This window comes from Passer montanus, unplaced genomic scaffold (assembly GCF_014805655.1).
Source record: "Passer montanus isolate IOZ18808 unplaced genomic scaffold, ASM1480565v1 scaffold37, whole genome shotgun sequence".
Lineage (NCBI taxonomy): Eukaryota > Metazoa > Chordata > Aves > Passeriformes > Passeridae > Passer > Passer montanus.
The window spans coordinates 1,412,956-1,900,542 of record NW_024368485.1 but is presented as its reverse complement, the minus strand read 5'-3'; the positions used below and the strand labels follow the sequence as shown (position 1 = coordinate 1,900,542).

The 487,587-nt window shown below is 40.3% G+C and overlaps 9 protein-coding genes and 1 long non-coding RNA gene across 12 annotated transcripts; 6 read left to right on the top strand and 4 right to left on the bottom strand.

Moving 5' to 3' along the window:
* Window positions 1–10,401: 10,401 nt before the first annotated feature.
* Window positions 10,402–147,817, bottom strand: KIF16B (kinesin family member 16B). Of its 3 annotated transcripts, none has more exons than XM_039716909.1 (27): window positions 147,672–147,817; window positions 132,559–132,628; window positions 131,441–131,554; window positions 127,401–127,517; window positions 122,378–122,475; window positions 121,768–121,877; window positions 121,003–121,145; window positions 120,109–120,277; window positions 119,829–119,960; window positions 117,497–117,672; window positions 115,585–115,650; window positions 111,643–111,702; window positions 88,998–89,117; window positions 88,397–88,448; window positions 87,061–87,198; window positions 81,732–81,814; window positions 81,464–81,552; window positions 73,236–73,268; window positions 72,849–72,902; window positions 70,175–71,530; window positions 66,054–66,212; window positions 64,979–65,084; window positions 64,388–64,438; window positions 57,613–57,735; window positions 51,001–51,090; window positions 26,981–27,064; window positions 10,402–11,679 (listed from the first exon to the last, which is right to left on the bottom strand). In XM_039716909.1, exons 1-27 carry the CDS (start codon window positions 147,716–147,718, stop codon window positions 11,521–11,523), a joined length of 3,999 nt encoding a protein of 1,332 aa, XP_039572843.1. In that variant the 5' UTR covers window positions 147,719–147,817; the 3' UTR covers window positions 10,402–11,520. The 3 variants fall into 3 exon arrangements, with proteins under 3 accessions (XP_039572843.1, XP_039572845.1, XP_039572844.1); XM_039716911.1 differs by lacking the exon at window positions 147,672–147,817 and adding an exon at window positions 147,244–147,477; XM_039716910.1 differs by lacking the exon at window positions 73,236–73,268.
* A 20,191-nt stretch (window positions 147,818–168,008) lies between these two features.
* Window positions 168,009–191,380, top strand: CAPN2 (calpain 2). Its single transcript, XM_039716976.1, has 21 exons — window positions 168,009–168,310; window positions 169,027–169,096; window positions 175,773–175,891; window positions 176,277–176,410; window positions 177,291–177,459; window positions 179,380–179,463; window positions 180,732–180,817; window positions 181,443–181,517; window positions 181,714–181,874; window positions 182,183–182,352; window positions 182,923–182,934; window positions 184,408–184,619; window positions 185,391–185,427; window positions 186,099–186,164; window positions 186,642–186,699; window positions 187,634–187,698; window positions 188,816–188,884; window positions 189,217–189,295; window positions 189,518–189,634; window positions 190,047–190,105; window positions 190,710–191,380. The coding sequence occupies exons 1-21, from the start codon at window positions 168,074–168,076 to the stop codon at window positions 190,731–190,733; spliced, it is 2,103 nt and encodes a 700-aa protein (XP_039572910.1). The 5' UTR covers window positions 168,009–168,073; the 3' UTR covers window positions 190,734–191,380.
* Window positions 191,381–191,925: 545 nt separating this feature from the next.
* TP53BP2 (tumor protein p53 binding protein 2) lies at window positions 191,926–243,721 on the bottom strand. The gene is made up of 17 exons (XM_039716866.1): window positions 243,540–243,721; window positions 223,778–223,925; window positions 217,598–217,711; window positions 216,016–216,095; window positions 212,184–212,285; window positions 209,634–209,808; window positions 208,103–208,284; window positions 207,564–207,728; window positions 206,915–207,152; window positions 205,136–205,264; window positions 204,136–204,275; window positions 202,928–203,417; window positions 201,779–202,560; window positions 199,779–199,924; window positions 198,998–199,197; window positions 196,100–196,299; window positions 191,926–192,983 (listed from the first exon to the last, which is right to left on the bottom strand). The coding sequence occupies exons 1-17, from the start codon at window positions 243,564–243,566 to the stop codon at window positions 192,942–192,944; spliced, it is 3,360 nt and encodes a 1,119-aa protein (XP_039572800.1). The 5' UTR covers window positions 243,567–243,721; the 3' UTR covers window positions 191,926–192,941.
* An 11,348-nt stretch (window positions 243,722–255,069) lies between these two features.
* FBXO28 (F-box protein 28) lies at window positions 255,070–267,479 on the top strand. Its single transcript, XM_039717055.1, has 5 exons — window positions 255,070–255,317; window positions 261,096–261,205; window positions 262,147–262,285; window positions 264,689–264,884; window positions 266,720–267,479. The coding sequence occupies exons 1-5, from the start codon at window positions 255,105–255,107 to the stop codon at window positions 267,112–267,114; spliced, it is 1,053 nt and encodes a 350-aa protein (XP_039572989.1). The 5' UTR covers window positions 255,070–255,104; the 3' UTR covers window positions 267,115–267,479.
* Window positions 267,480–273,639: 6,160 nt separating this feature from the next.
* On the top strand, window positions 273,640–278,381 carry DEGS1 (delta 4-desaturase, sphingolipid 1). Its single transcript, XM_039716858.1, has 3 exons — window positions 273,640–273,811; window positions 274,528–275,270; window positions 277,380–278,381. The coding sequence occupies exons 1-3, from the start codon at window positions 273,730–273,732 to the stop codon at window positions 277,524–277,526; spliced, it is 972 nt and encodes a 323-aa protein (XP_039572792.1). The 5' UTR covers window positions 273,640–273,729; the 3' UTR covers window positions 277,527–278,381.
* Window positions 278,382–283,949: 5,568 nt separating this feature from the next.
* Window positions 283,950–323,423, bottom strand: NVL (nuclear VCP like). The gene is made up of 23 exons (XM_039716860.1): window positions 323,297–323,423; window positions 321,325–321,398; window positions 320,736–320,788; window positions 320,549–320,645; window positions 319,656–319,710; window positions 318,848–319,114; window positions 317,920–318,043; window positions 317,557–317,633; window positions 317,142–317,276; window positions 315,629–315,730; window positions 313,098–313,215; window positions 312,469–312,613; window positions 309,930–310,188; window positions 306,835–307,053; window positions 306,148–306,252; window positions 305,316–305,378; window positions 304,033–304,152; window positions 302,857–302,956; window positions 294,975–295,081; window positions 291,282–291,358; window positions 289,799–289,887; window positions 285,873–285,943; window positions 283,950–284,189 (listed from the first exon to the last, which is right to left on the bottom strand). Exons 1-23 carry the CDS (start codon window positions 323,351–323,353, stop codon window positions 284,145–284,147), a joined length of 2,559 nt encoding a protein of 852 aa, XP_039572794.1. The 5' UTR covers window positions 323,354–323,423; the 3' UTR covers window positions 283,950–284,144.
* Window positions 323,407–330,852, top strand: CNIH4 (cornichon family AMPA receptor auxiliary protein 4). Its single transcript, XM_039716859.1, has 5 exons — window positions 323,407–323,547; window positions 324,977–325,045; window positions 325,786–325,898; window positions 329,922–330,062; window positions 330,652–330,852. The coding sequence occupies exons 1-5, from the start codon at window positions 323,479–323,481 to the stop codon at window positions 330,677–330,679; spliced, it is 420 nt and encodes a 139-aa protein (XP_039572793.1). The 5' UTR covers window positions 323,407–323,478; the 3' UTR covers window positions 330,680–330,852.
* A 3,962-nt stretch (window positions 330,853–334,814) lies between these two features.
* Window positions 334,815–366,600, bottom strand: WDR26 (WD repeat domain 26). Its single transcript, XM_039716857.1, has 14 exons — window positions 365,774–366,600; window positions 364,157–364,256; window positions 363,984–364,040; window positions 357,427–357,563; window positions 356,745–356,842; window positions 355,782–355,938; window positions 351,051–351,189; window positions 347,427–347,567; window positions 346,017–346,136; window positions 345,154–345,299; window positions 344,574–344,652; window positions 343,866–343,995; window positions 341,093–341,278; window positions 334,815–339,704 (listed from the first exon to the last, which is right to left on the bottom strand). The coding sequence occupies exons 1-14, from the start codon at window positions 366,121–366,123 to the stop codon at window positions 339,679–339,681; spliced, it is 1,866 nt and encodes a 621-aa protein (XP_039572791.1). The 5' UTR covers window positions 366,124–366,600; the 3' UTR covers window positions 334,815–339,678.
* A 9,661-nt stretch (window positions 366,601–376,261) lies between these two features.
* Window positions 376,262–398,547, top strand: LOC120505910. Its single transcript, XR_005628373.1, has 2 exons — window positions 376,262–388,282; window positions 397,185–398,547. It is a non-coding gene; the product is annotated as an uncharacterized LOC120505910 (long non-coding RNA).
* Window positions 398,548–399,305: 758 nt separating this feature from the next.
* Window positions 399,306–445,599, top strand: CNIH3 (cornichon family AMPA receptor auxiliary protein 3). The gene is made up of 6 exons (XM_039717184.1): window positions 399,306–399,518; window positions 420,770–420,838; window positions 424,149–424,196; window positions 440,221–440,333; window positions 442,794–442,937; window positions 444,620–445,599. The coding sequence occupies exons 1-6, from the start codon at window positions 399,438–399,440 to the stop codon at window positions 444,645–444,647; spliced, it is 483 nt and encodes a 160-aa protein (XP_039573118.1). The 5' UTR covers window positions 399,306–399,437; the 3' UTR covers window positions 444,648–445,599.
* Window positions 445,600–487,587: the final 41,988 nt, after the last annotated feature.

Here is a 487,587-nt window from a genome sequence, read left to right as displayed (position 1 = left end):
AAGAGAACCTTAAACATTTCACTCTGTCCATACCCAAACTCAGCACTCAGCAATGTTGCAAGTGTTCATCTGCCACCAGCCCGAGAGACTGCCCTGAGCCAAAGTGCTGGAGGAATTCCTCCCCAGCAAGGCTCTACCTGGAGACCAGAGGAGCAGAGCCAAGGAATCAGGTTTCCTCACCTCTAATTGCAATCTGCTTTGGGAGGTAAAACACCTCTGAGCCTGGCTAAAGCTCTTTACAGGCTAAACCAGGAGTCCTGAGCTTAAAAAAAAAGCTCATTGATGGGTATATAAAGGGTTTTCTTTCACTAGAGCTGAGCTTGATAAAAAAAAGATCATTGATGGGTATATAAAGGGTTTTCTTTCACTAGAGCTGAGCTTGATGCTTGATAGGACAAAACTGAGAGTTTGGGATCACTGTGAGCAGAACAAGTTTGCATACAGGGAGCTTAAATGATTTCTCATACAGCCACAGGGCAAGACACAATGATTATAGCAAACAGCTTGGCTTTTTCCCTCATCTCTTCTGTCTTAATAAATCAGTAATGTGGAATGCAAAACATCCAGAAGGCCCTTGTCAGCTGCTCTGAGGGGATCCTTTCTCTGGCTACATCCAGACCAGCCTGACCATCGTGGGATGACCACAACATGACTTTGTGGCTGCTCTGCAGAGCCCCAGACTACAGACACAACCACGGGGCACTCCTGCCCATGGTTCTGAGCAAAAACCAGACACACACAGTTCCCCTCAGGACCAGTCCCGGACACTGGTCAGTCAGAATTGAGGCTGCCACCTTTATGCAGAGCTTACTCAGGCAAAGCTCTGTTGTTACATACCTCGTGTGCTGAGCTGGGGTGTCCCACAACTAGAACCCAGGAGAAGACAGCAGGATCTGCTTCACGAGCCCCATGATCCCATGTGAGCCTCTTCCTTTGAGCCACCACAAATCCAGATAAACACAAAGCCCCACTCTCACTGTGGCATTTTATGAAAATCCTTTCACCAGGATTTTCTCCTGAGAAGCCTCAGAAAAGAAATGTAGACAATCACCCATCTGATTGCTTTGGAGATGGTTTACCAATCTTTGATTGGTCTCATGTGAGTTGTTTTTACTTAATGACCAATCACAGCCAGCTGGGTCAGACTGTCTGTCACGAGTTTTTATTATTCATTCATTTCCCAGCCTTCTGATGCATCTTTTCTCTCTATAGTTTAGTATAGCACTTTTTAATATAATATCATAATATAATAAATCAGCCTTCTAAGAAATATGGAGTCAGATTCATGTCTTCCCTCATCCTGGGCCCCGTGAACACATCGACACACCCCACAATGCCTGATCAATATGAGATCAGCAGTTCCCAGCACAGTCCAGCTGCTCTGTGAAAATCACACAGCTCCACTACCAAAGGTTCTGTCAATATGCTGGCAAGCAGCAAGAAAGTCAGATTAGTTCAGTTCATACATATTTAAGTACCACGACCTACATTATCAAGCTCAGGCTTCAAATATTTGTAATGGCACAATTAGCCCCAGGCACGTTATCTCACCAGTATCAGCAACTGTATATATTTATCTACAAATCACACAGAGGGGTATTAAATGTTGCTGTCACTGTTGTCAGGGAAACAAACTTCTTCTAAATTTTTAATTTTTTAATTTAAAATGCTGTATTCCAAGCAGGGATAGTCATTAAAATTGTATGAGGATAAAGGGAAAACAAAATCTGGTGTATCTACCTATGGCAGAATTGATGTACACTGTAATTACAGCAGGTTGCTGAAGGAAAAATGGAGCTTTCATGCAAGACTGTGGTTATGAATGTTTCTGCACATTACTTATGATTACTGTTGCTTAAGAAGAAAAAATAAGCTATTGTGCATGTGTAAATTCTTGACAAAAATTGTAGGTTAGAATACACAATTTACCTTGTGTACTGCAGTTTTTATGTAAATACTGAGATCATCACCATAAAAATGGTTGCTCAGTAGAGACAGACTTACAATTACATAAATGGTAATTTGTGTAGTGAGATGTAATAACTGATATCCTAATTTTGTACTTTAACAGAATGGGTGGCACAGCAAATGCTCCTCTTTGAGCAAATATCTTCTCAAGCCTCCAGAGATGGACTATCATATCTGTTGGGAAAACTGCTGCAATGTCTCGTCAAGGTATTTCTGTAGAAGCAAGAACAGGCAAGAGTAAGAGGAAAATAAGGTAAGGCAGCCAGTCACCAGCCTTACAGACCCTAGAATTACTTGTAATCTGTGTTTCACTGAGCAATAGACAACACATATAAATCTTTTTTGAGTCTGCTCCTCCAAAAACCTGGATGCCCAAAGATTTACCATCCTCTGCAAATCCAAACTCACTGCCACATTCCCTCCACTTTCCATCTCCTTGTGCTAAATCACATCCAGAGTTTGCTTTTCAAATTAACGTGTGATCTGTGTAGGCAGAAAACGATGCTGTGTTCCCAGTCCATATTGGAGCAGAGCAGGAAAAGAGGCAAATGCCAGTGCAGAGCTGGGAGAAGAGGTGGGCAGCACTTGTCCCAGGGCTGCCTGCACCCTTGGGGTCCTCCTCACCATCTGGCCAGGACTCTTCTTTCCAGGCCACGCAGTGAAGGAGCATTTGGCAACAGAGCCAGAAGGGAAGTTTGTTTTCCTGCTTTTCCTGGCCTCGTTTGTGTTACCTGAGCTAATGGCTGGCACGGAGGGGCTCTCTGGGGTTCCCCACGTGGCTGCAGAAACCCTGGCTTTGATTTCCCAAACATGCAAACCATCTGTCAACAGCTCCCACAGTGGGAGCACGGGCAGGGGGATGCCTTGGAGCCTTTCACTGCTCCCGTGTCCTGGCATGGCCCTTTGGAACAGAGATGTGTCCTTACCCTGCACCTGAGCTGGTCCCACCCAGGCACAGTCACAAGGCCAGTCTGGCTGTCAGGGGACGTGCCCTGAGCTGGGGGACATGCAGGGGAGCCTGGCCAAACCCAAGAGCCCCAACCAGTCATTCCAGACCAGCCTGCCCTGTCCATTCCAGCCTGCCCAGCCCTCTCCATCCTGCCCAGTCCATTCCAACCTGCCCAGCCCACTCCATCCTGCCCAGTCCATTCCAACCTGCCCAGCCCTCTCCAGGCCCCTCTGGTGCCACTAGCAGCATCGTCCTGTAGCTGCACTGAGGCTGGAGAATTGGAAGATAAAAAATATATTTTTTTATAATTAGCAGTTGGATTTGGTCTATGGCCTGCTAACATGGCATACAATTCTGCTGGTTTCCACTCACAGGACCTTTATTCTTTTTCCCTTTTAGAGCTGTGAATTTGTTTGGTTTTCACTCAAGTCTGTCCCTGACTAAGAGACCCAACAACATCACTTTTTGGACATTTTTGTAATGGGGTTAGTAAATCAACAAAATCTACAGCATTAGCTGCAGATTTAACCCCTTGGTGTGTCAATAAGTTCCCAGCTTCAGTGACTTCCATTTTATGGACGTTTTACACCAAGGGGTTAATTTGAAAAGGGACGAGAGTTCAGTTTCAGTTACAAGCTTAGGTTTAATAATAAGGGAATCACAACTTCAGGTTACCTGGAGACCAACCAGTATAAAATTGTCCTTGAAGGTTTATTTCTGTGTGAAGGTGAAAACAGGGGTGTTCACATCATAAAGCTGGAGGAAGAGAGAGGAAATGCCAAAAAAAAAAAAAAAAGGGTACTTCAGCTTCCTCTTTTTTCCCCCACATATTGCACAAGGCAGTGAAAAGGGATCAAAATTACATGCATTTAATGAACAAAACAAATGCAACTGAAAAGTGATTTACTTTAAAAAGGGCTTGACAGAGGAACCAGAGGAATGGAACATCATTGTAACCTGCAGAGAAACCACAGAGCAGCTCCTGCACTGCGACTTGTGGGAAGTGTGGGAAGTTAGCAGTGAGTCCTGAGTTTCATCACGCAGGATAACCTGGGGAAGGGGTGTTAAGACTTGGTTGTTGGGGTGCCCAAGTGGCACCATCACGTTTCTTGGTCCCCTTTTGCCTCTACCATCCTGCCACCACTCATTTCTTGCATTTTGAATGGGAATCTGCCAAGAGAAGAAAAGTGTCTGCTTGAATGGTGAATATTGGCCAAAGTACAGACAAATCAAAGCTCATAAAAAAAAATCAGTTACTTTAATTCAATGTAAACCTGGTTTTGGCTGAGGTAGAGCTACTTTCTTCCTACAGGCTGGTACAATGCTGTGCTTTGGATTTAGGATGAGAAAATGTTGATAACACACTGATTAGCTGATGCTAAGCAGTGTTTACACTAAGGCAAGGACTTTTCTGCTTCTCAAACCACACCACCATGGAAGAGGCTGGGAGAGACACAAGTGCTGGGACAGCTGAGCCCAGCTGGTCAAAAGGATATTCCTTTTGATCACCTGCTCCAGCATAAAACTGGGGGAAAGCTGCTCGGGAGCCACTGCTGGGGAACTCGCTGGGCAGCACTCAGCAAGCAGTGAGAAACTGCACTGTACATAACTTGATTTGTGTATTCAAATTACTTTTTCATTACTGCTCTCTCTTCCATTTCTGTCCTATTTCAATCCACAATGTTTACTTTTTTTTTCTCAATTCTCTCCACCATAACACAAGGGGTGGGAAGTGAGTGAGCTCCTGTTTACTTACTTTCTTTACTTCTTTTTTCTTTCATCTTCTTTTTTTTCTTTCTTCTTTACTTACTTTCCTGTTTGCTCCTATTTAGTTATCTCTCCAGTTAAACCACAACAGCACCTTCCCAGAGAGAGATACTATTGGAGGTTAGGATTTTTCCTTTTTGTTTTCTTCCTCTCAGAGAGTTTTCTCCCATTTGTTGCCTAAGAGATGGGACTTATACTTGAGAGAGACAAAAGATGTGGCCAAGATGGGGATAAGGGGTGCAGCTGGCTGTACTCTCTCATCTGGGGGTTTCTCTTGGGAAGGGCAGAGATACCTGAGATTTTTGCAGGGGGGTGAGGGGTTGGGCTCAGCTCTCACTCTTGGGACTGGAGGTGAGACAGTGCTGCTGTTGATGTGGGGACAATTCACTGCCACTGCACAGTTCAGTCCTCCACTGCTTCTCTTACTGTGAATGAGGCTTTGCTCCTCAGAGTGGCCATTGAACCAGGACCTTTTCAGCACAGGACCTCACTGGGAAGGACCCTCACCATCTCTTTGAGTGCCTCAGGGGAGAACCCTGTATCCCAACCCCTCCAGAGGGAGCATCTCCTGGCTGCTTGCAAGAGCCTGGCTGTCACTGCCCAGCCCCGCTGGCTTTTTTCTGCTGCTACTTCTTATTCCTTTCACATATCTTTGCCTGAAAGCCCCGTAATTTCAAAGTTATAATAACCTGGAGGGAAGGGGATCACATTTTCCATTCCAAGGGAGCTTCCCACCTTCCCTGGCGGACACCTGGTCCATTAAACCAGGACAAATACTTACCAAGAAACTTCTAGCAGAGAGCTCTCTCAGCCTTAAAAACCAAAGCCCAAGCCCTCATGCCTGGATAATAAATCACTTGACCCAAGAAAGTCCTGTTGTTGCTGATTTTCTAGAGTATCATCAAGGCAATCTCATTTAGCAGCCTTGTCAAAGGTAATTCAACAGTCTTCAAAATGGTATAGCAAAAATTGTGATGTGGCTTTTGTCCTGCAGTGTGCAGGATCCCAGATGAGTGCTAATGAACAGGCCAAAATTTGCCTTGTAAAATCTCATCATGCTTTTTAAAGGCCAGATTACTCAGTATGACTCTTAAATTCCACCCTTGATTTAATTCACACAGTATGAAATACATGTTGCCAACACACCCAGCAGAGTCCCAGTCCCCTAAAACCCTGTCCCACCACTACAAAAGAACAGGGGTAGTGAAATCGCCTTGCATATGAAATGAGCTGTGCTGAGAGACGCTCTCAATTTGCTGATAGACTTGACAAATTTGAGCAATTCTGTGTCCATTCAGTAAATAACATTACGCAAATGTTCAGTTACCACAGATTAAGAAGTTTGTGATACCTTTGTTTTTTGAACAATCACTTGGTTTTGGTTTTGTTTGGTCTGGGGTTGGTTTTTTTTTATTTTCTTGCAACCAACTTTTTTTGTGTACTTCCATTCTCCATTGCCTTTCCTACCAACACCGAGAACTACTCACACAATAGACACAGCCAGAGTCTGGCATATAATTAAGATGTTAAGAGGTAACTTCATCTGAGCACATAAACCTGAGCACCTGCTTGTGCAAGCAGGTGCCAGAATCAATAGGCTCAGGCAGCTTGGAAGCTCGTCCAAGGTTCTGATTTTACACATTGCTCAGCAACCTTGCTGTGCTGGAGCCCAGAGGGTGTCTGCTGTACCTCCTGGAAGCACTTGCATCCCAGAACTGGCATGTTCTTTTATCCACACTGCATTAATGAACACGCCCAAGCTCAGAACAGGACAGACCTGAACACAGGACAGACTGAGATATGTATTTAATTGTCCACATTCTCTTATGCTAATATTTCAGAGGTCTCTGCTGCCTCTGCATTGTCCAGCACTCCTCTCCTGTTGCTCAGCTGCTAAAATAATGAGAATTGGAGGTGGTTATGGATGAAAATGTGCCATGGCTTGTTTTTTTCAGCAGTAGAGCATTGCCTTCTCTCTTGTTGAACACAGTGAGAAAAACAGGTGATTTGATACACACATCATTAGTTTCCATAGAACAATTCTTGAAGCTCTCATTATCAGTAGATTCATTTTGCACCTATTATCAGCATGCTACTCTGCACCAGGGAAAGGAGTAATTTGCAACCCATACATCTCCAAGATATTCACATTTGGTAAAAAAATCCAACCACAATGCAGAAGTCCTGAAAACACACTGATTTCCCAGGGAGAACAACGACAACGCCGGTAACTGTTTTCACCTGAGGAGTAATTTGCAACCCATACATCTCCAAGATATTCACATTTGGTAAAAAAATCCAACCACAATGCAGAAGTCCTGAAAACACACTGATTCCCAGGAAGAACAACGACAACACCAGTAACTATTTTCACCTCCTCATTTTTGAGAATCTGATTTCTGTTGTAATTCCCAGTATCAAAAATCAAGGACACCAATTTTTGCAGAACACAACTAACATTTGGTTTCAGTTGATGATCTCTGATCTATGCCTTTAAGGAAACAGAAAAACAGGAGATCAGAACAAGTTATCAGAAGATGATAGCTACCATTTGTCATATAATAAAGGATTTGCTTTCTCTTGTAAGTTAAAAACTTCTAAGTTAAAAATAATTTTTTTCCAATTTTGGGGCTTTGGTAAGCTGGGACCATATAAAATTTCAAGCTTTATCACAGTCTAATACAAACCCATTTCTTATTCCCACCTACAGGAGGGAGGAGATTTCCAGGAGTCATTTATCAGCAGGGCTTTGAGGGCTGCTCCACCTCTTGCCCGTGAGCGCAGCATATTCAAGGAAAAGCACTTCCAGTTATAGGAGAGCAGGGTCAAGACCACAACAAGGCTTTCCTCAATGTTTTTTTGCATTTAATCATGTTATGCAGAAGAAAAAAAAGAAAAAAAAAAAAAGCCAAGCACTATCTCCAGTGTGCTTTTTAGCCTTTTTTTGGTGCAATCCTATTGATGACAAGCTGCTGATGAGCCAAGTGGTTTGGTGACTTTAATGGAGGCATGATTTCAGCTGCACGGGTAAGTGTGATAGCCCCATTACAGTAAAGTACTTAAACACACACTTTGCCTGAAATATATATAGGACTGATACATAAGTTAGGTTTCACTTAAGGACATTTCTCAATTACTTAGGCACTTGGAAAAAAACCACCACCCATACCAGGCCTGAAAATAACTTTCACAATGCTGTTGAAAGCGTCAGTCTGTTGAAAATAAAATTAATGGACAATTCTAGAGCTTGAGGATATCTACAGAGAAATGCAATTGGAACATCTTTAAAATGGCTAGCTATATGCATTTCAGCTTCTATTGACAACTTCTCATGAAGTCTGAGTTTAAAGACTATAGGTTATCAACAGCCATCATATTTTTTACTGATGTAATTATTCAAAGATGCCTCCTAGCCTAGCCTGAGCTTGCCATCATTGATTCAACTCTGGACACCACTGAAAAAGATAGGTACGAAGGTGGGAAAAACTGGTAGCTGGGAGTTGTGGTCCTAATCTCATGCTTACATTCACAACTCTGTAGCTTTTAACTTGATGACATTGTAAACAGAGTGATTAAGAGACCTTTGTTATTTGCAGTGTACACATTTAACAGTGCAGGTCAGATAAACCAGACAACATAAATTAACCTTTTTATAGGCAAGTTTACACCAATGGAGCATCTGGTCCTGAATCAATTTGTACTGTTGGCAGGAATCCAGTACAAGTCTTCTTTTAAAATCAGGTGGAAAAAAAAATAATACTCAAATTTTTCACTTAACTCTTTATCACATTGAGTTTTTCTTAAACAGGTCCTCCAAATCCAAAGTGACACAAAATACCTCTAGGAGTCCTGTTTGCTTTTGCCTTTTCATAACCAGCATTCACCATCTGGTGCAATGCTTGGCACACTGGTAGTTTTTTAGTAAAGACAACTGCAGGAAATGGGTTTATCAGTGAGCAGATAAAGCAGTTTACTGTTTTCTGGCCTGCTAGGTCCTTTCATAGAAGCAGCACACAGGAAATAATGCTTTGCAGTTACACAAAATCATTTTTTCTGAAGACTCTGAGGCATTAATTCTTTACCATACCTCATAGCAATGAGGTAGGAAGGGGAACAGGCCAAGGGAGAAGGAGAAGCAGAACAGTCACTGGCTTTGAAGTGAGATTCAGAGTAATTTATTTATCATCCCTAATTTCTGCCTCTGAAGCACTCATATAGGCATCAGAGCAAGACAACCACATGCACTTACCAGTCTTCCATTAACCTGCTGCAACACCAAACTCCAGTTACTCAGCTCACCACAGGGACCCAGCAAGCATCCAACCTCCACCTTCTATCTGGGAAGCACAAGCAAAGCCAAATGGCAGAGTGAAGAAGGAAGGGAAGACACAGCTTTGTGGTCAAGAGGATGAAATGTGCACAGAGGGTCCTGGGAGAGCCTGGAGAGGGGTAAAACAGGCACTGGGCAGAGAAGGGATCATGAGATCGGGTCCCTGTCAGGGATCAACACAGGCAGTTAATGCTCCAGTGCATGAAGGAGTCCAGGAATGTCCAGGACCCAGTTTAAAAAAAAAGTGTGGGAATCAACAAGTTTGATTGGGTGCTTAGCTTCCCAATCAAAGGTATTAAGATACCTAAGTCAGTTAGAGTCAGATAAAGTCAGACATACTCAAAGGCAATAAATCCTACCCTGCTAATAATAGGGCCTAGAAATTTTACTCTAACTTTTGTTTTCCCTTAAAAGAATTAAAATTATAAAAATACTCTCAAAATTTAACTCATCCATTCTATTTTTTTTCTTTTTCTTTTAAAATTTTAATTAAAGATGCTTATTGTGGGAGGCTATGCTTAGTAATGGAACCCAGTTATCTTTATACATCAACATGGAATCATAGAGGGGCCTGGTTTGGAAAGGACCTTAAAAGTCCTCTGGTTCCAATGCCCCTGCCATAGGCAGCAACACCCTCCTGGTGTTTCTCATGAGGTTTCTCACAACCCCATCCAGCCTGGCCTTGAACACCTCCAGTGAAGGGGCTGCCCACAGCTTCCCTGTGCAACTTCTGCCTGTGCCTCATCACCCTTATAGTCAAGAATTTATTCCCAATATCTAATAAAAGCAGCTTAAGGCCATTCCCACTATTCCTGCATGCCCTTGTCTCTCTGCAGCCTTCCTGCAGGCTCCCTGTAGGTATAGGAAGGGGTTTTTTTTTTCCCCAGGCCACCGAATTTGTCAGGCATGACTTGTCTTTAGTGAAGGCATATTGGCAGTCACCAATTACCACATTATTTATCATGAGCCTTAGCACAGTTTCCAAAAGGACCTGCTCCATAATCTTGCCAGGCACTGAGGTAAGACTGACTGGCCTGTGGTTCCTTGGGTCTTCCTCTTTTCCCTTTTTAAAAGTGAGGGTTATGTTGCCCCTTCTCCAGTCAGGGGAGCTTCCCCAGAGTGCCATCACTTCTTGAATAGGCTGAATAGTGCCTCAGACGCTTCCTTGGCCAGTTCCCTCAGGACCATCCATGTATCATACTAAATGTAAAACACTGCTGTTCCTATAATTTAGGTCATGAAATAAAAATGCCATCAGTGTTGTTACTTTAGGTTTTAATAATAATTTTCAATGACATGAAATAGTTTGATTATCACAACCTACCAGTGGTCAGTGATGTCAACTCAGAAAAATGCTTCACACTCTGAACAAATGGCACACAAAACATACCTTTCATTATGCATTTTAATAACTGGAAGTAATTCAATTCTGATTTTTATACAACCAATTATACATTAACATGTACACATACTCAAGTCCAGTCACAGTGTATACATAGTTTTGAATCTGCAGCAATATAAAATTAGTTCTACCTGTATATATATGTGCAAGTCTGAATAAATCCTGAGTCATTTTAAAGTACTATTATTTAAATCCTGTAAATTTTAACTGATGCAAATAAACCTCAAGTTTTACAACTATTGTGAAGAAGCTATTTAAAAAACAATATATAGCACTTTGCATCAGCTTTATGCATAGCTATGAGCTCTGTACAGTGCAGAGTTTCCATTTCCAGTCTGAATGATTACAAAATCTGAAAAGATGCTGACCATGTTATTTGGTAACTATTGCTTCCTTTGCTTTTTTAATAATGGTGAATGATTTGTTCAGCCTCCAAACAACTAAGTATGGAGGACTCTGACAGGGTTCAAATTATATTCTTCCTGCTGCATATATTTCTGTAAGCATTCAAGTTACCCAGGCCCTTTAATTCTTCTGAGAAAAACTATACAATTATACAGTCAATACTCAGTGTATCTAGAAGGGAAAGAAAATGAAACAACAGTGGAGTATGACCATTATCTTAAACATGACACTATACTGTAAAGAAACAAAAGAGGAAGTGTTCTTTGAGGAACAGCTTGGACAGAAACCAAAAGGCCACTCGGAAACCCTCTGTCAGCATGACACGCTGCCATGGTAAACATGAGATGCTCTCAAACAGCCAGAACAAATTATCTGAGCAAATGGGAAGGAAGCACTGCTGCCAAGAAGGGGATCCAGACTCATTACAAGAATCAGAATCTCTGTACAGTAGTAACAGACCAACTTACACAGAAATGTCTGTATGCTCCATGCCAGGAGAATGCAGGCACTGACTTGGGAGCTGGTGAAGGACACAGGGGAGTGTGGGGGCGTGGCTGTCCCAAACTGGTTCTGTTTGGATGCACCTTTCCAGATATGGAGGAGACACATGGATTTTTTTCTTTCCCTCATTCCTCTTGCACAAAAGTGAAGGCACCACTCCAACTATACTCCTCCAGCATAAAGATCCTGGCCCAAAACTCAGCTGGTCCCATGGCTGCTGTAGTCAAAAACGCCTTTCCTAAAGAAGGGTGAGAATTCACAGATGGTGTATTTTGACAACGTTAGCCCCACTTTATCAATGTTCAGTGGAGATGATGGAGATTTCAGCATTGCAGAGAAAAAGCTCCTGAGGTATTTCTGTGGAATGAAATATAAAATGTCATAAGATTTACTTGATCAAATTTATTACAACCACTTTGAAAAATTAAATGAACACCAAAAAACCCCAAAAATATTTCCATGGGATGTGAACAGTCCTTTCAATAACCATCAGCATTTATAAAAAAGTCTACTGAAATGTCTGTATTAAGCTCAGGAAAAGCAGAAAAGAAGTGTTTTCCAGCATTTATAAAAAAGTCTACTGAAATGTCTGTATTAAGCTCAGGAAAAGTAGAAAGTCTTCACTTTTTTTTTTCACTTCCTTCTTATGCCCAGTTTGGCAACTCTTTTATTCTGTGGTTGCATGATGCTTTCTAGTTTATTCTGCAGTCAGGTAATCATGACATGCTAATACTATTGTCTAGCATTAGCAAACACAGCAGGTGCAAACCTCAGATCCATGCTGCAGGATATTCACCACAAATGGACACAAAAAGACTTTAAAAATCTTTCCCTCATAAAGCTTCCACAATCCTTGCATTCATTGGGGTTTGATGATGGCTATCTGCAGAAAGATTTGCAAATTCCATATTATGTCAGAACCAGTATATTTTCATTGAGTTACCCTCAAAATTTCCTATTTCCTTTCTGTTTTTTGTTTTCGGGTTTTTTTTTCGGGATGTGGAACAGTCCTTTCAATAACCATCAGCATTTATAAAAAAGTCTACTGAAATGTCTGTATTAAGCTCAGGAAAAGTAGAAAGTCTTCACTTTTTTTTTTCACTTCCTTCTTATGCCCAGTTTGGCAACTCTTTTATTCTGTGGTTGCATGATGCTTTCTAGTTTATTCTGCAGTCAGGTAATCATGACATGCTAATACTATTGTCTAGCATTAGCAAACACAGCAGGTGCAAACCTCAGATCCATGCTGCAGGATATTCACCACAAATGGACACAAAAAGACTTTAAAAATCTTTCCCTCATAAAGCTTCCACAATCCTTGCATTCATTGGGGTTTGATGATGGCTATCTGCAGAAAGATTTGCGAATTCCATATTACGTCAGAACCAGTATCTTTTCATTGAGTTGCCCTCAAAATTTCCTTTCTGGTTTTTTTGGGGGGGTTTTGTTTTGTTTTGGGGTTTTTTCTTTTCTTTTTTTTTTTTTAGGGTCTTACTAATGAGAAGCACATGGGGGACACTTCCTTTCCTTCCCATAAGTTAATATTCACCAACCACTTTAACGACTTGCAAATTGCAGTCATATTTGTACCTAGAGAAACTGGTAACATTAACAGTTAGTTTTCACAAACCTGAAAAAGCTTCCATTATATGTGGGCTCATTTGGATGCAACTTTCCAGGTATGTGTGACTTAATAACTTATATTTATAACCTTTGAACTTTTGAACAAAACACTAGGCAAAAGGTTTGATCAGATAGATACTACAAATGCACCCAGTGTCACCCAAACACCTGCAAGGGAAATCTCATCTGGAGCACAGGGATAAACTCCTTTTCTGTACTACAGACTGACCACAGAAAGAGATAACTTTCAAATCATTCACTGGTCTTGGATTCCATGGGAAATATATTTGCAAGCCAGAGAAGCACATTCTCCTCTGAAGAACACAACATTTAGTTATTTGAATGCAGCAGCTCTGGGGTCATGGAAGTGGCTTGTTGAAAAAACTGTCCTAATTATTCACTCATTTCTCAAGAATAATTCCTCCAAACTATAACAATCTGCTAACTTTTTAAGAAACCAGCTGTTTCAATATTACAGAAAGAAGAAGAACAAACATTAAAAAAAGCAAACAACACAAAGCAAACAAAAAAGCAGCTGAGACAAAAACTATTCTCTTGGCAGAAATGGTGAAACTTTCTATTTCATTCAGATCTTCCACAGGTTGCATTCATGTTCATGAAAAAAATTTATTACAAAAATGCCTTCAAGATGAACTGCAATAGACTAAGAGGTAATTTAAAGTGAAAAACAGAGAAACATTTTTCGTAATTAGTTCTCAAAGGAAGGCTCTTTACAAAATGTCCCAAACCAGTAATTCCTGAAGGATGAATATGGTAGAAAATTAAATGTAAAACACAGCATTCTGTTAGCATTTTAGCACTGTGCTGAAAAGTTACTGCAATAATTCTAGTTTATGACTACCAAAGGCTCAAAGGTACCAAAATATCTCACTGGACACATCAAAAGACCTACTGCATTCACCTTGGTATGTATGGCCAGATAATTGACTGTCATGCCTTTTCTTTAAAGCCATTACTCATTGTTTTGGCATGATAGCTCTAATGGCAAAGTAAAAAATCCCTCTGCTCTAAGCATACGCTTATGTGACACACAAGAAACAGCAGGTACACTTCTCTTCCACATCTGTGCTCCAGAGTTGAGTGAAAATCACAGATTCTCTGAACACAAAAGAGATCCTTGGGAAAAAGGCAGCAAGCAGATACTAACAGATAATGATGGAATTAATTTTGTATGAAGGTTTCCTGCCATATGGCTTGACATTATGTGCTCTTCAACAACCACCTCTGAACAAATTAGCCATATTATAAAACCCAGATCTGCATTTACCCTATTTGCAATGCTGGTATGTTAATATAGCCCAGAGCTGCTGTGCCCTTGACACATAGAAGCTGTTGCCTCATTGAAACACAGGCTGCTCTGCCCAAAGATGCTGGCTGGGAGTGTTCCCCTGTAGTGAGGAAACAGTGACTGATGGCACAAGTGCTCACATCACAAGCAGTGATCAAAGAGTTGTGGCAGGGCACTGCAGGGGAAGCCTGTTCTGTCCTGTGGGCTGCAATGGACAGCAAAGTGGAAGAAAGTGACAGGAAAAAAAAGAGTGATCCTTGCAAGGTATGGAAAGATGCTTCCCAAACTCAGATATGAGAAGGAGAGGATGAGAGTCACAGCAAGTTGGGAGAGGGGCAGGAGCACATCAACACCAAGGGCCAGAAATGATGAAGAGTTCCTTAAAGATCCAGAAGAGACTCAGCATGGATTTTGCTGCAGCCCAGGAGGCCACTGCAAGCAGCTAGAGTAGGAGCAAGGCTGGATGAAAGGATCTCCTCTGCCAGCACTCAGTGGACAGGAGGAGAGCTGCTTCCATATCTTTTGTATTAAAGTCCATTTCCAGCAGCAAATACAATTTTTGTCTATTTACAGAACTCTTTTGATGTGTCCTTGAAAAAAAATTTCTTAGCAGAGACTGGCAAGCTCAGGATACCTTCACAGGTCCAAATTTTATACATATTAATGATGTGATTTCTTAGTGATGGCAGCATTGTCCCTGACATGCAAATCACTGTGTAATAGCTACTAGGTTTGTATGATTATCTGGGAAAGAAAAAACTAGTTAACTGCCAAAATATTCCAACATGCTTGGTTTTATTACTCATTTTTGTTTGTTAGACTCTGGCCATTTGTTCTGGATTATTTAGTCTGGTAATCAGTGTTCTTCTAAATGCACTTTGGAGTTTTCATTTCACTAATGGCATTTAACCTGCTATGCTGCTGGTTTGCTGGAAAATATCCTAATGATACATTTGTAAACAGCTTGGTGTGAGGGCACAGGACCCTGGCACTGTAACAGAGATGTAAAAATGGGCAACTCATACATTGATCATGTTGGTTGTTCTGGCTAAACACTCACTCTCAGGAACACCAGCTTAGAGAACAGAAATACTCTGCATGTACAAAACAAGGACAGAAAGCCAGGTTAAAAACTCATCCAAACTAGGAAAAGAAAAGGTGTTTGCCCTCTCTGAAGGCAATACAACCTTCAAGCCCTCTAACTTCAAATTTATGACAGCTGTACCTGCAAGTTTTAACTCTGCAAATGAAACTAAAATGGAGAAAATGGTATAAAGCCCAAAGGCTTTTCTTTCTTTACCCAGTCTGAGTAGTTTTCCCTCCCTTTTAATTATGTGAATCACAAAATGGAAAGCATTTAAAAAGCTTATTAAAAATCATTTTAATAGGGTTCACCTTTTTAGCAATAGGCCAGTGCTCATCTTGTGCTCAATTCATCAGCACAACAAAGTCATTCTAATCATTTTGGCACTACTTTGTGATGTAGGGACTTCATAATTTTATACATTTTAATGTAAAGCCATAACTTAATTTAAAGTTATTAAAGTTACTATAATCAAAAAGCTTTCTGAAATGTGAAAGTCTTCTTATCATCCTTTCAATTGTGGCACATTAAAGAGGAATTCAGTTCAGTGACATTGTTCTCCTAATCCATTACTAACAGTGATAGCCTCAGAGACCAATAGCAGAGCTTAGCAAGAATTGGATTTTTTCATTAAAATTTGGTGTGTTTAAAAACTCATCAACTCTGGTACTTTAAGAAAGTAAAAACATTCAAGCTTTTGCTTTCATACTGCTATTTCTAGAAATTTCCTAAAAAAAAAAAGTCAGTGCTTAAAATACTTTGGAAGATACATTTTAAAACTGGCATTAGAAATACTACCTGCCATACAATATGCCAGAGCTGAAAGCACCAGAAAGTTTAATAAGATAAATCTTACAAGGATTTGGGGATCCTTTTAGACAACAGCTCCTTTTCTGTGAAACAATACCACCCTTTCAAGACCTACATGTCAATCAGGCAGTAAAAGCTTTACCACAAGGTCACAGAAGATCACTGGTGACAGAAGCAGGATTGCTCATCTTATTTCTAACACAGGCTCCTCTCTCCTTTAATATAGATTCTAGTTTCCCCCTGCACCAATCACATAATTATTCTGTTGACTAATGTTAAGTGCTGCAGGCTTTAAATCAGATCTTGATTTGAATTATCCATAGGGCAAAGCATACACAGGTATCACAGCTCTTTCTATAGGATACAAATCTGATTACCAAAAAACCCCTAAAGCCAGACAGATTGAAGCACATTCCCTCAGCCTAAAAGAACACATTATGTTGTAATTAGGTATTTGCACAGTCAGCACTTCCCAAGAAAGACTTTACCCCAAAGCAAGCAGACAGGCACATGATTTGCTTCCAATCTGTGATCACAAAAACAAGGATCTGTTTAAAAGACAAGGCAAAGGGAGCCTGCTGGAATGCAGAAAAGAGAGGGCATGTCCTCCTGCCTTTGTCTCCTAAAAATAAATTGTTGGGCATATGCAAAGGAAAATCAACATTTGGAGATCCTTCTCCAAATTAACCCATTTTCTCTATTTTGGACATTTCCACTGATGTGTTGAAAAGAAAAAAAAATACTTCCAAGGTGGTTTTTCAAAATACCAAATACTGCAGAAAAGCCAGCTGTTGTGTCTAACTACATCCTACTGCCAAAAATAAAGATGGGCTGAAATGGCACTGATAAGTGGTGGTGTCCCATAGAGACTTCAGGTTGGAGAAAGGCCCTGTCTAGGGACATGTTTTATACAGAAAGTGGTAAGAAAATATACAAGTTTCCAGGAAAAATCAGACTCAAACTTTTCATTGGATCTGCTTCTTCCTTGTGGGGTTTTACTTCCCTTTTTTGGGTGTTTTTTTTACTGGCAAAGAAGAATTAAGACACTGTATAGGGAGGTAAGTTAGGATTGGAATGTAGAAGATGGGAACTCATAGGAAAAGGGCTGCAAGCTAAGGCAGCTCTGCTTCATCCAGTACATGCACTGCATCTCAATCACCAACCAGGACTGGATTATCTGGGTCAGATACAAGGACAGCCACTAGCCACAACATAGAAAATTAATTTACAAACTGAGCTCCAAGGGAGCAGGTTTTTTTTATGTGACATATGCCAACGTTACCTGCCTAGGCACATTCAAGCTCATATAGAATATGAGGTACCATTGCTTTGGAGACAGCAATCCGAAATTATGGGGGACCATAACAGATTACAGCTAATACCTTCACCTCCACCAATTCCAGATTCAGATCAATTCTCCACTCACCAGATATAACTTGCTCAGAAACACTTTGGTCTTTTGTGGGCTTTTTCTTTTTCTAATAAAGAAAACATGAAGCTTCAATTCTTTTCCTCAACACCTTGACATATATTTCAAGATATTATAAAGCAGATTTGAGTAAAGTAGGCGAGCAGAACAGCATGTGATATTCAATATCACAAGTGATATTTCAGGCCCCTCAGGAAGTATCTAATGTCACCTGTGGATCCGAACACATTTATCTCCAGCACATATCCTCAGGTCATTCTGTGTGGTTGTGATTTCAGAGCAATGGGGAAAAGACTTACTGCCTGGGAGACTACCTGGTGCCTGAAGGATCTCATTTCTGTGGAAAAACTTGGGAGAGGAAATGTCAGTAATTATGACGGGATCACCTGGCCCATTATGTTCTGCTGAAAGACCCAGACAGCTGGGCTCTCCTTGTAAAAAACCCTGCAAAATTAGACACTGTCAAAGCTCTGCAAAGGTTCCTTGAGGAGCCAAATTTGACAACTGCCTCCAGAGTGTGACTGTCCCTGGTGCCAGAGACCTTGCTCAAGTTGCAGACAATTTGTGTATGCACTTTTTAGGAGAATAAAGACAGAACATGTCTGAAAATGGCAAATCACAATTGCAATAGTCACATTGATGCTGGCTAATTTTTTGCCTTTTTTCTTTTATATATTCTCTGTACTTTTACACATTTATTTGTAGCTTTGCAGCCTATTATTGCATTCACAGCTAGTTTTCCCAGTAGTCTTCCCTGCCCTAATAGGCAGAAAGACAAAACACATTCCAAAGCCTCTATCCTGTCTTGGTTCTTCTTAGAAAACAAGGCCAAGAAACAACTCTTTGGGACATATTTTTCATAAACTAGTTCAGTTTACATCTAAGGGGGGAGGATTTAGAAGGGGCTTTAACTGGGAGGAATTGCATCACCACTAGCAAAAGGCTAGTAACACCAGAGATTCCACTAACCGAGCTGGCCCTGCCCAATCCAAACCCCTGGGTACAGCAGGCAGAGATATAGTCCCTGTTTTGCATGTGAGAGATAAGTTAGGAAAGAATATTTGGATTCATTCTGCCTTGAGCAAAGGCAAGCCTGTCCGTGGGATTGTTTTTGCTCAAAGACCTGGTTACACTTGGTGGGTTAAGCAGAGGGATGGGGAAGCATGTTGTGCACCTCAGGGGGATTTGACTAGGGGTGAGAACAGCCTGTAAGGTTGGAATGTACCACTGGTTGCTGAATGTCACTGCCACTGCATATTTTAATTACCATGGACAATTGTCCAGTCACATCAGTCATGGACCAAATTAACTCTGCCCATATCTGGGGGATGGTCAGTGATCACTGAAGTTGTATTTGTATATATAGTTTTATGTAGATATGTATACATACATGTGTTTACAGTTGAAATGTATTAATTTGGGCATTAATCAGATGATATGGGATAAGGAGTGGAATGTCCTGGAGTAATCCATAATATTATTGTATTCCAAATCTATCTGTGCCCCCCAATATTGTTACTGTATCATAAGCCTATGGAAAATGAGAACCTTGTGTGTGGAGGGGCCATTATCATGGGTGCTTTTAAAACTGCCACTCTCAGGCAGCTTCCACCTTTTTTGCATGGGGTATTTGCTTTGTGGTTTATCTGGTCATTGTTTAGGCAATGGCTTTCCCTCCCTTTTTGGGTTCTCTTTTCATTTTTTTCCTCAGCTCAGAAAGTCAGGAGTTTTGAGCTGCCTTGGGGTGAATTCCACAGGCACCCTCCATACAACACTCCTTTGGCCATGTTTAGAGGTACCTAAATGACTTTAGAACTAAGCAGGTAAGAATCAAGCTTCTTTAAGCAGCTAAATTGCACTAAAAAATACCAGGACTAAGATTTTTAGCCTCTTGGGAAAGTCTCTCTATGTTTTCCATGCACAGCATAATGCAGATTCCTTGAATCACAGTTAGTTTCCTCCAGAGTTGTACAGGTGAAGCAGATTTTACCTCTACATCTCCAGAAGTGCTTGAGTGACACTAAAATTTAATTTTACCCAAGGTGGTACTGAAATTTACTCAAATTGATACAACTTTTTGAATTTTCTTAAATTCAAAGCAAGCATTCTGAGACATGCCAGTTATGATTCCAGGTGAAACTGCTCTCTCGGGTTTTCAAAACCCACACTATTCATTATAGCTGTTTGGAGCACTTTTCTGTGCAAGTCTAATGGCATGAGCACATTATGCTGAATTACTATTATGCCACATCAATTGAATCAACTTCTTAAGTCAGTCTACATCCCAAATTACAATCTTATTCTGCCTATAATTTGTTTAAAATCCACAGGACTTCTTATTTCTTACAATGTCTGCATGGTAAAAGCTTACATTTATTGGCTTTAGGCAGCTCTAATGAAAACTGAATTGCAGGCTGGCAGGGAAGCAATAAAAAGGCAGCAAGGGCCATGATTTACAGGTGGTCTATCAGTGTGAGTCTTCTTTGGAAAGTGAATGACCATTCTGAAAAGGATCAAAACAGACCTGACTAGTGAAAGAAACCAATCTCTTCTCCAGAGCACAAGTCAGAACAAGTCCTGTCAAAATTTATTTGGAAGGAACAACAGGATTGAATTTAGCATGCACCCTGGGCCAGGAGTGTGTGACAGTGTGTCACCTGCTGGAGTGGGCTTGGCAAACACCTACCAAACAACCTGACGTGCACCACCCTCTGCTTCCTCTGGTGAAATCCCATGCTGGAGGATGACTGATACTCTTGCTTTGGAAAGGGGTACTACCAGATTCAACCCAGTGTCCTTGGCTGACCACTCCTTTTATTCATCTGCCCACATGTGTATGTGCAGAGCTATTAATGGAGGTTGAGATGAAGGTACACAACTTCAAAACTTGGCTTGCAGGAGTATGTTGGAAAATTAACATTTTATTGGTATGGGATCAGTGGCTGACCTCTGCAAAGTTCTGCTTCTTTGTATCTAGTGACTGTAACCAATAAGTAAAATCAATTCTATTTATGCATTTTTGAGCCCAACAGGGTCTCACACAAAGAAGCAGAGCCACTCAAAAATAAGATTAAACGCTCTGCTGCTGAGAACTGCTGCAACTCCTCTTTGAGGGCTGATGTCTCAAAACCAGAAAAGCCATGTGCCTTGGTGATGGATGGGAACCTGGCATGTGAACTTGCTCTCAGATGGCTTATTGCAAAGTCTGTCTGCCAGCAAGACTTCAGTGCTGTTGCTGAAAAGGAGTTATTTTTGCTCTTAAATTTTTCAGTGGTTACTAGAAGATATGAAAGGCACCTGGTACAGACTGACTATACCTAAATTAGAAAATGATCTATGACATGGATTTCATGTAGCTGATATTCACAGTAAGGCCCAGCCACACACGCTCTTTTCTTGCCTTTGTGGATGCATCTATGCTCTTTCCTTCCCTGATCCCACTGCATCCCTATTCCTCTAGTGGGAAATTAAAGCCATCACTCCAAGATATTGCATTCTGTAGCTCAGACTGTGAGTATGAAACAATCCTCTCTAGGATTATCAAACACCAACATTTGCAGCGGTTTGCTTTGGCACCCGCAGTGCTACTGGTGTGCATTCATATCTGTGAAAAGAGAGAGGAGTTTCCTTTTATTTTCCAATAAGTATCAAGTTGCATTCTGAACTCCATCTGAACTCTGTGTGTTCTGAAGTCCATCTTACCTAAATTCTGCTAAGAACAGTAATTACCACCACACTGTCAGAGGCAAACATTCATTCTTTAAGAGCCAGGCTGGTGAGCAGCTGCATAAAGCTTCTTTTGGAAAGCTTTGGCATTAGGGATGTTGTAGCTGATGCCTGTGTCTAATAATTTCCTTTTTGAGTAATCACTTTGAACAAACATATATACAGTAGCTTTGAAAGGTCTTTGTGACTAGTGTCAGTCAGGAAAAAAAAATCAAACAGAAATGGTAATTCTAACCCCACTTGACAGGATTTTTGCAATACAGACATCAATTCACCTATAACTAGCACAGGTTCTCTCAGTTAAATATATTTAGGAATGGGGCAGTGAAACAAAGAAAGACTTGTGGGGAGCACTAATGAAGTTCATACTGAATATCCAGGTGATGAATAATTTAAAATCACAGTAAAATGTTTCTGTCCTCATGACTTCAAGGAAAACCTTAATGTCTGAGGCAGATTCAAACATTCTGTTTGCTCAAATTTGTTGACAAATATTTTGAGGGTTTTTTCCTTCTCAGACATTTTTATTGCTGGCTTCCACTATTAATTAAAAAATTAATAAGACACCTAAGTGACAAGAATCAATCCAAGTTAAAGAAAAAGGTGCTATTTCCATTATTTCACCTTTTCCTTAAGAACCAGATCCCTGGAGCCATCTCAGCATAATGTTACTTTTAAAGGGGAAACATGACAGAGCTAAATTTACAGTCTTATTAAAAAAAAGCCCTAGAAATCATCACCTCCAAAGGAACTCAAGTGAAAATATGAACTAAAAACTAAACAAAGGATTTGACTTCTAAGTTAATCTAATTTTGGAAGGTTAATTTTGGCTGAAGGTAACAGCAATATTTCAGCCAGTTCAGTGTCTACAATACTTTCCCCAGATGGTTTTACAGAGTGGACAGCAAAATTGAATTATGCAGCTCATTCAAGATTTATTTCTGCCTCCTGCATTAACACCTATCATTGAAATCCTCACTGGCAGACATCAGGAAGTGAGAAGGACAATTATATGATTAATTTTAAATAAATTGAGCATGTCTATCTTTTAAAGAGGTTCAAAGTGCCAAGAAAAAAGAAGAGCAGAGGCGATGCCAGGAAGATGTATGTGCTTCTACAGAACTTGACATAGGCTCACATTACCATAGTGTTAACAGGCTGACTTTTATTCCCTGAGCTCTCTAAGTGGCAGCAAAAGACAACACATGACTCCTATTGACTGCTGAGCTTTATTTCTAGATCACAGGATATTCTGAATTGGAAGTGATCCACAAGGATCAAGTCCATCTCTTAATGGAATGGCCAAGCTGGGGATGGAAACCACAACCTTGGTGTTACCTGCATCACACTCCAACCAACTGTTGATCCCTAAAAACCCCACCAGAGATTTTGCTTGTTTCTCCCTTTGCTGTCTGCAAACCAACCTGGGGAAATGCAGCCCTGAGAACAGGGAAGAGGAAACAGGGAACAGAGACAAGGAGACACTCTGAGGCTTGGGAGAGTTCTTGTTTTCCTGTAAGCAACAACCTGTTCAGATTTTGTTGGCATAAAAGTTGTTTTTTCCTAAACACACTGGTGACAGCAAGGGCAAGAAAGAAAGTCCATGAATGCAAGGGTTCTGACCAAAGAGTCAAGAAACACAGCTCAATCTGCTATGTCAGCTTAGACTCCTGCCCAGTTTCTCTGGCTGCACAATGGGAAAACAGGGCTAAGAATAATCTTCATTACTACAGCAAAGCATGAGTCTAAGAGAAGAAGAAAAAAGAATAGTCAGGGGAATGGTATGATACAGAAACACAGTATCCATACAAGCTGGGATTTCAGGAAAATTTCTTTTTAGCGTCGTTCACAGACCTCGCAACTCACCAAGGAAATAAAGATACTTTGCAGTTAAATTACAGATACTTTCACTGACTCAAGTATTTCTTGTGGCAAGTACTTCCTTTACAAAGCTTTTCCTTAAAAATACGAAAGAAAAATGAATATACATCATCTGAATTCACTTTCAAAAAGGATCCTATACACTTACCTACTGATTTCTATTTGCAAGAAAGGACAGATAAACAATAACTTCTGTTCATTAACATTGCTCAGGAGATTTGTTGGCTGTGTCACTTAAGGCAGATTTAAACAAGTAAGCTTGGCTCTGGAGTGAAATTACAGTCTTTAAACTGCAAAACAATAATTTCAGAGTTTTGCCCTGTAACATGTCCCTGATGAAAAGCTAAATTAATAGATTGCAATAGGGTATTTTGGGTAGATAATTTTAAATACATTTAGATGTTTTCTCTTAAGATGTATAGGTAAAAACTTGCACATTATTTTCCAAAGCTCTATGGCAATGTCAAATACAGTTCAAAAGACTTGATACTATACCAACAAACACCAAAGCAAAAGTGCTTACAGTGCAACTACATATCATGCTGGAGATCAAAGTTGAATTGTCAGGTTCATCTCACACAAAAATACTTCATGTAGTGTGCTTTCCTACAAACAAGGCAATGTGAAGCTTTCAGTTAGTTAGCATTTGTACCAGCTAGCATAAATAAAAGAACTTAATGTTATACACAAACCTTGAACTTACTGTGATTTAAAAATCACAATCCTTATATTTTGGGGCTCTCTGGATTCTTTTATTCCAAGTAATTTCACCTCCATTATGATTAAATAGGCCCTTCTAAACTTCTAAACCCAGGCTGGGTAACACTACATCTCAATCTTCAAACAAAGCAAACTCCACAGCAGCCAGTTCCCCTGATTCTAGTTGCCTGGAAAGGTACCAAAAACCCCACTGTTCTTCTCAGTACTTCTATTGTGGCAAGAATCCTAGAGATGATATGTAGGAAAACCGAAATTCTTCCTAAACTGTCTTGCAAAGGGACAAATCTAATTAGGCACAAGGAACTGCAGTTCCTAAGAGATGACCTGTGGGAAGCACTGAACTACCCAAAGCTATTTCAAAGCAAGAAGTTCAGAAAAAATTATATGGAGTTCCAGCCTATTTAAGATGCATGAATACCTAATGTAAAAAATGTGTAAAGAAGAGCAGAGCAATTTCTTTATCACCACCACTAGGACGACCGCTCCACTAATAATCTTACATCACAGAATATTTGTTCAGAACACTTACTGGACTGGTATTTCAGGCTGTCATTTATTTTTAGTCAATAAAATTAGCTCAATAAAATTGGTCTGCTAGCTGTACTTTGCTTTTCCTAAAAATGCTGAATTAGCCATTAGCTCTTGACTAAGCAAGTGGAACAGCCAAACAAGCTTTTATGCCCTACTGCAGCTATACCAACACATAAACTATGAAGCTGGAAAGAGATTGCAAAGGGTTTTCAGCAAATCAAGGAACAGAATCAGGTGTGAAAGTCAAGTGAATACAAGCCATGATTCTACTTGATACCAAGGTCAAACACTCTCACCTTGCACCTGACCAAATTCCCATGTGAGAAGCACACTACAGTCCAAAAGCCAAGGATCCAAGACCCTCACAGAGACAATTCCTCCATTTGCCACTCTCCAGTTACACCAGTGACGCACACTCAGGGCTCATACTGGACTGAAGGACACAAGGCACGAACAGTATTTGAAACTGGTGGTGCCTTGGCCATCTGCCACTATTGTGGCATTACTGCCACTTTCACATCACAGCTCAAGACACTCCTTGAGCCTTCAAAGCATTACATGACTTTGGAAACCATCACTGGTTTCTCTCACTCTTCACCAAGGAGGCTGCAGCTGTGAGAGCTCTCTGGCTATGAGCAAAGCCAGAGCAAACCACTGCAAAATATGCAGTGAAAAGAAGCACTGTGATTAGAGATCTAGACATCAGGAGGTTTTGATCAGACTGTTGCACTGAATTCTTCATGGCAAGGATAGCAACATTTGCTTGGCTCCTCATCCTCTTTATCTAACTTGCCCTTAGCCACAGGGGATCTTCAGCTCCTCACCACTGTGAGTTGTCAGGACTACTTAGTGGAATGGCCAAGGGGCATACAGCAAAACATATTCATGTGAACAGTTGCCATATATTCTTATGCTTGCAAAATATATAGGTAATAAAGCTTTAACAACCTTAGTTAAAATAGATACAATATAATTTTAAATTAACACCCGGCTGTAGAGCTGTACTACATGGCCATGATCAAAGCACTGCTATACACAGCAGTTTTAACATTAAAATCATTACAATAAAATCTGTTACTAAACCAATGAAATGTCAGAAAGATTAAGAGATTAATTTTTTATTGGTAAAAAAAAATGTAAATTGAGTACTAGACTGGAATATGGGCTTGCCTTTATGGTATCTATCAAGGATGTGAAAGAAAAAAATAATTCATTTTGTACTTCAGGTAAGACAGCCTGACATCAGAAGTCAGAGGGAGGATGTTTTGTTGGTAGATCAAAGGAAAGGTGAAGTATGTAGAAAAAATGCAAACCACCTAAGAAAATATTCCAGTTGTAAGCAATCTACTTTTATATTAATTTCTCTAAAGCTCTACCTAATGCTATTTTAGCTCTACAAAGAATATAATTCTTAATGACTTGCATGATCAAGTAATCCCCATGTTTCTGCAATATAGTTGCAAGGTGTACAGCCTAGTCTTTGATCGTGCCTCTTCTTCTTCCCAAAACCCCACCTCCTGCCCCTGGGCTGCAGTAAAACATGCATTAACATAGAAATATAAAACCTAACGTGTGACAGAAGTTCAAAATCATGCTATCCACACAGCACTGTAGAACTCCCAAAATAAACCCTCAAACTCAATAACTTGTCACAATAAAATTAATTTTTAAAATTAACTGAAAGAAAAAGAATATATTCACAAAGCTGGGTTACAAAATAAAACTCAAAGATGCCTAAATATCGCTTCAGTTCTGTCATGAGATATTTGGATATACTATGACAAAATGGTACATCTCCAACTAACAGATTGCATTTAAAATGCAGTATTTTTTTAATCTTGTCTTGCACAGAGACCAGCTGTCTACAGTGAACACTTACCTCACCCACCACCTTTCCCCCTTAAATAAATCCATCTCCTATGAACATCTCTAAGAGTTCCTTTTTTTTCTAGATTAGGAGTAATTTATTTTTTCAGAGATGTTTCCTTACTTTGCAATGTACTGCTGCCATCTCCTGTGTTAAACGAGGCAGCAAGTAACTTGATACTTACAAACAGACTGTTTAATGTTGATCATATGGGAATGGCTTCTGTTGCTGCAGCAGGGAGTACTCCTCCTAAACACACAGCAGAAGCCTGTAAAAAGTTGGTATTACCTCTAAGTGACACCGTCGTTCTGCAATCACTCTCTCATCCTTGTTTCCAAAGAGCTTCTTTGGAGGGAATTCTAAAGTGGCAACCTGGAAGACATAAAAGGATGAATCAGCATCAGAAGTGACAAGCTCAAATGAGAAAATTCTGTTTAAACTAAAAAGCAACTAGGAAGAAGAAACTGCCAAATATTCATGAGCGACACTATACGCTATTAGTAAATAGCATATTCTACATTTCTACTGAGGTTACTGTGATCTGCTCTGCAGTATTGCTAAGATGGATACTTACAAACAGACTGTTTAATGTTGATCATATGGGAATGGCTTCTGTTGCTGCAGCAGGGAGTACTCCTCCTAAACACACAGCAGAAGCCTGTAAAAAGTTGGTATTACCTCTAAGTGACACCGTCGTTCTGCAATCACTCTCTCATCCTTGTTTCCAAAGAGCTTCTTTGGAGGGAATTCTAAAGTGGCAACCTGGAAGACATAAAAGGATGAATCAGCATCAGAAGTGACAAGCTCAAATGAGAAAATTCTGTTTAAACTAAAAAGCAACTAGGAAGAAGAAACTGCCAAATATTCATGAGTGACACTATATGCTATTAGTAATATCACATTCTACATTTCTATGAGGTTACTGTGATCTGCCTGCAGTATTGCTAAGATAAAGATGCATTTTGTCATCAGAGACTGACTGAAAGAAAATTTAGGAATTATACTACCACTGTTTGCCCACATAAATATTAAAAATTCACAATTCAAATGTGATGTAAATATTAAAAATTCGCAATTCAAATGTGATGTGATAGTATCATATAGGAAGTAAAAACAATTTCTGCAGAAAAGTGTATCTTAAAAGACTGCATTTAGCCTCTTAAAATCTGTGGTCTCCAACTGTATGGTAGTGTAATTTGTTTGGTTTTACTTATATTCTATCAAGAATGGAAGATCACTGGATCTAAGAACTAGCACTGAAGTCATGCTCTGGGAGATGCATTGCTGGACTACAGCCAACACCTGACCTGAAGCTTTTGTTGTGCCCTGAGCTACCCCTTCTTGTATCTCAGCTGCAGCTCAATGCCATTCAAATGTCCATGCTGGGAGCTGACAGCTTCAACTTCTGAAGAGAATTCAGACATGCAAGCAAAATCCTGCTCTATCACACTGAAAATGAGAAAAAGGCAACAGCACAACAGCTAAAAACAACTGAAGATGCATTTTGTCATCAGAGACTGACTGAAAGAAAATTTAGGAATTATACTACCACTGTTTGCCCACATAAATATTAAAAATTCGCAATTCAAATGTGATGTGATAGTATCATATAGGAAGTAAAAACAATTTCTGCAGAAAAGTGTATCTTAAAAGACTGCATTTAGCCTCTTAAAATCTGTGGTCTCCAACTGTATGGTAGTGTAATTTGTTTGGTTTTACTTATATTCTATCAAGAATGGAAGATCACTGGATCTAAGAACTAGCACTGAAGTCATGCTCTGGGAGATGCATTGCTGGACTACAGCCAACACCTGACCTGAAGCTTTTGTTGTGCCCTGAGCTACCCCTTCTTGTATCTCAGCTGCAGCTCAATGCCATTCAAATGTCCATGCTGGGAGCTGACAGCTTCAACTTCTGAAGAGAATTCAGACATGCAAGCAAAATCCTGCTCTATCCCACTGAAAATGAGAAAAAGGCAACAGCTGAACAGCTAAAAACAACTATTCAGATCTTTACTTTTAGTTCTTCCAGAGAGGTATTCAAAGCCAGCTCCTCATTTCTTTTTCCATCCTGTGGGGGAAGGTGGATAGGGAGAGAGAAAGAGAGAGAGAGAGAGAAGGAGGGAGGAAAGTGCCTCCCCTTTTTGTATACCAATAAATAAAATACTTGAACTAATTAAAGCCAGCTATGTCTGGAGAACACACTAAAGACTCAAGAGCTGGTAACAAGTACCACTGAACCTGGTCTAAGCCACCGCTGGGAACAATGCAGGAGAAAGAAGGTCCTCTCCCCATAAATTGTGTTTGCACTTGAAGGTAAATCAAACCCATTTTTTTCCCAGCACTCACATCATGAGATAGACTAATGCAATCTCCCATTGGAATTGCTGGAGTTGTTTTGCAGGTGAAATCCCTCTGTAAAATTGCCTCCTGCATTAATTCCCCAGGCTGTTTGATGATATTGAACCAGTAAAAAAGATGCATCATTTTCCATTCTATCAGCACATACAGGACTGTAGAGAATTTACAGCTGGTTACAGGGAGCAGACATACACTGATTTAAATTAGGAGCTCCATTATTAACATCAAATGTAAGCATCTTTAAAATTCAGCAGAATTCTGCAATACAAATGATTTATTCCCACTCTCTGGTTCAACTCCAACTTTGATAATTTTAAAGAAATGTCTAGACATCTTAAAATGATAAAAGTGATGTGGGGCACCAGAGGACATGGAAGAGATGTCTGCTCTCCATCAATCTTGCCAGTATGTCCCAACTACATCCCTCAAATTTCTCCAACCATATTCTTCTCAGTGTGCCTGCTTCTTCACGTTGGCAGAACAAACAGTACACAACCAAACAGTATCACATTATAATGTCCTGGGGACTTATTTTCACTGCATTACTCTCTTTTTTGCCTATAAATGACTCTAAGTGCTAATATTTTCAAGGACTTCAAAATCCCACATCTGCAGAAATTGCATTTTATTAAATAGTACTGCATCATGACACTACCAGGAACAAGCAAGGTAAAACAACTACCACCACAATCCCCTCCTGGCCTAGGGAGACTGTTTTTTATATTTATTTGCTAGTAAATACTTTCATAATAGAATTTTAAAATAGTGTCTATTAAAAACCAATTTGCACAATGAACCTACCACGACAGCATCCTCAGACCTACTCTGTGGAGTCAAAGTAAGGTTTTAAATCAGGAAAGATTTCCTTATTTAAATTAAGTTCCATCTGAACAGGAATTTGGGGACTAATTCTACATAACTTTGGGGTGAGCAAGGTGTTTTCCTAAACTTTCTGGGTGTGTCTTAGGAGAAAAACAGTTGTATTTTATAAAACCAATGTGCTTTGTGGAACAATTTCAAACAGAAATAGCTACTCACATTGCTTTACCATTTCTTAACTCCCAAGTCACTCCCATGCACATATCTCTGAAACCAAACCAAAGTCCATTACTATAGTAATGAATTTAATATGCAAGACAAAGCTCTCAGCCAGTAAACTTTGCTCTGCAATGCTCAAAGTCATAACACATACCCATATGAAAATCATGAGTTTATTGCTGGTCAAGAAGTGGGGATCTGCATACTTTGTACATAATAAAAGCCACCAGAATGTCAATGTGCCAAACTATTCCTGACATACATCTATAAAGTTAATATGTTTGTCATATGCCAGTGTTGCCAGTGTGTGTCTAGAATATACCTATTTATACATTTATGTCACTTGGAAGGATTTTTTGTCCTGCAGAGGTATGTTATAAAGGACTAATCAATTACTGCAGATGGCATCTCTATTGGCCAGATGCATAAGTTACACAAACCTCAGGCCTGCTAGAACATTTCTGTGTCCCACACTGTCCTGGTGTTTCCTGGCTCCTCTTTTAGCTAGATGATTAGCAGATGGCTATGTCACAAATAAAGTACAAAGACCATTTCCATCACACAACAAATGCCCACCCATCTACATGACAGAAAATGCTCCAGCCACAAATTTCATCATCACTTCAGCAACTCACTCATTTCAATGGGTTCTACTCCACTACATGCCCACAGTCTAATGCCCACCAAAATGAGAAAGAGACATTCAAAACCCTGCAGGCTTTAGTTTCAGGCTATCCAAACACTTAATGCAAACATGACAGCACTAGTTCCCACCCACTTTTCAGCTTGAAAATTATCTTTGCAACATAAGAAATGGATGCATCCATGCAGTGAGGTGAACTGTGCAGTTCTCTATATGATTGAAATTTCAGTGTAATAGGAAGCCAGTCCATTGTACTATATTTATATAAAAATACACTATTAGTATATTTACCAGAGATAGTATGCTTATTATACATATATATACACACACACACATATATACACACACACACCCCCACCCCATTGATCTTCAACACTCTGACTTATTACTTTTAATGCAGGGAAAAATACATTGGTGCAAGAGCCCCAAAAAGATACAGAGTGACTATAAAACATTCTTATCTCATCATAATTTTGGTTCCTAAAAAAATAAATTAAAAGAAGCTCAGCAACATAAATACACTGAAGTAATGATAAATGTTAACATAACGCTGTATAAAAATCCTCTGTCCTAATGTACTATTTGATATACAGGCTATGAACTTAATTGTGTGAAATTCAGCAAAGCAAGGTTCAATAGAATTTTGAGGTTTATTTATACTTTATTCATTTAAACCAAAGTGCAGTAGCAAATACTTCAATAAATATTTCAAATTTTGCCACTAGCGGTGCTACAGCACCTTTATGAAACTGTACAGTAACTTCAATGGAAATAATCACTGTTACAGGTAAATGCACACAGTACAGTATGTGACTGAGCAGCATTTGTCCTGGAACTGAAATATGTAAGAGATCTTGCAGGTATGGATTTTGCATCAAGATGCTTGCCTTGGCTCAAACACTCTAAGGGAATTCCACACTATCCAGATTCAGGAGTATAAATTATTCTTTCAGAATTAAATGTTTGTATACCCTCTGGCCCAAATTAATTCTTCAAGGGTCTCACCTTGACGACGAGATGAATGTTTTGTGACAATGCAAGGCGTAACAGTGGAACTGGACAGGCAGTAAGGGAAATCATTTTCCTTCCATGGAATTTCTGAAGCACACTCCTCCCTCCCTCTCCCACTTCCTGCAGTGGCAATGGAAGTGTTTGGCAGACAGTCTTTTTTGGCAGGGATGTTTTGTCGTTTTCTAGGGCTGCTGATGAGGTGATGTATTTTCTGTCAGGGGAAATTAAGAGGCATATTCCCCAGCCTGATAGGAAGAGAGGGCTTGAATGATTTCCTGAGAAGCTTCTGTATATAGCATGCAAGATTTCTAATTTTTATTCTGACAGCAGAAGCATCTCCCTACTAAAATTAATCACTGCATCCCTGCAATCCAAATTTCATTATATCCACAGGAGTGCACACACATGCATACTTGCACCATGGGCAAGGCTAGGACTGTGCTTAGACCCAAAAGGCAAAGCCAGATCATATATTCTAAAATAGCACAGAGACCTCAAGATTCCATATCAGCACTCCTAATGTCTTTTAGACATTAAACTTTTTACAGTTAATGATGTTTATCCTACCTGACAACTGTTGCTAGGCAGTAGCAGTTGTAGAGAGAGGCAAACAGTAATTTGCAATTTACTCCCTAATTTCGTTACAATAAATAAAGGCCATGTTTTATTTCTAGGTCTAGCATTATTTAGAGGCATGTTATTTGTCTGTCTCAGCAATATTATCTGTAAGAAACAATACTTACCTACCACAATGGAGTATTTGTGAGTTAGTACAATCAAATTTAGACAGGTTCAGTCCTCAAGCAGAAGGTGCTTTGTACACAGTACCTGTTATTATAGTAAACTTTAAAAGGCTGAATGGATTCCTCTTCTCCCACATTCCAGTCAGGAGACTGGTTTTTGGCAGGCATTTAATGCTGGTAAGAGCAGATGGCAGAACAGCAAGTGACCCTTTATTTTGTCACCTATTCTATCTTACATTCAAGTCTGACCTTAAGTTTCTGGGAACAGCACATGCCTAACAACACCTATTTGGAAGCAAACCCTTTTAAAGTGAAACCAGACTTCATAGTGTTCAACTACTGAGCCCCAGGGAGAGATGTGAATTTGGAGACTGGCCTTTTGGAAACCAAGATAGTGAAATGAAGGCTCCAATACCATGAAATGCTCTGCCTGGGATGGGGTGCACTCTCATTTCAGAGCCTTTATGGAAAATAGTCATAAGCATTTGAAGGGTGTCCTTTAATTTCTGTTATAATCTATTGGAGACTCTTCACTGACAGTGTGTCTGCTTGGGGACCTGCTGGATTTCATTCAGTTCAGGAGTTTTATGGTACAGCTGAACAGAACATGTTAATGAAAACTCTTGTACAATACTTTGCAGATGATATTTCAACACATAGTGGACCAAAGCAAGATACCACATAATACAGCCATGTAGGCTTGTCACTTCTGAAACATTAAATTGTTCCAAGTGTTATGCTCCCTAAACATTAAAAAAATTCCATTTTCTGACATCAAGCAAAAATCTACAGGATTGAAATATCTCATTATTTTTGGCTGGTGCAGTCTATGTTTTAGTGCCTACAATAAGGTAAAAGACTTTTTAAAGAAGAAAAACAGGGCAGACATTGATAGAGTCTGAGTCATCTTTAACCTTTCATCTCAAATTCTCTTTTTACTTCAATGTTTTGATACATTTAAATGGGGGAAAAGGGGGGAAAAAAGAAAATTAAGGAAATGCTAACTATTTAAAAACTCACTCATCTTTAGTTCTCATGTTACTTTTACAATTCTCAATTTTCTCATTTTTCAAAGAGTAGGTCTGACTTTTGATCCTTTGTACCAGAAATCTCTGTCACAGATGAGAAAAATCAAAGAGAAGAACATGGCGTGGTTTTGTAGCCACTGTGGTGGCTGCACCTGACTTGATTCTGCAGGAAGTAATGAAAGAAAAAACTCCTACTTTTAGCTTTTGAAGTGTAAACAAAGTAACTTAAGCCTCAATATCTCAATATGTACTAAAACTCCCAGAGTCTAAAGAAACTAGACAGAAGCTGTATTTTTAACTAGGAACTTGCACCAAGTATTTAAGGATTTGTCAACGTGAAAAAAAAAAACAAAACCAAAACAAACTAACACAAGCCTAATTTCTATATTTTTATTTATACTTTGCCTGAAACCAATTACCTTTTCTACACAATTTCATAAGAAAGCAGTAAGCAAAGGTAAAAAGTTAACATTTACTGGACAGATTAAAGGCTGCTTTATAAATTCTGAAAACAATCAAATGGAGACTGAAGAGAAATCATTTGCTATATTATCCACTAAAAATGAAAACAATAGAATAACATATAAAAACACCTAAGTCATATTTTCAGCTGATATAGCTCAAACTTTAAAGTTGAGTGAAGAAACCTCTAAACTTATTCTCCTTTAAACAAAATAGAAACACTTTATGTAATTGTGTAAACCCTTCAGTGCTCTTCAAACAAATATGCTGCAGGTAAGTCATGCCCTCAGAGGAGAGAAGGTTTAAAGACATTATTTTCCATTATCAATTAATCAGGGAAAGGGAATATCCAGGGAATTATTTTCTGCATATCCAGCTTGCCACCTACCTTTCCTATTCAGTTTCTAATACTTTTCTCTTTACTTTTTCCATCTCTCCCAACATGTTCTTCCCCCACTTTCCAGCTTGTCTCTGTTTCAACACTGCTTTCCTCCATTCCTGCATGACCTACCTAAATCTTTTCCTTACTCCTCTGGGCCATTTGCAATCCTCCCTACTATGTGCCAGAAGGGGAGAGGGATTTGATATTCTCAGGAGGCAGCATATCCAAGATCTGAAGTGTACCCATATCAGTGGATAATGGAGTAGACTCATTGGACTAGGCTGAACAGCAGCAACAAAAGTCACCATTTATTATAACAAACAAGGGTAATTAACCTCCTAAAGTGAGGAAAACTCAAATGACCAGGAAATAGGAACAGGAAAAAGGATGTAAGCAACCTTCCCTGCCACACAAATGGTCTCTGCAGAAGGATCCTCAGTACCAGCCCTACAGTCAATCCTTCACTGCCTTTGAGGGGAGCAAACTCTGCTCCCAAGGTCTTTGTAGTGTTTCTGAAGCTGAGGAGCTGCTTTAGGCCCATCCCTGCTGTGTTTCAGCTCCCAGGCTTGCAGCTCTCTATTGTTTTCTCTCCTTGCTGCTACAGGCACCAGAGCCTGGATTTCACTCCAACACACACAAGGGAATAAGTATCTCCCTCCTTCCTCGGGCAAGTCTACTCCAAAAAATCTTTAATAAATTGGTTGGCAAATACTTCCCTCCTGACAAATGCAAGAGATTGCAGCAAGATACTAGAGTTTTGGGGTTGGGGCTTTTTTGGTGGTTTTTTCCCCCTGGTATTTTTTCTACACAATTTATGCCAAAATTTGGTTTCTAGTCCCTTCACAGCACAGCTTTTTCTCTTCAAAGAAGCTGCTTTGCCCCACATACATGAGAACATTCTTTTCTTTCTGCTATCCATACTTTTTGCTCCATGGTAAAGGTCTACCTAACCACAGAACTGGTTTAACCTTCTCATTTCTGGTTTCAGGGGCAAGTCCTGATTTGCACATTGCTTTGTGCTTGGCCCCTCTGTGGCCTGGCCAGCAGCCCAATGAGCCAGGTCTGTTTTAACCCTCCAGCACACTTCCCACTGAGGTGAGAGTGCACTGGAGACCTTCCTAGGGTTAACTTGCCAAGCAGGCAATTTGACAACTCCTCCACTTTACTTAGACTGGTTACAATTCCTTGGTTTTTTTCCTACTTACCTCACTGGAACACCATGCATATTTATATCTGGATTTACAGCTATCTATCTATCTATCTATCTTAGTACCAAGAAACACAAGCACTTAAATCTCCTCCCATTAATACATGCAGTTCTGTTGCAAGTCAGGATGCTGAGACTAACCCCCAATAAACTGGTATTCACCAATAAATGAGCATCTTCTCAGGACACAGAAGCTCTCACAGCTCTGCTCTTTTTACTTCTGGGTAATTCTCTTTGAACTTTCAGGATCTTTTGCCAGTTACGTCCCCCAGACAGGCATAATTGTTTCTTCAAAGAACATTTCAACTCTGTCTGTCCCACTTAAGAGGGACAAGAACATAAAAAGAGAAATTCTCCTCTGAATCACCCTGAAACCTCCCTATGATGATGCAAAATGACCAAATAGGATTAGACACCAAAGCTTTCTCACTTTGAATCATGCCTACCTGTCCATCAAACAACCAACTGCAATTATCAAAACAGTTTGAGAGCTCTCATATCCATGTTCCTCCCTTAAACCAGCAAGATGATCTAGACTTAATCTGCAGTTTTGGAGCTATGGCGACATGCGGAGGCTGTGGTTTATCAATGTAATTTTAACTCCATTTAGTAACTCTTGCTACCAAGAAAAATCAAATTAACTGCAGCCAAAAAGATTACCTTGCACTACAGGAGTATTTTTCTTAAAGCAATTCTAGATTGCTCAGAATACCAGCATACCATATTAAAGCTATAAACAAGGTCTATATAATATTTGACAAATTACTTTTTTGTTTGGTCCTTTATAAGCAGTACAATAACATTTTAATACAGAATATCTATGAAAATAAGCAATAGAATGTAACAAAATTCATGCAAACCTTGCATATTTCTGTAAAATTATGCAGTCTGGGGATTTTATTCTTTCATAAAAATTAGAAGCTAATATAGCCAGAGCATCTTTCTAAATGCCTGTACCAATACCTGTACAGCTCTTAGGATTACCAATGAAGGAGAGACAAAAATTGGCCCAAATGGCAAAGAAAATATTTTAAGTTTCATACGCAAGCTGAAAAAAGACAGAATAAGATAGTGCAGAAGCAGCATACATCAACCAAAGGATATAACTGCCTTACAGGTAAACCAGTCAAAATCAAATAAAAACAATTAAATTTGAGTTGTATATGTGTTTGGAATATAGGCATGAAAAATTCCTACCATACTATGTCTTTCCAACCTTGATTTTGCTCCCTTGTTCATCTATCCCTTGCTCCAAGAGAGAAATCTCTGGGGGAAAAAAATACCAGTATGGCATGGCAGACCATCAGCTAAGACAAAGCATGTGCCAACCTAGAGATTAAATGGACAAGTTAATACCTACCCTCTAAGCTCTTAGGTCACGATTTTGCCAACCAAACATTAATCTTTCTTCATGTAGTCTCAGATCTTGGTTAGTTCTTTAAAGAAATAGTAAAATTTGCTGGTTCTGCGAGGTTGTGTCTTCAAAGTTCAACATGTTAATCAACATGTTATAAAGGTGTGGGTCAAACTCAACTTCTCAAAAAGGCTATAAACTTATTTTCTGGAGATCTCTGTAGGGTTTATTTTTCTTTCAAAAACTATTTGGGATTTGATTCATTATCTTCCTGCTGGGATTTCCAGCAAGGTCAAGGCTGTACCTGCAATAACACAAGGGGGGCCATGCATCAACCCCTACCTTCACCATGGCTGCATACAACATTGCCCCAACTCTGCTGGTGCTACAGTGCCTATCGTGCCACTTGGACTCCACACTGAGAAGTCACAATACCATTAGATTTATGATTAGATTAGATTTACCATAAATATTAGATTTATGGTATTGTAACAGGAACAGGCTCAGAGAAGGGGATTCACCACAGCAGTTTTCACAGCTCTCCTTAAGAAGATTTGCTTGTTGCACATGAACTCATCTCAGTGACATCTGGCAGCATTTATGACACATCCCCATCTTGTGTGGCTGACTGACGCCATAAATTTCAGTCACCCTTGCCTTTGAGAAATGTTAATAATGAAAACTCATCAACAAGCTGTAATGATTTGTACTGCTGACTAGATGGATGCCTTTCTGACGACTCAAAATTAATGGCAGATCCCAGGGTCTTAAAGAACAGCTGTCACAGAGAAATACACCTGCAAACAAACATGCAGTATGCCTTCAAGTGAGATTTGTTGGAAGACATAAAGTGCTAACCCTCACAACAAACTGGACTGATTACAAGGAGAAGTTAGATAGCCTTCTGCATCATTTAAAGTGATAAAACCAATGAAAAGGCAGTGCAGGCACGCAAATGGGAAGCTTAAAAGGAATGACTTAGTCCCCCCAACAGTAAGAGTGACTGACAGTCACACAGTAGCAGTATACACTCATTTTCACTTGTGTCTAGTCATACAGACACTTTAGAACTAGCTGCTTTATCACAGACTTAAAAACTAGCTGTAAGCCTCATACAAATTTTCCTTCCACTATTGCTGTTGCCACTAGGTAAAGCTTAAGATGACACGCAACCAAATAAATGTAATAAACTTAACAGATATATTTTCAGGAGCTTGCTTGGATTTTGAATGTGCAGGGCAGAAAAGCAACTCTGGGTACAGAAGGACCACTGTTACTATCAGTTTCATGAGGAATACCACATTTAGTACTGCTCTTGAGTCAGGATGGTGGGTAAGAATGGATGTTTGTTTCAAGTATAATAAAATTTCTTGATCAAGCACTTAAAGCTAAATGCTTCATAAGCAAGACCCACATAGGGAAATCTCAAAGACACACTCATGAAAAAGCCAATATGATACTGAACCAACATTATTACTTAGGGAAGGGCAGAAAACAGGGATGTGTTTTACAGTTGGGAGAATTTGGGTGTAGATCATTATGTCAGTAATTCCACAATTCCCATCTATCAGATGCTTTCTAGAACAATGTTTTTTTCCCAACAAACACTGCTTCACTTAGTCTGTGTAAGAGCCATGTTGCTCCGCCTACACAAGTTTTAGCAACCCAGGAAAACAGTGGAAAGCTAAAAAAAACCAAATTATTTTTTTCATTGCTTTTTACAGCAACTTTACAATGAGTTACAACACATATGAGCCTCAGGTACAATCAGAATGGAAATTATGCTACTCTACCTATTTAAATAAAACCCTACAATACATTAATTTGCAATTACTTTACTGGTACTAAAAAACTGAACTTAAAAGTAAAGGTCTCCTTATTTATTCTCTGATTTCAAAATAAAAGTGGAGATAGAGTTGAATGTAAAATGAGTAATTTAAGGATTTAAAGTACTGCTAAAGCTCTATTTCAATTTTTTTTTCCATACAGATATAAGAAGACTAGGACATGCAGTGTTCAGAAGTGGTTTTAAATTTTTTTAAAAATTTCCTGGAAAATATGGAGTATACACTCAAAAGCAGAGTACCTGCACTGCTGACAGCAGTGCACACACAAATATCAAAGCATCATTAATACCCAGTAGTACCTACAGTTAAGTATGACAGAAAATAATAAATTCAATAGAGAAGAAATGAGCCAAACAAAAACATACCTTTAATTCCTTTTATTATTCACAGCATTTTAACCAATTATAGATAACTATGAATTACTCAAATGTTTTAACAGTATGTCCCAAATTTTGGCACCCATGAGAAGAGTGCTTTTTCATCTCACTCTCACTCACATCACTAACATTCTCACACTGAATTTTGGTTTTCAGACATGGCCAGACAGCTTACCCTCCAACACTATTATTCCTGGCTTTGGTTCTGAAATATGTCCTACAGCAAACTGGACAACATCCTCTGCTTTCCGTCTTCTCTTGACATCTTCAATTCTATACCTGCAGCTCAATATTTTTCCTGAAAGCCACTTCTTCTTTGTGTTTATTTTCATATTAAACCACAAGAGATTGTACTTTATTGATTTTTGTCATGCAGGCATGTCTAATATATTTTTTTGACTTGGGCTGCCTTGCTTTAAGCTCTCTAGAGGGATTGACAATTCTCTTCTGTAAGATGGAGCTTTCTGTGCATTGTGTTGCAGAGACAGATAGTAAAAGACCCTTCCACTTTTTTTTTTTTGTTTTAATATATTTACATTACAGCAATGAAGAGAGCTGTACAGGAAGATCTCTCTTGGAATAAAAAATAAGGCATTTAGAAACATATTTATTAACTGTACTACCAGGTACACAGCCCAGAGAAATTTGTTTTCTTCCTTTCTTCTAAAGTCAAGTCATTTTTAACTAAGAAACACAGTATTATTTTCACCATATTGAGTCTGAAAGGTCATTAGCAGGAACATGATAAAGTAATACTTTAAAAAGACCTTTAAATAAAAAATGCCTCTTGTAGATTGTAAAAATGCTAACCTTAAGGTTGGTTTGAGAATCACAGAATGGTTTGGGTTGGGAAGAACCATAAAGCCCCACTCATTCCAACTTCCCTGCCATGGGAGGGATACCTTCCATTAGACCAGGTTGCTCCAAGTCCTGTACAACCTGGCCTTGAACACTTCTGGGGATGACACAGCCACAGCTTCCCTAGGCAACCTGTGCCTCACCAACCTCACAGAGACTAATTTCTTCCTAGGATCTAACCTAAACCTACCTTCTGTCAATTTAAAGCCATTCCCCTTGTCCTGTCACTCCCTGCCTTTGTAAAAAATCCCTCTCCAGCTCTCTTGGAGCCCCTTTAGGCACTGGAAGGTGCCCAAGGTCTTCCCAGGTCTTCTCTCCCCTAGGCTGCTCCCTCAGTCTGTCTTCACGGGAGAGGCACTCCAGCACTCTGAGCATCTTTCCAGCCTTCCTCTGGACTCTCTCCCACATGCCCACCTACTGCCCACAGTGCTCTAGATGCAGCCTGGCATGCAGCTGGCTTTCCAGGCTGCAAGCACACATTCCTGGGTCACACTGGTGTCATTGGCAAACATGTCTCTCCTTGTTAGGGAGCACAAGGCTCAGCACAGCACTTCTGCTCTTTTACTCCTCTAGTGTAGCTAGAGAAACTGTAAGCCATAAATGTATATTAAAATGTGTAAAAATTGTTATTAGATACTGAGGGAGAAATTTTTCCGAAGCTTTCCTTTCTTGCAGATGACAATAGATAAGAGTCACCTGTATCTCAATCCCATTTAGATAATGAATCACTCATTTGGTGAATACAACAACGCCTAAATAAACAGCTAATATTCTTACTGTGCTACAAAATCTGCAATCTGTATTTCCTTGTTCATTTACCTGGTGGTTCCAAAGAGAGGAAAAACCTCAAATATCTTATTCAAATGCTGCCTCATGAAGCAAGAGAAGCATGGTATAATTCTCCAGATTAGAGAGTGAATAAAGTTTAGCAAACAGTTTCTCATGAGCAGTTGTGTCAGTAATACCACCTAAATATGTAAGAAAAAAACCACAACAGGTAGTACAGTTGGAGCCTGACAATTTTTGTTACTCTCTATGCTGTTTGTTCAAAATTAACCAGGGTATTTTCACAAAAACTAGAGTTTGAGCTGGGTCACTATATCAACTGATATGAAAGGATTCTACTTGAAAGACCTACTTAATCTAGCAGCATATTCCTGACAAACCCAACAAGATCAAGCTGTTCTTCACACACCCTTGGAAGGCAGTGAGACTGTCACTAACAGCTAATGATTAATGCAGTACATATCCAAAAGTCCCCTGAAGGAAGTAGTAATGGAAAAGAAAAAAAAAAAAAAAGAAAGAAAGAGCAAAACCTCCAATCCTCCCCTCTGCTTTTCACTAAGCAGCAGGAAAACAGACACAAGATTACAACCCAAGGCATTCCCCAAGCCAACAGATAGTCAGGAACAGCTAAGAAGTGGCTCAGTCCCCATGAGCACCTACACCTCCAGCTATATTGTCCAGGAATTCTTCTCAGAGGCAATCCCCTCTCACAGATAGCTGTTATCCATACAAAAGTGTTTTACTGATAACACAACATGAATATTTTGATATTACACAAATTCAGTAGGTAATTGAGTAGTGTCTTGAAAATCAGATTATCAAATGATCAAAGGAATTATTCTGTCAAATAGTTCAAAAATTATGAGATGATGGTCTCACACAGCTCTAAATGCTTTTTTCCAATTTCTGTGTTACTCATGTACAAGACTTTTGCACAGCACAATCAATGAAACCTGGTGTTTGATTAAACTTGTTTCATTCTGAATCTATCAGAAGACCAATAAAGCTCAGAGAACTGTTTGGAAGCTCACAAGTTTCACTTGCTGCTAGAGAAAGACCAAAAAAGGCCAGGTCTCATTGACAACCCCAGAAGCAAAGACAGGAAAGGAGAAGAGATAGAGAGAAGCTGTATCTCTGCAGAATCACATGTACCAAGCCAAGGAAATTTTGCTGCACGAATGTAGCACCCAAAGCAACAACAAACACAAATTAATCCCCAGACTGGGTTTTTACAAGGTTCTTACACATTCAGTTTCAGTGCTGTGACAAGAAATTGTCACAACAATTTCACACACAGAAATTCACACACTGATTTCATTTTCCAACTAGAAATAGATGGAGAAATGTGTATTATGCAGAAAGCAAATATGCTGGAGGGTTTGCTGTTGTCTCTGATGCTCCAGTTCTGGTTAGCAGCTACAAATTCAGAGGGACCATTTGGAATAAATACATTTCCCTGTAATTAAGCTTTCACTGAACTACATGATATGGTTAGCACGGATGTTTTTCACACTTATTGGAATGAATTCTCCTGTTCATTTGTAGATAGATGTACTAAGAAATATGCTAAACATTTCTTCTAAAAATTCCATCAGTCTCATGCTGCAGAAAGAAAGGCCAGGTGAAACTTCTAAGGATTTACCACTTAAATCCCATCTGTAAGTAGTGGCAAACTCAGGTTGATATGGAAATACTACATATATAAACCAGCAGGCTTGCAGAGTGCTGTGAACATAATATAATTAGGAACAGGAGCTGGAAATATGTGACAAAATATGCTTCCTGTGTATGCACTTCCTGGCTGTTCCGGGTGACAAGAATATGAATGTTAAAGTTAACTACATCATAATTACCATAATTTGTACTGAAAGAAGCCAAAGGCTATAATCACATGCTTGTAAAATAGTATTAAAGGGTTTACACACAAATACGTGTTCTAAAACTTATTAACTTTTTTTTTTCTTTCAATATTTATGGAAAGATGTATTACCAAGCCTACTAAATTCCCAGGCTAGAAAGTGAAAATTAAGGTCTGTCCTTAATTTAGATTCATATTTCAAAAATTATTTTCTAAATGCTTTTCTACATATAATTCTGCCAGAATACACATCATGGCATTTGCTATTTCCAAGCACATCAATGTTGCAAATAATTTTCATTTTCACCTATGCCCTAATACACAATTTCCATTAAAAAAATAGCTTTTAGAAGGTTTACACATTCTTGGTGCTTGGTGTTTGTCCTATGTCCTCATATCAAATCTCTGAGTCCTATTATATTTTACCACTGTTTAAAACCAAAACTACAGTACATCAGTCTTGACTATTTGGGAAAAAAAAAAAAAAAAAAAAAAAAACCAAACAAATTTGCTACTTCATATCCAGACACCCACAAACATCCAGTTCAGCCAAAACTCATCAACAAGCTTATTTCTTAACTGGATCAAATTTTCAAAGAAATACACAAATCCTAAACTATTATTAGAGACTATGCTTACAAGGGGTCATAGGGCTCCATGAAAGAACCTGAACAGAGAATCCATATCTAAATAAACCAGAATTTTCTAAAATAATGAGATAGCATTTGTAGCAAGATATGTACAATCACGTTCAGTATTAAAAGCTACACCCTGCTCTCTCCAGTGTACATAACCCCTGATTTTAAACTGCTTCTTATTCTCCAGCGTTTCTAAACATCCATGTCAACAATGAATGAATTTGTGAATAGACTGGGACTTCAGTCACTGCAGGACCAAGACTTTGGCATAAGTTCAGCAGGTTTCAGAACAAAATAATTTTCAACATCGTCTTAGGAAAGTTCCATTGTTTACAACTATACTACTCTATGCTATTTAAAACTGAACAGTTGAAGAAACCAAACATCCAGAATTTTGCATTCAATGTGAGCACACTACCTACAGCTTACACACTAACTAAATACATAGTTTCTAATGCCAGTAAACTAGAAAATACAATGGTAAAATAAGCAGTTTCAGTCCAACCAGCTCTGATGCAATGAGCTTCTGACTTCTGCTGCCAAATTAGCTCCTAAGCTCCAGGAGCTCACTAGTTACATGGCAACAGGCTTGCCAGCCCTGCAAGCCAAGTACTTCCATCACAGAATATTAACATAAATTTTGCATTCAGTAAAACTCTGCAGATGCAGAGTTATAAACCAGAACTGGAGCAGTCAGACAGCCAAGATCCCAGCCCAAACACTGCCCCAAGTGCTCTGCACAAGTCTGCTGCCTTACTGCTCCACTCCTGGTTTAATTTCTGTTTGCATTCTTCATTGGAAGGGAGAATTCTGCATGTCTGATAAGACATTAAAAAATAATTTAATCATTACATAAGTACACAGAAATGGTCTAATTATCCTTGAGATTATTGGGGGGGGGAAGAATAAAAATCCCCAAATATTCACACCAACTACATTTTTAATGTTAGTAACATTCTGCATTTCTCTGTCAGTGATCAATTCCAGAATCCAAGGATGTTCTCCTAAAATTAATGACTTCACCTCCAATTCATCCCCTCTCCATTATCTGTGACAGCCATTCATGTTGAAGATTTCTTCCACTTAGCACTTATCAAGAGCACCAGATGCATGGACCTCTTAAAAAGGAAACAGAGATCCTTCCCTGGCAGTCACCCAAAAGAGGAGCACAGAGTCAAAAGGAAAGGATAGCGAGACCAGCCAGTGGTGGCTCCATAAACAAATCATGACTCTTCATTAATCATTACACAGCTGAACTACACCTGAATACTAAGCAGTTGTAGAAAAGTGTCCAAAATGAACTTAAGAAACAATTAAAAAACTGGTGTCTGCTCTATTTTAATAGCAAATATTCACATTACATGTTGGGGGTTGTGAGTATGGATGGATGAAATAGGTATTGCTGTTACTGAGATGCAAACATTTGTCTTTCTTCACTGAGATGCAAAATATTTTGGATGAAAAACAGACCATTTTTTGAGATTTGAAAAATCTGAAATATTACAAAGTATTTTAAAATGTTTTTTAAATAAACTTGCAACACGTGTTTTGATTTCAGTATATTTTCAAATACATTCACTTAGTACTTCTGAAAAATCTGAGAATTATTTTCTGCTCTTTGAACTTCATGCAATTTTTAGAGGTTATGACCCATAATTATTTTTAAACTCTAAACAGTTCCTTTGTGCCTAGACCTCTAAAGACACAAATATATACTTACATACACACCTCCAGAAATTAAATACAGATATTACAGAAATTATTACATTCTGTTAAATAAGCCAGAAGTCAATAGCTGTGGCATTCCCACTGAATGGGACACATGCATGTCCTTATGTCCATAAATGAATCTATAAATGCAAGCATGCCTTGCAGCTTCTCCTTGGCAGCTCTCCAGGGATTTTCTAATATTTTAAGTCAAGAAGCACTATTAGCAATAAAAATGCCTCTATAAGGTGCTTTCCTTAACAACATGTAGAGATTTTTATGCACACATAAACAGTTTTCAAGATGACTGACAGGGAACTCAATAAGCAGAGCCTACAGTAAAAGCCCCACAAAACCTGGATGCAGGTGGGACTTAAGGACTCCCATATGAAGGAGGGACTTCATAAACCCTGGATTTGCTTAGGAGAAAGACAAATAGGAACTGTTTCTCTGCTCTCATTTGAAAGAAAGTAGAGACAAGAAAGTGTTAGAAGAGTGAGAAAGTGGTAGGAGAGTGAGATTTCCCTTGCAGCAAGATGTGGATCAGGAAGGAAAGTTTTCTGCAGAAACCAACATTCTGGTACTATTCCAAAACCAGTAACTGGTAAGAAAAGATGAAGACAGAGGGAAAAACAGGAGAATCTAACTACTGAAATTCTCACTCCTCTATTGAGAATGAAGAGTCAATTTGCTGTCTTCTCTGACTAATAACAAACAAAAAGTGCATTCATTAGAGAGACTACCGCAACTGAAAGCTAAGTATGGTCTTAATTAAAAATCCAAAACTAATAAAATGGTCATTAACAATCTAGCAGTGCAAGAAAGCTGGAGCTAGACAAATGACAGTCATGTAGATGCCCCCAAAAAATAGACACCGTAAAATGCTTGGTAGTTATCTGCCACTGGCTCAGTCTCACTCTGCTGCAGCTTCTTCAGTCTTTCAAAATTTGCATGTGACACATTTTAGTTAGATAAGCAGTTGTCAGCAGCCCCTTAATTACATTAGAAGAAATGTGCAGATATATCATATATATGACAGCTTGTAAGACCAGAAGATATTAGGTAAGTTTCTGCTTTTGAAAGAGATACTTTTTTTTTAAAACCTTCCTAATACATCAGTTTGCCAAGACATCCCTTTGGGAATTCAGTGGCAGAAACATGAAATGCAAGATCAGCAAATTATTAAAATACTGATATAGTAACTCAGAGCTGAGCAACTAATGAGCTGTAAAGTTCACTTCTAAAAGCAGGACACTCATATATTAAACATGCCCACAGTATTTTCGCTGTTCATTATAAATATTAATTTAGAGTGGGAAGGTGAACTGTGCAAAATAAAACTCAACTCTGATAGGTTCTGATAAGATCCTTTTAAGGATCAAGTTTCTTTGAAATAATACATAGTGACTAAAGACACAACTCTGACAAGTTTGGTATTAAAATGCATTTTAACATCATCCTAAGTGAATCCTAAATTAGCTCAATGACAGATGAGAAGGAGCAGACAGATGAGTTTCAATTTACCAAACAAACTGAACTGCTACACACATTGCAAAACTAATCCAAAATTACCATAAATTACAGCTATTTTAAATAAAGGTAAAAATATGGAAAGTCATCAGTCATTCACATACGCAACACTGTTAATGAAATTCCTTCAAAGAAAACAAATGCCAAATCTTTACTGCAGCACACAATATTTTTTGTTTCATCCATCATAACATGCTCTTCCCCTCTGATAAACAAGAACACAGCAGTTTGTAGAAATGCTGACAAGTAGAAGAAACCCACTGCATATTATATAGGTCTCTTCTGCCTACAAACCTGCCATTCCCTTTGATGCTCCAAGTCTCAAAGCAGGAGTGGACACAACGTGTGCCTGTACTAAAACAAAGACATTGTCGGTGCTGCAAGGGTTTCCAGAACAGGTATTTACTTGCCAGTACCTATCTAAAAGCACTGGCTCACATGATCAAACGCTTATCTTGCTTCTCCTAATCTTTAGCATGCTTGGTATTTAGCAAACATGAGTGTATTTGAACCTCTCACATAATTTGCTGAAAGTTGTGAAGTGAAAGCTCAGTCAAGGCTGTAAAAAGATACAACTGGCAACCTTGTAAGACTTGGTACTTGCAGTGACTTACAAAGCTTCTTCACAAAGGAGCAGATACTTAATACCAATATCATATGTTTCCCACATGGCAGTTAGACACTTAGGCTTTGGCATAACTTAACCAATAATTCTGTTAATGCACTAGATGTGAATCTCAGTAAGTTTACCTAAGACACAAACATATGGCAACACAGAAGTGTCAATAGGAACAAACTGACACATTGAACTAGCAAATGTATTGACTTAGCAAGCAAAACCACTAACAGAAAGATGATGAAAGAAAATAAGTTGCAAAAGAAAATTACCTCTATAAAATAAACTGTGCAGTGTAGAGAATTTAAAATACAGATAAAATCCACAGGAAAGATATTAACTATGAACTGTTAATAACAACAAAAACAAATTCAGCTGGGAAGACTCCAAGATGAAGAAAAGTATATACCTGTGCTCTGGGCTGGGATCTTATCCTGGCATACACTCTTGGATGCTGGACTTTATTTTGACCTAATAATGCTACTCATGCTGTCATGGTTCTTCAAAACAAACAAATAAGTAAGAATAAATAAAAACAACTACTCCCTCCTGAAACACCAAAAAAAGCCTGAATTTGTACTGTCAGTCACAAATGCTTTATTCAAAAGGTAAAATTCATATGCTGCAGCACATGGGACATCTTAATCATGGCTTTAAGAACATCAGATTCCTCCTGAATCCAATTCCTACCTACAAGAACAAAGCTGATCTCCCTCTCATGTAACCATTAAAGAATTCAGTTGTTCCTCAATGTACTGTCAGGACCGATAACCAACTCTGAAGAAGACTACTCTAGCACATTTTCCTAAATGGAGAACATCAGTCTGCACAGGAATTCAGGTGGCCCTTTTTCATGTCAATTGGATGACTGCCTGGCTCTTTTTTTCTAGAGTTAGATGCAATTAGGATATTCCTGTTGACAGACTATAACTCTAACATCCAAGAGGAAATGGCAATTTATTCAAATAAAAAAAAATTGTACTGATGTTCACAAGCAATATTTTAAAAAGCATTTATGTACAGAGAACATTTCAATTTCCTATTAAAAATTCTATTTTACCTTAAAAAAAATTCTGTTTAAAAAGGATGACTTGATTTTTTTTTTTCTCTCTCTCCTTTTTCTTTTTTTAAATTTATTCTTAGATATTTGGTGCACAGTAGTTTCCATTTCTGGTTTTCATATTTCATACTGTTTTGGAATGGGAACAATCTTGAGCCCCAGACTCAAGGTCTGTTCCATGCTCATTTCATTTTTAGCTTAAAGCATATGTTAACGAAGACCAAGAAAACATGTGCACACTATTGCATGTCTCTCCTTCTTTAACATATTCCTATTTTTTAATATACTGCCCAAGCTTTTTTACTTGTGCTAACTCTCAAATCAGGGTCACTTTCATTGCTTGAATGATTTATTTCTTCTAATATCCAAGGGAACACGTAGGAGGGAAGAAAAATGTTAATAATTAAAAGTTAGATGTGAGAACTAAAAACTGTAATTCCATAAATGCTCACTCCAATGAACTAAAGCTTCATCAGGCACAGCTCCTCATCCTAAATGCCCAGAGTCTCTGAAGTAGTCAGATCAATTTTTCATTTTGCAGAAACTTGAAAGCCACTATTACAAAAGGGTATCTGTGAAGCCATGCTCTTCCAAATGAGAAGTTGTCAGGACAACAGGATCTGACTACAAGAATCTTGCAATGAACAAAACAACAACCTCCAGGGAACAGCGCCAGTCAGCAGTGAAGGGAATTTATGGCCAGGAGCAACACACAGAGTCACAGTTTCATTGCAACATCCATCCTTTATCGAGCACCCTTGGATCTCTGAAGTGCTGAAGGGCTTGTCAGTCTTACGGGACACATACGTCTGAGAGGAGTCATAGAATCATAAAATCATTTGGGTTGGAAGAGACCTTTAAAGGCCATTGAGTCCACCCCCCTGTCATAAGCAGGGACATCTTCAACTAGATCAGGCTGCTCCAAGTTCTAACTAACCTGTCCTTGAATATATCTGGTGATGAAGCATTCACTACTTCTCTAGGCATTGTAAAAATTGTGCCATTGTAAAAATTTTCTTTCTTACGTTTTATTCTGAATCTGCCTTCTGCAGTTTAAAACCATTACTCCTTGTCCTACTAAAACAACCCTGCTGGAAAATCTGTCCCCATCTTTCTAATAATCTGTCCCATCCTTCTAATAATCGCCTTCAAGAACTGCTATAACATCTATGCAGAGCCTTCTCTAGGCTCAACAACCCCAACTTTCTCAGCCTCTCTCCAAAGCAGAGGTGCTCCAGCCATCTGATCAACTTAGTATCCCTCCTCTGCATCCATTCCAAGAGGGGACATTCCATGTCCCTCCTGTGCTGAGGATTCCAGAGTTGGATGGCTGGGTCAGAGCAGAGGTGGAGAACCACCCCACCAGACCTGCAGGCCACTTTTTTGATGCAGCCCAGGACAGAATTGGCTTTCAGGGCTGCGAGTACACATTGATGGGTCACGCCCAGCCTCTCATCCACAGCACACCCAAATCCTTCTTGGTAGGGCTGCTCTGAATGCCCTCATTCCACATCCTGTACTCATACCAGGAACTGCCCACACACAGGTGCATTTGGCCTTGTTGAACCTCATAAGACTCCCATGGGCCTATTCCTCAAACTCATCTAGGTTCCTCTGGATGGCATCCCATCCTTCATGCTTGTGAGCCACACTCAGCTTGGTGTCATCTGCAAACTTGCTGAGGGTATGCTTGTTCCTTCTGTGTCAGCTAATGGAGATATTTAACAGCACTGATCCCAGTACGGAATCCTGAGGGATACCACTTTTCACTGATGTCTATGTGGACTTTAAGCCATTGACCACCACCCGCTGGATGTGACCATCCAAGAAATTCCTCATCCACCCAAACAGTTCACCCACCAAATCCATCTCCTTCCAATTTAGAGAAAAGGATGTTGTGGAGACCACGTGTCCTGGGATGATCCATAATTTTACTGTATTCTGCATCTACCTGCATCCAAGAATTGTTAGTCTCCTTAACACTTTGCAGGCAGAGATCTTGTGTGTCAGAGGAGGTGCTATTGTGACTGTTTTCAAAATTGGTCCTCCCAGGCAGCTCCCAGTCCTTTGCCACGTGGTATTTGTTTTGCAGGCTGTTTGGTCTTTGCTCAGGCAAAGGTTTTTCCTCCCTTTTTGTGATGTCTCTTTGTTTTTGTTTTTTTTCCCCCCATCTGAGAGAGTGCAGTTGGCAGGTTTGAGCTGCCTTGAGGCAAATTCTGCGGGTGTCTGCCACTCACCATGGGCTCTAGCAAGCCAGTCCGAATCAATCGGCTGCCTGCTCCAGGAGAGAACACTATGGGAGCAGAACCCCTCTCATTCTGCCAGCTTCAGCTTCACAACCAAAGCTATCCACAAAGACTGCATTTTGCAACTAGAAATAATTTCAAAGTGAATCTGCAAACTCCACTGGCAGCAAAAAAAAGCCAGAGTTCCCAGAGCCAGGCCACCCCATGCTGGCACCCACAGACCGGTCCTTCTCCCCTCATCCCACAGCTACAAGTGCAGAGCACAGCAACAGCAGCAGAGCCTGCAAACAGGAGGAAGCAGCAGGCAGACCCCACAGGAGCCAGCAGGTCTTCATCTGCTGCTAGAACTGTTCTGTAAAGCTCCTGCCTTCCCAAGAGAGGTGTGATGGCATCCTGTCCCTTTGTCCTACAAGCTTGAGGCTGTTCCTACCTCATGCCATCTCAGGAAAGGCTATTTCTGGCATTGTACATCTCTCTTTGTTCCAGTGGGATTATGAGTTTTTCACAGTTTGGTATCAAGAAATTATTCACCTTTTTTTCCTTGTCTGTTTGTTAGTAATGTGTTATTTTTCCAGTGCATTCTGTTTGTTAGTAATATGTTATTTTTCCACTAATATCTACTCTTATCTCATTCCTTAATGGTGGGAAGGGATTGATTGGAATGAAGAGGAAAGTTACTAACTTCAAAGTGCCCATCTCTTTAAACTGTCTCAAACCAAGACACCATGTCAAAGGTTTTACAGATGAAAGGAGATGACACCCATAGCTCTTCCCATGTGCACTAATATAGCCACTCCATCATAGAAAGTCACTAAATTGGTCAGGCAGGAACTGCATTGGTGAAATTGTGCTGGCTGAAATCACCTCCTTTTTGAGTGAACATATCTCAAACCACTTTTTTTCAAGTCTCTACCCTTTTCTGTAACAGAAGTTTTACCAAAACTTACCTCTGGGTACTTCAGCTTTAAAGTTCTATGCAATTCTCGGAAACGACTGTACCGCCGAAACACTGTCCATGTCTCATCCAAGACTGTTATCTGGAGCAGACAGTATAAAAAGAAGAAACAGAAGTAAACCCATACAGTGTAAAATCCATGCAGTACACAAGGTTATAAGATTAAAAGGGACTGTTCTTAGTTGTCTTAAATCCTAAAACTTTTATAAGTTTACTTAGTTTTTCTTTCATTACAGTGACAGAACTGTATTTAATAAGGAGCACTGACTGCAAAGGAAAAACCACCTGAATGCATTTATTCCTTAATCCACAGTGGTTTGATAAGACTGTAAACACATTAGAACATCCCCAATTTCCAGTCACCTCTTGGTGCAGCTATTTGACTCTCAGTATTACTATCAGTGGGTGTTCCATTAATGAATAAATAACATCCAGAATAAGTGTAGTGTAGCCTCTCAAAATATTCACAGAAATTTATATTCTTATAAATAGATATTGACAATTAACAAATAGACATTTCTTGGACATACAGAGTTCATTACCACATAGAATGGGATTCCAGTTTGTAGGGTAGAATATTATACCAGCTTTTAGTAGAAGACATCCCTTTTAGACACTCTTGGTCTGTGTCTTCAAAATGGTGAGGAACATTCCATTTATATAGGAAGTTTTCTTAAAATGAACATAATTACTTCTGTGGATAGAGTGCAGGAGCAGAGGAGGGACAAACAAGAGCAAAGAGGAGGAGCAAACCAACCTTACCATCAATTATTCTTAAAACTGAAATACTAAGCATTATCTGAAATTAGGTGACAATAATTAAGGACATTTCTAATTGGGCCATGAAAGAGTTGTGACTAGCACATTTGACTTTACAGCCAAAAGTCAAAAGACTTTGTGCAGCTCTGGTGATCCAAGGCTATCAAGAAGCCTAGCTGCAGGGTCACTGAACATTATTCTACACTGACTAGCAGAGATGGAGAGAGTCAAGTGGCATTGCTTAAAACTGAACACTGCTGCTTTTTGAATCAAATAGGCCTAAAATGTGGCATTACCCCTGTCTAGCTATGATTTTATGCAGGAAGATAAAAAATAAGCAATTTCACAAAACACGTCTCACAAAGACACGGGCTTTTTAATCTTAAAGCGACTCCTAAAATTAACAAGTAGTTCTCCTACTACTGAGTGTAAAAAAACGTTATGGAGGCAAAGAAAGTTGCAATGGAGTAGGATAATTGAGTAAGAGAAACAGAAATCAGAGCAACAAAGCCAGAAGAAACCAACCACAAATGCTGCTACCCCACACTTGCAACAAACTCACCTCTGGTCCACTCTTTTCCATCCCTACTGCCTTAGCTGCTGTATATGGAACAGGGAAATTAGGGGAAGTTTTGAAAATGAGGAATTATTGCGTATTTTATGACAAGAGGAATGAGATTTGGGCTGGGCTTTTTCCTATTTTTACCTGGATTTTAAACCAATTATTAAAGCAAACAAAACCAGCGTTCTCAAAACTTTTCACAAACATTACAACACAGGTCCTTCCAGCATGTAACCACAATGAAAACTCATTATTTCTTTAAAAATTTGTCTTTCATATCACGAATAAGCTTCATGGCTACTACGAGTCACCATCCCTGTAAGTGTTCAAACAAGGGTGGATACGGCACTTGAGGACATGGTTTAATGGTGAACATGTTGGAGCTGCTGGGTTGACACTTGGACTTGATCTTAAACGTTTTTTCCAACCTTCACAATTCTGTAATTTTAGGACAATGGACTACATTCCCTCAACATATTGTTAACAGTAAAGTCTCAAATTTTACAACTCGGGTGAACAGATTTAACATTCATAGGCAGGTTATACTAAAAAAAAAATTTAGTAACTCTTCAGAAATATGCATGTTATACTGATCTTAACCATCCTGTTCTGAATAATTAAGGCAGAGGACTGTGTGATTTCAATGTTTGAGTAGACAATGTTCAAGTGTATCAAGTGTAATAGGTAATCATAAAACAAGGATGTTACTCATCACTGCATTCTTTTTGGCTTTAATTTTGTCATTTAATATTTTAAAGTTGTGAAAATTTGCTGTGATAATTTCATTTGTATATGCTCTTTATTTGAAAGGAACCTCTTTATTCCCAGGGTTTTCATAGAAGAGGAGCAACCTAACACAAGGCATCCTGGACTCCTCCAGATGCACAGCCTGGGGAAGAGCAGGCATGTCACGTTGGCTGTGCATCAGACAGCTGTCTAGGTCATAGGGTGACACCAAACTCTCCAAATCAAATTGCCTGCACCCAATTATTTATTAGCTTTCTTCTACAAAGTTTAATAACTTGGTAGAGATGGACAGGAAGGAAAATAGAAAAGCCGTGCATCTGTGCTGCTTGAGAACTGTTTTTTGGTGGCTTGGTTTGACCTGATTTGGTCCTTGTCATCTTCTTTGTTTACTTTCCAAGTTCTTGTAATGAGACTTGCAGGTCTCATTGCAAAATTGCAAAATTTTATTGTTGTTATAGCTGCCATGATTGAAAAACAAATTTCAATGCTAAACAAAGTCTTAACTGGCCCCCAACGCACAGCAATAATGCTATCAGGATAGAGAGAATCAAACTCCACTTGTATAAAGAGAATTACAATGCACCTGGCATAGCAATAGCATTTCTAGAACATAGCCTTTTACTCCTACAACTGATCCAACAAGTCTGTGTTGGGATGATTTTCCACCAAGACACCCATTTTAAAAAAATTATGTCAGACTATATGCTCTGTAGGAATGGGAGAGGGACATATGCAGGTGTTTTGAACAAGTAAAGCAATTCTGAAAAGCCCTTTGTTTTTTACATAGTTTGCTAATACAGCTAAAAGTATTTTCTTAAGAACAAAAACCATATGGTTAAGTACATCTGCAAGACAGATTTGGGAATATTCTTATCTAGGCACTGCTGTGATCCTAGATTTGCCTCAGAATTGTGGGTTGTTTTGTTTCTCTCATTCAGAGGCACCACTTTCTGTGTAAAACCTATAAATCTGAAAGGAGATATCACAGTCCTGTCTTCTTATCTTTTCTTCTCATAATGACCAATAGAAAATAAATAATTTTCAATCCATTGCACTGTAAAGCACATCACCAGAACTTGTCCTCTTTCTGCTCCATAGCAACACAAGTAACACTGTGACTGGGGGAGAAAAAAGCAATATTCTACCTCATTCTGAAAGTAATGAGAAAAAACCAGGAAATGCCTCATTTCTTTATCTAGGCTGGTTACACTGTCTGCAGTTATCATGAGAACTCATATTGCTTCATATTAACTTTGTTGAACAAACTGTTCCTCACACTAGGAAAACAGCATCTGAAAAGCTAGAAGTTTTCCAAAAATTTCTTACAATCTTTTTTCTATTTTATTATTGAGGGTATTAATCTGATAATGTTGAGAGAATATTAGACTTCTTACTAATGTAGACGGTTATGGGGCATGCATCATTTTCTTAAAGAACTATGTATCAATGAGAACTATCTCTGCTTTACTCCCACTCTGCAACAGCTCACCAAACTCAGAAATAAATTTGGACTAAAAATGTGGACTTTTTAAGCAAATTCAACACAACATCTGGCTGAACAAAAAAGCAACTGGATCTGAAGGAAAGCACTGGTTTAGGGTGCATCTGCCTGGATCTTTTCTCACAGAGTACTTGTCAGACATCACCAAAGGACTTTGAAACAAAAGAAAACCAGTTTTGAAAGAATATCACACAGGATAAATAAAAGGAGAGAACTCAGAACAATGAGAAAAAGACGAATGAGAATAAGAAGGCTTCTCTACAACTTTCAGTATTGTCAGAGGATCCCTGCAGGGCTGTGCTTGATCCCAGACTTTGTTTCCATCACCTGCTCTCAGGAGACCCTGAGTGTCTTTATGAGAGCTGGAGTTCCACCTTCCCTGCGGCCTTGCTGCTCCTTCTGCCAGCCACAGCTACTGTCTGCAACCATGGGCACTGTCCATAACAGATGCCACTGGTTTTATTGGTGCAAAAGCTCTTCCCACACTGTTTCTAGCACAGCCTTGTCTAAACATCCCGACACAACATGAAAGGAAGGGGGAGAATACATGAACAGTTCTCTGGCATACTAATTCAGCTCCAACATAAATATGTTTAGACCTGATTAAGGTATTACTGTTTCATCATGTCTTTAAAGACAACACATAAAACTGTCACTCAAATGGGAGCTTTTTTGGAAATTAATCAATTCTTACAGAATACTTAATAGCAGACTAGCACAAACAGCTCCACGACATATTCCTGCTGCAAAAGAAGGTGCTGTCTTAGCTCTAATAAATTATCAGTTTCTTCCTGTTTTGAATTCTCTCCAGTCAGTTCTTGTAGGACTCACTCAACATCTTTAATTGGCATCTGTATCCAGTGGAAGAACCTGAGTGGACAGAACATCCTGCTGGCCTATTCCCATACATGTCCATACCAACAAGATGCTGACCCTGCACTAAGACAAAATATTGTTGGATAATAAGTAAGGGTTGAAAGACCTATGAATTTACCATGAAGATACCAAGGGAAGTGGAATTCATTCTCTCTCTTCTGGCATTTAACAAAATAATCTTTACTACTGCATGTCACAAGAAGAAATTTATATATTTGTTATATACAGAAATTTATTACATTTGTTCTTCTATATAACAATATATAGGATTTAACTACAAACACAATGACTGGAAACATCTGTTGAAGAAAATACCTCTGAGATACCTAGGATTCACAGTTTGGGGGACTGTCTTAAAATTCAACTCAATAATCACTTGTCACTTTGTCAGGTCCCAAAGTGCTATGACACACAGATAGGTCAGCTACCCATTTTCCCAAAAGCAAGAGGAACCTTCCTGAAGAAAGCTTATCTAGGATCTAGAAAGGGAAATGGGGTTAGCAACACCTCAGTCCTTTCTCACAACTGACATATATTTCAGATTACCTAAAAATAAACTTGAGCTAAGTGAAGTAAGGCTGAAATCAGGAATCATGTTGACAGCTGACATGGCATTCTGACCTATGAGGAAGAGATTAAATGAACAGGTACATTTAGTCTCCCCCCTCTGACACATTTTCCTGATTTTTAAGGCAAAAAATATACACAAACCCACTATTCTAGGTGGTCTGATTTTCTATAGAATAACTGTAGGAACTTCTGGAGATTAATACAGATCAATGTAGAGCTCGGAGCTCTGCATGGAAAACATTTAAAACAGAAAAGTTTGGAGAATGTCTGTGGATTGTGGCATGGAGCTAAATCCTGACTACAGCAGAAGCAATCCACTGTGACACAGGGACCTGGAGGGAAAGGAAAAAGCATTAGCTTTTCCATTAGATTGATTCATGTGAGGGAATGACCATAAGAAACATCCCCAAAACTGCCAAACTGCACATAGTGTTTCAACTTCTCCTTCATGCTAAGATCTTGTAGAGGCTTACTGGGTTTTACCAATGAAGGGAGAATACCTGGAAAAGAAATCCACCAACATATTCAGAACAGAAGCTACCTTTTTATTTTAGCCATATTCACTAACCGTTACCTAGTCTAGTAAATCCCATGTGCTGAAATTGAGTTAAAGAGTCCTTGGGGAAGTTTCATGTGCACTTACTCATCTCTCAGCATCTCCCTGGCTCCAGGCTTTCACCAGCCTCAAGAAAATCAAAGTTCAACAGGCAAAAGGAGGTATTCCACCCACAAATAGCATGATACATTTAAAAATGAAAATTTAATTAGCAAAAACAAAGTTATGACTGCCCATCTTAATAAAAGCCTTTTCAAAAGAGAGCACAGTTGAAAAATGGTCCTTTACCCTGTGAGGAAGGTCACTCCTCCACCTCACAGCAGCTAATGAAGCATCTGGCAGCACATTCAGTAAAGGAGGCTGCCAGTTCTGTCTCCAATGCCATGTACATCATTTATGCTACACATATGTCCACACACATTGAGAACACATTTCCAATTAGACTTTAGATCTTGCTTTGAAAAAACACTGGCTGCGTACCAGAGGAAACAAAATTAATATGCTTCCCCCCTTCCCCCAGCATTTCTACACAGAAAATCAACTGAGAGTTTGGAGAAGCAACACCTTGGAAATGCAGAGTGGGAAGAATCAGAATAAAAAGAGCATGAAAAGGAATCAAGCCTTTGTCTAGCATATGTGCAAAATACTTAAATAAAGCTTTCATGTTTTCATTATTTCAGGTAAATATTTCAAGTCTAAGCCTTTTCTATAACTGACACTTGCATCTTTTCTATAACTGACTCAAGCATCTCAATAAAGGGCTTTCCTATAACCAATATGCATTTAATCCTCATCTCTGGAACTCTTCAAATTGAACTGACATTGGCTCTGGAACTGCTCACCCCAGGATTTTGGCCACTAGCCTCCTCTGCACAATCAACCCACTTGGAAAATACTTGTCTTTATAGTGTCCTATACTCTGCATTCTTATCTCTCTTATTTAACAGTATTGAGGCTTCTTCAGAGAAAAAGAACCAAAAATTGTACTTAGTGGAACAAAAGCATTAAAGAAAAGCAAATGATAAGCACTTACCTTTATTTCAAACTCATAGTGTTCATCTTTTCCCTGCCCACACAGGACATACCGTGGAATACTAATTTTAATTGGGTCCTTTAGGTCATCTGGATTTGCTCCCAGTGAACGACAGACCATCCGCTTTCATGCACATACCAAATAGGGAGAAGAAACAAAGACCAAAATCACTACACAAGGAAGAAAAGACCTTCACTGAAAATGAGAAAGTGTTCTTGGTCAGAGGAGCAGGCAAAGAGGAGGCAGAAATTACTTCTAAAATGAAGGAATCATTTGAAAACAAAGTGGATCTTGCCTTATATGCAAGCCCTAGCACATTTTTGTGCATACAAAAAATCAGGTGAAGTGTATTAAAAAATATCCCTTTATTTGAAAAGGCATTTTCAGCTTAGATATCAAAAGCAAGGGAAAGCAGAAGACTTTTTATTACCTCCCTTTCAAAAAAATCAATGTATTAATCAAGCTTTCATAGTTAGCTCTAATTTTTGTACATCTCTATCTTTTATAACAAATGTTTGCAGTATCATGCAAAGCTGCAGGGGTCTAGGCAATTCAGAAAGCTCTTAAACTTTAAAAGTTCAAACCCATTTTATAATTAAATAAGCAATCCCCAGTCAGAATAGTTTCCTACTATATTTTTTAATCATATTGGAATCCCAGAAAACTCAACTATGATAAATTTGCACAGTCTGGACAAAACAATCTAAAAATTTATTTCCAATGAGGGCTCATTCCTCTGACAGCCAGATGGAATATGTAACTCTGAAATTATGCCAAAAAGAAAACATTTTTGCAACTGAAAAGATTAATGCTTTGCAGTCACTATGCCCGAATGTAGCATAAGCATTCAGAGTGAAAAAGTAGAGAAACTGCCTTTAAGGGAGTCTCTACTCACTCCATTGAACATATTTGGTCTGAAAATCTTAATGAACTGGCACTTTAAAAAAATAACAGCAGCATGACAAATATAAGTTAACAACCAAAAAGATTGAAAAACTATTACTTCACAGTTATGACTATGTTATATATTTGTATTTAGCACTGCTATCCATCACTTGAGCTGTAACTGTATTCTCAACATTCATCTTCTTTGTAGCAACTCCTGGTGACTTCCAGTGCACATAAGACTGTGTAGGAGCTGGAGAAGAATTTGAAACTCATTCATAAACACCTCTGCCTGTTACAGAGAGCCTTTTGACATCATCGTGGCTCTCAAGAAAAGGAGGCTCTTATTACATTGCCAGTCAATTATAAATGACAATGTAATTTCCCTTAACATTAGCATTAAGAAGAGTAAAACAAAGAAAGTGAATTTTTATACCACTGAGTTAATCTAGAGTATATTTACCACTTTTTTTTAAGAAACCATAAAAAAAGTTTATGTTTGAATGGAAAAATATTTTTAGCGACCTTTGTTTTCACAAAAAATATTGTCTCCTGTCCATTTTGCTCTTCTGTAATTACTGCCCACATTACTAGCTTTAGAGCTAAAACTCATTTCTGGAGCACTGAAATGTAAGCTGCTCTTTCCTTGAGGGAAAAGAGAAGTTCATTCCCCTGAAAACAACATCATCTGTTTTAAAATAGCAAGAAAACCATAAAGCCACTCTTAAAGCCACCTCTGTCAACATGTAATTTAATGACAGTCATTTTCAGAGAACTATTACAAACAGCTAATAGAGAGGAAAGCAATCCCAAACACAAAGTGTTGAGGAAAATGTGCCCTAATGCATTAAATAATGCTTTGATACTCATAAACAATGATCTTTATTTTTACTTCACATAGTAAAAATAGTAGAAACATTAGAATAAAATATACTGCTATGAATTTCTTTTTCATGAAAGTGCAGAGTATTCATTGAGTTAGATTTTTTAAAAAGCACAGAAGAGAAAAAACATTATTGGGAAACACGAAATGCACAAACATTTAACTTTGGAGTATAATCAGAAAAGAAATTGTTTTCATAGATTGATTTCCTTTAACAGCCTTGATCAGGACAGTTCTCTCAGAGAGTGCCACTCAATGCTGACTTTGGGCAAGCCCCAGAAGAAATGCCATAGTGATGTCAATGAGGGAACCACTCCCGAGCAGGACTGACATGATGATATTACTGTCTATTCATTTGTGTACACATTCTTTGTTAAAAAAAACCCCACAATACCTCAAAATAACATGACACATTCTGCTCATTTTTGCACTTCCTTAAGGAAGTAGAAATATAACAATAAAGCCCCCCATAACTCTTTATCCAAACAAGTGTTCATCCTTCCAGACATAACCTCCCTACCCAATGCAAGCTATTTCTTTTTAAATCCCATGTGAGTTACATTATCATGTCCTAACATATGGTAAAAACAAATGGGAAATGTTCTTATACTAGGAGAGAGACTGAAGTCTCTATGTAGTAGATTTCACCTCTGCCTGGCAATATGCTTACAGAATTTAGAATTTCAGATTAGATACCACTGTTTTTCCTGCCAAGAACCATCTTCCTCAAACAAGGCAGATGGCATATTCAAGCAACAGGATTCAAAAGATATTCAGCTCCCCTTACAAGGGAAGAAACAAAAGATGGGAGACAACAGCTTATTTATTATTCAAAAATCTGACAGGGGTAACTGGTAAAATACCCCTTGTCCTAAGCTAGAGGAAAGCCTTGACTAATGGAAATATTCTATTAATGTCCAATAGCTCCATTTTTTCTTGGGATGTAGTAATAAAAAGACTGTAAAGTAGACAATCTCACAGCATCAACAACCCCTTCACTAAGCAAGCAGAGAATGATGAAAGTAAGGCCAAGAACATTACATGGACAGAACTCTAGAGTTAAACTCACTCCATCTGTCAGGCAGTGTCCCCAGTTGTCAACTACCTAGTCAGAGCATGAGAAATGTGCACACAGATGGGAGACACCAAAACATCTGTCTTGCCACAGCAGCATCACCAAAGGTTGAAATGCTATTTAATGCATAATTCCTTTTGCACTTGTGACAAATTTTGATATGAAACTGCAATAAACATTAAATGTAAAACTCTGAAGAAGAAGAGAATTGTCAATGCTAATATTCCCAAAATGCATGTATAAAAGCTGTAAACATCTACAGTATTAACAGCATAAAGTGAAAGTAAGATTAAAAAAATCTGCAGATGTTTTGAAATATTGAGATCAAGGGCATGAAGTAAATGAGGAGCATGAAAAACAAAGATTATCAAAAAGATTAAGGAAATGACAATCAAAGAGGAATAGAGAAGGCATTAATGGAGATAGTATATGGAAGGAGCTAGAGAACACAGCCAAAATGGAAATCACCATACAGAGCCGTAATTATAGTTTTCATCCACCTACCAAATAACATAGAAGCATTTCATTTCCTCACTTTCCCAAGGAATTGTATGTACAGCATATCAGAGATGTACAAAATGCAAGCACTCTATTACTTCTTAGATGAGTTTACACAGTCTGTGGTATTCCCTCAGAGCTCAAAGGTCCCTTTTCTCTATTGCTTAAAAAAAGGGGACGGGGAAGGATTTTATCAATATTTATTAGTCTTTTATTTTGAATGTATCTAAACTTATTTGGATTTCAATACCTAGTCAAATGCATAATTAGCCAAATGGCTTCTTCACTTGAACTGAATGTTAATTTTCAGATTTCCAAAGAGATATGCAAACTGCTTTGAAGAATTTATGAGATGACTGTCAGCTGAGTATTTCTTTTTCACAGCATTTAGAAAAAACAATTCCTGAATCAGGTCCAACCTTGTTCCTTTTACAAAACACAAGCTCAATTTTTGTGCACTTCTCTTTGTCTGGCAAAACTGCACAATGGATATCATTCAAACTGTACAACCAAAGGCTGTCAAATTGTGATCACTGGCATGAAACATCCAAAATGTTAGGTGCAGAAAAACTACTTTATTGTCCCTTAAGAGACCTATATGAGTAGTTGTAAGAACAACAGTCTGCTATACACAGTCTGTTCAGCACAGTCTACATTCACTGATGTAGACAGCAGCATGTGAATGTCTCCTAATGAAGGTTTAATACTTCCCATATTTGCATAGAATAAGTAAACCAGGTCAGCTAACTCAGATTGAAATTTACAGGGCAATTGTACTCCATTTGAATAAACCAATTATTTATATCTGAAGTCCAGTCCAGTGAAATCTGCATCAAATTGTCTTTCAAGAGCTGGTGATTTAAATAAAAATCATCATCCAAACAATCAAACTGTAATAATCAAACTTCTCATTACGTCACTGCAAATTCTTTGAGTGAAGTGTTTGTTACAGGTAAATATGCTGAGTAAACCATCTTCAGCAGAACACAGAAGTCGAATATTCCATCCAGCAAAGCCAACTTGAATCTCCTTTATAATGCTGATAGGAATCTCATGAAATACTGCCAAGGAACTCTGGCAGATGCCTTGTTCAGCTGACAAAACAACAACATAGAGAATGGAACCCAACAAAAGCAAGCAAGCAGGTTCTGGGTCCCGTTTTCTGCAATTGCCAACAGACACCTTTCAACTCCTCAAGCCCAACAGAAATGTGAGGTAAAGCACAGATGAAAAATTCCAATACTGTTTTCAGAGAAGAGACCTGAAGTTTCAAAAAGACACCAGGAAAATGCACAAAGTTCTGTCTTAACACTAAACTGTTTTCTAGCTCTTTTTTTCCCCAATGGCATGCAAATTCTTAAGAGGGTTTTCTCACAAAGGCATCAGAGATCTCCATGCCTTTGCACAATGTGACAGCCTCTTGCACGGGGGGTTCAGGCTGAATGACATTTTCAGTATGAGCTTTAGCACCACCACTAGTGTGGGATATGTCTTGAGTCATGCCTGACTTAAGGAAGATGTTTACTTGCAAGTTTCTTATAAATGGCAGATTTTTTATTAATGATATTGCTTGGGCACATCTCTCACTTGCATCACACCAACTTCCTAACTCCTTAATTTGTTTAGAAACCACTGCACTGCTGACCAGATCACTGGTATCTCTGTAACAGCAGGAAAGCTGACTGAAAAAATATCTCAAACTGGAAGCGTGTTCTGGTCTTGCGTCAAAACAAGAAGCTATTGACTTAAAAGAAACCAAATGAGAGGCATTGTGTGTCCAAAGCTGAGAATTGCTAGACTGGTCTTCAACTATCGGTTGCACTGTCTTAATGGGCTGTTATTTTTATAAGTTTTTGTTTCAGAATACACATTAGATTGAGAAAAGAGAAGGCACAATATGCTGAAGCCAGTTTGCTCATTTAGCACCCATTAGGGATCCTGCAGGAGACATCTGTTTCAAGTGGGAGCAATCAGATTCAGTTCTTGAGCTGTCACAATCTGGAGAAGTAATTATTTTATCACCAACATGATTGAAATTTTTAACCTTGTGGAGTGAATAAGCCACATTATTAAAGTCAGAACTATGTAAAGAAGTAAATAAAACATTCTGATACAGAACATTCTTAAAGTATTAGTACCTTTAGAGTGAATTAAACTACTTCTAATGTCACAATGACATGCAAAGCTGTCCTGCTCTGAGTTACGCCTTCATTTTGAAATGCCTTCTCTGATGTACAAGGGGAGAAATGTCTTCCAGAACTGGAAAATAAATCCAGCATCTCTGTATATGCCTTCTGTCTCTTATGGTCTCTTAATCCTGCATTTTCTCCACACAACTCTGAAGCACAATTGCCATCTTTAGACAGAAATGGAAAGCCACAGTGTGGCTGCCAATGTTGAATTTTCTGTTAAAAATTCCAAAAGAAGAAAATAAAAATCTCTTTGTAAAATTTTTTGACCAAAACATTTCTTTAACTGAGGATTGATTTTGATTAGATTTATGCAATCATTCAAAACTGGTACAATCTCTCTCTCTCAAAAACCCAACAGCAGTGATTGAGATCTGATTAAGGAACAGCTGATCTTTTCAACCCACCCATGCTTTTTCTTTGCACAGTATCCATTGCACTTGGTTTATACATGTTTTACTCACAAACCTCAGGGAAGTCAACAGGCAATGCAGAAACTCATAAGCCTTCAATTTTTCCCCCACACATGCACAAAAAAGTAATCCCATACTAGCCAACAGTGTGCAAAAAGTCCAACACAGCTGAAAAACATCAGTGTAAAAGCCAAAGAAGTACAAATTTGAGGTGCTGCAGCCCTCCTATTGTTACAGTTTAAATCCATGAAGGTACTTAGGATTTACTTACCAAGACTAACTGTGTTACAAGCAGCAGTTAGACAACTAATTATGGTGGGAGGGGTCTAAGCCTCAGTTTAAAAATACATAAATAGATGTATTTATGAATACATGGATCCTTAAGGACACACACAGCCTGCCTGGTTCCTCTTGCTACCTTACAGACACCCTTACAGCAGTTCATTGTGAGTCAAATATTTTATGTGTATTCTGAATTCAGACAATCATTGAATTAAATTAATTAAATTTAAATTCAATTGAATTAAATGCTCATTAAACACTTTTCTCCTCTAAAAATAATGAAAGTGATACTATTCCAAATTGAGAATCATGGCAAAACAATGAAGAAAGATCCAGCCTAACACCACACCTTTCAAACAAGGAAAAGCTAGGTACAATCTGAAAGAAAATCACTTTGATTCCAGCTGGTAAGATGCACCAGCATCTCTGTTAGCCATTAATCTTGCTGTGAATTCAAAATTCTAATTATGCAGCTAAACATTATGAAATTTAATTACAGGGCATGCCATAATTTAAAACAACCATTTCATTCTGACAAATTATGACCTACCTCATACTTCAACTTGCGTTGAATATTGCTGTTATTATGCCTCTCATTATCCTAAGCAGAGAAAAAAGGTACAGAAGGTTATTAAAAAGTGCCTTTCTTGTATAAGTTAATTCAAAAGTATTAGAGGAAGAGACATTATAATAGACAAAGAAAAAAATCAATATTTATTAAACAACTGGCTTAGAAGTCAATCAACCCACTCTTTGGATCAATTAGATCAAATTAGTTTTTTAATAGGCATTTGTTTGTAAGTATGAAATTCCATCCAGAAGAACCTTAATTTTCATCAGTTAAATCTTTTCTAACATAAAATGAAGATCTTATTTGCAAACTTCTTACTGTCATTTATACATGCTTTCCTGCCAAAAAAACCCCAGAATACAACATAAAAATGCCACTGGAAATAAATATATGACTAAAATTTTAAAACTTACATCATAGCTCATTTACCATTTACTTATGTTTAAAATTTTTTGGTAAATTAAGAGTAAGTAAACACAGGAAATCATGGAAATTACTGAATGACAAAACTAAATCAGTGGTTAGACATGATCCATTGATGGTCAGGATCTCCCACCCATTTCTGCTCACCTTGAAACTTTCTGCAGACCAGGATGCACTAACATGATTATCCTCAGCTTTATGATGAATATTCTGCAGCCTTCTCTGCACTTCTTGTTCAATAAAGGCATTTATCCTTTAAGAAACAGAAAAGTGTGTGTGTGTGTATGGAAAAATAGTGTATTTTTACATAATAATCAAGACAGACTAAAAGGCTCTTTGAAATGCTTCTAACCCTCAGTACTGCACAGCTCTTAATTGGCAGGCTTAATGTTAGACCTGTTTTTACTCCTTCTTAAGGAGGGAACACTGACTTTTGAACAAGTGTTCATCTAACCAGTAAAGGTTAAAAAATTGTTATTAATTAAACAAATTACTAGACCACAGGTTCAGCCACTGCCATGAGTGCAGCTCTACACACAAGAGGCAGCGAGGGCACAAGTGATGAAGAAGAAAGAAGGCTGGGGTTGCATCTTTAGTAACTTAGGACTTCATCTAACCAGTAAAGGTTAAAAAATTGTTATTAATTAAACAAATTACTAGACCACAGGTTCAGCCACTGCCATGAGTGCAGCTCTACACACAAGAGGCAGCGAGGGCACAAGTGATGAAGAAGAAAGGCTGGGGTTGCGTCTTTAGTAACTTAGGAGCTTGCCTTCACTGCTGCTGTGATATCAGCAACTTGGACTAGCAAAGGTTTGGTCTTCAAACAGAAGCAATGTTCCAAGAGCTGATACTGACAACTGCCATGTGGAAGCATAACAAGGGAGATTAAAGATTTTAGTGATGCCAGGCAGCTGTCCTATAAAAAAAAGTTTAAGACAATTAAATTTACTTTGTTGTCTTAAGCATATATGAAGCAAACATCTGTTTAAATACCTTTCAGCCTACAGTTTCCCAGCCTTGTATTCTAAAACAAACTGCACAGGAGCAACATCTGAGGCTATTTGCTACTTATAGCAGAACATCAGTTTTATTTCCAGACCAGTCTTCCAGTACAATCACAGTATTTAAATCAAATTCAACCCTAGCAGAATGATCTTTCAAAATATTTTTTTTGTAAAGCTATTGTTTGCATTGCATTTCAGGAATGCAGGTTACCTACCTATCATCAACCAGTGGGGCAGCAGGTGTCTGTGCCTTTGTTGGGCTGGCAGGGGAAGTGCTATGGGAGAGTCTCTCATCTAATATTCCATGGTTTCCTTTCTGAGCTCCATCACCCTCATATATTTTTTGCTTCAGCTGCTGAATTTCCTGGTCCAGGCTATAAAGATATTGTGACATGTAATTTGCTTTGGTTTAGAGTTGATTTGAATAGATCTGATGGGAAGCCTACATTGGTATACATGTACATAAGATTGCAGGTACCAATACTTATTCATAATACTTCTGAAATTTTTTTAAAAAATTGTTCTTTAAGCATATTTAGATAGGAAATAGAGACAGCTCAAAACCACACTTCAAGAGTAGTATTAAGTCAAATAAAACAACTTCAATAATTTCCATCGCAAGAGGTATCTAAATTAAATATTAATTCCTAAGACCTAATCTATCTATTAGAATCACATGAATAAATTCTTATTTTCACATAAGTCTAATGAATTCAACTATTATCTTCCAGTGTGAAAATAAATGAAGAAACAAAAGGGGAAAAAAATTAAAAACTCAAAATACAGCACTAATTCCAAAAAAAAAACCAAAGAAAACCCAAAACATTGATGTGGCAAAACTCTTCTATAAGAAAATCTTTAAATTGTGTACTACACATGTGCATTTTCCAGTTTTTCCATCTGTATATATGTTTTTGAAAATTCACTAACAAAATAAACATGCAGGACTTATTGTATATATACAGCTAAGAAATCATCTTTTGAAACCTCCTTGCTTTCTTTAACAAATAAATTCAGTTCCACCCAGATTTATGCACAGAATACAATATGTAAAATTGGGTACTGTGTTTCTGACTAAAAATGCCTGAGGCATTCTGTATGAAATAAGAAGCACTTACTGCAATATTCATCATATTACAACAAAGTAATCTTTAGAACATCCTTTTCACTTGTAAAGTAGCTGAGATTAGATTAGTAACACAGTAATAATCTTCCCCATTTTCATTACAATTTTTGTCTCTAAAAGTAATTGTTTTTCTAGAGGTTACTTAGAAATCAAATAATAAAAGAAAATAAGTTCTTGCTAAAACAGAGGAAACTATGCAAACCTGGGATTCTACCATTTCTGGTGCAATTGTATATATCTAAACTGAACTGCAGTTCTATATTCCATCCTGGGGGTTAAGTGAGAAAATTAGAGAAATGATGAATGCTGAGGCTTAGGCTGAATTGTTAGTTCAGTTTTAGAGTGTTTTTTGCAGCACTGCCAGAAGCCATCTATTTCTTTTGATTAGCAGCAAAACAATCTTGTGTCCTAAGGGTAAGTGGATGAAAGATGGCATATGCATATAGGAAAGTGTTTGCATCCATGGAAAATCAATTTAACTACAAAAATCAGATTTACATTAAAGGAACAAAGCTTAGCTCTTGGTTTGTAAACATCCTACTATGAGAAAATATTACTTATTTAGCTACAAACTTAGTCAGCCTTGTGATGCACCCACCAGTGAGTACACAGAACTGTGCCCTGCCACTTGCCCCAAAAATGGCTCTGAAGCTGCTTTGTGTTCACTCTAATGCCCAAACCTCTGCCAGTAAAGCTAAAATGTGTGCATATATCCCAATTAACCTCAAATTATAATTTTAGGAGTTGTTGTCTTGAGGTGATTCACATTGATATTAAATACCATAATTATCTGTGGCCAAAAACTGTTACTGTGTCTTTTAAGATCCTGAAGCTGCAGACCTTGAGTGTCTGGTGGAATGGGGGGGTGCAGGCATTTTAAAAAGTTCCCCACCCAAGTTTTTTCACAGCATGGTATTTGCGTTGCTGACTGCTTGGTCTCTGCGTAGGCAAAGCCTTTTCTTTACTTTTTGATTTGTTTTTTTTTTTCTCAGATCAGAGAAAATGCAACTATGGTGACATCTGAATTCCAATCAGGATTTGAGGAAGAGATCCCCACCTCTGGACAGTGAAGAAGGGGTTGATGGACAGAACTTTGGGAGGGGTTAAAGGGTTAAAAGGGAAAAACCTCCATTGTGAGAGGACTGAGCACATAGCAGGGAAAATCTTTTGCTCCCAGTGCCATAACCTTGTTTCTTTATTCATTCTTCTGTTGCATTTTTGATAAGGTTTAACAAACCTTCCTAAAGTATGAAAAGTGAGTAGCTATTTCTGACAGTATTAATTTAGAATTGGTGAAAAGGGATTGTTGGAACTCTTAAAGGAGATAACTCATTCCAGAGCATTCTCCTTTAAATTATCTCAAAACAAGACACCTGTATATTAAAGAATTTTGAGCTTCCATATGATTCAAACAAATAAAAACATTGTATCTAGTTATGATGGACTTACACTTGTATAGCACATAAAATTATTATTTCCTTTAATCATTTTAAGATAGTTAACAATAATCTCAACCAGAGCACATAATTACATAAAGGGATCTACATAAACAATAAGAAATATATATAATTCTTATGCTTACTATGGCATCATATACTGTGAAATGTAAACTCAAACACAAGAGCAGCAAGTAGCCTGAAATGTTTAACATACTCTCATGTATCTTTAGATCTTTTTCTTGCCTCAACATTCACAAAAACATATTGAACTGAATTATTCAGGCCCATGGGCTATTCACTGAAAGACTTCAAAGTTTTATTTAGCCTGTGCAAGAGGATTTTGAAGTAAACAAGAAAAAAAAAAACAAGGAAAAAAAAAAAAAGATCTTTTTACTTCCTTGGTATCTTCTCCAAACCTCAGTTTTCTGGCTGACAACATATTTTTTCACTTATCTCACAAACCTATTTTTGTGGAACCTCCAGTTGTCTACAGCTCATCATCATCAAGTGAGATGCTCAGTGTAGAAAATGAGATTTTATGTTCACAACAATTATGGAAAAAAATGGCAATTTACACAAAATGATGAATCAGTATTGAAAATACTTAACGAAAAACCAAACAATGTAGCTATAAATGTTGAAAAAGTGACCTTTACACAGTGTATATAAAGCAACTCTTCTGATAATGGTTTAAAAGGAATGGAATACAGAAGAGCTCTTCAATCTGGCTACAGGGGAGTTTCTTCTTTTAGGTGGTTTTTCCACATCTGTTTGAAGGGCTTATGAAAAAATATTCAGATAAATTAGTGAAATATTTATAAAAAAACAGATGACAAATACTACTTCAGGAAAAAAACACTTCATTTTTTCACTGACAGTCACAGGTTCTAAAACTCCCATATAAACAAATCAAACACATATAAAAAACAGCAATTCTGCATGTTTTCCATACTGCAGCAATTGAACACATTAATCTCAGTGAATTTCTGCTCAGGTTAAAAAAAAACCAAGAAGATTTCTTCCTCTTCTTCCACAGAGAAAGATCCTTCCCTACCTGACTGACTTTTCTCTGAGCCTCCCATACTTAGGCTAAATGTTATGCTACAAGATATTTTGAGTATAACTGATGACATTGTGCCTAAAAGGGACTGTCACCACACTGGGCAGTATTAAAGCCTCTGTATATTTTCCAATAAGCTTAAAAAGCAGCATCAACTTTTACATGGATATAGCTTATTTTCATTTAGCCTTGAAACCAGGGCTATTAAAAAATTAAAACATTTACCCCCATTTACTTTTAATACCAGAAGTGTTCAGTATATCACCAGCTGAGAGGGGCAGTTGTTAGGTTTACTGTAACAGTCTCCACATTTTGAACAAACATCTAACTTGTTATTAATAAAGAAAATAAAATGTTATACAGAAATAATTTCAGATAAAGTTGTTAGATGGCGCATTTGCTGTAAGGAGAGCAGAACATAAGGATGTCTGAGCTTTCTACATAGGTAAAACAATTTAAGTACTGTGATGGCTAATGCAAATAATATCCTGCTGATGATGGGATAATTATCCAAACATACCAGAACTTAATAAGTGAGCAAAAATCCTTTAAAAAGCAGTAAGAGTTTCAATTCTGGGTAAACTACTTGAAACTCATGAAGAAACTCAAGTACTGGGACAGTGAACAAGCTGTGCTCTCAACATCCAAGGTATAAGATTATTCCCCTTTTGTGGACAGGGCCTGAAAAATGGAAGGTACTGCAGCACTCACCGTTCTCGGTCTTGCTCAAGAGCTTTCTGTTCAGCTTCCAGACTTGCCTGCAGCCCTGCCTGCTCACCACAGCTGTTGTTCAAGGTGGCCAGCTTCTGTTTCTGCTCTTCAATTTCAAAGTCTATGGTGGAACGACGCTGCAAAGCAGAATGCCTCCTTTCTAACTTAGCAACAGCTTGCTCCAGTGCCTCTCTCTGCTGCTTTTCCCTTGATTCAAGGATTTCTTTTTCCTTTTTCCGAACCTTTCCTTCCTGCCGGGCTACATTGGCTGCGAATTCAAAGGTTTCTTGTAGCTGCTGCAGCTGATTTGTGCTAGCCCTATACTGGGCAAGCTGCTCTTCTTTTTCTTCTATTTCTTTCTCTATTTGATAGAGAGTATTATCTAACCCTAACAAGCCCCTGTCAAGGACTTCAGAAGCTCTTTGTTTTTCTTCCAGCAGAGCTGGCAAATGATTACTCTTCAGGTACTCAAGCTGGCGTATTTTAGATTGGATCCTGTATTCCACTGGCTTTATCTTGTCAACTTCTTCAGCCTTGAGTATGGCATCCATAAAGTTTTCATCATCTCTCTTAAGATTTAAATGTTCTTCATGTGCAAATTTTAATTCCTCCAGAGCGCTTTTTTCATCTGCTATTTCCTTTTCTAGGTGATCCATTTGTTGAATTAAATCTTTTTCCAAAACAGCCAGCTGTTCCAGCTGTTTCCTTTTAAACTCTATGAAATCATGCTGTGCTTTTTCTAATTCTTCATGGTTTTCATCACCTTCAGATCGGGCTTCCTTGACTTTCAAAAGAGATTCTCTGATCTCTTCAAGATTCCTTCTCTCTTCTTCTAGTCTTTGCACATCCCCTCTCTTCAGGAGCTCTATCATGACCTGCTTCTCTCGAAGCTGTTCCTCTAGGTGAGCCACCAGCATCACCTGTTCTCTCTCCTGTTCTTCAAGTCTCTTTTTTTCTGATTCCAGTTTAAGATATTGCTCATCTTTTTCCTTTTTCAGTTTTTCTAGTTCACGAAAAATCTGCATTTTCTCTACTTTTTCATTATGATTAAGTTCTTGTAGTCGCTGCAATTCCTCTTTGACCCGGGCAAAAATTTCTTCCTGCTGCTTTTTCTTTTGAAGCTCTATCTCCTGTTGTTCCCGCAATCTCTCCTCTTCAAATTTTTCTTTTTCAGCCAGCAAATCCTTTAACCTGCTTTCAATGTGCACACTTCTTCGTTTCAGACTCTCCTCCTGTTTTCGGATTTGCAGCTGAACTATTTCTGTCTCTTTGCGCTGTGACTCTACTTCTTGCTGCATTCTTACAAGTTCTGCTTTGTCAGATTTCTGTTTTTCTTCCATCTCTTCTATTTGTTTCCTACAGTAAAACATTTAGATGAAGTTAAAAAGGTTTGGACTAAGATTTTTGACTATCTATAACCATTTATTTTTTAAATAGTTTTGTTTTGCTACAGGTTAAGATCCTACATTGCTTGGAAGTGACTCAATGCATGAGATAAACCAAAAAGAGATTCATATATCTGTGTCAGTATAAAAAGCTGTGGATATATAAAATTATATCAAGACATGTTATATAGCACTTATCAAAAAATTAGACTGTATTAGTTCTGTCAAGTCAAATAAAAATATTAACAGAACAAATCCATGCACACAGTGCAGAGTAAATATGTATTTTTTTACATACATATATTCTCATGCACAAAAACCTGTACAGAAGGGCTTGATTAGCAACTTGCCAAATTTAAGCCAACAGATGAATTAAAGCAATGTTTTCTCTTTAAGTTACTCAAACTGAATTACTGATAAACAGGATTCTAAGATTTGACAAATCATTATGTCCTGTGCAATCTCTCTTGAGGGTTAAGTGTTATGCCCATAATACAAGCAGGGACAACCTACAATCAACTGGTTATTTTGCCAGAAGTCAGAAGAATTAAAGTACAAGCTAATCAATTTCTGCACGATCTGAATTCAAATTCCACCAATATAACCAAAAACAGTAAGTGATCCTGTGTTGCACTAGTTGTTGAATAGTATCTTTCAGTGCTTCAGAGCTTCAGGATTTTTCTGATTTACTTCACTTAATCCAACTGCATAAAGAGCTCTATCAAAATTGAGCACACCACCTAAAGCTGAGAAGGCAGGAAGGTTTTCAGCTTTTGGATCTAATCAGTGCTGAGATCTCTAACAAGGCACAGCTCTCACATCCACTGTCTTAGCAGGTGTGATGAGCCAAAACAATCAACTCAGTTTGCCAGCTAATAACAATGCTTTCTTTTGAATTTCAAACCAACTTCCACATAATGTTCTGAAAAGCACGATTAATATGCCCATTCCACACCACAGTTAGATATGAGAAAAGCAGAATGTAACACTTGAGTTTCTCCTACCACACTTCAATCCAAAGACAAATAGATCATAAAAAAGAGATATTAAGAAGGCAATTTGCCATCTTTTAAAGAAAAGCCATGAAAATAAAGAGCAAGGGTAATATGTTGTATCTGTACAATCTATTCAGTGTTTCTTTGCTAAATATCAGTTAGCTCCAATTCAGTTATTCAGGACTGGCTGCTTGCTGAGTAACACTGTGATTCCAAATTCATGATGCAAAAGAGTTTATAACTTGTATATATGGACACACATTCACACATAAATACCACAGAGAACAATGTTACCTTTTACTTTCTAATTTTTCAAGCTCCTCTCGTTGCTGTCTCTCAAATTCTAGCCTGATTTAAGAAAAAAAAGAATACAGCAAAAAGGTTGTTTTCTGAACATCACAAAAATAGGAAGACATGATGCAATTTTCTGACTGTTTAGACGATAATGATACAAAAGAAGTTTTGTAAGACTACTTCTTAGAAGAACAGAAAATAGTTCCTTCATTAAGGTTACAAATTAGGTATCATGCTGACATGAGTATAAATAGAAAAAAATTAATTTCTGGGGGAAAAGTATTGAAAAAGTAAAGTGAAGCAAGACATATAGATGATTAGCATAGCCTCTGTGAGTTAACTACATGCAGACATGGCAATCAATACATAGAAATTTAATTTCTCTACCTTAGACAGATTGGTCCTTTTACAGGGAAAAGACTGCCATGGGAGGCAGGGGGAAACAGAGCGATCAATTGAGAAAGGAATTGATAGAAAAAACATATTAGCAGGACAGAATACTTTAAAATCAACAGTGCTTTGTTTTATTGGAGGTTAAATTGGTTAGATTCATAGAACATTCATCATATTACATCTCAGAAGAAGAATTCAAATAATTATTCTTTCTAAACATTTTTCAAATGCCAATGACAGCTAAAGTAATTCTCTTCATCCTATGGTTTATTAACTCATCCACTTCTGAGAAGGGAAAAGGCTGCAAAACTACAGCAGAGTGTGCTAATAGTTCTGCCATTTCCTTCCAAGAAAAAGAAAAAAATCCCAACATTCCTGGGATGTAACCAGTGGGGGTTGAAAAACCCCAAACAGCATCATCAAGCACAGAACACAATTCAAACCCATTCATTTAAAACACGCTGAGATTTTAATGCATTTAGTTTGACAAGGTTCTGAATAAGCATGGGAGAGCTGGAAATACCATTTTTTATTACAGTTGTACACAAGTATTTTTCTTAATTTCATTTGAAAGATTTATCTTTTATTTAAGGAAATTTTTAATAACAAATACTAAAAAACCAGAAAGAACTATATATGGATTAAATTACTCAACCTAAGACACACATTCAGTTATTTCAGGCTTGTTACAGCATAAGGATATGCAGGTTAGTGAAACAGTCCATAAATACTGAAAAAAAAAGCAAGACTGCACCACAAGTTAACTTCAAGTTTTTGAAAACTGCAGTCTAAGACATCCGTCACCACAACTACACAGATAGGTTTCTAAAAATAAGGAATTTTTCATATTTCTTTTTTAAGTCATAGAAATGCATACAACAAAAAGAAATTGCTCTTGGAAATATGCAAATAGTACACTAATAATCTAATATTTATAAAGCTATTGTAAAAAACCGTGATTCCTGCATGTTCAAGAATCATCTTTCTAATGGCTGAAATAAGGGAGAATGACTACTTTTTACAGATCCTGTAACTCATTTTCTCACAAATTCATTTAAAAAATGTCTTCTACAATGCCTAAGTGATTAGCCAATGTAGATTTTTATACCCATATCCAAGCATTCAAGCTTTCATGTAACTGTCTCACCAAGAGTCCCATCACATTTGCATTAAACTAAGGTGGGCACTTTACAGCACAAGGATAGATGATGATAACCTAATATTTTTAATTTGATCACAACCGCTGCAGCAGCAATGCTACAGAAATCCACAAAGTGGATGCAAAATGCACAGAGTGCTGAAAGGGAACAAGCAGCAATCTTGGGGGCTTTCAAGAAGCAAAAACTTCATCCAGTGGTTAACATGTGCTTTGGGTTTTCCTTCCCCCTTTTTTTTTATTAAAGCTATACCACAAAATTTCTCCCTTTGGCTGTGATCTGCTATCTGAAATTCAGAGTTTTTAGGTATCGCTTCTTACCTAGGGCTGATAAAATGCCATAATTATTTCAGTCCAAAATAATAATGAACCTGAGGAATATAGCTCTGGCTTGTGGAAATGCAAGTTTCCTTTGAACACTATTAGATGTAGACCATCTTTGCTTAGACAGTTGGCAAAGAACAACTTGACTGTATTCCCATGCTTGGTTAAGCCACAGTGAAGGAAAATGTTAGACCAGCTAACATAACATGCAAAACCCAGAGCAAAACCTTTCAGTGTGTTATGACTGTCCTATAAAACATATAATTTGGCAGATATATATTTTATAAGCATAAAAATGGTAACTAACTTTGACTGAGATCTATTACAAAGAAAATGAACCATCACAGCAATCAGTCTGGTATAAAAACAGATCAGTGATTAAAAATTCTGTGATCTTCTCTTTGAGGAATTCTCCCTTAAACCTTGAACAGTGGTGTTATGACAACTATAAGCATAAAAATGGTAACTAACTTTGACTGAGATCTATTACAAAGAAAATGAACCATCACAGCAATCAGTCTGGTATAAAAACAGATCAGTGATTAAAAATTCTGTGATCTTCTCTTTGAGGAATTGTCGTTATGACAATCAGTTTTACCTCAGACTGAAATGAAGCTAGAGGTGCCCAAAAAGTTGTTCAGGAAAAAGGAGTGAATTGTGCAAATCTGGTTCTTTCTTCAGTGAAAATGGCTCTTCCCCAAAGAAAAATATGGATCATTACCACTCCAGTCAACAGCCTCCAAACACAATGCTGAGGTGTTTTAAAAATGCATGTTCGGCACATTGTAGACCACTAAATACTTCTGTGAAGACAAGAGTGTCTGTCACCTGGAGATGCCTGAGGTGGTCAGAGCTCCAATGAAGCTCTCCAACAACGAGGTTATTCACAGTATCTCCATTCTCTAAGGTGCAGCCTTTCTTCTGCAGGGCTAAGAATGTTTCCTTAGTCTTCCTTAGCTGGCTACCTATTTTCTTAATATATTTAAGAACCCACCACTTTTAAGACCTCTAGAATATTTGCTTCAAACTCATTATGGGCTCAAAGTTATTTCAGGACTAATGAGAATTTGGAGAGGCAGGACAGGCCTGACTGAAGTAACTTTGCTTCTCTAAAAAGCTACTACGAAAAAAACCTCAGCATCACAAAAGAAAAAAACTAAAACCACAGAGGCTATAACAAATCATTGTCAGTTTTACAAAGCACACATGCAAGACTGATGTTTTTGTGTTTAGTCTATCCTAATAAAAATCTTTTTCACATAACCTCCATTCCCTTTATTCATGTGAACACTACTGTGAATAGAAAAAGCATATTAACTTGAAATTAAAAAAACCACACAGATATTAAAGACTAGAATCTACTCTTTCTTCTTTTGTAGATCTACCACAAAGGAACTTAATCTGATCAGTGTTGAATTAAATAGACACCATTTCCTGGGAAGTGTGTCATATCTAGTGATAACAGCTGTGTAGATAAGCTGCAGAGAAATTAAGTCAGTTCTACTAGCACAGTACTACAGTAGCTTCATTTGCAGAGCACAAAAGTGCAATCTGATACTACATCTGTTTGGAAAGGCTGAGTACTGGCAGGACTACAGAGAAGTTACAATGCTGTTCTGTATGCCAATTAATAAGATTAGTTAAAAAAAAATAACAAACCAAACCCCCATACTAAACTGTCAGAGGCTGCAGTAGTTCATGCCTCAAACACTGATTAAAAGTTTTGCTTGTTATAACAAAAACTGTATAAAGAAGCTACAACCAAAGAAGCCTCCCTGAAGATCCCTGACTGGGACTTTGGACTGTAAATTAAATCACTAAGATTAGATAAAGGGAAAACCCATTCTTCAATCATCTTAGGCCTAGGAAAAAACAAACAAAGCTGAAGGAGAGGAATGCATCCACAAGAAAGCCAAATGCAGCAGACATTCTTCCCTGGCTGAGTTTGGGGTGGGAGAGATCACAGCCTGCAGAAGACAGGGTTACACAGACTCCTCCCCCCTGAAATTATGCAAGGAGGGTAGAGGAGGATGTAGCCTCTGGTTAGAGGCACTGAACACTCATCCTCCCAACACAAACTGGCCCAGCCTGTGGAGTTGGAACCCCCAACATAATTTGTCAAAAACCCCCCAAAGTGCCCCCCCAGAGTCATTCTGAAGCCTTGCACCACAGGACTGCACATGATGCAACAGGGACAATGGCAAACTCCCCCCCAACAGGGAGGTGCCTGGATTTTCCTACCTAGCCTGAACGTGTATTCTGTGCTTTTTGGGGGGACCTTCACCACCAAGACCAGCTGGAGAGGATCAACAGAGCATCACTGGGATCCATGGAGTGGTGATATATTCCTTATTCTGTCTCTGTCAAGCCCTTTCGATCCCCCCCACCTGTTTTTTATTTCTTTCTTTCTCTTTCTCTCCCTCTCATATTTACTATCAAATAAAACCCATACTATTGTCACTGGTATATGGTCTCGTTTGCACCTTAATTCAGGCAGAGGCATTTCTAAGAACTTTAGTAACTGGATCATGACACAAACCCGTGACAAGACCAAGGTTTCTCATCAGTAGTTTTACAGTTACAGTATCATATAGCTAAGAAAAGGTCCACAAATGAAACCTTCTATATAAATCTACATGCAAAATTCTATTTTATCCAAAGCTCATTATCTGAAGCAGTGTTCCATGACACTAGATTAAAGACAAAGACTGAAAAGAAGTAGAAAAAAAGAGTTTTGCACATTAAGCCAAAATTCTGTGCAACAAAATAGTTTCCCACATATGGGAAATCAACAGCCAAACAAAAAGGCATACACAAGAAAAGACCATCCATCTGAAAACACTATTAAGGACAATGCTGGTTTTCACAGGAAGCAAGATCCACCATGTTGCTCTCACAACTGAAGGTAATACCCCACAGGCTCTTCTGCCATTGATTCTGCCAGAATCTTTATTGCAACCTACAAAAGCTGCAAATTTAGTTACCTCTTTAGATTATTAATACTGAAACTGGAAGGAAAGGCTAAATTAAAAACAGACAGAATGCTAGTCAGCCACAAAAACTGCACAGAAAAAACCCCAAAGGGTCAGCTACTGAATCTTGGCCTGCACTGGTGCTCAGCAGTAAAAAGTCATGTTGAGAAAAAATGGTACTTCGATCTGTTGTACGAAATGGTCATAGCATTGCTCCTGATAAAACAAACAAATAAACAATCCCCAGCAAATTAGATTTATGTAGGATATTCTTTTCCAGAATGCAAGATGCTCTACCCCATTTCTTGGGTAGAATTTCCCTGCCTCTGATAATCAGAGATATGATTCATTGAATGTTTCATCCAGACTAAACATAGTCACCACAAAGAAGAATAACCACTATAGCACAGCACTTGCTTGGCAGTACTCTTAGCTGGAAGTAGAGATTTTGGAGTCTGCTTTATTCAAAACATATTTAACTTGCATTTATCCCAGCCCTGTTACCCTTAAAATAACACCTTCTGAATAATTATCTTTTTGAAACAATCTCACCACACAATTAGAAGAATTCCTGTGCTGTTTGACAAAAAAAACAGCATTAGCATCAACATAAACAAATTTTAAATTGTCAGGGTACCCCAGCCTACAAAGCTGCTGTTGCCTAACTGCTGTCCATAAAGATGTATCAATTAGAGAAGGTGCTTTCTTCTACTGATTTGTAGGGCTCAGATAAATAGCAGTGAAACCTTCAGAGGCTGTTTTTGCAGCATATAAAACCAGACAGAAGAGTAACATTTGAGGTTTGAAGTTTTTTGCAGGGTTGGGGTTTTTTCGATGGGTTTGTTTTTTGGTTTGTTTTTTTTTGGGGGGGGGAGGGGGAGAAGGGGACACACAGGTGTTTGGTTTTTTAAAATCACTGATTTATTAGGACTCACCTCCACATGGCACAAACCATGTATATTCCTATGTATGGTATCAATGACATGAAACGTGTCCTGGGCTGCATCCACAGCAGTATGGGCAGTGACCCAGGGAGGTGGTGCTGTCCCCAAGGCTCTGCTCAGGTCAGACCCCACCTGGAGTGCTGGGCCCAGCTCTGGGGTCCCAGCACAGCAAGGACATGGAACTGCTGAAGCAAGTCCAGGGCCACAGAGATGCTCAGAGGGCTGGGCACCTCTCCTGTGCAGACAGGCTGAGAACTGGCATTGTTCAGCCTGGAGAAGAGAAGGCTCCAGGGAGAGCTTGCTTCACCCTTTCAGCACTTGAATGGATTTAGCAGCAGAGTTGCTGCAATAGGACAAGGGGTAAAGGTTTTACACTGAAAGAAGGTGGATTCAGAATACATTTAAAGAAAAAGTTTTTTACAATGAGAGTGGCACAAATTAAAATTACTCAGAGAGGTGGTAGATGCCCTGTGCCTGGAAATATTCAAGGTCAGGCTGGATGGGCCTCTGAGCAACTAGCTATAGATGTCTGTCCCTGCTCGTGGCAGGGAAGATTGGAATTAGGTGACTTTTAAAGATCCCTTCCTGTCACATATAGGTAAAACCTTACAAAAGAAATACCTTACAAAATCATGGTTTGGCTAAGTATAGCTAACAGCTAGCCTGATAAGCTCCTGTGAAAAAGGAATTGTAACAGTGAGAATCAGCTTGCACATCAATCTATTCCTGTGGGAACAGATTGTACCTGTGAGAGAAAGGCTCTTACCTCTGGGAAATTGTTCTTTACCCAGGAGACAAGTACGTAAACGTGGTTAGAGAAGAAAGTTTTGATGGACATGTACTCTAGCCATTGCCAACCAATGAACTGCATTGCAAGGAATTGCTGACCAACTGGAATTAAACACAGTGCCTTCTGATAACCATAGAAATATGAGCTATGTGCAGTAAAGATTTGGCACAGTGCATAAGGAAACAGGAGTCTCTGTCTGTCTCTACTGCGACACCTTCCAACCCAAATGATTCTGTGATTGAGAAGCTTCCTCAGTCAGAAAAACATTACAGTAATGCACATTACAGAACAACTTCAGATAGGTTTTATTGCTCACAAACAAGTGACCTGGCATTCCTTATGCATTATGAGCCTTAAGCATAATCCTTTCTTGTGTTCACAAATTAAGCAGGAAAAAATATCTATTCCCCCAAGACAGTTCATAAATATTAACTGAATGCAGACTAGCGGGAGAATATAAATTCTTACCGTTTTTAGTTTATTTTATTTTCTTAAACTAAAAATTGCTTACAGTTTTTAGTTTAATAAAACACAGGCATGACTTGTTCAGGAATATTATGAATATTTCACCTAATCTTATTCACAATTTCAAGGGCAAGAGTACTCTCTCAATCACACCCAAGAAAGGAAAATTCACAAGATGTGTTAAATGGGAAAAATGGCAATGTTTTGAAAAACTGCTGCATACATTGACAATCTAAGAATATTATCCATACTGTTTGATTTCCAGAAAAGCAAGGCAAGATGCAAACTGATAAGGGAAAAAAAAAGCAGAAGAACTTGCAATCTACTCCATCATCTACTAGACAATCAAGTAACTCTTTACACTCTCTTTCTGGTGGGGGTTTTTTTATAAAAGGAAAAATGCGTCCTGTAAGGCATGAATTTGGCATTATCTGAAGACAGTAAGACTGCTTTGGTTGGGAAATCATTTTTAAGCACACTTTCAACTGGGACTTGAGCATGCCATTGTATTTTGCTGTGAATCTGAGACACTAGTGGAGCAATTCTGAAACAATCCATCCTCTATGCTGACTGCAGAGTTAAGGTCAGTACTATCCAGTATAATATAAGTATTTATAACAATATTATAGCAGAATAACATCATCAGTCAGGGAAAAGCCCACGATAGCTGAACAGTAACCAGAGGTACAACAGCCAGGACCCCAACTCACAAAAAACATAATACTAGCAACTGTCACTGAAAGGTTTTAGATTCAATTATTTGAAAAGCTGAAGAAATAGAAAAGTATACTTATATTATGGGGTTTTTTATCTTCTTTATCATCCCTATCTGAAAATAGAATGTCATTTATTAGCAACCAGTTCACAATCTTGAGACGTCCGTAACTAGCTCAGTAGCAAGAGAGTAACAGTCACATTTGAAGCAGTGTTATTAAACACACTCCCTGCATTTCAGACATCCTTTAACTAGAAGTATTATTACCTGTCCAATCTTCCTAAAGGATAAAGAGAGATTCCCAAGTAAAACTTGGGAATAAAGCTGCTCTATCCAAGGATATAATTCAATTTACAGTCAATTTTTCAAAAGCACATAGGTGGTTAAATTGCCTCATCTCATTCTCAAAACACAGGCCCTAGCTGTGGAAAAAAAAATTAGAACAAAACACCACCAGCTCTCTGTAAGTCACATTAGGAACAGTGAAAAATCACTAAAAACAGCTTCTCTACCATAAGCATGCTATGTCATTGTAACTGCATAATAAAACTTTTTTTTCATATTTTAATTTGGCCACTTACTCAGAGGTACTGGCAGAGAACACAAGACATTCATTTCTCAGCCTTTTAATGCTTGTATTGGTATTATATGAACTCAAGAAATCTTAATTTTCAGTTCAAAATGCATTTTTCTCAGGAAAAATGGTTAACTTTTAATTCTGAAGAAAATACAAACATAACATTTGTCATGTCATTATTTTGCTGAACTGCTTTAGTCATAAAGCTTCTGGAACATTTCAAACAGCTAAAATGAAGAATGATGGAATTATAGTAACTATATTTTACAATATACTCACCCTGGATTATAAAGCATAACTGCTGACAAATTCTCACAAGACTTAGAAAGATCAGTCATAGACAAGCTGAAGGAAGATAGCAGTCCACTCTAACAAAAGACCATAAATAAAAGTATTAGTCATGCTTACAAACTCTGATGAAATATTAACTCTAACTAAAGTACATGAAGCAAATGAAAAAAGGCATCCTACAACAATCAAGACATGTCTGTACTAGAAATAAAATTGTGAAAAGATTTAAATTTACCAAATACTGATTTAATCTCACCTTTCTTTTCTCTCTTAGCTTAGCAGCTTCTTTAGGGTGGTTAAAGCGAAACATGTTGGTTCTTCCAAGTAATATAACAGCACCTGATGAAAAAAACACACATCACTGACTGACAACATTCTGCAGCTGAAAGTACCATGTAATTTTTGAGACATGCAATGCATAGGCAAAGACTAAAGCAAGAACTAAATGAAAATGCATTTTGGCAAGTGTATACCCATGCACAGCCACAGCTACCTTAACTGATGCATACAGTGTATTCCTTCCTCTTCCTACTTAAACAAAAATGAAACACACACATGTTCACACACTGCATGAATATGGCTGACTCAAGGTCAATCATGTTCAAGGAGTTCAGTTAAAGAATAAACATAGGGAGAGGAAGCAGCTGCCCCAATTTGATCTATATACTCTATAACAGTTCTACTTTGGAAGCCATCAGCAGATGCAGGTTTAACAGGAACATCCATAAATGTGACCAAGAACAAACTTGTCCATCTGCTACTGATCACTGGTCAGGTTTGAATCCAGCTACACTAAAAGCTCCAGATTTCCATTATTTGCACTCTCACATTTTTCTTCTCAATGTGGAACACTGAAGTTTACTGCTATTCAAAACAGGATTACTAGACTTTAATAACCAACAGGTATTTCCTGATGGAAGAACCTTGAATAATTCATATTGTTCAATGTACATCTATTATTGTATTTCATCAGTTAAGGTATAGTCACAAATAAAGATTCTGAGCAATTCTTATTGTATTTTAAAGACAATGGTACCAAGATTAACACTTCCCTGCTAAGAAGGATATTGTCAGTGATGTCTCACTACAGTCATTACATGGAAGTCTTCCAAGTTCACCACCTCAGAATCAAGCACTTATCTCTCAGTCAGTACAATACATTTTTAACAAGGACTCCATTACACTCACAGTATGAAAAAACTGTTATCAAACTCATCACTACAAATTCTTACCATCTGATAATGACATGATGTCCTCAGCAAGGAATGCTTCTCTTAAAATCAGCTTAATTAGGAATATCAACTCAAATTAGGTGATGCAGTCTTAGCAAATAAATGGCAAAAAGCACTGCAATCACTTCTTGCTTTCTACACAACACCTCAATTTCGGATTACATTTGCAGTTTACCTCAGTCAAATCTCAAAAATAATTACCTTTCATAAATCTGTATGAAATTCCTTCAGTTGCTTTCAAGTGAAGACAAAAATAATTAATGGCAAACATTTGTGACCACTTCACTAGGTGGAAGCAACGTAAATAAATTAATTAAATTTCAGAATTAATAGTTATAGATATGTGTCCCTAACTTCACAAATTTCAAGGAAGAAAGGAGAGAGAAAAAACAGGAAGCACATGAGAGTCAGTCCTAAATGATGGGTCATTTGAATAAGTCCTAGGTTTCTCTTTTAAGTACAGAAGGGCCTAACCCCTGAAACAGACTGTATGGTCCAAACTCCTGAAAATGTATTCTGAGGTAAAGATATATTTAAGGTAAGTGACACACTGTATTTGTGAATGTTAACTCAGTTACCTTTACAAAAACACCACAGCCAGAATTTGAAAATGATAGAAGAAATCCATAGAAGGAAGTGGCAATTAATTACCATGCCTCTTATTATTTTTGAACTCCATGATAGTCTAAAAATTTAACACATTTTCAAATGAACAGCTATTACTGATGAACGGAAACATTTAAATGTATCAGCAGTTAATCAGTGTTACCTAAAAGCAGGTATTTAAGGACCCTGGCACTTCAAGCTGTGAGACTAAATGCTAACACAGCTGGGATAAATAGATTCCACATGAGTCCTTAAACTAGTGATTTCATCAGTTTTGTACACTTAATGTCATCTTCCTCTCAGACTCCGTCTCCTTGCACACACAAAAAGTCAGCTTAGGCAGCTGTTTTTTACAACTTACCAACCCCAGCAACCCTTTCCTCTTTGAGTTGCAAATTTTTGTCTAAAGAAATTTATGAGGGAAAAAAGTAATGTTTCCACTTTTAGCAGTACAAAAATCACGTTGCAATATGCATCTTAAAGAGGGAAATAGCATCCAAACTCTTACTTTTTTCTGAGGCACACTGAACATTTTCTGCCTGTAAAATGCTGCAGGATAAAGTAAAGATGATTCATCACAACTCATTTTTTACTGTTTACAGAGTTATTTGCTATTAATGTCAATGTTTCTGTTGTTAGGAATTTACGGTCAGATTTACTCAAACCTAAGACCAAGGAGGCTGGGCTTTTTTTTTTCCCTGTAATAGAAACAAGCACATATGCCTCTTGTTTTGCATGAAGAAATAGGCACTCTAAAAAAAATGAGTCAATGTTATCTCTCTACACCTTGCTTTCTGCAAGCAGCCTTTATAGAAGTACTTGTCAGAGTTCAGAAAGGATGCAAGAGTCCCCTTGTTTAACACTGCATTCTACTTTTGTTAGCCTAGGCTTACACTGAAATCTCCTTTTCAGGGAAGTAATGTGAGATTGTTTTTCAGCAGCTGAGCTGTGTCACAGCCTCACTCCTAAACAGGTCTCTTTCAGTTCCTTGCTAAACGGGAAGATACTCTGGGTGCTCCTGGAAGATAAAACATCGAGCAGCTCTCCTGCAGCACTCACCAGCTCCACTTGTCAGTCAGTCCTTTCCAGGCCAACACAAAGTATCTTTGTTCCTAGCTGTCCTGCTGCTTTTTAATTTCCAGATTTTAAAGCTTTTACGTTAAAATTGTAGTTCTCTAGACCTCCTAAGGGTTAGCCTCCCTCTTTTTGTCATTTCCTATAGCTGCAGCAAACAGATACTCAAGCTCAATCTCCTGCTCTACATGAGAATTTGGCAGTAGTATTAAGTAGGACCAATCTGAAACTTGGGGAGAGGGGCAGGGGTGTCTCTGACACTTTTAGTCCTGTAGATATCTATATTATTTTTCTTAATGTAACAGCAATCTGGCATGGCGTTTGCTTTGTGTAAAAACGAACAGACTCAAATGGTAACTATCAAATCATAACCAAGATTATTAGGTTGTTGGGGTTTAGGATTTTTCCTTCTGTTTCTTTTTCATAAGGAATTTTTTTCCATTTTGTTGCTAAGAATTAATAACGACTGGTATGTAAGAGAGACAAAAGCAGTTGCCAAGCTCAGTGGAAGAGGACACTTCTCCTATCTGAGGGTTTCTCTTGGAGGGACAGAGATACCAAAGAATTAGGCTGGGGAAAAGGGGGTCTGGGTGCATCTCGTAGCTCTCTTGCTCTCTCAGCTTCAGAGGAAAAAGTCAAACTGCTGCATGGGATGGGGGAGAACTCGTTGCTGCTGCTGGACCCCAGCCCTGCCCTGTTTCTCCTGCCATGGGTGAGTGAGCCTTTGCTCCTGAGAGCAGCCCTTGAACTAGGGCCTTATTGGTGTGAAAAATGCACATTATATGATTGCCTCTTTGCAAATAGTAAAAGGAATACTATATGTGTTATGCTGGAAAGTTATATTGCATTAATTTTTGTAGTACTGTACTAATCTTTTTTTAAATAGTGTGTTAAATATAGTTTAGGCTACAACAAAATATTAAAATAGAAACTATGCAATGTAAGATACTTTTTCTAACCAGCTCAAGAACTGGATAAGATAATCAAGAAATTCTTTGCACAGAGATAACAGCAAAAGACACTGAAATCCCAGAGAGAAGAATTATTGCCTCCTTATCGGGAAGAACCAGGCTCCTTCCACCTTCTTCCAGACTCCACAGAGCCAAACCATGATTTACAAGATGAACGGGAGGACATTGACAATAAACAGAAAAATCCCTAGTTTGAAAGGAATGTTTTCATCATGTATGAGATATATGAACATGCAACAGGCTATTGTTTTAAAGGTTAATCTTTGTTAGCGGACATGCCGTTTTAGGGAAAGCATCCGGACGTTCGTAAGTCTTTGCTTTTTTATTGTCCTTTATTGTCCTAACTCTGATTGTCCAAATTCTTATTGCTCTAATTTTTATTACTATTCTTATAACCATTTTATTAATATAAAACTTTTAAAATTTTAAAACAAGTGATTGGCGTTTTTCACATTGGAAAACTTGAAAAGGACCCTCGCCACTTGTTCTGGTGCCTCAGGGGAAAAGGCGGGACCCCGACCCCTCCTGGGAAGGCGCGTCTTTCCGGCTGTGTGCGGCACAGGAGCCCGACTGCCAATGCCGCTGCCTCGGGCTTTTTCACTGCGCTCCAACTCACACCACCTGCCTGCCGGGACACCCTGCGGCCCCTGCTACAGCTGCAGAGTTTCTGCCACCATTGTTGCCATTCGGCCCACCCACCATTGCTGAGTGAGGGGGCGCGGCCAAGCTGGTGCTGCAGCGCCCCCTGCAGGCGTGGAGGACTCACCGCCCCCGCCCTGCCCGCCGGGAGCCAGCAGCGCCCCCTGCTGGCTGTGAGCGGGACTGCAGCCGCGGGGAAAGCGCCACGGCCGGGAGAGGCTGGGCTGGGACTGTGCTGCTGCTGGGGCTTTTTTGCCTTGTTATCCATATACATACTAGTAAAGAACTGTTATTCCTTTTCCCATACCTTTTCATGAAAAGGTAACTTCAAAGTTATAATAATTCCGAGGGAAGGGGATCATATTCTCCATTCCAAGGGAGGTTCCTGCCTTCCTTGGCAGACACACATCTTTCAAACCAAGAAAGAAGTGGTTGAAATTACAAAGGAATTCTCTTTTCACCACATGGGAATTCTTTGGCAACAAAAACACCATCGAGTTTTCCTGGTGGTTTCTGCTGGGAGTGGTTGCTCTGTTATCAGTCCCTCTGGCGCTGGCAATAGCTGCTGGAGGCCATAAGGTACAAACTCTCGGTGTTTCCCAGGTCTCAGTCTGGAGCAGGTTCGAGTGGTTCCAAAAAAGGGAAAGGAAAAACATTCCAGGAAAAAATTCGGACTGCTTAGCTAAACTAACTAACAAGCAGAAGCAAAAAGGAAGAGAAAAGCAGGAGCAGAGCAGAAGCAAGTGCAAATCAAAAAGCAAAAGCCACACAATGTACTACCCTGTCTCTGTGTCCCACCAGCCGTGGGGAGCAGGCTGATAACAAAACCAAAACAAAACATTCGCTCTTCAGAGCCAGTCTTGAAGGCCCAGAAATAATATCCAGCATAAACAGAACCCCCGACTGGGGATACAAGCATCATAACATCACCCTAGGACAGGATTGTAGTTGAGAAGACATTAAATTAAAACTAATTAAACAATAATTCATTTACATACATGTGGATTTTTTTCAGGAAGAAGCAAAGAGGTTGCCTGGAAAATGACATTACGCTAGGTAATACCTTGGTTGAGGTGTGTGGGTTCTGTAATCTGAATACCATTCACAGAACACTGTGCTCCATTCAGTGGGATGAGGTTCACAGTACCATTGAGATTTTCGAAGATGCAATGCTCACTTTCCAGATCAAGACCATGAAGAACTAAACACAAAGAAATAAGATAACATAATTAGACTACTTACAACTAGTAAGATTAACATGCTAATAATAATTTATTAAGAACACATTGCACTACATATCAGAAAGTGTATCTTCTCTATTCTGGACAATGTTTTCTTCCTTCCTTTATCACATCCTGCACGCCTTAAATATTTTTTGTTTTATTCTAGTGCAAAGAACTGTGCTGGGTTGGTTTTGCTTTTTTTATTTTTTTGCTGCAATGGTCTTTATTCCTGTACTTTGATGCCTGATTAGCAAATGCTCCTTTCTTTCCAATAAAAACCAGAAAAGTACAATTCACATATTTGTAGAAAGAGATTTTTGACCAGTTTCACAAGGAAATAATGAAAACTTGTAGACCTTAGAGCAACCATGCTTAAACCTGAAAAGACAGGATATAAGATGCCATTGTAGACAAAAGGATGGCTGAAGTAAAGTTCTTAAATCTGATTCAGAGCTTTTATCAATCAGTTATGCTACTTTCCATTTTTTGTTCCAATAACACATGAAAATGTGTATTGCTTAATACCACAACGCATCACAGGTTTGGTAGTTTCATGGAATTTAATAGAGTAATTTAAATCCAGACAACTTTTGACTTCATGAAAATTTACCCAACTTAGTTATTTGACTCACATTCTCGCCCAAGAATTAAAGGATGCAGTTTACTTAATTAAATTGCCTTCCAGGAACTTATGTAAAGCTTATGTGATAGGACAGTCCAGATGTGGCAGTTAGATATATTGGTAAGAAATCAATAGCAAAACCAGCAGATTTTTACAAATTTTCTGAATTTTTTTAACTCAAATCTGAAGTCCCAAGACTATCTTACATATAATAGTCTAACAATGCTGCCATTTTACTAAGGTTAATAGATCGATTTTGCAGTAATTGTGTCAGGTGCTATATGAAAAAGGACAGGATTTTTACAGTATGCTATTTAAAGAGGGTAAGAAATCAATTAGCAACAAGTACATGAACATATTTAAAGCCCACAAGCTATGCTAGAAGTCATGCTCTTTGAAGCAAATCCCATGCAATTCAGCTTTCAGATTTTCTAAAAATTAAAATACACAAACCACAGAACAACTAACTGAAAAAGGGAAAAAAACATATGAAGTTTAGTTCACGTGTCAGGATACTGGAAGAAGAAAGAATATAAAAATGCCAAATTCCATACCAATGTCCTGTTCTGATATAGCATCTTCTCGGCCAACGTAAGTTTGGCCCTCCTAATTAAGAGAGAAATACACATTATTTCCAGTTGGAATCTCCTTATCTCCCCCACAAGAATATAATTTATCCTTCCACTTTCTCAGGGTAACCTGAATGAAATATGTATTTAAACATACATGAAAAAAGGAATCATGTAGCATTTTCAAAATGCTTTCACAGTCTTTATTTTACAATATTATAAGCAAAATCATGTTTCAACTGTCCAGTGCAGAACTACCTTTATAGTTTTTGGACAATCAAGATTTAGATTTTAAGGTGAAGCTTTATAACATTAATAACAAACCAATACATACAGACAAAAATATGAAACACCTATAGCTAGTTAACCAGTTGACTCTCAGGATAAACTTAAAACAGATATTTTCATTTCATCATTTCCAACCTCTTAAGAGCTTTTCTTACTGGAGCAGACAAACATGAAAAGCTTTTCTTACCATAGTAATGTAATGAGCACTATATATAGATAGCAAATCAATACTGTAATTTTTCTACAGAAAAGAATCACAAGGCATATAAAGGCTACAGAAACAGAGATGTGTATTTACCTTCAAATGGTACAAGATGATACCAGTACTGAGAAGATCATCATCAATGCCAATGAGATGAGGCAGTTCAGAATCTAACACAACACCTATCCCTTCTTTCCTCAGAGCCAAAGTTTGTTCCTATAAAAGACAAAAGTCTGTTTATTAGGATATGCAAGAAATACCTCTCTTCCTTCTCTCTCTAAATCACATTTAATGCAACTTCTTTTGTGTAATATCACACAGAAGAAAGAGCAATTTTTAAAAAATTTTTGATTTTACATTTTAAACATGACTTCTTTACTTTTATTAAGCATTCCAAGCTTGCTGTTGAGGAAATCTGTGAAGGTGTTATTTGAAGGAAACCAGACAAACAGCTGAACTATACCAGAGAAGGAGCATCAATCAAGAGTGTAACAAAGCAACGTAGTCTAAAAGCAAGCTATGTGCCACCTTTCACAATGGTAAGGAGAATTTCAAACTCCTCAGCATTCAGTACAGCTAAAGAACAGAAAACTGAAAACTTTTCAAGCAGTCTTTTCAATAAGCTGAGCCTTGCACAATAAAAATCCCAGACCTCTGACAAATCAGTAAACCTAAGCAGCTGAAATATCATGCAATGGAAGAGAAGCATTGCCAGTAGTAAATAAATGTAAGAAATATTCACAGCACATAATTTCAATACTTCAAAATTCTTTGGGCCACACTGTACAGCCATCCATAGGTTGAAGCATCATTCAGCAGGACTTCAAGTGGAAGATTTCAGCCTTGGATAAAGTAATGTATTGTGTAGTACACAACAGTCTATGCAATAAATAAAAAATTAATTATAGCTTTGAAATAAGTTTTAGTATTTAAAAAGTACAATTTTCAAGTTGAAACAGAATCCCATTGGCTTCTAGGCCTGGAAGATTACAACAATAGAAATTGTGAATGTCTCCACACACACACACAATCCTTCAAGACAAATATGTTTTCTGTGTAAAAGGGCTAAGCCCTGACAATCCATGAAGCAGAGGCAATGTCAGCAAGTATTCCTGTGTATTACAAGGAGCACACTTTTCTCCTGGTGCTAATAAAAATGGAAAATAAGTTTTGTGACAGCTGCATGACTACTCCTTTTCCAAGTCATCAAATGCCTTCTCCAGAGCCAGAAAGACACTACACTGTTTGTAAGAAAAAACAACACATAGATTGCTGTATGTATTTTCCCAAGTACAGCAACTTGCAAGTCTAAAGAAAGTAGATGTAAAATGTCATTTCCCTGCAGAAAAAAAAAAAAAAAACGTTGTCAATATTGATGCTGTCTAAAAATTTCAAGTATGGATACATCTGGGCAAGATGAGATGATGACACAACATATAAGACTCTGCAAAACAAAACTGGGAAATGTTACTCTGGTCATAGATGAATCAAAAAGTTCTCCAGAATACAGAAAGAAAAAAATAAGCTGTGATTCATGTGCAGCTCAGATATTCACAATGCACCCAGATATTTGTTCATATTATAAAAGAGTCACATCATAAACCTAAAAAATACAGCTTAATTAATTGTTCAAGTGAAAAAGTAATTTCAGACGAAAATACCTATCACATATTAGATATTTATTGAGTAACATCTACTGTTATACATAATTTATAATGTTCCCACATGACAAGGATGAAAAGAAGACCCTGAGGACAGTTACTGCTAGCACCTTGGGCCCAATGGAACTGATAAAATATTAAAAGCTGAATATTTTTTCCACAGCACAACAAAGCATTTGCCAATGTCCCTGAAAGAGGAAAAAATAAACATCCCAGGAGACAAAAAATTGTCACTGGGTGAGAAAAATATCTCACTAATAACTAAGAATAAAGAAACAATATGATTCTTTATTTTCCAGTCTTTCAATATTCAACACATTCTTATTATAATAAGAGATTAATCATGTATAATTGCAATTTAGAACAGATGGATTGCTTTTTTATTCAGATCTAAATTAAAGAACACAAACTAATTGAGTTTCTAGAGTTACATTTTGTAAATGACTACCATTCACGCACAGAATGCATCCTCTTAATGGAAATTTTATAAGAAATGCAGCAGACAGTAGCTGTGATTAACTATAATATTTTTAGCTTAATACAGGCTGTAAATAAGCTTTTATCTTCAGATACTATTTACTAAAACAACCTGAATATTAATCAGATACCTGGAGTAACTCCTGAACTTTAATCGTTTGGTTTAACATTTAATTCCAAATTCAAAAGCTTATGCAAGGATGGCTCCAAAAGCCAAACTGTGCACTTCTGCCCCAAAATGAAATCACAGAAACATGATAAATCTTTATTACTCTGTTCCCTAACAGTGAGAAAAGGAAAAGAAAAAGGCCCGAAAGAAGTAGTCAAACTGTTCATCCTCGATAGCATAGGAAGAATGTTTTTGAAGAGGGACAGACCTCTTTTGAAATAAATTGGCAGTCTGTAAGCTATTACAGGGCAGAGAAATTATTAGGTTTAATTCACTATTTGATTCACTTCCATTTGAGCTACATAATTTTAAGTGGTGAATCCATAACTCAAATTACAAAAGCATGAAAGGTCACTGTCCCTATTAAAAATAACTAATTCAGAAAATTTATGAAAATCTCAAGATGCAGTTGAAAAAAAGCTGAATGTACCCACATGCTTCTTAGCTGGAATTATCCTTGAACAGAAAAGTGTACACATACTCCCTCAGTATTTAAGATGTGTTCACAAGCTGGGGAAAATAAAGCAAGCTGAATATTATCCACAAAGGAGCACTTTGGTTGGTACAAGGGGCCACTGTGGTAGGAGCAGAAAAAGGTTTTCTTCTTTGGGAGCTGTTAGATCAAATGGACTCACTTGGAGAGTAGAAACTCAGAAAGTAACCCTGAGACAGAATACAAAAAAACCCACGTCTTTAAGTCAAAGTTAAAATAAAGGGATTATATTGTATATTTAAATTCTTATCTCTTTGAATTCAGCTCTGACTCAGCTATCAGAACTAGCCTGATACAGTAAATTCATTTACATTTATATAGAGAGATATAAAAGCTTTTGTGAAAACTCATTTCTTCTGTACTGATGTAGTAAGCTTACTGTATTAACTGATACAGTGGCACCTCTAAACTAAGATATGATCTGGTAGTTTAAGAACAAATCTATGACTGAAGTACTCACTTGAGCTGAAAAGTTCATCATCATCATATACAACTATCCATTATAAAGGCCACTGCTGTGACACACAGGATGTCTTTAAATGGATCTCTTTGAATGCACACACAAAAACAGAAGCACACAGCTTTACTCTTTCTTTTGGCCAACAAGATACTGAATTAAATTTAAAAAGAAAGTCCAAAAGGCATTTCTACCATTCCTTTACCAATCCAGTAGTAGAAGAAAACATTAGGCTGCTATTGTCCCAGCACATATTAAAGACTACATGTAATTAGTGCACTGCAGTGAACATAACCTCTCAGGAGAGCTCAATTTTTGTCAAACTTTCCAATGCAAAAATGTAATTCCTTTATTTAAATATTGAACAGATAGCTGCTGGCACACAGTCCTGAGAATACGCTGTACAGACATTTTAAGTAAAACATGACAATTTACTTAGCCAGCATGATGTTCCAATTTCTACTTTAAATTATTAAAAAACCCCACATGATACCAAACTAAAAAATTATGTGCAAAAATGTCCAATGGCAAAAGTCTTGGCATTAATATTTAACCAGACTATATATGAGAAAATTCTTATGCTAACAGGTACTTTGGGTGCATTTGATTTTTTTGAAAATATACTATTATATCCCGAGTTCACAAAAATGTCTGACTATACTCAATGGCCCAGCACTAACATTAAGTCCTCTATAAAATGTATAGATGTAAACTGCACACAAGCAAAGTTCTTCATTCTTAATTGGTCTTCCTCCAGTTATGTATTCAATTCACTTTGCATTTCCTTTAAATCACTGGAAACAAATGTTTCATACTTAAAGAAAAAATATTCCAGGGTTCAGAATTCAAATGCTCCTGAAAAAATTTATTTCCAAACCCAGCAGATACAGAGACTATGTAAACCGAGAGAAGAAATAGGGTGAAGAAGCCTGAGTGAAAATTCAAAACTTCTCTCACCAAAGTTTGAGTTTCCAGAATTAAACTCCACAAAAAGGGAAAATGAGACAAAAGTGTGGGCAGGACTGTGATAAATGTGCATAAACCCAAGAGGGAAATTCCCAAACAAGCAGTGCTCACTTGATGTTTTTTATATGAGGAAGTAGAAAAGAAAATTGATCATCAGAAGTTCAAAACCAAAAAGCAACCCCTTGTTGTTAAATACAAGGACACTGTGGACACCAATAATTTACATAGTTGCAAGAAATTACCTGGAAAAAAGATGAGAAAAGGAAAAGAGGTACTTGTGGACAAAGGCACAAAGGTATCTGTAAATAAGCTTTTATCTTCAGATACTATTTACTAAAACAACCTGAATATTAATCAGATACCAAAGGCTGAATAAACCATAACTCACCTACATGGAGCTTATTCCCATCATTTGGGTGGTATAGTCCTAATGCAGGCTTTGCATGGATTAAAAATTGCGGGATATAAGAGGAATATACTGCAGACAGACTTCTGCTTCTGTTTACATAATATAAATTATCAGAATAATTCTAGATATAATTCTTCTCAAAATGCTACATAAACAGAATGACTACTCCTCTGAATTGTCAATTGCATTGCATGCTAATTATTATATTTATAAAGATGACAGCCAACTACTGAAGTTGCACTCACAGTATTGAGGCAAGTGTAGAAAAAAAATTAGTAAAGCTGCCAGTAAGCCCCACAAAACACAAGCAAGCTGATTTGATTGGTTCTGTAATTAAAGGAAAACCTGAAGAATTTTACCTCTGCCTGAAATGCAACATTTCTCCAACATGAGGAGAAACAACTGAAAAGTGACCTCCTGTGTCACAAGTGCTATGCCCAAACACTGTAACAAATAATTTTATAGATTACACTCAGACTCTCATCCATTATATAATGCAAAATTATTTCAAATATTTGGTCTGAACTTGGTAATAACCAGTTTATGCTCTCACACTTTGCATCGCTATTGCCATTCAGTTAAAATAATAATTTTCCTTCTCCAGCCTTTATTCATTGATACTGGCAGCAGTGGTATCTATTCTTTGTACTGTGGTTATACTATGCCAAATTCCAAGCATTTCCCCCAGGAGATGAGCAGGCTCACCATATCCCAGGGTTTAGCACACTCCTTCTCAAGTCTTCTTCTTTGCCAGCTTCCATGGTGTGTTCCCAGTGTGTATAAAATTTTGCCAGCATCATGTACACCCCTTTTTTCCATTCAGTGCACACAACATCTATCTGATCCTTCCAGATTCATGTGTCTTTCATGCACATGTACCATCTTGTGACAGTAAAGTCTCACGCCATCCTCCTCCTCTTCCACAGTGTATTAAGCCCTTTGCATTGCAAACTATTTACCATCAATGATTCTTCTGTTATCCTTAGACTCACCCAATCCTCTCTCAGATGCTCTACTAGAAAAATTACCTTTAATAGCAGCAAACTTCACCAGTTAACACATTTCAAGAAACCATTAAGCATGATCAAGGCCAAAAACGTGCTCCAGGACCACCTCCCCAAAACCCCTACAACTTCTCTCCCCTCCCAGTACCAGGCTTCCATCACATCCTTGGTATAAGCATTTTTATTATATTTAAATCCTTACTTCTACACTACATAAATTAGGAAATAGTTTCCTATACATCTCAGGGTCAAATGCTCCATCAACATCCACCAACATGAGAACCAGTCCCCCACTATTTCTAGCAGGGATCACTGTTAAATAGAACTAGATCCAGCACACCCTGAGCAGACAAACCAGGATGAGACAGCTCAAGAAAAAAATCACAGACTACAGACAACATGACAAATATTCATTAAATAGGAAATTACTATTTTAAACCGAAGAGATTTACAGAGAGTTATAACTATGATTTTGAAAGACATGGCAGAAAAAAGACACCATTTCAAAGAAGTTTTCTCAAGAAAAGCAAATTAAATTCTCCTTACTAGTCCAGCAAATATAAGCTGTTCAGAAAGCAGTGTCTGCCAAGTTTTAGAGTCCTTCCACAATTCACTTAAGCATAACAAACATAAGTCAGAGCAACAGTTCTGAATTTAACATTTGCATTTAGCTTTAAATGCTTGTTTCCACAGGGTAATATTTTAGCAAATTATTTTCCATTCGTTTTATTTTGAGAACAGACTTTGTAATTACTTTTCTGGAAATTGCTGAAGGTGTGATCACCTTACCTTCTTTCCCAGACATTACGTGCTAGGTTTTACTAGGTCAGTTAAAGAAAACACAGGCTGTCACTTATGTGACGCTTTTAATGCAAATTAAAGGCCTATTAAAAGGTCACAAATCATAAAAAATATATTCCATTTGATCTCAAGGCAAACATTTAAGGATATTACAAAAAGACAGGATAAAGTGCCCTTTAAAAACTATCAGTTTGATTTTGTGTACCCAAAGCATAAAATAATTGGTGCATTAAGCTGGCACAAATAGCATTAGCAACTTGTGTCCATCACACAGTGACCAGGATTTGTGATATTATCTTTTCCAAAGCAGGTAAACTCAGCTGGGGAAACTGAACTTCTCTTATGAAAACATCTTCCCTTTACTCTAATTCCAGTGAAACACATCTCATCTAAAATATATACTTCAATTCTATCATTAATACTTATACAAGATAAGCATATAAAAATACAGATATAAAAATTGTATAATTATACACAGTCAATGGCTTGAATTGGCTTGAATTCTCTAAATTCAATCATTTCTAGTAAAATGATTGAGATCTAGAAGATAGACAGGAAATGCCCATGTTTTATATTACCCATCCTTATATTACATGTAATGAAACTACAGTTCATTTCACAATTTTAATAACAAAATGAAAATGAAGAAGTCATTCTAACTTGCAACAGCCCAGTACAGTAATTAAACTGCTTTAAAGGACAACATAAGAGGACACCAAAAGCTTCAACTGTAGTTGCAATACAATGACCTCAATTTCAATCATACACAATAATGAATCATACATACAGACGCCAAACAAGATCACAGCACCCTTTTAAAAAGTGAGGTTGAAAAAGAGGATAAACACATAATAAGGGGAAAGGACAAGATGACAAGAGTAGAAATCCAGAAATATAGTCACAGGAAATAGGCACCTTATGAATCAAAGGGAAGTGTCATTTAAAAATAAATTAAAGTAATCTACATGGAGAGATCTATAATCTGGCATGAGTCCCTAACATCAGGGCCAAAAGAATTATCATATCTAACAAAAATCAAGACTACTGAAATCATATTTCATAGCCAAGATGGACATCCCAAATATTGACTGAAGGGTAAATTTCCTGTCACTTTTTTTGGTATGTTCAGCAAAAATTGAATTGAAAAATTCAAAAGGGAGGAATCTCTTGCACTGTACTATGTAATCTAGACTACAGTACATTATGTCTTTCTTGGCAGATTGCAGTTTTGCCATATTTGAGTATTTTTAAAAATCAGGACCATTGAATCAATGAAAGGGAACTAGCACAGCTTTGCCAACTACTAAAAGAAAATAAGGCTTCTTTGAAAGATGCAAACCTACTGTACTTTTAGGGGAAAAATGCAAAGCAATCTACCCAAAACTCAAGAAGCAACTGCTGATAATTGCATTTTGCTATCTGATCTGAACCTTAATTTGGATAGCATTTTTTGCATTCTGACAAAAACCTTCATGAAAATACTTTTTGTTAGCTGATGTAAAACAACAAAAGAGGAAGTATGACAAAGGAGGTATGGCATTTGTTGTATTTGCATACTGTAAGAAATGAGGCAAGTTTTATTTCCTCAGTGGAAAAGCTTTATGTTATGTTGAAATATGTTATTTTATTAACAGAGAAAAACATTAGATTTACTGTGTTAAGTAGCTTATACTTAGACAAAACTACAGAGATTTAAACATAAAACCAAATATAACCAAATTCTCTCCCAGGCATATTTCAATTAAGAGTATTAATGACTATTTAAATTCAGCTAATCAATTTAGATCTTAAGAGACTAGCAACTTGAAAAGAAAATGGCCAAAAGGAAATTCCTCAGGAGGAAACACTCTCAAATTTCCCTGGGTTAGGGATACAGTAAGATACAATTTCCATGGGTTAATAGAATCTTAACCTTAAAATTCTCCTTTGCCTTTCTGTTATGTTCCCTATATACGATTGTAACTCTGGAACCCATCAAGGTCAATCAGACCATGGCCTCCTTCCTTCCACTAGTCCATGTTGGATTTTGCAGCCAAATCTCCACTGATTGAAACCAGAGAAAAAAATAATAAGAGACAACAAGGTGATCACGTAATTAAAGACTGTTAACAGAGCAAATGACAGGCAGGCTACTGTAAACCAGCTGGGCACTTCAAACATCTACATCTGAGCTGCTCAAAAGCATGACTCCATACTTACCACATTATCAGCTGCACTTCTCAATGGAAAAAGCTTTCCTTGCAAAGTTGGGATACACAACCAAAAAGACAAATAGATCTGTGTTTTCTTATTAAGGGCCAATTAACAACTCAAATGAACACCAGAAAACTGAAACTACATGCTTCTCTTCTTCCACACAGATAATTCTTGGTTATATGACAGTCTGCCCGAGTATAAGATTTACTGTTTTCCCCAAAATTCAGAGTATCCCTGCAGCACATAACTAGAAAATCAACAAATTCTGCAGATCAACTGGCATATCAATATTTCAAAGTGTGGTTTTCTCAGTTCTCATCAAAAAGCTGTCACCACAGAAGCTGCAGAAGCACAAATGACAGGCTGATCCCACATGGGGAAAAAAACCACAGAAAAACCACACAAACAAGCAAACAAACAAACAAACACACAAAAGGCAAACAACCCAGACAACTATGGACATGCCATTCCTTTGTGCAAAACACAACACACAGTCGGATATCTTGACTGGGTTTTTTCAAGTTTGTGGATAGCTTATCTTGTTCCTTAGAGCAACCCAACTTTGTATGATGCCTGGAAGATGAGATTTTGAATTATTTCCCTTGACCAGAAATTCTTCTTGAAAGCAAACATCTCCACATTCAACCAGAAAAAAACAAGACAGAAAAATCATCACTTTTTAGAAGATTCAAGTATGTTCTTTTCATGAGTCACAGCAGCAGCTCTTTTGGCCTGCTGTCATAGAATCATAGAAGCATTTGGGTTGAAAGGGACCCTCAAAGGACAGCTTCAACTAGACCAGGTTGCTCAGAGCTCCATCCACCACCTTGTCAAATCCTTGTGCTGACCATGCCATTATCTAGTCAAAAGTCTGATACTGTAGCCTGAGCTTAGCAATGCAAATGGAGAAGGATGCTAAAAAGCTTCCAAGGGCAGGTAATAAACCAATTTCACTCCCTACAGCATCAAACTGCTTCTTCAGATAATCAAAGGTCTGAGCACCTTTGGATTGCTGCAAATAAGTTGAAACACTGTTCCTGATGTTTTGAAATATAACCCATCTCAGATTTGTTTCCTTAAGCTCTGTGAACACAGCAACAAAATTAAAACAACAAGGGGCAATGAAAAACAGTGGAAAATAAAAATAAACTTGCAATCTTTGACAGTTAAGGGTTTAGAACAGTGTCTGTTCAGGAAGATACTTTTTAACAGACACATACCAAAGAGAAAAGCTGATAATTGAATTAAACACAGTCAGAACAAATACTTCAGCCATAGTTTGTCTAGATGTTGCAAATAGGACTTTGAAAGAAATTAAATGTGAATATTTAACAAAAAGTTCTACAGAAGCTGACATTTTGAAGATGATTAAGTTCTTGTCTGGTCTGTTGTGGATTAATTAGTCCTAATTATGTTTTCTGTATTTGCATAAAGGCAAAAACTCCAGACATAGAAATTATATTCATGGATGAACTGTTACTAGGCCAGATGCTGCCTGAAACCACAAGTCTTTTGCTGAAAAGTTCCTGCAAAACAATGAGATTTCTTTCACAGAGAAGGAAGTTCTGCTTGGGAAAAGAAAAAAGCAAATGCCCCACAGAATTCTGTCTAAACCCTGTGTTTTTAAGATATTCATACAGCCAAATCCACTTCAAATGGGAATTAGACATTTAAAATATCTTCAAGCACTAATTGATATTTCAGTACCTAAAACAGGGATAACCTGAAACACTAGCCCATTACCCTCCAATAAATAAAACTGAATCTGCACTCTCTTTAACAAGACTCTTGTTGGATGAGACAACCACAGCTGACAAGATATTTTTATGTCCTTTTGGGAAGACTGTAGTGGAAACAGAAGGATATTAAGTTACATTAGATTGTCAGGGTTCATACTATATCTCAGTAACATTTTCATACTCAGAGGAAAAAATATGTAAGTGGACCAGAAGAAAAAATCCTGCATAATAAAGTAATCTTTCTATGGACCAACTGGAAAAATCTACAAGAGTCAGAAAAAATATCTGGAAACAACAGAGTTCAGAGTGCTGAAAAATGTGGAAAGTGTAAAATTTTCATAAGAAAGTATGTCCTTTAATGTTAAATCTTTGTTACACTTTCAAGCCTAATCAACAAGAAGGGAGATTCAACCTGTAAATCAGAGAGCAGCAAACAAGCTCTAAGTGATGTCCAGGTGTTAGAAAAACAAAGTTCTCACTGGTAAAATTGCCTAGTTAAGGTTTAGGGCTGGACATGCTTCAGTGATCTCAGACCTAGGAGGAAGTTAACAAACCTTGGGAAGAAGGATGTACCACTTACAGTGGGCCCAGAGAATGCAAAATTTATGGGTCACAAGGACATATGGCAGAAGTTCCAAGATAAGAAACTAATAAACCAACTCACCAATTGTGCTGAAATCAGCTTCGACTGGGTAAAAGGTAATTTCGGCGGGGGCAGATCACAATCACCAACCCTAGAAATCCACAGACCCAAAAGAAGAGAAAGCCTGAGCATACAGACTAATTCACATGGGAAGTGAGAGAATCATTAACCAACAGAAGAGGAAACACCAATTAATACAAGAGCTAGGCGACTTGTAGCCAATGCACACTAATTCCTTTGTTTGTTAAAACGTATAAATAGCAACAAGTTCTGACAGCTGGTGTGCTTGATTTGTGGAATACCACCAGGCACCCAGGGTTGTTCAACTCTGAAATAAATGTTCAATGTCCCTCTCTAGTGTGTAATTATTGGTTTGCTGCACACCAGGTAACTCATCTGGCTTTTGTGGACAAGAGCTTTTCACACTTGGATTGAGGGCTTAAACTACCAAAGGCTGAAGAGATGGAACAGACCCAGTCCTTGCTTTTGAATGCTGCATTGCCATCCAGAAGATAGACAGGCACCTCATCAATAGTTTTCTAGACAATTAGCATGTATAGTAACATCCCAATATATGAAAATACTGGAAATGGATGTCAAGAAACATTAGAAATGCCAGCATTAGGGAAGTTATTGATAAGAAGGTTGAAAGTGGAAAAACATTTCTCAATGCCTAATATTGCTCAAAGAACTATAAGAGGAACAAGGAAATTTCACTCCCAAGTATGAGAAAATATTTAGTGTATGGACAAGAGGAACAAGAGGTAGGAGAGGAGTAAAAAAAATATTTCAAAATATGGAAATTTGGTTTGGGCTTACTAGTAATATTTCCTTAAAAGGTGAAGGAATAAGCACAGTTGAGTAATTAGCTTGCTATGTTTTGGATGAAAACTGGTTACATGAACACCCTTCTTGTTCTATAGACTGTCTTCCTTAAAAACTTATGACAAACAGATCAGCTAAGGCAGAACACTAACAGCTGAAAACAATACGATAGTGTCTAACACTAATTCCAGGGTTAAAAAAAAAGGCGTTCCAAGAAAACAACTTTGAAATGTTTGAGATTCTCACTAAAGTGACAGCCCACACATTAAAGCAGGGAAGTCTTTTGCTCTGTATTGTATCAGTGAAGCTGATCATCTTACTGGGTGTCTGTTTAAAAAACTTTCGTTTTTTATAAAGCTGCATATACAATATCAAATTTCTACCCCATGTTTTATTTCAGTTTGACTTCTGGAATATCAAAAGAAATTTTGAATCACTAGCCTCAAAAGTAGTACATGCTATTTGGGAGGCAATGCTAAGAGAGGAGGAGATATGGAACACACCATCAGTGGAGGTGTATGCTTTATAACTTGTGCACATGCCAAAGTTACGTTTGGGACTATCCTGGAACTTCAACAAACCATTTCTGAAAATTAAAAATTATGCTCTTTCTTTATAGGCAATAAATTATTTATATAGCCATCAATTACAAAAGAGGATATTGATTTACTTGTGCATATAGATGTTGGGTAAGGCACAAACTCTTACTGTGTCCTCTCCTAGATAACAGAACAAAGAATTAACACTATACTATTGACTGTACTGGCTTCAGTGCATTTCAAACAAAAAGTTTAGTAGAGGTAAGACACTTCATTCTTCTGAGACAAAGAAACTTCTACTATCCAAAACTACAAAGAAAACCACCACTGCAGAAACTTCCTAAGCAGTTTTTTCCCCCATTTCCCAGAGCATTAGATCACAGCACCCTCATCAAGCAAGAGATGCCAATTGAAGAGTTTGCAAAAAGCAAGATCAGAAAACTGCAGTTTTGTTGTGAGCAGCTTACTGTGAAAATGCAGGGGCTCCTGCAGCAGCCCAGAGAGGCATCAATTGCTCTCTGCAATGAACACCAGTCAAAAGGGCCAATGCAGGATGTAGAACTGCTTAAATGAGCAACTGCTAAGACAGTGAAGCTAAAATGATGGAAAATGAATGATGTAAAGAAAAAGAAAATTACAGGAGCAGTTCTCAGTCTCATGAGGTCAGCTTACCCTCTCCATTTTTCATTCTTTCTCTTTCCCTCTTGAAACAGATTGCCACGTGCCTACTGCTGACATACAGCTGGCTACTAATATACAGAAATCCTACTATTGTGGTGGCAACCCAAAGCACCCCTACATTTAATGTGCTGCAAGGATTTCTCTAAGAAGCCTTAGCATATCTAATTTTTCAGGCAATTTGGCCTTCATTCCTGGAATTCCAACAATGAACTCAAGCTGAAATGGCTGCTCCTTAACATTTCAGACTTTTTTGCACAGACAGAACTACTTCTGACATCTGAGAAAAATCTCCTGAACAGAGTAGCAGGATTTGGCTAATTGTAAGCAGAGGTTACTATTTTGGCTTTCTGGACACTAGTCTGTAAAATCCTGTTTTCCAGTGGCTTATAAAACTTAAACCATCAAAGCTTCTGTTTTCCATGCTGGAGCATCTGCTGCAGGCTGGTTCCTGTCCCCACTAGCCTGATCTAAGGGAAAGCTATTCTTCCGTTTCAAGAAGTAAGACACTCAGAGAAAATTTGGTTTGTCCCAAGTGAAGGATGCTTCAGAGTCTCCTATGTGTGAACACACTGAGGACACACAAAGGGCAAGTAAGTCTGCATACTGCAACACTGACATTTGGGGCAGAGAACAAGGCTTTTCTTGCCATTACTGAGGTACTGAGCAGGAGATATTATACCTCCCAGCTAGGAGACAGCAACTCCACCCTCAGTATTCTTCATGCTGATAGCTAGAAAGGGGAAAAGGCCTGGCTGGAAGACAAAAAACAGGCTATTTGCATTAATCTCTTCTTGCAAATGCATTACGAAACAGCCTTTAATTACATGACAACATATTTTCTACAGGACTTGTAAATTTATTTCATAGACCCTTTAATTACATGACAACATATTTTCTACAGGACCTGTAAATAATTTATTTCATAGACTTTTATTCTGGGAATGAATCAAGAAAGCAGTGGACTATTATCTACAGGACTCCTACCTCATTTGTTGCTAAAGCTGGATGATAAATGAGTCAGGAAATTATAGAGAGGAAAAAACCTCCTAGGCTCACAGCAAACACATTTATTAATTTTAAAAGCTATTTTGCTATTTTTCACATGTTTCTGGGGCAATAGGAGAATGAAGTGTTTCACTTACCTAGAATTCTGTTTACTGTTTACCCAGATATTCATCTCTACCTCTGTAGAGATTATTCTAAAGTAACAGATTGCTTTAAATGTGCGAATTCCTGCCTCTGGATCAACATGTAATCCATGCTATTGAACAGAATTGGAGGAGGAAGAAGGCCTATGCATACTAGCAAGGAACAAGCACCAAGGAGAAAAAAACAGACTTCAGGACTAGCAGCACAACGGTGAAGACTTTTGCAGAGATGCATGCACAATTAGATGCACTTTCTTGACTGGCTGCAACACCACAGTCTGTGCTGCCACCTGTGTCTAAGACTGTGAATCAAGGCTAATGCCCAGGTGCCATTTAAGATGAAAAGTCAGATGCACAACATTACCATGCACTCAAAGGTATGAGAATCACACAGCAACAAACTCCTAAATATACTGCTAAACCACCAGCAGAATAAAATGGTTCTAGCATTTCATATCACATTGTCATTAGAAACAGCTCCTTTGTGAGGCAGATGTAAATTTGGGGTTCATCTAAACTGTTGATGTTGGAAGGCTTTCTTCCCATCCCATAGCCAAATCCAAAGAGAAATTTACATTTTTTTCTCTCTCTTAATACTTCTCTGCTGATCCTTTGGGAGAAACAGTTTTTAGCATATATTTCTTTTTCTTTCAGGAGATTCCACTGATTTCAGAATTGAGACCACCTTCCTGGCACAAGATAATTAATAGGAAAGCAGGACAAATGCCCAGGAGGAGTCGTTGAACACGTGGCATCTGAGCTGTAGAAAGGATTTCAAAAGCAACCCATTCTGACTCCCTTTCATTTGAAAACCACCTACAAGCTCTAGTGATGCATTAAAGCTAAGCATGGCCTGAATAAACTACAAATGCAGGGCCCCACTTGGAAGAAGGAGGAGGGCAGTGAAATATTTGGTAATATGGCTACTCCTAGACACTGGAGGGCTCTTTTGAAATGCACAGCCTTATCAACCAAATTGTTCAACCCTGGCTTCATCAGTGGTTGGTGAGCTCAGAAACTGTACTCCCCACTTGTGCTTCTCTTATGGCCCAGCTGGTGACAAGTGGAAAAATCAGGTTAAAATTGAAACAAAAAACAATCAGTAGCATTAGGCATCTCTTGATCACAAATTTCTAGCAGAAACTGAAAGCTAAAAGTGGTCAGTCCACCACAAAGGCACCACAAGCAACTATAGCATCTGCAAGAGAAAAAGGAGATTTCTTCATCAGATGAACACAGGCAGCAGAAAGACTTGAAAGCAGACAATTATTCCTTTTGAAATCTACTTTTGAATGCTGCACTCAGCATTCCTCAGGTGGCTGGGACACTTTCAATACTGCTTGTGTTAGGAAAAGAGCTACAGTAGATAAATGGCACCAGTTCCCAGTTCAGTACCTTTTTCATGCTCTGACAATAGCAAACTAAGGCTGGGACAGACAAACTTACTTAGGTAAAGTAATAATCATCACTTAATAATGATGATTACTGTTCAGTCATATAGTATGAAAAAACAATGTCTCTTTAAGATAAAACAAATCATATTTGGATAATCTCTGTCCAAACTCAAATTCCAAAGGAGAAATCTTCTGACCAGAATAGATGATGTTTTAACTATAACCACTGCTAGTAACTGCTACACTTGGGAAATAAATGTACAAGGCCAGGTGTAATAAAACAAATCCTAATAAAATTGAGAGTTAAACTTGATATTACTCATCAGTGCTCACGAGGCAGGTGCTGTGGGTAAATAATGTAAAAGGACCAAGAACAGTAAACACTCCCTTGCTATCAAACAACTTTCTTTAAAAAGATGAAAATTTAATAAGTTTGTTTGGTTCATCTTTTCAAAGAAAAGATGAACCAAACAAACTTATTAAATTTTCATGTACTGAAACTCAATTATAAATCTACAGTAGTGATTAATCAAGAGAAAAATGTTAAAAGAACTAGTTATAAATAGAAACTGCATATCATTGCCACTGGTGTTTCAACTGCAACATCCAGTGAAAGTAATTAGCAGAAATGGCCTGGTAAAAAACCTCTATGTCCAAAAACCTGTTTGCCTTCTCAACTGTATAACCTGAGAAAATAAAAGATACTGCTTCTCTCAGAAACATCTCTGAAATATCAAGGATACAAATTTAAGAAAATAAATATATTTTAAAGGCTTTGGCTAAATTTCTCAAACATTCTAGATATACTGTCAGTTGAAAAAGAGGGTTGAAAAATGCACTGAAAAATAACTGCAATAAATCTTAATGTACATAATCACTTTGCAGTGCATTACAACTGTGAATTGTTGTTTAGAAGTGTTTTTGTCAGAACAGTTTCTCAGGTTCTTCAGGACTTGCTCCTAAAGCAATGTTTTGGCGTTCTCATAAACTTATTTTAGTGGATGCAAACAGCAATGAAATTCAAGATATTGCAAATCCTCCTCCCTTAAAATATCTGAATTAAGTCCAAATTAAGCATGCCGAAGAATTTGATTATTGTATCTGCAGTGACATCTAGTGCAAGAAATCAAAACCACAGTTAAACAGGCTTCTAGAGAAATTTCATTTATTGAGAGATTAGTGACCAAGATAAACAAGAATAATTAACATCATCCCCCTTAAAACTTTCATAATATCTTTTCCTCTGCACAGCACTCACAAGCCAGCTGAAGGCAATTCTATTAAACCTAATATGTTAATAAGAGATTACTTAATGTGAATGTCCATTTTCTTTTCCATATAAATTCTATTTGATACATGAACATATATTACATAATTGCTGGAGGACAAACAATTGTTGAGAAATCCAATATCCCTAGGAACAGAGTTGCTACTCTGTGTATTCTATGAACTTTTCTAACAGAAAACAAATTCAGCAGCAACATCTGACTTAAACTCTTTCTGCCATCTTCATAGCTGTGCAATCCTGTGTTAATTTTGCAGAGATTTTTAAATCTCTTAAAATTCAAGCAGATGACATAGCTTTTAGAAAGGAAACAAAAACTGGAAGCATGCAATAAGAGTTTTCTAATACAAACAGATTATAAAAGAAGTTATAAAATATCAAATAAGGTTTCTTCAAGTCGAAGTACAGATGTAATTCTCCCTTTAGAAATAGACCAATATGCTTCAAACACTGCCAACAACAGACATTATAACCAAAATCCAACACCAATATGTCTAACTACCAACAAGTTTACAAAAATTTATCACTTACTAAAACAGAAAAAACCTTAGAATTCCTGTGAAACATACAAATAAACAGAAATGCCAAAGCTGCAAATTGTTTAAATGCACCATCATGTAGACATTGTTTTATATACAGATGCTCACCAGTCTTGTAACACCTTTTTTTTATTTGACCTATAAATAGAACCCATTTTAGAACCTGTTCTCCACAGGCATGTGAGCAGAGGTCTTTGTAACCCACTCCTAAAGGGCAGGATTAAAGCCTATTTACTTTTTAGAAGTCCTAGAGTTTGTTTTTCAGAAGCCCAAGAGCTTCTACAATTCCTCTACCCTGCTGCCATCAAAAGTGGAAGTAGACACTGGAATTTTAGGTGAAAGCAGAAGGTGTTAATTGACAGCACTTCTCACCTGAGGAGTGAGCTTGTTAAAGCAATGATATGAAAGAATGAAGAAAACAAATGCTCAGCTTCAAACACTGGGGTAAAACACAACACAAATGAGAAGAGGAAAAGCAGACAAGTGGGTCACAGTTAACAGGTAGTAACAACAAGACATAAAACAGAAAAATGGTGATGCATGCCCAGCGTTTCAGGCAGAAGAACCAAGTCAATAGTGTTTTAATACCATTCAGCAAATGTGGCTTAAAGATTATCTGGCTATGAAAATAAATGTAGACAAATGCAATAATCACATAGAACACAGCAAGCTACTCTTGACAGAGTTCACTATGGTATGCAAGCCACCATGGAAACCAAATTGTTAAAATAAAATATATTTGCTTGTGTCACCCTAATCTACACCTCATAATGAGCAACACAGCTACTCTGAGTTTTGGTCTCGTACTGTCTTTGCTGCATATAGCCAAGGTTCCTAAAGAAGGAAAGTTCCCCTGCTTAGATGAATATGTCTACCAAAATAATTGGCAATAATCTGTATTTATTCATCATGGCAAGTCAAGGGTATTTCATTTTCCCAAAAAAGAGGCATGATATAAACAAACAGTAGATGTTAATGCTTGAAGATAAGCAGTTTACATACATTTTCTTCCTCATGTACGAACAACCATTGTTAAGACATAAATATGCACTATTAAGCAGTATTAAACCAAACAGCACAAAAAAGAAAAAGAATAATCAACTAAATCATCAATAAACAGTGTTCAATAACATATGTGCACAGCATGTGGTAAAGTGCTGCAGCAGAATTATTGATGCAATTGAAGTGGTGTCACTAAATCCAACAGGACAAAGCCAGCTGAAGTAGTGACTAGTTAAACTACTGATCACACAAATTAGAGACACACAAAAACTCCCTTGTCCTTTAATAGACTCTGATGATAGATCCCTCTACATCCTTTGACATTGGCTGACTATCAACCCACAAAGCTAATGACATGGCTAGAATCAAACAGGATAAGCAAATAAAAGGGAACTTTAAATCTACTTCAAACTAAAAATAATTTTTAAAAGAGCATTTAAATACCTTTACACTAGCTACAAATGACACAGATTAAAAAGGCAACAGCTCAAAGTCATACCAATTTCTACACAAACAAAAAGAGAGAGAAGTTTAAAAGAAAGTTGGGGGAAAAAAACAGCAAAGAATTATATAAAGGAGTGCAGATTTTAAAAAGATTAATCTAAAAGCTGCTAAAGGTTGGAGAAAAAAATTGAAACATGCACAAAGGATGACAAAAAACAGGAGACACCAAAAAAAATCTCTGGGAGAATGACAACATATGCAGTCAAAAAAGCAGCCACATCAAAAGAAGTTTCATACCAATTCATTAAATTACCAATTAAGGGAAAAAATCAAAAGTTGGATAGGTTACCCTAACATCTTAGATCCCACGATTGATCTTTAGCAGAACAGTACAAAAAGGACTAAACTAAGGAAAAGAGCAAACAGGATTTCTTCCCACCTCCTCTTCTTTTTGGGAATGTATATGAAAGAACATTAGAAGAAGGCAAAAAAAAATTCACACAAAGATCCGATGAGCTTGAAATGAAAGAGAAATGCTCCAGGTAAGTGCTGAGGTTGCAAGACATCTGAAGACAGAGAAGCAATGTAAAGCAACACTGCTCTGTAAGGTGCAACCCTTTGATGACATTTAAAGAAATAACCCAAAGCCTGTGGACTGAAAACCAAACACTATCACTTTGGGCTCCGATGCAGTATTTTACCCAATGGCGAAACATCGTCCACATATTTATTAAATTTATTAAGCATTCAAATATCCTTGCTTTTATTAAAAACAAGGACAAGTGACAGATTGTAAGAGTGTCAGTTTGTATTACAGTGAGAAGATCAAGGTTGAAAACAAACATCACTACTATAAACAAGCTTCAGGCAGATCAACACTAAGAACCTGCCATGCTACACAATATACAGAACCAGCACAAAATTAAACCCTGATATATGCAGTGTCCTAAGCTTTGAATACAGAAAATTAGAAGATTTGGGCTTTGGGTGTGAGTTGACAATAATTCAGACTCCAGAGGAAGTCACCCACAGTCACCCTCCAAAAGGATTCTTCCAGAAGCACAAAAGAAAAGGAGCACACTATCCATGCTACCACCCCCAGCCCCAGATCTGTCCAATCTATCATCAACAGAATGAGAGACTACACAGGATGTTCACAGCTGATAGTGGCATTCAGCCACTGCACACTACCCCAAACCCAAAACTGACAACATCTGCTGATAGGATAGTTCAACATACTCAGTCTAAAGATGGAAAAACATAACTTGAGGTTAACTATGCACAAATGTCAAAGGGGACAAAAGCTATCAACAGAAATAAGGAAGAATGCTGGGATGCACATGTCAGCTGCACATATGGTACAGTGCTGACTAGAAAAATTGAATTTTAAGCTGCCAAATACTTTTTATCAAAAACCTGCCTTCACATGGATTTTTCTGTTCCTTGTTTCTAGCTGGGGAGTATTTTCCATTCTCTATGAATTATTTTCAAGGCAGCATTCAGACACTGCTGGTCTAATTTTAAACAAGGTTCAAAATAACAGGCAAGGGAAAAAAAATTTAAGGAACATCTTCCTTGCAAAACACTGTTTATTTGTCAGGCATCTTTGCCTGATGAAAGCACTGTATTCACTGAAAGCCAGGTAACTTTTTCCAGCAATTATCTGTTGATCTAGTGGAAGACACCAGCATGCCCCATGATTCTTATTTGTATTTTACAACGCTTATGCAAAATCCTTTCAATTATTTTGGATTTAAACATTAACAGATTTTCCCATCAGCCTGTGAGAACAATTCAAAATCATGCGACCTTTAATATTTAGAACTTATTACAAAAAAAGCATAACTACATACAATAAAGTAGGAAATCCCATTCAGCTACAAAAAAGTGCACTTGCATCTTGCAGGCATAAGATGTAATGCCTGTAAGATTTGGAGCAAAAAGTGTTAGAAACTGAAAAGCAAATGGTTTTTAATTCTCCAAGCCTGTTGCAGGTCAGGAGTTGGAAGGCACCAACTATCTCAGGATAGCAAAGCCAGGGGAGGCAAGGGAAAGAAGGTTTTAAATATAATACAAACATGAAGTTCTAAGTACCTTAATGAATAATGTCCTGAAAATTACTGAATTAGGGCATGGGGAAAGTGGCAGGTGTGACTTCAGTGATCTGGACATACAAAGTCCACAGTCTCACTTCTCAGAGTGCCAGGACAATCTGTTTTTACAAATTACAGCATGTACGGTCTCTGTGTGCAAGGGAGGGACATAAATGACAAAACAAAAACCCCGGTGAACTCACAGAGAATCCATAACAAAAAACACCACTGCTCTCTGAAGTTTAAAATCTGCTTTCAGTGACAGCCTGGCAAACTTCCAGAAAGTCCTTCCCCACTCGTATGCTGTCAGCGATTTCACGAATCATTAAACAAGAAGTGAATAAAAATATGGATACCTTCAGTGAAATAGTATAAAATAGAACAGTACAACTAAGAAATCTGTTGCAGATTTTCAGCGTGTTTGGGACAAAGAAAGTTTAATCCAGTGCCTTTAACCCAAAAGTGGAATATAAAGTATATTCATACACTCAAATGTCATTCTATGAGAGTACAGTTCACAGAGAAGCTACAAGAATCATGCTGAAAAAGCTCAGTACTAGAAAATCAAAAATTACAGCTTCTGTAATTTCTGTTTAAGTCCTTTAGATTCAAGTGTTTAACAGAGGCAGCTTTCCCTTGTTTATATGTATTGTTCAGTTAACATCTCCTCTGATTCTACAATTTATGTGCATGAATCAGTGAATTTCCAACACAGAATTTTCAAAACTTCCCACATGCAACATAATGTTCACTTCCATAACTGCCCAAAATTCACAAATGCTGCATGTGACAATGGACTTCCCAATCCACACGTGAATAAAGAGAGAATTAAGAGAGTTTTATGTATGTATAGATGCTTCAAAACAACAAAATAACATAAAGATGTAGCCAAAACATCTCTGGATGAATATGCAATTGATAATTCCCAGTTCAGTATCTAGCTAGACATTAAACAGCCCATTCTGTCATGCCAACTGCTCAGTAGTTACCAACCCTGCTCCATTCTCTCTCCTGTATGTGCTTTACTTTTATTTTTAAGCACAGAGCCATTCAACTCATGTGGAAGTCAGATCAAAAACAGTGGTGGACTTGAAGAAAAAGATTTAAGAAACCAAAAAGTGATACAAGAAATTCAAGTTTGAGATTCAGCGATACGAAGAATTAAAAAATTACTTCTAAGGGCTTGCTTAAATTGCACTACAAACAAGTTATGTTCAGCAAATCCTGAAAACTTAGGCTTAATTTTCAAAATTTTTATTTAACGGAACAGTTAAAACATTAGTCAACATGTCAAAAAACAAATTGTGGGAATTATTCCTCTGTGTATGTGTGTATGCACACATGTGCTTGTAAATGCATGGAATCACCAAACAGCCCCTTAAAATATAACCTCAGACTGACACCTCAATCATTAATCAAATACCAATATAAAATCTTATCAGGACAATGGAAAATCCTTATCTACTATGCACTACATCCACTGAGATACCCAATGCAAGATAAGAAGTGATTATTCACAGGTCTTGTTGATACCACACAATTACCAAGGATATGAGGGATCCACTTGTCCCTGGCCCAGGCTTTCTGCATTTGTAATTCAATAAAACCATTCAGCAATTTAAAGATTTGTTAGAGAGAAACTATTTTGCACTGTGGGGTCACTATGGTGAATAACACAAGGAGCTGAGCCAAAGATGACTTAGAAAAAGAATTTTTTTTTTTAGGAAAATACTAAGGCTACGTCAAATGCCAAGAGGAAAATTTAATTTGCCTTACTTTCAGAATATCTTGAGTCTCATTCCACTTGTTAGTCCATTCTTTGGTCAGTTCTTGTACCTATGAAAGAAAACAAATTTTGAAGAAAATCACATCTCTTCCAAAATTCTTGATAAATGCATTCTCAAAGAAGTACTAAGGATTTGTGTAATTCTTTGTGAAGTTTAATACTTAAGCATTTAGAAGAGCACTGATGCTCCTGCAATAATTGCTATATCTACAATACTTCTCCCTCAAAACACAAATTCTATTTACACTGTAAGAAGAAAGGAAAATCTGGGATAATTACTTCAAATAATTGTCTACCTTCAAACAGTTTCATAAAGTGCTTTAATCCTACAAAGTTTACTGCCACAGACTGATCCCTTAGCTGTAACAGGACAGCTCCTTTCCCAAGGCAAAAATCCCCTCCAGAGGATGGCATGCAGAGGAAGAGGCAGTCCAGCAGGCTTCAGCAGCAAACCAGAGCAAAATTTGCTGCAACTTAGAAATTATCCACTTCATTGTCATCGGCACAGGAGTGAGAAGACGCTTGCAAAGGCATTACAGACAGGGAGAGTGCTGGGTGTAAAATCATTTAGGTGGGAAAAGACCTTAAGATCATCAAGTCCAACTGTTAACCCAGCACTGGCAGGCCACTGCTGAACCACATCCCTCTGAAGTGCCACATTTATAGATCTTTTAAATATCTCTAGAGATGGTGAATCAATCACTTCCCTGGGCAGCTTTTTCCAACGTTTGACAACGCTTTCATTAAGGAATTTTTCCTAATATCCAATCTAAACCTCCCCTGAAGCAACCTGAGGCCATTTCCTTTAGTCCTATCTCCTTTTACCTGGGAGAAAACTGAGTCCCACCTGGCTACAGCCTCCTTTCAGGTAGTTGTACAAAGTGAGGTTACCCCTGAGCCTCCCTTTTTCTAGGTTAAACTACCACAGCTTCCTCAGCCACTCCTCCCTCACACTTGTGCTCCAGATACTTCCCCAACTCTCAATGTCCATCTCTGGACTCACTCCAGCACCTCGGTGTCCTTTTTGAAATGAGGGGACCAGAAGTGAACACAGCACTCGAGGTGTGGCCCCACCAGTGCCAAGTACAGAGGAAGAATCACTTCCCTGCTCCTGCTGGCCACACTGCTGCTGACACAGGCCAGGTGTCACTGTCTTTCTTGGCTCCCTGGGCACATCCTCCTTCGTGTTTAGCTGCTGTCAACCAACACCCCCAGGTGCTTTTTCACTAGGAACATTTCAGTTCCTTTTCCTCCAGGCTGTGGTGCTGCCTGGTGTTGTGAGCCAAGGGCAGGACCTGGCACTTCACCTTATTGAACACAATGCTGTTGGCCCCAGCCCATCGATCCAGCCTGGCCAGATCCCTCTGCAGAGCCTTCCTCCCTCCTGCACATCAACACAGCCAGACCTTAGTGCCATCTGCAATCTGACTGAGCGTGCACTTCTTCCCCTCATCAGACCACCAACAAAGATACTACAGAGATTAGCCCAAATACTGAGCCCTGGGGAACACCACTGGTGCCTGGCTGCCAACTGGATTTAACTCCATCACTTTTCTTGGTTCAGCCACCATTGTTTCAGATATTCTTCTGAAACAATGCACCTGTGCAAGCCATGAACAGACAGTTCCACCGAGAGAATGCTGTGGTACACAGCATCAAAGGCTTTCCTAAAGTCCAGGTAAACAACATTCACAGCCTTTTCCTCATCCACAAGCCAGGTCATCCTCTCATAGAAAGAGATGATGTTGGTCAAGCAGGATCTGCCTTTCCTAAACCAAGCTGATGGGCCCTGATTCCCCTGGTTGTTCTGTACATGCTGTGTGACTGGACTCAGGGTGACCCACTCCATGACCTCCCCCAAACTGAGGTCAGGCCAACAGAATGCTTAGGATTTGTCCTTCCTTTCCTGATCAAGCTGTTGTCCACCTCTTCAGGTAAATTTCATACAATGCCATTGCACAAAGAAGTCTTCCACGCAGTTGCTCCAAACATCTCCCCATTTTCCACCTGCAGCTATTTTTTTTGGTCTTTGCAGATCAGCTCCAAATTAACCCATGACAGCTACAGAAACTTTTCTCATCTCTACCTGCATCTCAAGGTTTCAACACAGACAAGTAAGCACATTTTTCACTAATTACTATAATTCCTAGTCCTGCTAACTGGAACATTAAAACAAAATAAATTTCAAAAGATTAAAGAAAACCATGAAGGAAGTCTATCACAGCTTTATTCACCATACCAGAACCATTTTTATTGCTCAGAAACACTTCATTTCTTTTTTAATTAAATCTTTTAAATGAAACATTTTTAAATTAAACTACTCCAAATTATTCTTACATAAGGTAAATCAACTCATTAAAGAAAGTCACCATATACTTGTCAGGCAATATAAATATGGTGACAAAGTCTTTAAATCTATACAAACAAATTAGTTATTGCACTCATTCAATTATAAAAAAGCTATAACCACTGCAACATCTACCAAGAATTTTCAGTAATTATGTCTGTTGTCATTATCATGAACAGTAATCACATAACCTTTTAACAAGGCTGACAAAGGTAATAAAATACACTTGATAAACACCCCAGACAGCAGAGCCAACACTTCTGAGCACGATAAGCAATGGTTACTGTCAGAACATGAATAACATATTCTAATTAGCCCATAGTCAGCAATTTACCTTACTGAGCTACTCTTAGATAAAAGCTTTTTGTTTGTACTCAAAAAGACTAAGGATATAAATAAAACAGGATTCTCAAAGCAAGGCATAAATTTTATCATTCTAAAGGTTGAAGCATACCAGTGTAAACCCAACCATTTAAACCACCTAAGGAGCCTTTTTTTTTAAAGGCATCATATCTACATATGATTGGCATCTTTTGGCAGTACTCAGAAGTAAATATTTGCTAAATAATTCAAATGTTTCCCTCTTGCTTCTTCCAAAGTATGACTTTTACTCTTTTTTTTTGAGCCAGTTTGCAACAGCTTTCAAAGCAAGTTAATACAGAGGAAAGAACTAATACAGAATGATACAATAAAGACTGAAAGACTGCTAGTCAGAGAAATGATAATACCATTATATCTAGATTCTTCTGGATGCTGTGAGTTATCCAAACTGTCTAGAAAATTTTTCTAGCCTCTACATTTGGCTGGATTATTGAAAAAACTTGGTGAAAAGCACACTCTGAAGTACACCCAGACCTAATACCCTCCCCCAAAAGATAGCTAATTAGGCACTTAATATATTTGTACACACCAGATTTCAATACTGACATTTTCCCAAAACCTACCCCACACCACAAGTTATAAATTACTTCAAAGCATAGAAAAGGTGACCATTCTCCCCATAATATTTTGGGGTTTTTTTCTACATACTGAATATTTTGTTTAGCTAATTAGGCACTTAATATATTTGTACACACCAGATTTCAATACTGACATTTTCCCAAAACCTACCCCACACCACAAGTTATAAATTACTTCAAAGCATAGAAGAGGTGACCATTCTCCCCATAATATTTTGTTGTTTTCTCTACACACTGACTATTTTGTTACTGTGATTACTTGCTACTTATTACTGTGATTTAGTGGCTTTTCCCTCTCTAGTCTATTTACAAATATACTTTTTTAGTAAAGCAAGCTGGTTGGGGAACAAGTCTTTTCATTTCATTTTCATAAACAGAACTGCTACATAAATATAAAAGATGTATTTTGTTCTTAGTTGTAATGTTATATCAGTAGGATTATAAAATTACTAATTCACACACCTACTTTTTTATTGGTAAAGCATCAAGGCAATGCTGCTAGTCGGAAAAAACTTAGTTGTGCATAAGAAAAAAAATCCTGAAAATTATGAGTACTCCTGCATCCAGACCACCCACCTTTCCTTTTCTTTGATGTTTAAAAACTGCTTTATGAAATTATAACTCACCCTTGCTTCATTCTGCTGAAGCTTTTCTTCCATACTTAAAGCTGTCGGAGAATCCAAGAGTGCAATCTAAAACCATGAAAAGCAAACATCAATTCAAAAAGAAAACAGTCACAATTTCTGGAGGAACCAAATGAAATTCAATTGTTCAACTTTTCTGAGTCTTTAGCATAAACTTCCTTGAACTTTAATATATATCATTTTACCTTGAAATACTGTAAACAGAACAACCAAAATCCTGCCAAAGCAGGTATTTCAAATACAAATTGGCTTGAAAGTACTATTTTCACTCACTACATACACAAAGAAACCAGACACATTTATAACAGGTAACTCCTAATGCAGCTTTCTTTATATTTCTAAAAAACATGAAATTTTATTATGCATTAATAGTTATCCATTTTGCTTTAACAGTTATATATACTTCTTTATCTTTAATAACTATATCTTAACATAACTGGCCTTAGAAGAGGAAAATTACTAACTAACACAAACACACAGGCAGTACTCCTTGTATGTGACCTTCTGCACTGAATGCAGCACCATATTTTGGTAAACAGTATCTTCAGATCTACAGAAGCATTTGCAATACAATGTTCTGGTGACACAAAGGAAAACAGGAAATAAATTATACAGAGATTTATACCACTGTGCATATGTAATACACCACCTGCTGTTTTACCAACCATCACAAATTCAATAAACTTAAGCCCAAGTTCTCTATTGTCTCCCACACAGCCATCTACCACATCCTACCACTGAACCAGATTTATTTTTCAATAACCACTTGAAACTAGGTCAGAGCATTCAAACTTCAAGGGGGTCCAAGTTACATCTACTTTGCTAACTCTAAATCAAACCATAATTTGAAAATAATTAGTTTTCTCCTCCTAAAGAATATGAAAAAAAAAACAAGTAATTCAACCGCATAAAGAGTTTTTTAACTGTTCATAACAAAGCAGAGCTCTCTCCTCCAATCATCTACAATAGCCATTTCTGCTTCCAGCTGTGGTTCCCATCCCTTTTTTCAGCAAATTTTTTATAGCATGAAATCCAGCTGAAGTCCTGCTCTTCTGTTAACAATGATCCATGCTGAACTGACATTTCACATTGCACAGACCATCTAAAACAGAATTACATACTTCTAGAAACAAATCTAAAGTACTACTTCAGATACTTCCAAACTGTATTTGCTCGAGTATGAAACCTAGCAGATCTGAATGACATTATGTAGAAGAGACAACTGGCCTGAACCAACTGAACATTCTTTATTGTTACAGGGTTTCACCACCCTGGGAACACAGGAGAAACCAAACTTAACTAACCCTGTGTAGTGACTGTTTGCAGCAGATCATACTGACCAAACAAGAAAGAGAATCATGCAAAAGTGAAGCAGAGAATTTTTTTTCTTACAATACCACTGAAAATATTTTTACATATTTAGAATGTTATGTGCCTTCTAATGTACTGCACAGCCAAACACAATTAAAATGTATTGTTTAAATCCATTCATACTCTACATTTTCATATTTATGCATCTTGAACACTTTAAACCTTCTACTTCTTTTAAGATACTACACAAAGTACCTCTTCAATCCATCAGGACAGACCCAGAGGTTATGTTCCTGCTCAATCTCCTTATGCTGTGTTGACTACCTGTTCCACAGCACACGACAATCCAGCTCAGATTATATTACAAGAAACCTAAAATCTTTGGGAAGACAATTTTTCCCCCTTTATGTTAAAAGAGGTAATCTGCTGGCCATATGGAAAATGATTCCATCAGGAAACTAATATTCATTCTTAGCCTCATAGAGCTTGTTTACTCAAATCAATATAATGAAAGATAATTACATTCTAGAAATAGACGTTATAACTCAAGGAAAATTACACATAAATTCCAAGTAAAGCTAACCTGATTCCCCTGAGCAAGCAGGGCTTTCAGTCGGGCTATTTCAGCTCTCAGCTCACGGATCAGTTTGACGTTTGGATCCTCATTAATAGTAGGCTTGTTGATGATGTTTTTGGCTCTATTTGCATAGCGAAGTGTACTTAAAGTTTCTCCATAATTGACATCAGCAGGTGAAATAGCTAAGGACGTGAAATCAGAAGCAGTTTATCTAGCACCATATGTTGCATTTACTGAAGTTAGTTTACATTTTAAAAGTCAGACAAATTCAGTGTGGGTGAAGAGACAGAAATATATCATTTACCAGTATGGTTACAATTTGTTCCAACTCTTCATCAATTTCATGTCACTAAACTTTGCATAAGTAAACACTGTATGAGATAAGTGTATTAGGATAATCAGGTCTAACAACCAAGTGTTGCAAAATTTAACATTTACATTTCCCTGGCAAACATAAATGTCCTATATGAATACTTCACAGGTTTTCTTGCAATTTTTTACAAGACCACTTGGGAAAACAGTGAATATTTTTTAAGCATCTATGTAGTCATTGAAAAGAAAAGACATTCCAGGTAAAACACAGTAGGGAAATTAAACAGCATTAAAACAAAAAATAAACAGACAGGAGAACCAAAACAAGAGAAAAGCTTCTATAATTTACAAATCTAGCTGTTCTCCTGAGCTGCAGGCATCTGGCAGCACACAGAACTGTCAGCTATCTGATGCATCAAGAGAAACCAGTATTATTTTTCAAGCAACCTAGCCAGGAAAAACAATGCACTTTAAATGCAAGTGCTAATGCTATCCTTCCCCCCTTAATTTTCCTAACAATATATATGATGTTCCAAATTAAAAAGATAATTAAAGGCATCCAAATAGATGAAGAAAAGATGAAGAAAAGATGAAGAAAAAAAGCATCCAGAAATCTTAATGATCAAAGAACAAGAGATGCAAAGAATCAGACAAAGAAAACACCTGAAAAAACTAATTAAGCAACTAAAATAATCTGTCCTTTTTCATTCTCTCAAAAACAATTTTTTTTTTTTTGTGGTAGAGATTCTCTGAGCATACAGGAGATGCACTTTGAAACAGCCTATAATTCCCCTAGCTCACACTCTCACTTCTCTGCTTTATCTACTGTTTCCTCTCCACTACTCAAGTATTCTTTTTCTGGAAGGATATTACAATATGTTAGAGAGATATGACACATCATTATCAGACATATTTTTCTACAGCCTTTCCTACAGTTTAAAGTGATCTTCCTGCATTTTTTTGTACTTAATTATAAGAAAAGGCAGGACAAATGTATATGGACAGCTTGCTGGGCTGTTAGGGAATTCTACCACATTACCAGTAGAGTTACTGCTGAAGAAAAGATCAACCATCAGGGCTTTGCTTAGCAGAAATATCACTAATAGATGAGGAAGTAGCTGAAAAAGCTGAGTACTGTAATCATGAGTATAGGCACTGAAAGCTCACTGTGTTTCTAAAACTTCTCTTCCCAACCCCTCTGTGAAAAAAAAAAAAAAAAACAACCTAGAAAACCAAAGCAGAATCTGGTCCACAATCTTCTACTGGCACTACTATGATTCTCCTGAGGAGAACAAGTGGCATGGATTCCAAAAACATCCCCAAAATCCTACAACAAAAGAACTGCTACCCAAAGAATTTGACTGGTTCTAAAGAACCAGAACCTGACCTAGCTCTGAGCACCCTAGTGAAAGATGACCCTGTCCATGGCAGGAGGGATGGAGCTAAACCATCTTTAATGTCCCTTCTAACCCAAACCATTCTATGATTTCCAACATCCAAAATCGTCACCTCCCCTTAAATATCATCCTGGCTTCATTTTGATTTTTTGGGAATGGCATTCCCATTCCAATTTGTTGACAAACCTGCAATACATATGGCATAGGCAGGGTTTTAAACTAAGTGATCCTTGCAGACCTTCCTATGGGTAAAAAGGAAGCTGTAAGAGTTTTCAAGACAACTCATCATACTTAAATTTAGACAAGAAGTTAAAATGTTGTGTGCTTTTAGAAGGTTAGATAAAAGTGACCATCTTTCCCACAGGATGTCAAAAGAGACCAGACTAATGCAACAAAAAAAACCAGCTTGGAACAGCAACTGATTCACACACCAGGACAGACCAGATGCACAAAGCTTTAGTTACGCTGTGCAGCGTGTAAGTAAAAACTAGAATGTTATTAGAAAGCTCAGAAAGAAAGAAATCACTAATATGTGTAAACCATGTTGTTCCTTAACAAAACATCTGGAATCTAAATATTTACAGCCACTCCTATTAAGCATGAACTATTCAGAATTCAAATTCACTTACTGGCAATCATTATAGTTTTGGAGTTTCCTCCCAGGCTATCTTTTAATAGCCAAGTCAACACCGAGTCCCTGTAAGGCACAAATACTTGTTTCTTCTTTGAAAGAGGATTTGTTGCATCCTGAGATAAATCAGCTGTGATGAGAAAATAGAAAAAAAATTAAAATTAGATCTTTTCATTCATTTTCAAAAATGTGATAGGCCATTATTTGTGTAAGTAAACAAATGTATTTAATGACTAAAAACACCTCAAGACAGACAAGCACAAAAACCAGAGACTTACCTAAGGCAGAAATTACATTTCCCAGAGTAACTAGAGATTTGTTAATATTCCCTCCTTCCTTTAATCTAACCCCTGTGGCACCAGTGGCATCTGCTCTCTCACTTCCAGCAAGATCTACCAAATGAATCTTGCTAACAGTTTCACAAGGCATTTCAGAATCGAATTTAGCCTAAAGAAAAGAAAAAATAAAATAAAATAAAGTATGTTAAGCTAATAAATACTGCACTTTTACAGAATCAAATTTAGTGGCCTTTTTCATGACATGACTGAATTTAACTTATTTACAATAGGAGATCTTGAGAAGACAGGTATATTACAGATGCTAATGAAAGATATTTGATAATGAATGGTTGCATAACTCCCATATTATTTCTTTAAATTGTAATATTTGCAACTTTTTTAGCCATTTACAAACAAGCTTACAACACCGTGAGTTTTAATTTACATGATGCAGTGACCATGTACTGCACTCATTTCATCAAGCTTACAATATTTGTATCATATTTATATATTGCTTTCAATAAGTTACAGCATGCACAGACAAATTTACACTTAATTTCTCCCCCACCTCCAAGTTCTCTTCATCTAGCAGGTCATCCATGGGCTTTCTAAAAAGCCCCCAAAAACAACAACAAAGAGCATTGGAAGTCATTAGAAAAGGAGTTTGCTACACAGACTATACTCTAAAGAAACATGTCCAATCTCTCAAAGTTTTGTTTTGTTACCTGAGTACCTCCAAGTTCTCTTCATCTAGCAGGTCATCCATGGGCTTTCTAAAAAGCCCCCAAAAAACAACAACAAAGAACATTGGAAGTCATTAGGAAAGGAGTTTGCTACACAGACTATGCTCTAAAGAAACATGTCCAGTCTCTTGAAGGAGTTTTGTTTTGTTACCTGAGTGAAGTTGATTGTGAAAATGGCATGTGACCTGCTGCTAACATCATTCATTCCAGTTGCAGCCGTTGTCCTATTTATATTTCCTGCATCCATAAGTTCCTCAACATCAGCATAATTTTGGACTAAATGTTTAGACAAGTCTGAAGAAAAGCAGAGTGTTACAGTATGCTCATATATGTCCCTAATTTTCTTTACAAAAAGATTCAAATTACCCTCACTACTGCATACTATTGCTGCAATTAGTGCTTATTGTCATACTTGTTCATCACCTAAGGAAAGGAATGAGGCTTCATATGAACACTGGACAACTTACACATTTACAGTAAAAAAGAAAAAAATACACAATCTTATTAAATTATTTAGTGGAATAACATGAGCATAATCCCACAAGAGACATGAATCTTCCCTGGTAGAGAACAGATTAGGACAATTAGATCCTAATAGATTTTCATTTCATCTAAATATCTAAGATTTATAAATTATAGTCAACAAACTATTAAAACCAATTGTGTCTCTTAACATTACTTAAAAATGTGTTATAAATTTGCAGATAAAAAACTCTGTAATAAGTTTTGGATTGGGAAAGCAAGTAGAGATGCAAAATTAGAAGCTATTCCTTCAATGCTTTTTACCAAAGTAAGGCACTGCATCCCTCATAATTTGTATTTTAAAAGATAAAATGCCCTACACAATTAGACACTACATTTTAGAACATATAAAGGCAATAAAATATGCAGTGTAAAACAATTAAAGTGTTTTTACCCTCAACATATGGCCCTTCTTTTGGATGTTCCCGTATTCGTAAATTGTTCGTTTTTGATGACTTCCTTCGGAGAAGATCTCTCACACGTTCATTATAAATTTCCAAATAACTGAAAGAAAAAGAATAGAAAGCCACTGACTGATTCAAGAGCCTTTTATAAAACGAAAGCCATACTAACACAAGCATGAAAGCAAAATGCTCAGAGCAAAAACACAGGCCCAAAGTTGGCTTAAGATAATAATGACTACAAGGTATTGCATCATAAAGGAAAAAGCTAAAAAGGCAAGTGGAAAGAAAGCAGACATGAGCAAGATTAAGACCTCCTAATGTTAGTCTGAAATAAAGGGTAAAAAAATGAAGACGCTGTCCAGCAGCAAATGCATTTGCACTATCATATAAATGACACAATATGCTCAGCTCTTGGCTTGAAGGTACAAGCACTGCACATTTTGACTACAAGTGCCAACAAAAATCAATTACAGGATTGAGGCCAAGCATAAAAAGTCATTTTTGAAAAATATGCATTCTTCCCAGAGATAAAATGAAACAGAGTGTTTGTAACTGAAACAAGTTTGATAACCTGCAAACTCTTAACATGCCAAGACCTACCTGACTTCCGTTCGAAAGGATGCCTCATTCCGCTTCGTTTTTTCACTTATTTTGCTGAATAATCCTTCACAAATTCGAGGTATCAAACCTGCATCACCCTGCAATAACAACAACTCTTAATTTCAAGGCTACATATGCATGCACAATACATTTTGAAAAATAAAACCCTAGATGACTAGTGGAGAGTTTAAGACTCCAAGAAAGAGGAAGAAATCAAAATTTTTCAGCAAATACTCTTGCCTTTTATTTAACTGCAATCACCTTGCCACTGTAACCCTTTTGTGTGTGGAATGTACAACCAGCTTCATTTCTTTGCTACTGGAATACATTTTGTCCCTCTCATTCAGTTTGAATAATCCCAACTGCTTAAGGCAGAGACTGGCTCCTCAGAGTAAGTCATGAACTGCCTTATTTCACCAGTATCTTTAACTGCCTCCATCTCATTTCACTGTGGACTTGGCAAGAACTGCTGAGAAAGGATAAGAGCCATATACAAACAGCCATGGGACATTTTCATTCAAACCCCCAATTCCCAGGTCACAGTCCTTCCTGTGTTGAAAAGTGCAACAGGTCCTCTGAATAAATTAGTACACGATGACAAAATTAAATCTTCATTCACCATATCCTACAATCCAGCCAAATTTAATTTGATATTAACTACCAAATGTTTGTCTCTGCAAATAAAGAGTTTTTATGCATGAAATGCTTGGTTGGTTTAATAAAGCAAACTGAATAAGATCTATCCCACTGAGATACCCAGAAACTTAGCATGCAGCTTTCCTTGCTGGTCCAGCCAAGCAGAAAGCTGTAGCGAGGGTTTTCCCCACAGCAGAGGAGCAGGAGTGCCACACTGGTCTGGTCTCATCTGACACAGGGGTGCTCACTCCCAGCTGCTCCAAGTGACCAACTCCTGCTGAGGCCATCTCCCCACCACTTCAGGGAGATGGCAGTTAACACTTCCTCAGAGCCATGGCTCCCTGGAATAACAGAACAGGATGCACACATACAGATGAGCTTTGGGCTAAGAGGTCCAGGCTCAGCTCACAAAACAGTCTGTCAGCTATAATTTCCCTCCAGTCTAGAAACATGTAAGAGATTCAATGTGATGGACTAACCAACCACAATTGCAACAAGAAATGTTCTTGTGTTTAGAGTCAGGGGCCTTGTAATTAAGTGGGATGCAAATTAGGACAAGCCAGACCACGCATTCAATATGAACATAGACTAGGCACTCCAGGCACCTAAGAGCTTGCCTGGTGGGATTCCACAGATAACTGGCAACAGGAAAACACAAAGCAAATGGATTCCCCCTGCACCAAACTCTGTCAGAGCTAGTGCTCCACAGGCAAAGATTTCTCTTCTTGGACTCCTACAAAAATCCAACCCTTTCTGCCCAAGCACACTCAAGTTGGCTCCTGTATTGGTCCCTCTGCCCTCGTTCTTCAGTTTCCCTCTGCATTCTCTGTCACAACAATCATGTTCCAGGTGCCACCTCTGAGCTTCTCTTCCTTCTCTTTGCCCAGATAAAATTCCCAATTCATCATCCAGTCACTTCCAGTTTCTTAGTTATACTTTATCCCTCCATTCTGCCTTTTCCCAGCTTCTTCCTCCTCTTAATCAGTCTCTCTATCCTTCTCAAACCAAGCTTCATTCTTTGAAATAATAATCTCTTCTCTACTCCTATCTTGCTAGTTCTTAACATGACACCTTGGGTTAAAAAAAGAAAATCCTAGATTAAGGGAAAAACTTGCATATTAATCAGGCTTTTTTGGAGACACTTGCCTCTGGCAACAGATGAGCAGCTTTTCCCAATATCTGTCAATTACCAATCTCTATTTCCAGGTAAAATTTCATGGGTCAGTGTTGGAAATTCCCACACACATTTTATTTTAATTTTTTTTTACACAACAGAAGAGGGAATATACTTTTCTTTCATCTCATGCTTGGAAACACCTGAATAGTTTTAATTAAAGCTTAGGGAAAAAAACATGGAAGATCTATCACAAAGTTTTAGGCAAATCATTACTGTCTGACATAATCCAGCAACCACAAAAAGAGGCTTAAAATAGGAAGTACAAGCTCTAAATGAGTAATTTCAACCTTAGCAATATAATGTTGAGAAAGGAAGCACACACAGTTCCCAGAGTATTATGCTAGTAAAATGTACATCTTAAAGAATGTACACTCTTTATTGGAAACTATATTTAAACACTTTTGCCTTTTCACCCTAAAGAGCTGAAGAGCAGGATCAACTACAGCTTTGACTGTTTTTTTTTCCTGGCCTACAAAGTTTCCAGACATGAAAATCAGAAGAACCAAAATAGGTAGTTCACTCAAAAGCTGAATTTTCTCATTAAAAGCTAGTTCTTCTTCTGTGCTATCTAACCAGAAAAATCCTTATTGCAATTTAAATGTACTGAGTTTTGCCCATGTATCTTGACCATAAGGAGCAACTTACTCTCTTCCTTTCTATAGCAGCCTTTCAGGTCTTAGAAGATGTTTAATCCACCATAGTCTTGCTTCTCTGCATATCCAAGTCTGAATTTCCTGATATTTTATAGATATCTGCTCATTTCAGTACCTCTCCTCAACATTCTGACTGGCTCACATATTTCTTGAAATGATTGCTGTACATAGAATTGCAGAAGAAACCTTTCAGAGCCAAGAACAGCAAATATTGAAAACAAAATGAGAACAGAACCCAGGCTTTTTAAATTGACGTAGGGAAGAAAGAATACTTATTTCCAATTCAAGTTTTCTTATAGCACTGTAGTCTCTCTGACAGGGCCATCAATTTGAAGCATTTAACTTGCCAGCTGAGTATACTTTATATGCACTCTATACAAAGCCAGATTAAAGTATTTATGTATCATGCCAAGAAGATTAGACCTTTATTACTGAATAGTGTCAAACAAACTCCAGCATCTATTCATTTGCAAACTGTTTTGATAATTACAGTCATTATATATAGTGAGGCAGTCTCATAAAAATGTCACTTTTATGAATTTCTTAAATAGAAATCCACACCTAGGTTGTGAGATCTTTTCTGGTTACAAAAGTCTATTCTGCTTATGATATTGAGGTAAATATAAAGCTACTTATTTTGTGACAACAAAGAAAAATATTTACAGCTAATTTACTCTCCTAAGCTAGAGGAGGTGCAAAGAGCCCAATCTTACTACATTTCAGAAGACTGATCTATCCAAAGAAGGATAAGTGTTAATTTTCTCCTTTTCATTTCTACTGGGAGAAGACACAATACATTTCTTTTCCCAAGGATTAAAGAATGAAACCTGCAGAGGCTGCCTGGCAAACAGGCTTCATCAGTCAGTCTTTCTAAACTGCTCCACCTCCAACAGTTTAGTGGGTTCTCTCTGTCCTTGGACAGTCACAGAGGCAACTGCGAGAAACCACTCCCATCCTTCATTCACAAACTGCCAAATACCTCCTGTCACACCTTCCTCTTCCTGCAGTGCTCAACAGGACATAATCCTTAAAATTTAATTTCCTGTATAACCTCATAAGCCTTTGATGAACTACTGTCATGCCCAATTTCTGCTTATTGCCCAACAGCCTTCTCTAAGGACCTATTTTAGTCTTCTGAGTCTTCAAAAGAGGTTTAAAAAGCACATATCTTCAGAAAAAGCTGATCATTCATTTTCTCAAAATCAGTATCTCCTTTTTTCTGTCTCAAGTTGGGCATAGAAAATCAGCAGTAACATTAGAAATTTTTGGTTTTGTTACTGAACAAAAATTACTGGTTAGAAGGCGTGATACATGGAGGGGTTAGTAGCATACAGACAGAAGCAGTATTAAAAATTCCATAAAAAACATGCTAATTTTAATCCATTCCAACAAAAATATACACCTGCTCACTCAATGTGGCACAAGAAGTGAACATTATCTACTTGGAATTCTCCAAGGTTTTAAACATGGTTTCCCAGAGCCTGCTGCTAAAGAAACTAACATGTTCTGGTCTAGACAAGGGGTCTGTGTGTGGGTAGGAACTGGCTTACAGGCTGCACTCAGAGGGTGGTGGCAAACAGCTCCTTGTAAGACTGGAAACTTGTCACGAGTGGGGTCTCCAGGAATCAATATTGGGCCCAATGCTGTTTAACTCTTCGTAAGTGACCTGAACAATGGGACCAAGAGTAGCACAATAAAGTCTGATGAAGACACCAAAGTGAGTGGGGAAGTCGACGCATCAGAAGGGACAGCCACCCTGAAGGAAGACCTGGATAAACTGGAATAGTGGGCTAACAAGAACTTTATGAAGTTCAACAAATATATCTCTTACACATGAGAGAACATAATCCAGGAGCACAGCAAAGGCTGGGATCTATCTGGCTGGAGAGCAGCTCTGTGGAAAGGGACTTTGGGGTCCTGTGGACAGCAAGCACCACAAGAGCAAAGAGTGTGGCAAAGAAAGCCAAGAGGATGCTGGGCTGCATCACAACAAACCAGGGCAGAGATGAAGTCCCACTCTACTCAGCACTTGTCAGGTCACACCTAGAATACTGCACTCAGTTTTGGTCTCTACCATAAAAAAAGATGTGGACAGGCTGGAAAGGGTCCAGATAAGGGCCACAAGGATGACCACAGGACTGGGAAGCTGCCATGTGAAGAAAGGTAGAGGGAGTTGGATTTGTTCAGCCTTGAGAACAAAAGGCTTAGAAGAGACCTTATAATCATCTTCCAGTATTTAACAAGTGCCTACAGAGAAGATGGAGTCTCCTATTTCCAAGGAGTCACATACTAAGTACAATGGTAACAGACACAAATTACTCCTGCAGAGAATAGGACTGGATACAAGAGGACCATTTTCCATGAGAACAATCAGTGATTAGAATTATGTCACCAGGAGAGTAGTGGATTCCAAAAAATTGACACTTTTAAGATTCATATGAGCAGGATGCTGGGCCATCTTGTCTTGATGATGCTTTTGCCAAGAGAAGTTGGGTCAAACAATCCTTGAGGGCCCTTCCAAGCTGGTATTCCTCAGCTGAATGAAAACACAACGTACCGCATTTCCCATCATGGTGTAGGACTTCCCAGAGCCCGTCTGTCCATATGCAAAAACAGAGGCATTATAACCTTCAAAAGCAGATTTAAGCACCTCCGTACCAAGATTTTTGAAAACCTAAAAATAAAAAAAAAAATGTTTAAGCCAACAGAAGCTTGGGGAAGAATATTGTCATCAGCCCAGCATGGCAAATATTGAAGAATACCACAACACAATGACAAAACACATATTTACTATAGCAGAGGAAATTAATATTTCAAATAAAATACTAAGTCTCACTACCACATTTCATTTACAGCGCTGCAGTGATTTGCTTTTTATTTGTTTCTCTGTCACGGAACACTCGACATGTCAAATTGCTACTTTCTTTTCTAAAGCCCCAATGTCCTTCAGCAATCTCAGCTACTCCATTCACTTTCGTTATTGTTATTACCTTTTTGTATCTTATGTATCTTACATTATTTGTATCTTATGTTATTATCTTCTGTATCTTCACCAACTCTCCACATTCTGCAAATATCCAGTCCCCACTCAAAAGGACACACATTTCCATGATTCTGTCAGTTTCTTCCTTTCTCTTTTTGGAGCATTTTATTGGTTGGTTTTGGTTTTTTGCTTTAATCAAGTGTAAAAACATGACCCATAATCTTCTCTGTATTTTCCCCATAACTGGCTTTCACACAGCAATGCTTTTTAGGGTGGCAAACATGGAAACTTGTTTTTAATGTGGTAAGTGACCCTTTTTCATCAGTTAACCCCTTCTCTTTTACCCTAAACATGTAATAAATAGTAATGATCCTTCCTCCACATTGCATAATATGGGACTCTGTTCTCACCTAATAAATTCAGCTCTCACCAGATGCCTTCACCACCTTCCTCTACAACACTGGCTCACTCCAACATACCTCACAGATCTGCCTGACCTTTCATCATCATTACCCCTCATTTCAATCCATACCCCTCACTGGGCAAGGAGTAACACTTGGTGCAGCATTTCTCTCAATTAAAATATTAATCTGTGTCTTACCATCTACACATGATTTCCAAAAATCTCATAGATGCTTCACATAGTTTAACTACTTGTCTGCAATTTATGTGGTTTATATTCTCCAAGGCATACAAGCAATTTTTAATAGTGAATGGCACAAGCACAGTATAATCTCACAGCTTCTCCCTAGAATCAGTGCTGGGTAATTTCTTTAATCACTAATCTTCAAATGTGCCTTTGGAATACCTCACTTGACCTTCCCTCCAGCAAAGGAGTTAGAGTGCTGTAACCAGTTACATCTCTCAAAGAACATAAAGAACAGCCAAAGCTACTTTATTCTTTCCCCTAGTTTTCTCTGCGTCCAAGTCTTTATTCATTGCTTTTTTTGATGGAATTTTCCTTTTTAAAAATGTGTGTATGTTTTGCATGTGATTTTAGGTAGTGCATAGGACAGGTACAGTCAGCCTTGTCTGAACACACAGGTTAGAAGCAAAGACTGTTTGGATGGGACACCAGTTTGTCACAAATGGGCAGCAAATATCAAAACTCTATTTTTTTCTCAGTCAGGAATACAAATGAAGAATGAAGAAGCTTGATGGCAAATTGCCATCCCCACTCTAACTTTGGAATACTAAAGTTTATTTTGCATCTACAAGGAATATTAATAAGGTATGCAGTATTAGACAGATTTCCACTTTTTATTTTTCTGCCTTTCAAATGGAAAAACATAACAATTATGAACAAAGGGCACTAGGCAACCACATCACCAACAATCAAGATCAATTTTATTCCCTGGCAAGATGAATGCGAAAAAGAGGCCCTTCCATACCATTGGTGCAGTAAATTGTAATTTCTGCAGGAACTTGATAAGAGCTTAACTACAAAGCCTTCCAATTAAATATGAAATCATTAACAAAAGCAAAACAGTACCTTGTGCAGTGCATGTTTAGGACTTGCACTCCTATAGTTTAAAAACTCCTTTTGTTTTTGAAGCGCTGCACACAGTGTAATTAAAACAACACCTGAGAAACAATATTTTTGTAGCTGAGCAAGAGAAGTCCACACTCCTGCCAGTCCAGATAAAGGAGGTGTCCAAGGCTGTGGAACACACTTTAACAGGGCAATACTGAACACAGACATTGAAGCCACATTTATGATTTATCCTATCTTAACCAATCATAAAACTCACAGCTTTAACATTTATTGCTCAAGGCTGCTGCAGCCATCAGTATATGGGCATTTTAATTTATTTTTGTTTCTACAGACTCCTGACATGGACAAGTTATAGTAATCTTGCCTCTACCTGGCCCACTCTGAAACAGGTAAATGGTACCACAAGGAAAAGGGGAACTTCTCACTTATATGTGGAAACTGGACATCAATACAGACTACAACCTGGATATCTATTTGTAAGCATTCAACTTTACTATGCAAATGGTTGTTTTGACAAGAATTTACCTGATTGTTTCACAGCAAATTTGGATTCTGGAAATAACCTGCACTGTAACAGCAAGAGCCTACTACTACCATGAATCTCTTCCTGGGGTTCCTCTAATGTGGTCTTGTCTAACACAGCTTTCCAGAAGTATCTAAATGCAGGTATCTAGAAGATCCAAGAATTAAATATCCATAAATTTAAGTCACAACTCATGCATGACAAGAAGCTTCATTTAGAATCAGAGCAGAAAAATATATTATCAAAGCTGCTTTAGTTAAAATAAATAATAACCTGACTCTGCATGCTCAGTTCAAAGCATTTGCTAAAATTCTAGCAAAGCCATATGGCCTGAAACACCTGCCTAAAACCATTCACTGGAATCTCAAGTTCAAACCAGTGCTCTCTAATACATTACTACTTCAATTTGCCACAGTAATTAGGGTATTTCTACACTGAATGCCAGATGAAATGTATGTTTCCTGGTATTTCAAAAACCAGCAAAAAAAAATATTACTTAAAAGAACATCATCAAGAAACAACAATCCAGAAAGCTTAAGAATATACATTATCAGACCCTAATATCCCACTGAAATAAAAGAAGTATTCAGAAAATAAGAGGATGTATCACTTACCCTGATGTTAAATGAAAAATTCCACGTCTCAATTCCCCATCAATTATAGTCATTATGTATATATATTATATATAATGGTAAAACTTGTCATTCTCATAAATATTTTTAAATGGCTTCAACTTACTGTTTCTTATGGCTAGTTTTAATCGTGAGGCTTTTTAGGATTAGCCATTACAGCATCCCTGATTTCAAGGGCTCCTGAACAGATGGTACACATACTAAGAAGGTTTGTACCCAGCTGGCTTACAGGATATTCAGTAAACTGTTGCATTATTTTAACGGGAAAGAATTACTCACAGTTGAAGCTTACAGCATCAAAACCAAAAGAGAAGTCAGCAATCACAACTTACTTGAGATTCACTTAATAAATTTATTAGGGAATGGGAAAGAACTGAAAAGTTCCACATTCAAATGAAATGCAAGGTCACAAAGGGTCTGTTTATCTGAATAATGCCTACAGCTCCGAGTTTAATTTTCTGTTCTGACTATGCAGAAAGAAAAACTGTTTTGTCCTTTCCTAAGGTGAATACTCAAGGGAGGAAAAAAAAAAAAAGAATCTTCTTCAATGTGTACCAAGGTTTTTGGACCAAGGGGAAAAAAATACACACCACACTTCAACTAGGTAAGATTGTTTCTAAGTGAAATAGAGCTACATGCTTGTTTCTCAAAAGTGAATTTTTTCTAAGAAGTTTTTCAAAACCAATTTCAGTGCTTAGAGATGCTTTCTAACTTAACCTTCTAAACATTAATCAGACAAAAGAACTTGAAAGAAGGCATTCAGCCTGCTGTATTAGAAAACACGACACTTACATTGTTAGATAAGTTTAAAAAAAAAGAACAAAGCAAAGTTCAAATTCTCAGGTATAGAGAAAATTTCTAAATTACAGAAGAAGCACTTTCAGTGGAAAGAAGTTTCATGGATTGCTTCAAAGACAAAGAAAAGGGAAAGGAAAAAATTAATTATTAACATCAGAAATCCTACCATTTCTTGAGAAACAAAGTTGGGACTTTTACTGTCTGCTGAGAAATAGGAATAATCATAGGTAAATGTTTTCGTTCTTTCTCGTCCTGTGTCTCCAGTAGCACCCTCTGGTATCTATTAAAAAAAAAGAAAACAGAGCTGGTACAACACATCCTGATGAAGTAATTAAAAACATTTGACAATAAATAATCAGAATGCAAATCTAATATAACGCTATACACATTTAGAAATGTTGACAGGTAAAATTATGATTCCAACAACACTGACAAAATTAGGAGCAGGTATACCCTTCAGTAAGGAAGGAAGACAGCCACCTCATAAAGCAGCACAGCAGGAATTATTTGAATTTTAACTTACTGCTTCTAACCCCACAGCACATTTTTGTCACAATACTTAGGTTCAGTTAAATGGGTCTATATATGCTGTTATTATAATCAGGGATTATCCTACACATATAATTTATAGGAGCCAGAGAGATGTTTGCACTGTGAACAGCACTTCACCATGGAGTCATAATTAAAAAGGTGTGACATACCTGCTGTTTAAGGCAATCATCACGTTCAAGACATGACCACTGACACTGTACTTCAGCAAGACTCACCATGCTCCAAATCATTCTGAAGAAACTACACACTGAAACTCCTTTTCATATATTAGTCATGAGAAACTATTTTGCAAAAACCAATTTGCTGCACATGACATCTCTTGCTGAGAGAAACGTTAAAATATACCATCAAAAGGTTATAGCAAGTGATGGGTACTTTGGGTTTGGTTCATTTTCATGGGAATTTCACAAGCCTTCTATAGATGAAGCAGAGATTTAATAGCTATCAGAAACATACCTCTATTCTATTGTTGGATTTTATCTCCCAGCTAAGTAATGACCTGAGTGATAAACCCTTGAAGAAATGATGAGCTAGAGCCTATAGAGTGTTCTTCAGAAAACCACAGTATAGCAAGTTAACAGTGTAACCTGATTTCCCCAAAACATTACTTTAATACTATATTTTAACAACTAGAGGCCATTGACCACAGTGCAGCAAGCATCACTGTTTTGTCCAGTCATATTTTGGCAGCTATTGAGTTATGACTTCCTTTCATAAATTGTGTTTGCTCACCTTTAAGTTTGTGATTGTTGTTTTATTTTTTTCCATTGAAATAATAAACTTCGCATTAAGATCCTTCTCCCTGAAAAAAAACCAAAAAACAGACTTGAGTATGTTAAATAAATCATACCACAGTTATCCAGAGTCACATTTCCACTCATCAATCAGTCCATCACCACAGTCAATTCTTTGATTAATTAATTTTTATTTTATTTTTTAATTCTTGTGCCCAATGTTTATTTACTTCTATGACATATATTTGAAGCACTTGGGCTTGCCTCCAAATTCCTTGATCTAGAAACAGCAGAAGTGTGAGGAAACCCGCTTCAGAAATTTAACTCTGCAAGTCAATTAAGTGTTTTGTTCTTAATTGGAAGCACTCTGATCCAAAACCCAGTTAAGTCAAATATGTGGCTTTAAGGAAGGGCAAAACAGAACACAACAATACAAGCCCCAGCTTCTCACCAGCATTCCAGCAGCAGCAGTTCCCAATTATCCATACAATCTAGCTAACAGGGACTGAATGTTTAAACCAGAAAAACCTAGTATTTTAAAACTCCTTTAGAAATAAGGTACCAAACGTGTTTTGAGTTCTGATGCATCATAGCAGTGAAGGAGAGAGACTGTACTACCAACAAAGAATTACACAGGTTTGTGGCTTCCCAAAGCACAAGGATGCCAGGAAGGAAAAAATTCAGTTCCAAAGAAATGTTTTCATGCACTTGCATTTATTTCACAATTGCTTCTGACTGTTTTCAAGATTACCATCAAAACTTGTGAGCTTGGTGTCTAAACCCAGCATGTAACAACGTGCTTGCCAGAGATGCAATTTGACTATTGTTAGTCATAAGAGCAATACAGGCTGCTCCTGAATGACAACCTCGAGCACAACACCTCCTGTGCTAATGAAAACGTGCACATGGACAAAAGAGCCACAAGGGAAAGATGCTCAGCACACAAAACCTCCCTCTTCAAATGTTGACACACCTGTCCCACAATCATCTGCTAAGTCACCTGACAAACTGGTGTGCCTGACCAGTGCAGAGCAAAAAAAGAGAGCTTTAGAGCAATCAAGTGCTGGATATTCGCTTGCACAAAATGCAAAAGAGAAACTTCTTCCCAATAACAGGACAACCAAGTTCAGGATTTTAGTGTTTTTCCTTCTTTGTGGTGCACTACATGACCCAACTCTGCTCTCCAGCTCCTCTATTCATATTCAGTTTTCCAGCAGAAATAGTAAAGAAAAGCAAAACCCATTTTTAAATCTACATTAATGAATAAAGATTAGGCAAATAAAAATGCTTAAGTAGATATCAACACATCAGGTTATTTTCTAGAGCTAATGAAAGAGAAAATTGTAATAATTATAGCATTAATTATACAATTGAATTTAGATCTACCATGGAAAACTTTGAGGCATGTCTTATGATTACTAGATCTAGACTTAAGATACTGAAACACCAAAATACAGCTGCAGATAATAAACAGGGAAATGGAGAAAAGTGTCCAATGGTATTTTCTTGCAGGAAATAGATCTTGGCATTGCAGTAACGCAGCCTGTGGCTGGCTCCCAGTCATCCTGCTTCTTCCACAGCCTCCACCTGCTGTAGCTATTTGTTCATCAAATGTGTAACAAGTAATTTGGCCCAATAAAATGGTCAATCCTACTATAAAAATGTGTTTCAAATACAAACTGTAACTTGCTTCCTCTAGGAAGTCTGTAAGGACTCTAGGCAGAAAGAACCTTGGTCCAGAATTATTGGTTTTTTAATTTTAATTTCTTCATGTTTAAGGTGTTCAAGGGGAAATAATCAAGTATGTCAGTGCTTTCTTTCCCAGACCCAGCCAGGTCTCCATATAACTCTGCTAAAGCTACTCAATAATGGAATAGTGGCACAAAACATTTAAAGTCTAACACCCATATATGAATTACACAAAATTCTGAGAAGCCTAAAGTAATTATTTTTGTGATAATACTGATAATACTATTAAACATTATTAAAGAATGAGGATTTCAAAGTTTTTTAAAAGGACCTTGAAAAGCACTAGCCAATAATACAATTCATAAATAAAATTTTGCATTTTTGAAGGAGAAGGGGTAGTGAGAGGACAACCTAAAACAGGAATACTAGGATCAGAATAAATAAGCCAACCTGAAAGAAGTGGAAGAAAACATTAACAGGAATCAATGCCCAACCTTCATTTTAATACGAGACAGCTGCACATAATTTATTGTACACATACAGAGTTTAAGAGCATCTCATAAAAAACAATTTCTTGCTTGATGACAGTTATTTCCAGGCACTCATTTAATGCAGTTCATCAGAGCCAATGCACTTCCAAAAAGTTTTGATTATGAGTTCACCTTAGTTAAAGGTTGTCCTGGTTTGGGACAGATTTGTTTCCTGTAAAAGGCAGGATTCAGCTGCCTCTCCCCCAGCTGGTTTGGGAGATAATCTCCTTGGAGAAACGTGGAAAAAACTGTTTATTTAACAAGCAAAGTATTCACAATGAGAATTTTTCACAGATCCAGAAGAAAAACAATTCTGGAAAAACCTTTATTGCCATAGCTAACAAGGAAAACCAGCAAAAAAGCAAGAAAGCTCCCGTTTCCCTCTCTCTCTCTGTGGCAGAGAACTCGGAGAGCACTGCCATGAGCTTGGAGAAAGCTGAACTCTTATCTTTATGTTTTGAGCATAGTGTAAAAAAATTCTACTCCTCTCTCTGGGCCTAGCTTAAAGCTGTAAGACCCATTTCTGAGCAAATAGACAGGTGATGGGGACAGCATGATGAAGTCACCCTAGGATGAGGTTCAGGCTGTAAACAGCTGTACTGCAGTACTGGGTAACCTTCAGGGCCAGGAGAACCCTCCAGCAGCTCTACCAGCATCCACAGGAACCACTTGCCCTCATCCAGAGGCCACTAACCAAGGATTCTGCCCCTGCAAATTCCAGCCTCCATCACAAAAAAAATATAAAGAGACCAGCTGCCAAAACTGGTTCACAATTAATGCTTTGATGATTTAAGAAATCCTGCTTCCCTCCTGAGCCAAATCTGCCCACACAGCAGCACTCAGGGACAGCCTCCAGGATGTTCTCACTGCTCTTTCTTACACCACGTGCAGCTCCAGGATCACAAGGGACGGAAATTTACAACCCGTGATCCCCTGGCCCCCAACCAAATGACAAAGTGATCATGCAGGCAAGTTTCTTGGCACACACACCAGAAAATACACCAGCCCGGTGCTGTAATTACCCCTCTACTATTGCTCAATTCAGCTAGACATCCAGCAATGAACTGCAAGGAGGAAAGAGGAATGGGGGGGAGAAATCACAGCAGGGCAGTAGCACAGCATTTCCTAAGTTCCCTGAGACCAACACAGAAAAAATGGTGAATGAATCTCTCCAAACCTAATCTCCAAGTGACACCATGGTATTGACTAATATGGCTACAAGGCCATAATTAAATGGCTAAATCCATGTTACACGAACATGTTAAAGTTACCACCTGTACATTGTACACCAAGCAGTCAGAAATCCTTCACACTCAGTTTGAGAGGAGTCCTCAGGGCACCCAGTGACACTGATAAGGGTGGCAGCCTCCCCCTTGCTCAGGAGAGCTCTGGAGGCTCCTCGACAGCTGCCCATTTTCTTTGACAGCACATCTTCATTATCTTCAAGACCTCTACTACACTGTCAAAGCCAGCTGACATCAGCCCACAGATTCAAAAGCCCTGAATGAGCCCGAGCTGGCTGACAGATGAGCTGTGCCAGCTCCTGAGTTTCACCTCACTTCCAGCCAGACAAGAAAACAGAAGGAAAAACTCCTGGGGACTGAAATGAAAAGAAACAGCTTCCTAATGATCAGACAGTATTTGTCTCCCAGTAAGAAACAGAAACTCTGCACTTATTTGGTACTTTAAAAGAGAATTTTGTCATAAAGCACGTTTTGTATGGGCATAGGGTTTTCTGTGATCAACAGAATCTTCATCATTTGCTTGTGCAGATTTATGATGATACCCCCCACTCCCATCTACTGGTTTAAAAAAATGGTTTTGAAAAGAATTAAAAGAGAGAGTTCTGCTAGTCCCAGGTCTTTCTCCACTGTTCAGCTGAAACCAGAACAATAAATCCAGTGACAGGGAATGCAGGCACAAGGGAAATCTTGTATATGTCATGTAACAGAAATAATCTCTATGTCTATACTAGTACACATATATTGGTTCTTGTATGAAGGACAGCCTAGATTAAACACTTTCAGCCATAAGAATAAATTTTACCAGCAACACTGAAAACCAGCAGTTTAATATATTGCAGTAATGCTCCTCAAATATGAACATACAGGTGTCTTTGTGCTGTCTTCTGTCAAATGATATCTGATGCTCTTGGGAAAACTATGCACACTCACAGTAACACATACAGATTGATCACTATTTTAAATCATGTACCTGAACTTCTTCTTAAATTTTTATAATAATATTTTAGGTAGCTTCACCTTCCAAGAACTCTGATCACAACTGGTGAGTGGCCACATATGCAAATTTTTAAATCATAAGCAGCAGCTAACTTAAAGTTACTGTATCTACATGCACCATGGTCAATGATCTCCCAATAACCTGGGAAAGGTTAATCTTCAAGGAGAAGACTACCTCAACAGCAACTTTCCTGCTTTGCCTGCATACTGACCAGGTTCAGTAAAGGCCTTGCCAGTGGGAACCAGTGCTGCACACCTTAAGTTTTAAGATAGCCACACGTGAATCCTCTTCTTACACATTTCTGATAGCAGCCTTTAAGAAAATGTAGCAAAAGCCCATCTTTGGCAGAAGCAACATAAAATATAACCTCAAACACAATCGTTGATATGAATGACATTCTGGAATTCTGTTGTAACTATTATACCACTATGAAGGTTTTCTAGGACTCCTGGATTTCAGCCCATGTGATACTTTGTGTACTTGTTTTTAATATCTTGTTTCTTCCAATTTGTTCTTTTAGCTCTGCTATCCCAAGTCAAAGACAGTATTATCTTAACCTCTTATGTACAGCAAAACATGATTCAGAAATTCACAGCTGCCCTGCAGTGCCCTTGTCTTTTGGGTAGGAAGTCTGCAAATTAGAAATTCAAGGGGGAAAAAAATGTGCCTGACTTCATGACTCTTTTACCTCCTCAAGTAATCCATAAGGCTTTTCTACTGTCATTTTCTCCCCTTTACTGAGACACACAGAAACAATCTGAACTGAACAATAAATGAGTTCAGTTATTTGAGTACAAATATCTTTCCAATGTATAAGCATACAGAAAAATTATGAGTGTACTCCAAGTTTCTGTATCTCACTATTGCTTTGTATTTACAATACAAACTCTTTGGAGAAGAGTCTTCATAAAGCTAATATTTGAAGTGTCTGACTCATCAACAATAAGAACTTCAGCCCATCAGCAATCAAAATGCTGAGTACCATCTATGCACTCTTTTTGTTAAATAACTCTGAAAAACCCTCTCTCAGTAAATAACCCTGGCTTTGTACTCATAGCCTCTGCAAAACAGAGCACTTTGCTCTTCAATCAGCTGTTCTCACAATAATACCTGCCTTTCAGACACTCAGACTTCTAAGAGTCTTCAAGTCCAAGGGCTCAGTTAGAAGAACTGAGTGCTAATCCTATTTATTTTATAACTAGTCTTAATTTCAAATAAACAAAGCCTGAAAAACAAACAGACTCACTTTTCTCTTACTTCAATTCCTCAGGAAAGCTACAATTCAGAGAGACTTATTCACCTTTTTTCCTTCTGGTCTCAGGGAATTCTCAACAAGAAGCAGGAGTTTAAATCATCATTTAAATCATCATCATTTCAGCAATATAACATGCATATGTAACCTGGCAATGTGTTTGATAAAACTAAAATAAAGGACTTGGAAAACACTATTCTAAAACCAGGCTTTTAAATTCAAAATACTTCAGACCAGAAAGTTTTGGGGATTGCAAACTGTACATGAGGCCAGTCTAAATACACTGCCCCATGTGTGTCCACTGTGCTCTGGCCCTGCTGGCATTGGAAGGTCTTTGTTCTTCAATGCTGTGGAGGGACAGACTAAACAAGGAAATGATTGTGACAAATCCACATGCTTGAAAAACTTCTGAAGTATTTGCATTAAAGCACTAAAGAGGACTGAAAAATAAGCACATGTAAGCAGAGGCTCTAAGTGGGCTTCCTGACCTCTGATGGTTTATGGAAAATTAACTCACTCCCAGCTATTAACTCTTCAGTTACTGGGAGTCCAGTTCTTGGACTGCTCTCGTTGGTGCTTCTCCTGCAGAACAACTCTGCTCCAGTTTTGCTGCTCACCAACACAAGGATGAAGCTCTGCACCTGGGGACTCTCCCTCCTGATCCATCCTCCTTGCTACATGAGGAGAGCAAGATCCAACTTTAAAGACCGCATACCCCATTTTTTCTCACTTCTGTGTATAAAGCTGTGCAAAAACCACTGAAGAGGAGGTGTGAGACAGAATGGCAAGCACAGGAGCTCCTTAGCAGTCAACCAGGTCTAGTCTTACCTTCCCACTGAAGCAAGATTTCCTCTAATGACTTTCTTAAAAGGTATTAACTCTATCCAGCTGCCTGAGCCTCAGGAGATTCTTACACAACCTGCACTATCTCACCAGCAGTAATTCCTTAGATACTGTTTAAGCTGATCCATTATTAGCTTCATTCCATTACTCTGGAGATATTAAGAAGGAGCCATAACTAAGTATTTAATTTCTCTTTTCAACATTTATGCCCTGAAAATACATCTAGATTTGCACCTCCTAACCTATTCTGGTAGTTGTAACACATAGAGTATACATGTAGCTTTATATACTTTGAATCAACCCCATCATTTTTGTTGATCTTTTCCAATTTAATTCAGATAATGAGGTTCCAGAAACAAGATTTTAGGAGAAATTAACACAGGGGCTTGCTGGGGGAAGCACCAAGCACAGCTTCAGTGCTTGGCTCTGAACTGTATTTGCCAACAAGGATTACACTGAGAGTGCAGCACACTCCTAAGTTCAAATCCGTTGCTTCTAAGCAAAAAACCTTCAAAAATTAACCACTGAGAGAAAGGGCATAGAAAGAAGAGGAAAACAAGTCACTAACACTCAAAGACCATGTCCTTCAGCATAGGTGAGAAACTGTAGATAAACAAACACCAGAGTGCTGGCATTCTCTAGTGCTAAACCTGTAAGTTTCAGCTCCCTAAGTTTCTCTAACCCCTGAGTTTCAGCTCCCTTGAGCACTGCTGACATTTGCTATTGTGGAAAAGCCTAAGGAGAGTCCAACAAGTTCCTCTAGAATATCCTGACCTGTGGCATCCAAATTCCCAGTCACCTCTTTTCCTTGCTGAGGGCTTCTCTATTTGACTTAACTTCTTATTTTAGCAAAGGACACTCTCCTCAGACCCTGCTCCTTAACCCAGCAGTCCAGTACTGTGTTTTACTGTTGCTCTGGTTTTTTTTAAGTTCTTTTAAGCCTTCTGATGTTTACATTTTTGCAGTGGAGTTTCTTACACATTTTTAATGTAAATAATGATTGGTTTGTATTCTTTTCTAGAAAAGGAGAAAACTGATGAACTGTTGGTTTGACCAGTGTGGTTGGAGAGGTGGCAATTTCACCCTCCAATGCATGGTTACTTTTAGAATTCTATAAATATCGAGGTCCAGAAATAAATGTGCCTTTTTCTGCCTTGGACATCTCAGTGAGTGTCATTCCTTTCATGTGGTATTGCAACATTTTACCACCCCTTACCAAACACATGGTTAGGTCATCTTCAATTTATGCTCTTCAGAAGAGCAACTGTGCTGCTTCACACCTGCAGTGTTCTCCTTAAACTCCTGAGTAAAATAACCTGAGTGTTTTTTTCCTCACCTCCCAACTGCTTTTTCCATTCCTACATAAACAGACCTGAACTATTTAGATACCACTATTTACTACTCTTACATTAAAAAATAAGCCTTAAAATATATTGATTGCAAGATTTCTGACAATTCTTATTCTTATATATGACAACCAAGACTTTTCTGTAAGGCCACTAGGCCTCTGGTATTTTGTTTTTATTTTAATTTTCTAGTCCTTTGAGTCAATGCTCTGCTGTGAGCAAGTTGTTGCTTCTACTTCAGTTGCTACAAGAACAGGTTCTCCAGCCTTTCCTCATTTTTAATGGTCTGTCTACAGCCTTATAACCCAGCTTACTACATCCCTTTCTCAAATATATGATCTGTCTAGACACCATTTAAAGGACCCTCACAATATACAGCACCTATGATTCCCAGCAAACAATTGCATCTTCACTCCAGAACTACAGGCAGCAATAACAACAGCCAAACTACCATCTCTGAGACTTTTATAATCCTTGAGAGCATCTTCACCTAATCACAAATGTTTATGTGATAATTTACTGCTGACATCTGTTCTCAAATAACACATTCTCACCACATCTGACATCGAGAATCACCAAAACCAGGGACCAACAGTCCCTGCAGAACAGGCATGTCCTACTCACCTCTCTTTACTCTCAAGTTTTACACCTTGTACACAAAAATCATGTCATTTCACCTACTGGGTAAGACACAGATCAGATTCCCCACTTTGTACCCCACAGCTGAGCAAGTACTAGGTAGAGATTATTAAGGAGAGATGGCGTGGACACTGTCAGGCTGCTGGTCACTCCTCTGCTCCTCCCTGTCATAGAGGACCTACCCTGAGAAGACTCATGACCATCCTGTAAATAGAATTCTTCCAACTGTTCATTCCTTTTGAAGAGGTGAAAGATAGAAAGTAAAAACATTTATTGATGTATCTTACAAAACTAAGAACACTGTCTTTCAGACCTTGAGCACTCTTAGTATCAAGTTTACATGGTCCAAGAGCTTGGATCAGTCTACACCGTTATGCACTGATGCAGTGCCAACAGCAGCAGCAGCACACTGATCAAGGGACTAACATTACAGATATGCACAGCTTACTTCCAGGGAGAGAAATCTATCTACTCTGAAAAAAGGAAAAATCTACCAGAAGTTATGAAATATGTTCAAGGTTCCGAACACAGAATGTGGCAAGGTAAAAAAGCCACATTCAGAACAGTTAGTTCACCTTGCCAACTCAGCATCAAAGTAAATTTTTAGTAGATTCAAACTCAACCACATAAAAAGGCAGAGGCAAGACAGATATACATTCACCCCAGGCACACCAGAGCCTCACCCTTTGCTTAAGGATCTTTCAACTTCTTTCTACAGTAGAGAAATTGTACATGATTATAAATCAAGCACCATTATTAAAATGGAAGCTCAAACAGTTACCACAGGAAATAGCAAACTCAGTTTGCTGATAAATGGCTTATTCTCATTGGTACAGTAGTTCAGAAAGTGACAGTATTGCAACACTTGGCCATATTTAAGCTCTGAGTTATGTTAGCTGAGATCACTCTGGACACCTCTAAAGAGTAACCAGTAGTCAGTGTTTGGAAACAGATGCAGTAGAAATTTCCCTATGTACTTCAGAGACAGATATGATATTTAGCTATGAGTGTCCTTCCTTCTAATCACTCCACCATTCCTCATTGCACCTGTGATACATTAATGCTATACCCATTTTGTCAAAACACTCTATAAGCTTATGAAAATTAAAAATGTACACAGTAACTTGAAAATGAAAAATATACAGTAACTCATACTTAAAAACTTGTAATTTATGAGACACTAATTCATTCCCTCTTCCCTGCATTGAAAGTCTTATAATGCATTTTCCATGCATGTTTTTTGCTTCTCTTCTAAATTCTAAAAAGCATGGATATTTAATTATAAATTTCATACTCCCACTAAGTTCTTACCCAAACTACTTGTAAACATTTAGAATGGAAATAAAGAATTCAGCTGGCTCCTCACTGTATACCTGTTTATTTCTTTTTCCTGCTACAAAAACACTCCAGTCACAAGTTCCTTGTGAAACAAACCAGCTTTTTTTATATCTCTGTCCTTGGCATTGCTCTATTAACTTGAACCATTGAAAACTCTGCTATTGATACTACAGCCTGGATTGTGCAAGCAGTTAATTTGAAAGATAAGCTATTGGTCAGAGATTTCCCAAGGCACTCTGCCTCCAGCTCTGCATGCAGAGGAGTTGCTTAGACAGACAGGTGTAACCCAGAAGTTATCCAAGAGGGCCAACCTTACATCTAGTGAATAATCACACCGACTGTATTTGTGGATCAAAGTATCAGATCTTAACCCCAAGAAAATCCCAGAGTCACTCAAAAGCTATCTCTATGCAATAGAGCATACTTTCTCTGTCTCCCCACTACCAAATAGAGAAGTTTCTAATCTTCATGCCATAGTTGTGAATGGCTGCATAACCACACAGAGCACTACAGTGTCTGACAGGTGCTTCTGCCACAGGTCACTTCTGTTTGGAGAGCAAATCCAAGGAGTGTGTACATGCAGGAGAAAAAAACTGATCATTTAAACATGCAATCAAATTAGAATTTCTATTTCATTATACTGGCAGTAAGAGAGCCATGAAAAATGTCTAGGCAACTCATTTAAATGAACATCTAAAAAACCTGAGAGCACTGGGTAAGCACAGAGAAAAACTTATTGTAGTGCAGACCCATCTTCTGATGTCAGCCGCATCTTGGCAGGTAAGGACAGCACATGACCCTCATTTAGTGTGTTCAGCCAGTTAAACACAATAATTAGTTTATGCAAATACAAGAAACAGATGAAAAGGGTTAAAAATCTGAAAAAAGCTTGCATCCCTCTATTACTTCAAGAATTAAAAGCCAAACATAACAGAGCCATCAGGTGCAAAATTGAGAGCCACAAGAATTTAGTGGCAGTATTTAGAAGAATCAAGTTGATATATCCTTTACTAAACATCAAAACAGTTTTTCTTATCTGGCATATTTTAGATGGTTTTATTTAACTAACTGTCTTGGGGTGATTCATAATGATAACGTATCCCGTAACTATCTGTTCCTGGATCTCTAGGACCCCGCAGTGGGGAATCTCGGTGGGATGGGGGTGTTAGGAAGTTGGCTTTTGGAGCAGGCGTTTTTCAAAAGCTGCCCGCCCAGGTTCATGTCGTGGCTCTGCACGGCGTGGTGTTTGCTTCACACGCAGTTCGATTTTTGCTCAGGCAAAGCTTTTTTTTTTTCCTTTTTTTTTTTCCTCGGCTTGGCAAAGCTGCTGTGACGATCTCCAGGCTGCCTTGAGGGCGAATTCCTAGCTTCCCATCCGAGAGCCGGAGGCATCACTCCCTAAGTGCAGGGGAGCGATCCAGCCCAAGCTGCAGGAAAAGGACACCGAGTGCCCCAGCCCAGCTGGCTGCCGTGAGTGCCCGCTGCCCTCTGCCTCCCCTGGGAAGGTGGGATGAGACATCAGGACTTCCTCTAGTGCTGGAAGTCCACCAAGAAGTTCCTGCCTCTCCTGAGGCCACCTCGTCTCTTTGTTCCAGTGGGGTGCTGAGGTCCAGCAGTTTGATATCCAGCAGCTGTTTACTTTTTTCCTATTAACCCGTTTGTTAATAAACCGTGTTTCTTTTAAACTTTCCTCTATTAGTATTCATTTCTTATTGGTGGAAAGGGATTATTGGAATGATAAACAGATAACTCACTCCAGCATGCTCTTATTTAAATTGTCTCAAACCAAGACACTGACAAAAGTATAACAGCGGCTTCCTGGAACACTAATTGAATTCTTGTTTACATAAAGAAGAAACTTGATACAAATGGAAGCAAGAAAATACTACTCTCTTCTTTAAAGATTCAGATGAAAATAAAGCAGTGCATTTATTTGAACTGTGCAGATGCTGTGCATAATAGAAAACAGAGAGCCAGAATTAGGTGAGTTCTATCAGGATCCCAGGTATCTCACTACACTATGCAGAAGACAGTGACTAGTAACCAGTCACCCAAAGTCATCTGTTCAGTATGTGAGCAAATACTGCCTCAAATCTAATTACACTTCTCAGCAGTCCCATCTTATGAATGCTTCTAGTGACTGTGCTGGAAAATGAATCTTAGAAATGATGGTGTCCAAATCCATTACCTTGCCAAAGCAGAATACACCAAACACCCAAGCTCACTCCCCTTCTATCCAGTGACAAAAACCAAGGCTTCAGCCAGCTGGCAGGTTTTTTTGCTGCCTTTACAGAAACTTACAGCTATAAGCACAGACTTCAGGGCTGCCATGGCAATTCACTGTTGAACGAGGGAAGCCAAATGACAGATGGAGACTCACCAAGTAACTGAACACTTTCTGAACTCATGCTACACCTGGTTGCAAAACAGCAACTGTAAAGCCATTAGACATACTTTCATTGCATTATGGAATGATAGAATAAAAATATTTCAGTGTAACATCTGTGTAACACAATTTGGGATGTTACTCCAAGAAGAATGGTTAAAGACTTCACAGGTCAAGTCAAAGAAAATGAAGACTAAAAATAAATCACAGAAGAAGAAAGCAAAAAGGTTTGTTAGCTAAGCAATAGAACAGTAAATAATCCTTAAACAACCCTCTCCCCATCACATTTCATTCCAAAATCCTTGTTCATGACTTAGTACACAATTAGCAGTGCTGTGACACCACACGGTGCAACTGCTCCATAATGCAGGAGTCTTCCTACAACCATTCATCAACTGTGTCTTCTCTAATTAAAAATGACTCATGAAATAAGCTGCACTGTATTATTAAACTTCAAACAAACCAAAGCAAATTTAACTAAATTAACTCCATACACTATCATGGTAAGGATTTTAAAATTTAGTGCTGGAGAAGGAACACCTGGTTGTAAAGTTCCTTTGGATAGGTGGAAAGGCCTTTAGTCTGTAAAATTCCCCAGGGGCCCAAAAAGGCCACGGGAGCACAGCTGAGGGCAGACCTAAGCAAGGGAACACTTGCCAAGGTGCCTCTGCCTTGGCAGGGGCTGGACTACATGATCTCCAGGGGCCACTTCCAACTCTAACAATTCTGAGAAACCACTAAGAAAAATATGAGTACTGCTCCTGGCTTACAGCTCAGCATGCCTTTCCTACTGCAAGAAGAAAAGCTATTGCATCCTCCCAGGCTTAGGGTTTTACAAAACACAGCATGAGTCCAGCAGTGACTGATGGACAGGAACACCAGTGACTCCAGTGCTGGGCCCCACACCAAACACCAACTGTAAAAAAAAAATCTATAAAAACTCTAAAAAGAATCAATACTTAAAAGCAACATCCCAAGGCACTAAATCCAGCTTCCTTATAATGTTTCATACACATCTAACAGCATCCCATGAACTCCAAGGGTTTAGCAGGTTAAACTGTAGGTTCTTCACAGTTTGCATGGCCAGACACCAGTTTTCAGAGTAAGCCTGCCTGCTGCCACACAGCTGTGACAAAAACCACTTTCTCAGCTTGCCCCCTGCACCACACCCAGCCTCTGCCTGCCCTGCTCTTAGGTTTGCCCTTTTCCATTGTATCACAAACCATTTTCACCATTTTCTTGGCATGCTCAGATCCAGTCCCATCCAAGTTATCCTCCCACATGCCACAGAGTCACCCTGTCCAGAGCCTTTGTCTGATATTCCTTTAGCACAACACCTGCAAACTCACACTCACAGCGCTGTGTTTCCACTGCCTATCACAATTAATTTTCTTGGTATGCTCAGATCCAGTCCCATCCAAGTTATCCTCCCACATGCCACAGAGTCACCTGTCCAGAGCCTTTTTCTGATATTCCTTTACCACAACACCTGCAAACTCCACTCACAGCTCTGTGTTTCCACTGCCTATCACAATTGCCATCCCTCTCTTCTGCCACGTGCTTTCCATTCCTGTGTCTCCTTTGTCTCTTAGCAGATCACAGGCACATTCCTCCTGCAAAACTTCTACCCACTACCAAAATATTGCACAAGTCTTACTAATACCCTGAAGACCTGTGCTAACTGTTGTCAGAGATGCTTGAAGGAACAGTGGAGTGTATATACTGAATAATTTTTAAAATTTTTAAGAACCACATGGCTGGACCTGAGGGAGAGGGCAGGGGGAAGCAAAAGGGTGTGACAAGATTATTCACCACCCCAGAGCTCCAACCACTCAGCTCCATCCACCTCAACTATTCAAAACCAACCTGCAATATCTTCCCCTTCCTACCTTCATCAGCTCTACTCTCATAAGATTTGTCTTCCCTTCACTGAAAACAGCAACAAGATACTGAGCAGCTTTCAGAATGAGACAAATTGTGTGTTTTAAACACCTGAATCAGATCAAGTGAGAGGAACAGGTGAAGGGCTGCCTGGGCTTTAAACCACTTTTCCTTTGAACTGGCTACACGACTCCAAAAGAAGAGAAGAGGAAGAGCACTGCCAGTAGAATCGGACAGTTTTCCACACATGGTTCCTAAATTAGACCACTAACTCTGTCGTGCATATTATGCACATATTTCATGAAAGAAGACAGTATTTATTTTCCAGATACATCTCAGGAAGTGGGTGATGAACTCCTGCCCATACAGTAAATGCAGCAGACTACCCAGTTTAGATATATAGATATTATAGAGATATATATGTGTATATATATCTATATATGTATATATACACATACATATATATATACATATATATATATACACATATATATATGCACATATATAGATATTCATATTTTGATCATAAGCTGATAACCTTTAACCATGACGGCTCCAAATGAACTAGACAACAATCTCTCTCTCTCAAGCCGGTAGAAAAGGCCGCTGTTTCCAGATAAAGTCGCTTTCTTTCACATTTTAGAAGCCTGACTATGCATCCTTGGCAGGTCCCTCCTCTCAGAGTTTTCTACTTTCACCAGAGTAACTTTCCCGTCGTGACAGAAGGAGCAGGGCAATGCTCCAGACCCCGACTCTGAACTTCCCAGGCAAGGACCCGCTCCTCCCCGCTCCACCGGGAGCCACTTCCCAGCCTCCCGGGGAGGAGCAGAGCTGCCAGCAGTCGCTCCTGCCGGGCAGAGCGGCTCGGCCGAGCCCCGGCAGAGCCCCGGCAGAGCTCCGCCCCCGCCGTCACCGCCCGCGACACCGGCTCCGGAGCGAGGAAGGCCGGGGCGGCCCCGCACTCACCTGCGGTTCATGGGCCGCACTCGCACGGCCACCTTCACGGAGGCCATGGCTCATCCCCGCCGGCCGAGGCTCCCTCGCCGCCGCCCCGCCCGCCGGCTCCCGGCGAGGCCGCCCCAGCCCGGGCCTGTCGCTATGGCGACCGCCTCCCTGCCCCGGCGGGCGCTACGGCGGCCGCGCAGGGACACAACGCCGCCCGCCGTCGGTGTGCCCGGCCGCGCTGGGGCGGGGAGGGAGAGGGAGGAGGAGGAGGAGGAGGAAGAGGAGGAGGAGCTTTGAGAGGAGGGGTAGAAACAGGTACTGTGGGTGGGTGTATGGGAATTTCTCCATAGGGCCAGCCACCGCGGTGTATTTATTTATTTATGGAGTGCATGCTTCTATACATGCATATACATACATATACACACACATACATGCATACATATATATACACACACATGTATATACATACATGCATATGTATATATACACACACATGTATATACGTAAATATATATACATACATATATATACACACATAGGTATATACATACATATACACACAAAAATATACATACATATATATACACATATATATACATACATGCATACACATATATATACATATGTATACACATACATATCTATACATATATTCATATATATATACACATACACACACATATATACACACACATACATACATGTGTGTGTATGTATGTACTCATATATATACACATGTATCACAGAATCGCAGATTCAATTAGTTTGGAAAAGACCTCTGAGATCATCAAGTCCAACCTTTGATTAAACATCATCGTGTCAACCAGACCAGGGCACATCCAGTCATTCCTTAGACACTTCCAGGGACAGTGACTCCACTGTCCAATCACCCCTTCTGTGAAGAAACTTCCTGAAGTCCTACTCCTTCCTGAAGTCCTACATGAACCTCCCCTGGTGTGGTTTAAGACTACAAAGGGGTCAAAAAACACATTCCTATATTAAAACCGTGCCTGCAATCCCTGTCACTCTCTGTCCCTGGTGGGATGCCACCAAGGCTGGGCTGCCACCACGCTGGGACAGCCGGGGACAGAGCCTGGACCCAGCATCTCACCATGTTGCAGCACCCAGAGGGACAGGCTTGGCAGAGCAGAGACACAGGCAGCGCTGTCTCAGCAAAGGCAGGAAACATGAAGCAGAAATGGAATACACAGTGGGCATCTTGATCAAATAATAACATTTAGCTATATAACACAATAAATCTGGGTTATTATTTTTTTTACAGCAGCTCTCTGCTAGGTATCAGCACTGACTCTGTCCTTTGAGTATAACAAGAGAAAGCTGATTATCCTCAGCTTGGCAAAAGGAGAGAAAATAAAAATATTAAATTCAAATTCACATTGAATCCGGCATGCTGGAGATCCTCTCCTACAAAGGGTGTGAATGTGCTGCAGGAAGGCTGGAGAGGGACTTTTGACAAAGGCATGGAGTGACAGGACAAGGAGAAATTACTTCAGACTTACAGAGGGCAGGGTTAGACTGGAGTTTGGAAGAAAATTCTTCACTGTGAGGCACTGGCAGAGGTTGCCCAGAGAAGCTGTGGATGTCCCACCCCTGGAAGTGTTCAAGGCCAGGTTGGATGGGGCTCTGAGCATCCTGCTCTGCTGGAAGGGGCCCCTGCCCGTGGTGGGGGTTGAAAGGAGATGATCTCTAAGGTTCCTTCCAACCAAACTCTTCTGTGATTCTGTGAAATCACAAATGTTTTGTTTGGAGCTGTCAGTGACTGGAAACTACCCACAGGATGGAGACACCATTTAAAACCCTGTATGAACACAGTTCTGTTCAAGCCACTGAGCTGCTGAGAAGCCAAAAAAAACCCAGTTGCCAATACACAGAAGATATCAGACCCAAACAGCCCAACTTTAGCATGACTCCTATTGCCAACTTATTGTCTCCAAAAAGGAGAAGGAACAAGAAAAGGGATGTGACAGTAAAATCATCACCTGACAAGCAATTAGCATCAATGTTGAGATCTCACAGATTAAGAGCTTGACCTGGGAAAAGGAGGAGAGCAGAAAAGGGAAAGTGGGAGACAGAAAGACCCCATGCTGACACTCCAGAGGTGTGCAGGAAGAACCAGGGCCAGAGGAACACAGCCAGGATGGAAGAAATGTAGAGGATGATTGACTGGTGGAGGCGGTCAGAGGATGGGGTGGAAGGCTATCAAGCACTGAATGACAGCTGAAAACCAGGACAAAAAGAGATGCCATGGGGCTGGAGAAAGGAGAGGATAAGGAAAGAAGACACAAAAGTGATGTCCCCAGCAGTGCACAGATCAGCTGAGAGACGAGGTGACATTTGAATAGAAAGGTCAGGTCCAAGGAGGGATTTTATAGCAAACCAGAAACTATTATATGTTCACTTCTCTCAAGAAAGAGGAGGAATGAGAACAAGGAGCCAGGGCAAGGAGTTAGGAAAGTCTCACCAGTGCAGCAGCTTAGAACGAGGAAGAAATATAGGGCCATGTAGGAAAGATGGAGGAAGGAACAATAAGTGAGAGAGGGAGAGAGCAGAGCACACTGTTGGAGATCCAGGAGGCTTTCAGCAGCCAGGCAGGACCCCTGACCTGCAAGTCAGAGATTGAAAACTCTTCTGAAGTTTTGGAGACAGAAAAGAAAGTAGTGAATTTCTGAAGTGGATTTTTCCTGAGGTTTTCAGTGATATGAAAGGACAAACACAGGGTAAAGGTGCAAGGAGGGAGACAGCTTGTTGCTGAGATAAACTCCAAGGGTAAGGGAGGAAAGTCAGGAGTTTTGGCACCAGTGTGAGAGTATTGTGTACCAGAGATGACAGGAGGAAGGGATCAGCTCTGCCTTGACAGGGAGGTGTTACAGTGGGAGAGAAAGAGCAGGGGTGTTGGGAAATCACAGAAGTAGCAATAATTGCTTAAAAATCAGCCAAGGACTGAGTCACCCTAGTGAGCACAGGAGCTGACACACTGCAGCAGCCAAACATTCAGGCAGGGGAGCCCCACCAATGCACTGGGCAAACTGATTAAAGCCTGTTGAAAACTTTATAGAGGACTCTGGGAGGTGTGCAATAAGCTGACAAGGAATAGCAAAAACACATTAGAAAAATATAAAAATAAGCTAAAATTGTATAAGAAGAATATAGATGCATGTACAAAGCATGGATGTATATATGTAAAAAGATGTACACACATGCATAATAGATAAAAGAATGGTAAAAGCTACACACAGCTTCTAGGAAAGCCAACCAAAATGTAGCTTAAGCTCTAGAGCATCTAATAACTCCTCTCAAACAGTTGTGCTTTCCCTGTTTCTGATTAGCAAAGCTTTTGAAGAAATACACCTTGTTCAGTAAATACATGTCCACGTGCTGTGTTCTGAGACCCCCAGCCATCAAGGGCATATGAGCTTCTCCACACTCAGAAAAAACACTTTTCCACAATGAGTGCCCAGTGGAGCTGGACCAGCTAAGGCACCCACAACACACCTGGCATGAAGCAGTAGAATATCCCAGGCTTTCCCATCCTCCCAAAATTCTCCACGGCTTGCTACTTCAGAAAGTTCTCTCCTTCACCAGGCCAGGACAGGAATGCTGTGTGCAGTCTGTGGAGAGTAAAATTCAACCTGGTTTGGTCCAGCAGTGCTGATGAAGCCTTGCCCATGGGATGTAACCAGCACTGAGTGTTCTTCTTTCTCCTGCCCCCGGGCTCAACAATGAGCTTGCTTGAACTTTGCTTGAAGCTCTTGCTGGTTCAGTCTGCCCCATGAAATTATTGCACACTGTGTGTAACATCTGCCATTTCAGTCAGGGTCAAGTGAGTTTTACAAGAGGAGGACTCAAAAGGAAGGCTGCTTTCCTAGGTTAAGCTGTTTCCTGTGGTTAAGCTGCTCGGTGGATGTTGTAAGGATTGAGGCTGTAGGAAAGTCACTCTGTTCTCAGCCTGGCTTCTACAAAACTTGTCAGAAAGGATTATTTTTGAGACTTCTAGACATAGATCGGTCTCAGTTTAGGAGAAAATGCTCTGGAATGAAGATTTTCGCTGAAGAAAAGGGTTCAGCAATCTCTTCCCACGGATAAGAAATGAGTGTTAAGTGGATGAAAGTGAAAAAAACCCAATCATTTATTGACAAAGTGCCCACGTAACATGGGTGAAAAAAATAATAAATGCTGAATAGTGAATTGTCAGAACTTTACTCCACACACACATCACCACAAAAGAAAACCTAAACTGCTAGGGAAGAGAAAAATAATGGCTGGCCCCATGGCAGGGAAGAAGAAAATGGCAGTGGCTTTTTTCTCAGGGAAGGAAAAAAATTCATGCAGCAGCTCAGGGAAAGCACAGATGGGAACCTGGTGAATCTCTGATGTTGGTCTCCTCTTCATAGCAGATGAAGCTGCTGGATTTAGGGTCCTTTCTTGGGCTGGGTCAGCTTTCCTGAAGTCAGGCCGGGCAGAGCAGCTTCTCGGGTCTCCACCGGTGCACCGGCAATGCTTCTTCCATCGATTCTGATCTCAAAACCAAACCCAACAGTTCAAGGAAAAAAAGCCAGGGAAAAGGAAAAAAAACCCTTTCTTGCCTGAGCTAACAAAAAACAAAAAACAAAAAAAAGCAAGCTAGCTAAGCAACAAAGCAACGCTGGTCCCAGCCGCACCCAGCGTGCTCAGGAGGCTTTCGGAAAAACCACACCAGAGCCCCTCGGCTCAACCTCTGCCCCCAGAGCCACCTCAAAGCCACCTCAACCATTTCTGGGCACGGAGCAGAGGATTAGTGAATAGACTACCATCATAAAATCACCCCAAGACAAGATCAAAGTAGACAACCCCCAAAAAACAATGTAAAGGTATGTAAATATGCCTACCCACACGAAGCGCCTCAACCACCTTTCCTTAAAAATCTGGTGAGAAATACAGCTGTCAGTTTCTAAATATTGAATGCAGGGCAACCCCAACATCTGGGAATGATTGGCACCTGACTCCATTGATTCAGAAGTCTGAACAATTGTTTATTAAAACTACACTGTATTAGATTAATACCATAGTATAACTATACTAAAGAGATACTAAAGAATACTATACCAAAGATACTAAAGAAGAACCTGTGACTGTCTGAGACAGTCAGGACACAGATTTACCCAATTGGCCCAGGAAACAAAACAATCCTCAGCAGAATCCAGTTGACAAATCACTCCAGGTAAACAGTCTTCCAAACACATTCCACATGTGCACAACAACAGGAACAGCAAGTAGAGATAAGAATTGTTTTCTCTTCTTCTCTGTGCTTCTCCAGGAAAAATCTAGGAGAGAGAATGATGTCTCTCTCTCTTCAGAGAATGTGAATGCCACATCTAAATACTAAGTATTTTACACTCTGAAACACCTGGCAGAATTGCAAACTCAAATCCTAACCAAACTCAAGACACATGCATTCCCAAATACTCCTCTGCTCCTTTGGTATGTCTTTAATAAACCTATGGTTCAGAAAAAATTAATGAAGCATTTCAACTGGTTTTCCTTGCATTGTCACTAAAAATGTCTCTGCTACCCTTCACTAGGAGTTGAGAAAGCAATTTCCACCTGCAGCAGAAATTATCTTCCGACTCAAAGGTGGGATCTGTGGAGCGGCTGCAAATCTCCAGTCTGCTCACAAGAAAACAAGAAGGGCTGCACTGGACTGCCTTCTGACCACCACCCCCTGCCTTTCCTTCTTGCTCTTATTTGGGCCCTTGCAATGCACCTGCACATTCAGAAACACCTTCAGGCACTTCTCATCCTCTCCTGGGATTGCAAAACAGGTCCCAAGCACACAAGAAGGGTGAAAGGCTGGACCTTACTAATAATGGGTGATGCTAAGTCTTTCTGACTCCGTGTTCTCAGAAGGCTAATTTATTGTTTTGTGATACTACATTATATTAAAGAATACTAAACTAACCTATAGTAAAGAATATAGAAAGGATAGTTACAGAAGGCTAAAAAGATAATAATGAAAACTCATTACTCTCTCCAGAGTCCCGACACAGCTTGGCTGCGATTGGCCATTGAGACAAAACAACTCACAGCAGAAATCAGTGAAACAACCACTTGTTGGATAAACAATTTCCAAACACATTCTAAAGGACCAAAACACAGGAGAAGCCAATCATTTTTTTTTTTCCTCTGAGGCTTCTCAGCTTCCCAGGAGAAAAATCTTGGGCGAAGGGACTTTTCAGAAAATATGAATGTGACACATTCCAGCTGGCAGAGTGGGATGGAGACAGAAGGATGGGCATCTCCCCACCCGTGGGACTCACCATTGGGCTGGAGCTTGTAATCAGCCCCACATCAGTTTGTAGATAAGCAAATTAGCATTTGGTCATTTGATGCAGAAAGGTCAGTGCTCACTGCTAGAATGATTAAGAGAGTCCCCCATGGAAGGTATTATCTTGTCATGGATCAATTCATCAGGAAAGTTACTCATCTCTCCAGTCCTGGGAGTCCTTTGGAGAAAACACTTGCTCAGCATCGTCCTCCAACCCTGCTGCTGCAGGGCTTTTTACACCTGAGGTGCCTTGAGGACTCAGGTGTCATTCTGCTGTCTCTGCTGAAATGGATTGTAAACTCTTTTATCTCAGCCAGAGGAATCCTTCTTCTTGGGCTGTTCTGATTTTCCAATCTGTCAAAATTATGAGGAACAAACAGCATTGCTGATTTCCAGCAGCATACATACACAGTCCTTCTAGTCCATGCACACAGTCTGCTTTCCTGAGTTCATTCTCAAGCCAGATTTTGGCCTGTATTTGTACCCATTTTGCACAAATCACTTTTGTACATTTCTGAATTCACATTTGTATTCCAGTAGAGGAGCTTGCCATGGATAACTTCTCAAGGGGATGAGTGGCCCTCTGCTAGGCCTGGTGAAGCCAGGGCTTCACTACAGCTTCCCAGCTGAAGGCCCAAATGGAGCCATCTGATGGATGAACAATAAAGGATATCCCGGTATTACAAATTTAACAAAGTATTATGCAAATTCACACTAAACAAGTAGAATTATCTCATTTCCAGCAGCTCTCAGCACACAATTTCAAGTAAATAAGCATCAAGCCATCAGCTGGAAATTCTCATTGGTAGCTGCATATTTTTAATGAGCTGACACTAGCCCTGGGATTTGAAATTTCCCACTTTGATGTTTCCTGCCCTTGTCTTTTCCTTTTTAATGAAATGCCATGGACATCAAGCCAATCCACCTGCCATGGCGGTGCCAGAGGATGTGGGTAGGAGTGAGGGCTTTGGGGCAGCCCAGGAGGATCACTTGGAGCCAGCACCATCCTTGGGAATAGCTCAGGGAGAGCAGCAGCAGGAGTTGCAGAAGACAACGTAGGGCAACCACTGCTTGAACTTGTCATCTTCATCCAGCCCTCTTCTTGCCATTCACAATTGTAATGGCAATAATATAATCCAAGATGTGACCGTTCCACGAGAGCAGCAGCAGGAGTTGCAGAAGACAAGGTAGGGCCACCACTGCTTGAACTAAATGGTAGCAGGTCTGTTTCCCTCTCCTCTTTGTCATCTTCACCCAGCCCTCTTCTTGCCATTCACAATTATAATGGCAATAATACAATCCAGGATGTTCCATCTGTGCTTGGCAGGGAGACCATTCCCAGCTCATGATGAGATCTCATGTTGAGATCAGTGAATGCTGCCTGGCCCATCCCTTCCTGGAGTGCCCATCACAAGCATTTTGGATACTGCACCATGAGAGGCTGGTATAGGAGACAGTGGCCTGTTTCCAGGGCAGACAGTGCTTGTGCAGGGATCCCCCAAACTCCTGGCCAGAGGTACAGGGAGATGGCTAGCTGTGCTGAGAGGTGTCCTCACTGGCACCCCCTTACACAGACTGTCCTTTGAGCTACAAGGGAAGGTGCAAAGGTTTTACAGCCATGCTGGTTTCATGTTGGGGTGAGGAAGAAAACACAACTCCTTGCCCTGCTGTGTAAGGACCCAGAAGCTGCCAAGGTGCAGATGTAGCAGGATAGAGAAACACCAACGTCCACACTAAAAGTTTTCTGTGGTCTGCTGGACCACAGGAAAGGAGAGTTTGTAAATAACCTTTGAATTGCATCAGGGGAATCAACCTAGTAAAGACTCAAACCACTGAGTGTACATCATAATTTCTAGGCTGTGTTAGGCTTGATCCAGAACTGAACCAGAACAGCTTCAGCCAAAGCTGAGTTAGAACTGAACTGCAGTCACCAGCCTGCCTCTGCTGCTTTGATCTCCTGATAATTGCTTTGTTCACTCTTCCCCAAACTAATTTTCCTTCTGCTGTGCTTTCCCCTTCTGTTCAGTTCCAAAGCATTTTAAACATACTCCACGTGGAAATAAGCAAATAAGGTATATAACAGGGAAGCAAATGTACTGCTCACATTTAGATATATATTCAGGAGGAGACGACTTACTCCCTTGACACACAACTGTCACCTTGAACTCTAACTGTGAAAACACAGCCACTACATTTTTATTTCAAAATATTCATGAGAGATGGCCTTGCAAAACAGAAGTTTGCCCTACACAGAAACTTTTCTCATTACAAAGAGCACTTTTTGAGTTTCACAAAGTATGCTCTAGCATTTTAAATTTGGCTTCTAGCTTATTAGAAGTGAGGTTGTTTTTTATCCCCTCTCCTGCTTCACTTTCACTTAAGGAGCCTGATAAAGGAAAGTATTATACAGAGAAGTGGAAATGAAGAATAAGTGTCTGTATTTGACATTTAATTTCTGCACAGTTGGACAGAGAAATGAGATTGTGTATTGTTCAACTCATTAATTTTCCCATCCAAGAACATCCAATCACCCAAGAACATAGCAGTATGTTGTTTCATTATTAACTACAATAGGGAGATGTTCTGATATTTTTTTTCTTATCAAGTTCTTATTATTTACAATTCACAGACAGTGGCAGTCTCTGAGCTCTCTCTTTTGCTCTTTTCTGGTGCATCATTCAATTAACACCAAGGCAATCTGTTGTGTCCAAAAGAAAACATGACAATACCTGATAAGCAAGCAAGCAAGCTGCAGAAAGATCTAATAATGTTTAATGAGCTACTGCAGTGCCATGTTCAGAGATGTTCTCTGGGCAGCACCCTGGGATTTACAGAACACATTAACATATCACTACTAGGGATCAAGAATAGCTGTATTTTTTGAGGCTGTGTCAGGGACAAGCTCTTGGGTATGCCAGGGCAGTTTTATCCATGAGGCCAAGGAAATGCCTTGTGTACACACAGCACTGCCATTTACTCCTGGCTTTTTAAAACAGGCAATGCATTCCCCCTTACTCCTCACTCAAGGACCCTTTTTATCACTTTTATTGGCATTAAAGACAGAGGAAGTTTGAGGCTGCAAAATCTCTTCCAGAAAAATCTCTTACAGATTTTCCAGTGAGGCATGAGACTGAGTAACTACACATTGCCATCTTGCATGCCCCAGCAGGTCACAGTGCTGGAGGACCAGAGAATTTAGCACTGAGAACCATTTCTTCATTCTCCATCAGGAGAAGAAAAACAGATAATGCTCATGGTGACATCCCCAGCAAGAGATAAAGGCTGAGAAGGGCACCTGTCAGGCATGTTAAACCCAGGAACTCAGCTATGTTTGCTGTCAGGGTATCAAGATTTCACGCAGGAAAATGTTCTTCAGTCTTCATCGACCTTGGAAATCATCAGGCTGCAGAGAAAGGCCATCAGTGCCATGAACAGAAGTTTTCCTGGACACCAAAGGAAGTTTGGTTGATGGCATATGAGAAAAGAATAATAATTAACCTTTCTTCTGTATTTCCAATGTTATGTCTTTTCCTTCTCATGACAGAAATTTCTTTTTCCTTTGCCAGAGGGGTTTAGGGTAGGAATTAGTGAGTTATATGCACTGTGGTTTTAGTGTACACAATAATGAACGTTTGAGGCTGGACATTGGAAGTTCATGGGTACAAAAAGTATCTCTGCATGTATTTTACTCCTGCTTTGTTTCCTATTTTTTTCCTCTTTTCTTTTTTTTTTTTTTCCAATGGAAGGCAAGTGACATAGGCAAGCTTAGAATAAAATAAGAAAAACTTGAGAAAATACAAATTCATGCAAATCCAAAGGTAAAACACTGAAAAGCATTGAGAAATATTGTACTGACTTCAGTGCAATTTGATCAATATCTACAGGGAAAAACAGACAAGTAACATTCTTGGAATAAAATTCCCTGAGAAAACAGAGGATTTGGATAAAGCAAATTTGGAGAGAAATAAAGAGGTTCTTCTGAGTTAGTATAGAGGACATTTATGTCCTAATACACCACTATATGAAATCTTTTTGCATTCAGTGCTAGCATTAGGATCAGCAGAAAAACAGACTGGAGTATGGGTCAGCTGTCTTGACAAGGTAAGGCTTTGTCTGTAATCCCTAGGAAGAAGGATGGTGGAAGAGCTGCTAAATATGGTAATAGCCACAAGAAAACTATTTGAGGAGGCACTTGAAAGGCAGTCCACGCATCTTCAGAAGGTCTACAGATTCCTCTTGACTGAAATGGAGGATTTAGGCAACGTGGGAAGCCATTTTCCTGACACTTGCTCATGAAAATGTGCATAACCATCTTTCTATTCAGGCTAGTAAGCCAAGTCTACCCCCAGCACGCCAGGCCACGAGCTGTGAGTTTCAAGGGGCAAAAGACCCATTGAGATAAGAGACAGCAGAGGGTGTGGTAAGAGATTGCTGCTGGGGATGGGGAAGGCAGGCAGGTTTCTGATGGGGAGAGGAGCCCATGGGAAGCATGGGATGAAAGAGAATGACTGACTGATGAATACAGGCTCTGTTTCTGCTTGGGGTGGACAAGGGAAGATTCAGCCCATTGAGGGAACACCATAAAAACCTCACTGCTTTTATCCATCCTTGCTGTCCTACCTGCTCCCTGGAGCTCTGCTGAACTGACTCCACTTTTATTGTCCAAAAGATAAAATAATCTTCATCATTGTCTTCAAAGGCCAACTTGGCCTTAACAAGGAGTCTCAGGATTTTGCCTCCTTTGAAAGGCAGCTGGGTGGGTAGAATTTGTGTGCTCTCCAAAATTGCTATCAGCTCCAGCTCCTTATCCACAAGTACCAAGCCTATGAAACACCTTCCCATACCTGGCCCTTGGAAACTGGGTTTAGGTCACAGGTGATTCTTCATTCAGTGATGCAAAGCTTACTGCTCATTAGCTGAAAAGGGATGCTCAGGCAAAATCATTGAAGAGCCCACCCAAAAAAACCCCCAGATTTGGGGACTGATGTATATTTCACATAGGGTTTGGGGAAAAATTTAGAAAGACACTAAATGACATCAGGAAGATTTTTTTCCTTTCAAGTTACCTAGTCCTGGTTCCTTTCAGACATAACCCTCACTAACAAGACAATATTAATTTATTACTTAGTAATCTTTAAACCTGCAGCATGAGACAAGGTTTAGTGGTAGACTTGGAAGTGCTGGGTTAACAGCTGGACTCAATCCTAAAGGGCTTCTCCAACTTAAACTGTTCTATGGATCTTTGATTTCTTTTTTAATAACATCTGCAAAAAGCATTAGACAATGGTCCCTCAAATTTACATTCAAATCAAGCCAAGTGAAGCATTTTAATAAAACTACATCTTGTCAATCTTGCCTCATTGCATTTCCTCAATTACATAAAATTAGATTAGGAGCACACAAACCAGAAAAAGAAAAACAGGTTTTATGTCAGTAACTCCATACAGAAGAAGTATTTAACATAAAAAGAATGCGTGTCCCAAACTAATGCATATTGTATTCTTTTAATGACCACTGCTCCTCCTTAAAAATAAAATCATGGCATGGATATTAAATCATACCCCACTGGAAAAGAAAGAAGAGTGAAGAAGACCTGAAGTAGCTTTTAATTCAAGTGTCCACTTTCCTGCTTAGCAATGTTTCACTAACAGATCAAACATTGCTGGTCAGAGGCAGCACAGTGCAATCCTGCACATCCTCCTGCCTGAAGCAAGGGGGAGAATCATCTGCTTTCAAACCAGACCTGAAATAATTTTGTTGGAGAGGCACCAGCTGCCTTTCAACCGCTGAATTACTGATCCAGGAAAAAAAAATTTTAAAAATTTGCAAAATCACACCTGCTATGTGATGATTACATAAAAAAGTCGCTGCACTTCACTAGAGTTCAAAATATTCTAAAGATACAATGTAGTTTTGCTCAATATTTCAAGTGATGTAGTTCCCTATATTTGCTATTAAGTATAACTATAACAGTCATTTAAATATCACTTTCTTATTGACAAAAGTTGTGTGTATAAACATATAAAACACTAATACAGTGCTGCATTGATAGTTGGCTGCATAAAAAACCCAATAGCATTTATGTGGGCTGTGAGAAGCATCATTGCTGCCATAATGATAATGGCATATCCACAAAATTTACATGGGATATTGTTGTACAACATACTTTAAGATGATGAGTATCACCAGAGAGAATTTATGTTTCCCCTCCTTGCCTTGGAATAAGTATAGTAGTATTATTGTTGGCAATAACAATTAATATTGCTAATAAAATGTCTGGAGTATCCAGTCAGTCAAGCCAGAGAGCCCATGGTGGCAGATAGGCTGCAGCACAACTCTTTCTGTGCTGGGAATCTGCAGCCTGAATAGAGAAGATGGGTAACAGAACACAGGGGGAAAGAAGGGGAAGGAGATGCCCAGAGTCACACAAGGACAGTGAGAAGAGAGGTTTTATGAAGCAGGTGCTCACAGCCCAGCACCTGGGGCACACAGACTTCAGGGAAAGAGCACAGCCAGAGCTCGGTGTGTGTCAACCAGAGGACAGCTCCCAGCATCCCTCATCTAATCCTTCTGCTGCTTCAAAAGAAGCAAAAAGCTAACAATGGAATGTTATGCCTGCATTTTATCTCGTGTACCTGCCCGACATGGCACGTCACAGGGAAACAAGCTCTGACTCCAAACAAAACCCAGCCTGCTCATGTATGAAATCCAGCCTAGTAAATCAACGAAGCCCTGAAATTTAAGTAGGTGCAATTTTAAGGTACATTTCCCATTTAAAGGCTGAAATGAAACACCTAGCAGTGTTTAGTCAGAAGACATGTTGCTAATCCCACATGGAAAAGCAGCATTAATCAGTGTGTTTCTACATGCTGAAAACAAAGAAGCAGCAGCCCTGGGCAGCAAATGTCTTGCAGGCTAAGTACAGATCACAGTTTTCAGCCACTATGTTTGGAATGTATCCCTAAACCAACTGTCAACCAACAGAGTCCCAAAAGAGATTCCTTTAAGGGTAGTTTGCTTAGGAACTCCATCACAGACATCTTCCAGGTGCCCACCCACCACCAAGCCACCGTGAAGTCAGCACTCATCCACCAAGGAAAGGCATCTTCACAAAGGCAGTGCAGGTGGCACTTGCCTTGGAGAGAAGCAGCCATACCCATGACATCTCTCTTTTTGTTCTGTTTTGTCCTCTTGCAGAAGAGCTCCTCCAAGGAACGAGAGCTGCCTTCTAATCTCCTCATTTTCATGTCCCATCAGCTGCAAAGGTGTATTGGGTGACCAAGGTGAAGTTCACAGCCCTCACAGTGCTGTGCCTTGCCCTGGTAGCTGGCAGGGCATTGATAACAGAGCAGTGTTTTGGCTGGTGCTGAGCAGCCCTGTCCCTCTGGCATTCCTTCCCCCACCACAGGGATGGGAGTGGACAAGTGCTGTATTAGCAGGGATCCCCATGGCAGGGAGGAATGATGAATGTGCCTCCATCTTCTCAGAAGGCTAATTTATTATTTTATTATACTATATTATATTAAAGTATGCTGTACTAAAGAATACAGAAAGGATACTTACTGAATGCTAAAAAAGATAATAATGAAAACTCATGACTCTTTCCAGAGTCTCAGCGCAGCTGGGCACTGATTGGCCAAAGAGTCAGAACAACTCACACCAGAGTCCAATGAAACAATCACCTGTGGGTAAACATCCTCCAAACACATTCCACATGAGCAAAACACAGGAGAAGCAAATGAGATAAGAATTGTTTTCCTTTTTCTCTGAGGCTTCTCAGCTTCCCAGGAGAAAAATTCTGGGTGAAGGGATTTTTTTTCAGAGAATGTGAATGCCACAATAGAGCAACAGAGTGGGCACCCAGCCAGGGTCAACCTGCTACAGAAAGTCAAGCAAGCAACATATTTACCAGGGCTCTTCCTTCAGAAGTTGGGTAATTCCTCCCACCTCTCTCCTGAGAGATTTTGTTTCTCTCAAAAGACACTTACCAGAAGTTAGTGCACTTTTTTCCCTTTGGAGATGATTGCTATCAGCACTGGAAGAGCTCCTCAAGATTGCTAAAAGGAAATGCCATCTCACACTGCCTAATTTCCAAAACAGCCTCTTGTGCATGCAAGCCCAGAGCAGTGCTCATGAGTTCTGCAGCTCTTTCTGTCACTTGCAAAGTTTTGAGCATTATTACAAATTTAAATATTTCCCAAGAAGTGCTGTTTGAATAACTTAAGAACAAGATACATGTTTGCTGCTTTCAGGAAGATTGCAATTGAAGACACATAAATGGCAGCCCAAGTACCAGAAATGTTTAGAAAGTGCATATTGGATCATTCTGGAATGACCAAGTATACACAAAGAATGATTTTCTTGAAGATTAAGGAACAGAAGGGGTAAAAGCAGGTGTGTACTTACACTCTACTCAGTCCCCTGACTTGCAAGGAGTCTCCTGAATGAGAGTCCAGCAGAATTCCAGTGTAATGAGATATTTCATGGGGCTTTTCCATGCCTTGGAAATTTCAGCCAAATTACAAGTGATGGGTCAAAGTGAAAATTAGCTGTTGCTTAGGAAAAAAAACCAAACCCTTGATTTCTCTGAGGTCTTTGCTATAATTCACTGTATTCCTAATATACACATTTGAACAAATTATTCTGAAGGAGTGCTAAAAATCAAGGAAGCAGAATCATAAGACTTTTCAAGGTTCCATTACCCTTACTAGAGATTAATCCCTTGGAAGTCAGCAGGACAGCATGAAGTACCCTGTATGGAACAAACCATTAAAAATTCTATTTTTTTATGAATGCATACATATCAAACTTGTGTCTTTGTCCCTGAATATTCTGCACACAAGAAAAAAAATAAGAGCCCTCAAATTCACATAAAATCCTGACCACTGCATCCTCACCCTTGGGACTTATTAAAGGCATGTCTTAATTCTGCTCACAGGCAAGATTATCTAGAAAAGCCTCATCTTAATTTCTTTGCCTCTTGCAGTGAAAATATGAGCATCCCTTGGCTTAATAATTAATGACAACACTCAATGGACCCTGATCCTTGCAGATGCAAGTCACCTTAGCTGTACTTTTCTTACCTAGAAAGCAAAGAGTACAAATATTTCATGCATGAGCACAATATACCATAAAGCCATATCCTACAGGGTAGAGGAGGGCTTTCAGAGACCTAAGATGCTGCTGTAGCTCGTTTGAGCTCTTCTAGTATTCTACATTTCTATAAATCCATTAGCCAAACAACACTCAGAAAAAAAAATTACAGGCTGTGCTGGCATTCATGTTTGCAAATGACAGAGATCTCATGTCTGCAAAGCATGGGATTAATGGCACTGCCCTGTATCCCTATCATCAAACTGGCATCCCTATACTTTCATTATTGTTTCCTGGCAACAAAGCATGGAGGCTCTTTTAGGAATGCTAACAGTCTGTGTTCATCCTGCAGACAGACCTTTGTGAAGGGCCCTGCCAAAATGAATTAATGGATCAGTGCTCCTGCAACATCAGGCTTAAACACAATTTTTTTTTTTTCCATTCAGGAGGCAAAGTATAATTCATGTGATTATTTTATCTAAAAATCACTTATATTTTTTTTTTCTGTGTAGGTTTTTTTGGAGTCATTCCATACCACGTGGATGTCTCATCCCTGAGGTGTTCAAGGCCAGGTTGGATGAGCCTTTGGGCACCCTGTTTTAGTGAAAGGTGCCCCTGCCCATGGTAGGGAGGTTGGAACAAAATTATATTTAGGGTCCCTTCCAACACAAACCATTTTATAATACAATCAGATTAATAATGAGTTCCAGTTTTCATGTTTGGAAAGAGGCTGAGGACAACCCTCTTCTCTGGGGGAGGCTTGGACCAGGTAGCCACCCAGTGTGCCCACCACAACTATTTGATTCTAGTGATTTGTCACAGCACTTCAAATCCATTTTCCAAGCTGGATTAGTAGCGGCATGATTTATTTTGTGTAGAATGTGATACACAAGCACCATCTAGAGGATATAAAGGAGATGATGATGATGACTGTAGTTGACTACAGCAACAGCTGACAGCTGTATTATAGGAGGAGAAAGTTTTAAGGCTGCCCATGACTCAAATGTTGCTGCTGAAGTGGCATTAACCCCTAGGGTTAATAGTTATAACAATTATTCTGACTTTTGTTGCCTCTGGGATTTGCATATTTTTGTCTGGCTCTTCCTGCTTTCCTTTCCCTCTCCCCCTTTCTCCATGATAGCAAGAGGATGAGCAAAGAAGGACCAATTAAACCAGAAAAATGCTTCACCTGAATTTCAAAGAAGAGACTGGAAATTCCATGCAGTCAGGACTGTTCTGTATATGGGGAAATCTTTAGAAGAAAATAACTACTAATTACCAACAGTTTCAAATATGTTTCTGATACAGTGCATTAGAGAGAAATGAGGGGACCCTCCTGTACTGCATCACTTGGCTGATGAGGATTAAATCTGTTTCACTGTACTGTAGACCCTGCAGCATGAAACAGATCAGTTTCATTCTGAGAGCTTGTCTTCTGAAATTCTAGATGTTGTATGGGTTCCTACCCACTCCCTGTTACTGTGAAAATGGAGTGACTATCAATAGGAAGACCATTGGGAGTTATGAAAGTTCCTAAGTGTTTGTCTCTAAGATTATTGTTTTAGAGTTTGCAGTATTTCATCTGAGTGTTTGGGGAGGGAAGGGTTGCTACAAGCTGCAGCCTGGCAGTTTCCATATTGAGAAACACATCTAAAATTAGCTCTGATCCTGCTTGCTTGTTTTATAAAAAACATGGAATTGTTGGTGTCTGAAGAGGAGGAAGATTATATCCTGCAGAGGTAATGCCTGCACCCCACGTGTGAAGCTCCACAACATCAGCTGGGCTGATCCAGAATGATGGTTCAGCAGTGGGAAGGAAGCTGGGAAGGACAGCTGGATTTTGCAGGATGACCCAGGTCTTTCTGACACCTCACACTGAACTGGCCAGGACTGGAGCCAGCTTGTGGCGCTGGGGAAAGCTCAGCACCTCTCCAGATCCCAGCCTCAGACAGGAAAGCAATTCCCTTCCTGACGAAACATCACTGCTGCTCCTGTGAGCCTCTCCTCCAGGGAAAGCACCCTCATCCTGATGAGGAGGGGGCAGTTCCTGGGAAGGAGAACAGGAGCAAGGAAGGTGCCTAGGCCCATCCTCCCTGAGCTGTTGGCTATTTGTTCGTTCCCAGTATCCATGTACAGTGAAAGGACTGAGGAGCAGAGAGAGAGGGGATGATGCAAAGCAGAGCAGCTCTGGGGTACTCACAATTGCTGAGTGTGGGCACAGGGAAGGAGAAGCCCATCCTGGATGAAACTCCATGCTGTGAATGGCAGCTGGATGCTCCTTATCAGGAGCTGGAATGAGCTGCTGCAGCAGCAGCTGAAACCACTCACTTGCAAAATGGGAGTTGGTGACTTCTTTGAAGAGCTGCAGCTGTGCAGGGAGATTAAGAAGAAATCAAATTTCTTTTTCCTTCTGAAATTGCCTGGTTTTAGGGAGACAAAAGTGGGTGGAACTATTGGTGGAACTACTACTTTCACTTAAGTGCATCGCACTGGTCTCACAGTCAAAGGGACATTGCCTCTTTCTTTAAAGAAAAAGGGAATATTGTGTCAGTATGTAGAAAATTAAGGAATTGGCTGGTGTAGTGCTCGACTGAGCAGAGCAGCCACACAAGAGTCTTGCACACACTTGGTCTTGATTGTTGTCCAGCAGAGGATCTCCGCTTCCCACAGATTCCAAAGTGATCTGTGAGGATCATCTACAGCGCAATAAGAGATAGCTCAGAAAAGCAAAGTAATTATGTGACAGATTTTCAACCCGGCTCAAACTTCTGCATCTGCTGGGAAACAGCTAGAGCAGAAGAGTTCACCAACCGAATCTGAGTGAAAACCACTGCTTTGAACTGGCTCTGGTTTCCTTTAGCCCTGGCTCTTGTAAAAGCAGAGAAGTCGGACCTGTGGCAGCTGTACAGATTCGAGCCACTGCGTGGAGCCAAAGAAACACTTTTGGAGCAGCTCTACGGCTCCCAGATCCCTCAGTCAGGATGCAGCACAGCCCACTGCCAGTCAAACTCCTGGTCCAGGAGATGGCCTTGCCTGTGGGATAACCCAGCAGAGCTTAACAAATCTAAACTGCTGAGCAAAGCCATCCTCCAGTGCCACTCTGTGTCCTGCTCAAGCTTCAGCACAGCCATGCTGGAGACCTTGGCTAGATCCAGCTGACATTACTGGATCTGCTTCCAGCTCTCCATGTGTGATTGATTTCCCATGTGTTGCTAAAAATTCCATTATTCCCTTCACAAAGTCAGCCCTTCTGACCTGCAGGGGACAGGAGGCATCTTCAAAGCACAGCAAAGTTGGACTGTGCCTCACCAAGTTTGGACAGCCAGGTGGTTCAGGGCTGTTTCCTTGCATGGCCATGATCTGCACAGACAGGTTCTTGCTGCTCAGACCATTCATGTCAAACTTCCAAAAGATTTTGGGAGCCTCCTCTGGTACACTGGGAACTGAATGGGCAATGCTTAGCTCTTTTTCCTGTTCAATGGCAACTGTGCAAGCAGGACCTGTGCTGAGCTTAGGAAGAGGAATAATAAATGATGAAAGTGCAAAACTAGCAAAGAAACAGACAGTGCTACACACTGGTTTGGAGCACCATGTACCAACAATGAAGGAAAACTTCCCACCACACCTCAGCAAATGGTACTGCCAGTAATTTTAGGTTCTTTAAGCATTTTTTCAAGCAATAATGTTTGCTTTAGTAGATAGGATGGCTCCAAACCACTGTTTCACGCATCCAGGACTTAGAGAACAATGTGCAAAAAGAGGTGCCTGCCCTTGCAGGGCAGCTGGGCAGGCACTGTGGGCTCACAGCCTGCGTGTGCTGCCCAGGGAGCACTGCCTGGCCCCAGCACGCCCTGAGTCAGACTTTAAATATGAAACAAATGGTTTGAATTCTCCCTCGGAGAGATGCTGTTCTACATGCCAGCAGCATTGCAGCCATTCTTGGCAGCAGCTCGCTGCCAAAACGGAGACTCTCTCTCCCCCCACACCATATGTGCGTGTGTGTTTTGGGGGAAACTCTCTGTTTGTGGTTTGGGCTGTGCTGGGAGAGCAGGTGGGTGCTGGGGTGACCACCAGCAACCCGAGCTGTGAGCGATCTCTGTCACTTGCCATGGTCAGAGTTGTGATAACAGGGTGACAACAGGGGGTGCAGACGTACCACAGTGGGATTTGAGCCATATCAGGTTTTGCCTTCCTTTGGGTTTGTTGTTGTTGTTGTTGTTGTTGTTTTTTGGGGTTTTTTTTGGTTTTTGGGGGGTTTTTTTGTTGTTTTTTGGGTTTTTGGGTGGGTTTTCTTTGTTCATTTGTTTGTTGGGGTTTGGGTTTGGGTTTTTTGGAGTTTGGTTTGGTTTTTTGGGTTTTTGTTTGTTTGTTTCGTTGGGGTTTTTTTGTTTTGTTGGAGTTTTTTTGTTCTGTTTTTGGGGTGGTTTTTTTGTGGTGTTTTTGGCGCTTTTTTGTTTGGTTTTTTTTTCGTTCTTTTTTTTTTTTTGTTGTTGTTTGATTGGTTGTTTGGGGTTTTTTGAGGGTCTTTTTGGGTTTTTGGTTTGTTTGTTTGTTTGTTTTTGGCGTTTTTTTTTTTGGTTTTTTTTTCGTTCTTTTTTTTTGTTGTTGTTTGGTTGGTTGGGGTTTTTTGAGGGTCTTTTGGGGTTTTTTTTGGTTTTTTTTGTTTGTTTTGTTTGTTTGTTTTTGGTTTTTTTTTTTTTTTTCCTTTTTTTCCCCAAACTCAGAATTTATATGGATACTTCTGTTTTTCACACGGCGAATACCAGCCTTTTCGAACTGACCCGTACACGTGCAAAGAGGGCGGCCAGGTCTGCCGCAGGTGTGAAGCTGCGGAGGCAGCGATGCTCCCAGGGGCAGGACCTGCAGAGGCCGGCCCTGGAGCTCTCCCCACCGCCGGCACAGAGCGGCTCCAGCCGAGCCGAGCCGTGCCGGGCGGGGCTGAGGGGAGGGGTGGCAGGCGGGGCCGTGCCGTGCCGTGCCGTGCCGTGCCGTGCCGCGCCGTGCCGCGATGGCGGGGATGGCGGAGGCGCTGGCCAAGGAGCGGGCGGCGGCGGCGGGCGCGGGGCGGCACGGCCGCGCTGTGCCCTACCTGGGGCAGCGCTTCGGGGCCCTGCGCCAGGAGTGCCTGCAGCAGGGACGGCTCTTCCAGGACCCCTCCTTCCCCGCCGGCCCCAGCGCCCTCGGCTACCGGGAGCTGGGGCCCCGCTCGCACAAGACGCAGGGCGTCGTGTGGCGCAGACCCACGGTAGGGCGGATCCCCGGCAGCATCACTGCGCGGTGTCACCCGGCTCCCTCCTTCCCCCGCTCCCTGAATTTGGGTGGATTGAATTGCCGGGGTGCCGGGGATCCCCGGCAGCATCATTGAACAGCATCACCGCGGCTTCCTCCTTCCCCCACCCCCTAAATTTGGGGGGAATTTGGGTGGATTTGAAGCGTGCGGGGGCGCGGTGCGAGCGCGTTTTGTGCGGATGCTCCGGGCACTCTTCGCTCCGGGACAGGCTGGCAGCGTGGCTTGCTCTGCCTGGAAAAAACAAACGAGTCCCAAAAGTCGTTTTGCTCTCTGTGCAGAACTCTCCGTGCGGACAGATCGCTTTTGGGTAGCGCTTGGGGCTGTCCCTCTCCGTAACTCTTTCCTCCAGCAGAGCCGTGAGTTTATTCCCGGAGCAGCCATGGGGTCGGGTGGATTCCGGGGTGTCTCCAGGCACTTGTGAAAGACCTCGGTGTAGTCGGTGGCGGGGAGGTAATGGCCGAGCAGTGTGTGCACGGGTGTGAAAATGCAGCTCACGTCCTGTGCAGTGAGCCCTGGTCACCAGCTCCCGCCTCGCTGTGCCCGCATCCCCCGCATCCCTCCCTGCCCTGCTCCGTCTCTGTGGCCGATGGTTTGGTTAATTTGCTGTGAGTGTGGCCTCGTTCCCTGCCTCACCTGCTGCTAGGTGTAATTCGAGGCTGGTTTTGTTGCAGGAGCTGTGTTCCAGCCCCCGGTTCATCGCGGGAGGAGCCACCCGCACGGACATCTGCCAGGGGGCCTTGGGTGAGTGAGGTGGGGCACAGAGCTGAGTTTTCTGTGCAGGTGATGCCCCAGGGCACCACGGTTTGCACACGCTGTAAATACCGCCTTTTGCATCCTCCATTTATTTCAAACCAGCCCTTTCTCACCTTTCCTTGGCATTTGCAGCTGGGGACTCTGTGTGTGTGTGGTCACTGAGCACAACCTTTCTGTATGCACCAAGCAGGGGGGGCACATTGGTTTCCTGATGGCTTTTCTGCTCATGGCCAGTTTCTTTCATGTTCTCATCCACATCCATGTGCCTGAGAGCAGCCTGACTCATTTCTGCCTTTAACAGTCTGCTTGGAAGGGCAGCTGTGTGCATAGCAGGACTTCCCTTTCCCCTGTGGGAGAGAGTTCTGCTGGGCAGGAGGAATCTCCTGGAACCTGGGGAGATGCTGTAGGGAGAAAAAAGGTGGGGCACAGAGCTGAGTTTTCTGTGCAGGTGATGCCCCAGGGCACCACGGTTTGCACACGCTGTAAATACCTCCTTTTGCATCCTCCATTTATTTCAAACCAGCCCTTTCTCACCTTTCCTTGGCATTTGCAGCTGGGGACTCTGTGTGTGTGTGGTCACTGAGCACAACCTTTCTGTATGCACCAAGCAGGGGGGGCACATTGGTTTCCTGATGGCTTTTCTGCTCATGGCCAGTTTCTTTCATGTTCTCATCCACATCCATGTGCCTGAGAGCAGCCTGACTCATTTCTGCCTTTAACAGTCTGCTTGGAAGGGCAGCTGTGTGCATAGCAGGACTTCCCTTTCCCCTGTGGGAGAGAGTTCTGCTGGGCAGGAGGAATCTCCTGGAACCCGGGGAGATGCTGTAGGGAGAAAAGAAGTTGTGTGGGGGATTCCCTGCTGGTGGCCAGCTCTTGAGGAGGACAAAACTGGGGTGTTTCAGGAGGGAAGGGCCAGCCTGTGAGCCCTCTGCTTTTGCCAAGGCTTCTGCTCAGTTTGTGCAGTGGCAGCTCCTTGGTGGGGCTCTCCAGGGAAGCTCTGGGAGCTGCGGGGAAGTGCCAGGGGACAGTCAGGAGCAAAAGGCTTAGCCTGGCTGTGAGTGTCCCACTCTGGAAGCCTCTCTCCTGCCTTGCCTGACAGAAGGGGTTTTAGGTGGAGGATGTCTGCAGAGATATGAGCAGAAGAAATAAAGTGAAGTGAAAGCAGTAGTAAGTTCCTGCTCCATGGCTGTAGTGAGAGGGGTTTGGCTTAGTCAGATAGACAGGGAAAGCTCTCCTGTAGGAAACATGACTAATATGAGCTGAGCTGTGCTGCTGCACTTGGCAAAGGAACCAAATTCTCTTTGTTTGCTTTCAAATATTCACCACGTAGCGACTTCTTAGTTTCTAGTCCCACTGCTGCTATTTGTGGGTTCATGTCCAAAAATGTAACAGGCAGAGAAGCTTTTGTGCTCATGTCTTCATTCAGAAAAATACGGTTTTTAGGTTAGTGCTTTGACAACCAGATGCAATTTGTATAAAAAGATCCAAGACAGTAAAAATCCTTAGATTATGACCTTGTTTCTGCTCATGCCCCAATATCATGGGTGCTGTGGGTCAGGCTCTGTTGTGCCTTGGGGTGTTGCCATGTCACCAGCTTCCTTCCTGTGCTCTCTCCACCCATTACCATGTCTCCCACCATGACTGTTTTGGCATGAAGCATGTCCCAGCACTTAAACACATGTGCCAGACATCTGTTATCTCTTTTTATTTTGTGAAACTTTCTGGGAAGAAGTTCTTAAAATTGAAGCTAAAGTTTACTATAATGCCATTTCAACATCTGGCATTTCTGTAGAGATGCTGATTTCTGGAATCACTTAGTTGCTTTCTGCTTTTCCAGCTTTTCTCTGCAGATGCTGTGGCAGCAGGGGCATGGGAATGAAAGATTTGAAGCTTCACTTTCAAGTTGTGAAATTGCTGTTTTTAAGTTGATGGAAGCATTTGCTGCCCTAGTGGTCTTTGGACCAGTCAGATGTTCTCATGGGGCTGTGTGGTATCACCAGAGGATGTGAAGTGACTCACAGCTGGTATTTTTGTACTCCTGACTGTATCTGAATCAGAGGTTGTCAGTGCTCTTGTTTGTATCTCCTCTGTCACTGTCACTAAGTACTGCAATGACTCTCCTGGCTGTCTTCTCATTAATCTGAGATGTTGGTCTTGTGTGACAATTGTTGATTAAAAGTTAGATGCTTTTGATCTTATCTCTGTATAGCCACTGAGTTCCTAAAAGCCTGGATGGAATCTCTGCTCTTTTACACAATGGGGCTGGCAGATGCACAGCACAAATACTTTTTTTTTTCTTTTTTCCACTGCCTTATCTGGCACCAGCATTTGTATTTAAGCTTACATTTACTTGAACTTTGTATTTACTTCGTGGCCCATCACATTTTAAGATGTTATAGAGAAGATTGCACTGGAAGACATCAGGTGCTTTTGGAAACCTATATTTTTATTATGCTGCTTCTTTTCTATAGGAAGCTTTTGTAGTCTTATTTATCCCCCAAAAGACTTGCTCAAAAAGCAGCAGACCTGTGTCTATGGGGAGTTTCACTGGTGTTGCTGAGCCCTTCAGAACATCTGGGACAGATGGGGCATCCAGAGCACACGGACCCAGCACATCTGCACAGCAGCTCCTTGGCAGGGAATGTGTAACAAAGCAGCTTAGCTAATGAGCAGGGTTTCTTTCAGCTCAGGAGTCTTTAGCCAGGTGCATTAATTTTGTTTAATTGCTTTTGACCTGGACTATAAGCAACTGTGATCCATGTAAGGCATAGCTGATCACCAGTGCAGAAAAAGTTCTCCAGACACCAAAGTTCTGTCCCTTGAGATTTGGATTATCCTTTATTCTGGTCTTGTGAGTTTTGTTTTTTTTTGTTGTTTTGGTGTGTTGTTGTTGGGTTTTGTTGTTGTTTTGGGGTTTTTTCCTTAGGAAAAACTTTTGAGGGAGAGTATTTGGAGTTGGTTTTGCAGTATCAGATCTGCAAAGTCAGTGATGGTATTTGGCTTCAATTGGCAGCACATGGGATGTGGTGACTCATTACAGCTGAGGGGAGGTTCCAAAGCCAGAGGAGCCTGGTTCACCCTTAGCCACCTTTTTTTGGAGTGGGTGTCACCATGGTATCACAACACTGGGGTGTAAACAGCACAGGATCTCCCAGCTGCTGTTTGCATGCAGGTGTCTCCTCCTCATGTAACAAAGGTGTGAAAAAATAGCAAATTGAATAGGTTGAATTTGGAAAATCAGGCCTTTGGTTTCCTCATGCTGACAGCCACTCCACTGCCAGGGGGCTGCCACAGCCTCCTGTTTGTACCCAGAAAACATTCTGGAGTGCTGTGGTGTTGATATAAATGCATTCAGTAGCTGCTCATCTAAGATTGCTTTAAAATAATGATGAGTCTGTGATTGGCAGAATGTACATTTTTTCCTTTACCCTGTACTCTTACATGAGCTGTGCACTGACCAGAGGAGCTGCCTTTTGCTTACAGCCCTTCAGGCATTTGATGGGTGTGTTTTGTTTGCCTTTTTTTTCCCAGAACAGCTAATTTTAAGCCCTTAGGGGTATTTATGCTTGCCTTGCAATTACTTTTTTTTTTCCCCTAACATTCTTCTTAGAGCTGGGGATTAGGTAAATGCAGAGATGGGTATATGGAAATTACAAGTAAAACACTGAAAGCAGGAAAAAGTAAGCATGACAGGACAAAAATGAGCACTTCTTGTTAATATGTGTTATAGATAAACTCACAGCCTGACAATATTCCCTTTTCTGATAACCTTGTCCTGCCTAGTGTTCATTTACAAAAATTATTTATGATGAATGTAACCTTGCTAACACACTCCTTTCAGGCTCTCAGCAACCTGTCAGCCTCTCCTTGGACTTTCCTTCCCTATCAAAGGAAAATCACTGTCAAGAACCTTGCAGAAGCACCAGTTCTGGAAGTTCAGACTATTTGGTAAAGACCCTGCTCAAGCTTGCTTAGTGCTAAAACTGCAGGTATAATCACAAGATCTCTTCTCATCCAGAGCCTGAATTATCAGGTGTGCTTTTAGTGATGGCTGCTCACAAAGGTGGAGATGATATCTTGGCTGTTGGGCACTTCTAGGTATGCAAACCAAAGGATGCCTTCCACACATGCTGCAGCTGCCTTTAAACCTCAAGACCTTGCCCAGAGTTGTCAGAGTTAAGATTTGTGTTTGACTCCAAATTCTTGTTAGAAACCAGTATAAAGTTCAACAGAGATTTTTACAACAGGCTGTAATTTCAGTCTGCCTTGATGAGACAGCTAGAAAGTCAAGGAAATTCTTTATAAATTCTGCTTGTGGGTGTGGAGGTCCTCTGGAGGGTGTTTCCCCTTGAATTTCCTTGCTTCTTACCTCCAGGGGAAGCATGACTCAAAGATGTGTTACAGCACTGAAGTGTATGTTCATCATTTGAAGGTCAAGCTGATCAGCTTCTTGAGCAAGCCCTCCTGAGCTGCTGTGGCCATTTGAGTTGTTCATTTGCTCTTCCTGTGCTGCTCCCTGCCTGCCCAGCCCCTGCCCTGGCTGTGGAATAGAAATACCAATGTTTCTTGGGAAGAATGGTGTGACAGCTGCCCTCTGAGCCAGACTCTTTCCTCCTGGCCCTGTCTTTCCCAGCAAACACCTTTGCAGTGGGTGGTGCTGCCTCTGGATGCAGCTCCCAGGGAGGAGGCTCCAGCTCCTTGAAGGAGGCTGTGAGAGGAGCCCCCCCTGTGCAGGGCCAGGTGGATGTGCTGTGACGGAGTAGGGAGGGGAATTTCATCACTGCTTCATACTCTGTCACAGGAGAACAGCAAGGTGACTTTCCTGTTTGAAAACTTCTCTGACAAGCTGATTTTTCCTTTGCAGTACAAGCAGCCAGAGGCAGGGCTGAAGGGGAGGTTTTATGTTCGCTTCTTCCCCTCCAGGTTGTGAAGCAGTATAAGCACCTTAGGTTTTGAAATTATTCTGCAATTTCACCTCTTCCACCTCTCCTGAGATGTGAAAAGATGTGTGGGACAGATGTATTTCTCAGAGCTGCTGCTTTGCTGGGGGTCAGCTGTGCCAAGCCAGGGCAGCCTGGAGGGAGCTGCAGGTTGTCTGTGCTCCTGCTGGTGTTGCCTGAGCAGTGATGGATTTGGGCCTGAGGGTGGACCTCCAGGGCAGATTTAGAGCTCATTCACCCTGAGGCTTTGTCCCATTTGGATCCCAGATTCTCACCCTTAAGCTTTTGAGCCTTTTCCCATGGGACAGAGGTGGCTGTGGCAGGTTCACACAGGGAAGATGAAATCCTGCAGGACTCTCCTGTGGGATCTCATCTGCAATACTGACTGCTCTCTGTTCACAGAGCAAGGGAACAGCAGATCTGGGGATGGTAACAGGGAGTTTTGTGTCAGGCTGTGGCAGTCAGGGCATCATCTTGTGGCATTCACATTCTCTGAACAGAGAGAGACATAATTCTCTCTCCCAGGATTTTTCCTGGGGAAGGCAGCACAGAGGGAGAAGAGAAAACAATTCCTATCTCTATTCACTGTTCCTGTTGTTTGGCACATGTGGAATGTGTTATGGAGATTGTTTACCCAAAGTGATTTGTTAATTGGACTCCAGTGATGATGTTTTGATTGATTGACCAACTGGGTCAAAGCTGTGTCATGACTGTCTGAAAGGTTCATGGGTTTCTCTGTAGTATGTCTTTAAGGTAGCATAGTATTAGTGTAATATAACATAGCTTAATGAAGCATTTGTTCAGCCTTGTGAAATCATGGAGTTAGAGCACATTATTCACAGCGTTGGGGGCTCTGTAAATATCTGACACCTCTCTGCAGGAGGCCCATGGCTGAGCAGAAAGGTGACTGCTCTGGTAAAGTAAAACTGGGCTCTGAACAGAATTCCAGAAAGTAGAGGTGTAATGTTTATAGAGCTGAGGTCTCTTCCTCGCTCTGCCTGGCAGGAGATGTTGTGGAAAAACACTGTCCAGGCAGGCTGTGGTGTGCAGGGCTGGTGGGTGTTGGCTCCATCCTAGGCAGGATGAGGAGGTGTGTGGGGCTGGGAAACAGAGCCTCCCTTCAGGCCTTTCCTGGCTCTCCAGTGACTGTGCTGCAGACCAGACATGGGAATAAACAGAGAGGCCTGGAGCAAGAGCTTCCAGAGATGTGGAAGGTGAAAGGAGCTCCTGTTTGCAGGGAGGCTGGCAAGAGACCTTAAAGGGATCTTGCCTGCAGGACAAGTCTCTGGATAGCAAGGAACATGTTTATTAAACATGGAGAACGGAAAAGAATGTAGCCTATGCCTGAGAAAACACCTTTGAGGAGAAATTGCACCCCTATGTACCTGTGTGTGCCCAGAGGCTCTTTGCCTTTTCTCTGTGCTGCTTCCTATCATACAGGCACTCCATTGAATATTAAGTTTTCTTTCAAACAGTGCTAGAATGGGTGTGGTGGTAGGTCAGAAAAAGCCTGCTTTGACTTTTTTTTATGACTTTGGTCTTGAGGGAACACTTGCTTGGATCTGGAGGGTATTTGATCTGTCTCAGAGATAAAGTGATGGGAGGGATCATCCTATCCCAGCTGAGGGAATTATTGGTTATAATGCACAATCCTGATGCAGTGCAAAAATTAAAGTTTGAATAATGAATGCTGTCTCATTTTTATTTTCCTTTTCTTTTTACAGGAGACTGTTGGCTCTTGGCAGCCATTGCTTCTCTCACCCTGAATGAAGAAATTCTGGCCCGTGTTGTTCCCAAAGACCAGAGCTTCCAGGATCAATATGCAGGAATTTTCCACTTCCAGGTATGTGGAAAACAGCCTTTTCCTCTTAATGCTATTGGGCAGGAGCCAATGTGGCTGGCTATGTATCCATGTGTGATGTTTCCTGGCATGGCTTTGTGGGATGTCAAAGAGCCAGACAGAAAAAAGGAGACATCTAAAAAGGGTGGTGGAAGGAACAAGGCCATTAATCAAAGATCTGGGAGCAGGGGCTGCCTTTGTGGTCCTTCCACAAAGCAGAGCCAGCTGAGTATGTGCACCCCTGAACAGGGTGGGTGAAGCTGGCTGGGACACGGGGATTGCTTTTCCGCAGGGAAATCGACGTTCAAAGACAGATATGCTGCTGATGGGATGGTGATCGTCCACCAGCATGGGGTGGTGATGGATGTTTGTGCTCTCTTTCCCTCAGTTCTGGCAGTATGGGGAGTGGGTGGACGTGGTGGTGGACGACAGGCTGCCCACCAAGAACGGGGAGCTGCTCTTCGTGCACTCGGCGGAGGGCAGCGAGTTCTGGAGCGCGCTGCTGGAGAAGGCCTATGCCAAGTGAGTCAGGCCAGGCTTCCCCCCTCACATCCCCCACAGCTGCCCCAGCTGCAGGGTGACTGTGCATTCAGTGTCAGGCTGCTCTTCAGCCTTTGCAGCCTCTGGGGTATCCCACAAAACGGCTCTCTCTCTTCTGGGGCATCCCACAATGGCTCCTTTGGCACGGCTTTGTTGAACAGATGCCTAAGACAAGGAGCCAAAAGCATTGGGTTTGTTGCTAGCTAAGAAAAGCAGCTCCTGCATCTCGTGGCGAGGCTGTTCCTGGAGCAGCCTTCTGTCACCAGGGCCTGGGAAGCTCCATTTGCTGTGCTCTATGCACCTCTGAGGGCCTGGCAGCTGCCAGTGCTTCAGTGTGCAAAGCACATCAGTCCATGTGCCCAGGTCTGTGTTCAGTGCTCATATCTGAATCTCCATTTTTGGGTTGGCCAGAGAGGAATTCTATCCTCTAAATCTACTACTTTGAATTGATTTAAGAAATTTAGATCCACTGAAGTTCAGACCCATAACTATTAAAGGGATTTAAAGACTGCGGAACTAAAGAGGCAAATTGTTTGGTCTAAATTTTTTTTTATATATTCCTTTTTCTTCAGATAGTGTTAATGATTCTTGTCATTCATATGACTGAACCTGCAAGGTGTATGCATGATTGTATGATATTTTATGCTGGGCTTTCCAAGTACAGAGGTCTGGGAAGCAAAGCAGAATGGAGGGGCACGTTTGTAGCTGCTGTAATGCTGCTGAAGGCAGAAATGCTGTGACAGCTGGCACATTGGGTGCCTCTCCTGAAGAAAGGGGAGAACAGGGAGCCTGATAGTTGTGTGTGTGTGAGAAGAAGAGAGCAGGGAGCCTGATGGTGGTGGCTGTCCCCTGTTTTGTGCAGGCTGAATGGCTCGTATGAGTCCCTCTCTGGTGGCACCACCACCGAAGGCTTCGAGGACTTCACCGGCGGCATTGCAGAATGGTATGAGCTGCAGAAGCCACCCCCCAACCTCTTCAAGATCATTCAGAAGGCACTCCAGAAAGGCTCTCTCCTTGGCTGCTCCATCGACGTGAGTTAGCAGGTTTATCTCTGGGTTCTTGCTGTGCACACAGGCTGGGGGTGGATCTGTGCTGCACCTCCAGGAGCTGCACACAGCGTGCCAGTGCCCTCTGCCTGGGGTTCCTTGCTCTGCCTTGTGCCTCAAGAATTTGACCCACAGATGTGACTCAGGCATGTGGTCTCCATGGGGGTTAGGCTGAAACTAAACTTCATTAGTGCATGTAAAAAGTTCATTCCCTCCCTTGTGCTTCTTCTGTGAGACCTGCTGCTGTGTAGAAGGTAGAGGGTAATGAATCACACAGGGAACTTGTCAGGGGTGCTGATGGACATCTCTGTTCCTGAGAAAACCCGGCAGCAGGATGGCACAGGCTGAGAGAGCTGCTGCTAAAGGCTTCTGCAGTCAGGTGCTCAGAGGTGACAATGTCCATCCTTGCTGCAGCCCTTTTGTTGCACAAGTTGTACTGAAAATGTTCCCAAAAAATCTGGGCTCTGTTCTTGAAGCAGAGAGGCTCGGACTGTTGCCAGACCTTTAAAAGGTTTTATGGGAAGACATGTTGTCAGAAGCTGGACCCACATGGGAAAGAAAAGAGGAGTTTTGGCCCTGCCTTCAAGGATTCAGTGTTGCTTTTAGCCTTACTGAAATGAGTCTAAGTATTGTTATTGTGGTAATCACCCTCCTGCCAAATGAGATTGCATCTCAGTTATGTCTAAAGGGAAGGTATATTGTTTACAAAAACTCCATTCATAATATAAATGTAAATGTTTCCTCCCATTTTTCAAGTTAAATCAGAGTCCTGGGAGAGGGAAGCTTCACAGCAGGAAAAGTTGCTTGGTTGATGTCAATTTGACTTCATGGTATTTTCAAGGCCTGTTTTACTCGTTTGCATTTAGATAAGAATCTGACATCTGGATTTTTGCCCCAGACTTACACAAATCCCTTGGGTGACTGGGGGGGAGAGTAAATATGTTGTTGATAAGTGCTGCCACTTTCTGTAGTGTAAACTAACTGTTGCTGAGTTTACCCATTGAAAAAAATAAAAAGCTCGTAAAATCTTTCCTTCTCTTCTGTAAGAGAAATAGGGGCACAGAGATTAAGCATTAAATGGAGAGTGTGCTGTTGGGCAGTAATAGGCCATAAATTGACAGCAGGAATCCTGCTTGCTCCATCCAATCCTCTCTGTTTAAGCTTCAAATATGCTTGTTAGGATGTCACACACTTCTGAAAAGGTGGAAAGACAGTGACAGCCACATGTTTCATATGTGCTTAAACATCCACTGTCTGGCAAGAAGTGACTTTTCTCTGCAGTGTTTAAAGGCCAGACTGCCCAAGCAGTGGCTCTGAAGAACTGAGAGGGATCTGCCCTCAGGTACAAATGGCATCCCAAGTTCAGCCTCTTCCCTCACTGCCTTTCAGGGCAGATCCCGGGGTAACAGGGCTGGGGAAAGGGAGGGGAACCTCCCACCCTGCTGTGGTTTCAGTTTTGACACTGAAACTGAGCTGGTTTCAGTTTTGACCCTGAAATTTGCTGGAGCTGGGTGTGATCCCTGGGGAGCTTCAGGCCAGTCACTCCCTGTTTTTCTCCTAGTGCCTTGAGAATATGGAGTTTATGGTGTGCATCCCCTTTGGAGATGCACAAGAGTGGCTGCACCACACCAGGTATTTTGGAGCTAGCAGGGAACTGTGCTGCAATGCCAGGCTTCTGCTGTGCATCCCATGCCACAAACATGGCAAATTCCCTGGGGTCCCAGCCCCACCACACGTGCTGCTGTCCCCTCTCCCTGCTCTGTCACACTTGGTGCTTTTGTGCAGCGGCTAAACCACTCCTGCAGCCTCCCGGCGAGGTGAAAGCTCTGTTGGAGGGTGAAGGTTTGTTCTGCTGGATCCCCTGCCCATGGGAAGCTGCAATCACTGATGTCCTTTGCCCTGCAGATCACCAGTGCTGCAGAAACAGAAGCAGTCACTTCCCAGAAGCTGGTGAAGGGACACGCGTACTCGGTCACCGGGGCACAGGAGGTAGGTGTGCCACCCCAGGGTGCAGCAGGTTCTGTGTGGGACAGCCACAAACCCACCTTCAACACTGCAAATTCCTGCCAGGTGCATTGCTGAATTGGGTTTTGAGTCTCTTCTTTCTGAAGGAATGCCTGATTAGTTGGTATGTTTTGGATAAACACAGATTTGCCTTCTTGGGTGTTTGACCAAAAAACCCCCCTCTTATTCCATGAGTGTGGCTATTTCCCACTGAGCAGGGTGGTGGGCAGCTCTGTGCAGAAGGCATGCTGTCCTCTGCTGGTGACCAGACCCTTCAGTGCACTTCTTACAGCAGGCCACACATTTTTTACCTTAGAAGTAGAGCAAGAAGTGTCCTGAAGGGGAAAAAAAAAAACAAAAAAAAACCCCCATGAATTATTGTCCCCCAAAGTGGCTGCTGAACAGCACTTTTCAGCTGGGCTTGTGTCCAAGCACAAGGGGCCTGCCCAAGAGTGGGTGTCTGGTGAAGGCAAGACAAAACAAAGGAAGCAGATCATGGCATCTGATGCAGTGGATTTTTGGTTAGTCCACTGGCAATTGTTTCTGAAATACTTTTTGAAAGCTCAGGGTGAGGTGTAGAGAGCTGCTGACATGCCATGCTGGTTTGTGGGTGTGCATTTGGTCTTCATCTCACAGCAAAAGCAGAGGAGAAGGAGTTTGTTCACCTTAGCTCACAAGTGGGCATGATGTAGCCTTTGAAAATCTGTGCAGACTCTGTAAGGACAGTTCAGCTGGGGTGTCATCTCTGGACTGCAGAGACCTGAGGATGACAAGAGGAGGGGCTGAGGCTGTGGGGCATTGGTGTGGTCAGAGGCGTTGTGGCCAGTCTCAGTGTCCTGGCTGTTGTAACAGGCATTTCAATGTGTAAAAAGGCATTTGAATGTGAGGAGACAATTTATACCTAAGTGATGTCTTTGAGAAATATCCCTACCTGCTTTTTGGCTTTTGTATGGCACTTTCACATTCCCTTTGCTTGTAAGCCTTTCAAAGGTGATTTTTTTAGCAGCACAAATCAGACATTTTGGTTTCCATGGGCCTTGGTTTGTGCATGCTGTAAAACTTCTCTGGACAAGCCAGGCTGTGTGAAGCTCACTCAGAATCAGTTGGACTTTTGGACTAAATGTGTGCATGTTGTCATGCCCACCACCAAGATACTTGCTCTGTCATGTTTTTAATTACTGTAGAGGATGAGGGAAGGAGGGAGTGTGGTGCTGAGTCCCTGGTGACTCTCCATCCACTTCTGATCCCACCAGGTGAACTTCCGAGGGACAGTGCAGAAGCTGATCAGAATCCGAAATCCCTGGGGAGAAGTGGAGTGGACTGGGAAATGGAATGACAAGTGAGTCAATGGCTTCCTTGTTTCCAGCAGCCCTTTACTGCAGGGGTGCAGTCGTGATTCTGTGCTTTTCTGTCTGTTCCTCCTCTTGTCTGGATGTGGTGTTCACGTGGAACTGTTTCAGAGAGAAGCATCCCCTCGCTGTCATCTCCCTGGTAGCCATCACAGGATGTGGTGCCTTTCATGCCAATTCCAGCCTTTGTGTAAGATGCAGGGATTTGGTTGGTGAATCCTAGAAAGCTCCCTGTAGTTTCTGCTTATTTAACAGCCTGAATTCAGTGGTGAGCTTCTGAAAACTCACTTTCTAAAAGGGCTTTAAAAATCCATTTCTGCTGTTAGCCATGAAAGCTGGAGTTAACTCACTTCTGTGGCTGGGCAGTTTTTATTCTGATTCTTCCATTTTCTGTCTCAGTCCAGACATTGCACTTTCTGAAAATAACACTCTGTTTCTCATCCTTACCTTGGGTATTTGAGAAGTGAGGTGTTTTATGTGCCAGGTGCATCTATTTTTAATTCTGCGGTGGTTTGACAATTCTGGAACTGCTAAAAATTAGATCTTGTGCCAGAACAGCCACATTAGTGCTTCACCTTTCCCAGGGGCTGTAGTTGATGTGGGGTTCTCTTCCAGCTGCCCAAACTGGAGTGGTGTTGACCCTGAGGTGCGGGAGCGACTGACCAGAAGACATGAGGATGGGGAATTCTGGTGAGTGTCACATTCCAGCAGAAGGGAATGTCAGCTGCTCTGCTTTTATTCATGCAAAGCAACCTCTCCAGGATGAGTGTGCAAAGTCACCCCAAACCCTAGTGCTGAACCACAGTGACAGGGAGGGAAGATGGACAGGGTGGTGGGATGGAAAACCCTCCTGAGGAGAGGTTGCCAATGGCGTTGCCTCCCACAGGATGGCGTTCCAGGACTTCCTGAGGCATTACTCCCGCCTGGAGATCTGCAACCTGACTCCAGACACCCTGGCAAGTGACAGGTACAAAAAGTGGAGCCTGCAGAAGCTGGATGGCAACTGGAGGCGAGGAGCCACCGCAGGGGGCTGCAGGAACTACCCAAGTAAGAAAAACTGGAAACCTTTGACTTGTCCACTTGTGCTTTCTCTGGGACCTTCTGGGAGATGGTTTGGGATGGCTTATGGGATATCCAGGATTAACCTCCAAAAAGTGTGGGAAATGTGGCTCCCTGATGAGGGTCTGTTGTGGTTATAAAGGTGGGGTGGGGATGGGTAGGGCAGTGCATTGGTTTTCTCTTCTAACGCTGATTTTGGCAATCAGAGCCACATCTGTCACATCTGGCACGTTTAAATCTCATCACGGTTGTTATCAAAGAAGCCTCTGAGTAGTTTGCTTAAATCCACTTCCCAGACACATTCTGGACGAATCCTCAGTATTTAATCAAGCTGGAGGAAGAAGATGAGGACCCTGATGACCCTGAGGGGGGCTGCACTTTCCTCATTGGGCTGATCCAGAAGCACCGTCGGAGGCAGAGGAAGATGGGGGAGGACATGCACACCATCGGCTTTGCCATTTATGAGGCAAGGAAGGCTGACAGGACCTGGGAGAAAGAAGAGGGAAAATCATTCCCCCCATAAGTGGGATGGTGCAGTTCCCAGGCTGGGCTTTCCATCAGAACTCAGATGGGTTGAGTTGGACTCTTGAGCAGATGCAGCAAGGAGGCTGTAAAGAAATAAAAAGCTGCATCATGCTTGCTTAGCCCATCTCCTCTCCTATTGATGGAAAGTCAGAGAGCCAGGAGTGAGAAAGAGGAGATGGGGAGGAATAGTAGAGAAATTGAGCCTACAATGAAAATCATGGTGGGCTGCAGGGAGGAGATTCAGCAGGAAGCCACAACCAGCCTGGCTGTGGCTCTGGCTGCCCCCTGCCTCAGGGATGGAGCTGGGAGCTGAGCCAGCACTTGGTCTTGGGTGATGTGGGCTCAACACCTACCTTCCTCTCAAGCCAAGTCTTTTTTTCTTTTGTTTTGTTTTGCTTTTTGTTTTTCCCTCTGAAGAATGTGGATGTCCTTGCTAAGTGATGGTGAAAAGAAGATGGAGATGCCATTCACCATTCAACAAGCAAGTAACTCTCTCCTTTTCTCCCTGCAGGTGCCCCCAGAGGTATGTGCCATGGGTTGGTGGTCGAGGTGCAGAGCTGGGGCTCAGTGGCTGGTGGGAAGAAGAGGTTCAGAGGATCCTACTTCACTGCAGGACAACATGACTGCAGAGAGCCTACAGCTGGAGGCCATTGATTCTGGAAGGGGCCTTGAGCCCACGTTGCATTTTTAGAGTGTCCTGTATTGGGATAAGAGTGTTCAGTGCTGCAAAAACTCCCCAAAGCAACCCTTCTGTGGCTCTCCTCTCAGCCCAGCCCCACACTTGCTCCCCCAGAGCACAGCAGCTTTTCCCAGGTTTGCACAGAGTTCATGTTTGGCTCATGAATAATATTCCAAGGAGGTGTTCATATTCATTTCCCTAAGCACCACCTCTTTTGGTTTCTCTCTATTTCTACCTGCAGGCAGCTAATGGTACACCCTGGGGGTCACAGAGGGGTGGCAATGCAACAAATGCCTCTGAGCTGCTGCTCCTCAGAGGAAGGACTGAAGCTCAGAAAAACCCCTGGGTACCCCATGACTGGGTTTGCTGTCCCTGTTAGGGTCTGTGTGAAGCAGCCAGGGCATCCTGTAGCTCCTGAGGCTGTGCCCAACCAGTGGCTTTCATGTAAAGTATGGTTTCATCAGGAAAAGAAATGGTGCTGCTGATTAATTAAATTTCTTAGGTACTTTTTTAATGCCTTAGCAGTACTCTGTCACTCACCCTAGTGGTCCAAGTATTTAATTTCCATAAGAAAACTGATTCTGACTCTTCTTTCCCCCAGAAGGTGGAATTTTAATCTCCCACTATGCAGCAGGTCTGACAGGTTTTTAAAATTCTTTCTTCATTCTTAAAAATCTGGGAGGACAGGAAGGAGGAGGTTTCTGAAAGATGCACATTCCTGAAGCTGGTTTCTAGAGCTGAAGCAGCCCACCTGTGAGACTCTGCAAAAATAGTTAATTCTGGAAGATCACAGAATCACAGAATGGTTTGGGTTGGAAGGGATCTTAAAGATCACTCAGTTCCAACCCCCTGCTACGGGCAGGGACACCTTTCACTAGATGTTTCACTCCAAATATGATTTTGTTTATTCTTGGAGCCCTCCATGAGTGGGCTCTGCTGTGACCTGGGAGGCAGAGCTGAGCTGCAGGTGGCACCAGCTCTGGGGACCAGAAGGACATGGCTCATATGCCATCTCAATTTAAAGAAAAATGATTGGTGGAAGAATGAGCCCAATGTCTTCAGCCCCCCATCATCATCTGCAAAACAAAAGCATGACCTGAATGATCTATTGCAATGATCTGGAAAATACATTTGCAGCCACATCCCAGGAGTCCCACTCCCTTTCCCTTCTTTTTCAATTCTGTCAAAATGACATATTTTTAATTTTCTTTTCCCCGTACATAGCTGACAGACATATCTATGATATTTTAAATTTGTACATGTGAACACATTCAGACTGCAGTGGGTTTTTTTTCCCCTTTCTCTGCTTTCCCTAAGTTTTCTGGGCAGACAAATATTCATCTGAGCAAAAACTTCTTCCTGACCAACAAAGCCCGGGAAAAATCCAATACCTTCATCAACCTCCGGGAGGTGCTGAACCGCTTCAAGCTCCCTGCAGGAGAATACATCATCGTGCCCTCCACCTTCGAACCCGACAAGAACGGGGACTTCTGCCTCAGAGTCTTCTCTGAAAAAAATGCAAACTCCACGTAGGTGGCTTTTGGTGACCGTATTACAGCAGTGGGCACATGAGGAATAATAATTATAATTATAATAATTATTATTATACTAATAACTATTATTATTGTTATTGTTATTATTGCTTTTGTTATCACAATTACTGTTTAATTAAAATTAAAAGGCTCAGGCGTGTCACATCTTGAAGAGCAGCTGGGCTAAAGCCTGAGGAAGGGCTGTGGGGTCTTTTGGATTGAGTTGCCCCGATCCAAAGCAAGCAGAAACCTTCCTCTGTCCTGTAATATTTTGCTGCACATTCCTGCAGCAGTGAGAAACCCGGGGTGTTTGTGGTGCGGGGACACAGTCATCTTTTGATGGGAGTTCTTGGGTACCATCTGTAGGTCTGGTGCTCCCTCAGCATAAGACACACCAGAATTACTTTAGGGCTCTCACTTTTTTGCTGTTTTAAAGAAGAAATTACTAGACTAAAGTTCGATTTGTACCCAAGAACCTGGTCCTGTGCTAAGTAGGCAAAAAAAAGACCCAAAGAGTTATGTGAGCCCCAAAATCCTGTCTGTGGCACTACAACTGGGAGTGTCTTTTCAAACTCTTGCTGCCATAGCTGGCAAAATACAGCTTTCTCTGTGCTGTGCTGTGTCCACAGTTGATTAATCCAGTCATTTTTTTGAATGCTCATTGTTATTTCCATATTTTAAAGAACCTCTCTTTAACTGAAGCTTGAAGGAAAAGTACCATAAATATGACTTGTTTTGATTTTAATATTGATTTCTTTCTCTTTCTAGGGTGATAGATGATGAAATTGAAGGCAATTTTGATGAGGTACACCAAGTGAAATGTTTTCAATTGAGACAATTTTGTTGTAAGGGGGGTTTGGAGTGCCTGTTCCCTGTGCAGGGTGATGTTTCCATAGGCATTATCAACAAATGTTGTCCCACTATGGGAAAATGGGAAAAGATATTTCAATATCCATATCTGGGTGTCAAGCAAATGGAAATATCATCAGGAATGTAATGAAAACAAGAGCTGTCCCTTATCTAGAACTTGGACTTCCCAGGCAGAGGTACACTCTCAAGAGTTAACTGGAGGCACAGGAAATTCCCTTTGTTCTCCAGGACTCCAGGAGTGCAGCTTTGAGCATCGGGGCTCTTTCTGCATGTAATGCTGTTTCCAGGAGTAATTAGTGGCTCACCATATGTTTAGTCTTACTGGAGCTCGGGATGCTTTGCCTACTAATGCAGCTACCCCATGTGTAGTGGGTGTTTTTTCCAGCATTTACAATGCCAGTATTTTGAGGTACCCCTGAAAATAAAACCGAATAAAATCATAGTAAAAACTACTTTGAACCTTCAACCTTGCCAGTTGAATTTTTTACTAAGGGCAAGGAAATGCATTAAGTCTTTCTCAGGCAGAAACTTTCCCATTTCCCATTCATTCCCAAACTTTCCAAAACATTTCCCATAACCCTGACATTCTCTGTTTCTGTCTTTTAGACTGAGATCAGTGAAGATGACATCGAACCCAGCTTTAAAAAGCTTTTTGGGCAGCTAGCAGGAAATGTGAGTGTTTTTCTTACTGGTAATATCTTACTGGCATCCTGGGTAAGAGATGCCTCCCCCAGGACAGAGTTTAGGTCTTGTGCAGAGTCAGCTCTCAAGTGTGAGCACAATTGTGCATCCCAGAACCTGTGCAGTCACCCACCTGCTCCCACAGAGGATTTCTGAGCGTTCCTGGTGAACAATCTCTGCTCCTTTTGAACTCTGGGCACGACTTTTTCCTCTGCAGGGCCCGAATTCTGTCTTTGGGCAGAGCATATGGCTGGGCTGGGCTTCTCCCCAGGCTGCTCTTGCCTCGGGCACACCTTGCTGCTGCTCATCTCTGGGAGCAGGAGGTGGGGAGAGCTTCCCACTTGCTTCCATTCAAGACAGCTGAACTAGAAGGGGTGTTACAAGTTGGCCAGCTTGCCCAAATTAATCAGAGGCTGCAGATGGTGTCTGCAGCTCAGGGTGGGAAATTTGTTTTCCTCTTTTCCACAGGATGCAGAGATCTCTGCCTTCGAACTGCGCAGCATCCTGAATAAAATCCTGGCTAAACGTGAGTGCCTTCCTCCACCAGCAGCCTCAGATGCCACCAGCAGGTTTGCACCGTGGCCAAGGAGGCACAGAGGGCACTGCTGACCTGGGCTCTGCCCCAGACCTGCTGCTTGGCTCTCCGTATGGCCACGACCACGTGCTCTCTGCTGCTCCAGGGGGCTGCAGGAATGCTGGGGCTGTGCCAGCCCAGAGGGGGTTTCACAAGATGTGTGCTTTGGCAGGGTGCAGATGGGTGTCTTCTATCCCAGCATCTGCCACTGGGAATTGGCTGCCAGGAAGATGGATGGATTTGAATAATCCATGATAATAATCAAGAGAGATATTGCTGCTGTTTTAGTACTGAAGCACTCAGGAGTGATTCAAGCAGTATTCCAGCCAATGGTCTGGAGTGTCCCTAAGGAGGAGGAGAAACTTTGAAACTCTGGGTTTCTGTTTCTGTGAAGAGATTCCTAGCTTGGCGCTGCATTATTTTCCTTGCCACTAAACAGTGCTCAAGAACAAGTGCTTGGAGAAATAAGTGTCTCTTTAATTTCCAAGGTGAAATCTTATCAGCTGGTCAGGGCTGTGGTGTATGTCTGTGTGCAGCAGCCAGTAATCAGCAGTGGGCTCTTGCTGGCTACCAAGCTTGGCTTCATGTTCAGCCTTTCATGAAGCCACCTCCTGCTGACCTTCATAAGCTGGAAGTGCACATTGCCCACAGAAGTCCACTCTGCAGGCACACAGTAAGAGCAGGAAAGCTTTTGTCTCTGTCTCTTGCTCCTGCAGCACACCTACAAACCAGGCTACTCAGGCTGTTTGCTTGGGGACACATCCCAGCTCAAAGGATGACACCATTGGAAGCAAACAAAAGCTGGTTGGAGAGCTCATGAGCTGTTCAGGAAGGTGCTGTGGTACAGCATGCAGTGACAATCCTGTCTTTTGCTCTTTCTTTACAGGCCAAGATATTAAATCTGATGGCTTTAGTATTGAGACATGCAAAATCATGGTTGACCTGTTAGATGTATCCTTTCAAGCTCTTCCTAGATGACATTCCCCTTCCTGGGCTGAAGCAGGCCAGCTGCCTCTGCTCCCTGCTGGGTCCATTCTGGTGTACTTATGGCTCCTGAGGTGGAGAAGATGGCTTTACCCTGATTCCCCTGGGAAAGCCACTCCCTTGTTATTGTGGTTCACACGTGTGTTATCCCAGGCAATGGGAAAATCCATTATCAAGCAAAGTCTGCTTGGAAGCCTTCCCAGTTGTTGGGTGTTCTGGTTTAGCTGGGGACAAAGTGATGTTTGTGCTGGGAAAGGGCTCTCAGCATGGTGAGGATGGCCTTGGCTGCAGGGTTGTTTCACCTCTCTCTTGTCTGGCTGGAGTTGGTAAGAGCATCACAAAGCCACAGGAACTTAGCAAATGGAAAAAGAGGGACACAAATACAGTGTTTTGTTTTGACATGCCATACAGGAAGCAGAGAGTATGCAGGATTTTAGGACTTTTACTCCCAAGATACAGGCAGAAGTGTAGGATGAAGGATCAGGTCTAAGAATAGCTGTGTTCAGCTTCTCTGTGCAGTGGGAGTTGAATTGCAGGGTTGGAAAAAGGGAAAATGACCAACACAAGGTGATACTTTTCTATAATTTGGTGTAAAATACAGCAGTCCACAGGCACTCCATGGCAGGTTTTGGGAGCAGTGCCACGAGCAGGTTCTTTTGTTAGCTGTTTGCTCAAGAGCTGAAGGTCTCCAAATAGCATTTGTGGCTTTTCCTGTTTGTAATCCAGACCCAGGACTTGTGCTCCAGTAGCTGCAGGTGTTGAAGCCACTGTGCAGAACAAAATGGAATCATCCTGGCTCGTTTATACTTGTGGAAAGACAGAGACCTGCAGCAGGGGTGCAGAAAGAGCTTGTGAGCTGGGCATTATTTAAATTAATGATCTTAATGATTCAGAAAGATAGCTTGGACAATAATTGTGTATTCAACAGGATGAGTCCTGGAGACAGGATGAGTCCTTCAGAGAGGACTTGAATCCTTCTGTTCGCAATTTTTTTAAGTCATAACTGCCCATGCAAGTAAACCCAGCAGAGGGAGAGGAAACCCCTTTTTCTTCCCTCTGAAGAAACTTCCTTAACTCTGAGAAGAATGATGGGAGTGGCAAACTGGGACTGAAGGAGTTCCACACCCTCTGGACAAAGATTCAGAAATACCAGGTAAGGCACAATCCCTCTGGGAGAACAATCACACCTAGAAGTGCTGTGGACTGATTTGTGCCATACAATGTGCACAGTCACCTTTCCCAGAGCAGGGACTGGGTGTCTGCAGTCCCCCAGTAGCTCTTCATTACTACTTCAAGGCTACTTCATTAAAAAAACTTACTTTTTAAAGCCTTACTTTTAGAAGAAGTGGATTTAAGTACCAAGTCCTTCAGATCAATGTTGCAAAGTGCTTTAAGGCTGCATTTCAAAATGTTTCACTTCTGCCAGAAGCCAAACCACGCTCTGCATTATTGTCAAGGTTTCCCTTTGGGTTTTGTGTTTTGCAGAAAATTTACAGAGAAATCGATGTGGATCGATCGGGTACCATGAACTCGTATGAGATGAGGAGGGCACTGGAAACAGCAGGTATTTATATTGATCTGTCTCTTCATAGGATTCCATCAGTTTCAAGCAGGGTTGAGAAATGCTCAGAGCCATACAGTCCCATCTTAACTTACTGAATTTTGGGCACTCTGGAGCCTTCCCCTCCTGCCACCACGCAGGATCAGGGATTCAATTTTGTACTTGCGTTTACTCTTTGGAAATAGTCTTTAATAGTCTTTTAAGTCCTTGGCATTGTATTTCCAGGGTTCAAACTGAACTGCCAGTTACATCAGGTCATCGTGGCTCGCTTTGCTGATGAGGATCTCGTCATTGACTTCGACAACTTCGTGCGCTGTTTGATTCGGCTCGAAACCTTGTTCAGTGAGTGCACCCTCAGTAACCAGACATCTCTGCTGCCTTGTGATTCCAGCAGGAAAACTGTCCAGGCACAACTGTCCAGAGGCCCAGGATAAGATGCTCAAACCTGAGACTTTAATCTGGCTTCAACTAGATCCAGGAATCAGTCTTTTAGGCCAGGCTCCTGAACCGCAGCCAGTCTTCCCTGCAAACAACTCTTATGTTGATTAAAAAATATTAGACAGCAATTAAAGATGTTCAGTCTTGCTCCTGCACAATGACTTTGGAGTGGCCCTTTCTGATTTGGAGTGTAGGCCATTGTCAAGTTTTAGATTCTGGGATTAAATTCCTTATTGATCCTGAAGCCCAAGGAAAGGGAAGACTTTCAGATTAGTTCCTGTATTTACCCTTGTCTGTCATCTCTCTCCAACCACAGAAATGTTTAGAAAACTGGATACTGAGAAAAGTGGGACAATAGAATTGAACCTTGTTAACGTAAGTTCATTTAGCTCTAAAACATTTGTTTTCATTTTTGGGGAAAAATGGGGGGGTGGGTAGAATTCTGCCTGAGGATGGCTGGTTATAAGTACTCACATCTGTGCTGGATTTATCTACCCTGTGGATTCATAAACAGCCTTAGAGAGGTTACCTTTTAAAAATATATCAATATCACAACATATTCTCTAACAGACACAGTTACTTGTATCAGAAGCCCTTTATCCCTTTAGTTTTGGCTTCTTCCCTGCTTTTTGTGTCAACAGACCGAAATGTAGGTGCAGTTGTGTAGGCAAGACTGATGGTCTTGCTCACATCTGCTTCTTTCTGCCTTTCATGTGTGCCCTGTAGAAAGGACTAAGTTTGGAGAAAAGTACCCTCCTACGTATCTCTGACTTGCTTATTACCTGAACATAACTTATTTCTGAACCTAAGAATCCCAAAACTCTGATTTAAGTGAAATATAAATTTAAATCACTCAGGAAAGATCCTAAAATTACTTCTGTAACTACAGGCTGACTGTATGCTAGAAATGCAACTGTGCACGCTTGCTACAGGTCTTTTTACTAAATTTAACTTTGTTTTCTCCTCTCTCTTGTTACAGTGGCTGTGCTTCACTGTCATTTGAGCCACTGGCATCAGCTTGAGACCTCAACAAGAGCATGGTCAGGTGAAATATTCAAGCTACATACAAGTAATATCCAAACATGAATGTGCCTTAACTTACACAAAGCTAGCAGATTTTACATGCAATTGCAAGAAGAAAAGCATTCTACTTCCACAGAAGAACCTGCAACCTCATTTTTATGGGTCTGACAGTCTGTGCCTACTATCATACAGCCTCTGGACAAAGGCTTTAATTTAGTATCAATCCTCAGTGTAAGTTTTAAAAACACTGCTTTGCTAATATCTTTGTATTTAAGGCATTTTACAGGACTTCAGGAAGAAAAGCTCATTATAGCTTGACAATCTGGTTTTAAAAAGTGCTTTTTGAACAACATCCTGCATATCTGAAATTAGTAAAGAGATAGTAATGCATATCTAAACACTTGTACTCAGAGATAGGGGTTCCAAGCCCCAGCACTATCCTAGTTGAATATTCTTTAAAGAATTTGAGTAGTAAGTACATCTTTGACCAAAATGAGCATTGATGTGCCTGGAGCAGGAGGCTGTTGGCAACAAGATTTTTCCAAGAGAAAGCCCATGCTTTCAGGTGGAATCTTGAGCTCCTGTATCTTATTTATCTTCCTTTGCAATACAAAAACGTATTTAAATAAAAAAAATAGAAATAAAGTTTGTCAGACTGTTATTTCTGCTGAAAATAAGCACTTCTGGGGTTGTTTTTTTTCTTAGAGATAGATCATCACAGTGCACATGCAGAGCCTTTTGCTTTCAGGAACAGAAGTTGCTGCCCTTTAAAGGAGAAAACCAGCATGCTGGAGCTGACTGTGGATGTGTGGCAGTTGATGAAATGTTAGATAAGCTGATACTTTTAAAGACTAGTGCTTGAACAACCAAAGGTTTCTAAGACAGATAACTGATACAATATACCACACTCAAGACTGTTGAAAGCAAAGGCTGTGACCATGAGCCAATTGCTGCTGCCTTTAGCTTCCCCACCTGAAGAACTGTGGGGAAATTTCTTCCTTAGAAACTATTTCTTCCTTTTGGGCACCGTTTCAGAAAGCAGTAGGATTTACCTAGTAGAACAGAAGCCTGCAGGGTGAGGCACTTTCTAAATACCCTTAAGGAATTATTTGCTTCTCTGTTAAATACTGTTCAGTATCCAATTATTGCCAAATGGAGAGATAGAAAGGATAGCTCTATAAGAAAGGCTTTATTTGGAACATACTTGTACCAGGTTTGGTTTTCTCCTTAACTATGTCCCTTAGCTTTGAAGGTTAACAATGTGTCATTAACAGCTTCAGCTCAATTTTAAATGCAAATAAACTATCTTGAATGGATGGGGGAAGAGGGATTCAGTTTAATACAGAAAGTAGCTGAAAGTTAGTGTCATGTACAAGAGCAGTGTGTCTTACTAGTAACATCTCTAATAAAAATCACTATTAAAATACCCAGAGTTAAAGCTTCAGAGGAGACAAAAGTTTAATGGTGGAGTAAACAAGTAGAGTAAAAACAAGTACATTGTCAAGAACTACATAAAGTTTCTACACTTAGTCTTCAAAGTACAAAATACAATAAATACATGAGGCTCTTTGTAAAAAGAGGAATCTAAAACTACATTTCTGTTACAGCACATGATATTTTGAATACATAGAATTTCTAAGATGCTACAGCTTTTTTAAAAGTTATTGCTTAATGGTTGTCACTCTTCAGATGCACTTCAGATTTTTTAGCTTCTTTTAACAAAAATTCTGCTTCCAGCAATAAGCAGTTGGGTGCTGTGCACATACTTCAATTTCTCCCATCTGGAAAAAGCCTCGGGATAAATTTGGACAGAGCCAAGTTGTCTGTTTCATGATGATTCCTTCAATGGCAATTTCAAAAGGTCCTTGTATTTAATGCAGAAAAGAAATTAAACTCTCTTCTGCCATGTTTGAAGACAGCTGGGTGGGTACTTGAACATAATGGCTTGATTTGACCAAAGGCAGCAGAATTTCATTTGCTTGTAAGCATTATTTCATCTTGTACAATGCCCTCATCCATTTGCTAATGCATCAATCCTTCATTTGTTTTCAAAGCACATTTTTCATAGCTTTCAAATTACATTGTCATTGAAATCAGTCTCATGATATTGGAACCAACACAAAATGGACTTTTTTTTTCTGTAAGTTATCCGTGATTAGTAGTTCAAGAATCTGGCTTCTGTACTATTTCATGCCAAGCTTCTTTGTCTAGGTTTAATCCTTGGATACAGCTGAGGGTAAAACAGAAATGAGGTTTAAAAATTTAGTACTTTAAAGGTTACTCTTTTTTAAAAGAAAAAATAAAGGAACAAAAGACCCCTCTCTTTGGTGCTACAATTCTGATGTAACCCCTAGCAGCAAAAGCATGGTTATAAAAAAACACCCAGGGCACTGACAAATATGAATTTAGCAGTCTTAGGCAAGCTTAAAAAAATACCGTGTCAGTACAAGAGGAAAGTATTGAACAGCACATAATTAAGTACTTTCAGCTCTACCCAGATGGGTGGGCCAGGAAAAGCATGGGTGGCTGTGTAAGTCAAGAGACTTCTGTTGTGTCAGTACAAGAGGAAAGTATTGAACAGCACATAATTAAGTACTTTCAGCTCTACCCAGATGGGTGGGCCAGGAAAAGCACATGGCTGTGTAAGTCAAGAGACTTCTGCGTTCAGTGAACTGTGGGATTGTTCCCTGTTTTATAAATGGGGCCAGAGAGGTGAAGTCTGGCTTGCTTTCTCTCACCTATCAGCTTTTATGGCAGTATAGCTTTGGGCAAGCTGGAAACACCTGTCTGCAGAAGAATTATGGAGTGGAGGAGCTGTAGAGAGTGGAGGGTGGGTGCCCAGTTCCATGAATGGAAACTGGTTCCTGCCAGCCTGTGACCCCTGGGCCAGGTGCTGGTCACACACACAGGGGTGCAGGGGAAAACTGACAGGACACAGCTTGGGACAGCACACAGCAGGGACAAGTGTGGCATTCACATTCTCTGAAAAAATCCCTTCACCCAGGATTTTTCTCCTGGGAAGCTGAGAAGCCTCAGAGAAAAGGAAAACAATTCTTATCTCATTTGCTTCTCCTGTGTTTTGCCCATGTGGAATGTGTTTGGAGATTGTTTCATTGGTTTCATGTGAATTGTTTTGACTCAGTGGCCAATCAGGGTAATTTTGACTCTGGAAAGAGTAATGAGTTTTCATTATTATCTTTTTAGCATTCAGTAAGTATATTTTCTGTATTCTTTAGTATAGTATAGTATTCTTTAAAATGATATATTATTATAAATTAATAAGTTAGCCTTCTGAGAACATGGAGTCAGAGGCATCGTTCCTTCCTTCATTGGGACATTCCCAGCAAATACAATAGACAAGATGCCTGGGAAGCTGTTGGCTCCCTTGGAAGGGCTTAGGGAACAGCTGCTGTTCTGCAAGGCATGGCCCCTGGCATGTGAAAATAGGAGGATACACTTCACCCAGTTAGGAGAGATGAATGCTCCGTGCTCTAACTGGCAATGCATGTCTACATCACAGCTTAAAGCTCTCCTCAAAGCTGCCCCTCTCTCTTTAACCAGACTCTGGCTTTCTTCTTTTCTCAGGCACTAAGACCAGGTCAATGACTTCACCACAAGGTCTGTCTCAGCCTGCTCTTACAGATGAAGTCAGTCAGTTACAGCATCCTAGCACCTGACAGTATTATCTTATTAGCACAAGGAGCCAGGGAGTCACTAAAAAGGGTAGAGCACTGATACAGATAATTTAATCCTTGTTTTTATCCAGTACACCTGGCTGCAAAAGGATAAAAATAAGAATTAATCTACCAGATGTTTTCCTCTTTGGTGAACATCATAGATCAGAATTCAGCTGCTATATTAAAAGGCCAGTAATTGCTTTGGAGAATCACCACAGGATGTTTCAGAACAACTGAACAGACACAGGAGTGCCACAGTTAATGAATACTGTGTAGTTTTCCTCAAAGATTCTCTTGGGATTGTGTTGTGCTTACAAAGGTAAGTTTTGATCTCCAGTTTAAGCTGTGCTGCCTTGGGTTTGGTTGGGTTTTTTTTTTTTCCTAGAAGCACAGATGTTCCTTGTGTTCTTACACACCTGTGCTCAGGCTCAAAGCACAAGCTTATGAACAAGCACTACATGCACAATTCACCCCAGGGCAGGCAAAAATCAAAAAGCTGCCATTTTAACCTTACTGTGCAGGGCTGATGGCTGCTCTCAATTTAGAAATGTTTACTTTGGAGAGGAAAAAACTGAGCAGGAGTAGTATGTTAGGCAGGATTTTACAGTACATGGTCTGTAAGCCTGACCTGGAAATTATGCAGACATGAAAACTGATTTTGCATTAGATAGAGTTGCTCTGCAAAATCCAACCAGTTTAAGGATTATCTGCATGAGGAAGGAGGCTCAGCCTCTTTCAAGCATCATACATCAATCAGCTAAAATTCACAGTGGTTAATCTTGGAGAATCTCTTATCTCCAGCACCAGGGCAACTAGAATTGTAGAAAAAAGCTTAATGGAATTTTTATATATGTGTCCATCTGCCATCATTTTCTAGCAACTCAGCTATGAGGAGAAATACAAGGACATAATTGAAAGTATCTTATTTGTACACTGTTGTTTTCAATAAAAGGCAATACAAAAGGTGATGAGAGAAGGAGAGGCCATTCATGTAAGGCCTTAGACATATAGTTAAATGTTACTTTAAAAGCATATGAGAAAACAAAGATCTGCCTTTACTGAGCAATGTAATCTGTTTTCCAACACTAGAAAAAAAGGTAACCTAGATTTTTGCAGTGTTTATATCCTTGGATCAAAACTCACTCTTCATGCAAGTTTCAGTTCTGAAAGCCCTTTGTGCCAGTACATCGCTTTTTTGGAACAGGGAAAATTCTCAAAAAGTCATAGAATATCCTGAGTTGGAAGAGACCCCCCAAGGAATCACTGAGTTCAGCTCCTGGCCCTACACAGGACAGCCCTAAAATCACCCCATGTGCCTGAGAACATGCTCAAGAAAACCTTATTCACATATCATGTTTGGATAAAAGGGTTTTTTTTAAAAAAGGTGTTTTTTAAGATGGTGAGACAAAGTTGGTATTAGGGCCTGCTGTGTATAGCAGGGTGGTGATATGCTGTTCATTTGGGCACCCATTAATCTGTGGTAAGTACCTTTAACAGAGGGTGTTAGCCCACTCTGCCAAAGCATTCAACTCCCTAAATAAAGATGGAGAACGTCAACTCCTTCCTCTCAACTCTTAAAGCTGCACCTCGATGCAAGGAGAACACAATGCTGTGTACACTCCACATGCTGGGGTGGGGATTTTTGGCTCTGGAAGCAGCCAGGACTCACCCCTAGCAGGTTTCTGGGCACGTAGCCTTCCTTGTCATTGAGCCGTGCCCACCACCACTCGACCTCCTCCTCATCCTCGCGGCGCAGGATTGTCATGCAGTCCCCTTCCTTCATGGACAGCTCGTCGTCGTTCTGAGCCTCGTAATCCCACAGCCCATAAATCACTCCTTTGTTCATGATCCCCATCTTCTCCTGCACTCCTGCAACATTGCAAACACACAGCAGCTCAGCCGAGAAGAAAAGATATAAATAAAAAGGACAGCAGGAGGGAAGACTCCTTTATTCTTACTGAAAGACAGTCCAGGAAAAAACTCCAAAATTCCTACCTACTTGGCACCATATTGCCTACTGAGAGCTGGCCCTGGAAGAAGTGGCTTTGTAAAGTTACTTACAGCAGACAGATTCCTTCCTTAAACATGCTCAAAAAGTACAAGGCAAACGGAGAGAGCAGCACTGACTGATACAAGGTTATATTTTTGTGTCCACGCTTTCTAGACCTAAGTGATAAGCAAGAAACACTTTCTGTACTCTTAGTGCAATAGTAATTTCCTTCTGTCACAGGGAGATTGCAATACCTGCTTGGCTTGACCACCACTGTCATTTTGATGCTTGTGGTGTCATTTGCCACCTGGGTCATTTCATTTCAGAACTTTACAGCAAGTTGCATCTCAGCCCTCTACCTGAGAGATTTGCCTGCTACTCTGCAGCTGCTTTTGGTTATCTCAGCAGTTCTTAAGTTCTGACACTATTTTTTCTTGTTTTAAACACTGCCTTCAGAAACACAAGTCTGTTCAATTATTTCTGGGCCAAGGTGTTTTATTACCACCTACATCTGTTAAAGGAAACATCTGCTCAAATCAAGTTCTTCACTTCTGCACACCAGCTCAGCACATAACATTAAATTACTTCCAGTGCATGATAAGCTCTGCTCAGAGAAACTCTTCCCTTGCTTTGCATTTGGTATAATGAGAGGTTGGGCCAAAGCTGTGCTCTGCACCCAGGGAAGGGAAGATTGAGCATTGAGCATCAAAGAAGATTCACACAATGCATGTGGTGTCCTAAAGGGGTGCTTGTAGTCACACCAGGGTAGTGGGGCAAACAGACTCAGTGCAGGCATTCCATTTAAGAAAGTGAAAATTTCCATACTTCAGCAGCATCAGACCCATAATTTCATCAATGCTAAAAGATGATTGGTTTTATTTAAACCTACCTGTACTTCTTACATGATATTGGACATCATTTGCAACAAAAAAGATTAGGTGACTCAATGAATTACACCAGGGTTTATTAGCTCAATAATGAGTTTAGAGGGCCAGGTTTTAGAGCAGTTCTGGAAACAGATACACATTCCCAAACTATTTTACAGAATCAGTTTTAGGCAGGGAATAATTTCTTACAGTTACTACAGGCAAACAGAACCAGTCTTAGCAATAGGACTAATTTCTGATGAAACAATAAGGAACTTTGGTAGCTGAACAGCCAATACCATCAAGAGACTGAAACCACTGAAACTATCTGGAAAAACTGGCCAAACTTAATAGGCCAAAGCCTTACAGTCCTTTCAGGACCCGTCAAAAACTATCTCATAACACAAGAAGAACCCAAACTCAACAAAAAACAGAGTATCACATGAAAACATCGGATGCAGATCATATAAAAACCCACAAACAAAAAGAATGGATTTCTTCATGCTGTATATAATGAGACCATGGACCTCCTTTCCACAGGATCCTACGGGGAGTTTATCTGAATCTAAGAATTAGACCAAATTCTGTAAGAAATCCCTCAAGAGCTGTTCAACACAAATATACCATCTCTTAATTCATGTCTGAGTTAAAACCAGTTTAAAATATTAGACGAGTATTTTTTAATCTAATCCTGCAATCTTCCTTGTGCATTTGGCATTGACGACCTCCCTTGGAGTCTGGATACAAAACCAAATGGAACTTTGCTTAGCCTACAAATTTTGATGCCAGTTAAAAAGGCTTCCTCCCTTTCTTTCAGAGAAAACTATATATTTGGCACCAAAGACACTGTTTTCAAGCTTAGTGAGGACAGCTGGACAGACTGTTTTGAAATCTCCTGGCTTAGGAGCAGCTTAGAGAAACTCAGCTCTCAGCTGTGCCACAAAAGCAGAAGGGCAGTTTTACAGCTTTTGCTGCTGAGTTACATTGCTGTTACTCTAACCTCTTGCAGAGAGATGACACACCAGCTGGTGTGTGCCTAGGGGACATGAGCTACATACAAAACCAAGAAAAGTAATTTAAAACCTCATTACACACAAAACATAGAGTAAAGTAATGTAAAACCTCACTGACTAATACTCATCACACCCCAGGGGGAATTTGTTTTCTCCATTCAAAGATAGTATCTCTGCAGCCCTTACTATTTGAATAAAATCTAAACTTACTATGGGATTTCTTCTGAAATGCAAGTGAAGAAAAAAGTCAGGAAGGTAAAGTCAAATTCAGTGCTTACTAACATCCATCAAGGCAGAACTTGGCAATACCTTTTCTGGTTCTAAGGTGCCCATGAGGAAATACTCATTTCAAGACACCAGGTAACAGCTATGAACTGCCTACTGACATATCCATACCACTGTTGTTCTCATGTAAAGAAGTTCTTATGTGGCAAGAGTCACCTAATTGGTGTATCTGAAGCACATGCTTCAAAGTCTTTAATATAAAGAAACCTTTTGTACTCAGCTCTCCTCCACAGGGTGAGTATTACGAAGTTAATCTCCATGGAACTCAGGAAGCTGGTGAAAACCGCTGTCTTTCCAAGAGGAACCTGTAGGCACCCAACCTGAGCGTGCAGCTCACCCCTCCTCATGCACAAATGAAGTGAGAGGTGGCAGGGGAGCCCCTGGCGTGCTGCAGGGCTGGGGATGGCACTCACCATACAGGAACTGGGAGCACTGTGTGTAGCCTTCCTCCATCTCCTCGCACTTGTCCGCAGCCGTCTGCATGTCGCTGTAGGTCATGGCAAACACCGCTGCCCCCGACTCCACCAGGAACTTGCACACCTGCACGTTATTGCAGGATGCTGCACAGTGCAGAGGGGTCCTGCAAGGCAAGCACAAGCAAGAAGTGATGGCACTTCACTCTCAGTGCTCACAGAGCCCTGGGAGCAATCAGCATCCAAGCCTGTAGGACCTGGGCAATCAGCCCTGCCCTGCTGAGGGCTGCCCAGCACAGCACCTAACTCAGCAGGTCAAGAGCAATCCCTTTTCACAGGTAACAGGAGCTACTGAGAGCTGCTTGAGCCCTAAAGCTACATTTCCATACAGATTTCAAGTAATTCTACCTTTACAGTGTAGTTCAGAGAAACAGGATCTTGGTAACTTACTAAAAGTACTTTCAACAAATTTCTGATATGTTTATTTAACTGTGAGCAAAGTTCACATGGATTTTGCCTACCAAATTATCTCATAACATGCCAGACAGGGAATGAAACACAATATGAAAAAATGACAAAAAAGTGTCCTGCAAATCTATAGTCTTGATGCTAAAAATCCACTGTGAATTTAACACACTTAAAATCAGCCTCCAAGTATGATCACTTGGAACCTGTTAGGATTTAATCCCCTCAAGAACAGATCTAGGTTCTGCACTAGTCCAGAAAAACTATGACTTCCCAGTTTCAAACAGGATTTAAATTCCTTGTCTTAGAAATTAGCATTTGTACCTCATAAATTATTCTCTGCACAAGGTCAAACTCCCCCTCCAAAGATGAATCCAGAAGCAATGCCAAGGGATTGAACTTCACTCTCATTCCATGGCCAATCCTTTCAGAGCCAGTCTTACGCAAGTTTGTCCTCTTCCCCTGTGAAAGGCAACACAAGTTACTGGCATTTTTTTTCCTGGAAAGATGATGAATGCAAAAGTGATTATTTGGGAATGACAGCAGAAATTATCAACTAGAAAAGTGCTTAACAGGAAATTTATAGTATTTTTTACGATTCCCCAAACACATTGTGAATATATTAGGTTAAGCATGTTATGAAAGATCTCTGCCTTTGTCTGTGGACAAGGTCATTATTCAACTCTCATACAGAAGTTACCTTGAGCAAACATCAACAAAGCAGTGAAACTACCAAAGATCAGGAAAAGATGCAATTTATTTTTTTTTATTTTTGGACAATTTTATTAACTCTCATAGCTGCTAGACAAACCAAGCAGCACACTCCACAAACTACACTAATGTAAGTGCTGATCTAAAGTTCCAACATTTTTGTAAGTATACCAGAGATTAGCAGGAGCAAACAGAGATAGAAGATGGTTTTGGAAAAATACAGAGCCAAGTGTAGAATTGCTTTAGATGCTCCCATTGATTCCCAAGTATTTCTATAGCTGAGTTTGTACCCACTCCTTTAGGGAACACGCTCGCATTAGCTCAGCGCTCAGCCCAGCTGCCTGGGCAGCAGCAATAAGACTATTCACGAGGGTATGTAAATTTCTGACAGATGTCCAAGCAAAGATGAATAGAACTGACTCATATTCTGCAAGAGTAGGCATGTGGAGATAAGATATTTAAGTAGAGATTCCCATGAAATGCTCTTCTGCCTGTAGATTTGTATGTAATATCAAAAGTAGAGGCTTTTCCAAGAGCGAGCCTGGCAGAACAACCCACAGATTTAAATATGAAATCAAGAAGTTGGGCTGGTTTCTTCTCATCATTGCAGAATTACTACAAAACCAAGCAGAAGTGAGTTCTCACAATTCAGGAAATTCTACCACTCAAGTTTCCTTGTAAAAGGGAGCAAGAACAAAATCTTTAAAGCATGAACACAAGAAATGTCTACTCCATGCACAAATTAAAAGGTTAAAAAGCACATTTAAATGTTTTAACTCCTCTGCACTGAAGTGATAGAGGAAAAAACCACTTTCATGTATCAGGTTATGAAAACTGTTATCAAAACTCTACTCTTGATAGGTTTTTAAAGAAAGTCTTTGAGAAACCAAAAACATTAAGCATTTTTTTTCTGCAACAATGAGATAACATCATACCTCATACAGATAGAAACTTGCAAAATAAAATAGTAAAAATGCTGCCTCCTCCCAGCCCCAAAAAACTCCATTTTGATGCAACTTGAGAGTAGACTGATGGTAAATCAGATTTCAAAGAAATTCAGGAAACATTGAGTAGAAGAAGTACAAATAGCTGATATCTACAAATGAGTTTTTTACATAGAAACTAAAGAAGTCTGTTCCTACATATTTTTCAAGAAAGGCACTTTCAGATAAACAAATGCAATCCAGGATTAAGAAAATTAGTCCCCATCTCATACTAGCAATAGTGGGAAATGCTTGTGAAATCTGTATCTGTACCTCAAGGGGAAAAAAAAAATCCGCTTTAATTTTTCTTAAAATGGAAGTAAAATCTGGGTACAGGCAGACTTCTAGAAGGAAGGATTCTTTACAGCTCTGTAGTTTTACTATTTGTGTATTCCATTTGAAACTTTTCATTATGTAATTAATTCTAGGGTAAGAGAGACTTTTCATTACTGTCTGGAGATAAGAGCATCACACAAATAGAACAGATACCAACAGAGAGACTTCTAGACTGTGTGACTGTTCTCCCACGTCTGCTTGAGCTCTACAACACAATGCACAGGGTTTATGGCAGCACTCGAGATGATTTAATGACAGGGCACCCCAGTTGTAAGCTAATACTTACAGGAGGCAAGGAAAACTGCCCAGTAACTTCAGGAGGCCTCATATTGAATGAGTCCTCTCCCAAACTCTCTGGTTCCCCTGAAGGATAGGGAGGTGGTGGGTATGGAGGATATTCTTCCATGTACACCTCCAGTGGCAGTGGAGCTTCTAGGTTTGGCTCTTCTGCTTTGGGCTGCATGAGTTCATCGCTGTCTGACACAGCCTCAGGCACAGGGTCCAAAGGTACAGGGGGAAGAGCAGCTTCACTCTGCTCTGCTGCTGTGCTTTCTGTCTCCTCAGCAATAGCTGCTTCTGGCATGGAAGCAGCCGTTTCTTTTTCTGCCTCCGTGCTTAAATAAGGATTTGGGATTTCCACTGGGCTTTCAGGACTGGCAGCTGATGCCGCCTGTTTGGAGGGATGCGAGGGAGCCGAGATAGTCTCCATTGCAGCCAGGGTGGTCCTCTGATAGAGCAGCTTCTGGATGTTGGGGCCATTAGGCCCCTCGGGCTCAGTGATGGAGCTGCGCTTCTTCAGCGGCCGGGGCGCGTTGGACAGCTTCTTGCGCAGCGCCTCCAGGTCGGCGTCGCTCTGGTTGCGGTAGGGGTTGGACAGGAAGGGCAGCAGCTTGGTGGGGCTCAGGGGACGGGGGATCCTCTCTGGTTCATGGTTCTCATGAGCAGAGGCTGCTGTTTCCACCTCGGGCTCTGGGCTGCCTGGCTTGCCCTGGAGGTTGGAGTAGATGTTGTCTGTCTGCGGCAGCTGGTTCGGCACTCCAGCTCCTGCCATCACGGGCTTGCCATACACTGTGGAGCAGTTCAGAGAGGGGTCAGGGAAAAAAGTTTGAGTATTTGATCAACAAGAGAACAAGAACAAAGAAAGGTGAATCAGGTTGTGTATTCTTTATGTAGAGCAAAGAAGCAGAATACAAAAAAATGAACAGAACTGATCTGGTAACCAGATCTACCATTAGTTATCTTGCAAATCCAAGACACACATTCTGCACTTCTTGTTAACACTCTTACACAGCATGGAATATCCATCCAAGATTCTTACAGCTGCCCTCACCCACTTAACTCCCCTGAAGAACAGCTTCATACCCACAGACCAGGTGGAAAGAACATCCATCTGAGGTTTATCAGACAGAAGAGAGGGAGAGAACCACATGCTTACCACTTGGGAAGTGTGGTCCTCTGGTCTGTGCCCTCGTCAAAGCACTCTGCACTGCCTGCTGGAAGTTCTTCCCAGGAGTCTGCTGCTGGGTGTACATGCTGTAAATGGAACTTGCAGCCACAGTCTGAGGCTTTCGAAATGGTGGCAATGAAGTCTCTTTGGATGGCTGAGGAGTAAAAGGTCTCACAGCTGCTGCTGGGGGACTCTCCTGTTTGGAGGAAGGAAGAATTTGATCCTGGCTAGAGGAAGAACCTGCAGGAGGTACTGAAATTCTTTGCTGTATCTGCTGAGAAGGATGAGAAGGCTGCTGTGCCACTGGCTTTTGCTTGTTCCCCACAGCTGCAATAGCCAAAGGCAGCTTCTGCAAGTTTCCATCCAGCTTTGTATCAGCAGGTTGAAGGTGACTGGCTTGACCAAAGTAAGGCAAGTTTATCTGTTTTGGTTTGGTGGGGACAGGCGGTGGCACCTTGGTTACATTTTTATTGGTTGTCTGAAAGACAAAAAAATTCATTAAGATAAAACAGTAAAACGTGATTTAGGAGTTCTGCTATGAAGGACCAAAGTGTCTCAAAATATGACACTACTGCTGTAATAAGGTTTACAACATCACTGAAACCAGGAAGAAACTGCTTGAAACATTTTGTCACCACTGATATTTTCAAATACTTTGAGCCTATTCTCTTTAATTCTTCTGTAATAGCTATGTCTAAAACAGGAGCAACAACAGGTCACAATGATTTTTCTAGAGATATCAGACACTCAGTTGGCAAGAGGCTGCTCTCCAACAAAGCACCTGTTATCCCCAGTTGTAAGCTAGTGCACCCCTACCTGATCAAACTGTGTCCAAAATTTAGGTGGCAAGTTTTACTGCTATCCAACATCTGAAGGACAGTGGTGCATTAAAGAGTGAAACAAGTACGCAGATGATTTTGAAATAAAAAACAAACATGCAAATACCTCTTTGTATCTTTGGGGGAAAAAAATACACACTTGTACAAGTAATACAGCCATAGATTCCCATCACAGCGACTGCAGAGAATGATTTGACGTTACCAATTGCCACTAAAAGCCTTAGAGGGTTTTTTTTCTCAGAAGCAGCATTTTAAAAGCTGACCTCAGTAGTTCTCAGAGCTGTCTGCCAGCCCCATGAGAAGAGCTGTGGGTAAGGCCTGGCAGATGGGGAGCAGCAGCCCGGGCTCCCTGCATACCTGTGCCTCCCGCAGGAGATCCTCGCTGCTCTGGTTCTTCCTCAGGGTGCCCAGCCCAGCAGACTGCTCCACAGAGTCAAACATGGAGAAAGGACGCACCTTCTTCTCTCTGTCTCGTAAAAGAGCTTCTCCTTCAGCTGCTGTTGGAGAGAGAGGAGACAACTTTCAAAAGGGATGAGGGACTCTCATCCCTACAGCTGTAGGGATGAGAGTCCTGCTGTGTAGCCGCATTTCCCTTCACAGAGAAAAGCAAGGCACAACTTCCCAAGGATATTTCTGGGATTCACATTCTCTGAACCTCAGAGAAAGAAAAAACAGTTCTTACCTCATTTACTGCTCCTGTGTTTTGGAACAAGTGGAATGCATTGAGGAAGATTATTTACCTGAAGGAATTTGCTTGACTGGATTCTGGTGTGTTTTGATTCACTGACCAATTGAATCCAGGTGTGTGTGTTTGGACTGTTGGCTGACAGTCACGAGATTCTGTGCAGTTGAGCTCAGTGCTTGGCAGATTCAGTTCAATATAGTGTAATATAATATAGAATAATATAGTATAATAAAGTACTTATTTAGCTTTCTGATAAGATGGAGTCCCCCTCATCATTTCTCCCCATCGTCAGGGTTGTCCTTTCTATATATAGAAACTATATTTCCTATTGCTGTGTGCAATATTTACCAGAGAGGATGGATGCAAAAAGCATCCCCTGCATATAATCTCTGCACTAAGGACCCCTGGGCCTGTCAAATGCTGTATTATGCAAATTCAACAGGGGCATGTAAGAAGGAACTAGGATCTTCTTCACCACCTGATGCAAGTTGTGGGTTTGGTTTCTTCTTAGAAACCCTGCAACACCATAGCAAAGCAAAGGCAATGTTCTTCCTTTTTTTTTTGTGTGTGCTTTCAAACTAATTCTCAATTATTTACTGAAGCATTTAAAAGAGGGGTATCATGAACTAGATTCTCCAAATGTTCAGATTAGCCAAGCACACAACAACATACCTTGTCCTTCACTTGTCACAAATCCTTTTCCAGAAGTCAAGGCTGATCCTTGATTAATATGATTGTCTGTATTTGAACTACTCCAGTCAGGAGCAGATGGGGAAGGTTTTGCATTGGGGACTACAGAACCTAGGAGAGATTAAGTGGAACAGATTAAGCTAGAATAGTAGTTTTTATTGACTTATTACAAATAGGTTTTTTTTCCATAAGACTCAGGTCTAGCCAATGTAAAAGTATCACACAGAGGTTAACTGCTATAAAACCAATCGTTACAGATTTTCATTTGTTTTAAGAAGAGAATGCAAATGAAGTTGAAGAACAACTACCAAAATCAGCAGCAAAACTCTTTGTCACAGCACACATCTGCACTTAAGGCATTCAAAAAAGAAACTTCTCTAGATTGGCTTATTTCAAGTTAGTAGGAAACTTTCCTTCAGTATCTATGCTAAGTTAAAAGTGATACAACGTTACATATAAAAAAGATATATTGTGCAAAGAAAAACATGATGCTTTAAAGCTCTGCCATGGACAGCCTAAAGAGGAGAAAATTTGTCTGTGTGTTTAATGTGCATATAGGGCCTGCATTAAAGATCTATGATTTTTACATTCACTGGAGTAGAGATCTGTAAAAAGCCACTAAGAAAATGCTTGCAATCTCCTATTAAGTATTTCACCAAATTCTCTCTACTAAATTCTAAATAACCTAAGTAATGTTAAATTCAAACAGTAATAATAAGCAGAAGCAGAAAATTTCATTTTGACAAAGTACCAAAAACTTTCTTTAGGAAAGCAGTCCTTTTGTCCAAATGCTAAAAAATAAGAAGTGATATTTTAGTTCAAATAGCTAACCACCAGGCATTCCTCTAGCAAAAATTCAAATTTTATGTGGTCTAGAGCTTAAATTCCACTCCAATAGTTTTAGGAGGAGCAAACCAAATAAAAAGAAACAATCCTCCATTCTCCAATACAGCAAGAGACACTTGGAACTGCTTTTGTGCAATGTTCACTTCAGTATCTGCCAGAATTGGAGATGGAGTGAGATGGAAAATAAACAGAACTATTCTGCAAGCTCAGTGTCCATTTCTTGCTTTTGGGAAGATCAGTGTTTCTCTTCTCTCCCAGCTGAAAAGGAATATATCTTCACCCAGGATAGCACAGAAGATATATTTACAACTCTCTAAAAGTTTCTTGAGACTTCTCTTACTGAACTGTCTCTCCGAGGAGAAAGCCACAGAGAGAAGCCAACAAATCTCCATTAACTCTCCAAGCAGGAGAGGCCAAACCTCACTCTCCAGCAAGCCAGTAACTCCACTGCTATTTCTGTGCTACAGAAAACCACCCTCTTTGTAAAATTTGTCATGTTGGTTAATCCTTTACATGTGTAATTTCCAAAATGCACAATCAGAAAACTTGGCATTGCCAGTTTTTAAATCCAGGCACCAGCTGTGTACTAAAATTGCCTCTAGAAACTCAAACATGCTGTTGGATAGTTCTTAGGAGAACTTTAAAATAAATAATTACTTGATAGAAAAGTCCTCCTATAGTCCACACTGTATAACAACTCGAAGTGCTCACTAATGGATTTACTTCATTTTTAACACTGAATCATAGAACCTCAGTGCTTATAAAATATATTCACTGGTGCAATAAAAATGGCAAGTAGCAATACTGGCATCTCAAATAACACTTTGCTTTAAAAAAGCCAAAGCATCAAAACGGAGCTGTGAGGTAAGAAAACAAAACAAGTCTGGACAAAAAATATTAATTGTAAGCTATTACCTGCAGGAGCTTTAGCTTGTGAACCGTTCCCAGCTCTCATATTGGGCAGTGTTTGTGTTTTCAGTGGCCCATCAGGTACCTGCAAAGCTTGTGTCCCATCTGAAAATGCTGGCTTCACCAAAAGCTCAGGTCTGGAAGCAATACGTGGCATAGTAGAGGACTGGATATAAGGACCTACTGCTGCCACTCGGCTTGGAGCAGAAGCCACTGGCTGTGGTAAATTCCCATCTGAAGAAACCTTGGGGAAAAAAAGAAAAGAAGAAAATATAAAGAATTTTATTCTGCAGTGTCCATCCACGGAGTTTAAAAAAGAAGTAAAAAATAATAAAACAAGTAGCAAATGATACTCCAATATCAAAAGTGCTTTTTTGAAACAGCTCTGAGAATTATAAAGTTGAGGTAGTAATAGCAAAAAAAAATCTAAAAATAAAATTCCACAACAACATAAGACTTCTTGTCTGTAAAGAGTAAGTAGGTTAACACTAATGTACCACGAAAAGGACTTTAATAATACAAGACTTCCACTACATATGGATAAAGACAACAAGTCTAGCATCTCAACAGCCTTCCCCCCAAGCAGGTTTTTACTTCAGGCTGTACAGACAAGAGACAGAATTAATGTTTTAGTTATGAAATAGCCCCCACTTACTGGTACATTCTCTTTCTGTTGCAGAGCTGCCTTTTTCTTCCACAGCCGCTCGCGCAGCTCATTAACACGCTTATCCATGACTGCCACCTCCAAGTTGCGCTTGTTCAAACACTCCCTCTGTTGCTGCAGCTTGGCATTCTGCTCCTGGTTCAGTTTGTTCCTCAACTGAATAAATTCACAAAGCAGTGGGGGAGGAGGGGAAAAACAACCAAAATAAAAACAAATTCACTTTCAGGATCGAGGACAGGAAACTGTCGGAAAGAGAAAAGCTTTCTAAAAAGTCAAGTCATGTTTTCCCTCCGGAGAAAACTTTGGTTAGTCTCCAAATCTTGCAGAAAGGAAAGGTACAGACAGTGTGTGCTCCTTCCCCTCTTTACCTTAAACCCAGCACAACTAACCCTCCATCCTCAGCATGCAGGCCATCACACACAGCCCTGGCAGCAACAGGAGCAACGGGATTTCTTTCCAACCAGGTAGGAAACAGCCCAACCAACTTGGAGCCCAGAAGAGCTGAGGGTCACAGGCTGGCCTCCCATTACCTGCAGCTCTTTGTAGAGGCGGTCGAGCTCAGCTACAGCCGACTGGTTGTCGTGGTAACCATCAATCCTGCCGTTCTTCAGCATCTCCAGTTGCCTGGTGAGCTCCTCCACTTTGGACACGGCCAGCACCAGCTCGCGCTGCTTTTGCTGGAACAGGCTGTTCATCTGTTCAATCTCCTCCACTGCAAAGAAGGGCAGAGCACAATAGCTGCCCTGAGAAACAGCCCAGCGTGGGCTGCTTCCAAGGCAGCACTTAAGGAGACAGAGAGCGCCCTGCCGGCCTCAGAGCAGGGCTGCTCAGCCAAACCCACTGCCCTGTCACACCAGCTCTTCCTCTGAGCTCTGGCAAATGCAGGCTCACTAGAATGCTTATGGAAATTTGGTCTACTTAGAGCACTGACAGGGAGGGGAAGAGAACTTTTTTTTTAAACTTTCTGAAGTATTGAAACAAACAAAACCGCAATGCCAGACTGAATTCATCTGGAGAAGCCTAAATTCACTAAATGCTGAATTCAGCAGGAAGATACTCACTGAACCACAAGGCATATTTATGATACTTGGAACTCTGAATTTAGGTCATAAGAACTCAGTGACAAAACACCCAAGCGGTCATATTAAACAAAGGCTTCAGAGAGCTTTTTCGGGTCTATTACAAACATCTGTCATCAGCTGCTCCCACTGCTGAAACTGTTCTATTGTAGAATGAAGTTAAGGAATCAGTAAGAACTCCAGCAAGTAACAAAATCAGACCTGCTGGGGATGGTGCAGGAAAACAGATTCACATGCTCCAAGATCTTCTATTATTCTACCATCCTTCCAAGCCTTAAAACATAAGTTTCTTTTGTGCAACAGAACCCAACCAGAAAAGGGATTCTCTGACAGAAAAACACTTTTGCTTCATCTGTCAACCAAAATGCTTCCTACTAAAACAACGTACTCATGTTTTCAGTTGAGTCAGGCTGGAAAGAACAAGTTCTGTACCACAGAGAGGATGAAAAGGTAGACAGAAGAATAAATATTTATTTCAGACTTAATGTTCAATCACCACGCTGAACTATAAGCACCCAACAAGTACTATAGGAAGTGAGACCCTGGTTAGATTCACATAACTAAAAAGCAAATATGCAGCCAATTTGGCCATTAGTTACCTCTTGCATAGAAGGTAACTTGGGTACCAGGCAAAGCTTTGTTACAGACCAAGAAAATAACACTCTAAATGTGTAGGGTATTGACATCAAGGATGGAAAAAGTTACTGTGGTGCACAAAGGTATTCAAGGAAAAAAAGTACACTGTAATTAAAGACCAGACATGCTAGGCTCAAAATACAGGGTGCTCTTATAGGATGTTTTTAAATATCATAAGAAAATATATTTTGTTCTAGGTCAGCCATGAGTTTTTTTGGTAAATACAAGACATGAAATTGTTAAGATCACTATCTCCTGGAATCCTCTGAAATCACCAGAAATTTTTGACTTCTAAGAACTGCACTTCATGAAAAATCCCGGCTACCTTCCCTAAGCAGCAACTCACCTAATTTCCCATTGCTGAGTCTTTTTTGCTCCACATGACCTTTCAATGCCCTCACTTTCTTAAGTTTGGCTTCTTGATTCTCAGCAATCTCCTTTAATCTCTTCAGTTTTTCCTGTTCAGCAGCTTGCTGTTGCTGTCGCTGATCTTGCTGCTTCAGGAATTTCAGGCGCTGCTCCTGCAGTCAAGACAAAGATTTTGAAGTCTAAGAAAAATTTAAGCATTCATGTTCCAAGACATTTACTAATTTGTTTTAATCACTACTCAGCACTTGAGCTACAAGAGCCAAGGACTATTTCCTCTTCACCTTCTCCATGCTGCTTGTACTTTATATATCTCTATTATGTGTCACATTTTAAACAACTAAGTCATGCTAGAGAATATTAGGCATTATTTATGTAGAAGTATTTCATAAATTATTGGTATTTTCCATTACTATTTTGTACTTTTACTAGTTCTGCTAAAACCTCCTTGAGATGAAGGAGGCTGCACACCAAACCTCTGAAAAGACACTGGAGTCCTGATAATGATCACCACTATCACCACACAGATAATTCAAGACACTGGGAAACCTTTACAGTGAACTGGCCCTCATTTGAACAACAGATATCACCTTAATGGAGAGGATCCTTTTGCCTTTAGAGAGTAAAATAATGTGTTATCAGTGTCTACATACACTTGTCTAGTTTAGACTTAGAAGAAACTATGGGACCACTAGATCATCTACAGAAAATTCCTCTAAATCACTGGCCATTACATGGCTTCCAGCTCTGGAGATGACAGGCTGCTCCAGGGGAGTAGAACTAGTGAGACTTTCTCCAGCATTCACTAAAATCCAAGACTACCACTACTTACTAACATTAGAAATCCACACTTCCTCCAAAAAAACCAAACCATAAAAGAGAAAAAAAAACCCCACCAGTCAGATTTAGAAAATGGGGATTCTTGTGCACTTGGAATAAAAAAGGCAGAGCAAAGAAGTGAGCCTGCCTTTTGGAGGAAACCAGGACCAGGCAGCATCCTCAGTGTATGCACTACTTTAGAGTCACTCCCACGCAGGAAAATGTCAAAAAAAAAAGAGATTACAGCTCGTGTCTAAAAAGAAAGTGTGTTTTTCCTCCTTCAGAATCTATTTTTAATATTGCATCTGATTTCAGAAGGCAGGAAAGAGGCAATGGAAAGTCACTCTGAAGAGGCACCTAATAAAGCAAGTTTGTTCCAGGCAGGCACTGAAATGAAAAATCCTACCAGTGGGACACCCACAGGGCTACTCTTCTTCAAACCACAGACAACAAACACTTACCCAATGGGTAGCTACTGAGACTCAAACTCATATTTTTATTTTTTAAATCATTTACAGTAAAAATAGTGTTCCTATTTCTTGTCACTACAGTGTTATTTATAAGACCAGGGTGTATTGCCATCATCTGTGAGTGAAGCAAAGTTTAGGCTCCTCATATATAAACAGATCTCAGCTGGAACTGAGAAGAGGGCAAAATTCTTTGGCCAATTAAACAAGGCAGTGTGGATATTAATTGTGCTGCTACATTTCAGGTGAAACTTCTCATCACTTAGTTGATAGACCAATTTCCTGCATCATGGATGCACCTGTTCTTACCACAAGCAGAAGAAGTTTTTTTGGCTGTTTTGACAGGTGCTGCAGAACTATTAGAAAGCCATGGCTTGAAGAATTTCCCTGAGATACAATTATTGAGTGCCAAGGGAGCTGAACAAGGATACTAAACATACAGACACACAGCTGATCTCAAAGGGAGAGGGTGTGTGACACAGGAGAAGCACTGAGAGCAGATGCTCAGAGCAGCCTTCTACTCCAGCAAAGCACATTCTGAAACCCATGGGAGCATCCACCCAGACAGATCAGCCCTCTTCAAGACAGGCTCACATTTCACAATTCTCTGCCAAAAGCATCATTTTCTGTTACATGTTCAAGGGTAATGTGTACCAACAACACTCAAACAAAACATGAGCTATGTGCCAGCATTATGCAGATAAATTCAGAGTATTTTTCCCCTACACAATTCAGGAGCACCCTGTGTGCTTCCATTAGCTTTTCTGTTATTGTTCTGCAAGCATTTTATAAATCACAGTCCTAGGTTATTTTATCACATACAAGACACCTTTTCCAGCCAGCTGGCCCAGAAAACCAGGAACACTGAACTCTTATCAGGAGAAGGCAAGACAGCATGACAGGACAGCAGAGACAAAAGCATTGTTCAGTGATCAAACTGGTGAATTGCTGGTCACCACACAGAGCACAAACAGAGCTGACAGAGCCACCAGGATGAATGACAATATATTAACGTTATGTGCCTTATCCTTTCAGTAAGCTAAATGGTCACTTCTATCACTGGCATCATTTGTATGTTTTACAACTGGATATTTGCATACATTGACTTTCAAATTTAAAAACAGGCAGCCAAAGCAAAGGAGCCCTCTGTTTAGAAGGGGTGAAAAAACCCCAATCCTCCCTCCACTTCACATGACTCTTACTACCTTTGTTTCTGGCTGTAAACAATCTAATTTCAAACTCACCTTGTTAGCCAGCATTTGTTGTTGAGCCTCAATTTGTTGCTGTTGGCGTGATGCCATTTCCTGAAGTTCAGCCAGTGTCATATCCATCCTTGGTGCACTTACCTGTCAAAGAAAACCCAAAGCATGCTAAGTCTACCATTTTTAATTTGGCTAGCACTTAATAGAGCTACTGCAGAAAAGTATGATAAAAGTCTTTTAAATAAACCCCAACTGAATAGCCAATAAAATAATTGGAGAGACACAGTATCTTCTTATGGTAAAACAAATAATTGTAAGCTCATATGTAGCCCAATCCAACAACTCACAGAAAATTACATTTTTGGAACATTAATGTTTCTAGCAGCAAAATCCCAGCAGCTGCATTTTAAAGAGGCATTTCAGAGCCTTTATAATTCAGCTCAGCATGAATCAGCTTTGACTGACTGAGCCCAGGATGCTCAGTAAGTGGCAGCATGGATCTCTGCTCGTAGGTGTATCACTACAACTTGAAGCACTTCCACGTAAGCTGAAGAAAATAGAAAGTTTAAATAAGGCTGGGCAGGAGGGAAAACACCTCTCAAAAACAGCACTGTTATTGGTTGTCTGTTCAGACATTTCCTGAGTCTAGATTCAATCTTACATCCATAATATTATGAAACAAGAGTGGCAGACAATGGGTTCAATGCTGAAACAGTAACTGGTGTCAACTTGAAGTCTGGAGTTAAGGATCTTTGACAAAACTGAAAGAGAAAAAAAAACCCAAACTGAAATAATATGAGAAAAAAATTCTGATGAGAGAAGGGGAACTATGGTGAATTTGTGGCTCTGAGATCACCCGTACAAGCACAGCTATGGCAGCCAACAGATCCTGGTGACATCCTGAAAACTGAAAGCCTGGATGGTAACTGCTAGAGGCTTTGTGTCTGTTTTGGAGCAGCCATTACCAGCCTCTCCACAACAGCCTCTCATTTCTTTCCATGGCACTATTTGCACCAGTATCTCCAAAGAGGGAAAGCCTCCATTTTCACTATAATGGTAATTCTTCCAGAGGCCTGTGGGTGCTAAGTGTCACAGTATGTTCACTCAATGCCATTTTGCTTTTCCTAGGAGTTTATGAGGTTATTTCCAAAGTTAGTCCTTTTGTTTGATTCAATTCTCTCCAAGGTGGTGTCACAGTATGTTCACTCAATGCCATTTTGCTTTTCCTAGGAGTTTATGAGGTAATTTCAAAAATTAGCCCATGTCACCACAGAACACAGCTCTCAAGGCCACATTGGACTTTTTCACAGGCCATATGAGGCTGCCAAAGGGTGAGTGGGTCCTGCTGAGCACTCCTTGGCTCTCCAGTCAACCAATTATTTCATGGGTGGGAATTACAGAGCCTCAGTTGATGGGATATTGCTGCCAGTGCACTGTCCTGGTAGCAATTGTCACTTGCTGGTCTTCAACTTGAAACAATCCCACAATGAAGGGGTCTTTTTGTGCCAGGCAGGGTGGACAACTGATTTTCTCTGTATTCACAGTAGTTACAGCTAAACCCTATCAGTACCCCTTGGGATTCCTGAAGTACCCTCTCCTGAGGTAATTGAAGCCAAGGGTACCAGGGGCCTCTGGGCCAGCCACAATGGGGTGCTTTTGCCATTTGTCCCCTGTCAAACTCACCTCAGCCTCTATTACAGACAACACCTGGCATCCCCCAGTCATTCCACAGACCCAGATGGGTTCTACACTCCTGTGCCTTGATGGCATCAGTAACACACACAGTTATCTACTACAGTTTTATACTTGTGTGGAACTGATGTGCCAATCAACTGAATCCACACAGCCCAGTGTGCCCAGTCATCTCTTTCCTCCTCCTGGCCAAAGGCAAGGACCCTCTATTCCTGTTCAGAGTAATGTGGCTGACCTTGGTGATGCCAGAGCAGAAGTCCCCTCACCAAGGTTAAAGGAGGGAATTTCAGTCCTTTTACATCTGGGAGATCACTGATTGCCTTCCTATCTCTCTGTGGCAACTACACTGACAGCCTTGTTGGGTGACCCTTTCTGAACAGCTCTCTTCCCTCTCATGGACATGGGCTTCCAGCTTAGAGCTCACCATCCCACTGCCTCATGTCCTCTCCCTGCTCACACAGGAACAAGTTCTTGGGGCTTCCCTTCCCTTAGACTGGGGCAGGAGAGGAGAGATCTCTTGGGCTGCCCCTAAAATCTGGGGTGCTGACTGTAGGGATGTGGAAGTACCCAGTTTCTTCTACATGTCAAAGCCAGGAGGATGCCACCTCCACAGGTCTATCCATCTGCAGGTAACACAGTACCACCAAGGTGCTGGAATATGATGCAAGGGCTCTTTGAACCACCTTCCTCCACATGGCCACTGTGCAAGGGATATCCTCTGGATCTTTAGGGACATTGCCACTTTTTAGATCACTACAGATGACTTCCAGCACTGCTAATTCTCTCAAGTACTGAATACCTTCATGCAGTGGTTCACTTTCCTTGGAATTTACAGGATCTTCCTTAAAAGGCTACCCTGCCCTCACACAAGAGGAGCCATGCCAGAAACTGCAAATTGCTGTTTTCCAATACCTCTTTCAATTTTCTGATCTCTGGCAAGGGATCCCAGCTGTTGGGCTTCAAGACCTTCCAAGTGCTGACTGTCAGCCCCACTAGCCCAGCACTGAAGCAGCCAGGCAGAAATCTGCTCATGTGGCTGGCAGCTATAATCTTTTCACAAGTCTTGAAGTTCTGATGAGGTCAAGGACCAAGTAACTTTGTCTCCTGTTTGATTTATCTCACTCCTTGCAATTTATTTTTTGAAGGACTGGCTTCTTTATCTGACTCCCACTCTCCTTAATTCTCCTTCTCCAAACCCCACAGGGTGCCAACATTATTAGTTAATATTATTAACAGTATTAAACAGCTTACATATGCATCAGCAAAGACCATGGGAGCCTGCATTTTAAAAACATTCACATCAGTCTCAGGCAGGGAGAGGGAGGTGTATTCCCTCATCATTCCCACAAGACAGCTCCCCCAGTGTAACAAGGCCATCAGTGTGAGGGCAAAGCACAGAGCTATTGTTTATATTATTAATGTTCCCAAACTCAGAAAAACAGATAAGCAGTGCAGCTGACAAACTCTGTGTCCCACACAGGAGCTTGATACTTGGCAACTACAAAGTATTTATATATATACATACATACATATATATATATGTATGTATGTATATAAACTGCCTTTGTCTCATCCCAGTTCAGAGACCAGAAATGACTGTAGCTAGTTGACCTTGGCTGGAAGCCAGGTGCCCACCAAGCTGCTCTACCACTCCCCTTCCCAGACAGAGCAGAGAGAATAAGCTGGAAAACAACTCCTAGGCTGAGAAAAGGCAGTTTACTAAAGCAAAGGCAAAGAAGTTTGTTCAAGCAAGCAAGGACAAAAATCAATTTATTCTCTACCTATGAGAGAGCGATGTCCAGCCACTTCCCAGGAAACAGGGCTTCAGCACAGGAAGCAGTTGCTCCAGGAGGCAAACATTGTAAAATAATACATGTTCCCCTGTTCCTCCTCCTTGCCTTGGCTTTTGTACCTCAGCTGACGCCACATGCCAGGGAATATCCCTTTGGTCACTTTGGGTCAGCTGGTCTGGTTGTGTCCCCTCCCAGGACCCTGCCCACTGCCAGCCCCTTGATGTGGGGGGAATGTTGAGACAGTGCTGATGCTGTGCCAGCCCTGCTCAGCAGGAGCCAAAACTCTGGAGTGTTATCAGCACCCTTCTGGCTGCCAATGCAGAGCACAGCACTGGGAGGGCTGCTGTGGGAAAATGACCTCCAGCTCAGCCATTGCCTCCAGCACTTACCCCATTCTCTATTCTTCGATCACCAGGCACTTTGACACCATTTCTTTTGAAGGCTGGATCTTGAGACCTTTGTCCAGTCCCTAGAGAGAAACAGCCAAAGATGGTAAGGTAATATAAGATTTTTCTTATCCTTTTAGACATAGCTTTCAGCACAAAAGGAGAATCAGAATAATCATTATAGTGTAGAATCTAATCACCCGTTCTTATTTGTTTACTATCAAGATGAATTTAAGTGATGACACAACACATTTTCTGAAAAGCTTTCTGTTCAACATCAACTTTTAAAGTATAATTCTGTTCAAAAATACAGACAAACAAAAATAGCTTAACTAATAGTATGCTATTCCAGTATTTATCCTGTGTCAAACAGGCAGTCAAGTCAGCCCTACTAAATGTGCATTACAGATGCACAGTTTAAAAAGCACATTTTTTTCTTCTTCCTGGCAGTAATTGTGTCAGTAAAGCTGCTGCTTAACTAGAACCCTACTTTATTCCCATCAAATTATGTGCAAATAGTGCTCAGATGCCCAATACCAATCTCACTGATTTCCCTGTAGAACATAAATGTACTACAGGACAAAGCCATGCCTGTTACCTTCTTGCCCATTTGATTCCTCTTTCAAGACTGTATTTCTGTGAGACTAACTCAGAATTCAAATACTTTGCTTAGCAATGGTGTGGCAAATAAAATTACAATAATCCTAATACTACAAGCACCCTGGACTTGAAAAAATATATTTTGACAACTAAACTGCTCTGTTGGATCCTCAGCAGGTAGAAATGGCACAGCTTTAGCTTTTCATGCACTCATTCTATCACCAGTATACATTTCAAATATGGAGATACAGTCAGACATCTAAAGTATGCTGGGTATAATGCCGCTTAACAAATTCAGTATTTCCAACATTAAGGAATATAACCATGGTTGAAAACAGAAAAGAGGGAGGAAGAAGAATTGGGCAGATTGATTTAAAGGTAAAAGTGAAAGATTTTTCTGAAGTAAATGTGGGATACACAGAAAACTGCTGAAAAGCTGAAAGTAATTTCCTTTACAGGTTTCACATTTCAATTTACAATGAGAATTATACTCTCAGAGAACTTCACCAGGCAGTTCATTTAATGCTATTCCTAAAACTAACACAAATGTGTAGGAGAAACTTTGAAGAGCTCTATCTTTGCCCAGTATGCCAAGTTGATCACCCTGGTAAATTATTATCCAGGTGAATAATCACCCAAATCACTAAGTACATTATTGGGCAACAGTTTGATTACTATTTTTAAAAGAGATCACCACAGATTTCAAGATATTTTGCTGGAGAAAATATATTTAACACAGTATGCCCTTGGATGCTTTGGTGATAACCAGCTCTAGAAAACCTGCAGAAATTTCAACTGGGATTTACTATTCCCAGATATAGCAAGGAAAGATGAATCCTTTACAAAGACTAGCCAACAGTCAGACAAAAAAAAAGGCTGCAACACCTACTGGCTATGAACATTAATAAATAACACAAAGTTGTTTCCTTAACCTTAAGAATGAAACAGAACTTGAACAGAAGAACCAGCTGAGACCAAGACCTACCAGCTTCCCGGCAGGGAGAGCGCTCGTGGCGGAGAAAGAAACGCACCTCGCTCCTCTGCATTCCAAACCTCTGCAGGATATCCAGCATCCGTTCATTATCGGCTATGGGGCGCTCTGAAAAGGTAAAAAACAGTGAACTGCTGCATCCCACCACAGCTTGGGCCCACAGCAAACCAAAAATATCTGTGCATCTTTCACCTGAACACTCTGAGTGCACAGGTACAGTGAGTGCACACAATGCTTGCCCTCATCCAAGGGATTTCTAGTTTTCTCTTAAGAAGCCACTGCATTGCTCCTTGCTTCTGAAACTAAACCAACACCTCTGAACAGCAGCCCTGGAAAAGTCCACCCCTGAAGGGAAAAGCTGAGGCACAGCTCAAACAGGGAATTTCGAGCTTTCAGTTCTAGTGTCCTTATTTTGTAAGTGCACATCACCTTACCCACTCACCAGCCCAGGAAATGTGCTGTTGTACCTCTCACTCCTCTTCTGTGGCACCTCAGACAAACTCATCCCTCAGTCATCCCCACCCCCTCCTCAAGGGCACTGCTGCCACCATTCCTACAGGGACTCATTTACTTCCTAATTCCAAGGAGAATGAAGAGAGATGCAAAGATAAACTCTCAGGGAAGAGGAATTCTTCTCTTAACGCTGGATGGCAGCCCTTGCATTCCAGCTCAGGCAGGAGCACTCAGCAGCCTGCAGAGGCTCCCTGGCAGCACCCAGCGGGCCTGATCCTCAGCGTGCCAGCACAGCTCCTGTCACTTCAAGTGTTCTCCCACAGCTCCTGTCAGACACAGATCCAGCTCATTGTCCTGGACAGCAAATTTCATGAACTTCAGACGAGATGCATTTTGAAAGCCCTACTTCTGATAAACCTTGAAAAGCTGAACTACTTTGGATTCACAGCTCAAAGTTAAAAAAGGATCAGACAGTGAAAAGTGAGCCCAGTAAGAACTTGCCATTTCCTTTCAAATAACTGTGATGAAAAAGTTACATGCACAAATTCCACTGAATTTCTTTTCCTGCTTTTATCCCCAAGCTCAGGATTCAGTCATATAAGTAATTTTTAAGCCTTACTTGATGCCTTTTGATAATAGAAAAACCCAGTGTGAGTCTAAATCTACCACTACTCCTCCCTTTCTGTATTACCATTCTTTAAAAATTTACACATATCACAACCAGGCACTCACAGCCAGAATATAACTAGAATTACTTATTGGCCTCTAAATCTTTACATAAAAGCAGTTTCTTTTGTTATTCTGGATGTTTTACCATCAATTTTTCTGCCCATTTTAAATTTGATGGCAACAGCGTGGTCAATATATCACAGTAGTGAATTTACATAGCCAGGATACTGTCACAGTATCCTCTAACAACATTGGGGCTCATGATCATATTCCTGGCCTGAGAAATAAGACAAGCAGACAAAGAATGAAATTAAATATCACCACTTTTGCACCAGTTTCATTTTTCCTGACGTTGCCTTTGTTGGCAGTTTCCTTTCATTTTTTTAAGCAAGGGGAGGGGAAAGATAGAAAAAAAGAAATTAGAGTAATTCATTCATATTCAATAAAGTCTTTCAAAAAGTCACTGTCTTAATATGAAATCATCTTTTCAGCAGGAAAAATTGTTGGCATTAAGTATAAATGTTTTCAGTTCCATTAAAAAAAGGAGCTGCTAACATGTTTTCAGTATGTGAAAAGCTCTTTTCAACATAAAAGTGTTTCTTTAAATGAAAATGCTGCAGCTGTGCTCAAGCAATCTAGGAAGGAGAATTTCTGGAGTCACTGTCAAAAGAGATTAGCTTTACAGAATAAGCAAGTAGGTCACTGTTACAGAAAAAGCCGTCTCTTGGCGGTTACTTGTCTAGACAGCGAAAAACGTTCCTCATGCTAAACCTTAATTCAAGTCAAAAAAGGGAAAAAAACACAACAACAACATCAACAGTACCACGGGCAGATTTTTGTCTTGAAGGCTATACAGCAGGCTTATGAGGCAGATTTCTAGCAGCACAGCAATACTTCAGCTGAAACTCTATAATCAAGGGAGATGCCCTTTACACAAGGATTCTGTCAATACCACTCTCTGGCTTCAAAGGAAGGTCAAAGAGATTTTCAAATACCAAACAAATGTAATTTGGAAAGCTCAAGAAGAATGGACAATCAGTTTTCTTTTTTTCCTTCTCTCTCATACAGAAAAAAAAGGAGATCTTTATACATGTACTCCTTTTGACTGCTTTCCACAGCAGGCAAGGTAACTGCCTAACAGAATTCTGACAATAATAGGAAGGTCAAGAAATTTTGCCTTGATATTCATGAAATTTCAAGCAAAACTAGGAGGACAGGGAGAGTAGTAAACTTGCCCCCTTCAGGGAGCAAAGTGCCTCAAGCACACTTGCAGCAATCTTTCAAAGTAGGCTTAATAAGGTCTGACAATAGAAGCTAAAATTCCTCAGCAAGTGTCAGAAAAAGAAAGAAACAAGTGATGTAAGAAGGAGCCCAATAATTGAAGTCTGAGAAGTCATTTTCCAACACAAATCCTTTGTTTCTATCCCTAGAGGTTAGCTGTCCTACACCATGTTTGTTTTAAAGCACTTGAATTTGTTCAGTGTAATATGCAAACAAAACAGAAATCATGGCTAATCCTGGCAGAACAAGATGGAAAACTTTGCTGACATCGAACATGAGATTAGCAGAAAGCTGAAAGTATTTCTCTCCCCCACTGCCTCCTCCCCTTGCCAAAAAAAATCCAGAATATATATGAAAACATCTTGCAAATGCTTGTTGCTGGATGCTACACAGATGCTTAAGACATATTTTATCCAAAGCAACATGCATGAATCCAGGGCTCAAATCTTTTAACGCTATTGAGATAAATGTATTTTTGTTAACAAGTACACTTGGGAACTGCATTCGGACCTCCAGCAAGGCCAACTGCTGAGCCCTGCCCTTGGGTCACAACAACCCCAAACAGTGCTACTGGCTGGGGGCAGAGTGGCTGGGAAGCTGCCCAGTGGAAAAGAGCCTGGGGGTGCTGGTCAACAGCAGCTGGACATGAGCCAGCACATCCAAGCAGGGCACTGCCATCCTGGCCTGTGTCAGCAATGGTGAGGGCAGCAGGAGCAGGGCAGGGACTGTCCCCTGTGCTCAGCACTGCTGAGGCCACACTTCGATTGCTGGGTCCAGTTCTGGGCTGTCACTGCAAGAAGGACATGGAGGTGCTGGAGAGAGTCCAGAGAAGGGTCATTGTGGTATTCACATGCTCTGGAAAATTCCCTTCACCCAGGATTTGTTCCTGGGAAGCTGAAATGCCTCAGAGAAAAGAAAAACAGTTATTATCTCATTTGCCTCTCCTGTGTTTTGCTCCTTTGAAATGTGTTTGAAGATTGTTTACCTACAAGTGATTGTTTCATTTAATTCTTGTTTAAGTTGTTTTCACTCATTGGCCAATCAGGGCCAAGCTGTGTTGAGACTCTGAAAAAAGTCAGGAGTTTTCATTATTATATTTTTAACACTGACTAAATACCCTTTCTGTATTCTTTAGTATAGTTTAGTATTCTTTAATATAACATAGTATTATAAAGTAATAAATTACCCTTCTGAAATCAGAGTCAAATTCATCATTCCTCCCTACAGCAGGAATCCCTGCAAATACAACAGGCCATGGAGCTGAGGAAGGGTCTGGAGCACGAGTCTGATGAGGAGCAGCTGAGCTTGTTCAGCCTGGAGAAAAGGAGGTTCAGGGGAGACCTCATCACTCTCTACAACTCCCTGACAGGAGCTTGCAGCCAGGTGGGGGTCGGTCTCTTCTCCCATGTAACAAGTGACAGGGGAGGTTAAGGTTGGACACCAGGAAGAATTTCTTCACTTGAAGGTTGGTTAAGCATTTGAACAGGCTTCCCAGGAAGGTGGTAGAGTCACCACCCCTGGAAAGGATCAGGAGACAACTGGACATAGCACTTAATGCCATGGTCTAGTTGGCACGGTGGTGTTTGGGCAAAGGCTGGGCTCAATGATCTTGGTTTACACTGTAAAAATGGTCTAAATGTTTTTTGTCTTAGATATCTGTTCTTGTGTGTCTCAATGTCTCTGCAAAGACTAATCTCAGAAAAAATTCTCTGCTTCACTTTATGTTTCTGTATCCAGATTATTTTCTTACACCTCCCTGACTAATACTGATAGCTCACTAGAGGCTGATAATTTGATGGTATAAATAAAACACTGCATACTTTATTGTCCCACTCACACAGAAGCTCATTTTCCAGCTTAACCAGAACATTTGGGCACCAAGTACTGCCAGACTTCACTTGCCTCTTCCCACAGGTGCTCTCCTTTGATTTCAGCACAATCTTACTGCCCTTTATAGCAAACACCACATGATCATCTCAAAAGCCAAGCAAGAATCCAGGTTCAGGAAACATGAGAGGAGCTGCCCACTCTAGCACAGCCCCAACTTCATTACCAACAGGAGAACCCTGTCCCTCATCACAGCCACTTGTGCTCTTTAATAGGATGTGGGCATTAAGGCTAACTATAAATTCAATAGTTTTACCTAAACCTTTATTTTACTTCTTTCACTGTGGACTTCAGTATTGTGTTGATTTAAAGATGTACAATTCAAATACATTCCTAGAAGACCTCTTTCCATAATGAATTGTTGATTTTATTTTTATTATCACTTCACTTGCCTCTTCCCACAGGTGCTCTCCTTTGATTTCAGCACAATCTTACTGCCCTTTATAGCAAACACCACATGATCATCTCAAAAGCCAAGCAAGAATCCAGGTTCAGGAAACATGAGAGGAGCTGCCCACTCTAGCACAGCCCCAACTTCATTACCAACAGGAGAACCCTGTCCCTCATCACAGCCACTTGTGCTCTTTAACAGGATGTGGGCATTAAGGCTAACTATAAATTCAATAGTTTTACCTAAACCTTTATTTTACTTCTTTCACTGTGGACTTCAGTATTGAGTTGATTTAAAGATGGACAATTCAAATACATTCCTAGAAGACCTCTTTCCACAATGAACTGTTGATTTTATTTTTATTATTGATGAAGCAAAGCTTCTTTATTTCTAAGGAGAAGAAAAAAATTCTGCTCCATTTTTTAGACTTAGAAATATTAGAAACATTACATCTCTGTCAAAAGCAAGTAAATATCAAGAGACAACTCAGGTATCTCATAGCATTAAATAAACATCCATCTCACCAAAGACTTCTTTTAACAGATGTGAGCCTGAGATAACAGCAGAGGAAGAGAGAAATATAAGCCCTTATCATCTGGTTCTTTTATAATCTTGTTGAAGCATCTCAAAAAGGTTGGCTTAGACATAATTCTTTTTCATTACTCAAAATCCTGCCAGGAATTCATCTGTCTTATGCCTCTGGATGGCTCCCAGTATCCAATGAGTACCATGGAGACAGGAGATAGTCCAGAGCCCTTCCCCATTTAAGCCATGAGACCTTAGTAATATTTTAGCTTTTATTTGTTGATATATTTTCCAGTTCCAATGGAGCACAGAAGTTTGAGAGATTTGAACTCCCAAGATCAGAAGAACATAGAAAAATTTTAAAAAGTTACGATGAGCCACATGCACAAACCCCTTTCAGGCTTGAAAGGACAGTCAGAAGTAAGTTGCTTCTCCATCCTCCCTGTCACCCACTTTCTTTAGAGCACTTCACACCAGGTACCTCCCACTACTTCTGCTAACACACTCCTTCCCATCCACCCCCAAGGCAATTCATAACACTGAAGGTGTCATCAGAAAACAAAAAATTTATTTTGCCACTGCAAGTGAAAATGGCTGTGGGGTTAAAGAAATTATTTTGAACTAGTCACAGAACTACCAATACTTAGCACCTCCATAAAGGCGGCTGGGATCCCACTGTGGGGAGGATGAGGAAGAGAAAAATACTCTCTCACACCCCTCAGACTCATCTGAATCACAGAAGGGCTGCACAGACACAGAAACATCTGCACATTCAAGTTCCCTTTTGCTTTTCACTCAGTTCTGCACGTGTGACCCTTCTTGCAGGTGGGTTATCACACAGCCAGTCTGATGAAGAAACCACTGAAATGGTAATGCAGAAACTCTCTGGACAGGATCACATCTGCCAGGTCTCCATGTGCTGCCTTCTCGGGAGCAGAGAAGGCCCAGCAGTTCACAGCCTGACCTACCTGAGCCACACCACACCTCAGCCAGGTGGCACTCGCTCTCCCCAGGCTCCTTGCACAGCTCCACCACATCCCTGCAGGTTGTCTCGGGGGTGACTGGCACCTCCGTGAAGTGCTGCTCATTGTTGCTGAGGTACACGGTCAGAAACATCTGCAGGAGACAAAGGCAACAGCACACGGTCACTTTCCAACACAAAGGCAGGCTGCACCTGGAGTCACAGCCGGCTGTTAAATGCATTCTTTCCCACACAGATAACATCTTATCAACTACAATGGGTACAATTTTCTAAACAACCCCGAATTTCTTTAAGGTATAAGCAAGAGAGGCTGCAGAAGTAATCCCCTGCTCAACTAAATTACATTGCTGGAGGATTACTCAGTTTTAAATCTGGATCTGGTGCTCCCCCCTTCCTTCTTCAGGTGAGGTGTCAGAACTCCTCCCACCTGACTAGGTATGTATGTATCCTGCAATCATTTGAGACAGCAGGAGAAACAGTCAACTAGAGTTCATTAGGAGTGAAAAACAATGGTAATTACATCTGATGTAAAAAACCACCAGAGTTTACCACATAGGTAGCATCCACATAGGTAGTGGAGTGGAAACACAATTTGCGTTTCTGTAACATATTTCATAGAAAGGTTCCTAGAAACACAAGTCAGCTTGCTGTGCTCTTAGTCTCAGCCTGAATACAAGGTCACCCCCCAAACCCCATTTCCAGGAAACCAAGGATATTTTACTTGGCTTCCTCTTCACAGCTGGAGAAGGTTCCTTGATCTTTGGTTTTTCTGTTTATACACACCACACAAGTTCTTGTTTGTGTCTTTCCTGCCACAACTACTAAACAAGCACTCTGAAAACTTAGCTGCCATGTTGATGACTACTGCCTCTGAGCATCATCTAGCTACATGCCATTAATATTAAACTGCTATCAAAGTTTAGCTGCTAGCTAAAAATTAATGTCAATTCTCTTGAGCCCAATTCTCAACTTTAGTCTCAACTGGCTGTTAGTCACACAGCCTCCAGTAAAGCAAAAATCAGTCAAATATCTCCAGAAAGCAATTGCTCCACTAAGCATTTCAAGCAACAGCAACCTATATAATTCAGGATCAATTTTTCATACAGATGGAAAAGGTGCTTTCTCAAGAAAAGACACAAATCCTTGCCTGTCCTCATTTCTAAAGGGTGAAGGGGGTATACACCCTTAGGAGCAACAGTTCAAAAGGACAAAGAGGAGGATAAGGCAGCCAAATCAAACAAGGGGGAAGAGGCATAAAAACCCTTCTAAATAAACTTAAATAATCATTTTGTAAAAATAAAAAACCCATTACTACATGCACTATTTTTGTGATTTTGTGTAAATACTGTGGAATTAGTTTTTTATGCCTTTGCAAAGAGAAATTTAGCCCCATCTGTTTCACAGCTTTAGGAATCCGCTGTTGGGGATTCTCAGGGAATACAACCATACACATTCCTGATGTCTCCAAAGCCTTTCCAGGGCTCTTTTGAATGCCAAGATCCCCTTCAACCCTATATGAGAGACTGCCTTTACTCTTTTAAAAGCTTTGACAAAACCACTCCAGACTCTGCACATCTTGTTACACAGACTGCAAGTATGTAGCCCACTTCTGGCAGTGTAAACACTTGCAAACAGTGTTTTTTGGGCCCTGGCACTACACCAAGAACACAGAATTTCTGACCACTGGTTTTGCCCAGCTCCCCAAGACAAGGTTTCTGATCAATTCCTGAACACCTTCTACAAATATTCACAGAGAGGAAAAAGCCTGCTGAAAGTGAGCTCAAAACTGCCCGATGGCTACATCCCCCTGCCCAATTCCTTGTCACTTTATGGGAGGGGAAAAAAAAAAAAAACAACCAAGAAATCAACAAGAAAACCAAACAAAAAAGCCAAACTTGGAGCTTGTAAGGAGGGAAACTAGGAAAGCGAATGTGGAAGTAGCTAGGATCAGTTTAACACACACTTATTGTATAGTGAAGATGAGCACAATGGGTTCTGCAGTCGACAGCACAAGGAGGCAGTGACCTAAATTAAGGGACAAAGCTTTCCAAGCAGGAACTCTGACACTTGGCTTTAATCTTTAGTCACAGAACATACTACCTTTCAGATGCAGTGTCTCTGACTCCCCTAGAGGAGCCTGACAGTGAAGGATGTCAGGTGCAGCCAGGTAAGAATATCTCTTAACCACAATTATTGGGGCAGAACAGTATAAAATAAAAAAGAAGTTCCCAAATAGATTTGCAGAAGGGCTATGTAGGTGTGTAAAACATATCAACCTTTCACATTTAATGCTGTACAACCTTGTATTCAGAACAGGAATGCCATTCAGAAATGGCACAGGCAGTGTGTTTGCAATAACATTTGTTAATTTAAAAGATGAGCTCACAGATGGGAATTAAGAGAAAATTATACAAACCATGGCATTATACACAAAGCAGACCTAATTTGACCCTAGCTGGGCTGTTCACTCTTCAGTGTGCCTGTCTATATCCAGTTGTTAATCCTTAGGATTTAGCAATGCAGACAACTACACAGGAAGGATCACGAGCTGCCATTTCCATCCACAATGCTCAGGATAATTACTAATACATTAAGCCAAGAGCACTCAAACCTGCTGTGTGGGGGCCATTGCTGGGACTTGGGAGTGTCTGCATTACCTCTAGCCTACATACTCTAGGAACTAAGGAAAGGAAAAGCAACCAAACTGCAAATTTCCCTCAAAAACACACCTTCAAGTCCTTAGAGTCTAAAGCAACTACAATGTTATGATACTGGTGTTACCTCCTCCTGCTTCCCTTCAGCTCCAGGGGCAATGCTGAGATGATCAAGTTCTGCAAGCAGATGTGCTACTCTCGCACCAAACGGTGTCACATTTGTCACCACCACTGCCCTGCAGGGCCTCCTGGGGTACCCTGCTGCCCACCTGGACATGCTGGAGCCTAGGGCAAGCTGACCAGAGAGTATCCATCACAGAGATGCCTCTTCCCAGAGAGGAGTGGGAAGGGTGAAGAGACCAATGAGAACCAAACTCCTGCTGCAGCTTCTCGGTGCTGCTCACCACCCTTGGTGGCCGCTGTGGCTGGCACCACCTCCAGCTGGAATCCCCAGGACTCGCTCCTGCTTCCCTTGGGAATGGTTCAACTGTGACATTCATTAACCACCCCACCAGTTAGTTTGTATCACTGTTTTATTGCTGTGTGGCAACAAGAAACAAAGGAAATGAGTGCTCTCAGGACACTTTGTTCATAAGCTGGTATCCTTACATCCACCTACAGCACAAAACAGTTTCTCGCTCCTCCCTGGAAATGAAGATGTTAAGACAGTTAGATACAAACATCCAGCAATTTCAGAGGAGAAAAAAAAACACCCCAACATGCAAAAAAATCAGTTCCAAACTAGGCATAAATTAACCACTTGATTAAAAAAAAAAAAAGGAAGACAAATTTCAATCAGAACTTGTAATTTTTTTAAGATAGCATGAGAGCAATTACTGAAACATCTGACAATTCCATATAGCCTTGGATGAGGTTTTTTTCCTCTAGACTTACAAAAATTGAGTTTTATGAATGTCCAGCACACACACCAAGCATTTTTTGAACAGGACTCAGATCCCTAAATTAAGATCTAAACTAGAAGATTGCCCTTCCTTTTCCCAGCCCATAACCATGCTCACTGTAGGTACTGAAAAGATTTAAAATATAAAAGCACTGCAGTACTTTGGCATACTTTGGGAGAAACCAGGGGTGTTGTGTATCTACTGAAGCAGCTCCTTTTAAAATCACATCACAGATTTCAGCTGACTCTGCTCCAGCTTAGAAAATAAAAGTTTGCAGTTATGGAGCCACCAAATGAGGCAGTTCGATCGGCTGCACCAAGGACATCAGAGGGAAGCCCAAGGTCACAGCAGCTAAAGCAAGGGAGAGTTTTTGCAAGGAATGACTGCAGTGTTTGACTTGCAAACAACTGGATGGAAAAGCAGAGTACAGAAATAAAGGACCTCGTATTTCAAAAAGCCTGCCATTGAAGTCACAAATATTAAAAAAATTCACATTGGTGTGAAGTACAACTTTGAGTACCCCCTGCACGAAATATATAATTTTGCTTCAACTCATATTATTTATGAATGAACTCCAACTACAGCCATGAAGTCAGGATTGTAACACACCCAGTAACAGGAAGGGAGCTTAGTAAGAAAAGCAACCAAACAGAAGGACAGAATAGGGCATAAATTAAATCAAATCATGGGCCATTTCCATCTCTCTCTGCACATCAAACAGCCTCACCTTTGCCTGCAAATCTGACCCATTCATTGCTGAGCTCATCAACGGGATCATTCCATACAATTACACCAATATTAAATACAAAAGGTCTCAACATCTGCAAATACATTTTCAACTGAAAGTAAAATATTTAAGAATGACTAGCTCTGTTAAAGTGCTAGGCTATGACCACATTCTATTCTGGCTCCTGCTTTGCTACACACAACAAAAACTAAAAACAAAATTATTTATTTTAAAAATCCAAACCCAGAATAAACCACTTTCAAAAACTAACCTGAGCAAACATATGTCTTATAATTCCCATCCATCCAACAAGATATCATTTCACATCAAAAGCCTTGAATCACTCCTTCTTAGATCAGAAGGCCTCAATTATTGATTAAAATGGGGGGAATAGAAATGCAATTTACTTTGTAGCTTTGATGGTGTTTCTGCAAGGATCAGACTTCTCTTATTCCTTAGTTATCATAAAGCTGATGCTACTCATCTTTGGAATTAAAAGGGTGCTAAATTGGATACTTTCTAATTCATATACTAATAGCATTCAAGTATTCAGGTTTCAAATATTCAGAAGAACACTCTTATATGGGGCATGATGTAAATTAAAATACACTTAATTAATTCCTGAAACTACCTGAGTTAAAAGGGACACATTTCCCACCTCCCCACATTTCCAGGGAAAGATCTAACTCTGATCATAAAACATCAACAACAGGCAACAATAAGCAAAACTCAGTCCCTTATAAAATATAATCATGAAGAGAATATATTAAAAAAATAACAACCTAACCCTGCTTTTCACTATTGTCTGGATTCCTAACTTTATGGAGGCTTCCTGCACAGCATGCACTATACAACACAAACCATGGCATCTATTCACACAGCATCCTTCAGCTTCAAAGCACTTTATGACCAGGAAGTCATGACACAAGCAAGCAGTTTCCTACTTTACAGGCAGGGAAACTGAGGCACACAAGGAGGCTACAGCAGAGCAAATCCCATTATTTCATAGCCAACCAAGCATACTGCCTCTGGAAAATTTGATTCATTTTGTTACTTTGCATCAGAGCTAATAACATCATTCTGTACCACATTCTTTATTAGCTGCATTTCAGACTGAAACCTAATCCCTTCAAGCACTCATTACCTGTGTTGAAGGTTTTTATATTTCCATAACACAGCTAAGTAATGGTTTTAGCTCACATAACAAATTTTCTCAGCTCTGATTTTTAAGCAGACATTAAAAGTCATTCTTTTAAGTCTTTTCAAACCTAAACAGTTTCTATGAATTTACATCCTGAACTAAAATGTAATTTTAGAAGTGAGTTTTAGTTAACTGAAAAACTAGCAACACAGAAATTTTAGAATTAATAGATTATCAAATTTCAAGTACAGGTGAGAGAAATTACTACGTTTACCCACAGTTTAAACTACCACTACATCTTCCCTGATAAATACAAAACCCCTCCACACAAAGAGTTTTTAAGTCTTGCATCTTACCTAGTGGGAGCAATGATGCTGCACCTCCCCAGATGGCTGCAAAGAAATCAGTGGCTAAAACAGATATTTTTGCTGACTTGATGCAACTTTCTAAACAACAGAAGACAGCCTGCACAACAGCACATTTTCCCGCTCTGAGAAGCAGCAGTCAGAGCTGGTGCACAGTTACAGCTCTCCATTCAGTGCAAAGTATACCACAACAACAGAATAATTCAGTGATTCTTCTGCATGAAGTTCCTCAAACCCTGAAAACCGTCCTTCGATAGGCAACATCCTCCCTTATTGTGCCTAAAGATTAAGGTAAGCAAAAGATTAAGGTAAGCAAAAGATAATAATAGACTTACTAGAACAAGGGATGACTGCTGTCCCTGATCCTTTCCATATTCAGCTGTTCAACAAGGGCTCAAGAGAAATGCAGAGTAAAGTTTAGCACTTGCCTCCAGCCACACCCAAACGCATGGAGTTCAGCTCTTGCCATCTCGCCCTCCTACTCCATTTATTTTGCACTGGCTTTGGGCCATAAATACGGGAAAGGAAGTTATGATGCAAGGTAGGTGGAGTACAGTAGGAAGCACCATGGGATTGTTCAGATTATTCCCAGTCTATATAAAGCACAGCCCTTTTCCCTTTTCATTGTATCGCAGCAGAAAACAAGACTTTGAGCCTTTACTCTCAATGGCATGGTAGTTTTTACTTTAAACAATAAGGTTGTTATGCACTTGTATTTTATCTTCAATAAAAATGTCAATTTTTTCCAGGACTTAAAATACAATGTACATCTATGTGCACTTTGAGGAAGGGATGGGGAAAATGAGCTGAAAGCAGCAAAGAGAAAGCTTTCTCTTTTTTTTTTTTTTCTCCCTCTTATCCTTACTGTGAGAGAACAGAATGAAAGCCATCTGCTTATGGTATATACTAGTTCAACTGGGCAAAGGCTGTAGCACAAATGCCACAGTACATCTCACTATCAGCCATCTGAATCATCATGATGGGAATCTGAAGAGCTGCAAGGGAAACAGTCCAAGTTCTGGCCAAGTATCGTTACTGTCCGAAATTAATGGATGGATGTTTGCTCTCATTCTACTTCATGGACTGCAACCTCAACAACAGAGCTCAGCACTGCAGTTCAGACTTACTAATGAGGAATATGCAATAACAATTTTCCTGCCAAATCTTGTAGAAAATCATTACCTTACATTAGCAATTTTGATTTTGTGAAGTCTATCAGGACTGGTAAACACAGGAATCCTGACCTACATCCCCCCTTCTTTCAGCTGAGCATTATGCACCCAGTCTTTCAGAGAGCTTTCCAAACAGACTTTTACTTTGAACCCAAGTTACATTTTCCAACTTGACATTTTTCTTCAGGCATTTTCATACACAAGAAAGCAAAAGTCCTCCCACAAGCCAGACACCAGAAAGGTCTATGCAAATAAAGCTCACTATTTTGGATGAACACTCAGCACAGGAGCAACCTAACTCCTCATTCCTTGGCTGAGCTACCACATATCACACAAGGCAAGAAAATCTCAAAGGTGGTTTTTAAAGCCACCTATACTTTCACACTGCAAGTATCTATTGCAACATCAGCATTTAGTAGGGAAAAAAAAATCTAAAAGTTTGTAGTGGGTTGATTCTGGCTGGATGCCAGGCTCCCACCAAAGCCTCTCTATCACTTCCCTCTGCAAATGAATGAGGGAGACAAAATATAATGAAGGATTCATACATTGAGATAAGAAGCTGGAGATCACTCTCCAAATAACGTCAAAGGCAAAACAGGTTCAAATTAGAGATATTAATTGGATTTATGATTGAAAAACTCAGAGCAGGAAAATAAGAAGTACAATATGACCTTTCCCCCACCTTGCCAGCTCTAGCTCTTTCCCCCAAGGAGGGAGGGAGATGGGAATAGGGATTGTGGTGAGTTCATCACATGTTGTTCCTGCTGCTGCTCAGGGAGAAGAGTCCTTCCCCTGCCACAGGATAAAGATCTCCATGAAGCTCTCCAGTGTGAATCCACCCCAGGGTAACAGTTCTCCACAAACTTTCAGAGTTCAGTGCTTCAGAGGCACAGCCTGCTCCACGGTGAGTCTCCACAAGGTCACAGGTCCTACCAGGAAACCTGCTCCAGCATGGGCTCCTCTCTCCACAGGTCTGAAGGTCTCCTCCAGGAGCCTCTTCCACAGGTTCAGAGCCCATCCACAGCCTCTTCTGAGGCATCTCCCTGCTCCAGTGGGGGTCTCCTCCAAGGGCTGCAGGGGGATCTCTGCAACCCTGTGGACCTCCAAAAGCTGCAAGGGCACAGCTGCCTCACCACAGGCTGCCAGGGAATCTCACTTCCAGTGCCTGGAGCATCTCCTCCTCTTCCTCCTGAGCTGACTTTTGTGTCTGCAGAGTTGTTTCTCTCACATATTCTCACTCAGTTCTTCTCCAGCCGTAATTACATCTGCACAATATCTTTCATTTCCTTCTTCCTAAATATGTTATCCCAGAGGTGCTGCCACCATTTCTGACTAGACTAGTCTTGGCCATCTTGGAGCTGGCTGGAATTGCCTCTGCTGGACATGGAGAAAGCTTCTGGAAGTTTCTCACAGAATCTACCTGTGTAGCCTCCCCCAATCACCAAAACCTGGCTATACAAACCCAATACAAGGATAAAAAACAAACAAATTGGCCTGTAAGATATATAAAATACATTGGTTTCAGTAACACACATAGGAAACCACAGCCTTTTACTGAGCACCCACATTTGCCAACACCAATCATCTACAGCTCGTTCTGCTCAGACCTGAATCCACTTGAATTTGCACCAATGTAGTTACACAACTGCAGAAACACAGAGTCAACAAACCCTGCATATATTGTTTATATTATACACACAGCAGCATGTTCACAGATCCCCGTCACTGCCATCTGTGTAGCTCCTCTCCTTCAACATATTCCCTTCCACCCCAAAATACTCTTTCCCTTTCTCCCCAAATCCTTCCTCGTGGCTCCTTGCAGACACCATTTTTGCACTGTTGGACACTTCACCATCAGCTCCTGCAAGCTGACTGTCAGAAAAGCAAGCCCACGCATGGTGTTTGGGCTTGTACTCTTGGTGCCCTACTTGCAGCTTGCTCCTCCTCCTCCTGGAGCCAGCAAAGGAGAATTGGATCTTTGGAGGTTTGCCCCTTCAGGCAGACTATGCCTCATCTTCCAAATTCAGCACCAAGTTATAAACATTTCATACACAAGCAAAATTAAATTACTGTTACTTTCAGGGAGATAAAATTATACCATGTAATTCTTACAATAGATACATACTGCAGAAAAGGGGAACAGTCCAACTGGTACAACATAATCACAGGGGGGGTTCCAGTTGCTCCTCTTCCCATTCTTCAGCATCAAAACCTGGGCTGTTCCCAATGATCCCAAAGCCAAGACAACATCCAAGCATAATGAGTGGGGTTACAAACTCAAGCTTAAGCCTGAATCATCTCAATTTTGTAAGTTTGTACTTACGTCAAACCCAGAGGAAGTCTTTGTACAAAAGAAAAAAAGGCAGTAGTAACTTCATAAAGGAAAATAAAAAAGAAAGTAGGCTGCTCTTGCTGTAATAGAGCTTCCCCCCACTGGGAATAAGTGTTATGGTTCCTTCAGCCTCCTACATGGCCAGAGGCCAAAAAAGGGCCACAGTAAGTGCTCCCTGTGGGGACTTGGGAGAATTACACATCTCAAGACAGTCCTTTAAAATGCAGGTACTTTCTCACAATGAAAGAAAGCCCAGTGTTTTTCCTGGCAATAAAAAAAGACTTTATACAAGACAAGACTCTTCCTGGAGGAAAGCAAAAATAGATGTGCATCAGGGATAAAGGCATATTTAACACCACCTACACCTAAACAACACAGGCTATCACAGGATCTGGCACCTTCCCCACCCACACCACACCTCCCACTGCCTAAGACACCAACTCTTCCTGGGTTTAAAAACTCTCCTTTTCTGCTTTTCCCGCCAACTCATAATAATCTCACCAATAAAAAGACAATCAACATTCACACCAGGAAGCAACTACACCTCAGCCCACCAGAACACACAAGGCAAAGTCATATTTATCATACAGCGAGTGCCTACCCATACATCAAGCACATTTATCACTTAAATTCTATTTACTGATACCAGGGGGCTGTGCTGGTGGGAGCACCCATGGGGGAGGGCAGGGTATGGAAGCAGAAGAGAGGAATTTCTTTTTTTGTGAGTCAATGTATCTAAAACAGTATCAAAAAAAAAAAAGAGAGAGAGCAGCAGATTTGTGATGTAATAGCAACACAAAATAAATCATGTAGCAAGTCAGGAAAAAAAAAAGAAGCATAGAACACTCATTTACTCCAAACCCAGCAACTTCACAGAGCTCTGTGCCAAACACTTTTAAAAACACATTGTATTAGTCACTCCTCCAGGAAAACAGCTGTCAAAACCTGTGTCCTACCTCCATAAAACACTCCAAACCAAAACACTCATGACACACTCAGGTAGGTCAGAGGACACACTGTTTCTGGCATCTGAAACAATGACATATTTAACCACACAGATTAATTCCAGTGCAGGAAAAGTCACAGGACACACTGGGCTGTTCTGTGATGCAAGCTGGCCAGTCTGGTACCCTAAAACACATTACTACAATGGCAAATTCAGAGGCATTTCAGCACATCACAGGCTGGGTTGACATCTCCTTTATGCTCCAATTCCAGAATGTGCTCTTCAGCCACCTACCTGCAGGACAAGCAAAAAGCAACCCAAACCAACTCAAACCAGGAATTTCAGACCACACAGCACAATAGTGTGCCTATTTATCACTTTCAGAATCTGCTCTGTCTTCCTACATATTTGCTGTTACAATGTAGAAGCTTCCTTGTTACATCTTCTAAATATCACCAGAGTAAATGATGTTTTTGGTAGTCCAGCTTGCAGTGACAATAGACAAAGATGGTGGAGAAATTCCCCTGTACTGCCAGCTCTCAAGGGAGGGTAGGAAGAGGATAAGGTATCATCTGACTGCTCCTGAATGGAGAGCTGAGGTACACCATGATCCTCCCAAATCTACCAGTTATTTGTGATTGCACAGCCCCATGACAAATCACTTCCAACATGGATGTTTTTAGCTCCTTTTTGCCTTGATTTGCTACAAACCATCACTTGAGTCCTTACTAAATTCAAGGAGAAGCTACAAAAGACACATGGCTTTGGGTGTGGATGGAAACCAAAGGAACAAGACCATCCATTTGAGCAGCATCCTACTATTAAATTCATTAGGTGTAATGCCACACCACACCTTTGCAGAAGGGCAGCCCTTCCCAACTCACCACCAGCTCTGGGTGGGTACACACTCCTGCTGCATGGGAATGACCTTCACTTGTCACATCCAGGTGACTGCCAGGACACACAGCACTGCAGACAACTCACACAGCCACCAGCCATGCCAGAGATGGCCAGCACAAAATGCCTGTGCTTGGTGATCACACCTATTTAGCAACAGCTGATATTATTGTTATTCAAAGCCACTAAGGAGGGGTTTTGTCCTACTTCTTGCGGGCTGCAAGACACAGGAAGCCATGAGTAACTAAAGCAGCACCCATTCAGTTGGCACAGAGGACACACTGAGCATTTGCAACAAAACAGATGGATCTTTGTTGTTATTTTGCAGGTTAAAAGGGATCACTGGGGCTAGTCCAACACGAGAAATGATGACTGGCCAGACAGCCTCGGCCAAACACTTTACAGTAACAGGATATGTAAAACTACAGCACAACTGGGAAGGAGAAATCTTGTCCCCTTCAATCAGCCCACAAGCACAAGCAACCTGCTTGATCCAACCTTTGCTCCTGTGATGTGGAGCTCTCCACACTTTAACTCGTATCCCAAACATTCAGGCACTCTACCAGACGCTGCAGAAGGGTGGCAGATTGTAGAGCTGATCACTGTCTGACAGGTTTTATTTAAGTGCTGCTCACTCCCCACAGCTCTTTCCAGGCAATAGCAGGCTCTGTGCAGACACACCAGCTGAGAAGTGAAGGGAGAACAGTGCAGCAAGGCAAGGCAGCAGAGCTTGCTGGGTGGCTTTTGGCTTTACAGGTTGTCACCAAAGTCGTGACAGTGAACAGTATTGTACAGAATGGTGGTTGCTTAGGTGATGCCACACCTATTTTAAATGAATTAAACAAAGCAGAATTTAAACAAATAACATTCATATTATGCCAGGCGCCTCTTGCTTCAAGAGCTTCAGAAGTTGTCCCTTTCAGCCTGGTACTACTTGGCTGCTCATTCAGCTTCCCTGGAGGTGGAAAACCTTCTCTTAAGCCAACACAGCTAAATACTTCTCTTTGCAAGAGAAGTACCCTAAATAACAATATGGCTGCTCATTCAGCTTCCCTGGAGGTGGAAAACCTTCTCTTAAGCCAACACAGCTAAATACTATTTGCAAGAGAAGTACCCTAAATAACAACGTATTTTGTGCAACACTGGTAAATCACTCTGAGAAGGGCCTTGTGGGCAAGACCTACGGACAGCACAGAGACACAAGAGTGCAGAGGCAAGAAGCACAGAGTGCTGTGTCCATGGCTCCTCTGCACAGACCTCTCCTTGCAGCAGAAGGTGTTCTCAAAAGGCTGGAAGATGCAGCATGGAGAGGGTACAGGACAGCAACACTCTTCAGGAACACAGCCTGGACACAAGCCATGGCAGAGTCCACCCTGGTATTTCACAGGAGAGCTCCCTGCCATTTTCCTGGGAGGTCTGGTTCATTTTGCCCGGTCCCTTGCACTCTGCCTTTCACGACTCAGTGACACCTCCCTCACTCTGCTACAGCCAGAAATTCCCTGCTATGGAACAAGCTTCTCCTGAACACTTCATTATGTACACAGTTGTACTACAGCTGAGACCAGAGAAGCTCTAACAAATTCTAGGAATGCCATCCTTTAGAGGGTCTTCCCTGGCTTAAGGATATCCAAAGACAGCAGGAAAGGGTTTCACTTGTCTGGAGACTTCAGGCAGGAGCTAATAATCACTGCTCTGTGTGATTCAGACACTGACCTAGGTAAGATTCTGCATTCGGGACAGCAAATACTCACTGAGACAGCAGAGTGAAAAAAGGTCTGTGCACACTCCCAAAAAAAAAAAAAAAAAAGAGAAAGTGCACTAGAAAAGCCACTACCCTCAGGCAGCAGGGAAATGAGCAAGTTCTAACTGTGCACAGGTACGACAGAAACAGCTGAGTAAGAGACCCAGCTACAGGGAGTAAAAGCCCTCCTCTGAATTCATATTATTTACTAGCCCAGCCAAGTTGCACAACTTCAGCTTTGTTCAGCAAAACTGAGGAATAGGAGGGCGAGATTCCTGTGTCTTGCTGAAGAGCCCTGTGGCTACTGAAATTCAGGAAGGGGACATTCACCTTATAGAAGGTCAAGCTTCCACACCTTGAGAATGCAAGAAGGATAAACTACAGCAGTGCTTATGTGGAGCCTTCCAGCTCCTTGTTCACACTCACAGGCTGCTGCTACACTGGAGCTACTTGGTTTGGTGCAGAACAGAGCTCAAATACATTAAATAAAAAAAAAAATTAAAAGAGGATTTTACTCTTTTAAATAACAGAAGGAAAATTAAGTAAGAAAAAATACACAATTCCAGAGACTCTCCATTAGCCTTCAATTGAAATAAACAATGGGATTTAACACCCTAATGAAACAGAGGAAAACCAGTAATCTAAACTTAGATCTAAATTGCTCCTTAAGTAAAGTTTCACAAAACAGAAGTATCAAATGACAAGAAAGAGCTCCTAACTTATTCAACAAAAAACCAAAATGAACCCCACATACTGCTTCTTATCCGAGATACATCTCAAACAGTGAAACAAGAATATTTATTTTACATATTTTAAGGATTTGTGAAGAAGCATCTCTTTCAGGGCCCATTCTCAAGTGGAACACAATGAATTACCACCAGAGTTCTCTCTCCATTAGTGATTAACCCTACAAATCATTTAAATGCTGCTGCTGGATATGACAGACCTGTATTCCAGCAGCATCACAATGTACCAGTTGGTTTGACCCTACAGGTCCTCCACCTCCCAGGCTGAGCTCACTGCATGACCTCTAACAAATGGCTTGACTTCCCTGCAGCTTCTGCTCACTTTATTCCAAGTTATGATGCATAGCAGTTTGCATTTTACAGATCAAATGTTTGATACAGAATAACTTAATGTCAGAACCTTTGAAGTCATTTCTTGTCAATTCTGTGGGGACACATCCATGTTTTTACATGAGTTTGGATATTATAACCCAGGTACACTGCAGATAAAAGCTTTTAAGAATCAATTTTATTATCAAGAGAACCACACAAAATAAACTATAACCACAGTACGAGCCTGATTTTAAAATGTCTATGCTTGACTTTGCAGAAGCATGAAATAAATATATAAATAGGGTTTTTAAAAAATACAAAACCCTAGACAAAAGCACAAAGTTTTCCCTAATCTTCCTTTTTAAAATAAACACCAGTAAAAGGTAGGGCACTGCACACAGCAATCTATCAAAGGCTCATATCAGATTAAGACCAGGAAGCAGCACAGCAGTGTAGAATAAATTTGTACAGAAACTACATTACCACTCAGTAAAAAAATTCTTGGTATTAACACCACAGAAACAAAAGCCAAAGGGTTCATCCTTAAGACACCAGTGGGTTCAACATCCACATAACACCTTTCCTGTGGTGAAATACCCAATGAGTACAAGTGCATGACTAACCCTAAACAGTCAGTAAGTTCCTGACTATTAATGATTAACTAAATGCAAACAGCTAAAGCAGAAGACAACTTTGTGCCCTTTAACACATCAGAGTCACAGTCGCTGTTCTGTCTCCAGCTCACTGTTCCCTCTCCATGAACATTTATCCCAAACTGCAGCAAGTTATCTAACGCTGCTTTAAACAACATTTCAGATCTTTCATGTTCCACAAAAAAGTCTGAAACCTCTAAACCAGTTAAGCAGTAGTGACTAAGATAATTAAGTACACTTCACATGATGTCCAGGATTTCTGGTGACCTTTACTCACAGTATCATCCCACTGTTTGGGAACTGAAGATCAAAAAGACTTGGCCTGACTCACAAGTGACTAAGCTGACAGAAACCAGGCCTCAAGATAATAAAACTGAGAGCAAAGAGAAGTTTTGTCTGCTCGTCACCTCCTGAATAGGAGCATCCTCCAGTTTCCAGAGCACTGAGTACCTTTTACATTCCACAAGATGGTGAAAGCCCAGACATTGAAAGGATCTTGGCTGTTCCTTTGTTGTCAGTGGGCACATGCAGAAGGAAGCAAGGAGTCCTTCTCCAGCTGTGCCACCAAGCCATAGGAGGCAGCTCCAGCCAGTCTTGTCAGGGTGACTTGACTCCTTCTCCAGGGAGGCTGTGTGGCAGCAAGGCAGGACTGTGCACGTAATTAAACCAACTCCATAACACACACGGTGGGAGAGAAAGCAGTCCCCAAGGCAGGCTAATGACAAGGACAGAGCCAGGCAAACAGCACTTTCAAGACTGTTTCTCCATCGATAATTTGAAAGGAATGCTAGGCACACTGCCATGCCACTAGTTTGTTCTGTGGAAATAACCTTTATACCTGCCTCTTTTAAAGTCCAACTGACTTGCATGTAAATTAATCCCACAAAGCAGATCTGCTCACCAAAAAAGCAGAGATCCCATCTGACAACACCAGGAAGGAGAAGACAAAACAAAATTCCGTAATTTATCCATCCATCCCAAACTTCATGACAGCATATGAGCCCTCAAAAGTGTAAATGCAAGAGTCCCATGAGGCACTCAGCCCCTGAACTGTTCAATAGATCAGAAGAGGCATAATTAACTGTTCCCATGGTCTCCACAGCTTGATCTGGTATGAATTTGTAATATTGCCCTTCCCCCATGTCTGATAAAAGCCACACAAAGAAACAAAGATATTAACACACTGCTGTGCAATATAACACAAATTGCAGGTAGAGTGCTACAGTATTAAAGCAGACATAGGAGAAAGTAAATGCATTTAAAACTACTCCTGGAACAATTATTTACTGAACAGAAAAAAAAAAGAAAAAGTAAAAAATATCTTGTTGTAACAGCATGAAGTAAAGGGAGGGGAAAAAGAAAAAGAAAAAGCACTCTGGGAACCTCAAGGCAGTGTTTTCTATTTTGCATAACAACAGGTCAGAGTCTGTAAGAGAAGCGCAAGAGGTTTGAGAAGTTTAGGGCTAAGACAGCACAGCAAAACAATCACCTAAGCTTTATTTAGCATTCTAGACAGAATACTTTAACACTGAGTACCACATTAAAGTGTTTGAATATAGTATTAAAACTTTTAAATTATTAACATTAAGTGGATATTCAGTTAAAAGAACACTTAATAAACTAAATCCTCCAATTAGATGAAGATATGCAGCATGCTCTTTGAAGAGCTCAGTCTGAAACCCCATTCCTGCACTGAAATCCATGAAAGGGGCCAAGGAAAACAGTGTTAATGACTGATAAACCTGATCAGAGATAAATAATTAAAAGACCACAGGAACAGCACTGAGATCCTACAGCTCACTTATTCCTCTCAAACTCCGCTGGGGGTCAGTTTGTTTATAAACTTACAGCTGCTTATCTTACAAAGCATAAGAGATTCACTTCTGCTAAAAGTTCTTTACTTAAACTACCAAAGAAGTGCTTCCTACAAAAATTCCCAGAGACAGACTACCTCAGTAACTCAGAATCCATACAGCAGCTCAAATTAACTGCAAAACAGCTTTAACTGTAGGGTTTTTTTAAAGGTGAAACACAGACATATCCAGAAACTAGTGAGCACTCTGCAATGAAAATATGTACTTGAAGTGCTCACTGGATGTGGCAGCTCCAAGAAGAACCCTTGGGGCAAGATGTTAGACTTTAGAAGGAAAGCACTACTCCTTGAGGTATCAAAGTTGCAGCGTTAGACTTGGAAGCTTAACTTGATTAGAAAAGAACACATGGTTATCAACAACTTGGGTGTCACACATTTCAGTCATTTCTGATGATAGAAGGCAAAACTTAATAAGGAATTCAAGTGCTCTCCAGTTTGCCAAGTTAGTACCTTACAATACAGCTGTGGGTCTGGATCCATCCCAATTTCAAGAGGCCCCAGGAACCAATGCACATAATTCAAATTGAAAAATTAATCATTATCTAGATCAAGGGGGGGTTGATCTAAAAAGCTCTCTGGGTATTAAAGAGTAGCTCAATCTACCACATCCCACATTCTGACAGAAAAAAAAAAACAACCCCCAAACATTTATCCAGCATGCATAATGACCCAAATTATTTCTCAATACATGCTCCTTTTAGGGTAATAATGTAAAATAAAAGGAGAGATACCAATTATGCTGTAGAAAAATATGCTATTTTAGAAAGTGTTTCCAGCTCCTTTTCACTGCTTAACAGTACCAGTCACACTCCCACAAGCCTTCACTGATGAAAGGTGAGACAACCTCACACAGCTTGCCAGCATTAACCCTGTTATTACCTTCATCAGTACAGCTACACACAAATTACTTCTCAGTACACCCTCGTGCACACTTTCAATCCCATTGTCCTGACACATGGTTACAGCAGCAGTTTAGCTCCTATCTGTCATTACCACAAGGAAAACATTCCCATTTCAGGGTAGTCTCTCAAGAGCATGAGTAGTTATGCTGCTACAGCAATTTCCCAGCTTCTCCCTGGCAGCTGCTCAGAGGTGAATTCCTGGCTGGGCTCACATTGCCTGTATTTCCCACTTGGGGAACAAACTGTGGTGTTTAATCCTTTGCCCACGCTCTCTTCTGGAGCACAGGAGATGGACCTGCAGCTGAGAGTTAAAAATCATATACAGATGATTTCATTTGTAGGGTGGGGAAAAGAAGGAGACACCTTAAACTTTAAGAAACAAAACATTTTGTAGATAGTTTAGGGCCAGCCTACCACTTCTCATTCAAACAATGAAGAAAAAGATACTCAAGTTATGAACACCACACTACTGAACAAATAAAAGAGCCCTCATATCCTGTACCCTCCCTTCTTCAAACCCTTCTTCTCTGCCCATCTCAAACTTTTAATTTTTTTGTGAAAAGAGAAATGAGATTTTTTTTATTATTATTAACTAAAGACAATGAGGAAATCTGGAGAAAAGCTTTTTAAGCGGAATTAAAAGTTCTAATACTCACAATACTTACATTTTTATTCCTTAAGCCACTTTCAACCCTCACAATCCTTTCATTATTCGCAGTAAACATAATGTGAAAAGGCCGCATTCATCTCTTTATTTACGTGTTAAAAACCAGAATCCCTAATGAGTTGAGTCATCAGCCAAAGAGAAGTCTGAGCCACCGGGGCAATGCATACTCTGGAACTTGTCACCTGCAAACGCTGATGGGATAAGACTGCGCCTGTTTGTTTTCTCCTTTATTTGAACTCAGCGACAAGGAACTCACAGCAACAGCATCTCTTGAAGATTTCACTGATATATGAGGGCGCTTTCCTAGCTCCCTTCTGACATGGATTGAATCAACACCTTACTATATTTACTGCTTGTTTTTGTAACTTTTTACAGGCAGACAACACCACTGTTGCACAACACATTGGCTATTTAATCTAGTTGGGCTCATGTTCTGTCTGTTCCTCCCTCATTAGCTAGAGCAATCGTCACCCAGCCTTCTCTAGTGTTGTGCGAGATCAAATTATCGCTCATTATTTCCTCCTAATTGCAGAGGAAGAACCTCACACCTACAGCAAAACAAGCTTCCCTGAAACACCCACATCCTTCCAGCATGGATTCCCAGTTTCACCTTTCAGCACAGCTCCTTTCTGGATTGCTTCAATTAGTTCCTTGAAGGGTTAAACTAGAAATAATCTTTAATACAAGAATGCTGTTGAAAGAACCACCTATGCGTGCAAAGCTACTCGGTAAGACAGGCCACATCGCCCGGGGGAGGATGGCAGAGAGAACACTTGAAAGCACCCTCAGCTTGCACTAAATAAGTATTAAGCTTGTCGGGATTTTCTGTACATACTCCAGTCTACCAGAACAACAGATTATGGATTTCACAGGGCATCCCTGCCACTAAACCCAGTGGCAGGTGTACCTTCAAAGGAAACTATTTTACGTCACCACTTTCGCATATATTGTGCTGGAAACTAAGGAAAAGCTGCCGGGCTTTGCTTTCATCCAATGCAACTGACAAAAACGGCGCAGTTTTAAAATTCATGGTAAAACTCCTGAGAGGAGGCGGTGCTCCGTGTGCCCTTTGAAAGTGTTGGAACAGAGACACCTCCCAGAGCCGGGCAGGTTTAGCACACACCGCTCCCGAAACTCTGCCGGCCGAGGTCGGGAATACCTGCCCCGGGAGCTCGCGGGCACTGTGACCCGCAGACAAGGCGGACACCATCTTCCTCCGGGAGCACGGGCACTGCACGGCCACCCGCACGGCTCAAAACAACTTTAAGAACTTCGTACCATTAAAAACAAAAAAAAACCAACAACCCAACCGACCAAAAAAACAGAGGAGATAAGCAGGATCCGTGCGAAGCGCCCATTTAGCCCGCGGGAGGGCGGGGAAGCCGCATCCCCCGGCAGCGGGGCCAGGGAAGAGCCCCGGGCGCTGCGGGCCCCCTCACCCCGCGCTGCCGCCGGCCCGCGGCCCCCCCGGCCCTGGCCCGGCTCCAGCGGGCCCGTCTAACAAGTTGATCCCGGCGTGAAAGAGGAAGAAAAGGAAAACCTGGGAGGGGGAGGGGAAGCCCCTGCGCGGCCGCGGAGCCGGGACCGAGCGGGGGAAGGCGGGCAGGGAATGCCGGAGGGAAGGAGCGTCGCCTCCCTCCCCTCTCCACGGCCGCGGGATCCATTTTCCCTCCCGCTGCCCCGCTCCAACTTTCCGCTGGCCGCGGCCCGGGACTCACCGGCATCATCTTGGAGCCGAACCGCATGGGGGCGGCCGGTGCCGGCCCCGCCACCCGCAGCGGGAGCGGCGGCCCGGGGGGCGGAGGGGCTGCGCTGCCGCCGGGGCGACCTGTTGCGGGAGGCGCCCGGCCCGGCCTCCGCTTTGTTCCCAGCGGGAGCCGCTCTCCCACCGCCGCCTCCACCCCCGGCTCCGCTCCGAAACTAACCCCGGCCCGGCGAGGAGGAGCCGCCGCGCCCCGCCCGCCGCCCACCCCCGGGAGGGGCCGGCCCAGCCCCTGCCCCCGCCGGGGCTGCCGGCGCGGAGCTCCGCGAGGGAGGTCGGAGCTGCCGGGGCTCGGGCAGTGCGAGATCCGTGGGTGTCCCCACGGGTCAGCTCCTCCTGCGGGTTTCGGGGCCCCACGGAGGGCAGGGGCACACGCAGCACGGTTTTCCCTGGATCGGCAGCGCGGGTGGAAGCCACCGGCCAAGGTCACAGCAGAGCCTCCCCCAGCCTGATCTGCGAGCCCCGGCCGTCCCTGCTGCCTCAGACGGACCGTCCTACAGATGCCTTTTAGCTCCTCGTGCACGCAGTCAATGGAGCATCCCTGCCCCAGGCACGTTTTATATTTTTTGTTATTTTTGGTTGGACCTGGTGAGCCGATCAAGTCGCACCTCAGTGAGATGACAAAGTCTTGGTTGGGATGTCCAATAAACATCCCCATGAATCTTTTGCATCCACTTAAGAGGTGGAGGGAAAAAGTTCTCCCTTCTTTGGAGCAGTGTGCAGGACACCCATGTCAAACCCAGGCACTTTGCTAGCAGCACTTCAGAAGCTCACGCAAGGCTTGGAAAAAAAAGTGTATTCAATCGGCACCGTTACAGGGCTTTCTTGCCAGGAAAACCAGCCCTATCTGCTCTTCCTACTGATATTAAAATCTTCGCAGTAATTAGGCAGGATAAAAGCGGAGGGGATTAGAAGTTCCCAGATGAAGGAAGAGCAAAACACGAACCTAATTTGTGTACAAACATCTATTTTTCTAAAGCAGTAAAGAAACTTTGAGAGCATTCAAGAAGCTTTGAGAGCCCTTCCCCCAGGAACTCCTAGGCGGGAAGCAAGCACTGTTTAATACAACATTGCGGCAGGGGGGCGGACAGGGATAAAATCCCGGCCGAGCCGGGCCGTGTCTGTCCCGGTCCCGATCCCGGGGCCGCTCCCGCATCCCCCCCGCTCCCCGCGCTCCTCGCCCCCGCGCCGCGGCCGGCCAATCAGGAGGCGCCGCCCTCGGCATGACGTCACCTCCTCCGGCGCCCATTGGGCGCCTCACGAACACAGCGCGGTGTCTCCTGGCAACGCCGTGACGTCACGGCCCCGCCCCGTCCCGGGCAGCGTTGTTCCCCGTTGTTCCCCGTGGTCCCGGCGGAAAGCGCGCGTCTCCAGCGGGGCTGCTGGACCAACGGGCAGCAAAGAGCTGCCAAACCCCAAAGCCCGCGGGCATCCCGCCGGCTGAGCGGGATCTCTGAACCCCAGCTCGGTCCCGATTTGCGCCCGTTCCGATTCGCTTCTCCAGTGCCCGCATGCATGGGTCAACCTACGCACAGAAGGTTTACAAAGCCATTTATAAAAGGCAAAGTTTTCATTTGCTGGATTTTTTAAAACTCAGACTTTAGACTTATATTACAGGATACAAATGTTACAGGTCAAAGCAAGCGGCAGTGGAGAATTGAAATTCTTAGAATCGCAGAGTGACAGAATCACTGAGTTTGGAAGCTCATCGAGTCATTAACCAATTAATTAATCATTAACCCAACAGTGCCACAACCACGTCCCTAAGCACCACATCTCCATGTCCTCTGAACACTTCTAGGGAGGGTGACTCCCTCACCCCCCTGGGCAGCCTTTGAGTTAAGGCATTTCAGTGAAGATATTTTTCCTAATCCCCAGTCTAAACCTCTCCTGGTGCAACTTGAGGCCATGTCCTCTTGCCCTATCACTTGTCACTTGGGAGAAAAGACCGACTCCCACCTGGCTACAACCTCCTTTCAGGGAGCTGTAGAGCACAAGGAGGTCCCTCTGATCATCCTTTTCTCCAGGCTGAACACCCCCCAGTCCCACCTCAGAAGCCTTGGTGCTCCAGACCTTTCACCAGCTTTGTTGTCCCTCTTTGGAAACACTCCAGCCAACGATTCTGCAAATCTCTGCTGAATTTTTAGAGGCATGTAGTTGGTAAGGGATAAAATTGAGTGTGATGTTTTAATATACTCCCTAAATACAGACACAAATAATTCTAATAATTAGAATATTAAAATAACAATCTAAAGTGTGTAAAATAAACCTGGAAATGGTTAGGTAAAAATCAAGCAGAAAAGGTGTTTCAGATGAGTGTGTGTGAGGTAGCCACATTTTGCTAGCACCAGCCTCTTGCAGGCCAATCCACAGAAGTCTCTTTTGGCTCAAGTTCTGACTTTGACATCTTCCACGCAGAACTCCAACCCCATCCCTGCTAAGGAAATGAAGCTCCAAGGGGTGCACCTTTTTCTTTCCAGCTCTGTGCAGGCTCTGTGACTCACACACTGCAATGAAGGCTCTCAGTGCCATCTGGTCTAGAGATCCCAGCTCCTCTCCAGCAGAGGGGACAGAGCTGGCCAGGACTGCAGGTCAAGCAGGGCCAAACCACTCGTACCCGCGCCTATCTTAGCAGCACTGCTCGCCCTCTCCACTGCACCTCACATTCCTGCCTCTCACAGCTACTCAGACATGATTTCACTAGAGAAGCACGGCATGAATTTCTCACAACAGGTTATTAATTACAGGACAGACTTTCTGGTTTATCAGCAGAGAGTTGATGGCTCCCCCAGAGAGGGCAGAAATATGAGGGGCTTTCTGAGCACAGGTTCAAGCTCCAGAGTGTCGACAGTTGGAGATAACTGAGTCATGCACAGGAGCATTGGCAAGGAGCAGCAGTTCCCAGTCCTGCATAGACAGAGCTGTCAGAAAAAGGAAGAGAAGTTGAGATCCACAGGATCTGGAGCCAATGGCACGGACAGCTGGAGCTCTGCACCTCTTGCCTGGTTCCCACTACTTTTGGTGGCCTAAGCAGAGCATGCTGCATTTGACTAAGGCCACATGCAGTTCTCTAGAAGTGATCACAGCAAGGGTTCTGATGCCTCAGGTTTTGGGGTTTTTTTTATTTTTCAGATTCTGTACTGCCTTAGTGTATAGTTCTGAGCTTCATAATAAGGGATAGTAAGCTGTCTTCACAGAGGAGGGAGACAAAACAATTCCTTCTCTACCTTTGGACCAAGAACAACTTATCCAGACCTCGGACCCAAGATCGTAAACAATGTGGACTGAAGAGAGAAAAACAAGAAGGATGGGACTGCATGGGCTGCAGCTGTAATTGGACAATTAACTCCAATGTGCTAATGGATCTGAACTTTAAAAAGTGAGAGACCTTGTGACTGGTTGTCCATTTTGTGACCATTTTGGGTTCATCTGGGGTGTAGTCCTGGCTGGGCTCTTGTGCTGCTCAAGGTGGATCCATTGAGGCCTTTTAATAAATCCCTACTTTATCCTTTAACTCCATCTAGCCTCTGTTCTAGGTCAGTCTTCACAAGGCATCATTTCAAGGGGAGCTCATACTCCTGGAATGGCTTGAAAAGTATCCAAGAAAAGGGAAAAAAGTCCACAAAACCACTAAACAGAAATGTAGCAGAATTATTATTCTTTCCACAGGAGATCAGCTTGATCTGAACCACAAAAACCTGCAGAGCAGAGACATTACAGACAGTATTGGTAAAGATAATCAGTAGAAATAACCAGCATCATCTTTTCTTGTCATCAGTCTTCCCATACAATGGGATCTGTAGGACAGGGCTGGAAAAACACTGCTGTATTTCATGCTCTCAGCACGCTACTTAGAACTAAAAACTCCACGCAATTCTTTCAGTGCTGCATCCAAGCAATTTTAATAGTAACTTCACATCCTCTGCTCTATCAGACTGCCCAGAACTACTTCCAGACCAGACAAGTCCCCTTTTACAGTCCTGACAAAAATTTGGAGGATTATCAGGTGACATTCCTTTTACAAGAACTCATAAGAATTTAAAGGGGAAAAATAAAAAAAAAGTTCTACCTTTCGGTTGTTTTTAATAAACCCTTAAATTCTTCACCAAAAAGCTGAATATGTTTCTTAGACTGCTTCTAAGGCAGTCATTTCAGAGAGTGTTTGACATAAATCAAGAGAGCAGCAGTAGCAATAGAAGAGGTACGGGAGGGCAGCTGTTTTAGATTTGCTGTCCACTGCCACCTACTGTTAAAACTCCACCAAATCAGACTTGTGAGCTCTAATTCCCCAAGGATATGATTTAAGAGCCCAGAAGGAAGGAAAAGCTTTGGAATTGAGATTGCTGGGGAGAAAAGAAGTAAAAAAAAAAAAAGGACATGCCAAGAGAATTGCTCACCTAAACTCATCGGGCTGTGGCACAGCAGCTTCATAACTTTGGATTCTTTCCAGCAATGTTGAAATCCTGGCACCTAATTTAGACAGCTACTCTTCAGCTCAAGATAAGGCTTTTCCAGGCAGTGATTCCACACAAAGACCTCGATTAGTCCGTGTTGTCAAACTTCCTCAAAGAGAAAATGCAGCTAAAGAAAACAGATGGCTTAACACTTTCAGCACCTACACAGAGTTCTGCTAATCCACCAGCTGCCCGCTTGTTGTTAGATTCATTTCCACTATTTAATGCTGCATTCCCATTTAATTTGTTTTCAAAACATCAGATAACAGACCTCACAGCAGAAACAGTCTGGGGGAAAACACGCAGCAATGACTGATCTATCTCCCAGCTGGAAAATAAAGTTCCCTAGTTCATAGAACCATAGAATCATTAACGTTGGGAAAGACCTCCAAAGCCATCAAGTCCAGCCATTAACCCAACATTGCCATGTCCTTCACAGCCATAGGGCCACAACTATATATTTTTTGAACACTTCTGGTGTAGTGATTCCATCACTTTCCTGGGCAGCCTGTTCCAGTGCTTGACCAAGTTCCAAAGTCTGCAGGTAAGATTTATGAAATCTTTTCAGAAATTTGCTAACAACATCAGCAAGGACATCCCATGTTATTCCAGTGGCTGCTTCCAAAGAAAAAGCTACATTCAAAGCAGCACACCAAGAAGCATTTAACAAGTGTAAATTTTAAATGAAGACACAGTGGCTTGCCACAACTTCTGTCAGCCTGTTCTCTAAGTGTAGTTTCCTTGGACATTGAGGAGTTACAGAGCAGGCATACCTTCCTCTTGGAGATAAGCCACTCCTCTAAACTTGTGTCTGGAAGCTGAAATGAGCCTCTTTGGGGAGTTTGTCACATCAGTGCATGTTTAATGCAGAACATATCAGGCCCCTCCTTGGATGGTGTGTGCTTTGCGCTCACACCAAGTCCATTTTGGTTGTGACATATACTTCCTTACTCACACTCAGATTAAATCCATTTAAAATCTAAACAAATAACTGTATTCTGTCACATTCCTACACCACAGCTGAAATAAAATCTAGATTCTATTCTCCCAACACGAAGAATAGCTGAGTTACATTTACCTCATTCAGAGCCATGAGCCAGTGCCTTGCCTTGTGATAGCACTTACTACTACAAAAGGTAAATATAAACATCATTGGTCACTGTATGTAGGAGCTAGTCATGCAAATAAGCAACTACACGAGACAACCAAAGTTCAGACTCTGTAACTTTAAAGTTAGTTAAAATGATTTCTTGCTTAACTTGCATCCTCTCTGTAAACTAACTCCATTATCTAAGTTGTCACATTCCCTCATGCACCCACTGCACAAAGTACATAATCATGTTACTCAATAAACTAATAATTGTACAGAGCCAGTAGCACTCAGAAAATACTTCAGAAATTTGCATCAATTTTGCTGCAACCTATTCAGGCCTTAGGCTGATCATTTAAATACAGTTTGAAAGAATGGTTCTCTAAAAATAGAAAGTGTCATTAATATCCCAAGCATCCACTCACTTTAAAGAGAAGTCTCAATTTATTCCAGATCAACAAGGAATTATTTAACTTCAGTAAACTAAAGCTCCTCCAACTTCTCAAGTTACTTGCTGGAAGAAAATTTCAATTTCCTCATTCAAAATTCTTTTCTATGTAATTTAAATTCTGGGCTTTTTTCCCTCACAGCTAATTGAACAACCAGCCAGCTAAAGCAAGTCTGTACTGTGTCTTCAAAAGATGAGAAAGAAACTTCCTCTTCCATTAGACCCCAATATCCTTCAACAAATTAGTGTTTTGTATGCATCACACACAGCTGCCATTCTTCTCAATAACCAAATTATATTCACTACACTCACTCTGGATCCCTGTCCATTTATCTGAGCACAGATCCTGACAGAAGACCCTCTGTCACAAAATGTCTGTTTGGGGCAATTACAGCGATTTGGGAAAGCTCTGCAGCCACTCATCCAGCCCCATAAGGGAGCTGGCCAGTGAGGAAAAACAGGGAAGGAACTGAAACACGTTCCCACTAAGCACAAATACATTCAGCTGTTGGAAACAGGAATTCTGTGATCAAAATCCCATTCCTTACCAGAAACTTTAAGACACTGATTAGCCACACAGTGACTCTGGACCTTCATCCAGCTGCATGTTTGGAGGATGTGGAGAGTTAAATGAGCACTGCCATTTTACTGCTGCCTCATCCCTATTGCTCAGCTGCCAAGAAGCCAGACTTAGCTCATGCTAGCAGTCCCTCTGGAGTCAAGAGAGAATTAAACCAGAAGGATTTCAGAAAATACAAAATGATTTCAAGATGAGGCCCTCAACGATATCTTTTTTGTAGAGTGACTGCAGGACTGAGAAGACCGTGTCTTTGTAGCCCTCTTCTCATGGTTAATTTATCTATTTTCTTTGCACTTGCTCACATAGAGCTATAGTCCTGTGCCTCAGAAGAATATCAAATTCTGCTTGAGATAACCCTGGCAGACCTGGGGATATTATCAAAAGTACTTGTGCAGTTTGTTGTGTCTATGGTATTTCACCAAGCTGAACTGATATCTCTGAGACACAGAGACATTACTGATGTCTTCCCTGAACTATCTTTATCATAGTGTAAATATGTGCTAGTATACTGAAATTAAAGGAATTCCTTGGAACTTACATCAAAACTGAGCCCTTCCTCAAGGTGATAACTAATTCTGTGCCCTAGGGATGGCAAACATCCTACAAGAGAATAATACAGAGAATTAGCAAAAGTCAAGTTATCTAATGAAAGCATCTTATTTTTTTTTATCTAAGCTTGTTGACCAAGATTACTTCTGACTACAACTGTGTGAGGGAGGATGTGTAACCTGACCAAGGCAACATGCTGTCAGGAGCTGATTTTGCAGCCCTCCTCGGGGGAGGTATTTTGACTATAAGGAAATAGAAAGGGTATTTGTTTGAACCCTTGTCTTTTTTATTCCTCATGTACATTGGTTTACCTGATTTGTAATTAGTAGAGTAGAATTAATACAGTATGTGTCTACAAATGCCACTTTTCCTGTGGATATGAAAACATTTTAAGCTTTTTCTTGAAATTTGAAACAGAAAAACATATTTGATGAAAGCTTGACTGTGCAACATGCCTGGCCTACATAAATCACTCAAGATTAGTCTGGTCCCCACACTTTCAGTTCAGAAAAATCTAAAGAGACTGTATTTTCTGTCTTCCTGTCTTCTACTTGTTTTCCTTTTGCTTCTACCTCTCATCTCCCATGGAGCATCACATTCTTCTACCTCTCAACATCAATACATGATTACTCTCAGATACCTAATATACAGTATTACAAGTAAATTAAGGGGTGCATGTAGATTTTAGAGTCAGTTTCTCAACCAGATTTGTATGCAACATGTAGCACTACTGGGTCCAAAACTGATTAAACTGCAAAGGATCCAGTTAAATATTTATATTGATTTAAGTAAACTGGGATTACATTCATATCTGAAGCTGACTTCATACCACAATATTTACTCATTTACCTATTAGAGGATTAAAAGCTTCAGCTGTAAAAGATTAATGTGTTCAAATTTACACTGCTCTCTGTGTTTATTAACAACACACTCAAAGGAAATTTAAATATTCCTCTTTTTTTTCCATTTTTAATGCCTTTCACAAAAAGACCTTTAAGCAAGAAAGACTTTACTCTGCCTTAGTGTCCAGCAGCCTGAATGAAAGTACAGCTGTGTGAATAGACCAGATTTATTTCAAATTTACCATTTCTTAAAAAATTTCCTAATATCCATGAAGTGAGCAAACTGCTGCTGCCCCCGAGAAGAAAAATATCGTGTGGGAAAGGCTTTTCTATTTTTCTATTGATTACACTGGCTTAATAAAACAAATCTGTTCTCCTCCTACCCAACTTCTGCTCTTGCCATCAGTTTCTGAGCACGTTACTCCTCTTTGCTCCAATATTCCTAATCAACATGACAGTTCTGACCTACTTACACACTTTCCTTCACCTCCAACCCCCACTGCTATTTTTTTTCCAGCACTCCCATCCTCCCAGATGTCTGCTTGTTAGCTCCTGTTTCCTTTTTACCCTTTCTTTAATTTCTCCTCCTTTCTCAGATCTCATAGACACAACTTGACTTGTGTTTGAGCCAGGCTCCTTTATCTTCAACACAGTTCTTGGTGTTGTTTGCTTCCATACAAAGCCTAACCAAAACATTCCACACAATTTCAGTAAAATTTCACAGCCTGAACACACCACACTCCAATCAGTTGGGAGCACAATATATAGTCCAGAGTATGGAGATATCCAAATTTCATTCCCCCAAACATAAATCAAAATATTATGTGGATTTTTGCATGAAAGGAGTGAAAAAATTCATTTTCCCTAACACCTTCTTGTGAGTCATTGAGAAGTTAAAAAAAAAATCAATCCAACTATGTTCATAACTGTAACATGGTTAAGTAAAAATTATGGCTATTTTAAGATTTAAGGCTATTTCAAGATGATACGTGACATGTAATATGCAAATAGATTCTACATAACTTTATTTTATCCCTTTCAGAAAGTATTATCAAGCTTTCTGGCTTCACAGTATCCCAAAATAACTGAAAAGTTCATCCACTGAAGAGTCTGTAATGGGGGTTTTGTGAAAGTGCGTGAGAACTGTGTTTTTCCAAATTAAAGCAAAGTGATGCATGCTCAGAAAAATGACACCAGATACATTGGGGAAAGACATGAGTCAGAACCTGGAAGGCAGCAGAATTACCCAACTTACTAAAATAGATTTATTAACTGTTAAGCTCTGTATATAGTTAGCATAAAATAGAGCTTGTTCATTGTATTTACTTTTTGGTGATATGAAAAACACACAGCTTATATTTATTAAACATAGAGCTCTATATAAAAAACTGAAATTGTCTAAATGATATGGCCAAAAAAAGAGAAACATTCTCTTGAAACAATATGAGATCTTATATGCTTAGGTAGGATGAAAAATCCCACTTCCTTTTAAAGCATCAACACACTGCCAGCCCAAATTTCACGTGCCAAGTCACAAGTTCATAAAGAATTCTCCTGAGTGAGTTTTAAACTGCTGACGGTGCATGTGAAAGGAGATCAGGTCTGAAACCACGCACAAGAATAAAACCCTTGTTGCAAGATAGCAGCATTGATGAGTTGAGGGGAGGGAGCAAAACACTTCCAGATCCATACAAGGCACACAGTGTTCTGCTCCTAAAAAGGAAATATTAATTTCAGCACACATTTTTGGAGTGCCATTAGGATGACACACATAAAACCTTACCCTTGCATTTGCCCTGCTCCTAAGTTAATTCTTTTCCAGATGCCTCTTTTTGGTTTGGTTTGTTTGTTTTTGTTTTGGGTGGGTTTTTTTTGGTTTTTTTTGGTTTTTTTTTTTAAGAAAGAGGTTGCAGATGAGTTTCTGAGGAGAGGGGGGAGTGAAATAAATGGGTTAGGATAAAACTTCAAAGAGGGAAGCATAGCTGAAAAAAAAATAATGTACAGAGGTGCTGCAGGCAGCTAATTCTTTAGTCCTGTAATATTTTAAGCTGTACTACCTTGGTGCAGGCAGCTAATTCTTTAGTCCTGTAATATTTTAAGCTGTACTACCTTGGTGCAGGCAGCTAATTCTTTAGTCCTGTAATATTTTAAGCTGTACTACCTTGGTGCAGGTACTGAAAGCAGTGGTCTCGTTCTCCCCAAACATTTGATATCTTTATCCCACACACTTTTCTACCATCACTCTTGGCATTTGTTCAGTGATTTCCTCTGCAGTCAGTGTTGAGCAGCACCAGTTCCCCAGTCAAGCACAGACACCCAACGCTGCTGGTGAGAAACAAAGCAGCAGCAGCAGCTGAAGGCACTGAGGAGACTGGCACCATACTTTTCAAAGGCTGTGCCAACTTCTATCAGGCTAAAATGCTTGTGAAACTGAGGAGCATCTCTTTCAGAAGCACCAGGGAATGTTCTAGAAACAGCTCTTGGTCCCAGCAATCTGCTGCAGAAACCTCCCTAACATACAGGATAAAGGGCAAATAAAGGAGCAGAGTTTGCTTTATCCTGGGTATTCCGCCTGCTCAGTTATGGCTGGTTCCAGGCAGTGGTTTTCGGGCTGCCGAGGGTTTTGCCAGCTGGCTCTGATCCCAAAGGCTGGCAGCAGACCTGCAGCCTCTGGCTGCTGTGGCTCCCTGTGCCACCAGAGTAGGGACAGCTCGGACACCAACCACTGAAGGGGGTGCTCGCAAATCCATAGGTAAAATTCAGCAGGTTGGATTACTTTGTAATGAGGATGTAGTTTTGGCTCGCTTAGGAACTACAGAGGTATTTTCCACCGTGCAGCTGCCTCGCTGTGATCCAAGCACATTCTCCCGGTAGGTCCCTGTGCTGTTGGACGGAGGAGCACTGCCGAGCACTGCAGCACCCACGGAGCTTTGGGAGCTCCTTCCCACAGAGGGGCATGGACAGGGAGGCGCTCATCCCTTCTCTCCGGCTGGAGCTCATCCCTTCTCTCCGGCCTCCAGCCCAGAACACGAGGGGATGCTCTCAAGCCGCCTCGGGGGAAGTTCAGGTTGGGTGTCAGGGAAACTCCTCACGGGAGTCACAGAACCATTGGGGTCGGAAGGGACCTTTGGAGATGACCAGCCCAACCGCCTGCCAAGGCAGAGTCACCTGGAGCAGGTGACACAGGAACGCGCCCAGGTGGGGTCTGAGTGTCTCCAGGGAGGGAGACTCCACAACCTCCCTGGGCAGCTGTTCCAGCTGCTCTGCCACCTCTACTCGAAAAATTCTCCTCGGGTTGGCGAACTTCTCGGGCTTTAGCCTACGGCCCTTGCTCCTCGTCCTGTCTCCGGGCACCACCGACAAGTGTCGGACACCATGCCTCGAACGGCTCTGCGGGCAGCGGTAGCGACGCAAACCCTGGGGCACCGCAGCAGCAGCGGGGATTCCATTTCCCCCGCTCCCTGCGGGAATAGCGGGGCCGGCCCGCCGTGACGGCTGCGGAAGAGGCGTCACAGAGAGGCGGTGCCGTCCCCCCGCGGAGGAAGGACGGGCTGCAAGATGGCGGCGCCGGAGGAGCGGCTCGTGTCGGAGGGCGAAGGCGGCGCCCCGGGCTCGGCGCGGCTCTCCCCGGCCCCGCTGCCGGAGGCCGCCGAGCCGCTGGCGCCCATGGAGCCGCCGCCTCAGAGCAACACGCTCATGGGGCTGCCCATCGTGGCTATCGAGAGCATCCTCAGCTTCCTGTCCTACGATGAGACGAGCCAGCTGCGCTTGGTAGGGGCCGCGGAGGGGAGGCGGCGGGGCGGGGGCCGCGGGGCCGCGGCCGGGACCGGGCTCTGCCCGCCTGGCCCGGGGCAGCTGCGGGGGTGGCGGCGGCCCCCGCCGGGCTGCTGCGCTCGCCGGGGAAGGGGCTGGATGAGTGGGGTGGGATGGGGCTTTATCCCTTCTGCGCTCTCCGTGTGCGCTTCCATACACGCATTCCTGCAGCGCTTTATACCGTCTCTGACTTCTTTCATTCCTTTCACGCTCTGTGAGAAAGCACCGGGCTGCTGGCGGCTCATTTCTCCTAGTGACTGGTTGGGGTGGGTAGTCTATTGTGTCTCATATGTGTGTTTATTTTTGCTTATAGGGTTTAAGCCTACAAGTGTAGGAGGTGGTGAGCCTGCTGCTCCAAGAATACTCCCCTGTCTAGAAATGTGGGTCAAAAAAGGAGATGTAAAAATACCCCAAAAAAACCAAAAAAACCTGCCTGCTTCTCCCGGTCTTAGTGGATGTGTAATTAATAACATATAGTATCTGCACCTCTGGACTTGATAATGCCAAAACCCTGCAGCTGTCAGTGAGGAGATCAATGTATATCAATATTTAACTGCCTGCATAAGGAGCCTGATGTAAACCATGTCATATTATGATAAGCTGTCTTACTGAACCTCTCATGAGTTTGTAAATGGAATAATAGTGAGGGCATTGATGCACAGCTTATGTAACTCAGTAAACGTGCATGCACTGTACCATTCCTATTTTAAGAACTTGATTAGTCTAAACTGGATAATATTACAAGTGTATTTCTGCAGGAAATTGGACTGCCTGTGTCCTGGATCAGTAACCTGAAGTGTTGCATCCTGACTGTAACTATAAACCAAAAGCTCTTCAAGCAGAAAATCTGTTCTCATTTATACTGCTCCAAGCACACCAGTTCCTAAATATTGCTAGAGTGTGCTGTCAGTCCCCTGAGGACTTCAGCTTCTTCTGTGAGAGTAGGTAGTGGATCTGTAAAAAAGATGTGGTACTTGAGAACCACAGAACAGCCTGAGTTAGGAGTGAGCCACGAGGATCACAGAAGTCCAGTCCTGGCCCTGCACAGGACATGCCCAAGATCACAGGTGGTACTTGCAGTTTGACCACTGGGAAGGGATGTAAATCCCATGGTGTTTGGATGTGCCGCATTTCAGGCTCAGGGTTGCAACGCCAGGCACACCCCGTGGCTGCAGCTTTCCCTTGCATTTTGTGAATGGTAGTGCCTGTGGGAGCTCTCACAAGTCCACAGGAGGCTTTTTCTTTCTCCAGCTCTAAGTGTTTGTCATGCTCTGTTGGCAGTGAAGGTGAGAGTAGGAAAGGTGAGGATGTCAGGACTAAACCAGCTGTTTAACTCTCACTGGCACTTAGGAAGTAAAACTGACACACCTCCAAGTTCCTTTTTCTAGAAGAGGACTGCCCCTTTCCGAACTTTCAGAAATATGCAAAACCAGATGTGATAAATACCAACTTTGAAACATATGTAGAACAATACTGGGCGTAAAATGAAGGAAACTATTTGGTTGGTCTTTCCCTACTTTGAGTTTTTGAGTCAGTGGCAGCCAAGGAAATTAATCTCCATCAAATTCCTAACTGTTCCCTTAAGCACATCAGAAGGCATTAAGAGCATTCTTCTGAGAAGAAAGCAGCCTTTTGTTAACCAGCAGTAATGTAAAGAACCAAAGCCTTTCTGGTTTGAGCCCATAAGCTTGATCAGCTGGGTCTTTCAGGTGGCTGTTCAGAGCTGAAGGTGTTCTTTTGGCAGTTCACTGAGAGGCAGACACTGAATGTTCTTTATAGCTCCACGTGCTTTTGTCAGAGAATTAAGGTAGCCTTTAAAAATACTAGTGCCCAGGCATAAATTCAGAATTAAACTTCATTACTTTGGGATTTTTAAAGGTGGTGAGTAGTCTTTGGCACAACCTGCATGTTCCTGCTCTAAGAGCTGCCCTGCACAAGCAGTAAATTTTTGTTTTCTGTGAGGACTGACTTGAGCTGCTTATCAAAGATGAATGAGTGTATCTTACGATAAGTAGTGTTGTGCTAAAGATACATTGCAGGAGCACATTAATTGAATGACAGATATGAAATTGCTCAGGTCTCATGCATATTAGAAACATGCCCAAAAGCAGCCTCATTATCCCTTAGAATGTGGGATTCCATGGGATAAAGTGTCTTGAGGAAGGCAGGAAAACCCAGGACATCAATTGACCTAAACAAAGTTTGATCATACATGTTTAGACAAAAAAATGTGGATTTGCTAAACCAATAATTTTTATGCATTTTCTGGATCCCAGCCTGGAAGGAATGTCTTAATGTGCTTTTTATTTTGGATCTCCTTAGCTCAGTGATCCATAAAAAAAAAAAAGTCCCTGAATTGAACTGGGTTTGGATCTGCAGTGTATACAAAACAACAGACTGAGGAGTTGGCTGGGTGGGAGGACATAGAGCACCAGAATGTTTTCAGATTGAAATGGAGATAGCAATGTGCATTGTTTATGTAGAGCATAATGAGGAGCATAATCTCAGGCATAAGATCCAGAAGTCTTTTCTGTCCCCAAAGGATGAGGTAAAGAACATTTCCTGCTTGTGATGATTGCCATCAGACAAGGCAAGGCTGTGGGCCCCTCATTGTGCAAAAAGCACTTGCCTTCCTGAGCATAATGCTTTCTGCTATTCCTGGGGTCACTGTGTGTGAAAGCATAAATGAAGCACCTACAGGTTAAGCAGTGAAGTAGATCCAAGGAGCAGAGACTAAACAATAGGTATTCAGAGAGCAGTCATGTCTGAAATGGGGGAAATCTTCAGCCCTCAAACTTTTGTTCAGACAAAGTGAATGAGAGGAAAAGCAGCAGCATTTTGCTTTCAGCCCTTTTGAGTATTTACTTCATCTACTTCCTCTGATGATCCCCATGAGAGAAACCCAGAAAACCCCGAGGATGCCAATGTCTGAAGCTGTACTGTGCATGCTGACAGGGAAGCTCACTAAGTTCCAGCTTTTGAAGGCTCCTTTTACAGGGATGTTTTTAGTGACTTGCAGAAGCTTTGAAATTTTTACCTCAGTGGGATAATAATGAAATTCTTAGATTCCAGGGTTTTTTCTCAGTCATATGTCTGAGCTTGGAAAGGCACTTCCATTCAGGCTATTACTACAACATGCATGATCAAAATTACACAGTCCACAACCTCCTTCCATGAGCACTCTGAGAAGGTTATCTTGGATTCTGCCACAAGTCAGAATTAATTAGATTCTGCAGTAAACTTGTGCTTATTTCCTGCACAACACAAGTAAGGACTGATAGCCTTTGGACAGCATGGCTTTGATATTCCCAGTTTCAGCCAGTCTGTGTTTACAGGCATTTCTGTTTTAAGGTTTCTTGATGAAGTTATAAGCATTTTGCCACTTACTTTACCCTAAAAAAGGCATTTTATGGACCGTGGTGTCAGTGTACCATCTAAGAAAAATAACATCCATTGAATCTAAATACTCTAGGATATTTTGTATTTGTTTTGGAGTTGGTTATCTGGTAGTGAAGCTTGGAAGAAATAAAACATGCTTTTTAAGGAAATTAGTAGATTGTGTCAGTTTGTTTACAAAAGAAGTGGAAAATTAGTTTATAGGATCATAGAAAGCTTTTATGTGATATTTTGTCACATAAAAGCACATGAAGAAGCAACCTCTCCTTCTGCTTTTTACATGGATTTGGAATACCTTTCTAACCCTGAAACTTTAACACAGGGTCTGGTTGGACTTGACCTTTGGGGAAACACAGCCTCTTTCAGCTCTGTGACTGAAATAAGAAAACATTCACCAATATTGCAAATACAAGGATAAGGAAATTCAATTTATGGTCTGTTAGAATACGTAATATCAAACTGTCTTGGACAGCTATGGACACCTAAAAGTGTAATGAAGCTACTTTGCATACAACTTTGCAGTCTAGAAGAGATACATTGTTCCTGTAAATCTGGGTGCTCTATGGTTTACATGGTGAACTAGCTGAGAATTACGAGGTTATTGGTAACATAAGTTGCAAACAAACACTTTTGATTTCTGGTGGTCCCGCAGTTTGGGTTCTGGGCAGATTATTGACTAAATATGGGTAATGTCGAGAAACTGGAGCAAATAATCCTTGCTGCAGTGTAGGGCAAGCAGAGGAGGCAGGTTAAACCCCAGCTGCAGCTCCTGGGGCCTCTCTGCCGGCAGATGTCACTGCGCGCCAGGTTCAGACCCGCTCCGAGCGCGGAGCTGAGCGCGCCTGGAGAGGTTTTCCTCTGGTGCCCGGGGACTGCAGAGCTGAGCAGCCCCGTGCAGCTCCCAGTTCCTGCTTCAGGGATCCGGTGCCTTTAGAGCTGCGAGAAAGCTGCAAAGCCTTGACTCAAAAACGATTTAAATCTCCTACGAGCTCAGGGAAGAAAGAACCATTTCCTCCTTCCTGTAGGAAGGGCCGGCATTTTTCCTTATACACAGGAGATGATTCAACTGGATCACTGAATGTGGGGCAGAGTGTGCTGAGACTCTCCCTCTGCCGTTTGTCTGTCTGATCCTTCTTTGTTAACCAGAAAGATGTAATACCGAGGAGCACATTCAGATCCACAGTCACTGCTAATGGCCTGTGCATACAGAGCTGTCTGAAAGTGGTCACTTCTCACAGAACCTGGGACACAAAGCAGAACTTCTTTCTTTTTATGCAGGAGGCATTACACAAAGTAATTGCAGGTTTTTCTGGGAGAGGTGAGAATCTTCTTCCTCGAGGTATAAACTGATATAGGCTTTAAAGTTATGAAAGAATAAGTGTTTATTAAAAAATAGAAAGTGTATTTATTGGTAAGTGGGGTCACAGATCCTCAAGGTATAAACTGATATAGGCTTTAAAGTTATGAAAGAATAAGTGTTTTAAAAAATAGAAAGTGTATTTATTGGCAAGTGGGGTCACAGTGGGAGCTGTGGACTTCAGTACCTAAAAAATCCCAACGAAAACAAAACTATTTCAAAGAACAGTTGGGTCACTAAGCTCTTGTGTCTTCAGAATTGAATAGCAATTGCTTTAAACATTTGTATGAGTTGGCTTTATAACTGGTAACTTTGTGAAGGTTTAACTTTAGCAGTTTATTATATCTTCTGCAGCTCTTCATGTCCTTTCTTCCTAAATCTGTGGGGGAAAAATCCCCTGAGCTACTGGTGTCCAACAGCAAATAAAGGAATCTTTTAAACCGAGGAGAAGATACTTTGTTATACAAAAAGGAGAATCTTGTTCCATGTGCAATGCTTTCCATGTGTTTTTAAATTTAATTGTGCTTGAGTTAAAAAGCATAAGCCTTAAACACTGGAAGAAAACCACAGTGATTTCTTGTCTTTAAAGGTTTCTGTTTTTGACACTACAAAATAGTAACTTCATCTACTGAAATCACACTGGAGACCATGCTGAAAGCCAGGCATGGGCATTTGCAACTTCCATTAAAATCAGAGGAAATTGTATTTGCTTCTAATAGATGGCAGTCAGCCTACTGTCTCTTGTTAGGCAAAATCAACAGATTTATTTGTGAACTGTGTGAAGCATTGCTGCTCCTTTTTGGAGTATTGTGATCTTTGGTGGAGATGGGAATGCCTTAATCTCAGCTGCACTTTTTGCTTGTTGAAATGGAGCAAAAAACAGTAAGAGAATCTCTTGCTACCTGGCAAGTAGGGATTAGTTAATAGTAAAAGTGAGTTGTGGCCTTAATTGAGCCTTAAGATTTCTTTTTACTTAAATACAGGTTTGTAAGCGAATGGACTTGGTTTGCCAGAGAATGTTAAATCAGGGATTTCTGAAAGTGGAAAGATACCACAACTTGTGTCAAAAGCAAGTTAAAGCTCAACTTCCAAGGTATGTACCAGTTAAAACTGGAATTAAATTTAATTGTACTGGATTCATTTAAGCAGATTATTGAAAAGGAATTACTTTCTGGCTAATTCTTTTATCTATCTTGATATTTGTGTTTATTTAGTGGGGTTTTTTTTCCTAAAAGCACCTTGAACCTAAGATTTAATTACAGAATATAGTGGTGTGAGAAATGTGTCTGGTATTTCAAACAGAGAAGTCTGGGTTCTGTATTACTCAACTCTTCTGACAAATCAAAGGAGGATTCCTGGGAATGAATAAATGCCATTCCTTTTCAAGAACAACTGCCTTCACTGATGATTTATCAAATATTCTGCTTTAAAAAAAGGATGAGGTTTTTCACTGGCAAGGATGAAATGGGAACAAGGAAGAGGGATTTGACATGTGAGCATTACTGGGAACTGATTTCTCACTAAAGCAATATCTTTCTTCCTCTTTCCAGTGAATAAGTGCAGCTGCTGCTGTGTCCTATCAGATTTCCCAGTCAGAGTGAAGAAAGTAAATGCTACTTAGCATAGAGATCCTTTATCAAAAAGTGTTTCTATCTCAACCTAAACTTCATAGTAGTTCTTCACTATGTAAACTTCACTACTAATTATTATTTCAATTGCATTGAAGTGCTGAGAGTGAGTGGGATAAATATATTCACTCTGACTCAGTGGCTGCTGCTAGTTAGTACTACAGCCTTGTTCTTAAATAGTCCTCAATTACATAATTTATGGAGCACATGAGGTATAGTAATTACTTAAAGAACAAATTTTGTCTAAGAAAGTGTAGTATGCTGTTACTAGCTGGGTCTCAGTATCTATTATTTCTGTGAAGACAAATGTTAGTGGTTACAGGGTTTTAAGGGTGAAATTAACTTGACAAATGTTCCAGTTGGATTTTTTTGTTAAATCAGTGTCACCTTGTGGTCTGTTTTCCAGACGGGAGTCAGAAAGGAGAAACCATTCATTAGCTCGCCATGCAGACATCCTTGCTGCTGTGGAAACAAGACTCTCTCTCCTAAATATGACTTTCATGAAGTATGTGGATTCCAATCTCTGTTGCTTCATACCTGGAAAGGTAAAATGCAGATATATTATGGGAATATGTATCTGTGTTTAAAAGATAGGATTGTGTAACTTAACCTGGCACAGCTGGGGAAAATTGATACTGTGTGTGTGTATATATATTTATATATATTTTTAAATATTTATATACACACTTGCAAATAAACCTACAAGCCAATTCTCTGTTTTACCAGGCAGTCTGAAATGAATAAACCAGGCTGTATTTAAATATTAATTATTTTAAATTAGATTTCTATTTGCCCTTAGATTCTCTCTTGATTCTGATGTTTGACTTGTGGCATACTCATCTTCTACAACCTTTTAGAAAAAAGCATGTGATCAGGCCATCTGAAGATGTAGTAATTTAGATTACACATAACACTAGGTACTCAGTCAATCATGATTTTAGGCACCTTCTTAAGGGTTTGAGTACTTCAGGTTAATTGAATTAAAGTATTTAGTATGTCAAAACACTGTTCAGTGTTACAGTGGATGGTATATTTTTGTGCAGTAGGTGGAATTAGTTTTAAATGTAAAGTGTGTTAAAAGGGAACATCATTGAACAGTTCTGGCATTTTAGAATACCAGCCCAGCATTAAATATAAATTATGCAGGCAAGATGTACATTGGAGATAGCGATGTTTTATAAGCTGTGAAATCACCAGTGCACAGGGGAATTGACAAAATTGTGCTCAGAGGAAGACTGCTACAGCTCAGGGATTAAATGAGATCAGTGAACATTATCCTAATGCTCCATTCATTGATCTTCCCATGTAAGCTTTGGATATGTTGATGTTACTTTTTTGTGGGCAGAGAAGTGAATTGCAGTGAGATGAATGGAAAAGTTACCTCTTGGATTCTGGGGAAGCATGCAGGCACTTTGTGGTAGGCTAAACTCTTGAGTGTGGAATGTATTCTTATCTGGAAGAAGTAACTATTTCTGTTACTCTTGTTGACTTGATATTTAATTCATTTTAAATTATATTCTTGGATGACTTTATGTTATACTTTTATATACAATGTATTTTTTAAAAATTAATACAATGTAATACAATGAAGTCAAATGAACTTAAGCCTGATACTTATATGGTAAATGGGATACTTTAAAAAAAAATGTTGCTTTACTGTTCTGAAGAGCAGAGGGAAAGGCAGTACTCATCCCAGACCAGGGGTTGGGCAGGTGAGCTTGCTTTTCCTTGTGGACACCAACTTGTAAGCACCTCGATTTTATTTTGATACAACTGCTAAAAACCTGGTTTTGGTTTTTAGGTTTTTTTTTTTAATTATTTACTTGGTGTGTGAGTTTGCTAGCACTGCTGCTCTCTCAGCACAGTTACCAGTTCACCCATTAATTAATATTTTGGTCAATCAGATTCAAGGCTTAGTGTTCACTTACAGTCTGTGGTTTCCCTCCCACCTGCTTTGCTTTCCTCAGGAAGTTTCACCTTAGAACTGCCAGGAAGTGAATTTGTGTTAGAATATGCAAATCCTGGTTTGAGGTTCAGCTTTCTGTGTGATAGCAGAGCACTGCTGCAAGGTTTTATATTGAGGATGTTGTTGCTAACAGGATATAAAGTGGATGAAATTAGAGCAGTCATTTGTTGTTTGATGAGAAACTTAGGTCTTGTCTGGCTTTTGGGACTTTTTAGCTAAGCTTCCTTTATCAGAACAGAAGGTGCTCTGTATGACAAGGTGTGTTCTTCACACACTTTATTATGTGTGTTCTTCAAACATTCTTAATCCTGTGCAAAATACCTGCATAGCTTTGGCTAAGAGACCAGCACTCCTATCTTGACCTGCCTCAGATTTTAATTCATAAATTAGTAAGACTCCCTTCATCTCTCTGTATCTCTCCTAACTCAAGGGCTTTGTTTTCCATACCTGTCAAGAGAGTTTTGTTCTCTGTCAATAGTGAATTGATGCTTTGCAAATGAATATATTTTGGACTTAATCTGAATTTGCAATATTTTGTGTGTATGGAAATGGACTCAAGTAAATATTTACAGCTCTTCAGGCTGACATAATGCTAATTCGTGCTACTCCAATTCTGTTTCATGACTGGCAGGGGTAGTGACTGCTCTGCTTTAGGGCTTCTTGCTTCAGGTTTTCCTGAAAGAAATGATCATGCTCTGCTGAGTAGAGATTATGTAACTTGCAAGCCAGCTATGACTGTACTTCAAATTTTACCTAATGAGCATTATTTCATGACTTTGAAGAGAGCTGTTGTGATAGATTAAATGAATAGCTTCTCTGATACATCATGAGCAACACTTCAAAAAACTGATCTGGAACTAAAACACACAGTGGTGTGCAACTGTTATGTGGTAAAAAAACCCTAAATATGCCAGAATTCCTAGAACAAACTGAAATAATCTTGCCTTTATCAGAAAATCCTAATTCTTCTTAAATGTTTTAGGTAATAGATGAAATTTATCGAGTGCTAAGATATGTAAACTCTACAAGAGCTCCTCAGAGAGCTCATGAAGTTCTTCAAGAACTAAGGGACATTTCCTCCATGGCTATGGAATATTTTGATGAGAAGATTGTTCCAATACTGAAAAGAAAGATGCCTGGGTCAGATGTATCGGGACGTCTAATAGGAACTGCCCCAGGTATTAATTCCAACATATAGTTAACTTTTATTTAGTTGTTCTTTAAAGAAATCACAGCACTGTATGTTTTCTATGCTCCCTCCCTTAAATGGGAGCTTTATTACATAAATATTGATGATACTTGTTTCTTAAGAATGCTAACTGAAATTCATTTGCTTTGAAATTTAAGGAGCCTTTGTACTACTAAAAGAACAGTCACTTGAATGTATGTTAGAATTATGCATAGTGTGTGTTCGTTAAACAAATGCTTTTGTGCCACCAATGAATGAGACTTTATTGCTGCATTTGGTTGAAATTTGGCACATGAGATGAGAACTCGATGCCTTTTATTTTTAGGACAAGCTGCAAATGAATTTGACTAAGCTGTGGTAGTACATAGAGGGCTGGAGTGGGCTTTTTTTACTTTACTGGGGGTACTATTTTATCCACTAACAAGGAAAATAGTTACAGGTAATAGTGAAAAGGAAATTAAAATAACAGTCTGTAAATAAGCCATTAAACTGGTCCTTTGAATACTCTCAGACTTTCCAGAACTTTTGTGAACCAAACTATAAGATAGCTGCCTCTTGGCTGAAGTTATCCTAATGGTAAAAGATTGGTAAAATTGTAGAATTTTTCCTATACATGATGTGTTCACATTTTAGGAACTGAAATTTAACTCTCTAGAAGGATAACTTAGTAAAAACTGGGGGGAAAAAATATATATCTTAAGTAAAAACAATAGGCCTAACTGCAGATACTTTTGTTTCTTGTATGTCCTGTCCATCCTTTTAGCCATAAGTGTGTATGCCACCTTTAGTACATCCTGCTAGTTGTATTTGAATTTTTATAATTATATACCTTTTTTAAATTATATATAGGTTTAAATTTTTTTAAATTATATGTGTTAGTATATACTGAGCCTCTCAGCTGAGGAAGTATTGCCCAAACCCACAGTTGATATCAATCAACTTTTCAAGGCCAAGGCTTTGTGGTGCATAAAATGCCTCTCTCTTGTTGAGGGAAGGGCATAACCTCTCCAATAGCAACCCCTTAGTGTCACATAATGATGGTAGCTGTGCTGCCATCCTAATGGAAAAAAAGGAGGAAAAGGAGGATGACTGTTCCAGACTCTTCTGTCTGGAGAGCACTTAAAGTTGCACTTAATTGCACAGCGTTGCTAGAAGACTGTAATGACAGAAAAAGTGATAGATACCTTTTATGGCAGAAAAAGTGAAAGAAATTATACAGTAGCTGTTAGTCTCCTTGATTTGCAGGAACTTTATTAGAATCAACAGTTCCAAGCTCAGATTCCAGTATGGTTTTAGTGCTTAGGAGGAGTGATTCTAAAGAAGCATGGAAAATAAATTCCTTTCTTCTAAAATGTAAGTTATACCGAAATACCTTGTTAAGTTCCAAACTACAATTTTTTAGAGCTTTAGCTGCAGCTAAGACAGCAGAATTTTGCTGGTCTAATGAAATATATTTATTCAGTCTTAACTATCCCATATTAAGTAATTCAGAGATGTTTTTGTCACAGAGTGATCTGTGACACTAAGTCTAGATGACAACACAGTAGTTCTACAGTTTTTGATGCAGCAAAAGGAGGGGGGCTTATATACAGAAAATAAATTATGAACTTTTTTCCTGACTACTGAAAAGCTGTAAGTATTTTAAATTAAACTGGTTGTGCTCTGAGATTACACTTAAGTGACTGTGAATGTGTTTGCCTGTTCACGTAACTTACCATGGGTATTCAGATTCACGTGTGGGGAGTAGGGATAAGCAAAATACAAACACTGGGAGACCATTTCTACCCGTAAGTTGCAGAGTATTAATCACAGTTCTCTCTGAAGTTCCAGGGCCTTCTGCAGCACTGACCACAATGCAGCTGTTCTCCAAGCAGAGTCCTTCCAGGCAGGAGGTCACCAAGCTGCAGCAGCAGGTGAAAGCCAACGGCACGGGCCTGACGGCGCTGAAGCGGGAGATCTCGGAGCTGCGCGTCAAGGTGCAGGAGCAGCAGAAGCAGCTCCAGGATCAAGACCAGAAACTGCTTGAGCAAACCCAAATCATTGGGGAACAGAACGCCCGCTTGGCCGAGCTGGAGCGCAAGCTGCGGGAGGTGATGGAGAGCACAGTAGGGAATTCTTCAGGTTCCGGCTCAAATGAACAATCTCCCAGGAAAAGGAGGAAGGCGGTGGATTCCACAGACTGTCCTAGGAAATCTAAACGCCTTCGGAACAGAAAATAACTGGGGAGGAAATGGCGCCTTCAGGAGGATACACTGCTCTAGTAGCCCAAGCAGGCCTGCTTGTGTGGGTACTGTGACCAGCTTCATGGTGTCACTTAGGCTGCTGGCTCTTCAAAACACCACTTAGACTTGAACAGTGATTTTCTTTCATTGACTTTTCCCCTGCTTTCTATATGGGTGGGCCTAATGCACAGAATCTTTAAGATTTGCAATAGCTACATACTAACCAGACCTGCTCTGTTATGTTTTGAAGGGTTAACCTTTTTTTTTTGTGCAGATGTGTTTTAAAGTAAACTTATTTGTGTTTATGCATATGTTCACATGAAATCTTAAATAAATTGTCTTAACTGACTAAATGGTTAAGAGTAAAAACAGATGTCCTGTTCACTTGAAGGAAAGATCCGCTTTTAAAACCTTGTTTTTGAGAACTTGACCTTTTTTGTTACAAGTGACCTTGTCTGGAATGTCTGAAAAGTAGTTAATACTTTTTGGGGTTCTCTGTAACGAGTAAAACTGACTTCTTAAGCTACAGTATTGGCTATATATTTTTGTAAACTTCCACGGAAGGGCCTTCTATCCAGTCTTCACATGCACACACCCTGGTTCTAGGTCTTGGGAGCCATATTCTACATTTGCATGGATAGATGCATGTACAGCTTAGTCAGCCTGCCAAAAGCACTTGCCTGAAACTGTTCCAAACTCTGGGAGAGAGCACAGAGACCTGTCAAGCAATTCCTTTGTTCCTCAGCCATAAGTCAGTCTCTGCTTTCAGCACGGTCTGGGGAGGCAGGAGGCTTGAGCCCGGGCTGTGTGGCTGCCACCCGCCCTGCCTGGAGGGCAGGGATCTATTGTTAGCCAAAGCTGGAGAGTGGAGAGGCTGCCTGTGCATCACCTGGGCCATGGGCCAACACCGAACACCTGCAGACTGTCCCTGGAGTCACCAAGCTCTGGGGACATCATTTGAGTGAAATGCTGTATTATGGTCAAACTTAAACTATTTTGTGTGTCTGTGTTGGGGTTGGGGTGGAAATTTCTCTGTAACACTGATGACAATATTCTAAGCTTTCCTTATCCTAAAAGGTAAATCACTTCAGACAGAGCTTTAATTTCTTTTGCACTTCTGTTTTGAGCTTGTAACTGGAAAAGCATGTCTTGCACTGTTCAGTCTCTCTGGTCACTTTAACCACCTCAGAGTTGTGTACAGTGATTATTCCCCCCCTGCCATCTGTATATTTTTGGAATCTTATACAAATACCATTGTCCATGGTTTTGTTTTAATGTACTAAACTATGTAGCTTTATAATTTGACTTATGTTTTCTTTTTTTAACCAGCTGCTGCTTTGTCTTTAGGTGGTTCTGAATTCCACTTGGTATGGCACTGAAAATGCAAATGCTGCATTTTGTAGCTGTTCACAGTCTCAATATTACTGCTGTGGGTTAAAGTGCAAGTTCATTTTGTATGGCTGTCAGCATAATCTAGTGGCTGTATTTAAAGCACCAAACAAATCAGAAGTTGTCTGGTCAGGTATTATATAATCATGGTAAACTGACATTTTTCCTGAAACTTCAGCTGCAATTTTTACTTCTAAAACATAGTAGCTTGTACCAGAAGTAACATTACAAATGCCTAATATTTGACAGACATTTAGCTTTCAAATAAATGTTTCAAGTAATTTGAGTCCTTTCCAAAAAAAAAGGCATTTTTCTTAATAATCTAGGAAATTATAAAAGGCTGTCTGAGAGCAGACTTAAACTGCTGAAGGAGCACTTGCTTTTACTGGTTTATACAGCTCAGAATGTTTTTTACAGATAAGTCTATCTTGGAGATAGATACCTGCTATTAAGCTTAAAAATATTGGCATATACCATAACTTTTAAAAAACAATTTTGAGTCAAAAGGGTCAGCATGATAGCTAGAATTACCATGTGATACAAGTTCACTGAATGGTTATTTGTGATAAAAAATTCCTGTAATGGACTAATTACCAGCTACTTCTGGTTAAATGCTTCCTAACAAGTATAAACTTGTGAATTTCATTTACTGAAAGGGTTTATTCATACATTTTGAATATTTTTCACTTCAGTTTCTTTATTAATTTCTAGAATATGCAGACAATTTCCCCCTCCCCACCATCCAAATTGTACAAATTGTTTCAGGTTACTCCAGAGTAGCATTTCTGGATGTGTTGGGGAATCTCTGGCTGCTCGTAAAGGGAGCTGGAAAACAGCAGCCAGTTGTTATGGGAAGTGTTCTCTGGGAACTGTGCCAGCTTGGAACCTTCAGCTCAAGGAAGTATCATGTGCTCCAGGACTGCAGGTGCATCCTGCTCCTCCGTGTGCTGCCAGTGAAATGGGATGAGGCTCATGAAACTTCTGGGTTAGGGGGGATGGTTACAAGGCAGCTCTGAGAAATTCCACAATAAAGGTACACCAGTGTTTTCTATTTCACATCCCACAGAGGGAAACATCAGATGGCTCTTGGCTGGAATGTACACCAGAAAAAGATACACGTGTTAAAAAAACAGAATGAAGTAATTGTTTGGACAAAATAGCTGGAGCATTAATTTCTGACACCATATTGTCCCTTGTTAAATAAAAAGGAAAAATTTTGCAATATGTGAACAAGCTGATGAATCACCTGAAGTAAATCTCTTTTCACTTTCAATGCCTGTGCACATTTATGTGAGTTGGTGTATTAGCCTCGAAGTAGTGTTGGTAGTGATTGGTGATTGTGTCATCTGTTAAGGGAGAGCCTTAAAGCAGTGAGACTAAGATGTAGGTTGCAAAATTACCTGAGAAACTGATTTATTTGCATCTACTGTTTAGTACTTGTGTCAAGGGCTGAAAATGAAAGAGCTGTCAGGGAAAGCAATTTTAAGTGTCTTATATCTAGTTTCTTAAAATAACTTAAAACTACTGAGGCCAGCTTTACTGCTTTTCTAAAAATAGCACTTGCTTAGAAACTGCTTTTTGTTTCATAGTAAGGTTGGGGATTTTTTAAATCAATTTGTGTACCTAGTGAACATGGTGAAAATAAGATGAAAAGATACCATAGTGGTACTTTTTTGAGGGAAAAGCTGTTTGTGACAAGGTCTTGCTTCCCAAACTGAACAGCTGCTATGTAACCACAGTGTGTAAGGACCCTCCAGACCTGGGCTAATGGATGTGGAAGTGCTGGAGGAAGAAAGAGTACCTGCAGATTTCACAGAGTAAAGAACAGATGGAAACAAATGGAACTTGGTCAGTTCCTGATACTCAGCATTGCATGTTAATCACCAAATTCATTAATGCTGCAAAGGATGCCTGCATGTAACTTCTTAATGTAAAAGGTAAGAGAGAATTGAACAGAAACTTGGCTGCTCTTACTCAGATCTTCTAACAGTGAATTGTAGGGAACACTAGGGTTGCCAAAGGAATTTTCAACATCAAGAGCCTCTTGAAAATAGGATAATGTAGGATATAGTGGAATGTGTGTCAGCACAGGAGAGGATGTTCTGATTCCTTGGTGTTCCTGATGTTTTTAAGAGGGTAATTAGCAAATTTCAGTGATTGTTACTTCATGAATTAAATTTACTTCATGTAAATTCAGTTTGGACTGTTTTACAGCAACATGTCTGCTAGTTGTGAACTATTCTGTTAGACTCAAGTTGCATTTCTGTGCTGCTTTGCACTGTACCTGGGCCAGCTTGCTTGTCCATGTGCTCTCCACTCTGCAGTTCTCCTGCCTGGATCTCACCTTCCCCATTCCAAGGATGCAGTCCTGGCTTTGGTTCACATGTAAGTGAACATTCCAGGATTCTTGTTCAAGCTTTGTGCCAGCTGAAGACACAGTAGGTACTGGATCTCACTGTCTCTGGAATGGAAAACATCAGATACAAAACCTGGTGTCTTGCTGAAGACCTAATAAATCTGGGTATGTTACACAGACTGATCAAATGCAGTGATTAAATAGGGAAGACACTTTGCTCTCCAGTACACTTGGGCAATTAAATTGTCCAAATTTAAATTTCCTATTTAATATATTTTTATAGTTGTTTACGCCTTGTTTAACTGCTCTGAAATGTTTAGTTTATAAACCTGAGATCTTCTGTTTAATTGCCCTACTGAAATTCGTGACCATTTACAAACCTATTTGTGTTTGTAGTGCTGTAAACCTGCCTCTGTGTACTGAACTCCTGACGTGCTGTCACTCCTCCAGTGCTCCTGTCACCTGCTGCCACACTCCTTTTGGCAGGATCCTTCCCATGGATGAGGAGTTCCTTAGCACCATGATGGATAGCAGTGCTAATATTTGAACTCCCAGCCAGAAGGGAACGCTGTCAGAAACGTTGTTATGTGGTGTTTGGAGTGCAGCTGAGTGAAACACTTGTGACCCCAGCCATTCTGCAGTCAGCTGCTGCACTGGCAACCCCAAAGCTTCCTTGTTGTGAAATGGTCACTGACCAAAAAGTAAACCTGGCAAGGTCACAGAGCCTCGATGAAATCTAGACATCTGCTTTGCCTCTTATGCTGCACCAATCCTCACAGTCTGCACAGTTCAGTTCTGTGACTGAGGAGGGAAAGGCTGGGCAAAACCTTTCCTGTGTCTCACCTCCTTGCTGCATTTTTTACTTCTAAATTCCACCCTAATGTGCTCTAATTAAAATGCATGCAAACCAAACTATTCTCAAAAGTGCTATGTTCTATAGATCCTGTGCTTTGCCCACTGCTTCACAGAATTGCAGACATTTCCAAGCAGGGATTGAATTTCCCCTCCAACAGCCCTGTTGCATGTGGGACTTCCAGCAGCTTGTAGGCATAAGCCTTTTGTACTCATTATTACTAATAAAATTTAAGTGATGAATCATAACTTTGAGATACTAATACTACCTGGAGAGATAAGGCATAATTTACTTTGTGATAACAGCCTCCATTGTTTTTATCACTACTGCTGATTTAGATTAATTTGAGTGGATTTTTGATCTACTGATGTAGATTATTACGAGTGAACAACTAAAATTCCGAGCAAGTGGTAGTTCAACTTCTACACAGGGTAATCTTTCTCACTGAGCTGCCCACAGTCAGTGTTTTATGACAAATACAGATTAAATAGAAGTAAGTTCTTACAGAGGAGTTTTTCAAAGAAGTTCTTCAAATATCTTACCACAAAAAGGGAAGGAAACGGAGAGTTTGCTGCAGGTGTTTGGAGCTGTAGTTCAGTACCTTTAGGCAGGGGCCTGTTAGCACAGGCGCTGACCAGGACAGCAGCTCAAGGGAGCGCGGGTTTGGGACGGCGGATCGCTGCTCCTGTCCCGTGTGAAGGCTGCTCCTGTCAGCTCTGAGGTTGCTCCTGTCCTGTCTGAGGGCTGCTCCTGTCCTGAGGGCTGCTCCTGTCCTGTCTTAGGGCTGCTCCTCTCCTGAGGGCTGCTCCTGTCCTGCTCTGAGGGCTGCTCTTGCCAGCTCTGAGGTTGCTCCTGTCCTGTCTGAGGGCAGCTCCTCTCCGGTTTTAGGGCTCCTCCTGTCCCGCTCTGAGGGCTGCTCTTGCCAGCTCTGAGGTTGCTCCTGCCCTGTCTGAGGGCAGCTCCTCTCCGGTTTTAGGGCTCCTCCTGTCCTGCTCTGAGGGTTGCCCTTGTCAGCCCTGGGGGTTCCTCCTGTCCCGCTCTGAGGGCTGCTCCTGTCCTGCTGTGAGGGTTGCTCTTGTCAGCTCTGAGGGCTGCTCCTGTCCCACTCTTAGAGCTGTTCCTCTCCACTCTGAGGGCTGCTCCTTCCCCTCTTTGTGGGCTCCTCCTGTCTGCTCTTACGGCTGCTCCTTCCCTGCTCTGTGGGTTGCTCTTGTCCGCCCTGAGGGCTACTCCTGTCCCGCTCTGAGGGATGCTCTTGTTCGTCTTAGGGCTGTTTCTCTCTCCTCTGAGGGCTGCTCTGTCCGCTCTTAGAGCTGTTTCCCTCCACTCTTAGGGCTGTTTCTCTCCGCTCTTAGGGCAGCTCTATCCCCTCTTAGGGCTGTTTCTCTCCGCTCTTAGGGCAGCTCTATCCCCTCTTAGGGCTGTTTCTCTCCGCTCTTAGGGCAGCTCTATCCCCTCTTAGGGCTGTTTCTCTCCGCTCTTAGGGCTCTTTCTCTCGCCTCTGAGGGCTGCTCTGTCCGCTCTTAGGGCTGTTTCTTTCCGCTCTGAGGGCTGCTCCTGTCCGCTCTGAGGGCAGCTCTGTCCCCTCTTAGGACTGTTTCTCTCCCCTGTGAGGGCTACTCTGTCCGCTCTTAGGGCTGTTTCTTTCTCCTCTGAGGGCTGCTCCTGTCCGCTCTTAGAGCTGTTTCTCTCCACTCTTAGGGCTGTTTCTCTCCGCTCTTAGGGCAGCTCTATCCCCTCTTAGGGCTGTTTCTCTCTCCTCTGAGGGCTGCTTCTCTCCGCTCTGAGGGCTGCTCCTGTCCCGCTCCCCGAGCCCCTCAGGGCCCGTCCCGCCCCGCCGGCAGGGGGCGCCGCGGCGGCGGCAGAGCGCCCAGCGGCCGCCGGCAGCCAATGGGCGGCGAGGGCGGGGCGGAGGGGGCGTGGCCGCGGGCCGCCTCCGCCGCGCTATAAAGCGCGGTAGCGGGGGCTCGGCGCAGCGGGCGGGCAGCCGGAGTGAGGGGTTCGCGCTGCCGCCATGGGGAACACTGTGGCTAGAGAGGATTTCGAGTGGGTCTACACGGACCAGCCGCACGCCGACCGCCGCAAGGCGATCCTGGGTGAGGAGTGCGCGGTGCCGTCGCTTTTTGCCGCCGGCTGCGTGGCGGAGCGGGGGGGACACCGCGCAAGATGGCCGCCCGTGCCGGGGGTGCCGCGGCCCCCGGAGCCTCCCGGCGGCGGGGCCGCGCTCGGGCCGGGCCCGCGTACGTGGGGGCGGGAGCCGCCGCCTTGGCGGCGCTGGCGGGGGAGGGGAAGGGAAGGAGCGGGGAGAGGAGCGGGGGGGCGGCCCGGGCTGCCACCCCGAGCGGCGGAACGGAGCCCGCGTTCCCCGGGCCGTTCCCCGGGCCGCTCCCGGGACGGCGATAAGGCGGTGTCGGGGCCCGCTGTGCGCGGAGGGCACCGCGGCACACGCGGCTGGCGGATAGCGGCCTCGAGTGCGGCGCTGAAATCGGAGCTGAGCCTCGGTGAGCGCTTCTGCATTCCGGGTGGGCTGCCGGCTCAGAGCCATTTCCTTCCTGAGGAGGCTGGATGTGGTACCGGTGCTTGCCATGGACGTGCCTAGTTGCTGAGCAACGTAAAAGTGCTGAAATGACTCGGTTCCAAATGATTCATTATAGCAATAAATATCACAAGTGGAAAGGTCACGAGTTTTCATTACCTGTGCAGACAATTCCTAATTGGGACAAAGGGAGGAAAAAACTCTAATCTAATTGGGATAGTTGGCTGTGAGAAGAGCTTTGAAATAACTTTCTTAATTTGATTTTTTCCTGTCTAGCTAAACATCCAGAGATAAAAGCATTGATGAAGCCAGACCACAACCTGATCTGGGTGGTCGTGCTGATGGTTCTGGCGCAGCTGACTGCATTCTATCTGGTTAAAGACTTGGATTGGAAATGGGTGGTCTTCTGGGCTTACGTTTTTGGAAGCTGTATTAGTCACTCCATGACCCTGGCTATTCATGAGATCTCCCACAACAGTGCCTTTGGCAACAGCAAAGCCATGTGGAATCGATGGTTTGGAATATTTGCCAACCTCCCTCTTGGTCTCCCCTACTCCATATCCTTCAAGAGATACCACATGGATCACCATCGTTACCTGGGCGGCGACGGCATCGATGTGGATATTCCTACCAACTTCGAGGGCTGGTTCTTCTGCACCCGCTTTAGGAAGTTCATATGGATTGTTCTTCAGCCTTTTTTCTATGCCATTAGACCTCTCTGCATCAATCCTAAACCCATTAGTCGACTTGAAATAATCAATTTATTGGCTCAGCTGGCCTTTGATGTGGCAATATATTATTTATGGGGAGTCAAATCCATTTTTTACATGCTTGCTGGTTCAGTACTTGGTCTTGGGTTGCACCCAATTTCAGGACACTTCATAGCTGAACATTACATGTTTTTAAAAGGGCATGAGACCTATTCCTACTATGGGCCACTTAATTTGCTCACTTTTAATGTTGGCTATCACAATGAACATCATGACTTCCCCAATATTCCTGGCAAGAGCCTTCCACTGGTAAGTTAACTTCTAAGGTTATTACTTTTTCTTAAATTAAGGCCTACTTTAACATGAAAATTAGGTAGAACACTAAAAGAAGAATGGAAATTGGGAGATTAAAAACAAAAAAAAAAATCCATGATATAAATTGAGTGATAAAAGAGGTAATTATTTAGCATTTTAGTGATAGCCTAAACAAGCTTCCAGTTTGCTGCTGCTCAATCCTCTTCCATAAAAGGAGAGGGGAGGGAACACACATATCTTATGCTTTGCACTAACTTTAGCTTTCTGTAATTACAGCCTGTCTTCTGAATTCTTGTTTGTAAGTATGCAAGAAACTAGTTAAGAAGTTGTAGGTAACTCTGCAGATTTGTTATCTCTGTCATTGGAATGTTAAAGGCAGTATTGTAATGTGTGCTTATCCTTCAGCCTCTTCTATCAGGGACATCCTCTGGTGGAGGAAAAAAAGGGGGTTTGAGGTACTGTTAATGTTTGCTCTACTGCTGACAAATGTTTAATAACTTGTCTAGTCTGCAGAACTTCAGTTTCCTCTGGCAAGAGACTTTGAAGCCAGGACTTAGACCTGTCATGCTTGCGTGAGCAGCAGAGGTGAAGTTTCTCCTACTTCAGCCTTTGCTTCTTACAGGCAGGAGCTCCTTTCTCACTGTATCCATGTTTCCCAGTTGAAGAATGGGAACACAGGCTTCAGGGTTACATCTGAATCTTCAGTTTTTCATCAGATACTAAATTTGCAATTTGACAGCAGCTGTGGTGTTGGTCTTACAGCTTTGTTATTGCATTTGGCAATAGTGAGACTTTGTAAGATCATCCCTCTGAAGTCCAAACTTGATTGATATTTCTCTTGTCAGTGGTGGAGCTGCAGCTGGAATAACTATGCCAGCACTTTTATCAGGGCAGGTAGATCATGCAATTGGTTTGCTGAGGCTTTGTGTGGTTTTTTGTAATTTTTTTTTTAAAGCTAGATGATTGCTTTTATTAATAGATCTAAATCTTTCAAATACAGTGAAAGTTACTTTAACTCACTTTTGATACTTGGTTCTGTGCTGTGAACCAGCACTTCCCTTCTTGGATAGGTACTTTAGCTGTAAGCAGGCTATGAGTTTTTCCAAGTATTTAATTCTAGGGGTAGACACCCAGTCCTGCTGCAGGACTCATAATCCACAGCTCTGATAAGAAAACAAAGCCTTCTTTTGAAATAATGCAGTTAATTTGGATTGGACTGCTGTGCTTTGTGCTAAAGATCTCTAAGTACTGAACACTTGATTTCTCAGCACTGGTGAGCTGAGTTACTACTGTTGAGTAAAAGTACTTTGTTTAGGTGCACTACTCTATAGGTGTGATGGGTCAAAACAAGCTTTGCCTTCAAACCAAGCCATGTAAATACCCTGGCTTTGTTTGTTGCTTTTACAGATTGATACTATTCTTGGGACTAAAGTTATGGAATTTTGTGAAAAAGCCTTTTTGTTCCGTTCATGTTTCTAAGGCTTTAAGTGGCTGGCCCTAAATAGCAGTATGGGCACCGAAGTGAACTGGTGCTCTCACTTTAAACAGTGGTCTAGTTAACATGTGGAACTGAGAACAGAGTCTTTGGAAGCAGTTTATATTCATTCTTTGAAGTCTGTCTTCAGAAACAAAATATGCCTGAGAAATAAAATGCCTTTTTTCTTCTGAGTACTGAGATTTGAAACTGCATGTAAAAATAGCTGTGTCAAACAGCTCTTCCTAGAACATAAAACATCCTTTTTACTGTTAGTTGTATATCTGTGAGTCAGCACTGAGTCACAAACTTAAAACAGCAACCAAACCGCTGGCTTTGTGAGCTCCATCACCCTGTAGGTAGCACGGTGAAGGGACTTTGGAAAGTCAGCTGAGTTTGTTCTGGCAGCTCCAAAAATTTCACAGCAGATTTACTTAATAACTAGGGAAGTGCTTTTTCCTTCAAGGAACGTTCACATTGTGGCACAAGTGGCCTTTCCTGTAGGATCTAACTTCTGGAATGAAACTTCCTGTGCTGTTACACATTGCTAGGTTACACCTCGAGGGTTGTAAAGTTGTCACAACTGATGTTAATATAACCAGTAAATAAACCTCATATCTCTCCTTCAGGTGAAGAAAATAGCAGCTGAATACTATGACAACCTGCCCCAGTATAACTCTTGGATAAAAGTACTGTATGACTTCGTGATGGATGACACAATCAGCCCATACTCACGCATGAAAAGGCAATTAAAGGGTGAAGTGAAGCAAGATTAAACTTCTGGCAACCAAAAAACTTTGAAATGTCTGCTTGCTTTAAAGTGGCTGGTATAAAGGTTTCCTGCTAAAGCTGTTCACCTGTGTCCTGAATTAAGATGTACAGCAACATAGCAATGCATCCTTCAAGGATTTTGTAGCAGACTCCAACCAGCTATAACATTCCTCAGTCCTCAGATTTGTTGGTTTAATGTGTCTCTGTTTGCCTAAGGATCAGTGTTATATGCATAATGCAAAATCACTTTGTTACAGAATTTACTTTGCTAGGTGTTAAATCCATATAAAATGTCTGTCTGACTCATAACAGTTTAAAAGTTCTCAATGTATTATACTGCCCTCAACATGCTATTTAGATAACTAGTTTTAAAATGCTGTACTTACCTGTTAATTCTAAACTAACATGGTTTGTTAACGTAAACATTCTGTTGAAAATGTTTCTGAACTGATGGTTGGAAGAACTAAATTTGCACAGAAATGTTCAGTCTGCTTTTGTTTAAATATGCCATTTGAAGCCATGCTTTAAAGTTCTACCTTTTCTACTGAGAGTACCTTAAAGGAGCAATCTGTCGGAATGAAACTGGTATCTTTGAGATGGCTCCTGTGACTTCTTTGGGAAAAGGATAAAAAAGAGGAATTCAGGAATATTGCCAACTCCATGGGTCCCACCTACTGCCTGAACTGCTTCTGTTGGCATGTGGAGGGAGCAGGTGGCATTTAGGTAATTTAATATACCTGATGTGGGGTTTGATGTTGGAAAAATCTTTTTGGAGAGTTTGGGGGTTTTCTGATCTTTGACAAAAAATTATTACCATGTTACTATGGCTTCAAATATAAATATTTATACTTACTTGGAAATTTGGCTTTTATGGAAAAGTGAATGGATTGAAACAGATACTATTTTGGCAAATGGGTCTAGCTACAGCTGCTGCCAATACTGCCTATTAGCACATTAGCCATTTGTGTACACAGCGATTTGTGTACACAGAAAGGTTGTTAAATCTTGTTTGTTTTTTTCCCCCTAAACCTACAGTACCCTCCATAAATACTTGTCTTTCTTATATATTAAAATGTGGTGAGAGGTGGCGTTATCAAACTTCCTGCCTAGGAAATTTTTCTATGGGAACAGACAGACATGGCGGACAGTGAAGAACCTTTCCATACCTCAGCACAGTAGATTTGCCTTCTTGGCTTTAAGCAGTCAAACCTGGCTACAAATAACCCTTAAATCTCAAAGGTGGCTCTGTGGTATGTTCTTCATGAATCTGAAAGATGGAATCTGAGGAAGGTGAAGTTGTTGCTGCTCTAACTCAATTTTAGATGCCTTCAACTCCTGTATTTTGGGGTGGTTTTTTGGGTGTTTGTTTTGAAAAGGTGAGTGCCTGAAAAGATTGTACTGGTACATCTTGGTCTTATTTTAGATGCCTTCAACTCCTGTATTTTGGGGTGGTTTTTTGGGTGTTTGTTTTGAAAAGTGAGTGATGAAAAGATTGTACTGGTACATCTTAACTTGGTCTCGACTGTGGTGCTGTTTTAATGTGTGCTTTGTTCAAGTGTGGGCCCTTATCTGTGGCTAAGCAACAGAAGTGGTATGAAAGTCTGCCAGCCACCTACAGAGTGACTTCATTGTGCCTACAACCTGTGAGGCAGCCTGTGTGTTGCTCAGGGTGGAATGTAATGTCAAAACAGACTTTGTCCAGTATTTTTACATGTCATTAAAGAGCAAAGATTAAAGTAATACTGGGTGAATTTTTGATTGGTCCTCTTATGCTGAAGGACTTAAGTTTTAGAAAAATTTGGTATTTCTAAAGCAGATTTGAGACCTTTTTATTAAGTGGTGATCTAGATGACCTGTGAAGAATAATTGTCTTTCCTCCCTACGCAGAGGAAAACTGACCTGGGTTGAAATAAATGTAAGGGCTTAAGAAATTGCAAACTAGTTTCTTTTCAAGCCATTTAATATCACTCTTTGGTTTTTAAATTATCTTTGGTGTGGATGATTTATTCATAGCTGGATGAAGGATGGAAAGTGTCTACAAAGTTTTATGGCTAAGAGCTGAAGTTAAGAAATTCAGTTATCCTACATGAATATTTAAGATAAGCAGAATTTAGAGTAAAAATTTTACAGTTAGTTGTCTTAATTACCTTAATGGAATTCCTGCTTTTTAAAAGGGCTGAAGTTGCCATCTTTCTTGTTTAAAATTACAATTGTTGTTTTAAGGTGTTCTGACTATGATTGTCTGTTCCAACTCAAATTATAAACACATTATTTTCACTTCAGGAGGTACTGAATGGTGCAGAATTCTGAGGGAGATAACTGTGCTTGCCATAATCTTTCTGAAACCTCTGCTGCTGGGTACAATTTACTGTATTAGGTTAATCTGAACTGGTGAGATTTAAGTTTGGATCTAAACAATGGTCTGGTTCTTGCCAGCACTGGCAGCTACCCTTCTTAGGCACAGCATTCCTGTGTAATCCATAAAAAGCCTTAGCAGCCACCTTCAGTAGTAAGAACTGCCAAAAGCAGATCATTTGAAAGGTAACCAGCATTGTTTCCTCCCTAAAAAATAGAATTATTTCTGAGCCACTGGTAAAAGTAATTAGGACCAGCTGGCCCTACTTGACTTGTCTGATGTATTCTAAATGAACAATGAATTTCAGTTCTGTGTAATGGTGTTTACTCCAAAGATATGACATAGAAATATGAAATATTTAACATTTTAAAAAAACCACATATGAACCATCTAGTTATTAAGGACTTAAATAGTTTTCACTAATACAATTAACAGCTGTCTGTCAGGTATGTTTTAGTATAATTTTTGAAACATTTTATCTGAAAGTTGGAGGGAACTTAGACTAACTGGTGAAGAAAAAATTAAACTGAAAGAGCATCAAGAACCCTGACAGTTAACTCAATTGTTTTTTCTACATCTATTCAGATGGAATGAGTTAACTTTTCTGTTGCAACATGTTTATTAGGGTTTGTTCCATTCAATTTGTCAGTTTGGAAAACATCTCCTTTATGTGAAATCAGTCAAGAATTTGAACTGTCACCCAAGTATTTTAGTTGCAGTTAAATTGTGCAGAGCTCTGAATCTTCAGGGCTTTTAGAATAACCTGCAGTGTTCAGAATAAATGTCCTTGCATGGCTTTTAATGCTCCCTGCCCCCAATTATCTGGAGCTGCTTAAGTGGAGTCAGTAATGCATGCTGGAGTCTGATTGTGCTAGGCATTAGTTTTCCCACAGGACAGGCGTGGGTCTGCTCCTCTTTCAGAACAACCCTTGCCTCTGGCATTCCCCATTTGCTGTTGAACCTGTCTGCTTCCCAACATGAACGTGCTAAATGGGTGCATCTGTGTCTGGTTGCAGAGCTCCGTGTTTCAGACCCAGGGCAGGGCTTCCTCCCTGGAACCAGAGGTCAGTTGGAACAGCTGAGACTTCCAGCTGTGTTTCAGAACTCCTCTGGTGAGCTCACCAAGTGAGCAAAGGTCTCCAGGTGCTGAGACATGGACCTGGTCATGGCTAGTGGCCACTGTCAGATGCTGAGGTCAGTGGCTCACCTCTGCCTCCCTGACATTTTTTCTTTCTGTCAGATGCAGTGGCATGCCACAGCAGAGCTTAAAGACGTTCATTCCGTATTTAATTATGAGGTTCAACAGGTGATAACATCAATGCTACAGACTGCAGGCTGCCCTACTCCTGTTGGACTAAGAGGAGGAAAGTGACTTTGAAGGAGCAACCTTGTGTAAGTAGTTTGGCACAGCTTCTGGAAACTGTACTCTTTAATTTGGAAGTCTCAAAAGGCTTACAGCAAAGCAAGTTCTGCTGTTTAGCTTGCTCATTGCAAGGCACAGGAGCCACTTCTGGGTCTGCCAGCATTGTTTCTGTAAGGTCCTAGGAAAACAATCTGATAAATAGGTGTGTCTGAATCATGTGGAGCTGCCTTTGGCACAGCAACCTGCAACTCCATGCAACTATCTTTTCTCTAGCAAATCATCTATTTCACAATCAAACCTGAAGTGGGACACAGGACTTTAGTCAGGACAAAGATGTGGAAAAAGTTTTCTACTGAGCCAAAAAGACAGCATTTTTCTTTTCTCTTTCTGACAGTCCTCTGCACTGCCTCTGCCCCCTATCCCTGCTTAGGTTAGCATCTCCTGTGCTCTGGGACAGGCTCATTCTTGTGGTTTCAATAGGTTGCTAGCCTCAGGGAAAGAGAGAGGAGAATGGCATGATGAACAATTTCTTGATCTTGTCACAACAGAAACAAGATGACTGGAGGCAAAACCTCGAGGCATGTCTGCTAGGAGGGGCCGTAGCTGCCTATGCAGAACAAAATATTTGTCTCTATTGGGTGAAAAATCTCCTTCCTTAAAGCAGTTCCCATTTTCTGTGTACAAAGGATCTCTTCTGTACAAAGGATCATTGTTTTTTTAGTGGTACATACTATAGCCTAAGCAGAATTTCTCACAAGGAGCAGTGTGGGTGCAACACTGTGTGTGAGCAGGCAAATGGAATTCAGCTGCCTACCCCTGCCTGCTCCTTGCTGCACATGGAGCCCAGATGAGGTAAGCAGACAGGATATGGACACTTGACTGCCCTGGCTTGTTCTGCCTTTCACCTTAACTTCAGGTTTTCTTGTGCATTCAAACCCTCCTGCACCCTACTTCTCTATTACCTGTTGTGAAGAATGATCATGAGACACCTTGAATAATACACCTGTTTTGTGCTGGCACTCTTCACAAGACTGTAGTGCTATTACTGCTCCTTGATAGCATTTCCTCCCTTACCTTGCCTTGCTTTCTGGCTCCATACATACACAGGAATATCATCATAAAAGGAAAGGAAAATTCTCAGGTGGATATGCCAGGACTTGAGGACTCCACTCCTGCTGAAGGTCATCATCTGCAGCTATCCTCAAGTAGGGTGGCAGAAATCTTCTCTGTATATCCATAAAGGAGAAAGCACTTATTCTTTTCATTGGTCCACTCAAGTGAATTGAGTATATCATTATTATGATACTGTTGTAGTATTATTAGCCAATACTGAGAGAACTGTCTTTGTGCAGCCTTGAGAAAATAAAGCTTAGGGACAGAACTTGGCACCACGTTCCAGGGCTGGGAGCTGGTGTTTTCACAGGGGTGACATGGAAAAGATGAGGGGTAAGGGGTGCTTCAATTGGAAATGAGGAAAACTATTCCACTAGTTGATTGCTCTCACTGTGAAAAATCTCCCCAGGGAAGTGGTGGATTCCCCAATGTAGACACTTGTAAGATTCAGCTGTGACAGGGTCCTGGGCCATCATGTCTAGACTGTGCTTTTTGCCAAGAAAGCTTGAACCAGATGATCATGGAGGTTTCCTCCCAACATGGTATGGATTGAAAATGATGATGCTTCATCTTAGATTTCATAGCTGAAGCTTCAAGTCTGATTTACAATTAAAAGCAGGCACATCATCATCTTCTTTATATCCAGGGACTTAATTTGTTAGTCTTTTGAGTCAGAATTTGAGTCACTGAGGTGCCAGCTTCCCTAGGAAAGGGAGGGAATGTCATCCCATGTTGAGCAAAAATCCCAGTTGTAAGAACAAGCTGCTATGATCATCAATGTTTTTAAAATGCAAGTCTGTGGTGGCAAGTTACATGTGATAGCCTTCAAACATGTCCCTTTGGGTAAAAAAGTGCAGCAAGATTTCTTGTTAGGTGGCAATTCTGAGAAGAATTTAAGATGTAAGGTGCTATTCTCTATCAAGTTCAGTCTTAAAGTTAGATCTGGTTGTTCAGGGTAGTTGTTTAAATGAATTCAAGCAGGAGATTAAATGTTGCTTACAAAAACTTATTTCATTGGGTTTTTTCCCTGATGGCTTGTAGGTTTCATAATCTGTCACTTTTCAGTGTTTTGTCTTAACTTGGATACTTCCCAATTTTGAAAATTTATCTGTTTAAGAAAAATAATTAAGAACCAGCTTGTTAAGTACCTCTTAACTCAGAATGTTTCCTAGGTTGAATCATAGTCTCATAGCACTTCTCCAATTTCCAAACTTCACTCTCTCCTAGGTAACCCTCCCAGCTTCCCATCTGTAGGCAGTTCATTTTGGTAAGGTGGAAGGAAGCTGTTAGCAGCTCAGAGAACCTGTGATGGCACGATCATGTGTCGCTGTACTTGGAAAATGCATGACTAATGGAGTGATAACATCCAGTGCAGCACTTTCCCAGCCTGCTTTCATAGCTCTGTCCTCCCAGTGCTTCTTTCAGTGTCCTTGTTCTGGAAAACAGCAATTTTCTCTGGTGGTTGAAAACAGCTATTTGGGCAGTGTAAACACTTGGAAGGGTTAGCCTGTGCCTCAGGGATTTTTTGATTTAGGGCATCAAATAGATCAGAATGGTGTTAGCTTTTTAACACTAAAAACATTCATTTGGAAAATGTAGATGGTATAAGAAGGAAGCATGTATTATATCTTTTATTCTGAAGACAGTTAAATTAGGTTGTGATGACCATTTTTTCAGGTGCAGTATAAAAAGTTGAGAGATAGATTTAGTACAGCTTCTTTCCAACCTGCCTCTTGAAAACAGGCACTGCAGAACTCTTCACCAGTGTAGAGAGTCTCTTTTGGGAATGTATCACCTGCACAGCGACTGATGCAGCTCTTCATACATTATTTGATCCTAACAGTGCCAAGAGAAGAGGAAAAAATACCTCAGACAGTGGTAAAAAAAAATTACACAGTATTTAAATTTGTGTATTATTTAAGCAAGTGAAACAAACCAGCTTGATGAGTCATTAGCTGCATTTAAAAACATTTACAAACAAAAACCTAAATCAGGCAAACCTCCACTAGCCTAGCTCATAAATGAGGTTGTCCAGGGAGTCAGCAATGGTGTGTAATTCCCAGAGGCCTCAGGCAGAGTTCCTACAGTTCCTGTTGCCATGCTAGGCTAGGTGGCAGCTTCACTGAGAAGGCACTGCACTGTTCACCAAAAGAGCTGCTGAATTGACACCTTCCTCCCCCGCCTAGTTCTGAACAAGGAACAGACAAGATCATCCTTTGCTACTCTAACCTAACTGTTCCTTAACCCTTTTCACTGGTCACTCAAAATGAGAGTTTTGAGGACAGAATACTTCCACTGAAATATCTGGCTTCAGAAGGTGATGATCAGTAACATGCAGCTTTTTTTAGCCTTTTAAAAAAGTTTTCCAGTGTCATAGCAAAGCCTGTAGTTTTTGTCAGACTGAATTTGTCTAGCAGATAGGAAGTAGCAGCTGGAAATGGGAGGTAAGTATCTTGTACTGCAAAAGATATTTCAAAATACCTAATGACATGGCTTCAGCTGAATATAACTGAAATATAGGACTGTGAGACACGTGATATTTAAGCTGCCTTTGAGATACAGAATAACATTTTTGGTTAACCAGAAGGAGTATGTTCTAATACTGAACTGTCATTGCTATGTTAGAGGAGATGTTTTAAATTTTTTTGGCTGTTTGCTCAGTGATTAGCAAAGGGAAAACAACAGCCAGCATCATCTTTAAAGGTTCTTGGAACCACAGATTACTTTTAATTTTATGAAATGTCACTGACCACCAAAATACAGTAAAAATGAAAGGAAATAGTTTACTAACTTCTCTCTGGCTAGTGCTACATGTGAATACATTTTTGTATTCTGGCTGCAGTACAGTACAATCTTGGCAAGACATGGAGACCTAGACCCAAGCTCTGCAATAATAGCAATTCCTATATATTAACTTCAAATTTATAGTAATTAAGATGACTGAACAGTTTTCCTTTCAGTCATTAAAAGGAAAAGGGCATAAGGGAATTTTTACAACAAACTTCCTTGACAAATGCAAATAATGAAAAGAGTGATGAGAAATAACTAAGATCATAAAGTGTGTTTTATGTCTCATGTCAAATTTACATTTCTTGCACATCAACAGAAAAGGATGAGCATCTTCATGTGTCATCATCACAGGGGAGGAAAAGTTGTGGCAGGATGCGGTGCACACTTAAAGCCTTGACTTCTAAACTGGAAGCTCAGCAGACATAAGAGCTTAGGGCCAGGTTAATAATTAATCTGGGAATGCCAATGAAGTCCAAGGCACCACAATAAAAATAACCTTGATATCTTGGTAAACCATCTACATACAGTGCATCACCTGCAGCTGAAAGGGGAGGCTTTAATTTCTGACCTTAACACAAACACCAGGTTTGCTTAATGCAGGAACAGGTAGTGTCAGTTTGAGATCCATCTAGGGATGTGCAGCCTTAACCATTCCCAGCAGTCTCCAGCATCAGAAGAGATTCCTTCCCAAGGGAGTAATGAACCTTACATACTGGAATTTTACCTTACCTGTTTGGACACTGAGGACTTCACTTTCCTGAAAGCTTCTTCAAAGTGTTTACGAGAAATCTTGATTTCTCCTTAAAGAACAAAGCATAATAAATTAGTGAAATTGCAGACAAGTGACAATCAAGTGACTGTTGCATGTATTTCAAGGCAGCATTCATGAAACCTAACTAACTGAATTCCTGTAACCTTTCTGGAAGTGAATCCCTCAAATTCTGCTTCTTCCACTTCTGGGCTTTCTTTTACAGAAATTCAATATTAAACTTCCCTGTTACTTAAGAAGTATCTAGAAAATGAACATTTTGCTATCATTCCAATTCTACTCAATTTCAAAGTAATTGGCTTTATATCATTGCTTTATCTGGCATTACAGAGAAGTGATGAAAGCTTTCACTGCTACAACTCCCTGTGTTTAAGTTTATGCAAATTGCCTTTTTGACCTTAATGCAGCTATCCACAGCAATTATTGCTAATAATAACCTTCTGAACAGGTTTTCTTAGTATGTTAAAACATAAGCATACATCAAATAAGTCATAGATTCCTCTGCTCTCACAAGGAAGTACCTTGTTTAATCTGGATTTAAAAATCCTAAAATGCCACTACATAAGGATTAATTACCAGCTAACACTATGCACAGGGACCAGATATGTCAGAAATACAAATTGTAGACTTGTTTGGTGCATTCTTTTAATCTCCTTCATTAGGATGATTATTGCTTTTATTTACACCTCTGCCACATGAAATGGGATGTGCCTAGATGAAAAAGCTCTAATATTAATATATTTTGAGTTGGAGTTGAACAAAAATCTTCTGCTGATATAGTAAAAGACTAAAATGCAAATGGAAAATACTAAATTAAAAATGAAATATATGTTGTCTAAGGTATTGAGCAGAAGAGCAAAGAGCCTACAGTTATTATGACCTGAGTTAAAGGTAAAGATCAAGGTTAAAGTTCACTGAACTAAACATAAAACCTCACTGCTTTCTCATCTCACTTCTCTGGAGCTCATGTTCAACATTCCTATTACCACATAAAGTTACACCTGGAAAATTTGAAGATGCAAGTTTAAAATATCAGGAATTTAACAAATTTCTCCAAGGAAATGCTATTTACAGTAAGGAAAAGTTTCAAACTGGGACTCTCCCAGAAGACAGATTACTTTTAGACTGAGTCATTAAAACTCCATAAAACAATAAAGCTCCAAGAATTTTGCTTTCACTTTTGTTTTTAAGCATGTTAATTTTTTCAAATTGTGACAATGCTACAGGGAGAGAGAAAATCTCCTGCTAGGTAGCTGACCTCTCACTGCAAGTTAAGTTAGACTGCTTCATGCTGATTATGTGATAAAAGCTTGTCCAAGGCTTGATCACATAAAAAATGTAGCTGTGAGAAATGTAGACCGTGGCTACTTGTTTTAACTCACTTTGCCTCAATTCCTGATGACAAAACCATTTAGTCAGAATAAGTAGGTACAAATATTTTGTTGTTTAAAACCATTTAGATCGTTAAATTAAAATAATGAAGTATACCAACAGGCACAATATTTTAAAAATAAGGCAATGCACTTAAAACTCTAAATGTGAAATTGGAGTTTTCCTATTTACACAGATGAGTGAGGGATACATGGTTCCTATCAAACAAGGAGCAGATCTTGCTTTTCAAATTCAATTGCAAAGATGCAAAACTTTATTATCACTGTAAACCACACTTGCTCTTAACTGCTCTGACAAAAAGTTTCAGAGATTCTGTGCTTAGATTCAGCCTTACAGACTGCAGGTGATGTGGGACCACTGGCTGTCTCTTATAAAAGTGTACAAAAAGGGTCATAGTTTAGAAGGTCTGTGTTTGTCACTGCAGCTGAAATAGGAGTAGGACTCTCTCTCTATTATTCCTCATACCCTGTACATTCTGTACAAATGAGATCTGTTTGAAATAAATACACAAGATGAAGCTAAACAGGTGAGTCAGGATGGCAATGGGAAGAAGGCACCAGGAGCACATGGTGTTCCAAAATTTCTGAGGAACCTGACACAGACTGCAGAACTGCTGCAGTAGGGTGGGTCCCACTCTGCCAGTGGTGCTGAAACCACTTTCATGCACCATCTTCAGTGCCTTGGAAAAGGGAGGCAGAAGTGAAACTCCAAGTTTGCAAATGGCAGTGAACCTTTCTGGGCATTCAGTGCTGGCCCAACGATGAGGAAATCCAGGGGTACTACATAAAAGTGGAAATCTGCCCAGTTGGTAGGAATTTCCCCTACAAACTTCTGCATCTGGCAATTCTCAGACCACAGTGACTAACATGATCAGTTTTAGAATTTCTGAATTCTCCTAAGAAATATCACAAAAAGGATATCTTTACATTTCACTTTCTAAAACTACCTTCAAGCAAACCACTGCCAAGTGTTGAAAAAACCACACCCCTGATTTTATTCCAGAGGGAAAATATCTGGTATAACAAGAGGTTGCAACAGTTTCTCCAGGATGGAAAGGAGCAGCCCTGATTCCAAAGGACTGACTGAGGAGGACACTCAGCAGCCAAGCAGAGTGTGTGTGGGAGGGGAGGCAGCTCAGCGTGTCCTGCTGAACACTGAAGGAAGAAAATCTCCAGCCTTCATCTCGAAGATAAAAATTAACAGGGTCTCAAATCAGAAAGCACCTCACATGTTTTCATACCAGTCAGCGCTGACACCTTGGAAAGCCAAGGACAGTCCAAGCAAGCAGCTGCTATAAACATGCAAACCAAGCTGAACATGTGTTATGGGCTTGCTGGCTGCCTACACATTCACAGTCAGTGCTCAGGCTGCAATCCTAACTGTGAAGGCTGAATGCAAGGGATGAACAGCTTTGAATAAAGCCTGCGGTATTGTGAACATTTATAAAAATGACCAGGATAAACTCAGATATTTATACCTCAAATCAAGAGTTTTAGCCAGCTACAGCAAGCAAAATGGGTAACCAAGTCATAGAACAGGGAAGGTTTTTTATATCTTGGGTTTTTTTCCTCCTCTAGATGAACATGCTTGTTGCCTCAGAACAGGGAATACAAACACTGTGCTCTGGTAACCTACTGCTGCTAAAAACCAGACAAGATTGGATAGGTACTAGATCAAAAATAATCATTCAAAGCCATAAAAATACCAGTGTTGCTCTTAGAAATCAGGGGCATAATGAAAGCCTACAATATTTTCCAAGGACATAATCTGAAAAGCCACAATTCCATCTTAGCTTTGCATTTTGGCTTAAAGATAAAATAACAAACAAAATTACTGGGAAGAAATCTAAACAGACAGGCATTTTATATAAAAGTTTCAATCTGTAATTTAAAAATCCCAGCAAAAATACAGCTTAAACCAGCAGTTCAGACAGATAATGAAAGGGCAGAGATCGTACTTGAATCAATTTATAACTCCCTGTTGAAGTCCTGGCAAGAGGCACTGATGAGATAAGCATCAAAGATCAAAAGTGGCACAGATTTTCCTAACTCCATCAGTGCTGGATGTTCGTGTTCAGTTACACAACACAGCTGGGAGCCAAAGGTAGGAAATCAGGGAAGGTGCAGTTTACCAGCCTCCTCCAAATACATCAGCATAATTAGTCTTTGGTAGTGACAGGGAAAATTGGCAAAAGTGTTTTTATTTGTCTAGAAAATAATCCCTTTATGTAACCATTTAACAGAAACTTCTCTTTAAGGTAGCAACTTTCAATTCTTTAAAAAAAAGAACTGTGCTGACTTCTAGCATAACCATTTTTCCTGTACCTTCCCCTACCTCCCCTTATGTGAATCAATTTTTGTTTGGCTCAGAAGTCAATCAGTCAATGATGTACAGCTTTCACAGCCCTATGCTTGTCTTCAACTACTTTAAATACTTTATATCCCATTTATCTTGTCACTGTTCAGTTAAGATTTTCTTTTTAAAGCTTTCTTACCCTTCTTGCTTTGAGTATTCTGCAGGGCCATTTCCTGTCTCAGGGCACAAATGGAAGCCTCACGCACGAGAGCTGAAAGGTCTGCCCCTCTAGGGATACAAACAACGGGTTATTTGGGATAAATTGCTCTTTTGCTGATGGCATATAGAAAGACACTATAAATGACATTAAAATTTCGTTCTGCTGTAACAAAGTTTCATCTTAAGAACACTGGAAAGAGGCCTGATGATTACTCAGTCTGCAATCTTCATTGTGGAGTGATGTCCTTCAGAATTTAGTCACAAATCAAGATCAAATTGATGAGAAACAAGGGAAGAGGCAAAACCCCCATTCAGCATTTTTGGAAATGCCAAAGGGTTGATTAATACCGTGCCACTTCTTGGGAACATAACTTATTTTTTAAATAAATCTTCTGAAAAATTCAAATGAAATCCCTCACCATTAAAAAAGGAGTTGCTCAAAGCTGCATCAATAGTAAAGTTAACATGCTCTTAAAATAATAGTATCCACAAAACATGGTCAGATCAGTTTAAGTATTTCTTTCCAGTTTCCTGGAACTGGAATAGCTGGAACTTTTCACATGTCTTTCAGCTGGTGAGTTATTGAAACAAAAAAAAAATTCAAAATTAACTCCCCGTGCTTCATTTGGGGGTATTAGGCATAAAGTATTTAAAAATCAAAAATTAAACCAAACCAGATAAAACAAAAACCACAAATAAACCAAAACCAAATATATCAAAACCAACCCCCAAATTCAAAATACAGATGAACCCGAACAACAAAAAACCCACAAAAACTCCACAACAAAAAACCAAACCAAAACCCCCACACACTGAACAAAAAACCTCTGGACTATAAACCAGTGAGCAAAAGGTGTAGAAAGAAAAATTACTCATCTTTCCCAAGTAATATTGTGGCAAGCAGCTTGTCATAAACTTTATCTTTTGTAAACTCCATAAAAACATTGAGTATCACTAAATTATTGAATAGCTTTAAAGCTTTCTAAGTTTTATGGACCATAACTGCAAATTATTCTGACAGGTATGGTCATAAAGCTTTCCCTAAAGCCACACCTTGCTATTCCCAAAGCTGAAATGGGCCCTCATTACTTTGTCAAACAGACTGCTCTAGCTCTGTGACAAAACAAGCTGGTTATGGCTGCTTAACCAATTTGCTTTCATCACCATTAAAGAGGGCTCTTTGTTCCTCAGATGATGCAAGAATTATAAAATAAAACCAAAGAAAACCAAAAGCCCTCCACTGTTCTGTATTTGCAATGTGAAGACTATTCCAGATGAAGACTTCAGCATCCATTTATTCCTACCAGCTTCTTGGAAAAAAAGCACAAGGGAAATCAAGAAAAATACCCTAAGGGAAAAGGTTTATAAAGTTAAGAAACCCTCTCAATAATACAGCTGATCATGCATCAAAGACTGCTGGCACTGCACATGAAGTATGAAAGTCAAAACTAGGAGATACTCACGTGTAACACTCACAGTGCTGACTGTAAGCAATTTCCTGCAGGCTCACATCACTGTCCAGGGGAGGCCGGGTGCCATCCTAAAGGAGATGAGGTAAGGAAAAAGAGAAGGTAAGAAAACTTTTTTTCCTTTAACATCTACCATTCCTGAAGTGATGGAGTTTCTTTAATCAGGAATCATATAGGTGTCTGACAAGTTTCCTGCAATATCCACAAATATAAATATTTTTAATCTCAAACTGGCAAGAAGGATAATCAGCCTTTAAACCATTTAATTAAGAAATGTTAAGCAATGGTAAATTTTAACTTGCCACCCACAAATGAGATTTTCTCTGAGGAAATGATGGCCAGCCTGCCTCAGGGCATTGTAACAATGACATTATTCCATATGTGGGCTTATTTTTAATAATAGTTGGTTGCTTCAGCAGCTTGTGTAGCTGAACTTCCTCTAGTTTTACTGTGTGTTGAAACCAAACAGCTAAGCAACAGGCATGCCAGTTTAGTCTTATCACCTTTAAGACTAAATTAATTACATATCTTTTATATTCTGGATATAGATTTTCAAACTTAGAAGTTTTCCATTTAGGTTTCATAGGAGTTTAGATATACTGTAGATTTTTGGACACTACTTTTCCATATTAGTACTGCTTCCTCCAGAAAGATTCCAGAAGTGGTTTCTTTTGTTATTAGTTTTGCATCTCCAACAGCAAAAGTCTTAAATTACCTAAATGGTATTTGAAGGTATTTGAAGCCAACAAAATTTCCAACACTGTAAGCTTGGAGATCCTCCAAGCTTAGACAACAGTAAAGTATTATCATGATAGTACAGAGGTTCAAGATGTCTCTTTGATCAAACAATATCTGAGTTTTGACAGGAAAGAACACTTTAGATACTCATTTGAAAGAAATGCACAAATTCACATGAATATTTTCTGACTCCTTCAGAGGAACTGATATACTGCATACTTAAAATACCTTCAAGAGAAAAAAAAAAATGTGTAGTACCTGGCAAGTTAAAATACTTGAATACTTAACAGACAGTGGAACAGTCAAAGACTAGGCAGAGTAAGGAAACAATCTTGAATGGACCTTTAACAGTTACCAAGGGAAAAAATCCAGAATAACACCACAGTAAAAAGGTAAACGAGCAGCCTGATTTGAAAACATCCTGAAGGGAGAGACTTCAACCTGGAAACAAGAAAGTTTCATACAACTTCATATGGGAGACTTCAGTAATTCTTATAGGAAATTGCAACCCAGAGAGACACCTCCTCTGCTAAAAAGAAATGTTTAACCTATTGCTTTGTGGAGCAAATACACTGGACATTTTTTGCTCTCCCTGCTCTGGTGCCAAGCTGTGTGCAGCAGAGGAGCTCGATGCAGCTTCCAGGAATGGTTAAGTACAGTAGTACCTGGAACATGTGAAGACAGGCTTCTCTTGCATAATGTGCATAATTGGGAATGACTGATTTGTACAAGTTAACTGAAATAAAAGTCTTTCACAACGAAGTTTCGACCCACATTGAGGCTGTGTTCCTGACAACCTGTCCCTCCCCCTAAGTCCCTTTTCTACCCCTCATGCTGCCTTTCTAAGCATCCATGTTCTCATTCAGCAAGGATTCTGTTTGCACATGCTGTGCATGTATTCCTTGGAGATTTCTGGGAATGCATGCCATCATTCACATCTGCACCAAACATTTTGTTTTTTCTGGCCTTGAGCTAATATGTTCTCAAATTTTTCACACTTCCTCCCCTAGAATGCATGGATGAAATCTGACAAAAAATAAAGCATTTCAATTCATTTAACACCTTTTACTCCATGTTGTTCTTTCACATAACTCCTACACATCTTTAAAGATTTAACTCCTCATTCACCACTGTAATCTAAACAGACTATGTGAATTAAGCATGCATGAAAGCATCTTGCATTCCAAAAAGCAAGATAAATAATATGACAATCAGTGAGAGGATCCACAGAAACCAAGCTGATAAACACTGTGCAATGTATTCCTGCTGTCAAGAAGGCCCATAAGCAGATAAGGTCACATCAAACCTGATGTCAGCAGAAGACAAAAATATTCTGGCAGTGGGATAATAACAGGGTTACCACATCCCATTGCCACTCCTCTTGGTGTTATCCCAACAGGAAGATAGGATTGTAGGCACAAAGATTCCCAGGAGAAGGGAACAAAGACACCCTTCAGCGACCTCACCCAGGATTTATGGCAGTAAATGCAATTCTGAACTTGATTCCTGATGGGAAACTGCAAACAGTTCTCCCCAACAACCAGATGGTCACTGACACACAAGAGGAAGGCAGAAGATGAAGTGAGGACTCGGTGTTGCCCATGAGTGATCCTGCCCTTGCCAGGTGGGTTTGTGTATCTTGGTGGCTACGTGTGGCTGTGAGAGTGAGAGAAATCAGCTCTCTTTAATGCCACCTTTGCTCCACTGAAGGCAGCAAAGCACCAAGCTCTGCTACACTATTCCCTACACCCCTAATTACCTTTAAAAATAAATCTGGTAAAATAACAATTGTGATTCCTTACAGTATTCAGAGATGTTATACTCAATTCCTCTCAACATCTCACGAAGAACATTAAGAACAGGGTTGTAAAAAGTATTAACTGAAGAATTTCTGTAGAACTTAGAAACAACAAACTTGTCTACTGCAAATAGCAAATGGGGGAATACTTAATCTATTTTCATCCATGAAGCAAAGCACAGAACAAATGAAGGAAAGTCTAACATCCTGAATTTGTAATGAGAGGTCACCCTGTGAACATCCATTTTGGCATGAAAGAACAGGCTGGAACAAGTTCTCACTTTCCAAATTCTGAATCAACTATTGCCTACACACCACAACTTTACGGTTACACAAGAAGTCTGGATTATCCTTCATTACAAATACACTAAACAATTTTTGCCAGACTTCTCATAATGCTATCTTTCCTCTATAGAAAGGAAATATATCCTATATGTATCTCCTACATATATATGTTCTTTGTCTCCTTTGCAGCTCAAATCAAGATCTGATAAAACACCTGGTCTTAATAATCAATGTCGATCTACTGGAAAAAAGTAGAAAATATCCAAGTAATTCATATGCTTTTTATGTTCTTTTTTAAGGCCTTGATTCCTCCTGTGCCTTGGAGAAACACTCAGAGAATTCTATAATCCAAGTGTGTGAAGTAGCAGATTGTGCTGTCCACCTCAGGGAGGACCCATGAAGGCACAGATTGTACATTTTCACATTTACTTTAACATAAAACCTCAATCATCACAAGCTTCTTTTCATCCTAAAGCAAATTAGGTGTCACAACTACTGTTGAGCAAATACAGATGGAGCTTGTGAATCATTCTGCTGAATGTCTGTAACCCCCCAAAAAAAGCTTACAAAACACTTCTAGGCCCATTACTCACTCAGATAGCAATCTTCTAATTAAATCTGTTCAAACTGTGACTATCAAGGCAGCAACTTCTATGTTCAACAGGTTTGCTTTACTCAAGATTCATCAGCCCCTTGCAGTCCCAGAGCAAATTTAACAGCAGATGGGCTGAGGGATTATTTTTATGACCTCATGGAATAGCTGAAAATGTTTCATGAGACAGGATCCTGCAATCTTTGTAACATTTAATTTGTCTTACATCATTCCACCAAGCTTCAAGATGAAGGATATATTTCCAAATACTCACTTTGGTGATGGTCTTTAAAATAGCAAGTCGATCTTCAGGTGGTGGCAAACCCACATAGAGTGTTTTATCCAGCCTACCAGGACGCAGGATAGCTGGGTCAATTATATCTTAGGGAGAGGAAAAATAGAAAATAATTAATCCAGAAATGAGTTGCACCCTTAGGAGAATCTGCACATGAGAAGGAATACATGCATATTTGTACCAAGACTCAAAAAAGCATTTGTGCCACAACTGAAGCTCTGAGCCTTAAAGGAGCTGATTGAAAAAGTTTCATTTTCATCCACAAGTCTCTAACAGCCAGTAACATTAAGCCACATCTGATTAATGATGGCTCATAAATACCAGTTTCATCTCTTCAGTAACAAGACAACTCTATATTTGGCAATACAGAATTAGAACATTTTTGCTGAGGAATTCCACACTAATTATTAGCAGTTTCTTCTACTGGAAAAACTCTACCCAAAGGGACAATGACAAGTCAAGCATAACAAGCACACAGGGCCAATCACAACCATCCATATGCAAACTTAATTTTATTGGTCATTTGTATTTCTACTACATAATGGTTATCTGAATGGTAAAACAGGAAACCCAGGAAAATACCAAAAATAGCTGCAAAGTACAGAATTTGTTTCCCAGGGAGAGCTACAGACTCCAAATTTATTATGTGTGGAGAAATAAGAAAGCAAAAATTATCACAAATGTTTCTAGAAAACCATTCAAAGATTAAGAGTAACAGAAATGTGTAGCTGCCTTTTAGCACCACAGGCTGTGATACCAAAGCCAGTCAGGATATAAATACTTACTATTGGATAACAAGAGATACAGACAGGGCATATAATCTGGAAAAGGCCTCAATTCCTGTCTGTGTTTCAGAACAAACTGCCTGCATGATGTTTCTCAATATTTCTTGATATAATAATACCCAATAATGGTATTAATCTGTTTCACTAAGGAATTCTATGGAGTCGCCATCCCTGGAGGTACTAAAAAGACCTGTAGGTGTGGCACTTGGGGACACAGTTCAGTGGTGGACTTGACAGGGCTGGGTTAACAGTGGACTCCATGATCTCTGAGGTCTTTTACCAGCCTGAATGATTCTGTGACTCTCTGTTATCCTACATGCCACAGTAACGTGAGCAGCAAAGTCACAGAAGATATAAAGAAATCCATACTTTTACTATAACAGACTATTTGAATAAATTATATGAATGTGTGAGGTAGCTACTGCAAGAACCTTTCCCTAAAGTGACAGTTGATAATTCCATCTAAGTCTAAAGCTGGAAATTATCAAGACCTCCCAATGAAGCTGCAAACAGCCTGCATTGGCTCTGCCCTCCTGACAAAACAGAGTTCACAGACAAACTACTGCATTCCTGTAGAACAAAAGTGATGGACTGGAAAAAGTGAAGCTGCTAACCTTTACTGTACAAATGTTTCAAAGATAACAGATACCACCCAAGCCCTGAAACAGTAGCAGGGAAGTTAAACTATCACTTTTTTTTGCAAATGAAAAAGTTTGCTTAACTCTGTTAACACTTGAACTACCTGATCCTACCACAGTGTGGTCTTGATCCACTTTTTAAAGATGGGCATGGTTTTGTTCAAGTTCCTCTCTCAGTTATGCTTAAAGGACAACTCTTATTTTTTTCTTGGACAAAAGCTTTCCCCCCCTAGGATACAGCAGTCATGGGCAGAAACATCTATGGAAGAAAAATCAGCTAATGCAGATGCTAATGTGATGAGAATGGTGAGGGGAAAAAAAAAAGGAATTACTTGCATTAATTTAATCCAGACCAGATGAAACAAGAGTTAAATAGAATCCCTGCTGTGGCAGGCACAGACAAAAACATGTTACTTATACATCTGTGCATTGTTCCAGATGACACTTTGTCTTGCTTTTGACACAAGTGCACTTTCATTTTTCTGTCATCTCCTATTATTAATGTGATAAGAAACACTAAGTTCACTCAAAGAATCTGTTACAAACACCAAAACAAATACTCTCAATAGGGCCTGCATTACAACACCAGGCACTTGCTGATTTCCCCATTCTAACATTCCAAAAATAAAGTATTAAATAATATTTAAAAATATCAAGCTTGCTATGGAAAATACTGTTCCCATTTTGCACACTGACAATATGGTACTTGCTATTTATCCAACATTATCAAGACAGCAATGTGGTGTGAAGTTGCATTCACCTTTTTGTATGGAAATTATCACACTGCCTGCATTCAAAAAGTTACCACAACTGACAGAACTAGATAAGCTGCAGTACTGGTGGTTTACAGCAACAAGACCACACCAAAGTCTGAAACACAGATCTACACCCCTCATCTCCTTATGAATCAACTCATTTAATTTTTCTGGTTCAGACCTGGGCCTGAAGTTCTTGAAAACTCATCACAACCCCCAGAAAATTAATATTTACCCATTGGACAAACTTACTCATTAGATGCACTTCATATCCATTTAAAGGAACTGAATAAGGTACCCCTACAAGGAATTTCAAAGTATTCCATCCTGGTAAATCACAGCACTCCCTCCATATCTATTATCTTAAAACTTACCTAAACAGAAGAGAGTCAACTCATTTTAGATACATTTACCATTTTAATGAAATGAAAGTAGTTACTGCAGATACCTCTTTCAAAGCCTATTATCATCCCTCAAGCTGGAAGGAAAGTGAAGCATGGAAATGTGATGAAACACAGCACTCCTTTTCCAAGCAGCTGTCTCACAGATAGAATATATTTCTACTGGGAGAAATGTTAATAATTTCCTGCCTTTCTGAGGTGATCAATGCTGTTGACTGTCATTAGAAGAGAGCAGTACAATTTTCCAAATAATCTGACAAAATTACATGAGAAGATACTTAAGTACATCCATTCCTTGCTGTTTTTAAGGGTTCAAACAGGCACTAACCTCTAGAGAATGAGGTCACATTTCAGTTTGCTACACTGCTCTTCAAACTACTGCAAATTTTACAGAATCATTATGTTCCATTGAAAGTATCTGTGCACCAATTCCTATACAGGGACATTCTATTGCTCTGTAGTAGAATCTCTTAGTCCCACATTCATTTCTAGTTGATTATTCATGTCTTATCTCAACTGTAGAGGAGCCAAGCACATTTACAGAAGGTCAGTGCATACAAGCAATGACAGCTGTTGTGTGAGTCCATCAAACTTCTCCCACGCTCTCACTCCAGCTTTTCAAAATATATTTGAAGTACACAAGACCTAGGCCCTCCCATTTGTGATGTTCTGAAATGCAGGCTCAGAAGCCCTGAAAGGTTTTCTGAGACTCCAGGTGAATGCTGCACTTAAAAACTGAAGTTATTGTGAAAGCTACACAACACTCAAGGGCTGCTGAAATGCAGAAATATAATTTGTGTGAATTAGAACTATTATGAAAGAAATTGTTCCATGCCTCACGTATTAAGTGCTTTTCTTAGATCTTATCTTGCCTTTAATTCAGCAACATGTATAAACAGGTAAAACCATAAACAATGCCCAAACCCAAACTGTAACTATTGTTAAAGACTGGTGATTATTTTTTTAATTGTGTTTCAAAACATGTGGTTCAGGTGAATAGCTCTAAAAAAATGAAAATAAACTTGCCAACAAAAATAGAACTCAGTGAAACTAGAAGAGGAATTTTGCAAGAATTAATTTAAGAAAGCTAGAGAAAGAGGCCATGAATAAAATCAAGACATCATCACAGTTTATGTCCAGTTTAAAATCACTGTCTTGTTTGTTTCCTCACATGACAAACAGCTCCCTAAATCCCTGGGGAAATGCTGCTGATGCCATGGTCAGCTTGGTCAGCATAAACTCTCTAAGGAGTTTATAAATGTTCAAACCCTGGGGAAGTAAGAGAAGAGCAGAAAGCATCAGCATCCCATCCTGAAATTCAAACTGGTAGCTAGAAAGTTGTGGGAAATTATAGATTTCATTCAACAGTAGTGTTTGGCAGTTGTGCAGTATTTAGACTTCAATTTGGGAAAGGAAGTAGGAAGAATTCAATTATTGTGACCCATAAAAGTGCTAACAAGACAAGACATTTCTGCCTCTATTCCCCCCCCACCCCTAACAATACCGAGTGCTTTAAAAGTTTAATCCTCTTCAGACAAAGTCTGACATTGATTCTGCATTTAGGTGGAAAGAGATTGAGTTGGGAATACTGCATCCCTGCTAATTTAGGAGTCAAGAAATACCTGCAGAGGACATTCAAAGTCATTGAGTAAGTGCAAAAAAATTTCAAATATCCTGCTTTTTAGGACATATCAAAGGCTTTTTTCAGCACTGCCAGAATAATAATTACCACTTGCAGATTGTAGATGATAAACAAAGGAACCAATCTATTGTGTTCACCCTTTTGCCAAAATGGGAGTTAAAGCCTTCCAAGTGTTTAAAGGCTATATAAAAGAGAATTTGGCAGTTTTCAGCCATGGGGTATAAACCACCACTATTTCACAGTAATACCTTGTTGCAGTGAGGTGTTGGCACCTGGGACAACTGTGCCAGGAATACACCTTGATGCCAAAAGTGGTTGAGCCACTGCTATCCTAACTACTCCTAAACAATAATAACAATAACAACAATAATAACAACAACAGTAATAATAACTTATGAGAGAAGACTCTTCCTATTGCACAATGATTTCAGGCTGCAATGCTGACAGCAACACAACAGTCATGAACAGTACCAGTATGCAACTCTCAAAGCTACCATGCAAGCCATCACTCTAAAAAAAGAAGCATCTTGAAAAGCCATTTTCTCTCCCAATAAATTATACTAATATGGATTAAAAACCATCCATGAGATCCCACACTTCAAAGCACTGGCTCAGTGGAAGACTGCAGAAGTTCTGCTGGGACACATATATTATTTAGCTTTACATTACACAACTCCCCTCCCCAGCAGCACCTCTACTCACCACAACTAGGACAGAAAAATCTTTCTTACAAAGATCTGAAAACCTTTTCAGGCACCAGAATTTTAATTGTTTGGGGGAACTACTTCAATATAGCAGCCAGTCTAAGCCATGCCTGTCCTACAGGTCTCTGCTTAGGCTTTGCATTCTGAAGGTGGTTAAGAGTGCTTTACCAGCACAGACTTCACTGCTCTGTACCTGCAGTGTGCTCCTTTCAACTACCCAGACCACACCAGCAAAACCTGATTTGGTGAACACTGCCTCCTCCTAGGGCCCATGAACAGTGAATGAGCCACAGCAGAGAAACATCAGTTACCCCAGCTTAACCACAACTTCAGTAGAAATTGTTCTGATGAAACTCTGCTTCATCATATTGCCAAATGCAAATACCACAGGAAAAAAATTTATGGTCTAATCCTTCCTAAAATGTATGTGTGTGTATATATATATATATACCTATACATACATATATATATATACACACACACACATATGCACAGCCCTTCTGAAGCAAGACATCCACCCTACCCAAACACCACCTTCCAGCTGGAAAAAAAAAATTTATTAATGTTGCCAAAACAACTCCTTCTATCTTTATTGAGATAAAAATCATCAAATTGAAGGATATAAATTAATCTACAAATTCAATAAATAGAAATTAATTGTATTTGATACCCAAAATGCCTTTGCATTTTCTTTACATTTGGCATTTTTACCTCAAGTCCCCTTTTTTCACCAATGTCACTGACTAATAATACACTGCTGATTTCATGCCTTACACATTTCCCAGCTGTTCTCAAATATGAGCCCAAACCTCATTATTTGTTAAAGTTTTGTAATTTTAACTCTTCCTGTATGGTCATACAGTAGATCTGCCACTGTAGCTGGGAAAGGGGATAGTGACTTTTAAAAACTGAAGGGGAAAAAAAATATCCTAAAGCCATTCCAGAGGTACTTCCTAACCACATAACGGTAAAAATGCACCTTGTATAAGGCTTACAGAGAGGGGAATTAACAACTGAACAGGTGTCTCTTTCACATATGCATGAAAATCAGACCTGTAAGCAAGCACAGAATCAGTGTATATCTAAACCAAGGAATTAGGACAAACCTGCCACACATAAACATTTATATTTTGAAATTAACATCTGAGCAGTATTTACCCTAAGCTGGCCCTGGCGAAGCTGCTGGAGTGCTTGCACAGAGGAATCCTTGCTCAGAACAGGGACACAGAACAGCCCAAAAAGGACTGGCCCCCTGCCCAACCGGCTGGGGAGGCACTGCAGGAAGTACAGCTGGATGTGTCCTCACCTCCAAAGCGCTGGAATTCCCAGCCCCAGCTAGCAGTCAGAGATAATGACAAGTCAGTAATTAGATAGGAAGCCCTTGTGAAACACTTCCAAATAGGGCTGCTTGGTACAAATGCTTGCAATAGCACAGCTAATTCAGGGAGAGTTGCTAAGGCAGCTTGGTGACACTCCCACCAACACTCTTGGTACATCCCACTGCATCTGTACACAGCACAAACTTATTTCCTATTCTGCATTGCACTAGATAGCTCAGGACCAGCAAGCTCATGCCAGGAAAACCTGCCACTTTAAGTCAAAAAATTACAGAAGGTACAAGCAGGTAGAGATTTAAGCCCTGACTGCTCATACTTCACCACGTGGAAGGCTTGAAAGTCTGTCAGGGTGCAAAGAATTTGAGAAAGGAAGATCTTCCTCCAAATCTTTGAAGCCTTGGACCATTGGAAAAAAACCAAAACCACCTAATAGTTGGCTATTATAGATGATTTCAGACCAAATGTTCTTTAATTTATTGAACAAAAGCAATAACAAGTATTTTAACTTTCCCACCTTCCCAATTATATCCAAAATAGCTACGCTACTATTTTTCCTGTTAAGCTATTTCTCAGCAAAACTACATCTTGTCCTTACTTAATACATTCAGTAATTTTGCAATTCTTTCACTCTAAGTAGGAATTTGCCAAATATCTGTTCTAGGTGCAAAGGTTCTTTCCAGAATTGTGGTACCCACACCAGTATGGTTTTACCAAGACAGACTTGAAACCCTGTATTTCATTTCACTTGCAATATTCAGAAAAATAATCATAATCAAGGTAGTGCAACACCTTCATGTTTGTTTCTTTCTAAACTGACAACAAATTCCTTTATCTACAACCCACAGCTTCTACATGGAATTCAAATTCAGGAAAAACAAGTTTCTTGCTATGTATAAAACACAAGCCTTCTCCATAATACAAAACACACCCAAAAACAGAGATAGAAAGTTGCCTGTAAAACACATGATGTTTGCAAAGCAGACATCAGTGTTTAGCTTATCTGAGAAGATGCTGCTGGAATTGCAAGAGCTGCCAAAAACTGAAGAACCAGAGAGGGAGCAAAGACAGCTGTTAATATCCAAGCTGGACATGAAGCAACAGAAGAGTAACTGCTCCAAACAGAGCCTAGTGTGGAACACAGAGCCCAGGAAGCAGAAGATAAGCAAATGGAAAAATGACTTAACATGAGACAGATGTCTTAAGGCAAAAAAAAAAAAAAAGGCAAAAAAAAAAAGCATATAAAGCTGCTTTGGATAGAAAATCAATTTCAGCAGTAAAAAAGAAAAGAAATAGGTCTCTTTTCTGCTTCTACACTGCAAGGAGATAAACCACAGAGTCAAACGTCTTTCAAAGCATTTTAACAGTAATGATAACAGGTGCTAAGTGAGACACATTTTAAAGAGGTTGCTTTATCTCACAATACCACATGAACATGATTAACTGATTAACTGATCAGAAAACCTTTGGATTTGAGCAGACACTGTAATTTTAAGTACAGAAGAGGCTTAGTTACAGAATTCAAATATTTAGGCACACATGACTTTGTTAAAAGAGAACCAAGGATGTCTGATTTCTTGTTTCTGACTTGTGGGTCCTTACCTGGCCTGTTTGTGGCAGCCATAATGAAAACCTGCTGTCGATTCTGCAGCCCATCCATCTCGGTGAGGAGCTGGTTCACCACCCGCACACTGGCTCCTGACTTGGGAAGGAGAAATTTGGCAACAAATCAAAGAAACAGTGGGAATGTGAATATTTCAAGGTAAAAGAAACAAAAATTTATTAACTCCCTTCAGTGAAATATTACTCAAAGAAAGAATTTCTTTTTCACACTTTCAATGGAGCTGCATTGTGGATTCCTTCTCTCATACTCTTAGTACATCTCCATCCCAAATTCTTGCTGTCTACACACTTCCCACGTATTTTAACACGTGGCAAACCTTTCCTTTCCCATCAAAACTAAAGGACTCACTTAAAGGAGTACATATCAATATTTGTACTAGTCGTTCTGATATCTACTTCAACAAGAAGACACAATTTCTCAATATTCAGTTCCTTGAGGGAAAAGAGTTCTTACATATTGAAACCTCTGAAACAACATTTTAAGCAGGTAAGCTACTGAGAGGTAAACAGTAATTCCACAGTAATGACATCCTATAACCAAATTTAATAGCTTAATCTGAATTTCTCTGGATACTTTTTTTATATATGCATAACAAAAAAACTGTTAAGCTTTATAAAACTTGACCAACTTATTTCCCTCAATTAGTGGATTGCTTTTCTTGGGAAATACCCTTCTGGGCACTTCTGTTGCCTGCAATGTCCCAAAAGCTGTAACTGAGAGTATTTGTTTGTGGAGATGTCTCAAGGCAGACTCACTTCACGGTCAGACCTCCGAGGGCACAAAGCATCAACTTCATCAAAGAATATAACACAGGGGGCTGAGTTCCTGGCCCGCTGGAACACCTGGCGTACGGCACGCTCACTTTCACCCACGTACTGAAAAAGCCAGAGAAACAACATTGAAACAGTGTAAGACACGAAGACTTTGCTTGGAAAACAAAAATCAATAGTTTTAAACACTATTTAAGGTACTTTGCAAGGGAGAAATGCAATCCAGTAATCTGTTTGCTTTATAAAACTTGACCAACTTATTTCCCTCAATTAGTGGATTGCTTTTCTTGGGAAATACCCTTCTGGGCACTTCTGTTGCCTGCAATGTCCCAAAAGCTGTAACTGAGAGTATTTGTTTGTGGAGATGTCTCAAGGCAGACTCACTTCACGGTCAGACCTCCGAGGGCACAAAGCATCAACTTCATCAAAGAATATAACACAGGGGGCTGAGTTCCTGGCCCGCTGGAACACCTGGCGTACGGCACGCTCACTTTCACCCACGTACTGAAAAAGCCAGAGAAACAACATTGAAACAGTGTAAGACACGAAGACTTTGCTTGGAAAACAAAAATCAATAGTTTTAAACACTATTTAAGGTACTTTGCAAGGGAGAAATGCTATCTAGTAATCTGGTTTTTTTTTTCTGAAAACAGTCTCTTGTCTCTGTTTCCTTACTGATCGTGATTTACATGGGAACTGTCACTAGCTGACTTCTGACAATTTGCAGTACATTTGAAGTTTAATAGAATTCCTTTTTTCTGGGCAAGAACTGTAACTTGCCATCATTTTGGTGATGAGAATTAACAAATAAGTCTTAATTAAGGACCCTGTTGTTCAGTTATTTATGAACAAACCCAGTGGGCAATGTGAACACAATGAACATCTGAAGTTCATAGAGTTGTTGCCTCAAGACAGGGGCTTGGTGGTAGGGAACTGAAAAGACAGCCAGAATTTCACTTTGAATGCTGAATTGTAGGAACAGAGGCTGTGAAGTTGTAAATGCAAACAATTTTTTCCAAACAAACATGGTTTGATTCAATTTATATGTTAACGCAGTCTCTGAAGCACAGCCAACATTTTCTCTGTATCCCACAAGGAAGTTGGGCTCCTCATTAACTTAAGGGTTGTATTTCCTGCCTGTATCAGTACTTGAAGCAGGCATATAAAAACATTTGGAAGAAATCAATCAAATCCATTATGTGGGTTTCAGCTTCCACAGGACTGATAATGGCCTCACCACATGGGAGCTGCAGCCACCTTGCTCAGTTCCACACATTCTCTTGACTTTGAAAAGGACTGAAGTCACATCACAGCACTTCTAAGTCCAGTGCTTTGAAAATTTGAACTACAGCACTTTTATCTATTGACATTTAAAATCTCCATGCTATAGAAATGCAGTGATGTATGTAGTTGGTCATTTACAAACCCTACTTTAAGTCAAGAAGGGTTACCTGCCACGTAATTTTAACTAAGATAAATATTTAAGCTACACATGTGACTTTTTTCTTTTCACATGAACAACTTCACTACAAAAAACTTTAAGGAGAGGTTAAATAAGGCAATTTCAGCTGCACCAGTACCAGTTGTGTAATTACCAGGAATTCTGCTTGCCCCACATTTTGGACAAGAATTCCATAAATAACAAAAGCCCCATGATTAGCACATACCATATTTAGCAGCTCAGGACCTTTCACAGATATGAAGTTCAGTCCAGACTCATTTGCCACAGCCTGCAGAAAAGGTAAAGCCAGACAGATATAGGTAAAGATATAAATATAGATATAAAACAAACATTTATCATGTCTGCTGGGTTCTGTCCATGGAGTAATAAAAAAATATAAGGGGAGGAACATACAGTTAGCAACTGTTTGCAAAATATAGAAAACAGTACAAAGTATAATTATATGCCATTAAGAGTGGGAGGGGAGCAGGGAATTTAGCAATGTATTCTCTGTCTCTGATGAGGCAGTCCCAGATTCACACCCCACCCCCCACACCAGCTGAAGAATGTCCAATAACTATGGGAGTTAAAGAGATATTCAACTCCATAAGAGCATCTGAAGACAAAATGAGGAACAATCTGAAATTTGCACAATTAGTTGCATTTACATGGAGATGTGGTAAGAACTGAAATGCTCAAGAAGCAAAATAGAAGTATTTTCAGTAAGAGTTGCAGAGTACTCCCAAACACATAACTTAGTTACAGTAAAATATTCCATACAGTGGTTATCCAATAGAGTTACTTCTCATCTTTGCTACTTCTCCCTTAATCAACTTCATTCATTTAAGTTTTGCAAAAATTCCTATTCCATTCAAGCAAACTTGTAACTTTATGCAAGAAAAATCAAGTGACTTCAGCACAGAGGACTAAATTTAGATTTCTGATGGAATGTGGTGCAAAGGCCAACTTCTTGCACTATGATCCAGACTCATCCTACAAAAACACCCATTTTAAGAGGATTCTCCAGTGCTTTTAATGATATTCAGAAAATGCATTACCTTAGCTAACAGTGTTTTGCCACACCCTGGAGGCCCTGCAAGCAGGACACCAGCTGGAGTAGTCAGGCCCAGAGCTTTGAACTGCTCTGGGTTTCTCACAGGTGCCTAAAAAGAAATTATCATTGTTATCTCTGGCATAAAGAAAACATGAAGCTTTTCATTTTAGTTACAGCGGGATGAAAAATCATTCACAGCAAGTTCTTTATTCCCATTCTTTATAGACTAAAAGAATAAATATTCAGTCAGCACCTTAGTATCTTGCACTGCTAATAACCCCTAAATGGGAGAAATATCCTTATTCAGAGGCAAAGATTTTATTCACCAAAGTTAGCTAAAGGTGTTAATGTTAAGTTTCCCTCTGATTGGCAGCAAGATTGCTAAGCTTCCAGATAAGCAGTCCCCAGTTCTTTGTGTGGTAGTTGCATAACCAAGGTTATTGGTACACAATTTCTAGAATACTTAAAGATTGAGCAACACACAACACAGTGAAAGCATGAACACAAAAAGCAACATATCAAATACAAACAGCAGACTTGAAACAAATTCTGAAGAAAATTATACAAGCTTGACTGTTTTAAATAAAGATATTGCAAAATAGCCCTATACCTTAAATAAAAATTGAAAACAGTTTTATTTCCTGCACAGGGGGGAGTGCAAAAGCTCTTTGGAAGGAAGGTTAGGACATACCAATATTGCCATAGTCAGCTCCTCCCGAACATCCTCCAGGGCTCCGATGTCTGCCCATGTCACATCAGGGATTGTGACAAAGCCTTCTCTCTTGGCAGAGGGCTGCACTGATGACAGTGCAACAATAAAATCATTCATCTCAATGCACAGCTTCTGCAGCTGCTCCTCGGGCAAGGGGGCTTGCTCCTTCAGCAAATCCAGAAGTCTCTGCAATTCATCCTTAACGTACATGGAGAGGGAGAGAAAAATATTATGCAACTGGGTTAGACTTCCAGAACCATTTTAAGGGCTTTTTCAAAGCCACACTTCAACTATCAATCACATCATTATATACAATGCACCTAAACTATGTAAATTACTATAAATGATAAAAATGTTTCAGAGAAGCTCTGTATACATTTAACAGGTCTGAAGGCACTGAGCTGAGCTTAAAATCTTGATTTAGATGCTACAGAAAATGAGCTAGCACATGTATTCTGCCTTCCAGTTCTTCCTACTGCCTCTCCCACACTGACTAGGAGAAAGGTATTTCCATGCTGAAATTTCCAAAATATGTATTATTTATATGTATTTATTAATTCTGCTGTTAACAAGAAACTGCTTTCAAGAGAAAGTGAAAAACTGCTGGACAGTACAATTCCAACAATTTGCAGAATATTCAGTTCTGTATAAACTGTTAAAACTCTTAACACACACTTGGATTTAACACCACCAAATTCCAAGACAACTAATTTCCTCAGCCTGCTTAGACCTGGCTCTGCAATCAGGCCCTGATAAAGTTTGGGCAAACAGGACAGAGATGCAGGGTAATGCTTTTCTGCACTGCCCCATGCTGCAGACCACAGTGACCAAGGGAGGTACATTCCAATTTCTCCAATCAGTTCCATATTGGGAATTGAGAAAATATTCCATCAAAGAACTTTAGATCTTCATAACATAAATGCATGCCCATTCTAATACAGAAAGGCAGTATCAAAGCAAACTGGTATTGCACTACAAATAGAACTGTTTCAGGATTTTCATTACAAAATAAAGGGAGAAAAAATAAATATGAAAACTCCGTTACATTTCAACATTTTTCCTACAGGAATAGAAAGAAAAAGTATCACTTCCTATCAATTTCAGCTAGGATAGCTCTACAACTGACCACAAAGAAATACAAGTGCTTAGAATGCCTGATATTCCTTTTAAGTCCTCCCTCCTCCTCTTAAGAGAGCCATTGAGAGAACCTCTGAAATAGCCAAGACCACTGGGTTTGTTTACTTGAATTGTGTGAACGATTTTTCAAGGTTTTGTATGTTTATTTTTCCATTATAAACATAATACCAGGGTTTTAATGACAATACCCTGTATTAGGCTATGTCAACCTCCTGCCAGCTATCAAAACATGGCTTTGTTAGGATTAGACTTCCTCATTCTCAATGACCCCTTTGATCATGGTGATGTTGATAAAAGCTGCAACTACCTGCCCCTCCCCACTTTCTTCTGGCTACAGCAGGCCCCAGGAAGCACTGGGAGGTATAAGCACCATGCTTATGTTACACTAATACAAAGGCTTACTACAGCTTTTTATACTGAGTCTTGTCATCACAGCACCACTGCTCTCTGACAGCCCTCCTAAAAACACAACCTGAGCACAATGTGCATTTAAACCCACTTATCTCCACACAAATCTTTAGGAGGCCTGCACATAATGAAGGCATATACAGAGTCCAAATTTTGAGAAATAGGATCAAGGATTTCGATATAAAGTTGTTCTGCTTCACTAACCTTCAAGTTACTTAGGCCAGAGAATAATTCTGGCACTTGAAATACTATCTGCTGCAACAGAGATCCAGCTGTGCTGCACTTCCACAGCTCCTCTCTTCCTCAAACCTGCTACATGTGATTTAGCCCAAGTAATCACATAGCTAGAAGGCAAACAAAGACTGCATAAATACTTCTAGACTTTGGCTTACTGTAACTCTGCCAGGTCAGGGAAGAGCTCCAGGCATAATCACAGACATTTCACTGAGGGCACAGCAAACAGCTTGTGCAAAATACTCAGTTCAAGTCTGATATTTTTAAAACCCTGTTACAGTCAATACAATTCTGAAGAGAGATACAGCCACTCTTGCAAACTCTGCTCTGTTAGAAGATAGAACAGCACAGCACAAACAAATCAAAAAAATCCCAGGGTAAAACCACACCTTGTATAAAACATGAACATAACTTTCAGGAGGACTGGGGTTTGGGATCCACTTTTCCAGGCCCATTATATGGCTCATCAGGAGTTATGCTCCTGCCTTAGAAGCTGCCATTTCTAAATCTAAATTTAATATTAGGTTGGCTGTGGATGTTTGAGAATTTATGAGTGTCCCAGACTGCAAGGCAAGATGTATTCTATTTACTATCTGTATGGCAGTTGTCTTCTGTTAAGTGGGCAGTTTTTCTTATCTCTTTCACAACCACTCCTCCCTCCAGGGAGACATCTGCTGATAACAGGCTATGGAATGTCACTGCATGACTGATAAGAACTGCAGCATCCCATTGGGAGATGCTCCACCCAGAGGGAGGAGCCGAACATTCCTACCTGGATATAATCTGGAGATTCTGGAGCACCAGCACTGCTTCTCCACTGGATTTCCCAGAGGAATAGCAGCTGCCTCTTCTGCCACTGGATCTTCAGAGGAAGACTACACCCTTTTCTACAGGATCCCTGCTCCAACAGAGCCACACCTGACACTGCAGGAGGGCTGCAGCCACAATTCCAACTGGACTGCTACCAACACCCTGACCAACAGGGTGTCAGGTCGTATTCTGACTGTCAGTGTTGTTTTGGTTTACTGCATTGTTTATTTTATCCTTTTATTTTCTTCCCTATTAAAGAACTGTTATTTTGTGCTCCCATATTTTTTGCCTGCGAACCCCTTAATTTAAAATTTATAGCAATTCAGAGGGGGGGATGGGTTTTACATTTTCCATTTCAGGGAGGCTCCGGCCTTCCTCAGCAGACACCTGTCTTTCCAGCCCAAGACAATGAGTAATGACTTTCATAACCCTAAAATGGCTCAACTCTTCAGATGTTAAAAACACACCCTGCAAGGAACACATACCTTAGGTGGAAGGTCTGGTTGGTTGGTGCCCTCTTCCTGCAGGATGTCTGCTCCTATCCCAGGGCTTCCTCCAGCTGTGCTCCCCCCAGAGTGTGTGAGCTCCTCAGAGGAGATCAGGACCCTGCTGACCGTGCCCATGGCTGCCTCCCGGCACAGGGCCATCAGATCAGCCCCCACGTAGCCCGGAGTGAGCCGCGCCAGGTGACGGAACTCAAAGGACTCCGGGAGCTTCAGCTTGCGACACAAAGTCTGAAGAATTCTAATCAAGTAAGGGAAATAAAAAAAAAGAAAATATAAAGCTGGAGAAAAAGCTGTTACTTTTTTTATCTTCACGTGAAAACAAACAGCATTTAATGTCTCTTTCAGTCCATAAGAACTGAAGCAGCACAATGGGAAGTTTTTGCTCAAGTAGGAAGTAACCAACACTGAAACCCACAGAACTGTGCTATAAACTTCCTGTCACTTCTTAAACAAAACCCAACAGCCTCAATCAGGCTGTCATTGCTAATCAGCAGTTCTGGTAAATTAAGTGTTACAGGTCACCTTTCAACTCTAACATTAACAACTGCCAGGTTAGGTGTCAGCATACCACAGAGATGCACACCAGTTATCCACTGATACATTTAACCTAAAAACCTAAGGCTGCACTGGCTGTTCCATGCCACTTTTTAGAAATTTATTTATTGAAGAGCATCTACAACAAGCTGTTCTGCAAGAAGCAAATGAAATCAGACTGTGTGAGGAGCTCTGGTTTAATCTTCATTATCTTTACCTGACCACTGAAAGCAGAATACAAGAATACAACAGCAAGGCATCACTTCATTGGGAAAACATTTTTAAAAAGGCAGCACAAACCAAAGGAGTCCAGATCAGTAACATACTTCTACTTCCAATAAAAATCTAGCTCAAATTATTTCTAGATCAAATAATGTAACTACAGAAAAATTATGAAAAAAACAAATGATTAAACTCTTCAAAACTCTAAAATGATAATATATTCCATCTGTTTCCCTCCCCACTAGCAAGTTCCATCATCTCCTTTCCATCTTTATTAGGGATAATAGCCTGTTTCTCAAGATTTTTTGAACCAGTCTGACAAGAGCTGTAATTAATTGATAGAGTTGAAGTGTAAACAGTTCAGGACTACAAATGGCTCGTTCTGAATTTGCACAAGAAAACACCAGGCAAAGCAAGATCTCCAGGTACACTTTCTCATCTCACTCCACCCCTTAAGGCTGCAGAACCACAACTCAGCAGCTCAAACCTTGCCTTCAGCAAGACTCACCCTGTAAATCAGCACACTGTGAGGATTTGTAAGGTCTATGCAAACACTCCACTTTAAAATAAAGGAACAAGTCAACACCACCATGCTTTCCACAAACCAAAACAGAAAGCAGGAGGAGGGAAGAATTTTAAAAAGAAAATCATCAGTCCCTGTACGACTACACCTCCAGGAACACAAATACAAATAAACAATAACATGAATGCCTGTGACTCCACTCAAACCTGTGAACAATCTTTACACACCACGATGGCTCTGTCATCCACAACTCCTGTCGTTCACCTCTGTGCTATTTCTGGGACTATCATCACTTGAACACGTTCCTAGGAACCATCAGAGAATCACAACTCTCCTCAGGTGACCCATCAGTTCTACCTCTGACCATCTGCATGTCCTGCCCACAGACAAGAGGAACACAATTACTACAGGGCACTAAATCTGGAGGAAGAAGAGAGGGAAGAGAAAAAAAAATAAAAGACCCTAGGGGGAATAATGGCCTGAGTGCTGACAATGCAAAGTGGGCAATACTGCAAGCACAAGTGTTTGCCTCTTCAACTTAGAAATATTATTATTTGAGAATAAGAAACTTATCCTTTAACCTTTCTTGCCTTCCCATAACAAGATAAGCTGTAAGTTTTTCTAACTTCCCGTGTTTTTTGCTGTTGAGGAAATGAGTAGCAGTTCCTTTTAAATTAAAAATGAAAAAAAAAAGATTTATTTCTTTTAACTTAGACTGACAGTCAAAGATCTTTGGAGTAAAAAGGGACAGTTACACCACACAGGATGACTGCAGCTCAGCTTAATGCCAGACTGGTGTATTTCCATGAGCAATGGAATGAAAGAATCCAGGCCTGTTGCTTTAGGTACAAATGGGCTTTCTTAATTTATGTTTCTAATTTAATAGTTACATAGGGAGCACCAAAGACAGAATGTTAACTTCCTGAACACGAGAAAATATACATTTGATTCCATCATCTGTTCTGTTATGGCACTAGGAAAGCCATGAACATAATGCTAAAGGCAGATCTGCACACAAGAAAGGAAATTACTCCAAATGTAGGCACAGCTAGCAAGACAAAATAGGTGCTCACTTAATATCTTCTGCAACTTCTCAGTGTGTGCTGACACACAGGTGTGTACAGGTACAAACAGAACTGAACACAATAAAGTACTTTTCCTTAATTTGTATGTTAACTTACACATTATTTTCTTATTTATCAATGTATCAAAAAGAAAGTGTAACTTCACAACACATACTTCTCTCTTGCCCCTTCATCTGGGATCCCTAAACAAATTTCTCTGTCAAATCTCCCAGCTCTCCTCAGTGCTGGGTCCAGGGAGTCAGGTCTGTTTGTTGCTCCAATAACAAGGACCTGGGTAGTGGCAGCCACATTATTCAGGTCTAAGGGAAAGAAGGAATTTAAGTCAGTACACATATTCACTGTTCAAACTTCATTTCCATACCTGTGGGACTCTGTTTCTGCAGCACATGACAGCAGTCAGCAGAGATAAACTAACCAGTCAGACTGAACTGCTGTTCATCTCTGCTTCTACTAAAACTTCTATTTTGCACAATCAAGCAAAAAATTTAAAAATTAAGAGATTCATTAATTATTAACAAATTTAACAGGTTCCCCCATTATTTCTGTTGATACAACAGACAAGCTTATATAATGCTGTACAGACCACTGTGAAAATATTGTAGTAACAACACCCCTTCAAATTTATGATGATCTTCCCACCACTCCCCAGGCAAACTGTGTCAAAACAAGAAGAATTATTGCCACTATCTCCTCTCAAGGAAGCACAAGTCACTACCAAGGGGAAGCAGACAGTGAGCCTGATAATTCTAATCTGTTTTTAGCACAGCTGTTCCTGAAACTCACCATCCATACAAGTGAGGAACTGAGCTACAATCCTCCTCTCCATGTCCTTGGATGCGACCTCTCTCTTCGGGGTGATGGCGTCGATCTCGTCAATGAAAAGGACACAAGGAGCACTGGACTAAGGAGCAGGGCAGATTCATCATTACAAACTCACACTGACAGAGCGTGTTACAAGAAAGAGATGTTTCAGGTTTTCTGATCTGTGACTGTTACTGAAATCTGCTGTACAGTCAAGTCCTGGAACTATTCTATGTTGTTCTTGCTGATAATCTGGAGAGCCACTATGAAACTTCACTGATGTGAAGCTATGGAATAATTAAGGCACGAGACCTTAAATTTTAGACAGTCTCTAAACACTGTCTAAAATTTAAATATACCTCTGTGTTGCCTTACGTTTTCCCTAAATATTCCATTGTGACTGCCTGCTGAAGTCCGTAAATGAAAATCACACAAGAAAGGTGTGTTTGGGTTTGTTGTTTGTTTTGTTAGTGACACTAGAGCTCTGGAATTTCAAGAGTAGCATTATTGACACACAGAATGAAACAAAAGGAGCAGTAGGTGGTCATGGAACTTCAAGACTACTACAGAGCCCGACCATGTTCAAAGAGTAAAAATGAGCATTGAGAAACTCCTACAAGTGCTCTAAAATTCCATTATCAAAAGCCAACAATAATGCAGAAGAATAATTAGTGTAACTAATATAATAGTGCTTAGCTGATGTAAGATCATTAATATTCCTGAAAAGCACTAGTAGTGCAAAGGGATACTGTGAAAAATGCATATTTTATTATTGGCTTTTCCCAAATATGAAAGTGAATATTATATGTGTTATGTTAGAAAGTTATGCTGTATTAATTTTTTTAAGTAGTGTGTTAAATATAGTTTTACATTATAACATAATGTTAAAATAGAAACTATTTTTTTAAAGAGAGGAATGAGGTACTCGCAGTGAGACAGCAGTCACAGGACACCTAAATCTTTCAGAGAAAGAGAATTTATTGCCACATTGTCAGAATAAACTAACTTCTTCCTGCCTTGCTCAGCCCTGAAGATTCAGATTTCAGGATTCAGAGGTGACACTGACCCACGCAGAATCCTTTGTTTGAATAGAATTTATGCATCATATATGAGGTATATGAATATGCAGCAGGGTATTCGCTTGGAAGGGCTAATCCTCTGTTAACAGGTGTCCTTTTTTGGGCTCATTTTGCCCAGAAAGAGGCACCTGGACTGTCCATAACTTTTTTTTTTATCGTCTCCTATTGTCCGAAAACCTAATTGTCCAAATTTTTACCACTCTAATTACATTACTATTTTTATAACCATTTTATTACTATTACACTTTTAAAAATTTAAAAGCAAGCGACTGGCGTTTTTCACAGGTACCGAAGGAGAACACCGGAATCCCGTTCCCAAAAAGTCCCGCGCACTGGGCGTTCCCAGCACCGGCTGCGCCACCTCGTGGCCATTCCCCTTCCCGCGGGACCCAGCGGGAAAGGCCGGGAGGATTCCCCAGCGCCCGAAGAATGAGCAATCTTCATTATTGTTTTTCCCACTGCACAAAAACTGCTGCGAAAACTAAGCGGGAGAACTACTCAAGGGAATGTAGGAGACTATCAGAAAGGCAAGAGATTTATTTTAGACGTATTTTATGCAACAGATGGTGTTTCTGTAATGGTAATTTAGAGCGACCTCCCCTTGATCACTACACACACAAAACACATAATTTCTAAAATTTCCTTGCCATTACCTATGTAATTTTATTCTAAACAACTTCCTAACAAGGCTCTCTAAAAACTAAAATTTAGTATCGACACGAAACATGGCAAACAAAACCTTTTTGCCATGTTTAGGGGCATACTTTAAATACCTACAAACAGTTTCGGGGGAGAGTAGAAAAACTAAATAAAGTCAGAAAACCAGAACATTCTCAGAGGTCAGGAAAAGAAGACTGACCTCATGAAATAAAACATCAGCCCCATACTAAAAATCAGAAACATCTGCATTTCTTTATTAAAATTATCTCAACCTGTCTCGTTCTCTTTGCTTCCTTACTATATCCAGAAGTCACACCAAAGCAAAACTTTAACTTTTCTCCTGCTCTTATCATGTTTGTTCCAATCTTCTGCTTTCTAGCTAGACTGCCAAAGCCTAAAATCTCTCACATTCACTCAAATTCCATGCCATACAAAACTAGCAAAAACCCCTTGTCACAAAAAAGCACAATAAACTGCTCTTCATTTATTTTTTTTTAATATATCAAGCCAAGCCGATCCAAATATGCAAATAATTTATGTTGCCCTCTTTCCATCGATATGATGAACCATCTTTTGTCAAGGCTTCAGAACAGTAAGCTTTGTGCTCTGTGAGATCATGACAGCACAATGGAATTCTGCCCACAGAAGGGACACAAGTTGTGTGTAGCAGGATAAAGATTCACTCACATTTACTCAAATTCAAACCACAGCAACAAAGTAGGAATCTTTACAAAGACAAACAATTCACAGAGCTATTTCCAATGGGTGCCTTACCACAGCCTGCTCAAACAGCTCCCTCAGTTTCTGCTCAGATTCCCCTGACACTCCAGACACAATCTCTGTTGCTGCCACCTTCAGCATTGGGAGCTCCAGCTCCTGGAAGAAACAAGGAACATTTTATGATATATCCAGAGGTTAGAAATGCTGGCTGCCCTTGAGGACAAACATTTTTCAGTATGACATCTTTTAAACCCACAAATTACATACTCAAGAACGAAGCTTTAGGAATTTTTAAAAAATATAAGGAACATCCTCCAACTTAAAATGGGTAACAAAGCATTGCTTAGCAGTGTGGAAGGTATTCCCCAGCAGGTTTGGTTCCCAGAGTCCTGTTCCAGAAATATCTGTGCAGGATTGTACAGTAAGACACTTGTAAAGCTCATACTCAAATGCTTTCTGCTATTAAAAATAAATAAACACAACTGCAATTTTAATAGACTGTAGCACAGCTGTGCCACAAGTTATTGCAGCCTATTTCAAGCTCTTGGAATTACATATAAAAGAAAACTATCCCTAATTTAATATAGAAAAGAAAATGAACCCTAATTTATGCAACTCAAGGCTACCAGAGACTCTGTGGTGCTCAAAGAAGATAATTTGACTAAAAGAGCACTACTGGCAATCTATTATTTAAGAAAAGAATATTTAAGAAGCAGTCATTAAATTTATTTAATCTCTAAAGTTTTTCAGTTGTGACATGCTTCTTTCCTCAAATGTAGTACCCTTCCAGCATACAAATACTTACTGAAGAATTAAGTATCAAATTATTCAAAGGGTTCCATTTTACAATAAGGCATTAGAAAGAAAACATCTCAATATTATTAATTAAAGCATTTGAAACAATGTCAGAAGGGTGTAACCAACATTTCAGGAATAAATATAATTTCTTTATCTGCACTACAAAAGTCAGTAATTTACATGCATCTAAATTTAAGGTTATAATCAGTAACATTTAAGGAGCAATTGTATTAAAGAAAAGGAAATGTCCATGGTTTAGATTTATATCCAAAAGAGGAATAATAGCACAGCAAATTCACCATCATCCCAAACTATCAACACCAGTAGTGTCATGTGCTCTGAAAACATCAGTATGACACAGGCAAGGCAAGATCCAGTTTTGGAATTCAGAAATCAGCTGTTTAACAACCAACAGAATCAATGTGAACAACGTAAGGTAGTAAGGTGGAGTCTAGATTTGAAACAGTATGGTAAATTTAAGCAAAATTAGCTTTCATTTACACCCTGTGCCTGTATTGCTCTGCTCTGGGAATGCCTCAAACAGTTAAATCACAGATAAAACCTTATCACCATGACTCTCTATGTATGAGGTTCTATCAAGTAAAAATCTACATGGAATTCAAATAGAGGAAGTAAAGATGAACACATTTCAGACTATCATAGGATGGCTAAAATGAAAAGCTCTAGTCTCTTCTGAAAGAATATTAATCTCTTTCCCTCTACAAGTAACTCAGAAAAGGAAGAAGCTGTAAATGTGAAGCCATCTCACCCCAGCAATTGCCTGTGCCAGCAGAGTCTTCCCACACCCAGGGGGCCCATGTAAAAGAAAGCCCCGAGGTGGAACCACCCCTAAGTGGGTGTAGACCTCAGGATGACGGATGTGAAGGAGCATCTTGCATATTTCCTGTTAAGAACAAGAGAAATCTCCATTTAAATTGCAGAAATTGTATTTCTATTCTTATAGACAGGCGAAAACAAAACAAGTTCTGTGTAACAATCTGAATTGAATGACTGCTTAAGGAAAGATTAATTAGAGAAAAACCAACAGCCTTGCCACTGCTGTTGGTATAAGCAGCTTTACTCAATGCCATGCACATGAACTCTGCAATATTTCTTCTCTGTCATTTTTCATGACACATTTTATTCAGTGCATCCTGTAGCCCACCAATAAAATCTTAACTAACCTTTAATGTTTCATCATTGCCTCCTACATCCTCAAACTTCACTGAAGGGTGGTAAAGCTCTGACCCCTTGTTTCTCACTGTTAAGGAGAAGACACAAAATTAGCCATGGTATAAATTGTATTTGCTAATACTGAACAAAATGTACTCAGAATAAACAAAAAGCTGAGCACACAGAGTAATATCATTTTTTAGCAGTAGACACAGGACTGCAATATTATTTTAGTACAACATTAAGGCTAAATTTCTTTTAAAAGCTGCCTGGGGTCACTTCTCTGCACATCAGAAAACACTTCTGTGGTAACAGATTCCATGGTTTAATACTATCTCTTTCTTTGGAGTAACACACCAAAAATAACTTCTCACCTTTCTTAAGTAACATGGATTCAATTTCTCCATCTACATCTGGAAAATCTCCTTTTTTTCTTTTTGCTCTCCTGCCCTTTGTCTTCTTTCTTTCACTCTCCAAGACAGAAAATTCTGTTGATTTCTAGGACATAAAACCAGAATTATATACACAAAACCTTCCAAGGCACTGAACTTCTGCAAAAAACTTAAAAGAACAAAATGGGTGTCTGATGCTTAACTTACACAAATTATATAAATAAAGACAAGCAAGGCAGTAACTTACATATTTTGCAAAAACTCTTTTTTGTATTTAGGATTTGCCTTATTTTTAGATGGGTTGATTACAACAGTCACTTTTTTTTGTTAAGAGAACACAGTAATGAGCAAAAAAACCAAACCCAAACCAAACAAACCCCCTCAAAACTACTAACCAAAATCAGACACCAGTTATTTGCATGCCATGGAGGAATCCAGTCTGGGTGTGAATACAACTATACAAATGTATTTACTCCACTGGAAACAATTTTTGTTTCTAGTAAGTCACAAGGGGGTGTAAGAAAACGTTATTCAGTGCTAACTCGAGTTAAGTGCATGTGAGAGAAGGACTGTTACAGGATAAAAGAAATAGAGTTTCCTGTTTCCCCCAGGGTCACTAAGACTTTACCACTGGCTAAGGAACACCACCTGCAGTGGCTGCAGCAAGCCACAGGCCAGCCAGGCTGGTCACTGGCAATGCAACAACAGCAACATTCCACTCATCTTTCTCTCAGTATGAACACTAATCTGGGCCTCCCTGACACTGAGAACTACATTTTCCTCAAAAAAAAACTCTGGAAGAAGCTTATTATTTGGTGACTTTCTACCTCCCGTACAAACACGCTTGAAATGTGCCAATTCCACTCATGCATCTACTTAGAACACCTTGGGTGTGTGAAACACAAAGTACCTCAGAAATCAGTTTCTTCTCCTCCCCTTCTCCATCCTCAGAAAGGTCAATGAAGAAGTCTTTCCCATCAGGAGTTTTATCAATGAACCAGCCACCATCAGAGATTCGTCCTTCACCTCGGGATTCTGGAGTGAGGGTGCTTGTTTGAGGTGCTGCTCTCACACGAGGAGAGGTCTCCACTGGGTCATTTTTTGGAGTGGATGGAACAGAATCAGGATTTCCTTTCTTGTACAAGCTCAGCAGGGAGCTGTTCATGTGATTTGTAGACTGCAGATTTACACATTTGTAAAGAAAATACACGGGACATGTTTTAACTTGGATTATTTATATTTAGAGGTCAATGAAAACTATTTCTTAAACATAATTCAGCATTATCTCTGCTGGAGGAAATAGGCAATGCATGTTCCAACCCAGTCCTCTGCAAACCAAATGACTGCATATAAACCTGCATGTGCTGGATGAAGGAGCAGCAGCCTTTGCAATTCCCCCTGGCACGAGTCCTGTTAATGGGCAGGCACCTCCTTTGGCAGTAGTTGGAGATGTCAGTTCCTTCAATCACTTCACCCATTTGACAGCCAAGTCCTTCAGGCTCTCAGTGTGCCTTCCCAAAAGTGATTCCACACCACAAGTTCCTCTTTTTCCCGCAGGAAACAACCTCCTTTCAGCTCCACAGATTCTCAGTTGGAATTGCCAACTCTGACTATACCTTATCTCAATCTCCCCTTTCAAACTCTTCAAGTGCAATTTCACAACACAGAATCATACATTTTTGTACAAATACAAATAATCATAACAAAATACAACTTACTAGATCTTCTGGATAATCATCATAGTCAGAGTCATCTGTGCCACTTCCAGTAGTGCTTAACAGGGAAGGAAGACAAAAACTATTAATTTATCAGAGCAGAACTGCAAGTGAGACATCTGTAAAATAAAACAGAAGTGATTTCTACAATGTGGTTCCCCATAACCATGGTATGTACAGCCTAATGCTGGAGAGAAATTCCTGACTCCCATGCTCCCAATCTTCTAGTATGAGAAGTTTAAAAATGCATCCTTTCCAAGTGTGATGAGTTGGATCAACTTGACAACCTGTCTTAAAGACAGACCTATGTAAAAGTGATGCAGTTCACTATGATTCAGTTCACCAAGGGAAATAGGAGCAAATCACTGCTGAACCAGAACAATCCTACTTTCCCATGAGATCCTTAATATCTATCCCAGGTTAGAGAAAGCACAACACTCCATCAGATTATGGACAGGAGTCAGGAAATCTTCATCCCAATCTCACACCCACTGGTGATTTGCTCTGAACAGCCTGTCTGGTAGTCTCATCTCTCAGATGTGGCCAGAGCCTCTCACACCCAAAACCGATTAAGAACAAAACCAAGGAACTGACACACACGAGGAACAGGGCATTATGTGGAAAACTAACAAGGAAACCATAACATTGTGCACTAATTCAGGGCTGTATGTTCCCCACAACAGAGAAATCATGATTGATGATTGGCTCTAATATCTGCTTGTCTTCAGCACTAAAAAAGGTTTCCAAAAACTACAGGTAACTTCTGGAGAACACAAGCCTATGGAATCCACCTGCACCCTTGAAGCAACCAAAATGCAATAAACCAAACCCAGAAACCTTTAAAGAACTGGTAACAGCAATGGCATTATTAATTTACTAGTAAAAACTCTTCTTACTCATTTTTCTCTTGCTGTCTCGCTCTTTTTGCCACATGTTCAGATTCTAAAACTGCCAAATCTTCGCGCTCTTTTTCATTACTGATTATTTCAAACACTGCAAGAAAAAGTTCAACCATGTTAAGAATTAACAGCCAAAGCATAATCAAAGAATTGGGCATCTTGGACACTGTTTTAACAGACCTACCTTTTGCAACTTGTATTCTAAAAGCATTTCTTTTTCTTCGTCCATAATCTACACTGAAAAAAACCAAAATAAACAGGTTATACTAATGTTTTTTTCCTTCAACATAGTCTCATTCCCAGTGGAAAAAGTACATGGAAAGCAGATTCCCAAGCTTCCACACAGGTTCTTATTAAAAACTACCTGGGCAAAAAGGTGATTGTCCTGCTGAGCAACTGAGCAAGTATTAATTAGTATCTTACTGGATCCTCTGTCCCTCCCCCATGTCTGCACTGAGGTGTTACCTCCCCTCACATTTTAAATTCACTGGGGTAAACCCCAACATGCTACAATGAATCTGCAGCTTTTTATTTAAAACAAACAAAAAAATCAACCCATTAAAAACCCAAACCACAGCTAGATCTTATAATGCCAATGCATTAATAAAAGATGAGTAATTAAATATATCAGCAAACAATCTTACTGCTTCAATCAACCTCAACAACTGGTAATGAAGGTAACAAAGAAAATTATAACTTTCATAATGAATGCAATAAAACAAATATATTCTACATTTTGAACACAGGATACAAAAAGACAAATGTTGGCTCACCTGTAGGTTTTCTGCAAATCAGATGCTAGGATTCCAATGTCAACATACTGCCCACATTTACTACTTGCAAGGTACTGAAATGAAGAATTTTAAGCAGGGAATAAAATCTCTGTCAATCACTTCACCAGAACAGCTTGACCAAATATGCCTATTTTAAATTCTGCCCTCCTTAAAAGTTGAAATGAGAATCAGAATCAGCTTTTCACTGCCTTGCAACACCCCAGACAGTATTTCCCAATGAAATGGGAAATGTTTATTAAAGCACAGACTACTGGGCAGCTCTGCTTCCAGGGGAAAGGCAGCAGCCTACATCTGGGGGCTTCTGCTGGGTCAATTCTGTCACTTCTATTTAGAAAGAAAGCTAAAAAGCTGACTTTGTAGCCCACCCACCATCTTATTGCCTTGGTTCCCCTCAGTTATCCTCCTTTTGGTTTAGATCTCCTGCCCTAAAAGTGAAACCATTTATATGAATCAGGAGGGATACTCTCATAAGAACAACTTTAATCTTTGCAAGACATTTCAGAGAATATTATAGAGAACTATTTTAATAAAGTGAACTCTGTCTCTCAAGCCTTTTTATTGCTCTGACAGCAGCTAATCCAGCCCATTTTCAAGCCCCAATTATGAAAGTGTGAGAAAATGTACTAAATTTCATGTACAACTGTACTCCACTTGCTTTCTTCCCCCACTCTCCAAATCAGCAGCAAGAACTTTTGATACCATAAAGATGGATTTCTTCTTGAAAAAGAGGAAGAAAATACAGAATCATCCTAAAAGATCTGGTATCACAAATGTCACAGCAAGGAGGATTTCACACCTTCATTTAAATTAATATATACTCTATACAAACAATCAAATTGAATACACATTTAGCTTTTAAAATTTAAAATGCACTTCAGATCACCCATGGGCAGCTCCTGCCCTGCAGGAAACATCAAGGTTACCATAAACCCAGCTGGGTTTTCCACCTTGGAATAGTCAAGACACACTCAGTGTGATCTTGTGAATTAAACCAAGCAGACACTGTCTCATTTTAAGGAATTAGAAGTGGAGTACATTTATACAGAGGCTCAAAAACTTGGTGTTCAAGGTGCAAAGTCATTATGAACTATCATAGGATGTGACGCAGAACTCTGCCACTTGAAGGAATCACAGTTTTCCCTGTAATCCCATTCTGCCCTTTTCTCAGCTATTCAATAAAACCACTGTACATGTTTCCAAATACAAACAGCATTTGCCAGTGTCACAGAACTGCAGGATCATTTAGGTTGGAAAAGACCTCTGGGATCACGGAGTCCAACCCATGACCATGGCACTGAGTGCCACATCCAGTCCTTCCCTGAACACCTCCAGGGATGGTGACTCCACTCCTCCTGGGCAGCCCATTCCATTGTTTAACCACCCCTTCTGTGAAGCTCTTCCTGAGATCCAAATATATACATATACACACATGTATATTTACATACACATACCTATGTACCACATGTATATATATATACACACACACCTATATATATCTACATATATGTACACAGGCATACATACACACAGATACACACCGTGTCCGTATATATATACACACATTAAAAAATGTATATTAATTTTTCATATATATTTTTATATATATGAATACTTTGAGTATATTTCTTTCACCCTATTCATTTCACACGTGAAGCAGCTGCAGCCAGCCTCAAGACCAGAGCTACTAAAGAGGGCAGAAAAATTACACGGAAAAAAAAAAAAAGACTTTGCATGAAATTAAAATAAAAAAATAAACCAATGGACGTTTCCAAAACCTTTTAAAGGCCTTTCTAAAGCCCTCAGAGGCAGGGCCGGGATGGGCGCGCTCCTGCCACTGAGCGGGCCGGATGCTCAAGGCCCCTCAGCCAAAGGAGGATACACGAGTCCCCCGCCGGCTGCCGGTGCCGGGCTTACCGGGGGTGCCGGGGGTGCCCCGGCGGGCTGGCCGTACCTGCTTGATGCGCTGCTTCAGCCGCGGATCGGAGACGCGGCCGGGCCGGCACCTCATGGCCGCCACGCCGCCCGAGACGGGACTCCATTTCCCAGCGTGCCTCGCTGCGCGGGCCCGCCGGGGCGGGGCGGCGCCTACGGCGGCCGGGAGGGCCCGAGCGCGGCGGGCGCGGCGGCGGCGGGATGGAGTCGGTGGTCTTCATCTTCTCGCTGATCGACTGCTGCGCCCTCATCTTCCTCTCCGTCTACTTCGTATCCTGCTCCTGCGGCGCGGCGGGAGGGCGCGGCGTGGGCAGGGAGGGGCACCGCGGCGGGCCCGCTGGGGCGCCGGTGGGCTGAGGGCGGCGGGGCTGCGCTGGGCGATGGCCGCGGGGCCCGGAGCTGCGGGGCGGGGCTGGGAGGGCTCGTCTGAGGGGACGCGGGCTGGGGGGACAGAGACTGAGGGGACAGGGGCTGAGGGGACACGGCTGGGGGGACAGGGATTGAGGGGGAAAGGGCTGAGGGGACGGGGGCTGAGGGGAAAAGGGCTGAGGGGACTCGGCTGAGGAGAAAAGGGCTGAGGGGACAGGGACTGAGGGGATACGGCTGGGGGGGCTCGGCTGAGGGGACAGGGGCTGAGGGGACACGGGCGCGGCTGAGGGGACGGGGGCTGAGGAGAAAAGGGCTGAGGGGACACGGCTGAGGAGAAAAGGGTTGAGGAGAAAAGGGCTGAGGGGACACGGGCGCGGCTGAGGGAGGCTCGGGGGCTGCGCGGGCCTGGCAGGGCGAGGACGCCGTGCTGGCCCCGTGTGCTCGGAGCTGAGGGGCTCGGCAAGCGGCCTTTCCATGTTCTTTTGTTAGCGTTGCGCAGATTTGCCTTCTTTTCCTTACTTTTCTCAGTAACTGGCTTCCTTTCCCCCTTTTTTTCCTTTCACGTTCTTTCAATCCTGGTGGGATTTTTTAGGGGCTGCCCAGTTCTTCTAGCAAAACCCATTAAAAACAATAAAATTCATCCTTGAAGGATGAGTTGTTTGTTGAAAAATGAACACTTTAACCATTTTTTTTTTAGGAATAGGAAAAAGATCTTTTAGTGTTCATTTCCTTGGAGAAAAGAACCATGCTACTTGAGACAGCATGGTGAGGTGCACACATGCATCCTAAGCCTTTTTTGAGAGGACTTTTCTCTCTGAAATATTAATATTTTTTCAGTCTGCAAGTTAATTCAATAGTGAATGTTGCTCTGTTACTTCCTAGCAAAGAATTAATTAATTCAATGTTGTTGTAAATGTTGAAAAAAAAAATAGTAGATTCGCTGCTTAAAACTGCAGAATTTTGTGAGGAGAGTTTCAAAGTGCATTAGTTTCTCCTGCCCATTAAGTTTTGGTTTCAAGGGTTGTAGTAACAATTTTGATACTAAAATTACTGACTTTGCCTCCCTGGTCTGTTTTAAGCCCGGACTGAACTTTAGCACTTGTGCAACAGTTGCCCTTGGGAATATATAATAAAATCACTCGGCCTGATGATAAAATATAGCCCAAACTTCTATCTAAAATAGGAGTGAGTTGTGACTAATTGAAATGTGCCTTTGACAGAGCAAGGCAGTGAATGCTGAGAGCAGAGGGTTGTCCCCAGTTTATTGGCTAAAAGTAAAGCTTTGTGTATTCTGAATTGGCATAATGTGTTTCCTTATCCTGAACTTCAGATAATCACGCTTTCAGATCTGGAATGTGACTACATCAATGCTAGATCGTGCTGCTCCAAGCTCAATAAAGTAAATTGTTCTTCTTTACATTTGCTGTGGTTTGAGAGAGCCACATCCTTCACCTGAGCATTGCACATAACTGGGGGGTGATAATTTCAGCCTGCTTGTAATTTTTTTTTTTTGTCCATCCTTCAGCAAATTCCAGTACCAAAGTACCATTTTAAATGAATCTGCTAAAAACTCCTATCATTAAATCAGTGTGGCCTACCCATGTGTGTGTTCACTTTGATTTAAAGGTATTTTTTCCTTAATGTGAGAGAGAGTGGCACAGGATCCTGTCAATCCAAGAACGTGTGATTGCCAGGGGCTGACCCAGTTTAATGATGCCAGTTTTTATATTGATCACCTTTCTTATCCGTTCCAAGCCTGGGGCTGTTTGTGCAGGCTTTAATTATCTGAATCCTTAAGCCCACTCCTCTCTGCAGAGATTTCAAATGAGCTCTTTCTGCTTTCTCACTTCTCTTTCTTGAGTGCTTGTGTAGTGTAGCTGTGTTAGACTGAGCTGCTCTCCAGAAATGTTTGTGATGCTTGGAAAAAGCATCTCTGTTGCAATATCTCAGGGCTTGATTTCTGCTCGCTTGTGTGGAAACTGCCTGAAGGTTCATTTGTCCACACTGTGATGGAACCACATGCCTGTGCTGTCAGCTTTTCAGATTTTGCATGACTGTAATCAGACTGCAATCCCAAATAGGTGTCTTTTTCATAAAGGAATTTACATTTGTGCATGTAACTCTTTCCCCTTTTTGCAGTGGGTGGTGCCTGAGGTGATTGGCCACGCTGTTGTCACAGTATTGATGCTTATTTCCTTGCACTGGTTCATCTTTCTCCTGAACCTGCCAGTGGCCACCTGGAATATTTATAGGTAAGTGCTGCAGGGTGTGTGGGGTTTCTTTGTAGCACTGTTACTAGTTTAGCTTCAAGTGTAGTACAAAGATAAATGAGATTTCATGGTGAGATGTTTCAGTTGCCTTCTTGGGCTGCTAACAGTCCTCATTGATCAAACTGGCATAATTTCTTGTGACAAGAAACCCAACAGTGTAAAGGACATGAACCTTGTGGTCTTTGCTTGCATTCTCTTTAGTGCCCAGAAATCTCCATTTGTGGGTCATTCCCAAATTCACAGGAAATGATAGGAGATTAATTGGGATTATGAAATAGCACTAAAAACAGAGTTAATAATGTTTTCATGCCATTCCTAATAGTGCTGTCAGCATAAAAGTGCTCAGGCTGGCATGGCTGATGGTTATAAGGCCACAGAGCTTTGGTGTTGTCCCCTGCACCCTCCTTCATGTACTGACTTGTGCCTTCCCCTCATCTGCGCTGGTTTTGGCCCCCCATTTGGGAAGGCTTGCAGCCTTTTCACCCTAGGACAGCTGTCAGTGTCACTGTGCACTGGGCTGCCACCCTTGAGAATGGTTTAGTTACCAGTGGGGGTTTCCTTGTGGCAGCACTGGGACTGTCACTTCAAACCATGTTCTATCTCTCTGATATCATTTGGTGTGTGGAGAACTGACCCTTCACAGGTGTTCAGCTGATGGAAACTGGATGTGCATTTGTCACAAATTATCTCCAGTCACTGTGCTGAGGGAACCCAAGAGCCCAAATGTTAAATGCACAGGTTTGGAAAGCTGGCTGTAACTCTTGTTTGCCTGAACCTGCCAGAGCTAACTGTTTGCAGGGATGGGTTGAGTTGCTGGTGGAATTAAAGAAGTTTCACAGCTCTTAGTAAAACAGAGTTGAGGATCTCTGTACTGATAACCTGGTTGGGCAAAATAGCTGTGCTATTTAAATTTTGATAAATATCACCCTTGTTTCCTAGAGAACTGCCAGCAAAGCCTTCACATGTTTCTAAGCTGGAGAAACATGAGACACTATAACTTTATGCTTAATAAATCAGTGTTGCCTAAATAGACACAGAGGGCATGATTTTGCCTGATTTTGTTTGCCCCTCTCTATATATAGCTGTGACCTGTAGTGACCAATATTTGCTTTGGGATCTGCTGGCAAGTTTAGGGTTTGATGTTTCACTTAGGCAAGGCTTAGACAACACAGACAGAATTCATTTTCTCTGAGGCTGTCAAAATTTCTTGTGCTGGTTACCATCTGGCTGCTTCATATTTTGTACTTCTGTTAATTTTTAAAGTAGGCACTTGCTTTCCCTTCTAAAACTGGTTAGAAAGAGTTTTAAAAGAGAAATTATTTCTATTTGTACACATCAGGCAGTAAGCTTTGATTGCTGTTTTGTATTGACAGCTCTCATTTTATATATGTCCTACACCACGTAAATATTCTGAATATCCTGAAATCCAGGATTGTTTCCTTAATTTTAGATGTGCAATGTAGGCAATAAGAAGTCAAAATATTAGGCCTGGATACTAATCCTCCCTTCTTTCTGTGGATCAAGGAGTTTCTTCACATTAATAGCATGGACTATCCCATCTCCAGTGAAGGAGTTGGAGGCCTGCAAAAGCAAGTGTGAAGTTTAGCATGTTCAGCTCATTAGGAACTGCAGTGATAGCACCAGGAGTGATGGATTCAAAGCAAAAGAGGGGAAATTTAGGTTAGAAATACAGAAGAAAAATAATCCTGTTGAGATTGAAGAAGCCCCTGCTTTACAGGGGTAAGTGATAGAGGGAAAGGTAGGATAATCTTTTCCCCTTGTTCACTTTTCTTTAAAACCTCCTTAATCCCAGGCAGCCACAGGCAGCCCTGGCTTAATTTAGTGATTCTCTCAAGGATTTCAGAGAGAGGAGAGAGGTTTTGTGCAGGAAGGGTATCAGAAACAATCCTGGGATGGATAAATTAGTCAAAAGCAGCGTCCAGAGAGACTTCCAAAGTTGCAGCATGTTTCTTGTAACATCCTACCTGTTCAGCATGCTCATATGATATTTAACCTTTTTTTGATGAATTTTGTAGTGTCTCCAGTTAGACAGTTTTGTCTTGCAGTCTCCTTGTTTTAAAACTCAAAGGGAAGCATTCTGCTTTTTTTTCTCTCCTTTGTTATATAGATCTCCTTGAGACAATAGGTCCAAATAATGAGATTCTTGCCATGCCTTTAAGAAGATAAAACCTTAAGAGTGAAAATAAAATAAAATAAAATAAAATCTTTACAATTCACTGAAAATTCTGGTCAGAGCTTCTACATCCCTTTAAAATTAGGGAAATCTAGAGGGAAGAGTCCTGTTGCTGGGGTAGCAGCTTCCACTGAATGGAAATCCTGGAGGCACTGCTGTATTTATTAAAGCTGACAGTTACTTGTTTGCTGCAGAAATTTTTTTTGCTGTGTAGAGGATGACAGCTGGCTTGAGCTGGGTTTGTCAGCATCCAGCAGCACTGCATCCATGGCTCTGCTCCTTAGATATACAGTGTGGGCTGTCCTGCCTTGTGGGCCTCTTGGAAGAAATGCCTCACAGCTTATGCAATTAAACTGCATTATTCAAGTGTTACCATTTTTTTAAAAAGCAAAATTAATGCATGCTGTCTTTATGGCACTCATATCCCAGACATGTAAGAAAATTCTGCATTCTGTTTCTAGGATAAATTGGTACAGGAAACATGTTCCTCCTTTTACTCCAATAAAATGTTTTACATTACCAGGAAATGGACAACAATTTCTGCTCTAACACTAAACACAGAACAACCATTCAAAACTTCAAATTTAGAAGGGAATTTCAAACTGGAATTATTTAACATGAATTATTTTTAACAGGACACAACTGTCTTTGGTATTGGTCACATATGCTGCAGTGCTTTTCAGTGCCTCTGTGAGAGATGACTGCTGTGGGCTGAACTTTTTCTTTCCCAATGTCCCACTGCTGCTAGAAAACCTCCCTGAGGGTTGTTCCCTTTGCTTCCCTTCCTTTATGGAAATGAATGGTGTAAGAGGTGGGGAGGTGTCTTTTGGAGTACAAGTGCTGCCATTGAAGTATATGAAGAAAGTTGAACAAGTGTTCTGTTCTGAGACCATGTTTCTGCTCCAGCTTTAAGACAAAGAGTTAAATTCCTGCATGGAAAGAGTCTGGTTCCAGGTAGAGCCTGTCCAACATCTGAGTGAAGTGAAGGTCTAGCCTGAGCTCAGCTGGAGTGAGAACTTCATGTTCTCCCATGTGCTCCCTCGAGAAATTCTACTGACAAGAGAACATGCTGCTGGCTCAGTTGTCACAGGACATAAACATTTGGTTTGCTGCTTCCATGCTTCCTTGGCTTACATTCCACTTGGCTTCACTCAACTTTTGTTCTCATGTGAGTTCAGACAGCAGAACTTGACATCTTCAGTTCTGCCCAGCTCACCCTGTCGTCCTCGGTGTCTGTGCTGAGGTGTCCCAGGGTGGCTGTGACAGAGGCAGGACTGACAGCACAGCTCCTTGGCTTATGCCATCTCTGCGTGACCACTGGAATTTGTGATTTTCTCTGTGAGGTTTTTTGCTAAATAAATTACTGATTCTTAGTTAAATTAGATTATTCTCCAGTCCCTTTCATCTAATGCATCCTTCCAGTATGGGTGGGCGTTTTCCCCATGACAGCAACTAACTGTGAACAGCAATTAAAATGAGCTGGAATTGGCTACTACCTGGAATCTCTCTCATTTATATGTGGGGAGCTGGGCTGATGTTTTTAGTACTTCTTGTTCTCTTATTATTTGTGGGTTGTACTGGCTGCAATATCCAGAACTCCCTTACCTTGAATTGTGAAACAGCTCTTCAGATGAAAGTCCTGTCTTGGCAAGCTTTTCCCTGCCTCTTACCCTGACACTCCCTAAAGTTTCAGTGATTACATTTTTGCATTTTGTTGTGTGCCTTTTTAAATTTTTTTTGTTTGTTTTTTGTTTTTGTTTGGTTGGTTTTGGTTTTTTTGGTTTGTTTTTTTTTTATTCTTTAACTTTCAGGTACATTATGGTGCCAAGTGGGAACATGGGAGTATTTGATCCTACAGAGATCCATAACCGAGGACAACTGAAATCACACATGAAAGAAGCCATGATTAAGCTGGGCTTTCATCTGCTCTGTTTCTTCATGTACCTTTACAGGTTAGTTTCAAAAATGGCTCCCAAGCAACAAAGGGATTGCCTGCCAGCTATTTTTATCTCCTCTGTTCCACTGGTGTAATTGCTGGTATTCATGTCTTAGCTTTTTGCATCTTGATAAGCCTTGGGAATATATTTTGACAGCTATCTCTGGGCTCATTATATGCCTTTATTCATTCTGATCAAACACTGTTTGGATACTCAGGCTATTCCTTAATCTCAAAACCACAAGTACAACCTAAAGAGTTGCATGCTTTCAGCACCTACAGTAGTAAGTGGCCTGTTTAGAAAGGAAATACTCCTGAGCACCAAGTTTATTTTACAAGTGCTGTTTTTAAAAATGAAGTTGGTCTGGCTGAGTTACAAGTGCATGTGTTCTGTGCTAAGGCTCTTTACTCCACGGTGGCAGAGCTGCTGTTCCTCTGCTGCAGTGCTGCTGCAGCCTTGTCTTCCTAAGCAAAGCACACAGCAGGGGTGCCCTGACTTTCTATTTCAGGTTCTCTCAGTGCAGCTCTCCCATGACAGTGAGAGCTGCTCCTGCTTGCACAAGCTTCAGTAATCCACTGGTATCATGTTTTCTGTTTTGTCACAGTATGATTCTGGCTTTGATAAATGATTGAGAAGTTGAAAGAGAACCATTAACTGCCAAATTGGGTCATCACTCCAGTGACTGGTTGTGGAGCCACAGAATCTCCTGAACACACCTAGATCAGTGTCGTCATGCAGTATATTTTTCCTCTTTGAACAAGAAATATTTTTCTGTATTTTTAACATAAAATATTTTCAAAAGGCATTGGATCTGTGTAGCAGTTGTTTTTGTTCCTTTACAAGGCAAACTTCTGGAGCTGCTGCTTCTGTAAGATGAAATCCTTGCTTACAGAGGTGACCTCACAGGAATTAAGTGGTGATAAGGGAAACTTGTTTCAGCAGCATTAGCTAATGATGGTTGTTCCAGAACACATTCAAGTGCAGCAATGATATCTGATTCTTGCTGAGAGGTGTCAGGAGGAGACTTTGGCTGCCAAGCTGTCCTATCAGAGCCTAATTTGAAGGAGCACTTGGAACAGATTTCAGAGTGGAACAGGAGCACAGCTTGCATCTTTGTGTTGGTATTCTTTCCAGACAAAAATCAATGGAATAAAAGTTATATTTTCCTCCCTCTCCCCACTCTGCTGCAACAATCTACATGAAGTCTTGCATTTGGATGGATTAAGATCCCTTTGGTGGATATGACACATGTGTGTAAGAGTGCAGATAAACATGATTAATACTTGCTTTTTCCCTTCAACTTCTATTTTGTCATTGAAGTGCATCATGGACACCCAGATAAAGTAAAGATCATATTGTACTGGGGTGGAGTTGGTTACAGAGCAAAAGACTATCTGCAGTTGCTGCTCCCTGAACCTGCTGCTTGCATTGCCAGTGGGGTGAAACAAGAGTCTGTCTAGCTCAGGGAAATGGTCTGGTAACCAAAACCCCACTTACTTCAGTTCTGGTGTGACTGCTTCAGTGATACCAGCAAGTTCTTTGTGCAGCTCTTGCATCAGTGATAAGTGTATAAACCCGAGTTTGTACCCTCACTGTCCAATAACTGTCTTTAAGTTTTTATATGTGCTTGCAAATAGGTCTCTTGGAACAAACACATCAATTAAAACACTTGCAAAATACACTTCTGTATACACTTCTGTAATTACACCCAAAAACTTATGAGCTTTTTTAAGTACTTGGGGTTTCAGTGTACAGCTGAAGTCAACAATTGTTTGCAGGGCTAGCCACAAAAAGGCAATACTGATGCTTTACTGCTATAGATAACCTTGTGTTCAGTGTTTGTTCTAGGAGAAGCTTGGCTTTAAATTTTGATGGATGGAGCCCACGTTAAGCTGTGTTAAAGATGAATGTTGAAAATTGTGCTCATTAAAAAAGTAACTAAAGAAACAGCTACCCCAGCTGGATGACACTGACTACCTGACAGCACAACAAACTACACAAAGTTCTGCCCTGTAAAGCCAAAACTCTGAGAGGAGGTAGGTCTGGAGAAAGGAGAACAAATAAAACTTCAGAAGAGTAGAAAGTAACTTTTTTAGCAGATTATGGTATACAATTAAATAACTTGATTTGTGTGTGAAAAAACCTACTACACGTGTTTTGGGTGTTGGAAGAAAGGGCCTAAGTCAGGTCCTTGCTGTACTGCTGAACTTGTTTCACACTGAGAAACATGACCATTAACCTCATTTAATTTTAAGTCCATTACTCAAACTAGCAGCTTGGTATCTTATTCTGAAAACATGATGAATAAGTTCTGTTCATTTATATCCAACAACTGATTGTAAGACTTCTAAAAACCTCAGCAGTGGGTTTCAGAGACTATAATTCTGCTGAATAATTACACTGGTAATGTTGAAGCCTTCTTACTGGACAGGGTCAGTGCCTGCTTCAAAAGAGATCTTCAGAAAAATGTATTTGTAATAGCTAAAACCATGATTAATTAGCAAGAAGGAGGAATACTGCAATTATGTGACTCCTAGGAGACCCACAGAGCACAGAAATTTTTATGGTGGTAAAAAAACCCCAAAACTCCCTATTTTTCAGCATGAGAACAAGGTAATTTAAATCCAAGCTTATCATACAGGATTCAAAGCAATAAGAAACTTGAGATGGATTTTAAAAAAATCATCTGACTATCACTATAAATTGTTGTGAGGTCAAATACAGATTCCTTCCTGTTCACTCAGACTATTTCCCTTTGGACTCGAGGTATTCAGGTAAAACTTTGTAAGGCACCATTAGCTATGGTTGATAGAAAACTCCTAATCAGTGAAAAGAAATCAGTCCTGCAGGATTCCAACTTCTAACTGATGTTACTGAGCCCTTTTCCTCGCCCCCAATGTACAGCCCAGCCAGCTTACAAAGATGATCATCTTGCTTCAGTTTTCAGAGATTACATAACACAGTTAAGAACTGTGCATTTGGGGGGTTAGTTAAAGTGTGTAGAATTGCATGTTTCCCCCTAATTAATCATTAGTTACAGTCTGTTGTTTATTGAACCTTTTTTAAAGAATATACTTGCCTCCACAATCTAGTAAATGACTGGTTTGATTTTCTAAAATGGTTCTGTGTTATGGAACATAATAAATCAGTGGTCTGACCAGTAGTCCTAGGAACAATTCTACATGCAGGTTAACAATCAACCAGAAATCCTGATAAGCCCAAAAGGGCAAATCTTTATCTGTTCAGGAATGTCAGAGCTTTATTCTAATTCTTCTTACAAGAAGCTCTCTAGGATTTTGTTGTACAAGTGCCAAAAGACCATTTATGCCTTTAAGTATAGGATATGATGGGCATTGGAGGTAGCAGTAGGAAAATTTGGGCTACGTGTTCTAAACCAGTTATGAGTACATTGACACCTTAGCTCTGACAGAAACAGAGGAACACCAGCCCTTCAGAGCATTATAGTTCTTTAAATTGAGGAGACAACTGGCACTGCCATCCTGGGATGAGGTGACAGCCCTGGCACAGGTGAGACACAGGGAGGTGACCTGGCAGCACAGAGCAGGGACAAGGTGTGAGGAAGGGCTCCTCTCAGGCAGAGTTCAGGTTTGAGCTGATGAAGAAACGCACATCTACTCTCAGGTTCACTGTGCAATTTCTTTTTTAAATAATTCAGATTATTTCAAAGCAAACACAAAACCAAAAAAACACTTTAAAAAACCAAAACAAAATTTTAAAAATACCCAAAAATATCAATCCTCAAACCCACAGGACTTAGGTGTAACAAAAGCTGAAAAGTCACAGGCCCACAGAATTCATATACTGTTTCTCTTGTACTCTTCTGACCTGTTAAAGGCAGACAGGGTGGCAGATGAAGCACAGCTTTTTTTTTTTTTTTTGGCTGGGTTTGTCAGTAACTTCCTTTATCTGCTGTGTGAATAATTTATGGCCGAAGTGGGTCTGCAACCCAAGAACCCTCCTGCAAATGCCAGCAGCCAAGGGAAGTGGCACAAAGGAGGACACAGAGAGGAGTAAGGCACATCCCTTCTCTTGGCAGCAGCATTTAAGCCATAATTATCTGTATGCTACCTAAACTGTAAGGGAGAGAACAAAGTTAATACAAAAGGTGCTATTAGAAGGAGTGAAGACTTCTAATCAATAAGTAAAAGATTCAAAAATTGAATGCACATCAGCAAAAGGTTTGGAAAAGCTACAGGGAGTGGAAATTCAGGCACAACTTTTTAACACAACATAAGCCAGAGCTGAATAAAAATGCAGGACAAAGATGATGTTGTGGTTTAAGGCACAGGGAGGAGGGACAAGTTGGAGGGAACACAAAGGCAGGAGACCCAAGTACTTCAGGAGCACCTCCTTACTATGAAGTATCAAAACCCCCACAAAACTCAGAGATCACCTACAGCAAGCAGAGTGAGGTATGGAAGCAAGCTGCAGCATTAAGGAATGATGGAGTCCAGGGAGCCCCAAGGGAGCAGAAGTTGAGCAAGTGAGATAAGCACAGCCTGGGACACGGGCAGGTCGAGTGCTAAAGTACAGCACAAACACAGGGGTGAGGTGGATTAGAGGCAGGCAGCAGAGCCTGGAGAGCCTGAACACTGCTCTGAGTGACTCAGCTGCAGCTACGCTGCCACCAATTAATTTTCCTAGCCAGGAAGGGAAATACTATGGAAGAAATCTACAATTAACGATCCAGAAATTAACATCCAAGTCAGTCATATAAGTGAAGTTAGGGAAACTAAGAACTATTCATTCCAGTTATTTATTGTTTATTGAATTGAAAGAAAGGGAATACAAACATTTCTGTTAAGTGCTGTGCACCGACATGGAAAAAGTGTATTTTTTTTTAAAAATCCTAATAAAAACAAATCAGAAGTTAATGTAGTTCCAATTGAACAATTTTTAAAGATATGTTTAAAATACTACACATTTATAAAATAAAAAAGTTAAAACGGTGTTCTGTAAATAATTAGTAAAACAAGTGAAAATAAATACGAGACCCAAAGTTCTTATGTTTTTAATGTAATATAGCAAAGAAATTTTTAACTACTTAATATCTGAGAGTAACAAAAATCCAGAAAGTTTAAGAACGCAATCCTTTGAAACATTTAATATCAGTCCATAGCAAATAGTCATTACATACCAAAAGCTCTAAGTGTTAACTAGTTCCACCACAACTCCATATAAATCTTGACAATTTAGAAATCTTGAGATCAACAATAAAGTTCTTTTCTTGATCTCTACAGCTTGGTTTGTAAGTACATACATGCTTTGAGGATCCATTTTGTCCCATATGTTTTCAAGGAGCCAATAACTTTTTCCATCTGTGCCTAAAAATGTTAAGTTTCAAATCTAGCACATATACCCTAAGAATGAAAAATGTTTATGAAAAAAGATGGGGCACAATGAATTTCAAATTTATAAAAATATACTGATATTAACCAAAACCTTCTGGTCAAAGGACACTTCACATACACACGACTTAAAGGATGCAATAAAACATGACAAGTACCTAGAACATTTGAACATTTGGTTCTCTGTCTGTTGTGGAACACACGCACACACACACTCACACCAGATGGGAGGAACACTCTCACAATGTTGGACTGAATCCAGATTATCTGGAGGAATAGACAGAAAACTTGGCTACAGTTTATTTCAACTAGAGGCAGCTACTGCAGCAGTAGTTCAACACTGCACACTTCAATTAAGTCCACCCTGTTTAAAAAAAGTGTCATAGTTAATGATTTTGCTTTCTAGACATCGTTAAAAGTAGCAGTTTTCAAAAATCAAGTATGGCAGCTGAAAATGGACTCAAGCCAATGTGGAAAAGACAGGAGGAGGGCAAAAGGAGGATTAGCCATTTATGGGATGGGTGTTCCTCTTAATAGTCGTCTCAAAAAGAAATTAGATACAAGTGTATTTTGTAGCTAAAAATATGGACAAACTATTGAAAGTGCATTTTTCCTCCTCCCCCTTGAGTTACAGTAGTTTGTTGGTCAGTAAATCCTGCTTTTTATGTCCATTATTTTTTCTCTACCTCCCTCCCCATTTGGATCTACAACATATCCCCTCGAGCTACAGCTAATTGTAGGAGCCCTGGCTTCCTGCCAAGGCAGCCTCCACAACTGATTTTGGGTGGGAGTATCACTTAGCAGTGTAAAAATACACAACTAGACACCAACTCCCAACAGCACACAGTTTTATTGAACATTACCTGGTTGAAGCCAAGTTGAGAAGTAACTGGCAAGATCTGGGCAGATTTCTAGCTTGCATCTTTGCTCCAATCATAAAGAGAAGTTAACTTTAAAGTTGGAGAACTTCAGAAAAGACAGAGGGAATTTAAAAACAAAGGTGTCATTTCCCCCACTTCCCTCCCCTCCAAAACATGAACAGAGCTACCATTTTCCCTTTTGTGTTCCATTGTGCCTTGAAAATTACTTACCTGAACAGCTAAAGAACATTCAGATAATAAAATGCTTCAGCATTTTTGTTTTTGAGATCTGCCTTGATAATAACCTGGGGCTGCTGTGAATATTTGAAGCCAACAGGTGACCAGAGAAAGTTACAAAATGAGTACACACTTACAGTATTTTCTTCTCTAAAACCATGGGCCTGCTGACTGGAAATACAGTAATTTAGTGTGGGTGTGTACTTGTTCCAGCCTTACACTCCAGCCTATGAACATTTTTAAGCACATGGAAATCAGTGTGTTGCAAATGAGCAAACTAATTTGGGTTTCCCCCCTTTACCCCCCCACCCCAGTCTCATTTTATCGTCTGTGCACAAAAAGTATTGGTACTTTTCAATCCACATAGTGTTGGAAATAATTTAGGTTGGTCTTTCACCTCCAGGCTGGGATGGTACTCATTGCTACATCTCTAATGGCAGCTGCTGTGGGACTGAGTAGTGTGGCAAAATGAAGATGAATCTCACCTTTCTGTCCTGCCTGCTCATGGCCCCGAGATGCCAACAGGCTGGCACTGGGACACTCTGGAAGCAGTGCCACCTGCTTGGAGCTCACCTTTACCTGGCATGGCTGCAGCAGGACACTGAGGGAGAGAGGTCCCACACGTGCTTCTCCCTAACTCAGCTTCTAAAGTACCCCAGAGGGACAAACCAAGTCCAGAAGAGAGGGGCAGTGTTTTTGCTGAGGTCCTACACTGAAATCCCTACCTGCACTGCTGTGGAAAGCAGGCATCAGCCCACACCTTCCCCCAGCTGCACCAGGGAAGGAGTCTCACTCTGGTTAGTTATGGCCACCACACTGGAAATGTCTGAAGTGCATATAAAACTTTAAATCTACACTTGAGATTTGATCCAGCCTTCACCACCTGCCTCAAGTTCCCTCTTTATTTCCATGAGTATGTAATGAGAGACCACTGCATGAGACATTGAGACATCAAAACCATTATTCTCACTCTCCCTAAACAATGTTTGGTTTGAAAACCTAAGTTCCAGAGTCAGACAATACTAGAGTAACTTCCAAAGATTCACATGCTGACAGTGCTTATGAATTGTACCATGTTTTGAACATGTAAAACACTTTACAATTTAGGTAATTCATTTTTCCTTAAACCCCAAGGTTTAGCTTACTCAAATTTGACCATGGGAACTTGTTTGTTTTCCTGCAACATTAAGGCCACGGGCCTGACTCATTTTGCACTTTCTGAACTAGGAAGGGAAATAAAAGCTTCCTCCAGAACTGATTAAAGAAGGAACTGCTGTATAATCTTAAGTTTACACATGTATTTTCAGTGCTGTGAAACAGTAATTGCTATCAAAGCATTCACCTTAGTTTTAAGGCTGAACATTAAGTTCCTACCTGGTTTTGGAGGTATTAGATGACTCATATGTCAGATTTGGGGCTGGTTTCAACCACAGTATCAGAATCTTAACTCATGCTTAAGTTTGCACACAAGGCAAGACAAACACACATTGGATGGCTGGAATCTAAAAGAAAAAAAAAGAGTCTAACCTGCTAACCTTTGTTCTTCTGGGAAACACCACACTCCCATTCAAAGTGGCTACACCTCTCTTCCCAGGAATTCCAGCAAACCTTCCCCCACCCTTCTTCCACACGTGACTAATAAGGACACTAAATCATTATCTCATGAAAGGATGAAGTCCACACTTGTGCTCACATGACTCTGGTGGCATGCCCCTCCCTGCTCCTTCCATACTTCACAGCAGTACCAACACTACCTTTCCACCCAAGGTGGCAAAAGGGAATCCAGTGCCATCCCATAATGGATCTGTATGTAGTGCAGAAGCACAGAGATGCCAGGCCATCTGTTTATGTCAAAAAGAATACATACTTAAACTATAAATGTTTCCTTTTTCTTAATACGGGCCATTAGTGGAACTACTCCTAGATGTGTCAAGATGTTCACAGCACCAGCTTGCAACAAGGTCTGGGAGAGGCATTTAAATCTGCAAACTTAAAAGTATATTCTCAACAACAAAATCTGTCCACCCCTGTTTATCAAATAAAGAAAAAATTTCCATCATAATACAAGTGTTTAATTATGATTTGTACGTAAATTACTTATACAAAGTGTTGACTTTGTGAAGAAAGGACTCTTTCGACACATTCTTCCCTCAAAGTGTAGTCTACCTTTTACACCAGCATTGTTGCATATATTTATGTAATTAAAAAAACCAAAAGACCTCTTCTTGTTTCAGCTCTTAGACTGGTGGTGCAGTCTGAATGCTTTTTTTCCTAGCTAATACAGTTTAACTGTTAAGATGGACAGTGAATTCCTTCATCTGAAACAAGCTTCACTGCCTACATGAATCTCCTTCCAGCCACTGCTTCTGATTGGGTCTCAGGACACTCCAGAAAAGCATCAGTGATACCATGTTTCACGACACTTCTTGCATTGTTTTAATTCCAAATGTATACAAATGAAGTCATTTTAATCCTATAAATAATTTATTTTTAAAAAATTGTGCTGTTAACCCCTTTGCAGGGCAACGAGCTATGTGAAAAGTACAAAACTTTTTGTCAAATGTGATACTGAGAGTGCTTTTGACATAGTTCATTGGTTTATCCTCTCAATTGATAGATATACTGCGCAACGGGCAAGGCTAGAATCCATGAACCAAGCTGCAAAGATCTCAAGCTAAGTAAGGCGGAGAGAGACTTGAGAAACAAGAGAAGGAAATACTTTCCTATCCAATGTATACTCTTCAGACTAAAGCACTCTTTCTATCAAGCCTTCTAAACTGTTAAATAAAGTGTTCCAAACAAGCATTTAAACTTCATTACACAGAAGAGCAACAAGAACAGTAGCCTGCCAGACAAAAAGGCAGGAGGGAAAAATATATATACTGAGTTCAATGGTTAGCCTGAATGTAGCACAGTTCTTCACAACCGATGGGGGGGTAATTTCAACACGGTGTCCAACAAAGTTCTAAAGACGTGCTTCATCTCGACTGGTTACTATGAAGCAAAGGTGGTAAATGTTTGGCCCCAACCGGGCTTCAGAAATGGTTCTTTTTCATGACGAGCATGTCTGTCCAGCTATCAATCATGTTTGTTTGCACCAAATCCCAAGCCATTTAAAATACGACTAATTAAGTTAAACTGAAGTCGTCTGCTCCAAATTCGCCATCAACTATCCATGCTACTGCATTCCTCTGAGCAAAAACAAAAACATAGAGAGAGAAAGAAATCACAGCTTGAAGATCTTAGCAACAGTTCATATTTCTATCAGAAGGTAATTAATACAGTGTATTTACATAAATTTTAACTGAACATGCACTAGTTAATGGATCTTACACTGTAGCTAAATTCCATGCTTAAAATTATTTCTTTTAGATAAAATTATTCATAACAATTTATTCATAACAATCTTGACATTATTTTAGTATGTTAGGTGTGGGTACTCAAAAAGCATCTGGTCCAAGAAGACACATTGACATACAAGTTCATGGGGAGTGTGCTAATGACAGAGCTGTCTTGTCACCCATTTAGGATTCCTAAGTGGTTAGGTATTACTGTGTGCACCTACACCTCTTGTGAAAGCACTGCTGTGAGAAATCCATTTGTGGTTGGTTTGGTTTTGATGGCACTTACTGGTTCATTTTCTGGAGGAACTAAGAAAGAGTGAGCAAGCAGCTCACTGAAGAAAACCAAACAACAAAGCCATGAGTAAAACCAGCTGGAGGACAGGCTCTGACTCTTTATGGGGGCATTCCAGGTCTTACAGATTAGCCAGGCTGGTCCACCTAATCCAAGACTAGAAGCACATGTATCAAAGCACTGGAGCAGGGAGAAGAGGTAATTCTTCCTCCTAACATCCTTCCAACTTCAGCCATTTTTACCTAAGGGACATTCTGAACTAGAGGTGTTTACTTATCTACCAGCCCTTAATGGATTTCTCTTTGATTACTTTGCCCAGGTTCCCCTTGGTGTCACATCCATGAGGTCCTGTGGCAAGAGGATATACTATATATCATTTTAATGTCTCCTGTAAATTCTTACTGCAAGGCTGAATACATAATGACAGAACTATATGAAGTGCACAAGTCCCCACCAGTCAACTCCTTAACAATCTGGGGGAGGCAAGAAGGGCTGGGAACACCTGGATGCATTTTGGCAGCAAAAAAATGAGCATTTTCTCCATCTCCCCTGGACACACGTGGTTACTGATGGTTAGTAAAGATAAAATTTTGTACAGGCTCTCTAGGGTAAAACTTTACACTCTTTCTAGACATTAGAAATTTCTTTTGTAACCAATACCATTATTCAATTTGCAGTGTGGTTAGAATGCACTGCTTAAATTTTAATAGCATTGTACATTACTAAATCTAAGCACTGAAAGCCAGGTTTTCATGGAGTCTGCATAAATAAATTAATATAATCCTAGGCTCTTAGTGACACCACAGTCAGAATAATATTGAAAACACCGATTGTGTCTTTTTTATTCCACAAAATAAGTGCCTCAGATAGAAACCACCAGTCGCACACGAGAAAAAACCAAACCAAAGCAGTGACTAATTTCTGAGCAGGGCCTTTTTGTTACCTTCAATATCCTGGTTGTCTACGAAAGGCGCTGGTCCCCATATCCTGACGGTGCCGTCGTCGGAGGCGCTGGCCATCATGGCCGGGAGCTGCGGGTTCCAGCTCACGCAGTTCACCGTGCGCGTGTGCCCCGTCAGCTCCGCGATGGGCAGCTCGCTGCGCTTGTGCCAGATGTACACTTTGTGATCTGCACCAAACACAGGGAAGGGAGAGCAGCCTGAGCAGCCCTGCTCTGCACACACACAGCCGTGGGGACAGAGCTTTCACACCTGCTCTCGTTAAAACTCAACAGCACTAACAAAATTTTTGTTTTAAAAGAGATCAAAAGAAGGCAGGCAAAGCTCTTCCATTAACACCTGCCAGTCTACTACACTCTGGTGTCTGAAGAAAAACTGTTTGACTGTAATGCAAATAAGTCAATACAAGGGTAAAAAGAGAAACTAAACTGCTCTTTAATTACAGGTATGGAGTTGTAATCTTATTCCAAAGGAAGACTTGCAGATTTTTTTTCTCCCTCTCAAAGAATTGTATTTGCAAATTAGTAAATGCATTATAAAGTCATGAGTACTAAGAATAATTATAACCACCTCCTGTTGATGAGTACCAGATAAGATCACAGCTCTGTAGTTTATGAAAAACATCTTAATACCAAAAACCTGTAACACTCCAGAGAAAGTGCAAACAGAGCAAACGAGGGAGGGCTAAAGCTTAATGGCTCAAACTGTGAGCTATTACTATCTTTGACAACCAATTACTGTGTGGTATTTAAAAATATCAATTTGTACATATTGAAGTAAATGCAAATAAACCCTGCACATCCTATTTTGTTATGGGAAGCTTTTAATTACTTCTAGCAACATGCTAGAAATAGAACAGGGAACTGGTTAGACATTCTGCTGCACTGTTTAGAGAAGAGTCATTCTTTATAACCAACCTTATTTAAGAATAATTGGGGAGTGGGGAGAAGGAGGGGGGGTTTTCCCAGCTGTAGACCAGCAGCCTGTAACAAGTCTGTGGGTTTACCTGTCTAGGATTGTCTGTGGAACATTCCAAACAGAGTTACATAAACTGGACATGTATGTATTGCTAGTATTACACAAAAGCCCAGTATTGGGGTCTAGCAATCAAATTAAAGTATTTTGATCTATTTTAAAGGCTTTCACATAGATGCCACTGAAGGCTCAGCAAACAAACCAATCTTCCTCTATTCCTCCTCCCTGCCCTTTATGAAACAAACTTGCTCTCTGAACTTCCTGCCAGAAAAGCCTCATGGCTTTTTCCTGCATGGTAACTCCCTTGTCCTCCGCTGAACAGCTCATTTGAGGTACCACCTTCACATGTGCTTGTGCTGATGCAAATGTTCTGGCTGGGCTCCCATTCCACTTAGGATTTCAAGGGGACTCTGCATCCATGCCATTCACCAACAAAATTCACAAGCTAGACACACAAGCATCTGCTCTGTCAGGTAACCAAAGCCTAAGACAAACCAGTACTTTGGTCTGGAAAAAAGATAACTACTTTAGGGCAGCAGTCAATTCCCCTCTGAGACAGAGGCCTCTATTTTCTTCCTATGGATGCAATTGCCAGGAAAACCCCTACCTAACCTGACATGATGTTTTAAGAGGGTATGACAATGTGATCAACCAATTTTTAAAGCCAGCTATGAGGATGTAACCTGTTATTACTGTTTGCTTGTTTTTTAAACAAGTCTCAGTAGCCACATTTGCACAAAGGCAACAGCTTCAAATCCAAGAAACCACCAGTTCCTTACCACTGGTTTCAACTACAGTGGTTTTTAAACAAAGTCAATAAACTGGGGGACAAAAACGACTGGTACACTACAGTATCTACATCTGCACACAGTTATGGCTAAATCCTGAACTTTCAGGACACAAAGAAGCTTGTCCAGCCACAGAAAAAGGTTCACACTGGATTGGAGGACTGGAGATGCTGTCCTTCAGTCATATTCCACTGGATATAGTCAGAGAGTGAAACTTCATTTTATTTTAGATATCTTTCATATTTTCCAAAAACAGAGTAGGAAATGCCTTGGCCAACCTTGCTTCCTAAGAACTGTGAGTTACACAGTACTCACAGTAATTTGTTTACATATTACAAGTGTAATTCTTAGCCTTGCATAAGCTTGAATTTTACGTGACCTCCATGGCAGATGATGGCACTACACCAGTGATAAAACCAAACCAATTCAACACCTAAGCTTTTAACAAATTTCTACTCTTGCCACAGACAGCTGTATAAAAACATACTTCAAAGCCTTTACTCACCAAGAAACTCTACCAGACTACATCAACAACTGCCTAATTTGAGGCTAGTCTGTCTGTAATTAAAATGATTCTATGGAAATTAAAATAACCTCACCACACCTGTATCTTCAACAGGCAAATGAAGCTGTTATTCCCCAGAAGTACATTTCATTCAAACCAGAAGTCTAAATATCACACCACCAAAAAAAAAAAAATCCTCAAGAACACCCCACCCACTTCTAATTAAAACTGTGCAGATGCTTTTGCTGTAGAGGAGGAACACAAAGGAGTCACTAATGCGTTCTACCCCTGCCATCCTCTCAGAAGATTCTGTCTGCCAGCCCACAATTACTTCTTGAAGTATGCCACAATCTCAGCACGCCTCAAATTTATTTCATGAGCCAGTTGGTTTGCTTTTATAATGTTGTTATTAGCAACTGTCATCTATAAGATGAAGGTATAGGAAGGATACAGTGTTCCAGTTTTCTGCACAAAGGAGAATGGTGTTACCTTCACTGCCACTCGCAATGAAATCTTCATTATGACCTCCAAAACATGAGTGAATTGTGTAAAATCCTTGTGTAACACCTTGATACTTTCTCACTAAAACTCTGTCTTGTAAGTCCCATAAGTGAACTCCCTAGAAATAAGAAATGTAAAGAATGTTACTTCATAGTTAAATATTATTAATGGCATTCTTCTGAACAATTAAAAAAATTAGACATGGAAGTGCACTATTTTAGAGCCAACTTTGGTACTGTTAGTGGGTGAAAAGAGCAAAGATGTATCAAATTACTAAACTAAACTTTCACTGTAGGTCCCTTCCACTCTGAAAGCTTCATTTTTACCCAAGGTTTCAAAAGCAGAAACAGATAAATATAATCTGTGTCCCCAGACATGTAAAGTGCAACAGTTCTGCTATACCTGGCTTCTCAATGCAACAGCCAGATAACAGCATTTAATAGTACATATTTCCCAATATTAAACTCTTGACTATAAATCAGTAAAAAAAAAAACAAACAGGTCTCAAGAATAGCACTGCCTTCTTGTCAGAGAATTAATTCCATGTTGTATTCATGAATATTAAGGCCTTTGTATTACACAATATACAACTAGTTAATATCAAACATTCCAACTCACATCTAAATATTTAAAAACAGGTAACAGTTGATTTATAAGCAGATTTATTTCCATTTCCTTTCAACATCCCCAACTCACCTGAGTTGCTACATTTAACAAAGCTAAACGGCCATTTTTTGAAATAGTAAACGACATAATAGGGTGATCCTCTTGTACTCTGAAATAGTAACACATGAGAGTCAAGATCAGCAGATAATGATGCAATACCAAGACAACAGGCATGTCTTGTCTCTGCAGTATGATCAGGGAAAAACCGTTCCAAATCTGAAATGAGGTATGACTCTATAAACCAGTATAAGCCAGGTCTGCAATACTTGTTTATAGTTAGGCCAAACACCAAGACCAAAAGGGACTTTGGATCTCAACTCCCAAATTCAAGGCAGAATCTACTAAATTATGTCAGGAATTGAGAGGACTACAAGTACCCATGATAACAGAAATGCCAAAACATCCACCAGAAACCTACTCCAGTGCTTAGGAAGTTATTTTTAATACTTGATCTAATGCTGCTTACTGAAACTTGCTCACTAATTCTTGTCCCATCCTTTAATATTGAGAACATTTAACAACTCGTTTGCCATCCTGTCCCCCACACCCTTCCTCAATTCTCCTCTGCCACTAAGAAGCAGGCATTCAGAACAAACAAAGAGGCAGTTACATGTTCCTGTCTGTGAGATCCTCGAAGTTATAACCCCGAATTCGCTGGTGCGTGTCCGACGCTAGAACAGTTTTCCCATCACTCAAGCACCAAAGGCATTGTACTCTCACCCCTTCCCAGGAGTCAAGGAGGTTACCATCTAAATCCTGAGCAGAAGGAAAAAAAAACAACAAACATTCAACCATTAGTCTCAGGTTTTTGAGGAGCTGTGTCACAAATAAAAGTTTTTCCCTTTCTATTCAGACAACTGCTACAGAAAGCAATTTTACCCTTTACAAGGTAGGACTTAATGAATTAGGAGTTGGTTGTCTTAACCAAGGTGAGCAGAGAATCCCTTCTGTCACTCTCTCATGCCACCTGCACCCCATCACTGAGCTGACCTTCACAGTGAGGTCTGCATACTGCATTATTATTCTGGGAACCAGTTGAGAAAATAATCAAGAATATGCTGAAACTGTGGGTGGACCACCACCCCAAACGAGCATTAGTCAAGTAATGAGGGTTTCACATCTGTTTTCACTAAGCAAAGACAGCATGCAAAAACTAAGAAAGATGTAGTCAAAATTCTGTGGAATAAAAACATTTGTGGACAAAGGTACTGCTTTTTATTAGTGTTTTTTTCTGAAGCACCTAAGAAAAAAATTCCAGACCACAAATCCTCCTTGAGGAAGGTCAAAGACACTCAAACCCTTCAAACTGCTCTGTACAGAAGTGCTGCTGAAATATCTGCATTAATGTATTGCTTCTTTGAATTGCAAAGGATCAGAAGCTTTAGAGCACACATATACAAAACCCAAAAAAAGCATGGATCAAGCTTTTAATTTCTTGCTTTGCTTTCAAAGGGACAGATGCAGAGAACTTACACACTGATAGAACTGCCCACGCTGCCCTCCCGTTACAAAACGCTTCCCATCAGGATTCCAGGCCACACTTGTTAAACTGTCTTCATGAGACTGGCTCATCTTTGTCCTCAGCTCCCCTGTCTGGAAAATAAGCAAAGGCAGCAGGGCCTTATACCAGAACCCTTTCCCAAAAGGGCACTGGTAATTTTATCTGACATGAATAGTTTTCAGGTGCATATATTTCAACAGGTTTATTAAAAAGGAACACATATTTATGAATAATGTAATGAAAAAGCAAGAATACTTTAGCATATCCAGTGAATCTGCACTTGATTTGGGACAATTCCTTTTGTCTCTCAAATCAAGAGAGATGGAATAGTTGGTATGTCAGACAACTACAAGATTTTGAGTGGAATGAAAGGAAATCACATGAACAAGCCAAGAGAGTGACAAGCACTACCAAATGAAAAAAAACCAAAACACTGAAAGAAAGGAGGCAGGGAGAGACTAGAAGAAAAGAGGTAACAAAATGTATTTCAGTAACAAGTTAGGAATATCACAGCAGTTAGAATGTTTTCCTCCTTGAGCTGAAGCTCTCCATGCCAAAATGCAGCTTTCATGCCCAGCGTATAAAGCCACCGTTTCACAAGACAGAACACCAATGAGTGGCATTGTCAGCAGTGCTCCTCACTGAGCCAATTTAGTCAATTAAACAGAAGAAAAGTGTTCCAAGGGTGAAGAAAGGGAACGTTTTTGTTTTAGAAAACTACACCAGTTCAGAGCCCAAGACAGCACAAGGAAGTCTACACAGCTCTCAACCAAGGCAAGGGAGGCTTTTATATCAACTCAAGTGCCCATAAAATTCAACAGCAGAAAGTAATTTTCAAATCCATGGAGGGAATGGCAAAATGCCCAAGTGCCTGACGGAAAAATGAAGTTCTGAAATCATAAATTGAAGCCTCTTTCACTGACATCACTGGGAGGGTCACATGAAGCAGAACAGTTTGCATCTTTAACTCTTCCTACTTGTTAAAATCATCAATGAGCAACTGCTTCCCTTCAATGATACTTCTGCCTTCTGCTTCTCCTGATTCATTTGCTGTCTTCTTCAGGAGCTCTTTGACATCCTATGCATTTATGCCATCCCTTCTCAGAAATTACAGTAACCACACACACAAGAATTGCTGCACAATCCCACACACTTAAACTCCAATTTCAGTTCTGTCCAAAGTGCAAAGAGCAGTAGCAGGCTGCCATAATTATTTTTCCAGATCGAGAGGAGGACAGTGAGATCAGCATCTCTTCTTTACACTCCCACCCTGGCACAAGTCTGCAGCGATTCCTTCTTTCACACCTGCAGTATTCAGACATTGAAACAAAAGCAGCAGGCTGAGCACAAAGTTTTCTTTTTCACTCTTAGCCACCACTTACTTGTACATTCCAGAGCCAAAGCTCAGAACAATCATCTGGGCCACAGGCAACAAGGTAGTTGTCATCTGGACTCCAGGCAATGTAGGAGACCCCGTACGCGTGACCTTCTAACGTCTTAAGTAGTTTTAGCTGGTGAGTGTCCTGGAACAAGAGAGGTTCTTGAGACAAATCAACTCCCACCACATTTCACACTTCCACAGCATCCATCTACAGCATGAGAGGTTTGACAGTTTACAGGGCCAGCAAATGAAAGCTCCTAACTTCAACCTTCAAAACAAGAACACTCATAGGTACTTTTGTTCCAATGTTCTGTGATTCTGAACATAAAACTCAAGAAATACCACTGTGTACAAAGTTTCATATTACAGTACAGAAGAACAGAAGATTTCTGTACTTAGTACAGAAAGTAATGAAGATTTCTGTAGATTTTCCTTAGTACAGAAGATTGCTGTAGCGTCAAGTTTTTCTACATCTACTGGAATATCAAAGTACTATCATCTGTATTTTATAGAATTAAGTCACTTTCTTAAAAGTAAAGACATGTTGGAAACCTGTTCTGGTTAAACAGAGAACCAAAACCTTCACAGCTGCTGACAAGGGAAAACCTTGAAGTGCCAAGATTTTTATAAACTTGCATGTATCTTGTGTGTGCTGCTCAAAGAAGGAGATATACAGAAAGATATTTTTAAAATCTTCCTTGAGAGGTGTTCTTATTTCAGAAGCAGTGCCTACAGCATTCTGCCAGATTTAGTGAATGAAGCATACTTGGCACATGCAGCATCTTGTATCATCTCTATATTACAACTGTTTTACTGCTGCCTCGTCAGAGGAACTTGACTTTTCAAGAAGCTTGTAAAAATAAACAGTACAGCTAGATACTGTGAAACAACCACACACTGGCTTCCTAAATACAGAAACATGCTTCAGTACAGTATTAGCACTGATTCTTGGTAACAGCATATACATAAGCAGAACAGAGCTTGTTAAAACACTGACAATAATTATTTTGAAGCCTCTTGGAAAGGGCAATCAAATTGTCCTTCCTCTACCCACCCTCCCCCATTTTTTTCCATGCATGGCAGATGCTAATATCTCCACCTCTTTTTCAAAAAGCGTGACTAATTTGAAAATCTAGCTTGATTTCTCTAATTGTCCCTTCTCTCTTTTTTTCAGTATTAATCAACAGAGCACTTCTTGATTCTGAAGAGAAAGACCAGAGGAAGAGTGACACACAGGATTGTTTCCTGGGATCAGCAGTGAGGGATTTGGTGACTCTCAGCCAGCCTGCAGCACTGGGGGTTCTGCTAGCTAGAAAAAGTAAATTCCTCAAAACAAAGTAAGCTAAGAATAATCTTCAGAGTGCAGAGAAAGAGGGGCAAATGAATGGATCTCCTCAAGACCCCTTTTCCATTCTAATAATTATTCCCAGACTGCATTAGACACCGCTGTGTCTATAGCTAAAGTGATTTTCAAGGAAACTGAGTCATGTCTGACATCATCTCATCCTGGAGCTTGTCTGGAACAGATACTTTTTTTTTTTTACAATAGGATTAAAAAAGCTTGTCACTTCAGCATATTTGAAACTCATGAGGAGCAAGATACATAAGATATTCCTCTTCTAATGATAGCACTCTGTGGCTGTTACTATCTTCCATACTGCTTTACTTCCCTCCAAATACCATAAAGCTGCTCTAAAACAGCAGTCAGTGGTATTTCAGGCAAACATCCCCAAATGTAGCCAACCTGCCTCCCACCCACCACCAAAAGAAATATCAGCACTTCTATCCCTTACATACAGCTTCCCAGATTTTTGTTGTGTATGACAAGCAACTATTCAGGCATCAGCTCAATTCTGCAGTAGCTGAGCTCCTTGGCTGAAACACCAAAAACCTGTCAACAGTTTTCAGAAAACACAGAAAGGATTTTTTTAAGGAGCCCGTTAAGGAAGAACTCTTAACAAAGAAGATGCATGTTAGACAAGGTGATGCACGGTGTGCTCATCCTTTGTGCTCCACAGAGATTCTTCCACACTTCCTGACAGTCAAATAATGCATCCCACACAAATCTAGTCAACTCAGACACCATTTAACACTGCTGAGCCTTCCTTAGAGCTTTGAAATTAGCACACGGAAACGACAACAGACGCACAGGTTAAGGCAGTCTAGATGTGCTGGGTCTTAGAAAAGAGTAAGAAATGCAAGGTATGAAAGGAAGAAAACACATTGGAGCAGTGTCCTTACATTTCAAGGGGGGCAATAAAGAAAGAAAGGGAGAAATGAAGGACTCACACATGTGAAGTGTGTGTGGAAAAATCAAACACTGTTCATTTAAAACACTGCTCACCCACCACTTGCCCAGACATTGCTGGATGTTTGTTTCCATGTAGTTTATGCAAACAAATTAGAATAATTTTGTATACCTAAAGCCTTGAAAATCAGATTAAATTCATGGGTCAAAAGACCTTGTCAACTGCTCCAGGAAATGTGAGAAGCATGTTCTGGCAAATATGAAAGTGAATCATTTGATGTGGCCTAATGCTAGTTAAGTATCCACCTGCTTGACAGCATTGCAATTTTTCTTAAAGCACTCAAAAAAGGAGACAACCCAATAAAACTCTACAAAACCACCTTCCCACTAACTATTTTTTAGATATGTTTATTCTTTAGCAACCCTTGGTCAAAAGGCTTAGTCTAAATACTCACAAAACATTTATGTGGTTTTAGTAAGCAGCTATTAGCTAACAATTTACTATAAGATGTACTAATCAAGATGTTTGGTATTAAAACCCATCAATATAAAAGGAAGGTGTGCACCTACAGTCAACTGACAAGCAAAAATGTTTGATCCTTAATTCACCTAAATTACTCTGTTAAAAAAATTACAAGACAAAAACAAAACCAACAAACAAAACACAGATAATTTCCAAACCAAATAACAGGAGTCAGCTTTGCTGCTATGCAGCTCTTGGCCCAGAGCACACTGGCCCCAGTAAGACACAAACCACAGCAGTCTTATGCCTGAGAAAGCCATGGTGCCTGCTGTTAGTTCTGGGGCTACATAACATTTATGCAGATGGAACAGGAGTTTAAAGTCCTTCCATGATTTTAACAGGACAAAGGACTTAGATTATATGGCTTCCTAAGCGGAAGTGAAAGAAAAACTCAGATTCAAACCCCACCAAATACCAGTATGGAACTGCAGAAACCTTTCAATTTCCACCTCACATACCAGCTTGCAGCAGTGTGGTTAAAAAACCATAAGGACCTTATTTCTGCTAGAGTTTCACAAATATTAGCAACTTCAAATGCTGTGCGTGTATGTTCAAGTTTATTCACAGTCTTCAATTATTATGAAATATATGGACACACTTTCATAATGACTTCTACAAGTCAAAACAGGCTTAGACTCATCAATCAACCTCTTTATTTAAGTACCAATAGATATGTGTAGGAAATATGTAAGAAATATCCTACTGCTACAAAATTTACCAGACTTACATCCCAGGGAACAGGATGTAACAGGGCTACAGTACATGTCAGCCTGTCCTACAAAAATCACACCATCCTAGCAGGAGAAAGCTGAAAGGAAAGGGCAAGACAAGTTCATTCACATTTTCACACTTACTGGATCAACCTGCCATATAATAACAGTTGTGTCCTTAGATCCTGTCGCTAATTTAGTGCCGTCATTGGAGAATTTACAGAACCACACTTCATTACAGTGCTCCGTTAGGATCTGCTGGGTATAGCATGGGAACTGTTTCCTGGGAAAACAAAGGGATGCAGTCACAGATTAATAACAAAGCAGTACTATTGTTTTAAGTCAAGCTATTAAAAAAAAACAGTTAAACAAAAACCTTATTTAAGTGCAAGGCCAGACAACTTAGAAAACCCCTCTACTAACAGCTGACAAAAAACAGTTAAACAAAAACCTTATTTAAGTGCAAGGCCAGACAACTTAGAAAACCCCTCTACTAACAGCTGCTTCAAGTAAGTACAGAATGAAGTGTCTTATCTGGCAACAAGCTCACACCCTTAAGTCATCATAATTAACCATAAGAACATAGAACTGTTCTTATTTCACCTACATAATTTGTTATTCTTTCATGTAACTTGGAATTAAACTGACCTCATCAGGAGTGTAACAGTTCATCACAGTATCATCTTCTACTGTATAGAAAATCCTGTAGTATAGGTCTCTTTGAACCATAGGTGCAATGTTTTTACTCATGAGGTTTTTGTAGGTATCTAACTCAGCTGTATCTTGCTAAGAAATGATTCTTACATAGAACTTCCTTTTCCTGAATGTGACCTTGCAATAAACTAGATGTTTCTTTGCCTTTGTCATTTTTCACCTTTGCAGTGTACCACATACAATATCTAAGCATAACTAGCAAGATACCACTGAGCTTTCAGCTTGAACAGTTCTCTCACAAAATCTAAAATATTTCATAAAATGCCGAGTTTATCAAACAAAATAATACATGATAAACTACTACAGAAGACCCAAACATTCCTCTAGAGCCAATACTTCATATTCTAGTTACACACAAAAAAAAGCTAACAGTCAAATTATTAATTAGGTGAGAACTGGAGACAAGATTTAAATCTTGCCTACAAGCTCTCAAATAAGAATTTCAGAGCTAAGATAAAATAAATGTAGGCTTTTACAGCAGATGTCTTTATTTTGAAATAATACTGCAAGAGGTACAAGGTCATTGTACAGATGCACTAAAAGAATCTATAACCATGGACCATTTTCTTCAACTGCAGAGATGTTGAAATGGTTTAGTTTTAGGCTGAGTTTTTACAGAACCCAGTGCAACACAACTCCAATAGGACACAGTGATGCTAAGGGAATGATGGTGCCCTTGAATGTACAGTTGTATTCATCATGGCAGATAAACTGGCTCAAATAAACCAATCAACAAACAACAAAAACACATCACAATCCATTCACCGAACAACCCCTCTCCCCAATTAATTTAAGCAGAAAACTTACTTCCTTCACATTAATGTTTACAAAAATACAGTTTGGTAGCAGCCAGGCTGACAGACACCTAAAAATTTTTTTCCCTGAAGCTAGAAAAATTTCTGCTTCACATAGTGTCTGTACCCTCTCAGTGCATTTTCTTTTATTAGAAGAGATTTCCTAGTCTGTACTTCAAGACTATCAAGCAGCATTGAACAACCATACAGTCTCATTTCCAGTCTTATGGTAGAAAAGGATAAAATGTACATATATATATATGTGTGTGGCTCTTCCTTGGACATGTCTATACTTGTTTATAGAGAAACACAAGTGTGTTCTGCCCCTGCTTTCAGCTGACCAGGAACTGCCTGGTTGCCCCTGGAAGAACACTGAACTCAAGGTAAAAAAAGCCCCACCCATGAAAGAAGACTTTGTTTCCCTTGAAGTCTAGAGGGAAGCAGCCAAGCCCTTACACAGAGGTCTGCACCTACAGGAGCAGTGTTCCATTATTATTCAGCCATACTGTTATAAATTAATGTCTTTGCTCTGAGCAGCAACTTGCCCTAGGAGGTGAGGCTGCATCCAGAACTCACATGAAATACAAGGGGCACACTGCATCCCAGGAAAATCTTTTCAGCACATTTCATTTCAAAATAATACTCTATGGAACAATAGCCCTTCCATCTTAAAGCTTAAGAAAAGCAGCCAAGGTTTTGTAGACATGAAAAGCAAGTAGGATAATGCTGGAGCCCACTGTTTTCATAGTAAGATACCTTCAGTTCCTAAAAGGGGTGACACACAGTTATTAGGGCTGCTGCAGACACATCCCAATACTGATTTATGCTGCTCACAACCCAGTCGGACCAAAGTGCTCCCACAAAAAGTCTAGTGAAACGGAACTCAGCAAGTTTGATTTCACAGACAGCAAAGCCACATTCAATAACCTGGCTGCAGAAGGAAATAGCAGCAGTCTTGAAACAAGAAACCAGAACCAGTTGTCTTAACAGCTTCTGGTTTTGGTAATTAGATATTACTGAAGCTCAAAGGTTTGCCTTCATCTTTTTTGAAGTGTTTCATTACAATTTCTTCTGTTCAGCACAAAACACCTGAATTATGTCACTTACTGGGATAAAGGAGCTAATAAAGTTTACTGATGTTGTATTTTCACAAGTTCAAAATCATAGAATAAAACATTAAATAGCTACCTTTTTATTCCCTGTACATACAATGAACGATTTATTCCTCAACAAAGAAAACAAAAAAAAAAGCAAATGAACAAAAACCCAACACACCCAACTAGGTTGAAGGTTCTCAAAACCAGAAACCATCATCCCCAAGAGCATCAATTGCCTACTATCAAAACCTCTGGCACAATAACATGAAATTCTTCTCTTTTCACTCCCAGTAGTACCTCACTCATATCTCCTACTCTTATCAAGTGAGTTTTGTAGTTAAAAATCATTTTGCCCATTAGTGCAATTCAAGCATGCTTAACCAAAATATTGCCACAAGTCCAAAAGGGATTAGCTCCAACTAAAAAGGAGAAACTTATCAGTGTTCCATCAATTAAGCAGCACAGGACTCCAACTGTCTAAGCTTTTAGACTACTGTTACTTCTGTCACCTTCATCAAAATTTGGCTTCCACTGTCCAACTCGCCTGACTATGCCCAAGTATGGCAGCATGCACAGCACACCACAAACTGGAGCCAGACCCCTGCCAGAGGCAGCTACAACAGGATAAGGACAGAATGGAAGCCCCTCTTTTCAAGTGGATTTTTGGGTCCTTTTTTTGGTTGGGGTTCGTGTTGGGGTTTTTTTAATTACAGTAGCCATGAGTATCTAGGTATGTAGATACACAGCAAACATGCAAGATTAGGAAGTACTACTTTAGCCAAAAAAAAAAGGAACCAACAAAACAAAAACCCAAACTATGGCCAAACTTTTACATCAGCAAATAGATTGTTGCATATAGTATCTTTTCTGTCTGGCCCTCTGTAGCCTGGCTTGAGTAAATCAAGCTCTTCACAGTGATCTGGAATGCTCCTTGGGATTTGATTAGTAATATCAAACCTGTTGCACAACAGCCAATATTACTCATGGCCTTGCTTAAAGGTTAAATCTCTTCTAGGCAGTCTGATTTTAAGACTCACTTCTGAAGGAAGGAAGCCACAATACCAGTACATGATAATTTCCAATAGCTCTTAAAATGGGCAACATTCAAATGTCTGTGCACACATATACAACTGCTGAAACAATGCAATGCAGCAAAATTGTAAGCTAGAAGACTACTTAAATATATAAAGTGCCAAAGACAGCAATTTTCAAACCTTAAGAAGGCTACAGTGAAGTACTATGGAAGTCTGCATCTTTAAAAACTGATTCCAAGTAACCCAAGAATACAAGTCAAAGCAGTTGAGTTCAGAAAATTTCTGTAAGCAATTTTATCAGTTCTTAATTAACTTCCTCAGATGAGCCAAACTTAACTGAAAATAATTCCCCTGAAAGCCCAAGTGTTAGCCTGTTACATGGACAAATATATAAGGATATCCCATACAGCCCTTATTCCCTTAATCCACCATGCACAGCACAGCAGTTTTCCATAAAAGCCACACTGAGTTTTAGGTCCTTAGCCAAGTTTTGCTGGATGAGGAAAAACTGCTCAAGTCAGCCATTTGTTAAAAACAAACATCTTCCTGTTTCATGTCTATTAAGAGTATTTTGAAGGTTCAGAAGCAGCCTCCATTTTGTCCATTGTGTCACCAAAAAAGTCCAGACAGTCTAAAGAGCCAATACAAAGGTATAAGAGACAATTCTTACTACTTTACTACAAATCTGAGAAAATACTTCCTTTTATTGCTCATGTTATATATTATGTAACTCAGAAAAATCTACTGCACATTCCTCCTTTGTCTTAACCTTAGTGTCTGAAAGCACCTGTGTCCACTCTTAAAATTACAGCTGAAAGTTGAGTTCATAGGAGCATGCTTCAGCAGGTTTTCTACGTTCCAGTAACTTTAAAGACAGTCTGGGTAAGCAACACACCACCAAATCTCCAGAGAAAAAACACAGGAATCCTGTGCTGATGAACAGAGACTGGCTGCCCAAAATTACTAGAAACAAATGGCTATGGATTAGCATAGCAGTATCTTCTTTTTACACCAACCTGATTAAAATTTTTAAGCTTCAGGCGATCCCATTACCCTACATCCCGCTACCAAAATTTCTTGTACACACCTTCTTTACTCCTCATTTAGTGAGAACTGCTTTTTCCCACTAAAATCCTGTTAAACCAGCTCAGAACAATCCTCACGTTTCTGACAAGCAGATTATTTGAAAAGACCAAGAAAAGACAGCCCATTTCAGAAGTCAGGAAGGTTTCTTACCTACTACAAACGTGATCTATTAGCAGCGAGACAGAATCTAGGTTGCTGTCTAGTTTGGTGTTGTGATATAGGCACCGGTCCCGTTGGAGTTCCACAGCCTGGCGCAGCAGGTTCTGTAAACGCCGCGGAGGAAGCATCACTGATGGGGGCAGGTAGGCTTCAGAGGAGTTAGGGAGAGAAAACAAACAGATGAAGGAAAAGAGGCTTATCAAAAGCAAGTTATAAGTAAGAGCATAGTTTGATTTGAGTGGTTTTGGAAGAGACCTTAGTAAATAATAGCACACAGCTTGCTGAATTTGAATGTACAGCTATACAGCTGGAATTAAAGCGTGAACTCCTGGGAAGCAGAGCTGTATGTAAGGTATTTGTTGTTGTAGAGTGCATTGTCCTGGCCAACAAGCACCATTTACACAAGCTAACTCAAAACTCAGTATTTTACATAATCTATAATGTTGCATAACAACACCATCAGCTGGGTTCCTTTAAGGAATTCTCTAGCAGCACTATGAAAATAAAGAATACCATGGGTTTTATAACTTTGGTCCAGGGTATTACAACAGCCACAAGAGAGAGGAGAAACCATAATTCAGAGCAAAGTATGAAACCACTATCAACCAGCACCAGTATCACTACTGGTTATAGGCCACATGTGGTTTCCACCACTCACTGTGGACTCATTTATAACACACACACCTCCCTAAACCACACATTTAATCACCAAGTTATATTACTACTGCATGCAGCAGAGCTAAGAAGTAACAGTATTTATTACAAACAGTTTATCAGAGACAGCAAAAGGTTAAGTACAGAAGACCAAAGGGTAAAGACACCTAAAGGTATCCCCGTGAACCAAGAAATACAAAAAACCAACCAACCAGCAAACACAGTCAATTCCCTGGGATGTGCAAGTTATACTGGATTTAACAGAGATGAGAAGAAATTCTAAACATCTAAAAATCTTACTCTGGAGTTTGTCCAAAAGTTTAGATCTGGAAGCTGTTCCTTTCCCTTCCCACTCTGCTTTTGCACGCAAGTCTTCTGCATGGCTACACATCAGGTACCTGTTTCAAAAGGGCACATACACCAACAGACCAGGTCTTTTTGGAATCATTCTTTTCACTTCTAAGTATGCTACAGATCATAACATTTTTTAATGAACTGGGAACAGGTAAGTCAAGCTTGAGACAAACAGGGAAAAAGGCAGGGAACTATTTCACATAAACACACATCTTCTGAACAAATGTCTGCAAACTGCCCATACAAAAAGAAAACAAAACACAAGCAATTTTAGCATGGTAGAAATGTCTTATTTTCATCTAAGAACAAACTAGATTATACTCAAATTTAAGGTAACTGGCTAATAATTCTCAAGATCAGATAACCTTACATATCTACATATGAATTAATTTGGGTTCTAGTAGTATTAAAGTAAATCCATCACCAGGCTGTTTTCAAGCATCTGAAACAAAATACTGTCTACTGAACGGCATTCTTTACTCAGCATTTTATCACATCTCAGTACAGCTTATTATCCACCAGGACAGTAGCTTTAATATAGCTTGGGTCTTCCCAACATCAGCTATCAAAACCTACAGAGTTCCTTAAAAAACTTCTCTGCAAGAGCTCTCAAAGTCCAAACACTTACCCACTGAGGACATGAATGCGTTCTGTGTTATATTTCAGAGGCGTCAGTTCACAGCGTAGAACCTGAAGTGCCTCCAGGACCTTGCCATCCTCCAGGTATTCCAGGTACTTCTGCTGCAGCAGCAAAAACTTCATCCTCTGACATGACAGAAAGCAGCAGTCAGGGGAAAAAGGTTGACTGAAGTTTCAGAAAACGTTTGAGCCTAAACAGAACAGTAGAAACCATTCTACTATGCCCTTCAGAAAGACAGCTCTAAGTAATGTTTCATTACTCAATTTCTTTTGTTGGCTTTTCAACAACATTGCAGCAATTAAGCTATCCATGAGTTTCTTCCCTGCCTGATGGGGCTCCGAGTAGTTCCTATCTCATTCCTCAGATCTCCCTTGCAACTCTTCCCACTTTCACCTGCTCTCTCTTTAGTCATCATCCTTCAAACCCTGCATTACTCAGGTTTTCCAGTGAAAGATTCTATCAAGGAAAGGGCCCCAAATCAGCTATTCACATATTTCAGACTGCACAACAGCACAGAACACAACAGGAAAACTCATCAAGTTCTCACGCTGCTTACAGAGGTGTTGACATGGATTGTTTGCATAGCTGCATAACATATAACAGTAACAAACTGACACTGCCTGAGGTTTTGGGGTTTTTTTGTAGTGCCATGTTTACTTGTTTTCCTTGAGTGTTGTTTTCAGGATTACAGAAAAAAACAATTTTGTATATTTAGAAGTCACTTCAACACTCTGAATTAAGCGCTGTTATTTCTTAGTGTTCCTTTCACTTTTACAGTTTTTTAAACCAAAAAAAAAAAAATCAAGCCTGCTACCTAACAAATATCTGTGGGTAAAAATAAAACATTAGGCATTAATTTACTATATCAAAATTTTTAATAGTAATTTAGTACAAACACAGTTTGGTTGTTTCTGGATGAAATCAAGTATCTTGTGTTTGTACACATTCTTTACTGCTACCAGAAATGACAGGTTTAGTCCACAAAACTCACCAGGTTGAAGAGAAAAATGAGGAAAATGTTCATGCTTAGACAAACTGGGAAGACACAGACTGGAGATAAAGTGTAGCAAACTACATTTGCTTTCCTAATGAATACACCACCAGCTCAATTACCAGTTTCCTTTGCTTTCACCAGACCTCAGGCACCTCACTATTTTCATGCTCATATTTGGTCAATGTTTACTTAGTTTCCAACACACTGCCAGCCTCCTTAAGTAGAGGGATAATTGGGAAGTGTAAGATGTTCCTGTCCTATTAAAGCTCACATGGAAGTTTAAGGCTCACTAGATGTTAATTTCAAAGTTAAAACATAAACCATTTTCATTTCCAGAGACACTCAGTTCTTCAAAAGAAGGAAGTTTCCACATACAGTGCTATTAACTTACCACACAGCTCTGTGAAGCATAAAACATGACACAGTAAAGATGATTTATGTTCAAACTTGTCTGTAGTGCTCTGCTGTCCTGTATCTGATAGGCAAACCTGTATTGCACTCCCAATCCAGCTCTTTAGTTTATTTGAATTTGGAATTATTACACCATTACTGTACAGTTCTTCCAGGTGAGACAACTTTTTTCGATGTTCTGACATGTGAAAAACCAAATGAAAGATATCCCAATTATTTACAAGCCCAGTGGTTGGCTCCATGCAGCAGGCCAGCAGACCCCACGCTGTTTGCTTATATAGCAGCAGCAGGAGGGATAAGAACTTCCTCCACCAGCTGTGCACATGCTCTCCAGAATACATGGAAATGCCCAGGTAGCAGACACATACTATATTTCACTGCTTTTGGTCACCTCACACTGACGATCACCACCAGATCAAAAATAGACTGATATTTATCTGTAATAAAAACTGTAATCCCTCCCTAACTTCCTTCTCCATCTATTGTGTAGAATACTTAATTTATATCATATTTCCATTAAATGTGATAACCTACCTTCTCACTCTCCTTACTTTCAGGACTTGGAACATTACTTTCATTTTGTTAGAGGAAAAAGTAAGAAGAGCAGAAAAACCCAATATGGGTTTTATAACATCAGTCCCAGCAATTCCATGAAAGCATTACAGAAATACTACCACTCAGAATGCTGTTGCCAAAGAGGTGTAATTTCAGTTCTAGGCTACAAAGTATGGCTTAAAAAAAAGAGGCCATGTGTGACTTAGGCACATTAGGAATATAAAGGCCCCCAGAAAAACAAAGTATTATACATTTCATGCAGCAATCTAGTGTTCCCATAATGGAGAATTAGAATAAGAGATAAGCAACTTGAAATAGTAACTTATCGACAGCAGAGGGCAGGGACTAAAGTCTTGATGGGGAAATTAAATTGAATTACTAAGCTATTTTGATAACTGCTCCAAAACTTGCCCTACAGCATACTCAAACAATGGCATGAACTTCCTTAAGGCAAGAGTCACACTCCAGTAATATTACATTGCAGGTCATTTTTTAACATTGGGACACTCACTGTCTCCTTATTTTTGTGCAATTAGTGACTTTGCTGGCAAATAAATGTCTCTCAACTACTTTACACCCTCCTAATAGGACTTCTAACTTCTTCCAACACCGTCTTCTACAAAATCCAAGACCATTTTGGGTACATCATCTCTTTTAAAGCCCAAACAAGCTCTTCTAGTAGGAATGAGAACTGTTTAAAATATTGACAACTGTAAAGCAAAAGCACAAACTCCACTGATTCAGTAGCTTATTCTTTCTCCACGTTTTTTAGCTGCCTTACAAAGAAGGGAAATAAAAATGACCATAATGAAAACCATACCAAAGTAACACAAGTGCCTGGGATTTGTTATCATCTCAGTGTTTGCAAAGGAAATTCAACATCATTACACTCATGACTGCTGAACAATTTCAAATTCAGACACCACCACTGCTTAGCTTATAGCCAAGATTCCTCACCCTGATGGACCCCTGGAAAAGTCCAATCCAAGTGTCAGCACTGCAGTCTGGCTGGTTTTGTTCAGTTATTATACCTCATCCTGTCTTTCACCTCTACGGAAAGGATGAGGGTAAAGTGCATTACTTTGTTGTTTCTACAAGCTACTATTTAAGTGTAAATTGAACTCTGATTACCCTGGGGCAAAACTAAGAGTTAACAGATTTACAAGGTTTTGTTTGTTTGTTTCAATGTATGCACTATTAGCATTTTTCTTCCTTTAAACTACAGCCTTGGATTACTAACATGAATGCTTAGTACTGTACTCCTTCCTTGTCCTAACTGATAGTAGGAAAACCCCTTCCAGAATCCTAAATTCTAGGAAGTCTGGCATGTACCGTAACTCACCATCACTACCTACCCAAAGGTGAAAACCTCAGCAAACAAAGCTGTGGAAGGAACAGGACAAACATACTGCCACAGGCAAGAAATTGGGTCATTCTGATCAGTAACTGTAACCAGGAGTGAATCTTCACAAGTTTAATGAACAAAATGCAAAATAAATAAGTTTATGTCTAGATTTTGGTGCTATTTTCAACCTGCCTAACTTAACATGCTCCACAGCAGTTTTATTAATGTACTAGGAGTCCAAAATAAGTAAACATTACTGAAACAACTGCTCTTTGAAATTAAATAGGTAACTAAAATACATGGTGAAATTATCAGTAGATTTTCAAAACAAACTCAAGACAGCAGCTACCTTCTTACAGTCTGCAGAATTAAGACCTCAGTTCTCTCTATCCTGTAGTCTTTTATCCTGATAGTTTTGTAAAACACTGATGAAAGCACTTAAAAAAAATTCCAAAACTTAAATGCCCTGATACATAAAGGGCAGAAAACATTGTGCTCTACAGAATTCAGCAAGGAATTTAATGAGGCTTCAACCATACCAAGTCCTACCACACAGGGAGTAATTAACTCCAGTAGGGAGCTGCCCTTAATGCTGGTAGCAAGAGGGACACCATGCAGGCAGGTGGAGCACTTTACTCAAATGATAATATTTAACTCACTTTTTAGATTGTATTGCCTGCTGCAGGCTGCATACCTCTGGAATAAGTAAAGATAACAATTTGAAGGTATTTTCTGGATAACTGTAGAGGAATAATCCCAAAGTTTCTTCCTAGGTGCAATTAAGTACCCAAGACAGATGCCATCACATGCCTGAGTAGCCCCAAAGCAAGCAAAACCTCAGGCTGGCTTGAAGTTGATGTTTTCTAACTGTTACTGAAGGAAAAACATCATGCTTGATTCAATTATAAAGTTTTCCTACAGATTTTCTAAGACAGCTGTATCTTATATGCTGGAAAAGTAAACATGACTAATCACATACTGTACAGCACTCAGATGTGTTAACAGAAATAGAAATAGCAAACTGTCCTGTGTCCTGCCACACCCTCCTCCCCCCATATCAACACACTGCATCAAAGCTTTAAAAATTAACATCAGCCACTTCATATTTAGTGTTTTCACCTGTAGAACTAAAAGCATTTTGCAGAAATCAGGAAATTAAACACAAGTAAGATTTTTTTTAATACATATGCACCTCCCTTCACTAACCAGACATTTCAAAAGCAACTGTGTATCCTGGTTATTTTGTCCAGGTCATATTAACTGTAAGAAAAAACAAACCCACCCAAACCACAAACCAAAAACAAACCACAAAACACACACCCTACTTAGTTAAATACTCTCTGTGTCATCTAAATTTTTAGGTACCCATTCTTCTTGTATGCACACATTTTTAAAACATCTAGTCACATAGCGTGAGTCACAAGTCAGGAAACTCAAAATCCAATTTTCTATTTTTAAAGAGCTACCTGCAGCAGCACCTTGTTTGGACTTTTCCTGATCAAGACATTTATCACCTTCATTAGCTCTGACTTTACTGCAGTGGGGAATACCTACAGAGCATAAAGCATCCCTCCTTACCTGTAATGATCTTTCTCTACCTTCCCAGCACTAATACCCACCCAGAACCTCAACCATGTGCACAAAAGCTGGACAGGGAGGGAGGAGAAGACTTCATGCACACAAGCTCAACTTATTCTCGCAAATAACGCTGTCTTGCACATGTAAGATATTCAAAACTGTTATCTGTTTTAAATTATATCAAGTTAATATAAAGAAGATCAACTTTAAAAAGAAAACAGTTAATATTGGTTCAGGTAAAGTTCAGCCTAAACCAATGTGTTTACTGCACCAAGCTTTATGGAATCACTTAATATATATCAATATTAGAGAATGCTCTTGGAGCCCTTCAGAACAACTGAAGAAAAACATCATTTTTTCTCAACTTGAGGTCTCCAAAGAGTACAGTGTTGAGAACTCAATTATATCTCTTGACTCACTAATACGCAAAACATTTGAATACTACAGACAAACTTTGTAACTTCAGAAGTCAAAAACATGACAATTTGTTTCAAATGACCATTCATATTCCAATATATCAGTTCCATAGTTTCAGGCTGCATGCAGTATTCTCCCCTCCTTCAGGTCTTTGACAAAAGAGAAAGTGAACTACTGGCCGGTGTAATTAAGAGGTGCTAAGCTTTGACCAAAGTAATAGAACCAAATGTAAACTTCTGTCAAGTACCCGCTGATGTTTTGTTAAACATCTGTTTTTCCTACTTCATTTCCTGTTCTCTCTCTCTCCCTCCCCCACCAGACAGGAAATTGTCTTGACAACAAATGAATCAGCTAGAAGTGGAACTAAGCAGCCATCAGCTGATTCCTCATTGTTTACAGTCACAGACACTTCAAAAAGCCTTGATACTGTTTGCTTCCTAAGTGACCATAGCTGTTGTAACTTCATCTCATTAAAATAAACGTTCAAACACAAGAGAACAAGCTCTTTGAAGAGCCAAGTGATGATTTATATCTTGAGATCCAAAAATCAAAACAAGAAACACTTTACTCAAAGCAACTGAAATCATAACAACACGTATTGTAGTGTCAAGTCACAGGATCCACCAACCTTCTATTTCTAGGTTTATCTTTTTTTTTTTTTAAAGCCACCCAAAGAGAAAAAGCTCTAAATAAAATCCCAAACAGCAATACAAATGCATTTGCTCTTTAAAAGCCATCTGGAAAAGCAACAGTATTGTTCATGGTCTATAGCAGCCTCTATATTCTTGTAATGTGCTACAACAATGCCAACTCCACATTATTATTAGTGCATTTTATTTCTAAACTTCTCTTCCCTCAAGAAGACCTAACTCCTATAAACACAGAGATTGTGAGAAGTATTTCAAGGTTGAAATTAGTATTCAACATAGGCAGTTTCTACAGAAACTGACCTATTTTAGGACTGTGACAGGATTTATATTTTATCAGTTAGGTACGTTTAATAGAGTTTTAACTTTCAGTACACCAAATCTTAGCCTCAATACTTTTGGGCCGCCTATCTCACATTCTACAACAGAATGAAAAAAAGTTCAGATTAGTATGACGTTTGAGATAGCATGCAAGCAGCTTAAAGTAAACAAAAAAGAGAAAACAAGAACTATGGACAACCAACTCCATAGCGAAAGATTACACCACTACAATTAGTCCAACTACAGAGCTCTGAAAGAGTTCAAGTGTGCCTCTTACCACAATTGCATGCGGAGAATGCACTAAGGCCTTAAGTTCATTCAGGTCGTTCTCAGCCTGCAGAAATCGGCATAAGAGAAAAAAAAGTATATAAGGAGGATGAATTTTGAATTCTCTTGTAGATACTATAAATTTCAACAGTGGTTAATACAGTCCTATAAGCCCTACGTTACCTTATCCCATTCTCCTTCCATGACATGATTGCGGAATTTGGTAGCTGAAGGATGTTCTAAACGACATCCTGACTCTTGCATGAGGAGATCAACAGTCTGGCTGCAGGAGAGATACAGTGTAAAAAAACCCGACCAGTTTCACCCTCACAAATACACCGCCTGCCATGATAACAGTTTACCATACTTTAAAGTAACTTTAATAAAACAAGAATACGATGAGCAGATTCAGATGCTTGTTCAAGAAGGTGATCTCAGTGGCCTGAGACATGTAAAAAGCTACCTCTACCTAAGGCAAGTTGTCAAGGAGCTTGAAAGCTTTGCTGAAGTACCATAAAGTATGTGACTTACCAGCCACCACAAACAGCCAGCCCTGCACAGAAGATAAACTTCATGAAGGAAGACACAGTCTAAAAAGCTGTTGGCTACTGGCTGCCATCCCCTGCCCCCTCCCTACCTCCCCCCTAAAAGAACAAGGAGAGCTACAACATCTGGCACAGGCCTAATTTTTTCTTCTTCATCACTTCTTAAAGGACTGCCTCCTTAAAAAAAAATAAACAAACTCAGGAACCTGTAGCCCTCCCCCTTTTATACTAAAAATAGCTTATTTACTGTGGTGTCATCTATGAATAGTCACGAGTTGTCTGCTGCTGTAAACTTGCCTCTTGTGTCAGAGGCAATTTATTTTATGGAACATGTTCTTTACAGCTGACCCATTCTGCAGTGTTTTGAAGACTTCTTTTGTGGCTACATAAGCACTTTACAGGACTTCTCTACCCTCCTTCCAAAATGATGACATACTGGCTAGCTTCAGCTTTACTCACAAAGCACTATGATTAAACACTTAAGACTTCCCCTATTCCACGGGGAAATTATTTTCTCTATTCCGACTTTAAGGAAGGGCCAACATTCTCATTTCTTGTTTACAAGTAAGATTATTAGCAAAAACACGTGTCCAGCACAAATCTAGAGAGGCCTTCACCGTTTAGAGGGCCAAAGGTTTGCAGAGCGAAGCCAATCGGCCTGCTTAAGCGGCAGTTTACTTTGTGTCGCTTCCTCCGAGCTGACAAGCCAAATCTTGGAGCTCATCTGCGAAAAGCCGCCCCCCCACGCCCAGCTGCGGGCTCCATTATGTTTACCAGATAACTTCTCCCCCACTAACACATTCGTATTGATCTACCCTTATCGGTGTGCAGCTCGACTTCCATATTGCCATCCCTGGCAGGGGAACCTCCTGTCCTGCCCCTTCGCTAGACAACACCGGCACGGGCTCGCAAAACACAGCTCCGGCTCCATTTTTCCGGGAGCGGGCCTGCCCCACCGCTCTGCCCCGCAGCCGGGCACTGCTCTCCCCCGGCCGGAGACCACCGGGCTGCGACGGGGCAGTTCTGGCCACCAACCCCCCCTCCCCGCCGGGGCTCCCTTCCTCTCCCCTCCTCCCCGCTCCGGGCTGCCCATCCTCCACGGGGCCCGGACCCTCCCCGCGGCCGGCGGGGCGTGTGAGCGGGGCTGCCCGGCCCCGGGGGGACCCTCCGCTCAGGGCGCCGCAGGAAACCAAGCAAGGAAGGAGCCTGCCCCCCGCCCCGGCCGCGCTGCCCCTCGCCCACCGCGGCCACTTACTTGAGCCCCAGCCCGTGGAGGTGCTGCCCGATCAGCCGGATCACGTCCTCGTCGGACTGCGAGAGCCGCTTCTTCTTCTTCAGGGCGCTGCCGCCGCCGCCCCCCAGTTCGGCGGCGGCCGGGCCGGGCCCCCCGGCGGCGGGCACCCCGTTGTTGACGCCGAGCCCGCCGGGGCTGCCGCCGCCGGGGCCGCCGCTGTTGGCCGAGGGCAGCAGCCCGTTGGCGTGGGCCAGCTGGTCACCGGCGGCCGTGCCCGCCGAGGCCTCGCCGTTCTGGGCGCCCAGGCAGCCCAGCTCCGGGCCCTGCGGCGGCGGCTGCTGCTGGCCCCCTCCCGCCCCGTTGGCCTGCATGGCGCTGCTGGCGATGCCGCCGCTGCTGCTGCTGCTGCCTCTGAGCGGGGCGGCGGCGGGGGCGAGCCCGGCGGGCACCGAGGGGGACTGGGACGAGGTGAGGCCTGCTCTGCCCGCGGAAGCCCCGGGCTCTCCTGCTCCCTCCGCCGCCGCCGGGGAGGCCCGGGCTTTCTTCCGCGGGGGCGGGGAGGCTCCGCCGGTGTCCGAGTCGGAGGAGGAGGAAGCGGAGGCCAGAGTTTCCTCGCCGAGAGCGGCCGTGGTGGGAAGCCGGGGGGGCGAGGAGGGGGAGGCGGCGGGGGCGAGGGGAGGCGGAGCGGGGCCCTGCGCCCGCCGGCGGGGGCCCCTGCGCCCGCCGGGGGTCCCGGAGGCAGCGCCGCCGCCCGCTCGGGGCTCCCTCTGGCGATGGCGGCCGCCGCTGCCCTGAGCCCCCGCCCGGCAGCCCCAGGCGCCCGGCCCGCTCCGCTCGCTGCCCGCCGGGTTTGTCTCCTCTCAGCCCAGCTGCACCTAATGGAGTCCGGGCCGGGACGTCACAGGAAATTCCTGCACTGCCCCCTACACACACTTCCGCCGCCCGGGGCCGCGGTGGGCACGGCCCCACGGCTGCCGGGGGGCGGCGGCGGGGCGGCCCCCGGCGGGGACGGGGACGCCCCAACGGCAGCGCCCGGCTCGCCGCGCGGGGTCCCGCGGCGCCTCAGGGGGCCCCGGGCGTCGTGCCCCGAGGGGCCGCCGGGGGTCCCGGGCTTGTGGCCGGTGTGTGCCCGAGCCCTGCAGCGCCGGGCTGCGAGAGGGGCCAGGGTGGTCCCGCAGGAGGTGCGGTGGGTGCCCGCTGCCCCGACGTGTCCCGGTGGGACCGGCCGTGGTGGCACCGAGGAGGTGACCGGGTGATTTCCGGCCTCAGGTGGTTTCCTGATGCAGTTTGGACGGGGAGAAAAGGGTGCGAACTGAAAGAGGGGGAAGTTAGGTTGGGTGTGTGGGAGAAATGCTTTTATGTGAGAGTGATGAGCAGGTTGCCCAGGGAGGTTTGGATGCCCCAGCCCTGGCGGTGTTCAAAGCCAGGCTGGATGAGCTTTGCACAAGCTGGTCTAGTGGAAGGTGTCCCATTCCATGGCAGGGGTGTTTGGAACAGGATGGTCTCTAAGGTCCCTTCCAACCCTGATCTTATGATTCTGCATTTGGGAGTTTGTAAAAAAGGAAAATGCTTAACAAAGTCACAGCCTGGTGTTGCACAGGTTGGTCACTGGAAGGTTTCAGACCTGCTGACAGTCTTGTCTCTTGTAGTCACTGCATGCATGGGCATGGAAAAAGGGGAGAAATCTACAGCAGTTTTGCTGTAGATCTCAGAGGAATGTTGAGAGTTGGGGCACATTTGTCAGGACAGGCAGTGGGAATTTTAAGGGTCCCCGTCTCTGCCCTGTGATCTCTCTCTGCTAACCCTCCTGTGTGGTGGAAGGCAAACTCACATCCTGAGCCAAGCCTCTGGTCAAAAGTCATGAGATGAGTGAAGTCTTTAAAAATAGCATCTTGAAATAATATGTTTTATATTATTTGGTTTAGAGCCTAGAATTTTTATCTTTGGTATGCTCGAACTTTTCTCCAAAACCCAAAGGGAAATAACAAAACTCTTTTTTCCTCATTGAAAGCTGAGGTTAATATCTAAACATCTTCCCCTTCAGAAGCTGAGGTTTTAGGAGTACTGGCTTAGGTTAAACGAGTAAGTTTGAACAACAGTGCTTTGTTTTGAGTGGAACTTTGGAATCACAGGCCCAAGACCAGTGGAGAACTCCATGGAGGGACAAAATGCATGAAAGAAGTGACACCAGAGAAGGACATGAGACCTCATGGAGGCCTGGCCAGCTGAAGTAGATACCTTGGCCCTGTTTAGAGGCTGCACAAGATGTTTGGCTGATAACAGCTAAAGCACTTTTACATCAGAGGGAGAGGTTGGAAAGGGCTTTGTCCCTGACCTCTGCCCAGGTGTGGCTGTAGGGTTATATTCAACATCAGTCTTCCAGAGAGAGGAATGTTGATTTTGTGTTTTTAGCTCACCAACCATTGCTGGAGAACACAAGGCTTGTGTTTTCAGCATTCTTGAGTTCTTTCTTGGTCTTCCCCAGTTGTCATCACTGCATCCATAATTCAAAGACTTGGGTAAAGATGATAGGAACAGTTGCAGAGGGCAGCACAGACCCTGTGAAGGCACCTAAAAGTGAACTTTAAAGATCAAGACTAGATTTCCAGGAAGGTAAAGTTGTTCATCGTTCTTTCCTGCCCTGTGCCTCAGAGTCCAGGGGAAGGGGATGGTCAAAACCCCTTCCCACCATCTGCTCCTGTTGTCCTTTGTTACCTATGCCTTTCCTAGTTGCAGAGATGGTTTTTACTTCTAGACTTGCTCTAGTCACCAGGAGGGGATCTTGGATGACAGATCTGGGGCTGGCACAGTCACAGGAAAAAGAGAATTGTGAAAGGGGTAATGGCACCATGCTTTGTCAGTTTTTCATCAGCTAAGCCCTGATTTGGATCTGATTCTATTCTGCAGCTAGACGAGAGAGGGCAAATTTAATAATCCAAATAAGTGTGCAGCTTTTTGAGCAATTAGAGAATCGACTGGTAAATACAAAACATGTCTCACTTGTGACAGATGACTCTATTACAATAACAGAAGCATGAGTTCATCCTATTCAGGCATCTTTAAAGTTTCCCAAAAGTAGAGAATTAATGCCCCAATTCAGCTATAAAAAATGACAAACTTATAAACGCCCAGAAGAGGAATTTTGAAGAGAAATGTTGGCAACCTTAAATACAGTTGTAGTACCAGCCATGTTACTGAAGCAGAGTTGCAATACATAACTGTGCAGAACTTGTACAATTCTGACTATATTGTAATTCAGACAACTTCCTATTGTATAGTTCCACATCTTTAATAGAAAAAAAATGTTGCAGAAATACTTCTTAATTATTGTGATAGTTTAAGAAACCAAAGAGACCAATCACTTCCTGTCAAAAACAATAAATGAAATTACCAGTGTATGATATTTTTAACTAGTGTTACTCTTAAGTGTAAGAAACCTGTCTTGGGACATTCTAGACTAAATACAGCTGCTTGAGAAGCAAGAAACACTTCTATTTTCTAGGTCTGGAAAGTCAGAAAAAACAACCCTTAAATTTATTGTTTATGAGCTGGCTAGAACTAATAAACTTTGGCTAATTTAGGTTTTGTTTTTTTTTTTTACTTTTTTTCCCCACCATTTTGTTTTAGAGGAGGATGGAGCACATAGTCCAGATCTGAATAATAGGAAGGAACTCTCATTAAGGGCCTGGGTTATTTGATAATAACCATGTGAGGCTGCTTCAGCAGAGCTGTAATACTACAAAATGTTGGAGAAAATCCTCGAGAGATGGATTAGCAGTCAAAGCTGAATGCTGAAGGTAATTAATTGTTTGATTCCCTATCAGGTGTGTATACTTTCCCTTTTCTTCTACGTCAAATTTGAGGTTACTGGAAATAAACCAACTAACAACAAAGAACAAAAGAAGAAAGAATAATTTAGAACAATCACATTTTCCACAGTACCAGCTGAATAAATGCTCAAACAGGCACTAGATATGCTTGCCACTTCCAGAAAATGAGATAAGGATGAAAGATAAGCACCTTCCTTAAACAGCATTTTTAGAAATCATTCAGCAGATAGCAAGCAAATTACACTGGTGTGAGATTCTTCATCACTTCCTGCAGAGGAGGATGGACAGTATTTTGGTGGAGGAGTGGAATATGGAGAGCCAAAACCTGGCTGGAGTTGCAACTGAAGGACATGAAGGGCAACATAAAGAGCTTCTACAGGTGATTTGGCAGCAAAAGGAAGACAAGTGAATATGTGGGCTGCTGCAGGACTGGGTGATTAAACTGGCCATAAAGGTCAAAGAAAAAGAAGAGACCTCTTTCATCTTAGGCTTTGCTGGGAAAAAACCCTTTCCCATCTCCCAAGCTTCTGTGGCTGGTAGCAGGGTTTGGGCAGAGGAGGGAAATTCCCCACAGAACATCCACTCTGTCAGAGTGTGCATATACAAGTCCACTGGACCACATGACCAACACTCATTTGAGTGTTGAGAGCTGGCCAGTTTATTTTTGTGCTCACACCCTGTGACATTGGAAAGTCCATGGCATTAAAAGACTGCAGGTGACTGAACAAAGGCTAATGTTACATGTTTTAGTTCAGTTGTGTCTGACCCAGTGTCACTGATTTTGGGCCTAGTGAGCACGGGGAAAGCAGAGAATGTTGTTCAAGCTTGTCTTTGTGAGGGACTTCCTCAATAACCTTATAACTGGGGAGATGTGGGTGAGCTGGGCAGACCCTGGGTGTGGAAAACTGGCTGTACCCCCAGGCTTGAAGGTTGTGTGTCATTGGTTTGAAGTCTTGTCTGATGCCCTGTCAGGAGGGGTCAGGGATCAGTACTGGGGCGAGTCTTGTTTGACAAGGTCACCGTGCAGGGGGTGGTACAGAGTGCACCCTCAGCAAGTTTTCAGCTGCTCCCCTTGCCAAGCTGGGGATACACAGGAGGCCACCAGTCAGAGCAGGCTTGCCAAGCTGCAGGAATGGGCCAGTGAGAACCTTGAGTTGGTCAACAGAGACAAGGGCAAAGTCCTGAATGTGGGACAGACTACAGGATGCTACAGGCTGAGAACCAGCTGGCTTGGAAGCAGCCCAGCAGAAAAGGGCCTGGCCATCCTGGTGGACAAAAGAAGTTCCTCATGGGATTTCAACACCTGCAGGGCTGCATTCTCCATATAGCCAGCAGATAGGAGCTCTGTGTGCAGCACTGGTGGGGCCACACTGCATACACACTGTCAAGTTTGGGAACAGCCAGTTCAGCTGAGGCTGTAAGGGGCTGAAGCACATGCTGTGTGAGGAAGTGGGTTTGGCCACAGCAGGATCTAATTACAATGTGCACCTTCCCAAAGAGAATTATAGGGAAGACGGCACAAGGCTTCTCTCTGAGACAGTCACCAACAGGATGACAGATAAAAGTGAGAAGCTGCACCCAGAGATATTCCAATTGTGTGTAAGAAAACAAAAGTTCAAAGTGAGAGTGGTCAAGTAGCAGAACATTTTCCCTGAGTGGCTGTGGATTTTTACATCCTTGGAAACAAAACTAGAGAGGAAAAGACTTTGAGCAACCTAGTTTATCGTTGAAGATAGCTGTGGGGGGAGCAGGAGGTTGAAACAGTGACCTTGCCCAGCTTTAATTATGCTGTGATTATAAATATACTTTCTACAAGACTGTCCTTGTGTTGGTGGGGAACAGTATTGGTGACTGGATAATTGTCATGTCTCAGGGGTTACTGATATTACATCCCAAAGCTTCAGTACAGCCATCATGTTGCTTTGTAGCTGAGCTTGCATAGTGAGGATAAGGGCAGTAATGTTATTGTTGCAACCTAATTAAATATTAGGTAATCACACAGTGTCTCCTATCCACCGAATTCATGTGCATACACTGATGTTGACCTCTGAACTCTCCTGGGTAAGCACAGCTTGCTGTGGTCACAAAAATAAATGTCACAAAGTGCCAGGGATCCCATGTGGTACAGAATGTCCTGTTTAACACAGGGTGTGTTGTATCATTGCGTGGTCAGTGCAGTTTATCATAGGAAGAGCATACATGGCGTGGATTTCCCTGTATTTCCGTTGCCATAGGTGTCTTTCTGGATGTGCAGAATGTATTGGCAGAGCTCAGACTTTTCTGTAAGGACAGATAATGTGTGCATGTGCAAGGGGTGTGCTGCCAGATTGGTACTTGGGAACTTCTCTGAGCAAGACAATAGTTCATATGCTGTGAACCTGACATGTCAGACTTGCATTGCATGCAGGATTTATCTGTCTAGGACTATTCTAGATATCACCTAGCAGAATCTGTCTATGTATCCTGTGATATATCAGGCATTTTCAGATATATTTAGAAGCCAGGTGTGGCCAGGATTTGAAAAGGCAGTAGGCCACCATGTCAGTGCTGCAATGGATTGCACTGGACAGAATAACAGCGTGCTTGGATTTTCTCTTTTTTTTCTCCACATCTCATTAGGTGTAAATGCTCACTCTAACACTTATGAAATCCCCTTCTGACCACTGTGTGCAGCAGGAGCTGGCAGATATTCCACAGAAAAGCCAATCACTGATTTTATTCCATGGAGGATTCCAAGCTTCTTGTTTCTTGTGGTCTGTGTTCTTTAATATCAGTGTGTTGATTTCATGTCCAGGTCTCAGATGGGTTTTCAGTGTTTTTACGTGAGATTAGATTTGTCCTGCTGTTGTTGCAGTTATTTTACTTTTCCTACTTGAGGGCTGCTCCCTGCCTTTTATTTTGTGCTTGCTCTCAAGGTAATTGTTATTTCAGGCTTGTTAATTGTGTCTGCCAACTCCCACATAGCTCCTAGAGCCTAACCCTGAGTGGGGTGGCACACCACCTTCTATTGCCTATCCTTGGAATCAGGACCTGTCTCTCTCAGAATGATATGTACACTTGGCCTTTCTCTAGGCAACTGCAATGAGCTCTCACACCTGGAACTAAACATTCAAGACCAGACATGTAGACTGTAGTATCTCATATCCACTCTGGAATGGGCAGAGGGGAAACTATTACGTAATCACCAGAAGATTACATCTTAACATTAGGCTTGTGAATAGCTCCTTGGAGCCCTGGGATTACTTACTAATTTTTTCCCCTTCTTAATCAAAAATATATGGTGTTCCAAGTCCGTGTTTAAAAAAGCAAGTGAACCAGACCCTCCCTACCCTGGGCAAGAGATGAAAGGCTAGTGTCACAAGAATGTCATTGCACTATTTAAGTGCCCCTTATTTTAATGGAAATAATTAGTTTTTCTTGTAACTGTAACTTTACTTAAAATACAGCTTCCTGTACAAGCTCCTTCTCCCTTGTTGGTCAGTAGTATTTATATCAGAAATAAAGAGCCACAAAATTAGATATAAATTCCTTTTTGTGGCCCTATAGATTTATGTAGTAAAAAGTCTTCACCACTTCATCTAATATTTTCTGGTACATCAGCTCTGGCTCTTACTCTCAGACTTAAGACCTCAGGAAGTTTCAAATACCTGCTCTGATAAAGAACTCAAGGCATCAGCACTAGTCCAGCACAAAAATACTTTTTCTGCATGCTTGAAAGAGGGTGTTGTTCCAGAACTAGACTGGCCTGAGATGCAGGAGTGGGCAAGAGCATTGCATGGTACTGAAGACTGATCACTCAGGCTTTCAGGAGGATGCTCATGCAAGGCACAAGTTCTGTCTGAGGCTAACACCAGACAGTAAGATGTTAAATCCATGTGATCCAATAACTTTTAAACATCAAATTTTGATTTCCAGAAGAGTTTCTTCAGATCCTTTTCCAAAGGGTCTTAGTATCACAGAGTTTATTTTTTTTTTTGTTTTTGACTAGTGTATTTGGGTCTTTTGTACTAAACCAACCTGATTTCTCTAACTGAAAGTGTAACATTCACCAAATTTTCTATAACATTTGGAGTTATTTGAAGAGGGTACAATCTGTGAAATGTAGGCAGAGATCATTTTTTACTGAGATGTATTTGGAGCAACTAATATACCTTATTTGAATCTTTGCCTCATAAATGGTATAATAATTTCAAATACATGCAGATTAAACCTTTATGCTTTTGTGGCTTCTCTCTTAGAGAAGAGTGCCAAGAGGGTTTCTGAAGCATGGTGTGGTAGGTAGGATTTACTGACATGCATTTGGCTGCATTACTCATCACCAGTTGGACTAATGGGCAGGACACCCTACATATTGTCATTCCTATTTTTATCCAGCAGGACACATTGATACAATAGACACAACTACATCTGTAGAATTTCCAAGGTAGTTCCTCATTTTCTATAAATACCAACACCTTCTTTGTCAGTAACTCCGATTTAATGGCGCTTCTTCTGAGTGAGGAGTGTGTCCTGCTGGATGCTGGCAGTGCTGGGAGGCATGGTGGGAAGTAGTTCCAGCTGGAAGGAGGAAAGGGGAGTTTTGTAAAATTAGCATCAAAGGCTGGGTCTTTTAAATATTTCAGTGCATGCATAGACATACTTCTGTGGGCAGCACTGTTTACTGCGTTTTCACAGTTGGAACCTAGTTTTATAGATTATAACAAATCTGTCACCTCGGAGTAACTAATTATATTGCACACCATGGCCTTTCAAAACCTCACAAATGCATCCTGAAATGAGCTCAAGCTTTCTGTCCTGAAAGACAAAGACTCCTCTCCCTGAAGCTAAAAGAATACCCATGTGTTGTTAGGAGTCCCCTGCCAAGGATGTGCAGTGCCAAAGACACAGCTGAACAGAACTAATTTCATTTTGCCAGGAGCATTGACACAAATGCAAAGTAGGTAGCTTGATAAATCTGCTTTGCTGTTATTGTAACAACAGTGTGAGCAGGAAAACCTTGATAGAACTTTCTTTTTGAAAAGCATAGTTCATGGCATTAATCTAGCCTGACTTTGTACATCTCTAAGTTAAGCAGTTGGCCTAGCTATTTTCCTGGGCTTCCTCTGGAGAGGTGGAGGCAGCCACAAAGGTGATTCATCCCAGATCCTTATCATAGGATGGGATGTGTTACTTTCTGGTGTCTTGCAGTGACACTGTGGGAGCCTAGCCCAGCCACATTAGAGCACATCACTAACTTGTAGGTGAGTAGAGTTAAAAGAGCTGAATCCTGGCCTACATTCTACCACTGTGATTGTACATTTGGAAATTCAAAGTGTCACACTGGCTGAGAGATGTCAGTATGCCACTGACAGCTGCAGTGAGCTGTGGCAGTGGAGCACTCACTCCTGTGTTACTGGAGGGCCAGCCTGTGGCTCGTGGATTGTGGAGCTGTGCCATCACATCCCTTCTTGGTGATCTGTCATCATCTGTCCTCAAGGTCATAATGGCTCCTAAACTCAGCTGTGGGAGGAAGCCAGCCTGCCAGGGATGTTCAGGCCAGTGCTGACAGGACACCTGAAGAAGCAGAAGGTCTCCAGGGATGTTAACAGGAAGGATCCAGGATGACCTTTGGGGATCTCTGAGGGTCTAGACCTATCACATTTTATCTTGAAGCTGCTCCCAGGGCTCTCCAGACTCTTGATTCTTCAAGGGATGTGTCTTGTGACCCTTGGGCCTAAAGAGAGCCTATGTGCAGTTCATTAGATAGTAGTCACTGATGCTTAATTTTAAAAATATGCACACCATTAAAATTATTATGGAAATAATGATCAGATGAAGAAAAAGCAAGGTGAAAGCTTAAAAACCTTTCCTGATTAAGTGCAGTAAGCATTCTGTGTATACAGAACTGCCAGAAGTTTCTCTCCTCACCATCTCTCATCCTGTGTAAAAATAAGGAAGAAATACAAGTAATCCATCTTGAAAATAAAGCCTTTTCAACAGAACTCTAAAATAGGCACTTTTGTTCACTAAGCCCAATCATTTTTCCTATTAATTTTTATATTTTTTAAGGTCAATTACCCCATAACACAAACTTGCATGCCGCCTCAACAGTATTTTGGTAGCATTATATCAACCCTGAGAAGAGACTTAGCATCATCTACTTCACTGTTAAAAAAGTTTTAATATGCAGTTATCCTAAAATATCTTGTATAAACACATTATGATTCCCTGCAGTCTTGTGAGTTATTTGATGCTAAAACACCCATAATATGTCTTCTACACGGAACTAATATATTACTCTACATCTTACTTTTATAATGTATTAAATATTTGTGTTTTATCAATATTGTTAGCAAAATATTGATAATGAAATACATTGCAAATATTATGTGAATAATAAGACTGTGCTACTTCACATATGTTCAAAAGTTTGTCATAAGGATAGCAATTTTAGCTATGTCTTTCAACAGCTTTAATGGGTTTTATCATTTTACCTATAAAACACAAATACCTATAAACATTAATTTCAATTGTAAATAATATATGTAATTATATATAAACCCTATGGATATTCAGTCTGAATAAAACACAAATACCTATAAACATTAATTTAAATTGTAAATAATTTAATATATAAAATATATATATAAACCCTATGGATATTTAGTCTGGAGTTTTTTGACTAGAAGACAGTAAATTGAGGCAGATTCAGATTGTCAACAACTGCTTCCATGACTTGGCTTTTGAAACAAGCCTTGATGAATAATATTGCATAGTTATTGCACTATCAAGCATTTTCAAAAAATAATTAAAATAGTATTTTTTTTTTAATGAAACCATCTAGAATGCTCAACCTGCTGAATTTTACATAGACTTTGTATTCCTTAGGGATTAACACTAGCAGTGTTTCAAAAGGGAGCATTTTCAGGGGCAAGGCAATATAAAACCTCTGAGATGGGAAATTTTTGCTACTTGGATAAACATGATCAAAAATAGAGTAGTAGAAATCATGTCTTCTGTGGTGTTCAACCTGTGCTGATTTATGCTTTTTGTTTCTTTATCAGTGGATATCAGACTGATATCAGTCTTCTCCTTTCTAAAGATGTTTTTGTTAAAGGTTTTCAAGTTCACCTATCATTTTCATTTCATTACATTGGATTTTTCTTTGTCCAGATCAGGCTGAAAATTTTTCTTTCAGTTTTCTCCAAGGTTTTCATAGGGAGGAAGGAGGATTGTTCTGAGTGACACTGGCATGCAAATAAATAACACTGAAACTTGGAAGAGTGTTAATTAAGAATTATTATAACCTGACTGACCTGACTTGGCATCGTGGTATCTTGCCAAACTGGCTCTTTATTCTTACGCGTGTCTGATTTGTGTTTGTGGTGTCAAGCTAATGAGCTCATGGAATTGTTTGGCCTAATCCTGCTCTCTTTACACTGCAGAAGTTTTCTGTGAGGAAGAACAAGGAATATCAAAATGAGGTTCACTGGGTATGACTCATGGTGATTAGTCCAAGTAGTATTTGGTATAGACTGCTATTTTAGTGAATTCAGGTAATGACAAATTTGGGCTGTTGTTTCTTTACCTAAATGAGATTTACATTGTTTCAAGACTGGCTTACCCCTGTGTGTAAGCCCTGTTGGCTTCAGTGCACATTTTTTGTGATTCTTACCTGTGTGGGGCCAGGGTCCAATGAATCAAATTAGAATGTGTTTAATGATGTAATTAATCAATAATAATGTAACACTCAATTTGCTGTGACTTCTGATCACATTGCCATCCTTTCAGCTCTGCAGAAGAAGAGCAATTTGGGTGGTTGTGAACAAGAAGGACTGGAATCTTAGCGAGGTCTCTCAGTTAAAAGAGAAGCAGATCTTATCTTTATATCCATTTATGCTACACAGACATCAGAAGACTGTTTCTTAGTGTCTTTGAAGTGAGATGGATCTAACAATTGTGCTGTTCCTCATTCCCATTCCCAGAGGGACCCTGGGCTGTGGCTGGGGCTGTGGAAGATGCAGGTGTCCCACCTCAGCCCTCCTTCCCAGCTGGCTGCTGTGCTCATTATCCGGGGTGGAGCGCCCCGGTGACACACCTCTGCAGCATCTTGTTTTGGAGTTACCTGGTGGGAGTGCTGTGCTGAGCTGTGCAGCCATATCCTGCATTTAACTATAGGGTTCCATGAGTAATAATTCAGGCAGTTCAACCAAAGTTATTCAGAATATGTAGCACAGGTGATGCAATTACCAAACACACGCTGTGGGACCCCACTCTGTGGCCAGTTCTGCATTCAGTAATTGTCAGTGTGGTTTGACATGTGACCAGCACATTCTCAATATGTTTTATCACACTGTCCTTTTTTGGCATCTCCTTTTTTTCATAAATTGTTGTAATATTTCAAGAAGAATGCCTCGATTATTCCCTCTGTTTCCTGAGGTATGCAGTAGTAACGACAGTCTGACATTACATTGCATTGCATTATTGACAGTACATAAAAGCAATGTCTTTAATGTCCATGTACCAGTAATCCCAGCAGGCACAGGCAAAGTGAGCCCTACTTTTGTAGATATTTAGTTTGAATTTAAGTCTGTCCATGCCCCTGCAAGCTTACAGTTTAGAAAGGGGAGACAAAATGGAAAGGTAACATGGACAGGACAGGTTGAATAGGGGGATTTCCCTCCCCCAGTAGGTTTATTCTTAATGTTGGCATCAGTCTTTCAAACTGTTGGAAGGGAAATTATTGCTGAGAAGTGATGGGAATGGGACAGGAAAGACAAATAGTGGCACAGCAGTGTAAAGAGAAAGAGCAGAAAGAATGAATTTGACTCAGAGAAGCTTTTGGTGACTGACTTCATAGAAATAATACAATAGAAAGTGGAGAAAAAGTCCATGGTCAAATCACATGAGGAGTCAGTCCAAAATTTCCAAATAGGTCGCTGATGTTTGCTGGCAGCTTTTAACTTCAGCTGGAAGAAAAGAGCCTCTTTTCTCCACAAACCAGAATTAATCTGTAATGCTTTTCTCCTCCAACTCAAGTGACTTGTGTTAAGAGGGCAGCTTTGGGACAAGGACCTTGGACTGAGTCCTGTTTGGGTACAGTGGAAGATTTCCAGCTGTATTTTAAAGCGCCATTCACCTCTTGTGTCTGGACTGTTAATTTGCAGTGGGGTCACTCCCAGCTTCCACTACTGCTAGGACATTAATGGTCTAAATAACTGCACCTGCTATGTTAATGAAAGTGTGCAGAAAAGCTCAAGTAATTTAGAAAATTATGCATTGTGTTGGGGTGCCAAGAAGGACAGAAAGGTACAAGTGGCAAGAAGTTGGTCAAAAGAAATGGGGATTTCAGATCACTTGCTGTATTATTGCCACAGTGTTAGCAGTGCTGCTAATGCTTTCAGCATTTTACTGACTGTATTCAGCTTTGTAGTCGAATGTGTTGCAGAGTGGGAGGGCTTTTTGACTAAGAGGCATTGGAATAGTGTTTATTTTTTAAGAAGTCCTTCTTATTATTTTGCTGGCAGGTTTTTAAGATTGTGAGATTTGTTTAAGACCAATCCCTAGCAAAAAAAAAAAAAAAAAAAAAGGTCATTAGGCATCTTTGGATCAAAAAATCACAGAACAGAACTCTGTAAACAATCCATTCCTTGCTCCAGTCTGCAAACATGAATCATACCAATATGATTCCTGATAAATGTTTGTCTAACCTGTTTTTGAAGTCTTTTGCAGCCTCCTCAAGCAATCTATTCAAGTCCTTATTATGCCTACTGGTAAAAGAAGCCATTTCTAATGTCTAGTCTAAAACTCCCACCTGCAGTTCACACCCATTACTTCTTATCGTGCCATGCTGGGCATGAAGAACAGCTTAATTCTCTTCCTCTCTGCATCCATCTTTTATGTATTAGATAATGCTTGCATTCTCCTGCATGTGCCTTTTTCTGTGCAGCTGGACTTGGATGAATATAGATTAAAAGAAAAAGAAAAAAGAAAAAAAAAATCACATTTCTGGCTGAGACAGTCATTTTAGCTGCTCAGGCAGCAAGTGGCTGAAATGGAGGAGTTAGAAAATGCTGGGCAGGGCAGGGTGATTTGCTTAAGGCAATCTGAGGCCCTAAACAGGGCACGAGAGAGAGAGAGAGGCTGGTGCCTGCCATGTGTTGCACATCTCTCATGACAGTGCCTGCTTGGCATTTCTGTCTCACCTGCCCATGTCTCAGCCTGCATCTCTCACCTGAACTGTGGCCAGGAACTGTAGGTGCTTCTGTGGAGCCTGATTTTCAGGGATTAGGTCAGTGCTTCCATTTTTATTTGCCTCCATTTTTGAAGATGGATAAGAAGAAGTAGGGAATGACAAATGTGGCAGCTGGTAACTGACCCACACTCCTTAATTCAGCCCTCAAATGTCATACTCCAAGATACAGGAGATATCCATGAAATACCTTCCTCTATCACATCTTACAGGTCCTGGCAAAGATCCCCAAAACTCCGCTGTCCAGAATTATCCCAAACATGAATCCCTGAGTGCTCTTAGCATCTCCTCCAGAGAGGAGGAGGATCCCTTAGCACGGGTACGACAGAGGCTTCCCAAGTATCCTGCAGACATTCCCAGGCACTTAGGAGCACCAGTCCTTTGGCTGTCCACTCTGTCTTCTCCCAAGTGTCCCAGCCATGCCAGCCTTTCCTCATGGATCATTTGGATCACCTATATGGTGATACAGTCTCCAAAATTGCAGGTTCACTTGGTGCTTGATTTACCTGGTGCTGCCCATGCTTTGGGTGCACAGAGCAGCTCTCCAGTTCTCCAGGTGTGAGACACACGCACGTGGGTGGGTGAAATCCTCATCTCATGGGGATTTTGGGAGGTGAACAGCATTTTGTTCCTTTGGGGCTGACAGCTGAACAAAGACACTGAGCAGTTGGCATGATTTAAAGCTGTTATTTGCAAATCTGAATAGTTACTGGGGTCACATTTTATTTTCTCTTACTCTTAAATTAAGAAAACTCACGTTCTTCTGCTGGTTGTGTGATTCTGAGAGCTGGGACCTGAAGCATAAGGCTATAATGCTGTTTATAATGCCAAAATATTTAGAGTGAATGGGATTATTATGAAGTGGAGAGGAAATAATTGTTTCTCATGTCACTTAATTTTCGAAAGGGAAAGCCTATGGAAATTTTTCCTCAAGTCCATGAAGTCTAGAATTGCCTCATTCCACTCCAGTAGTGAACTTCACAAATGTGCAGTATGGCAAAATCTTACTTATAGGCTAAATTTGAAAAAGAAATCTCCATTTTGCTACATTTTCTGAAAGGACACAGTTTGTATTAACTCTGATTTTTTTTTTAATTGAGGAAGCCATTTTCTCATCTTGGAATAGGAGTGGGTATTAACATTACAGGTATAGGAATTGGGATTAACTCTGATGATATGAATCCCAATTGAAATGAACCTGAAAAAGTCCCCCAAGCATTTTCTGTTGATAACTGTGACACCCAGTGGTTATTTAAAGAAGTATAAAAATGTAGTACAGTAGGATTGCAGTGAACCTAAAGGCTGCACAAAATACTGAGGTTTATGTAATAAATGTGTGCTTTTAGAGTAGTACTCTTTTCTTTGGTAATGTGTTCAGATACTAAATTTAAGCTGCTTTAGGAGTTGTGAGGCTTTAATCCATTAGGTTTATGTTTTGTCATATTTAAAACATACACATACACACATATAAATATATTTATGTATTTACTTGTGCAAAGCTTTTTAGTACATTGTGAGGCTGAGTTTATAACTCTGGTGAAACAGTGACAAAAAGTAGCTATGAAGTATGAAATAGCTTTTAATTCTTGTTAGTGAGAAGCTGGCTCAGAAGAAGTCTGGCAGATAAAGGAACCTTGTTTCCTCTCCTTTGTTTGCCACTGACTTCATTGTGTGGCTTAGAACAAATTGCTTGTGTGCATGGCTGATAAGTGCTTCAGTCTGTTCATAAAGGTGCAAGGTGTAATTAGTACTAATCTAGGTGGCATTCACCTCCAACTGTTTATGCCAGAGTCAAGAATGATTAAGTTACATGCTGTGTATAATGTCTCATATTTATATTCCAGAGCATAATATTACTTTATGAGCTGTGTTTTATTACAGGGCACTGAATACAGATTTACTCCCATATACCTGGTAAATGAGAAATTAAACCCTATTGTTTAGGGATCACTGACTATTAAATATTTACTCTTGGTGGCATGTTTAAAATAAAGGAATGCCATTAAAATTCAGAATATCAGTGCAGTGGACCAAGCAGCAGGTGCCCATTATAAACAGATTACTATATCTATTGTTTGGGAATGTCTCAGGGAACTGCTGAAGCTTTTTCATACAGGTAGGAAGAGTTGCACAGCAAAAGGAGCAATGTCAGAAGGCATTCCCTTACAAGCCAGGAGATTAGACAGAGCTGCAAAGTCATTTGCTGCCCAAGGCCCTGTCTTGGCTGCATCAGCTGTGGTTATACTCTGTGCCTCAGCAGTGCTCTTCAGCTCCCCAAGTGTGTGTCTTGTCTTCATCCAGAACTGGGGTGACATCTGTATTCCCACCCTTTATTCATCCCTACTCAGTTTTATTGCAGGGAAACTGCAGCCAGAAGGGCAGAAATGAGACATTCTGGCAAGTCCAGCCATATCAGAGTGAGGAGAGAACCAAGACACACACACACACAGAAACACAAGCTGAATGGCTGTGCTACAGCATCACTTTGCAAGAACATCAATATTATCTATTTCACACTATTTCTCTATTTTTATGATCATCAGTGTTTCATATTTAATAGGATCACATGAAATATCTAATTGTCATAAGATCCTTCAATGCTGAATTCAGGATAAAAATACCTTAAAACAACTGCACATGTTGGAGCTTAACTTGTTTATAATGAAAAAAGCAGGGTTTGGATGTTATTACTTGTAATTCTGTAACATTTAGTAGTCCTTGTTTCACACCTGCTGCCCAGTCTCTACAAGGACACAAAAAGATGGAAACAGAAGAGTGAAAATGAAGTAATGCTTGATAAAGTGCAGTGTTTACTCTGTTGCTAACAGATTGTCACCCGTTGATGTTAAGTGCAGGATGAAGAGTGCTTTTGTCTTCCAGCTTCTGATAAGAACAAATGTATGTGATAAAAATATTGTTCTAACAGAGGAATATATCCTGATGCTTACTGATATACAAGCATATGTATATCCTTGGCTCAATCCTGGTTTAGTCTCCAGGAGATGGTGAACAGACCTTTTGCTCTTTAACCTAATCCTGAAATACAAATATGCAGAAATTTGGTTTTGCTTGGTGTCCCTCCACTGTTTATTCTATACTCAAACGACTTGAATTCTTGAATTCTGGCTCTGGGTCATTGATGCCTACTCTTGGTTTGGTTTTTTGAGCTATACATAGCTCATTTCAATCCTTCCACTAGTTTGGCTAATTGATTGTGTTGGGTTTTGGCGTTAAAAAGTTTGGTTTTATTCCTCAAAGACTGGACAAATCATGTTAGAAACAAGTTTGTCTTCTGCTTTGTTTATGCCATATTTTGCTAGCCAGCATAAACAAAGCCTAGGGCAGTTTGCCATCCTATTCTAGACAGGGTGTCCAACAAATGGAGTAAGTGCAAAGTCTTCTGTTTACACTGTGAACTGAGTTTGGAGTTTTTTGCTTCCCAGTTCTGGGTTCTTTATCCCAAAAGTGATTTCTTATCCTATGAGGAGAAAACTACAACTCACAGTGCACAAATCTGCATTTTTAGGTAAAAGGTATGTAGTAGGTAGAAGAAATGTGTCCCAATACTTGGATTACAGGAAAAAGAGTATGCTGAGAGAAGAAAGAAGTCTGCCATGTATGTTGATGTTCACCTTAGTTTCTGTGTTGGGAAGAGCATACCTGAAAGACATGAGGAGTGATGTGCTTTATCCCTTCCCACACACTGGGCTTGGCATGCCCTGGAAGAGAGTCTCCCAGTAATTGTTATTTATGGCTGTGATGCAGCACTCCAGTGGCTCATGAAGTGTCTCTGGTGTCTCACTGAAATGGAATGTTTCAGATGCAGACATGAATATCATAAAAGACACTTTTCCCAATAAAGCTACACCCCTGCTGATTAGCCAGTGCCCTGAGGTCTTGTGATAATAAGATCTGACTTAAACCTCCACACTCATCCCTCTGCACGCCTCCCTTCTATGTCCACGCAGCTCTTCCAGCACTCAAGTTCATTTCAACTGTTAAAATTTGTCTCCTCACTCTCAAGAACATCGAGGTCTGGCTCTTTGCAAGTGGTGGCTGCTAGACATGCACATTAATTTATTAATTTCAGGGAGAAAACAAGAAAAGGAGAGAAAGAAGAGAGCTTAGGAGTGGAAAAGGAGCAAGAAGGTGGCTGCAGGAGCAGCCCCACAGCCTGGTGGTAGCAGGGTGAGCCACAGTGCTCTGTCAGGAGATCAAAACAAGTGGATCCACCCTCATAATCTTCTTCTTGCACAACCCCTGGCATGGCTGTGTGTGGCTGTGTTTCACACTGAAAAGAGGTGAATAGAGGACAGACCTCTGACTTAAATAACATTTAGAGGAGATAGAAGTAAATTTTTAGACAGTCCCTGCAGCCAGTTTACTGAATAAACTGACAAGTATAAAGGATGTAGTAAGCAAGTTGGTTTTGTATCAGGGTGGAACTTATTTAATAGTTACCAGACCAAACTCCTGCCTTCTGGTGTTTTGAATTCTGAGGTATGAAAATAAAATGTGTGAAGTACAAAATAGGATTTCTAGATGGTGGGAGTGAGCAAGATTTTATTAAGGATGTTTGTTTAAATACTGCTACAGGAGATGTAATACAGATCATAACATCTCACTAAGTCACAGGAGTTCAAGAGTTGAAAATGGCCATTTAAAACTTGTGTGTATAAATAAGTGTCAGGGAAACTGAATAAATTCTTTTCTTTTGAAGTTGAAAAACCTTCTCAGACACTATAAATGACAGAAATTTCATCTTATTCACCAGTAAGCCTTTCCAGAGCAGTCAGTGACTCACAGATTCAATGTCAGTCCTAAAAGCCTTCCAGCCTGAGGAGAATATGCAATGATGAAGCATCCTCTGCTGCACATCTGCCTGAAGTACAGCATAATGCTGTTTTAGCACCCGTGATTTCAGCAACACAGGCACCAGTCTCAAGTCACTGAACACCCCTGTTGTGGCAAGACAGGACTGTCCCTTTTCTGTAGAGTTTTTTGTTTAGGTTTGTTTTTTGGGGTTTTTTTGGTTGTTTTTTTTTTCCATCTTCAAGCACAGATAGCCAAGGAAAGAAGTAACTGACTGATTGATTACTTGTGACTACTGAACGAAGGCGCCTTTAAAGAAATATCTTTGAGCTTAAGCAGACAAAGTCATCACTTGATAGCCTGTTGATTTGCAGAAGGAAATCACTTAAATAGATATTCTTCCTGGAAAAGTCCTGTCTGCTGCTTTGCAGAAGTTCAGATGGAGCACTGTGCTTTGCTTCATCATCCCTTACATTGTGTAGTATTCCTGTAGGAGTGCAAAGAACGGGCAAGAGACCAACAGAGAAATTTTCAGAAGTTAGTGATATAATATCTTGGCCATTGATTATAGCAGGATTCAACCCAGCTGTGCTGAAAATGTGCTCTGTTAGTTTGGACAAGCCATTGCAGCCATTGGCACCTCATGGTCTTGTTTGATTTAGGACAGAAGGTTCCCTATTAGCTTAAGCCAATCTGAGACTGTACTGCTGCCAAAGGGACATTCCTCCCCCTCTTACATCAGACCAGGCACCCACATGACCATACAATAAACTGATCCATCTGAAAACCAGCCTGGGGTGGGGGGAAAGAGGGAGACATTACTTTTTTAAGTCAGAAAGTTGAGCAAGAAGCCAGAAGGTTGCTGGGGCTTATGAAATGGGTGGAGTGGCAACAAGGATCTAGGGGGATGGAGAGGTGAGACCACCACCTCTGAGGCAGTGGGATTCAGCAGGTGAGTCTCATTTGAAGTCCCTTTAGCATGCAGTGTGGCCCAAGGTTTGCTCTGGAGGGAGAAGCAGGTTGTGCTGCCACACAGAGCACAAGAGAGAGGCTGTGCTTCAGGTTAGCTCTGGGCTTGTTCCTGTAGGAGCCTGCTGTACTGGGTGTGCTCCTGGAGTGTGTCCCTCCCACTTTAATTGATAACACAAACTTGTGTAGATGCACCCAGTGTGTACGTGGGGACACCACTGGCACTCATGTTTTTTGAGATGTCGAGATGCTCCCATCATATGGAAGTATTTAGAGTCTGTTTAAACCCTCCTGTCTGGGGTGAGAGGCATGAATATGGCAGAGCTGGTGTTGAGCAAGAAAAGACAGACCACAGGGATTTAGTCTGGTTTTATCCCCACAAGAAAATGAGTTTTCTCTGTGGTTCTGGTTTGAAGCAATGGAGGTGTGCCAAGGCTGCAGCTCAGCTCTCTGTGTGGCTCCTGTTGGCCATGGTGCACTCAATGTTTTTCCTCTTTGTGGTCATTCCAACATAGAGCTCTGCTCTTCTCAGCTCCTGGGTGCTTCACCAAAGCAGTCTGTGAACTCTCACTCTAGTTTAAATGTGCTTTTTTGAACAGCATCCTTAATTTGCCCTTTGGGGGTGTTTTGTGCAGTTCAGTGTGTTTAATCACTCATATTTTTCGTGGGTCACTCTGGTAGTAAAAGACAGCAGGGGGCACCAAATCTGCATAATTCTGTTAAAATGCAACATTTAGGTCCGTGCTCATAAAATTTAAGTTATTAGGCATACTTTCAGTTTAATAGTTATTATGCATACCTTCAATTTAACATCTGTAATTTCATTCTAGCACCAATATTTTCTAAGATACCTCCTTGCTTCTCAAGAGTTGCAGTGCTGGAAGTTGGGGTTGAATTTCCACAAAAGTATACATTTAGGCCAGCAGCAGATTTTTTCCTGCCTGTTGTCATCCCATTTCCTTCCTTACTTAGTGCTGTAGGCTCCAGAATTCACGCCCAGGAAGATACTCTCTCTAATACTTAATTCAGGAAGCTGTTTGTATTAGCAGAATTGGATTAACTGAAGGCTTTGCTTTTCAGCTCCAAAGTATCCTGATATTTGCATTGTGAAAAGATTTTGTGCTGAAATCAGTGTTGGACTATCTAAAGGACTTCTCAATGGCCATGCAAAATGTTTTTAAGCCTAGAATAACCAATGTAGCTGCCTCTGTTCTTTTGGAGAAACTGGAACTCAACTGTCTTACAGTTCCTTTAAGAAAAAATCCTCTGCAAAATAAAAATGCAAAATATATTCTCTAATGGTTCTTTGAGTATTGATTTAAAAGTAATCTGTGAGCATGGATTCCTAAACTGAGTGGTTCACACTCATGAGACAGCTGTGGGTACACTCAAAGAAGTAAACCCTATTATTTGTGTATATAACACATAAGTATCATTTGTACTTTGGGAGTGCTTCAGGGTTGGATCCTCATTTGATAATATACAAAGAAAAGTAATATCGCAGTTTGACAGACACTTTTAGAAATCTATTAATTGTGACCCACTGGTAGTGTACTTCTGTAATGCGCTCAAGCCTTGCTGAGATGGTCATCACATGATTTTTTTTTTTTCTGCCTTGCATGCCCAGTCTTGGATTTCTATTCTCTTAAATTTAAAATCCTGCTTTGAAAAATCAGACCATAAAGAGAGAGAGTCATGCAACTAAGAAGAGAATCTAGGTCTGAGATATGACTGCTCATCCTGTAGCTTCTGGTAAAGTCATTTTAGTGTCAGATTCATAAAATAATTTGGTTATTTGAATTGTAAGTTCAGCTATGTGGCTGCATGCCTAAATAAGTAGCATTTCCAGACTTATTTATCTGCTTTAAATGTAATCACTCATTGGATAAAACAAGGCAAACAACAGACCTGCTAAGCTTTCCAGAACAGCACGTTCTTACAGGCAGTTGCTATTGTTTCAGTCAGCAGGAAAAGAACATCTTGTCAGATGACCAAGACTCAGGTGAGAGCAAATAATGTGCATATTAACAGCTTGGTAAGTGTCTAACAGCACCTGTCCTGCCCTGTGCTGGACTGATGGCACACGCTCCACTGAGCTCTGCATGCACAGTCCAGCCAGGGTTTTGGAATTCAGTGACTTGGGCAGATCTGAAATGTTAAAAGCGGGAGCTAGAAGTGTGATTTCCTCCAAGGAGATACAACTGGATTACTCTTCATGATTGGTTTACTGAGCATTTTCTCTTTGGGTTCACAAATCTTGTATTTTGGATTTTGTGATTTCACAGATTCACTGACCTTACAACATTATTGTGAAGAGAAGTACATTAAATATTGGGAAGAGTACTAATACTGCCATAATCTTTTGTAGGTAGACTCTACATTGCCATTGGTTTCTTTGGAGAAAATTTATACCCCTGAACTTCTGGCTTCTCACAATAGCAAGTTAAAATAATGATTTCAAACCCGTATTTTACAGTCACCTGTCAAAAACTGTCTAAGACTATAAATAATAGATTTGTACAGTTCCTTAATCATCTGTAGGATTTCTGTGGTTTTTGTGTCTCCATAGTTCTTAAACCTTGTCAGCTGGAACTTCTCTGGAAGCATCCAGGGTCAGGCTGGGTGGGCCTTTGAACAGCCTGATGAAGCAGAAGATATCCCTGGATCTGTTGCATGACAGATCTGAAGGTGGGTTATGGAAGCATGGTTTGGTTGGCATTTTTAAATTACCATTAACATTATATAGGGAACATGCAAATTCAGTGATGTATTCTCACTTTCATTTCTTTGTAGTTTTTTTAACTCCTAATTTAAGTTGCTTTTTATAGTTTCAGACCATTACATTTTACCCTGTCTGTGGTGGATAGAGAATATTGTATTTCCACGATTGCTGCCACTTTACATTTATGCTTTCATGTGTGTCTGCAGAGTTTTCTTTTGGTGGAATGAGTTCAGTTCTTTCTGGCTTATCTCCAAGGCCAATAGCTCTAATATCTCCTGAATAATCTCAAATATGTGCATGCAGCTTTCAAAAGTGTAATGTCCCAAAATGTCACGTCTTCACATCTTCAGTGATACTTTTTGGCTTATGCATCCCAGTACAATGTTTTCTGTTTTCATTATGGATTGATTTCATTCTGTTTGTTCCATTTGTGAAAAAATATGCAGTTATTTTCTGAGTACTGCTGCATGGTGTTGGGAAAATGCAGCTGGTTTTATAACCATGATTCATCATCAAAATGAAAGGATTCTGCACATGGGATTTGCAGGATCCCACCTCAGGTCTAGCACTAGTCAAGACTTCCACTAATATTTTGGATAACATTGTAGAGATGATTATTAAATAGCATCCAGCCATCAGCTGCAGAGGATCCCTGTGAAAGAGGAGGATGTAAATTGAGAATCATCATGAGAGTTCAAGAAATGAGTGTGAAAAGTGTACACAACAAATTCAAGTGAGAGCTACTTCATTTAGGTAGGAATAATTAAATACACAATAGTAAGAAGGGGAACAATCAGACAGCACTGTGAAACATTTCAGAGCTAGCATATATGGCTTTAATTGCTCATTATTTTTCCCAAGACCTATTAGTTTGTTATAGAAAGAAATTTGTTTAGTTTCACACAAATTTTCTTTGATTAATCATTGGTCTTTGCTATTTTTTATTGCACTCTTCTAGATACTTGTTTAATTTAAATCAAGAGGAAAAATAATGAAATAAACAATAAACATGCCAAAATGTTGACTCTTCTACAGCTATTTGTTTTTCTTAAGATAGTTTTTATCTTTACCAGTCTTCTGGAACCTCATCTGTCTTTCAGGATTTCTCAAATATGTAGTCTGAGATTACAGCAACTTCTGAAATATAAAGCAGACTGGAAATATGTGCCAGTCTCCTTAAATAAACTCACTTTTCTGGGGGACATTTCATGCATATCTCAGACTGCCTCACTATGTTCCATAGTATGTAAGAAACATTTTTATTGCTGTCAAAGATAGTAAAATATTACTTTTTGTGGAGAAGCACGTTTTCACAGTATATAGAGATGCCATAAAACTTGCATATTGAAACAGAATCTCATTGAAGAAGTTGTATGGACAGAAGGGAGAATATCTGCTGCACTTGTGAATTTGAGAAATATTCAGATTTAAAGTTGTGTGGCAATCCACTTTCACAACATAATATGACAGTAAATTCAGATAGATCAGATTTTGCAGGGTTTGGAAGGCACGTATGATGTTCAGAGACAGAAGACACTAAAGTTAAGAAAAGAGACATAAAATGAGTTTATACAACTATGATCTGTGCAGCTTTGGACTGAAATACAGTCAGGAAATTGCTCTTGGTTTGTCTGGAGACTCCCCCCAGTTTGGTTTCACACCTTGCCTCAGAATTCAAACAAGCTGAATGTATCTTTGCCTTGCAGCACTGTTAAATTAGTGTTCCTACAACTGGGATTTCTAAACTCAACGTTATCTTTTTAAAGAAGACCCTGGCTGTGTAGTGGTGAACAATGGAAGATTTCCTGCAGTTTCCATGTGCTTTTGTAGTTAAGAGTGTATTCTTATTGATTTAAAATAAAGTCCTACACCTGACAACAAAGAATATTGATAAATACAATCAAAGAACTGCAAACAGTCTAATGTGTTTGGGTTCAGTTCAGGCCTGGCAACCCTTCAGGATGAAATAATCCATGTAGGATGATTCTGGAATGGGCAAAGGCATGGAAAGTCCTCGGTGCAGTCTCTGGATTTTAGTGTGGAGGTACCATTTGTTGGAGCAGAAGGATAATTAAGTTTTTTGTTCCTCTTCGCTTGCGCCAAGACGATTAGCAGGGGAATCTCATGCTTCTGAGTTTTGCAAGGCAGACACTTTTCTGATAAGAATTGAATTTGCTCATTTCAGTCAGTCTGCTTAACAGCCATCAGAGGCCAGCTCCTCCCAGCACACCGTGCATGCTCAGCTCTCTTGGCTCCTCAGGTCAGCTGTTTCTTAGCAGGCACATCAAACTCTTTGCTCAGCTACTTAAGGTCATTTGCAGTAATTCTGCCTTCCTTCCTTGGGATGCACTACTTCCTCCTCTTCAAGGTGAGAGGAGTTCAGAAGGAAATTAATAGAAACTCATATTGGGTGTGAATTTCCATTTCACTAATTCACACTATTCTTGCTGGGGACACTTCAGTGTAAAAGAAAAAATAGCTTACAGTACTTTCAAAGCCAGATTGCTTTCTCCCAGCAAGACAAAGTGGCCTGAGTGGGAACTAGGGCAGCTAAGCTCCAGTGCTTGGAAATTTACACCCTAATTATCACAAATTAGCTTCTCCATCCAGGCCAGAACAAATATGTGTAGAAACTCAGAAGGTTGTCCAGTGTTTTACCTTTTCCTACAGGATGATCTCCACTGAGTGCACGTGGGTCATACTGAGAGCATCACAGTGGAAAACCCTTTTGCAGATCAAATTAGCAAAAGTGCTTTCTGATTTTCAGTTCCCTGAAAGTTCAAAGTACCTCTCAGAAGGCAGCATGCATGTAAATTACAGCAGTAACTGATGGATTGGAAACACCTGTACTGCTAAAATGTGGTATTTGCTCCCATTTCAAGCCTGAGTCCCTCAGCTTGGCTAGCTTGGCTTAATTCAATAGCTTTGCTTATGTTAATTGCTTCAATGGACACAGAATTATTGTCACTAAAATGAATGCTTCAGAAGCCAAAATAACCCCTCACTGGAATAACTGTTGAAAAAGATTTTTTCTTTTAGAACACTATGTCCTCAAAGAAAACCTACCTGGCGTTCATTTGATTTTGAGAGTTGCTTTACTTGCAATCCAAAGCAAACTGTTACAAAATGTCTTTGGGAAGAAAAAAAAAAAAAGTTAATTTCTTATGTTAATGTCTTATGTGTTAATTTGTTATGTGTTGTTTCACAGAAGTTTATAGGTCAACAATTTATGTAGCCCAGTCCGCAAGAAACACACATATAGCATCTACTTCTCTGAATCAGAGAGCTGGCTGATGTCAAGGTAATTACATTGATATAAGGATGTTGTAGGTTCAAGGAGATGAGAGCTGAGTTTCTCTACAGAAGAACTAAATGCCTTGAACAGAGAAGAAGACTGTGTATGAGTGCGTGTGTGTGCAGTGCTTGTGAGTCATGATAGTTTCTAAAAGGCTGTTTAACTTTCTGAAGTTGATGTGAGTCATAGTTCTCTTCCCAGGTAATGACTAGTTAAGATCCCATTTAGCTCTTCCATTTCTCTAGTAATCTCTGAGACCTGTGTTTTCATTGATCTTCCAGTGAGCAGCTGCTTCAGAGCTCTGAGTGACATGTGAAAGCTTTAGGAAACAACACAGATCCTTCCATTTGGAGAGCACAGATGACTAGAGCTGGAACCTGTCACTGCTCAGCCACTTTTGTCACATCGAAGTGACAATTGGTTTAACAAAAGAAAGCTTGTACTAACTGTTTAATGTAGGTACAAAACATACAGGATTGGGGAAAAGGTGACTTTGAATGACACAATAAAAATAGGCTCAAGGGCAGGTTTTTTACTTATGACATCAGAAATTCTTTTTCTCCTAACTATTGCTTGAGTTAAACTGAGTATTTCAGAGAGCATATGGAATATATTAAAGATCTAGACCCAAACTTGTGGTTTAGGGAAGTTTATCTAGACTTTTCAAGGTTACAGAAAGAAAAAGAATCACAGAGTGGGTCAGGTTGGAAAGGACCACAGTGGGTCATCTGGTCCAACCTCCCTAGGGTCATCCTAGAGCAGGTGGATTGTATCCAGATGGTTTTTGAATATTTCCAGGGAAGGAGACTCCACAAGCTCCCTGGGTGACCTGTTCCAGTGCTCTGTCACTTGCACAGTAAAAAAGTTCTTCCTCATTTGCAGGTTGGGGGGCCTTCCTGTGTTCCAGCTTCTGTCTCTTGCCTCTTGTCCTATTGCTTGGCACCAGTAGAAGGCAGAACAGAAACTGAAATACTTGCAACACAAAATGCACTGGAACCTTTAAGCAGGATTTCAAACCTTGTCTTCTTTGTAAGAGATAGGTAAATTGCAGAGAATCACCTTGTCTTGCTTGTTCTTCTTCAGACTGGCAATAAAAATACATTAGGATGTTAAAGCCAGGATGTATTAAATGTATTAAAGATTTATATTTAGAATAAAAATGATCTTTCAGCACAATGTTCTCATGAGATTTCTTGCTAAACATGTTCCCAACTCCTCCATTGCCACCTCCAACCTTTTCTTCTGGTATTTTTCCAATTTACAATATGAATTCTTCAGTACTTGTTGTCAAATGCTAAAATAGTTTCTATATGGGATTTTATCTGAAGTGACTAGAAATTCTAAGTGATACAGAATGCTATAATCATTAGTTTTACTCCTACAGTTAAAAATATCCCTATTTATGGGTTTTCTATTTTCTCTGGTTTAACATGAGGAATATGTTCCAAAGTTACAAAAGCTTAGGGGATCAGTTTGGAGAGGGCTTAAATTCAGTGTTTGATAAAGAGTTGCATTGCTGATGTGCTAATAATACAAGTCATGTTTTTTGGCAATTGATTTATTTATTATCTTTAAATAGAGGTCAGTCAAACCTGATACTAATTTAATGAGTTACAGGACAAGGAGACAGGGCTATAGGGGTCCTGAGCTGATGGCAACCAGATAATTCCTACTTTTACTGCAGCACATGCTGCTGTACACCTGCATGGCCTCTCCTTCCTTTTGTACCATAGATGAGCCCACCTGTCATAAAACTGCATCAAAAACAACCTTTCTGAATTAATAGAGCCATAATTTAATGTTTATATATTCATTAGTCAACACTGTTAGTTATGCAGACCATATTGTAGCTATTCATTTATGCCTGCAAGTTAAAAATGACTAAGACCATTAATTCACTGAGAACACATATGTCAGTTTGGTGAAATACTGATTTTTTTCCTAAATTGTAGCAAAGACACCAGGTCTAGGTTTTCTGCAACAGATTGTTATTTTTGGGACAGCAGGGATGAGCATTCAGTATCAGTCTCAGTACAGAAAGACAAAGAGAAAGAGCATTTGGTTTAATTGGAGATAATTTAATCATCCTCTGAGAAGGAGAACTTTTGAAGGGCATTGCATATTTGACTTTGTTCTGGCATCTCTGTTCAGAGTGATGGAGCCATGGGGTGTGATCTGATACAGCCTGCAGTGGGTGGGAGCACCAGCAGGTCTTGGAGATTAGCAGAGTATTACAGGGTGGGAAAAATGAAACATTGTCAAAATCAGAGGAATCTGGCCCAGAATGTTATTTCTAGTGTTTGGACAAATGCATATCTTATGCAAATTGTCTTATTAGAGGTCTGCAGGGTCTTAAGTGACTAATGAAGGATTTCTTATGAGAAAGCTTATTCAGAAAATTTGTCATTCGTTTTTCATTTCTTTGATGGAATTCAGTTATTCAGAATTGATGAAGTTGTAACCCACTCTCTCCCCAGCACAGACACAAATTAAATTCCTTCTTGGCAGGATTAAGCAATGTTAGCAAGAATTACTTCTGTATGCTTTCCATGTATTGATTTGAAGCAAAATAGGTAATGTCAAAGGCAATTAAGACTGTTTCAGATATTCCATGTTAAGATCTTATTTTCTATTCCCTTCATGGGCTCCCATCTTTATGTTTGGCTTCCCCTCCAGACTAAAGGTCTTGACCAGTTCAGAAAAATCTTCTTGGGAAAAGCACACAGATGCTATTTTGCCAGTGCTGAAAATTTCATTACTAACTTATGGAAGGTTCCTGCCTTCCATGTATTGGAAGGATTTCACATCTGGAAGGAAGTAACTTTTGTATCATGAAGATGACATCTACTGTTACCATGAATAATTATGGTTTTGTCTAATTCTAATCCTTCTGAAAATTCCACACATAGTCATTAGAGATGCGTTGTAATTAAGCAAATCCTTTTCCCAATCCATTTCACTTTAAAGCAGGACCTCCCCTGCAGTTGCTTTTTCCATTTGCTTTTTCTCTTCTGTCCTGGAACCAAGGGCAGAGATCCTGTCTTTCTGGGGGGATTAATATCCTGTCAGATATTTCATCACTGATGAGGAAGCAGTCTTGATGAGCTCCCATGAGATAGAAGCTGGATTTGGAGGAGGTATGGAAGTGAGAGGCAGTGGATGGACCAGGCTGAGACTATGAGCTAACAAGAAGATAAGGGAAAAACAGGCTAATGGGAAAGAACTGTGCAGTAGAGGGACAGAGGAGGCCAGAGCAATAGAGGAGAAAATAATATCTTAAGAATTAAGAGGTGGAATGGCATCTATGCTCACAAAGTTGCTCCGCTACCCCTGCAGTCACAGATTCCCTGATGACAAACACTCTTCTGTTTGCTAGTAGATCACTGGTGACATGAAGAATCAGCATGAGTGTCCTGCCTCTGTGGTGCTGGTTATCAGAGCATGGCACAGAACAGTACTGAGATCACTTCATTTTCAGCTGGGTGATCTGAGCTGCAAACCTGAAGCCCCAGTTTTGCCAGTGGCCATTGTGGAAACCAGTGGGATTCTGTGCAATTCTGATATGGGCTGGCAAGGGAACAGTAGAAGCAAAGCCACTATAGTGTCATGCTCTGAACAGTCTTATTTTGCTCTTTAGGAACATTTCTGTATTTCATATTAATCCATGGTTTTAAGACTGGATTTCTATAACATGGAGTTATAGTCTAACAGGAACCTTACAAACTTTACCAGAGACAAATGTAAAGTTGTGTACTAAGCAGGGAATAAGCCTTGGCAATGAAACAGGCTGGGACCTGACAATTCTGCTGGAGATGGCCTGAGACAGGCAGTGGAACAGGTTGCCCAGGGAAGCTGGACTGTCTCTGTCCATGGAGGCTTTCAGGACTGGTCCAGATGAAGCCTTGAGCAATAAGCCTGACCTTGCCTTTGTCACTGCTTGCACATCTCTAGTTGGACTAGAGATGGCCTGAAGTCCCTTCTGACATAAACTTTCCTGCGATCTTATGATAATATGCTTAAAATTTATTCATCCAGGTCCTACAAAAAAGAGTGGGAACAGCTGGCAGTAAAATGAGATTATTGTCAGTGGGTTTGTGAACTATCTTATTCTTGGTATCTGAAAATGAGACTTCATTAACAAAATGTCACTTGCCTTTATTATTGCAAAGGTAACCTTTTGAAAATGAACTGACCATGAAATAACAGAGTAATTTCATCTAGAATCTGCAGATAATCTGAAATAATAATGCACAAGGGTATGAAATGCTTCTATTAATCTCTGTGGGATATTAGCAGTAAAGCCCAATGATGGCAATTTGTATATAAGCATTGTTAATAATTTAGTATTACTTAAGGTTCACAAAAGAGAGAGTCACATGTATTATTAAAAAATAATCTGTGAATGAGAGTTCTCTACTATAATTAACAAAATGGCTTTTACTCTAACAGGCATTCAGTAACATGTTACACTTAAACAACAAGAATGTAGCAACAATACATAAATCTTAAAACTATTAACTACTTTGGCTGAGGGTGTATCACCTTGTGGGTGGATTAATGGTGATTTTAGCCTCCCACTTCAGGGACTGCAAGCCTTATAAAGACTGTCCTTTAGGTTTATCCAGTTGTGGTAATTATTTGGGAGTTGAAAGGACTCATTAGCAGTCCCTTCTCATCTCCGATGCTGTTCTGTAAATTAGCCACTGGAAATTTCTTTAAGTGCCTTCGAATTCTTTCATTATCTAGCACAAAAGGTCATTTCACATAAAATCAAGTGCTCTGAGACCTGCTAATGTAAGGACATCCTGAACTCGTGAATCTATTAGATCTGTTTTCACAATCTGTTTTCACAATTGGGCGTTGTTTGTTTTTGAGGGCTGTCTACTGCTCACCAGATGTTCTCTGCTGTTATTTATCTAGTGACTGAATTTTTGTGGTCTTTTCCTCTTTTAGAGGTCCTCACAAAGTAAAAAGCCATCCTAGAGTAAAAAAGTCCCCGATCCTGTCTGTGCTTTGAGCTATGGTCATGTTTGCAGAGTGATAGCTTTGAAAATCAGCATCTCAGTACTACTTGTACAAACGCAGCACCACCATCTATCTGCTTGTGATGACTCTGTGTGAAATTGGGATCAGACTGTACTGCAATCATATTTTTCAACAAATATGCAAAATAAAGAGAAATTCTTTCTGTTTACAAGCACCAGATCCAAAGAGGGATAACTAACATTCCAAAATTTAATCTGCTCAAGGAAAGCAAGAGCCCTCACAATCTTTTGTAAAACCCTTTTCTCTGCACAGTTTACATATGCACTGTCACGATCTGTTTGTGGGTACTGTGGGACAAAGCCAGCTCATGTGAAAACTTGTGCTAGGAACTGTTGTCAAGCTTGAAATGCCTTGTGTACCCATCAAATATATTTAAAAGAAAGAGCCTTTAGTTAAAGATGAAACCCTTTTTTAATCAGTCTGAACAGAATTTACTTTCCATCTCTTACTGACTTTCTACTTGCTCTGCAATTCATCTCATGGTTCAGCTTTCTGACTATTTTTTCTGTTGTATTCCTGAGTTACAGGTGTGAGCCACAGGGAGACAGAGAGCAGCAATCCCTGCTGGAAATGGCTTGGGAATACCATGGAGGAAGCAGGAGCATTGGTGAGATTTTGAGGACGGAAGAGTGAAAGATGAAGTGCTAAATCTGAGACTGTGGCTGCTAAAATGAGCTGCTGAACATCAGAGAGCAGGAATTACTGCATTTCCTGAGAGTGCTGCAGAACCTCTGAGCCTTTTATTTCTAGTAGTAGAAATCCACATGGGTCTCAAGAAGTGTTAAAATAACAGGTTTTGAAAGCAACAGTTTTTCATAAAGGCAAAAATATATTTTATATGTATAAAATATGTATCTTGTGCTCTGTGTTTATCTGTCTTGCCCATTCCAGGTCCCCTGAGCAGATAATGCTGCAGTCTCAGCTCCCACACCCCCACCCTCAGCTCCCTCCATCCTGGCTGCTGTGCTGTACATCATTTCAGAGGAGCACAGCTGGGTGCTGGACTGTAATTTCTCCTGCAGCTCAGATCAAGTCCATTAGTTTATTTGAAGGTTAGGACCAAGACCATGGAAGTGCATGAGGAGCTAATAGACAGACCGGTGTTCCTGCTGTGCTCACGGGGGCTTAAACCAGCGAGAAAATAGTCAGGCACATCCATATTATTTTCACCTTTTGCTTCATGATTTGCAGTAGTCTCATTCATAAATGACAAAGAAACAGCTCCCTGCTGTGAGGTCCTCATACCACAGAGAGCTGTAATGAGTTTGTAACGAGATGGAGATAAGGAAGATTTTTTGTGATTACTCAGACAAATCTCTGAGTGCAAATCAGAGATGTGCTGAGTGAGGGGTATGTCTCTCCATCACTCTCCATGGCTTAAACATCTGAGGATACTTAAGGTATTCTCTTGGTATTATGTAAGAAGAACTCAGTAAGACAAAAATGTTCTAAATGCATCTTTATGGATTTCTTGCCTTCTCTGTATGTCAGAATCTTTTGTAATTTGACAACCACGAGCAGTGATTAATGGCTAGCAATATGGCTAGGGGCAATGTATGTTTCAAAATCAGTATCAGGAAAGCCTCTGTGATCTGGGAAGTCTTTGGCTGTGGAACTGTCTCCTTGCAAAATCAGAAACAAGTGTTTTGCCTGTGTGCTCCTTGAAGAGCTCCAAATAAATAGCTGGAATATTAATGAAGATGAGTGAAAAACAGGGGAATATTCACCTTGGAGTGTGGTGCTAAACTGAGATTTAAGGGTTGTTTCTGTTTCAGTCTTTTATGATAGCTATAGTGAATTTATATTTTTCATATGTATGCATATATATTTGTGGAGGTGTATACATATAAGTGCTCCAGAAATAAATGTTTTGTTTTCATTTCCTTGGAAGCATCAGGTGTTTTCTGTGTTGAATCTTAGCACGGGTAATATATATCCAGATATTAAAGTAACCATGGCAAAATAAATAAATAAATATTGCCAAAGATGACTCCTGTACTTCATTCACTGTTCTTTTCAAAATGTATGGTTATGAACAAACCATTTACATCCATAAGTATATGCTCTACAGGATTTCTGGCACAAAAAATTAAAAGGTTAGAGAATTACAATAAATAGGTTTACTGCATCCCTGTATAACATAAATCTCATTTCTATTTGCCATGTCCTGTCCTTCTTAATTAAAATATCAGACCACACGTACAGACTGGAGCAGCTCAATTATGAAAAGGTTAGATCCATCAGTTTATTCCTGATTGGTTTATTAATTGCTGGCCTTGACTCTTGATTCCAATCAACACTCTTTTCTCAGGATAAAAGTGGTTACTATGTTACAAAAAATATACTGTATTTTTAAACACAAATATATTGGAAACATTTACAAAGAAAGCTTCCACTGGACTTGGCTTTGATGGAATTATGTTCTCTTGTGCCATGAAGTCTGACTTTCACAGGTGACCACTGGCAAATTTCTAAACAGTGTTGTTACTGAATCCCTTTAATCCATAAAATGAGTGAAAAAATTGCTGTGAGCTGAAATTCTGTTTCAGTTTTGTAAGGATGTTTCAAATACATTACTTTCATCCATGGTTTTCAAGATATTTTTAAATGGGACTTCTGATAGTTCTGTGGTATTTTCTCATCGGCTGCGTGAGGCGCTGCCCGGCCCCGGCTGCGTGAGGCGCTGCCCGCTCCGCTCGCCGCGCCGGGGGTCGCCGCTCGCCCGCTCCCTCACGGCACCTCCCGCCCCGCGGAGGGGGGCGCGCAGGGCTCTCCCCGCCATGGCCTTCACCTTCGCCGCCTTCTGCTACATGCTGTCGCTGGTCCTGTGCGCCGCCCTCATCTTCTTCGCCATCTGGCATGTGAGTACCCCAGCCGCGCAGCCCCCGCGCTGCAGGCGGCTCCAGCCCCGGTGTGCAGGGTCCCGGTGCCGTGAGGGAGCGGGGCGGGCTGAGGCGGGCGCTCGCAGCCCCTGGCCCGGGCAGCCGGGGCGCAGCGTCCCGCGGTGGGGCCAGGGCGGGCGGGGCTGGCCGTGGTCCCTCTGCGTGGGGGACGGTGTTTATCGCCCTGCTGGGAGCGCAAGGAGCCGCGGCCGTGGGTCTGTGGGGGCCCGGGGTCCGTGGCAGCCCGGTCCCCGCTGGTGGCGGCTCAGCGCCGGCCGTGCCCCGGCGGGAGCTCTCCAGGTAACCTCGTCTGCTTCTCTCGCCTGCGAGCAGAGCGATGTGGCCGGGAAACCGCCCCGTGTCTGATGAGGCAGATAACGGTGTTTTCCCTTAATAACTTCCTAAAAAGTTGGATGAGGAACTCTGTCGTCCTTCTGATACATGACCCGCGTATTGTGGTCCAGCTTGGTTGATTTAACACCACAGGGTTGGTGCTCTTTCCTTACTGTTTGCTGGGTGTCTGTGGTAGGCGTAAACGTGTAACTCAGAAGATGTGAGATCATTCTAATGCATAACTTGCAATTCTTTTGAACTGTTACATATTTTAGAATTAATTACACTTCGTGCGTGCTGCACGATAACTCCGTGCTGTAAGCATTCAGGATGGAGCAGGATAACCTGGAATATAGAGCGAGTCTCACGGATGCTTCTACAGCTACCTGATGGAGTATGATTAAAAGAAAACCCTCCTTTGAGTAACAAGCAAAGAATTTATTCTTTGCTTGTTACTGGAGCTGCAGAATTTATTTTTATTGAAATGGAAGTAAAGCTTCTAGCTTAGCTGTATTTGCACTCTGAAAGAAATCCTTCTGTTGGAAGAATGCTTTGAAATTTAATTATTTTGTACTCTTCGTGGGACTGTTACAAGTTCTTTTTTTAATATTTTTTTATTAAGGAAACCACAAAGGTGTGATGGTAGTGCTGCTGTGATGTCAAGCACTGCAAGGCTGGAAAGGTTCTCTAGCAGCCAGCTACTGCACTACTCTGAAAAAAGGAGTAGTAAAATTTAGATTATTACTCATGTTTTCTCTCCTCCTCTTCTGCAAACCTTTAGGTCTCCAAAAGTGAGAATTCCACAGCTTCCTCAAGGGGCTTAGAGTTAGAAGTGTGTTCTCCTTTGAATCTCTAGCTACAAACTGAACTGCAGCAATTTTAATGGTTGTTTTATGTGTTTGAAGTCTGTCACTGTGTCCTCTTTTTCTGAGTCTGGAGTTGATGTCATGTGAATTCATAAAGGACTTATAGCAAATCTGGCAAATAATTCTCCCATAAATGACTGCAGTTACTGCAAATTTACTCTTAGTGAAACATTTTTTTAACTTTCAGTCTATAAACTTATGAAGAGCAATCCCTCAGTACAAGAGCTCTTTAAAGGCAACTAGGAAAGAAAACCTTTTCTTGATACACATACGTTTATGCTGCATGTTTCTTACATCTGTTAAAAATTGTTGAGGGATTGAAATGGAAAATGGCTGGAAATGCTCTTCTGTTGTAAGAGAGAAAGAATTGGCACTATCTTTTCTAGTAAATAGAAAAATTCTATTAAAATCCATGGTTTGTGAAGGAAAGTCATGGAATAACAGATTTAACACCCTGCCAAAATAAACTTTTAGGCGTCCATGTCATCCACATACACAGAACACAAGCGTTTTTATTGTCCTTTCTCTAAGAACTGGTGCAGTCTGGTTTCTTCTCTAAGTTATGTATTGAGTCATAGGAGCTTCTTTCACCTCAAACATCTCAGTAGTGAAAATCTTCCCAAGAAACAAAACTCCTACTCCTTCCCTGTGACCTGATTTTTCTTCCACTATAATATCCTGGTAAGGGACAGTAAATATATTGGACATAGGTTCTAATAATGGCAGAGGAGTGTTCCAATAATTATATTGTTCTGTTTATTTTTTTAAGACATTCTGCTGCTAAGAATAAGTTGATAAATAATCTGAGTGTCCTCTCACTTTGGAAGATTTCTGAGAACAAGAATTTATATTTTGTAAATTATATTAAAGGATGAGAAAAAACTGTAGCATTTCGACTTGATATTGTTCTAACCTGAAGCTGAATGAGGTTTGGGCATGTGTCTGGAATGATTTAACAGAGAATCAAATAAAACTTCATTTTCTTCCTGCTGGCAAGTCAGATGAATTATGAGTTTCATTCATATTGATCTAATAAGTTTAATAAAAACTGTACAACCAAAACAAGAGTGTAAGATGAGCATTTTTATTTTTGGGCACTGTGCTTTTCTGGTACCTTTCCTCTACGAAGTTAGACTGTCTGTAAATTCCTGTGCTCCTTACTCTTTGGAAACAGATAGAATGAAGCTGGTCAGAGCATTTTAAAGGAATTGTAAACAAAATGCACACAGTCCTCCAGATACCTGGAATATATTGTAATTTTTTTCCTGCCTCTGAGTGATTTTCTTGTATAGGTAGCCAGAGGTGTCTGTAATACAAAAAACCTCCCAACGAAACCAAATTAGATATTATCATAAACATTTGTTTAAACTCTGCACAAGAATTATCCTAATGTATTATTGCTGCAATTTAATTCATATATATTAAATGGAAGAAAAGGACTTGAAAATCTTCATGCAGTACATTAAACCAATGTGACACTCTGTGGTGCAGGAATTTTTACAGCATTTAGGTTGTTCAGTGACCACACTACCTTTAGCTGAATGTCACAGTATTAGAAACACCCTATAGAAGTGCGTGATACAACTAACAGCAGAATTTGCTCTACTAACTACATAATTTGATATTCTCATCTGATCTTGTTGTAAGCTCAAGGACAGTGCTAGTCTTCCTCCAAACTATCACAGGCATTTTGTTTTGCTGTCCTCAGCTCTTTTTCTTCTTTATGTACATCTTTTTACTAATCAGTTTTATCCCATTCCTGAATGATCTTGAACTAAGATTTTAGCTTCTTATTTATGTTGAACTGAGCCGTATCAAGTCTGTTTGAACTCCCAACAAGACTTGACACACCACATTCATTTCTAGTGTAGCTCCACTGAGTTGTGTCTTGAGTGAAGTTAACTGAAGCTGACCAAGCTGTGCCTTATTTCTCCTCAGTTAGAAAGGGATATGCTTGTGTTGAGTCCTGCAGCACTATGTTCTCTTAAAGCATATTGGTTTTGAGTAATCTGAGTCCTTCCCTTCTGGTGATATTTTAAGATGAAAGGACTTGCTTTGAGATTTGTTATTTAAAGGAAAGGTATAAGAAAAGAGCTTTTCAAAGTGGTCCATCTTATAAAACCACGGCAAAACAATTCATAAGTACCAAGAACATTACTGTTAAAAACAAATTAATTTCTGGGGTGGGACATCTCTTTTTCACGTCCTACAAGCATATCTTTGCATGTGACTGCTTCATAACCTAAGGATTGCCAGAAAGTATCAGGGGTATCGTGCCAGTGAAAAAATTGGCAGTGCCAGTCTGAGAAGTTTTACCACACTGGATGCTTTTTGGGGTATTTTGATACAGTTGAGAATGCAGATGAATCCAGGAACAGACCTTTGGCACAACAAGAGTGGCATGTGTTGAAAGTGATGGCAGCTACTTGAGCCAAGCATAAGAAGAATAAAGCAACAGAATGTGAAAACCCAGGGCACTGGGAATATTTCTCTGTCTGCTTTCGGGTGCCCAGATCCCCAGGGGAGCACTGACTTTGACCCTCATTCATGGAGAAAGTTTCCTAGACTTCAAGATAGACTAGAATCCACAAAAGTGTGAAATAGATTACAGAGAGTAGTGTAGGTGTATCACTTGGGTGAGAAATTTAGGTTTTTGGGATTTTTAGTATGTTGTGGCACAGGGTCATCCTGGGTTTCTTCTTCTTCTTTCCTCTTCATGGGTTTGGGTGGCATTTTGTAATTGGGCAGAAAAGTTCACATTGTGGAAGCTGCTGAACTCATGGTTGTGAGACTGTTTTACTGCTAAGAAATAATAAACACCTGAGTCTGAACATGAACTACTGTTTCAAGTGCCTTTAATCCAGCCCCAGAGAAACTGACAACTGGGACTCCCACAGCAGAAGATGGAGCTTTTTTTGGTTTATGCACCACCCCCCCACACCTTATTTGTCTTTTGAAGTGTGAGGATAGTATTAATCTTGATAAACTACCTTAATATGACTTTGGCTTCACTTAAAGTTACAAGTTCACAAGTATAATTACAAACACTGGTAGGCTGTGACTGAGCACAGTAATATAGGCTAAGATTGACTTGTAGTTTTCATCAAAGCATTCTTTTTTTTTTTTTTTGGCAAACACCAGGGAATTAAGCCCATATTATCTATATTGAGTGTTGTTTCTGATAATGGCTTTGTGTGTTATGTTTGTCAGATACCTTGAGTTATCTATGGGTTGTTTTCTCATTTGCTAAGTGTGAGTAAGGGAACTAAACTGCAAGTACTGCCTGTCACTTTATTTAAGACTATTCCTAAAATGTCTTTTCTTTCTGACAGGAGGTGCTATACACATGTAAGATGTTGCCACTTCTGGTTTTTGTCACTGTAGCATCCTAGTGATGTGGACTCTGTTTTACTAGCACTCAAGTTTCAATAGCTCAGGTAAAAAATTCAAAAGCTCTCCAAGAGTTATGGATGTAGAATTTGATGAGTATTTGGTTTCTGACTTACTTAGGCTTCCTCATAAAAATCCTAGCCTAATTTTTGATAAATTGTACAGCCTTAATTTTGAAGATACATAAAAAGCACATAAGCTTGGCTTGATAGCAAATTCAGTTGAGCAAAACACTTTGGTCACAAACTGCTGATCTATCAATGTTCTCTGTGTGTCTGTGACTTATTGTTTCTGTAATTTAGGTTTAGAGGAGGGCTCTGCCCTACCTGAAACCTGTAAAGAGATCTGTGATCTGACTTGAACCTGTGCTTCTCTCTGGTGAAGGCTATCAGTCATCTCAGTTCAACCTCTTTGCAATGCTTTAGAGCCTGTCTTGAAAAGAAAGCAATTTCCTTACAGACTTCTGGTCAAGCCTGAATTCTTTTCAGACATTGAAGTGCAGTACTGTTCTCTAATGAGTCATTAATGCATTTCTCTGAGAATGTTGGATAATTACATGCTTAAAAATAAAATCAGATTAAGGCTTGATGAAGGGAAGCACAAATGCTATTGCTGTGTGTTATACATACTTCTTGAAAATGTCTTTTCTTGCCTAAGCAGCTAAGCACATTGTCCCTCAAGGTTTTATAGTCAGGACAGTTTAAGGAATAAGTCTGATATTTCCACTCTTTTTAAAGACAGAGCACAGCCAGATTGCCCTGGCTATAACATAGCTTGACAGTTCCCTTACAACTTTTCTTTCAGAAGTTTGTCACATTAATGCTGACAGACAGATATTAGGCCAGGCAGCACAGGCTGTGGAGCAAACTGTATCTTTTATATTGGCAAAGAGGTATATCTCAGTTTAGTAACCTTGCCATGCTTAAATAATAATTAAAAAGATCATAGAAGTCAGTCTATGGGCTCCAGCGCAGACTTAAGCAGGATTTCTGTATATGCTTGAACTGTCATGATGAGATTTATTTGGAGAAAGATTTTAAATTGTGTGTGTTTGCCACTGGCTGTAATTCTGGATGCTTCACAAGTCACAGTGACTCCATTATCTGTGTAAAATAAATTATTCTGTGGAGTCTCGTGCCTCCCACAATATGTGCAGAGAGCTATTTAAATGTTATTTGGTTGTCACATATCCGAGGGGTTTTTGGTCTTAGGATTACTTGTAAAATCTACTTACTAAAGGGATTTATATCCAAATTGGTAAAGAATGTATTTCTAGTGCTTTTAAGTAACTGCTATGCTTGTTAATAAGCAAGGCAATATAGCTGTCATATTTTGCTAGACCATGAGTAAAACTCTTACTTTGAGTTGGAGGCATGAGTTTATAGCTCATTACATGTGTTTGTTTATTCAGCCACGACATACTACATTAAATCAAATTTAAAACATTGACTTCAGCCTTCAGACCTCTGGCTCTGTGGATTACCCTCGCCCCAACATAAATATCCTTTTAGCAAAGCATTTTTCAGAAGGAGGAGGAAGCTCAGCAGAGAATGTTTTCCATACAGATTGCAGATATCTCTTTGACCCATTCCTCTTTGTCAGTGCCTGTGACATGCCTCTCATTTATAACCAGCGTGGCTGCTGACAGCTGGAGGTGACTCTACCAGGCAATGGAACTAGGTCTCATTTAAGTTGTAAACTGGGAATACTGGGAGGCTTACTCTTCTGGTGATGATAGTTTGGAAAACACTTCCAATTTCTGTGGAAACAAAGTATCTCTCCCATATGAAACAGGTAAGAATTATTATTATTTCCACTCTGAAAAGAGTCACTTAAAGTCACAGGGCAGAGTCAGCTGATGGGGTAAAGGCAGAAGAATGTCAAATACTGTTTGATTTACTAGGTCACCTTCCAGGGTTTCACAGTTGGAAGTTCCCCGTTAAAAATTCAACTTGTGACTGCGATGGTGTGCAGAGAGCAAGAAGCAATTTTATTAACAGAATGGTTCCTGTATTCCTTCATAGTAATTACAAGTTCTGAAATGTCTTGTTCCTGTTAAAAGACATGGTAAAAGGTTCATAGAATAATTGTGATTGGAAGGAGTCTAGGAAATCATCCAGTCAAATCTCTTCTTCAAGGCAGGCCTAATTTTAAAGTTAGGACAGGCTGCTCAAGGTCCTGTCCAGATCACTTATGAGCTCTCCATGGGTGGAGAGATGAAACACTGCTTGGATGGATGGGGGAGAGCCGTGGATATTGTCCACCTCGACTTCAGCAAGGCTTTCCTCAGTGTCTCTCACAACATCCTCGTAGGTAAACTCAGGAAGTGTGGAGTGGATGAGCGGATAGTGAGGTGGATTTGGAGCTGGTGAATGGCACATCTCAGAGGGTTGTAACCCATGGCACAGGAGAGGCCTGTGATGTCCCCTAAGGGTTGACACTGAGCCCAGTGTTGTTTAACTCACCCATCCGTGACTTGGATGAAGGGGCAGATGCATCCTCAGCAAGTTCACTGGTGACACCAAGCTGGGAGGAGTGGCTGATGCCCCACAGGGCTCTGCAGCCTTCAGAAGGACCTCAGCAGGATGGAGAGGTGGGCAGAGAAGAATTGCCTGAAGTTCAGCAAGGGCAAATTCAGAGTCCTGTGGAGGCATAACCCCAGGCACCTGTACTGGCTGGGGGCCAACCTGCTGGAGAGCAGGTCTGTGGAGAAGGACCTGGGGGTGTGGTTGGACAGCAAGCTTTCCCTGAGCCATCAGTTTGTCCTTGTGGCCAAGAAGATGAATGGTGTCAAGGGATGCATTAGGAAAACTGTTGCCATTAGGTCAAGGTCCATGATCCTGTCCCTCTGCTCAGCCCTGGTGAGGCTCATCTGGAGTGCTGTGTCCACTTTTGGGCTCCTCAGTACAAGAGAGACGTGGAGCTGCTGGAGTAGGTCCAGTGGAGGACTACGCTCATCTGGAGTGCTGTGTCCACTTTTGGGCTCCTCAGTACAAGAGAGACGTGGAGCTGCTGGAGTAGGTCCAGTGGAGGGCTACAAAGATGATCAAGGACCTGGAGCTTCTCCCTTCTGAGGAAAGGCTGAGGGAGCTGGGCCTGTTCAGCCTTGAGAGGGAACCTCATCCATGTCAGTATCTGAAGGAAGGGTGTGAAGAAGACGGACCACGCTCTTCTAGAGTGGTGCCAGTCAACAGGACAAGAGGCAATGGGCAGAAGACGATGCACAGAAGTTCCACCTGAAGATAAAGGAGAACTTTACTTGCAGGTAACTGAGCACCGGGACAGATTGCCCAGAGAAATTGTGGAGTGTCCCTCACTGGAGATATTCCAGAACCATGTGGACACAATCCTGTGCTGTGTGCTCTGGGATGACCTTGTTTGAGCAGGAGGCTGGACCAGGAAACCCACTGTGGTCCCTTCCAACCTGATCCACTCTGTGATTCTGCAAGTCTGAGAACTTGTTCCAGTACTTCTCTCATTGCACTGGCAACATTGTTTTCTTACACATGGCTGGAATTTCTGTGGTGCAGCTTCTGACTTTTATGTTGTCCTCATGGTGCATTCCCCTGAGCAAAGTTTTGTGCTAACTTCTGTGGAACTCACCCCAGGAAACTGAATGCAAGATCAAGGACCAATGCCTCCTAAATGCCATGCTAAGGCACATGGAAAAGAAAGAAATGGTTGGTGACAGCCAGCATGGTCTCACCAAGGGCAAATCACACTGAGAAATGTGGTGACCGTTTACAACAGAGTTACTGTGTTGATGGATGAGGGAGGAGCAACAGTGTCATCTGCCTGGACTTGTGCAAAGCATTTGGCACTGTCCTGAGTGACATCCTTGCCTCTAAACTGGAGAGACATGGGTTGGACAGATGGATAGTTCAGTGGATAAGGAATCAGCTGGATAGTTGCACTCTCAGAGTTGTTGTCTACAGCTTGATTGTTGAGACCAGTGACAAGTGGTGTTCATTGGGGGTTGGAATTGGAACCTGTGCTGTCAAACCTCTCTGGTGACATAGAAGGTGGGACCAAGGTCACCCTTGGTGGGTTTAATGACACCCAATGGCCATGGAGTGTGGTCAGCACGTGGGAGGGAAGGGGTGCCATCCAGAGGGACCTTGACAGCTGGAGAGGTGGGCCTTTGTGAGCCTTGTGACATTGAGCAAGGGCAAGGACCAGATCCTGAACCTGGGTCAGGTAACCCCAAGAACAAATACAGCCAGGGAGGAGAATGGGTGGATGGAGAACAGCCCTGAGCAGGACTCGGCGGTGTGGCTTGGTGAGAAGCTCAGCATGACCTGGCAATGTGTGTTCACAGCCCAGAAAGCCAAACATGTCCTGGGCTGCACCAAAGGAGGGGTGACCAGCAGGTCAAGGAAGGGGATTCTCCCCCTCCACACTGCTCTCCTGATGTCCCACCTGGAGTGCTGTGCCCAGCTCTGGAATCCCTAACATAAGAAGAACATGGCTGTTGGAGTGGGTCCAGAGCAGTTCCATGAAGATGCTCAGCGGTTTGGAGCACCCTGAGAAGACTGAAAGAATTGGAATTGTCTAGCCTGAAGAAGAGAAGGTCTCCAGAGAGACCTTATAGCACATTCCAGTACTGGAATGGGGCCTATGAGAGAGCTGGAGAGGGACTTTTTACAAGGAGCAGAACAAGAGGGAATGGCTTTGAACAGAGTGTAGGTTTAAATTCAGAGAGCCATCAATGCACTTTGTGAAGGCAGGACAAAAGTCTTTACGTTTTTCTCAGCTTCCCATTGAAAAGGTATTGCTATAAAGCAACGATTTATTTTAGGATTGTCATTGTGGAAAGTTACATTAAAATCACAAAACATTTACAATGGAAGTAGGTTTTCTCAGCAAGATACTGCAGGAGTGCTGAACTTGTGGCAGTTTTGATAATGTGACCACATGAAGCAGAACATAAGAGAGATGAAGAGGTAGTCCCATCACTGAGTTCTCCCATTGTACATGGCTTGCAACTCCCTCACAAGTGTAAAAGGTCATGAAAAATCTGAGTTGGTCTTGGGTCCTTTTCTATTTCTATGCTTTTGCAGGTCATGTTATATTCCAGCTGTCAAATATAGGTTGGGGTTTTTTTAAATACATCTGGAAGTCTAAGCACATTGCTGGAGAAACCAAAGCTTAAAGAATTAAGGAAACTGGCAGTAAAATGGTAATAATTAGTAACTTATAGCCGTTGCAATTATCTCACACCAGATAGTGTGCAAGTGCCAGGCATTGTTGATACAAGCACCATTTTTTTAATAGAATGACATTTGATTTTTAAAATGCATTTAAATGCCAACCATCTTCATGCTGTGTGTGAGTCACGGTTTCAAGTGTGTAATTGTTTAGTCAATCTTCTGTTGCATTATTATTTTGTCATGCTATGAGTTTGGGCTAAATAGTTCACATTGTATCACCATCTAACTAGAAACTTCTTTATACATTCACAGAATGGGCATTTATAAGCAAACATAATGAAGGCTCCACTGAAATCAATTTGATTACATGTGCTTCAGAGTTGTTCTTCCCTCAGTATTATATAAACACTATTAGCACATCCTTTAGAAAATTGATTTGCTGATCATCCAAGTGACAGGCCTGTTTGGAGCTATGCTGAAATGTATCTTTATCCTTAATCATGCTCCTGTAATTAAACTAAGGAGTTTTATGAGAACATGGCTGAACAGATGAGAATGTTTTTGGGTGTTGTTCTTTTAATCTCAATTTTTGATCACTTTTACACATTATTGTGTCCCTTCCCCTTGCCTCTTTTTTGCAACCACAGCTCCAGTGCTGCTTTATTGCTTCCATTGCCTTAGCCCTGCAAACACAGCTGTGTGGCTGAAGGCCATTTCACATGTGTCTGTGTGTGTGTCTTGGCCTTGGAGTTATTTCCTCCAAGTTCTGCCTGGCCTCTTTTTGGCAAAGAAAGAAAACTTGGGAAGGTCTTTAATGCGGTGACCCCTGCCTGATGCTGCCTGCATTAGAAGAGCCCCTGTTCCATTGTCCTGCCTCTTGCTGGTCCAGGTGGGCTCCTGCTGTGCCCCTGAAAGTCAGGAAGCACAGATCCAGCAGAATTTCTGCCTCCCACGGGCTTCTTTCTGAGACAGCTTTAGTAGAACCCCACTGCTAAGTGGGTAATGGGGAATAAAAATGACGTGGGAAGGGGGAAAATGGAACTGTGGGAGGGAGGACTTCAGGGAGAAAGATGTGAAGGAAAGAGGAAATGAGAGGAAGAAAATCCATGTATGAGCCAGGGGACTAACAAGAGGGAAGATTGCTGTGTTCTCATTTTCATTTGGGAGGCAATTGTTTGGGCAGAGGAGGCTGCCTGAAGCCAGAAGATGTGGTTAATTCAGGTGGTGGATGTTTTTGGACAGCCCGTGTCATGAGTCTTCTGTGTGGGTATGGTGTAATGTGTGACATGCTTGAACAGATTTTTTAGTGACAGAACTCAGATTCCTTTATGCGACTCCTGGGTTTTGGTGAATGTGCATAAATTGCTGCTCATAGGAATGGAGAACACGGGAGTGGGGGGAAAAATACCAGCAGCAATGAGAGGAAAACCAAGGAGTGTGTGGGGGAAAGGAAGGTAATGCTTCTCCCAAGCATCTATCAGCATAACAGAACTTTAAAATATCAAAATAATAACTTGTAGCAATATGTAGGAGTCTTCGGAAGCTCAAGAAAAGAACAAATTGTGTTGTGGTGATAAGATTGGATACTTGCTTAGAGACAGCACCAGCCAGCTGGCCAGTCTCTCACCCATGACTTTTGTCTACTGATACTGAAAAGAATCTTCTCTTTTGATCTCATTCTCTTACCATCTTCTTTGGGGCAAATATTTTTTTCTAGTTGTACCTATTTTGGTACATTTTCCCATCTGTTTACTAGCCTTTCCCTGAATTTTTTCTGCAGAAACAGTCTGTTTATTCCTAGCTTTGGATTATCAGCTTTGAGCTGTTAAATAATAGAAAAAGTGCTTCAGTTCATTTTGAGAATAACTTATGAAGATGGATGGAGCTTTGTTTCTGTAATGCATCTGTGTGTTTCTCCTTGCATATCCTATAATTCTGATGAGAATTAAAAGATAAGTAGAAACATTGCATGGGAGCACACTGAATTTAAGGTGAGATAGATTAGGGAGTATTTGTAATTTTGAGGAAAAACAAGGTTAGAAGAGTAAACCCTCTCACCTCCATAGGTAGGCAGTTATGTTGCTTCCGTACAGAATAAACCAGCTATTGGTCCACTGTAACCAGACTGCCTTTCCTCCTCCCTTCTGCACCTGGCCAGCCTCTTGTACAAGTGTTTCACCAACTCATGTCTAGCCTGTCCCCAGTTTGGTGTGGAAAAAACTGGATTGTGAAGAATTTGGCCTATGCAAATAGCAGATGCACATATCTGTACTGATGCATCTGTGATACAGAGGCTGTGAGAAAGACATTGGAGTTGTTTTATTTCTTACTGTGTTTTCTTAGTTGATATGGAGTTTAGTATAAAGAGAAGCAAAGACAAAGCAGTGCTAGCTCTTGTGCTGAAAGCAGAGTTCTGCAGCCTCTCCTGGACATTGATAGAAAATAACACTGCTTTCATCTCCCCCTGCTTGCTTTGGGGGTCTGCACACCAATTCATCTGCATCCATGATCTGAGTTGGACACTGCAGCTGTAAAGCTTGGATCCAAACTCCCATCATTTCCTCTTGGCCCATTGAAGAGATCAAGACTAGGGGTGAAGTCTTGGCCTAAATTTATACATAGGCTTGTTCAGTTTATCTGCAGATGTGATCCTTGTTTACATCCTTTCCAGGACAGAAGAAAAAGCTGGTGCAGGAATCTGTATGACTTTGTTACGATGACCTTTGCTTTGATCAAGGCACTGGAGCATCTCCCTTATGAGGAAAGGCTGAGGGAGCTGGGCCTGTTCAGCCTCAAGAAGGGACAGCTGAGGGGGGGGGCTCATCAAATGTCTGTCAGTATCTCAGGGAGGGTGCCAAGAGGACAGAGCCAGGCTCTTCTCAGTGGTGCCAGTCAATAGGACAAGTGGTAATGGGCAGAAACTGATGCACAGGAAATTCAGATGGACTATGAGGAAGAACTTTTTTCCTGTGCAGTGACTGAGCACTGGAACAGATTGCCCAGAGGAGGTGTGGAGGGACATTCAGTCCCTCACTGGAGATATTGCAGAATCATGTGGCCACAATCCTGTGCCGTGTGCTCTGGGATGACCCTGCTTGAGCAGGGAGGTTGGACACACTGTGGTCCCTTCCAAGCTGACCCATTCTGTGACTCTGTGATGCCTTTTCTTAGTCTGCTGAATGTGTGGCTGTGACTGGGAATCCTTGTTGTAGCAGATTGTTTGCTTTTCAAGTCCTGACCATCAAATCAAGTTAATACCTAACTAAGCCGTGACAGCATTCCCAGTAATGACATGTCAGTTTGATGTCACTGGTGCTCTGTGAATTGTGGGGTTTTGGTGCTGAACTGAAGAGATCAGAAGCAGTTAGAGACTGCAATGTTTAAAAGGTTTTGATCTTGTTATCTAAATCGAAAAACCTGTTTGTTTTATAAGGAATCCACATTAAATACCCCAGTGCACGTAGGAGGAGGAGACCATATGCATGAAGAAAATATTGGCGGCATACTTGTGTCAAAAGCACAAGGAGTGTGGGAGATTTATACTCTGTTCCCTATTGCTGCAGAGATTCCACCTGTATTTCCCCCAGCCTACAATGATGCATAGATTTTATGCCTTTGGGGCTGGTGGGAAACACTGTCAAATCCTCTGTAAGATTTTATTGGGAAAAAGAGAAGAGCACACATACAAGTGCTTGGGAATGCCAACCTTATACCTGCTGCTTTTGGTTCAGACCCTGACATGAACTTCACCACTGACCCGTGGAGTCGTCAGCCAGCTGAAGAATAGTAGAAGAATAGTTTCTACCATACTGAATGTAATTAAATGGAAGTGTTGCATCTCTATGTCCAAAAAAGCCTCCATTCTGTTCAGAACAATGTGGTGTGTTCACCAGTTTAGGTGCTAATTGAAAATGTGGGGCTTTTTTTCTTCCTATTGGTAGCAAGTGTCTGTGTCCCACTGAGGGGTGAGTTGAGTGGTGTTTGATTCACAGAACACTGCTGGTTTCTGAGCTGGTTCCCTGTAGTGAATGCAGTAAAGTAAGGTGTAAAAAAAAAAAAAGAAAAAGGGAAAAAAAGAAGAATCGTGACAACAAAATGATGAAATCCTTTGGGAGGGAAAGAAGGATGGCAGTCTGGACATACCTTAAAAATTCCTCCTCCGCTTGCGGTCTGTTTAGAAATGTGTTCTAGCTGCAGGGAGCAAAACTATTAACCTATTTAGAAACAGGCTCTGTACAGCTATATTAGCATCATCCCTCCTGCACAGCTTGCTGCTTGTCTTCTTTCTCTTAACAAAATGCACTTTATATGTGCACAGCTGAATTTTGTCTGGCTGGATTTCAGCTGGTGTAGACTGGAAGACAGCGAGTGGGTATAAAGTTGTGATAAAAGCACAGGTCACCTCTGTCTGTGGTGAATCAGTGGGACATTTGTCTCTCTGCTGTGCAGGAGGGGGTTGACATCTCAGTTTCAGGATGACTGGGGAAGATATTTCAGTATCTGTGGTGAGCAAGTGAAATCTGTGGCCAGAATCCTGTTGTTAGCCAGTAAAAACTGTTTCACCTTGCAGTTAGATGAAATTATTTTTAAATGCCCATTTTATATGAGTTGTAGAAATCTGTCAATAGATGCTTGTCAAATCATCCTTCTGGAAACATTGTGTGCACAACAGAATTTTGCAGTTGCTGAAGATTTTTTAGTGGTTTTGTCAAAATTAATAACATGAATTTTTTACATTCAGGAATCAGGTTGCTTTTCCAAACTGTGATCTGCAGTGTTGCTGTAATAGCTGGTACCATGGACATAGTAACTTTCCAATCAGGGCACTCAAAACTTTGTACAGTGTGGTTGTATTCCTGAAGATAAATTTCTTTATTTTTTTACCCAATGTGGATGGAGTTTTTCATGCTTGTGCTTGTGGACTGTTTTGGGTGACTGCCAAATAGTTATCCTTAATTCTTAGTGGTTTCCCCTGCACCTCACTGCAGGCTTGGAAATCTGATTTTGTGTAGCTGATGCAGTAATATTGCTTTTGTTAATCTGTATAGGGTTGGGGTGTTCTTTTTTAATTTTGTTACATTTTCAATTGCATAGCTTTTATCTATGCAGGGGAAAACAGAGGTGTAAATATAGCAGTGCAGGCTGGCATGCTCTCAGCAAAGGAGCCTTCCTCTATGGATTCTCATCAGTATTTACGTACAGCAGTACAATTATACCTCTATATTTCTATTGGTAGATGGAAAATAATTTTGAGTTGTGTTTACAGCATGGAGATTATGCATTTCTAGATTTGCATACTGGACTTTCTATTGGAAAAGCCTTAGGATCTGGCTTAAATACTGGAGAAACTACACTGAGATTTTCATGACTTTAATTAGCTTAAACTTCTAGTTAGAGCCTAAAAGGTTTAAATAATGTTGTCCTAAATGTAGCATCCTTTTACAGACAAAAGAACTTGACTAAAGTGATATAGACTGGGTGCTCAGGTGTTTGTGCAGCACTGGATCTTAGAGCCACATTTTGGATCTCTGTGTGGAGGGTTGTTTTATGGTGGCAGCATGTGAAATTCAAGCTAAGTAGAGCAAGGAAATGCCATACAGTTGTTAGTGTGAAATCTGACAAATAGAACAATTTTCTACCCTTGAATGACTTAAATCCATTTGCAACCTTAATCCAAAAAGGCTCTGCTTAAAGCAGTGTTCTGCTCTGGAGATGAACAACAGCACAATAATCAGGCAGAAGTGCATGGTTTCACTTCTCATGTTATTAGTGTACTGACAGTATTCTCTCTTTCCCTTAAACTTTATATGGTGCAACAATCCAGAGGCTTTGGTTATTCTGCCACTGATTCTGTAAATAATTTAATTTCTTTGAGCTTCATTTTTTCCCCTTGTATAAAAAATGGAAATTATATTTTCCTTTGTTAAGACCTTCATTGCCTTGGAGGCAGATTTATAACTGCAAAGCATTGTTATTTATTATTGTTCACTTTTATTAATATGTGGTGAATTAATAACTGTAATACCCCAAAATGAAAGAGAAGAGAAGAAAGGAATACTTTCCATCTCACTCTTTTCTTTGCCCTTGATTTGGCTGTATTGCTAAGGCTCTCCTCAACACCAGCATGTCAGATCCACTGGTCTGGGAAGCTACTGTGTTGCATAGAGAGGTATGATGAAAACCAAGACTGGAGACTTCTTTCCTTTTTTAGTAGGAGATGCTTAACAAATGGATATAGACAGGAAATACAACATGATAAAAAGCATAAAATTCACTGGAATTTCAGACAGGTTGCCCCTCCATTCATATAATTTTGAAATATCTTTCACACTTGGTAACATTAAGTAGATCAATTCAACCAAAGAACAAAGAGAGGTGAAGAACGCCTCGCAGATAAATTTCTTGTTCAGGTTCATTTCATATCATGATAAGAACTGGGTAGCAAAAGAAACATTCTCTCAATCTGTCACTTTGTTGTTGTTCCTGTTCTCTGTAGCTCTTTATGGGCTCCCTCACAGCAAGGCAGTGACTTATCTTCCCTTCCAGGTCCTTTTTTATTCCTCCCTGGCTGACTCTTACCTGACTGACATTTTTTCAGTTGCTGCTTCTGCCCAACAAAATCCAGCAAAGTACCTCAGCCAGTCTGCTCATGGTTCAAACACATTTTCCCAACACAGTTAATATCTCTGTGCTGGACAGGCATGAAGTTGAGGAGCACAGCCTGCTCCTAATCCTGCCTCCCTTCTGTCCAAGTGCTGAGTTGCAGTCACCCTGTGAGCTGCAGCCCTGGGTGCTGTGAAAGCTGCCTGGGGGAGTGGAGGGCAGACAAATTATCTAAATGAGCCATTAAAGACAGTTCCTCCAATATGGGATGGTGGTGCATTGACAGGGTGGTGGCAAGGAAGCATATGTTAGGTGTTAGTGTTCTGTTCTGTGGTTGGTGTGGTTGTCATCAAGTTCTGTTTTATCTTAACTTTCCTGAGATGCCAGTAGGCAATAATATCCAACTTCTTTGCTGTCACTGCATTCACACCTACACCAACTTCACTGCTACCCTAAACCACCACATTCTCAATTAAAATAAGTTTCTGTAAGAGCTCAGTGATTAAAAAAAAAAAAATCTTCCCTAAAAATGAGATATCATAGCTAATTTCTAACATCAAGTGAAATTTTCATTTTGATGGGTACATAAGCATAAAAAGAAAGCAAAATTCTTGTTTGGTCTTATGTGAATACTTCCTTATTCAAAGCTGTTATGGTCTCTCTGATAAGCAGAGAGAGTGCAGGCAATTAAAACAAATTTTATAGATATACTTGCAATTGAAACATGTATTGTCATCCCGATCTCATTGATGCATTATGTGTATAAACTGGGGCAAAATCCTTGGCTTGTACTGGGAGTTTGGAGATTTGCAGATGGTGTGAATCACCAGAGACTGCAAGCAGTATTTTTATAGAACTTCAGTTTTATTAGGTGGAAAACACACACAAGTATACTTCTCTCACCAGGAAAAAGCATGGCTAGGGCAGAGGCAGAACAAACTTCCTGCAGTGATTTGCAATGTGGATTCACAGGGAAAATTCCCCAAGACAAAAGGTAATGAACTATCCATTGTCCATTCAATCCCTGGCCTGTTTCTGCAGTAATTATAAAAAATATTGCTAAACATGATGCACTTTTTCTTTCCCCCATAGGGCTTTGCAAGTCAACAGATAACTTGGTGTTTTGGGTTTTTTTTCCTTCAAGTTCCTAAATAAATGTCAGATGGTCCTTATTCTCTGTCTATGAAGCTGTGTACAACATTAATGTTTACTACTAGAAATAAATCTCTCCTTTTTGTGAGAACCAGCCCCTAGCACGTGTTTCCAAATTCTGTTCAGCTTTGTGACCAGGGGCTGCTCATTTTTCTTTGGAACAGTCTGTTTATTGTGTGGCCTTTGCAGAGGTTGGGTTGCTGATGTCCATGCATGTGCATGATTTGTAGTCTTGATTGCCACCCTCCATCAAATTGGATTGGATAGCTGAAAGATAATGAATGCCTTATAAAATACATTCATTTACAGAGGTGAAAAGATGTCATTTCTTATGAAGTGCCCTGCCTGGGATCTATTTCATTTTCTCAAGGTGAGATGAGATGAACTGCTCAGCTCAAGATGCTGCAAGTTATAGTAAAATCAGGTGACTCCCAATGAAGGGGATTGACTGGTATTTGATTTCAAGGTTTTGGAATGTTGAACACTTGTTTTATTAAAATTATATCATATCATATAATATATCATATTATGTTATATTATATGATTAAAGATATATATAATATTTCTAATTATTGAAAAATGCTAACGAAAACTCATAACTGTCTGTTGGCAGTCGGGATACAGTTTTTGGTTATTGGTTAAGGTAACAAAACAATTTTTAGTGGAATTTAATTGCTACATTGTTTTAGGTAAATAATCTTCTAACACATTCTACATGTGTAAAACAACAGGAGTAGAGAATAGAGATAAGAATTGCTTTTCTCTTCTGTGAGGCTTCTCTCTGCCTTTCCTAGGAAATCCTTGGGAAAAATTGTGCCTTGCTTTTCTCTCTGAAGAGAAATGTGGCCCCAGTAAGTGTGGCAGGCTCTGAGGTGAAGCAGCCCCTGAGCAGGTCCAGGTGCTGTCCCAGACATTGAGCAGCTCTGCTCAGCAGATTTGTGGGAATCAGGATCAGCTGCATCCAGCTCAAAAGGGAGCAGGCAGGAGGCTGTTCCTCTGGCTGTGGTCAGAACACTGCAGCTCCCTTGAGAGCACTGTGAAATACTTCATGGATGCAAGTACTTGGTTATTTGGGGTTTGGATGGAAAAATGGCAGCTCCAGCCACTCAACGCCCCATGCCATTAAACTGCCACAGAATGAGAGTTATAATTGAAAGAGGAAGATGTTTCCTAATTAATTATGCAAACTCTGCTGCAGCACAGCCCAGCTGTATTTTCAGTAATATAATATAATCTAATTTGTTGCACAGTTACTCAGTGTGTTTTGAGCAACTGCTAATCTTAAGAATCTACAGTTTTACTCAGTTGTGGCTTTAGATTTGGGACAAACCACATTGTAAGATCTAAAAACAATGAAAAAAACCCCAACACACCCCACTCCCAACAACAAAACAGAAGAAAAGCATGCCCCCAAAATGCTCTGGAGTTTCTTTATATTCCTCTAATTCTGACCCTGCCTACGCTTTATATTTTTCACTGTAACTGAGAAATAAGAAACAGGAATGTGCTTTTTCATAAATTAAAATAGGTATTTTCATGTCATCACTAGACTTCTATTTCTGGAGATTTAACCAAATATAAAAATATTATGGAACTTTTTCTGAAATAAATTGAGGAGGATTTATTTTTGTCAGCCTCCTTCCAGAGAGACATGGAAACTTTTATTGAAGAAACTTTCCTGCACTCATGTGTGCTTGGAACCAGACCTCAGTCTCTTTCAGGTGTAGCAGGAATGTCTCTTAACATTGTCATAACTTGCAGGTTTGTCTGTGAGACTGTTGCATTTACACTTACTGGTTCTGTGAAAACCATGTGCTGAAATACCTGTCAGATGTGTGTCAGTGCACTTAGGTATAATGCAAGCATAACATAAATTATCTGCCAGCAAATAAAGAGTAGGGGTTTGGCTACAGAGTTGGGAATGTTGGTGAAGTTAAAAAATAAAAGGAGGAAAAAAAGAAAAAAAAAGAAAACTATAAGTAAACATAAATATGCAGTATATTTGAGGCTAACCTCTTTTCCATCCTTCCCCCTTTCTGTCAGTGCTGATGTTGATATCAAGTTGCAGAGATACCCAATTCTCTGTGTGTCTGACTCACATGCTCATGTGTAACTCTCTTAGCAGTTGGTCCAGCTGGAGGATATGAAGTCCAAGAAATATTAAATACAGAGGTGTCATGAGCCTTATTCTTCACAAATGTACTGCAAGCCCCTCACAGCTTCTCTTAGTTGCTCTTTTACCACTGCAGATCTAATTCCTAACTTGGAAAGATACTGCATCCGTAGGGAGAAATGCTTCACTTGTAATCACATTTTATAGTTCCCTTTGTGGTTTATTCTGCCACTTTGACTTGTCATAGTTGAATAAATTGAATTCTGTGGAGTGCTCTTGTAAAATGCCACACTTTTGATTTTTAAATGTGTTTCAGTGGGATGAATGCAGCATTAGAGCAGGATGTGGAGCGGTGCTGAAATTCATGGATTGTAGCTCTGGGTTTTATTCTCACCATATTAGTGTGATTCAAGAACAGGCCATTTTCAGGTTTTCTGCTCCTGCCTTCCATCTCTGTTAAATGAATGTGCTTTGGCTATGCAGCAGGTCTGTGCTGACACCCAGTTGGTTTCTTTCTGAACAGCCAGGCTGGAGGCACGCTGTTACACATCAAGGAATGGCTGTTGCACTCATCTACTAATTACCAGACCTGCTGCCTTGTACTTCCATCATCTTTTATTAAGAACAGACACTTTAGGCTGTAAAGTGTCTAAAAAGGAATCACTGTTTTAACATCTGTTTATGTGGTGCCTGTCAGGGAGCTTTCCTTCCTTGGGTGAAGCAAGACAAAAGCAGCAGAAAAGGTATTACTAGAATGCAAACACCAAGTTAAGAATGTGCTTTGAGATCTTTGAATGAAGTGTGCTGAGGATTATTACAGCTGTTTTCTTTCCAAGAAAACAGTCTTCCAAGAAATTCTAGCTCTTCACTAGCACTAACACAAGATCTTCCAAGAAAATGCTATCAAACACTATTATTTTTATAGACAATTTTTCTGCTGTACTTTAAAAGCACCAGTGATTACCAGGATGTCTCAATCCATTTGTTAATGGAGGAAACCAAAGGACCTGAGCAAAAAGCATCTCTCCATTAATGAGGTCAGAAGTAAAGTTCTAAAACCTGCCAGAGTTTAGGAAGGGCATGTTGGCTCTAGAGTGCTTTGCCTTTTGAGGAGTGTGCTTGTTAATGAATAGCAGCTTAATGGTGAAGCTAATACTAATTCAGAAGTAATATTTGAGGTAAATTTAACAACTAATAAAAAAGCTGTTTATGTACTAAACCTGGAACATCGTATCAAATGCATCTCTGCGTTTTAGGCAGCTAATGACTTTTTCCATCAAATTTGGTGACGTATTTGTTTGTAAAGTAGTTTTATATCATGTGGAAATCTGAAAAAAGAAATCTTGCTGATATGAGGGAAGAAATATGGAAAGCAGCAGCACTGAAAAGGCTATAGATATGATTTTGCAGAGTGACAGATTAATGAGTTCTAGGTGTCGTATGTAGGAGTATCCCATGTTTTGTTTTAACTACTTACTTCTAAAGGGAGTGTGTCAGGGAAGCTATTTTTCCATATTTTCCCTGGAAAACAAGGAAGGCAGGCAATGCATCTGAGTAGTGCCTTAAGGAAAATAAGTGTTTGAAGGAGCATTCATTACAGGACTTGAAAAAATTGTTTTTCAGATAATTGCCTTCGATGAGCTTCGGACAGACTTCAAGAACCCCATTGACCAGTGCAACCCGGCCCACGCAGTGAGTACAGCCAGCCTGGGGGCTGGGGCTGCTCCAGAAACAGGGAGCACCGAGCTGTTGGTGAAGGATGAGTGTGGAAATGAATAGGGAGTCTCTTGTGAAGTCAGCTGTGGTTTGGAAAATTGATTTATTGGGCCAGTCTGAGGAAGCCAGATGGCGATTTTCATGTTAATGGCTTTCCTCTTTGCTGAAGGAGGCAGGAAAGTAATTTGGAAATTCAAAAACTGAAGAATGTCATGTGATGCTAGTGCTTTCTTTTTCACCTTTTCATTCTGTGGCAGAAGTTTTCCTTTTTGAAATACTTTGCTTTCTCTGTCTTCAAGCATGGAACAACCACTTTCTCCCATACTGTCTGTATCAATGAGCCAAAAACTTGAAAGAATTTGTTAAGAGCTGCATGCCTGAACCTCTCTGTCCCATGGCAGGCCTCTAGATTCTCCTATGCTTTAGGAATAAATACTATTTTCTGCTGCGTCTGCTATAGGAGAGCATTAAATACTTTGGACTGTAAACTCACCTTTAAATAATGAACCAGAAATGCAGCCTGGATTTAAGCACATCCAAATTCCTCTGTTAATTAAAGCTGTAATCTAGGGTGATTTAGCTGACTACAGCTGCACGTGCCAGTTTGTACCACCAGAACTGAGAGCAGAACTTGGCTCCTCATCACCTCACTGGGAATGACAAGGATTATGACAGGTGCTGAATTAGATCTCTACAGAGTATCAAGTTGTTGAATTGCCTACAAGTGATAACCAGATGCAGTAGCTAGTACTTTGCCATTTAACCTTGTTTCATAACTCAGCTGAGGACATGTACTGCTTAGACCACTGATGATTTTAAGCATAAACTTTATAATCCTAGAATTTTTTTATTTTTTTTTTTACTGTTCACTAACACATAAGCAAAGAATGAGAAGAAAAGAAAGAAATTATATGAAGAAATCCTATAGAGGACATCAGTGAATGTAATCTGGTTTTGAATTTCTTGGAAGTAATCTGATTTTCAATCTACTTTATCTGTTTTTACTTCCTATCTGAGAACTGCACAATGAATTTATATGTACCAAATTCCAGTAAATTGTTCACTTCCTAAAATTTGAGATACTCTATGGAGATTATCACATTTTATTTTAAAATTGTAATGGAATTGATCTCCACGATAAAAAAAAATTAACAAGTCCCATTTGCAGTCATATGAGTCGAGGAATCAAAAAGTGAATCATGAAGTCAAGCACAGCAGAGTGTTCTGTGGTTGGTTCACATACTTGACTTCCATTAAACCTTCTGTGATAATTCAAGCAATAATCTCAGATTGCCTTTTTTCTGCACAGTACACAGGTCAATGCCTTTTATATTGTCATAAAAGGAAGATTTTTTTGCAGGGATTTCTTATATCTTTGGTCAAGTGTATTTTCTTTTTCCCTCTGCACCATTTCTTGTGCCCATATTCCATTTATTTGGTGGGGTAGTTTTCTCTTATTGCACTGTAAGTGTCTGAAGTTTACCCATGTGTCCTCCACAATGTTTTCATGACAGAGGGCAGAGCCTTTTTGTCAAGAGGAGGCTGAATTAAAGACAAATCAGAGGCAAAAACAATGTCAGTACTGAGAATTTAATTCAAATAACCTGGTTTGCTGTCTATTACCTTCAGTTCAGAGACAGACTTGCCACTTCTCCAAGGCCAGCTGCAGTTGGCATCTGTCTTTCCCTCTCCACTTTGGAAGGCAAGGGAGCTTTCTGCAGCTTCTCAGGCACATCCACACACATCCATTCTCATGTTTGCAACTGTGAGTCTAAAATTTCTGACTCTCTTTTAGCTCAGAGACTCCAAAAAGAGGCACAGTATTTTTTCTGGGGCCTATCGAGCTGCCACTGCCTTATTGTCTTTCCAAAATGATACTTTTTTTTAAAAAATGGCTTAAACTTGGGGACGGAAAAGCTAAAAAGACATTTATTTGGAGACTAGAATTAAATCTGCCACAACTTTGAGATTTAAAACATTTGAAAAGCAAAAAGCTTAGGGAGAGTTGGCTTCTCACAGTGTTATAGTACATTACCTGTTTAAAAATGTTCATTGTTTGGAATATTTTTGCCATATCTAAATGAAAATATCAGGTAGTCTTCTGAGGACAGCAAACCCACACTGCCTTTTGCAGTGTAACTAATACTAAGTAGAATCTTTCGCAGTAACTCCAGTCAAGGGGCTATGCAGTGAAATTTGGTTTTGCTGGTGAGCTTCTCATTATGAGCCATTGAAAAGAAAGCCTGGCTTTGATTTGTCTTCTTTCTCTGGATTGAGTTTTTAGAACATTTTTTTGAGTCACAATGCTTAATTACAGTGAATCTCAGTATTTATGAATGCATCTGTTGTTTAAAGTGGCATTTCTAGGCCATTTCAGATATTTTTCAGTAATGTGTATTGTGTTTGTGGGGTGCCCTCGTGGCAGGAAGGAATGATGACTCTGACTCCAGGTTCTCAGAAGGCTAATTTATTATTTTATGATACTATATTATATTAAAGAATACTATACTATACTAAACTAAAGAATACAGAAAGGATACTTACAGAAGTCTAAAAAGACAATAATGAAAACTCGTGACTCTCTGCAGAGTCCTGACACAGCTTGGCACTGGCTGGCCATTGAGTCAAAACAATTTACATGAAACCAATGAAACAAATCACCTGTGGGTAAACAATCTCCAACCACATTCCAAAGGAGCAAAACACAGGAGAAGCAAATGAGATAAAATTGTTTTCTTTTTTCTCTGCGGCTTCTCAGCTTCCCAGCAGAAAAATCCTGGGCAAAGGGATTTTTCAGAAAATATGAATGTGACAAATGTGTTAAATTCTAGTGTCACGTGTTCAGGCACCATCTTAGTGACAGAAGAAGAGCTGCTATGCAAATTTCTTTGTTTTTCCCACTCAGGTTTATCTTGAAGCCAGAGGTTGGGTGCCTGAAAATGCAAGACCAAGTCTCTGTGGCATCAGTTGGTATAACTGGATAGAGCCACAAATGATGACTTAAAAGAGTTGCAGCCTCTGGCTGAAGGCTAACACAGGCTTGAATCCCCAGCTGATATTGTTACACCCAATAACAAATGAGAAATAACTTACTGGGACTTAAAATGGGAAAATCATTGGGTTTGCAAGCAGTGGGTAAGAAGTGAATGCTGTCAATTTAGATTAATAACATGTGCTGCTTCACTGCAGCCATTAATTAAAACATTGACCCCTTGTAATTGTGATATATTGTCTCCATTTGTGACACCAGCTAATCTCCTGCCTTTCCCCCTCTTTCTCTTGCCAGAGGGAGCGGCTGAGGAATATTGAGCGGATTTGCTTCCTCCTGCGAAAGGTGAGCGTGAACCAGCCAAGGATTTGTGAAGTTTATGAGAATTAAAGCCATCCAGTGGCAATGTGCATTTATTTTCTCTTTGATCCTCACACTCTGTTGATGGAAAGCTGGATTCAAATGAGAAGTGAACGTCAGGATGACCTTGTAAGGACAGAGCAAGACAAATTGTAAAAGGTTGACATAACAGAGGATATGGATAAAAACTGAACTTCAGAACATCAGCCCATTTATTTTGGAACGAGCTTTTCCAAGGTGGCAAGTCCTTTTACAGTTGCAGCTGGAGGTTCTTTTATAGTCCTATTAAACTGCTGTTACTGTTGTAGTACAGGCTTTAAAAACACCCTTTCTTTTTGAACACTGGCTTAGTATTTTTATTAGTTACATATCTAATGTTCAAGGTTTCTGGTTGATGGAATAGAAAAGTTGGTAGCTATGTATTTCAGCTTGACACAGGTGAGATGCTGAGTGCCTCAGCTTCTGAGACATCTGAAGGAGCTGATAGATTGTGGGTTACTTATTTGTGGCTTCAAATAGGATTTTTCATAAGCCATTTTTGTTTTTCCTGACTGTGTCCCATTAAAGTAAAAATAATCACGGTTCCAAACTATTTTATTCTGTGTTCAAGTTTCTATACATTGTGTTCTGCAGAGGGGTAACCAAGCCACCTAAATCCTGGATTTTTCCTTTAAAAGGTCACCACTGCAGTGGGGACTGCTGAACACACCCTAATCAAGCTAAGACATAAATTCAGATAGGGTTTTAAGAAACATGATCCTCAGAGGTTTAGGGAAAGCCGTAATCAAGCTAAGACATAAATTCAGATAGGGTTTTAAGAAACATGATCCTTTTTGGGAAAGCCAGTGCTGGGGATTATCACTGCGGGCTGATCCAAAGGCATAACTGTGACTCCCTGCAGAACCTATGGGCTGCCATCCTCTGCTCAGTCAGGACCTGGGTCGTGTCTGTTTGGCACCACTGTGAGTATGTGGCTGCTGGGAGCCACATTTGAGTACTTCCTGAGCCTGGTTAGGCCACTTGGGATACGAAAATAAGGGAAAATACTTATCACCAATCGCTTTCCACTTTATCAAATAGGCAGCCAGCCAGTCTCAAGCTGTGTCCCAGTTTCTTGGACATAAAGCAACTGTTGAGTGGTAATGGTTTAATATATGTGAGCCCTATGGGAATGCCTTGCCTGCATCAATGTTTAATTTTTATTGCACATTGGCCTTGTTGTGAATGGCAAAATGGAGGGTTTTGGCTAATTGCAGACTCTGTATTCATAAGGGATTGGCTTGCTTCTGGTTCACTTAAATGGTTTGTTAATTCAGCCTCTTCTTCAAAGTTCTTTAGGGAGACATTTGTTTTAATTGAGAGATTATATGCAAGAAGAGGAGGGTGCAATAACTACAGAGATTTGTAGCCTTCAAATCTGACAACTGCTAAAAATAGCTGTGTTTTATGTAGCATAGAGGAAAATTGAGAAAAAAACAGTAGAGGATTGAGTGCCAGCTATATTGATACAGGAAAGTAGCTGTTAGGAATCTTCCAGCAAGTACTAAATATATCCTTCAATATTGTGTGGCTTTAGGGTCTGTTTCTATTTTTATGAAACAACAGCATACCTGTTTTGAAGTCAGGAAGTTCTTTTATAGGACATTGAAAACAGTGGTATCTTGCTATTTATGACAGTAGAACTTAATGCTTAAGAGCTGATGTAAATTTGTTGTTTTAAAGAGGTTAGAGGTGGGCTATAAAAGTATGTTCAATTTCATTATACACTGATTTTAGAAGGGGTTCTTGGGAATTGTTAAATATGTCATAGAAATCTGATTCCGGTGAGCAAAGACTTTTTAAAGGATGTTTTTGGGTTTATATCCAAAATACTTGGAGAAGTTTATGGAGAAACTGTGACCAGGTGTGTGATATTTCACCAGATATTATATATACTTATGTAACTTAATTTGCATTTTCCAAAATAGAATAGAGGATGCAACTGTTCTGCAGCCAGGCATTTTCTGATGTTTGGTTTGGGGAAAATGTTTCTGTATCATTAAATCAAGCAGGGTTTGTGTGAAGCAGGTATGTATGGTTCTGGCATGTAGACATGCAGGAACACATGGGTCCTTGTTTCTACAGTGCTGTAGGTTTAAATAAACCTAAATGTTCTGGTTACTGAAGAATGATTGATTCAGCATAAAGAAGCTATGAACATTTTACAGCCACAGTCAGATCTCTCCTGAACCAAAAGAGAAGAAGTCTTCTTTTCTGAGCCCAGCACCATGTGAGGTCCTGTCAGGCTACAGGTGCCTCATTTTATCCAGTGCTGTGGTGTTTTCTGGGATGGATCTGTGTTCCTGTGTCCCTGATCAGGAACATCACAAGTGTTCCTGTATTCCTGTGTTCCTGTGGAATATCCCATCATGTGGACATCAGTTCCATACAAGTGTCAGGTGATTTGCACAGGACACACCAGTGTGAGCAAGTGCTGTGGAGGCTTTTTCCCTCTGAAGTGCCCTTGTTTCCCTAGGGATGTGATTCCATGGCTCACTGCAGTGCTGTCCAGAGCACACAAACCAGTGGTGGGTGGGAGCAGAGCAGTACAGAGCAGCTCAGGCTTCTTGGGCTTATCAGCCCTGCTGAGGGGTGCCTGTGATGTGCCAAGATGTGCCTGTGAAGTCTACCATGACTTTTACAGTCAAATATTTTTGTGGGGCTGTTAAAATATGTTCAGTTACTGATGACAGCCATATTATTTAATTGTAATTGCAGTTGTATTTCAAGAAATCTAGCTAACCAATTGATTCCTTATTTTTTAATTCCTAATTGGTAGTTACATTGACACTAAGGACAATTAGGAATTTCCTAGATTAAAATACAGTCAAATTTATTAATCAAGCACTGCAATATTATTACTTTACCTTGGAGGAAATTGAAATTAAATTTTGATTAGGTTATGCATCATAATTTTTGAATTAATTCAATAAATCCTCACTGGGGAGGAGAGTTGATTGAACTTCTTGCTCAATGAACACATTTCACATTTCAGTTTGCTCATGCCAGACACTGCTCAACAATTTAAGTAATCCTTCTCCAATTATCAGCAGATATTTATTTTTAAAGCCCATTAAGCTAAAATAAGAATGATTTCTGAATATCAGAACTGGAACATTGTCAGGAGGGAGTTGAAGTTGATAAAAGACAGACTTGTACTCATTTTTCTAATGTAGTGCAGCATTTTAGTTAAGTTATGCCTAAAATTCCTAAAACTGCAAGTGTAAGAAAATACTGTACCAGAGCTCAATTCTTTTTCTTTATTTTATTTGGGGTTTTTTGGCTTTTTTTTTTTGGTGGTGTTTTTTTTTGTTGTTGTTGTTTTTTGTTGGGGTTTTTTTTGTTTTGTTTTGGTTTTTTTTTACAAATCCTGAAGGGATGTTTGGTTTTTTTTTTGTTTGTTTGGGTTTTTTTTTGTTTGTTTGGTTGGTTTTTTACAAATCCTGAAGGGATGATGGGAAGAGAGTAAATTCAGCAAGAATTCTAACCACAGGCAAGGTGACATTAATCTCAAAGATGTTCCAGATGAACTTGAACTGTCTTGAAGAATACAAACACACAGACAAAAACCCCTGCAGGGACTGTATTCAAATAACCAAACTCGGCCAGTTCAGCACTCCAGTACTAGCAGTAGTATAGTAGATAGTGAATCAGGAGCTGGGGTGTTTAAAACAAAACAAACCTAAAAACCTATTCACCTAACATTTTTGAAGCAGGTTTTAATGTTTTAGTCAGGTGGCTGGGCAGTGCCAGTGCTTGGTCTGGTCTTGTACCTCTGTCACTGTGGTTTCCAGTGCAGCTGGATCTGCTGTGGTAATGGTGGAAATTTATTCTGTATTCAGTAGTTCTAGTGTTTACAAGGTTCAGTTCTGGTTTTTACCACTTTGCAAGAGTAAAATAAATGTCTATTTTAAATTTATATCTCATTTTATATGTCGTAATACCTGTGATAGTTATGTTTTACTGTATTTACAGGTTTTGGTAAATAACCAAAACCTACAGTACCTCAAAGAGTGATTGTAGAATTGTCATTCCAATCACACTGAGATAGTGTAAATAAAATGTAAAACCTAGTGAGTGTAATACAGAATTCCAGACCGTACAGAGTGTCTGTACGGTTTGTTTTGATCTGTATTCAGTAGTTCTAGTGTTTACAAGGTTCAGTTCTGGTTTTTACCACTTTGCAAGAGTAAAATAAATGTCTATTTTAAATTTATATCTCATTTTATATGTCATAATACCTGTGATAGTTATGTTTTACTGTATTTACAGGTTTTGGTAAATAACCAAAACCTACAGTACCTCAAAGAGTGATTGTAGAATTGTCATTCCAATCACACTGAGATAGTGTAAATAAAATGTAAAACCTAGTGAGTGTAATACAGAATTCCAGACACAGTGTCGGTACAGTTTTATTTTGGTACATTTCAACATTTATATATTCTGTAAAAAAAGTTAAAATTACTCACATGTGTGCAAGTAACAGTAATCCAGAGACATGAGCAAACAGGAGCTTGAAGAGTTTTGGATTAACACCACAGGTTCAGCTGTGGACAGAGCATTGTGAGGATGGAGATAAGGCTTGGTCCTGTGTCTGTGTCATGCCTGTTTGTCAGCAGTGAATGCAGACTCCCAAAGTTTGGACAAAACCCCACAATATGTTCAGTGAAAGATTACTGAACTTGTTGGATCAGCTAACAGGGAAAGTTAGCTTTTAGGCTTTTCCTTAATAGCAGAAGAGGAATATTTGAGTATGGAGGTTCTTTTCCTTTATAGGTCTCTAAATGTTATGTGAAATCAACCTTGTTAAAAAACTCCATCTTTTCTTTTTTACCCTTATCCAGCTGACTTTTTTTTCTCCCATATTTTGGCTGGAGGAGACTGACCAATATGCACTGGAGTAATTACCATAATAAAATTTTAATTTTTTTTTACATGGACCTTGATAGGCTCCAGACCTTCACCTTCCAGTGGCTCCTAGCATTCCCTGCTTGCAGCAGCTACAGTGGCCACTCTCCTTTGAGGAGTGTCAGGTGTCCCAGTAGCTCATTTCAACTGACTGATCACATTCTTTTCTTCTTGATATATTTGCTGGTTATTGCCAGGATCACTCTCTCTGTTGTTCTGCCTCATGGTCACTGGCAAGCCTGAGATAATGTGATGGATTTTAAGAGTGTGGGTTTGGGTCTGTCTGTTGATTGCTTCATCATGCATTTAGGGATTTGTGGATGTGTAATATTCTTTTACCCAGTCTGCAGGCTGATGGTCATTAGCAGAGCCCTTCTGTAAGCCTATAGCATGGCTCATTAAAATGCTTAATGTGAGCTTATATAAGCAAATTTAGCAAATTTGATGCATAATCACAAGGAATTTTGAAAGTGGTATATAACCATCCATATTGTGAGAAGGAATCACACTTTCTCCCTGCAGCTGAGAAATCTCCTAAGTGGAAACTCCAGCAGCAAGACAATTAGTTTGTTGTGAAACTGGGAATAGCAGCAATAGTTTTACCTTGATAGTGCTGTACATTTTTTACAATCTCAATAAAAATGCTTTAATTCCTCATTAAGTTGGACTTAACAGAAAAAGAAAATGTTGCAGCATAACCACACTTAGAGGGATAAGTCTGCAGGGTTAATATATCCCAGGTTTCCTCTTACCTGGTAGTGGACTAGTCTGTGAAGCTTAGGTGCTTGTGTTATCTAAGAGGAAAACAGAATTTTCAGTCTAATAATTAGGCATTTTTGGGCTGTGGAAATGACAGTGATATTCTGCCTTGCAGGAGAAAGAGGCTGATGTTTCCAGAGTTCTGACAAACTGCTGCTCAAGCAAAGATCACAAAAGGGAACAAAAAATGGCAGCATGTGACATTTTTCCTGTTAGCAGTGATTGTTACAATGATGGAGCACATGAACTTTGTCCACTCTCATTAGAGACCAAAGAGTTCATCATTGTTGCTGGCTTCTCAGTACATGTCATGTTTCTTGATGTATCTAATGCTCTCTCTTTTCACACCTCATCAATGTGATGAAACTGCTGAGTTTTGAGTAATCTTCTGGGCAGTAGGAAAACTGTCAGGAGACTCTTCCCACAGAGTGACTGGGAGCATAAACCCCAATCAATAGACAATGTGGGTATCTTCAGAAGAGTGAATATGAAATTCTGGATAGAATAACTAGATAGAAAAGTGGATAGAAAAAACACTGTGGATACACAGGTTGTTATTCAGTGTCTCCCTGTGACTCAGGGCAACACAGAAGGATATACTCAGGCAGTGTATAAAACTATTTAGGTAAATACTATGTATTTTAAAGATTGTTTTTATCATCTCATTTTTTCTTCCTCCCCAGTCTTTACACTGAAATTTCAGTACAGAGTTGAATGCTTTTGATTGGATCACATTAGATAGTTTTGTCAAGATCTGAACTTGCTATTAACTGGCCTGATAAGCAGTGTGAATCTGAAACAGATGTTCATTAATCCTTTTTTTAGAGGTTTAAACATATGATCTGTTATTGAGATTACAGTGATATTATTAATTAACATTATCAGATGAAAACTTCATGTTTTAAAACTGTCTTAAGTCAAAAGGGTAGTTTTAGGCTGTTACACATTTGCCTTTCTGGAAGAAAATATAATACAGCTCGGCTTTTGTTGTCTTTGGGTGGATATTCTGTTGTCTTACATTTTGCCACTTTTTGAATTTTTCATTCTGTTCTCTTAGTTGGATACTTTGATCTTTTAAAGGTTGTGTTGAGAGATGGCTTTGAGCAAGACTTGGCTCTCCTTTTCTGTAATGTTTGTGTTGGTGTTTGTGTAACAGTGGTGCTTTTGGTCTCAGGTAAAAAGTAAAGCCTGGTTGTGCCAGATGCTACAAAAACCTGGTAATAAATATGAAGAACATTTTTTTATACTCACAAGACATGTACACAACAGGAAAGGAAGTGTTGCACAGTTGTTCTGATGATAGAAATCTTGGTTTTGGAAACCTACTTAAGTTTTTTTGCTTGCAGGCATAGCTTGAATCATTTATTTTTAACTGAAGGTAAAATTTCCTTGCTGTTTTTGAGGGGTCTGATGTTTTGTTGTGTTAATAATTGTTTGGGGTCTTGGATCTCTACAGGAGCTGTTCAAATCCTGCCCATTTTGGAGTCAGACTCAAACTGCTGTGGTCACATTGATATCAGATTGCTGGGAGTGAAATTATCTGGTGTTGTATGCTTAGAGGCTTGGGATGTTTGCTCTACAGAAATATGAACAGAGGCAATAAGATGAGCTAGATCTCTGTCAATGTCACATGAGTATGAGTTACACCCCTCTGCTATACATGCACACGCTAAATTAGCTTCCAAACTGCCTCAGAAGAAATTCCAGAGTTTGCAGGTAGCCACTGGAATAAAGGATATTGCTGTTTCCAAGGCATTAGTTATACCTGCAATTTTGTATGGTGTAAGCTTGCCATGCTCTGCATGCTCTGTCCATTAGGATTTGGACTGTGATTGCATCATGCTTCATAAAACTAAATTCGTTGAAGTTCTCCTTTGAAGTGCCCCAAAACTTTTTAAAATACATCAGACTCTAAACATGTGTGAGTAACCCAAAGCTGGTCTGTATTTCACTACTCCATTCTTCTTTGAATGGTACTGCTAAACTTTTATTGCATGATAAAACCAACTTTATTCTGGCCTTCAGAGTGGCTCTGACAAGATATTTTTATATTAGGAGAGAATATTTTTTACACTTCAAGGGTAAAATGTGAAGTTAGCTAAAAATGTATTAGTGCATGATTTTGAGTTTATGAAAATCATGACTTATGGTGAAGTTCTTTTTAGACAACTTTCACACAGCATCTCTCACTAGTCAAAAGAGGCAGAAGATAAATTCTGAATCTTCTGTTCATGTAAACAGTGAGGCTGTCCTTAGGTTGTACAAGGGAAAGAAAGAAAGAAAGAAAGAAAGAAAGGACAAGAATTATGACAGGAGAAGTGGAGATACAAGAAAAGCAAGTAAAATTTTTGTAGCTGAAGTATGACACACTTTCAGCAGCTCTGTGTTGGTTTAATTGTTTTCCTCAGCTTGCCTAAATGAGGAGGGAGTTAATATATTCACAGTGATTCACACTTGGTAGAGGTTTTGTTTGCACCAGAAGGATGAAGGATAATGATTTTCCCTGAATCTTGTAATAGATTTCCAGGCCTTCAGTACCTTTGTTACCAAGCTGCCTTTTTCAATTCTGCACTCTGACAGAAAATTCAGTACAGATAATTTAAGGCTCCCTCTTTCCCTCTTTTAAGTCTTTTCTGCCTACTTTTTTGTTACATTTGTTATCTATGAAGTGTGGAATGGGATAAAATTGAGCATTGCCTATTCAGTTAGTCTTTTGGGCACCCACATAGTCTGAATTTCATCAGAAAGAATGGAACTTGGTCCAGAAGCTATTTTGCAGAACTGATAATAGAATTGGGATGAAAGAGCTGGCAGTATTTATACTTCGTACACAAATTATCCCATAAATGTTGCTTGACAAGAGATAGTGCATCTCTTCTTCACACTGTTTTGTTTTAAAGAGGTTACATTCATATTTACTAAAAAAGTATTACTATTGCAGTAAAAATACAGAATATAATCCCTTTTGTCCTTTATTTGGATACAGTATCATATCTGAAAAGTAAGTCCTTAAAATAGGACTAAAGAACTGAGAGGAAGTGTAGTATTTCTGGCAGGCAATTCATTCACTACTGACACTCATTGATTAACTGAATTGTGCCAACACTATTTTTAGTCAATTTTACAAGTTCCTGAATTCAGCACTTTTGAAAAGTTAGAACATAACAATTGTTATTTTTAGCAATAATTGCCTAAGGATGTCTGTGTGCTTACCTAGGGATAATGAGAAGATAGATCCTGCTGTGTCTGCCAGGTGCTCATAGCAGGGGGAGCTTGTAATGGGAGAAGTTAGGAAAAAACTATTGCAAGAGTGAAGAGTTCAACTTGTGACTCAGCCACAGTTTGGTTCTTATTCCTCTTCTGCTCCAGGGGGGAGGTAGGATTTGCCAGAGTGATGCCTGATGAAAACTGGAATATCCTTTGAAGGGAGATATTCACAGTGCTATTACTCATTAAAATATTTCTGTATGAAACTATTTTAGCTTAACTGACTATATTTTGCTGCTAATCTCATCTCTAAGTGTTTAGTCAATAATCAAGGTGCCAAACAAAGTGTCACTCTGTAACTGGTGACCTCTTGCTCCACAATTCAGCTTCTCCCAGTCCTGTTCTGGAGGGTTTGTAAACATAAGTCCTTACAGTGGGAGAACATCACAAGTAACAGTGGAATAAGCTGAAGATGCAGCAAAAATGTAGATGAGTAATGTCGTCTGTACTGTGCTCCTGAGAGCAGTGTACTTCTCAGCCACTTGGGGTGATGCGATTTATGCATCTGTTCCTCAGAGCTGTGTTGAAATATTGGCAGAATTTGACTTGCTAATGGCCTATATTTGCTCTAATTCAGTATGCAATAAAGTAAGTATTTGCATTTTAATAAAACTAAGGAAGTTAAACCAGAGGTCACTGTTATGTTTGGCAGAACGTTAAGTGTGGCTTTAAGTTGGAATCACACCCTATAAAGCTACTGTGCAATTACAAAAAGCAGTATAATTCCTAAATGTAGAGCACAATGATTTCACCCCATACCTGTTTATGGATGCAGGTTTTTTTCTGCTGAGAGTTAAATGTCCTGCCTTGCATCTCGTTGCTGATGTTTTCTACAAAGCTGTTGTAGTGCCAGGGAGGGAAATGTCTTTGCCACGTCTGCACTGCACCAAATCTGCTTCCTCAGACTGCCAGTCTGTACACACCCGGTATGGAAACAGCCCTTTAGCAAACACTTCGTTTTCAGCATTTATGGAAGTGTCAATCTTGGGCAGACCCCCAGGAGAAGGCCCGAGGGCCCTTCCTGAGCCGTGCAGATGGCTGAATTTCATTTTGATCATCCCTGAGGTTTGTGCATTCATAGCCCTGCCTGTGAGCTGGGGTTGGTTTTGTAGCTGCTAACAAACAGCTGCCGCGCTAATTGCCCTTCTCCCCAGTTTTGGGGGAGCAGACAAAGGCGGCAGGAGCTCTTGGAGCAGCCCAGCTGCGGGGTGTCCTGGCTGCTTGTGCCTGAAATACCAAAGTGAGGTAGGGCAAGAAGAGGTTTATTACCCTGTTTTCTGCCAGCGCTGTGGAAATTAGAGGAGTTTGCACTCCGGGGTTGCTAACCCAGCTTCTGTTGCTGGTTCGGAATTAGCGTTAGAAAAAGGAAGGTCATAAAGATGTCTCCTGATCCCTGCTGAGTGGAAAAGAACAGTTTGCAGAGGAGATACACTTGTAAGATCACAGCACATCTGCCCTAATGACGTGCCTTCCAAGGATGGGGCACTTCTTGAATTGTGCCGGTGCCCTGCAGACCTTTAAGTCTTTTTTTAAATCCGTTTCATAACCTTTTTACCTGTTGGCTGCTATGACCTTCCATGGGCTCTGTAATACGGAAATATTTATGGATACTCCCTATGGGTGTCCTGTAAAGACCTGATTCTCGTCTGTCACTCCTGTTGAAGTTATTACTGGTCTTAAGAAAAAGCTTAAATATTCTAGTCATAACTAGCTCCAGTGGAATATATAGAATTGAATATAATTATCCCCATGTTGCAGAAGAGAGAAAGAGACAATGAGAAGTGAAATGATAGGCCTAAATATAAATGTGTTTAGTAGCTGAGATGGAAAAAGCATCCAGAAATCCTGTATTTTAATATTAGATCTTGTACTGTGTCACAGATGGATATGAAGTGAGAATAGTAATTAGGCTCTTTGTGTTATTAATTTCATTGTCTGGTATTTGTGCTGTGGAGTGACTTATGTTCACATCCACTTAAGAGAAATGTTTAAAGAAATTCCAATAGCTCTTTAGAATAATTAAATTACCTTCACAAAGCACTGGCTTTTTGCTACTTTGTTTCATTGTGATCCTGAGCAGTGAGTGGAGGGGTGAAAACACAGATATTATATCCCTTTTTTTTAAAATTTGTCCTCTGCATTTTGTTTGTGACATTAAGTCTTACATGTGTGTGCTGCTGCTCTCCCCCAGGTAAAATGTACAGCTGCATATATGAATTTAGTAGGTTCAACTGCACATCGTCCTTTTGATGATCTGGAATCCATCTCCCAAGCATTTTCTTCTGAACTACATGCACAAATCTACCTGCCAAACTGCTAAATACTTCTAGAGGTTTGCATAACATGGTTTTGAATTACTTAAAATGGTTTTGTTCCATGTTTGTGTTATAACAATTTGATGCTACTGAATTAGCAACTAAGGAACAATCTATAGAAACACAAGCAAGTGTGGATTTTAACAGGAGAATTGAAATAAATTGGACCTGAATATTTGGACAGAAAACCTTAGTATATTTTCTGTGGCAGCACTGTATTGGGCTCTAGGGCAGCCTTTCAGAAGACGTTTTGGAAGTCAAGTAACTCAAATAATTTAAAGTAGATTAGAAAAGTGGGAAGACTTCTTGTATTTTAAGAGTAAAATTTAGTTTTTTGTCTGTTTGATCAGAGCAAACAGTATGTTTAAAACTGTTGGAATTATTAAGATGTATGGTCTGTGTATTTAAATTACACATAGTTGACCCTTCTTCTTTGGTTTGTGCAACAGCAGGAGGAAACAGATGATTTGTTTCAGAGTATGTACATTCCACATACACAGTCTGGGCTAAGGCACATGCTACTGCTATTTTTTGTGTGGTTTTGCTTTCTTTTTTTCCCTTTCTTGCACTACACTTCTGATTTTTCCAGTCTATGTTTTTCAGTTAGGGGAATTTCGGAGTCATTAAATAATCTCCCTTTGATCTCACAGTGTCTTTAACTCAGCTGACACTCCCCAGTAACCCAGGTTAGCTCTGGCAGGCTCTGTAGGGATGAGCTTTAAAGTGCTATTGAAATAACTCCTGTGTCCTGAAAACCTTGGGTACACCTCCACCCCCTCTTTCCCTGCTACTGATGAGGACCGATTCTGTCAGCTTTTTTGAGGGATGTGGTGGAAAAAGCAGCAAATGAGCCCCACAGTGACAAGCTGCAGCCATCCTCTAGTGCAAGCAGATGCAGTAGCAATAACCACTGCAATAAAGCAGTGTGCACTTAGGTCAGACCTCATCTGGAGCCTGGCAGTGATTCCACACATCCATGATGCTTTCAGTTTTCTGTTGCTTTCAGGTGGATGGGAAGGTGCTTGTGTGTTTTTAAGCTGAACAACTTGTTTGAACTGGGCTAATCACCAGAAGGAGATTCAACCCCCACTTCTCTGTAGGATTTTCCTGCCATCTGTAGGAGGAGAAAGCAGGCATTAAGAAGGGAAGTTGTTTTAGCCTCTAATAGTGTAATGAAGACTCTCAGAAGCTCTGGTAGGGTAGAGTGTGTAATGGCTGGCAATTTCTAGTGCAGTGTAAAATCTGTGGTTGCAGTGTGGAGGTTGACAGGCACAGATGGAGACTGATGTAGACTCTTGGGTGTTTTGAGGAAGGAACAGCAATTCTGTGAGAATTATTAATATTAGTGTGTAGCACTCAGGAGCATTGGTCCAAGCAAAGTGCTGGAAAGAAGCATCTTGACATTTCAGTGGCTTCTTGACATTTCAGTGGCTTAAGAGTGGGGAAAACTGATTCAGTTATTGCAATTGATTTTCTAACTGTGAGTATTTAATAGCAATGATGAAGGGATATTATTATTCCTGCTATAATGTCTTCCCAGTTCTGTTTTCTGTGAGGTATTTTCTGGGCCCTGTTCACTGGTGAGACAAAATGTAAGAGTCATTCCATGTAAAAATGATACAGTGTCCTGTAAAATCAAAATTACATTTGAGGAGGTATCCATCTGTAATAAACAGAATAAGGAGAAAAGATACAGACAGAAAAAGACAGGTTTATCTTTTGTATAAGAACAACAGAACAGATTTAGAAAATGTGAAACAGAATAACTTTATTTGGGACTGAGCTTCTCTAAAGAGGTCTTTGTATTCCTATAAACAGAAAGAAGCTGCTGATAGGTGCTTAAATTCAGTGCTTGTTTTCCTGCTCTTTAGCTCAGCCAAACCTAGGTGTCTATCCATAGCAAAGCCTGCTTTATTTTCTGTGGAATTAGAGAAGGATCAATCTACATGTGCAGTGTGTGTGTACTGCTTTGTATGAGAATGAATCTTTGTGGTAAGATGACAATGAGCATGATACCCACGTAAGGTTTTACATTTTAAATGTCAGTGATAAAGTGGGAATAAGGGTTTACTGATGTGGACATTTACTTAACTGTACAGTTATATCAGAACAAAACTAACAAAGTTACAGTGGTTTCTTTTTCCCTTGCTTATGTTGCAGCAAAAGGCATTTCTGATTAGCAGCTTTTTTTTTTTTTTTTTTTTTGTCTAGAAGCTGACTTCCTTTTCAGGCTTTCTTGTGGTTTTCCACAGGGAAATATCAGCCAGCTGAATTTCTGGTGGTAAATTTGTAGTGTCATTTGAGCTTGGGACTCAAAGTGACCAACTTGCCTCCCTTAAAAGTTGTGCTGCTATGCCAGTTTCTCCTTCTTCTCCATGTTTCATAATCATCACAAGCTTTATCTTGAGCTGTGTCAGAAAGCAGAGGTCGTTATTTGAATCAGGATGTTCCTGGTTCAAAATAGAAGTGTACTATTTATATCCTAACATGTTTACCATCTGACAGCTTCCTATGCTCTCACAGAAATGAATTAAAGACGTTGGTTTAGTTCCTGTTGCAGTTATCTGTATCCCTGAAGTTGCTTTTCAGTTGAGTACCTCAGCAGGAACAACAAGGATTGACTGCTGCTTGTTTCTCAGCCAGCCTTCTTCTCTCCAGCAGCTGAATCCCACGTTTGCTAAAGTTTATTTCAAGTTTTCATTGTTTTCAGAGGATATAGTGTCAAATTGCAGGAAGATTCTTACAGCCAAGAACTGAGGCAGTGTTTTATTTTAGTTACTTACTTGACCTCATAAGCCTTGCTGTTGGTTAGTGTCTTTCTATACTTTATGCTTCCAAGTCTCTCACCTCCTTTTAGATTTGGTGTCTGAAGTACATAAGCTGAATGTAACTGGCTTTGCAGGCTGGGTTTTGTTTGCTTCTTTGCATGAATTCCCTCCACAAACAGTGATTAGCAATGATCCTTTCTTATTTGTGTCTACAGGAAAATGCCACTCCCAGAAAAGGTTGAAGAGACATAAATTACCCATTTGCTGTTCTACCAAAAATATGGATAGATTTAATTTACACCAGAAACTGTGACTGGAAAGTGAACCTACTTCTGAGAGTCCTCTTTGTTTCCTTTCTAATTTCACTGCAGATTGTGGTTTGTTTTTCAAGCTCTGCATAAGTATTCACCGTGGGTTTCCTTCCCTGTTATTACCTGCCAGCCCACTGATCAGGCACCAGGGTTGCAGTCTCACTAAGTTTGTGTATTGTGTTGGTTCCAGAAATCAAATATGTGAAAATGAATGTAATACACTTTTGAGTGTTGTGATGTTCAGTGGGCAGACGTACATCATGAAGACCTTTCTTGTCTACAATTTGTTATGAAGATGAATCATTCTTTGGAGAAAGGTTATAGTCATGTTGTAAATCACATTCTCAAACTGAAAAAAAAAAAAAGATCCAGCAGTGATAAATAAGTACCATCTGGAATCTGAAGTATATAATTGTATTATGTTTTCTCATCCACATAAAATAAGCCCTTGAGAATGTTTAAGTTGAAGGCACAGTCACGGAGATACCCAAATTTGTTAACTTCTTCAAGTACTGGAGTGAAATGCATTAAAACAGTATGTTCCATGTGAGGTGGAAAGACTCCTAGAGACAAGATTATGGAATTCCTTGCAGCACAGCTGTATGGGAGTAGGTATTTGGAGAAGCTGTATAGTAAAGTTTACCTTGTTTAAAAAACAATAGGGGTCACTTTAATTATTTGACAGATAATAATGAATTGTCATCAAAAAAAGCCCCCAAATGCCTTTTGTGATTTAATTTTGGTCAATGTATCTCTAAGGTGAAGCAGTGGATGCAGATGAGTTGTGTCTGAGTTTGTCTAGCTTTGAGAAATATGCACTGCTGGAAATTAGTCTTTTCTCTGACTTGAAGAAAGAAACAGGGATTTCTGAGAAAAGATCTGGGAAGAAAACAAGAGAAGAAAGACAGCTAAGAAATGGGAAAGCAGTGAAGAAAGCAAAGTGCCTTTTGAAATAACTACTCTGAATCAACATCACATACATTTCTGCTACTGCCAGCTGCCCACTCATTTTCTCTTTTAATAGAAAGAATCATCATGGTTCTAAAACAACGAGTGTAGGGAGCCATGGGTTTTCTTAGGAAGTGAATTTCCTGTCTTAGTGGGTTTGTGCTTGCAAGACTGACTTGGTAATGGATTTGATCTCTTTATGGTGTATATAACATATCAAAATGGTATAAGCAGCACTTTGTTTTTCCAAAGACACTCCTCCAATGCAGAAGCAAAACTTCAGGAATAGCTTTGTTTCCTTTCTGAATGCTTCAGTAATAAAACTTCGTTCTTTGCAAACTCTTTTACTGGTATTCATTTAGTCTCGAAATGCTTTGGTGAGGGAGGCATTAATGTAATGTATGTTTTGTAGACATAGATCTGGAACACCAGATAGGACAGTAAGTGATTTATCCCATGTCTCTCAACAAGCTCTTGGAGTACAAACTTGGGTAGAACCTTAACAAACCTGGCCCTAGGTCCTGTGCTTCTTGCTCAAAGCCACACTGTCTGCCAGCTGAGCTGTGTCTAGGGACAGAAACACAGGAGACTTGCAAGACTTGCAGAGCTGATTTGTTCTCTGAAAAACTACCTAGGTGACTAAAATCAAAGAGATGTTTGTTTTACTGACTTCTTTCTGTTCCTTTCCTTTTAGCTGGTGCTGCCGGAGTACTCCATCCACAGTCTTTTCTGCATAATGTTTTTATGTGCTCAGGAGTGGCTCACACTGGGGTTAAATGTTCCTTTGCTTTTTTATCACTTCTGGAGGTAAGCCCTTCTTTTATATGCTGACTGCTTGTTAGCCTTGCTTGTCAGCTCAGCACACATGCAGGTTGTGTGAACAATGAAGGACAGTGATAGGAGTGTAGATGAGCTTCACTTGCCTAGAGGCTCTTGCCTATAAGCTGCTGAAACTTGTATTTCCAGAGAAAAAGGAAATTTTCTCATGATTTAGAATGGCTAAGGAAAACATATGATAGTGCAATGTAGCTCTCAGTTACTTGGATGAATATTCTGAAGGGTGTCAGGATGCACTCATCACAAGTGAAAACATGGAAGTGAAATAGGCTGGAATCTGAATGTGGAACTTGGTGAGGCTCTAAATACTTCACAGATGGGGAGTTGCAAGACAGTTCACATCTGAAAGAGCTTGGACCTCTTCATTCAGCCCTAGCAAGGAAACCTTTCCATTGTAGTTGTGAAATAGACTGGGAAGCTTGACAGATTTTTGTGTCTCATCTTCTTTGGCAGCTTTTTGGTTGTTTGGATTTTTTTCAGTGTAAAGTTGTTTCTTTCTGTACAGTAGGGATTTTCTGTTCTGCAAGAGAATCCTCTTTTAGAGAATTGTGGAGTAGGGATTGGAGTAAGTGAAGAGCTGTTTCTTTACACTCCCCATATGAAGGATGGGGAGTGTTCCCACTCTGGATCTCTGAATTGTGTTTATATTCACCAAGGGGCTTCCAGAGTTGACCATGTAAGACTTGCTGTTGTTTTCCAGACAGGCAGTGCAGCTGCTGCTGCTGCATCTCCCTCTGCATTCTAGTGGAGGATCAGCCTTCTGTTGCTTCTGAAAATAACCAAAAGACATCAGTTTTTGTGGTTGTCAGTCTGTAGACTTCGCTAGTTTCGCATTTTCACAATGTTTGTAAAAGCACAGATGATTTTTGTCTGTCAGGGTCTCTTTGTGTTACAAAGGTACATATGGTAGCAGAAGAATAAATCTGTAAAGAAGTCAAAATCATCATCTCAATCAGGAATTAAAAAGCAGTAGCTTTTTTACTTTTTTTTTCTGCAAAAGCTCGGTCGTAATGCAATCATAAGATAAAGTGTATTATTCAGGAATTAGAGTGCCAGTATAGCTCTTAGAAAGCTAAATGTAATGAAGCTACAAGTGGTTTTCTCCCTATTGTTCTGCTGCAATAAAAATGATAATGTTTTATGCTGCTCTTTTGCTAAGGGTTAACAGCCCTTAGTGTGACAATGACACCCATTAAAAAAAATTCTAAAAACAATTTATTTTTTTTTCCCAAGAGGAAAATATTGAGATTCCGAGTAATGATGTCAACCTTTGGAGAAAACTTTGGGTTCTTTTTTTTTTCCTGTGATTCTTCATATGCTTTGCTAGAAATACTCCATAATTATTCCTGCTTTAACCACAGGCAGGTTTGAGTTCGTTGTGTAAAGTTCTGCACAGAACCATGGGAAGACACTGTAATATCTTCATCCAAATGAAGAGAATTAAGCAAGATTCCACCTGTGGTTCTCCATAAAAGAACTTGCAATCTTATTAGAGGTTGTAAGTGGATGTGACTAACATTGGAAGGGAAAAAGACAAAGTAATTTTGAGAACCTCTCCTTTCAAAGTTTGCTGCTGGTCACTTGCTTGGTGTTTTTAAATCTTCCTGTCTATCTGTATATCCATCTGTAAGCAATCAACAATCTTCTGCTTACTTTGTCAAAGCAGCAGAAATAGCAATATTTCCTGTGATTTGTGCTGATCTTAGAGCAGTTAATTAACTTTGTTGAGGACTTTTTGGGTTTGCTTTTGCTTTTTACTGCAAACTGACTGAGACAAAAGCTCCTTTGCCAAAGAAGTTCTTCTGTCACAATTTTCTCAAACACTCAGCCATTGCTGATAATAGCTAGAAATTTGTCTTATTTTGTAAGAAAAATATTTAAGAAATATTTAAGAAAAATTTTTAAGAAAAATATTTGGATGATAAATTCTTAAGCAGTGCCACATGTAGAAAATATTGGTCAGCCACTTATATTACTCCATATTGGCTTTTTTCCTTCTCAGAGTTGGAGGAACTTAGCTACCAGTTGGTTGGGACTGTCACCTTTCATCATGTCTGAAATCAGTTGTGTAGGTGCAATAAAAGCCCTGTAATCCTTCCTCTTCTCTGTGATCACAAACCACCCTATATTGTCACTCACAATGCATAAGTTATGAGTGGATAAGCCAGAAATAACTCTGTAGGAAGTTCAAATGTTTTGAACTGAAGAATTAATAGAACACAGAAAATCCACATTCATTAATTGCTTGGTTCTGTAAGAAAGGAATGCTTAGACTGGCATCCTGATTTTTACAATGTCTGGAAATAGAGACTTGGGAAAGAAAGGGGAATTCCTGCTGTATCGTGGAAGATGGTAGTCAGGTGTGTATCTGCACATAGTGAATACAGATTACTACAGAGTCATTCCAGGTGTCTTCTCTGTCTCTTTCAGGTATTTTCGTTGCCCAGCAGATAGCTCAGAGCTGGCCTATGATCCACCTGCAGTGATGAACGCAGATACCTTGAGTTACTGCCAGAAAGAGGCCTGGTGTAAGCTGGCCTTCTACCTCCTTTCCTTCTTCTACTATCTCTACTGGTAAGTCTGGCCATTTCACTAAGAGAACAGTAGCTGCTTTTCATTTCACTTGTGGAATTACATTTAGGAATGGCTGGAAACAGTTGGACAGTTTCCTTAGTCTCATAAAAGGTTGCTTCTCCTGTTGATTCGGGGAAGCACTCCCACTGACTGCTGGCACTTCAGTACAGAATATTTAGTGTTTACCTAAGGCCTGAGGCAGGCCCCAGCACCAACCAAAGGAAAAAACTTTTGCTTCTCTGATCTTTTAGGATGGTAAAATAGTGAATGTTGTGCTAATGGCATTACATCAAATACAAAGCTTTAATTCCTTATGATTCAAGAGGATCATAAGAAAAATACTATACCTTTGGTATAGTAATACTCAAGATGGTAAATAAATGGGTAGGTAGGTGTTGGGTGGGAACATGGGATGCACCATGCCCCTAGTCATTCCGACAGGCTCCCTTTCATGGCAGGACAAATCCTGTGCATGATCCAAACCCTTAATTAAAGTACATACATGGAGATATGCACACCAATTGGGCATTGTCCCCCTGCCCCTTTCAGCTGTCACATGTCCTCAGTGCTCAGGCACAAATGCCCAGTGCAAAAATACGTGAGGATCATTTAAGGTAAGGCCTTAATCACACCATAAAAATCACACCATAAAAACTACTGGACAACAACCTCTAACACACTTTAAATGGAGGTGATGCTTTAGCTCTCTTTCTTCTACTCCTTCCTCCATGATGTATTTGCATAGAGTTGCCTCTTCAAGCCAGTCTCGCATGTAGTCATCCCTCTGCAAGGCAGGTTTGTGTGCTGGTGGAAGAAAAGTGTGTTTTTCTCCTCTGATAACTGGTGTCTGACCTGTTCTGCTGTTCACCTCTCTTGAGGAGTCACTGCTGCACATTGTTGTTTCTCAATATTCCTTTTAAATGCTATTGAGGTTTGTGGGAAAAAAGCATTTTTTAACTCCAGTTTTTGTGTTGGGATCAAAGTCAGCTCAGGAGTGTGGTGTAGCATTTCTCCTGAGACTTTACTGCTGTGCAGATTCCTCTGAGCCCTTCAATCTAAAACATGGCCACCATCCAAAATCCACTGCCTGGTGCTAGATAAAATAGTATAAATTACAGACATTTTTTCAATGCTTTCCTGGGTATTGGCAGAATCAGAATTGCAACAAAATGGAGCTGTGGCAATATATACTGTTTTTCTCTGCTTTTCAGAGTTGCATTTAGTATGTATGGATTCAGTCCAGCTGGTGGCTGCATTTTATGTTTCTTCTAGTGCACAAAGTTTTTTTCCAAAGGAATCAAAACAATGCAGTTTTATGGAAAACCTTGCCTGCCCTGCCGAGAGTTGCTGGTTGAAGTTTTAAAGATCAAACACACTAAAGCAAAATGGTTTTGTTTCTTTGCTGTTCAAATCCAGACATCAGACTGAGCTTTAAAAAGCTCAAACACAGCTTGTGGTGCAGTAGGATGTCGATAATGAATTTGTTATTTCTTGAGTGCCTTTTGATACCCATCTTGAATACACCGTAATTAAGATGCTTTAGAGAGATAGAAGGAATGCAAAGGAAAGCACAGGTCATTACAGTCAGACCTGAGGAACAGACTGCAAAGGGTTATAAAAATCAAAGTGCTCTGCACGCTTCAAAGGGATACTTTCATATTGTGTGTTTCTTTTACATTCAGCATGATCTACACTCTGGTGAGCTCTTAACTGAAAGATCATCACTAAGGACTGAAAACAACAAAGGCTGGAGGTGCAAGGACGAGTGAACCAAGGGATGCATGATTAAAAAAAGCAAAGAGGAAAACTTTGAACCCAAGCAGTAAATACAGTACATGAAAGAGACATCCAGCAAAGAGAAGCAGAATACCATGGGAGAATGGCTGAGTTAATTCTGTTTGTCTCCTGTTTCTCAATGTATTGCAGCAAATGATTTTCAAAACCCAAGCAAACAGGAAAAATTGCTACAACGTGGGCCAAATTATACGACTATTCACCTTTCCAGGGATAACACTGCTTGGTTTAGTGGATTCATTAAAACTCTAATGCCTGAAGTCCCTGCTGTCTTCCAGGAAGCAACTTTTCTTTTCTTAAGGACTATTCTGGACTGAGGAAGCACAGGACAAGATGATCTTACACAGAAAGAAGAGCTGTACAACATTCTGAAAACAAGCAGTGAGTGGACTTTGGATGAGATGTGTGACTGTCCTGCAGGGCTATTCTGGTGACACTTGTCAAACAGGGATGTCGAATCTCATGGAACTGCTTCAGTGGTTTTGGTTCGTTGGGTTTTTTTTGCAACCAAAACAACAATAGCAAAAGAATTTGCAGTTTCAGTGTTCTGTATTCTAACTATATGCTATTCCTGCAGGTGAACATCCAGTATATTTCTGTACTTCATTTGTGATGCACCACCACCATACAGTGAGATGTAGAAATACATTGGGTTTAACCTAATCAGGCCAAGCACTTATCAGAATAGTGTTCCTCTGACAGAAAAAAAAACCAAACCAGGTAAAAGCTGCATATATTTAAAGAGGATTGTAGAACATAGCTATTATATTCTTCACAATGCTGGATAGTGAATACTGGACCAGCTAATTGTGGTCTGTAATTCTGTTTTGCAGTTTTACTTCTGCTGTAAAATTTAAGCTGGAACAAATACACAAAATGTCTTTGTCTTGTATGAGGTTCCTATTGAAAGATGTTCAGTTTTTTATAATTTAAAAGTTTTAAAATTTTGTCATAGAATTCTTATTCGAATTCATTTATATGGGCTGTATATCTTTATACATATATATATATACATACAAATACATATCTATATAAATACTTGCAATCTATTTGCATTTTAGGTCCATCTGTTTGACAGGTCAAAGGCATCAAGTGTCCAGAACTGCTGCTAAATATATTTCATTGCTGATCCAGGTGAAGCCAGACTCATTCCCTCAAAGTCACTGGTGCTGTGGGTAGTAGCAAGGCTGTAAACTCCAGACTAACACCAGAGCCTTCGCAGACACTGCTTAGCTCTTGCATTGGGAATGAGCTGGAAAGGTGGGTTTCTGCCAGAGATTGGCAGAGAACAGTGTGGAGAGGCCCATCTGTCCCCTGGCTTGTTCACAGCTGGTCCTCTTAGCATGAGCTCACTGATCACCACCTTTGGTCTGGCTATTGAGAGCCAGTAGACTGATCCTGTACCAAGCTCTGAGGTGGTTTTGGGCTGGGCACAGCAGTTCAGCTGGAGAGATGCAGTCTCACAATGGCTGCTGAGTCATCCCATGTCTGGCATGTTCCCTGTGGAGCTGGAGTTACTGTGTGCCTGCAGTGCCAGGACTCACTCTGGTTTGGTCTGTGCAAAGTAACAAAATTAATTCCTTTTAACCAGCAAAGCACAGTGGCTGCATGCTAACTCTGCTCCTGGACCACGCCAGCTCCCAAATCCTGCCTGGGCATTGCTTGGAATGGGGCTAGCTGGCCTTTGCAAGCATTATACTGGGATCATTCTAACAATATTTATATGAAGTTGTCCCAAGGGCTGACATTCTTTAATTTACAGTAGTTTTATTCTTTAGTTTTCGGTAGTTTTTATTGGATGCATTTTATCTTCATACCATGTAGTATTGTAGTATACCCAGTTCTAGAACATAAGGCTGCCAAATCCTTATGGATGTTGGGAAGCTGATTTGGACTCTGATGGTTCATAGATCTGGATTGCACCCACCACAGAGGTGGCTGAACTGCTTTTGAAATCATACTGACCCTGCTGGCAATACAGATATGTTCTCTTGGAGTGAGCCTGAGCTAAGGAACTTCACTGCATCATTACAGAGCTAACTGATGAAGCTCTGCTGCAGTGGAATAATTAATGCACAACCCATGAAAAGCTGATGATTGTAACTGAATTTCTTCTCTGCATCCTAACAGCAGTATAAGAACTAAATTCACAGGAACAAGTCACAGTGAATAACTTCTAGATGTCTAGCTACCTCATAAAACTTTCATCTCTGAGCTCTGAGCAGGTGATTGAATCTTCCATGCATCTCCTAGGATTTCATAGGAGATGAAAAGAAATTACTTCAGGTTCCCTATATTCCAAATACATGCTTTCAAGTCAATTTCATTCAAAGGCTTGGAATTTTGTGAGGTTGGATGGGTGAAAGTATGATGGCTTCTTGCCTGAAAACTCACAATTTTCAAATCCTGAGGTTCAGGGATCAGCTGGACTGGTAAGAGGTCAATTATTTGCCTTCGGGGCTGAGTAGAAGCTCTGTGAGTTTTTGTGACTGGCATTGACCTGTAATTCTTGACTTTGCACAAAAAGCAGTTGTTTATGTGGGTCTTCCAAATGTAACCTCAGGGTACTTGAAGGACTGGAGTGGATATGCTTGGTCATTTGAAAGAGGTTCTCTATTTCAGGCAACTTCATCAATACACTTACCAAACTCCACTGGAAAACAGAACACTACTGCTTTGAGTGAGTGTTTCCAGGATTTCACTGCTCTGGTACTTGAATTTTTAATTTATTTTTTTTTTTAATTTATTTCCAGAATAAATTTATTCTTAGATAATTTATTCCACTTGGTTTTGAGCCAACATTAGCCTAAGTACACTTTCTCTCATGCTGCTTAAGATTTCAATATATAGACAAAGAAGTCCTTTTCACCCTCCATTCTGTTAAAAGTGAGCTGTCTCATGTCCTCCCGTAGAAAACTCTATTCTTCATGTCTTCTTTAAAGGGTTTCTCTGTTGTCTTTCCAGTCAAATTAATCTTTCTTAAGAGTGGATAATCACAGCTGTTCAGAGTATTCTGGAGAGTATCTTACTCTAATTAGTCCTTGCTGTGAGTGGACAATGAAAGCTAACAGTCTCAGTTCTTTCCAATAATACTTATTCAAAAAAGTAATCACACAGCTCTCAATAGCATTTTGTTTCTCTTTGATACAAATCTTAAAGCTGATGGAAAAACTGATTAATATTATGTTCCCTTTCATTGAATTTAGTCTGCAGAGCCAGGAGTTGGACTTGATGATGCTTGTGGGTCCTTTCCAGCTCAGGAGATTCTGTGATTATGCTTTAACCAAAGCAAGGGAAGAATAGAAAAGAATCTTTTGTCACAAGGACATATCTTCCCTATGTCACACTTTTGAGGGAGAAAATAATCTATGCTATCCTTTTTGTCTCCAGTTCCTCCTTGTTGGTTAGTGAAGGCTGGAGATTTCCTCTGCAAGCCTGCTTTGTCCTGTCTCTTTTCCCAGAAGGCTGAATGTCATTGTTTAGGAGTGGAGTTCTCTTCTCTCACAGAGAGAAGAATATTCTGGGATTTATCTGATGGTACAGATAAATCCCAGAAGACACAAGAAAACACATCATCACCCTTTGCCCCTTCAGGAACAGGTGTGTAATGAGCACACCTTAAAATCTTAAATGAGTATTCATTTTCCTCAGCTGCACTATCTGTGAAGTGAAAGAGGTGATACTTACCTTGTGAGCTCTTCCCATACATGTTGTACTCTTTTTTTTTTCTTTTTCCAGTAACTGTTGAATCTGCTTAAAAGAAAAAGGTAGGAGGTGGAAAAAAATGGGAGAGGATGAGACCTGGATGAGCTGCTTACCCAAAGAGGCATCTACACAGTGTGCTGGCCTTTAGCTGCCTGTTCCTGGAAGGGATGAAAGGCAAGGTCTCCTATTTATAGTCAGGTAATTGCAGTGATGCTGAATAAAATTGTTGCTGCTCTGACTGTTTCAGTTTCAAGAACAGCAAATCAGTGCTGATCGCAGAATGCTTCGCCTACAAATAATTAACTGTACTTAAGCTGTCAGAAATGTTTTTCCATCTGCTTCCTTGAGCCATATTCTTCCTTTTGCACTAAGCCCCTCAAAGAGAAAGAAAAAGTTCTTCAGCCTACACCTTACAGAAACTGCTCTGAGGTTTTATGATCTGGCAATGCTGTTGGGGTCATGAGTAATTCTACATTGTTAGCAAGGGTGTTAGCAAGGGTATTAGCAATCCATTGCTTTTCCTTTCTCCATTCCAACTCCACACAGATAATTTTGCCGAAAAAAATTGAAAAATCACAGCACATGATCCAAAATTCTTGAATTTACTGAAGGTAATTTGTTGTTTCTTCTATGTGGGGAATAGGTTCACACTGGAAAGTCTCTAGATTTTGTTGGTAGGATCCTTTAGATCTTGGTACCACATCCATTAAACTGAATTATGTTAATGGAAAGGGAACCTGCATTTTTGAGGGACAAGGGTAAAATATTAATGCTCTTGCTAAGCTACCACAGAAAGTTATACCAACTTGGTAAAAATCTGGCTACATGGAAGTTGGTGGAAATCACGCCTTCAGTTTCATGTGAGCCCCACTTAACGTTGCACAATTTCTACCAAAAGGCTGGTGGAAGTTATAAACAGAAAAAACCCCAAACAAATACAATAAATTTAGTTAATCAAGAATGTTATTGGATGTTAGATAAAGCTTGAGTTGCTACAAATAGAACAGGAGATGACAAAGTGAAAAGAAACTGAGAGTTGAGGTTTTTATTCTTTGGGAAGCAACAAATACTAGGCTGCCATCCATGCTCTGCTGAACTTTACATTGGTGATCTCAGTCCAGATTCCTGCTCTGGTGAGTTTTTCCATCATCCATTGCTCATGAACACATTGTTCTGATTTATTTTTGTTCTGCTCAGTAACGCAGTTGCAGGTGGGAAGAAGGGAAAATTCTCCCATGAAATACAATATTCCCCTTATTTTCTCACAGAAAATGTGAACATGCTGTAACAAAATTCTGATGATGTGTTTCAGTGGTACACCTCAACCAAAGAATGAGGTTCTTTGCTGCGGACAATATTCTGGTGCAATTTAATAAACCACAGGTCTAGAAATATTTTTTAGTGCTTGCACACGTGAAGTAGTTATTTTATTACCTCTAATTGCTGGCCAACTTCCCATGTAAGAGAAAATATGCTTCTGTGGCCCAACTCCATGACTCTCTGTGAAGTCAAACTCTCAGTAAAACTGAGGAATGTAAAGTGCTTTTTAATTTTTTTTTCCTAATAATGAAACCTCATATTTGAGTACTATGTCATGGCAACAGAATAAAGCATTAAAAGCCAAAATATCTTGTTTAGTCTAAATCTCAAAGAGATGCTGCTCCTTTTTTCCTATAAATTATCCCTAATACCACCAGTCTCCTGACAGACCTGAAGAAATTTGCCCGTTCCACTGTTCAGACAGTTTCAGTCTTTTTAAACAGATTTGCAGCCACTGATCATCAGTGTGAAACACTGACTGGAAAAAACAACTTTTACAGAGCACCCCAAGATTTATGGAGACATTTTAAATAACACAGAAGTAATCCAGTCTTATGGAATGGCTCTCACCTGTGCATAGTAATGTAAAGAACCAAGCACTTCATAGTACAAGTAAAACATAGTACAAGTCTTGTAGAACAAGCAAAGCAGGATTTCTCTCAGTGTTCTCTGAACTCTTGGGAGATGGAGGCATTTCTCTCTCTGAGTAGTGCCTGCTACTGCACAGCTGAAATTGGGAATTACACATCTAGATGGTATTATAATCCTAAATAATGAATACTTTTTCTCATGGAGGAAACAATGGAATTCAGTGGAATTAGTCAAAATGCATTTGTTCTACTGCCAGCAAGATGGGTTCCTGACCTGGGCTGGTGCTGTGCCTCAGGGCCTACTGACAAACTGAAGTGTGCTTCAGCCTCTGAATAAGTGTGCTGTAATTTGATGCTGCCAGAAAGCACTAAAATGTAAAGAATAGTGATCAAAACTGTTCCCCATTTCAGTATTTTGAACCCTCCTGATTCGTTTTGGCTTTACCCATTTATCCTCTATCATACACTAGATCCTGTTTTCATGCATCTTTTCAGTGCTGCATTTAAAGCAAGCCCAGTGCAAGCTCAGACTAAAACAGTGGCACTGGTTCTAATCCAAATCCTTCATCTGATGTGGACATTTATTTGAGAATAAAATTATTCTAGTTCAGTTGTAACTAAGTACAAATGGAAATTAGCTATTTTGATAGACATCCTTTCCTCCTGGAAAATGAATAAAACCTCATTCATACAGGAGTTTGATGTTAAAGGTGCAACAGCACAGATTTGTTATTGGCCTAGATCAGCAGCATAGAAGTTGCCTCAATCTGGCAAAGGATGATAAATTTTTGTAGGCTGCAGAGCAGCAGATCTGTGTTCAAGGGGGGGAACATGTCCCATTTACAGGCACTGGTGTAACCTTCCATGGTGTGGAGTTGTGCAGGTTGCTGGGGGCATTTGGCCTGTTTTAACCCTTGTTTCATCCACTACAGATTATATCACCCTTGAATTTTGCCACCTAACATTTTGGCTCTAGATCCTGGAGTTCAGCCCTGAAGCAGGCTTTTTTTAAAACATATTGATACATGTTTATATTGTCTAAGACATTGCATGAGATGAACTCTAAAGGAATATAAAGTGGGTTTTATATCCCCTTTATTGTCTGTTTATGGGCTTTTAAATACTTCAATATTTAATTATGTGCTCCTTGATATGCACATACCCACACAGGCCATCTAAAAGCTGAATAAATTCTTGTCTGTTAATATAATGAACAAAGGAAGTGCTCCTCTGTTATCTTTGTGTTTTATCTGCCACGTAAAGCAGGTCCAAACAGTAACATCACTGATGGGGTTATACTAAACAAGAAAAGGAAGCTGTATTTCTAACATGTTAATTTAGAATACATTTTTGACAGGGCTGCTGGCAGGTCCAGAGTTGCTGCTGTGGGGTCATTGTAAGCCATGCCACATCAGGTCATTTGAGAGCCTTTTCTCAAGGGATGTCAAAGATATTCCCTGAATGTGCTCCTTCTCTAACTCCTTGGCCTTGAAAACCAAGATGCAGTTAGCAAGGTCTCTGCAGGAGAAAACAAGAGCTGATCAGTCCTGCCTGTCACCCAGAGCACTGCCATAATCCCAGCAGCATGCAATGCTTTGGCTTTGAATATCTGTGGAGGAATCTGTTGTATTTTCTAGTATGTGTTTGCCTTATGAGAGCAGTCAGTGCCCCTTTATGTTAATTATTAAATATGATTGTTAAGTTGTATTGGAAAATGTGACTCATTCTTTCAAAACCTGTTGCCTTTAAGTAGCAGCGGTATTTATCCTCCAAAACCTTCCTGAAGTGCTAGTGGCAGCAGCAGAATTTTAATGTACCCTCTCTCATTCATCATTTGAAGTCTACAACAACAAGCAATGAATCTTTGATGAACCTTGTCACGCTTCCTTAGGATTGTAATAGCAGTTTTATAGGCTTCAAAGAAGTTCAGAAGTAATTTTCTATGACTGTATCTACTTTTTTTTAATCTATGAGCACTCAGCCCAGCACTGATACATCACCAGATTAGAAAGTCTTGTCCCTGTGTTTCTGGTGTAAATGAAAACCTATGTACCATATATTACAAATATATTTTCCAGAGAAATCCCAATAAAAGCTGCCAGACCACAGAGATCCCTCTAAATATATATATATAATACATCTACTGATAGTATCTAGAGACAATCTGGAGCACTGGGAGCAATTATGAATTGATGATGATTCTTTTCATTGGATTGTAGGGCTCTGTTTTCTCTCTGCAGCATGTTTCAACACCCATGAAACACACTTCTATCTCCAGCAGATAAGAGTGCAGATTTTATCAGAGATAAAGAGTGTGTTCTCAAATGAGGACATTACTTTTGTCATTTCTTGTTTTGTCATCCTGGTTTTGTGTCTTGCTGTGCTAGAGGCTAGAGTCGGAACTACTGAGCACTGAAAGACCTGGAAATTTGTTTACTGTTGAGACAACCTTTGCAGTCACCAGTATGGCTGGCTACAAAAATAACTTGTCCTTTTAAAAGAAGTTTGTTCTGAGACTTTATGACTTGCAGAAACTCTGGATATAGTTTCTCTCCAGAATTAAGGCACATCAGCACGGCTGTTTCAAACCTTTCCAAAAGACAAAACAACCGATCCACAGAAGATTTCTGGTGCTCTGCAAAGCCCAAACGGAGCAGAGCTGCTTTGCCATGTCCTTGCCAATGACTGAGGGCAATGTGCTCTTTGTTGGACTCCATCCTGCCTTGCTGATTCTGGCTGCTGGAATGGTTCCCAGTGGGGAACTGCTGGCCAGGCTGAGATCAGCTCTGCCAGTTCGAGCTGTGTTTCTACAGTGGTTCACTTCAGCAGTATATCAAAGGGATAGAGCAACACTGGAGAGGTGCAGAAAAATATACATGTTGTTTAGTGGGTTTCTGCTGGTTGGTGTGAGGCTACAGACTCCTTAAATCCTCTCAGGGCAGGCAGATATTTATCAGTTCTACCCAAATACGAATGTTTCAGTTTCAGTCACTGATAACTTAAGACTTTATGTGCAGAGGTGAATATATCGGGGAAGCTTCTTCATGAGTAGTGGGTGAAAGAGGTGACTAAATGATACCAAATGATACTGGGAGTGTTATGTTCTCTTCTAAGCCTGACTTTGAGTCTGCAGTTTCTCCAGAATGTTTAGAAAACTCTCACAGGTCGGTCTTTGTAATCTGGCTATGAGATTGGCAAGACAGAAGATCCTGATGTATCACCTTTACAATATTCATTATCAAATTCTGTGATGAATAGCATCTTTTGTTAGTGAGCAATACCAGAATTCTGTGTGCTTCTACACCTATTTTTTATGCCTCATCTGTCTTTCTGTGATGCCATAGCTGCTTATATTTTTAGCTGGGGTGATATGAGCAACATTTTCTTATTCTATGTGTATTCATTGTTCTACTTCACATGCAACTGTGTGTGGTTTTCTTTTTTTAATGCTTGAATTGCAGCTGTCATACAGGAGTCTTCCCTGAGCTCTCCAACTCTGACAGCCAGTTGGGCAGATACCCATCTGGGCAGATTGAACTGAGATTGGTCCAGTTGGACCAATTCCTTACTCGGATTTGGAATCCAAACCAGCTACTTTTAAAACTGAAATACCTCGCAATTTCTGCTCTGGCCTCTGATTCTGCAGAAGCAGACAAGTACACCCCCAAATGGAAATATTGCTCATCCCAATTCCTCAAGCCAGGAGATGCAGATTTGGGAGAGGGAGAGGAGGAACACAGAAGTGGATGAAGAAAATTAACCTTGGAGGGAAGCAGGACAGCATGACAAAAGCAAAACATCTGTTCTTCTCAAACAGCCAGTTCTGTTCCTCCAATCTGAGGAGGCTGCTTTGTTTTAATAATTAATGTTATGGGTAGGTGGTCATCTGAACAGGCCCACCAAACCTTTTTTGGGGTAGAATTTTTGTGTCATTGCTGCAAATGTGAGAAGCAGATGAGCTATTGTACGCTGACACAGGCTCAGTGTGTGACGATGGCCAACTGGCCTAAAATTTCTACACTGCTGTTATTTCATCCCTGCCATAGAGATTAAAATAAAGTGTCTCGACACCACATTGTCAGATTTATCTATAGCTTGTAAAAGGATTTGAATGCATCAAGTGTGGCACATTTCACTAGTAAAAAAAAATCCTTTTCTAATGAAGAGAGGCAGCATATTTTAATATTTCAAATACTTCACAGGGGAGCCTCGGTTTATTTCTGATTACCCTAGTGACTTATTGTCAATGAGGCATCACTTCATTTTTAAGGACACTGATTTCCCCCTCTCTCCAAATTTGGTTGAGTGTTGAAACATCCTGCTTTGTAATGCATAAGGAAATTTCCAGATGGAGAATACCAGAGAGGAAAGCACATTATCACAGCTCACAAGTGCTGCATACCCTTCAGAGGATTTTGAATGGTTAACAAATTGCATGTCTTCTTATGAAAACTGCCTTGGCAGCAGAAGTCTTAAAAATGGCACTGTGAAAATGATGGCATTGTTTTTAATAAATTGCAAGTCCTTATTTGCATAATAGCCCAGCAAGTTCATCTGCTCAGATCCTGCTTGCAAGAAAACCAATGTATTTTTTTGGCGTTCTGAGCAGTTCACAGACACCAGGGTTGTGCCACAGGGCATAGAAGTTTTCCAGGTCTGAGTGCAGGATGGCTCCCAGGGTTATGACACTTGGCTGGCTGTTCTCAGACTTACCTCATTTTATTCACATTCATCAAGCAAAGGGGGAGACAAAGACTCTCTGTAAAACAGTGCTCCTCTAATTCGGGTTAGGGAAATCAATTCCCTGGAGGATCTGAGGATGAAAACTCACGTAACCAATATTGGTGCCTGACAAGTGATCAGTCATCTCAATTACCAAAGTGCACTTTTTGCTCTCAGCAGCACAGCAGGTTGACTTCTGACTTACAGAAACAATTTCTTATAGTGGATCAAAAATCCATTAATTTTCATTTGGAGTATTTAATTTATTAGACAAGTTAGGCTTGCACAGTGGTATAGCAATTCCATTATATTTCTAGCTAAAAAAATTGCAGTTAAAAACAAAAAACCCATGACATACTGGCTATTTATTATGCTATTAGAAAGTTTGGCTTAACTCTTGACAAGTCCATAAGGAGATGTTCTAGTTCTGTTCTCTGAATTTTGAACTGCAGCTCCCAAGGTGGGACTCGGTGATTCTCACCAGTGATGTGCTAAAGCATGAATTTCCAGAGCTCTTTAAAACCCTAGGGTAAAGAACATAATTGAGTTAAAGTTGATTTGGTTTGGATTTCATTTATTGTAGGAATTGCAAATCCCTTCCTATCTCCATAGCAGCAAATATTTCAAAGGCAATATATCTATAAACTTTTACTATCTTGTCTTGTTCTTTGAAACAGTTGTAAGAGTGGAATTACTCTTAATTGTCTACATTAAATTTACTGTCTGAGCACAGGCTGTGATGGATCCCAAACAACTCAACTTTATATCTCTGTTCTCAGACAAAACAATTGTGGTTTCACAATGAGATCGAACACTTCATTGGGTTATTTGTAATTTGAGAATATTCTGCCTAGGTCCTAATTTGGCTTTCTTGTTTCCACATTCCTTCCAGTCATTTGAAGAGGGAAAAGTTTATAAACACTTGCTAGAGACAAGAGGTAAAAAATAAGAAACAAGTGTTAATTTCTGTTTATAAATTTAAAAGATATGCTGTTCTTGAAAATGTTTTTCTCTACTTTTCTCTGTTGCTTTGGTGGTATCTTGGGAAAATATGCTGGCTCATTTTCACATAGGAATTAATTGATGATTAGCCTGATGTAGCCAGAGGACAGTTTCACTTCCCTGCTGTTTTTATTGCCTCTAAGAAGCTTGGGAATGGCAAAAGGAAGAAGCTGTACTGCTAAAACCACTGAAAAATGGGAAAAAAGGTAAAAAACACATACGCACAAAAGAACCTCAAGCACAAAAAAAGCTAAAAATGCTCTGATAAACCTGATAAAACATGCTAAAACCCACTAAAACATCAAAAATGGCTTGAAACACCAGAACCCACCATGTGCTGTACTTGACTTCATAGAATCTCAGGGCCTTCCAGCTGGTGTTGGTGTTGTACCAACGATGGGACACACAGCAGCAGTGTTGGTCTCTCCCACATCACTTACTGAGTCTTATTCCTGCTTCATGATTGAGATTCAAGAAGTCAGAGGGGTGAAGGACAAACTCTGGACTTCAAAATATGCCCTTCCAACTTCTTTAAAAATTCCACCTTACTGCTGAGACATTTGCTGCCTGCTTGAGGACTGTGATGATCCAGGTTCCTCATCCCAAGAAGTGCTGACATTTGGCACACTGGGCATTGAACAGCAGGTAGTGGAGGAGCTAAACAAAGCCATCAGCTATCCCCTGAGCTATCACTATCACTGTATCACTATCAGCTATCCACTAAACACATCAAACATTCTCAGAGAAATTTAAAGAATAATGACACCGTTTGCCTAATTACTTGCATAGTTAACTGATTGTTTTGACAGTAAAATCACTTTAATTTAGATGTCTGATCACATAGGACATGATTTTTTTTTACCTTTTTTAATTCATCACTTCTTGCTCTGCCACTATTCCATTCTATGTTCCCATGGAGTTTAATCCTCATGTCTCTAAAATATTAAAACCACTTGAGGCACAAGGTCAATGTTACTATGCACACAGTGAATACTAATGCAGATGCTGTGCTTCATATTCCAGACTGAGGCTTCCAGGAGAAGGAGGGATCAGGAAACCTTTTAAGTCCTGCACTAACATTGACAGCTTCATTATAATGTAAATCAAATAAGAGGAAACATATTTTTAAAAAAAATCAGAGTTTTCTGGGGGTTTTTTCTTATTTAGGAAATACCACATATGAAACTTCATTATAATGTAAATCAAATAAGAGGAAACATGTTTAACAAAACATCAGAGTTTGCTGGATTTTTTTTTTATTATTTGGGAAATACCACATACGAAATGGAATTTAATTTTGTGGTCTATGTTAAATGGATGCCTAAATGCAGCTGTACAGTGATGTATACAGGGAGTTAAGTGTTAGATAGAACACTTGTGTGAATGGCAAAATCTGTACACAAACCAACGTGTGCAACAGACTGTGACTTATTTCTTGGCATGTAAAGCTGCCTAAGTGGAATTCAGAGTTGCCTGGCAAGGGTCAGCAGTTGCTGCTTCCAAGAGCTGCTGTCTCACTTATGTATCACCACAACAGCTGGGTAGAACTCATAAATATTTGTTGGGTCTTCATATTGTCTCACTGAACTAGAAGGACCTGGTGATAAAGGCATTTATTCAACATCTGTGCTATGGAACATAAGGAAAGAGTAAAGGTGGGGAGAGAAGCAGGCAGGTAATCAGGCAAAATTAATTGATGGAAGAGAGGCAAAAATCCACTTGACAACGGAGAAGGACAGACAGATAGCAAGGGGAATTTGAAATGATAAATAAATCTGTTCTGTCTGTCCATTGTATGTTTCTCACTGCTCATCTGAGTTCCAAGAAAACACAATTCCAAGTGGAGACTGGGAAGATTGCAATTATTCAGAGCACAGGAGCGAAATAATCGTGACGAGTGCTGAACTGGAGCTTGCTCATTTCAATTTCTAATCAGACCTGTGCATGGCACAGAATAAATTATAATTATAAGCACTGCAGGAGCTTGTTGCTGTCATGACTGAAGTCTGATCATTCTGTATCTGTTATTTAATTAAATTTGCTTATAAATCCCACATTATGTGACATCAAAGATAAGACCCAAAGTTGTTCTTTTAATCCATCAAAAATGCTAGGGCCAAACTGCTCCGTTATGCTTTCTTCCCTGGAAAAACCAGCTAGTAACTAAATCTGTTATTTTTTATTGTAACAGCCTGCTCCTTTCAAACTCATTCATGCATTGAAGCCAAGGGCTGGGTATTCCACTGTGACTTAAACTTTGACTTGCTTTTATTAAGTGTAAAGGGTCTGATTAGTTATTTATGGAGGCAATCATACAGCCACTGGTGCAGAGCATCTGAATACCTGCAACAGTACCAATATTATCAGGATTTCCAGCCTTAGGGGGTTGTGTTTCTGATTTCAGGTTTAACAACTCAGAGGCTGTACAGAAATCGTGCACCCACAAGCACCTCACAAGTTCTTTCCATGCTTGAGAAAGATCTGTAGATGGAAGTTTGGGGCAGAAGAACAGTTCAGAGAACCAAATGAGGCTCAGCTCAGACTTGGACCTCTGGGGTTTTTTTTTTTCTCGCTTTTTTCTCGCTTTTTTTTTGTGTTCATTAACTTCAACATAGACTGAGTTTTCCATAAAGAATTAAAGGGACTCAGCAGTGAAAGTGGTCACTTCTTTGAGGGGTTTGTGCTTCTGTGCATCAGTGTCTACTAGATGCTACCATTTCTAACCTTCCTGAGGAGAAGCCTTAACATTCTAGATTTTCCTTTTGTTAAAAATCCAGAATTATGTCCCTAGAGGCAGTGTTGAGGAAATATTTTTCTTTAAAATAATTAATTTATCTTTTGCATATTATTGTTCTTTTTCCCCAGACTGACTTAGAACTGTTTTATTCTTCTTGCAGTGTGGATATCTTTTTTCCCCAACACAAAGTGCAAACTATGAACTGATGATGTTTATATGGCTTGATAAAACTCCCTTTTTTCTTTTACCAGCAAAATATATCCTGACACATAAACTAATTGAAATTAGCTTTATATAATGGTCATTTATCATATAAACTATTTCCTAATATTAATCACAGGATGGTTTGTATTGGAATGGACCTTTAAGATGATCCAGTTCCAGCCCCTCTGCCATGGACAGGAGCATTTTTCCTAGACCAGGTTGCTCAGAGCCCCATCTAACCTGGCTTTGACCACTTCCAGGGATGGGGCAGCCACAGCTTCTCTGGGAAACCTGTTTCAGTGCCTCACCTCCCTCACAGCAAAGAATTTCATCCTAATATCTCACCTGAACCTACTTTCTTTCAGTTTAAAAACATTCCCCCTTGTCCTGTTCCTAAGTCCAGGTCTGCAGTTCCTCACTCTGCATTTGGTGCTGTCTGTTATCAAAAACTGTTTGATGGGAAAAGGGCTGATAAGAATTTGTGATGGGCTGTGAGAAATACAGTGGTTTCACAGTGCTCTGGCATATTTTATGGTTTTCATATGATACATTCTCTCTTAAGAGCAAAGGGTCCTTTGAGTAAAAATAACCTTTGTTCTTAGAATTCATTAACACAGAGGCTGTCACACCCCTGCTACTGCTCTACATGTTCACGTTCATAATTTAATTGGCACTGGACTGCACTGAGATATCAATTTCAGTTGCCTAAAACCAATTTATATATGAGATGTGAGTACAGGCCTCTGCATTGTTTTAATTAATGTGGTCTCTGTCTAACTAATATTCATAAAACAAATCATTTGTTATAGCTTGCACTCAACTTCCTTGTTTTTCAAAGAAAAACTTGCTGTTGAACCACTTTAATCATCTTTAATGAAGATTCATTGCATATTTGCAGTAATTTATTGTCCTCTTTGTGAGCAAAATCACAATAAAATAAGGTGAGATTTTGGATGAAAAACCTATCATTTTCAATGAATAACAAAGTAAATGACAAAATTAGGTACAATTTCAGTTTAATAATTTTCAGCTTAACCACATCTCCTGTACTCTTCTCAAGTTAGCACTGTGGCTTTGTTAAATGTGTCCAGGTCAGTCTAGAAAATTTACTTTTCTATTTCTAATGCCAGAAAGACCCTCATGCTTTTCCGCTTAACTTAGCCTAGAGGCAGTTTTTCATACCAAATTTTTTTCCCCCCAACATTATAGTTCATAAATTTTCTCATACATTTTGCTTTTTCTGGTGTATGTTACTGGAGGCTGACAAGACTACCCTTAAATGTTGGAGAAATTTGTACTTGCAGGGTGCTGTGATGCAGCCAGAGCAAAGAATTCCCATATTCCCAGGATTGCAGGGAGATGAGAGCTGTTACTCTGCTGAAGGAGGGGAAGAGAGCAGGTCCTGCTGTGTTTGATATCATGTGTGTGTGTGTGTGTGTGTGTGAGGAACAAAGCACTCCCACCTCACAAAGCTGCTCTCCTGCTGGCTCTTGGGAATGGGAATGTGATGCTGCAGAGCACTTTGGTGTATTTTTTTTGGTCTGGGCAAACTTGCCAGGAAAACAATGCCTTTTGCACTCAGGAACTAGTGATCATTGTAATGAATTGTCTAAAAAGCACAACTACCAAGGAAAGATTTTTCTAGCTCATTTATTTTGAGCATGAACATACACACACACACTGCCCAGATACTCCATGATTAATTAATGTTTTGTGAGTCTGAAGCTCCTTAATTAGACCAACAGTTTGAAACTGCATTCAACAATTTAGGATGTAATTTATATTAGAAATGCCCATAGTAATTATCAAGACTGCAAAGGAGGCGACCCAGACAGGATTTAACTAAAAAATTGTCAGCAAAAGAAATTAAATAAACACTCAGTGTTCCTGGGAGATGAGAAAAATAAGTCCCTGATCACTCTCTTGCTGGATGATTTTATGCAGAACTGGTCTGTCGTGCTAATTCAGGGATTACTTCCTATATTAAAACCCCCCTTTCCTTGTCCTTTATATTATTTCAAATGGTGAAATCCTTTAAGAATATACCTATAATATCAGTGAAAACCTGTCAGATTTCTACATGAAAATAACTGTATCTCAGAAAGTGACCTTTATATACATCTTCTAGATGAAGCAGCTATAAATCATTAACTATCTAATAAGAATTTACTCAATACATTAATCATAATTAACTTTTGGGGTTTTTTAAACAGGTTGTCTTAGGGTATGTGATCTAAGGCTCATGTCTATGGCACAATGAAGCTCAGAAGCACCATGGCAGATGGGGGAAGCCCAAATAACTCAAAGGTTATTTCCTGGGGGGGTGTGACACATTGCAGACACTAAACTCCATCTCTGACTATTGTCCTGAGGGAGGGCATTCTGTTCTGTGCTTGTGTGTGTGCATTTCAGTGCCAGCAGCTCAGGTGGGGACCGTGGGTCACAACAGGGGTCTTCGTGTCCAGTGGAAGGGATGGGGATCCAGTGTCTGTATCCAGGGGAAGGGATGGGGATCCAGTGTCCTTGTGCCCAGGGGAAGGGATGGGGATCCAGTGTCTCTGTCCAGGGGAAGGGATGGGGATCCAGTGTCCTTGTGCCCAGTGGAAGGGATGGGGACCCCCAGCTGCTGCTTGGGTGCACCTGCCAGGTGTGATCACCAGCAGCTCTCAAGCAGGAGCAGTAGCAAGCAGGACAAGGGGCTTGGGAGCCTGGCAGTGAGGTGGCTGTGAGTCTGGGTCATGTACTGCAGAGATCAGCATCACAAGGTGGCTACTGCAGGGACCAGTAAGAGCCCAGGGGCTGGGGCTGACTGGCACCAGTTTGTAGGTCTGCTTCTCTGTGTGGGGGGAAACGGGACTGGAAGAATCCAAGGGCCAGCTGCTGGGGCTGTGATGGACATGGATGTTTATATTTTCCACTAATGAACCTTCCTCCTGATGGGAGGAAGAGAGGGGAGCAGGATGAGGCTGTTGGTGCTGCCCTGTGCATGCACGAGTGTTTCTGTCTGAGGGAACATGTGGGGGTGTTTATTTATCATCACCTCGCATGAGAAACGTTGCTGGTGTCTCCTAGTTACTCTTAAGGTGAGCTTTCCTATCCATCAGCTCCACTGAGTACTGTGGGGGAGAGGGAGCAGAGCTGAGGCAAATCAACTGATTCCTCCTCTCAGCTTCCTCTCAAGTCACCTATTAATTAAACAAGATTATTAACAGCAAGTATTGTGTGGACAGTAAAAGCAAGATACCCTTGGATCCTTCCCTTTCCCTGTGGATGATCAATGCCAACAGCAGCAACCTTTTACTGGATCACAAATACACAGTTTGCTCTATGAATATAAAAATTATTCATGATGCTGCTTTCAGCTCGAGTCTTCCAGCCCAGAGAAATGAGGACATTGATGGGCATGAATAATCAATCAGTGGTATATATCTTTGTCAGCTCAATATTCCTTCAGCAATCTGGAAATGAAAAGGAGAAAAAAAAATTCTATGAGCGTGTTTGTATTTATGCATTAATGGCTGACAGTTTTAATTATTATTTAATATTTCTATTCAAGGCACCAGGCATTTAGTCATCTGATTGCCCAGACTCTTCCTCAGAATTGCATCAGGTTTATGAATAACCTGTGATGACAGATGGCAAAGGGCATTTTCTGACAGCTATTGATTTCCCTGGAGCTGCTAAGAGATAGAGGCAAATAGCTCCATAACCATCCATGGGAGGATCACAATACTGTCTTCTCAAAATAAAATCCTGGGATAACAACTTACTAAAATTTCCTCCTCTCCTGAATATTTTTCCTAGTTTTGCTCTTTCAGAACCTCTTCAAGTTCTGTAGAATGAAAGCTGTCTACTTTTATTTGCTGCTTAAACATGTTTCAGTAGTAAAAAAGCCATAGTCAGCTGTGGACCAACATTTTCCCAATATGTTGGCAAAATACTTTCCCTTGAAGAATTTCAGTGTGTTACATGGAACACATTCATTTTCTGAAACAAAAAATCCCTAGGGCTGAACCAGGGACCTGACTGCAGATTTGTTGCCAATATGTGCTTCTTCCTTCTGGCTTTTTCAAAAATTGCAACACAGAACGTTTTAGTGGAGTCCAACGTTAGTAGTTTGTCTAGCAAAGTATGTGAAACCCACGCTTTTAAAGAAAATAAAACTCATCTTTCTTCTTTTGTTAATACTGTTTGTAGTATATCCTAAGACTTCCCTTAGTGTGGTCTAGACTAGCCCTGCAGATCACTAGAAATTGGGTTTCAGGTCTGCAGAGCTGATGCACATCAGTATTTGTGGGTGCATCTTAAACGAAACTCAGAAGACAAAATTAATCCTGCACAAGGCAAGGCTATCAACAGCCATAAGAGTTTATTTTAAAAGAATTGGGATTTTCTGCCTTTTAGGGCAAAGGCTCAGCTCTCGTAAAATGGAAAATGTTCTTACAGATTGTTAAGATCACTAAGTAGTGCTTATTTGAAAATCACAGTCTACATGGCTTTTCCCCTCCCTCTTTTCTTATTTTTAAATATATATATTTTTAGTAAGAGTTACTATATTATGTGCTAATTGTTGCTAATCTCTGTATAATGTTTAGGCAGCCTTCCAGTTGCCAGCAGGAAATGGTCTGCCAGCTGAGCTGACCACAAGGTTGACAAGGTTGTCCAGTTCTGAGGGCATTTTCTGTGCTGCTGGTACCTGCAAACTGAGAAAGAAATTAATTTGTATGAATTTCTCACTGACACTTTGAAATTTGACTAAAGCTTTAATAAAGGAATGGTGATGCCATTTAGTTAAAATGAAAAAGAGCCCAGAGCAGTAGTGCCAAACTTCCATAAGGACAAATATTTTGATCAGGGAACAGTTTGAGCTGCTGTCTTGTGAGTTCTGATGCAGCATGCTTAGAGTTTTGTTCACAAGTCTCTGTATCTCTTCCACCCTCTTTTTGCTTTAGCAGCAGACCCAGGCTATAAATGCACTTCCTACAGGAGCAGGAAAGATCAATACACAATTTTGGAAGTTTCTCTTCCAGGCCAGAATTCCATTGCACAAAAAGAAGGACAGGGGGAGCACTGGTTATATAAAAATACATACCAAAAAATTCACTCTATTCCTTGTCTTCTTTCTTCTCCTGATATTTATTTGCCATAACTTCTTTCTCCTCGTACATGCACATTTGGCAGCCTGTTCTTTTGAAGGGTTATTTCAGGGCTTTGACCAGAAAAAAGCAGGTTTCCTGACATGCCAGCAGTCTGAGCCAGATGTCACAGCTACCTCAGCATTCTCAGTGTGGCTCTTTCAGAGACCTTCAGCCTCAAAGCTGTCCAGGAACTTTCCATGTTTTTATTCAGGGACTAACCAGAAAGAACAGGACCAGCAGCCACTTTTCAGGAAGATGGGAGAAAGTGAGAGAGGAGGTGATAACAGAGCAGTGATTACCTACTGCCTAGATAACAGTGTATAATTATTATCTAGATAGGAATAAATGTACTGATTATCTGGCAGAGACCACAGTCACTTCCTTGCACATATCTGGGACAAATTTGTCCCACAGCAGTTCATAGATGCAGGAAACAACATGGCCCAGAATAGACAAGCAAGTCCTCATCTCCATCATGAGACTGTCACATTGAGAAACTTGGATCTGGAATTCTTCAAGGAAGGATAAATTGGCCAAAGTTAATGTGGTCCTATAAATTACATTTTTTGCACTAGAATAAAGCTTGATGTTTGCATGTTTACCCTTCCCTGGGTCAAAACTGGACAGCTTTTTTTTTCTTTTTTTTTTAAACTAATTTATTCTTGATCTCAGACCTAGCACTGCACCACTGGTCTGCTGTCATCTTAGCCCAGCAGGTCAGTAGAATCTTCCTCAGTAACAGCCCTCATTCATTATGAATTATATTTTCTGTGTGACAACGTGTCATCCAGTACGAAAAGTTATCCCAAAATGTAAGACACCTGCAAACCTGTCTGGAAAGAAGGACTGTGGTATTTAACAATTATCTTGTATTTGAGTCTATGAATGGAGACTTTATCTTCCAAGATACAGGTTGGTTTTGGGAGTAGGAGCTGTTCCATAAACCCTTTCTTCACAGTCTCACAGTTAGAGTGAAGTTCTTACAGAAACTTGTCAGAAGAATCTAAAAAAAGGAGTGGAGAACGAGACTGTAGAAGTGGATGGCAGAGTTCTGTGTTAAAAAAAAAAAACTTGCTTTCCAAAAAGAGGTGAGAGAGAAAAATACACAAATACTAAATAAGTTCTACTGAAACTAATGAAGACTGTCAGTTTCCTAAACTGTGCTTTAATACTGCCTAATCACTCCCCAGAAATAGCTCCATCTTCAATTTCCATGCTTGGATTCCTCCTCTCAGATTCCTCTTAAGTCACCTATTAATTAAACAAGACTATTAGCAGCAGGTATTGTGATGGAAGGCAGAATGCAGGTACTTACTGCTCAAATACTTTATGATGTATGGGATGCAGTCCATTCTCATGGCTCAGAACAGATAAAAATTGGAGTTCCATTACACAAAACCTAATTTTTCACAAGCTGAGAAGCTTTTCATGTTTACAGCTTTCATATAAGTTTAGATGCAAAGGTTCAATTAGTTCAAAATTCATTACATAGAAACTCCAGAAGTTAAAATAGAGAATTTGCACTAAAATATCCTACATGTGGTTTTAACCCAATCTAAAAAATTCAGGACTTGAGGTGTTCTGTAAGAAAGCACCAACAATGGCAGGTCTGTAGTTGGGTTTTAAGCAAAACCACTTTTCTTCTAAATTCCCATCTTTATTTACTGAGTATTCTTGTTCCTGCAGGAAAAGGCCTCACAATAAAAGGCAGCCTTTGAAATTTTCCTTAAAAGGTTCCTAGAAAGATGTGTTTCACTCCCACCACTGTACAGGCATTAAATATGTAATCAAAACAGAAGCCAGCCTAAAAAAAAAAAAAATCCCTACGTAACAATGCTGTAAATCTAGGATTATTCTGTGGATACCAAAGGGCAAAAAAAATATTATGCAAAAACAACTTTAACACATAAAGAGATTCTCTATAGACTCCTACACTCTGCTACAATAATTTGGCTTTGGACCACTCCTACATTACCTCTAACCTCTCTGAGGTGCTGCCTTGCCCAGGCTCAGAGATTTGCCCAGGCTCAGAGATTTGCCCAGAACTGCACATACAGCAGCACTTTCTTTAATTTATTTTAATTTATTTCTTTCATTTATGAGTTCAGGAGCTAACCTAGCCCTCAGAATTAGCAGAATTCTGGCCACAAGTTTTAATGATCTGATTTGGGACTTCTGGGCATCTGGATTTAGCAAGGATTCAGGAACACACACGCTTTTGTGTTTAATTTACTTGCATAGTGTATAATTGTAACAGTAAGCTCTCAGTCAGACTTTTAGTATAATGGAGCTACAGCTAGGAGGATATCCTTCCTCCTGACAGTAAAAAAACCCAATTATTGAATTAAATCTGCAGCAATGTCTTGCCACCATGCCCTCAGTGTGAGATGCATCCTTGAGATCAGCATGCCTCGTTAGAAATCAGGTGGTGTTTGGATATTTGCTTCTGCAGTGTTGCAAATTAAAAGTAGTTGACAAATTAAAAACAGTTAATTGTGCTCTAAGTGGGAAATTAAGCATTTATCTGCTTTGAAAAAATTAATCATGGGAAGATATAAAGGCAAGTGCGCTTACTGCAATAAGTACAATTTAGATAAAAGAACACACATTTTTGTAAGGAGGTCAGCAAGAAAAATCAAGAATTTCTGAGCATTTAAATCCTTATATTTTATATACACTATCTATGGGAAGTATAAAGGAGCCTGAAAAGATATTTTGAGGATTTTTTCAAAATCCTAAATCCAGATAAAAATAGTCATCTAAAAAATTCAGTTCAGAAAGACCGTTGTATATTTTAACCACCAAAATATTAATACAGAGGGGAAAAAAACATTGAAAACCAAGAAAGAACAGAGGTTTTCAATCCTGATTTGCAAGTATCACTGAGATATCATATTTTCTTAGTTTCCCAGTTTCCTTAACATGCTTCAAAATCACAGCATCATCAAAGCCCACCCAGCCATGATAACAGATAACCTGGTAAAATTGTCAAGTGTTATAAACTTCATTATGAACTGCAAATATATATAAGATTTAAAAAATAGATCTAAATAGATTACTGCAAATCAGCATCTGTAAAAATGGGGGTAGGATCTGGCTCGGTCTGTGCTGCCTCAGTGCAAACCCCAGCCTGTTCTGTTTCCACCTCTTGCAAATGCTGCTCTCTGCTGACATCTGGTTAAAAGTGTCAGGGAAGAGCTGCTCCCTCCTTCCTCTGATTTGGTTTTCGTGGTGGACAAGAGACAGATGTGCAATAGTAGAAAGTGCTTTGACAGAATTTCCAGCTCCATCATTTCCAGCTCTTCACTTCACACGTTACCAGCCCCCAGCCCATGTCTCACAAAATTAAATACTCCCACTTCCCACTAAAAAAAGGACTTATGTCCCAATAGCTTCTCTCTAAGGGAAAAAAAATATTTGCATTCTATTCTAAATCTTAGGAACTATTCAAGGCAAAAACTTAAATTCAGAATTGTCCACTGAAATTGTGTTGCATACTACATTTTCAGTGATGTTAACAAAGTACATAGAAGAATAAATCTTGAAGTGTCAGTTGCTATTGTATATTATATAAAAAGAAAGTATGTGAAGTAGAGAAAATAGAGGTGAAATCTTTCATTGCTTCACATTCAAATTGCAAGATGCTTAATCATTGGCCACAGTGTCTTTTATCTGGGATTTGAAATTCAGTGTACTAAGTCAAGAAGCCAGGTTTGTTCATTCCTGTGGGAATTAAGGCAACAACAGGTGAATATAATTTTATGAGGCTGCAAACTTAGCTGATCCCCTGAGCTCAGTTTCCCTATCCTATTTCTCTAGGATCCACAATTAGGGTGCTTGAAATTAGGAAATGGAAGGAGAGAGGACTTGTCTTCTGGGATATCTTCCAAACCCACAGAGTATTCTTTAGATCTGGGTATATCCACAGTGGCAGCAGGTCCGTGTGCTCACTGGATTAAAGATGAAGTGCAAGATATGCAAGCACAACCAGACTTTCAATTTCACCCTGTCCTGAAGAAGTTTGCTAAATCCTGACGTAGCATTAATGTGGAAGTTTAGTTTTGCTGGATCCTGATATAGCATTAATGTGGAATTTTAGCCTCTTTTGGAAGGGTTGGTAACATTCCTTTTTTGAGAACATCCTGTTTTGAGGAGTGGCACGTTCCTTTCCTGTAGTATTATTTCATAAACTGGGTTTCTAACAGTCTGAAGCAGTTTCTGCAGGGAAGTGCTTTGAGAATTGGCTGCTGAGACAGCTGAAAGCAGTGCTGACCCTTGAAACCTCTCCTCCTTGATCCACTCACTTCCTGAGAGACCAGTGTGCTGCTCTTTCCTCACCACTTCTTGCCACTCAAACAGGAGCTCATACTCCCACAATCAACACCCTTTCAGACATCACCTGCATGTTCTTCACTCTCTTTAGTACAGAACAGATGGTTCAAAGCAATCCAACAACCAACTGTGCCCCACAATTGATCAGGGCAGAGTTAGCTCATCTGTGGAAGTGTCAAGCTCCAAATGAGAAGTAATGAACTCTTTTCCCACACCAGCCAGATCCAAAAATACTTCACTCATGCCTTGAGGGGGCATATACACCAATAATTCTATGTAGGTAAAACATTTTCTTGATGCAGAAGCAGCTCTAGTGGCAGTAGCCATGCAGAAGTAATCAGTACCTCTAACACCAATATCTCACGTCTCCACTAAGAATCAAGACACATAAAGAGATACAGAATTCTTCCAGATACACCCCAAGCTCATTCTGCTAAAATCTGAGGTGTAGCATCATTGGGAAATACAGAGGGAATGACTTTGCCTCACTCATTTAATTAACTTGTAGAGCACAGCAAGATGGGAGAGCTAAAATAGGAAGGAAGACTGAAGACACCATTCATTTTTCTTGACTAGAAATAGGGTTAAAAACTGCCTGTTGTTTAGGCACAAGGATCAAAACTGACTAGTCAAAGTCAAAAAAAAAATCAATAATTTATTAAGGACTGAACTGACCAAATACTATAAGGAATCACTGTAAGAAATCCAGCTGATGGTCAATCAAAATGCTTCAAATCAATTGCTTCAGTTTTTTAATTGCCAGCAAAAAAATATGGAGAAACTACTAAAATGCATGTCTGCTTGAAAAATGCATGAGTTGGTAGTCTCTATCTGCATTGTAAATACCTTGTTTCGTGCAGGTCAAAATTTAAAAAAAAGCATAATCAAAACATGCACATTTGGTGCTGTAATGAAGCGGGACATGACATCAAAGACATCAAATTCTTGTTATCTCCTGGGTTCATGACCCATCAAAATCTGACTGGAGGGCAGTCGTTGCAGCATTGAAACCTTGCAGCTGAGAGGTGAACATTAATTTTTGGTGAAAACTGTTCCATAGCAATGCTGAGCAAAGCCAGCAGTACATGAGTTACGAACTTTCAAAAATGTCTGTAGTATGTCTGTAGTCTTGTTTCGTGCAGGTCAAAATTTAAAAAAAAGCATAATCAAAACATGCACATTTGGTGCTGTAATGAAGCGGGACATGACATCAAAGACATCAAATTCTTGTTATCTCCTGGGTTCATGACCCATCAAAATCTGACTGGAGGGCAGTCGTTGCAGCATTGAAACCTTGCAGCTGAGAGGTGAATGTTAATTTTTGGTGAAAACTGTTCCATAGCAATGCTGAGTAAAGCCAGCAGTACATGAGTTATGAACTTCTTTCAGAAATGTCTGTAGTATGTCTCTCCCTTGTGGGGACCCACTTCAAGCCACAGGAAGTTCAAGATGCCATTAATAAAGAAAAAACTGAGTTGAAATAATCAGATGTTACTACCCCCTCACCTAAGTGATGATCCACCAAAGTGGATTTTTTAAAGGTAAAACTGTTTGGTACTTCAGTATCTTGAAGTCAATCCGTTGATAAGTTTTCTTGAGTCCCCAGTAGCCTTCAACCTGTTTCTTCTTAATTCTCATATTTTTTCATAATTAAAAGGACATAATATTCTTTAAGAAATGAAGGGCTATTTTATCAGAACTGCCAGACTGTCAGAAATCTGAAGAGGGAAATAAAGCTTTGCTCTGGACTAAGTCATCTATCCTTGATTTGACCATACATGGCTTTCCCTGAAGATGCAAATGTGACTGAGCCTTTATTTGTTAATCTGAAATTCTTACACTCAAATTAAATATGATTTCTTCAAACACATTAATGTTAATAAATCTGGCTTGGTGAATCAGTTGCAAGTGCCATACTAAGAAAATGGATTCTCAAGAGACATAACAAATAATTAAATCCTTGCAGGAAACTCATCTGTTTTCCCACTTACTCACAGGAGATTTACATGCAAAGCTTGCATTGAAGCTACTTGTAATTAACATTAAGCACTTAAAAGAACACAGAAAATTGGAATGCTGGGGGGCGGGAAAAAAAACCAGTATTTTCCAGCCATTAAGATCTATGTCTTAATTTAGATCTGCAGATTTTTATACTTATAAAAGTTTTGGGTTTATGAAACACGTAAAAAGGATGGCTCCTGAGAACTGAGACTTTTGGCATTATCCTATTGTTCTGGGACAGGTTCAACTGAAAATGTCCCACTTTAAGAATAAATATTCTATGGTAAATGCTATTACGAATCCGGATGCAATTAATTTGAGAAGCAGTTCTCATAAAGTTCATTGGCTTAAATAGTTAAATTAATTTGGTTAATACCTGTAACCAGGAATATTCCATTTGGCTTTGAAATTACCTTCCAGTGTTTCACCTCTTTTTGTTACATGTGACTGTACAGACACAATATTTTGTAGATTTATGCAGGGTAATTTCCCCCTGTGTGGGAAATTTGTGCTGAGGTAAATCACATTTCTGCAAAACTGATTGAAGGATCACATGCTCCCATCCAAGTAAAGCCAACAAACTCCAAATGAACACATGCACAGCTTCCTTAAGTAATGTATTGCATTAGGGGATATGAAGTAATGTCTCTAAAAGAATTTTGACCCTAGAACATTGCAAATCTAATCTGAGAGCACTCTGGACTGGCTGGGTAATGTCAAAAGGAATGACAGCTTTCCAGTATGACACATAAGTTCAAATAGATTTAAATAAATGTCTTTAAAACTTTAAATAATGCATTCAGTGTACCAGTACCCCTGCAAAGAAAAACTGTGTTTTGCCTTATTAAATTGGTGATCAGGTATCAGAGTATGACCCTGAACAAAAAAGATGGATGGATGGATGGATGATGGATGGATGGATGGATGGATGGATGGATGGATGGATGGATGGATGGATGGATGGATGGCTTCAGGGGACAGTGGCTGCATAAGGACCTTCAGCCTTTCCTGGTGTGGTAAATGGTCAGAATTCTACATTTGACTTTAAGTTGGTGAAGAATTGAGGAGACTGGTTGGGGGAAACTTGAGCTGAGCCCCTTCTTTGCCTTGCAAAGGCTTGGGCAAAGGCTGAGGACTGCAGGATGTCTGGAATGTGAGGCACAGAAGAGCACCTGCACATCTGTACCATCCTCCTCACTGTGTGTAACAAGCCTTGTTGTAGATCTGGTCTGATAAGGAGATAATGATGTGCACAAAGGCTCTCTGGTGAAGGTCAGACAGCCTTTGCTGCCACCTCAGCATGTGGAAGAGGACCAAAGTGTTCATTCTACCTTCTGTGTCAGAAATCAATTCTGGCAGAAAGTAACCAAGACCCTCATTAAGCTCCATTTCCATATTAATTTTCACACTCCTAAGAATTCAAATGAAAAGAAAGAAGACTTGTAGCACAAGTGACAAATATCCCCAGAACTCCAGCTGTCAGATGTGATTTTTCCACCCCACTGGCAAGAGGCAAAATTTATAGTATAGAAGGGAGAATTTGGGGCAAAAAGGACAGAGGGAGAAAACACCTTGGCTTGGGGTCAGTTGACAAACTGTCCTTCCTCCTCTTCTGAAGGGACACTTTTAGGTGAACTTTGCCCTTTCAAGTGCTCTGGAGCAGAGATGGAAATATTCATTTTTATATTTATATTGTTAGTAGATCTCTGTTACTATACTTTCTGTAGCAATCTCTGTAGTTAGTGGATTTATCACCAGCAATTCTGAGCATGATTTTCTGTCCCTTCAGTGATCGGTACTGTTTGTGACTCTGCATCATGCAGGTTCTTACTGAGCATGGTTGCAGTGCTGAATGGGCTGTGATCAGAAATCACAGCTCCCTGACCTCTGAAAACCAGCTGAAGCATGGGGGATTCATGGTCTGACAAATTTCTATACCCTGAACACAACAGGCTGTACAACACCCTCTCCATCACACTGGTCCTGGTGGTTTTGTGGCAACCATCTCACTAATTTAGCTGAAAATTAATTAAAATACTTTATGTGTGTATTTGTCTCCTTGGCAGTTTGATTTTCAGTCAAAATCAAAGAAGTAAGGCATCTCAGCAGAAGCTCAGAGTAGTGATAACCCTAAAAGAAGCACTAAAAATAATACCTGTTAGGAATATGAGCACCACATTCCAGGATGTTTCATCAGATCTTACACATCTTTGAAGACAACTCAACTTTGAAGTCCTTTTTGTCTTTAACATCAATACATTTTGGAATTAGTAAGGCACTAAACTTGCATGGATTAAGTGATAATTGCATAATTTACACAACTGTATTGTTGTGTAATATGGAATGCTAAACTTCTTATTCTCTATAGCAGATACTTGATTTGAAAGTCAGAAAATCAGAGGTATAGCTCAGAAATCGCTGCAATTACTGTTGTTAGAATGGGGAAAATGTATTTTCTACCAGTGGAGACACTAAGCTTTTAGAAAACTGGGTTTTCTAAAAAAGAAAAAATGTTGGGAATATGAATGGGGGAAAAGGGCTACAGCCTTGTTCCCTTGCCTTGAGAATGCTTACTGTAGTACAGGAATTTTAGGTACAGCCTTGATTTAAGTACAAAGGGATGTGTTCCAAAGCATCTGCAATAAAGTATCTACTCTATTTTTGGCCAAACAACAGAATAGTTAATTTAAAATAATTAGTGCTTAGTATCCAGTCTCCTCTCATCTGCCATGAAAGATAAGAAAGATTTCTACACAAGTACATCTACCCATTGCCACTTTAGTGTATTCTTGCCAATCAGGCTCCAGTCCATAATTTGAAAATTATCCTACTTTAATTTATCATTTTAATCTCCTTTCACACAGGTGTGAACATTCTCTTTGGATAATGAGCTCTATTTTCTTACCCTGTTGTTGGTTTTGTTCTCAGATGCTGTTTGCCTGCCTACAAGATCTGGCAGAGGTTCAAGAAAAGGTTTTTGGAGTTTGCTGCCAGAAGGTGTTGAGGTGACCACCCTGTGGGTGTAGCAGCTGTAAGCTTGTTCAAAATTAAACAAAAACCGCATTGGTAGACAAAATAAAACAGTGATTTTTTTGCCACCACTGAGGCCATCTGTATTCATACTTTTAGTCTTTGATTATGAAGGTTTGGAAATGCTTGACAAATTCTTTTTGAAAGTGATTGCTATTTTTTTTCTTGATTCTTTCACTGGTTTTCTGCAGGCCATAATTTAGGAGGAATGGAATTAACACTGGTGCCAAAATGGCTATGTGAAAGACAGCTGCCTTATAAGTTACTCAATTTTGATTTATTTTCCAATTTCATGTAAAGAAATGAGAAATAAATTGAAATTAACCAATTACAGTAATAATTTTTCACTATCTCTGTGTGATACAATGTCATCTTAATACTGTGTTGACTCCTGCACAGACATTCAAGATTTTAAAGAATTAGAGAATCTAAAGATTATTTAAAAGGTTTTTGTTTTTATGTCTAAATTACTAAAGGAACTAAACATCTTTTTTATTTTGATTTTTTTTTTGTTTCTTCTTGTTTATTTAACCTTAGAAAAAGTAAGACTATCTCTGATAATATCTTCCTACTATCTTCCTATGCACTGAATTTTAGGAGGCAAGTTAATTCTTCCATTTTTTCTCTTTTTTGCAATAAAGACTGCATGAAATAGCTAGTACTGCTCAAATTATATAGAATGCATTCCAGAAAATTATGTAGTGATAAACTACATTATGTATGCTACAATTATGTAGTGATAAAGAAGGAAATATTTAGTGGTGAATTTATCACATTCTTTTGGCTATTTTGGAAACATCAGTAACAACTTGGTAGCTGAAGTTTAACCTCTTGCTTAGATAAATATACAACATTATTCTCTACACATTCATTTCCATGTTTTTTCATTACTTTTTAGAGGGAGATGTTTCTTTCTGGCTGAATCTGGTTTGAATTTCACACATATTTCAAACTGTACTTTATGTTTGCCAGTTCCACACTCCACATTATAAAAAACAACCAAAAAAATAATGATCTTGTTCATTGCTCCACAAAGTTCTGGGAACATTTTCTGCTACTGAATATGTATGTATATGTGTCAATTAGAGAATTAATGATTGCTGTGGTGGGAAAGTTTGGGAGACACATAAGTGTGGCATTCACATTCTCTGAAAAAATTCCTTCACCCAGGATTTTTCTCATGGGAAGCTGGGAAGCCTTAGAGAAAAAGAAAACAATTGTTATCTCGTTTGCTTCCCCTGTGTTGTGCTCACATGTGGAATGTGTTTGGAGATTGTTTATCTAACAGGTGATTGTTTCATTGGATTCTGCTGTGAGTTGTTCTGACTCTTTGGCCAACTGGGGCGAAGCTGTGTTGGGACTCTGGAGAGAGTCACAAGTTTTCATTATTATCTTCTTAGCATTCAGTAAGTATCCTTTCTGTATTCTTTAGTATAGTATTTTTTAATATAATATAGTATTATAAAGTAATAAATTAGCCTTCTGAGAACATGGGATCAGATGCATCATTCCTGCCTTCTCAAGACGTTCCCTGCAAATACAACAGATAAGCCAATTTTAAACTTTTGAACAAAATTTTATTTGACTCTTATTCTTTAGCTACACAATTTATGCTAATGCTCAGTTCATATCCACTCCAGTGGATGGATATGCCCTCTGGATATGGCTGTCCAAGAAATACCTCATAAATCTACGAGCCCACCCATCAAATCCATCTCTCTGCTGCTTAAAGAAAAGGATGCTGTGGGGCACTGAGCCAAAGGCCTTACAGAAGTGGTAAGAAGATATTCACAGTCCTTCCCTTGTCCACTGATGTGGCCAGCACAGGGATGTTTGTGGCTACAATATGTCTCTGCCTAAGCTTCATTTTCCATGCACCTGTGCAGTGGAGGGAATGGCTGGGAGCAGGTTTGGAAAGCAGGAGCTGGCCAAATACACCTGCACTTGTCTCCCAACAGCCCAGATGCTGCTGTTGAGCTGTGTGACAGCAGTGTGACAGCCTGCAACATCCACATGCCTAAATAATTGTTTCTGCTACTTCTGGAATGGAAAAATAATTTCTGGTCTGGAAAACCAAAGTTAGATGAAGCAGGGTGGACAAGACCAAGACAGTTTGAATGTAGCTTTTTGCTGGGAAAAGAATTAAAGATTGCTTGATCTTCTGCTGTACACTTCACCATTTTTTGTCTTTTTTCCCTTTATAAATCAACAAAGGCCATCATACAAATGCCAGAGTACCTGTTGATATCAGCATGGAAGACTTACTCTGATAAATTTTTAAGATCCTGTCATCTTGCTGTGTAGGAGCCTTGAATTTTAATCTGGGGAAACCTGAGCTTTGTTTTGATGTTTGTCTAGTGCCAAACATGTAGATTCTGCTTTATGACTAGGGAGCTTTGCTGTAAATAAGATGAAAATAATAATTAATATAGTGCTCCGTTGTAAAATGAGAGTGGTTGCACTAAATCCAGGATGAATGTGGGCTGAATGAGAAGATGGAATGAAATCTTTATGTTGACGTGAGTTAACAAAACCCCATCACTCTTCAGCTATTCATTCTCCTTAGGACCATCCTTTATCAGCATGTAAGTAACATTTGCATTGTGTAGGTTTGATGATAAAAAAGACATTGTTAACTTTTCACAAGAGATTGCTTTCCCCTTTAGTGGAAATGTATCCTGCAGTTGAGAACATTCTGATAGGTTTTTAATTAGTCCTTGTGTTAGGAAGAAATTCCTTTCTGTGGGTTTGGGTTGTGCTGAAAGAATACGGGTTAGAACTTTCACTTGTATCTAGGGATAAAGGACAGGGAAAGGCTGCTGGGCTTCTTCTTTCACTTGAATTGACAAGAGGAAAAGGCATAAACTGTCAGACTCTGTCTGCCTGATATCAAAGTTGCTGAAATAGGAGAAGTATTTGAGTAAACAGAGTTTTTAATTGCAAGTTTTTAATCTGACACTTATGGAATGTATCATTGAAAGTAATAGATGATGCACCAGCTTCTGAAAAATATAATTTCTTGTCTTTGCTTGGCATTAGTCAGAGCCATATTTATTAATTCATGCATTAATGTTTAGCAGGTACAAAGTGTTTTCCCTAATAACAGATTTTTTGTAGGTGGCAAGTTCATCAAAATTTAATTGGGGCACTTTAAATGATCTGACTGCAAAATATTTTTAGTATGTTCAATCAAAATCAGACTTGTCTTTTGAAATGTTTTAATGTCCTGAAATCATATGCCCTTAGATGTTAACCCTTCTATAAACTATCTCTGTGCTTTAAGGAAAGAAAATTTAAAGTTTTTTTGTTGGACTTGTTAAAATTCTTTATATTTCTTAAATATCGTATTGAGGCAAACTCTTTGAAGTTAATTCATGCCATAAATAACATTTGGCTGTGCCAGTCCTCATTTTAAAGTCATCAGCAAGAATACTTCAAACACAGGTAATGAAAGGCAGATGCATTTGAGTTGGCTGTTGGCTGTTCACTGTCTTCTCTCTCCTACACCAAGGTGCACACACAAATCACAACCCCAAAAGCAGTGATAAATAAATAAATAAAAGGAGTGTTTTGGTTTGGAGGCCGTGTAATGGCTTTGTTATAAAAAGCAAGAGGCTGTGCTCTTAGCCCACTTAGATTTTTATGGTATGTATTCCCCCACAGACCCTGAGCTGAAGATTTTGTTCCCAGAGCATCTCCCAAGGAGAAAACTTCCCTCTGGATATGCCTGTGCTACTCCAAAGGCATAAAACCCAGTGCTGCTCCCTTGTCATCTTAGTCCCTCCTCCAACCTAAGTGACATATTTTAATGGTGTTACTTTAAAGGAATTATCTGTAAAACACAGGAATTTCTGGTATTGTTTCAGTTGTCCTAAATTCTCAGCTTTTGGATTACTCATGGCTACAGTTATTTATGCCATTGAACGAGTGGTTATATTAATACAGACAAAATGGTCTGAGATTTACATAAATTATTTTCAAAGAGTAGAGGGAGTTTAATGGAATCTTATGTAAATTAAAAAGAAAACAAATATTGCAGGAGAGACCAGGCGCTTAGCAGCTAACTGGACTTGCTAGGGTAAAACATAAGACTGTGCCTCTTGGAAAAAGTTCTATATTAATTTTCATAAGTGTTATGAAACTGTCCTTCACATAAAAAAAAAAAAATTAAAACTTTTAGACAACAAAGTAAATCAGGGATGTCAAAAACAAAGCAGCACTGGTGTTCCAGCCATCTCCCTTGCTGCCTTTTATATTCCAGGTGTGTAAATCTTGTATGGCCGGACTGATGTGAAGGGCAGCTCACCAAGGGCCCCTTAGCAGCTGATGACAAAACCACCAGGACATCCTTTGGTACCTCAGAGCCCTCTTGCCCCTGACTGCTCTGCTTGGAAAATGTGGGCAGAGTGCTTTCAGCCTCGCTGATGAAGCAGAGAGCTGTTATTTATAAGACTGCTCCTGTTCATAATTGGCCATTTCCAGCCCAAAATTGGTCACTGTGCCCCTGTAGTGCCACAATCAGCCACATTCTGCTCCATCTCAGGACTTACTTGTGAGCATCAGCATTTGTTCTCCTTACTGGAATCTGTGCTGTTTTGCTGACCATGTTTTTTCTTGCCTCGTCAGCCATGAGGGATTGATCTAGAAGGAACATAATTCAGAGAATAAACACAAGAAAACTCTTTCTGTTAAGCAGGGTTTCATAGCAATCTGCCTACTTGCAAAGCTGCTATCAGAACATCTGATTAAAAAATCTTTAACCAGTGGATATAGTTCTCATTTCTGACCTGGTTGATGTCTGTTTAATGGGAACTTAATCAGAAAAACTCACATTACTATGAAAAAGCCCGTTTTTCAGAAATAGAAGACAGCTCCTTCCAGATTTCAGAAAGAGCTTAACAAATGGAACAAAATCCTACAAGTAAAAAAAAAAAACAAAAAAAAACCCCACCTGCTATTAAGAAAATAATCAGTACAAACAGAAATATCTAATTATTTTCTTCCAAACAAGATATTATTTTATCAATTGGGATTCTCCTAAATTTTCTCTTTGAAATTTGCCATAATATTGAAAACAAAATTAAGATTTTTTTATAACAGAGAAAGTTAAGTGCTGTCAGAAATAGTACTGGAGGAAGCCCTGCATGTGGAAACTAGGATCTTCTGTCATTTCTGTTGTTCAGATCTTTCTGACACCATTTTTCTGAAAAGCTGGTAAACATGAAATAGCCAAAGTTCCTCCATTTTGAAATTCATAGGTATGTTGTGTACTTTTCAATAGTTTCAGACCTCTGAATATTTCTACTTAGTCTAAAATAAAAATAACACCATCTGCAGCCCTGCTAGAGGCAATTCTTTTACCCTGTAACAAGATTCAGATCAGGAAAGAAATACAAAGTTTTACATTATAAAATGTATAATGCTCCATTATATCAACATTCTCGTAACAACTTCAGTGCAGTTAATTTGGTCATTGATGTTGATGAATGGACTGGATTTTCCTGTGTCACTACTTTTTTTGGATACAACATTTCAGGAGCAGTCATTCAGCTGCTCTGCCTCCTCCACTTCCATTGTCATTCTTTGTTCTTGTTTAGAACATCCTCTGTCTCAAGTTATTTTGAATTTTGAAGTTGTGATTTGCTCCTAGGGGTGGTTTTTTAAGATGTGTGAATTAGGTATGTACTACCCCTGCTTACTATGTCTTTCTAGACTGGGGGGTTTTTTAAACTCATTCCACCTACAGTGAAATATTGAAATTATTTTGGATCCCTTGTGCAAACACAGTGATCTTTGATACAGCTTCAGCAACAGACCTATGTGCAGCCCATGTCATCCACCTTTATTTCATGGTGAAGGAACTGATCAGGGAAGGAAGAAAACCTGATTTTCACATGGTTTGCTGAAGGTTCAGCAACATTCACAGCACAGTACCCTGAAGGTTGCTCCAGACCAAAATGTTCATTTTATATGGAGAAGATGAGAAAAAAGAGAATAGGAGATTATGTAAGGGAAAAGATACTTACTGCAGAGTAACTGCAAATCCTTGACAAAATTCCCCAAGAGGCCAGGCTGGAGTTTTTGCTGGGTGAACCTTCTCCATCTGGTTTGAGGAGCTCTACAGGAGCCCATGTCATGGTTCTTTACTTTGGAGGCCGAAATGAAAAAGGGTGAAAACAGTGTCTGAACCCATGACCAGAGTGGGAGCTACTTGTAGGAACAGACTTATTCTACCAAAACATTACGTGTGTCACAAGATTAAGAAATGCATCCCAAGTGGTGATGGTGCCTGAACTGCAGAAGCTAATTTCAGAAATTTTACATTTCAGTCCCAGAAGTCTGCGTGCTCCTGCAGAAAGTGAAGCAATATCAGTCCTGAAAAGTTAACATTATAACAACAAAACATCAAGGAAGATCCCGAGAGGGAAGCAATCCTGAAAATGTTGATATCATAAACCAAGAATTTTCAGGCAGGCTTTGAAATAGTTTTAAATGATTGCACAAAATAACAAGTGGGAAAAAATGTAAGAAAACACATTTGTGTGCTCTTTATAAGATTTTGCCTCCCTGACAACTCTGCTTCTCAGAGCTGAAGTAGTTTAGAGGGTGTTTAAGTAATTACTGGAAATTGAGTTTCTTATTTTACCTCATGACCATGCACCCTTCAAGAACCCTGCAATTGCATGTAGAATACATTAATGTGGTCCTTACCCTGAAAAAGCCCTAAAAATTCTTAGTAGACAATCGGTTGCAGTTAAGAGTTAGACATTTTGAATGTACAGAATAGAACTTGCAGCTTTTTCTACTTGCAGTGTTAAATCTGCAGATGGCAACTCCTCTCTCTCTTCGAGTTGAATGGCACAAGCAGAGAGTAAATATTATCATCTCAGCATGGTGAATAATTGCAAGCATCAAAAGCAGCACTACAAAAGGAAGTGACTTCAGAAGATTTCAAGAACGTTCCAGGTAAGTGTATAAATGCTCTGCTGTAAGTTGTAGGAATGGCTACTGAAGAGCACATCCAGAGGATCAAAGTCGAAAGCTTTAACTATCAGAAGGCTGCCTTCTGTGTCTTGACAGTCTTCCATTTGTCTGTGAATAATAAAGCTGAAGAAATTATTTCACATCTCTTTCAGCTGAGTGGATTTATATCTGGTAAGATATAAACACTGATGAGATAAATGGGAATATGTTATGTGATTGCATTTCGTATTTAAAATTCAGTGATACTTTGAAATCAAATGCTGCTTCTTGACAGCGATGGCATTAGACATTTTAATGTGTGCTTGGCACTCTGTCATTAGACATTTTTAATGTGTGCTTGGCACTCTGAACTGTGTGCTGTGAAAAGTTTTGTCTCAAAGAGGTTTGTATGATGGCCTGAATCAAATTCAGAAAATGAACATGCAAAGTGTCTAATCTGTCAAGACTTTTCATTGGGATTGTCTGTGATGGGCACACTGGTGCTTCACTTTCTTCTCTCTTTAATACATGAGAAATAAGACAGAGTCACCCCAGATCCTTTCACTTACAGAGTCCTGACCTATCATTTCGTGTCTAGGTTTTTCAGCACATGTGACTAAAAACCTTCTTTAAATTCTGCATCATTTCTGAGCCATCTGGCACAGATCCAGAGCTCCACAGTGGTCCCATCATTATTTCTGTGGAGGATTCCAGAACCAGCTGCCTAGAACAACTGTCTAAAGGCTTCTTTTTGGAATCATCCACCATGCAAAAGCACATCACTCATGGCAATTATGGCCAGGAAATTTATTTTGTGAAGCTGGTTATGTCTACATTTCCTGCTCTTCTCCACTTCATGTAATCTCAGAATTTTAGTCTTATTTTAGTGTCATTTTAGCCTTAACACATGCAGGACCACTGATATATTTGTGACACTGCATGTGCCCTATTTTTAACCCTGTGCATTCCACAAGAGAGGATGGCCTATGGATCCCCCTGTTCTATGACCCTTCAAGGAGAAATCCCAGAGAGAGTGAGGAATTGCAAGTGATAAAAGCACTGCATTCCCTTTCCCCCTTCCATTATCATCACAAATCCCCATAGTGTTCCATAAATTTATCTTTCAGAATGCCTCACTTTCCTTGTCATTGCCTGGGATTTCTGCTTGCCTGCTTATTTTCAGCAGTCCCTCCATGTTTGAGTTTTACATTGGTTGGGTTTTTTTTGCTCATTTCATAGCAAATATACATGCAAATTTAAACACTGTAGAAACTTCCTTTCTGCCCTGGGTGATATTCTGGGGGATGAGAGTTGTATGGACAATGCTCTCAGGCACATGGTGTGATTTCTGGGGAGTCCTGTGCAGAGCCAGGAGCTGGACTGGGTGATTCTTGTGGGTCCTTTCCAACTCAACCTATTCTGTGAAATTAGATGTTATTCCTCTCCTCGTTGCAAACTTCAAATTTACCAAAAAATAACTTCTTCAAGGGCATATTGTAACTTTCTAATGTAATACTTACTACTTCATAGAAGGAATGTGTTCTTCAAGAATGTCTTCTTCAGTACACCTTTTCAAAGGTGATCTATACTTTGAAATTTTTGTTTCTTTATAAAGACTTTTTAATGAAATCTGAGTAAAACATAACATGTTGCTTTGCAGTTGGAGGTGGGTTTTGAAATACCACTGTATAATTAACTGTGTACATTTTCTTTAATCTTAGAAATTGGTACATGCAGGACTGCAAGGGGAGCAATTACTGTTTGTTTGTAGTTGGGCAGCCCAGGTAGAGAAGTTAATGGAGTTTTGCAATCCAATTTTGGAACCTGTCTCCATTTGAAATCAATAAGTCATTATGTTCTTAGCTGTGCTTCTTTGAAAGCACATGCTGGGGTTAGCAAATAACAATTCCCAATTTCAGATTTTTGTATCCTCTCACTAGAATCCAATGCATGTTGACATCATAATTTGGCTTATCTTTGCTTTATTAGTTTACATAGACACAGCTCACTGCCAGCATCAATATTTATGTATTTAAATTTCTGCCATTAAGGTATATTAACACTTTTCAACAAAGGAAATGCCTTGCATTAGAGGCATGAGCTCAGAAAAACAATGATTAAAGACTAATATTTTTTCTGTGATTCCTTTTTTCAATATTTTTGCTTAAAAAAGGAGAAAAGTTTAAATGTTTTTTGGGGGGTTTGGGATTGTTTAACAAAGAAAATGCCCTGCATTAGAGGCATGAGCTCAGAAAAACAATTATTAAAAACTATTTTTTTTTCTGTGATGCCTTTTATTCAATCTTTTTGCTTAAAAGAGGAGAAAAGTTTAAGTGTTTTTTTGGAAGGGATTGGGATTACTGGGTTTTTTTTGCAGAAAAATGTGTATCAGGGTATTTTTTCCTGACAATGTAGGTGTAGAGAAGACTTGAGACCACTGTGTAGGTCTGAAAGCTTAAGGTATTTATAAGTTATTTGAGACCTGTGGGTTGAAATCATTGTTTTTGCTTGATCTATTGCATTTTAAACCTAAGGCATTTCTGTTTATAATTAACAATTTTTTTTTTGCTAAATCTAACTAGTTTTTGGCTGCAGATATGAGGTTGTCATATCCATGATTTAAGATGCAAAGCATTTGACTTTTTAAAATTTTTTCTTCTGTTGGTTAGGGTTTGGGCTTTTTCCAAAACAGAACTGGAAGGGAGTTGTAGATACTCTTACCTGGTTAATTTCAGAATTCTTTCAAGACACTGATTTCAATAAAATAAAAGGAAAATCTTGGGATGGATGTTCTTTCAATACCATCTTAATTAGTACTGGCAATCAGACTTCTGTTGATGTAATATTGCTTTGGCCTTACAGGTGGAGGGAAGACTGCAAATTGAATGATTTTAAGAAAAACCTTTGGTACTTTTACAGAGTTTTGGTTTTTTTTGTAAAAAATCAGATGCTGAGCTTGCTTTGAAGTTTTGAGATATTTGCTGCTTATAGTTTTGATAGGGTGACTTTGCAGAAACAAAACCAAATTCCAGGTTTATGCAGAATTACAAAGCAGAATTTTTAAAGTTAATAAAACAACATATATTTGTTTGAATTTTACATTGAAAAAACAATGCTAGAAATACCACATCAGCATTTCTTTTTAGCTAGGTTGCCCATGCCTGCATTGCCATATAAATATGCACCAATCCCACACCCTGTGGTGGCTGTGATTAGGAAAGTGACTGGAGTGAATGGAAGGAGAATGAGCAGTGTGTGACATCCTGAGGACATCCTGGAAGTGACCTTGTGGAAAATCTGCAAGCACTTGCCAAAACTGAGTGAGGAGGGGTGTTTGTGTTTGGGTGTACACATATATCAATGTATAAATCACAATTTGTTGCAATGTAGAGATTCTGCTTGAGACACTCCTGTAGTGGAATGAGCCCAATTTCCCAAGTGAGCTGTTCAGTGTTTGAGCCCTGCCTAACTTAATGTTGACTTGTTAACCAGATTAGGTGCAGAAATTTCACAGATTGATCAATCCAAATCTATTTTCAGCTGTCACATGAGACGATTTTGAAGTTGCTCTTCCAAATTAAAAGTTAATCTAATAAATTAGCCTATTGTGCCACCAAAGATCTATTGCATTTTTGTTATTTATTAGATTGAAATCAATATTTCATCTTCAGAAAGCTGCAGGTATTTGTCATGCTGTACATTTTTAGGCATAGATGTAGGCAGTGCAAGCACCTTGACAGTTTCTTTCTTACACAAAATGGATGTAGAAATATTTCTACTTTCTATGAGGAGTGCTAAGACTGCCTGTAAGGTTTTATTTTGTTTTCTTACTGGATCTCAGTGTTACATGGTCAGACCTGAGAGCTTATTTTCATTATGGTCCCTAATAATTTAATTGCTATCCTCCCCAAAGCTGGCTGTATCTTTTGGGACCCCAGAATTCCAGGATCTATAGTCATGATCCAGATAATCCTGTTCTGTCCCAGCAGATCACCTTTTCCAAAACCTGCAGAAACAAAATTCAAAGGAAAGGTTTCTGACTGTACTATTCCAGCCACAGGGGAATTTCCCAGCCTGGGATGAGGTCTGGAACTTGACTCCTTTGCTTGCTCCAGGCATCCAGGCTGCTGTAGAGGACTGGAATGAGAATAAGAAGCTCCTCTTGTATTTTCACTTGGAAACTTCAGCACCAGGCAGGGCTTTCCAGCTCACTGCTGTGTTCAAGGAAACCTCCAGGAAGTGTGCAGAGTTCTGAGCTATTAGCTTACATAGTAGAAAGAAAACCTTGAAATGTGTGGCCATGAAAAATGTGCACATCTGCCAGGACCTTTCCTGGTGATGATCTTTTGGTTGTGATGCTCATCACGGGAACTCAAACAGAGATGTGAGAAATGTAGTTCAGAATTAGCAATTCTTGGGCTTATTTTTTAACATCAAACTGTTGAAGTGATGCATATGGAGGAGAGGATATTCCAGCTATTACTAAGGAATGCAGAGAAACCTTTATTTGAATCCTGCCCATTTGCAGAATGACTCTTTGGCCATGCAGTTTTGCATCTATGGTGACTTGACAGAAATGTGCTACAGCTCACTCAAGATGTATGTGAAGAGAAAACTTTGTCTAACTATAATTAGCAACTCAAATGCAAATATTAATAACACGTACTTTGCTATGCTTTGGTTTGTTTGGGGTTTTTTTGTATAAATTCTATGCACGGGCCAGAATTAGCACTCCTAATTATATGATATAAACTTTTCTACCTCAAACAGTTGGGGTTTTTTGCCTTTTCACAGCTGTAGCCCACAAGAGGATGGGAAATGCTTCTGAAAAGAATGCTGAAATTAGGCATTCAGAATAATTAGACTTTACAACTGGTTCTTCTAAATAATATTTGCATATTCTGAATTGTACATAGGGTGCTCAATAACAACGTGGCTAAGTGGGACAGAACAAAACCTTTCTGTCTTCAGGTTGTGGGGTGCTTGGTGCCTGCAGGTGGCTCAGTGGTGTTTGAGAATGGCAGAAAAGGGAGTTTTCTCAACTCTGTGCAGTGTGGAGCAGCTCTGGCAGCCCCTGAGAGCACCTTTGACAGAAGGCTTGCTCCAAAGCTGGACTAGCCAGCAGCAAAAAGGACACCAGAGCTCCTGATGCCAAGGCATCCATGCCTTGTCCCTCTCTTTGTGCTCACAACCATCTGGCAGGAGGCTGCCTGCTGGTGTGCTCTGGCTTGGGAAATAGCATCCCTCCCCCAGAAGAGGATGGTTTCAGCACTGCTGGGAAGCATAAAGCTGACTGGCTCATAAACTGTGCCCCAAATTTGACAGGTTACCCACTGAGCTCTGTGCCAAATATCTGCATGGCAGATACTGGATCTAGGTGAAAATTGCTGATATTTTCCTGTTTCCTGTGCTTTCCCCTCACTGTGATTAATAATTGCAGTGAGAGAAAGGTCACAGTCACACGAGAACAACTCAGGCAACCAAACACACTGGGTTTATTCCTTTGATTTCTTAAGCTCAGGCTCACACTTTATCAAAAGCTTTTTGCCAGATCTGAATTTAATGTCATGACATTTTAAGGTTATATCATTGAGCTCCAGAGACAGCTCTTCCAGCTTCCTGCTCAGCCTCCCTTTCAGGCTGTGATAAATGCTGATTACAGCCTCTTGTGTCTTGGGGGTTCATTCCTTCCTAATTATATCCAGGGAAACCATCTGGATTTCAGCTCCCCTCAATATCTCAGCCTGGGTCAGTGCTGTGCTGGGCAAAAGGGTGTCAAGGTTTGTGTTTGTGTAGGGTTCCATGACCTCCCTCTAATTTATTTTGCCTTTATGGCATTTGTTATCACCTAAATATAGAATGAACATATGAAATATGAGAAATAATATTATGAGGAGTAATGCTTTGAGTAGATAAAATTATTACCAATAGCTGGAGTTCTTCAAGATACACTGCATCCCTACTTAGAGAGAATACTTTTGAGAAAATAAGATCTTTTTTTAATTACAGGTCAATGTTCTTTTACCTGAAGAACAGATCATACAATCTTCTAAGGCCTCTTCCAACTACTACAGATTTTGAGAATGGTTATGTCCTTCCTGTCAGTGATTATGGTATTAAAATTACTCCTTTCAAAGTCTTGGGACAGACTTGATTTAGTAGTTTAATAGGTCCATTTTTCTCTTTTATTTTTTCAGCTTTATTCAGATACTGTGTCCAAAATTGTTAAAATGTATTATAAAGTGTGTTATAAAACTTATTTCTAGTAAAACTAACAAAGTTAGAAGGGAACAAGTATTATTTCAGCAAATATATTAATGGACTTTGTCTGGCTCCAACAGCAAACTTTTACAGACAATAATGGAGCAAAGCTGAAAAAGTCTGTTTGTGACTGAAATATCACATGTACTAAATTTAAAGCTTGAATTCTCTTGTCAAGCAGGAAACCCAGCAGAAGGATTTCATTTGCTTTTAAAAAGCTTTTTCTGACAAGTGCATTTTTAAATTAAAATCCTGAAACTGTTAAAATGCAGGGTTTTCTCTTTTGACAGAGGCAAAGATGACATCTTCATTTTATGATGTGTCTCAGCTCTCTTAGGTCATGGCATTCAATTAAAAGCAGCATTAGAAAAAAAAGTGGTTTTCTGTGAAAGAAGCATGCTAAAGGCATTCTCTGCTCTGAAAAAGTGTGGTTTTCTGCTCATTTTTTCAAGCCATCATATAGGTGATTGGTAGAACAGTAATTTTTTGTAAAAAATAATTATTTATAATTTACTTGCAATACCAATAAGGCTGTTAAGTTATAGAGAGATGCTGCTGCTTGTCAGCTCTGTGTGTCTGTCACATCTATTTGTGATATCTGCCTGTGCATTTTAAACAATAGGTTATTATTTTAAAGGTAAAGGGCAGAGAAAAGACTGAAACTGTGAGAGCCACCAAAATGTTGGTGTCGAGTACATTTCTGACTTAATGGGATTTTCAGGTTTTTATGCTTTCCCATTTTGCTCTGACAAATACATGCAGGGTTTTTTTAAAATTTAACAATTTCTTCATCCACCACAATTTTACACTTGCAGATTTCTGTGATTACATTGCTGGGTTGAGCAAAACTA

Coding starts and splice junctions, on each gene's coding strand:
- CNIH3 (XM_039717184.1), top strand. CDS start 399,438: ATGGCCTTCACCTTCGCCGCCTTCTGCTACATGCTGTCGCTGGTCCTG. Junction 420,839..424,148: donor AGTGCAACCCGGCCCACGCA/GTGAGTACAGCC, acceptor TTCTCTTGCCAG/AGGGAGCGGCTGAGGAATAT. Junction 440,334..442,793: donor CTTTTTTATCACTTCTGGAG/GTAAGCCCTTCT, acceptor TGTCTCTTTCAG/GTATTTTCGTTGCCCAGCAG.
- CNIH4 (XM_039716859.1), top strand. CDS start 323,479: ATGGAGTCGGTGGTCTTCATCTTCTCGCTGATCGACTGCTGCGCCCTC. Junction 323,548..324,976: donor TCTTCCTCTCCGTCTACTTC/GTATCCTGCTCC, acceptor CCTGAACTTCAG/ATAATCACGCTTTCAGATCT. Junction 325,899..329,921: donor GCCACCTGGAATATTTATAG/GTAAGTGCTGCA, acceptor TTTAACTTTCAG/GTACATTATGGTGCCAAGTG.
- KIF16B (XM_039716909.1), bottom strand. CDS start 147,718: ATGGCCTCCGTGAAGGTGGCCGTGCGAGTGCGGCCCATGAACCGCAG. Junction 120,278..121,002: donor TCACAATCAACTTCACTCAG/GTAACAAAACAA, acceptor TCTTTTCTTTAG/GCTAAATTCGATTCTGAAAT. Junction 66,213..70,174: donor CTTGAGCAAGACCGAGAACG/GTGAGTGCTGCA, acceptor ATATCTTTATAG/CCTGGACCAGGAAATTCAGC.
- CAPN2 (XM_039716976.1), top strand. CDS start 168,074: ATGGCGGGGATGGCGGAGGCGCTGGCCAAGGAGCGGGCGGCGGCGGCG. Junction 189,296..189,517: donor GAGGGCACTGGAAACAGCAG/GTATTTATATTG, acceptor TTGTATTTCCAG/GGTTCAAACTGAACTGCCAG. Junction 189,635..190,046: donor TCGGCTCGAAACCTTGTTCA/GTGAGTGCACCC, acceptor CTCCAACCACAG/AAATGTTTAGAAAACTGGAT.
- NVL (XM_039716860.1), bottom strand. CDS start 323,353: ATGAGGTGCCGGCCCGGCCGCGTCTCCGATCCGCGGCTGAAGCAGCGC. Junction 317,634..317,919: donor ATCCATGTTACTTAAGAAAG/GTGAGAAGTTAT, acceptor TCTCCTTAACAG/TGAGAAACAAGGGGTCAGAG. Junction 313,216..315,628: donor AGCTGTTTGAGCAGGCTGTG/GTAAGGCACCCA, acceptor CCTGCTCCTTAG/TCCAGTGCTCCTTGTGTCCT.
- DEGS1 (XM_039716858.1), top strand. CDS start 273,730: ATGGGGAACACTGTGGCTAGAGAGGATTTCGAGTGGGTCTACACGGAC. Junction 273,812..274,527: donor CCGCCGCAAGGCGATCCTGG/GTGAGGAGTGCG, acceptor TTTCCTGTCTAG/CTAAACATCCAGAGATAAAA. Junction 275,271..277,379: donor CTGGCAAGAGCCTTCCACTG/GTAAGTTAACTT, acceptor TCTCTCCTTCAG/GTGAAGAAAATAGCAGCTGA.
- FBXO28 (XM_039717055.1), top strand. CDS start 255,105: ATGGCGGCGCCGGAGGAGCGGCTCGTGTCGGAGGGCGAAGGCGGCGCC. Junction 255,318..261,095: donor AGACGAGCCAGCTGCGCTTG/GTAGGGGCCGCG, acceptor ACTTAAATACAG/GTTTGTAAGCGAATGGACTT. Junction 262,286..264,688: donor GTTGCTTCATACCTGGAAAG/GTAAAATGCAGA, acceptor TAAATGTTTTAG/GTAATAGATGAAATTTATCG.
- TP53BP2 (XM_039716866.1), bottom strand. CDS start 243,566: ATGCGGTTCGGCTCCAAGATGATGCCG. Junction 209,809..212,183: donor AACAAATGCTGGCTAACAAG/GTGAGTTTGAAA, acceptor TCTTGACTGCAG/GAGCAGCGCCTGAAATTCCT. Junction 192,984..196,099: donor TGCCCAGAAACCTGCTAGGG/GTGAGTCCTGGC, acceptor TTTTACCCTCAG/CTGTATCCAAGGATTAAACC.
- WDR26 (XM_039716857.1), bottom strand. CDS start 366,123: ATGCAGGCCAACGGGGCGGGAGGGGGCCAGCAGCAGCCGCCGCCGCAG. Junction 364,257..365,773: donor CTCCACGGGCTGGGGCTCAA/GTAAGTGGCCGC, acceptor TCTCTCCTGCAG/CCAGACTGTTGATCTCCTCA. Junction 356,843..357,426: donor CGCATTCATGTCCTCAGTGG/GTAAGTGTTTGG, acceptor CTTTTGAAACAG/GTACCTGATGTGTAGCCATG.